General features: G+C 34.5%; 25 protein-coding genes and 7 long non-coding RNA genes across 57 annotated transcripts; 15 read left to right on the top strand and 17 right to left on the bottom strand.

Annotated features, from left to right (window-relative positions):
- Positions 1 to 13,867: 13,867 nt before the first annotated feature.
- LOC123717628 lies at positions 13,868 to 16,079 on the bottom strand. Its single transcript, XM_045673717.1, has 5 exons — positions 15,894 to 16,079; positions 15,693 to 15,818; positions 15,464 to 15,624; positions 15,130 to 15,217; positions 13,868 to 14,942 (listed from the first exon to the last, which is right to left on the bottom strand). Exons 1-5 carry the CDS (start codon positions 15,949 to 15,951, stop codon positions 14,104 to 14,106), a joined length of 1,272 nt encoding a protein of 423 aa, XP_045529673.1. The 5' UTR covers positions 15,952 to 16,079; the 3' UTR covers positions 13,868 to 14,103.
- A 1,802-nt stretch (positions 16,080 to 17,881) lies between these two features.
- On the bottom strand, positions 17,882 to 61,257 carry LOC123717624 (protein ECT2). Of its 6 annotated transcripts, none has more exons than XM_045673708.1 (20): positions 60,998 to 61,257; positions 58,849 to 59,038; positions 44,974 to 45,109; positions 44,224 to 44,436; positions 43,399 to 43,542; positions 41,503 to 42,930; positions 40,411 to 40,542; positions 39,658 to 39,895; positions 38,809 to 38,924; positions 37,534 to 37,661; positions 36,685 to 36,855; positions 32,101 to 32,216; positions 31,367 to 31,527; positions 30,614 to 30,754; positions 28,122 to 28,251; positions 26,607 to 26,761; positions 25,537 to 25,647; positions 23,467 to 23,562; positions 21,979 to 22,128; positions 17,882 to 21,269 (listed from the first exon to the last, which is right to left on the bottom strand). In XM_045673708.1, exons 1-20 carry the CDS (start codon positions 61,071 to 61,073, stop codon positions 21,156 to 21,158), a joined length of 4,146 nt encoding a protein of 1,381 aa, XP_045529664.1. In that variant the 5' UTR covers positions 61,074 to 61,257; the 3' UTR covers positions 17,882 to 21,155. The 6 variants fall into 6 exon arrangements, with proteins under 6 accessions (XP_045529664.1, XP_045529665.1, XP_045529666.1 ...); XM_045673709.1 differs by having other exon boundaries at positions 23,494 to 23,562; XM_045673710.1 differs by lacking the exon at positions 23,467 to 23,562.
- A 976-nt stretch (positions 61,258 to 62,233) lies between these two features.
- On the top strand, positions 62,234 to 64,453 carry LOC123717629 (4'-phosphopantetheine phosphatase). Its single transcript, XM_045673718.1, has 5 exons — positions 62,234 to 62,848; positions 63,058 to 63,263; positions 63,335 to 63,465; positions 63,622 to 63,910; positions 64,061 to 64,453. The coding sequence occupies exons 1-5, from the start codon at positions 62,610 to 62,612 to the stop codon at positions 64,270 to 64,272; spliced, it is 1,077 nt and encodes a 358-aa protein (XP_045529674.1). The 5' UTR covers positions 62,234 to 62,609; the 3' UTR covers positions 64,273 to 64,453.
- Positions 64,454 to 64,581: 128 nt separating this feature from the next.
- LOC123717630 (transport and Golgi organization protein 11) lies at positions 64,582 to 66,605 on the bottom strand. Of its 2 annotated transcripts, none has more exons than XM_045673722.1 (5): positions 66,518 to 66,605; positions 66,199 to 66,340; positions 65,850 to 65,979; positions 65,274 to 65,538; positions 64,582 to 65,089 (listed from the first exon to the last, which is right to left on the bottom strand). In XM_045673722.1, exons 2-5 carry the CDS (start codon positions 66,268 to 66,270, stop codon positions 64,882 to 64,884), a joined length of 675 nt encoding a protein of 224 aa, XP_045529678.1. In that variant the 5' UTR covers positions 66,271 to 66,340; positions 66,518 to 66,605; the 3' UTR covers positions 64,582 to 64,881. The 2 variants fall into 2 exon arrangements, with proteins under 2 accessions (XP_045529678.1, XP_045529675.1); XM_045673719.1 differs by having other exon boundaries at positions 66,415 to 66,564.
- A 14,994-nt stretch (positions 66,606 to 81,599) lies between these two features.
- LOC123717623 (UDP-glucose:glycoprotein glucosyltransferase) lies at positions 81,600 to 108,470 on the top strand. The gene is made up of 28 exons (XM_045673706.1): positions 81,600 to 82,134; positions 82,378 to 82,631; positions 82,999 to 83,178; positions 83,628 to 83,815; positions 84,362 to 84,566; positions 85,175 to 85,388; positions 86,117 to 86,337; positions 87,459 to 87,662; positions 90,122 to 90,301; positions 91,462 to 91,658; positions 92,270 to 92,385; positions 92,699 to 92,847; positions 93,559 to 93,744; positions 93,844 to 94,022; positions 94,441 to 94,526; positions 95,114 to 95,274; positions 96,243 to 96,382; positions 97,074 to 97,283; positions 98,362 to 98,586; positions 99,450 to 99,623; positions 100,111 to 100,288; positions 100,927 to 101,109; positions 102,024 to 102,127; positions 102,822 to 102,988; positions 103,697 to 103,818; positions 104,901 to 105,041; positions 105,130 to 105,178; positions 106,607 to 108,470. Exons 1-28 carry the CDS (start codon positions 81,885 to 81,887, stop codon positions 106,630 to 106,632), a joined length of 4,689 nt encoding a protein of 1,562 aa, XP_045529662.1. The 5' UTR covers positions 81,600 to 81,884; the 3' UTR covers positions 106,633 to 108,470.
- Positions 108,471 to 111,429: 2,959 nt separating this feature from the next.
- Positions 111,430 to 161,483, bottom strand: LOC123717626 (protein Wnt-11-like). The gene is made up of 7 exons (XM_045673716.1): positions 161,344 to 161,483; positions 131,748 to 131,983; positions 116,211 to 116,418; positions 115,764 to 116,021; positions 114,573 to 114,735; positions 112,922 to 113,175; positions 111,430 to 111,894 (listed from the first exon to the last, which is right to left on the bottom strand). Exons 1-7 carry the CDS (start codon positions 161,415 to 161,417, stop codon positions 111,717 to 111,719), a joined length of 1,371 nt encoding a protein of 456 aa, XP_045529672.1. The 5' UTR covers positions 161,418 to 161,483; the 3' UTR covers positions 111,430 to 111,716.
- Positions 161,484 to 164,548: 3,065 nt separating this feature from the next.
- LOC123717625 (transcription initiation factor TFIID subunit 6-like) lies at positions 164,549 to 182,253 on the bottom strand. Of its 2 annotated transcripts, XM_045673714.1 has the most exons (12): positions 181,738 to 182,253; positions 180,968 to 181,256; positions 180,490 to 180,641; positions 179,501 to 179,680; positions 175,688 to 175,857; positions 173,797 to 173,950; positions 172,342 to 172,514; positions 171,105 to 171,283; positions 169,480 to 169,577; positions 168,302 to 168,379; positions 166,601 to 166,696; positions 164,549 to 165,304 (listed from the first exon to the last, which is right to left on the bottom strand). In XM_045673714.1, exons 1-12 carry the CDS (start codon positions 181,972 to 181,974, stop codon positions 165,209 to 165,211), a joined length of 1,902 nt encoding a protein of 633 aa, XP_045529670.1. In that variant the 5' UTR covers positions 181,975 to 182,253; the 3' UTR covers positions 164,549 to 165,208. The 2 variants fall into 2 exon arrangements, with proteins under 2 accessions (XP_045529670.1, XP_045529671.1); XM_045673715.1 differs by lacking the exon at positions 166,601 to 166,696.
- A 687-nt stretch (positions 182,254 to 182,940) lies between these two features.
- LOC123717622 (E3 SUMO-protein ligase RanBP2) lies at positions 182,941 to 205,355 on the top strand. The gene is made up of 12 exons (XM_045673705.1): positions 182,941 to 182,984; positions 183,063 to 183,179; positions 183,254 to 183,479; positions 183,889 to 189,455; positions 190,426 to 190,568; positions 191,651 to 193,326; positions 193,537 to 193,706; positions 194,633 to 194,968; positions 201,881 to 202,129; positions 202,729 to 202,932; positions 203,164 to 203,286; positions 204,512 to 205,355. The coding sequence occupies exons 2-12, from the start codon at positions 183,111 to 183,113 to the stop codon at positions 204,554 to 204,556; spliced, it is 8,808 nt and encodes a 2,935-aa protein (XP_045529661.1). The 5' UTR covers positions 182,941 to 182,984; positions 183,063 to 183,110; the 3' UTR covers positions 204,557 to 205,355.
- A 3,344-nt stretch (positions 205,356 to 208,699) lies between these two features.
- Positions 208,700 to 211,282, bottom strand: LOC123717631. The gene is made up of 2 exons (XM_045673723.1): positions 211,055 to 211,282; positions 208,700 to 209,514 (listed from the first exon to the last, which is right to left on the bottom strand). The coding sequence occupies exons 1-2, from the start codon at positions 211,191 to 211,193 to the stop codon at positions 209,024 to 209,026; spliced, it is 630 nt and encodes a 209-aa protein (XP_045529679.1). The 5' UTR covers positions 211,194 to 211,282; the 3' UTR covers positions 208,700 to 209,023.
- An 18,936-nt stretch (positions 211,283 to 230,218) lies between these two features.
- On the bottom strand, positions 230,219 to 240,606 carry LOC123717634. Of its 4 annotated transcripts, none has more exons than XR_006754853.1 (9): positions 240,523 to 240,606; positions 240,218 to 240,298; positions 239,900 to 240,036; positions 239,708 to 239,779; positions 239,415 to 239,497; positions 236,800 to 236,871; positions 236,444 to 236,556; positions 236,219 to 236,353; positions 230,219 to 230,355 (listed from the first exon to the last, which is right to left on the bottom strand). It is a non-coding gene; the product is annotated as an uncharacterized LOC123717634 (long non-coding RNA). The 4 variants fall into 4 exon arrangements; XR_006754852.1 differs by lacking the exon at positions 230,219 to 230,355 and adding an exon at positions 235,315 to 236,058; XR_006754851.1 differs by lacking the exon at positions 230,219 to 230,355 and having other exon boundaries at positions 235,315 to 236,353.
- Positions 240,607 to 240,824: 218 nt separating this feature from the next.
- On the bottom strand, positions 240,825 to 243,170 carry LOC123717636. 3 transcript variants are annotated; one of them, XR_006754857.1, is made up of 7 exons: positions 243,037 to 243,170; positions 242,143 to 242,348; positions 241,924 to 241,995; positions 241,631 to 241,713; positions 241,326 to 241,406; positions 241,008 to 241,144; positions 240,825 to 240,887 (listed from the first exon to the last, which is right to left on the bottom strand). It is a non-coding gene; the product is annotated as an uncharacterized LOC123717636 (long non-coding RNA). The 3 variants fall into 3 exon arrangements; XR_006754858.1 differs by having other exon boundaries at positions 242,143 to 242,299; XR_006754856.1 differs by lacking the exon at positions 243,037 to 243,170 and having other exon boundaries at positions 242,143 to 242,734.
- Positions 243,171 to 247,702: 4,532 nt separating this feature from the next.
- On the top strand, positions 247,703 to 249,942 carry LOC123717640. The gene is made up of 4 exons (XR_006754861.1): positions 247,703 to 247,790; positions 248,355 to 248,480; positions 249,241 to 249,378; positions 249,911 to 249,942. It is a non-coding gene; the product is annotated as an uncharacterized LOC123717640 (long non-coding RNA).
- A 9,401-nt stretch (positions 249,943 to 259,343) lies between these two features.
- On the top strand, positions 259,344 to 262,101 carry LOC123717632. The gene is made up of 4 exons (XM_045673724.1): positions 259,344 to 259,552; positions 260,844 to 261,003; positions 261,470 to 261,598; positions 261,950 to 262,101. The coding sequence occupies exons 1-4, from the start codon at positions 259,407 to 259,409 to the stop codon at positions 262,076 to 262,078; spliced, it is 564 nt and encodes a 187-aa protein (XP_045529680.1). The 5' UTR covers positions 259,344 to 259,406; the 3' UTR covers positions 262,079 to 262,101.
- A 9,462-nt stretch (positions 262,102 to 271,563) lies between these two features.
- Positions 271,564 to 284,092, top strand: LOC123717646. Its single transcript, XR_006754866.1, has 3 exons — positions 271,564 to 271,638; positions 283,406 to 283,500; positions 284,065 to 284,092. It is a non-coding gene; the product is annotated as an uncharacterized LOC123717646 (long non-coding RNA).
- LOC123717635 lies at positions 272,284 to 276,454 on the bottom strand. The gene is made up of 8 exons (XR_006754855.1): positions 276,371 to 276,454; positions 276,066 to 276,146; positions 275,748 to 275,884; positions 275,556 to 275,627; positions 275,264 to 275,346; positions 272,773 to 272,844; positions 272,417 to 272,529; positions 272,284 to 272,326 (listed from the first exon to the last, which is right to left on the bottom strand). It is a non-coding gene; the product is annotated as an uncharacterized LOC123717635 (long non-coding RNA).
- LOC123717639 lies at positions 276,686 to 279,781 on the bottom strand. The gene is made up of 5 exons (XR_006754860.1): positions 279,678 to 279,781; positions 279,310 to 279,411; positions 278,784 to 278,851; positions 276,856 to 277,012; positions 276,686 to 276,735 (listed from the first exon to the last, which is right to left on the bottom strand). It is a non-coding gene; the product is annotated as an uncharacterized LOC123717639 (long non-coding RNA).
- A 10-nt stretch (positions 284,093 to 284,102) lies between the features above and the next one.
- LOC123717620 lies at positions 284,103 to 293,954 on the top strand. Its single transcript, XM_045673704.1, has 10 exons — positions 284,103 to 284,190; positions 284,950 to 285,087; positions 285,674 to 285,721; positions 286,148 to 286,250; positions 288,281 to 288,545; positions 288,790 to 288,956; positions 289,440 to 289,546; positions 290,530 to 290,699; positions 292,307 to 292,408; positions 293,891 to 293,954. Exons 2-10 carry the CDS (start codon positions 285,082 to 285,084, stop codon positions 293,943 to 293,945), a joined length of 1,023 nt encoding a protein of 340 aa, XP_045529660.1. The 5' UTR covers positions 284,103 to 284,190; positions 284,950 to 285,081; the 3' UTR covers positions 293,946 to 293,954.
- LOC123717621 lies at positions 293,946 to 296,470 on the top strand. The gene is made up of 3 exons (XR_006754850.1): positions 293,946 to 293,995; positions 295,055 to 295,225; positions 296,354 to 296,470. It is a non-coding gene; the product is annotated as an uncharacterized LOC123717621 (long non-coding RNA).
- Positions 296,471 to 300,965: 4,495 nt separating this feature from the next.
- On the bottom strand, positions 300,966 to 314,003 carry LOC123717797. Of its 4 annotated transcripts, none has more exons than XM_045673999.1 (16): positions 313,879 to 314,003; positions 312,930 to 313,107; positions 311,850 to 311,981; positions 310,687 to 310,813; positions 309,526 to 309,589; positions 308,452 to 308,567; positions 307,257 to 307,370; positions 306,427 to 306,556; positions 305,700 to 305,846; positions 305,197 to 305,287; positions 303,828 to 303,983; positions 303,244 to 303,307; positions 302,652 to 302,756; positions 302,195 to 302,267; positions 301,550 to 301,750; positions 300,966 to 301,124 (listed from the first exon to the last, which is right to left on the bottom strand). In XM_045673999.1, the coding sequence occupies exons 1-16, from the start codon at positions 313,936 to 313,938 to the stop codon at positions 300,966 to 300,968; spliced, it is 1,917 nt and encodes a 638-aa protein (XP_045529955.1). In that variant the 5' UTR covers positions 313,939 to 314,003. The 4 variants fall into 4 exon arrangements, with proteins under 4 accessions (XP_045529955.1, XP_045529958.1, XP_045529957.1 ...); XM_045674002.1 differs by lacking the exon at positions 313,879 to 314,003 and adding an exon at positions 313,759 to 313,808; XM_045674000.1 differs by having other exon boundaries at positions 300,976 to 301,124; positions 301,550 to 301,589.
- A 2,132-nt stretch (positions 314,004 to 316,135) lies between these two features.
- LOC123717687 (mediator of RNA polymerase II transcription subunit 14) lies at positions 316,136 to 344,067 on the bottom strand. The gene is made up of 24 exons (XM_045673826.1): positions 343,637 to 344,067; positions 343,299 to 343,526; positions 342,925 to 343,129; positions 342,418 to 342,550; positions 340,119 to 340,353; positions 339,261 to 339,474; positions 338,029 to 338,246; positions 337,472 to 337,631; positions 336,865 to 337,005; positions 334,287 to 334,404; positions 333,372 to 333,514; positions 332,523 to 332,763; positions 332,049 to 332,186; positions 330,425 to 330,629; positions 329,676 to 329,835; positions 327,046 to 327,186; positions 325,135 to 325,228; positions 324,250 to 324,347; positions 322,975 to 323,179; positions 321,580 to 321,794; positions 319,220 to 319,381; positions 318,423 to 318,680; positions 317,591 to 317,724; positions 316,136 to 316,976 (listed from the first exon to the last, which is right to left on the bottom strand). The coding sequence occupies exons 1-24, from the start codon at positions 343,771 to 343,773 to the stop codon at positions 316,856 to 316,858; spliced, it is 4,104 nt and encodes a 1,367-aa protein (XP_045529782.1). The 5' UTR covers positions 343,774 to 344,067; the 3' UTR covers positions 316,136 to 316,855.
- Positions 344,068 to 344,405: 338 nt separating this feature from the next.
- LOC123717637 (glutamate--cysteine ligase catalytic subunit) lies at positions 344,406 to 361,143 on the top strand. Of its 4 annotated transcripts, none has more exons than XR_006754859.1 (12): positions 344,406 to 344,872; positions 344,943 to 345,054; positions 346,080 to 346,263; positions 346,421 to 346,593; positions 347,908 to 348,107; positions 354,251 to 354,447; positions 355,078 to 355,249; positions 356,420 to 356,617; positions 356,987 to 357,121; positions 357,496 to 357,677; positions 357,978 to 360,167; positions 360,626 to 361,143. XR_006754859.1 is itself a non-coding variant. In XM_045673729.1 (12 exons), exons 2-12 carry the CDS (start codon positions 344,723 to 344,725, stop codon positions 358,132 to 358,134), a joined length of 1,860 nt encoding a protein of 619 aa, XP_045529685.1. In that variant the 5' UTR covers positions 344,406 to 344,570; positions 344,693 to 344,722; the 3' UTR covers positions 358,135 to 360,612. The 4 variants fall into 4 exon arrangements, 3 of the variants coding, with proteins under 3 accessions (XP_045529685.1, XP_045529684.1, XP_045529683.1); XM_045673729.1 differs by lacking the exon at positions 360,626 to 361,143 and having other exon boundaries at positions 344,406 to 344,570; positions 344,693 to 344,872; positions 357,978 to 360,612; XM_045673728.1 differs by lacking the exon at positions 360,626 to 361,143 and having other exon boundaries at positions 344,406 to 344,601; positions 344,693 to 344,872; positions 357,978 to 360,612.
- Position 361,144: 1 nt separating this feature from the next.
- Positions 361,145 to 371,625, bottom strand: LOC123717638 (beta-catenin-like protein 1). The gene is made up of 12 exons (XM_045673730.1): positions 371,426 to 371,625; positions 371,164 to 371,361; positions 370,815 to 371,093; positions 370,547 to 370,706; positions 369,712 to 369,803; positions 369,438 to 369,569; positions 367,346 to 367,494; positions 366,913 to 367,088; positions 365,727 to 365,893; positions 365,187 to 365,282; positions 362,873 to 362,969; positions 361,145 to 361,250 (listed from the first exon to the last, which is right to left on the bottom strand). The coding sequence occupies exons 1-12, from the start codon at positions 371,453 to 371,455 to the stop codon at positions 361,162 to 361,164; spliced, it is 1,665 nt and encodes a 554-aa protein (XP_045529686.1). The 5' UTR covers positions 371,456 to 371,625; the 3' UTR covers positions 361,145 to 361,161.
- A 495-nt stretch (positions 371,626 to 372,120) lies between these two features.
- On the top strand, positions 372,121 to 380,160 carry LOC123717859. The gene is made up of 8 exons (XM_045674108.1): positions 372,121 to 372,135; positions 372,280 to 372,402; positions 373,888 to 374,118; positions 374,567 to 374,662; positions 376,253 to 376,371; positions 376,671 to 376,736; positions 379,101 to 379,548; positions 380,074 to 380,160. The coding sequence occupies exons 1-8, from the start codon at positions 372,121 to 372,123 to the stop codon at positions 380,158 to 380,160; spliced, it is 1,185 nt and encodes a 394-aa protein (XP_045530064.1).
- Positions 380,161 to 380,183: 23 nt separating this feature from the next.
- On the bottom strand, positions 380,184 to 389,224 carry LOC123717852 (hydroxyacid oxidase 1). The gene is made up of 9 exons (XM_045674103.1): positions 389,041 to 389,224; positions 388,276 to 388,427; positions 386,627 to 386,747; positions 384,938 to 385,072; positions 384,106 to 384,234; positions 383,642 to 383,774; positions 383,120 to 383,239; positions 380,576 to 380,687; positions 380,184 to 380,266 (listed from the first exon to the last, which is right to left on the bottom strand). The coding sequence occupies exons 1-9, from the start codon at positions 389,172 to 389,174 to the stop codon at positions 380,199 to 380,201; spliced, it is 1,104 nt and encodes a 367-aa protein (XP_045530059.1). The 5' UTR covers positions 389,175 to 389,224; the 3' UTR covers positions 380,184 to 380,198.
- A 12,045-nt stretch (positions 389,225 to 401,269) lies between these two features.
- Positions 401,270 to 456,383, bottom strand: LOC123717696 (probable ubiquitin carboxyl-terminal hydrolase FAF-X). Of its 2 annotated transcripts, XM_045673835.1 has the most exons (51): positions 456,304 to 456,383; positions 456,102 to 456,208; positions 455,520 to 455,590; positions 455,217 to 455,346; positions 454,527 to 454,746; positions 454,019 to 454,171; positions 453,143 to 453,323; positions 452,810 to 452,968; positions 452,319 to 452,472; positions 448,736 to 448,887; positions 447,481 to 447,738; positions 446,383 to 446,481; positions 444,579 to 444,721; positions 442,548 to 442,768; positions 442,203 to 442,333; positions 441,886 to 442,082; positions 440,821 to 440,923; positions 439,508 to 439,673; positions 437,816 to 438,062; positions 437,060 to 437,210; positions 435,896 to 436,015; positions 434,387 to 434,518; positions 432,838 to 432,936; positions 431,894 to 432,042; positions 430,377 to 430,490; positions 429,556 to 429,664; positions 428,696 to 428,849; positions 427,149 to 427,279; positions 425,048 to 425,269; positions 424,050 to 424,211; positions 422,650 to 422,866; positions 421,860 to 422,027; positions 420,778 to 420,848; positions 419,946 to 420,058; positions 419,314 to 419,487; positions 418,293 to 418,434; positions 417,731 to 417,884; positions 416,165 to 416,318; positions 415,388 to 415,505; positions 414,585 to 414,718; positions 413,354 to 413,507; positions 412,260 to 412,369; positions 410,689 to 410,772; positions 409,282 to 409,382; positions 408,682 to 408,875; positions 406,202 to 406,297; positions 405,192 to 405,358; positions 404,432 to 404,663; positions 402,808 to 403,011; positions 402,246 to 402,358; positions 401,270 to 401,629 (listed from the first exon to the last, which is right to left on the bottom strand). In XM_045673835.1, exons 3-51 carry the CDS (start codon positions 455,559 to 455,561, stop codon positions 401,458 to 401,460), a joined length of 7,371 nt encoding a protein of 2,456 aa, XP_045529791.1. In that variant the 5' UTR covers positions 455,562 to 455,590; positions 456,102 to 456,208; positions 456,304 to 456,383; the 3' UTR covers positions 401,270 to 401,457. The 2 variants fall into 2 exon arrangements, with proteins under 2 accessions (XP_045529791.1, XP_045529792.1); XM_045673836.1 differs by lacking the exon at positions 456,304 to 456,383 and having other exon boundaries at positions 456,102 to 456,218.
- Positions 456,384 to 456,429: 46 nt separating this feature from the next.
- LOC123717697 (tRNA-uridine aminocarboxypropyltransferase 1) lies at positions 456,430 to 458,046 on the top strand. The gene is made up of 2 exons (XM_045673837.1): positions 456,430 to 457,212; positions 457,289 to 458,046. The coding sequence occupies exons 1-2, from the start codon at positions 457,018 to 457,020 to the stop codon at positions 458,018 to 458,020; spliced, it is 927 nt and encodes a 308-aa protein (XP_045529793.1). The 5' UTR covers positions 456,430 to 457,017; the 3' UTR covers positions 458,021 to 458,046.
- Positions 458,047 to 459,262: 1,216 nt separating this feature from the next.
- LOC123717698 (F-box-like/WD repeat-containing protein TBL1XR1) lies at positions 459,263 to 461,616 on the bottom strand. Its single transcript, XM_045673839.1, is given in 8 exon segments — positions 459,263 to 459,412; positions 459,415 to 459,448; positions 459,806 to 459,958; positions 460,175 to 460,295; positions 460,718 to 460,917; positions 460,994 to 461,136; positions 461,210 to 461,359; positions 461,440 to 461,616. Coding segments are annotated over 8 exon segments (873 nt in total). The 5' UTR covers positions 461,498 to 461,616; the 3' UTR covers positions 459,263 to 459,398.
- Positions 461,617 to 463,559: 1,943 nt separating this feature from the next.
- LOC123717650 (methionine-R-sulfoxide reductase B1) lies at positions 463,560 to 466,557 on the top strand. Of its 2 annotated transcripts, none has more exons than XM_045673738.1 (4): positions 463,560 to 463,817; positions 463,928 to 464,032; positions 464,098 to 464,259; positions 466,026 to 466,557. In XM_045673738.1, the coding sequence occupies exons 1-4, from the start codon at positions 463,730 to 463,732 to the stop codon at positions 466,205 to 466,207; spliced, it is 537 nt and encodes a 178-aa protein (XP_045529694.1). In that variant the 5' UTR covers positions 463,560 to 463,729; the 3' UTR covers positions 466,208 to 466,557. The 2 variants fall into 2 exon arrangements, with proteins under 2 accessions (XP_045529694.1, XP_045529695.1); XM_045673739.1 differs by having other exon boundaries at positions 463,561 to 463,817; positions 466,062 to 466,557.
- A 2,554-nt stretch (positions 466,558 to 469,111) lies between these two features.
- LOC123717649 (serine/threonine-protein kinase Pak) lies at positions 469,112 to 486,187 on the bottom strand. 3 transcript variants are annotated; one of them, XM_045673735.1, is made up of 14 exons: positions 486,059 to 486,187; positions 485,713 to 485,839; positions 485,378 to 485,538; positions 484,460 to 484,471; positions 483,732 to 483,903; positions 483,142 to 483,257; positions 482,673 to 482,774; positions 481,220 to 481,347; positions 480,556 to 480,684; positions 478,960 to 479,137; positions 478,360 to 478,561; positions 477,705 to 477,820; positions 475,106 to 475,324; positions 469,112 to 472,873 (listed from the first exon to the last, which is right to left on the bottom strand). In XM_045673735.1, exons 2-14 carry the CDS (start codon positions 485,822 to 485,824, stop codon positions 472,790 to 472,792), a joined length of 1,731 nt encoding a protein of 576 aa, XP_045529691.1. In that variant the 5' UTR covers positions 485,825 to 485,839; positions 486,059 to 486,187; the 3' UTR covers positions 469,112 to 472,789. The 3 variants fall into 3 exon arrangements, with proteins under 3 accessions (XP_045529691.1, XP_045529692.1, XP_045529693.1); XM_045673736.1 differs by having other exon boundaries at positions 481,229 to 481,347; XM_045673737.1 differs by lacking the exon at positions 484,460 to 484,471.
- A 1,394-nt stretch (positions 486,188 to 487,581) lies between these two features.
- LOC123717752 (GRIP and coiled-coil domain-containing protein 2) lies at positions 487,582 to 510,397 on the top strand. 2 transcript variants are annotated; one of them, XM_045673900.1, is made up of 15 exons: positions 487,582 to 487,979; positions 488,174 to 488,294; positions 488,696 to 489,139; positions 489,195 to 490,838; positions 491,591 to 491,687; positions 492,895 to 493,106; positions 494,467 to 494,657; positions 495,203 to 495,619; positions 498,615 to 498,742; positions 499,952 to 500,117; positions 501,097 to 501,312; positions 502,880 to 503,073; positions 505,628 to 505,781; positions 508,926 to 509,034; positions 510,228 to 510,397. In XM_045673900.1, exons 1-15 carry the CDS (start codon positions 487,959 to 487,961, stop codon positions 510,287 to 510,289), a joined length of 4,176 nt encoding a protein of 1,391 aa, XP_045529856.1. In that variant the 5' UTR covers positions 487,582 to 487,958; the 3' UTR covers positions 510,290 to 510,397. The 2 variants fall into 2 exon arrangements, with proteins under 2 accessions (XP_045529856.1, XP_045529857.1); XM_045673901.1 differs by having other exon boundaries at positions 487,583 to 487,979; positions 489,210 to 490,838.
- A 1,046-nt stretch (positions 510,398 to 511,443) lies between these two features.
- Positions 511,444 to 530,582, top strand: LOC123717818 (elongation factor 1-alpha 2). 3 transcript variants are annotated; one of them, XM_045674031.1, is made up of 12 exons: positions 511,512 to 511,574; positions 512,167 to 512,324; positions 512,701 to 512,902; positions 513,718 to 513,867; positions 516,623 to 516,842; positions 518,814 to 518,959; positions 519,500 to 519,632; positions 520,150 to 520,265; positions 524,975 to 525,064; positions 526,360 to 526,480; positions 528,983 to 529,149; positions 529,523 to 530,582. In XM_045674031.1, exons 3-12 carry the CDS (start codon positions 512,729 to 512,731, stop codon positions 529,592 to 529,594), a joined length of 1,389 nt encoding a protein of 462 aa, XP_045529987.1. In that variant the 5' UTR covers positions 511,512 to 511,574; positions 512,167 to 512,324; positions 512,701 to 512,728; the 3' UTR covers positions 529,595 to 530,582. The 3 variants fall into 3 exon arrangements, with proteins under 3 accessions (XP_045529988.1, XP_045529987.1, XP_045529989.1); XM_045674032.1 differs by lacking the exons at positions 511,512 to 511,574; positions 512,167 to 512,324 and adding an exon at positions 511,444 to 511,508; XM_045674033.1 differs by lacking the exon at positions 512,167 to 512,324.
- A 1,327-nt stretch (positions 530,583 to 531,909) lies between these two features.
- Positions 531,910 to 534,948, top strand: LOC123717791 (glutamine--fructose-6-phosphate aminotransferase [isomerizing] 1-like). Its single transcript, XM_045673982.1, has one exon. It carries the CDS (start codon positions 532,171 to 532,173, stop codon positions 534,193 to 534,195), a length of 2,025 nt encoding a protein of 674 aa, XP_045529938.1. The 5' UTR covers positions 531,910 to 532,170; the 3' UTR covers positions 534,196 to 534,948.
- The last annotated feature ends 19,535 nt before the right edge of the window (positions 534,949 to 554,483 follow it).

Below are 554,483 nucleotides of genomic sequence, written 5' to 3'. Positions count from 1 at the left end.
CAGTTAATTGCGTTACCGTTAGGACAACTTTTTGCCGCGCCTCGATTTTATTGTCTACGCACCCTTCGCATCTTGGTACCACATGTTACCACTAGTGGCCAGGTAGGATAATTTTTGTATATAAATCTACAGTTTTTAAAAATTAAACACATTCCACATTCCATCTTCACCTCTTCTCAACGAATTATTAGGAAGTTTTATTTTAACCAAATAAGGACCAAACAACCTAAAGTAAAACTACCCCAAATAGGGTTACTAACTCTCAATTTGCCAATCCAGATCCAGAAATATTTATTCGTAACGGTTTTGTTTTATTCAATATCCTAAACTTGAGAAACTAAAGCAAACCAAAGACCCCTTGATACAATTTCTTACAGGCCCAGCGCTGACTTATACCGGCACTGGACACAGACCTTAAAAGGTTGTAGCGTCACTGATTTATTTTTTATTTTATACCACTGATTGTTGCATTTTTCATGTTTATACATAAGTGAAGAATTTAGTAGCCTCATAAATTTTAAATAAGCAATTAATATTTCGTCAAACTCATTGTTACCATAAAGAATATCTTTTTGGTATTTATTTATAGGAGCGCTTGTGGTTTTAATTAATATTTCCATTACAGGCACTTCATGGATGTGTTCTAAATGCGTATCAAACAATAACTATTCGCGTTTTATGTAAGTGTACATCTAAATCTTTTACTCCCTACTTTAAGGATGGGAGTTTTTCGCACTAGGAAAAAGCAGAAGCAGGGCTACAATCAAGAACCAATAAAAACATTGGTTTCTTGCGAAATGTATTTCACAAATGTGTGCTCGTGGTGTTGTGAGACACTGTTTGTTTTCACCAATAGTATCATGAGTCTGGGGTATTCTTGCGGTTATCGCGGAGTTTCCAATTCTAATATATCCCATATATAATCTATTTTCCTTATAATGTTCCGATTTTTTTCTTCGATCTGCGACGCGCGCACCATTGATGCTAAACGGGCAGGCTTGCCATGTAAGGAGTAAACACCGGAGTTCTGTTTAAGAATCGCTTTATTCTCAAATAATATTTACTTTATTCCAATATTATATAGAAAATCTTATATTAAGTAGATCCCCCTCTGGCCATGGCGCACAATGCTTTTAAACCTATGTAAAAATCAGTAATTAAAGTGTGTGTCACACACACACCACACAATTTCACATAGGTATTGTATAACTATTAGGTCCTTACATATGAAATTGGCGTATTTCGTACTGGCCACTTTAACCTCAAATACCTCCTCTTTGGTAAGGAATTCCAAATTCAAATTTGTACAGCTATTTACTCATGTATTTGTGCTTCGATGACCGTCATTCATTTGTTTTTTTTTTTCTGTTTGCGTCACTCATTTTACAAAATGGAAAAGTTGTAGTATCGCATTATTTATGAAATTTACGTAACCACTCGAAGGGTGAATGATGTGTATGGCGATCATGTTGCAAAAGAAAACACGGTTCGTTTTTGGTTCCAACGTTTTCGTTCTGGAAATTTCGACCTGCAGAACAAGCCCCGTGGACGGCCTGAGACCCAAATTGATAATGAAGTATTGAAGGCTATTGTGGAAGCGGATCCATCCCAAACCACGTCTGAGTTAGCTGCAGGCTGCGGTGTTAGTGATAAAACTGTTTTAATTCACTTGAAGCAAATTGGGATGATTAAAAAGCTTGAAAGGTGGGTACCTCACGAATTGACTGAAGCAAACCGGCAAACGCGCGTCGACTGCTGCGTTACATTACTGAACCGGTACAATAATGAAAGTATTTTAAATCATTACCTGTGATAAAAAAGGATTCTTTACCATAATCGGAAGCGCTCAGCGCAATGGTTGGATCCTGGTCAGCCAGCCAAATCCTGCCCCAAGCGAAAATTAACCCCAAAAAAGTTACTTGTAAGCGTTTGGTGGACTAGTGCCGGTATTGTTCATTGCAGTTTTCTCAAATCTGGCCAGACTATTACGGCTGATGTCTATTGTCAGCAATTGCAAACCATGATGGAAAAGCTAGCGGCTAAACAACCTAGGCTGGTCAATCGCTCAACGCCACTGCTACTTCACGACAACGCTAGACCACACACTGCACAACAGACGGCTACCAAATTCGAAGAGCTTCAATTGGAATGTCTAAGACATCCTCCGTACTCCCCGGACCTTGCTCCGACAGATTACCATTTTTTTAGAAATTTGGACAACTTCTTCCAAGGGAAATAATTTAACTCTGATGGGGCAGTCCAAATCGCCTTCACAGATTTTATTCATTCCCGTCCGACTGGTTTTTTTAGTAAAGGGATCAATGAACTACCTATGAGATGGCAAAAGTGCATAGAAAACAATGTTCATACGTTGATTAATTAAATATTCGACTTTTTGTACCTCCCATACAAAACGCCAATTTCATATAATATGACCGTTGCCTACATATCACTTTAAACGGCTCCAAATACATACTTGAATATAAAGTGAAATTGGTGTATGTACTTCTTAAAAGATATATAATAATTAAAAGCCATTAATAACAAAAATATATAATAACTATAACAATGATAGTAATAATTATATTACAATTAATGAAATTCTTTAAATTCTTCTTCTTTCTCTCTTTCTTCTTAATTAATCTTCGTGTAATAAGGTAAAATGAATTAATTGTATTACATATTTGTATTCATGTCTATGATAATAAAAGCCTTTTGTTAAACTTTATCTAATTTAACCATTTTCTGTAAAGCAGATAATTTTACGAAAAATAAGGTCTTAAAAAGTTCCGATACGTGTGTATAATACAATAATGTGACACGTAACCAAAAAGTAAAGAGATTTCACTTTAATAAAATTTGGTTTTAATGATTACTTTAATAATTAATTTGATAAATTTTACAGATTGGCTGAGCAGGTGGTTGTAGCTGCGCTTATTTTGTGTTGTATGAGTCTTAGTTTGTTGTATGCTACCACGGTGAGTCGAGACATACATTTCAAGAGATACATTTGAATTTTAATAAAAATACTATTATGTGAGATTAAAAGTATGGTAAGCCATAAAAGTAGCTCATTCATAATTATGTCTTGTGAAGTACTTACGTCACTTTTCATTCAATATATTGCGTTACTGAGTATTTGTTTTTCAGGTAAAATAAATGAATTGAATTGTAACAAACAAATGAACATTTTAGTTTCAATTCAAAATAATGAAACGCTGACATGAGTGTTATCTGTTATTAAGTTTTTTTTCTAAATTTTTATATGATTCTGATACAAGTTTAAATAGATCTTGTTTCCTAAGAATTAAGGATATTATTCCTTCTTCATTTATTTTTAGATAGTTTTCCATTTAGTTAACAAGACAATGTTTAAGTTATTTTTATGTGAAAAAGGGAATTTTTAGTTATTCTAGTATTATCAAACTTACTGAAGTGCAACTGCGAGTCCGTTTACGACTCGTCGTTGGGCCTTTTTCCTCCATCGTCATCGACGAACTGCTTTCGTCCACTGTTACTGAAGAAAGCCTCTCTGACAAACCCACATCTTCGGTTTCCTGAAACGTAGCTGGCATACCACCATTTTGAATTACAGTTGTTAAGTTCAGGCATCGGATTGATGGGACAGCAATTGTATATATGTCAAAATAAGCCGTTTAGCAGCGAACTGATTTCGACCGTTCTTTTTAGGATTCAATAGGATCCTATAAAATATAATTAAGATATAATAATCACAGTAAGTACTTACGAATCTTTGGTGGAACCTGAATTCCGTTTCCCCGAAGCTTTTGCGGCGAGAATTTCAGCGATGCCCATCTCTCCGTTAAAATAATAAATATGAATTTCTTCTCGAACCAAAATAGTAATTAAAAAAGTAGTGGTATTTAAAATTGAGGATATATAATTTTTCTCTCCGACCTTCCGAAGACTATTTGGTTACAAAATTTTAGAAAAATATACTCGCTCCTAAATGTACATATTCCACTTAATGCACTGATTTAAGTGGTGGTGGCAAGATTTTCATAAACCGACAGTTTTCTCATAGGTAAACTTACCACTCAACGGAGGACAGCTGATCGATCCCTGCAGCGCCAACAGAGCTTGGACGGCGGCGATTTCGAAAGTTTCCAGAGACATTCTACAAATATTAATAAATTTACCACCACTCTTAAGTATTATTACATACATCGTATACTGCAAAGGAAAGTAATTGAATCTTACAAAATGTTACGTATATAAAAAATGTAATCCAGAAAAATCTCGTTACGTCCAGGAACGCAAAGCGAGCACTCCAATAAGCTAAAAGACACTGATCGAATTTTGCAAAAATATCAAAAGCCAAAAGTATGGGGGATGATCATAGTCAAATATAGCCTCATTTGTTTCTCCCCATCTCCTTTACCTGATAGACAAGAGTGAGATGCCTGATAGAAATTACTTAATCCCTATCCCAATAAGCTTAAGTTTCAAAAATATTTTGTTTATTATTACAATTGAAAATACCGTGCAGATAAAAGGTTTTATGACTCCAGATTATATTGATGCTATTTCGGCGAATCAGGATTTATTTAACTTTAGTCGTTGAATATTTTAAATAAACAATTACTTACCGCGTCGAATAGAATTTAAGACGAAAAAGACAAACAAAACATTGGCATCTCATAACAATCAACAAACTTAGTTACTTTCTTAAGGATTACTTATTATACTTACTGTTGATTACAATGGAATGGAATTTCCTTCAATATGTTTCTTCATAATGTCTACTGAATTACAGATTCAGGAGAAAGGGATTTGGAAGGCGAAACACAAATATTAATGTTTTTGAGACAAAATGTCCGACAATAAACATTTTTTCAGTTGGTAAAGTCCGTTACTGTCACGAAATACCTCTTGACCATAGAATGTTAATGGGAACGCTTAATTTGTGAGAATATAAGTATATCATTTGGATAAAACGACATACATTTTATTCAACGATTCCAATACAAAGTACTCGGGGGAATATTCAATGTACCAGACATTCGCAATAACGATGGAGGGCCATCAGAACCTTAATGAAGAGGAGGTTGCCTAGTAAAAAAAGACTGCTGGAGCCCACGAACATAGGCTCCACCATCACGCGAATGTCGAGGCTATTCATCTTCTTCACACTCGGGCCTAGTGCGAAGACTGAAAAGGAGAAGACCATAAAGTAATCTGAACAGTGGCAAGTGACAAAATAGAACACAAAAACAGAGTGTTTTCCGCTTCATAGAGACTGTAAATGTTAATGGACTCTTTGTTATGTTAATATCCCTATTAGTAAATTAGGTTACACTTAAATTACTTATTAGAATTAAGTAAATCTAGATCGTAATGTAGAATAGAAACATGTAATAAAAAAATATTACGACATTTCGTAGTAAAGTGTAACTCGTCTTTATCCAGAACTTAGATGTTGACATATTTAAAATATATCTGCCTGTTTAATTTATATTCACACATATTACATTATACAGTAACTTAGATAAAAAAAATCTCGTAATAAATATGCAATGCAAAAATTAATTCATATATTACGCCATAATCTTTTGTTTAAAACCAGCTGTTTCAAATAAAGCTTCATTGTTTAACTGTACTTAGATAATCAATAGACGCCGCCTTTTTTCTTACTAACATTGATGTCGGTGCGGTACGTAGTTTAACTATATTTTAAAAAATATAGGTTATAATAATAGGTTTCAATGGTGTAATGTGGAAATGCTTTCTTTATTTGTCCTAATGAAGCACTAATTAAAAACATTTATAGTCCCAACTAAAATCTAAACTCTATATAACGCCCCTTAAGGGACTATGCATTTTATGGCGTTATAGAGAGTTGTCGTTCATCTCTCCATGTCTCCTACTTCTTAGTCATAGTCAACAACGTTCTTCACGTGCAAGCAATCCCAATTTATGAACAAAAGAACGATTTTTTATAACGTTTTTATGCAGCACGATGCCGACACTCGAGTTAATTTCGGGCTAGGATAATAAAGCGGAAAACAACGTACAGCTGCGCACATTTTACTAATTTAGCCATTTAAAAAGTACTTTATTACCCAATAATTGTTGTCGTTATTGAAAGTGTGTGGTAATGCTATGTAGAGTTTATGGAAGACAAGCTGAACCAACCAAAGGCTTTTCGACGCTTTAGGTAGTTCGTCGTTATATCGATTTACGCAGTCAGTACTGAAAATGTTTAGAACTGGCCAGTTAGAAACATTGCTAATGAAAACATTTATTCAAAATAACTTTATTCATATAGGTAACCAAGTACTCTAATGAACATCAACAGAAAAGTTGTTAAATTGCTTCTTAATTTACATTTACTACCAGTTCGCAAGTCAAGGGCGTAGAGCGGGCAAGAAGAACTGGCAAAAAACTCTCCGCCACTCTTTTTATACGCCAAGTTTTGAGTCATACAAATTGTGTGTAACGCACAGTAGCCATAAATATTTTAACTGGAGCAAAACAATCCCAATTACTAGTGAGACTGATATTATTTTAAATTAATATTTGTGATTTGGCCTTACAATTGCACTATCAGTCGCAAAGGAAGGCTGTCATTGGAAATGTTAGCAACATCCTTGGTTTTAAAAACATCTTGCGAAAGGAAATTATATTTATAACTGATTCTCGTTCCATTGTCATAAAAACTAACATAAAATCATCATAAAAAAAACTGAATTCTGATTTCCAAGTTTCATGAGATAGCAATGTTTTGTTTGGCTTTTTAAATGCGCGACGACGCGGTAAGTAATTGTTAATTTAAAATATTTCACGGTTAAAGTAAAATCCTAATTCACCGAAATAGCATCAATGTTATCTGGAGTCATAAAACCTTGTATCTGCACGGTATTTTCAATTGTAATAATAAACAAAATGTTTTAGAAAATTAAGCTTATTGGGATAGGGATTAAGTAATTTCAAAGAATTAAAGACAATGGTATCATTATGTCTTGCATCTCGCTCTTGTCTATCAGGTAAAGGAGATCGACAGAAACAAAAGAGGCTATATTTGACTATGATCATCCCCCATACTTTTGGCTTTTGATATTTTGCTAATTCAATCAGTGTCTTTTAGCCTATTGGAGTGAAAAGGTCTCGAAAGTACCTCAGTGTTCTTTTCATTTGTTTTTGTGATTTGACTCGGGTAAAATCTACTTTTTGATGTAAGTACTTGGCATTTTTTCTGTTTTGTGGGACTTTAAATTATTTCATTCTATTAAAATATAATATTAATAAATATACACACTTTTTTGTTTATAAGGTACATATTTAAAAACGTTTGATTGGAATGTTTATTAGTTTATTTAGTATCAGTGAATCATTTTTAAAAGTTATTTAATAAATCATATCAAAATGTTCGGTATTATTTATATGAAATTACGGATCTTATTTATATCTTTAGAAGGAACTTATTTTACAAAAAAGTTATACAAGTATTAATCAGAATAATAATAATTAATTTATAAAAAAAATTACCGACCTCACAAAATGTTAAAGGCGGTCATTTGTAAATATCGGTACTTTTAACAATTAAGTGTTTTCTTAAAGTCGGATATGCATCTTGTAAGGGATTAATTTGATTTGTTAGTTACTATAGACTTATACCATACGATTTCACAAAGTACTCTTCATATTATAAATGTTTTAGTTCACAGATACATACTGTTATAATTTTTAGTACCAACTACTTATTATAAAATTTACAAAACCTTTACTTAAGTTGTAAGCCAACTTTGCTTCGTATGTTATAGTTTCGGTCTCTGTATGTTATAGTTATAGTGTCAGTGCCACTTGGGGAATAGGAAAAGTTTCATCAACACGTGTTTGAAGTCGGTTAAATTTTTCTGTTTTATTTCTAATAAGGAACATAGACTACGTGTAAAGTCTTTCTAAATAATCTTTTCGGTATTAGGCAAGTATTTCAAATTGTACTTGCAGTACAAGCGTTTGATACTGCTGTAAGGTTCAATTACTTTCCTTTAAAGTATACGATGTATATAATAGTACTTAAGAGTGTTCCTAAATTTATTAATATTTGCAGAATGTCTTTCGAAATCGCCGCCGTCCAAGCTCTGTTGGCGCTGCAGGGATCGATCAGCTTCCCTGCGTTGAGTGGTTGCCACCACCACTTAAATCAGTGCATTAAGTGGAATATGTACATTTAGGAGCGAGTATATTTTTCTAAAATTTTGTAACCAAATAGTCTTCGGAAGGTCGGAGATAAAAAGTATCTATTCTCAATTTCAAATACAATTACAATTTGGTTCGAGAAGAAATTCATATTTATTATTTTAACGTAGAGATGGGCATCGCTGAAATAATCGCCGCAGAAGCCTTATTACAACTTCGGGGAAACGGGATTCAGGTTCCACCAAAGACTCGTAAGTACTTACTGTGATTATTATATCTTTAATTATATTTTATATATTCTATAGGATCCTATTGAATTCTAAAAAGAACGGTCGAAATCAGTTCGCTGCTAAACGGCTTAGTTTGGCATATACACAATTGCTGTCCCATCAATCCGATGCCTGAACTTAACAACTGTAATTCAAAATGGTGGTATGCTAGCTACGTTTCAGGAAACGGAAGATCTGGGTTTGTCAGAGAGGCTTTCTTCAGTAACAGTGGATGAAAGCAGTTCGTCGATGACGACGGAGGAAGAAGGCCCAACGACGAGTCGTAAACGGACTCGCAGTTGCACTTCAGTAAGTTTGATAATACTAGAATAACTAAAAATTCCCTTTTTCACATAAAAATAACTTAAACATTGTCTTGTTAACTAAATGGGAAACTATCTAAAATATTATTAAATCTCTTTACAACAGGAGTCATCAGACCAGAGTGTAACTGACGAAAGTGAGTTTGTACATGCGCTGGAGCCACTGGAGAATAATATGGTTAGTATTTTTTAAATTGTTATTAAATATGAGATTTCCATTCTTGCTTTCTTCATTTTTATTATTCCTTAGCAGGTTAAGAAAATTGTTAATACTGTATGTTTGATTGTTACAATGGCAAATGTAATATTGTTAAAAAATATTTTATTTTTGTTAGTAAGAGTAGAGTAAAACGATATGTAAGAGTAGACCTGGTGATAGAATCTCGAATCCAAGAACTAGCATAAATAAAGTATCGAAAATTTTATTTATTTATGCTAGTGTAAGTCGCACTTTGAAATGTATATTTTGAAATAATAATGTTCTAGGTGCCAATTGGCGATGGAAACGCCAAAATCCCAATGGAAATTTACACATCCATTAAGTGGGATTCCTATACTATGGCCACTAGGAATCTACTATCAGCCGTATTTCCTCGCCAGTAAGTACTTATAATCTGTGCATAATAATTAAATAACGCAATGTTTGTTATTAAAAAAGTGATGTGTTTGATGATATGTATTACTTTTTATTGCAGCATTCTCGCAACACATTCGTTAAGCGGAAACCGGTCACCAGCGTTCCCCAACAAACCTGCCAAAGAGAAATTGGACCCCAAACTAGTACACGACATTGTAAAAACTGTCGTGGAGAAGTGTGGTGTACCGGAAAATATTGTGAGGTATTTTTTTTATATTATTCATTCGTTTAATTCCACGTTCAACAGTAAAGTACTCATCCGAAATTTCGATAATGTTATTATTCAAGTAATTTGATAAATAAAATTGATTTGATTTAGCTACATTTAATCAAATTATATGCAGATGGTTTGTTTATTTTATTGTCTCGTAATTATAATAAGTACCGCTACTACAAAATAATATTATCTTTTCAGGAAAGCTATAACAAGCAAATGTGCCGATGAGACTAAAATGTTACGACATCGGCAAAAAATAAAATAGAAGATGATGATGAGGAATAGGTATTCGGTATGACAAGGGCTTCTCGTCGGTCATCTAGGTGTACTAATTGAAAAGCAAAACATCGACTGTAAAATATGTATCTTTGTTTGTTTAACATAACTGTCAATTACGTCAATAGATCTTAATATTGTATTCATATTCCAGATGCATCGATTGAGCTTCGATTGAACTGTTCCAGCGATTGTGGATCTCTCCCGAGAGTACAAGGAGGGCCGTAAACTGCAAATGGAAGAAAAGAAATTAAGAAGGACTTTTGACTAGTTTCAAGAATGAATTTTGTATTAAGAAATTTATTATCACATCTTTGCTTGGGAACTCGCAAACTGCGTCTCATAATAAACCATTTACCAAATTCACTTCCTTTTAATACCTTTTAAAACCTGCTCGGTGTACCTCCAGTTGGTGTATCGTGCTCCGTGTTTTTCGAAAGAAAAACCGCATCTATATAAAAAAAATCAAGTATTCGTATTGTGCAAACAATCTATAGCTTTTCTTCCTGTTCTCTTCCTTTTCTGTCTCCATATAATAAAGGGAAATTAAGGGAAACTTAATTAATCAAACGTTTATATTAAGAAAAAAAAAATTTAATTATAAAATACATATTATAAAACAAACCTAATATCGTAGTGTTACATCGATTATTAAACTGCAAGATTCACCTTGATTTAATTTATACAGGGCGACCCACAGTTATGGGAAGGTACCTTAAATATCGTAGATGTATTTTACTGAAAGAAGAATTTATGTTATTGTTAAAAGTTAGTAATTCTGCATTCAAAGATTTTCTAAAAAAATCTTGCCTGGTCTGGGAATCGAACCGACTTAACTGTAAAAAAAAACACTTACGATGCCAATCGATATAAAACAAATAACTCTTTGTAACTCGCCCAGGCTCTCGTATCGCTTTTTGTGTAGCATCTCTGACGTATCCCCAAAAGAAGAAATCTAATGGCGTAAGGTTCGGAGATCTGGCTGGCCATCTAATCGGTCCATTAGTTTCAATCCAAGTAAGAAAACATTCATTCAGAACATCTGCTGCTCTCCTACTATTATGAGACGGAGCTTCATCACTTATTCCGGGATACGTGAACAGAAATGTACCATATCATATCGAGTAAAATAATAATAATGCCTATTTAATATCCACTAGTGACAAGAAGATACCTCTTAGAGCTATCTTCAGCACCGTCGATCGAAACCCCTTCGCTGGTAAATAATCCTCCTCCAGCTTTTTCCAACTGAGTCTATCCATGGCTTTCTTTCTCCATTCGCTTACTGTTACCGCTTCAATTTCTTCTATCTACCTGTGTTTGGGGCGCCCTCTTCTCTTTCTTCCCGTGGGTTCTTGGGTTTCATACAGTTGTCTTTAAAGTCCACCTTTTCTGTGTATCATCTACCACTTTTGCTTTTTGTCTTATTTTTTCGCTTTTAATTTTATGTAATTTTCTTGTTATGTAAGTCCACGTTTGGCAGCCGTATGTGAGAGTAGGTAAGATACAAGTATCCAAGACAATTTTCTTGAGGTGAGGGGAATTTGCCCTTTTAAGATTACCTTCACGAACCAATTTTTTTCCAGCTTATTTTAATTCGCCGCTCTACCATCATTCATTTTTATATTCGAATGATAGTTGTTAACCCAGGTACTTATATGTAGTTTTTTAGATACTCCAGAGGTTTTCCGTTCAGGTATACAGTAGTGTTTGTAGCAACCGGGCAATTTTTCATTATTTTAGTTTTATTTTCGTTCATTTTAAGGCCTACTTTATCGCTTTCTTCGTTTAAGGAAATTATCATATTTTCTAGTTCCTTACTTGTTCCAGTAAATAAAACAATATCATCCGCGAATCTGAGGTTTGTAAGTCGATCCTGGTTAACGCTTTTCTCACCCGAGGTTTTCGAAAACTTGTTGAAGTATCATTATGAACAGCTTGGGTGAAAGGGGCTCTCCTTGTCTCACACCTCTACCAATCGGTATCTCCGGACCTCGTGTTTGACTTGGCTTACGCTCTTGTAGTACGTAGTTCTTGTTTATGTGACTTTTATTTAGGGCTTCACAAATGGCCTCGTGATAAATTGTGTTCAAACTTTTTGGTATAGTCGATAAAAGCGATGTAAAGTGGGTTATTAAACTTTCTTTATTTATTATTTGTTGCAGTACATATATATGGTCCGTTGTAAAGTATCCGGAGCGAAACCCCACTTGTTCTACTGGCTGGAGGTTATCGATTATCGGACTCAGGCTTTGTACTATTGACATGAAAATTTTATACACACCTGAAAGGAGACTAATCGGGCGGTAGTTGGAGATTTCTTCAGGGTCTCCTTTCTTGTATAGATGTACTATGTCTGATTTTCTCCATTGCGTCGGTACTTGACCTGTGTTTAAAATCTCATTGAACAAGTACGTAAGTGGGCTAGTCAGTAGTATCACCAGCTTTTAAAGAATAAGAATTAGTTTTTCTCCTCTATCATTTCTATTTCCATAGCCAAATTTTCTTAGAACAAAATTATCTCTGTCTTCAGTTTTTACTTTTGCATTAAAGTCGCCGGTTACATACATGATATCTCCTGCTTGGCTTTGAGCTTCCTGTAGAGTTTCGTAGAATACGTCGATCTCTTCATCTTGTAATTGGTTTTTGTATTTTATTTTTAATAGGGCCACTCGTTCTGAGAAAGCTGAAAAACTGACAATATTATGTTTGTGATCTTTTTTTGTTAAGAATCCAACTCCGTATAGGCCGAGTGTTTCTACCTTGTAACGAAATATACAGTCCTCGTGTTCTTCAATTGCGTAGCCCGTTCTTCTTACTTCTGCCAAGCTGAGTAAATAGAATAAATTTTTATGTTTTGTTCGTTCCATTTATCTTTTCGTCGATGCTAATGATCTAGCGTTGAAAGTACCGATCATAAGAGTTAGATGTGCTTCTTTAAATCCTTCAATTGTTTTCCGTTTATCGAGTATTCACCATAAAATGATAAGAAAATCAACAGGCAGCAGACTCATTTAAAGATTGAAGATTTGCTATAAGACAAGAGTCAAATGTGACCCACATTTTGAATTTAAGCAATTCATTAATTTCCAAAAAAATACTTAATTGGCTCCAGGAGTTTTAGTGTTTTTAATTTGATTCGAATGATTAATTTCACGATGTTCCTTTCCTTTAGTATTTTAAAAGAGTAATGTTACTAACTTTTGAAAATAACAAAGCCTTCTTCCACTATCTACGATATTAAAGTACTTTCCATTCATTTCCCATAACTCCCTGTATACCTAATATTATATGCATATACATCTATTTACTTAATATAATTAAAAATCATACCGAAATATAATTTGCTCCTACAAAAACCTACGTTCCATGTGCAAAGAGTAAATCAATAAAAAAATATGATCTAATTCAAGGACATGGATTGTAAGAATTTCTTTCTTCATTCATGAAAACGTAGCAAGATTCATGTTTATTTATGGTGATAACTAATAACATCACATAAACTCAATTATAATATTTACAAACAGACTAATTGATTGTATGTTAATTAGTTTCGTATCACCTGGACGTCCGTCGTTCCACAACTGAGCATAACTTAAGGCGGTTTTTACGCACCACCACTATGTGGAACCAGCTGCCCACTGAAGTATTTTCGAACCAATTCGACATAAGGTCCTTCAAGAAAAGAGCGTGTCGATTCTTAAGGCCGGCCACGGACTCGCGAGCCCTCTGGCATTGAGTATCAATGGGCGTTTACTGCCCGTTATATAGAATTTATAATAAATAAACGAAAAGATTAGTATTATTTAAGGTATTTCATTACCTAGCTATATACAACAAAAATTCGAAAAATAAATAAAAAATATATAAGATTTGAATTTTTTATTGTTAACATTTAATTTCATTTTAATTAATTTTCTTTATAACTGATATAATAATACAGAACTTTTTAAATTAAGCTTATCAAAAAGTTTATCGTGGTAGTACAGAAAATAATTCCATAATTATGTTATATTTTTGTCTAATTGTCTTCAAAATTAACATATTATATCTCATAGGTAAATACATCTTTACACAATTCTAACTGTCAGTTATAATTTTAAACAAATAAAGAGACAATTATATTGATCATATTAATTTTGACTGAAAAAAATTTACTACAATCCATAATTTTCTAAGTAATTTCAGTCTATTAGATGTTTTTGTGTCTGTATAGCATTACGACTCACTGTCATTATACAATCTATTTAGTTGGGATTGCAGCTTCTTCTTCATCCTAACAGGAGTGTCAGTTTCATTATTTCGTGTCTTATCTATCTTTGGTGTGTTTAAAAAATTTAAATTTTTTTTTATACCCATATAAACATTAATAGCATCAACTTTATCTACTTTTGGAGAAATATGGAGTTTTTTTGGGGAATTTTGGAAGACAATTTTTTTTTTAATTTTAAAATTTGGTGATTTCGTCCTGCTGAAATCTTTTGGACTGACACCCACTAATTGTTTTCTATTATTGTAAACTGTGTTTTCTTTTTCAAATTCTTCTATTTCTTGTAAATGTCTCAAAGCAACTGCTATGACACTTATTAACGATCCACGTTCTTGTTTCAAGTCTGTTTTTTGACAGGTATGTAAAATAAGTGCCTTCTTAAATGCATCACATAGAGCCACCACCGAGTTCTCATTTTCACCCACATTACTAAAGTCTAGAATAGTTCTGTCCTTCTGAAGAGAGTTAACATCAGATGTTGGAAAGTACTCTAAACCGTTTGAAGCCTTAAAAGGTGTTGATGATGGTAGTGCAGCATTTGTACTAATGTCATTTTCTATTTCCTTTTCCTGCACCATATCATCAACTTCCTTTTCAATACGAAGAAATGTAGCATCACCATCGCAGGATTTGTGAGATGCAGTTGAGAGAGGTGTATTTGGTATAAGTTTTCTACGAAGAATGCTCTTAGGTGTGTTTATTTGTAACTGTTTTGGTGCTAGTTCTTTTCTCTGAGGTGTGACGGGAATTCTTTTTATTCCACTTAACTTAATTTCACTATTTAAAACTGAAATATGAAACATACATGATATTAGATGAGATTGATGAGATTAGGTTAACTTTATAGTCTTTAATTATTTTATTATATTTAATGTGTCTTTCTATACAACTATATAATAGAATCTATAAAATTCCAAGTTGAAAGCTTCAGTTTTGATCTTAATTTGATATAGCACAAACAATTTGTTATTTACCTGATTGTTCTTTCTTTACTTTTGAAGTTTTAAGTAACTGTAATTCTGGTGTTGCTTTTTCAATAAGAGTTTTCCTTGTATATGTTGCCTAAAAATGTAATATTGTATATGTATACATAAAAAAATCTTAATAAATTACAACTACTTGGTTTGGTATTAACAAGCACTTTAAGCAAGTATAAACAATTGATTAATAATTTTGAAATAAGTATAGTGGGCAACCCAACATAGTCATATTGGCATTTTAAACCATTGTACATATATTATGATTTATGATTTAAATGCTTTATTAAGCCTTAAAACAATATGCTATCCTTAATTTATGAGGACTGACCTTAGCCTTATAATTGAAGTTTAGAGTTTTTCTTATATTGGATTTTATGTCTGTCATTCTTCGTTCTTTATTGACAATTTTAACAGAGGAGTTCCAGTTCTTTTTTTTTATTGAGGTAACTGGTCGTACTGGTGTCTGTCCAATGCCACTAGGTTTTAATGCTATAATAAAGGATTAAATTATATTATAGGATTAAATAATAAAAGTTTGATTCGGAAGTAAATATTACCTTGAAAACTTAAAAGTAATTGAGAAGGAGGAATAGGATTTAATCTGACTTTTGCATTTGATTCAGTGTCCGTCTGCTTAGAGCGCTTATTCTCCGACATTAGTTCGATGTCTTTCGCAAAGAATGCTGTAACACAAATAAATAAATGTAAATATCAATTTTAGAATCAAAATAAGATAAGTATTTTGAATTATTGCTTACCACAATTGTGCGCCCAGTCTGCCAATCTTACTGGCTCCAACTTCGGTTTGTTTTCCATGATATAAATTAAGTATAAGAACTAGTTATAATTTCTTGTTCATAATAAACCTTATATTCTTAAATATTATTTATCTACAGCTTACTTACATTAAAAACGAAAACATAAATATTTGTATGATTTTTATTTTAAAAACTTGCCGTTTGCGTTGACTGTTGTTTTTATTCATACTTCACAGATAAAATCAGGGCACAGGTTACGAAGTCTTGAAAAGGAAAACTATAATTATAGTGCGACCAAATAAAGTTGTCACGCCGGTTTCAACTATTGCCATAATATAAAAAAATAATCATTTATAAAGTTGTCGGTGTCACAAATGTATACAATCGACACATTTATTATTAAATTTCTTTTATGCTAAGACTATATTATGGTATTTTAAATATCCTCATTTTCATTAATGTGTTTACTACAACGAAGAAAACTCAGGCATCTCATTTACCCATAAACATAACAAGTATTTCCGAGAAAAAAGGCGCGGGAAACACGATTGTAGACGTACACGATTTTCGTCATTCTATAAAATTTTATTTTGTTTGTTGGATTTGGAGCAGCAGTTTGTGTATATATATATATATATATATATATGTGTGTGATTTCTTTAGTTTAAATTTTAGTTAGGATTGTAATTAATATAAGATTAATTTTGCTTTGAGCTGCCTGATGACCGTCGGGACGGAGAAGATCCTAGGGTTGGTTATATTGTAACAATTTTGAATGAGGAGTGGGAGAGGAGTGGAGGCATGGAAACGTAGAGTCAAAAATGTTACCCTCATTCTAACAAAATGAGACAAAATCGGAAACTACATGAGGACAAGGAAATAAAACAAAATGAATGTGATTGCATTTCTTTACCAAATAATAATACCAATATCAAATTAATACTGCACCCCTGTTCACTCCAATCAGTATAAAAACCCAGAATCTGTAGCTCGATTAACATATCAGGCAAGTTATGAGCACCATATGAAGTACATATACAAATACTACCAAACTCCTCATGATAATGTTTTTTGGTCGTTTTTAAAACATATTGAACAAAAAATAATAAAAACCATTGATGTATTAAATTTACAAATTAAAACTTATAATTCAGATTTTAAAAATTACGGTAACGATTTAGAAATACGTATTACCCCTACTGTTCGAATGGGTCGCCTTCTGCAAGTCCTGTTGTATACTCAACGAGCTGCAACACATGCAAACCGCAACTGGGCCAGTTCTGCCGACTACCAGAATACACTGGTCCAGTGAGGTCCAGGAGTTGGGGCACCAAGCTTGCACAATCGTAGCCAACTCCGCCTGTTCCTTGTCAAGGCTCCTAAGTTCCTGTTTTGGGTCAAGTTCTGACGAATCCGAGCTAGGATTAACAAACGATCAGAAACTGAGATAACAGTGGTCCAAAAGCGTCTCAACCCCGTCAGGACATCCCAGTTCTCGACACAGCATGAAGGTTGGGGCTTCGTTAACGTGACATCCACAATCGACTCACCATTTTCTCGAATACGCGTACCTTCAGAGCCCCTGTTAGCCACCACATGCAAACCTACCAACATGCTGCCCAATCTACCAACGCTTTTCCCGTTGCCTGGACACCAGTGAACCCAAGCCCACGGACTTCGCGTTCAGATCCATAGCGATGATGGTGATGATTAAATGTCTCTGGGGCTCCATTGCACTAGGCTTACCAGTTCGTTTAGGAAGGCCTCAACTTAAGTCAGGAAGCGATTGGTGGAGTAATGCTCGCGATACATGACCCTTCCCAACTTTGCTGACACATAGCCGTGGCTTTTTCGGACTGGACTTCATGCAAGGCGAGCCGTCTTGTCTAGGTCGCCAAACTAGTTTCTTTTTTTTGGGTATTACACTAAAGCCACCTGGACAACACTACTACTAGAATAGACAGGAAAGTAGAAATTAAAGAATTGTCTTCAAAATAAACCTTTATTCTCAATCATTAATCTTTGTACAATGCCTTCGCATATCAAGTATATTCGAGGGATAAATAAAACATTATATACAATGGCGTTACAGAGGCCTTGATCCTCTACAAAGCGTATAGTTTGCGCTAAGAAGGCATTATAGGAACGCTTAACTAACCTACTGTTTCAAGTTTAAATAATATCACAATATTTACAAATTACAAATCATAATTGCAAAAACTGATTCGACTTAGTTATTCGAGTGATTTGAAGAGATTTTTATTAAGCAGCTTTTTTTTTAATAAAGTATAAAACTACTAGAAGTAGTATTTAGAAACACTTATATATGTATAAGTTTATAAAGTGTCACATATATGATTGTAGTCTGTTGATTACAATCAAATATGTATGTTGTCCTATCACTCGTGTCACTGAAAAGAAATTGTGTTAAAGAATAATTTGAGATGTAACTTCTAGTAGTTACTTGTTTATAATATTACAAGTACCTACTAGAAATAACTATACATCACTTTTTATTATTATAAAATCTAAGTAATGGCATATATTGCTAATATTAAGATGTATTTTATATTGGTTAACAAAACTGTACTTTGTATTAGTGATTGTGAAACCATTTGAGTATATAACATTGTCTTATACAATCTTAAATCCCATACATCTGTGGCTTTATTAATATAATAATAACAGATCGCAATTCAGTTTGATTGGCAATAAGTAAAAAAATACGTAACATTTTTTTTTAATTTCTGCTCAAAACGGCCTCTATCGGCTCGACATAGATTTATGGGATTCTCTGTATACTGACTCACGACCAGAAAGTGCTGCATTGTAAAATACACCTAAATCAGCAATAACAGCTCGATTCAAAAGAAATTGCTTAATAGTTTTAAAATGGCTATAATGAAATCTCTTATTATTTGCACCATTTCATTGATTTAAAATCACTGGACTCAAGTCCTAAATACTTTAGATTCGAGGCATTTGAAGGCACTAGCCGAGATACGGCCTCGCCGTCTACTCTAATATTAACATAATCCCAAATTTCATAATACAGGTAAATTTAACCCTTATAAAACTAAAACAGTCTAAATGTATTTTCTCTCTTCGAGATTTTTATTTATATTTTATATCAACGGCAATTTATAAATGGAAAAATGTTTCCATAATTAAGTTTCTAAAGAGAAACTCCAAGTGACCCCAGTAACAAATTGAAGTTAATCATTTGGATAAAGAATATAAGTCACTTTTAAAAAAATGTTATTTAATTATACATTTTAAATTATATGACAGATGCCAAAGTTTTTAGACTGATTTAGTTTTGACAAAAAGAGGGTACATCTTAAAGATTCAGGAAAGCCGTTTTACAAATAGCTTTGATTTTTTAGTATCAATATTATTTACAAATTACCTTCTACCTTCACTGGTATATGAAGTCTAAAAACTTACAATTCCTTTGAAAATATATACTTCTGGTTAAGACAAAAAAAATAACAGCCCATACATTTGCCCGTTGAGTTTACATAAGATAAAAAAAAACACTGGATGCAATCGCCATACTACATCAGTTACTGTAGACACATGCTTTCCCGTTTTTGGTTTCTTGGATATCGTCCTAAATCCTATCAGCCTTATAAACAAAGTAAAGATAGTCCGTGTTTGTTACTATATTTCCATGTAAAAATGGTAACCATGGTAACAGAAACGGAACTATACAAGTTCTTAAGGCCAAAAGAGTTTAACATAAACAGGGACGTTTCTGACTATGATATTTAAAGAACAATTTCAGCAATTATGAAAATGAACTAAATTTCACAGCTTAAAATCATAAATATAAATGTAAAGCATTCTAAAGTGATTAAATCTCGTTTATGCTCATAAAAGAAGTTTTACTAATATATTTATCAAAGACAATTTTCATTTTATTACAATTGTACAATTCATAAATTCAAAGGTACACACAGTCACACTGTTCTAACTATACCTGCCTCTTTTCATTACATAGTAACACAATTCGATAGAAAGAGACGGCTATGTTTTTGTGAATAAGAGTCTTTACAATATTAAACTAGTACTTCATATAAATATATGTTGAATGTTTTGTCTCGTTTTTGATAAGAAATTGACTCAAGAGTGATAAGGACAAAGCATTCAATGGCTAGATGCAATAAAATACCAAGTAGCTGCTCGTTTATGTGCGAAGTTGTACGTTAAAAATTCTATATATATATATATAAGTTACTTATATACCAGCTGTATTTATTGATGTCAATTTTGCTATTTTTAATTCAAAAACATCTACCTTGCAAATTTGTTTATTTTAAAGCTTGCCTAGCCATTTAAATAAGTAATGTAACTGTCGCAGCCAACTAGCTCAATCAGCCGTTCAATTAACAGCCAAGGCGTTTAACTAAACGACGCCGTTTAACTAGCGGCCTCAAAGATATTCAGCCATTTGATAAAACAGCCAGGCAAATGACTTGGATCGATGACGTTTCTTTACTTGCCTAACCTGTTGACGGTTCATTTCAATTTAGTTCCACTTAAACTCTTCAAACTGTCAATATGGCGTCGGTAAACCACAACTTTGATGGTGTTTTACAAAGTTTCATGAAAAACAAGTACAATTGAAGCGTATAGTGACAATAATAATGTGAATTTGCCTTAAGCAATTTGTCGATTGTGTTTCATCTTTTTTATTTCTGCCAAATAATACTGTATCGTACGAATAGCTAAAGCATGAGTTTATTTAATGTTGTAACAAACGCTACGGCTGAAAATCTTTGAGGCCGTTAGTTACACGGCGCCGTTTAGTTAAAAGGCTAGGCCGTTAATTGAACGGTTAATAAAGCTAGTTGGCTGCGACAAAACCACGACTTTTAAAAAATATTGCCCACTTTTAACAAAGGATTCGCCTGTCTCTTTTCCCAACGCAAGACAGAAAGAGACGAAAGAGTACTTTAGTTAGGGCGATTACCTTATTGGACTATTATACACGTTGATGACATAATCGCATTTGATGGTTTTCACATTGATACTCACTGCCTAATGGCGCGTACAAATAAATAATTTGTGATTATGATATTACATTAAAATCAATTATAAAAATGTATTAAAAATAGCAAAAAGACCTGACCACTCGACGACAATGTGAAATTCCGTATCAAACAATCTGTCGCTGAACCACTAGTCGCAAATCGCGCGACTAGGCACCGATTGCCGTATTGTACCTTAGGTATGTGCGCGTGGGCGCGTACGTGTACGTCAGAAGCGCCGTAGGGCTGCGGCGGCTCCGGCCGTGGCTTTACGGGTAGGTTGAACTGATAATGGTGCTACTAATACATCGCTGGCCTCTCCAGCACCGCTGCTGCCCATTTCCTGAAAATTGAACAAAAAATTTGTTAAGATATTTTAAAAGCTTTCGGCGTGCAGTTGCTAGTCTACGGCAAACAAACAAGTCATATGGCCTATGGAAAAGTGAAATCCTGCTTTAAGGCTGGACCTACTTGGGCCATTTGAATGTATATGCGTAATATTCAGAAACAAGCCTCATCGCGGACTCCCGTATGTTAAAGCTGTTTTCCGTATTCTCTCTCCCTAAAGATGGCGAAGGGGCCATACGTCATACTTGTGAACGGGTGCTACTTGCGGTGAATGGTCGGACTTGAATTCGTGTATGCGGTGATGTTAGTTATTTCGACTATGTGTTTGCGTGTTGTTCCCACGAGAATGTAAGTGCGTGCTCCTATTTCACCATACCTACGGCTGATAAAGGACAAATCTTTGTTTTTTTTTTATTATTATTAGATTAAGATGTCATAGCTTGTTACAAACGTTGTGTAATTAAAAGAGTGGCGGAGAGTTTATTGCCAGCTCTTCTCTTCCGTTCTACGCCCTTGATTTGACAACTGACAGTCAATTTAAAATTAGAAGCGTTTAGCATTCAATATTCATTTCTTTATTGTTTTTCATAATGTACAAATGATTTTTATTTTTGAATTTGGTCTTACGGGAGTAAGTCAAGTGACATTTGTACAAACTGCTCTTTACAAATTAACGCTTATAGTATTTATAGAGACTAACTTACATTGATATTGTTGCAGCTAGCGAGCCTCATCTGAGCTAGCTGCTGCGAGGCAGGCGTCAAACTGGACGTCGAACCAAACGGCGAGATTATTGACGACATCGCTCTCTTTAATTTCGACGGTGTTTTGTTAAACGACAACGCCCTCTCCACCTGAAAACATTCGAGAGGAAGATTATCAGTAACGATCGCAGTTGTTCCCAATACACGCAAAACCACTAGCTGCAATGTGAAGAACTTCTAAGATTTCAGTAATATAAATTTACTAATAGTCTCGATACTTTTCGTAAGTTAACTCCACGTGGGTAATAAATAACTGTTGTTACTTATAAGTACTAGTAAATATAAGATATATCTATTGAATTACAAAAACTTCTTTGATGAACACATAAAAATGTCTAAAAACTAGTGTGTAGTATCAGTATCTTAGCGTTATCTATCTAGATCGATTATCCTGCTGAATGAAACCACAGTTAGCGAACATTTTTACGATTCCGTATGTCGTGTATTGTGTTAGGTTAGTAATTTTTTTTAATGATACATCACGGGTCCATATTACTACGTACGTACAGTAAATAAATCTTAATATATATTTAAAATAATATAATAGGGACCTGAGATACAACCATTAATGTGTTTTTATGGAATTAATATGTTCAGACCAATCTGTCTGACCACATAAACTATTTTTATGCATTATATTAGAACATTCTTGAACCTTTCATGGTTTTTCCTAAATAGTGGGCCGTTGAAGTATTACGTAAGCACTATAGGGGTGAGGGTTCTTTGATTTTCTTATTTCGTGATTACGTCACCAGTTATTATGTACGTTTTAACACAAACGTACGTTTATGTTTGAGAGCTTGGTGTGTGTGTGTGGATAAAATGCAGTAAATCAGCTTACGTAATACTTGAACGGCTCTTGGCTTCAAATGTGAGTTTTGTCATAACGACAATGATAATGTTAACAAATTCAATATGTTAGGCATGAATGACGGCGACACGAGCGCCGTTCGTCGTATGAACCGTTAGTAAATGTCAAAACCTAGTTTACAAAAGGTATAGCACGCTCACAAACTGAATGTCAAGTACAAGATGTAACTATTTGTGTATTTGTCCAATCTAAGTGCAACCGAAAACCAACAGAAGATGTGTTAAACGAAATAGGAAGGACCAGAATTACCCAGAAAAAGATGTTGATTCAGAAAACGACTTCCAACAGTCGGCTCAGACATACCACGACATGCCACTCATCGTTTTACTATAAGCGACGCCTGCGCAAGATACCTCCCTAGCTATTTAACTCTTGACCAACCCATACCCATTACAGAGGTGATCTGCGTACGTCAACCGAAAGCTAGAGATCGTGAGTATGTCTAGAACTGTCTAGTCTAGAGCTTCGAAGAAGAGTGTGATATTTGTGCAACCATGAAACCAATGTGAAAGCGTAGTGAGTAAGCCTGATGCGGTTAGTGTTGTCGCGAGGCAGACCTGCGGGAGTAAGTGAGCGCGCAATACCCAAGTGTCAAGGAGCGCAGCGGAAGGCGCCGCCCGCAGCCACCCGCCCAGACCAGCCAGCGCCTCCAGCTATAAAAGATCTCCTTTTATAATCTATATATATATATATAAAATTCTCGTGTCCCATACTCCTCTGTAACGGCTCGACCAATGCTAATGAATTTGTTTATGCATATTCAGTAAGTCTGAGAATCGGCTACTATCTATATTTCTAACCCCTAAGTGTCAGTAGATAGGTTATTTTTATTTAACTATAAAAATGTTTCCTATATAAATTATATACATGGCAAGGGTCAGCTAGTAGAGCATACAACCCTGTATCTCCTATACGATTAAATACACTCTTGCCTGGTACGAAACTGCGCCGTTACGTTGCAGTTAGTAAGAAATTCCTTTTAGCATTTTATTCCTGTGTTAAAGACAAAAGCGTATTTATATTTTATATAAAACTTTAGAAGCTTTTAAACTATATAATTTTCATATACAAAAACTTCTTTTAAACCAAGCTGTTATATGTAATTTAAAAAAATATTTACGAAGACTTCTGCAAAGAATTATTCGGTATTAAAAAACAAAGTTTGCGTACACCAACTGTCGGAAATTGAACAAAAATTATGTAAATTAATAAAAATTGTTTGCATAAGGCGTGACCCAATGCAAACAATTTTATATGGATATCATAGCCAACTAGCTTTATTAGCCGTTCAATTAACGGCCTAGCCTTTTAAATAAACGGCGCCGTGTAACTAACGGCCTCAAAGATATTCAGCCGTAGCGTTTGTTACAACATTTAATATACTGACTTGCCAATGCTTAGGCCATTAATTTTTTTTATTGAACAGGGGGCAAACGGGCAGGAGGTTCACCTAATGTTAAGTGATACCGCCGCCCAAGGACACTCTCAATGCCAGAGGACTCGCGAATGCGTAGCCGGCCTTTTAAGAATTGGTACGCTCTTTTCATTCGTACAAATGACCACGTAACAGAAATAATAAAGATGAAACGTCTGTCACAAAAAATATTTCTTTAAAAATGAAATTGCTTGAGTCACTTACAGCTGGATTCACATTATTATTGTCACTATTATTCTAACTTTGTAAAACACCATCAAAGTTGTGGTTTACGGACGCCATATTGACAGTTTGAAGAGTTTAAGAGTGGCAGAAAGTGGAGCTAAATTGAAATGAACCGTCAACAGGCTAGGCAAGTAATGAAACGTCATCGATCCAAGTCAAGTTTGATCAACTGGCTGAACATCTTTGAGGCCGCTAGTTAAACGGCTAGGCTATTAATTGTTGTTAATAATCCATTATATCCTCCATACATTTTTCCAATTGTTCTATCAACTCAAACTTAATTTGTTATAGATAGCTCAAATTTATTTCCGTCTCAGAATTTTTTAAATTGTTAATGTACAATAAACTGTATATATATATAAGAAGAACTTAGAGAATCAAAATGACTTTCCGTCTTAAAATTATCACTATACGTAACAACTATAAGAGATATAAATATTTACAAATAAAACAATATTAACACTTTATCATGCTTTAGTTACAGTGCTACAATGACTTATCAATTATCGGTGGTACAAGCTGTTTAGGTCTGGGCCTCAGATTTCTGTATGATTCATGATATTTTGTCAATCTAATAGGCAAGTTAGTGATCAGCCTTCCCGATGTTTTCTTTCACGGTTCGAGCAAAAATTCGCACGGAAAGAAAGCCGGAGATTGAACCTAAGACGCTGCAGCCTCTAGGCCAACACAACTCATGTCCCAACGACTTACAATTGACCACTTTAAGGCTTCTAGGGTAAAACTCAGAAACGAGACTTAATATATTTTTGACACCCGGGTCTGACATTTGAGTCCCGCTCCTTCTGGCAATGTCAGCGCCCATGTGCATCGATTTAAAACACATAATTTTAAAGAAATCACTTGTTTCAATCTGTTACGAAATTGAAAAACGACAATGCTACATGACATTTACTTATCTATAGTCCACGTTTTACAAGCTATAAGTACGGATATAAGTAGGACTTACCTTTATCCTAGTCTTTGCTGCGAACTTAGACACCTTTGAGAGCGTACTCAACGCCAGATCACTTGTATCGATGTCGAGTTGGTGCGACTCGAGGCACGCCAGGAATTTATCCTGAAAATCATTTTGTTCTTATAAATACGAGACCAAATAATTCCCTTCATCGAGAATTTTTGAAGTGAAACTTCTCTCGGAGCATGAGGGTAAAATTTTTACGGAAACTTCACGTAGGTACAGCGTTTTTGTCGCAGAAAAGGAAGAGAGCTATTTACAGCGTTTGAGAGAGAGAGAATAAAATGGAGCGAACGTAGCATGAAGCAAAGAGCCATTGAGTCAGAGTAGGGAGCGAGCAATTGAGAAAGATCGAGAGAGAGAGAGTGAGATAGAGAGAGTGAGATAGAGGCAACGTCGCATCACGCAGTGGCCTAGCTAGAGGTGGAAGAGAGCTACTCCCACTCCCACTGCTGTTGTCAATTGTTACATTTTGTTAGGAACTGTTACCTGTTATAAATGCTCCTACACTAATAGAAAATGTTCACTAATGTTTGCTAACATTTAAATCTGGTATTGGCTCGCAGTTTGATCTCGCTTAAGAATGAGCGCTCTTATCGGTTGCACCAAACGCTAAGAGCTAGAGGGAAATAGTGCCACAGACTATCTCAAGGATTTGGGCATTGATGGTTGCTCAAAAGATTTTATACGAATGAACAGTTCCAATTTGTTTTATTATAACTTATTACTACATACATATACAATTCTACTTTTTAACATTTTTTATTTAATTTGTACTAACATTACTAAACATTTTCTAACGGCAATGTGGGAGCACCATGAAATATAGAACTTTAGATGGCAATTATGTCGCATTACGTCATCATTATCATCAGCACGCAGACCGTGTGTAAACAGTGTGAATACAGATATACAAATACATGGTATACGATCATCTATTGGGGCTTTATACTTTAGTAATAATTAATTTACAAAGAAGTTTCACTTGACATGTGTACTTTGTACGCACTGACTTTCACAAATCAAAATATTAATTCTTCAATTAGTCCAAATATACTTACAGCATCAGCTTTGCAGACAGTGTTCGCCATCTGTCTGCAGAGTTGCCGAAGGAAGTGGCCTTTGTCGACGGCATCATCGGTTATCATGAAGGAGTACAATTTCTCCTTCAGCTCTTGATTACTTCGACACATCAGCGCAAACACGTTGTGGCAATCTGAAATATTTTATTAAAACATTCTATTATCCATGCAATTGACAATTTAGGCCGTGTGTTAATAAGGAAGTTAATTTTATTACTATATTTACTTTGAAACTATGAAAATTGCATCGAAATCGGTTCAGTATTTTTTGAGATTGGTATTTTAAGACACGATTCAGGAAAAGTGCGTACCATACGTTAAAACGAACATAATGATAAATAAATAGCCGACAAACCTCTAGTGAAAAATAATAGGCCGGCAACACATGCCACAATTACTGAACCTACGTGTAATAAATAAATGACTGACAAATGGCCCAGCAACACAGCTTTAATTAAATAAGGCCAGCATGCACGATTATAATGAAACTTCAATTTACAATCATCAACGCATTTGCCACGCATTTTTAGGCAATTAAGAAGCCGGCAACGCAATTTCAACCATAAAATTGTCACGACACTCTTATCTACACCTGTGGAGGATGGTTAAGTTTGTCCACCCTAGTGAGGACTCTCGACCAGTCAAACCAATGACTAGGCCAAGGACCCCAGTGGTGAAAGTCCAGAAGTTGAAGGTATATATACTTAGTTGGAAACGCTTCGTTAACGCGTTTCAGGGCTATGACGTCATCGTGATTTGTAATCGCAGATTAGGGGATGTTCAAGTATTACGTAAACAGATTTTCTGCAATTTATCCCCCCCCCCCCCCTCTTCTCCTGTCAGCGAAAGTAATCAAAAATCTCTCAAAAATAAGGAATAGGAATCCTCGAAAATGCATTTCGCATTGAAGCATAGATAACGTGTGGGTAATATTTGTAACAAAGTACAGTAATTATTTACTTATGACGTAATCTGTAATGAAACAACGTGACTGAGCGAGTACAAGACAAAAGTAAAGAATCTCATAGACAACATTTGATGACACTTTGGTACAAGATGTCGCTAGTAGTGGGTACATCTATATTTTGTTATTTATAATATAATCACCAAATATGAAAATCAAAGACACATGGTATATTAAATAATATATAAAAATAGATGCTATATATTATCATATATTTGTCATAATTGGAAATGCATTAATCCGCAAAAATAGAGGACACCGTGAGTCATTTCTGCAAAAAAACCCTTCATCTTTTAGTCGATATCAACTCCAGGGAAATAAATACAGATAACACAACTTTCTCTACAGCTATGATACATTTGACATTCAACACCGTATTCAGTCACCGTGACCACGCACGTTGCAATGCACGCGAAACGTCGGGAAAATTTAAATTTAAAATTAGTGTTTTCTTTAAATGTGTAAAAGCCATGTTAACAAAAGACAATACTACAGTTAAATATAAAATTCCGCATAAATAAATGCTTTACCTTCCGCCTCCCTGATATCCACGACCCGCTTAACCGTGCTGAGAGGCATCAGCGAAATATGCCTGTATGGCTTGCTGGAACCAATTCGCATTGTACCAGTACCGTTCGTCGGACTCTTACTGTTGAAGGCCTGAAAATCAAATACAAAAATACAGTGTAAACTCTATATAACGACACTGAATATGGGTTTTATGGTGTTATAGAGAGTTGTCGTTAAATGGAGAGAAAAAAAACTTATAGATTATTTATTTATTTATTGTATAAGTGTTCTTAATATAAAGGAAGTTGGTGTGGTGGAAACACAAACTGTACACAGTTTTTCTATCCACCAGGACGTCGAACATATTTAAATCATTAACATATATATACTAAGGCCAGTGACATATAAACTATAACATTATAACAATCAAACCATTAAAATTGCACGTAAAACGTCATAAACCAATTGAAATATTGTGCGCCATAGATAGCCTTAGATGCAGGAAACCTTTTCTTGTCGAGAATTCTCATTCGAATACAAGATGAATTCTTATATTCGAATATGTATTAAATTACGATAGTGTCTGATTAGCATAATTTTTGTTATGCATAATGTATAATTGTTTCATTTATGTAGTATTTTTTTAATTGAAATTTATTATTGTTTCTTGTTATATTAGTAAGAAGTGTAGCTGGTATCGAGTTTATTAAATTTGGAATAATGTAATCTAATGTTTTTTTCCCATTTAAGTTATTGCAGTTGGGTAATAGAAATTAGTTTTTTAATTTTCTACGTGTTGAGTAGTGATAGTGAGTTTTAATTGTTTTGAGATAATCCATGACTCCTACTTATTAGAAAACTATACCCTTGAAATCCCATCTCAGATTCCTTTAAGGTCTGCAATTATGGAATTCACTTCCCGTCCCTATTCTCTTAGCTCCTTCTCTATCTTCCTTTAAATTTCTTCTGTACAAACATTACTTGTCCACATCGTATGCCTAGCTTTCTTACTAACTACTTACTGACGTGAGACTTATGTGTCTTTTTACTTTTTATTTTTAATGTATCATCTTTTTAGTTTAGTTTGTTTTTTTTTATTCCTGTTTAGTTTCGTCTTAATAACTGTGTATAACATGTATTTTTGCACTTCTTGCCTATCTTATGTAATTTAATTTTAATTTTTTTCTTTAGTCACAGTGGTTGCCTGGAAGAAATCGCTCGAAAGCGATAAGCCGGCAGTTGCCCACCTTTTGATTTAATTATGTTCAATTTTTTATTTGTTATTGTAAAATAAAGAAGTGTTAATAAAATAAATAATAATAAATATTGGTCATAGTCAACAACAGTCTACGTGCAAGCAATCCCAATTTGTAAAGAAAATAAGGAATTCCTTAGAAAGTTCGTATGCATGATACCGACAGTCCAGTTTATTGCGGGCTAGGATGATGAAACGACAAAAGAACGTACACAACCGCGCAGTTTTTACTAATTTAACAACTTAAAAAGTACTTTATTGCTCAATTGTTGCGTTATTGAGAGTTAGTGTAATGCTATGTAGGGTGTATCATTGTATGAAAGACACGCTAAACCAACCAAAGCCAATTGGTTTTGACGCTACATGAACATACATACTGTATATATATTTTTGACACAAATGACGATTCGACTATTTCAAATCGGTATGAGCTATTTTACTCAGTAAAAAACCTAAAACTAGAGTTATGTAACCTACCATTAGTTAAGTTACATTTATATATTTAAGTTGCAAAATGTGAATATCGCAAACTTGAAGCCAAAATTTAGTTTTTTCCACACTCATGTAATGTACATGTAATATAACATTCTCGTTTTCGATAATGTCCAATAACATAAGTCACACTTACTTTTACGAACTCTTCAATAAGTCAAGTTAGTTTTTGGTTAATCTAGCGTCACGACCCCATTATAGATACCGGCAAACTTCTTGAGCATTAAACGAGGGAGTGGGGGAAAGTTTGCGCATCGTACACAGAGCGGGATGCAAACGTCAACTGGTTTACCAATCACGCGATCGACACGTCACTCTCAACTGATACCTAAAAATCGCTTCTGCCCAGGCAAGGACATTTGTTCAAGATGTTTGCCGGTACCTAGACCCCTGATGTTATCTCAGTTATAAGCTCACGTTTTAAACAATTAAAGCTAGTTTTCCGGCTTCAAATAATGTATTTGATTTGAATACACCGCTACCTAACTTAATGCTTGTAAATGTTTTATAATACACAAAACATTAACAAAGATAAATTTAAAAAAAAAGATATTGTAGTGTGCAGTGTTTATTTGACTTCACTCAGTACGGCCGCTGTGGACATTGGGGCAAACCTTGTGAACACAACACTGGGCATACAACAGTCTTCGAAATTTTTAAAACTCGACTTTTATAAAATTTCGAAATCCGGAATGTAGTTACATACTATATATACTTATCGATAAGTCGAAAGTAAGCTACAAAGCTAATTGTATTGAGGACTACCTTCGATCTCTTCTTGCAGACTTCCATCGTGTCTGTGAAGAGAAAGAGTACGAGGTGATCTCCTCTCCCGGAGAGCTCTTTGGACAATTCCACCACTTCGCATCGGGACACGAAAGAACGGTGAGACGATACTAAATGCGCCTGAAATCAATATCACAAAACATAGAATCCTAAACTTTTATAACAAGAAAGAATCTAAAATGGCTAATTTCATTTGTACAAGCACAACGCTCTTTATAAAAATTAAATCCGTCTAATTGCAAATGCTTCTAAGTTTACATTTAAGGAGCGTTCAAGTATTACGTAACGAATTTGGGGGGGGGGGGTGGGGGCGGGGATTGAATTAAGCGTTATCGTTATTATTATTTTCCACTTTCCAGTACTTTATACCATATATGGTAACTTTTGTATGTATGGTATGGATGGTAACTTTTATATATATATAACTTTTATATATATATAAAAGTTACCATCTTTTAGGTATAAAGGGCAACTGGGGGTGGTCAAAACAATGCAAGCCAACAATCGAATAATTTCCATTTTTGGCTGCGTTGCCGGCCTATGAGGAAGAAGTACAATCTAACTTTGAATCGTTGACGGTCGTATATCTCAGGGAGGACCCACCGGGAGTCGATTCCGCAGTTCGTTAGTTTGCAAAAAAAAAAGGTGATGTCGAAGAAAATTGCATGGACACGGCTCGTACGGTGTGGAAACGAGGCAGGAGGGGATGATATTAGTGGAGCTAACAATTACCGGACACTGATCAATGTCGTTGTAAATGTCAAACATCTGCAGCTGCCCTTCAGTCTTGCGTTTGTCTTCATTGATGTGAGACATCACCTCTCTCAGGCCGGCCAAGGCCGACACCAAGGCCACTTGATCTGGGTTGCTTTTGTGCGTGTGTTTCAGTATATCTGAAAGCAGTCATCAAATTGGCCTTATTTATTTACACTTCGTTACCATAATACACAAAATTATTCATAAAAAAAAAACAAAAAAAAAAGCATGTCACATAAGTCATTAGGCAACAAGCGATTTCTTCCAGGCAACCCTAATATGGAACAGTAAAGAAAAATAAACACTTTGTTGTGTTTATTTGTGCATAATTAATTAACAAAAAAAAACTCAAAATGAAACATGAAACTAAAATTAAATAAAATCTAAAGAAACAATTAATATATAATCATTGTCGCTATAGCATTTCTTTAATAAATGCAAGTTTAGTTCGTTACAGTACGTATCACAAAGAGCGCGTCCGTATACGTATTCGCTTCTAGCTAATTTGATTAATGCATTTTTTTAAATAAAGGTTTATAACATCTTATAACACTTATTTTTAAATTTGATTCACTTACTAAAGAGAAATATAGTAGTTTTTCTACGTGACATGTCCTCCTACAATCATTTAATAAAATGAAAGAATCGGATAGAAAATGCAATTGAATGATTAGAGATAGTTAGAAACTTCTGATATGAATATAACTCACCATCCAGCAATAAACTAATACTCGGTAACCGCTGCACAGGTCGTATTAAAAGTTCCTGTAAACTTTGTCGACCGCATTCGGGTTTCGTTTGGCAAATTTTGAGGAAGGCGTGAAATCTAGAAAAATATAGATTAATATATCAATCAAGCAATAGAAGGCGCGCAAATTAAAATTTTTACCTATCACTGTTTAACACAAATAAAAAACTAATTTTATTAACAAACTTACAATCATGTTTCTTTAGATAAAATCACTAACAACGATTCGAATTAAGAAAAAGTCCGTGCGTCCAAAGTGCACACGTCAAAGGTGAATCTTCTTTGTAAATTAATTATTACTAAAATTGAGGTAAAAGCCCCGCTAGACGATCATATACCATGTATGTATATGTATATATATACATGGTACATGATCGTATATATATACATACATATATCGTATATCGATCTTTTTTCGCACTCCTCTACTGCTTCATTTAAGAATAGGTTAAAACAACTATTCGAGTAGTAAACCTTGTATCTTTCTTCTTATTTTGGCTACTAGTATGTGTTTTGTTGTCGTTCTACCGATCTATAAACTTTGTATTGTCTACTTAAATATTTTGTTCTCTGTCATGTCACGTTTTGTTTTGCTTTATATCCTTTTTTTAATCAGTGAAACTTTTTGTGGATATATCCAATGCTTTAATTCTTATGTTTATATTTCTTTTCTGACTTCTACTTTTAGAGATGTATCTGTTTGTTTCCCAAATGAATAAATAAATAACTATATTCACACTGTTTGTCTTCGTAAAATTTAGTTAATCGGTTATGGTTTTATCAGCCACCAATGACAAGAAAGGCTCAACAAGGCTAAATAATATAGAAGAGAGTAGAAGAGAATATAGGGAGTATCCTTTGTATCCTCTTATGTACCAGACCCTGCTTGTTCTGAGCGTGGTGGGTACGACTGGCTACGCCTCAGAAGAGAGCTTGCTTTATCAGTGTTCTTACGTGTTGGTTCCATAAGACGGAGGTGAGGTTCACAACCTTTGGACGTATCGCTCACTCACTTTAGGTAGATATTTGTTTGTTCACTGTCTAAGTTCACAACAGCTGCTTATTATATTATTAGTAATAAGATATATAATTTTTTAAATGTATTTTTAATTATAGTCACTTAAGAAACTGTTAAGATATAATAATTATGTAGGAAATAAATAAAAACCATCTCCTCATTATATTAAAATAATATTGTAAAAACATACACCAACGTTCTATAATAAGGTCACATACTATACACAGACTAATGCACTCTCTAATCGTGCCAATGACATAGCACGACTGTATCTTATTTAAATGAATAATATTAACGCTATTTATTTATTTACAGCTTATGTTCGGTCAAATGTGAACCATAAATATTATAAAACTATTAAACAGTTAAGTTATTTTTGTAAGATTTCATATCCATTTATATTTAAGTACATTTTGAAATCATAATCATAGTAAATTAGAGAAAACCATTGCAAGAGTAAGCTGAGAATGGGAGCTTGTTGACGCTGGACAATGCGAGCCGAATACACAGCAAAAACTTTATGTCTCGAACGTACAGTCTCATATTCAGCATGATTAAACTAAATTTGATGAAAGCTGAATCCATACGAAGTTCTAGTGAATCATACCCTAAAACCTCAAAGAAAGACATAGTAGGGTAGAGGTAATCGGGGCAAAGTTGCAACATTCCAATGGATTTAAAAATAATTAATTACATTGTTAGACGGCTTAAGCGGTAATGTAAGACAAAGATCGAGATTTGGAGCGAATAAATGACTGTAAATATACGAATCTACATAAGGCCTTCGAAAATTAACCTACAAAGTCGCTACGGGCTACAACTCCAATTGCTACGAGATTGTAGGATGTAGCAGTAAACGCCCGTAGCCCTAATTTCTGCTACGGTATTACAACCGACAATGATGCTTATGATATTGTTGTACGAAGACGGGTGGACTGCCATGTTTCTAGATTTTTCCACTAGTTAGAGAACTTTTCAGCAGGCTATAATATGATTTCTGACCGTTTCAGGAGAGGGTCAATAACAAATTAGAAAATTGTAATTTCCATAATGTTACCCTAGTTTTCAGGAAGCTGAAACCTTTTTTCAGTCAGTTACAGAACATGTGTAGTCGATTGGTGCAGTTTTCAGGAGACCCGTTTTCAGGCGTTTTCAGGCCTAGGTATACCCCTTTGATGAAGGAATATTCTAGACCGAACTTTCTAGGTGTGAGACAAGGACGAAATGATACGAGAGAGAGAGAGAAGATCAGAACTTTCTCGAAACTAGACTGAGCACCACTCTAGAACGCCGTACGACTAGGACGGAGCAACGTGCGAAAGAGACAAAGAGTGCGGACGTTCTAGAATTGTGCAATCGCTACTCAGTAGCAAGCCCGCCTAGAAAGTTCTCGAATATTGTTTAGAACTATACCCAGGGATATATAAGCGAGCCGAAACGCGACTAGTCGCCTTTAGTTTTGAATGCGATAACAAGAGAGAAACACCGAAGCGATAAAGTGCGAATAAAGTGAATACAAGTGATAAAGTACAGTGTGAAGTGTGCATAAGTGAGGTAATTAGTGACTGTGTTTTTGTGTGTTATTAGTGCATCTCTGCAATTAATTCGTGCCCATAAATTCCTCATTGATTTACCAAGAAATAAACCCTTGAATAAATCTACGGCATTTTCTATCCGATCCCCTAGCTCGTAACAATATATAACTTGCTCATCCTAGATTATACTATTTTAACGCAGAAATTTATGTGACCAAGATATAATTTGAAATTTTGGTCTACGATTTGTTAAAACTGCAATTATAAGGTCAAAAAATATATAGAAGTAATAATGTCTTTGGTATATATAGCAAAGAAATTCGATGTACCTTTGAAAAAAATTCAAACCAGAGTGTTGTAACGTTTAAAGAACTTTATTTCACATTACGAAACACAAGTGGCCATCAGCCGTCCTAATTTAGTAGATTAAATAGGATAGGCTCATTTTGATATGTATTTGAATTGGTTTAACACGCTAATATTACAAATTTTAGACGGTAATTGATGAAATAAATAGACTTCTTCAAGTAATTTGTACGCGGCTTTGGCAAGATAAGCACACTCGCTTGACGAGTATTGCGTGTAGTTATGGAGGCGTAAACGAACACTTGAAGCCAATATAAGCCATTTAGTTTTGACCCCACTCATAAATTGTAATTTAACATTCTCGTGCTAGCCTTTTTGTATGAAACATATTCTAATCTTGCTACAAGTGCGCATGTGCAATAGTTACTCGTTTGACTAGTTCAGTTGTTATCTCGAATTAATAAGGTTTATATCTCAATTTAATAAAGTTTATATCATAATTAAATCAAGTTTATATCTCAATTTAATAAAGTTTATATCTCAATTTAATAAAGTTTATATCTCAATTTAATAAAGTATATATATCTCAATTATATAAAGTTTATATCATAATTAAATAAAGTTTATATCTCAATTTAATAAAGTTTATATCATAATTAAATCAAGTTTATATCTCAATTTAATAAAGTTTATATCTCAATTTAATAAAGTTTATATCTCAATTAAATCAAGTTTATATCTCAATTTAATAAAGTTTATATCTCAATTTAATAAAGTTTATATCTCAATTAAATAAAGTTTATATCATAATTAAATAAAGTTTATATCTCAATTTAATAAAGTTTATATCTCAATTATATAAAGTTTATATCATAATTAAATAAAGTTTATATCTCAATTTAATAAAGTTTATATCTCAATTTAATAAAGTTTATATCTCAATTTAATAAAGTTTATATCTCAATTTAATAAAGTTTATATCTCAATTTAATAAAGTTTATATCTCAATTTAATAAAGTTTATATCATAATTAAATAAAGTTTATATCTCAATTTAATAAAGTTTATATCTCAATTATATAAAGTTTATATCATAATTAAATAAAGTTTATATCTCAATTATATAATGTTTATATCTCAATTTAATAAAGTTTATATCTCAATTTAATAAAGTTTATATCATAATAAATAAAGTTTATATCTCAATTATATAAAGTTTATATCATAATTTAATAAAGTTTATATCTCCATTAAATAAACTTTATATCTCAATTTAATAAAGTTTATATCTCAATTATATAAAGTTTATATCATAATTAAATAAAGTTTATATCTCAATTATATAATGTTTATATCTCAATTTAATAAAGTTTATATCTCAATTTAATAAAGTTTATATCATAATTAAATAAAGTTTATATCTCAATTATATAAAGTTTATATCATAATTTAATAAAGTTTATATCTCCATTAAATAAACTTTATATCTCAATTTAATAAAGTTTATATCTCGATCTCCCTTTCTCACTCTCTCTCAATCGGTCTCAATCGCTCTCTCCCTTTTCTTCGACAAAAACGCTGCCCATCTTCATTAATTAATTACCCTCATGCGCCGCCTAAAGAAGTTTCACTTCAAAATAATTTATTTTTCTATAAAAATAAAACACAGCTCGTCATAGAAAATATACCTGGGATTCTCCCGGTCGCACTGTTGCAGCATCTCCTTGGTGTTTTCGAAAAAGTTGACAAAGGGAGGGTAGGCTTTCACCATATCCGGCGTGTATCGGAGTACGAGACGCCCGATACTGACTTCCTCGCTCCAGTGCGCCTGCGCCCATTTCAGCTCTTCCAACATGCGTCTGAATTTTTTTTAACCCGCTTCAAAATTAACTTCATAACACACATATCTGAGACTTTACATTAATATATCAGAAATTTTTACCTTGTTTAGTTAGATATTTAAAGATTTCATAAAAAATCTATCTATACTCTGATTTTTAATTCCGTAGAATTCAGACAGCTATGACTTTTTGACATGTAAGAGATTACAAATCTTTTTTGCCTGGCACATTTTTCAATTGCAGCACAACATCTGACTCTATACATACATTGAAAATTAATTTGTTGGTAAATGTATTAAAAGAGGCTTTACGGCGAGTGATAGTTACGTCCCTTTTCATCAGAAACAGTAAAAAAAACTCACAAGTAAATATAACATATTATTACTAAACCTGGAATTATTAGTCAGTGATGCCAGTTAAAGAAAAAAAGTAAGTAATTAAAGTTAATTCTATATATTGTTCGTGATATTGATATATTTGTTATTTTTGTATTGGGTCACTTGAGTAAGTAAATATTAAGATTTACCTTTTCGTATGTTAAACATAAAAAATACGTAGTTTATTTTATTCAATTTTTTTAGTACCAACACTTATGAAATGTCAGAATTCTACGGAATGAAATATCAGAGTACAAAATATATTTATGTAACTAATGCCAAGTTACAAAACTGAGATTAAGACATAATTATAACTCACTGATGCAGTTCATATATCGGTGGTAAGTTTCCAAATATAATCTTGAGTTCTGTGTTGTTGAGCAATGCCTGGTTTTTGCCATTATTCGTATCTTCTTCTGCCATCTCTTCCAGCGGTTGCTTGAACATCTGTAATTTTGAATTTTAATAAGAAAAATGAAGAACTTACGAATTAGTGACTTAACTGAACTGGTGACTTGAAAGAAATATTTCTCGTCAACAAAAATAAGGAAAAGATTTCTCGAAATTATATTTCGTTTTCAAGCATAGACAATGTGTGGGTGTATAACGGCCCCTAAGTGTCAATACACGCCAGTTAAGCATATGAGAACAGATTATCTTCCTTGTAGTACTGAGTTTTTTTGATTAATAATTACATATACACATACAACATATTTAATTTTCAATTATATCAACCGTGTTTTTTTTTATTACAGGTAATTGGGGAATTTATATGCTTATCACTTATGCATTGCATATCCTCAACATTTATTTAAAATGTAATCAAAATATGGATCGGTGTAGCAGTGTTATTGGACACTTGCTTGTGTTAAATAAACATTCTTAGTAGCAAAGGACAAACATTAATTACTCATCAGTGTTAAATAAAGTTTATCAATAACTCCATGGAGATTCTAAATCGTATTAATTTCTCGCTTCCTCTCAAAGTGGCGAAGACTGCTTCAAGCCCTTAATTATCGTGGTGAGTCTGCCCGATAGCTTTGAGATAATCCCACCACCTCGAACCTTTGATCCTACCCGTAGGGCTCCGTCTATTACCTTAGGTCTCTTGGTGCAGACATCCTGTACTTATTTATATATTCACTATTTATGTGTTAGGGTACATCTGTAGGGCTTAGGGATCCATAGGGTTGTTAGGTTCTTACATCTCACCCTCTCATATATGTAGTTATCTAATGCAGCTTGCTCATACATACATTACATATACTATACAGATACTCCTGACATACAATACATATAAAGATTAAACACACATTTCAGCTGTACACTGTTCCAATATAATTGGTGTGTATGTGTGTAAAATTTGTTATGTCATATTTTCTTGTATAATTTATGCGAATACATTGTTATAGAATTTACAAATAAATAAAACATTCGACATATCAGCGCCATCTGTTATCTATTATTCTAAAAACCCAAGGGTGATATTGAAGTTACAATAGAGTCAGTACTGGCACAGATCTAGTTTGATATAATTAATAGAAATAATAACAAACACAAAACTGTGTCTGTCACAAATAAAATATAAACTTACTGCGACAATCGTTTGTAGTATTCCAACATAGTTCGACTCGGTCTGCAATAATTCCATAAACACTTGTTGCCTCGGTGACATTAACTTCCGGACAACATTATCTGGGACTTCTGATTCTGAAAAAATAAAGACAGTAAAATAGATTTATAAAAAGGATTTTGTGACTAAATTTTAAAATAACATAACAGATATAACTTGCTCGAATGTGATAACTACATATGTTGGGTACGCTCAATTCTGAGCAAATTCTTAAAAAATCTTTACACTACATCATCTAGACTACATAGAGAGGGCTAGTCACTGATTTTTTTTGTGTCATAATCATGAGCCAAAGATTGTAATCCTAATGTGGATCACATAATATGTGTATATGTTCTTCTATCTTAATGATATAAATGAATTCTTCACTTACAGAAATAATTTATTTCAAATAATTGTAATTACCATCATGGAGCGTTCAAGTATTTGGGGGGGGGGGTCCTCTTGTAATACGTTACGATGCGGGGCGGGGATTGAATTACGCGTTATTGTTAATATTATTTTCGACTTTCGAGTACTTTACACCACATAATGGTAAGTTTTAGGTTTAAAGAGCCACTGGGGTTGGTCACGAAACGTTTTACTATTGGATACAGAAACGTTACGGCGCGTTTCATGGAGGAGGAGGGGAGGTCAAGAATCTTCAATAATTGCGTGACGTTACACTTGAACGCTCCCTAAAATTCTATATAAATAGACAGAATAGATTGTTTTAAGCATAGACAGTAGAAATTGAATAACGACTTTGTGATTTTAAAAAGGCGAAGGACAAAATAACTAAATTAACAAATTTATATTCTAAATGCAAACCTTCAAGCAATTGCTTTCCATCCGGCGAGGGCGTGCAATCCAACAAATTCCCAGATAAACTCAGCAGAACTGCATCGCCAACGGACGACCTCCTTTTATGCAACGCCGCATCGCCGCCACGCAACTTGCGCTTGCGCATACGCAGGTGCGCGGGCGTCCCCGCGACGTTGCGTTCCGTGTTCTCTTCTACTGGAATTGAACTGCCTACAGATGAACGGCGAGATATCTCGTCGAGGTACTGTAAATTTAATTATATTTATATTTCTGTTACATCATTAATATATATATTTGCGAAGGAATACGAAGAAAAATTATAAATATAGTAAACAAACAACACACAAATCTATACTTTCTTGTCCAAATCTGTTGGCAGTTGTAACCGTAAACAGACATGTATTGTAATTATAAAAAATGTGTGCGTACTAGTGTACACACGTAAGAAGTGAAACTTCTTTATGAGCTTATTTTTTGAAAAAATGATCTACTATATGCAATTTTATAGATTGGTTAAATAAAGTTAAATTAGATAAAGTTTAACAAAAGGCTATTATGACACAGGCTTTTATACATGAATACAAATAATACAATTATTTCATTTTACCTTATTACTAAGAAGAAATTTGCAGAATTCCATTAATTGTAATAGATTTATTGTAACCGAAAAAATGTGACGGTAATTTCTTTTCCAACGCCGATAAAGAAGTTTCACTTCAATCACAATAATTGAGAAATACTGATATTTATAAAACTCACATCTTTGAACAAATAATCCCTTTCATCTTGCGCCTCCTCGTTCTGAACAGACGCCCAGAACCACTCGGCCTTCACGATGTGAATGCTTTGCGAACAGTCCGGAACCACCACTGTGTTATGTTCATCCACAACCTAAAACATTTACAAACATCTATAAAATCCTGCCATTATTAATTCAAAAGAAAGCTAAACAACTAAAATCAAAATATCAGTCCGTCTGACATCCTTAGCCCACTATAAGTTATCCACCAATTGCGTACAAAATAAGTCAAACGACATTTATACCGAAGACGAAAAATCATTATACAGGGAAATCTCTATAACTCGAATGTCAAGGGAAATGCAAAAAATCGAGTTAACGAATTTTCGACTTAACAAGAACTTGAAACTTGAACTGGTGAAATTACGACTAACGCGATATCCAAGTGTATTTTTCAATTGTATGAATACATTCATTGCACGTGTACAAGAAAAAAACAATAGGAGCCACGAGCCCAAAAATTCATATTCGATTTTATTGCTGTTATTTCGGGGTTCAAGTAAGACGTCATTATATTTTATTAACTACGACTTACAGTCTGCTTTTTTATGATCAATACTTCGCAATGAAATAAAATGTGTTCGAGTTACAAACTCCTCAAACTCAAATAATTTAAAAACGCGATTTCAGCGGAAGAGAATGTCATTTTTTTTTCGACTTACTGAGGATTTTGACTTAACGAGGTTCGAGTTACCAAGATTACACTGTATTATGTATATATTTAAATAAACATTTGTAGCTCCAAATTATCCCATGGAGCGCTGATATGTTTTACAAACAAATATATGTTTTATTTACGATATTTCTAGTTATAGTCTTACCATTAAAGAATTTTAATACTTGTCAAACATATTCGCACGCGAATTTTTAATTTCGTGTCTATTAAACTATCAAAGGAAAGATCTGTTATGCCTATGTCATAAAATCTAGTACTTCGTATACTAGATAACGCTACCGAAGATTGGTATGATGTGATGACTGGTATTTTGATCGAAAGCTCAATTGCCCTTAGTAAGCTCATTTAGTAGATTGAATTAAATGAAGGTTAGTACCGGCAAGAATCCAAGGCATGATACGCGAGCGTCACGGATGGTTGTCGAAGTTGGCGTCACGTTGCAAGTTACCGCTTCAGAGGACAAGGAAGGGAGACTCTCGTAACACATGTTCCCACTTTTCGCTTTAACATCCCCGCATATCGAGTGACGCTGACTCCTTACAACCCTATGCGGCGTCTTAAATATCGCAGAGTCGTCTAACTCATCCAAAGTCAACACTTTGGGCGTTCTCATATCCGTACTGTCGACTGTATCGACTTGCACTGGTGATATATCCAGATGCATATCATCCAAATCTCTTTTTGGTGTAGACACATTCTTCAAATCAACGAGGTGGGAAGGATCCACTTCCACTGTATTACGTTCAGCGCGTTTCTCGTATTTCTTCTTTCGCTCGCTTCTAAACGATGCCGTGAAAGATTTCACACTTCTCCGTAGTTTGGACTTCACTGTTTTCGAGCTTTTCATGGATGTGAAGGAAGTGTCAAAGATGTTGGACTGTTTGCTGAGATTCATTGAACATATGGATGTGTTGTCATCTTCTCTAATAGGCGACGATGTTGATGCTACAAATTCTCCTGCTGGGTCCGTGGGCTTTACACTATCAGGGCTAACTGGTTCCACAGAAATATCCCCCGCTACTTTTGTCACTGAATCCTTTTTAGTGCGTTTGAAAATCGTCGGTCTATTCTTAAACTTGAAAGAGTCTTTAATTTTCAGTCTTTTGATTGACTTCCAGGTGGAGTCTTCCGTTTTATCCGGTGATAAATTCGCAGCATCTATTGGACTCACTTGTATGTTAGAGTCTGTTGAGTTGCGACTCCTCTTTTTAGCTGATGATATTGTTGTTGTCGAGTTACATTCAGCTGACGATGGTAACAGAAACCCAGTTTCATCTTTGTAATCCAAATCACATAGACTCTTTGTTAGGGATGAGTTCAAAGATCCAGCTTCCGTTAAACAGTCTACAATGTTGAATATATTCATAGATTTATTTTTAAACACTTCCCTTTTGTCTTTGAAGGGTGCTCTGTTTATGTGTGGCACATGCTTATTTTCTTTATCGCTATTTTCGTACTTTCGTGTATCTATACTATCAATTTCATTTTCACTACCTACGTTAGCCTCTACGGGCTCGATATTACTAATACTGGTCACGTCTTTACTTTCGCAACTATTATTCTTTGTTTTTCTAAACCTATCTCTTGCGTTTTGTAAACGCTTTTCTCTTTCATCTTCGATTGTATTGCTTTGTTTATTTGGACTAGAGCGACAACCGGACAAACGTGCTGAGAGTCTCCGATAGAGGGAGGTTTTTGGTGTGGTCTGAGGTCTTGTGGGAGTTGAGCGGATATTTGAGTTAGGGGTATTCGAATGGGGTGATAGGATAAGCGAACGACCGAAAGTCTCCCCATTGGCCATAACCTGAAACATGTGTGAAACACACCAAGCAATGATGTAATGAAGCCATTCCAATCTTCATGCAATATCGTAAGCCACAGAATTTTGGAACTATTGAAGGAACTAAGAGGAAGCAACTACACAATGTGTGAATTACGCTAATATGAAAGTGCTGTAATATGATAAAGCTGAATTTTCTGAAGCAGTGAAACAAAAACTAGACAATGGGTCGACTTTAAGCCGTAGGATAGGGCAACGTCAATGCTTAGGCAAAACCTAATTCTAGAGGAAAGTCGTTTGAGGTTGCAAATATGAGAACTAGATATTTTTTAATGACATGTTTCTAGGAAAGTAATAAATGACAATTCTACTGAGCCATATCGCACTACGTGGCATGTGACTTACACTAACATTTAACCAGATAAATTTTAGAGTCAATTGCGCAAATCTTTGGTAAAAACAACATATTGAGAACATTTATTTCATACTTACGACATGAGTGCAGTCAGGATCATCCAACTGGCATGACGCACCACCATTACTCGCAAGGACCTCCGCCATGTGCTGAGTCTCATCTTCGGGGAATCCCACAAAACAAACCCTTGCACCCGCGAATACTCGCAACTTATGCTCTTTCTAAAAGGCAACATTACATAATCATCAAACAGAAGGAGAGAGTCAACTCAGTGATTAATAGAAAGAAAATCTTTATGTAGCAATAACTGGGGACATATATGAGGGAAGCCGCTAGACATGACGGTCTCTGGCGGTTGCGAATATATGACAGCATAAAGTCATTATTTACAACACAGATAGAAAGAACAATAATTATGTAGCATTAATTTAGTTAAACTGGGACAATTTTTTATTCCCTATTTTATTTTATAAACAATAATTGTTGGTACTGTTTTAAAAACCAACACAGTCGCGGCTTCATAACTCAATCACAATAATAGATAATATGACCTGATTAATTTTGTATTTTTTGTTTCATGGACACACTCACTGCCGAGGACTCACGACTGCGTGGGCATTTTCAGAACTGCTACGCTCTATTCTAGAAGGACCCTAAATTGAATTGGTTCGGAAATACTTGGGCAGCTGGTTCCACATAGTGATGGTGCGTAAAAACCGCCTATGCTCAGTTGTGGAACAACGGACGTCCAGGTGATACGAAACTAATAAACATACAATCAATTAGTCTGTTCGTAAATATTATAATTGAGTTTATTTTCTGTGTAAATGTAATGTAGTTATACCGCCATTAATAAACATGAATCTTGCTGCGTTTTGATGAATAAAGAAAGAAATACTTACAATAATAGCATCATCAGTGGCCAGGCAGGCGGGATCATCCCGTCTTTCCCAGCATGCATCAACCCAGGATCTCGCCAGAACTGGGAGCCCAAAGCCCGAGGCATATCGATACTTATCGCCTGTCGCGGCAGCCGCTATCAAATGGGTAACTTTACTCGACATATCCTTCCGTATTGAGCCTCCCATGTAGTGTATCAGCGTTATAAGGTACGTCTGGTAAATCAAACTTAATAAATTAACAACAAGTAGTTGTCTAACTAGATAACTACGTAATTTATTGTGGTTAATGTTATCAAAGAATTTTATCCTAAGAATTTTGGCCTTTGATCATGGCTACAGTCATTTCTGTGTCTGTTTCGTGACCATTTATTTGTTTCTAATAGGCATAGTGGCGGATTAACAAATTTTCAAGGTTTAGGCATGTCCTAGAAATTATTTTTACAATCCAACAGCTTCGTTGAAATTGCACGTAATATAAAAATTATTCAGCCATCCAGTTCGCAGCCTCCAACCAGTAGTAGGACTGACTGATATAGGGGGGAAGATGGAAATAGATTTTCTGCAATTTCGCTATTTTCACTTATACAATGTGGGAGCTGAGGACGTAGAGTTGGATTACTCATTGGGAGGCGGCGAACTAGCTGTTTAATTCTAGAATATATAGCTATACCAAATGTATGGCTCGCCAGTGCGTCGGCTTTTTAGGAACAAGCATTTTTTTTTTTAAATTGAAAATACGATTAAACTTACAAGTTCATCCTTTTTTCGAAAACCCGAGAAGCATATAACAGCTCCTCGCATGGCCAAAGAGTATAGAGGACGTGCGTTCGCTGGAGGTGGCTCATCGCGCTGCGCCAGTTGGAGCACCGCAGTGGGACCCAGCACCCTGGAACAAAGAATTATAATAATTCCATTAATATAGTGTTAACAGTGGAGGCTATAGTGTGGCGTATCAGGGAATTAAGGACCACAGATACCAGGACGTTCCTTTAAAAACATCGTGAGAAATCTTTTGAAATATATTTTGTTTCTATTAGTTATAGTACAGTTATCACCCCTATAACGAGGTAGCTATGACAGAGCGCGTTGTAAAAAATCACGTTGTATGAGTATTCTCGTTTCTTAACTATTCTTCTAACACGATGTTAATTAAGTTATTTCGTTTAATATTACACAATTGAAACAGGTGCAAAGGTACGCAATTCTAATTATGGACTAAACAAATCATTATAAACTTCACACCACAGAAATATAACTTGAGAAATGTTCGCGTTATAGGAGGTAAATACCGCGTTATATGGGGGACAAAACTCGCGACCTAAAAATAGAGCCATGGCTCGAAATTCATATTGTTAATTTTTTAAATATTATCGATTCCATAATTTATTAACACGGCCCGTCGCCACATTACTTTTCATTTCGCCTTGGTTTTCATATAGACTGTTTCGCTTTTTTTTACTTATTTTCTGGTATTTTATTTTGTATATTTGTACAATCTCGGAACCTTACATTCTTCGGACATGTATCTCGGCGTGGTGTTCAGTCCATAGAACGCCTTGTCGTCCAGGAGTAGGTGGACGGGAGTAGACCGTAAGGTCACCTACGCGTTGGACTGACCAGATTAAGTCTGCCGTAGGAGGTTCACTCAATGAGTGTAGCAGGAAGACCACTAATAGGCAACAATGGCGAAACGTCGTGAAGCGCATCATATCTGCCCCTTCTAACACCACTACTACACAGCCATCACGACCGCTCTGTCAAGAGTGTACCGGATAAGAAGAAGAAGATATGAATTGTTTCTTATTTGTAACAATTTAGATTTATAACATGATATAGTATGCCCATATAATTTGCAGGTGTTTGTACGTATGGACAATATGTAACTTCACTTAAGGCAAAGTATTAATTACAGTATAACCTTATATTTCCTATACTAATTCCTTCTTTCTCCCTACGACTGACAATTGTATTCGTTATTAACCTGGAGTCATGTATATGTCGTGTTATGTGCCTTATATACCTGAGGATACACCGAACCACTCTTTATGGTACATTTAAAAACTCGGCTGGTCCGATCACATAGGCACGACAAGCAGGGATAAACTTGGTAATAGCGCAATGCTGTCTAAACGAATCGATTAAGTAAGTTTTCACAAAGTCCACTTATAACATATACGCGGGTAACACTGAAAATGTTTAGAACTGGCCAGTTAGAAACATTGCTAATGAAAACTTTTTTGAATTTCAATTTTAGAACTCTTTGGTAACCCAATGTATTGCATTCATTAGTCATTTGTTTTTGCGAATTGGCGGCAAATCTAATACTTTTGTTACAAGTAAAAAGGAACTTAACGCGAGAAAATTTTCAGTTATATTTTAAGCGTGGACGTAGCAACGACGTCACAATGATGATCAGCGAGAGGGACGTCCTTTAACAGCGACTACTGAAGATAACATCAGTGCTGTGCGACGCACGATAGAGGAAAATAAGAAAGTGAGTATTTGCTTTTACCAATGTATGAGTCAAGTTCAAAAAATCTTACACGAACATTTAGGCGTCAAGAAGCTTTGTAACAGATGAAATCCCCATACTTTAACCGACGACCAGAAACACCTTCGCATTGACTGGTGAATATTTGGTGTCGAGATAATGAGTAATCCGCCATACAGTCCTGACCTCGCCCTGTGACTTTCATTTATACCCAAGAACTAAAGATACTATTGCAGGTATTCGCTTCACGAGGCCTGAATATGCGGTGAAAGCTTACGAAAAAGCCATAGAAGAGTAAGACTAAGGAAGAATGGGCCCACTGCTTTTCTCAGTGGTTCCATCGAATGCGACGATGCGTAGAGAGGAACGGAGATTACTTCGAAAAACACTTTTATTGACAACTTTTTACATTAAGCCGTTTTTAATTTTCAAACATTTCAGTGTTACCATATGTTGTGTTAATATATCTATATTAATTATTATAATTAATTTCCATGAAATGTGATCAGGGGTATGACATCCCATTCAAAACATTATTACAAAAGACTTTTAACGGCGTTTTAAAATGGTTAATACGGAGAGTATTTTTCACGTCCGTTCTACGCCCTTGGTTTTAGAACTAGCAGTAAATTTAAATTTAGAACCATAAGTTCGTTCGTAATCTTCGTTCGTTCTTGTGAAGATTAAGTTATACATATACATAGATTTTATTTTGTAATAAACCAAGGGCACAATAACTGTCAAGAGTTAATTATTAATATATAAATAGTGTACGTAGCGCCATCTAGTAACAGTGTTTAAAAGTTGAATTTCCTCATTGTCTGTTGCACACAGATTGATAGAAAAATGCTCAAAATAGAGAGTAGAGACCGATGAAGCCAGTTGGACAAGACTTGAAAAAAATATTAGTTTTTTTGTATAAAAATTTAAGTGTATATATAAATACCGGCAAACTTCTTGGACAAATGTCGTTGACTGCTCAGAAGCGATTTGTAGATATCACTTGGAGAGTGACGTTTCGATAGCGTAATTGGTAAATCAGTTGACGTTTGCGTCCCGCGCTGTGTACGATGCGCAAACTTTCCCCCAGTCCCTTGCTTAATGCTCAAGAAGTTTGCCGGTATCTGTATCTTTGGTGAACGTGGATGAATGATTCAAGTAATAAATGAGTTTATAAATAAAATACGAATCTAACAATTTGCCTATGTTCTTTTAAAACCAAGTTTGACTAATCCTGAAGCAACCACTAGATCCGGTCGTCGTGTAAAATAATGACTAATTAACGGTATGATGTCGAATGCGGAAGTCGAAACCCTACAACTGCACTAAGAATCCTATGTTGACGCCTCACTAAACGCCGTAATCCTATTTCGATTAACCTGTTAAACCGCTTGCGTAATACACGAGAAAACTTAGGATTTTTTTTCATATCAAATAAATTCAAAAACTACAGGAAAGGTTTTAGCTACTATTAGAACAGTGGTGACCTACTGGGTTATTTTTTTTGGGCTTTCGTGTTTGTGCTAAAGTAGCATAAGTGACTATGTTAAACGAAAGTATAGACACGAGGAAGTGGCTATTTGATACCTTCTTCGTCTAGTTTCTTCTTTCTTCGTGGGAGTGCACGAATAAAGAAAATCAAAGAATAAAAAAATGAAAAGAGTAATAAAATTTTGGACAAAGCCAGAAAGTTATTTCTAATAATATTTTTTGGATTCGTGTCAATAGTGTTTTTTTTTCCTTTCTTGGCCTGCACGAATAGTGGTTATTAGTAGATAGTAATGGGAAAGGGGAACGCAGCCAGTATCCTGGATGTCTTGGCTTGCCTAAAGGGACTCCGTTTAATAATATATTTTAGTTCTTGAAGTTATACTTCTTTTCGAACGTTAGGGAAAATTATGACATTACAATTTTACGACGCGCGCGCACTCCGTCACAAAAAACCGACACCCAGAAGTTACATATATACAACAATTCAGTTTTTTTGTAGTTAAACAGATTCGCGCGTTAGGGAAAAATTATGAGGGTAAATTGTTACGATGCGCGCGCACACCCTGACAAAAAACCGACACCGTCCCCTGTAGTTAGCTTAATCAACATTTTAAAATAAAAAAGGACATAATTTTTAATTATGTAGAAATATATATTTTTTGTAATAAACTTTATTTAACTAGATAATGCGTTATAATAAAACTTTCAATGTATTCAATATCTTTTTTCTATTGTTAGTGTCGTTTTTTCTACAAACGATTATCATCTTATGAGGCCTAAGAAGTATAACTTCTAACGCGTGTACACATGTTTTTTTTATATAAATTTTTTTAAGGTTCTTAGTTTTTATTGACAGAATTAACCAACTTTAGTATAATCTAGATATTCAAGCACGCTAAACTTCACTCAGATATCTGTATTTTTCTAATAAAGACGTAGTCTTCAGTGCCTGACACACGCCGCAACGATTCGGGTCCAAAGCCGCCTTTCCATTATGCAAGTACTTGCAATGCATGCATGACGTCACACTTGTGTGCATGTGACTTGAATTGGAAACACGATTTTTTTCAACTTGCAGCTTGCATACAAATTAGTTCTCCTAGTACAGCGTTTATAAGTTATGAAATATAAACATCATTGTCTCTGTATCCCACTTAGTACAAATTTATCAAGATAATCCTGCCACCACTGTAACCACACTCTGTAGACGAGCGCACGCGCATGCGATTGCGCTTGCAACTTGCCTTCAAATGAGCTTGACTTGACTTGAGTGTTGTTTAGTTTGAACCTAATTTAATGTAAATTGAAACTTGTTTACAAGTTGTTTTTTCCACTTTGCATAATCGAAACACGGCTTTACGCCTTTACCGTATGAGCCAATGTAAATTGCGCTCATAGATCACAATCCCAGGGAGTCGCACGCGCATGCCTAAACTGCTCATTATTTAAGCCTTGTTAATTGATTGCGAGTTGCGCACGCTACCCGTAACTAGACTTTGTATACACATTTGTCAGAAACAGTGATTAATTGTTATTATATTACGACTTCCGGCTCCCGTCCGAATGTAACGGAAGGATGTAAATATAGACATCCTTTTTAACTTTGAACCAACTCTTTTTTTTTTGTAGAACATTTAAGATGACTAAAGTATTTATAACTTAATAAGTCTGTTTGATATTGATATGGGGAAATTAAAAATTAAAAAAACAACGTAAATTTTTTTGTCGTAAATTGGAACCGTTCCAGTAAAAAATTGTTTTTAGTTTTATTGAGAAGAGTCCTTCAAGTAAATTTTGACTCAAGCCGTTAAACTCTTTTAGGCTTAGAGTGGAACCATTCCACCGTTCCAGGCTTACTCCTTCTTGTCTTTAAGATTCAAATTATGATTCCCTTGTGTCATTTGACATACGCTTAGCGCTTAGTATTGTTACTAAATCTCACTCAATACTATTTGTATTGTTAAAATCAAATCTTATTTAAACCAATCAAAGTGAGGACCGTCACGTTAATACGCCCAGGTTTGTATATAGTTGTTAAGTAGGTACAGCTCGCAAGTGCGTTGCCGACCTTTTAAGAATTGGTACGCTCTTTTCTTAAAGGACCCTAAGTCGAATTGGTTCGGAAATACTTCAATAGACAGCTGGTGCGATGTGAAAAATGTATATAATATTAACAGATACGTAGATGCGATTTAAAGTTCGCGTTAAACCGTGAAAGGTTATGTTTATAGATCATGTATGACGCGGTTTGTGACGTTGAACAATATTTACGTTTTTCGAGAGATTGAAATAGTTCTGACGAATATATTCCGCGGAATGCGAGTTGTCACATGAATAACATGTATCGAGAATTGGGTTAGTGTATTTAATTCATAGTAAAACACGCTTTAAATTGACATTTATACATTTCTCTTTAAATACAAAGCCCTAGCCAAATCGGCAGACTAGAAATATATATTTCTTAATTTAATTTCTCCAGGAGTACAAAAATGAAAAACCTCTTTCCTATTTATTTTTTATTAAAAAAGAAACCACTTCACGAAAATACTGGTTATATAATTTAATTCGTTCGATTTTCAAATCAAAACTGTCTAAAAACGTCTAATCTAAAAAACCAAAACATTGGAGTAAAATCGTTCGATTTTCAAAATATATTTTTCAAAAATAACAACAAAACCTCCTTACACGCGTAAAAAACAAAAGATATTCGAGTTTATTCGTTCGTTTTTCAAATCATAATTTTCATAGCCTATAATAGAAAATAAATAAAATAGCTCACTCCTTAAAAGTTACATTAAAAAAAAAAAATTTACCTGAAACTGGCATAAAGTTAAAACTATTGCCATAATAGAAATAAAGAAAGATATCATCTGTAATCACATGAACGCTCTCTGCAGTAAAAAAAATCCCATGTTATCGATTTGTAAATTAACTATATATAATCACAGCTTATACTACCTATAATCACTATATTTACATTTCACACGGTTCCGGGGTCCTGGCCACGAGGTCACACCTGGTCTCATCCTCTTCAGGTGTCGATGGTAATCTCGTAGGTCCCATAATCAGGCCGAGGCACACATCACCAACACTTCACTTAGACAAATACACTAATATAAACTGATTCACAAACTATTTTAGCCGCGTTATTGTAAATTTAACAAAGACGCTTTCAGTATAGAGACATCCCACAAGGAATGCTCGCCGAAAATAGCGAGCGTCGAGCGTGAACAAGGGCGGGCGCAGTACCGCGCCGCGGCATTCCTCACTACCTTTACAAAGGTTAAAGTCTTTACAACTCCAAACGTCAAATACTTTAACTGTCAGTGTGAAGTTTGTACTGTCAAAATGTTCTCTCAACGTCAAAATGGATGAAAATTCTTAGTAATGCGGCGTTGTAACTTATTTTATATTTTACACAGCGTAATTATAATTGGAACAAGGGTTGACGAAAAGAATATGTCATACTTGTTAAATGTATTTCAAGATTCTTTAACTCCCTGACTCATGGTGTTTACCTTAGTTTGTTAAGAAGTGAAGGACAAGAAAAAATAGAGGACGCCCACCTGGGAAGACTAAAGAAATTAGGAGCCAAGATGTGAGACAAATGGAAGAATTAGAACGAGGTTTTGTACTTTAATTAAATATAATATAACATAAACTTGAATGCAATCTTTAAAGAACTCGAATACATGCTTTTTATATAATCACGACAAATCACTTGACTTATTTTCCTGCACCGACTCCATGTCCTCGTCTTCGTTATATTCTGAGCATTTACTGGTCCTAGAAAACCAACAATTTGGGAGCGCTGCCGAGACACCCCGATTAGCCAGCAGAAAATTTGATGGAGATATAACGACGAAGTTATAGTGGTCACGTCATCATCACATAATATAATCTATGGTTTTATCGCGTGAGTTCTGGCGCTTTATGATTTTTACAATAAAGGTTGAATGTGAATGGTTTTATCGTTGGATATCGTGTATTAACAATATTATTGTCATGGCCACGGTGAGGTGTTAAAACTGGCACTGTGGATTCGTTCCTCATGAAACATTTTGCATTTTGAACACATATTGGTGAAAAAAGTACATGCATAAGTTTTGGAGTTGATCGCAAACAAACGCGGCGAATGACTTTATATAATACTACTAGACGACCAGGTGAACCGTCGTCCCTTGGGTAGAATGCCTGGCGAACCCCGACGGCCCATCTTAAGGGCGTGTGAAGGGCTGAGGTGTTTTTAGTGGGTCGGGTCTCGCTACCCCTCTGAATAGCAGAGGGATTTGAGTGTAGACCCAGCCCCACATTCCCCGCGTCAAGCTCGATATCCTTGGCGCGGGCCTGCGCAACAGCATTTTCACCTCATACAAAAAGAAAAAGGTGAACCGTCGTATCAATCATATCTTCGTCTCAATACGTAATACAAAATTTCTAAAAGAGACTAAAGATTTTCCAACTAGGAAAAGTTGTGGTTTTGAAAAAAATTCTTACCGATATAATTTTTCCCAACATTGAAACCTTACTAGAACTTCCACGAGATACAAATATTTCAAGCCAAATCGCTCCAGCAATCTCTATTTAGTATTTATATTCCATCGAGACAATCGAACATCAATTCAATATAAATAAAATACATATAAACATGATGTTCTATAATCTATAATCTGCAAATATATCGCTAAGTGTGGGAGCATATGAAGAATATTATTCTTAAAGAAGACTACTTATTAGTTAATACAACCATCAATCGGGTAGGTACTGATACAGGGAGTGATTGTACCGGCAGCGCCATCTCGTGGCAAGTCACAAACACATTACAAATTGTGTCGGTATTTTCTTTGTAAGCATCAATCAAGCAATACAAGTTTTTAAAGTGAAACTTCTTTATCGGCGATGGACAAAAAATGTACCGTCACATTTTTCGGTTACGCGTCACATTTTTCCGTCACGCGCCATCTTTTTCTTGTCCCTACCACGGATGATTCGAAGAGATTCGAAGACCTTAATCAGAAAAATATATAAGAAAGATAACAATGATACTAATAATTCTATTATAATTAATAAAATTCTGTATTAATTTTAGTGGGTAATAATACGGTAAAAAGAAATAATTGTATTATTTGTATTCATATCTCTGATAATAAAAGCCTTTTGTCAAACTTTATCTTATTTAACTTTATTAAACCAATTTCTGTGAAGTGGCATATAGTAGATCATCTTTCAAAAAATAAGGTCATAAAGAAGTTTCACTTCTCACGTGTGTACACTAGTACACGCACACATTTTTTCTGCACACAAAATCCATGTATTCACTAGGTACCAATACCAATACATTTTGAACATAAGGTTCTTCAACTAAGCCAGATTTCTGAAGCTTCAATTGCCCACTCAAGCATTTCCGAACCAATTCCTGTTAGGGTCATTCAAGAAAGGAGCGTACCAATTCTTAAAAAGCCTTGAGAGCCTTCTGGCAATGTGAGTTTCCATGTGCGGTATCACTTAACACCAGGTGATCCTTCTGCCCGTTTGCCTCCCGAAAAAAAGCTTATCTGCATCACCTAAACGGCCCATACAAACGTTCAAAATTCGGAATCTTATAAAAAAAAATCATCTAAATAATCATAATATCAATTGAGTACGCCCAGATACATTTCTTAGAAGCATGAATTTAACGAACAATTAATAACTCCAATACGGTTCACTGGCGTATCTTTTGTGCGTTACTTTGAAACGATTTCCTTATAAATTATAATATGATATATCTTCCAAACATATCAATGAATCACCATACCGGAAATTCAGTAGATTTACAGTTAATTTTCACCTTTAAAAGCTCCAAATGCATGACATTAATTATCAACTAAAATATCAAATAGATCCAGAATTGTATGTTAAATAAATGAAAAATCATTAGCGCTACAACCTTTTTACGTCTGGATTTCTGTAACTGACGCACGCCGACGACTTTTTGGGTCTATGGCAAGCCGGTTTCCTTACGATGTTTTCCCTTACTGTTCCAGCGAATGCTAAAAGCGCACATAGAAAGTCCATTGGTGTACAGCCGGTGATCGAACCTAAACCTCAGGGATGAGAGTCGTACACTGAAGCCACTAGGCCAACACAGCTCAGTATTGTATCTATCCTCGCTATGATGTGATATATATAATGTGAGTGTCAATGGGTATCACTTAACAACAGGTGCACTATTTGCACGGTTATATATAAAAAAATATTCACTCAAAGAACCGTTTTTATATTAGTTTCATTGTGAAAAAAAGTAGTGAATCAATCGTTTTAGTGTGTATGCATGCATATTTACTTTTGTCTAGTGTTTCGTTTTAGAAGTAAATTTTTTATTTAGTAATTTATCAAAAAATCGATTAAAAATATAGATTTTTTTACATCAGTCACGTGACACGTATTATTGTAAATAATGCCTACGTCTGTCTAATCGTAATTCATAGAGTTTAATTTTTTCGGAAACTATTTTTAAACGAAATACACATACACTATCCGCAATTGTGATTACACGAAAATACCTTGACGTTTGTTTACGTGTTTACATGCATAGTATAGATACCGGCAAACATCTTGAACAAATGTCCTTGCCTGCGCTGAAGCGATTTTTAGGTATCACTTGGAGAGTGAGGTGTCGATCGCGTGATTGGTAAATCAGTTGACGTTTGTGTCCCGCGCTGTGTACGAAGCGCAAACTTTCCCCCACTCCCTTGTTTAATGCTCAAGAAGTTTGCCGGTATCTACGGTCGTACTGGTGCGCCATCTTCACTAGACACTTTATCGGCTCTTATTATATTAATAATTTAATATTTAACAAAATTTAAACAATTTGTATGTTACATATAGTAGAGCTAGTCACAAAAATGTCATCAAAAATCCTCCTAATCCGACAGACCTTGTATAATTTTCTACTGCATTCCAAATCTACCGCATTATCACATCGGAAGAGTTTGGGCCAAAAACGTGTTAAAAATTAATAAAGCAAGCGGCAATGCGGTTCGGCGACCGTTCAAAACAATAAACAATTCATCTCATCAATTGAAATTAATTCTGTAACATTCACAAACGATCGAGTCTCGAGTTTTAATAGAAATAAATTATTCAACATTTTGCAAATACATTCAAACTCTATTAAAAGGATTCTGTACTCACAGTCGTCTATTAAATAATCACTAATTAGTCTAGGCTTCAGCGAACGACTCGCTGAAGTGTATACTACCTACTTGCCTATTAAATTAAATGATCACGAAACAGATACGTTAATCTGAGACCCATACGTAAAACGTTGAAGCGACACAAGATCTAGCATCTTGCCATGCAGAAGACCTGAATATGGTTGGTTTAATAAAGTTAAATAAGATAAAGTTTGACAAAAGGCTTTTATTATCAGAGAAATGAATACAATTATTGCATTTTACCCTATTACTACTAAAACTTTATTGTTATTATATATTTTTGTTATTAATGGCTTCGAATCTCTACGAATCAACCGTGGTAGGGACAAGAAAAAGATACGTAACGGGAAAATGTGACGCGTAACCAAAAAATGTGACGGTTTTTTTTTCCAACACCGATAAAGAAGTTACACTTTAAAACTTTATTATACACAATATGCAGGATATTTAGGTAAAGTAAAGTGGACTGGCCCCCACACTAGGATTCCCTGTGTTGTGGGCAGCCAGTCTCTACCTTGCAACATATAAACTGTATTTTCCTATATTAATTTTACATAAGACAAACTTATATTTTTGTACAATAAGAATATTTTCTATATTGGCATAGGACAGGTTGACAAGATATTCTTTGAAATTTTTAGTAAGTGAGTTTTGAAATGTTGGTGATAATTTTGTTTTTAAGGAAGTTAAAGATGAAAGGCCCTCGAAAGGAGAGAAAGCGTTGTGTGATACATAGGTTTGCGTTGAAGGACGAAGGCCTATGCTGAGGTCACAACATGGTGCCAAAAGAAATCAGGATGCAGAGGTAGGCTGACATAGCCAAAGACCAAGCTTATTAAATAAGACACAGGAAGACCGAAAGTAATGGCCGTACAATTTTGATGATACACACATCTAATAACGGTTACATGAATTTCGCATTGTCAACCACCCAGCGTTCTAAGTCGGTTTATAGGTAAGAAGTCGACCTTGAGACATAAGAAATCCTGGACTCATATAATGCAAAATGAGTATTTGAGAAAATTATAGCATTCCTACCTTCATTCCAGGTATAGACGTATGGAAACAAATAGTGTATACAGTCCCTGGGAGAGGGAGCCGGGGCTATTTGTCCATCATCACCGAATAATGATGTATCTCTGGTTCCAGATATTGATATATATCAATACGCCAAACTCCAATAAAGCACATTGCTTCTTTCCACTTTTTGTCATCGATTCTTGAAGTAGGGCAAATGGAAAAAATAAATGGTGGAGTCGAGTAGTTTATGTATCGATTTTGAAAGATCGATACACGATTTAAATAACTTCGCTCGATAGAAAAAAAATCCAAACATAGCGTATTTTTGTCACTTTGAATTCATTTTATGACGAAAATGTATATAGTACATGATTTTGAGATTTACACGATATATTTTATCGCAAGCCAAGTAATCCATTTCAGAAAAAAAAAGGATAAAATAGCATTAATTTAATGTTTTACATAACCAATTGTTATTACGGGCCGGCGCGCCTCAGTGCTCCAGCTATCCACTGCGCACCGCAGTCCACCCCGAGACACTGTCACAGCATTTCGTGCTGGGACAGGGCCTTAAAAATTAAATGTAAGTGGGTGGGACACGTGGCTAGGCTCCAAGAGACAAGATGGACAAATCACATCATGGAGACGACCACAAGGCGGTGCAAAGGACGACCAATTATTAAGAGCCTCCTGGGCCTGACACATCGATTTAGGATAACACGCCCGTGTCTTCGCGTCACTTTCACGAAACGAACAAGTCTATCTATCTGGACAGCCAACACTTTCCGCACGTGATTAAATTCTATATAAGTCATACAATATACACTAAAAACGAAATATGGACACATTTCACGTGCTAATTCCCATTATTTTGGTAAATGGCCGGCAATTTGCGTAAGCATTACACAATCACCTTGAAATAAAGCTATGTTAATAGAATTACATAACGTATCAAGTAGACAAACACCACAACGGCCTCTATAACCCTACTTTTTAACGCGGCGACTTTTAAATCGAAAAAAATATTATTACGTGTTGTTTAGAGAATTTTCATTTAAAAAGCCTTCAGCAAAGAAATCATACGATGGCCTTCGTGTTCAGTTCTATGATACGTTCAGGATGTTGATCGGGCTCCCTCGCTATTGCAGTGCGTCCACTGTTTTTACGCCACGATGCGCAAGCGCAGCTCGCTTGGTAAAGCGCGTGTGGAGCCCTAATGGCACGCTGGCGAAATAACGGAAATGCTGGATTATTAATTTTATGATTTAATATTCTCTAAGCTACTTATATAATATTTAGAACAATATTGTCAGTAACACAATATATATGGACTTATCATTGTCTTATTGAATAAATAAATTATTTAAAAAAAATGGTCTGAATTAGTCCGGAAATATTTTATGGAAGATAATTTATGCTATTCGTATGTTAAAAGAAGCTTTTTACTTTTGTAAAGACCTTGTTTCAAAGGGTACGCTCAGGCAAGATTTAGCTATTTGTTTATGGTACATGAGGAAAACGAGCAGGCTCGAGCGTCACCGGCTTTTAGGGTGTGTTACTATCCTCTATGTATGATATGAAAAGATATGTATAAGTGAGATGCCTTCTATTGGAGAGTAAGACTCCAAGAGAAGCCTATTTAGATCGCGATAAGTGTCATCCCGAAATATTATCCTAAATCTTATCTGAAATTAATTAAAGCAACTTTATACTTCGTTAAGTAGTTGGTGTGGATTAGAATGTTTCAGGCCAAATCTCCAGGTTAGATACCGTTATATTTAGTTATACAAAGAATTTGCAATATTTATTCTTTAATTGGAGATAAATATATTACAGTATATTTTAAATATTTCACTTAATGCATAGTGGATTCCTCGGTATATATTAATATTGTACTATTACAAATATTCATAAGCAAAGCAATGTTTAAACGATTGCTTATCTATACACTTAATTGCGGGTAACTTCATACCTTACCTCGGGGATTTACCACAAACGGCGCACGAGCAATTCCTTTGTACAAGTTTGAAACTATACAGTTTACGTAAAATAAGTGAAGCGAATTATAGGAATCAAGTCATCATTGGAGTGTTTAATTTCCTACCCTAAGAACTATATCAACTAGCCCTGACAATATGTTATTTAAACCATACAACAGAATTTATTTCGGAAAACTTAAGCGTTCTGAGAGTGTATGTCTCTAAAGTCTAAACATGCATCGGTCGAATCGAATACGTAATACACATTGTATGGAAAGTCGTTGCTTTCGGGTTGACAATTAATAAAATTAACGTTGACTATCGCAAGAGACCTCAGATCCTTTTTAGGAATTATCTCACAAAACATAACTAAACTATATTATCGTAATAAACACTCCCAAAATAGTAAAAGTAGTCCCCCTTAAATGTAAAAAAAAAAACTCACCTATATTTAGCTTTGTGCGCTGCATCGAATAAGTCACCCTCAAAAGGCGAAGTGATAAAATAGGCCGGCGTCGTTAGCGTAGGGAGTCCTTGTCCAGCGCTTACGGCCACGACTGAACCGAGACGTTCGCACGCAGCACGCACGCGTTCGCACTCCAGACATGGATCGTTGACATACACTGCCATAGAACCTAGAGAAAAAGTTCCTTTAGTCAAACCTGTGCTTGATGTAGTGACATGATTGTCTACAGAATGTGGCTTTCCACTTGAACTGTATTTTTAACAAGTATGCATGTGTATGATGAGCAGAGAGAGCTATCGGATATGGGTTATGGGCATGCTTTGTATTGGTCCCATCCAAAGCGGTATGAGAGTTATGGAAGTCTACATCCTTGTAGACCAGTGTTTTCTAATATGGAGATCCATGGAGATTTGAGACTGAAGCAAACCAAATCGGTACGCAATACAAAAATCTTGGTGCAGCAAGCATTAAGCGCAAGGAATACGAAATTACTTATTAAAATTATTTGGAATTTGAATTCCAGTTTTTAATTATATTTTGAACATTTATTGTTAGTGTTGTTAACAATTTCCTAGTAATTTCTTCCTAAAACATATTATTTAAATTTCTCATTAAATATTTTATTTATTTATTTCATAATAATATTTATATTGTTTTTTTTTAATATATAAATTATGTACGTTACATATGGGGGGCTATATATACTGTCATGTGTGTACATGGCCTAGAGAATAGGTGGAAATATACAGAAATAAGTGCATCATGTGTGAGTGAAGAATCAGTCAGATGTAACCAGTAAATTACTGAACAATTCAAAATCATATTTCATACTTAACAAAATTAACTATTAATGCAACTTTACAGTTTATCAATAAATTAATTCAAGATGAAAAAATTACATATATTCATTATAAATTAAAAAAATACATAAATTATATTTAGTCCCTTAGTAAAAACATATTCAATCCTTTTTTAAAGAGATCCTATTAAGTCTAAATATAATGTTCAACTAAAGCACTATTGCCTTATGACTGTGATAAATAAACAGTAATAACTTAATTGAGAGAAGTATCTAAGTTAAGGGACTCTCATTTAATTCAAACAAAATGTGTGTCTCTTATTGTTTTGTTATAGGATAAGGAACTCATTCTGTTCAAAAAGTTAAATGTGCATACTGACTTGTTTTGCAAACAAAATTCATGTACTTCATAATGTCTAAACTAAAGCTTTAAAGGCATTGGAGACACCTCTAACATTTTATGAATATACAGCGGTCGATCACACCATATTTGATACAATTTTTGAACTTAAAAAATATACAAAAAAATTAAAAACAGAATCGTAAAAGAAATTAACAGATTTTTAAAAGTAAATGTTGTTATAATAGTAATTCAATTTTTTCATCATTTATGTTCAGCTACTATTTCAATAAATATGAATACCCATATATACACATATTTTGTTTCTAATTATGTCATATTCGCCATATGTTTATAGACCTCTATAAGTGAGACAGACCCCATCTGTAAGGTAGAACTCCAAGGTAGAAATTAATATTAGTGAGAATCCTCCATATGAGAAAAAGTGATTTAGGTCCCTTGAGCTCTCCCTTATCCAGGTGTGACTAGTAGTGTAATAATGATACAGTTTTAATAAATAAGGAAGAAATTGTCTAACATAATAATAATACAGTTGTAATATTAAGAATAAGTTGTATTGTGTGTAATAAACATCATTTTACATGACTAAAAGGTCCTATTTCTGATATAAGAATTATAATGTTGTAAATTATACCCCACACAGAAAAAAGGAGGGAAACAGTTCGTTGCTATCTGTTATATATAGTTTAGGATAATAAATCAACTGGTGTCTATCCAGTAATAGGTTAGATGTGATACCACTGATTTGAGATCATTTTATGTTCTTTTACGGTAAACTTCGTCTCAGTTAAGTGAGGCCAAAAGCTCATTTAGGCATGAAATTATTGCTATGCTTAAATCGTTAAAAACAAATATTAAGAGGTGTAAGTATTAACATGACTTTGAAAACAGACAAACAACACAGTCGTTTCGGAAACAAAATTTAGCTGTAAATTAAAAGTATTGAAAGTATATAATTATAACTTCACCATTATTTTCTTGAGTTTTGTCAGTTGCAATAATTGAGCTTCCTGTTTGTGACATTCCCTTACACAATTCGTCCATCTTGCGCACCACTAAATAAATCGTTAATTCAATTCTTCAATGCTTAGTTGCACAGTAGTTTTACACATCATGAAATGTAAGTCACAACACGTTAGAGAAATCCGAATTCTTGTTTTTACTAAACAAAAGTGTTCTTAAAATCGAAAGCATTTTATTAACTTCAAAAATAATATCAAGCTCAATACTCAAATCACAAAAAACTGAAAACTAGCCACAGATGACAGAATCGCGATTTAGGACAGACTCAAGGCAGCTGAACCATAGAATATCTAACGAAGCGACCAAATAATTACCCAACTCAGAAATAGAATATATAAGTATAATTTATAAATATTTTTGTCGTACGAATTACATACAGAATGCATGAAGAAAAGAAATGGTAATTAAAGTATAATTACATTTGTATGTTAAAGTTCTTATATCATGAAACGTAGGTAATACAAAACCAAATAAGATTGTTTATATACAAATTTAATTTGATTTCGATTTTTTTTTATATTCAACTAAAACTAAAGCTATTAAAATTCTGGTATTTGAAAAAAAAAAACAAGGTTTCCACAATAATAAACATTTTTCGGGATATGTGATAATTTTATGTGCTAATTACTTATAACAAGCTTTACTTCTGTGGAGGAAAGAAAGATGGTGTGCTATGTGCACTTCCTCCAGTATAAAAAGAAGAATTCTTGAACCGAAGAGAAAGTTAAGGTCTAAGAAAGAAAGATCGTATCAGTGCGTTCCATAAGTGGATTGGCTATTTTCCTATTTGTCAGCATCGTGATGCTCACGCTCTTCATTTCTTATATTCCATCCTCTTAAATCCTAAAACTCCTTTTTACCTCAAGAACAATTTGAAATTCATGGGACGTCATTTCCTTTTCCTTCCTTTCTTGGCGAGTTTAGGGTCTCTGCGGTGAGACTATGGAATTCACTCCCTGTCTTAACTCCTTCTCTATATTTCTTAAAATTTTAACTGTACAAGGATTACATCGTAACATAATTTTACGTACGTTACGTTGCCCTCGTTATTATTTAATTTTTCTAATTGTACTATTTTTTTGCAACAACGTATTAAATAAATAAACCACAGCACATAATATAATAAAGTGGGTTATTAAGCGTTAGCTACACAGACAGCTACTAGACATTAGTCAATAAAAACAAGTAACAGCAAACAGGCGATTATTAGAATGTTGTCAACAACGTCATTGTTTATATTAACGAAAATAATGTGATTAAAAATTATTTCATATTATTAACTGATTCGTACTGGATATTAATTTAGATAATTTAATGCTAGTTATTTAATAATAAATTAAACTACTTACTAGTAAGTAGTCGTTCATGGACTTTTTATAGTTCTCTATTTTTACAATTTATTATTAACCATATAGAAACCACATTGATAAGATAAAGGCGTTGTTAATATTAGCATTACTGATAAACAATGGGATAACAGAAAAACCAATGAACGCGATGTGTGAACAGTTAACATAATTATTTTCTATTGAACATACTCTTCATAATATTTTAGTAATGGAACATTTTGGTTTGTCGCACATATTATGCGAGCCAGATAAATATAGTCCAGATACTTTGGACTTATTAGTAGATGACGAAGCAAGAGAATATTGGTTAAATACATGTGAAAAACTTGTAGACAAGTATGTAAATTTTGCCTTAACTCGGAAAGATGATCCCACAATTGAAATACGAGCACTCAAGTTTAAAACATGTTATGTGGAGGCATTAAAAGAAATAAGAGTAAATCCACTGTAAGTATTAGTTCCCTTCATCTTTTTGTATATTGTTGCAATGAAGCATGGAATGCCCATACCACATATTGAAACCTACAGCATTGAAAGTTTTTCAGAATTAACCAAAAAAAAAAACAATTGTCACCATATGATCCATATTGATAGTATATCTTTCTGTACTGACTATACTAGATGTACACATCTAATTATATATTGTTTTTTTACAGAGCTCACGGACACTTAACTATACGCTTATTACTGGATATTAATGAAACTTGTCTTCGAGCTCAAGGATTTTTTGATTTGTGGAAACAGCAGAAAAAGTATGAAAATGATACTGCTCTAGCTCAGCTTGCATCAAGACTAGCTGAAATAGATGCCATACTAGATGATAGTCACAAATGGATTGCACTATGTAGTGGAGTACTAGCAGGTAAGTTAAATTTAATTTAAGTCCTTTGAATAAAAGCAAAACATTCTATTGTATACAATTTGTCTTAAAAGGTAATATGTTTGATTGGGGGGCCCAAGCTGTAACATCAATATTAGATAGTGGACTATATGAAGCACTGGAAAAGATACAAAAGCGTCCCTGGCTGTGTGATGGATTTGACCTATGGCTGAATAAATTACAGGTATTCCACTGACCAATCCCTTAATACTAGTTTGTTTTATATTCTACAAACCTCAATATGAAGAATAAATTACAGAATAGATTATAGATAACATCAATAGAATATGTCTGTATTATATTTATGTATACTTTAAAATAATGTGTTTATAATTTCCAGAATACAGTTCATCATTGTGCTGCGGTTTTTGTAGATAACAGTGGTGTTGATGTTGTATTAGGAATTTTACCATTTGTCAGAGGGCTCTTGCTACGAGGAACATCAGTTATGCTATGTGCAAATGAATGGCCTGCTTTAAATGATATTACAAATTCTGAGTTGGAGAGTGTAATTCAGAGTGCATCCCTAATATGTCCGATTATCGCTGCGGCCAGTGCCTCTGGTAATCTAGTTGTAAGATCCAATGGCCAAAGGGGACCATGTCTCGATTTAAGAACAATTACTATAGGTATGTTTGGGATTTATATAAATAGTTATTTAACTTAAACATTCTTAATTATAGATATTAGAAAAGTATATTAAATACTGGTGTACTTAAGGACTAATGTGTGAGGTGCTGGTGTATTGTTTGTTCCTGAAGCTAAATTTTATTTTGCAGATCTTGCCACTGAGATGAAAATGAGAGGAGTAGATTTAATTGTATTAGAAGGAATGGGGAGAGCTCTACATACAAATCTGAATGCTTGTCTAGCAGTAGACTCATTAAAATTAGCGGTCGTAAAAAATGCATGGCTTGCAGAACGGCTTGGTGGACCCCTTTTTTCTGTTATTTTTAAATATGAAGATAAACCTACACATATGATGCCATAAATATTATTAGTTATTTACGACAGTATTTAATGAAAACTAATAATTTACCTACATCTTGTCAACTGAAACAGGAAAATGTAATTGTACATTTAAGAATTATTAATTTTATTTCTTATGTGTTAACATTACTGACATATTTTGAATATATTGAGTGTTACCTTGTAATCAATTTTTTTACACCTACATTATATATGTATTTGGAATCTTAAGTATCTTTACATCTAATATTACTATTTTTATATAAATTTAATGTTTTCTTTGTTATTTGAGGATAATTATATTCATAAATTGAAGTAATAATAAAACAAGTAATTTAGTATGATTTATTAAGAAGTAAAATGACCCGACTGAATTAATAATTAAAGGAAACTTAACAGTTCATTTAAAAATTCATGTGATTAAAATATCAACAATATACCCATTTATTAGACAACCACCTGCAGGAGCTAACAATCACGGATAGCTATTAGCTAAATGAACACTTCATCAAATAGTAATTTTTTTACGGAATACAGTTCTACTATATGACCATGCTACACATCTTACCATCATGAAGTCAACAATACATTCTATACTTCATCTTATTCTTATGTTTCTACTCTTAACTTTTTAGGATCTATTGAGCCAAGCAATCACTTTAAATAACAAATAAGCAATACTTATTGCATAAGCAATTTTTTCCTTTTGTTGTCTTTGAAGTGTTTCAGCTTCAATAGACATAACACGACGATTGAGTTTAGCAATTTGACGGCGAAGATGCACAAGTTCCTCAGCGGCAGACAAACCCTCACCATTACTTATGGGTGGAGTTGGATCTCTTAAAAATAGAAAATATATATTTAAATAGCTTGTCAGTTATTAAGACAGAATTTTTTTTTACAATTTCTATATTATAGTAAAATGAGTTTGTTCTGAGATGTCAACATGCAAAAAAGACATGTTCAAATTAATTAGTTCAACCATAAATATGGTTTCGGGAGAAATATAAAATCTTTTATTACCTCAAAACTAGACGCGATTCCGTCATGGTTGACTCATTAAGAATGTCAGAATGGGGTAGAATTTGACGGGCAACTTCTTGAGAACGAACAGCTCTAGCATTTCTTGGTGGAGAGTTAGCAGAACCAGGAAGAAAATCATCAGCTGATGGGAAGTAGTGCTGGTCCAGTGTAATAACACGTGGTGGGGTGGTCACTCGTATCATTCCAGGGTCAGTTGGTAATACTGCATTGTCCAACTGAATTTCTCTAGGTGGTGCTTTTGTCCCTGAAATAGGTATATTTGGATTGTGATTAATAAGCACAGGACACCCAGTAAGAAATATTTCAAAGATATTTTATTAACATGTATATAATTGTAGTGAGTGTGAATTTTTTGTCACTATGGCAGATATTTTTGAGGTTGTCATAGATATTTATCTATTTTATAAATCAATAGATAAGCCTACTGTGCCTTTTGATCAAAACAATCCTAAGCAGGAATCCAATCCATGTTATGTATCCCAGTGATTTGTACTTGGTTTAAAAAGCAATATAGATAAATAGTAAGCTAGAATATTATGGGTGCTAAAGTCATACCAATATGCTGATCTTGTCCCATGACAAGAATCCTCTCAGGAACCTTCATGTCAAATTTTTCATTAGCATAGTCCCATCCAGAAATAATTCCATTTGGAGTATTCTCCTCATCAACTACATCTCCTGTTGCCTAAAAATACACCTTTATTGTATCTTAACTGCGCCATAAATAATTAACAAGGAACCTACATACTGACATACAAAAGTTTTATAACTAATGTTTAGTTCTAATTTATACATCAACATATACATTACTATTTTGTTGACACTCTTTGACTTTGAATGACTACAATACTTGTGTGTCTTTACGGACATTAGGTGGTAAAAGATATGAGGGTATCTTAATTACCTTTATTCTGTGTGGCACAGTCATATTATGACTTATAAGCCTTGCATAAGCTTCGTCTGATGTGTACTGCATTTTTACAACTTTTCACTTAGGATATCTATGATTGAACACTGTTGTCCCAGTTCCAGATTTATTTAAAACCCTAGAAATAAAATAATCAACGCATTTATGAACAAAAAAAATAGATCTACTTTTAATATGTAAATACTATATTACCTATAATTCGATCTCGAATGATGATTTTAGAGTTCAGAGTTAGTTTCTAAGAATTAAATTAATAAATTCCATATAAGCTGAATTAAAACCAATTGGAACCTACCTTCTTTGTTGGCCAATGGCCACAATTTTGACAGTATATGAAATGATATGAAATTTAGAAAATTCAAAATAGAAATAAATATAGTTTGACAGCTTTAGTAACGTCAAAAATACGTTATATTTCAAATACACTTTCTAGCTGTAAACTGTCGGCGAGATATGACAAGACATAACAAGCGCAAGTAATGTCAACTCCTATAGCTGTTTCCCCTAGGACCAACTTCCAAGAAACCACTACATATCGATGAAACACTAGATGTTCTACAGTGTTTTTTGATCGCTCTGATGTAAACTTCTTGCTTGAAACTATCAGCCATAACTTGATGACATTTTAAATCAGTTTTGTTAGTGTCTGTGTCAATGTATCAAATGTAACCAAAACATATTTTACTGTTAATTTTAGCTTATTAAAACCTTATTTCACGAAAGGTTTTCTCTTATTTCAGTTTAATAAGATAAGAACGCAACATTGATAATATCTTCGCCCTGAAAGGTTTGATATCGACCTGGTACGAGAGCTTGGATACATTGGCGTAAGACTTTCGAAAGATTCATTTCCGTGCAGAAACCGACCGCTCCAGAAACAGATGCACAGTCGGTTCCTCCGCCAGAATGGGACAGCATAAAGTTTCATCTTTTGGTTAATCATATATCACCAAATATCTATACATAAGTAAGCGAGGACATGAACTACGAAGAAGCGATCACAATACTGCAAAAACTGTATGTAAAACAAAAAAATCTAAAACGAAACGGCAGAAATCAACTCTCAAAGCTTCAATACTGTATCTTTAAATGCTGTTGCCCCAAAAGCACTAACATCACAAACTGTGCACAACGAGCCCTGCTCTTCTGTTAATAATCCTCGAAGACAAAAATGTTTCTTTTGTGGGGGACAATACATCGTAAGAACTGTCCTGCATTTGAAAAGACTTTTCAGCTCTGCAACAAGAAGGGGCACTTTGCCACTGTGTGCAGAAGCTCTTCAAAACCTACAAACTCTGTGGTAGGTACTGAAGATCTTTCCGCTTGTATCACAGCAGCGTCACCTTCTTCACTGCGTAAAGCTGTACTGTACCTGCTTATATTCGAGGAATAAGAGCAGAAGCACCTCTCGACACCGGCAGCTCCATCAGTTTTATAAATGACAGCTTTGCAAGACTATGCGGGTTAAAAATGAAAACCTGCAATCATATTTCTATAGCCTCTCTTAATCATACTTTACAAGTTGAAGGTCAAACTTTGCAAACCCTGAAAATCGGAAATCATAAATATGATAATGTGAATCTTCTTAACGTGAAAAATATTTGTGCTGACATTATTATCGGCCATGAAATCCTCGAAGAACATTCATCGCTAGAGTTCTCTTTCGGTGGGCCAAAACATCCACTTCAAGTATATAACGTAACCGAAGCATTGAAGAACACGATCGTAACTTTAAAAGTTTTATGAATGCCGCAAAGAAATACGGTTTAACACTGAGTATACAAAAATGTAAATTTTCTCAAGAGTCAATTAATATACTAGGCTATAATATTCAAAACTTGAGCGACTTAAGCCACTGATTAATTTACTTCCACCAAGCGATGTACCGACCTTAAGAAGGACACTCGGCATGTTCGCACATTATTCTAAGTGGATTTCAAACTTTTATGAACGGATCCACTCACTTGCTAATACAACAAATTTTCCGCTCATAAGCGAATAATTAAATGTTTCGAAGGCTTGAAAATGATATCGCAAAGTCTTCTATGCGTGCAGTTGATGTAAATATACCTTTTACAGTCGAAACTGACGCTTCCGATCATTCTATTGCAGAAATACTTACGCAAAATTCTAGACCAGTGGCGTTTTTCTCAAGAAAATTAAATTCAAGCTAACAAAACCATTCTACCATTGAAAAAGAAACATACGCCATTGTGGAATCATTGAAGAAATGGAGACATTTCCTTATTGTAGATACTTTAAGTTAGTAACTGACCAACGCTCGGTTTCTTTTATGTTTGATATTGTTACGAAGACGGGTCGACTGCATGTTTCTAGATTTTTTCCACTAGTTAGAGAACTTTTCAGCAGGCTGTAATATGATTTCTGACCGTTTCAGGAGAGGGTCAATCACATATTAGAAAATTGTAATTTTCATAATGTTACCCTAGTTTTCAGGAAGCTGAAACATTTTTTCAGTCAGTTTCAGAACATGTGTAGTCGAGTGGTGCAGTTTTCAGGAGACCCGTTTTCAGGCCTAGTTATACCCCTTTGATGAAGGAATATTCTAGACCGAACTTTCTAGGTGTGAGACAAGGACGAAATGATACAAGAGAGAGAGAGAGAGAAGATCAGAACTTTCTCGAAACTAGACGAGCACTCTAGAACGCCGTACGACTAGGACGGAGCAACGTGCGAAAGAGACAAAGAGTGCGGACGTTCTAGAATTGTGCAATCGCTACTCAGTAGCAAGCCCGCCTAGAAAGTTCTCGAATATTGTTTAGAACTATACCCAGGGATATATAAGCGAGCCGAAACGCGACTAGTCGCCTTTAGTTTTGAATGCGATAACAAGAGAGAAACACCGAAGCGATAAAGTGAATACAAGTGATAAAGTACTGTGTGAAGTGTGCATAAGTGAAGTAATTAGTGACTGTGTTTTTGTGTGTTATTAGTGAATCTCTGCAATTAATTTGTGCCCATAAATTCCTCATTGATTTACCAAGAAATAAACCCTTGAATAAATCCACGGCATTTTCTATCCGATCCCCTAGCTCGTAACAATATGAAACATTCAAGTAAAATAAAGAATAAAAAGATTCAAAGATGGTGACTGGAACTTGCTGTTTTCAAATACAATATTATATACAGACCAGGGAAAGAGAACTATGCTGCTCATGCACTATCCCGAGTTTGTGCCACTGTAGAACCACGTACTGCAAAACTTTTCTCGCTGAACGAGGCTCTTTGTCATCCAGGGGTAACGAGAATGTTTTGACTGGGTTCGCTTTAAAAACCTTCCCTATTCCATTGAAGAAGTCAGAACAATGACACAATCTTGTAGAACCTGCTCTGAAGTAAAACCTAGATTCTTCCGAAATACCTTTGGTGACCAGAGGAAACATGTAAAAGCGACGGCTGCTTTTGAACGCCTTAGCATAGATTTTAAACGACCAGTTCCAACAAACAATAATAATAAATTCATACTTACCGTGATTGACGAATTTTCACGTTTCTCATTTGCTTTCCCATGCTCAGACGTAAGCTCGAAAACAGTAATTAAACAGCTTAACAACTTGTTTATGATATTCGGCATGCCTTCTTACGTCCATTCAGATCGCGGAACAGCATTTCTTTCCGTCGGAAGTACAAGAATTTTTACGTTGAATTGATACACAGCAATCCTGACTTTTCATACATTCGGTTCCCAGATGGCCGAGAATTCAAGCATCATTGGGTTCAGAAGGGGTAGATCTGCGAATAGATAATGAACATACTCCTGATTATGATAACGTTGCAGAACCACTCCCAGAAACAGAAGACCAAAACTTGGAGATTCCTTCATCTAATGAAACGGGACTTGTGGTACTTGAAAATAGCAGAGAGCTAGCGACCGAGTTACCATCATCACCACAGCCGGAGCCAACACTTGGTAGATCTGACCGCGTTCGTAAAACACCAGAATTTTTAGTAGTAGGGATTCCCGGCGACTGCCTCACTTCAAAGTTCCCCAAAAACGTAAAAATCATGGTTGGCCAAACCTAAAAAAAAAACACACACACAACACACATGCAACAATTCCTCCTTAAAAATCCTTCTATTGCTTCAATAGGTTTACGTCCAAACGAATCAAAGTATTCCCCAACTCTTTCAACGTTTATATGAATACGCCACCCAATGAGACCCCGGCTGTGAATCCAGGGTCAAGATTGCATATGATAAGTGCTGGCACCTGAGCATACATCGGCAATCGATTTGAAGGATATACGTTGCTCTGGAGGCTGGGATGTATTCTACGAAGACTCATTTGCACTTCTAGCGTGTTCATACTTTAATACGCGTTTACTCCCCTACTCTTTCACTCTTTTACTGACTACATTTATTACTATCAATTAGTATTTAAACACACATAATATGATCTCAACATAAGTAATGAGTCTCTTAGTAAAAAAAAGTAATGAAGGTAAATAAAAACCATGTCATATTCGATTACATTATATTTTATTATTCTTAATATCATAATAATTACATAAGTGATTGCTTAACTACTATAATCCACACATACATTTCTGTTCTTATCTATTTCTATAATATTTGAAAACTCTGCGTAAACTACACAGTTAATTGTTTCAGGCAATGCGCTCTCGAATCTTACTTCCATTCTTACACTACCATGGCGGACAAGATTCCAATGCACATTAGAGTTAGCCGACAAGTCAGGTCAAATCAAAAGCTAGTAAACAGTACCCATTTGAATATTGCTCCCTCGGTATTCCATTACCTTCGTTAAGAAAATGTATACCGGTGCCTGAGTACAGGGTTTGGTATGCGCTAGTAAATACATCGTTTGGAAATGATGGTTGTAACGCTTTTGAAGGTATCTGTTGACCATCTATATATAGGCTAAATGAGCAAATACCAAAATTTTCAAAGTTGAAAGGATTTTTAGCATAACTACCGTTGAATGCTGTATTATTCACAAAACCTATAATACATCGTTTAGGAACCTGTCCTAAAATATACTTCAAAAGTAATGAAGGTTAATAAAAACCTGATAAGGTTATTCGTTTATATTTTCATATTCGTAAATATATTTTATTGTTCTTAATATTATAATAATTATACGTATATGTGGTTGCTAAACTACTAGATACACACTTTTCTGTTCTTATCTATTTCAAAAATATTTTAAAAATGCAATGACTATTAAGATTGCAAAGGGTATTTAGAGTGCCCTTTGTATTTATTATCCACATTTTACTGATAGGTATGGATACTTATTCAAACATGCAGTCGAGTTGAATATCGTAACTAGATAATGATATCCATTACCAGTCTATATAACCCGATACTTGTAGAAAGATTTAGTATTGTGCTCTAAGTTCGACAAAAGTGAAGTGGTTGAAAGTTTGAAATAATAAACAACAATGGAGGTAAGTTATTTATATTTTTTAAATTTGGTTTCAGTAAATTCTTTAATAATTCCTATTTATTTTTTGAAACGCATTTTGATTTGTTTATGTTATATTTCAGTCTTCATACAACCTGAAAGATGTGGAAAAAATGTTTTAGACCATATAATTATTATAATTTATCTGATGATGAAGAAGAGGTTTTAAACATAACAGAAAATAAAAATAAGAAGACCAATCGTTTAGATGACTTTTTTCTTCAAGAACCTGACCGGAAGAAGAAAAAAACTTAACTTTCTTCAAGTGTTGGCCGTGCAGGGTAGGAGGTAAAGGTAAGCATATCATATATATCGACTGATAAAGATGATGGAATGGACGCTGACAAACTTGTGAAAATAGAATTATATAGTTTAAAAAAGTTGAAAGAAATCCCAGTGGCACAACATTGGAAAAATGCAGATATTCGCGTTAAATATTACATGAAAAACGATTCCAACATTGATGTTCAGATAAAGGATATTGTATACAACATAACAAAGGGGATATCCGAGGAAGATAGTGTAAAACGTTACAGTTTTAAAAATTAGTTTTATTTAGTTTCTTCATGCTTCAGATTTTAATACCATATGTTTATATAATTAAATAATGTTTCAGTTTTCCACTAGTATAAATACTATGTTACATTGTACAAAGTCAATCATTGTGCTTTTTGTTGAAGACCTTTGCGCATTAAGGTTAAAAGTGTGAGACAAAAAACAGTTGTGAAACGAATACATATATACAATGTCTCAAGAATGTGTTAGTGTTTTTTTTGATGAAATGGATCATGAATTTGAAAGCTTTTCCATTGATACAATTGAACTTTTCAATGTTTGTGATGAAATAGAAAGAAATGATTTAAATCACCCATTTTATGATCAACGAATGATGGTGCTATGTGATGAATTCGATGGGAAACTGAGTATATTTAATAATCATATATATATATATATATATATATATTTTGATTTCTCTATTCGCATTTCTAACAGTTAAATATAATAAAATTTGTATTCGATAGGGTTGATCAAATGGGTCGTGGAACCAAAAGCAGCTGTTGATATTAACTCTGCTGACATCAAAAGAATAAAATCTGGATCGAACATGCATCTTTCACAGTCTTCACAAGAGCAATCAACATTGAATGAAGGTAATAATTTTAACATGAAATTTTGCTGTATTTGTAATAGAAATGTTTCCAAAAAATATTTCGCTAATCATCTAAGGAGCAATGCACATAAAAATAATGTAAATAAAATACTCAATAAAACCCAATGTTAAGATAATTGAGACTGCGTTCGGTAATAGAATAATAACCTATAGAGTAACTTCAGAAAATCAAAATGATTTACAGTTTGAGACACCAGAGTTATTTCTTGCATCAGTCAAAGATACAATATTTACAATAATAAATAAATCTATAGAAGATCATACAATTTTAAAAATAAATTTCATTTTATATGGTGACTTTGTTCAGGAGACAAAAAACATTAACAACACTTTTGATTTCCAATCAATGAATTTTATTGTTTGTATTGGTGATGATTTAAATATATTTTATACAACTCTCACGAAATCTCTAATAAACTATATAAATTCATTCGAGAGAAAGGATAGTGGGTGGAGTCTGAAAAAAATTTTACATTTGGATATGAACTTAAATCAATTTGACCCTTTAAGAGGAAAATCCTTTATGGAGTTACCACATGATATAAAAATAAAAAAAGCTGTGATCAATGTTAAAAACACTGATGACGCATGTTTTAAGTGGGCACTGTTATCTGCTTTATTTCCAATTCATAAGAATTCGGATAGAGTATCATCATACACCAAATTCAGTCATAAATTAAAGTTCGGTAATATTAAATTTCCAGTTAAATTAAACGATATACACAAAATTGAAAGTCTTAATAATATAAGCATTAATGTTTTTGGGTTAGAATATAATGAACAAAGAAAAAAACATTGTATTGTTGGGCCATTGTATTTTACAAAGAATAAAATGCAGACTCATATAAATTTACTATATTTGACACAGGGTAAAATCGGTCATTATTGTTATATAAAAAATATGTCACGATTAAAAGTAGTCAAGTTTCGAAATCCAAGGAAGCTATATATCTATGTGACTTTTGTTTACAATATTTTTCAACATCTGAACGTTTAAATAACCATCAAATAAAATATTGCAGGCATATTTGTACACAAATACCAAGCTTAGATAAAAATAAAAGAAATTGGTGGGGTGATATTGTTTCTGAATGTAAATTAAGTTTTGATAAATTTCAACGTAAATTGATGTTACCTTTTGTTATATATGCGGATTTGGAGGCTTTTTTAAGTCCCTTAGCATCATGTTCAAACGATCCTTCAAAATCACATACAATAAATGTACAAAAACATAATGTGTATAGTTTTGGATACTACATTAAATGCTCATACGATGATAAATTGTCTAAATATGTAACATATACTGGTGAAAACTGTGCTTTAAAATTTATGAAAACACTGAAAGATAATTTGACAACAATTGTTAAAAAAAACGGTTTCCAAAAAGTTGCTAATAAAATATTACCAATACAGCAAGATATACTTAGCAAATCTAATCATTGTTATATTTGTGATAAAATTTTGTGTGGGAATTCAATGATTTACTAAGATTGGTTTACTGGGGAATTTGTTGGGGTCATACATAAAGTTTGTTCAGAAAAATTTAGAGTACCTTACACTATACCAGTCTTCTTGCACAATTTAAGTCATTATGATGCACATTTTATAGTACATGCCTTAAACTTTGATGAAGGTCAGGTAGAAGTTCTCCCACAAAATAAAGAAAAATACATATCATTTTCAAAGGTTCTTAAAATCAATAACAGTAATGTAACTTTACGTTTTGTGGATTCCCTAAAATTTTTACCCAGCAGCTTAGATACTTTAGCAAAAAATTTAACAAAGACTAATTTTAATGAATTATCAAAATGCTTTCCCAATTCAGAAGACTTTAAACGGCTGACTAAAAAAGGTGTATTTCCATATGAATTCATTAAAGATTTTGATACTTTAAACTACAATCAACTTCCAGATCTTCCACACTTTTACAGTACTCTTATAGATTCCATTATTTCTAATGAAGATTACAACCATGCCAAAGATGTTTGGAATCATTTCAATTGTAAAAATATGTTGGATTATTCAAATCTTTATTTAAAAACTAATGTTTTATTGTTAGCAGATATTTTTGAAAATTTTAGGTGTGTTTGCATTAAAACGTACGATTTAGACCCGGCTCATTACTATACAGCACCTGGATTAAGTTGGGATGCTATGTTAAAACATACTAAAAACAGAAATTGAATTCCTTTCTGATATAGATATGATTGCTTTTATTAACTCAGGAATTCGTGGTGGTGTTTCGCAATGTAGCACTCGCTATGCAAAAGCAAATAATGTTTACATGTCTGACTATAATGCGAAAGATAAAGAGTCATTCTTAATGTATTTCGATGCCAATAATCTATATGGTTGGTTGTCACAATATCTACCTACAGGTGGTTTTGAGTGGGTTAGTGTTGATACAGATTTTAATGTTAGTTGTTCATCGGATATAGGTTTTATCTTAGAAGTAGATCTGGAGTATCTGGTGGATTTACATGATAAACATTCAGATTTACCTCTTTGTCCAGAAAATATACCAGTTGGGGACGCTAAGGAAATTAGATTGATTCCAAACTTTAAAACTAAATCCAAATATATTATTCACTATCGAAATTTAATTCAATGTTTGAAAATAGGTTTAAAATTATTAAAAGTTTATAGAATATTAAAATTTAAGCAGAGTCCATGGTTAAAGAAATATATAGGCCTTAATACACAATTAAGAACTCGAGCTAATTCCGATTTTGAGAAAGATTTCTATAAATTCATGAACAACGCTGTTTTTGGTAAGATTATGGAAAATATTGAGAAACGAGTTAACGTTAAACTGTTAACCCACTGGGAAAATAGGGGCAGAGTATTGGGAGCTGGGGATCTAATTGCTAAACCACATTTTCAGAGTGTTTCAATATTTTCTGAAAGTCTTGTTGCAATTCAATTAAACAAAAATGAAATTAATTTTTAATAAACCTATTTATCTCGGATTTTGTATATTAGATATATCTAAAACGCTGATGTATGATTTCCACTATAATTACATGAAAGAGAAATTTACTTCAAATCTGAAACTACTGTATACAGATACTGACAGTCTCATTTATCAAATATTTACTAGTAACTTTTATAATGATATAAAGCCAGACATTTGTACACATTTCGATACATCAGATTATGATCCAAACAATGTTTTTAATTTTCCTCAAGTAAATAAGAAAAAAATAGGTTATTTTAAAGATGAAAATTGTGGTAAAATCTTTACAGAATTTGTGGGTTTGCGATCAAAAATGTATGCATTACAGGTAGATGATAATATTATTACTAAGGCGAAGGGTGTTAACAAATGTGTCACTAAAAAAATAACGTTGGATAATTATAAGTCGTGTTTGTTTAATAAAAACGTACAGCATTGTAAAATGTATCGGTTTAGATCATTAAAACATACAATTTTTACACAGGAAATAAATAAGGTGTGTTTATCTTTTAATGACACTAAGCGGTACATTTTACGAAACAAAATCGATACGTTACCTATAGGTCATTATCAAATCAATAGTATGTAATTAAGTTAATCATTATTGTAAATATAACAAATTGTAAATTTTTATGTAAAATAAATTTGTTTTGTACATGTATAATGTATAAACGTGTACATTAATATTGTGATATAACACTTACATTTTTTGTATATTTCATATAAATAAATTGTTTTTAAAATATCAACTTAGTTTTATTCCTTTCCCTGAAGAAGACAGAAGTCAAAAAATAATGATTCATTTTATTCATCCCTTTGCTGCCATCGTAGCAGGACCTAGTGGGTGTGGAAAATCTAACTTTGTTGTAAATTTCATTGAGCATAAAAGTAGTATATGTAATGAGTTTTTTTTAGAAATAACATGGTGTTATGATGAAATGCAGCCGCTATATAATATACCCGGAGTAAATTACCACCAAGGACTACCGGAATTGCATATGTTTGATGGTAAAAATCCACATTTGATTATAATAGATGACTTAATGAGGGAATCTGATGATCGAGTTGTTGATATATTTACAAAAGGTAGTCACCATAGAAATTTGAGTGTTTTTTACATAGCACAAAACTTATTTCATCAAGGAAGAGGACAGCGCGACATTTCACTTAATTCAAGTTATATTATTTATTTTAAAAATCCCCGTGACAAAACACAAATACGATTTCTAGCTAGACAAGTTTCCCCGGAAGATACCAAGTTTATTGAAGATTCATATACCGATGCTACTAAAGAAGCTCATGGTTATTTAATGATTGATTTGAAACAAAACACTGATGATGCTCGCCGCATAAAATCTAAAATATTTGATTCTAGTAATTTTTGTACAATATATGTTCCTATGAAAAGGTATAAGTATCTTTGTAAACAGCCACTCTAAGTCAGTAATGAGTCATGTATCAACGAATAACAACGCATAAGGAATTGTTATCAGCTTTACATAAATTAAAACCCAAACATCGTAGGATATTATTGAAGTCTTGTAATAATCAAGAAATTAACTGTCTATGTGAAAGTATTCACAATGTTTTACAAGGAAAAGTACCTTTAAAAGAGAATACAAAAACAAAATTAAAAAAAGTTAAAAATCTCTTACGTAATCTGATCAGTAAAGGAAAAAGTTTTGGATACAGGAAAAATATATTAATACAAAAAGGAGGGTCCTTTCTTCCAATAATTTTGGGTACAATTCTAAGCACCCTTGTAAGTTGTTTTAATAAATCACAATGAACACAAAAAAATGCTTCTTGTTGAGCAAGACTTTATTGATAAACTGAAACATCAGAATGAAAATAAAGCAACACCGCAAAGTAGATTGGATTTAGAAATGGAAAAAATTATATCAAGTAAATTGGATGATCGCGAAAAATGGGCGCTTTATCTACAAATTTTACAAAGATACTTACATTACTCCATGGAAGAACGTCAACCTCAAGAAATAACAATAACTGAAAAGGTAATAAATGATAATACTAACGAAAACCGTAACATCAATAATATAACTACTAGTGAAAATGAAAAAATGCAAAATGTTAAACAACCCCCAACGGGTGAAGACATCGCATATGGGTTACAACCAAAAGAAATATTAAAATTAATTCCTAAAACTTATATGAGGAGGGGTGAATTATTGATGGATACAATAGTAAATAAAACAGATCAATTGCAATGGAATAAAATTGGAACAGTTTTCATTAGTGGACAAGAGATACCAGGGAGTAATATTATAGATTTAGTGAATGACATCTTACGACCCTCGAAGAGATCCGATCCAATCGGTTGGGAAATATTCGCCAAGTTTTTAAATGATATAAATACACCGCTAACATACATTGGTAATCTGAAAAGAATCAAATATATATCTGACCTTAATAGTAAAGATAAAACATTGATTCAAGAATCACCAACTGAGGTTTCTTCAACTCCAACACAATCTAAACACATCAACAAATTGAGAAACAAAGTGATTGGGAGAAATGGACCCCGTATTAGAGTTACATCGCATCTATTATGATATATCACATCCAGCCGGTTACAGCAGTGTCAATAAGTTAACAAAGGCAATGAATGGAAAAATCTCAAAAAGTTTCGAAATGGTTGCAGTCTCAAGAAACATATACATTACATAAACCGGTTATAAAAAAATTCCCGCGTAATAAATATATTTTATCAAATATTAATGAATTGTGGCAAGCTGATTTAAGAACTTACATACAATATAATGATGGATATAAATATATTTTGTGTGTTATTGACGCCTTTAGTAAGTATGCTTATGTTAGAGCCATGAAAAAGAAGGATTCATGCCCAATAAAAACGTGTTTTACTAGCATCATTGATGAAGCTAAAACTGTTCCTAGACATATTCAATCAGATAAGGGTACGGAGTTTGTATCTAAGGATGTCCAAACTTATTTAAAACGTAAAAATATAAATTATTACACTACAAATAATCCAGATATAAAGGCAAGTATAGTATAACGATTTCAGAGAACATTGAAAATGAAAATGTGGCGTTATTTTACACATAAGAATACTTATCGCTATACAGATATTTTACAAGATTTGGTTAGTTCTTATAATCACAGTGTGCAATCTAGTATCAAGATGAGACCATGTGATGTTAAAATGGAAAACATTATGGAAGTTTGGCGGAATTTATATTATAATGAAAATACTTATATTTCAAGTTTAAACAAAGTACCTAAGTTTAACATTGGTGACTATGTAAGAATTACAAAATACAAACATGTATTTCAAAAAGGTTATGAAAGTAATTGGAGTAATGAAATTTTTATCATTACTTCCATCATAGATCATTCCCCTTGGGTTGTATACACTTTAAACGATTTAGAAAATGAATCAATAACAGGAACTTTTTATGAGAAAGAACTACAAAAAAATAACTTTTTCCCCCACTTCCGAATATAAAATTGATAAAATCATCAGATCACGTAAAAGCGGTATTAGAAAGGAAGTATTAGTTAAATGGAAAGGATATCCTAACAAATTTAATTCTTGGGTCTTACTGTCGAATATTAAAAATCTACAATGAAGGAAAGTTTCTATTTAACTTTACTCAGCAATAGTTCCACACAATATTTCCCGGGAAATATGACATCAAATTTTTCTACAAAACTACCTAAAGCCATTACATTAAAAGGAGAATGGATGGTAGGTATAGTTGAGTTTCAATATCCCTCTACTATGTTCTCCGTGCAAGATCATGAAAATATCATATACATAAGTAAAAAAACTACCATCAATAACGAAGAGACCACACTAATGTATAAGACCCATATACCAGCCACCAACTATGATAATATACAAAATATTCTTATTGCTTTAAATTCGAAAGAGAAAGTTAGTTTTCGCCAGGACACCGTGTCAAAGTTTGTCTCTGTTGCAGAAAAGAATCCATCAATAATTTCACTATCTCTATCACCTAATTTGAGCTTTCAACTTGGATTTGAGCCAGATACCAATTTAGTAAATCATAATATCGGTAAACGCCCTGCTAATCTACATTTGTGGTTACCATCACAATTATTTGTGTATTGCGATATTATAGAACCACAAATTGTTGGTGATGTCATGACACCCCTATTGAGAATTATACCCTTAGATCCTGCTAAATACATATATGGTTCAAATAAAATGCATATATTTTCACCACCACATTATTTACCGGTAATGAGAAGAGAATTTGATGTTATTGAGATAGATATAAGAACATCCACGGGAAATGCGGTACCATTTCAATACGGTACCGCATCGTGTGTGAAACTTCATTTAAAAAAAATATAATCTACATTTCCTTTTTAAAATGTATACACCTCAAGAAACTTTTATATGTCCTTATGAACATTAATATTCGCAACAAGCTGGGTCTGGTATAAATGTAATCTACAAAGGAGCCTTACATCAACGTGGTCATGGTATCGGAAGTTTTCTTGGGGGGTTATTTCGAAGTGTGCTACCTTTACTCACTAGTGGTGCTAAGGTGATTGGAAAAGAAGCACTTAACAGCGGTATTGGGCTTTTGTCAGATGTAGCTAGTCGTCCTATTAAAGAATCCATTAAAAATCGATTGAAAGAGGCTAGTTCTAACCTTAAACGCAAAGTTGATACCAAAATTGATAAACTTATGACTGGATCGGGTGTTAATAAAAGACGAAAATATTGTAATGAGCTCATTCGAGTTTCACCCCTCAAAGTGAAAGGCGCTTAAAAAGAAAACAAGGAACAAAAATATTAATATTTCCAAGGATATATTTTCAAACTAATAATAATGTCATTTATTCATAATCATTCATGTGAGTGCGTTAAATCTGAATTGGATCTGTTTGCTCTTCCTTCCACACAAACAAGTATCGAATATGGACACTGGATACATTACAAACCAATTTCTTCATTAAGTGATAATGGACCCATCGAATTCCAAGTACCTGGTACAGGAGATGATTACATAGACCTTTCGCATACACTACTCCATCTCAAGGCTCAAATTAAAAATCAAGACGGTTCTGCAGTTAATGCAGCTAATGTAGTGGCACCAGTCAATAATTGGTTACATTCTTTATTTAACTAATTGGATGTTTACCTAAACCAAAAACTTGTGTCACCCCCAAATAATACTTATGCATATCGTGCTTTCATAGAAACTCTATTAAATTATTCATCATCCGCCAAACAATCACATTTGACATGTGGTTTGTGGTACGAGGATACAGCTGGTAAAATGAATGAAACTAATGAGGCAAACAAGGGCTTTTACAAAAGACAAAAAATTTCAAAGGATGGTAAGGATGTTGAAATGATTGGGCATTTACATGGGGATATATTCAATCAAGATAAATTCCTCATTAACGGGGTCGAATTATCTATAAAATTAGTTAGATCGAGAGAAACATTTAACCTCATGTCACAGAATGCAGATAATAAGTACAAAGTCTGATAAATAATTCAGTGAATAAAATAAAATATTATTAGTTTAATCGTAAAAGCGTAGACAAAGGATAATATTAGTCAGGAAGAAAACTACTGCCAGAACTAGTATTGCGTTATATAAAAAAGGATATTATTTTACATCAGTATTATTTGCTATTTAAGCGAGGTTTCTATGTAATTTCTTATTCCCAGTCAAAAATTATGCTAAGTTGGTAACATTATATCTCACGTCAAAAATCGTGGAAATCTCCTATTGGTAGACAAGACAAGACACTAGACATTTTCGTACTACCGCATACATTTCAAGCCATGTTTCAATAGGCTTCAACAAAATTATTGTGCTATATAACCGAATTCGTATTTTAATCTCATAAGATAAAGATAGTCATAATATCTTTAAAATATGGCACGTTGATTTGTCCTATATTGTTTTATGAAAGACATTCTGTATTTAGATACTTTAATAAAAAACAATGTATTTTTCACCAGTTTAGGAACATAATAGTTTTTTGGCTGCAAGAGTCTTCAGTTGTTGTTCATATAATTACAAATAATTAGTTTTTGTACGTTGCAAGCAATGAAGGCTGTGGGGTTTAGCGCGTTACTGTTTTTAATTTTAACACATGCTTTTGACTCAATTGCATCCAGCTCCGACACTAAGAGAGAAGAAAAGAAATCAAAAGGAGTGACAACATTCGTCAGTGCAAAATGGGAAGCAACTCCAATAGTTTTGGAATTAGCAGAGTATTTATCTGGAGAGAGTGGCGATATATTCTGGTCATTCGTGGATGGCATAAATTCATTGAAATCTAGTCTGTCTAGTCTTAGTAAGTCATAACATTATTGGCATGGGCTAAATATTCACAAAGTACATTTTATGTTTATTGTTTGTTAGGCTATATAATATACAAGAAAATGCATCTAGGTATAGCTTCAGATCTAAGATAACCTAATGACTTTAGTTAAATGACTTATATTTATTATCCATCTTTGATTCTTTGCCCAAAACTTCCCTAATAAACGTAAATTATGATTTCAAACTTCAATTTATGCTTAACCTTCTATTACAGATACAGACAAAGAAGTATATGATACATGCATTGGTATAGCAAGTTCATTATTAGCTCCAGCCCAGTTACGTATGGCTAAACTTGCACTTTCTATGCACTTAAATTCACCCACTGTACGGATGTTTGATGAAATTGCTACTCAAAATGGAGCTAAACAAGTAAAGTGTGATGTATTTGTTTCAATTGCATCAAAAAATATTTGTGATAATGATATTTTGAGGGACGTCCTTAAATCAACAAGCCAGTATGATGCAGTAAGTATTTAAATAAATGTATGCTTAAATGGGCTCTCTGTAAAATATAAATGATTGGGTTGAACCACTAATGGTTAGTGAAATAATAATTGTTTAAGTTGTAACAATGGAAAGTCGATAACATTATTCAGATCTTGGTATAACTAAACCTTAAAAATTACAATTACTCTTGCACCTTTAAATTTTATATAAAACATATACCACTTTTATACTAAGCCTGAGCTTTTTAATCGGTGTGTTCAGAGAGTGTTCAATTACTTGGAAAATTAATCAATAAGTCAATATTTTAGTAAAGACGGATAACAGCTTTCAGATGTCTTAGTTTTTGACAGTTTTTTTATTTATTACTTATCTGGCGGTATTTCAGGATGAACACAGGCTTGAAACATATCTGTTAGACCATACTTATCCAAGTAGCGACAACAAATCCCTTACTGCTATTTTGTATGGAGAGCTGGGCATGCCAGAATTTACAGTAAAGCATAAGATATTGACAACATATGCTGACAAAGGGTTAATCAACTATGTTGTCAGGTGGAATGTTAAGGTGAGAAATTTCTTACTAACTTTTGATTAATTCAATGATGCATCCTTAGTCCTTTTTTATAGGGGTGTTTCCCAACCTTTTTTCTAATGTCCCTTAAACTTAGCCTTTCTAAAATTTATTCCCCCCATATGTCTTATATATGTATAACATACTTCGTTTTTAATATAAAATTGAAATTTTCAAATAGCTCAGTAAGACGCATACCTGACATATGGCCTTTTTTTATTTTAAGCAAAGTTCTCAACATACTAGTGTTACTTGTGCACTTTTAAATATTGAATATTTTAGATATTAGTGACTTCAACGTTTAAGCTCAGTGTTGACAGTTGATATGCTTCTCTTTATCTACAAATTAAATGCTATTTAATCAAATCTTATTGTACATTGCATTGTGATAGAAATGAATTTTAATATATAATAATATTATAAATTACTTAAATTTATTACAGCCAAGAGGTAACCCTAAGCTACGTCTATCGGGATATGGAGTTGAGTTACAGTTAAAAAGCACGGAATATAAAAGCCAAGATGATGCGACTCCAAAAGAGTCTGACACTGATACTCCGGTGCCATCTGAGGAAGAAGATGAAAATGATCCCCAAAATCAAATAGACGGTTTCAACTTTGGTCGATTAAAGTAAGTTATATTTATTTGTTTAGTTAATAAGTAATCTAAGGCATTTATAAAACACAAATTGTATATAGTATTGTCTTTTGTTGACATAGCTGTTACACATTAAGAAAAAAAACGTAAATTTTTAAATTATATAAATAATTATAAGTTTTTAATAATAATACATAGCTTCAATCCATGCAAAAAGTGTTTTTCTTAATAAATTGTGTTTGTTTTACAGATAGGTGTCTAATTTTTGGGGTTTATTGTAGAACATTGTATTGTGTTGTGTGTGAATGTTGTGTTGTATTTTAGCTAACGAGCTAATTTATCTTTTTTGCCATTTAAAAACAACACCTAACAAAATAATATTTATTTAATTACAATAACTGCTAAACAAATTATTTTATATGAATTTTTAATATAACTGGGTGCTCCCTGATGTTAAGTGAAACCGCCACTAATGCACACTTTGCCAGTACACTTGCTTATTAATTTTTAACCATAAAACACATTTTATAATATGTTGAGATATGTAATATAGTCCTATAATTTTATAAACTTTTACAGAAATCTATTCCCCGCTCTTAGAACTCCATTGGAAAGGTTTAGGAGACATTTATCAGAAATGAGTGAAGAGCTGGAACCACTGAAGGTATGGCAGATGCAAGGTCTCAGTATGCAAGCGGCTGCTGCTGTCATCGATGCCCACGATGCTGGAGGCGATGAGGCTTTGAGAGTTCTTACCTCCATCGCTCAGAATTTTCCAATGCAGGTAATATGCCAGAAACTAGGTGCGTGAATCTTCAGGTGTTTCGTAAGTTCAAAACATCGAAGGCACTCCTCATATTTGGCCGTAAAAGCCGATGACGTTGTTAAGTACCTAATACATAGAATTCATCCGGGACCTTTGATTTTGGTCAATATAACCGGTTTGTTGTTCTAAACGGTGTGGTCGTAAATCGTTTTGACTGTACTTTAAATGACGCGGCATTTCGAGAACAAATTTATTTAGTGTTTTGAGTTTTAAAAAATGTTTTTATGATCTAAACGCGTTTTAATTACATTATTTACAAAACTAGATGTTTTGAAGGCTTTTCATCGTTATGTTGCTGATCGTGATTGCTGAAAACCACGCAAATGTCGAGTAATTTAAGGAATGTAATCTCTATTACAACGGAGTTATTCTAAGGCTTATGTAAAATTTTCAGTATTGTCTAATATATGTTAATATATATATATGTTATATATATATATTAACATATATTAGACAATATATATATGTTATGTTATGTATATATATATGTTAATGTTTCATAGCGAACTGATTTGTCATCTTCAATATTGGCAGCTGACATTGACACTTGACACCTTTCTTTGTAGACAAAGTCTTTAATACACGTGAATGTACCCCGGTCCCTTCGAGATGAGGTTCTATATAACCAGGATATATGGGCATCTTCACTCGGTCTCCGAGCTGCCGAGCCCTTGCTATTGGTCTCTGGAGCCCAATACGATGCTGAAGAGGTTGACATCATGGCTCTGTTGAACTCGCTGAAAGAAGATATTGGACCTATGAACACTTTACATGCAATTGGTATGTATAAATTGCGGTAAAACGCCAATCCGCCATCTGAACATTTTTCAAACTTGGATTTTTTGGGTCTCTTAAGATTTTCATCTTTTTTGTCTTAGCAGTTTGACTTTGAATAAATAGAAATATTTTTTTTATTAGCATTATGCCTTACTCTGTAATGAAATCTCTTTGGTGACGGTGCGGAATGTGTGGTGTATCTTCTATTTGTATCGTCACGTCATTTTATACACAAACATACTTTTTTTCATACTATCCCAATAGTTACTATCGAACTACAATGACGTAACAAAATTTTCAACATAAAGGTATTTTAGCAATGCAACAACCTCAAATCCAAATTGACCTGTATCGAACAATATTGTTTCCGTTGTAATGATATAATATTTTTTTCTAATATCGATTATTATAGAATCGTTCTAATGGTTATAAGAAAAATATTTGTAATATACTGATGTTAAAACGCTAATAATTTACTATTTTATGTAACTTTTTATGGTCTACCCACATTATATATATATATATATATTTTATGTATATTTTTTAATTTAAATATTTCAATTGTGGTTGTTTGATTGACTTTGTTGAATGTTTGTGCGATTTTCTATTCAAGTGAATAAAAAAAGCTCGTTTAATATAGTTTTTTGAAGTAGTTCATTACTTCAAAAGGGTAGCCTTTTAACTTTTCATAATCTACTACTTTAACTAATTCAATGTTTTTAACATTCCAGGTCTATCAAAAAAACTTATCAACAAGCTCATGTCGTTGGAGCTTGGTGAATCATTTACATGGGAGGAATATGGGTTGGACATCAGAGATACAGCAATCACGTGGTTGAATGATCTAGAAACTGATGAGAGATACAGAAGATGGCCGGCTTCTTTCATGGAGCTATTGAGACCAACTTACCCTGGTATGCTGAGAAATTTAAGAAGGAATATATATAATTATGTAAGTACTGCATGGATTATTATTATTAATAGACCATTCCAAAAAAAAAAAATTCTATTCGGAAAGTATCAGAGCTTCAAAGTCACTTCAGATGGTAATATTATTATAGATTGGTTTAAGTCAAAGAGTTTTATATAGAAAGTATTTACTACGATGAATGTTCATTGGCTCCCTGTTCTATAAAAAAAGGATGAAAAATTACCTCATTCTAGTCCAGACAATAATTCTGCCCACACTTTATAGATTATTGTTCAATTGGTTTGGAAATGACCGCTATTTTTCTTTTACATTGCCCCAAGTAATTCGCCATGTCAGCAACTGATAAATTCTCCAGTATTAAAATTAAAATTCACAGACTACATAGAATGAGTATTTAGTTTTAGACAAACCTTTTTTGAAACTGATAAATTCTGCAGTATTAAAACTAAAATTCACAGACTACATAGAATGAGTGAATGAGTTTTATACAATCCTTCTTTGAATCTAAATACACATTTTTTTTAAAATTAACAAGCGTTCTTCGCTTTTGATTTGAGAACAGTACTTTGAGGCAATAATAAAAAAAAATCTGTTCTGTTAGCTGCATGTATAAATGACATCTTTGGAGCCGTTCAAGTATTACGTAAGCAAGTTTACTGCAATTTATCTCCCCTTCCGCTTGTCAGCAAAAGTTAGCGAAGCTCTCAAAATATTAGTACACAAAACGTATTCATTTTTTGTAGGCATTTTTAAAAATTCATTTCGTTTTCAAGCATAGACAATGTGTTGGTAATATTTGTAAAAAGTAAATAATTACTGATGACTTAATCACCAAATAAGAAAATCAAAGCCGGAGGGGGGGGGGTCTTCCCCTCTATAGTGCTTACGGAATTCTAGAACGGCCCCTTTATTATAAAATAAAATTATCTATTTGTAGTTGTTTCCATTAGGGATTCATTACCCGATAATTACTAACAATTCTACTCATATTATATAGGAACGTTTTTATCTGTAACTAAAATGGAAAACCATAGACCAAATGCAATTTTTTTTACCATTATGTTGAGTGAAATAACTTCTTTTAAATAAACAAAAACTTCCTGCCCTACGAAGCCGTGGTTTGATTTTTTTTATTCTTTCAGGTGATAATAATAGATCCAACGTCACCATCTTCATTACCCCCACTTAAACTGGGTGAGACGTTGCTCAAGCATTCGACACCGGTTCGTGTGGGCGTGGTACTGGCCCCAAATAACACCCCATTGGGAATTGCTATACGCAGCGCTTTCAATTATGTAGCACAAGACAGGAATTCCAACAAGGAAGCATTCTTTTTCTTGACTCAGGTATGTATATAACTTTTATTTCGTAATTTACAAGGTTGTAACTATCGTCCATATTCTTTCTCACCACATGTCCACGTTCTCTCTAAATGCCATTGCTTGTGGAGGCGTCCATGCGTTGAGTTTTCTCTCTCCCTAAAGATGGTGAGGGGGCCATACGTCATACTTGTGAACGGGTGCTACTTGCGGTGAATGGTCGAACTTGAATTCGTGTATGCGGTGATGTTAGTTATTTCGACTATGTATTTGCGTGTTGTTCCATCGAGAATGTAAGAGCGGGCTCCAATTTCACCATGCCGCCTGCTGATAGAGAATAAAACTTTGTTTTTAATTTATTTTGTTATTATTAATTACTTAAGAAGTCATGGGGAACATGGTGTAGTGGTTGCAGCTCCTTACAGATGTGTAAAACAAAAACTTAGCGATTAAAAAGAGTGGCGGAGAGTTTATTGCCAGTTCCCCTTCGGCCTTGATTTGAGAACTGGCAGTAAATGTAAAATTAGAAGCATTTAATGTATTTTTTTTTCGTTCATAAGTGTACATTGTGTTACCTATATGAATAAATGATTTTTGACGTTGACTTTGGTGCGCACAACCAGCGCAGGCGCCAATTACTGACCGAACTATTGACAGATTAACTATGACAATTTATAATGTCTATGATATTCCGTGGTGTTACCGCGCTGTGTGATGACATCATGTTTTCCTTTTACATAATCTACATTTATTATATATTTCAATTCTTAAAAGGCCCGCAACGCATTTGCGATCCTTCGTACAATGTGATTATTAACATCAGATGAGCCTTCTGCCCGTTAGCCCCCTGTTAGTCATAATATTCCGAATTTATTTTTAGATTTTTCTTTCTGTACACTTACGAAAGTGAAATCAGTATATATGTCAAAAAGATTGAAAGAAAACAATTTTTAACCGGATTAAAGCTATTTGTATTATTATAAATTTGTAATTATTTACATATACACATGTCACGGTGACCACGCACGCTGTAAAGCACGCGAAAAAATTAAATTTTAAAGCTTTAATCCGGTTAAAAAAGTGTTTTCTATCAATGTTAACAAAAGACTACTATATACTAATACTATGTCAAAAAGATGTTGAATCTTGACATTTGAGTCTTTGTACAGTCAAGTCTCGACTCTGAATCGTAGGATGAAGCCCAGATGATGTACACATCACATATAGTACTAAATCTACGGCATATTTTACAAAATCTTTCATCTAAAATGTATGAAAATTGAAGTAAACGTAAGTGTTTCAAAAAATACAATTAAAACATATAAAAAAAACCATCAGCAAAACAGCAAATTAGGTTCGAGATAGGCACCTAACAATGCTTACTCTAAAACCGATCACTACCGAATATATCCAGCTCCGGATAAGCACTATTAAGTCCGTTAAAATTGCGAAGGATTTGAAGGAGAGCTGCTTGGACTCCTGGGTTGGTTTTTGTAGGAGGAGTTTGCAAGATATTTCTGATTTTAGACATAGGGAATGAGTAAGAGACGTCAATTGTAATATCATGTAAGATTTAAGTATATGATTATTTAGCAGTGTATATAAGAAGATAAAATCGGCTAAAGTTCTCCGACCATACAATGGTATCATATTACATTTTTTTAGTCGCTGATACTACGGGTGTCTATATGAAAATCGTCTGCTTATAAAAACTAGTTGTCGCGTATAAGATCTTTAAATGCTTTCACTTATTGATCACCTTTACCTCTAAAAGGTTACCAATGAACCGTGTCGTCTAAAGCCAAGTCTCACAGTCAAAACTTACATGTACGCAATTTGACATACAGTATTTTAAATCTTGACCCAAAAGTGTCAGGCGTAGAAGGCAAATTTATTTTCTACATAGAACGACTCAATAATACCTACACTGATAATTCTCTTAAATATAACAAATAGGAGGCTCGCAAGTGCGTTGCCGACCTTTTAAGAAAATACCTGATACCTGCCTGCAGCTGAGTTTAATTATCGGACGTCAAGGCAATATACAAAACACCATCCGTATCACCTCGACGTCCGTCGTTCCACAACTGAGCGTTTTCTAAGGCAGTTTTTGCCGCTCATACATAGTGGTGACAATGTGGAACCAGCTGCCCACTGAAGTAGCAAGGAAAGAGCGCACCAATTCTTGATAGGCCGGCAACGCACTTGCCAGTCTTTTGGCAATGTGAGTGTCTATGGGCGGCGGTATCATTTAACATCAGATGAGCCTCCTGCCCGTTTGCCTCCTATTACATTTAAAAAAATATATATGTCTAGATCTTATAGCTAATAATATAATAAACAGCTCTTGTGAACTCAGCCAGAAAAGTTAAGTACATACTTAACTTTTCTGGCCTAATTTCTTTAAGTACATACTTAAGTCTGAATACATATTCAGACTTGTAAAGGTGATGCAACGACCGTATCATTATTTAACTATGTTTTAGCTTTTAAGCTCATCGGAAGAGGAGGAGCTTAACTTCGATCTTCTTAAACGTCTTCTGAAGAAGTTTACAAATTCTGGTGCAAATGTGGATGAGATCATTTCTGAAGATTCCGAATATAATTTTGGACATCAACTGGCTGAGGAGTTCGTTGGGAAACTTGGTGCTGATAAATATCCCCAGGTAAGATAATATACCACCAGTGGCAATGCCAGTGGTGTATGTATGGACCCTTTTGGGTAAAGGCCTTCTGAACTTTCCATTTGGATCGTTCGACATTGTGTTACCTATGTTAAATAAACGACATTTTCATTTAACATTAGATGAGAACTGGGGATGTTCAAACATCCCCAGTTCAAGTATTAAGTAAGCAGACTTATGCAATTTATCCCCCATCGTCTTGTCAGCAAAAGTAAGCAAAGCTGTCAAAAATAATAGTACATACAACGTATTAATAATTTTGTAGGAATCCTCGAAAATGCATTTCGTTTTCAAGCATAGACAATGTGTGGGTAATATTTGTAAACCCTCCCCATATTGCTTAGAGAGCGTTCAAGTAGTTCGTAACGAATTTTGGGAGGGGGGGGGGGGGTGCGTTCCTCTTGTAATACGTTACGATGCGGGGCGGGGATTGAATTACGCGTTATTGTTATAATTATTTTCCACTTTCCAGTACTTTACACCACATAATTTTTGTTTGTAAGTTGTAAGTTTTTGGTATAAAGAGTCACTGGGATTGGTCACGAAACGTTTTACTATTGGATACAGAAACGATACGGCGCGTTCATGGGGGGGGGGGGGGCAAAAATATCGTGACGTAAAAAAAAATTGCGTGACGTAATACTTGAACGCTCCCTTACGTCATACTTGAACCCCTGGGCAGCAGGGGAGTGTCATCTCTCCTTACCTAAAAAGGGTCTTTATTAACTTATATGGTGTTTTTTTAATGTAATAGTAGGCAAACGGGCAAGAGGCTCACCTGATGTTAAGCGATACCGCCGCCCATGGACACTCACATTGCCAGAAGGCTCGCAAGTGCGTTGCCGGTCTTTCAAGAATTGGTACGCTCTTTTCTTGAACAACTTAAAAAAACTTAGTAAGTTTAAAAAAAATTACAACGGAGTTTTTTAACTAGCAATAATAAATTGTTCATTTGCAACGAAATTGGTACATTCAGATTGATTAGTATAGTCACACAATCGGGCATAAAAAATAAACTTGCAAATGTTATATTATGAGTATGTCATAATAATAAGAGCAGCAAAACTATAATGAATAATGTCGTCAAAACTCCCACGTACAAGGGCACATTGCAAAAAGTTTTTTTTTTAATTTGATTTTAGGTCTTAGTAAACGGTGTACCGTTATGGGATGAAGGTCCGGTATCATTGACGGCGTCAGTCGATAGTTTGGAAGAGGCGCTAGTGACGTCCCTGTCGCGGCATACGGGACGATTGCAAAGGGCGGTATTTCGAGGTGATCTGTCAGATTCGGATGACGCCACAGACTATATTATGAAGCAACCGCATATTATGCCCAGGTAAATACGTTGTGCCACAAAGTACGGTTTTTTAACAATAAATAGGTTAGGTCTTTCCCTCTCTTTGACATCTTGTTGACATACACTTAACAAAAAAGATACATAAAATGCTGTCCGGGAGAAAGCCACCTCTAAATTTTTCCACCCTAATTAATTTATGATTGCTGAATATTTACAATAATTGGCAGAGAAAGAAAGAAAGGAATCGGCAAAGTACCTCCAGCCACCTCCAGGTCACCACGAGAGCAAGCCCTCGTGGCTTGTGAAATTGCCCTCCTTTTATTCAATTATGTTCACTTTTTGTATTGTAATGCAACGAAGTAATAATAAATACATTATTTTAAGTCATCAAAAAAGCAAAAAATTACTTCCTTCTGCCATTTCCTTCCGCAGAACCGTCCTATGTTCTAATGCTGCTAATCGTAGCGTGTGACTAGCCAATACATTTTCTTATCCCTTACTAGCAGATTTGCACTGCACTGGTGCGGTTCAAAATTTTGCAATAATTATATCTCTAGATACATATTTATAGTTTGTAAGAATACACTTAGTTATGATGAGTTTGCCCGTTGAAGTCTAGGATCAGATTTTAAAACAAAAATATTTTCTAGACTGAACCGTCGAATTTTGGCCACGGATCCATCGCAATATTTAGACTTGTCTGGAGTACCATCATCGCCCGAATTGTTTACTGAGGACAAAATACACAAGTTGATGCATTTGACAGGTACGTCTTGATTGCTCCGTATATGATCATTGTTCCGATTACTATTTGTCCCTGTCAAAGTGTGTTCCACATTCTTTCGGTCATCATTCATTACTTTATCATTAATTCGTTCCTCGTTCATTCGTTCACCCTGTTATACGTTAATTTATTTATTTGCTCTAGTGTAATCTGAGAGCATTTTTTTATAATCATAAATGTAAAACTAACATGAATGTATGGTAGTTTGATTGCCTTGATTTGATTTGATTATTAGTTAAAACTGAGTTAAGAAGACTTCCGGTTCATAGATAATGGTTAAGACGTAAAATTATAGGCAGAGACGCACTAGCTACCGCCCTACCACTACTCAAGTATTTCGTCAAGTCGGCAAAGGTGGAAAAAATAACTCAAACCATATGGGTCATTGGTGATTTGAATGATAAAAGGACGCGGGACTTTTTGAAGAATGCATTGAACTTTATGGTAAGGATAAATGTATATATAGTCCAGGATATATTACTGTCGTGTCGTGTGTATTGTGCGTGTAGTCAACTACCACGCCTTTATTATATATGAAGAATTTAAGTTTTATCATTTACATTTTGGATTGATCTTCCAAAATAGGATGTGATAAAAAAAAACGTTTATTTGCAAAGAAAGCAGTAAATTTTAAGAAAACACATTTTAAACGGATCGAACCTATGTATTATTATTATAAACTTATAATTATTTAAATAATTTTTAATTTAATTTTGTCCGACGTTTCGCGTGCTTTACAGCGTGCGTGGTCACGGTGACTGGTTCTTAATGTGTAAAAGCTATGTTAACAAAAGACAAAGCAGTACATTGTCAAAAATAAGCATGCAAATGTCAATATTTATTTATTACTGTCAACGCCACGCTGTTAAAGCACCTTGCCTTTAACAATTTTATCACCATGAAAGCATTACACGGCAGTGATCTGTGAAGCTGATTAAATAGTTTGTTAGTCATGGCGTAACAATTTTTTTTGATACATCGTAGTGCAAGATGCAGGCTCCACGTATTAATCAATAACGTATGATATTAATCTATAAAAACATCAGTAACATCCCACGTAATGCTGTTTTTACGAGCGGGTGTTATGCGCACATGGGCAGTCTGGTGCACGTTCACTGAAGCCAGTAGATCATAAACTAAGGTATTATATTTTAGAGAGAATCTGGTGGAGTCCGAGTTGCCTTCATACCTAATGTTGATGGAGAATCCAAAGTTGATCAATCGTTGAATAAAGTTGTCATAGCGGCGTTAACAACACTCGAGCCGGCGAAAGCAACAAAATATGTTGCCCAATTGCTTGATGATGAAGGATGCCATGAGAGACAGGATTGCGATATACTGGTGAGTCTTGTGTCTATAAAATACGAATTGTAATTGCAACGAGTCGTCAATTGCTTTTTTTGCAGCATTTACAATATAATTCTAAATATGTATGTTTAGCCCGAGCTAGTGAGCGCGTTAAACAAGCACGCGTGGGTGCTGAAAGCTGCACGTATACTTTGCGTACGCGGTATGAAGCTACGAGCGAGTGAACGTGCACTGGTGTACAATGCGAGGTATATTGGACCGTTGGCTGACAATGAAACCTTTTCTTCGGACGATTTTGTGCTACTGGAGAGGTATGTTCTATTTTTTGCTTCTACCCGCATTTCTTTAAAATTAATTGATATTTACTCACAATCGATTAGAAAGAGAGGTGGAGAGTTTCTTGCCATGCCAGCGTAAATGTCCATAACATTCTCCTTTTGTTTTCTTTTCCCTTAAAAACTTTGTTTTTTTTAAATATTGACGTTATTAAGTATGCGTTCACAATGTACCATTATGAATAAATGAATTTGGATTTGATCTGACATTTTGTAAGAAATACCCTAAAATAACATGGTTATTATAACTCTTATTTCGTTTTGGACCCAACTGGATGCTCCCAAACCCAATAAACCCATGCCTATATTAAGGATTATTTTTTATTATTATATAAAAATAAGTTATTAAATTTGAGTTATTGAGTTTACTAATGTAGTTTATGTATTTCCATAGATACAGCAATCAAGTGTACGGCGAGAAGTTAGCTGAAGTTTTCAAAAAGAAGAGAACGTTAACAAATATCGAAGATGATGATGATGGTAAATGACTCTCTCTACTTTCTCTTGTGTTTCTAGTCGTTTAGGCGATTGTTTTTTTTTAATTTACACTAATTTTAGTAGCTATATGTGGGGTGTATGCTACCCCGTAGAAACAGTTCGCTTTTCTGGAATAAAAACATTAAAAAAAAAAAAAAAACTTCCAATTTTTCTTTGTTGACAAAAACATTCCACAGAGTACAAGGAATTATTAAAAATTGGTCATGCAGTCCTCGAGTTTTGAGCCAATATATTTTACGATTCATTTTTATTAATATAAATAGATTATACATGACGCGACATACACATTTTTAATATGGTTAATTTGTTTAGATTTTATTTGTTGCGTTATTAAGATACTTGTTGTTGAGTAATTGTTATATCAAAAGTTATATATAGAGACCCATAACATATTGTAATAATTCGTTACTTTTAGACAAGGGTATGATAATAATATTGTTTGAACTAAGTAAGAACTTCAACCTAAACGAGAAATTCGACTTTCAATTCGAGCAAAATTTTTGTTACTTATTGACATAACTTACGTGTATATATGTAGTATTTTTTTTTAAATTGTCGTTATTTTTTAGATGATTCAATATCCGATATAGACACGGAAAAATATTTCAAAGTTATATCGATATTGGCGTCGCGTAGTCCACGAACAAGGACACCTTTGCCTACCGGTCTGAAGACTGAACATTCCCTGGTTGAACTGCCGCCTTTATACTCTGATGAGGCAGCTATAGAGGTAAAATAATGATACAATTTAGGGTCACAGCACACTCATCAACTCGAGCCGTTCAGTATTGTTTGTATGAAACTCCCTATTGCAATGCACACTAATCGAAATCTTTAACGTAATTGACTCGCCTCGAAACAGGAACCGCGATGCGGTGAGTGGTCAACTTGAAGTTCCTGCGCTTACGTCTCGTCAACTCCTGCCCCCTGTCGTCTTCCTCTTCATCAAGTTCTATGGCTATGATAGCCATCTCAAGTATTGTAAACCGGGACGTAACCGTGCGCTACATTTAACGTTCGTATTCAGACTGATCTGGTGCCAACCAGGTCAGCCAGCGGTCGGCGAGCCGCAAGCGTGGTGTTGACGTACGGGAGCTCCTGTTACGCTTTGGCTACGTGCATACTTTAGGTTGACGGCGAGACGATAGGTGATACGGTGATAATCCCTTTCCGAGTACAGACTAATATTATTAAGAGGAATTAGATGTAATAGAAACAGCGATGCCAACTTTTACAAAACGTTCCCCCTAGGATCACCTTCGAATACCCCCAAATATAGATTTAAGCCCCCTAAAGTTTTTGTTGTTTGGTAAAAATATATACAAGTAGTATAAAATATCTGTTATTTCTATCTTGGAGTAGTACCTTTTTAATATTTCACGGCCACACTTGGAGTTTATATTTGGTTTGGTTCGAGACTTTAATTGTGTAGAATCATGAGAAAAAAATCTTCTGAAAAGTAGCCCCTAAAAATCCCCATGGACACCTTTATTCTCCCTAAATTTGGAGTAATCCCAATGTTGGCATCACTGAGTGGAAACTATTGGAAAATATAGAAACTATGTTCGTTCACTAACTTAAAAAAATATATATAAGACACAGAAGATGTAGGAATTCTTCTAAATAATTTAAAGATAAAGCATAGAGTCGATAAAAATTAATAAAAAACAAATTAAATTTGAAATATTTTTGTTATAGATCGTGGCTGTGGTCGATCCAGCCTCGACCGCAGCTCAAAGATTGGCCCCATTGCTCCTGGTCTTACGACGTGTTATTAACTGTCGTATAAAGTTGTTCCTTAATCCTCAAGATAAGAACTCGGATATGCCATTAAAAAGGTAATAATTGAAGACATTACCGTGAGAAATAAATATAAAGTATTTTCACTAATTGTACTATTTGTAAAACTTTTTATAATACAATTATTGTTTGGTCCTTCGAGCCGGATTTTGATATTTATCTCAGAAATAACAATGCAAATCTATAAATAACAAACAGAGCGATAGTTTTAAATAAAACCGGAACGATATTTTAATTTAAATTCCAATTTGTATGGAAAAATAGAATGTATCTAACTAATATGAAAACTTTTTGCTTGAATTAGATAATAAAATCCAGTGGCGCTATAAATAAATGTAAGCCACAGATGTCATCTGTACTTTTAATAAATTCACAAGAGTCCTGTCGCAGGTGGTCAGTCTTCTGTGTCTGACACGTGTCATAATTTTACAACATACGTTTAAACAATTTATACACAATCCCATACAGCAAAAGTCCATTTATGCTGGACTGATGCAGCTGTGATTCGAAGTTTTAGATCTATAGGCCTCTCAGATTTTCCATCTGATTCGTGATATTCGTGATCATTTGCTTTTTTTGATAGGCAAATAGGTGATCAGCCTTTACCTGACACACGCCGTTGACTTGTTTGAGCCAAACGCTGGTTTCCTAACTTTATCATACGAGATTGCTGGATACATTACCATTTATTGCTGGGTGTTAAAATTGAACATTTTTTTGAATGAACAGTTTCTACCGATACGTTTTGGAAGCGGAACTACAATTCACACCTTCGGGATCCCTCACCGGTGGGGCGATAGCCCGTTTCAACCGCTTGCCCCATGCACCATTATTGTCTATGGAGATGCGGACGCCGCCCAATTGGCTTGTCGAATGTGTCAAGTCTGTGTACGATCTTGACAATATACGTCTAGCGGATGTCGAATCTCTGGTTCACAGGTAAATTAAAATATCATAAATTGTAAAATATAAAAGACAGTTTGATCCTTTTTCATGTTTGTAGGTATTTAAGGAAATTTATACATAATAATTATATATATATATACTGTATCAATTTAGTGATTGACCGCAATTGCAATAAAGCACTCGCAAGTTAATCAAAAATAAATCAATAGCGTTAAAACCTTTTTAGGTCTGGGCCTCAGATTTCTGTGCCTGTTTCATAATCATTGGTTAATCAAATAGGCAAGTAGGTGATCAGCCTTCTGTGCTTGACACATGCCTTGACTTTTTGGGTCTAAGGCAAGCCGGTCCTCACGATGTTTTCCTTCACTGTTCGAGCTAAAGTTACATACGCACATAGAAAGAAAATCTATTGGTGCACAGCCGGGTCTCGAACCTACGACCTTAGGGAAGTTATTAATGAATTCTTGTTTATCTCGGATAGTTGCGATAAGGCTGTCAGTCGCACCAGGATATTTAAGTTAATTGTGTACAAACAATGTGAATAATTTATATTAAGTTTTACGTACGTACATACGTACGTTAAGTGCTCGTAAACATTAACAATATTAACAAGAACAAACGGTATTTTTATTTTACTTTGACTTAAGTTTGGTGGCGCTTGTTGTAGGATGAAGCCAGTTGACATGTGTGTTAAACGTCTTTAAAACATGAACATATAACTAACACAAACTAAAGGGGGGGGGGGGGGCTTAAGTAGAGGGGTTTGGACGCTAACAAATTATTACTATTACTAAGTATTGAAGGCTTTTTAATCTAAGAGACATTTCAATATACGTCTTATCGACCTATTGGACACGAGAATGTTGTATTACAATTTATGAGTGTGGGAAAAACTAAATTTTGGCTTCAGTGTGCGATGCTACCATTTGGTTTGCGCTTCTAATTATTAACTAAAATATTAATTTATATCTATATAATTTAAGTAATGTTAATATAACACACGTAAGATTTTTTTTTAAATTAGGTATCATATGTAAATCAATATGACATAGGGTAGATTCAATAAGACTTCTGTGTAAAGAATAACCCTGATTTCGGTATTTTGTTTCAGCGAATTCGAACTGGAATACCTTCTACTAGAAGGCCATGCATGGGACACGGCCCTGGGTACGCCACCCAGAGGCCTCCAACTTATCCTCGGATCCAGAGACAATCCAGAAATCATGGATACTATCGTGATGGCAAACCTTGGGTACTTCCAACTAAAGGCGAACCCTGGGGCATGGATCCTTCGACTTAGACCTGGCCGCTCTGAAGAAATTTACGAAATTGTTGGGTATGTATATTATTTTATAAATGTGTTATGAACGTTGATTAGTTAAAAAAATATATGTGATAATAAACATTACTAAAATTTCCAAAATGCTTTATAGTCCCGCACTAGGAAGGTTCATAAACTTAGCCTGTAGTATAACTTTGTAATGTCAAAACTGGTATATCTGGTATGTATGATATTGACATGCAGGAATTTAGGATGCCACGACTCTGTGGTCCACAGTCTAATTTGTATCTCAAGTCACTGTTGAGCGCTGTCAAATATGTCAAACTTCATACCGAAAAATTGACAGCTCCTGTAACCAGTTTTTGTTTTGATTGTATATGGGTTCGTTCAAAATACGGGTCTTAAACTTTAGACCTTTAAAAGTATAGTTTTATGAATAATAAATGAAAAAAACATGAAGGATAGCTTTTAAATGTCAAACGCATTTTTTAATTTTCTTCCAGCATTTTTTGTTTTTGCCCGTATCACCTATTTATATCATTAAATAATATTTATAATTTGTTACCAACTATACAAGGTAACAATTATAAATAAAAAAATTAAAGAAGTCATAAAAAAACAGTGGCGCTACATTCTTTTAGACTTTAGATTTCTTTTCTACTTCATGATCATTTATCTCAATAGGTAAGTTGACATAGACCTAACATTTATTGCTAACGCAACAGACACACACACAGAAACACGAAATATAATAATCAAAAAAGTAAAATTTCAAAAAGTTATGGAAAGAAGAAAATGATACATTATATGTGTGTAATGTGTGTGCGCTGTGGTTATAACTGACCCTGGAACACGATATGGAAATATCTGAATCTATTCTAAATATCTGAAAATATTTATTTTGTATTATTTCACAGACACGAAAACACGGACACGCCCTTGGGCAGCCCCGATATACAGGTGTTGATGAGTTCGTTGCGCAGTCACGTGATCAAGCTGCGCGTGAGCAAGAAGCCAGAGAAGCAGCATCTCGATCTTCTAGCTGAGAATGATGAAAAAAATACAGGCGGAATATGGAATTCTATCGCGAGGTAATAATATTGACAATCGCTTACTTGTGACTAAATACTTTTTATTTAGGAATCTATTTTGTATCTTCAATGCCTTATAAATTTATTAATAGCGATAATATTTTGGTCTTTAATGCTGGCAGTATTTCCTAGGTGGAAATCAACAGCTCTGGGGTCAAGCTACCAGGCGTCAACCTAAATCTTTGATTACGGCCCAAGAGAACTGTTATATTAATTTCTGTGAAAAAAAAACTTAGGTGATGCTTTGTCTGACATGTGTCAAATTTTGTGCCAAAACCAAGCGGCTAGGAGTTTTCCTTAACCATAAAATTAATGCATATTTGAGATTTAAACACAAAAACGAGTTTATTTTAATAGTGGATTTAGATATTCGAGCGACCGTCATCCGTTCTAACAGCAGAAGCAACACGAGATTTTTTTTTGTATTAATTAATACGTTCAGAAAGTAAATTCAGACCACAATGAATATTACTACATATATTTTCAGCTCATTCGTGGGTGGCGAGGAGCAGGAAGGCCAAGATGAAACAATCAATGTGTTTTCGGTAGCGTCGGGGCATTTATATGAACGCTTCTTGAGGATTATGATGCTGTCCGTACTTAAGAATACGAAGTCGCCAGTTAAATTTTGGTTTTTAAAGAACTACCTCAGTCCGTCACTCAAGGTATGACATTTTTGTCAAACTGCTTATAAGACGGTTTAAAGTCATAAAAGTCATTAGTTAGGGAACAAAATCTAAAAAGAGTATTAGAAATGATTTGATACAAAGATTATAGAAATAAGGCTATGTAGAATATAATAAAAATTAAAAAAAAATCTATATATCTACATAAAATTTAAAAAAAAAATGGTTTTGGTCCTTCGCTATCTGTTTCGTGATCATTTTCAAATAGGATCAGCCAGATCTTTACATAGACTTACCTTAATGTGGTTTAAGTTTTCATTTTATTTGTTTATTACCATTATTGTTCTATCTTTTAGTTAGTTATTATTAATATTTAATGTTTAGTTATTATTATTATAATTTTTTGTTTTGTTTTATTTTTATTTTCTTGTGGTTGTTTGTTTAGTTTTCTCCATTGATATATTGCTAATGTTCTAATTTAATTGATGAATGTATAAATAAAGAGTTTGTTTTTTTTATATATTCAAACTCAACTCAACTCAACGCAAACTCTTTATTTATATTACAGGCAAAAACTACTGGACTTCTACAAAAATTTCACCATTACAAATTTTGAAAGATGAACTTTTAGCCGGCGGAATATGGAATCAAATATACTAGGATTTATAACATTTCAGGACATTTTACCTTATATGGCAGAAGAGTACGGTTTCTCGTACGAATTGGTTCAGTATGTTTGGCCTCGATGGCTGCAAAGGCAAAGAGACAGGCAAAGGACGATATGGGGATACAAAATACTCTTTTTAGATGTCCTCTTCCCTCTGCACGTTAAGAAGATCATTTTTGTTGATGCTGACCAGGTAAGTTATATGTAACACAATACGAAGGTACTATATGAAGATGGGTAGGATTTGGGACCGAGGATCTTTATCATGTCCTTAGGACTTGTACTTGTCCAGGGTCAAATTCAATAATATAATTTTCCTTGAGACCTCCGGACTTATCACTTCTTTCACTCTCTTTCTACCATGATATCTACATACGACATAATTGGGACTGTCTATTTCACGTATTATCTTCTTTATATCAAAAACTATGTGGAACCAGCTGCTTCCTTCTACTGTCTTCAAGCGTACCAATTCTCAAAAGACTTGCAACGCATTAAATTATTGTATTTTAATCAATTGTTTTCCTGGAGTAGAATAAAGCAAACGGTTCCTTTATAAATTGATTATAACTTGTTTATTGGATGTTTTATAGGCTTTGCTAATTATTTATCAGATATATACAGTTAAAATTGCTTGAGTAGTGAAGTTCTTTATTACGAATAGCTTTCTTTGGGTGTAGACAGCAGTTACGCGTATCATTTAATTACATTTTGTCATTAAACAAGTGTAAACTGTCACATATGCCAACTGTCACCTATGTCGACTGTCACCAATGTCAACGGTCACATTTGACAACTGTCAAATTTGTCAAATGTCACATTTAGTATTGTCTTTTGTTAAAATAGCTTTTACACATTAAGAAAGTTATAAGTTTTAATAATAATACATAGCTTTAATCCGTTCAAAAAGTGTTTTCCTTAAATGTCACCTTTGTCAATTTTCATCTATGCCAACTGACACTAATGTAAATTGTCATCTAAGTCAGCGATCACCTATGTCAACTGTTACCTGTGTCAACTGTCACCTGTGCCATGCCAACAGGATGGTTAAAAACCCTTGTTATTAATATGTTTGATGATAGTTCAAAAATATGTACTGACTTTTAGATTGTACGTGCTGATCTCAAAGAGCTAGTCGATTTAGACTTAGGCGGTGCTCCTTACGGGTACACACCATTCTGTGACAGTAGGCGGGAAATGGAAGGATTCAGGTACGATGAACACAAATAAAGAAATGTACTTTATAATAAAGAAAATAACTAAAAATAAAAAAAAAATCATTAAATTCAGACCATTATAAGTCCATATATTGTTAGTAGAGTAATACTTATAGCTATGTTAGCAAAATTATTAAAACATTTAATTCATAAATCTCCGTTGATTCGAGGCACCAGGTACATGTATATGAGCCCAGTGTCTCAAAACAGCATATTCGGGTTTATTAGCTATAACCATCAAGATATTGTTAGTTAAACTATAAACTACTGATAAACTTACTTTAATTATTTATTGATTATAAACGAGAATCCTATAATCATATCGTACTAAGCACTTGGTCTCGACTCTGGTTTAACCAAATGTCAGACTTAGAAAACTGACCACTTCGTTTTAAAAAAAATTAAGTGGCGCTACAACCATTTAAGCCTGGGCCTCAGATTTCTGAATGTGTTTCTAAGTTTCTTTGAGTCTAAGACTAGCCGGTTTCCTCACGATGTTTTCCTTCACCTTTCGAGCGAATTTTAAATGCTTACATAGAAAGTCCATTGGTGCAGCCAGGGATTGAACCTACCACCTCAGGAAAGAGAGTCCCACGCTGAACCCCAACACGGCTCCATTTAAATCAGTTATAAAAGACAACTTAACAGATGGTTTTGCTTATAAAGAAATAACGCTGCCTGATTACAGGTTCTGGAAACAGGGCTACTGGCGCAACCATCTTCAAGGTAGAAGTTACCACATCAGTGCCTTATACGTGGTGGATCTGAAACGATTCAGACGTATTGCGGCTGGTGACAGACTACGTGGTCAGTACCAGGCTCTGAGCCAGGATCCTAACAGTCTCTCCAATTTGGGTATGTTTTTATGGCTGGTAGCCCATCTTACAGTTGCTTTAAGATTTTTTATTAGTCTGTTATGTTTTAAAGTAATGGCAGTTGTGATGGAGGAGCATAATTTTTGTGAATACATGTACAGGGTTATGGGTGACGTTATGAGGTGATAGGAATTTAAACCCTAGTCATCCATTATTGGAGAACTAAGGAAACGTAATATTGTATATTTTTTTTCGTTTTTAGGGCATTTGTGTACGAAAATATTGAAATAATTCGTCTCGTTTCGCATTTTTAAATTTGGTTAAATAATGTAATATTGTTAAGGGGCCGTTTAGGTATTACGTAAGCACTAGGGGGGGGGGGGGGTATTTGCTGCTCTGACACCTATTACCTACACATTGTTTATGCTTGGAAACGAAAGAAATACGTTTATGTACTCTTGATTTTGAGAGAGGGGGGGGGGGGGTTCAGTAAATCTGCTTACGTATCCTAAGTAACCAACCAATAAGTTCAATCGTTTTTATAATTCAGAAAAACATGATTAAAATTGATTCTTTTTGATGATGCAATTTTTATTTAGTTAAAAAAAAATTCATAATTAACAATTGTAATCTCAAATTTCGTATTAATAAAACTTTTTTAAAGAATGTTGTTACTGTGAAGTACACGATGGCCTAAACAATTTAAATGTGTTACCATATAGTATATGTTTTAGTTTCCATTTCACAGATCAAGATTTGCCGAACAACATGATACACCAGGTAGCGATAAAGTCTTTGCCCCAGGAGTGGCTCTGGTGTGAAACCTGGTGTGACAACAAATCTAAAACATATGCGAAAACTATTGATCTTGTAAGTACTATATATATAGTAACGTTAAAACCTTTTTTGAGTAGCTTTAAATAATTTTAGGAAGCTCAGAAAAATATATGAATTTTTGAAACCTCGCTGGCAGGAAATGTTAAAAAAACACAAAAAATCTCGGAACATGGAGATTTTTCGTACATACACAGGTGTGAGGATTCTAAAAAAAAATATTTACGTCACCCTGTATAGTTGATATTTTATTGAATAAGTTTAATAATTAATTATTACACTACAGTACAATAATAAAATTACATAATATTAATATAATGTTAATAACATACTACATATTATAATATATAGTTATTTTTGATGTGCCTGGTTAGCGGATATTGCATATATCCAGTATGATTGCAAAGACCAGTTTCAAATAATTGTTTAGTATGTAAAATTAATTTAGAAAAACAATTAAAGGTATTAATGGACTTTTGAACAAGATTTTTTTATTAATTTAATTTTTATTTAAGTTACTTTTAATAAAGTAATAGAAGTTTGTGCGTGTACTAGTGTACACACGTAAGAAGTGACAATTTCTTTATGACCTTATTTTTCGAAATATGATCTACTGCAGCTTTACAGAAATTGGTTAAATAAGATAAAGTTTAACAAAAGGCTTTTATTATCATAGACATGAATGCAAATAATACAATTATTTCATTTTACCTTTTTACTACTACGATTATTAGATTAATTGAATTAGAATTATTACTATAATTGTTATCGCTATTATATATTTTTGTTATTAATGGCTTCGAATCTCTTCGAATCAACCATGATAAAAATGGCGCGTAACGGAAAAATGTGACGCGTAACCGAAAAATGTGACGGTATTTTTTTCCAACTCCGATAAAGAAGTTTCACTTCAAGAAAACTGGACATCAAAGTACCAATTCAACTTTCGATTCAAGACAGAGTAATTATATTTAAAGTGAGCTTCACTATGGCAGTGTCCAACATCACGTGGACACGATTTATTGATTTATTTGAGTTATCAAGGCTCGAATCCTGGGAAAAGTTTTACTCATAATTTCTAAATTTCAAGTCTACAATATCCAAGTGTTTTTTTATAGTGCAACAACCCAATGACTAAGGAGGCTAAACTATCGGCTGCGATGCGTATAGTACCCGAATGGAAGGAATACGATGCTGAAGTTAAAGGCCTGCAGGCGCGGGTACGTCGCGGCCTTTATCAGAGGAATGACTCTGATCAGGTTAGTTAATATTAAAATCGAAATGTATAACGTATAATAATTTTTGGATTTTTTTTCTATTATTTTAAAATTAATATATTTTTTTCAGGAAATCGAACACAGCGTAGAAGATACACCCATTACGGAAAAGAATTCTGGTAAGCAATTTTAAAAAATTACATTTTTCAGTCAGTTTAGATCACTACTATGGAGTTTGTAACACCAAAAAGTTTAAATTTCCTCTATTATATGAATGTGCCGTAGAGTATAGATAAAAAAGTCTTGCGCGGTTAGTTTAACTATAACATTGAGACAAACTTCCTGCAATTTAACTTTATTTATTTGACATATGTCTAAACTACATACACAAAAGCCAAAACGGAATACACTAACATAAACCACTTTTAATTATTACCTACATTTAATTTTTTTTATGATGCATTGATAATTGAAATAATGTAATATAAAAGTAGAAAAACGAATTTAAGAATCTAATAAATGATACCATGTTTTTATAATATTTTTAAACATTTTTTAGTTTATATATAACAGTGTTAGGTCTATATAACGACACTGAAAGGACTGTATTTGATGGCGTTATGGAGAGTTGTTAATGGACAGAAGAAAAACGTATAGATAATCTATGACTCCTACTTATTAGTCTACTTATTCTTCACGTGCAAGCAATCCCAATTTGTAAACAAAATAAGGAATTCCTTACAAAGTTCGTATGCATGATGCCGACAGTCGAGTTTATTGCGGGGTTGGATAATAAAGCAACAATAGAACGTACAAAACTGCGCAGTTTTTACTAATTTTAGCAACTTAAAATGTACTTTATTACTCAATTGCTATCGTTATTGAGAGTGGGTGTAATGCTATGTAGAATGTATCATTATATGGAAGACAAGCTTAACAAACCAAAGCCAATTGATTTCGACGATTTTTTAAATATATTTTGTCTACAACGTAAACTGACTATACTATCTGAACGATGTTCTGGGTTCATAACGATCTCGGAGAGAGCAATCCACTGGATTAACAATTCACCTTATAAACCAATACGATAATGTAAAAACCAATGGCGCTACAACCTTTTTAGGTCTGGGCCTCAGATTTCTGTATCTGTTTCATGATCATTTATTAATCTAATAGGCAAGTAGGTTGTCAGCCTTCTGTGCCTGACGCAAGTCGACTTTTTGGCTCTAAGGCAAGCCAAGCTTCCTCAGTATGTTTTCCTTCAACGTTCGAGCGAATGTTAAATGCGCATCCAAAAAAAGTCCATTGGTGCCGGGGCTCGAACCTAGGACCTCAGGGAGGCGAGACGCATGCTGAAGCCACTGCTCAATACGATAATGTCGAAAAAATATTAAATACATAATATACACAATATCTCTACTGTGAACTCTCTATCCGAACATATAAAGATGTTGATAGCGCCGGAGACAGCCTCCAGTAAGCTCAGCATCTTTGATAACGGTGATCTGTTATAACTGTTTCTGGCCCTTGGTTATGAAAAACATAGTTATTAATTAATACCTCAATTTGTAAGGGAATCCCTGAAAAAATATATTTTTTTGTTTCAGGTGAACACGAACACACAGAATTATGATGACTCACTGGTATATTTGTTATTTTTTTGTTAGGTGACAAAGGACAGTTTAAGTCAATTTTGTAGATTACGCCATAGAGAATGATTGATCACCATAGAGAATAAAGATGTCAAGAGTTTTGTTACATTTTGTCGCGACGAAAATAATTTGGAAATATATTTTGCGATCTCTTCAGCAATCGTATATTTTAATTAATTTATAAAAAACTATAGTATGTAAACCTTTTTTTTATTTATCGCGTTCATACACTCGACCCATGGCTATAATTAAAAGTCAGAATTTTTTCTTGTTTTAATTATATCTGATTTTATTTTTTATCGAGGTCAAACTCGTGACGCAATCCCAAAAAATTATAACAGTTAGAAGGAATTTTCAAATTTATCAGCGTATATGGTCCATTAATCTGTGATCAGATTACCAAGTTTTGACTATTTGTATAAAAATCATATACTTGTTTTGAAATAAATTGAAAAAAATACGACAAGTTTAATCAATTATCAAACAAACGATTTGAATACTAAAACTAATTATGTTTTATTAATAAGGTATTTTTTCTTACATCGCTTTCTTCTCTTTCCGTCAAATTGTGTGTCACGCTGTGATGAAAAAATACACACATAACACATAACATGATTAGATTTATTTATTGAGTAATATCGTGATTGAGTCATAACATAAATTACTACATACTTTTCTTGGCCGGTAACAGCGTTGCTGCCATAGATATTAGTATTGCCAGTAAATAATAATTAACCATTATAAGGGGAATCCCTTGAAGTCATGCAGATGCAGACAGGCAACTTGATAATTTCTCAATAAAACACTGTATACTAGTATCTATAACATACAATTCTAGGTTTTAATATCTGTGACACAAACGTAGGAACAACTGATATGATAGGTTTTGTTACCTGTACTATTAATATAATATCTTTGTGAGATACCTAGCATTCAGAACCGTTCGATAATTAATTAATAATGTAATAAAAGTAAATACATTTTAGTTTGTTTTTTTTATTCGATGTTTAACACCAAGAAATTACAGAAGATAAACAAAAACATTACAATGTCAGTATGACATTTCAAAATGGCGACGGTAGTACCAATTTCAGCCGCTAAGAAAAGTATGTGGTACTGTAGTAATTTCAGAGCTCAAGTTGTCAAAACAGTGATATTGTACATTACAAGTATGGTTGCCGCTGTATTTACCGTCGGTGACTGTCATAAATCTCTTTATTACGTGCCATTATTATCGGTACCGAGTCGTTCATTATCACTTAAAGATCGAAATGAGTTGATATCCGATCGGAAGTATTCCGTTATAGATTAAATTCGTTTATATAGTTGTATTAAATGTCTATGACTAGACTTGATCAAGGTGATTTAAATTTTGTTTATGATCAGGCATTACGTTACGTTATAGTGGAGATAATTAGTTCTATAGAAAATAGGGTCTGTTTTCGTACAGTAAACGAATATGGATGCGTCGAATATTTGACGATTTTGTTCCTTAAAACAGTTAATTAATGGTGTTTCTATTCTTGATTGTTCCTTAAGTAACAGTTTTAAAAAAAGTACTTTTTTATATTAACAGAATTCGATTTAAATATGTTTGAAGTATCATTCATTGTAATCGATCTTTTTAGCGGCTCAATTGAAGCTGAAACTGACAGGTGTCAATTGTCATCTATCAAATTGGCGCTACTTTGTGACAGAAAAATTGTAACCAATCTGTTCCACCGTCAAATAAGATTCTTGTTTTATTTCTTAAATTTCTTAAAAATGTGTTTGGCAAGTTTCCGTGAATATTTTTTTGGCAATTTTTTTAAACAGCTTTCGAGGGTAGCTGCGTACCTGCTGTACCAGCGAAGATCACCTTGAAATCTCTTTGCTGAAGATTCTCGAACAATTCAAATCTCTATGGTTAAAAAAAATTTTTGCTTACCTTGTATAAGGATCTACTACTTATTCTTAACTAACTAAAAAAACTATTCCATGTTTAATAATTTTGTACGTGTTTAAGGAAAATGTGATTGCGTAGATATAAGATTATTTGTAAAAATGTTATTTTGCAAGATTTCCACTTTTATTCCCAGTCACGAACACCACAGATTGCAATAAAGTTTTTGATAATATTTTGTTTTTATTTAACCAGAGAGTCTAAATATATTTAATCATTTAGGAAATGCCGGCCATGGAATGTCAAAAATTACCATAGTCAAATTTACTGCCAGTTCTAAATGAAGGCCGAAATTGCCACTTTTTCAACTTCAATTGTCGTCTGCTTTTTATATTACAAGGGGCTGTAATCATTACAAATTGCTCCACATGATTTGAAATGAACCATAACAATAAAGCCGATATAAATAATTTTCTATCGTGACGTCAGACATCGAACATATAGCTTGATTTAGCTAAGAAAAATAAGTGACGAACCTGAAACAATGATTGTTTCACCGGAATTTAAACTCAGGACTTAACCAATCGCCATAGCTGCTTGTGAATTAGTAAATAACCACTGTCTCTGAAGGAATATCAACGTTTAAGTACGTCTAGTTTTCATAAAAATAAATAATTTTACATATGCTTGTGAGGCCTAAAATCTCACTGTATCACACTCACTCATTCACTCGTGGCGTGTTGAAATCAATTGAAAATGAAGTTGAAAAATAATTACATAAAGATGCAATTATATTATATATTTTTATAGAATTTATTAAGTTTTTGAAGGAAGGGCTGGGATCCCTGACACAGATACTTACATTATAATGAATTGTCAAATTAATAAACAGATGTTTATTATTATATAGAAACCGGGAGGTACAAGGTACAAAATAGATGGGTTTTAAATGAATACAATCTTTGCGCTAAGTACGAGTTTATTTACAGTCTATATAGATACGAAATAAGTGTTTATATAAATTACTATCACCTACATTTAAAAATAATATCTTAATTTGTCAAAATAATATACATCAATAGCCTTCAAACGGAAGTTTATTCGTTTGGTGAAGTTTGTATTAAAAAAAACACGCCGGCAACCTACCGTTAACGGCGAACAAAGAACTATCATTTGAATAATTCTTATCGCAAGGGGTAAATAAATTAAAAAAATCCTTTAATTCTTATCGCAGTGTTTGGCTTGTAACTTGGGCGTGCTTCTCATCACTGTTGTAACGAACCCTGGCTATTCATCAATAGACGTTTCTGTTTGCACTCGTGAAGGAAAACATCGTAAGGAAACTTGCCTAGACTTGACTAGACCCAAAATGTCATTTGTTAGGCATAGACTGCTGATCACGTACTTGTTTACTTGTAAACAAATTCTCACGTAATAGACGGATCTAAGGCCAAGGGTTGCAGCGACATATATTGGGCGGCGGAAGCAGTAAACGAAAGGTATTTTGAAATTTTGGTACTTAAGACAGACTTTAGTCGTGTTCTCGTCTTAAACATTCAAATATATTGTAATTAAAATACATATGGACTAAAATATATTATATAAAATATAATAACTAGTATAGATTCAGTTCTGAAATTCATGACCAATGAAAAAAATATGTACGGGAAATGTTTCGTACTTGGTCTAATCATACACACTCCATACCTACGCCTGTCGTAACGTATTGTTTGCTATGAAAGTGGAAACGCTTGCGTGGCTGACATTCCCATACATTTGATAATTACAATTGTATTCAAAGTCAGAAAAAATACATTTTGATGACCATTGACAACTATTTTTAAACATTACATACATTTTAAAATACGATTACACAACTATGTACACCATTCTAAGACTTTGTGCATGATAAATTCTACTGCACCTACAACTAGTCACATTTATTGTCATTAATTCTATTCTAAATAAATAATTTAATTCTAAGTACGTTAATATTACATTTCTACAAGCCTATCAGCCACACTGAGTCTTTCGTTATGAGATAATGGTTAGTAAAAAATGGTTTTTTATCCTTATATCACTTAACAAAAAAATAATAACGAGCATTAAATATCATAGCGGGATTGCAAAGTTCTAATGTAATCATTGATCTACCGATTAGACTTAATAAATGTCTCTGAGTACGATATATTTTTTAACACTTGAAGGATAATATAATGTTTCAGCGATACTCTGTTTATCATCGTCCAAATTTACTCAAGTATTTAGTTTTAAGAGTTAAAATTGGCGATAAAAGACATTGTTTCAATTTGCATAAACAAAATTTCAATTTATATGTAAGGGGGGTACATATACATATATGACTAGTACTGAACGGGAAAATTCTTTGGTTACATAACAATTTAAAACATGATCAAGTAATTATTTTAATCAAATAAAGATAATCAGCTTTTTAAAAAGTCATTGTTAATAATACAGCGAGGATTTTAATAATTTCTCGATAGTTTTAAGTGTACATCAAAAAGTTAATTTAAATTTTTGATCCATACAAATTGTATAGCTTTCCTAAGAACGTTACGAATATTCAATTCCAAAGATGTCCATGGAGCACAAGTCTTCCATTCAAATATCATTATTATCCAAATATGTATTATATAGTTTATTAAAACACTACAACAGCTTTAGCATCAGAGTTAACTGCTCGAAACATTACGTTATCGTAAATTACGGTTACTATACACGTGCTGTTTTGAAATTTTCCGTACAAAAAAGTTAGTATTCGATTGTACGCCATGTCATTCGTATAGGATTATAATTTTATTATTAGTTATTAATTATACAGAGAGTATTTACGACAATTATTAATAACTAAACCGTGAAAATTATGACAGCGTGATAATTAATATGACACCTGCATGCCTATTTTTTAGAATTAAGGAATCTAAAAGTACCACTTTCTTTGCAAATAAATATTTATTATTATTAAGAGTACCACTATTTATGAGTATTGACAGATTTCAAAATAAGGAAGCTAAAATGCCTGTTTGTGTAAAATAACGCATTTAGCGGAGACGTTTTTAAAATAGTTACTGTTGACTGAATTTCAAATCGGTTTCATTTTTCATATCGCCTTTAAATAAAAAATCGATTCGTATATCCCCGCTGTATTTTGATTGGAATGTCTTAGTTACAATAATGTTCTTCGCTGGTAACTCGACATAGTTGACAGTCAACTCGACAGCACCAATGGTATCGGCAATGACAGCGTTCAAGTCGACTGTGACGTAGCGCCTTTCTTCCACGGCCACAACACAACCTTCCACAGCCACCAGGCCCGTTGCCGAGGCTGACATTGCATTGCCTGTAAATTGTATTGTAAATTATTCACCGAAATGCTTAGAAATATCTGTGAGACTGTGTTTTGCTGAACTCCTTGAAAATTTGTATTTACGTAAAAAAGGTTTTCTAAGGAAAACTTACATCTATTATGATATGATAATAACATTAAATACTAATTGTAGAACAACAGGCCACATCATGTTTTATACTTTACAAACTAACATAATATTTACAAACTATAAATATGGGATCTTAAAAGCGAGAGATAATGATAAGCATAATTTTGGAAATATACCTCTGCATAACTGTAAGAGAGTTATCCTAAAAAGCAAGGCATACATATAACAAAAAAGTCGTGTTGGCCAAGTGGCTACAGCTAGCTACTCTCATCCCTGAGGTCGTAGGTTCGATGCCCAGCTGTGCACCAATGGACTTTCTTTCTATGTGTGCATTTAACGTTCGCTCGAACGGTGAAGGAAAACATCGTGAGGAAATAGGCTTAGTCCCAAAAAGTCGGGCACAGAAGGCTTGACCACAAACTTGCCCATTATATTAACAAATGATCGCGAGACAGATACAGAAATCTGAGGCCCAGACCTAAAAAGGTTGTAGCGCCATTGATTGATTTTTGAATGAAATGAAATGAATAAGAAAAAAGACGGCGTCTATTAATTATCTAAATACAGTTACAAAATGAAGCTTTATTTGAAACAGCTGGTTTTAAACTATTATTAACAAAATATTATGGCCATCGACGCCACACATCAGTATCAATGTTACAACTAATTTCTTTCTTCTCTTCTGTGTGACGTGTTGGCCTGACTATTAATAAATAGTTATTAGAAGTACGAGCACTTTTGCTCGAAAAGACTAAAACAGAGGTCACGTGTCATGGGTTGGTTTACTTACTTATCGATTTCTGTCATTCATAGAACACTAGGTGGTCATGCCATATAGTATGGGAGTAGTACATGTACTTAATCATACTTGTAAGAATCACTAAATACGGTCGTTATCTGAATAGGCCAAAGTAGGCTGGTGTATCTTACCTGCCATGGGTTCCCAATGATCCAGCAGCGGTATCCGGTTCGCAGTAGTCCGGACTTGGTGTGACATATCGCAGCCGGGGCTTCGCCCTAGCAGCGCGTCTTGTGGCCCTTAGAGGCCCAGCCCGTGCTGCCTCCCTCGCCAATTCGGAGGTCGTTCTTTGTAATGGTGCCAAGGATCGCCAACATGTTCGTACAGAACACGATCCCGACACGCCATGGCATGTGCATTTTGTGCGCATACTACTTGATACTGTCTGGATAAATCATTTAATCAATCACTATACATTTATTAATTATTCAGAGGCAAAATAACAGGAAATGTCATGATTTGTCTTCAAAAAGTAGTTACAGGCAGTAGAAGAAGGTTGCTGCTCTTGCTTCAACCTAAAGAATCCTCGAGCAGCCTAACCACTAACTGCCTTAAGTCTGAAGGCCCCAATGGCTAAAGTCGAAAAGTTATATATCTATACAGTCAAACCCGTTTACGACGACATCGTTTAGAATAACACACGGGCTATATTGACCAGAATCAAAGGTCCCCGAATTATATGTATATACTTAATAACAACGTCATCGGCTGTTACGACTATCGGTTTTTACGACCAAATATATAGTCCCTTCGATGTCGTTATAAAAGATTTTGGCTGTATATGTATTCCTAATTCTTAACACGTTTCAGGATATTCAGGGAGTTTAGTTGTCGCTACAAGATTAATATGAAACGCCTCCCAAAAACGTGGGGATATCTAACACTTCTGGAGCAAGGAAGATGTACTGTTCCTCCAACCTACAGGAAGGATCATCGACCAGTCTAACCACTGCATGTCCCCAATGGCTAAAGTTGAGAAGTTGTATATATATGTCAAGGAATGCTCCGACTACAGATACCGGCAAACATCTTAAAGAAATGTCCTTGCCTGCGAGGAAGCGATTTTTAAGTATCACTGCGGTGCTCATGGTATCACGGCAGCGGGAGAGTGATTCAAAATTTAATTTGATCGATGTGTTTTGTTATCATTTAATTGTTTTACAATTTAGAATCATTTCTTAACGAATAAAAGTACGAATATTGTTACGACCACTCCGCCTACGCCGAGCAAAATGCCTCGAATGAGGAGGCACCATTTCAACTTTGGACAGTGCGTTCAGTGTATGAAGTTCTGATTGAGTATTCAGTGGAACATTATGGTGATGAGACGTTGCATCCAGTTGGGTCTATGTGATTTATGGTTGAGTAGATTGTGGTTTAAAGCGAGATCGCTTGCATCCGCTACTCGTTATAATTTAAGCCAAAAATGATTTTTGTAATGTTAAAAGGAATCAATCTTATTCGTGTCTTTTGTGCTTGGACCTTACCCACATGATGTTGTCCATATAGATAGAGTGACGATATATGTCGGAGACATAATGTAATATTTGGTAAGCACGATTCAGGGTACGACATATAATTAATTGTTGACGCTGAATGTAGATCATACCGTACATGGTACACGCGTGTTTATAAATACCGCGAATGTCCTAGAATCAAAAACCACTTCACAAATAAAACAGACAGTCATATGACTGGACTTAAACCAATATATAATAAACCATTTCCTATATTAAATGACCACGCAATTTCTAGTGTAAATAACGTTCATGAAGTACGTACTTTCCTGCCAAAGCGTACGTTCATCAAATTTGCAGAAGCTATAAGCGGTCGTAAACGTTCGAGCCGAGTTTGCAAATCCACTTGAGGGTCGAAGCGGGGGTCGTCTGCCGCCATACGATATTCTATATTGCGATGTCTGAAGCCTCTATCATCATATTCATATCTGAAAATGTATCATAATGTTATCTATAATATTAAATATCCCAGACTTTTCAGTCATGCGCCTAAGCTGTACTCTGATAGAGTCTAGTTAACTGACGATAAATACACTTATCGATACCACCCAAACTCACAACTAACAATAAACAATAACTGATAAAATTACGATATAGCCAATAAATATCATTTTGTCCACCACCGGAATATTCATAAACACGAATCAATCAAATTGATAGACCTACCGAAATCCATTTATCCTTAAAAAATCATATAACAAGAATAACCCGTAAAATCTACCCATAAAGAATACTGTTCACTAGCTTAGACTCGTGTGTGGTACTAGGATTATGAATCGATCCTGGTCTAAAGTAAATAAGCTTTATTTTGTTCAATAAATAATCAAACAGAGACAATAAGTAATAAATTTAAAAGTTATATTTATATGTAAAAAACGGATAAAAGGTCGGCGGTGGATGGCCAAGGCATTCGTTTTCATGTTATCTATACTAATATTAGCAGGAAAAGTGCTGTTTGTTTGAATAAATTAAATAACTAACTTGGAGCTACCAAAAAATATAACTACAACGAATTCCAGAGCAGATAAAATAGTACGAAAAGTATTTAGACGGTAAATTTAATACAAAAAAATACTAAATATTAGCAAGGAAGAGATATTATATTAAAATTCTTTATTAAAAATACTCCCTAAAGTAAAAATTCTTTTCCTTTTTTACAGTTTCATTATTTTATAAATTTAATCTATAATACATTTTTTTATAGCTACGTTGTCAGTTTTTAGGAAGTACCCTCTTTTCTTGAAGCAACCTAAGTCGAATTGGTTCGGTAATACTTCGATGGGTTCTACAAAGTGTTGCGCAAAAAGTCTCTAAATCTGTTGCAGTTTACCGTACGAGCGAGTCTTAAATGCGCTTGTGGTAAAGTTTAACGGTACTCAGCCAGGGATGGGATGATGTGGATGAGAATCGAACGATGAAGGCCTGGGCCAACATGTGCTACAAAAATCATATTTACCGTTCTCTGAATCGTTTCCGCGTAGGCCTGCCTCTGCGGGGTGACCTAGGGAGACGTTTTCGTCCCCGCCGACCTTTCCTTTTTGGGGTCATAGTTGTGAAATTTGGCGGTGCTGGTTGATCATCAACCAATATGACAACTGGTGGGGCTGTTGTGGATTCCAGCGTTGTTAATTCGGTCGTGGTGGGTTCTTCATATTCCTCATAGTTTCCATCACGTATATCTATTTCGTGTGCATCTAAGAACTGCCTGGCGAATCTACGGAAATTGAGATAAATTGTGCTTGAATTGTATTTTTTTATATTCAAATAAAACTTAGGTAAGAGTTATAAACACGAATTTATTATTATTCACATAGGCGACGTTTTTAATGATTTTCAGCAATCATGCAGAGTGAAAGGTTTCTCCACATTTGTATTACTCGCGTAAAGAATCAAATTTGGGTACCTTTCTGCCCAATGAAAGTTATCCCCACAACCACCCCACTTAAATCTCGCATGGGGTTCTGAGGTTGCCTGACGTGGTGGCCGCGGTGGAGCACGTGGAGGGGCAGCGCAGGAGCAAGCAGCGAGCGAGCCCGATGCGCAAGCTCGCGCCACGCTCCACGACAATGCGGCCGCCGACATTGCGTATACGTACGCTTGTTCTCTTGTACCTTTAAAAATAAATGTTCGTTACTTAATAGTCACTATAATGTGATGAATTATTTCCTTTAACTTTGATTTGGGCTAAAGTGCGCCTACGCTAATTAAAGATTTAAGAGTCTAGTAGATAGCACTGGTAACCTAGAGGTGGTGCTGCCCTCGCTTAACGAATAGGTCTCGAAATAAATGCTGAGAGCATGATTGTATGCTTCATAGCAACGTGAATAATAACAATATAAATACAATATCGAAATTAAAACAAAACATTACGTAGCTTATATTAAGACCGGCAACGCACGCGGTAACACTTAACATCAGGTAGAGCCTCCTGCCCATTTGCCTTCCATTACATAAAAAGAAAACTCAAAGTAAACATTCAAAGGTAAATTCCACGAAGTTTACTGAGTTTCCATCATTATTTATTGCCGTATACAATATTCTTCCCGCGTTTGTTTTATTTTAGAAATCTTTATTAATTACTTGACTGCAAATTAAACATACGAGGGAATTTATTTAAATTTCCCTTCATTCGGTATACTTTTAAAAACCTTATCGATATTGATAACCCTATAAAAAATAACATACATAACCTGTTCCATAAAAGCGCTGAAGACCCTTGTATCTTTGCAGTATATTACATATATTATTTCTTTATTTATGTAAAAAACGTTGCTAATAAAAGATAACCGGCAAACTCAAGCATGCTTTATACTTAATAACTAAGATAAATTAATACATGTGATCTAAAAATCTAGAGATATAAATGATAAGTTATTGTAAATTTAGGATAATATTTGAGAAATTGTAAGAGAGGTGGAATGGAACATTTTCAGGAGAAAACTAAGCTAACTTACACAACCTAGAAATAATTTGTTTATTACATGTTCCTCACATCAACATCAACTATGCCAAAAACTCAGTTTTGTATCGCGCACTCGGACATACAACGACCAATATTTAAGGCAGGCCTTGCTTAAGCTATCACGGCATCTGGTTAAAAGGATTACTAAGAATATTAATAGCGTAAAATCACCTGCATCAGGAGCATACGCCATGTACACACCTTGATACGTACCCTTACTTTTAGACCATCACACAGAACAGGCAAATTAGGTACCACTTTTTATTGGTTTTTCCCTTTTGTAAATGTTTCAACCTTTTCGTAAATATTATGTATACCACATTCTCTATATTTTTAGTGTTTTTGATTATTTTTATAAGGATTTTTTGGTAACGTTACTAAATAAATAGCAAAGTGAGAACCTAGAACGGTTCTGTTAAAGGGAACGGCAAAAGGTAAACGAGGAGGAAATCGACGAATCAATGTTGATAATTTTATAAAACACATGTCCGCTTAATCCAACCTCTCGTCTATGGACAAACTTTTTAGTTTCGGTTCTTTTTTGATAAGCACCGTTGCAGGAGAAACCCACAACATTCCGTTGCGTTACCATACTAAACAAATCTTTTTCGGATCCAGTCTTACCAGTCCAATTACAGATATGACTCCGGATCAAAGTATTATACAGCGCTAATTTGTTATAATTATTAAAGTGTTGTTTCGTACAATTAATTCCAACGTTATTTTTTCGTTCTTTATGCAGCAGGCTCAGGCTCACCTGATCTTAAGTGACACTGCCGCCCATGTACACGCTTAAAGCTTTCGAGTGCGTTGCCAGTAGGGAATGCAATCCAGATCTCGCGGGATCTCGACTTCGCGAGATGCCGTGTAATTTTTCGGGATCAATCCAGAAGCATAATATGACGAGATCCCGTTCGAGATTGACGGGATTGGGCGATTCTTCACTCTCGCTTCACGCGACATTGCACATTACATAGAGTAGGTACATTGCAATGGACATTAGATGCCAGTTAGCAGATAGGACTCTTGATACACTTTAGAAGTTACTTTCAAAATCACCAATTTTAATCTACTTGAGCTATACCTACTTTTGTTTTGATTATTTCATGTAATTAAGATTTTTAGTTGTTTAGTTAGTAGTAGTAGTAGTTTAGTAATATTAAAGGATAAAGGCTATTGTTTATTTCAAATAATATTTTATTTTAATTAACCTCACTATCACAAACATGCAGTTTTCATCGTATTCAGTCATGTGAATTATTTTTTTAAAACTATACGAGATTCCGAAAATTTCGGGATCCCGCCGGATTGATATTTCTAATCCCGCGGGATCTCGAATTCACGATCTCGAGTCGAGATTGCATTCCCTAGTTGCCAGCCTAGTATTAGTGGTGGTGCGCGGCAGAAACGCTCAGTTTTGGAACGGCGGATCTCAGGGTAATGCGGATGCATTGCTGCTGCTGCTGCTGCCTCGACTTTCATCGAAAGGGAATACGAAAATAGCTGAGAGGCTGTTTTAAGCACGTTGCTTTATTAGATCATTTTTTTTCAATATGTCGGTTGAAAAGCGTGCCGGATTTTCTTACCAGGTCTCGCCAGTACCTGGTAGTAAACGTAGGTTTAGCCCTAGTTACCGTTAATGAATAAATAAATTAATTTGTTCTGATATTTTAGTTTGTTGATATTTTTAAGAACAGATTTGTTACTTAGCATAGAATTAGAATGAATAACCATTGAACATTACGATCTAGCCTAACTTAAGACTAATAGGCAATTTAAAACTGACCTTATTTATTAAAAAAGGATATCTAACATAATAAAGTGTCCAATACTGCTTACAGTCTCTATTAAGGGAAAGTCGCTCTGTTCCTGTTCACCAATTTCTCCACTTAATACTGTTTAGCACTGAGTGCACTCACACTAATTCACTAATACATTTCTAACTAAGCTAACTTGTCAAGAAGTTGAAAAGCATCAACATTCGCGTGTTGGTGGTGCCTTTGTACGTGGGACTTACGTAGGATGTAGGACAGCAACTTTTGATTATTGTGTTGACGTTCTGTACATTAAGATCCCAATGGAGGTCATTGTGAATTGTGGTTGTTCTAATTGTTGAAGTCAAGTCGATTTATACAAGTTTTGAGTTTAAAGTTTTTACAGTTATTTTATATTGCTCTTCGTCACTTGTGTTTGCAATGCAGGTTCAAGTTAATTTTAGAGTAAATTATTTGTGAAAAATACTTCACGTAAGAAAAAACCAACATACACAAATACGATTAAACATGATACGATCAGCACGTTAGTTAGACAATAGGTATCAGGCTATCGCTTGACGGAACATAACTAAGTCCCTACGTTGACTGACTCCCTGATTCATGCGTGGAATTGAGTCTTTTGTCCAAAACTCATCCGGGATGATCGATCCAATTTAAGATAACGTTAAGATCGAAATGTCAGTGGAGATTTGCGACATGATTTATTCGGGGTCAACGTAGTAAGAACGATGTTTTTTTAAGCCAGCCCGCGGTTTACTACTGAAATTCTTGGAATTAATCAAACATTGCTGGCCTTTGAAGGCTCCAATCGTTTTGAAAATATCATAGGCCTTTCAGAATACAATAAATGAAATGCCCGAAGCTAGAAGATTTCCAACCAATTTTAGATTTTTTTAATTAAAATTGTAACTGATTTGATTTTGTTATGTGCAACTTGCGAAGAGAGAACTTGAGACTCATGTTTTTAAAAACGTAGCGAACTCGTCATGTTCGATAAATATCGAATTAGCCTTACCATTTCTTAATTTATATTTACGCGAAAAACGTTATAATAGATTTATAAAATAATAGAACAGCGATTCACTTTTTAATTGCCTAATATAACCAAAACATAACAATAAAAAATCAATATCATATCACAAATATCAGTGTGCAAATTATATTTTAAGTTTACTTGAAATCGATAAAATTGTGTCGGATTTACAAAAAAGATTATACGTAGTTGGCATTATTTAATTTTGGTTGGTTATTATAACTTTATTTTACTTTACTATTACTTTATTATATAACTAAAGTTACTTACACTTTAAGATACAACTTTCCAAACACTTTAACTAACAGAAGATACTTGAAATTGTACTACTAGGATAGGCAACCTATCAAGGAATTACGTACAGATACAATCTTCATAGCAGACATAAAAAATTAATGTAAAGTCGGAAAATAAATGAATCTTTCGGTCGTGCTCACCCTAATACATTTTAATTAAAACTTTCAGGGTTTCTGCGATGGCTGGTCGCAGTGAACTTTATTTACACTAATTAGGTGCTTTTGTAAGCTGGATTTAACAGGGACGTTATACTTTTTAAATTACATTAAGTTTAGAATGTCATAAATGTGAGATTCGTTGCTTCAACGTGTCATGTGCATGGTCTGATGGTTGCAGTTCCAAAGAAAAAGGCGTTCTACGGCCTTAATTTGAGATCTGCACATAATAGATTTGTGTGTCATTTGTTCAATTTTCATCAAACACATTTTCTTAATCTACAAAGTAATAATAAAATTTATTTAAAAGAAAATCAAAATAAATTTAAAAAGATTGATCCCTGTGGCAGTGTACCTTTAACGCCGGTAGTGTTTTCTCGTTGTATGTCGATACTCATTCGTTGAGCGAGGAATGCACAAGCTCTGTGTCACCAGTACTATCTACCAGGCGCCAACTTAAATCTTTAATTAGTGGCTGTGGACTTGAACCCAACGGCCCAAGAGTCTTCAAATTGTCTTTAGTCCAGAAGGAACAAAATCGAAGTTGGTGAAAAACTCTTATTTGAGCCGTGTATTATTTAGTAATTTGGTTAATTACTTATATTTATTATTCATTGATGATTCATTAATGAAATTCTGTAGTAATCTTAGTAGTAATAAAGTAAAGGAAATAATTATCTAATTTAACTTTATTTAACCAATTTCTGTAAAGTTACATCCAGTAGATAATTTTCGAGAAATAAGCTCATAAAGAAGTTTCACTGCTTACGTGTGTACACTAGTACACGCACACATTTTTTTGTATTCTTTAATGTGGTTTTTGTTGTATAATGAATAACAACAAATTAATATTTCTGTGTAAAAGTTTTTAAAGTTACAAAAATAAAGATTCATTTATTGATCTTCACTGTTCATTTGCTACCGACAAATTATATTTAAATTTGATTCATGCTCTGCCTGTTTACACACGTGTAGATTGACAGATTTTTACAAACAATTATACATAGAATAAAATAATAATGACAAATTAATCCGACATCAACTAGCTGTCAACTTTACCAACGTACCAATATTATACATGTTCTCCAGAGATATATCTAAGAAACTAAATTAAAGGATTGGGAGAAATCTGAAAACACTAGAAGTCTTCCTCTTATTAGAGATTGTGAGTAGTGTTATTGGACACTTTTTATGTTAAATATCCTTTAGTAAATTACCTTAAACGTAAACTTATAAGTCTTAAGTTAGGCTAGATCGTAATATTTCAAGATGTCTTAACATGAGTCTTCATGTTTTTAAAAAAATATTTGTATTTTGCTGACCATACTTGTTATGTATTTTATAAAATATAGCCGGTAACATATACTGTAGATATAAGATGTGGTGATTGCTTTTACACATGAAAACACTTCTTAAACGGATTGAAGCTATGTATTAGGTCCTTACATATGAAATTGGCGTATTTCGTACTGGCCAATTTAATCACGATGTTCTCCTCTTTGGTAAGGAATTCCAAATTCAAATTTGGACAGCTATTTACTCATGTATTTGTGCTTGGATGACCGTCATTAATTTGTTTTTTCTTCTGTTTTTTTTCTGTTTGCGTCACTCATTTTACAATATGGAAAACTTAAAGTATCGCATTATTTACGAGTACGAGTTCCGCCGTGGCACTAGTACTGCGGAAACGACTCGAAGGGTGAATGATGTGTATGGCGGTCATGTTGCAAAAGAAAACACAGTTCGTTTTTGGTTCCAACGTTTTCGTTCTGGAAATTTCGACCTGCAGAACAAGCCCCGTGGACGGCCTGAGACCCAAGTTGATAATGAAGTATTGAAGGCTATTGTGGAAGCGGATCCATCACAAACCACGTCCGAGTCAGCTACAGGCTGCGGTGTTAGTGATAAAACTGTTTTAATTCAATTGAAGCAAATTGGGAAGATTAAAAAGCTTGAAAGGTGGGTACCTCACGAATTGACTGAAGCAAACCGGCAAACGCGCGTCGACTGCTGCGTTACATTACTGAACCGGCACAATAATGGAGGTATTTTAAACCGAATCATTACCTGTGATGAAAAATGGATTCTTTACGATAATCGAAAGCGCTCAGCGCAATGGTTGGATCCTGGCCAGCCAGCCAAATCCCGCCCCAAGCGAAAATTAATCCCAAAAAGTTACTTATAAGCGTTTGGTGGACTAGTGCCGGTATTGTTCATTGCAGTTTTCTCAAATCTGGCCAGAAAATTACGGCTGATGTCTATTGTCAGCAATTGCAAACCATGATGGAAAAGCTCCACGCCACTGCTACTTCACGACAACGCTAGACCACACACTACACAACAGACGGCTGCCAAATTAGAAGAGCTTCAATTGAAATGTCTAAGACATCCTCCGTACTCCCAGGACCTGGCTCCAATAGATTACCATTTGTTTTCGAAATTTGGACCACTTCTTGCAAGGGAAAAAATTTAACTCTGATGGGGCAGGCCAAATCGCCTTCACAGATTTAATTGATTCCCGTCCGACTGGTTTTTTTAGTAAAGGGATCAATGAACTACCTATGGGATGGCAAAAGTGCATAGAAAACAATGGTTCATACTTTGATTAATTAAATATATTATATTTAAAAATATTCGACTTTTTGTTCCTCCCATACAAAACGCCAATTTCATATGTAAGGACCTAATATTATATCATCGTTACCACGTACGCTTTAAAGCACGCGAAACGTCGGAAAAATTTAAATTTAAAATTATGTAAATAATTATAAGTTTATAATAATAATACATAGCTTCAATCCGTTTAAGAAGTGTTTTCTTAATAAATAAATTGTCAAATAAATCCCTAAAAATATTTAGTATAATAGGTTTTAAACGACTTAAGGTATACGTATATTATAGTAAGTCTTCTAAAACTTTTATTTTAAGAGAACACTGGTATTGTAATCTTTAGAAAAGGTATCGCGAAGCAAATGTCTGAGAAAAACAAGAAAACATTTTCTTTCTTGTTTTTAGCGTATTGTATCGTTGGCAACGTACATGCGCCGGAAGTAGAGCGAACTGATAATCTGCCCTCGTACTATGTAACTTCCATTAGCGATTGCGACGTCATCGTATGCAATTTAAATAATAATATACTTGAATAATGGCAACAAGGCAGAAGATATTATACCTAAAATAATAAAACAATCCCGATTGGTGGACTAAAGATTTAGATATGTTGAGAGAAGCGGCAAATACAAAGAAGAGAACGAATGCACATCAACGAGAAGATGAAGAAGTTTGTAGAAATAGACGGTTCCTTTGATAGCGTCTGGGGGCCAGCCATCTATATACGACTGGCCTATGTATCTCCGAAAGGTCTTGACTACGACATCGCATAGTTAAATTGCGTTATGCCGGAGAAGACGTAGTAAGATAAAATTAAAGGATGTGTGCAAGGATGCATAGCAGGTCCAACTCTATGGCATCTACAGCTCGACACGCTTTTCCAGTGGCTAAAGTTCGAAAGCATCTAATCCCAATCTTTTGTCAATTTTGTAATCATGGTGAAAGTGTGGTAGCGATGTTACGACAAGTCAATATTGATTCTTAATAGGATCCCGGATAAATCTCTAAAACGATACAATGCTACACTATTTCTATTGGTAGTTATAGAGTGACAGAGTAAAAAAGACGAATGAAAAACTTTATTTTATTAATTCAAAGTTTTTCTGGAACTGTCGAAGTTTTTTTGTGCTTTAAATGTGTGTATGTGGTCAAGGGCTGTCTGCCAGTTTTCTTAATAATTTTGAATATTTTGTTCTAAACTAATTTTGAGGGTTTTTTATTAAATTTCACTCCGTTATATTTTACAAGTATTTTTTTATGTACTAAAAATACAGAAATAAAGGCTTTTATAATAATTATTATTATATTTTAGAAGCTATATTTTCTAAAATCATGACAATTATGGTTAACATAAATGTTACAATATTTAAAAAGTTTTAACAAACATTTCCAATTTTATACTTTACTAGTAATTTCTTTGCTCAGATAGGCACTTAACATTGGTTTTTATAATTTAAATTGATAAGTCCCACGAATAAATCAAGCTCTGAATAAGTGTTTATTTAGACAATATGCCTTAATGTACCTATATAGAAAGTCGGAAACTAAATTTGTATGAAACTTTGTCGACACGAACTGTCATCTTGTCATTGTATGAAACAAATGAAGTTTTCGACTTTTATATTCCCCGTGTCACATTCGCGAAGAATTCGAATGAGAGGCGCCTGAACTCCTAGGTTGGTTTTTTTGTTTATACAAGTTGTTTCATTATCGGACGTCAAGGCAAAATACATAATACCATCCGTATCACCTTGACGTTCGTCGTTCCACAACTGAGCGGTTTCTAAGGCAGTTTTTGCCGCGCACCACCACTATGTGGAACCAGATGCCCACTGAAGTATTTCCGAACCAATACGACTTAGGGTCCTTCAAGAAAAGAGCGTACCAATTCTGGAAAGGCCGGCAACGCACTTGCGAGCCTTCTGGCAATGTGAGTGTCCATGGGCGGCGGTATCTTAACATCAGGTAAGCCTCCTATACATTAAAAAAAACAAAAGTCAAAGGTTAGATTAAATAATACTTGGCTTGGACTAGCATAAGGTAGAGGAGAACAGAGACAACGCATATAAATAGAGACAGATATACCTGAAGTATTATTTAAATAAATAATTACAACAAAATAGTATTAACAAACTAGAACAATTGTTCCGGTAGGGAACTTAACAATCGAATAAAGGGAGAAAATGTGCTGCGAGCTTTAGAGATTCACGCTACGGGAAAAAACATTTTTAAATTTGTTCTACTTTGACTTTCTGAAGTTTTTTGCTTGAATTGCGCGCGCGCACCGTCACCAAATACCGACACCTGTAGCATAGTCAACATTTTAAAATAAAAAATGTCAATTTCTTTAATTATGTAGAAATATCTTTTGTGATATTTAAATAAACTTTATTTAACTAAATAACTTTCAATGTGTCAAACACCGTTTTTTCTATTGTTAGTCGTATTTCCTACAAACGTAGAATAAAAAGAAATATCTTGTTACGCCAAAGAACGCGTGTACATAAGTACACATACATTTTATTATTATTATTAGCTTAAGAGTATTGTAAATGCTGTATATGTGTTGGAATTAATAAATTAATTGTAATAAATTACTACTTATTTGTAATGAGATTGTGTGTAAAATATGTGTATTTCCTTATATTTTTATGCCTATGTCAGGGAAAGCTCCGATTATCAGGAAATGTTCAATTGACAATTGAGTTGATTTCTATTGTTGCTTTGGTAAAAAATTTAGATTCCTTCTATTTTTAAGATTCAAAAGTTAATTTGATTTGATTTATTTTGTTATTATTTAATTGTTTCATAATTTAGAATAATTACTTAACGAATAAAAGTACGAATATTGTTACGACCAATCAGAGCCGAGAAAATGCCTCGAGGCGCCATCTTGACTTTGGCCGCGTTCAGGGAACGCATTGTACTTCTGATCAGTGCTTCCAGATGCAATGTAATTACAGTAGATTTACAGTATTTTAGACTATTTTACTGTATACAACCCTGTATAGTACCCTTTATCTATAGACAATGTAGGGAGAGCACGATTGTTACATACATATAATTGACGTGAAGGGAATTCCCCGATGAATCAGAACTAACGCTAAGCAAAAACTAACCGTCTCTGTCTGAGAAAGCAACGTTTTATTTTTCATCTCATTCATTACGTTTTTATTGGTATGGTTTTATAGGTGCTAAAAGACACTGTGAAGGTGCTAAACATAATTGTCGTTTTTCTGGCTATCCGTATGTATGCATTGATAATATTTTTAAGAGTCAGCAACGTGTAAGTGGTGATATGCGACGAAAAATCGCAGAAATTAAATTATATATAACATAAAATATCGCACATTGTAATAGATCATATTGTAAAACCTGGAAAAAATTGTAAGTAACATTAATTTTAAGCATACTTAATTACAAGCACTATTACGTCATCGGAGCTTCTGGAAGTTTAGTAGCACATTTGAAACGCGAAAAGTTTTCTATACGCAAACGCAAGTTCAGTGTAATTAATAATATAAAAACCAAGCAGAGGAACCATCTGATCACAAATACTATTAAAGGAAATATGTTAGCTCAGCAAGCCATTCGTCGAAATTCTGAAAACTGCGTAAAATTTAATTCCAATGAAATGATTTGAAAATGACAACAAAAACTTATCGGAATCATGAGTAAATAATTTCAGATGCCCTTACAATAATATTTATTTACAAATAAATTAATACAGCAGCTTATTTTTCTTTTAAAATTTGAACAATTTTTTACTGTAATTCTACTATAATCGATTTTAAAATCTGCTGTATTGTTTAATGAAACTACTATATTTTTTAGCACACAACACTGTAATTTTACCTTTGAAATCTGGAAGCACTGCATCTAATTGTGTATTCAGTGGAACATTGTGGTGATGAGACGTTTGACCGAGTTGGATCTATAAGATTTGTGGTAAAAAGTGAGATCGCTTGCACCCGCAGCTCGTTATAATTTAAACTAGAAGTGTTATATGTAATGTTAAAAGGAATCAATCTAAATTTAATACTGTACGATAATTGTTCGTGTCTTTTGTTCCCACACATGACCCCACTAAGCCGGCTTTTGACGATGTCCATATTAATGGAGTCATATATTTTTCCGACACATAAAAAAATTGTATTAACGATAACGACGCAAAATATTATTTTACCTTTAAACTTTTCCGTTTCACGCAAACAAATTGTTAAAAGATCAATAAATCGCAAATAGCGCAATTATCCAATAATGATAAGCAATATTCGCTTTTATTTCCTCAGCAAAAAGGCTTTTTACCGTCAACTGTATAGGGGATGTCACGTTATACTCGACAAACAAACAGGGATTTCGAGAAGGAATTGGCCCAGAACACGCAATAGCAGGCCATGTTTTGCATGGGCCGTTGAAACCTGTCGCTCGAATTCTTCAGCTAAACCGAAAAATCTTCAACTAAAATCAAATTTTCGTCGCAGTTATAAAAAAACATCTTACTCAACAAAAATCTCAAGTAATATAGTTTTTAATCCGCCCAAAATATAATAACAATTATTCTTATTTTTAATTTTTATTTTATTAACATTTTTTTACACGGCTACACGGCGGTGACCTTTTAGGTCTGGACCATAGACTTTATCTGTTTAGTGTTTATGTATATTGAGCAAGTATCTCCTGAGAAAAAATAGTGATATTTTTACTAGAATATAACATACGCATAATGTTAATACTAGGAACAAAAGCAGGCTGCAATTACCCCGTAATAAACTATCTAGAGTTAGTAATTCTTTTTTGGGAAAAGGGAAACATTTGTTTTATAAAATCCCAGAGGCATTTTTTATTCTGCCTTTTAATAAATTTAAGAAATATATTAAAGAAAAGCTGTGTAAAAACGCTTACTACAAAGTTAACGATTATCTAGTCGATAAAAGGGCCTGGGACTAGCGCTGGACAGGCTACTTCTAATTAATTTGTAATATTTGTTTTAAAATAAGTCTTGTTTGATGATTTGCTATTTTAAAAAGTCCGAAGAGTTTTATCGCCGGCATTTTCTCTCGGCCTTCTTTGCGGATGAATAAGGATGACTGCTGTACAAATTTAATGACGCGGTAAATGTGATACCTATATCTTACATTCCATAATAAACATATTTTATTTTATTTATTTGTAATTTCACTCAAATGATCCTCACGATGTTTTCCGTCATACCGAGTCATACGCTTAGAAAGTCATACGGTTTATTGGTGGTCAGATATCGGCGCGATTGATAAACAATTATTTATTTATTAACACTTTGTTGCGTTACTCCTAGTACAAATAAACTTGCTAAACTTATTCGACGGCATCGTTAATAAGGAAAAAATAAATGCCGAAATGCAAAAGTGTAACTTACTTATTTATAAATATTTATTGTTCGATAACTGAGCTTACTTCTGAAGCAACTTTACTGAAATAGGTTAAATAAAGTTAAATTAGATAAAGTTTAACAAAAGGCTTTTATTATCATAGACATGAATGCAAATAATACAATTATTTCATTTTACCTCATTACCACAAGATTATTACAGAATTTCATTAATTGTAATAGAATTATTACTATCATTGGTAAACGACATGTTATCTCTAAAAATTAAGTTTATCGTAAATATATGATATTTTTAAAAAAATTGGTATTAGCTACGGGATTCCGAAATATGTTCCTTATCGCTAAGTCTGGATTCTGAACAGCAAAAATTAAGTTCCAGTTATCATAAACATCATGAAATTCCTATATTCTTCACGCTTGCGAACATCACATGTCAATTTAACTTTGAAAGTTATACCTCTTTGGTTTTACTAAGTGATTTTATTTGTATCACGCACTTCCCGCACATCCCGAAGTAGGCAGAGACCCTGAATCTCCACTCGATACGGTCCCTGACTCTTTTCATCTACTTTCATGACAATTATTGTCCGAGCCAGTATTATTGTGCTCTAAAAGCCTTACCGGATATGTCTTTAACAACAATTTATTGCATCCTTTGCAATAATTTAACATTTAAAAGTTAATTACCCGAAAAGCGATAAAGGTAGAATGCGGAACGAAGCGTTTTCGTCCGTCCGCACAACGTTAGAACACAACATGCGTTATTATCAAAATTAAGGATTATTACGAACAAATACAGCTATCGAACAGTTTCAATGCGTTCGGGACCACGTGTGTTATGTACTTTTTACAATAAATGTGTAAAATGGAAAAATAGCGGCATTAATAACAGTGAATATCTTATATCCTCTGATATTATAGTTTTTGTGATACCCAGTTGGAACTGACCTCTTCATTGTCTGTCGAAATGGGGCTATCGTTTGACGATGTGGTGAATATTATATTTTAAGTATTCAGGCATTTCAGGCGCGTATAATCTAAAAAACCAGGCTCGAGAACATAAATGTGAATGTGAACTTATGTGGAAATTGTATACGTTTTTTCAACAAACTCCTTCAGAATTATCACTGAATACAAAACTCTTGTTAAATGTAAATTAACCAAAAAACCTTTTTATAAATTTGACAAAATGATCCTATTCCTTGGGATTGATTTTCTCCAGTTCAAACAATTTGAATGACTCAAAACTTGGCGATTAAAAAGAGATTCTTGCCAGTTCTTCTCGCCTGCTCTACGACCTTGACTTGCGAACTGGTAGTAAATATAAATTTAGAATCAATTTAACATCTTTTCTGTTGACGTTCATAAGTGTACTTGGTTATCTATTATTATATGAATAAAGTTTTTTTGAGTTAAGTTGAATCCTTGAGATAGCGATGAACTATCGCCGTATAAATATTACGTTGTAATAAAACCTGTGTTCATTTAGCTTCGGCGCGTGTGTAACAGTGTAACAGGATTGAATTAATGTATATATGTACAGTCAAAACCGTTTACGACAACATCGTTTAGAACAACATACCAGTTATATTGACCAAAATCAGAGGTCCCGGCTGAATTCTATGTATTAGGTACTTAACAACGTCATCGGCTTTTACGACCAAATATGAGTAGTACCTTTGATGTCGTTCGTTACATTTTAATGTTCCAATATAATTGATGTGTATTTCTAAAATTTGTGATGTCATATTTTTATGAATAATTTAAGCGAACGTATGTTGTTTTAGGGCGTATATATAAATAAATATCGTCACTACCTACAGTACCATTGATCGGAAACTCTCTAAAAAGCTCTCTCTTCCTCCAGCTTTCCGTGTCTTTCTTTCTCTATTTATGCTATCTATATCTTCTCCTTGTCGTCCTTTCAATCCCTAAATTTAGCCTTTTATCTGTGCATCTTGCTATATGCCCGGCCATTGCTACTTCTGTTTTACAAATGAGGCATAATGTAAGAAATCTATAACTTTTACGTCTTATTCATTCGTTTTTGCTTCACTTTCGCCGTATACCAAATAATTCCATCGGTACAAAGCCGCTCGGGAACGCTCAAGAACTAGGCCACTGCCGTACATTATATTATTTATTCATCCAACAATAAAAAAAGTTACAATTCTATTTTTACTATAACAGCAAACGGGCAAAGATTACTTGATGTTAAGTGATACCGCCGCCCATGGACACTAAATGCCAAATGGCTGGTAAGTGCGTTGCGGGCTTTGGTACGTATTGGTACGATATTCAAAGGACCCTAAGTGGAATCGGTCCAGATATACTTCAGTGTGCAGCTGCTTCCAATAACGCTTAGTTTAGGTTAACGTGATAAGGGAGGAATTTCGCATTCTGCCTTGACTTCCGATGATGAATCTCAGCTGCAGATATTAGTCCGAAGAACTGATCTGAACACACTTAGAGTTGTCTTCTTGGGGTTTAATTGGACTAGATTAAGTATGTTCTATTGCGTGTCAACTGAAATCCCGTTCAGTGCTTGTAAAGATACTGAAAAGAGTGAATGAATGAAGATAGTTAGCAACTTTCTTAATTCTATTCAATTTACATGCGAGACCCTTTCTGAAGAATGAAACATTGTTTTTATCCTTTTTCAGAACTTTGTTCGACAAAGCTGCTAAGTCTAGCCACTTCATTAAAACTTTCTGATTTCATATGTTTTATTTAAGATTTATAACACGACTTGGATATGTCTCCCTTAAAAATAAATGTTTGACATAGGGTGACCCACTTAGCCAAGTCTCGACTCTAAAACCTACCATACCATATGTGTGACGCAGAGACGGCTGATGAACGCCTTCACTACAACATCACAGAACTATTTTCGAGTATATACACCTATTTACTATACTACCCCACCGGCTAATGTTCAAAAAGAATAGAAAACGTCTTTTTTTCATAGAATTTGATTTTATTATTCAAAATGCCTTCGAGAGGGATACACGATAATAACAGCAATTTCATACAATTTTCCGGTACTATTTTTTCTTCTGCATATCATATATATATATTAGAGATAGCATTTTTCTAAGGTCTGAGAACTGTCTGTTAGTTTGTTCGCCTCTTAAGAATTTTTATCGGATAATGTGTGACAGTGGAACTCAGAATTGGGTCACAAATTGTGGTTTTTATTAATATTGGTACGTAATGTATTGACTATCGTTAAAATACCTGTGAGCAAATCTGGCGTATACTTCGGTGCTAGTTCAATGGATGAGCAGTTCCAACGGTCGCCCGCGTGGGCTGAAAGGCAGGCTGAACGGACCAGTCGTGCTGCGGCCGCTACGTGAGGCATGGCTGTTGGCTGCCGCCTACAGACTCGGGCCTGTTCACCCCAAAGGCTACCATTTTGTTTCGCCTCCCAGCAATCGCTTTCTGTCCAGTTCCCTACGCTCTCGTGCAGGGCTCTGTAAATACATGTTCCCAAGGTTAAATACAATTTCATAATTAGTATTTTTTAAGATACGCCAGCGAGCTGTATTTCTTTTAAGGCGCATGCAGGAGAGTCCCCTCAGCAGGCTGGCGCCAATAGCGGGAAAGCAATGGGCCCTTTTTAATTTTATGATTTAATATACTTTAATGCTACTTATAATATTTACGACAATATTGAAGTAACACAATAATAACCATTGACTTATGATGTTGAATAAATAAATTATTATTATTAGTCTTTGTTAAATAATTACAATATGCCATTACGTTTTTAAAGTTTTCTAAAGTTGCTCATCATTGGCGCATCCAGGGGGTGAGACCTACGCTCTCTTGGCCCTTGTTTGGCAAATTTTTAATTAACGGTTAATATATATTTACAGATTCTTTAATCCAAATTTTATTAACTACTAAGACTATGTAATGTATGTATCTATCATCGCAAATTAAAAATTATCGGTTTCAGAAAATCGAATTCGTTAATTCTTATAAGGTGAAATTGTGTATTTGTGTAGACGATAAACAAGCAGGAAGCTCGTCAGATTCAATGTGTCCATGGACACTCACACTGCCAGAGGCCTCGCAAGCTTCCATTTAATGAATTAGTAACGAATTGGTTCAGAAATACCTCAACGGACAGCTCCACATAGTGGTTGCAAAAAATGCCTTTAAAACGCTCTGTTGTGGACTGATGTAACGTGAAAATTTGATACCACATATAAGTTTTTTATAAAAAAACAGGGAGTGAAAGAGCTGGACTCACCTGATGACATTATAACGGATGGTTAGAAATACATGTAATATTGTTTCTTAAGTTCAACGATAAGGAAGAAAATTAAATGCAATAATTTCAAAGAACTGGGTTTTAATATCGTACTTACGAATAGTAAAAACTATTTCAATTATTTAGCCCGCCTGTGTATTTGGCGTTAACTCAATATTTATATTTCGTCTGGTAGATAATAAAGGTGACACCAGAGCTGGTGGTAACCTCGTTCAACGAATAAGCATAGCAACACAGTGAGGAAATGCTGCCAGCGTAAAAGGTATACTGCTACAGGGACCATACTTTTTAAATTTGTTTTTATTTTCTTTACATTAATTTTTGATTATTACTTATTACTATGTCGGTTGAGAAAATTGTAATAATTCTATATTTCAGTTTTCGAAATAAATAAATATTTCATCTTTTCTAAGAACAAAACGCCGCAAGGCTCGCAAGTACGTTGCCGGACTTTGGAAGAATTGGTACGTATCTTAAACGAGTCTTGTCTCTAACACAAAATGGCAAATCGCAAACGAAATTATCGCTGTTATTATATATTTTTTATAAACTTAAAGTTTCGTTAGTATGAATAAAAATAAATAGTAAATGTCAAATATTAACGCTTTGATGATTCAAAGCATACCTAACTTGACCCTTATTTGTGGTTAAATGTAGGTTAAATACCAAAATATGAGACTCAAACGGTCTTTTCAATCCGTTTCAATAGACTTATGAAAAGCAATATTTATAATCAAAAAACAACAAATAAGCTTTTCTATCAATTTACCAAAAATATAGGCTTAATACCGAAACAGGCCAGGGCCTTTTTGAAGTACTTACACTGATTAAACAAAGTTATTCAATAATATTTGTATAAATGGTTGGTACAAGTATCTAGGTATAAGTCGGTAAAAGTAGAAGACTAGTGTTTAAATTTTCTTGATTTCAAATTAAACTGTTGCGTCTTTGATAGATATTTTCTGAAACGAATGACTTAAGGTGATTCAGAAACGAGACAGCACTAAGTCTATCTTCCATACGTCAAAAATATATTTGGTATTACTTAAGAAAATCGTAGTTCCCGCAGTTGATCGTAGTTCCCGTGATTGGCAAGGAAATTTCGTTCGTAATGAAAATGAAAAAAACAATTATAGATTAAATATGTTATTAATTCGAATGCTTTTAAGTATTTACAATTTTATTAACCTACATAGTAATAATCTATAATATAAAAATGAATCGCAAAATGTGTTGGTAAGCGCATACCTCTACAACGCCTGGACCAATTGTACCAATTCTTTTTTAAATGTTCGTTGAAGTCGGTTTTTACGGTGAGAAAAAAAGTCACCGTGACCGCGCACGCTGAAAAGCATGCGAAACGTCGGAAAAAAAAAATAAAAAATTTTGAATTATGTAAATCATTTTAAGTTTTAATAATAATACATAGCTTTAATCCTTTAAAAAAGTGTTTTTCTTAATGTGTAAAAGCTATTTTAACAAAAGACAATACTATTATAAAAAAACAGTTGTTTATTGTTATTTAAAAATTACATTAATTATTTAGTTCGTTGTGCATCCTGGGATATGTCATTGCGTCTAGCAGATTCCGGACGTATACCTCGTTGAAACGCCTCGCACATTTCATACAAATAATTAGGAAGGAAATCATTCCCCTCTCCTTCCCTTCGACGGAGTAGACCATACGCTTCGCGAAGACTTGGCTTTGGAGTCAAACGCAATTCCAACTCCACGGCAGAAGGGAAGTGAGCTGCGAGAGAGTAGACAATCTCCAAATCAGACGCTGGCGGATTTAAATGCTTGTAATTCGATACTTTACATAAAAAATATTCGGACATACTCCGCGTATCAGTTTCGTCATATTTCCCCAGTTTCATATCATACAGAACTGCCTTTTGTCTATTTGGTCCCCAGAACTCCTCTTCGAAGGCGGAGTAGAAGTTCTCAACTGTTTTGAACTCGCTTTTAAAACAACGCAGCCACATGAGTGGTAACCCACCGAGACAAGATATAATGAATGGGAACTGTTTCTCCTCCGGTATGTTTAGTTCGGAAATATAATACTTGACGTTCTCCAGGAAGTCCATGGGATGGGTATCAGCACTGTCGTCGAAGTACGGTCGCTTGTTCAGCGAGGCAACAATCAAGCCGTTTAATTTGTCAGTTGAGGCTTCGTTATCAATTTCCACTATTTTGGGGTTTTTAAAACGAGATTTCTCCGGCTCGCATTTACCCAGATTCGGTAGTGACATGTGGCTTCGCAGTCTGGACGGCATGCTGTCAATGTCTTCTTGGCTTTGGGAGAAACGTACACCAAGCCCCAAGGGTCTGTATGTAAACGCAGAATCTATGCTTTGTTTTCGGGTGTTCGTTTTGGATATATTGTCAACCATTTCTGAAAGATTGGCTACAGATGTTTTTATCTGACGTAAATCAACGAATAGGCTCATTTCAGTATGCCATACTTAACTTCTGCACTGTAAAATACAATAAACGTTAAAATACTATGCATATGTTTGAAAAAAATCTTTCAAAACAACATGTATATTAAAAGCTATAATTATTATTATGACCATAATATTGGTATAACCTATACAGTCAGTTAAATACGTCAAAATAAGGATATTATATATAATTATGTATGAAATTAAATAATTTAGAACAATTACATCTTCGTTAACGTAACACATAACGGTCCTATGTTCGATTCCCGGCGAAATTCAATTGACATCGCCACTTTAAAAAAAAACAGTAACTATCGTAAAACAAGCAGTGTAAATGTGGAATGTCATTGCTGATGTAAACTCAACGGAAATAAAAAGTATTATAAGGTGCGTGCGTACAAAGTTTATAGTGAGCTTACGTGCGGCTAGGGCGGGCGGGCAAGTGGTACTGCCTTCACGGTCCCTTCAACGTAGCTTATTTTTTATACAGATAACTAGGTTATAGGCGGAATATTAAATTTCATCGACGTGCACGCTAACCAATGAGTTATCCGTTCTGTGAATTTTCAGTATTAATCAAGCGTTCGGAGAACGGAACATACTGGTTAGTGGAATTTAAAGACAATGTTTCGCTATGGAGAGTCTAGACTTTACACATACTTATCATTTAACACTATAATTTAACAATTATTAATATTAAGAAATAAAATCTTGTGCCTCTTGTAAAGGATGTAATCTTATATGTTTCTTGTAGTTATCAAAAGAGATAAGTAATTTAGTTATCTCTTTAATAAATATATTTTTTTTTAAATAATATACAATTTAACTTGTGATATTGACGCGTTCGCCTCAAGTGTGGTATCGGCAAGGAGAGCTCTGACATTTGAGTTCCTCAGTGGAATATAAAGTGTATCATAAGTTTTTATAAGTGTAAGTTATATCTATCTATCGACATAGATAGTTGGAATAAAGTGATTTTATTGTTACCAATCCCTTTAATTATTAAGATTCGTTTAATGGCGTAAAAATAACTTTATATTGATTAAGAAGGTTACTTATAAGCTGTAAGTCTTTCTCAATAAATATAAAAAATTGCAAATATACCCTTTGCAGCAAGGTATTTGTAGTGGGCCTTGCTAGAATTTAACTTGTGAATTACAAACCACAGCGGTTTTCTAATGTAACATTTTCTGATTATATTATATTATTTTGTAAAATAAATAAAAAAGCGGACCATCCGAGGTAGATGTGATGGATCACCCAGTATATGGATAGCAGGGATTCTGGTGGATTCCCACATACAACTTTTAGGAGCATTCGCAAAAGCATTCGGATATAAAAAAGGTATTTGTAGCGTCACCTACAATTCATCTACACTTGGTACGACGACCTATTCAAATTCCCATCGCTACGTTATACACAACATCATGACCTATGCCTAGATCTTTGAGCCAGCCATTCAGTAGTTCTGTGGCGAACAATTCAGCTACTCCTCTTTTCCACCGCCTCGGTGATTTTACCGCTACACGGGCGCGGAGGGTGGCCTGCAGCCACATGGAACGCGAGCAGCGGATATTGCAAAATTATCAACCAAACGCTGAAGCGTGCGCAGGATTACGATTTGTTAATTTCCATATAAGTGTGAAAAAATATATGGTGAAGTTGAGTAGTTTATGTATCCATTTTGAAAGATCGATATACGATTTAAATAACTTCGCTCGATAGAAAAAAAACCGAAACATAGCCTATTTTGTCACTTTGAATTCGATTTGAATGATTTTGAGATTTACACGATATATTTTACCGCAAGCCAAGTAATTCGTTTCAGAAAAAAAAGTGTTAAAATAACATTAATTTAATGTATACATAACCAATTGTTATTACGGGCCGGCGCGCCTCAGTGCTCCAGCTCTCCATTGCGTACCGCAGTCCCCCCGAGACACTGACACAGCAAATTGTGCTGGGATAGGGCCTTAAGGCTTTCTTTTAAGTTGGAGGACACACCAATCCAACCAACCATTCCATTCAAACATTACGTTAAAACAATATGATCATTAACTAGTCATTTATGTATATGTAGGGGAACTGGTGTGTCTTATCGAAGATATTATTAATCTTTATTTTTGTCTATGCAAAAACACTTGCTCGTAAATACGGGGCAAGGAAACAAAAGGACGATACAAGCATATCTTGTAGTTAGTAAATAATATATATATATATATATATATAACTTAAACAAGGTACATGGTTTATATGAATGTGTTTTATAACAACGAAAAAAATATCAAAATGCTAACATGGGACTAGCCATTTATACTTTATTACTCACATTTTTGATGTTTTATAAAACATCAAAATAGTATAACAGGTTGGTAAACACAAATTTTCTCGAATAATTGAATATTTTATTGGTTTCGTCATGGTTTTATTTCTTTCCTGTTTCATTTGAATCTTTAAAATATTTTTTGTTTATGACTGTTTAAATTTATTTATGAGACAATAGATGGTATTGTACATAACGACATAATAGGACGACGTCATATAAATATATAGTGTATTTTTGATAATAATTTTGAACACGACAAAAAAGGCTCGTAGGAGGCCCAAACTCGTCTTAACGGATCCGGATGATCCAATCACCGTAGCCAATGTTAGATTAAAAGCCGCCCGCGCGGCAAAGCAGTCAAAAGTCGAAACCAGACTAGGGTAACAAACCGCCTTCACCGGGGAAGGTAGACCTTTATTAGCACTTAATTCACTCCAGTTAGCTTCGGTCCTGCCATTCAGGCGATTGCGGATTGACAACCCCGCGGCGGGTCAAGCCGAGAGCCTGTTCTGGAAGAACTTAGGAGACGCCCTTGCGCTAGTCGTGAGTCTATTGCGCTAGTAATTCCTTTGTTTTCATATAATGTCTTCTCTCATTATTAAAAGAATTTCTCATTTATTCGTTAAAATTATATTAACGTTACGTTAACGTTAATAAATAATTTATATAATCATAATTGTTTCATAATTTTCTCAAAAATTTATCGTAAGGAACATCGTTGTCGTTAATTAAACCCGACTTAGAATTATCAGTAACCCTAAATCAATTCAATTCAATCAGGCGCAAACTTAAATTGCATTTAATAAAGACTTTGACATAATCAGCTTCAATTTTCTTTGGAAATATTAAATAACAAAATTTCTTATGTAGAAGATGTCGTGCTGTTAATATTTCCTCTCGTCCAACTTAAGGAACAGTCTAACAACTGACTTGGACCGAAAGCCCCAGTGACTATTTTGCTTAAAAAGAAGTCGTTGCTTGACAGCACGTAAATTGGCGGGCGTAACTATGTCGGAAATGGCCCAATAGATAGTTTTTTTTCTGTTGGAATCTCGTTGGCGGGAAGGGCCTTGCCCTTCACAGCTCAGCTCAGATGGTTTTGGCTTTTCCGCGACGAGCGCAAGGGTGGCTGCAGCGGAACTCGGTCCTCGGTTTGAGTTAGCTAGAAACGAGAAGCTGTATACATAAATCCTTAGCGGGAAATACCTCGTTAACGCGTATCAGGCAACGTCATAGCAGTAATTTCTCGCCGTAGAATGTAGGTGTTGCGACCTTGTAAAATTATATAAAATATTCTAATTAATAGCTATTATAGTTACGGAATAAGCCTGCTGAATTGTCAGGCTTTTACAGCCTTCGTAAGCAGTATTATGTAATGTAACGTGATTGTGAAAAGGGCGCACGCGACGTCGCCAGTGACGTGTAACACGTAGCTGTTACTTGCGTTCTATCTATAGCTTTGTGGTTTGGCTACGATTTAAAAACTTAAATCCGTCGAGGGTTTTATTAAAATGTTCACAACGGATGGAAAATCTTAATATTTATCATCTTAACGCTTATAGTAATAATATTATTATGTATCTAGATTTACAGGGAGGTAATTTATTATCTTAAATATCACTGTACTATTTTGTCCTATGCATATATAGACTATATAAAACAATATAAACATCAAACAAATTACAATGAGCAAAATTGTAGACAAGTTAATCTGTGACAAGTCATGATTCTGTCAAATTGTTCGCAATGACGAAAAGACATATCATTATGGAAATTCTCAATTACGAGTAATTGTCCGCCAATCGTTCTTCGATAAATAAGTGTTTTAATGCAATTTTAGCCACGTATAACCACTTTGTGAAGCTAGCCACTGAAGTATTTCCGAACTACTTCGACTTAGTTCTTTAAGAAAAGTGTGTACCATTACTTAAAAATCCCTCTGGCATCGAGAGTGTCCATGGGTATTCTGGCTAAGTAACTAACCTACTTAACATAACATTCCCGTTTGCGCCGTTAAAAAGCAATTAAAATTAAAAATGAAATTGTGATTTAATAACTCATTATGTTTTTAATAATCCTAAGTACAATGTTAAAAACTATGAAACTGTCCCAAAACGTCTTTGTGTTCGTTAATCTCCGACAACGCTCTTCGTGGCGCATGGTCCCGAGTCAAACATGAGATTATTAGTTACTAGGACTATCACTGTCTTGAAGGCTGGTACTGATTTCCAGTGGCTGTGGATGTGACCCTTATCCCAACATCGTCAGTCACTGAAGGCTGATCATCTACTTGTCTATAAAATAAAAAAAGATCCAAAAAAAGGGATGCAATCTGAAGCTAAAATCAATTTAACCTAAATGGGTTGTTTTTGCTTACATTTGTATATATTTATTTCTTGGACAGGTGTTCCAATAGGCCACAGCGCACTTAACAGGTGCAGTCTGTGCAGTTCTGTATTTTAATAAAAAGATTGCTTTACTTATAAGGGGAACTTTAAGTAGGGGAAAATGTAAGAAGATACTGTTTGCTAATCACATTAGTCAAGAAGGTGAGATTGTGAAACTTAGCACACACGATGTAGCCCGTACGTCTCCAATGCATTTTTGACGTATTGAATTCAGACTAATTCTCGACTGTGAATCTTTCCGTATACACCTACGTTCACTAGAAATATATATTTAAACCTACGAATAATAAAGTTGTAGGAGTCCGAAGTATGAAGCTGTTGTATGAAGTAACAATTGTTTGTTAAACAAATTATAAATGTTTCTATTACAGTAACAGAAGTAAAAAAAAACCCGGTAACCTGTGTAATGTTATTCATATCTTTCGTGAACTGAGTTAAATTAATGTCACCACAATGCTTTATATAATTTATAACAATAATAAATCTTGTATTGTAACAATTTAAAATTAAGAACTTTTATATATGTAGGTAATATTATTATTAAACATTAGACATAACATTTATTACTTACGAAACATACACACAGAAACATACAATAATAATAACAAAAAAACATGGTAAGAAGTAAGTGTGTAATGTGTGTGTTTTAATTGTAACTGCCTCTGGTTCAGCAGTCTGGCTCGCTTGTCATTCTGCGAGAGACCACATCAGTTTGTTTGCGCCTGAGACGCAAATAAAGAATGTACTAATAGTTATATGTAGTACTAAAAAAAAATATTGAAAATTAATAGTGTAAGTAATAAAGTCTTAGAAGATTTGTGTGTAAAAGTATATAAAAAAGAAATTGTGCGTGTTCTAGTGTACACACGTAAAAAGTGAAAAAATATCTAGTATATTCAAATTTACAGAAATTGTTTAAATAAAGTTAAATTCGGTAAAGTTTAACAAAAGGCTTTAATTATCATAGACATGAATACAAATAATACAATTATTTCATTTTACCTTATTACTACTAAGATTATTACATAATTTCATTAATTATAATAGAATTGTTAACGTTATTATATATTTTTGTTATTAATGGCTTCGAATCTCTTCGAATCAACCGTGGTAGGGTCAAGAAAAAGATGGCCTGTAATGGAAAAATGTGACGGCATTTTTTTTTCCAAGGTCGATAAAGAAATTTCACTTTAAAAATAGGTGATAATTCTCCACCTGACAACCTATTGGTACACATATTACAACGCTTATACTCTAGGCCTTCACAAGCCCTGGCGTACCAAATACGCTTGTATAGTATACCCATTTATTATATAAATTTACAAAAAGCCGTTTCGCAAAATGTTCCTTTATTTACGACCAGTTATGATAAATTCGTCCCCTTTAGCCCTTTGTCTCCTAGATCAGATAGACGTTAAATTTGATACGGGAATTATATTATTTTATTGTAAACGCACGTGCGGTGCGTGACGAATAAGATAATGTTATACACAGTCGAACAATTACATCGCTTCGCTAAACTATAAAGGGTTATAGAGAATAGAACATTGCTGTTCGCACCAAAGAGTTTTATGTAATAAGTTTTTGCTATATGTATTCAATGCAACATTTTAGTGCGGTGTCTATGATAGGGAATGCAATCCCGACTCGAGATCGTGAATTCGAGATCCCGCGGGATTAGAAATATCAATCCAGCGGGATCCCGTATAGTTTAAAAAAAAATTCACGTGACTGAATACGATGAAAACTGCATGTTTGCGATAGTGAGGTTAATTAAAATAAAATATTATTTGAAAGAAAACAAAAGCCTTTATCCTTTAATATTACGAACTAGACAACTAACAATTTTAATTACATGAACATAATCAAAACAAAAGTAGGTATAGCTCAAGGGGATTAAAATTGGTGATTTTGAAAGTAACTTCCAAAAAAAGAGTATCTTCTAAAGTGTCTCAAGAGTGCTATCTGCTAACCGGCATCTAATGTCCATTGCAATGTACCCTATGTAATGTGCAATGTCGCGTGAAGCGTCCCGAGCGGATGTGTGTAGAATCGTTGACCATTGCAGCCCAATCCCGTCAATCTCGAACGGGATCTCGTCATATTATGCTTCGGGATTGATCCCGAAAAATTACACGTGATCTCGCGAGATCGGCATTGTATTCCCTAGTCTATGAATGGCATCCAGTAGGTTAAAATGTTTAATGCATAAATAATTTCTCTTTCCTGTTTAAGATTTAAGCTTAATGAAACCAGTGGCCCTGCCTCTTCAAATTCTTGTATGTCGACTTTTTGGATGTAATGCCGTTTTCACACATATACAGAAAGTCCATCGGTGCACAGCCGGGAATCGAACCTATGTACTCCGGGATGAGAGTCGCAAGCTAAACGTCACTAGACTAACTCTGCATTAAGCTAGATAAAATAAACCATTAAGTACTTTGTATATATATTGTATATATATTTTCCTCTAATTAACAATAAGTTAATTATGTAACTGTTTATAAACAATATTTACAATTTAATTTAAATTTTAACAAAACCGATTGTACCATACATACGAAGATTTAGGTTAAATTTGCCTGTTGGAGTGTGTGTGCAATGTGTAAATGTGTGCGTATGTGATACAAATTGATTCGTTTCCATTATATCAGTCGCGTACTCCTATACAGTTATATTTGCTTGTTAAAAATACAACAAGGCTTAGAACAACTGTTACCAAGTTAAGATTTAAATTGATTATTAAAAGAAGTTTTTATGTCAGTGTTTTTCGTTGCACAGACTATAATATGAATTTAATAACGACATCCAATGCTAGAGCGAAACTCACCGAACAAAAACAATTTACAAACCATAGCAGCTGACGCACCACAGATTCGGCTTTAATGATGATTAAACGCTCTATGATTGTTGCTTCGCGCTTTACCAAAAACAATTTTAAATATCTGTGTTGCCGTATGTCACAACTCAAAAGTATATTATAAGCCAAGATTTTAAAGTCAGATTCAGATTATTTTTAGAGACTATTAATATTGGTTTTAAAATTCTAAAAGCTAAAGCTAAAAAAAATCTCTAGGCAAGATGGCGACGCAACGGTAACGCCATAAACAAACGTAAAGTTTTTTACGCGTTAATTGTCATGCCTAATTTAGACAGATTCATATATATATATTTCGGTCTCTGGATGAAATTAAACTCCAAGGGTAAGGATTAGACAGGCGAAGACATATTATTTATAAGCTACGACTGTTTTACTACTAATCTTTGACCGTTGTGTCACGTGACTGACGTATAAAAGTAAATATTTTTAATTATCGAGTTTTTGATCCATTAGTGATTACTACACAACTTTTTAATACTACGTTTTATACAGACTCAACAATACTTTTTGATACTATTAAAAAATAGCCGTATGATGTATGATACAGATAATAATGAAAAGATAAACTATCGAATGAAATCTAATCGAACATAGGTTCTTTATTACTAAAGATTACTTTTGTCCTACACTTGTCTTCTATTAATAATTATAATACAGAATTTCGTCTTTGTTTAAGCTAAGAGAGTCTCAGTATTACAGTAACGTTAGGAAATCTCAATTTGGCAAATCTCCCCTATTGTGTCACAGAGAGACTTCGAGCTTCATTGAACACGTACAATGACATTGTAATTACATACCATTCGACACAGTCACTTACAATGCTTCACTAATGATTGCTATTAATCAGAATTAATGGTTAATTATGGGGGTTAAAGCTGAACGAGCAGTGGCGAGACTTGGTTAACTCGGAGGTCGGGATGTTTTCAATGATAAGAAAAACTTCAAACCCTTGGCGTAACTCAGGCAGAGAACGAAAAAAAAACTATGTCATTTTTATTGGTTCAAATAATTTGTTTAGTAATTAGTGTGGCATTATATTTATTTACTGTTTTCTGGAATAAGCTGGCGTCATAGCGTAAATCAAATTATTTTATTAACTAAATAACAAAGATCGAATTTGTAGTAGTAGTTTCGTACATTTAACAACATTAATGTAAAAATATATACATGTAGATGATGCTTATTCTCTAAGGTACACAGTACTTTAAAGTAAGTCAGTGCGGCATAAATAAAGTTACAAACCTTTTATAAAGTGTGATATTTAATAAGAAAAACAATTGTCCACAACGTAGACAAATTGCGCTTGTATTGAACAATTTGTCGAGTAATCCATGCATTTGTTTCAATTATTTTGACTTCCTACAACCCACATTCCGGAAATGGGATTACAAATGCGTGCTCCGCATAAACAATGATAATTATAATTTCATGACGCCAAAATCCCGTGTTTGTTAGGGTTGTGTTTAACATATTATAACGATGTTTACAAATTAAGATCCCAAATATGATTTCGGCAACAAAATTAATGTACACAAGATCAATAAATAAGGTAAACGACGCAAAGGACTCCAAACGGGATGTGAGAACCTTCCAGCACTGCTGGTCGATACTGGCTCCATGTGGCTTGTGTAATAAACAATAGCATTCCTTGGACGTATAAGTTATTTTGTATAACATGCAAACGGGCAGGAGCCTTGCCCGATGTTAAGTGATACTCCTAAATGTCTGAGATCTCGCGAGTGCGTTGCCGGCTCTTAGGAATTGGTATCTTTAAGCAGAATTAAGGTAAAAAGTATTCATTAGAATATTATTATACAATTATTACTATGTAGAGCAGTAGAGCAGTGTTGGTCTAGTGGCTTCAACGTGCGACTTTCATCCCTGAGTTACTTACGACAAGTTCAATCCCCGGCTGTGCACCAATGGATTTTCTTTTTATGTGCTCATTTAAAACTCGCTCGAACGGTGAAGAAAAACATCGTAAGGAAACCGGCTTACCGTAGACCCAAAAAGATTAGATTAACAAATGATCATGAAACAGATACAGAGATCTGAGGCCCAGACCTAAAAAGGTTGTAGCGCCATTGATTTTTTTTTATTTTTACTATGTAGGTTAAGAATATTGTAAATACTGTATATTTGTGTGTTGGAAATAAATTTTATTAGTTTTTGTAGTTGTTGTGTTGTAACGCACTAATCTAATAGTGATTTATTTATTGAAAAACACGGATGAACCTACCATTCACATGCGGCTTTAAGGCCGCTAACTCACTGGTATACCATGGCAATGTCGCTGGCTACGTATTACAATTGCTATTATAATGTATGCATATGTAAGTTAACTCTTAGTAACTTGGCGGTTTGGCAACGTCGCCAATTCGAAAGCACAGCCAGGATCCAAAGCCTCAAAAACCTTACAAACTCAATATAAATTATTTAATTTATTCATATAGTTAAACAGGTACACTTATGAACGTCAACAGAAAAGATGTTAAATTGATTCTAAATTTACATTTACTACCAGTTCGCAAGTTCTTCACGGACTGGCAAGAAACTTTCCGCCACTCTTATTAATCGCCAAGTTTTGAGTCATGCAAATTGTTTGAACTGAAGAAAATCAATCCGAAGGAATTAGATCATTTAGTCTAAAATCAAATTTAAAAAGGTTTATTTGATCAATTTACGTTTAACAAGAGTTTTGTTTTCCGTGATAATTCTCTTATTCCGCTTGGGAGTTTGTTGTAAAAAGGAATACAGTTTCCATATAAGGAGTGGTTTATCTTCTGGAGCCTGGTTGGTCGTACACTCAAATTAGTTCTGTTTCGGTGGTGAAAGTCAGCATTTGTTTTAAAATCGTTTCTATTTTTTGTACATACAACAAGGCTTCAAGAATATATTGGCCAGATAGTGTCATATTTTTTATTTTCACCTTTTATTTTTATTTTCACCTTCACCAAGTGTTCATACATTTCAATACAAACAGTTTGGTTACATAGCCAGCGATCGCCACGGCACTCCAGTGAGTTATCAGCCTAAAGCCGTTGACATTCTCGAGCACGACGAGCACTTGGAACCTAAAATCCATTCTAGTGATTTGAACGTACGATATAATAGTCGCACGCTTACTTGAGCCTTATTAAATTGACACTAATTTATATATTTATACTAGCATGTTATATTATCTCATCAAAACCTGGAGGCTATGAATTTCGTTTGTTTCCAAGTGTTTATGAACGTTCTGGCTTGATTAAAAGGGGCTTTAAAAGCTTGTGGAGAAGCGATGTGGGAATTGCCTGAATATGTAATGTAGGTTGAATACATAGCCGTGGTTGGAAAGGGTCGTTATTAATCTTTACAGTTTCTAAATGATCCGACATCCCTGTCTTTGGAGATCACGAGATGCCTATTGCCGTCCCTTGTTGTTCAACTCAACTGTCTGTCTCTCTGTACACCACATAGAGCAGGAAAAGGAGTTCCACTCCTTCCCTATTTTCATTCCCGATTAAAATCGTGCTTGCATTTGGGGTCGGCAAGAATGAAAAGGTGCGGCGTGCTTCTAGACGAAACGTGAAATACGATACAAAAAACGAGTATGCTGGAGACTAGGGCGGCAGGTTTTAGAGGCGGCAAATCTACGAAGCGAATGTTTTCGCTACCTCCTAGATATATAAAAGATTTTTGTATTACGTTTTTTCTGATGTTTTACAGTATACAGTTACAGAAGTCTGCAAAAAACTTTGCCGATATTTTTCAGGAGACTATGAACTGTAATAGTTTGTGTTCTCTTTGGTTTTCTTACCTCAACAAATAAATATCGTAATACAGCGAGCATTAAAGGTACCAAACTTTTAAAACTTTTCTTTATTTTCTATTTATTTATTATATTCAATTTTTAAAGTGAAACTTTATTGGCGTTGGGAAAGAAATTACCGTCACATTTTTCAGTTACGCGTCATCTTTTTCTTGTCCCTACCACGGTTGATTCGAAGAGATTCGAAGCCATGAATAACAAAAATATAAAATAACGATAGCAATGATACTAATAATTCTATTAGAATTAATAAAATTATGTAATAATCTTAGTAGTAATAAGGTAAAATAAAATAATTGTATTTTTGTATTCATGTGTATGATAATAAAAGCCTTTTGTAAAACTTTATCTAATTTAACTTTATTGCAGTTGCATATAGTAGACCATTTTTCGAAAAATAATGTCATAAAGAAGTTTCACTTCTTAACGTGTGTTCACTAGTACACGCACACATTTTTATAATTACTATGTAGGTTAAGAATATTGTAAATACTGTATATGTTATATTATGTTATGAAATATGTCTGACATTATAAGTTTTGTAATTAATGACATTTTAATAGTTAAAGAATCTATATATTGTAGAAATTATTGTTGGTTTTAAAATTTATAATATTATTGTGTAAATAAATAAATTTCCCAAACGTCTACTTAATAAATTACATGTGGATAAAGTCGTATCAGCACTAAACGAGTGTCTTTTTGTACGCGATTCAAAACGTCAAGTCCAGACAGCGTGACGTCGTCACCAATGGGCCGACATACCGACATTGTTTTGTGCGTGCTATACTGAAAACCCAGAGAAGAACAACGTCAGGCATTTAGGGGAGGGATTTTTCATTCAATACTTATGATGTTAAGTGATACCAGGAACAGGTGATCACGCTCAGGCTTATAAGAATTGGTACGCTCTTTGAGGGTCCCTAAGTCGAATTGATTCTGTAGGCAGCTGGTTGCACAGTGGTTCGCGACAAAAAATCCCTGTGGAACGACGGACGTGGTGATACGAAAATATATAAAACCCTGTGTCAGGGTTCCTAGCTCTTCCATAAAAAACTTAATAGTTTTTTTTAATAAACACTTAATACTTTGATTTCCTAGATATGCATCACCTCATCATACTCTCTCCGTAGTCGGGTAGTTATTGATTTCACAAATCACGCATTATGCAATTTAAATAATAAGTGACAGCGTCTTCCAATCTTTAACGATTATATTGGCAAGTGACTAAAACATTGAATTTTATCCCTTTGGATTCTTTTGGCCAAGCAATGGCGGTAATTAAAGATTTAAGTTTGCGCCTGGAAGATAGTACCGGTGACACAGAGCTGGTGCTTTCCTCGCTCAACGAATAAGCATCGCAATACAGCGAATACACTAAAGGTCAGTGGCGTAACAATAGAGTGGCAGGGCCGGCAAAATGCCACGGGCCCAAGAGGGCCCCCGATACAAGAGGGTCCCTGACCAAAAGGCCGCGAGCTCAATGTTTTTTTTATTTCCTTATCATTGTAAGTGTATGCAGGTTTCCTCACGTTTTATTTAATTAATCTACACCGGAAACTAGTAAAGTTTTTCGGTCAAGAATAATACATGAATACATTGAGATATTATTTTCTATAGATGAATGCAATACACATTGGCCTAGCTTGGGGACTCAAACCATTCCCTTTCGCCTAAGAGAGGAGTTATTATTGTGGTATTAGTGGGACATATACAACGTGTAATTGAGTACGCTGAAATTTTTGAAGTTTATTAAAATTAAACTGAGTACAACGTGACGATTTTTATTGATAGGGCCCCACGAAAAGAAATTGCCAAGGGCCCCAGATGGTATACTTACGCCACTGCTACAGGGACCAAACTTTTTAAATTCATTTTCATTTTCTAAATATTTTTTTTTAGTAATTATTAGTGTTTACATTAGCTCAGGTTTTCAGGAATCAATTCTGGTACACTGTTGCATATGGGCGTAAGCCAAGTGACCACAGTTTTTTCTCTTGACGTATTTAATATAATTGTTTTATATTACTATGTAGATTAAGAATATTTGTAAATACTGTATATTTATTGGAAATATGTGACTAAAATAATTTTATTACAATGCAACTTTCTAATGCTAAAAAACTATTGTAACCGGAACTTATTAGGTGTGCTGATAAGTTCGTATGTCAGATAGATGGCGCTACATGTTATATGATATTTAGTTAGCCCTAACAATCAAAAGACACGTGTATAAATTTGACAAAGTCAAAGTCAAGAATCATTGATATAGGTAACACAAAGTACACTTATGAACGTCAAAAAGAAATGTATAAAAAAGGATCTTTAAAGATTACAGTAGCCCAAATCGAGTTGGACCAGGCCAACAGCATTTGTACGTTGCATACTGAAGCGTTGAATCATTATCATAATTAGTTCGTAACTAAAACCACGGCTCATTGATAAATGCGTCACACTTCAAAGGGTTTGTCGATGCGGCTAAACAAGAAATCGGTTAATAAATAAGGCGAACAAACTGCAAGGATGTCGGTAATTTATGAATTTGTCAGGGCAAAGCGTCGGCGTAAATAAAGAGCAGAGCGGCGCTGATAAATTCGTGTCAGACCAAATGACTCGTGAGTGGCGATTTGTTGCGCTTTTTTTGAGAATGCGTTTTGACTTTCCTTACTGTTATTTTTGAGACAATGTGTATAAAGCGATCTTATTATACATTAACGTATGAAATAATTTCTTGAGTCCAATGAAAATTTTATTCTCGAGTATATAAAAATGTTATATTTATAGAACACATGTCAAACGGATCACGGCTCACCTGATCTAAAGTGATACCGCCGCTCATGGACCACAATCAACGCCGGAGGGCTCGCGAGTCTTTTCTTGAAGGAACCTACGTCGAATTTTAAACACGCACATAAAGAGTCCATTGGTGCACAGCCGGGGATCGACCTACGACCTCAGGAATGAGTCGCATGTTGAAACCACTAATCCAACACTGCTAGATCTACAGATATACAGTTTCATACAGAGTCAAAACTGGTGTTCTATCAGTGAAAACATAAAATTTTCGGTCTAAATCGAATCTAGAATATTCCATCTAAGTAAAGTAGGAAGTGTTATTAAACTTATTTTTAAATAAAACCTGGTTACGAAGTGAATCATTCATTGTACGTGAACAATGAAACCTTTTTGTTAGAATCGATATACCCTACACAACTATAGAGTTAGCTAAAAATAGGGTACCTTATACATATAAGCACTCAGCAAAATTAGCACGTGAAGCCCTATAGTAAGGTGAAATAAGCTTTGTTTTAAATAAGCAAGGATTTTTAATTGTGTGTAATAAGACTATATTTTAAATAGAAATAAATTTGTCTTTTACCTTTCGTTGTCTTGAAATAAATAATTCGTAATTTAAAACACTGTCAAATTTGTTTCATAAAATGAAATATCTATGGATTAAACAAAGAGGATTCCATTTTTGAATTTTCATATGACAATAATTATCAATCATCAAGATCGTTTTACAAACCAAAAATAAGGGTAAAATATAGATTGTAAATCCCAAAATAAAATTACAGGCTACATTCTTAGTTTGAATTTGAAATGTACAAAATTTATATCTAATACGCTGGAAAACTTATAATAATTGGTTGTCAAAAGTAAAGTTGGTGCTAAAGCTGACGCATCCACAGATTAGCCAAATTGGCGCGCTTTTTATGCTCTAAAACTAAACTTGGTGACGCAAATTTCTTTAATCGCATTCGTCGATTTTATATGAAGTTTCTTATTGTGATATATTTGAAATACGTTATTATAGAATCGCTATAACAAATAAAAATATAATTACACTGAAACCAACATAGAAATGTCTCAATGGATTTATGAACACTTAAACCGAGAAAGTAAGCGTAACAAAAATCCGGAAACGGGAAAAAATTTCAGTAATAAAATAAATCTTAAGACCGTACTTTACCTTCACCCACAGATGTGCTTCGTTCATACGTTCATAATATAAAGGTAAGTTTATTTATACGTAATACACTTTTATAATAATAATTATAATTAAACAACACACGTGTCCACAGAATCCTGTTATCAACAACTGTCTTTTTAGGAGTTTGTCTTCCCAGTTATATACTGAGTAGCAAAATAAAGTATAAATTATAATTTAAATATAAAAAGTGTAAGTAAAACTTCTTTGTAAAATAGTAATTATAATAATAATCAATGGCTCTACAACCTTTTTAGGTCTGGGCCTCAGATTCTGTATCTGTTTCATGATCATTTGTTAATCGAATATGCAAGTAGGTGCACGCCGTCGACTTTTTGGCTCTAAGACAATCCGGTTTCCTCACGATGTTTTCCTTCACCGTTCGAGCTAATGTTGAATGCGCACATAGAAAGAAAATCCAATGGTGCACAGCCGGGGATCGAACCTACGACCTTAGGGATGAGCGTCGCATGCTTAAGCCACTAGGCCAACACTGCTCTCATTGTTACTAACGTAAAAGCTCTAATCATCATACATAGAGTGATCATGTACCAGTATATGATCACTCCATGTATTTGTATATCTATATTCACACTGTTTACACACTGTATGCGTGGTGATGGTAATGATAACGTTATGTGACAGAATTGCCAACTAAAGTTCTAATATTTAACTACTAAACGAATACACCAACCAATAGCGTGTATGTTTTCTCGATTTCCCTTACTCTCGATCCTTCTCACTCTCTGTCAATCAGTCGCAATCGCTCTCTCTCTTTTCTTCGACTCAAACACGGAACATCTTTGTGACGCTAATATTATTATTATTGCGTTTCATCCGTAAAAAAAATACCCTTTTGCGCCGAAAGAACTTCAAAATGACACAGAATTTTACAGGGTTAAAATTAAAGAAGCTTGAAGAGGAAAAACTAAACTGTTGACTATAGCTAACTTCAGGGTGTCGGTTATTGGTGACGGTGTGCGCGCATCGTAAAAATTTACTCTCATCATTTTTCCATAACTGATGTAGCACCGCTATTCACAGACACCCCCCTAAAAGCCTCAGCTTGTATCGGAATACTCGCTGTCGACATATCGAGCGACGTACAGTTCCGCAGTCATTTAGCAAGGAATGCTAAAGCATCTGAGAAGCAGCTGGTCGCTTAAAAAGTTATTTTTTTAATGATTCGGGCTAGGTAGGACCCGTCCTCAGCTGTGCACCAATGGACTTTCTATGTGTATTAAACATTCGCTCGAACGGTGCAGTAAAACATCGCGAGGAGAACTTAGACCCAAAAACGGCGTGTGTCAGGCACATGAGGTTGCTTATTAGATTGACAAATGATCATGGAACAGATACAGAAATCAAACAGACCGAAAAAACCATTTCTTTCTATTTATATCCTTTTGTCGAAGCGTCTACGCATGTAAAGAACCGAGTGATAATGGACGTATAAATTGTATGTGTAACTAAATCTATTTTAATATTAAAATAGGTCAACTCCACCTAGAAACAAAAACTTATTCAATACGAAAACTCTTAGCGATCTGTTTAATATGTCACAAACTAACGGACTAACAAATCCGGACAGATCTAAGAACAGACGATTTGTATTCCCGACGCTAAAATAAAGGACTGTTTCGCCAACGCTTCTTTCCATCTCCCCTACTTTATAATAAAACTTCATCCAGATAAACATTAATCACATAAAAATTGCGCTAGCTGAATTGTTATACTGAATTGCTACGGAGGTTTTACTATCTATCTTGGCATGACTCTGAGATGCCAAAAACTAACACAGACACAGCACACGCTTATAACAACTATTACGCTGGCCATAGACGTACCACATGTTGCAGTCGAGACCGACTGCTGTAGAGCGGTCGCGTTGAAGTCGTACACGTCTGCAACACGACCGCAAAATGATGCGAGTTCATTTACAAGATGGATCTCGATGAACACACTGCTTCTTGTACTACTATTACGCCAGCGTAGGCGCAGAAGACACCGTAGTGCGTGGGTACTACGGGCGAATATTTCATACTTTGTATCCCCAGCTGAGAGAAGACACTAAAACTTTTTCAACTACCTTAGAATGTCCGTGGTTTCTTAATAAATTTGTTAGTATTTTAGGCCGATAGGAACGGACTGCTCAGGAACTGCTCGAGCGGTCCGTGTATTGCGGATATTAATGTAGTATGGAAACTTCAGATCGCTGTGCGGAGACCGCTCTAAAGCAGTTGGTCTCGCCTGCATGCGGTCAGTCTATGGCCAGCGTTACTCTTAAATTCATGCGCACACACACCCTTTCACACATACTTAATGGTCTTATAAGACTTGTGCTTGAATAGTTGTAACTATTAAAAGAATACAATTTTTTAACCGGATTAAAGCTATATATAGCTATATATATATATATATACAAATAGCTTTAATCCGGTTATAAAATTGTTTCCTTTCAACGTGTAAAAGCTATGTTAAGCAAAGACAATACTAGTTGTAACTAAACCTTCTTTGAGTTACCCACATCACAGGGACTAGCGATATATGAATTTTGTCACAACCTATTCGTCACGAATAAAGTTTTTATTATTATTTTTACAAACGTAAGGTGAAACTCTAGGGCTGTACAACGTAAATATAGTACATACTAAAGTTGCGGGAACAAAAATCATAAAACTAAATGGTCATATAAAAATATCGGAGAGGGCATTAAGAAGCCTTTGTGACGCCAGATGCACGGAACAAGTTGAATCGGAGAATTTATTTTTTTCGGTCTACCTGACATCTAACTAAGCGAAATTTCTCCAGAATTATTGTTACGTAAGGGTCGCCATTTTGCTCCTTTCAGTGAATGTTTAGTAAAATACTGATTCATAGATTTCTGGCGAGATTTAAGTAATGAAAATTTTACGAAATAAGTTATCAATGACTGTACTAAAAGCAGTGTTGGTCTAGTTTATTTAATTATTTATTCACAGTTTCTTACTTTTTACAAAAATACATATAAAAAGAGGTTACATAAGTAATAAGGCAACGGGCGGCCTTATCGCAAACAAGCGATTTCTTCCAGGCAACCCTTAATGAAATAGTGCAGAAGTGTATAACTATAACAAAGAAGAACACAAAATAAAGTAAAATCACAAGAAAAACAAAAAAATATATGTAAAAATAAAATAATATATAAACAAAAATGAACAAGCTAGTCCAAGTGTTAACAGAGTTACAATTAATAGATATATAAGTAGCTAATTACGAGGCAGAAGAAAAGTGATCAAAAAGAAGATTTTTAGATAAATTTAAAGACCTAAGGAATTCCATAGCAGGATGCTTTGCACTTCTTATGACTGTAAAAAAGCATCCAAAACTGTTTAGAACTTTGAAAGGAACTTGCCTATACCAAGGGAAATGCCTGCATGGTGCACCATGATATGTTCAAACGATATGTTACGCCATGGGTATCGAACTATTTAATCACCTTCCTAGAAGCTATAGATAACTGCTTCAAGGGTTTTTTTTAAAGGCAAGGTGCGTTTATAGGCAGTAATTAGACCATAAGTATTGACAGCAATTATAAATTAAAGGAAAATTAATATGACATTTCCATGCGTATTTTATATGGTTTGCTGGTTTTTGTAATCTTAATATATATAAATCTCCTGTCACGATGTTTGTCCGCGATGGACTCCTAACTACTTAACCGATTTTAAATTAAATTGGCACACCGTGAGCAGTCTGGTCCAACTTAAGAGATAGGATAGCTTAGATATTTAATTATAGTCGCAATTGTATTTTAATGCAAATTATTTGTATATAATTAATTGACAGTCACAATTATCTGTTAACTCCAAAAGATTCTAACAGATGTCGATACTCTTCGACTGGATTGAGTAAGTAATCAATAGATGGCACTGCTATGGTAAACCGACAAACGTGTCCTATAAGCTACAATTCAATATCATGATTACCACGTGTTATTGAGGCTAAAGTATACATTTATTATGTAGTAAACGAAATACCGTGAAATTGAATTATTTATACTTTTTAATGTTTGGTGTTAGCATAGCCAACCACGTGTTACTTAGACCGAAGTGTAAATCAAATTCAAATTATAGTGACGATAATACAGTGAAATTATTCTTTCGTGTCACGGTATTAAGGCTAACTAAAACCACATTAAGGAGAAACGAAGTTCACGGGGGCAGCTAGTAAATCTATATAAATGTACAACTTTCTTTGCAAATAAACTATATATTTATTAAGTGCTCAACTTTGTGCTTGTGCGTTCGAATCACGTCTAGGCAATAACAGATTTCTCAGTGTCAACAAATAATTCCTCATAAAAACAAAATCACGAAACAGAAATCTTTTTTTTTACTTTTACTTCATTATGGAAAATTACGCTCTAGCCTAACTTAATATACTAAAATTGATATTTGATATGAGAATGTGTCAGTATCAGTCAGTGCTATTTTTTTCAATCTAATAAGCAAGAAGATGATCAGCCTTCTGTGCCTGACGCAGTCGACATTCTAAGACATCCGGTTTCTTTACGATGTTTTCGTTCACAGTTGAAGCGAATGTTTAATATCAGTCCATGGCAGTGTCTATGGGTGGTATCACTTAACATCAGTTTAGCCTCCTGCCAGTCTGCCTTCTAAAAAAATCATAGGACAAGATCTTAATTCCGTTAGATGTGAACTTATTTAAATTCAGACTGAATACTTGAAAAATCCCACAACACTGTTTTCGCGTATAAAAAATATTTGAAGAAGTTTACCAAAATATTTATTTAAAAATGTCCGACCATCAAAACTTGTTAAAAAACAGAAAAGAAACAAATAATAAAATTGAATCGGTAAAATATGCATCGCTTAAGTATCTAAGGGAGTTGATAACTTATGGTTATTAAAATTAATAGTCTGTGCGAAAAAGTGAGTTTGCTTGCTGTTTTAACTAAGAAGCGGCTTCATCGATATTCAGTAATTTGATACAGCTAGGCAAATATGAAAGAACTTGGATCGGTGACGCTTCATTACTTTTTTTTCCCTTTCTTGGCGGTTTGTGCGTCACCCATGTAAAAAAGTTAGGAAGTGTGAAATTAGGTATATAATAAGTACATAAATGATTATAATTTTATATTGTTATGAAAAATGAAACTGGCTAAAATTCTATATACATCAATATTTATATTAGATAGAAGGATAGACATTGAAGTAGGAAAAGGAATTTTAATGGACAAAAGCGAGGAAATAGAAGCGGAACGGTCATGTTGAGGACAGGCAAAGAATATATGCCACATTGACAAATATCGTTAGGTAAAAGGTTAAGCCTTGCTAAATGCAAGGGAATGCATGCATGGCCCAGCCTCATACCAATAAGGGTCGAAGTACCTCTACCAAGCGTCAGAGTTGAAAACCACGGTTTAACTTCATTACTTGCCTAGCCATTTCAATTTAGTTCCACTTTCTGCCACCTGACAAAAGTGTCGCTCTTAATTTCCTTATAGCATTTTTTTATGTCAAATGTTTCATCTTCTGTCATTCACCCGAATGACCTGAACATAAGCTAGCCCGTTTATTAACAGCTGATAATCATTGAGGTTGCTTGTTAAACGTCGCTGATTAGTATAGAGGCTAGGTTGTTGATCGGCTCATGACATTGACAGTACTTTAAATTAAAAAGAATAAGAAATATAATTCGTTCGAGGTATTAATTATTATCCTTGGTAACCAAATATGGCGATTAAAAAGAGTTGTTAGTTGTGAGATCTACTTGCTCTACGAGATTAACTTGGTAATTGGTAGTAAAATTTAATAAAATAGTTTTTTTTTATATTGACGTTCATGTACTATGAATAAATATTGATTTAGATGAACGTATTATATATATATGATGATTAAAACTCAAATCTGTTGCAAAAATATGTATTTAGAGTTTGTAATTTTATTTCATAACAATCAATTTTATCTTATTTCTTCTATAACCAATCCAAAATGTTCTAACAAAAAAATCTTCGTATACAAATTTAAATGACAGGCCAAAACTAGCCTCTTGTCCACAGACTAACAAACAAGTTAAACATCAGTTAACACAGTATATATAATTAATCTACGAAATATAATTATGTCTATAAGTATATAATAATACGTGTTTTTAAGCATTTGTATTTCCGTTTACAATAAAGTTATTAATAAATAAATTACTAATTTATTTCTCAAATGATTTAGATTAAATCACGTTGAGACTTACTATTGTTTATATATTTAAACGGCTTCTTTGGATTTGCTTTAAGTAATTATTATTTCGGCTGACAGCGTCCGTGAAGGAATGCAGTTCGTTCCAATTTACGTAAATATACTTTCATGCTATATATATTTTATCTATTGTCTGTTATTTGTAGAAATAAAATAAATCTGTGGCGCTACAACTTTTATAGGTCTGGGCCTCAGATTTATTAATCTAAACGGCAAGTAAGTGAGCTTGCTGTGCCTGACACTCGCCGTCGACTTTTTAGGTCTAGGGCTCTAGGGATCAAACTCAAAAAAGCTATAATTATGTTGATAAACTAGTACACTTATGAACGTCAACAGAAAAGATGTTGAATTGATTCTAAATTTAAATTTACTACTGATTCGCAATTCGTGGGCGTAGAGCGGGCAAGAGGAACTGGCAAGAAACTCTCATCCACTCTTTTTTATCGCCACGTTTTGAGTCGTACAAACTGTTTGAATTGGAGCAAATCAATTGCAAGTATTACGATCATTTAAATAATTGTCAAATTTATAAAAAGCTTCATTCCTTAATCTACGTTTAACGAGAGCTTTTATTCAGTGATAGTTCTCAAATTTTGGATGGTAAATTTGTGGTTGTAAAAACGAATACAATTTCCATATATGGTCGTACGCTTATATTAGTTTTAGACGTACGTTTTCTCTTTTGAGTTACAACACGATGGAATTATTCACTATGTTATTTGTAAAAATATATTCTGTAGTTGTTACCTTGAGTTAATCCAATCATTAGGATGTTTGTGCAAAATAATTGGAATCGATAGTCCAATTGGATTGACGTCAAAGCTTGGATTTCCAGAGATATTTCCGGGTTTAATCTCGGGGGCGAATAATTGTGGGCTGCAGCGGAACAACGCTGCTCATTAGCGCAGTGTTCAATTAGGGTGGATTGGAGTCGAGTTACCAAGCTCGCCTATACAACTAGCGATTGAGATCTCCGTATTGAACAATAAAATAGTCGTTTCATATTATATCTATATATAAAATGGTGAGTTTCTTAGTGCCTAATTTATGTATACATATTTTATTAATGTCTAAACTTATATTGTATTAGTATTGTCTTTGGTTAACATAGCTTTTACAAAATGAAAGAAAACAATTTTTTGACCGGATTAAAGCTATTTGTATTATTATAAACTTATAATTATTTACATAATTTTTAATTTAATTTTTTTCCGATTTTAATTATAACTTTATAATAATACAAATAGCTTTAATCCGGTTAAAACATTGTTTTCTTATATTATATTAATTAATATAAGTTTAGACATTCACTTTAAAACGTTTTTACTCTCCTCTGTGGCTCTGCACAGCATGAATACTTACAGAAATTATTTAATTATAATGATAAGTTTATTTGCAAAGAAAGTGGTTGACTAAGATGGATTAATTATAAAGAATCACACATAAATCAGCCATAAAAATAGGTATACAATTCTTATATTAATTATCATAAATCTTTTTTATTTATTAGTAATCTTAATAACACATATCCAATATAAAATAAAACACGTAGACACAAATCCAAAACAGATTACATTGAAAAACAAAATATATGAACATAAATACAAAAGACTGATATTAAACCTTTAACCAATTATTCTTTGTATTCTTTTTTGTGTTGTGTGTTGGGTGCAAAGAAAATACTAAGAAGAGAATAATAAGAAAAGAATCTTTCATCCAAATTTGATTTTGTTACCTTTGGAGTCGAGCAGTGTTTCCCAACGTCAGACCCATGCCCCACAGGCATATCTATTGTTAAGGGACGCTATTCAAAAATTTCTAAATATTAACTTAATGTTTTTCGTTAATAATTTCCTAATAAACTCTTTAAAATTATGTGTATTGAAAACGTATAAAATGATAAGGTGCATGGCACAAAAAGGTTGGTAATCACTGGTGTAAAGACTGGGTTCAACTGCACCAGGTTTAACTGAAGATTTAAGTTCAGTCCATCTTCAAGCCACTGGCTCGCTGTATTGCGATACGTATTCGTCGACCGAGGAAAGCACCAACTCTGTGGTCACCAGTATTATCTACCAGGGGCCAACTTAAATATTTAATTAGCACCTGTGCACTTGAACCCCATGGCCCCAGAGTCTACTCCAAAGGGATCAAAGTCTTCATATGTTATTTTGTAATTCTTACTTTTTAAATACAACCTAAACTTTTTTTTGAGGTGTTTCATTGTTAGAATATTTATTGATGACTTTCACCAGTATAATAGGTGCTCGAAACATAACTAATTTGAGTGTATGCACAACCAGGCTCCAGAAGATAAACCACTCGTTATATGGAAATTGTTTTTTTTAATGTAATAGCAGGCAAACGGGCAAGAGGCTCACCTGATGTGAAGCGATACCGCCGCCCATGGACACTCACATTGCCAGAAGGCTCGCAAGTGCGTTGCCGGCCTTTCCAGAATTGGTACGCTCTTTTCTTGAAGGACCCTAAGTCGAATTGGTTCGGAAATACTTCAGTGGGCATCTGGTTCCACATAGTGGTGGTGCGCGGCAAAAACTGCCTTAGAAACCGCTCATTTGTGGAACGACAGACGTCAAGGTGATACGGATGGTATTATGTATTTTGCCTTCACGTCCGATAATGAAACTCAGCTGCGGGTATTAGACCGAACAACTCTTCTGAGCACTCCCCATGGTAAATGCAGTAGAAGATGCAGAGAGACCTAACATCTCTACGCAACGCCAAGGGATCAAGCCTCACGGAAAGTGATTGGTCGTCGACGATTCGCATCGCTCTTCTTTGAATACGGTCAAGTGGAACAGTATTCCATGTGGGGCCATCATTTTCATAACAAAGTCCCAAGAGGAATTAGAGAATGATCACTAAACAAATTCAAAGCCCTCGTTAACCGTTAAATTTGAAGAATATTTAAAGGATCCTAATCCTTGGGATTGATTTGCTTCAGTTCAAACAATTTGTATGACTCAAAACTTGGCGATTAAAAAGAGCGGTGGAGAATTTCTTGCCAGTTCTTCTCGCCTGTTCTACGGCCTTGACTTGCGAACTGGTATTAAATGTAAATTTATAATTAATTTAACTTCTATTCTGACGTTCATAAGTGTAATGGTTTACTTATATGAATAAATTTTGTCTTTGACTTCATATGATGTACAGATAAAGAAGTTATTAGCAATGTTAAAATTGTACTATTGCTTAATTAATAATCTCCTATTGTTGCGTTATTTTACAGTCAGTAGTCCCTACACTAGAACATTCCTGTGTTGTGGGTGACTCTTCCGAGGTACAATAAAATAACAAAAATTTGAAACTTTTTTATGACCTTATTTTTCGAATAATGAGGCAACTTTACAGAAATTGGTTAAATAAAATAAAATTAGATAAAGTTTAACAAAAGGCTTATGAGGGTTTTATTATCACCTCTTTACTACTAACATTATTACAGAATTTAATTAATTGTAATAGAATTATTACTATCATTGTTATGGTTATTATATATTTTTGTTATTAATAGCTTCAAATCTCATCGAATCAAGCGTGGTAGGGCCAAGAAAAATGTGACGGAAATTTTTTATCCAACTTGTACTTAAAAATATGCTCAACAGCTAGTCTTTTTTCAGTTTGTATCTCAATAATTAAATATATACACAAAACCAATTGAATTATAAGCTTAACAGTGAAATACATAATCGAACTTAAGAGATTCTTAAATTAGAAAATACAAGCAAAAAGAACCCATTGTAAAAATATTCCTTTGTATATGACGAAACAAAATGGATTTCTTCTCTGTTATACCGATTTCCCTGTTTGAGAATGCCTCTACAAGACAGCCTGGGGCTTAGACAAGATGCCTTGACAGTCTGTAGAAAGTCGAAAAATAATTTCGTATGAAAATTTGACACACGAACTGTCATTTTCATACAAATTCAGTTAAACCTGGTGCAGTTGAACCCAGTCTTTACACCACCAACCTTTTTGTGCCATGCACCTTATCCTTTTATACCTTTTCAATACACATAATTTTAAAGAGTTTATTAGGAAATTATTAACGAAAAACATTAAGTTAATATTTATAAAATTGAACTGTTAAGGCATCCTGACTATGCCTATTACTATAATTGCTACGTCTAACAAAATCCTCTCAATATTCGTAAAGCGGTTTCGCAGTCGGAATTATGTTGATATTAAAACGGGAATAATCGCATCTTGCATGGGCTATTGCACTGATGAATGCATAATAAACAACATTTAGAGCTTTTGTCCGACATGAAAAAAATTAGAACTATTTATTGATCCAATTAATCAGAAGTTATTTTATAAGATATGTTAAGCACGGTTAATGTTCTAATCATTTGAAAATATTTTTAAACAAAAACAGATATTTTCTTAAATTAAATAAATAGTATATAAATACTTACAGCCATCGAATCGCCTCCGCCGGCTTCGGTAGGAAAACAAAAAATAAAACGAACAACACAACAAAACAGCGCATCACTAAATCAAAAAATGTCAACGAATGTTCCGAAAAGTTAGCGAAATTCGGGCGCGAAATGCACGGGTCCCGTTATTCCCGGAACGTGCGTGGGTCACGGGAGTCGCTTGTCGCCTGCGGGACTCGCGTGTCCAGTGGTCAGCCGGCGCCGCCCGCCGCGCCGAATGACTGTCCAAAGAGTATCTTGTTTCCAGATACTCCATAATATTCTGTTCGCTATTGAGGCTGACGATTTATGACAGATGCAGTAACTTGCACGCCAAATATACAAATTTTAGAAACAGTTTATTCTTTTATCAGTGGATAGACTGGCGGAGGATCCTCCCTACCTCCATAGCTGTGTAACTCTATCCGCTTTGACTCTGAACTTCATCTTCTTTAGCTTCTGCATGTTTTCATCTCAGTGAACGAGCATAGTTACTAAGCTTACATAATGAGGACGTACGTTCAAATTGTTATGTGTTTTATATAAGTAATAAGTCGAATAGGTGACAATGATGATTTACTCTTAGACTTAAAATATGACTAAAGTATTACTGAATTCGCCAAAATCCTTTACAATTGTTTAAATTTAAAATAATAAAAGTATTCTGATATTTTTCATGCTTCACATCACTTCTTGGATGACGGGAAAACTAATGTTAATACAAAATAAGACAACAATATTTTGTGTTGTATACAGAAGACACGAAATATACGTTTAGATTTCTTAAACGAATTTGATACATTATTATTATATTTTTATACTATTTCACTGCCTTAACGGTAGTGTATGTAGAAAGTCGAAATGTGAATTTGTATGAAAATGACAGTTCGTGTCGACAAATTCGTGCACTCGTAAAAAGCCTCCTGTGATAATAGTTAACACGTTCATATCTAACAGTTAAGTTTTATGTTTATACTGGATTACATTTAGATCTAACCCCAATATTCAAACGATAACGAATAAATAGCATATAAAACATAAAGTACGTTCATACATAAGACCCCATTCTCTACACGAACAAGTTTCCTCACAGAGAACGCATAGAAATCAAAATGACACATCTGCGCACTCTACGGGCGGGCGGGCGTCTCCCCACGGTACAACCCACTTATCAATTCAGTCGAGTGGGCATTCGTTCATTGTGAAGGATTGTGTCTATTATGCGCGGATTCGGTGCTTATTTACCCGTTCGCTACTAAGCAGAAATAAGTCAAATAAGTTGGCTTTTGACGAAACACTCATAACTGAAAAACACATTTATTTTTAAATATACGACCTCTTTGTTGTATTAATAAGAGACATTCCAGATTCCAGAGACAACAGTTCATAGTTTTAAAAGTTAGATTGATCTAAGATTCAGAATTCGAATGGATACGGGAGTCATGCGTAGCGCGTATGTCAGAAACTTTTTGACATTTGTTAGTCATAGGTAATATAGACTTCAGAGTCCTTCAAATACAACACGTTTTCGACATATGAAGGAGCTATTTAACCCTAACTTCTATCTGTAGCGACACCTACATTATACGGCAACAATAGCTGCGATAATGTCATTATTTCGGGACCTTAGCCAGTGAAGCCTTCGGTCCCTGGTTAGACTGGAGTCCAAATGGAACAAAATCAAAGTCGAACGAAATACTCTTAAAAACATTAAAAACACATACAAAGCAGAGATAATGTTCGACCAGTTCAGAAATACCATAAAGAATTATAACATAAGTCGAGAAGAAAAGATTTTTCAATGCAGTGGAGAAAGGAAGGGATGCAGATGGGATCCCTTTTGGGAGGATTCCCTTCCACATCTCGATTCTGAGCTTTATCCTTAAATTATTTAAGAGGAATTTCTGAACTGGTAATACATTGTCTCGTCTTTCGTTCGACTTAGATTTTGTTCCATTTGGAGTATTGGGTTCAAATAAAGGCGTTAATTAAATAATTGCTTATAACTAAATTTTATTTAATTTGGCGCCTGGTAGATAAAACAGTTTAAGAAAAATAACTAATATATTTACATTTATGTTACCTTGTGCTTTTCACGCTCATCGAGTAAGTATCGCATTACAGCAAGGAATTTTCAGTATTATAGATAACACAGAGTTTGCAAACTTTTTAAAATTACTTTATTGTCTATTAATCATTTTTTATTTATTATTTATTAACACTTCGTTACAATACAATAAAAAAATTGAACATAATTAAATGAAAATGAGGGCAACTGGCGGCCTTATCGCTTTCGAGGGATCTCTTCCAGGCAACCACTGTGAGTAAAGAAAAAATAAATAAAAATGTATTAAATTACATAATATAGGCAAGTAGACAAAACTAAACAGGAACAAAAAAAAACTAAACTAAAAAGATGATACATTAAAAATAAAAAAGTAAAAAGACACATAAATCACGATAATTAAAGATAAGTCTCACTATTATTGTTAGTATGTAGGTTGAGAATATTGTAAATACTATATATTTGTGACATGCGTAAATATTTTCTTAATAATTTATGCACTATAAGCACAATTGACATTGATTGAGACGGATCCGACATGTCAAAGTGCTAAATCTTACCTTACAAATAAGGGTGACAATACTTATATGTCAAAAAGCGAAGTTAAACGGTAAATCATAATAAATAAAGTGATAAAATTCATTAAATATAATTAATAATTTGACGAAAACATTATATAAAGAAGGAAATTAATAAAAAACAGATCAATTATGATACATTTATTTTAACTATAAAGTGCATTAATATAATATAAATGTTAAGAAATGGTGATTTTTACAAATTTTATTTAAATGCTGTCTTATGTAAATTATCAAAACTAGGCATTCAAAACGTGAAATCAACGAAATACTCAAAATAGTTTGCGCCAAAATAAACCGTCAAAGTAAAAGATAGTTTATTCGTACTGAATAACACTCCTACCTATAAAGCTAATTCAGCGTTCAGAAGGCTTCAAATTAATCTCACAATTTAAGCAACCTATTGCTAGTCAAGATGGCGGATTGTTAGTAAAATGGGACTACATTTATTTTTTAATTTAAATAAGCTGTCCCGAAGTGTGTGCAGAGATCACGGACCCCCCTTGCGTTGGCCTGTCATACCTCTCTCTCTTCCTCCACTTGCATTTGAAAGGTATTCCAAAAGGCGTTGACATTTCAGATACAAGTTTGACAAGTTGACATGTTAATCAAATTATAACAATTAAACTTGACAATTGACACATGATGAGTTAATATGCGTCAAAATAGACAATAATATTATAGTATGGTCAACTTAAAGGGGTTTAAATCACTCAACTCAGTTTAGTTATAAATTTATATTTGACAGTTTTGGAAAAGTTAAACAAATCGCAATGACTATATTACAATTAAATCCTTATGCCTAACCTTCACATTTTTTTATTATTTAAAAACACTTAAAATTATATTTTCTAATGGTAGTCCAGATTGTCACTCCAAATATACTCTAAAAAGCTTTTAGACTTAAGATTTAGTCCAACAACCGTCCATATCGAATACGTTTTTGACAGTCATACGCAGTTAGTAGAAACCTCGTCTTATAGTCAACAAATTCCATCATTTCTCAAGGATAAGTGGGGCCCTAGAAATAAAACTCAATCTCTCTTCGTTTATTATCTATGCCATACCAGTTTCATTTTGAACCTTTACAAAACTGTGTGCATTGCGATGACATTTGAAATACGACCTTAAGCCAACAGCACTAGGTTGAATTTTCTTACTAAATGTAAATATATTAGTTATTTTTCTTAAACTGTTTGATGATCGTGACGACTCGCGGCTGTCAAGCGAGATGTGACAGGTCATCTAACTCCGGTGGCGGCTGCGGGGCCCCTGGGGCCCTGGCGAACACCGGCTTGGCTACCACTGACACTGGCGCCTGCAAATAGGAGCTTAAAAATGAGTTGCTGAATCGTTTGTAAACTTAATGGAAAACCTAAGAGTGACAGAGTTTACAGCTAGTTGTACGACCTTAATTAGAGAATTAGCAGAAAATGTAAACTTAGGAGCATTTATAAAAAAATCTAAAATATTGTTTAATTTACACATAGAAGTCTATTGGTGCACAGCCGGGGATCGAACCTACGACCTCAGGGATGAGAATTGCATGCTGAAGCCAAAAGTTGATTATTGTTGAAAGAAAACACTTTTTTAACCGGATTAAAGCTATTTGTATTATTATAAACTTATAATTATTTAAATTTAAAATTATGTAAATAATTATAAGTGTATATTAATACAAATAGCTTTAATCCGGTTAAAAAAGTGTTTTCTTTCAAATTGATTAATGTTGTTTGAATTTTGTTACACATAATTTATATTTTGATTACGATTTGAATCAGAATGCAACAGCAGCGTCCAAAACGCGTTGCCGCGTGACATAGCACTTCATATTACCGTTTTACCAACGCAATGAAGAGCCTAGTCGTCCTTTGTTTTAGGTATTATATTCTCACTCACCCTGGATAATCATAACTTGTTATGAAAGGGGTTTTTGTTCTGATCAGTTTTTGAACATTTCATACATATTTTTGTATGAAAATTCATTAACTTTGACTCACTGTAGTCCAACATGGAAGAAACACAGTTGTGTAGTATTGCTTTACAGTCAAAACAGTTTACGACATCGCTTAGAACAATTGACCAAAATCAAAGGTCCCGGCTGAATTCTATGTATTAGGTACTTAACAACGTCATCGGCTTTTACGACCAAATATTAGTAGTACCTTTGATGTCGTTACTTTTGACTGTATTATTGTATTTAATGTTTAGGCCAAGGCCAATAATCTGGAGCATCTCAAATAATCGTCTTGAACACTGTCCCTGCATGTGTACCAAAATATAATCTACATAAAAGTGACACGTAAACTGTGTTGCTAATGTCAAAACGATGACGGCTGGACCAATTCGAGATTATTCTTGAACTCTGAGGAAGGTTTTTACGGAGAGAAAATGTTTAACTGCACAAACACAAAGTTCGCGGGAACAACTCATAAACGATAATTCCATAATTGGTTACATATTACAACATATACTTTTATTAGCCGTATGTTGGGCTCGCAATAAAATATAACCCAAAACATACGATAAAAATTCAAACTACCCACATCCAACTTATTGACAACTAGCAAGTAAAAATTGTAATCTACCCGCAGACAACAAAATTTTTGTATACCTGGCTGACTCCCCCCTGGGTTTGTTGTGGCTGCATCCCCACGACTACCACTTTTTGGGGCTGCTGGCTGGCTGGACCACTTGTCACCACCATCGACTGAACAATACATGCACCATTACCATTCACGCCATTTTATTCAAGCATCAACAAATATAGGCCGCGGAATATAGATAGACTTCGAATACACGTTGGTCTGCTCGGAACTTGGCAGTTTTATTGTTCATAGTAGGCCCCCAGTTACGCTCTGGGTTGGAAGGCACAAACTCAGGGTCTTAAGAAAAACCATCACGCGTACACCGGGAATCCGGTACATCATGGTCTCATATCATCCTATCAATATGTTTATAGGAACTAAGGGTTTAAAATTTTGCAAACACATTTTTTCTTAACGCGTAAAGAATTACGCAACACAGACGCTTTTAAATTAGCACGTATAAGCATTCAATTGTTTAATTATAGAATGAAAATTATATGTTTTATTATTAAAGGCATCAGTCCCAGGGATCATAGAATTTGATCCTTCGAGCCGGATATGAATCCTATTGTGTTTGTAATTCATGATTCCCTGAGAATAGGTTTTTGGTTTTTATTTTATTAAAAAATATATATTATTTTAGGTTGAGGTTGGTGGTTAGATATTATTTATATAAGATTTGGTTATGCACTTTTTGCCTTTATCCATCATTATTTTTTTTCCTTACTAGGATTTCCTGTTAGCGATAAGGCACCCCTTATAATTTTTATTTTCTTCTTGAAATGTAAGAAATTGTAAATAAATTATATTCTATTGGTAGTAGTCAATTTCATGAAAAGAGTGACGGAGTTTTATTATAGTTCTTCTCGTCCGTTCTACCGCCTTGATTTGAGAACAGGCAGTAAATGTTAAAACGTTATTTAGAAGAATTTTAATTACGTTAACGATTTTGGTTTTTTTAAAGCAAATTTCAAATTAAAAAAATGCAAGTTCCGAGCATACAATTTCAGACATTCATTAAACTACAAAATGCCTGATACAACCAGCACCCCTTCAAAAGTGGGAATTTCCCATTTAGTGGGGACAATCCGGTATGTTTCAGCAAAAACAACTCTAAACTAAACAAAAATAAATCAAATTGGACCATTGTTACTATACTACTCGTCACTTCATTACAGTGTACAGACAATTGGACGGAAAGAGAATTATTTTACCAATAAGAGGGTAGTCTTAAAAAAAATTAGCCAAATGTGGGTAGAATAAATTTTAATTTACGCAACTTATAAAGCTGATCTATGGACACATTTCGCCACCTCAAAACAAGACATCTTATCATTATAAAAACTTAAACTAAGCGATAGAGACACAAGAATTTACACTAATCTTAGTAGTAGTAGTAAGGTTGTCTACTCAGGTTTTCTAGGTACTTATGCAATAAAAAAGCTCCTAATTGGCCAATCTCAATAGACTACCATCTATAACACTTGAACATGGGAATATAAGTTTATTGCAACGTTTAGGACGGAGTTGAAGGAGTATGCAATATTTTTTCCAGTATTCCAATTTATTTACTTTTTTTGCCTTCCAACCTAAAGCTGTGATCTGGGAATTCAATAGCGGTCCCATGTATTTTTTCAAAATTTATTTAAATATTCGGTATTATAATTGAATTCGGTGATATACCGAAAAAATCGATACCGATATATCTAGATAAAACAAAAAAATACCTGAACATTTTGGCTTCGAACTATAGTTGGTTGAGAGCTGTGGACTACAATGTGAGAGGCACCGCTCGCTTGCTGCGTCTGTACGAAAGGAATACACTCATAATGTAAAAGAGTTCAGCTTTGTTGTCTTTGATTACGCGAGTACTATACATATAAATGAAACCTTTTTAGTGGATAACCGAAAAACATGCACGTTTAAATATGGAACACTCGTAAAATATAGGAAATGGTCTTTGGTTAACGCGAGTAGTCCACATTGAAGTGAAACCTTTTTTATCCTAAAACGTGACTATTTAAATATGGAACACTCGTAAAATATAAGAAATTGTCTTTGGTTAACGCGAGTAGTCCACATTGAAGTGAAACCTTTTTTATCTTAAAACGTGACTATTTAAATATGGAACACTCGTAAAATATAAGAAATTGTCTTTGGTTAACGCGAGTAGTCCACATTGAAGTGAAACCTTTTTTATCCTAAAACGTGACTATTTAAATATGGAACACTCGTAAAATATAAGAAATTGTCTTTGGTTAACGCGAGTAGTCCTCATTGAAGTGAAACCTTTTTTATCCTAAAACGTGACTTTTTTAAATATGGAACACTCGTAATGTAGAAGAAATTGCCTTTGGTTTACGTACACACATTGTGTAAGATGAATTTCATAGATATTTCGATAGTTATTCCTGACTCTGTGTACCTAACTCTCACAGGGGCCGTTCAAGTAATACGTAAGTACTGTAGCGGGGAGGGGGGGGGGTCTTTGATTTTATTATTTGGTGATTACATTATCAGTAATTATTTACTTTTTTACAAATATTACCCACACATTGTCTATACCTTGAAAACGAAATGCATTTTCGAGGATTCTTCCAAAAAAATTATATGTTTATGTACTATTATTTTAGAGAGCTTTGCTTACTTTTGCTGACAAGAGGTATATAAACCTGCTTCCGTAATACTTGAACGGCCCCTGAGAATCGGGTCTATGCCAAGTACTACCACGATTTCTATAAAGTTCTAGAAATTTCTAGTTATATAAAAGATATATTCGCGATTCTCCATATTTCTATTTTGTCCAAATTATCACGAAAGAAATTCCTCATTAACTTTAGTATTTAGTTTTTCTGTCTTTTCAACGCATAAACAATTCTACAAATTTATATACAAAAGATAATACCTGAGGTTTCTGCTGGGAGACGATGACAAACTTCTGGGGCGGTGGTGTGGACGGAGCCGGCGATTGTGGTGCATTAATTATACTTCGAGTTCCCGAATCTTTAAAATAACAGTTTAGTATAATTATTTCAATATAATTTTTATTAGTATTATTTTCTTATGTAGCTAAGTTCACATTTCATTGCCACTCTCGCTTAAATTTCATATCTTGTGGAGGCGTCCATGCGTTGAGTTTTCTCTCTCCCTAAAGATGGTGAGGGGGCCATACGTCATACTTGTGAACGGGTGCTACTTGCGGTGAATGGTCGGACTTGAATTCGTGTATGCGGTGATGTTAGTTATTTCGATTATGTATTTGCGTGTTGTTCCCACGAGAATGTAAGTGCGTGCTGCTATTTCACCATGCCTACGGCTGATAGAAGACAAATCTTTGTTTTTAATTTATTTTATTATTAATTACTTAAGATGTCATGTGGAACATGGTGTAATAGTTGCAGCTCCTTACAAACGTTGTGAAAACAAAAACTTGGCGATTAAAAAGAGTGGCGGAGAGTTTATTGCGAGTTCTTCTCTTCCGTTCTACGGACTTGATTTGAAAAGTGGCAGTAAATGACGTTCATAAGTGTACATTGCGTTGCCTATATGAATAAATGATTTGTAACTTTGATATGTAATGTAACAATAGCTGTTTGTATAGCCTTGGCTCGTACAAAGTCCGAAGTACAGTTACACTGCCTGTTTCTTTAATTTATAGTAATAATACGTTTAATTAAGCACAGTACATGTGAAAATCAATATGTACGGTCCCTGGGTCATAACGGTGTTAAATAATAGAGGATTTTTTTCGACTCTATATTAACGGACAACAATAGAATATAAGCAAAATAATTAAATATATGTAACGAATGTATGTCTGTCTATACTCTCGGGCCTTAACTCCAACGATTTAGGAAACCGTCACGCTTATAAAACTAAGAAATCCTGAGTGAGCAAAATGTACAGTATTGGCTACATTTTGTTTGATTGACTTTCTAAAAGGGCCTAAGTTCATAATATTTTTTGAAGTTATATCATTGCTTTTGGTGCGTTAGGGAAAATTGATGAAAGTAAATTGTTACAATGCGCGCGCACACCGTCACAAAAAACCGACACCATTAAGTTACATATAGTCAACATTGTAGTTTTTTTATAGTTATACAGTTTCGCGCGTTAGGGAAAATTGATGAAAGTAAATTGTTACGACGCGCGCGCACACCGTCACAAAAAAAACCGACACCCTGAAGTTACCTATAGTCAACATTGTAGTTTTTTGTAGTTATACAGTTTCGCGTGTTAGGAAAAAAATGATAAAGTAAATTATTACGACGCGCGCGCGCACACCGTCACAAAAAACCGACACCCTAAACCTATAGTTAACATTTTAGTTTTTTCTACAAACGTAGAATAAATTTTGTGAAAAGATCTTTATCCTCTTACGCCAAAAAATATATTATAAGTTCAGACACGTATACGTAAATACATACACGTATTTTTTTTCAAAATAACGTACTTTTTTCTCGCTATTTGGGTCGAAACAAACACCAGATGTATAGAGACAAAGAAGAATAAAAGATTTACACATCTTACCAACAGATTTGGTGAGCATCTGATGTTGAGGTGATGGCGACGGCAACGATGTCGAAGGCACCAACGGCGGCGTACAAGTGACCACTGCCACGGCGCCGCCGCCGCCGGTCGTAGATGGCGACAAACGCAGCTTACTAACCATTTGCTGGAGACTGGGCCCTAGGTAGCCATATTCGCGTCTGAAATTTGTATTTAAAGACTCATTAAAAAAAAAACCTTCAGACTTGGCCAGTTACATGTCCGCAATCGACTCTCGATAGTTTAAAACTCAACACCAGGACCAGACATAAATTTCAAATTACCCAACGTTAAGAAAAACACTTTTTGAACGGATTGAAGCTGTGTACTATTATTAAAAACTTACAATTATTTACATAATTTTAAATTTTTTCCGACGTTCAGCGTGCGTGGTTACGGTGACTGACCCAAAGTTAAAAAAAACAACAACCGTTTAAAGAATGACACCCCCCCCCCCCCCCAAAGCTTGTTACTCAAGTTAATAAGAATTTGAGAAATAAGTCGCCCAAGTTGAGGTTAGCCACTTTCCAAGTGTCGGTAATAGTTATTTAAAAAAAAAACCTAATCTAACCTAACCGAACAATAGAAAATAATAGGTTTTTTGGACAGATCCGGCGCTAGGGAGCGTTCCAGTATTACGTAACGCATTTGGGGGGGGGGGGGGGGGCGTCCGTTTGTAAAACGTTACGATGCGGGGCGGGGATTGAATTACGCATTATTGTTAATTTTATTTTCGACTTTCCAGTACTCTACACCACATAATGGTAAGTTTTAGGTTTAAAGAGTCACTGGAGTTGGTCACGAAACGTTTTACTATTTGAAACAGAAACGTTACGGCGCGTTTCATTGGGAGGGGGGGGGGGGTCAAGAATCTCCAAAAATTGCGTACCATAGCACAGACATTATATTCAAGCCTCCACAGTTCCAGTTCTATATTACAATAACCCTCTATAGGTACAACAGACTAGTAACACACATAAGCTTAACTGAATCGTTGTAATTAGTTTAGAAATTCGTTTACAAATTGGGATTGCTTGCACGTGAAGACTGTTGTTGACCATGACTAATAAGTAGGAGTTTTTCTTCTCTCGATTTAACGTCAACTCTATAACGCCATCAAATACAAAGTACCTTCAGTGTCGTTATACAGATTTAACTATAGATATAAAATGTGACTTTTAATTTAAGAGTTTTCGTGTATATCATATAATAAACATACTTGTAATCGTCGGGCAGGTCTGGTGGCTGGCGTAGCTGCCTTACAACTGGTGCCAGGACTTTGAGCAGTTGATGTTTAAGATTGCCCGCAGCGAGGCGGTCAGCGCCGCCTATACCACTCAAAGCTCCTTCCACACGCTCGCCCAACCAACGAACTCGGGGTAATATGAAAACCTGTAAAAATTTAATAAAAATAATGCTTCAATAAGCATCCTGTCGCTTAGAACTTTTCTATATAAGACTTAGTTCACTGAATGCAAGTGGCGTTACGGCGGATGTCGATGGCGTCAATGCGATTATAATAATAATAATAATTTATTGCAAGAATATGGTACAAAAAGTAAGTTCGCATATTCAGACACACACAATGGCGCGCAAATTTGTCTTTAAATGAGTTTTACATTATTATTCATATGAATTGGTCAATTCTCATATTATTTGTATCGTACATATCATATCAAATGTTATTAAATTTATATATTTACTACAGTGTCTCACGCATATAATCATTTATTGAGTAATACATTTTTTTCATATGTAATACACCAAGTCGATTTTTAAAGACTCGGATCTTTTAATTCTTTTGGTAAATTATTGTAAACCTTAATTGCCATACAAAAGTTCCTAAAACAGTTCTAGATTGATTTTTGGCACAGCCAATTTCTCCCCATATCTACTTCTTACTTCGACTTTTACATTGGACTTAAAAATATGTATGTTTCTGTGCACGAATTGCGCATTTCTAAAATATAAATACCGGAAACAGATATAGTTTTGAGCTTCTTAAATAAAGGTACGCAACAACCAAGACAGTTTGCTCCACAAATTGCTCTAATACAATTCTTTTGAGCCTTAACTACCATAGGGTATTGGTATACTTCGACTGAATCTCTCCAAACTATAATTCCATATCTAATAATAGATAAAAATATGCATGATCAGCAGCCAATACCGTAAATTCTCTTAGTAGTTTTAACACAAAAACGAAACTGTATATTTTGTTCTGTAACTTTTCAATGTGTGCTTTCCAACTACAAAATTTATCTAGCGTAAGTTTTGCTTAAGTTAACGAAAACTCATTGCAAAAGTACGACTCTAATGCGTACGCGCGTGCGTCCGAGCGAGCGCACTCGTCACCTACCGAACGCGACCGCTCCCCTCCCGCTTACCGCGGGTGACCGAGAAATTTGTGTTTAAAGTTTAAAATCGGCGCTGAGACACCCTTTATAATCTTTGACACTGTATAATGCTTTTCATCTCATTGTCACCCACATGCAAATCTTATAAATTTATTTTGTCCCTTTTTACTGTCGCTTATCAGAGACTTTCAAATCACAACGATAATAAAGAAGTTATCCCTACAAAAGTATATAGTATATGACGTAAGATTTAGAAGCGAGAACTTCCTTCCATATGTCCCTATATTTTTGCAAGTCAGGTCTCGACTGTTAGGTACCTTTACAACTTCCGGGCCCAGTTCAGCCAGCCCCTGAACGGCGCCGTAGAGTGAAGCAAGCGGCGTTTTCTCCGACTCCTTCATAGTCGTCACCATAGATGGCCCAGACTCGCTGTTCGTTTGTGACGGGCACTGTAATGCCCTTGAGAATAATCTGTAAAATTAACCAAATGTCAAAATCTAGAAATTCCGATATAAAACTCGTTACAGGTTTGGGCAGAATGTAAGAGTCTAGAGGAGGTTTTTGGGACCGGAAAACTAATCGTTTGTTATTAATTGTAAGAAACATACTTGTCCGAAATAAAGCTATTTTTATTTTTTTATAAATATACATTTTCTTCCCTTTTATGCAATACAAGGCAAACGGGCAGGAAACTCACCTGATGTTAAGTGATACCGCCGCCCATAAACACATTGCCAGAAGGCTCGTAAGTGCCTTTTAAGTATTGGTACAATCTTTTCTTGAAGTAAAATACACATATGAACTCCGGCAATCAGCTATCAAAATCATGACTTGCAAGAGAACCAAGTCTCGCAACGAAGTTTCACCGTAAAACGTTGTGAGATCTAATACCAATCTCAAACTCAAAATAACTTTATTCATACAGATAAGTTACACTTATGAACGTCAACAGAACAGATGTTAAGCTGATTCTAAATGTACATTTACTACCAGCTCGCAAGTCAAGGCCGTAGATCGGGCAAGAAGAACTGGCAAGAAACTCATACAAATTGTTTGAACTGGACCAAATCAATCCCATATTAAGGATTAGGAGCACTTAAATCTTCGTCAAATTTATAAAAAGCTTTATTAATTTACGTTTAACGAGGGCTACCAAGTTTTTAGGTTTTATTATTTAGGTATTACGTAATTAGTTAATTTAACAACATCATATACACTAAACACTAATTGTATCCGAAGTTAAAAATTTCTAGCTCTGCTAGAAGTGAAGATTGATGAACGGTCAGTCAGTGAGTGGCAAAATTAAGAAATTACACGCGTTATAATTATTAAACTTGAATAAAATTTATAATATAACATCGAAGTTATAGGGGGTCGAAAATGGCATGAACTGCGTCGAGAAATCACTCAATCACTAATTACAATTGGTTATAAATCATCATTATAAATCAATTCACCTGCCTTATCTTACAGGATTCATCAATTAAATATATTATTGTAGCCACAGTTAAGACAAATATATGGAGATTAGAAAATTCAAATGCTACTAATAATATTACTAATTGTTCAGTGACTAAGTCACACTGTGTCAGATAAAGCTATATTGACTTTTACTACACTGGGGAATTCTAGAAGAATTTTAATAAAATAAATTAAGATGTTATTTCTGATTCATAACAAATATAGATACTGGGAAACATCTAGAAAAATGTTCTTGCATTTTGCGCAGAAGCGATTTTTTAGGTATTACTGGGAGGGGGGGGGGGACGTGTCGATCGCGTGATTGGTAAATCGGTTGACGTTTGCGTCCCGCGCTGTGTACAATGCGCAAACTTTCCCCCACTCCCTTGTTTAATGCTCAAGAAGTTTGCCGGTATCTGTACCTATATGAAATAGCAAAAAAAACTTTTTTATGCAAAATGTACCCGCCTTATTGTTACATATTTTTTAATCATATATATATTATGATCTCTCTAAACTCAAACATCGCGTACGCCTGTACCGCCAGACTTGACGGGCGCACTTTCGTACCCCACAGAAATAACGTACACGCAACCAATGACAATGTAAACGAGATATTTTTCCCTCTTCCAAATCTCACAAGAGTTTAACAGAACACTGAGATGAGAGAATTTCATCCAATACGCCAACCGTAACCTTAGCCAAGAAACTGGACGCTAAAACAAATTACACAATTTTATAACATACCTTGTAACCCTTGTTTGTAAGTTATTCGTCGAAGTGTTGAATGTTTTGCAAATTTGTGCCATGAGGCGCGCGGCGAAATCCCTGAGAGCCCAGTGGTTATCCACCTCAGGTCTCAAACATAACTGTCTGGATACTATACACGTCGACACTGACGGTATAAGCTCATGAAGCTGTAATATTTAAAATTCATTAAAGCCTTAAGAAAACACTTTTTAAACGGATTGAAGCTATGTATTCTTATCTTAATGTATATAATCTCCTGTCACGTTTGTCTTGTTTGTCTGCGATGGACTCCTAACTGCTTAACCGATTTTAAATTAAATTGGCACACCGTGAGCAGTCTGGTCCAACTTAAGAGATAGGATAGCTTAGATATTTAATTATAGTCGCAATTGCATTTTATTGCAAATTATTTGTCTATAATTAATTGACAGTCATAATTATCTGTTAACTCCAAAAGATTCTAACAGATGTCGATACTTTTCGACTGGACTGAGTAAGTAATCAATAGATGGCACTGCTATGGTAAACCGACAAACGTGTCATATAAGCTACAATTCAATATCATGATTACCACGCCTTATTGAGGCTAAAGTAGAAATTTATTTTGTAGTAAACGAAATACCGTGAAATTCATTTATTTATACTTTTTAATGTTTGGTGTTAGCATAGCCAACCACGTGTTACTTAGACCGAAGTGTAAATCAAATTCAAATTATAGTGACGATAATACAGTGAAATTACTCTTTCTTGTCACGGTATTAAGGCTAACAAAAACCACATTAAGGAGAAACGAAGTTCGCGGGGGCAGCTAGTAAACTTACGTATTTACATAATTTTAAATTTTCCGACGTTTCGCGTGATTACAGTGTGCGTGGTCATTAAAGCTTTATTATTTTCCTTATATCGCTTCTTTTCTCTGAAGATCCGAACACCGGCATTGACCGACAGAAATCTAAGGCTAACCTTAAAGGTTGTAACAAAAATAAATCAATGGCGCTACAACCTTCTTAGGTCTGGGCTTCAGATCCTGTATCTGTTTCGTGATCATTTGTCAATCGAATAGGCAAGTAGGTGATCAGCCTTCTGTGCCTGACTCACGCCTTCGACTTTTACGGACTAAGACAAGCCGGTTTCCTCACGATGTTTTCCTTCACCGTTCGAGCTAATGGTAAATACGCACATAAAAAAAATTGGGGATTGAACCTCAGGGATGAGAGTCGCATGCTGAAGCCACAATAAATAAAAAATATTGATCTCAAATATCGTGTTAGCTTCTAATATTAATTTAATTAAATTCTAAACATTTTTATGAAACATATTCTTAAGAATCTTGCTACAAGTGCGCATGTGCAATAGTTGTTCATTTGACTCGTTCGGTTGTTTACGAATTGACTGGACCATCTTCCCGAAGTGAGATGGTCGAGTCGAAGGAGGGAGTTGTGATTATAAAAGAGGTTGTGACACATGCGCACGGGCTTTTCCTTTGTACAAGTTTGAAGTTATACAGTTCACGTAAAATCAGTGAATATAATTTACTATAGTGAATTAAGTCATCATTGAAGTGTTTAATTTCCTACCCTAAGAACTAAATCAACTACCGCTAACAATCGTTACGAATACAATATGAAAATTGTTATAGGAAGGATATACATGTGTGAGAATGACATGTGAGTGAGTGAACGCAAGAAGGCCAGACCAGATCCTTGCAACTTCCTAGCAGTAGCACGCGATATTGCAGCACATGACTCACTTGTGGACTCTTTGTATTAAAGTCACATGGGCGTGCCAATAGGTAGGAATAAAATAATAATAATATCAAAAATACAGCTTGCACAAATAGTGGTCATTTTGAACAAGTTTAATTTTTTTAACTTACTATTTGAGGAATAATTTGTCGAATCACGAGTTATTTAACCCAAATTTAGTACATATATATTTTAGTTGATGATTAGAAGCGCAAACCAAATGTTAAGCATCGTCGCATACATGGCATCAAAAAACACATAATGATAGTAAATTATTGCAAGAATATGGTACAAAAAGGTGGTACAATAGTACGTTCGCATATTCTGCCACACACAATGGCGCACAAATTTGTCTTTAAAGGAGGTTTTACGTTTTACATTATTATTCATATGAATTTGTCAACTCCTATATTATTTGTATCGTACATATGTACATATGCAGTGTTTTCACGGAAATAATCATTTATTGAGTAATATATTTCTTCCATAAGTGATACACCAAGTCGATTTTTAAAGACTCGGATCTTTTAATTCTTTTGGTAAATTATTGTAAACCTTAATTGCCATACAAAAGTGCCTAAAACAGTTCTACATTGATTTTTGGCACAGCCAATTTCTCCCCATATCTACTTCTTACTTCGACTTCTACATTGGACTTAAAAATATGTATGTTTCTGTGCACGAATTGCGCATTTCTAAAATATAAATACCGGAAAGAGATAAAGTTTTGAGCTTCTTAAATAAAGGTACGCAACTATCAAGACAGTTTGCTCCACAAATTGCTCTAATACAATTGTTTTGAGACTTGAATATCCTATTTACTTCGACTGAATTACATGCGTATGGAGCCTCATACATTGTAATACAATATTCTTGTCTACGAAGTCTAAAAATATCGACTTTACTTGTATTATAGTCCCTTAGATAAGCCAAATTAGTTTTTGTAAGCGTCACAACACCACAACTCATAATTTTAGATAATTGAAGATCATGTTTTAAACCATTAATGCCAGTTATTTGCAAACAAAGAGTTTTATTCAAACATATTTTTGGGGGTCCACCTTGAAAGCTCTAGCTTCAATATTTTATAGTTCATTACGACTTCTATGCAGTACCCCCAATTAAGGGAAATGCATGATGTAAATTATGTTCCCAGTGACAATGTAGGTTAAGGCCAAAAAATGGGAATGAGAGAAGGTTCACAACCAGCATGCGCCACCACAATACTGCATGGTACACCATTGGCGAGTGATGAAAATATGTTGAAAATAATTAATTTCTCAGTACAAAAAATGTATTTCATTTACATGAGAAACTTAATATATACGAGTTCTACTGGGTTCACTCTGACATGTATCTTTAATGGCCTTTTGAATTATTTAAACAAGCTAATATTACGAATTTTAGACGATAATTGGTTAAATAGTTAATAGTTGTTAATAGAAGAGTTATTTAATATTTAATTTTAAATTAGAATTGAAGTGAAACTGCTTTATTGGCGTTGGAAAAAAGTTTACCGTCACATTTTTCGGTTACGCCATTTTTTTCTTGTCCCTACAAAAATATATAATAACGATAACAATGAGAGTAATAATTTAATTCACATAACGTAGGTAAATGAAACCGACACTGTTCTGCCCGTGTGACGTAACATAGCCTTTGGGTTTCAGTCATATTTTGTCCTATTTACATGTTAACATCAGTTTTTCGTTCAGGCGTTGGAAAAAGAATTACCGTCACAGTTTTAGGTTACGCGTCACATTATTCTGTTACGTGCCATCTTTGGGCACCACGGTTTATTCGAAGAGATTTGAGGCCGATAACAATGATAGTAATAATTCTATAACAATTAATGAAATTCTGTAATAATCTTAGTAGTAATACGGTAAACTGAATTTAGGCTTTTGTTAAACTTTATTTAACCAATTTCTGTATAGTTAAATATAGTAGATAATTTTTCGAAAAATATGGTAATAAAGAAGTTTCACTTCTTACGTGTGTACACTAGTGCACGCACACATTTTGTTTTTTAACGGAATCAGAAAAGTTAGTTAAAGACACTTACATATTTCTCCAGATACAAAGACTGATTGTCGAGCAACGCCTTTACCATTCTCATCAAATAAATGAGCAACGCGAGATTATTTTGAACAACATTAACTTTCACACCCTCAGATATAAATGTACACATCCGTGGTAGCATTTCGTGAAGGCCTGGGTCACACGCTAATGATTGAAGGGCTTCCTGAAAATATCGTTTAGAATTAGCGCGAACGTGTCTGTCAAAATCAAAACATTTTTGACATAGGCGATCTTAAGTGACGTTTCTGATCACCCTTGTCTGTGCGGAAGGATAGTCATTCGAGGTCTCTGCAATACTTGAATCGAATGCTCACATATTTAATTACGTTTTTATTGGAACAGAACACTAGCTGTTTAGTGCAGCATAGAACCCCAAATTAGAGCTTAGGGGAAATAAAAAATGTATCCACCTTTTACAAGGTCTCAAACCACTAAATTATAAAATATATTTTTATGATTTAAATAAAGCATAGCAAAAATGTAGTACACATATTGCAACAGCGGTACTCTCCACATCTTATCCGTAGAATAAGCCGAGCACTAAGTAATGTATAAACAATCCAATTTGTCACCTTACTAAGGTGCATTAAACAGCGAGTCTTCTGGCATGTGAATGTCCATAGGCAGTTGTATCACTAATTATCTATAAACTAAATGCTTAAAAAAAGACAAATGGTCCAACTCTTGCTTTATTTTCCTGAAAATAATGAGCTTCACACAGTAATGGCTGTGGAAATGCACAAAATTCTTCTAATCGTCCATATCATCAACTCTTCCTAAGCATGTGATACTATTCTTTGACCATTCATATAGTTATGACAGTTACTTAGAACTCAAAACAATTTTTCATACACTATACATTATTATGAGGTAATCTATTCCAATGATATGTGTTCCTACACATAGTGACAAATATACTCAGGGAAATGCAAATTATTTCATACAAATTGTTAAGTTAAATATTGAACTTACTGCTCTCCGTCCTTCATCACTACCAACACAAGCCTCCGTTATCTCCTTATAATACAATTGTTGTTCAACACTCAACTCATGTGTTGCTAGCTGCTTTACATGGACAGACTCTGATGCCTTCAACCTTGCTGCTTTACCACAAGCTGGTTTTCCTAAAACACATTGGCATAATTGCGGAATTTGTATATTGTAGTACTGGTAAATTTAAAATCAATGCTGTAAATCTTGACAGTAAAACCTGACTTACGGCTTTAAAAAAATCAATAAAATATACTGCCTTAATATTCTTACCACTTTACTCAACATACTGCAAGTGTTTTTATTAAATAATTAAATAGTTTCAATCAGGTAATAGATTTGCATTATCCATAGAGGTTTCATTTAAATGTTTAGTACTTGCAGAAACCATAGACGATATTACAGTATCTATACACTTTTAAATTATCATTTAATTTATTTATTGTTTGTTGGACAGTACCTGCAGAATCTTTGTTAGCAGGTTTGCTTAATTTTGTAATAGGATCAACAGACTCCAACTTTTGAGCCTCTTTTGACAATGGTGGTGGATTTTCTGGAACTGTTGGTTGAACACCATCAACACTTAGCCAATGAGCTCTAAGGGATACATCTAGAGGAATTTTTGGAGGTGGTGCTGACAGGATTTCTGATAGATCAATTTCTTTTTCTTCAATGAAGTGAAGTTCTCTCCCACCTCCTGAGGCATATCGAAATGGTAGAAAATCGGGTTGAATAAAGCCATACTGGGGCTGAAAAATAAAACATAATCCAACTTTAATATTGTTTAGCAGAAACCATTTACTTTCTAATATGTAACAAAGTATATATTGTCTATATGATTATTATATATATATTATATTGTCACATGATTAACTATACTATTTGTGACTAAAATATAGTCTATCAAGTATTTTAAATGGTGTAATATTTTGTTACTTTAGATATGGAATATTTAATGTTAAACATCTTAACTTTTAGTCTCAAATATCTAGTATAATATACTAAATATGGACAGAATATGTATAGGGATTTATAAATATGACAGAGCAGAAGATAGGCAGATTTTATAAATGTTTTAATGATATAAGGAAGTTTTAAGTATATGAGCTTTATTATTCATGATGATTGGGTTTAAATACCTGACACTACCTTTAGAAATTTAATAAATTATATCAGCCAACTTTGTTATATTTGTAAATCAGTATTAAATAAATTAATAAGTATTATTACCTCAACATTTTTAATTTTTAGGCTATGGTCAATATCGGTTATGGAAAGTTTTTGTCGTTTAGAATGGTTCATGAACTTCATAGCGTCTTGAACAATCACTTTTAATCTAAATGTAACATCGTCAGCTAACTCTTTTGCGGCATCTTCACCAAGATTTGCAACACCAATACTTTCGGCGATAACTTTCATAGAATCTAGCGTAAGAGCTGATCCATATCCCGTCTCTGGTTCACCCATTATTCAAATAGGAATAAAGACTGTAAACTGAGACAAGAAATTGAAGGCGATCTATCTAAACTAGATTTTGTTTACGAAGCAGGCAATAAACATATTCCTAATTCACTACATAAATGCTAATTTATATGACATACACATCACACGCTATGGTTATAATATTGATGAAATATTAAAAGCAGTATTATAAGTTGATTTTTGTATAGATTATTAGTTAGTATTTATTTTACAAAACTTATTTATTTAATTGGTTCTTGAGTTTCGACTTTCGCCTACATTTATACAAATTACAATTTACAGATAACAGAATACAGATACATACTAAAACTGTTAGTAATGCACAGGCTAGACAGATACCAAGCACAGTTTTGTAGATAAAAATTATAATTATACAATATATATATATATATATATGCATATGGCACTAGTTTTAACTTTATACCGTTTAATGCTCGGTTCACATTATTTCAGTAGCATTCCATCGCTTGACTGGAATGCTGGACTTAAGCACAATTTTATGCTTGGTCTCTTCGGTGAGTCAATTGTGTAGAAATTCCTTTAAACTACATTATCATTTTTCTAAAGCAGAATAATGGTGAAACAAGGACGGAGATTTGTAATAATTGTACTAAACTATTGAAATTATATAATATGGAAATGTAATTATCTTATTCAAAAATAATAATTAAAAAAATAACGTAATTAATCGGTCAATCTACAGGTTTTTTTTTTTAAATTTTTGGTTTTCCCTTTATGGTTCTTATTATATATACTCTTATAAAAGAAGACTTGCTTAAAGGTCTCGTTAACAGGCCATAAAATTAATATAAAAAATCTACTCTTATCCTTTATCCCTTCTTATTCGCAGCTTAAATGACGCTGACGCTAACGTAGAGAAAATTATGAATCTGTGGAATGAATGCGTAAATAATCGTGGCAGAAAATTTTTATTCGTTCTAGTTTTTTTATGTTGGTACAAAGCAACAAATCGCGGTCTCCCGTACGTCAAAAATGTACTAGAAAATGCGCTTGAGGGTTTTGCAAAATTTTAATTTTGCTTTTTATAATTCATATTTCCTTAATGTTTTTAGAGTGGTGCCTTTAAATATCGTTTGTCAGAACATTAATTAATCAGAACAATGTATAAGAATAAAAAAGACGTTGACAAACACGTGGAAAAGCTGCTGTCGAAATTATCACCCAAAGACGTGAGTTGTAAATCCGTTACCATTTTCTTCAGCCAGCTTTTAAAGAAAAGTATATAATTTAAGTTGAATTTCAGTTTAACGCTCGAGCCTACACGGTTGCCCGATTATATTTTGAAGTAGGAGACTATGGAAGCTGCCAAAAATACTTGGAACAATATCTTACCTATAAAGCTAACAATGCAGCCGCGCATAAGCTTCTCGGACTGACCTTTAGAAAACTCGGACTGAAAGATAAAGCTCTGGAAGAGCTTAAAATATCTCTCGACCTAGACCCTGGCCAAACAAATATCATCTTGGACAGTAAGTTTGAACTTCATTACAAATGCAAAGGATAAGTCTTGCTCTTTCCAACACATTATGCATTATCACATTTTATCCTTTGTAATCTTGTAGCAGCTATTACTAAAATAATAATGTTAAATATCTTGAATCTGATTAAATTGCATTATATTGAAACTCTTGGTCTTTATACTACTATTACTTAATTTGTAATGAATAATGTTTCAACTAGAATATGATGTTTATGATGCTGTAAATTAAAAAAAAACTTATATTATATATATAATAACAAAACAATATATATATATATTGTTTTGTTGCTATTTTTAATATTCTGATCCCATAATAAGAATCAAATTTTTGATATAAATTAGGCACCCATGATGTCGCTTACTATGTTATTTAACTTAGAATCTTATATATTTTACAGTTTGTGAGTTGCTTGCTGATGATGATGTTACTATTGATGCTGGACGAGCCAGGTATTGGTGTGAAAAAGCAGAATTGGCTTTTCCTAAACATCCTATTACCTTCAAACTTAGAGAGAGACTTTTAGCTGTAGCCAACCCTAACCCTGAAGCGATAGTAAACCTTCTTACATCTGAACTAGCTGCCCGACCAAAAGATGCTGTCCTTCATGTGCGCTTGTTGAAGCACTATTTATCAACCAATAAAATGAAAGAAGCATTTGATCACAGTTGCAATGTAGAGTTTGAGAATGCTCAGTTTCTAAACAACATAATCTGGTATGAAACATTATCGGAAGTTCTGAAATACAATGCAGATAAAATCTTAGATTGGCTATACCAATTGCTATTACTGACTGTCAAGGAAAGACTTTGTACTCTTAGTGAAACTGAAGTACCCCAAGGATCATCAATGAGCTTATTGGAATCTAAAGAACTCCTTCAGGAATATGATCAAGCCCTAGTGTCAGTTGCTAAAGCTGGGCCTATGTCTGGTTATGCAGAATTTCATTCTCATCTTTTGAGACACCATCGTGGACAGTTTGCATTCCTTGCTGCAACATTACTACTTAAGAGAGCTAAAAAAGAGAAACTTAATTGGTATGACGCTACAAAGTTGTCTTCATTGTTACTGCTAACTGCATGGCAAACATCACCAATAGAACCTCATCCTACTTGGTTAACTGGTTCACCAGAGAAACAAAAGACAGCTGTTTTTCGGTGGTATAGAGAAGCCTCATATAGATGCTCCCAATCCGGACATATGATTCTTGCAAACAACCAAGAAAAAGGTCATCTATTCCTAGATCAAATATCACAATTTTGTAGCAGCAACAACTGGAAAGATAAACTATTTGAGAATATTTATGTGACCAAAGACGAGAGAGCTAAAGCCGAATCGTATGTCACATCCAATTCATTTCAAGCACCATCATCTAAACTTCCCCAAAAACTAGAAGTGCAAGCCTTTGATGATGAAGCACAGAAACTTTATCCAAATTCACTTCATCATTTTGTTTGGATTCTGTCAAACTACACAAAATTTTCTGACTTCAAATGTACCATATTTGACATGCTTTCACCATCCATTACTTCTTGTGGGCCAGAGTCATTGAGTAAATTAGATATATTAGCATTCCTCTACTCTGCCACATTGTCAGCTAAGAAACAGAAAGAAAAACGTAGCTATATTGCAGCAGATGTACCAACCCTTATCCCTGCCGATATTTCTGACTTATTATGTTCCTTGCCTCAAATTAAATGGTGGGACTGTGCATATAAATTTACACAGAATGAGTTAGGAAGTGAATACACAGATATCCGCTCAACATTAAGTAGAGGCATAGAAGTGGTGCGCTGTGTAGACAACCATGGCTTGGATCCTGAACTACTTTGTATTCTTGGCCGTGTATTTAGTACTTTATCTAAACAAAGTACAATAGACGATAAAAGTATTCTTGAGTCTAGAGCATACCTATACTATGCTTCAGCTGTTCCTCTTCTAGAAAAATTAAAATCTAAATCAATGGTTAAACTGCCTAGCAAAAGGCTTTTTGCTTATACACACAATGAATTAGATAATAAACAATTAAACACACTATTACATGAAAGTAAATTGTATATTGCTCTGAAAAATTACAATGATGATGAATATGTTAAAGCAATTGAATATTTAAGCGATTTAAAATCACCTGAAAGTTATTTCTACCTTGGTGCATCATACCACAAGATTGCAAATGAAGAAAAATTAATCAAGAATAATGATAGAAACTCAAAGTTTATAACATTATTGGGAAAATCTAAGTATTATGCTTATAAAGCACTTGAAGGTATAAAAAAATTGGATTCATACAAATTTTTGCCGCTCTATTCCAATATTCAAGATCTCATAGAGGATGTTGAGTCTTCTCTTGGTATTGTGGATTCAAACATTTCATTTTCAGTTTTAAATGATGGTGATACTAAGTTTTCATCAGATGAAAATGTTTCTGAAATTGATAGTGCTCCTTTAAGAAGTTCACTTCCATATAGTCACCACAATCTAAGCTCCACACCTAAAGTATCAAAGAACCAGGTAAATATGAATTCAACCAATTACAGAACGGCTTTGGACTCACAAGTCTTCAATAACAGTAATGTTGATCAGCAGAATCTAAAAGTCATTGAAGAGCAGATAAAGAGTCTTCAAAAGAGAGATGCTACAATAGAAGACTTTAAAGAACAGACAAGAAATTGGTTTGATGAAAATAGGAGGTTAGGAAATCAAATTATCAACACAATTCATTCCAATATTGAACAAACAACAGAACAGTTTAAGCTTTTAAAGTTGTCAGTGGAAGAAGTGAAAGATCAAGTTTCTGAATGTCGAAAAGAATGTAAAGATGTTGCAGACCTAAAGAAACAAATTGCCGAACTAAAAAGAGAAGTTAATAAATTAAAGAAATCTGAGCAGACAATAGATGAAAGTGATCTGTATAATTTAAATGATGACTATCGCGCCAGTGAAAATGCTACATTTGCCACACAGATACCTTTTGCCCCACCACAAGTTCTTCCTCCATTTGCACAAAGATTGGTACCACCGTTTCCAGTACCACCAAATCCTTATCAGTTATATGGACAAAACTTTTGCAATCTCTACAACCAATTTTCCCAACTCACACAAAACACAGCAGTTCCGGTTTCATCTGCAATGTTTAATCCAAACCAAGCCCAACCAACTTACCCAGGTATTTATCCTTCATCTGACCAAATGTACCTGGATATGGCAAATCTAGTTCAGCCAGGAATCCCGCAAGCACCTGTAGTGGTTCCAAGCCTTTCTAATATCCCTGTGGTCTCTATTGGACCCACTACTTTAGTCACTTCTACATCATCAGCTGTTGCGAGTAAAATTATAACACCAACGTCAAATGCTAAACCAGTAGCGCGATCATTGCCTGTCAATGTCGTTATAACATCATCGGATCCTTTACCTTCCTGTACTACGACACCTGCTCCAATTCTAAGCGTCACTATTCCTCAGAAACATATAAAAGGCAGTCCACATAATTATCAAATACAAATGCCTTCTAGCACAGAGGCTAAATCAGGTGTTCCACCCATTTTTAATCTATCGGCAACAAAAGATGCAACACCGAATTCTACTCTGGCGGATAACCTATCTCCCTGGAATAAACCTGCTTTGAGTGAGAATTTTTTCACTTCCGAAGTCTCTAAATCAGTTATAGATGGACCTTACAAATCCTCATCACCAAACACAAGTTTAAATAAATCAAGGACTCTATCTGAAAAAAGTAACACCTCTGTTGAAAATTACGATCCCTGTCCTGATTTTAAGCCCATAATTCCGTTGCCAGCAGAAGTGAAAGTAACTACAGGAGAAGAGAATGAAACTTCGATATTTAGCGCTCGGGCTAAATTATTCCGTTTCGTAGATAAACAATGGAAAGAGAGAGGCATCGGTGAAATGAAGCTTTTAAAACATAATGTTACTGGAAAAGTCAGAGTCCTGATGCGTAGAGAACAAGTGCATAAAATATGTGCCAATCACATAATTGTTCCAGAAATGGAAATTAAACCTATGAAGAACGAAGCAAAAGCCTACTTTTGGGTGGCTAATGATTTTGCTGAAGAATCCCTGATATTAGAGAAGTTCTGCATAAGATTTAAGACCGCAGACACTGCCAAAGAATTTTTCGATTGCTTTGAAAAGGCCAGAAGTGAAAGTTCATCAACTGATGTGAAAACGTCGAATGAAAATATTAAAGAAAAAACTGAAATCCCGATTACTATAACTGAAGACAAAAGTGATCCCCCAATCAGCAAACCTACTATTGGTGGTTTCACTTTCAGTAGTACTCCTACATTTAAAACTGTAACAGAAACACCTAAAAAAGAGGCTGTTAAGGATGAAACACCGACATCTAAAGTTAACGTCTTCAGTGGTTTAACTTTTAAGAATGCAACTAGTTCTCCGTTTGGCAACGTTTTTGGTTCTACATCCAGTTCAGCGGTGGACAGTAAAGAGACTAAATCATCCGGCAACGCAAACACGTCTGATCTTGTTGAGGAGTTTGAACCAACGGCTGAGTTTAAACCAGTAGTTCCGTTGCCAGCTTTAGTTGATCAAAAGACTGGCGAAGAAGACGAAATTGTATTATTTGAACATCGAGCTAAGTTATTGAGATTTGATGGACAAGCTAAAGAATGGAAAGAAAGGGGTCTCGGTAATATTAAATTATTAAAAAATAAAGAAAATAATCAGAAAGTACGTCTACTTATGCGAAGAGAGCAAATAATGAAGGTTTGCTGTAATCACGCTATTACTAAGGACATTACATTTGTGAAAATGCCAAACATGGACAAGGCTGTGACATGGTGCGCTAAAGATTTTTCTGAGGGTGAACTGATGTCTGAAACCTTTTGCCTCCGTTTTAAAACAGTGCAGGCTTGTAATGATTTCATTGAAGCAGTTAAGAAAGCTCAAGAAAATATAGGAGACGACGTAAAAGCCGCCGAAAAAGAAGAAGATGTCGCTAAATCCACTTCGAGTGGCTTTGGTAATCAGTTTAAGCCTAAGCCAGGATCATGGTACTGCAAAGCATGTTATACAAACAACCTAGAAGGTTTTACTAAATGTGCTTGCTGTGAGCAGCCGAAACCACAGAGTACTTCTTCCAGCCAGCCCAGTGCTGTAGTTCAAACTAAAACTCAAAATTCTTGGGGTGATCAGTTCAAACCTAAACCAGGCACATGGGAATGCAAGCAGTGTCTCATCCGAAATCAGGCCGAAAGCGTTAATTGTAGCGCGTGCAATAGCCCAGGAGAACAAAACACCAATATAAAGTCTGAAGATGCGCCGAAAGACAGCGCTCCCAAGTTCAACTTTGGCATCACACAACCAGCGAAACCAAGTGAACCCGTCAAAACACCAGCCGTTTCCGGTTGGGGTGATAAATTCAAACCCAGGGAGGGTTCGTGGGAGTGCCAGCAATGCTTCGTACGAAATGAGAAAGATAAAGAAGTGTGTCCAGCATGCAATAGTCCGAGAAATCCCGGTGCAACAACAACAACAACAACAGCAACATCAGCGGCGACAACCCCCAAGTTTTCGTTTGGTATCCCACAAAAGGCAGTGGAACAACCTGCTCCCGTGTCACTTTTTAATACCAATGCTTCACAAACATTTAAATTCGGCATCGCTAAAGAATCCACTTCCAAACCATTTGGCGGTGTCGTAGATGCGAATGGCAGTGAAACCCCGATAAATTTCAGTACTAAAAAATCTGAGACGGATACCACAGTCCAAAAACCCGCTTTATTACCTACACCTACATCGAACCTTACCTTCGGGTCGAAAGAAGGCGGGAAATTTAATTTCGCTTTGAAACCAAAATCACCAACAAAGGGAAAGAGTCCAGTGAAATCTCCAAAAAGTAAGGGTGACGAAAGTGGTGATGAAGAATATGTTTCTGATGATGAGGGAGCAAGTATACACTTCAGCCCAGTGATTCCAATGCCGGACAAGGTAAGTCAATCGAAATATGCTAAGTCACGCTTAAATTAGGCTGCATGTATATATTATTTGACTAGAAACCAGGTGAAGTTAAACGTGAATCATTTGTACATAATGCGATATATATATATATATATATATAAAAGCGCGTTTGTGTGAATACTCCAACAACGCGGAATCTAGTGTGTTATAGGAGGGTTAACTGTATTATATAATTACTGACTGAGACAATCTTGGGGCTTACAGTCTACCCTACTTTTAACAGATATAAAGCTAATTTTATATTTAACTCAACACTGTGAGTTAAAACACCAACTATAGAGTTGTCGGAGTTATCAAAAACACATCATTATGGTGTTAAGTAAATACCTAATAAATTCGTTTAAAATACCCCTTAGAACATCAAATTGAGATACGTAGAAATTTTATACAAATAACGACACGCAAATCATACATTTTATACATTTACGGTATACGTTACAACATAAATATAGTACAATGTGGTAAACTTTATTAAATAAATAAATACTGATTTGCGTGTCCTTATTTGAAAAAGATATATTTTCCAAAATATATGACAACTTCGGTAAACGTGTCATGTTACAAAAAATATGAAGAAAAAAAATGTATAATAAAAACAGGTATATTTATCGAGTCACAGCTTCACCTTAAATCAGCTCCAGATTTTTTTCTATCATTTACGTACGTAGTACCCCAAGTAATATTATGTAGGCGCATGACTTTGGACGTCTTAAAAAAATTTAAAAACTGATAATATTACATGATGTAAATGATATTGTCTCAGTTCCCAGTGGGTCCCATTTACATTAAGTTAGGTGAAAGTAAAAAAAAAGTCAAAACTTGGTTACCTTTCATTAATTTCACAAATCATGACGTTTAAATTAATTTCGTAAGTAATAAAATAATAATAATAGCAAAGCAAGCAAAATTTTTTGTAAGTAAAATTATATAATTTTTTTAGATTGATGTCGTAACTGGTGAAGAAAATGAAGACGAACTTTATGGACACAGGGCAAAATTATTTATTTTCACGAACACTGAGTGGAAAGAAAGAGGTCTTGGAATAATTAAAATATTAAAAAACAAACAGTCAGGAAATCTCAGGTAAATTTAGATTATATTGAATTTACAAAATAATGATTGTTGCAGAGTCTCTGAACTCAAATGGTGGATAGACACATTACTATTTATTTTATATTTTTAAAGGGAACAGTTATTTAACTATATTTTTAGTTATATGGTGCATATTGTATATGTATCGTCATATCGTCGTATAAGCGTCGTGGTCAGCATGGAAACATCTGGAGCAGACAATCTGTTTCCACTGATTTCTGTTCAGAGTCTCTCTTATTACAGTTTTGAGGACGATTAGTCTTTCACTTGATCGCTCCATCTGGTTGGTGAACGGCGACACGATCTTTTGCCTTCTGTGTCAAACCACGAACAGTTTCTCCAAGTTCTCATCGCTTCTTTATATGGCCTTATCTTAATATATATAAATCCCCTGTCACTGTTTGTCCGCGATGGACTCCTAAACTACATAACCGATTTTAAATTAAATTGGCACACCGTGAGCAGTCTGGTCCAACTTAAGAGATATGATGGCTTAGATATTTAATTATAGTCGCAATTGCATTTTATTGCAAATGATTTGTCTATAATTAATGGACAGTCACAATTATCTGTTAACTCCAAAAGATTCTAACAGATGTCGATACTTTTCGACTGGATTGAGTAAGTAATCAATAGATGGCACTGCTATGGTAAACCGACAAACGTGTCATATAAGCTACAATTCAATATCATAATTATTACCACGTGTTATTGAGGCTAAAGTTGACGTTATACCCCTAACGCTGGAACGCGCCGTTAGTTCCAGCCATCAGTCCTTAGACAGGAGGAGATTGGAAGCAGTGTATGACATTCGCCTCAAGATGATGATGAGCTTCTTCTCTTAACTAACTTAATCTGTCTAATTGAAATCTTTAGACTTAAGTACTCCTTCGTCTCTTACTATTAAACCGTGTTTGACCTGTGATACAGGTAATTCTTCTGTTCATAGCTAAACGATGTCTATCTTCTTTGTAAATAGCCAGTATCAATACAGTTCAACGTGGCCATAATAGTCTAAAGTTTATTAACTACTTTAACAGCTTCAGTGTCATAAAACCTTTCTTATTTTTCAGAGTTTTAATGCGCCGTGAACAAGTTCATAAAATATGCTTGAACCACAACCTTTCACCAGATGTCATTTATAAACCCAAAGATGAAAAAACATGGTTCTTTGCTGCCAATGATTTCAGCGAAGGAGAATTGCAGTTACAACAATTCTGTATTCGATTCCAAAACAAAACTATTGCACTGGAGTTCAAAAACGAAATTGATAAAGCAATTGCAAGCAAATTTGGTGCACAAAAGGAAAAGGATGATGACGTCATCTTTGTTTCTGAAACTGAGGCGTCTGATGAAGACAAGCAAAGAGCTAAAGAGTTGATGTTACCTGATAATTTCTTTACGTACTCGGAAAAAGAACCGTGTAAAGGCTGCCGCGGCTGTGAAGAAGATATAATGGAAACGCCCAGAAAGCCATCAAAAACAGACGCATTTTCATCTTTCGCGCAAAGCACTACAAATTCTGTGTACGGAACCCCATTAGACAGAACTATTGATACAACAACTTTTGGCACGCCCTTAACCAGTATTCTTAAGGAGTCCGACAAATCAGAAAAAGATAGCTTTGCTAATCGACTTCAGGCTTCAAGTAAAAGTTCTATTCTCGCGCCGCCCAAGCTAAATACCAGTTCAACCGATGAAACATCTTCACCGAAATCAATTTTTAACTCAACAGAGCAGAGTAAATCAGTATTTGGATCAACAGAGCCAAGAAGATCAATATTTGGGTCAACCGAGCAAAATAAAAGTGTGTTTGGATCAACATATCAAAGTAAACCTACATTTGGATCGACAGAGCAAAATAAATCTGTGTTTGGATCCACAGATCAAAGTAAACCTGTATTTGGATCGATAGGGCAGAGTAAATCTGTCTTCGGACCCACAGATCAAAGTAAACCTACATTTGGATCGACAGAGCAAAATAAATCTGTGTTCAGATCCACAGATCAAAGTAAACCTACATTTGGATCAACAGAGCAGAATAAATCTGTGTTCGGACCCACAGACCAAAGTAAACCTCTATTTGGATCGACAGAGCAAAATAAATCTGTGTTTGGACCCACAGACCAAAGTAAACCTACATTTGGATCGACAGAGCAGAATAAATCTGTGTTCAGATCGACAGATCAAAGTAAACCTCTATTTGGATCGACAGAGCAGAATAAATCTGTGTTCAGATCGACAGATCAAAGTAAACCTCTATTTGGAACGACAGAGCCAAATAAATCGGTGTTTGGATCCACAATGCAAAATAAATCGATATTTGCATCAACTAACCAAAATAATTCCCTATTTGGATCAACAGACCAGAACAAATCCATGTTCGGTACAGCAGATCAAAATAAACCAATATTCGGGTCCATGGTACAAAGTAAACCAATCTTTGGATCAACTGAGCCAAATAAATCGTTTGGCTCAGTATTTGGCAATAATGAGCCAGAAGTGAAATCAATTTTCTCAACGGACAACCAAAAACCAGTGAATTACTTTAGCAATCCAACTCAAGGAAGTTTGTTTGGGCCAACGGTTCAGGTAGAAAGCAAGCCAAGTGAGGTCCTTGGGCAAGCAAATACACAAGACACAAAAGCTCCAAACGTTGAAAGTGAAATCTCTGTTGTGAACAAACTGTTGGTCGCAGAAAGCTTGTCATTTGCTGACTTATCGAAGACGACAGAACTTGGCATTCAAAGTTAGTATTTTTTCTGATAGGTTTATTGCTATTTTAGGACTGATTTTACTAATAGGATATTTCCTATATGAAATTCTTATTCTATTTCCTCTCCGGAAATTCCATATCTCAAAAACCACTGAACAGATTTTTATGAAATTTTGACTATAGTTGTTAGAATATACTTGATAGCACACATGCATATAGTGCAAACTATTTTTTTTATTACAGACAAACCGAACGATTTCAAATGGGAAGGCGCTGGTCTACAACTTTTCTCATCAGCGCGTGATCAAAGCACTGACAATGATAAGACTGGTGATGAAGAATATGATCCTCATTATGAGCCTATTGTACCATTGCCTGATAAAATCACTGTTACGACGGGCGAAGAAGACGAGGTAAAAAAATTATTTTCTTTTTTAGACTGGAGGTTCAGGATACTGACAGTGATAGTGATACTGCCGCTGATATTCAATGCCAGAGGGCTCGCGAGAGCGTTGCCAGACTTTTATAATATATATAGCACAAATAAACCATTCACTATATGTTTTATATGTCCATTCCATTGTTTAAGATATTGTATATGTTATGTTTTGCAATTCTTGCGCTTACCTTATATAATTTCACAATGGTTGCCTGGAAGAGATCGTTCGAAAGATATATATATATATCGAAAGAAATATTTTTAAAAAGGTAAAGCAAAAAACTAGGCTACATATAGTTTTTTTAATAATATTAAAATTGTAGTATTTCTTAGCACTCATAGTTCGTGCTAAGTCCCGTTTCTGAATCACGCTTGTGAGAATTGGTCTATATATAATTATAATAATACTAAGCCTTTATTCACCCACACCTTATGGACATACAAAAATACATATAAATAAAATTTTACTGCACTAAGAAGACCCTTTCTGGTAGAAGAGGCCTTCATCATCGGACGTCGAGGCAGAATACAAAATTCCACCCTTATCACCTCGACGTCCGCCGTTCCACGTCTGAGCGTTTTTCAAGGCAATTTTTTGCACCACCGCTATGTGGAACCAGCTGCCCACTGAAGAATTTCCGAACCAATTCAACTTAGGGTCCTTCAAGAGCGTACCAATTCTTAAAACGCCGGCAACGCAGTCGCGAGCCCTCTGGCATTGAGAGTGTCCATTGTATCACTTAACATTGGATACGCCTCCTGCTCGTTTGCCCCCTTTTTAATGAAAAAAAAAATTGTCTATCCCAATTTAGAGGTTACGATCAAAGTCTTATGCTAGACATTTTTTATATTTAGTTATGTAATATAAATACTTAATTTTGATTTTGTTTCAATGTTTAGGAAAAAGTTTTCGGGGAACGCTGCAAATTATATAGATTTGACGAGAAATCTCGCGAATGGAAGGAGCGTGGTGTTGGTGAAATGAAGATATTATATCATCCAAGTAGACAAACATACCGCTTGCTCCTCCGGCGCGAACAAGTACACAAGGCCGTGTTGAATATGTTGATTTTTATGGATCTGGAATTATTGCCAATGAAGAACTCTACTAGCGCGTGGACCTGGGCCGGAAATAATTACGTGGACGGGAATGGGACACAGGAAACACTTGCTGTTCGATTCAAATCTGTCGAACTGGCTAATAGCTTCCGGGATAAAGTCCTCCAATGTGTTAGGGTAAGAATTTTATTTTAATTTTGATCTACCCTCTTTTTTAAACTTTATCGTTATGTAAGTACATATGCAATGCGTTATATGTGGGAACCCTTTTAAGTAAAACATACCTCCCAGCTTAATTATAAATTTCTTAATATATATAAATAGTATATAGTTTAATTACATCGATAATTTTTTTTTACTGTTTTCAACACGCGTCAGCGAAGGATTAAGTGTATGGGTGCATGTGAGTGGTGAATGAATGAAACGTATTAGGTCTCAGAAGCATCTCCAACACTGTGTAGTGAGGGGTGTTCATAAGCCAGTCCTTTACTCGTATTTTTAGTTTGTATATGATGAGCAGAGATGAGATATTAGTCAGCCTATTTAATCTATTATAGATATAGTCTCCATATTGTCTGGCGAAGTCAGCCCTTACGGTCTGATAGACGGCAACATCTCTATTTATTTTTAAAAACAGCCTACTATCATAGGGGACCGCTCTGTGTGCTTTTAAAATTACACTTAGGACATACAGCTTCCATTCCAGCATACATTTGATGATACGTGTCGAAAATTATTAAAAATTTATGTCAATTTTCTTCAATCTATTTTGGGATACTATGGGATATACGCTCGTCTATTTGAATGCCTAAATATAACATATAGCTAACTTTTGTGATTGAAGGACACGAACAGTTACTGTATCTTTGCATACCGCAGTTATGTGTTTTATTTTTATTTTTTTTTACAAATGTTTGAGTACGATTAGAGATTCTGAAACATATATAGTTGGATTAATTTTTATTAAGAGAGAAAAGGTTACAATCGAGCCATTTAGCAATAGTTGTCAGTCCAACTTCCGTTGATTTGTTTTACTTTAGTTAAATCCTGTGAAAAGTACAACTGTATCATCCGCATAGGATAATATTTGCCTGTGTTCATGGTTTAGATTGATTTATGCATTAAAAATGAAGTTGGACCTAATAGAGAAACCGTTCCGTCCTCGTAGAGCGAAAACTAATTAAGTAAAAAAATTGCCAAAACGAGTTATTTATGCTAATAAAATATTTTTTTCTTCTTTATTTTACTGTCTAAAAACCGTAAAACCGTAGAATGTATTCTTAGGTCCTATTAGAAAATAAGAGAAATAAGTAAATCATGTTAACCTTTTTTATTATATAGCTTGAAAATATAGAGATTTAATTACTTTTATAATAACATTTTTAATCCATAGTTAGGCATTTAGATAAACAAAAATAACTAAAGCGTTTCTAATCAAGTGGGGTCACTCTGCATCTTCTACCGTATTTACCATGAAGAGTGTTCAGAGGAGTTGTTCGGATTAATACCTGCAGCTGAGTTTCATCATCGGACGTCGAGGCAGAATACAAAATTCCACCCGTATCACCTCGACGTCCGTCGTTCTACAACTGAGCGTTTTTGAAGACAGTTTTTATGTGGAACCAGCTGCCCACTGAAGTATTTCCGAACCAATTCGACTTAGGGTCCTTCAAGAAAAGGGCGTACATATTCTTAAAAGGCCGGCAACGCACTCGCGAGCCCTCTGGCATTGAGAGTGTCCATGGGCGGCGGTATCACTCAACATCAGGTGAGCCTCCTGCCCGTTTGCCCCCTATTTAAAAATAAACACCAAAAGGCAAAAATTCATAAAATCCAAATATCACAAACAAATGTTTTTGAATTTGAAAATGATTTCCAAAGTGATAAACAAAGATATCCCTACTTTTTTATACTACAAATGAATTGAACTACCACCACCCATAATTCACATTTATGGGTGATATAACTAAAATCTCGTTATGATAGTTCTGGACATCCAGAACGTTTAAAGGAAGATTATAAATAACATATTTTTTTAGAAAGAATGAAGCACAACACGCTAAAGAATTGGACGAAGAGTCTATTATTGATGATACATAGTTATTTACTTTTAACCTCTGACTTGCAATCTATATACCAATATGGCGTCGATATCATACGTATACATTATACTAGAAAGTTACACGTTTAATATTATACGATTTACACTGCTTTATGAGATTGATGGTAAATGATATATATAGGATAGTATTGAGATTGCCAGTGCTTATACACTGGTGGATTACCAAAATACCAAACCATGTGAAAGAAATAACCCCGTATAGAGATACATGCGCAGAGAAAAATAGAAACAGATTTATCACGGCACATTTTGTACATTTAATACTAGCGGATGTCTCCTGAAGTGATTTATACCAATAACCAAAATATTTAGGGAGTAGTCATACACATATGAAAGTGGATTCCATGTATAGTGCAATAGAGAGAGCACGCGCTCGCTCTAAAAGAAACAGGGATTCAGCACCACCTTATGTTGCCAAAGACTCGATTATTATATTACTCGGGAAATATAGATGTGACAAAGTTGAAAATGAAAAAGGCTAAAGATTAAATGTTCGTCCGATTTGAGAGTCAATGTCCAGGTCTCGTTAAGTTTTGGTATGATTATAATGGTCATTACCTTGAATTTACTATATTAGAAGTTCAGACCAACACCACACTTCATAAAAAGAAGGAAAAGAAGGCCTACCTACTACAGAAGAACTATTAGAAGGGTTAAAAACAATACGATACCTTAAGCAAACCGCGCACCTGCCTATTTCAGATGCAAAAAATAAAGATCTTATCAATTAGTGTGCCAAAGTGATAATTTCACGAAAACTCCCCTTGTGGTATCAGTCTCGCCGACTAGTAAAGACGTAATTCACCTACTTAACTTTTGGAGCCAGTCGATGACAGAGGAAGAGACAATTTGAGAGTTATAATATTAAAATTTTACTTGTGGTTTTGCAAAACGTTTTGTTTCCTTTTTTTTAAATAAAAGTAGTTTCATTTCATACTATTATAAAACAAAACGCCTTTTAACTCTCTTTATATCAACCAGTTAGTCCCATATTACCCAACTCGAGTTATTTATCATACAAATAAGTTCGATCTAAGTGAAGAATCACTAACTAGGGGCGAATATTAATTAATTCATAATTACGTCGGATATCCTTCGAAGAAATTAGATTAGTTATTAATTAGAATTTATATATTTCTTTAACCCTGAATATCTCGAAACAGGTTTTTTTGACTTAATGAATTTTCGCAGTACGGGGACGACATATGCTTCTTATATTTTGGGTTATAGTGGTTGAATAACTTTTTTTAGGGTTTATAAATTGCTTTTGAATTTTTACTTCACACGAAATGGCCATTTCAGTTTTGTCTCTTTCATGAATTCTTGTGAGTGTTGTATCTATGTCGCAGTAAACTAGACAGTTAATTAAATATCTATATTCAATCAAGTACCTAAACTTCCGTCAGACAAGTGACAGAACGAAACGTTTAACGAGTTTCCTATACAACAAGGCGCATTTCACCTTTGCTAGGGTGACCAAGATATTTTATTGGATAGTAAAAAGACATTGCTTGTCTTATATTTATTCATAAGGCGTAATGCCCTCTTAGGTGCTGTGGATGTTTGTCGATCTGACAAAGGCCACCTTTGCAAGGTCTGTTCTACCCAACCGAAGTTGAAGAACATACCTTGCTAAATCAGGCCTTTATCAGATCGATGTAACGTCACGTCCATCTTAGGCGATGCCCACTTAATTGGTAAGAATTTAGCTTTTGAAGGCGAAGGAGATATTTCTATTTATAAATGAATAGCAAATAAAAATATATCTCTTTGTTTTATGATTCTTGAATTAGAAAAAATTAAACCTGCTCTGCTGCTGCTATAAAATATTTTCAACAACAAAATTAAAATTATTCCTGTGGGATGCATTTTTTGCCACATGATGAATAACAAATTATTACACATTAATCCTTTTAACACATAAGATGACTTTAATGAGATCACACGCAATATGTTAAATACTATAACGTTATATAACTTTAAATAACTGATATAACACGTTAAATAACTTTAATAATACAAAAAATATTTAAACTATAAAATATAGTGAAACTTTAGGTAACTTGAATGAGATCTTAAGTTATATGTTTCACACTATATTAACCTAATTATTTTACAAAAATATATAATAGAGAAGAGTAATAAAAAGGAATAATATTTTATTTATTTATCACGAGAAAATTGTGCAAAAATCATTACATAAATAAAAATTCTCTGCATAAACTTATTTATTGATGCATGATAAGCTGGAGTGGCACTTACGAGCCGCAAAGAACTTAATTTTTATAACATGTACATCTCTTTGTAAAGCATTGCTTCTGTGCAGGCTTGCAGATGCACTTTTGGAAGCCCTGTCCTCCAAACATGGGACTCATTCCTAACAGCTTATCTTAATGAATTTGGGACACCCAATACATCATTATGGTAATCATCCACAGGCTCTTGCAATTCATGACTCAGAAACCAGTTTTTTGTAGTTCCAGTTTTCGTCCCTACTCTATAAACACCATTGCGGAAATCTAGAACCCTTCCTCTTATATTTTTGGTGTCCAGGGGGCCTCGATCCACTTTAGGCACGTTGATAAGAACGCTACTACTAACATTCACTGGTTTAATTTTTTTGGCAGTATTGTCTATCATTATTTCTGCCGCACGTTTTATGCCAATATGCGCTTGGTTCCTTTGAAATAATATTTCTTTTTCGGCTTGTACGTCCATAAGGTGGGTTTCTTCTGGTTCCTTTATTAAGACTGGTACGTCCACAAGCTGGGCTTCTTCTGATTTATGCTTTGGAATTTGTACGTTCATGATCTTGTCACTTTGAATTGTAAGGGTTGTAGCCGCGTAGTCATTAGAATCACTAACTTGGTGTGAAAGAATTTTCAACTGCTGTTCAAATTCAAAGGTTTCAAGTAAAGCAGATGGGATGTTCGAATCCCTTAAACCAGCTTTCGGATCATTACCAAATAAGACTTTATATGGTGAGCGGCCAATTATCCGATCGAATGATGAATTGTTTTGGTATTGAACATAATAGCACCCGACTGACCCGTTAGTTGATTTATTATCTTTCATCCACATTCGCAGCATGTTTTCCACATCCTGGTAATATCTCTCTACACTCCCTTGCGTTTGAGGTCTTGGGCTAGCGTGTATAATTTTGAGTTCAGGCAACATTTCAGTCAGTTCTTCTATGATGTTTGCTGCAAACTCATGTCCATTGTCTAATTGTAAGATGTGTAGGGCGCCCCAAATGTCATAAATATTTTCATGAGCTCCATGGCAATTTCTGATGCTCGTTTAGATTTCAGGGGGCGAAGACTTACAAATTTGGTGGCGTTATCCTGATAATTTAATAACCACTTGAATTCACCATCAGAGCAGGATTGAAAGTCAATCAAATCGACTTGTCCTGTTATATTGAAGTCTTGTGAAACGATTGTTCGCGTAACTATACTTTTTCTGTAGGCGTGTCTTTTTGCGTCACACGTAGGGCACAGAGCTACGAACAATTGAATTGCTCTTATGGGTATATACAATTTTGATTTCAGGGAGTATACTATTTTATCTCGTGTATATATTGTATTATATTGTAGTGTAACGAAGTGTAAATAAATAAATAATAAAACCTGAAGTAGTAGCAATATTGCATTTTTTGTTGTATTTTAGCGTCAGTTTTGAATAGAAGTTTACTTAGATATACTTAACCATACGATGTCCAGTCATATTTATATGTCTTTGTTATCTCACCAACTCCTTTTGATTAAGAAGTTTAGCTGTTTTGGCGTTAAATTATCAGATGTGTAAATGGGAGTATCTTCATTGGTTTGGAATACATTGGTTTAGAGTGTTTTATATAGAAAACTGTACTCATTTTTATGATGTCTGTGTGTTATGTGTGATGTTTTTTAAACAAATTTAGGCGAGTTTTTGATACCTTCCTTCTTAGCTCGTTGCCTGTAAATGTATCTAATCACGGTTTTGAGAATAGAGCAATGTTTGAAGATAAACGCTTAACCATAGGTCTTCCTTTGTTTCGTTCATCTGTTTTGGGACATTTTTAATTTCAAAATTAGCTTTTCTCATACCCTTCTGCATTTCATCTATTTTTTCCTCTATTGCTGCTATATTTAACAGATCTAGTTGCTACTTCTGTTCCAATGTTTCAATCAATTTTTTATACTCATCATTTTGTGAGATCAGAAATGCAATTGAGTTTTCGATGTTAGGTTTTAGGTCTGCTAAAGTAGAACTGATTGTTATATGTTCAGGGTTATGCTCGTTTATCATGGTGCTCTTGATATTTTTTATTTCCTCTTTGAAATAAGAGAGTTCGATTGATAAATCAATATCCTCTATTCCTTTTTAAGCGAGTAGAGACAAACATGTGTCTCGTTGATGTTGGCGTTGTGTATTCGGTGCCACTGATAGTACTCGTGTCTGATTCCGAAAAAGAGATATTTATTTCAGAGACAGGTTTATTGTTCTTTGTACATACACTCTTATCTAACATATTAACAAAGGAACTCGGCCAATGAACCCATGCTACGTATGTCTTCTACTATTTGTCGCAATTTAAAAAGGGCGGAGTCTTGAGAATAGATACTGGTCTTAATGGGTGGGTGTTGCCACTGACTGCGTGCGCGCAAGGTGAGACAGGGATATCCTGTTTTTTCTCACATGTACCAGGGCAACAGGGGATTCGCTCTGTTTGCAAGCCACACTGCCTGCACTCTATGCGTCACTAATCACTTATAAGTTCACAAATAAATAATCTAAAATATTTTCGAGCGTACACGTCCACACCATTCGGTTATCCAAGTGGAAGAGATCTATTAATCTATTTTGAATTATTATTATTATTATTAGTATGTAGGTTAAGAATATTGTAAATACTGTATATTTATGTGTTGAAATTAAATATAACTATATACATAATTCATATATTTGTATAATTATGTTTAAAGAAACTGCAAGTAGCAGCCGCTGACGCGATCCGAAAAGAGAAAGAGGAGAAAGAGAATCCCTTCGAAAGTTTAGCTCCTCTCCGACTCCCGAAAGGAATGGCGGAGAGTTCGCGGGCGGATGCCTCTCAACCGGAGACATCTCAAAGAGAAAATGGTGATCAGACTGATGGCGTTAAGCAGGTCCATTTTGAGAATGAAGAAGAGTATGAACATGATTATGACGAAGATTATGATGGTTATTATAATGAGGTAAGTCTTAACTATTTGTGTTAGATTCCAAAATTTTGCTATAAAAAATACGTGTAAAATGCACTGATAAGTATGGGATTAATTAAAAAATATAATAGATTTAAAGGCCGGCAACACACTTGCGAACCTTCTGGTATTGTTAGTATCCACGGGCGGTCGTATTAATTAACGTCACGTGAGCCTCCTGCCCTTTTGCTTCATGATACATAAAAATAAAAGTAATAAAGGAATAATTTCATACAGAAAAAAAATCTTTTAAAAGTTAGCTGACGTTTGCCCGTGCACAACTAGTTGCAAATTCTCAATCCTAAGACCCCCGGCAAATGTTGGCCGTAAGCAGAATGAGCCAAATTATGTTTAGATTATTAGGAAAATAAATATCTATCTTCTTGTTCAGTGTTCAAAGGCGAGCTAAATAAAAGTAACTGGTCTACTGAAGAGAACAAATATTCCTCTCCAGAAAGGCCACATCTCAAAACTGGGCCGATTTTGATCGACAACTGTGTCACATAAACACCTTGGACAAACATACATCTGTTTACGAAAACCACACTACAGCCCAAACTAAAAAATTACCCATATTTTTTTTTCTCTTCTAGGAGGAAGAAGAAGAATCGGCAATGTATTATGCATGTGATGGAGAAGTCATATTAGAACAAGAAGAGATCAGAAATACAGTAGAAGAGGCTCACATACAAGTGCTGTTTGATCAAGATGTCTGTTCCCCGAAGATTCTCATCACTGATAACAATACTGGGGAAATACTTGCCGATATGCTGATACACACGGATACAGTGTTTCAAGTAAGTTAAATAAGTTCGCATTCAGTACAATTTTGAGGTCCAAAAATTACGGCGCGTTTCATGGTGGCGGGGTCAAAATTAATAATTCATATTAAACTTAAAAATTACATGTCCCATTATCTTTTAACTAAAGAACTAAAGGTTTCAGTTGAAGTACGTGTACAATAGCACTAATGATTTTTTTAAATCTTATTTAAGGTTATTATTTAATTAATTTATTAATTTTCATAGATATCTGGTGACTCGTGTAGTTGGTCGGGATTCGACTATACCAGTAATATTCCAGCAAACAAGACGGTTACAGTTAACTTCCCGGACAGTGAAACGACTATGGACTTTTATGACAGCTGCGAGGTGAGTCAATTGTCAAAAATGAAACGTGAATACAGGAATTATAATCTATATCTATAAATTACAGTATAAACTCTATGTAACTTCCTTCGATTTAACGACGAACTCACTGAAGCGTCGAAATCAATTGGCTTTGGTTGGTTTAGCGTGTCTTCCATACAAAGATACAATCTACATAGCATTACACCCACTCTCAATAACGACAACAATTGAGTAATAAAGTACTTTTTAAGTTGCTGAAATTAGTAAAAACTGCGCAAATGTGTACGTTCTTTTGTCGCGTTATTATCCTAGCCAGCAATAAACGTATGAACTTTCTAAGAAATTCGTTATTTTGTTTACAAATTGGGATTGCTTGCACGTGTACAACAACAACAGTCGTTGACCATGACTAAGAAGTAGGAGTTTTTATTCTCTCCATTTAGCGACAACTCTCTATAACGCCATCAAATACATAGTACCTTCAGTGTCAAAATAATATTTATTAAATTATTCTGATTAAACTATTTGACAAAAGTAGTCCTTCAAATTTTTAACTATAGGTAAGAGTTTTTTATTGTCAATAAAGTAATTTTTACTTTACAATACCCGAGAATAAAAGTTATATGTTTTGCCATCATATAGCATACAAATTCTGCATACTATGTGCAAGCGAGACAAACAGATAAATCATATTTATCGGCTCGCACGTACAGGTCTTACGGAAAGGTAGTCTTGCGCGTAAGAATTGTATCAATAACGGGATAGGTACGATATATATGCAAATATGTTATTAATAGGATTTTTTTTCAATTTCTTTATAACCATGGTAGAAAATAAATTCTCCATGCGTATTACGTAACAAAATGTAAGTAATGTAATCAATGTCATAACAAAAATCTTATATTTCTGGAAAAACAATAACTCGTAAAGTCCAATTAGGAGTCAGAGCGCGTGCGCAGGTAGCTAAGTATCGATAAAGGGTTGCATTGCGTGTACATTCCTACCGTCAACCGGCTCCCAAAGGAGTCTGGGAGATACCCCAATAGTTAAAAAAAATACAATATTCCTCCCTCAAAGACCGGCAACACACCCTCTAAAATCTGTCCTCGTGGGCTGCAAAGGCTTTTTTGCTATTAAAAAATAGTTATTTAAATAGATCCTTGTCCGTCATAATTTTTGACGTTCCTTACTTTAAACATTCCACAATTTAAAAAAAAAATACATTATATATTTATATTTTTTACAGACAAGCAAAGCGTCGACGTACGAATCCCACGATCCTGAGTCTTAGAGGGCGTTAGTGTTTAAGTAATTTGATATAAGGCGTCTGACAGTCTGACGCGCTGTCAAAAGAGTTGTCAATAACTCTAATGACATTAAATTTCCACTGAATATTCTGTGTCTTCTATTGTCTAAACGAATACTTTAATTAAATAAATATATTTTTCAATTTATTTACAAATACTAACTGTTTGACAACTGCTGTCAGATGCCTAATCCTTTAGTAACAGCTACGACGCTGTCTACATTTTGACAGGTTGGAAAACGCCTAGTAAGGGAGCGTTCAAGTATTACGTCACGTAATTTTGACCGATGGGGAGGGGGGGCATGAAACAAGCCGTAACGTTTCTGTATCCAATAGTAAAACGTTTCGTGACCACCCCCAGTGACTCTTTATACCTAAAACTTACCATTATGTGGTGTAAAGTACTGGAAAGTGGGAAAATAGTTAAATGGCGGGGTACCTTCCCCCCTCCCCCCAAGTTCGTTACGTAAAACTTGAACGCTCCCTAAGAGTACGTGATTAATTATTTAGGCACTTAAACAATCTTTTAGATTTAGTAATTATGTAAAGAAATCTAATAATATCGATAAAAATTTCCCATTTTGTAATTTATGTGCAAAGAGATCTGATCAATTTTCATTATTTTCCTTTAAAAGGAAACTGTAATTTATGTAAATTTTTCTATTTTCTATTGATCAGGTCTTCTTACGTTAGGTTTTAAGACGAATAATGTTTAATTGCTTGAACTTGTGAATTCGGTATTAAGTGGTAGTAATGTGTAAATGAATAAAAATTATAATTAATATTGTTTTATTGCTCAATTTGAAAGACCCTCAATGTGACATGAACCAAATCGTGGGCAGATCCACAAGCACAAAACATAAGCTACAGCTGAAATATCAGCGATCAGCAAGACTGTCCAGACACTGGGTCGTTAGTCTCGACGAAGTTAAAAAACAGTATATAAATATAATCTTAAAACCTACTATTTTTGCGTTAAAATCGGCTTTCTAAAAATGCGTTACACTGTATAACTATTGCTACAAATTTTTGATAGAAATTAATTTTAAAAGATTGAAGTAATTTAAAATAGACAGGGAATTTGAGGAATTAAAAAAAAGCGTACTAAGTACACATGTCAAGTGAAACTTATTTGTTATTACTAAGGTAAAAGCCCCAATAGACGATCATTTACCAGTATATGATCACTCCATGTATTTGTATATCTATATTCACACTGTATACGTGCTAATGATAATATAAATAAATAAAAAATCTACGTTTACTGCGCAAGACGTTGTGCGACAGAATTGCCATCTGAAGTTCTAATATTTAACTACTAAACGAATACATCAACTAATAGCGTGTATTTTTTTTTTCAATCTCCCTTTCTCACTCTCTCTCAATCGCTCTCTTCCTTTTCTTCGACAAAAACGCTGCACACCAGACATCTCCGTGACGCTATTATATTATTATTGCGTTTCATCGTTAAAAATATTAACCTCGTGCGTATAAAGCTTCACTTCAAAAAAACATATTCCAAATGAAAATGCAAAATTACTACATTATAATAACGTTCGACTCTGATATAAATCAATAAACATTTATAAGTGCGTCTATGACAACATTAGTAAAAACCATTTCCCATAGTGGGTTTGTTGAATGTGTAAAATGTATATGTATGTACAAGGCCTCTGTAGTTCCGACAATAGCGTTACCGATCTGGGGGTTTTGCCAAGATGCCTTAACAGTAGTGTATGTAGATAGTTAAAAACTTAATTTGTATGACAATGATAGTTCGTGTCGACAAATTTAGTTGTGAACGTTTTTGTGCGCAAGTTCGACGTTCTCAATATTCGTAGCGCTGATGTTGCAAGATGTATGGATGAGAATCGCTGTAGTTAACTGAGCAAGGAATTAGTTACCTCCAGTTAGCGGTAGGTAATACATCCATATGTCAAATTCCGTTTCGTGTTCTTTGCATGAACAAAAGAAAAAAGTTATTTATCATGTGGAAAAAGGAAATTCATTTTCAGGTAATTCTACAAATAGTAAAAGTTTTAGTTACAGAATGGATCAGTACTGCCTCCCGTAAATATAAGATTTTGTGTGTGTTTTAAATAATAAAAAATTTAAACTTAGGCTGTATTAACCACTCCTAATAGATTATAATCGAAATAATTACGTATAAATAAATGATTAAAGAAGATTGATAAGTTTACATAATTCCTTAATTAAAACTTGATAAAAATAGTATCATTTCTATTTATTTATCAAAGTTTACCTAATCATACATAGTACTAAATCTACGGCATATTTTACAAAACCTTCCATCTAAAATGTAGATGTAGAGATTGAAGTAAATATAAAAAAATATCGTCAGCAAAACAGCGAAATAGGTTCGAGATAGGCACCTAACAATGCTTTCTCTAAAACGGATAAGTCTGAATATATCCAGCTCCGGATAAGCCTGTTCAATCCGTTAAAATCAATTTCCTATTATTATAACACAAATTATACCAAACCAGCCTTTTAAATCGTAAGATAACTATTATTTATATCGTAATCCTACAGCTAACAAAAAAAATATATATAGTAACAAAAAATTACACTGTATATATAGCCAGGGATGGAATACATAATAGATTTAATTATAAAAATGTACAAAAGGAAACAGACAAATACAATTCAATACATTTAACTAAGTAGTACCTAATTTGGGTGTGTTGTGTGATGGCGTAAAAGTGAGGGTACGTATGTAAACGTGTGTATGTGGGGTATGCTGATGATGCAGGTGATTTTATGCCACGAATATTCTTAATAATCCTTTTAACCATATTCCGTGATAGCTTAAACAAGTTAAGGCTTGAATATTGGTCGTTGTACGTCCGGGCTGGATACAAAACTGTTTCTTGCATAATTAGTGTCGATATGAGGAAAATGAAACAAAGCTCGATTACGAGTCTAGTAGGCAGGAATAAGAAAGGGCAATTTTCTAGAAGGGAGCTGCCGCAGCTGCTACTATACGTATTTTGTATATCTATCTATAGGTACCGGCAAACTAATGTCCTTGCCTGCGCAGAATCGATTTTTAGCTATCACTGGGAGGGGGGCGGCGGCGGGAGAGTGACGTGTCGATCTCGTGATTGACGTTTGTGTCCCGCGCTGTGTACGATGCGCAAGAAGTTTGCCGGTATCTGTACCTATCCGGTTAGAGTAAATTACCGAAATCAATGTACGATAATAATAAATTCGATATGCGTGAAAAATCGCTAATCCTTAACTATCTAAGATATTTTATAGAGAATAAATTATTACTTGTTTCATTTTAAGTTTTCTCGATTACCACAGTGGGAAGTTAGCAGAGCACAAAAATAGAGTTCTCGTAGCACACACAATAGTTCTATGGTTCGTGATAATTTTTAGAAAGAGTTCTGGAGATTAAGTCCACAAAATGTGTTTTTTTAAAGCTTAAAATGCTCTCCCAGCTTCCTGATCACAGCAGAGCATTTCTTCTGGATTTAGAAAAATAGGTCTTATTAAAACAACAAATACGAGTCAATAACTTTCTTTTAAAATAAAATTTGTTTAAGGAATTATATATCATGACACTATCTGGTCAATATATTCTTGAAGCCAAGCTGTACAAAAAATATGTGAAAGATTTTAAAAGAAATTGTGACTTTCACCAGTATTATACTCGAAACAGAACTCCACAAGATAAACCACTCCTTATATCGAAATTATTCGTTTTTACAACATAACTAATTATCACTGAATAAATTCAAAAATCTCGTTAAACGTAAATTAATCAATAAAGCTTTTTATAAATTTGACGAATATTTAAATGATCCTAATCCTTGGAATTGATTTGCTCCAGTTCAAACATTTTGTATGACTCAAAACTTGGCGAATAAATGAGTGCCGGAGAGTTTCTTGCCCTTGACTTGCGAACTGGTAGTAAATGTAAATTTTGAAGCAACTTAAAATCTTTTCTCTTGACATTTATAAGTGTAATTGGTTACCTATATGAATAAAGTTAGTTTTAATTTTAGTAAAAAACACAAAGATGTGTTGTGCATTGTCTAAAAATGGAGAAATTTATTAATTATATATAACAAGACCTCCGTCGCGTGTATCTATAAAATTTCTATCAAGATAAACTCAAAAACTGCACGGAGTTTATTGCAGTTTTCACCAATATCTAGATTCGTTAAGATTTATACATACGTAAATAAAACAAAAAGAAATACTTATACAAATATTTTAAAATTAACATCGTTATAACCTAATCTGGCATGGCATGACTCCTTAGTTCTTTGGTAATTTTTCTTTATAACCGTGATCAGCCATATCAAACTTATTCTTATGTCTCATGCTGTTATGTCTGCACTGCCTCATCGTACAATATTTATTTCTAATATCGTCACTGTTGACCACTGTGAAGGCTGTTATAACAATGCCATCTGAATTTTAAGTACAATCGTCACTATCTGTATGAATTTCAGCCTTGACAATGCCTAAAGGAATAGTTTGTTCTGCTTCATATTCACTCGCAACTTCACTTTGACCTTGAGACGAAAGCTGTTCTTCAGCCTCAATGATAACGCTAAATATCTTCTTTTTAACCTGTGTCTGCATCCAGTTTGGCATGGTTTTAGTGCTCTGTAACATGCATTTGAAGAATGACTCTAGAGCGCCATCTTCCAAACTTCTCTTTTCTATACAACGTCGTTTCGCTGAATAATCTACTGTAGTTGAAACGTCGTCGTGTTTCGACGGTTCTATTTCTATGTTTTCTGTTATTCTATATTTCATGTGCGGTTCTAGAAATTGCATTGCTTTTGCGTACTTCCAAGTTGTGATCTGCGCGGGTAATAACTTGTTCTTGCCTAATTTCGCACGTTTGAGCGCGTCGCGGTGATTGTCGCGTAGTTTTTTCCATTCCATTTTTGCTACTTGAACTGTAATAAATTAATTCTGCAATTATTACATGTTATTAACTAATATTAAACAGTATTATAGATTATTGTGTCAAAAATAAATGTTTCTATAGTATAATGATTTGTTTTTTCGTACCAAATAAAAAAATCTGAAAAAAAAGAAAAAAGCCAGGTTAGGCGGCTGGTTTTTGACGTGACAACGTCTTATAATTCGATGGAGCCGGCTGCACGCACGAATAAACATGACGCATGCGGCGTTACGTCGCTCTGAGGCGTTCCATTTAAGGCTTGAAGTGCAAGCGAGAGCGCCGAAAGAGCGACAAAGAGGCACAATCTGCCTCCGCGTTTGGTAGCGTTTGACATCTGTCTCTCTCCTATTTGAGTGAGCGATGAAAAAAAATTGACATAATTCATGCGTAAATGTAACTTGATTAATTCAATTGTGATTGCTATTTACCTACTTCTCTATATCCATACAAAATATCTATCAAACAAATAAAATTAAAATTTTCTTTTGAAAAAGCAACCATTCCACCAGTATTTTCTTATGACGTTGTCACGTTTAACTATCGCCAGTAAACCGACTTTACAGACAACCGATTTTATAATAATGATTTTAAAACATCGATGTGATTGATTGTTCATGGGCGACGGTATCACTTAACATCAGGTAAACCTCCTGCGCGTTTGCCCTATAAAAAAATTTTTTTTTGCACAGCCGGGGTTAGACCGCACAACACGCTTGAGGGTCGCACGCGTAACCACTGCTCGTTAACAACAATGATACTCTCCACAGATTCAATTTAATATAACATACGCTGTCAATAGACTCGATTGAATTAAATACGTAAAACGAATTTATCCTGTATATAAAAATGTATCACTATTTCGTTTAGGTTACAATGAAATCTACCGTCAATCTAGTGTGATAGTCTAGTCTAGAAACCTTCCTTAATTCCTTTTACAATTCTTAACAGTTGTAAATTGAAGCATTTGGGAACGCCTTAGACATTGAGGCAGTGTTGGCAACTCTTTATAGGTAGTGCGATAAAAGTTCCAACAGCAATATATTGTTAAATGAAACACTTTGAATCTGAGTAACAACTGGCTTTAATTGTTTAAAACATGAGCTTATAACTAAGATAAAATTCGGGATAGTGGGGTTGCGAGGCTTGAAGTTCGTAAATATAAGTGACACTTTGATATTAGACATTATCGGAAACAAAAATGTTACATTACAATTTATGAGTGTGTTAAAAACTAAAGGGCCATTGGCTTCAAGTGTGCGATTATTTTTAACATTTTGTAAACCCTTTTAAATATAAACTATGTTATGTATGACTAACTATGTATGTTATATTACATAAACAGCGTTTTGATATTTTATTGATTGGACAGCGCTGGTCCTCTTTTAAGACGCAACCTAAAACCCAGTTGAAATAGCGCTTTAAAAGTGCTTACTAACATTGTTAAGCGCTGAGAAATGCAAAATTTCATTTGGATCTGGCGGCGAGAGCGCATTACATTAAATAAAAGTACGTGACGTCAACATGCTACTTACTATTTGCTATAGAACGGTTATTGTAGATCTCCACAACGGTGGTCCAAGCTTCGTCCTTCACGTGCATCTCTCTGTAATCTGGGTCCAAAGGATTCCACAGACAGGGCTGCATGCGCACAGCTTCGATAAACTTTTCCATGACCGTGTATAACCAGTATTTATTTGTTACTAAAGGTGTCTCAGAGCGAGGGGTATACGGCCTCGCAGCGCCTCGCTGAGGCTCGCGCGTGGTCGGCCCCCTCCCCGCACCTCTCGCAAAACTCGTTTCACTGGCTGGATTACGGCTAGGGTTGCCAAGTTCAAGCCACGCGTGTTCTATACTAAATGTATCAAGCTAAAGTTTGGTGACACGTACTAATTTCTGGAAGTACAGAAATATATATATATATAAAAAGTACATATGTCAGAAGTGAAACTTCTTTGGTTTCTTCTTCCTTTCCTTTCTTCTTTCTTCTTACTAATTTTTAAGTCTTGTTCATATTTAAAAAATCTAAAACTATAAATTTTCGAGACTTTTTAGGAATTTAATTGTGATTAAAATTTAAAATATTAAAGTGTCGAAAATTAATACAAATTATAAGTTAAACTTTTAAATTTATATCTTCGATATTTATAATATTCGACGCGATTGGTATTGTTTAACTAAAGCATAATGATAAGTAAAATATGCAATATAAGTTCGTGCTATCAACATTATCTAAATATCTCGTAAAAATAGCTTATATTGTCGTTCTACTCTCGCTCCATGGCTAATTGCTTCATGCTACGTTCGCCCTTTCTCACTTTCTCCCAATTGCTCACTCTCTTTTCTTCGGCAATAATGCTGCACATCTTCGTAACGCTAATATTATTATTATTGCGTTTTATCCGTAAAAATTTTACCCTCATGCGCCTAAAGAAGTTTCACATCAAAAATATTGTTAATTCTATAAATATGTATAGAAGAAAGAGAAGGCCATGTACAGAGTCTTTCTCCATGTCCATGCCTTTACCTATGAAGGGGTTCAGTACGACGGTACTGAAGGAAGTTAGGATATAGAATATCAAGAAATATATGTACACATTGCTAAAAATATATTTAAAAAATAATAATATATTATTTGTAATGGTTGGAAATTAAACGGAATTTTATTTTTATTATAGGCATTACTATCGAATTATCGATTGACTGACGTCATTTTGGATATAAAATACTTTTACTAACTATAATTTTTGTAATGTTATGTATAATGCAATGCTGGTTTGTCTGCTTATTCATATAAATATCAAAAACATACTTTACAATCATTATTAATTTTATTCTCTCATGTTGAGAGTTGAGAGACAACCCTATAGCTTGTATGATTCTCGTAATTTAACAGCGATAGGACTTTTTAAAGATTGTAATTTGACCTTCATTCAATCAGCTTAAAATTTGGTTAAATATTTTGATTCGACCCGTTGCAATTCTGAAAAATTAATAGAATTGGCAGTAGGCGAAATTAGTATAAAAACTCAAAATAAATCGGTGGCCTTCAACGTTTTTAAGTCTGGGCCTCAGATTTCTGTATGTTTCATGATCATTGGTCAATCTAATAGGCTCGCTTAGCGAGTAAGTATCGTAATTCAGGAATCGAAATGCTGTCAGCGTTATAAGTACACAGGGACCAAACTTTTGAAATTTTATCCCCATTTTGATCGCCATGAAGCCCCACCTATTTTTACGAATCTTGAAGTTTCTATGTACCTATTTGTTATTAGTAATTTTGATCGATAGACAAATGTTTTTCACTTTAATATATTTACTTAAATAATTATTTCTAAAATTGGTAACGTCCGCTTGCCAATTGCTGCGAAAAATAAATCGCGAACTAAATTATTAGTTTACTTACTTTGTTAATTATGTCTGTATATCTGTTTTTAAGATCAGATTTCTGACAATTTTAATAAATAAAAATATTTATATAATTCTTGCACTAGTATTGTCTTTGGTTAACATAGCTTTTACACATTGAAAGAAAACAATTGAAATAAACAACAAACAACGTGCATGGTGGCGGAGACGGTAAAAAAAGTTATATTATTGAAAGAAAACACCTTTTTTTACCGGATTGACATTCGACATCTTTTGTCTTCAGTTGTAAACGCTATAAAGCACGCGAAACGTCTTAAATTTAAAATTATATAAAATAATTATAAGCTTATAATAATACAAATAGCTTTAATCCGGTAAAACAATTCTTGAACTATATTAAAACCCCAGAAAACCTCAGTAAAATTTAAACTATGACTTGCGCACGGTATATAAAAGGCCCGTATACTTACCACGCATATTTGATCCCTTATCAAGTTGTTTATGTCCAAATTAATTTCGTTTAGTTTTTCTATTATAAATAATGTTAATCTAACAGCAGTTGTATTTAGGTATAATTGGACAAAAAGCTAAGAAATACTGTCTTATTTCCAATTTTCCAGTTTCCACGTAAAAATTGACAAATCTTATAATCATACTAATTAGCTCTACGTGTGAAACGCCAGGAGTACAATCCAGTATTATTGAGCTTATTAATTCGACATAATTTAAAAATTATATGTTGAATTTGGTTACCGATAATGAACTTCAAATATGTTTTGATTTTAATAAGTCTTATTATTGCTTTAAGGCTTATTATTGAAATCAAAAGTCATAAAGTATACTCAAAAACCTCATGGTGCAGCGTGGCGGCCTTTCTTCTGATTGGCTACATTCAGTAATTAATGTGTAGGTGATTAGTACGTGTCGTCATGAAACAGTTATGTGTCCTGACAAGGACAGTTGTAAACGTTATCGTCATGAAACAATAATTTGTTCTGAAAAGAACAGTTAATTGCGTTACCGTTAGAACAACTTTTTGCCGCGCCTCGATTTTATTGTCTACGCACCCTTCGCATCTTGGTACCACATGTTACCACTAGTGGCCAGGTAGGATAATTTTTGTATATAAATCTACAGTTTTTAAAAATTAAACACATTCCACATTCCATCTTCACCTCTTCTCAACGAATTATTAGGAAGTTTTATTTTAACCAAATAAGGACCAATCAACCTAAACCAAAACTACCCTAAAGTGGTGACCCCGAGAAGAACACCAAGAAAATTGAAGATGACGAACACAGAAAATTCCGGTGCAGAGCGTCAAGTTTCATCACACCCGTCGAGCCAAGAAGTCTCCGGTATCTCACTGTCACTCCGTGTGCCACCTCCAGAACAACAACCAACCATCGACACCCTCATCGGTGAAATAAGAAGGTTGTCTTTGGAAGTTGCCGAGCTACGAGTACAACCGCGCGACAACTACCGCAACAGTCGTTCTCGCCACCATTCACATTCACAATCACGCTCGCGGAACGCATCAACAAAGCGCAACGAAAACCGACGAGAGTCGCAGATGGAAGATTGAAGCCGGAAAAAATCTCCAATGCCGTACTGCTATTACCATCATCGCTATGGTATGGACGCGAAGAAATGCGCACCACCATGCCCATGTTTCAAGCCCATAAACCAGTCGGAAAACTAAAAGCAACGCTGGCCGCGGCGGGAACCGGCGTTACCGAATCATCACACCGCCTTTTCGTTACCGACAGGGTAACGAAACTTACCTTTTTGGTCGACACAGGAGCCAATATCTCCGTGCTACCAAAGACAAAAGGCTCACGTGAAAAACCACTGCCATTTCAACTCTACGCCGCCAACAACACGGTCATTCCAACATACGGAGAGAAGTCACTCCAACTCGATCTTAACCTCCGAAGACCATACACATGGAAATTCGTCGTAGCAGATGTGTCTAAGGCAATCCTGGGAGCAGATTTCTTGCAGCACCACCACCTCATTGTCGATGTAAAAAACCGAAGATTGATCGACGGGAAAACAAAGCTGGTAACAAACGCTCAACTCAGTACTGCAGACATACCTACAGTTCGTAGTATTGACATAGAGCAAAATTACCACAGCATACTAGCAGATTTCCCAGGCACAACCAGACTCACTTCAATGAAGCTTAGTCCCAAACATTCCGTTGAACACTTCATTGAAACAAATGGACCGCCCCTTCACTGCAAGCCACGCCCCATTGCACCGCATCGTTACGAAATCGTCAGGAAGGAATTCCAAAACATGATCGATCAAGGGTTATGCAGACCAAGCAAAAGCCCTTGGGCATCACCTCTTCACGTCGTGCCAAAGAAGAATGGAGACCTACGCGTGTGTGGCGATTACCGAAGGCTCAACGCCATAACCAAGCCCGATCGGTATCCCATACCACGCATACGTGATTTCACATACCAACTCGCAGGGAAGAAAATTTTCTCCACACTCGACCTCAATCGCGCGTACCAACAACTGTCAGTCAGCGAGCAAGATGTGGAGAAAACCGCTATCATCACACCTTTTGGTCTTTTCGAGTTTCCGCGCATGTGTCCTGGTCTAAAGAACGCCGGACAGACTTTCCAACGCTTTATTCATGAAGTACTGCGCGAACTCGACTTCGTATTTCCTTTCGTTGATGATCTACTCATAGCATCAATCGACGAGGAAGAGCACCGAAAACATCTACGCATCGTATTACAGCGACTAGAAGAATACGGCATCACCATCAACCTATCAAAATGTGTTTTCGGCCAGCCAACTGTGAAATTCCTCGGTCACCAAGTCACAGCGTAAGGAATACAGCCACCCCAAGAGAAGGTACAAGCTATTACAGACTTTCCAAAACCACAAACCGTAGAAGAACTACGACGTTTTCTCGGTATGATAAACTTTTACCGTGAAAATATCAAAGATGCCGCCACCATACAATCGCCGTTAAATACCTACCTGCACAACGTCAAGAAGCGTGACAAAACTAAGATCGACTGGACCACTGAATCAACGCAAGCTTATGAAGCGTGTAAAGAGAGCATAAAAAACGCCGCTTTACTTGCTCATCCGTCTCACCAGGCGACACTTGCTATATTCAGCGACGCTAGCGACAAAACAGCTGGTGCCGCACTCAATCAATTTATCAACAACTCATGGCAACCACTCGGCTATTTCTCGAAGAAATTCACCGACGCACAGACTCGCTACAGTACTTACGATCGAGAGCTACTCGCCATCTACATGGCTGTCAAACATTTCCGCAAAATGTTCGAGGGACGAGAAATAATAATATTCACCGACCACAAGCCGCTAACTTTCGCTTACACAAAAACAAATACAAACAGCGAATCACCGAGACGCACCCGACAGCTACTTTATATCAGCGAATTTACCACTGATATACGACACGTCAGTAGATCTCAAAATGCAGCCGCAGATGCATTATCACGTGTCGAAGCAATCACCTGTCCATCGCCGATTGACTACAATCTACTTGCAGAAGCTCAAGAACGCGATAGCGATACCATTAAAGCACTCAGTCTACAGAGCAACTTATGTTTCAAGAAAGTCAACCTGCCCGTCTCAAATATCAAATTACACTGCGAAACTTCAACCTCACAGTTACGTCCGTACCTACCAGAAGAATACCGACGTACCGCATTCAACGCAGTACATAACGTTAGCCACCCTGGAATCAAGACTACGAGAAAATTAATTACGCAACGTTACTTTTGGCCCTCAATGAACGCAGACGTCGGCAAGTGGGCAAAAGTATGCCTACAGTGTCAGCGCGCCAAAATACAACGCCACACATCAAGTCAATTATCAATTTTTTCACCAACCGAACGATTCGAACACGTTCACATCGATATCGTTGGTCCGCTACCTACCGCGGCCAGCGGTCATCGATACCTCGTGACAATGATCGACAGAGCAACAAGATGGCCCGAAGCATACCCATTATGCGAAATATCAGCTGAAGACGTCGCCAAAGCGGTATACGAAGGTTGGATTTCCCGTTTCGGTTGTCCTGTAACAATAACAACGGACCAAGGACGCCAATTTGAAAGCAGAGTATTTGCATCTCTTTCTCGCTTACTAGGAATCGAAAAAACGCGTACAACTTCATACCACGCACAGTGTAACGGTATCATCGAACGATGGCACCGTGTCCTTAAAGCCGCATTAAAAGCAAGACTACAGACCGCAAGAAGCTGGATCAACGAGCTCCCAACCGTCCTACTCGGATTACGCGCCGCTATGCGAAGTGACACCGGCGTAAGCGCCGCTCAGCTTACCTACGGTTGCAACATACGCTTACCCGGTGATTTCTTATCAACGACCCGCAATGACGTCATCATGGACTCTGGCTACATCGATCAGCTGCGCGACGCAATACGTAACTTGCAACCAATGCCGAGTCAACCACACAGCAACACAAAACCCATATTTGTACACCGCGACCTGCAAACATGTGAATACGTATCCGTACGCGTAGACGCCGTAAAGAAGCCATTACAAGCACCTTACGACGGACCCTATCGCGTGCTGAAACGAGACAGCAAGATATTCACGCTGCAGTTACCTAACCGTGAAATGAATATCTCTATCGACAGACTCAAACCTGCCTACACTATCGCCGAGCAAGATGTGCCTACTGATACAACAACGAGTACCTGCAACAAGCAAAACACATCAAGTGCGAGCGAACTACATGAACCATCAAATAGCCTGAAACATCAAAATGACAACAACCTGAAACAACAAGACACTGGGAACACCTCAATACCTACAAGAACAACTCGCCGAGGCCGCGTTATACGCCTACCGGTACGCTTCGCTAGAGGGGGAATCCTGTAGGTGATTAGTACGTGTCGTCATGAAACAATAATTTGTTCTGAAAAGAACAGTTAATTGCGTTACCGTTAGGACAACTTTTTGCCGCGCCTCGATTTTATTGTCTACGCACCCTTCGCATCTTGGTACCACATGTTACCACTAGTGGCCAGGTAGGATAATTTTTGTATATAAATCTACAGTTTTTAAAAATTAAACACATTCCACATTCCATCTTCACCTCTTCTCAACGAATTATTAGGAAGTTTTATTTTAACCAAATAAGGACCAATCAACCTAAAGTAAAACTACCCTAAAAATGTAAACTGAAACCCAAAGCGTAAAATGAAATTTCAAACGTAAATTCGTTGTTGGTCCCAAAGTTCTGTAACTGTCACATATTTTTAAATTTCAAACATTATTTTATAACAAAATTATTGCATTTTATTTTTGAATGTTTGACTATTGTTTTTATCCTCTTTACGGACGAAAAATCTTTCAATATTGAAGCAGTAGCAGACGAAGTACAATAAACAGAATGATACAGTGTACGCTAGGAGTTCTGAAGAAGCTGAAAATAATGTTCCAAGGGTGTTGTAACATGGACATCATCCATCGTCAGTAATGGTCTGGTTGGGAGAGTCCTATTACGGGCTAACTGAGGTTCATTTTTGCGAAAAGGGGTCTAAATCAGTGCAAAAGTGTACCAAGAGGCGGTAGATCGGCTAGTCAAAGACCTGCCCAGCACGCTATTTGCGGGACATTACTTCGTGTTCCAGCAGGACTGTGCGTGCACACAAAGCCAAGACCTCACTCAAGCCTGGTTTGAGCATCAAAACATCAACTTAATTAGACACGAGGATTGGCCTTCCTCCAGTCCGGACCATAATCTTTGGACAATAAAATTTGTCATAGAGAGAAAGGTCTGTGATAAACCTTATAAAATTTGGAGTCTGAAGTCATCTTTAAAAAAGACAGTCACTGAAATCGACATGAATATGGTGCGTAATGCAATACACGCCTGGTCGCGGCGATTTAGGGCCTGCATTAAAAATAAGGGTGTTCATTTCGAATGATTTTATCTTATTTCTATTCCTTAATTAATGTACTATAAATAGATATATTACTCATTAATAACTGATCAGTACTTTTGTTTTTATCACTTATTCCATTTCTGACAGAATTGTGGGACGAATATTGCATTATATATTTTGTTATTACTTACTTATCCATACTCCACAACAAAGAATATGTTGTTGTGTAAGTGTAACATACAAATTTTATGTTCCTCTCTGGCGGTAATTTGCGTTCCTTACCAATTTATATCAGAAGAGCTCAGTCTCTAAATTTATTTAAAAATCTTCTTTTTGATCATTTTTCTTGTGCCTCGTTATTAGCCACTACTTATATATATATTAATTGTGAGTCAATTAACCTTTGGCAGATCTTTTGCATGTATGTTTATACACACTATATTTATTATTTATATTTTTTCTTTGGATTTTATTTTATTTAGTTTTAGCTATAATTGCATGTTATTTTGAGTTTTTTTTTGTTACTTAATTATGCACTTATACTTTACCCTCTGTAGGTGCTTCTTTTTTTTAGTCTCCCATATTAGGGTTGCCTGGAAGAAATCGCTTGTTAGCGATAAGGCCGCCTGTTGCCTAATAACTTATGTAACCTACTTAATTTTTGTTTGTATAATTATGTATATTATGGTAACAAAGTATAAATAAATATTTTCGGTGGCGGCACCCTCATTGTCTTAGCATCTGTGTCCACCGCACACTTCGCACACATGGGCAACGCAGCCCTGAGTAGGTGTTCAGACTCCTGACACACACCGTTGATTTCTTGGGAAGGCACACCGGTTTCCCAACGATGTTTTTCTTCACCGTTGAGAAAGAAAGTCTATTGGTGCACCGTGCACGGAGAACGAACCCACTAGGACAGGGATGAGTCACTCGATGAAGCCACGAGGCCAATACTGCTCTTCCATTAAGTATATAATTCCCCAGCATCTGACGGCATCATTTCGAGGGAGTTTTAAATATAGCGCGATGAAATGTTGGAATAATAATTGTTGGATAAATAATAATTTATTTATTTATTTATTAAGGAACACCAACAGATTACATGTATACATTTTCTAATTAACAATATTGGGTTTTATTCTAGCATGCAATCTAATAATAGGTGTACACAACATTGACTCTAATAAATGATAGATTATAGATAGATTATGACTGAATTTTTTTCTTAAAAGTGGGAAGTGAGTCATAATACACGTCAAGACCATATCTACAATTATTATTTTAACCAATGTAGGTTAAAATAATAACCCCTTCCCGACAAAAAGGCTCGTAGGAGGCCTCGACATACACTAACGGATCAGGACGATCCAATTACCGTAGCTCACAATAAATTAAAAGCCGCGGCCAATAATAATAAAAATAGCCAAACACACATTAGGGTACTAAACCGCCTTCACTACGTAGTACGTACTTCGCTCACTCCAGTGAGCTTCCGTCCTGCCCTTCAGGCGATTGACCACCCCGCGACGGCCCAAGCCGAAGTTCGAGTCTCACAGGAGACACCCTTGCGCTAGCCGCGGGATAAAACGCCATTCGGGCCGAGCTACGCTGGCCAAAACAGCCCGAGCCCGAGCTGTAAAGGCCCTTAAGGCCAACAGCGAGATTCCACTCAAAAAAAAAGCTGGAATAATATCCCTTCTCCGCTGACATTTACTGTACATATAACTTAACAAAGATCCCATGAAATCTAGTTTTTAAATCTAGTCACATTTATGTTTTATTATTATAATCTATACCTACATATTTATTAATCTGTGCAAAAATGAAAAAACAAAATCTATTCGAAATCCTTACTCCTTACTCTGTTTGGCCACTTAGCTATGGATTTACGCGTTTCCAAAGATTTTTTAAGAGACTCAAAGTCATGCCAGCGTTTAGAGAAGGCCATGTACTCTAAAACTGACCATAATTTGAAGCCTGGGCAAGTTCCGGTGTCAAGCCAGGCTTGGATAGTTCGTGCTTTGTGACTTAAGTGCAGAATCTGAAATTTATGAAAATGTATTGCTGAGACGTTCTACAACATGATCCGTGACTGTATCTTGATACACTTAAGCTGAATTTTTCATTCCCTTTTCACAAAAATGTAGTGGGGCATGTCTCATGTCCATCCCCCAAACCATCACTGACGTAGGATGATGACCACGTTGTTCCTTTCCGACCACTTGAGCAGCTTCTTTAGAACTGTGAGCATACTTTATCATTCTGATTATTGTAGTATGGTTAAAAAAAATCATCGGTTAAAAGGAAATTTCTGTACTTTTCACCTGCGTATCGCGACATCTTCGGTTTTGATCGATCTACTATGACCTCCTATAAGCTGAACCATATTTCCATCGCAAGGCCGAATGAAAGAACGATGATTTTGTTTTCAGTTTCTATGTAACTTTTGAAATTTAACTGTCAAACTTGCTTCGACAGATGTTTCTATAAAAATAAATATAAAATGATTTTAAATAATTCATTCATTCATTGGTGTTTACAAAATGTTTTATAAATATAGTTTAACTTATAAATATGATGGTGGTAAGTATTGTTTAAATTTGGTTTCCAAAAATAAATACCTGATATCCCTATCCTTTGCAAATGATATTACAAGTCATCTTATAACTGGAAAATCATAAGTACTATAATAAACTATAATAAATTGAATTCCTTCAAACTGTAGAAATTTAGTTTATACGTTAACTAATTTATATAATATAAATAATTATATTTTCTTTATAGTGTAGGTGATTAGTACGTGTCGTCATGAAACAATAATTTGTTCTGAAAAGAACAGTTAATTGCGTTACCGTTAGTACAACTTTTTGCCGCGCCTCAATTTTATTGTCTACGCACCCTTCGCATCTTGGTACCACATGTTTACCACTAGTGGCCAGGTAGGATAATTTTTGTATATAAAGCTACAGTTTTTAAAAATTAAACACATTCCACATTCCATCTTCACCTCTTCTCAACGAATTATTAGGAAGTTTTATTTTAACCAAATAAGGACCAATCAACATAAACCAAAACTACCCTAAAGTGGTGACCCCGAGAAGAACACCAAGAAAATTGAAGATGACGAACACAGAAAATTCCGGTGCAGAGCGTCAAGTTTCATCACAAGCGTCGAGCCAAGAAGTCTCCGGTATCTCACTGTCACTCCGTGTGCCACCTCCAGAACAACAACCAACCATCGACACCCTCATCGGTGAAATAAGAAGGTTGTCTTTGGAAGTTGCCGAGCTACGAGTACAACCGCGCGACAACTACCGCAACAGTCGTTCTCGCTATCATTTACAATCACGCTCGCGGAACGCATCAACAAAGCGCAACGAAAACCGACGAGAGTCACAGATGGAAGATCGAAGCCGGAAAAAATCTCCAATGCCGTACTGCTATTACCATCATCGCTACGGTATGGACGCGAAGAAATGCACACCACCATGCCCATGTTTCAAGCCCATAAACCAGTCGGAAAACTAAAAGTAACGCTGGCCGCGGCGGGAACCGGCGTTACCGAATCATCACACCGCCTTTTCGTTACCGACAGGGTAACGAAACTTACCTTTTTGGTCGACACAGGAGCCAATATCTCCGTGCTACCAAAGGCAAAAGGCTCACGCGAAAAACCACTGCCGTTTCAACTCTACGCCGCCAACAACACGGTCATTCCAACATACGGAGAGAAGTCACTCCAACTTGATCTTAACCTCCGAAGACCATACACATGGAAATTCGTCGTAGCAGATGTGTCTAAGGCAATCCTGGGAGCAGATTTCTTGCAGTACCACCACCTCATTGTCGACGTAAAAAACAGAAGACTGATCGACGGGAAAACAAAACTGGTAACAAACGCTCAACTCAGTACTGCAGACATACCTACAGTTCGTAGTATTGACATTGAGCAAAATTACCACAGCATACTAGAAGATTTCCCAGGCACAACCAGAATCACTTCAATGAAGCTTAGTCCCAAACATTCCGTTGAACACTTCATTGAAACAAATGGACCGCCCCTTCACTGCAAGCCACGCCCCATTGCACCGCATCGTTATGAAATGGTCAGGAAAGAATTCCAAAACATGATCGATCAAGGGTTATGCAGACCAAGCAAAAGCCCTTGGGCATCACCTCTTCACGTCGTGCCAAAGAAGAATGGAGACCTACGCGTGTGTGGCGATTACCGAAGACTCAACGCCATAACCAAGCCCGATCGGTATCCCATACCACGCATACGTGATTTCACATACCAACTCGCAGGGAAGAAAATTTTCTCCACACTCGACCTCAATCGCGCGTACCAACAACTGCCAGTCAGCGAGCAAGATGTGGAGAAAACCGCCATCATCACACCTTTTGGTCTTTTCGAGTTTCCGCGCATGTGTCCTGGTCTAAAGAACGCCGGACAGACTTTCCAACGCTTTATTCACGAAGTACTGCGCGAACTCGACTTCGTATTTCCTTTCGTTGATGATCTACTCATAGCATCAATCGACGAGGAAGAGCACCGAAAACATCTACGCATCGTATTACAGCGACTAGAAGAATACGGCATCACCATCAACCCATCAAAATGTGTTTTCGGCCAGCCAACTGTGAAATTCCTCGGTCACCAAGTCACAGCGGAAGGAATACAGCCACCCCAAGAGAAGGTACAAGCTATTACAGACTTTCCAAAACCACAAACCGTAGAAGAACTACGACGTTTTCTCGGTATGATAAACTTTTACCGTGAAAATATCAAAGATGCCGCCACCATACAAGCGCCTTTAAATGCCTACCTGCACAACGTCAAGAAGCGTGACAAAACTAAGATCGATTGGACCACTGAATCAACGCAAGCTTATGAAGCATGTAAAGAGAGCATAAAAAACGCCGCTTTACTTGCTCATCCGTCTCACCAGGCGACACTTGCTATATTCAGCGACGCTAGCGACAAAACAGCTGGTGCCGCACTCAATCAATTTATCAACAACTCATGGCAACCACTCGGCTATTTCTCGAAGAAATTCACCGACGCACAGACTCGCTACAGTACCTACGATCGAGAGCTACTCGCCATCTACATGGCTGTCAAACATTTCCGCAAAATGTTCGAGGGACGAGAAATAATTATATTTACCGACCACAAGCCGCTAACTTTCGCTTACACAAAAACAAATACAAACAGCGAATCACCGAGACGCACCCGACAGCTACTTTATATCAGCGAATTTACCACTGATATACGACACGTCAGTGGATCTCAAAATGCAGCCGCAGATGCATTATCACGTGTCGAAGCAATCACCTGTCCGTCGCCGATCGACTACAATCTACTTGCAGAAGCTCAAGAACGCGATAGCGATACCATTAAAGCACTCAGTCTACAGAGCAACTTATGTTTCAAGAAAGTCAACCTGCCCGTCTCAAACATCAAATTACACTGCGAAACTTCAACCTCACAGTTACGTCCGTACCTACCAGAAGAATACCGACGTACCGCATTCAACGCAGTACATAACGTTAGCCACCCTGGAATCAAGACTACGAGAAAATTAATTACGCAACGTTACTTCTGGCCCTCAATGAACGCAGACGTCGGCAAGTGGGCAAAAGTATGCCTACAGTGTCAGCGCGCTAAAATACAACGCCACACATCAAGTCGATTATCAATTTTTTCACCAACCGAACGATTCGAACACGTTCACATCGATATCGTTGGTCCGCTACCTACCGCGGCCAGCGGTCATCGATACCTCGTGACAATGATCGACAGAGCAACAAGATGGTCCGAAGCATACCCATTATGCGAAATATCAGCTGAAGACGTCGCCAAAGCGGTATACGAAGGTTGGATTTCCCGTTTCGGTTGTCCTGTAACAATAACAACGGACCAAGGACGCCAATTTGAAAGCAGAGTATTTGCATCTCTTTCTCGCTTACTAGGAATCGAAAAAACGCGTACAACTTCATACCACGCACAGTGTAACGGTATCATCGAACGATGGCACCGTGTCCTTAAAGCCGCATTAAAGGCAAGACTACAGACCGCAAGAAGCTGGATCAACGAGCTACCAACCGTCCTACTCGGATTACGCGCCGCTATGCGAAGTGACACCGGCGTAAGCGCCGCCCAACTTACCTACGGATGCAACATACGCTTACCCGGTGATTTCTTATCAACGACCCGCAATGATGTCATCATGGACTCTGGCTACATCGATCAGCTGCGCGACGCAATACGTAACTTGCAACCAATGCCGAGTCAACCACACAGCAACACAAAACCCATATTCGTTCACCGCGACCTGCAATCATGTGAATACGTATTTGTACGCATAGACGCCGTAAAGAAGCCATTACAAGCACCTTACGACGGACCCTATCGCGTGCTGAAACGAGACAGCAAGATATTCACGCTGCAGTTACCTAACCGTGAAATGAATATCTCTATCGATAGACTCAAACCTGCCTACACTATCGCCGAGCAAGATGTGCCTACTGATACAACAACGAGTACCTGCAACAAGCAAAACACATCAAGTGCGAGCGAACTACATGAACCATCAAATAGCCTGAAACATCAAAATGACAACACCCTGAAACATCAAGATGACAACAACCTGAAACAACAAGACACTGGGAACACCTCAATACCTACAAGAACAACTCGCCGAGGCCGCGTTATACGCCTGCCGGTACGCTTCGCTAGAGGGGGAATCCTGTAGGTGATTAGTACGTGTCGTCATGAAACAATAATTTGTTCTGAAAAGAACAGTTAATTGCGTTACCGTTAGTACAACTTTTTGCCGCGCCTCAATTTTATTGTCTACGCACCCTTCGCATCTTGGTACCACATGTTTACCACTAGTGGCCAGGTAGGATAATTTTTGTATATAAAGCTACAGTTTTTAAAAATTAAACACATTCCACATTCCATCTTCACCTCTTCTCAACGAATTATTAGGAAGTTTTATTTTAACCAAATAAGGACCAATCAACATAAACCAAAACTACCCTAAAATAGCTTAACCTGACAAACTCGCTGAATTGAGAGACAATAAGAATATATGTTTATATTCAATTGAACATTGCTTGAAGACGTCTTTATGGCGTCATCCTAGCTAAATAAATGCTGATATTGTAATTTTTCAAATGGCTTATTATTTAAAACCTATTATAAATTTGAAAAATACCTATGTTTATTTAAACAACAAAAAGCAGAGTATAATAATACACTTCATGAACTTAATGAGGAAAAGTTTAATTATAATATATACTCGTGATAGCATTCTTATTTATTGGATAATGAAGAACCAGGCGGTGGCTATTGCAGTATTTATCTATAACACAGAATCCTTTTGAAGGTTTAGATGTGTCAATAATTATGCTATATTATAATACACGGAGTAACCGTTGAAGAAGTTGCAAGAGATTTTGATAAAATACACGAAACGCCACGCGGGCGAAGCTGGTTTAAAATAAAATATATTGGGGAATAATGATTTTGTAAAACCTGCCTAATTAATTAGATATTGTTGAACATAGTTTGTGCATTTATTTGTAGTTATACTAATCTTAACTAAGTTATAATAATTTTCAAATTGGTCTTGTTCCTCATCTCCGTCGATATTTTAATAATTTATTTATAATTACACTTCCTAAATTCAAAAATATCCGAAATATACAAATTATTATTTTTTTGCCTAAATAATGTGCAATTGTGTGTAAGTGTCGCAGTAAAGTAGCTAATTCAGAGAGTCAATTGAATCTCTAGACAGTAATTAAAGATCGATAAAGTCGCTAAAGTTCCGTCAGATAAATAAGTGAACGAAACGTTTAAAAGTTTCCTAAACGTTCCTAGTTGTGTGGTGGCAAACATGTTAATGAAATTAGCAATCTTTTTACTTCTATTTAGTTGTTTACAATCTGTCAATAGGAAATGTCAACAATACCCATTAGAATAATCTAACATAATAATATTATAACAAGTTTAAGTTTTAATTTTGATTGTTATGAGGATTTTAATAATTTATCGTAAGTATTTCCTTAAAATCATTCAGCAAAGTGAAGTTCTCTAAATAGTGCCTAGATCCCGTGCGGCGACAAATCTTTCTTCTGCCTGTGCGAGGTAAAACAATCTAAGTACAAAATATCAGCACATTTTGATTTAGTTTATAAAATCTGTGTAAATGCGGATTTATGACTAAATGTGGTTTTACCTCTTCCACATATAAATGAATAAGATGTTCACTATCTAAATTAATTATAAATGAAACTAATTCAAAGCCTCGCAGTGAGCGTAATAGGCAAGTTTCACCATAAATTATAAGAACAAGTCGAATTGTATTAAGATTGTTTTTCGTTTGCCTATGATATAAACTTTAATAAAATCGTAATTAAATATTATAATTTTTAGCCCAATTCTTGATGCTACATTTTCATATGAGTGACTGCCAACAGCAAAATTCAGAGCTCGAAGTCCGCTCTGTGTTTCTTAATTGTGACCTTGAGATGAGTGTTTAATTTACAACGCGAAATATTAGTTTAACTGGCATTTACATATAATTACTTAAACCTTGGGCAAAGGTGGTATATATATGTAGTAGGACAGTATATATAGTTATGGTATATATAGTTTCAATATTATAAATTGAAACTAAAATGTTAATTTGTTTGTTACAATTCAATTCATAAATTATTTTCCCTGAAAAACAAATCCACAGGAACGTAATATATTCAATAAAAGTGACGTAAGTACTTCACAAGACAGAATTATGAATTAACGATGGCTTACGATACTTCTAATCTCATGGAATAGTATTTTTATTAAAATTCAAATCTATCTCTTGAAACGTGTCTCTCAACTCACCGTGGTAGCATACAACAAGCTAAGACTCATACAACACAAAATAAGCGCAGCTTTAACCACTTGCTCAGCAAATCTGTAAATAATATTATATTAAATTAAAGTTATCATTAAAATCAAATTTTATTGAAGTGAAACTTCTTATAACAAGCAGTACATATCTTGCATAATCTTATGATTGATATATGAAGATGTAAAATCTTGCAAATTAATGATGGCCACAGAAAGTAATGAAATTTTTAGTTGTAATTTTATTAACGATTTTTTAACATCACTGCCATATCATCCTACCAAATGTCATGTAAACATTTCATATATCATATTAGATCTATCTTAAAAAACTTCCCTAAATCTCTCGCTCCAAATGATCAATAACATTTATCTACCTATAGATATTATTGTATTAACTGAAGTAGGTATAAAAAGTGAAATTTCTCATTTATTTAATATTCCTACATATAATATGCACACTCATAATGTATTGTGTGTAAAAAATCATTTAAAATTTACTTTTTAATGCTTGTATGGAAAACTTTTATGTGAAATATCTAACTTTACTAGAATAGAAACAAAAAGTAATTCAATTACTCAATCTTGCATTGACCATCTTCTACCGCGTTCTCTCATTAGATCCGTACTCGGAACGACTACAATCCGCCTTTAACAACATTCTAAAGTGATGCCACGACGCTAAACTAGTACTCAAAATTGAAAAGACAAAACTGCTTACTATACAATCCAATTCCATCAAGGAAGTAACTCGTATAGCATTGGTGGCTCACAAACACGCATATCTCCACAAACCAACCGTGTGCAAGTGCCCTTCTATAGAAATAGTTGATAAACCAAAATATCTGGGATTAATTATAGACAAAAACATGCATTGGAATCAACGCATAGAATGCGTTTGTGGTAAGCTACGACAGTTTTTGGCACAAATAACAATTCTCAAAACGCGTATCCCATACACTTTACAACGCGCTTTGCGAGTCAGTCATCAATTACGGTCTAAGTAGCTACGGTAGGACTTATCCAACGTATCTCAACCGTATATATAACCTCCAAACGCGAATCCTCAAATATATTGTCTCGAGAAATGTGCCCGATTCATATAAAAAAAGGAAGAAAGAGGAATTTTTAAACACAAAATATTGCCCATAACAGAAAAAGTAAATAAATGTCTTCTATTCGAGCACTTTTTCCGAGATGACATAAAAAACGAGTGGAGCATGATGTAAAGACTCCAGCCGTAACGCAAATTCGGCTCTGTACATCGAGAGCAAGCAACGTATATGGCGAAAGTACATTGAGGTATTTTCTACCGCAGCTAATAAATGGTCTACCCAATCAGATATTAGATAGCCTAACGCTAACCAATACAAACAGTAAATTAAAAAAACTACTTTTATATGCTCCTATCAAGACTGCTATGGTTACATTAATACAAACCACAGCGGTTATCTAATGTAACATGTTATGATTATATTATATTATTTTGTACAACAAAGAGAAAAAAAAAGAAAAGTGAAACTTTTTTATGACCTTATTTTCCGAAAAATGTTCTACTATATGCAACTTTACAGAAATTGGTTAAATAAAGTTAAATTAGATAAAGTTTAACAAAAGGCTTTTATTATCATCGTATATAGACATGAACACAAATAATACAATTCTTTCATTTTACCTTATTACTACTAAGATTAGAATTATTACAATTACAATCATAATAACGATAACAACATGTTATCGTTATTATATATTTTTGTTATTAATGGCTTGGAATTATTATGTACCTAATCTTTTAAGAAAGATTGTGTGTGCCTGTGGGCATGTGATGCACTACGATGCATTTAAAAGAACTTTGCTCCATGGCCAGGGGGGGATCTACTTTATATTAAGTTATATTAATTTTAAAAATCTTTGTTTTTTTATCGAAACTAATAGACGGCAGTAGATTTTAATATTGTGTTCGTTTTTCAGAGGCATTTATTAAGCTTCGATAGGGTACAGCTTGCTAGATATCGGACTGAGAAATGTGTGTTTAATCTTTATATGCCTTGAATGTCGGAGTATCTGTATAGTATATGTAATGTATGTATGAGCAAGCTGCATTAGATAACTACATATATGAGAGGGTGAGATGCACGAACCTAAGAACCCTACAGATCCCTAAGCCCTACAGATTTACCCAAACACATAAATAGTGAATATATAAATAAGTACGGGATGTCTGCACCAAGAGACCTAAGGTAACAGACGGGTAGGATCAAAGGTTCGAGGTGGTGGGATTATCTCAAAGCTATCGGGCAGGCTCACCACTATAATTAAGGGCTTGAAGTAGTCTTTGCCACTTTGAGAGGAAGCGAGAAATTAATACGACAGAGCAATATTCAAATCTGATTTATTGTTCAAAGAGAATATCTGAAATACTACTTACACGTATTCACACATACATAATATATATGTGAGCTGTTGGTGTATTGCGCACCTTCAGCTATTAACACAAAGTCTGCAAAGGCCGGTACAGCTGCAGCGTCTCGTAGACGTGCGTTGCGGTGCGTTTTGGAAGCAGGTTGTGGCCTTTGTTGAAATCTTCACTCGTGTTCGATGACCGTAGACCCGTCTATTGTGTTGGTGCCGCGTATTCAACCATCTTCATGTGTTATCCGTTATTATGAAAATAATTAATTTTACTAACGTTCATTAATGTTGAAAGCATCTTAAAAATAGTAACATTCAAATAAAAACCAAAATGAAGACATTTTAAAATAGTTCGTGTGTTTTAGAATGTGCTGAACAATGCAGTTGTTTATTAACTTTTTTTTATACGTTAACACTTTACCCCCCGCGACATAAAACATTTTTTTTAGTTTACTTAATCGTTTAATGTTAATCGTTAAATTATTTTGTTATGGTACGAAGAAGGCGTTTGGTGGTAAAATTAAATGTCTGTAAACAATCAATAGTGAATTTATGAGTCTAAATATGTTGCGTAAACATGATTTTACTTTCTGCATACGCTTATTATAAAGTGTGAATAGGTGACATTAAATACCTACTAATATTAGGTCCTTATATATGAAATTGGCGTTAAGTCGTACTGGCCACTTTGACCTCAAATACCTCCTCTTTGGTTAGGAATTTCAAATTCAAATTTGTACAGCTATTTACTCATGTATTTGTGCTTCGATGACCGTCATTCATTTGTTTTCTTCTGTTTGCGTCAAAATTAACCCCAATAAGTTACTTGTAAGCGTTTGATGGACTAGTGCCGGTATTGTTCATTGCAGTTTTCTCAAACCTGGCCAGACTATTACGGCTGATGTCTATTGTCAGCAATTGCAAACCATGATGGAAAAGCTAGCGGCTAAACAACCTAGGCTGGTCAATCGCTCCACGCCACTGCTACTTCACGACAACGCTAGACCACACACTGCACAACAGACGGCTACCAAATTAGAAGAGCTTCAATTGGAATATCACATAAGACATCCTCCGTACTCCCCGGACCTTGCTCCAACAGATTACCATTTTTTTTTCGAAATTTGGACAACTTATTGCAAGGGAAAAATTTAACTCTGATGGGGCAGTCCAAATCGCCTTCTCAGATTTTATTGATTCCCGTCCGACTGGTTTTTTTAGTAAAGGGATCAATGAACTACCTATGAGATGCAAATGTTTCCATTGTTTTCTATGCAAAAGTGCATAGAAAACAATGGTTCATACTTTGATTAATTAAATATATTATATTAAAAATTATTCGACTTTTTGTTCCTCCCATACAAAACGCCAATTTCATATGTAAGGACCTAATATATGTTTGTAGAAGTCTTTATTATATTATAAAGACTATATATATATATATATTTCTTGCAATGGCTTCGAATTATTATATACCTAATCTTTTAAGAAAGAGTGCTTACACCAATTTCACTTTATATTCAACGATTGTATGCAGAGCCGTTTAAAGTGATATGTAGGCAACGGTCATATTATATGAAATTGCAAGACTACTAAATACCACCGTTGACATAAAAAAACCAGTTTATAAGCTTCAAATAGTTATACAATACCTATGTGAAAGTGTGTGGTGTGTCTGTGTGCATTTTAAAGAATTGTGCGCCATCTACTTAATATAATATTTTCAACATATAATAATAAATCATTTATTTGCAGAGGATGTGCTGTGCTACATTCAGTTTATTAATTTAAAAAAAACCGCATAATCAGCCACATTTATCTAAAACAAGCGACGGATGATTCCCCGCTCTGATCGATAGACGCGCATCGCACATGAGTTGATAGTTCTCAGGGATTCCAACGTTATGATTTGATTTTTTAGAATTCTAGATATTTGGTTTAATTAAAAAATTCAAAGTATCTCCTATTGTTTTCAGTGAGGAATGAGGGCCCTTTGTATCCACGGGGCCCTCGGCTGCAGCTCAAAAAACCCTTAAGTAAATCCGCCTCTGACGAATTACATTTTCGTATTTTGTGGTACAAGTACATAATATTGTAATTGTATTGCTATTAGAATTAAATGGCAATTAAGTATATAATTAAGACCTATATTTGTCACGTCATATTATTCGAAAATAAAGCGATTCTTAACCAGAACTCCGGTGTTTACAATCGTCTCAAACTCCGATCCTTACATGGCAAGCCTGCCAGTTTTGGATCAATGGTGCGCGCGTCGCAGATCGAAGAAAAATATCGAAAATGAAACAAACAATTGAATGAGAACCTTCACGTCAACCATCAGATCAGCCAGAACACCCCAAAATCATCACGCATGCGAGCCTTCTGGCAATGTAAGTGTCCATGGGCGCCGGTATCAGGTGAGCCGTCTGCCCATTTGCCTTCTATTACATAAATAAAGATGAAAACGTTAATTATAAAGTTAAGTCTAAGATTATTTCACAGAGACAACCACTCCTCAACGACATCACCAGGAACGAGTTGAAACAGCAAATACTCCACGATTCCGAACGAGACGACACTGCTTATGTCTTAACACAAATACAGAAGAGCAAAGAATCCTTAAAAAATTAGCTTTATTCTTTCAAATAAATGTCCTACAAACATTTTGAAGGAAAAAAATTCCATCGGTAAGACGACGGACGTATTTATTAGTTAGAACGTTGTTATTTAGGAAAATAAATAATTTTTATCACTTACGTTTTGACGATTGAAGTGGTTGCTCAAAATTTAGACAGCTGGAATTATGGACTATAGATAGCGTTGAACTTGAAGCATTCGCTAAATAGCTATTTTTATGTTTTCTAGAGAATGAAATCTAGAGAAGTGTGTAGGCAGTCTATAATATAAACTTGCAACAATCTAGAACCGTTGTAATGATAAGTAAAAATAATAATAATTTATTTGCAAGAATACGGTACAAAAATGTTATGATTATCTAAAGTTCGCATCTTCTGCCACACATATTTTCCTTAAAAGGTAAACTAGAAGTTACAATTACATTGTGAGTCATATCGAGTAAATTCTTATATTATTTATTTACACGTTCTAAAACAATGTGCAATGTGCATGTCTTAAAAAATTCAATAAAATATGACATCACATAAAAAAAACACATCAATTAATTAGCGGACCCGACAGACGTCAACAAGATTTGAAATGTGGCGGTGTTTTGTCCCTACCAATTTTATAGTCGGCGCAAAAAATTCTCATGGGGGTGATAGTTCTGCCATCATCGTGATGATAGGCCGATGTGTATTTTTCAGCTCGGGTGACCAAAGTATCTTCGCTCGAACTTTGGCCACACTTCTGTGACCCACAAAAAACCCCGACTGGGATATTTGCTAGAGGACTTCAAACTAAGAGGCGAACCTAGGCTTCAAACGTGATTGGAAAATAATCTAAAAGGATAGTGGGAACCTAAAAGTGAGAAATATTTAAAAATTGTATTCCCCATTGATATATTTTCCTATTATTATGTATTCAAATAATTTTGCACTGATAGTGATGATAAATTAATAATTCAAAAATGAAATCCTTTTTTTTAACGCGATTTATTTGATGACGTGAAAATATATGCAATTCATGTCATAACTAAAATAAAAATATAATAATATCGCGAAGCCAATCAAATTAAAAAGCAGTACTAATGATCTATTGCTCTTAAGTTTTTTGATTATTCAATTTGGTCGATCCTGCTACAACTGCTGCTGAACACGCACACTGTTTTGATAGATATGATTGAATTTGAACTTTGTGCAGCAATAATAACGTACTCTTTGACGTTAGGAACAAACCTACATTGCTTAGACAACAGTGAGTGCTTGACTTCAAATTGACTTTACATTTTAGTTAGAAAACGTTTGTATGGGAAAAATAAAAGAGCCGTAAAAACCATCCTTGGACTTTAACGAACATTTAAAAAAAAGAAATTGTTTAAATTGGTCCAAGCGTTGTTGAGTTTTGCGGCGACCAACACATGTTGCGATTCATTTTTATATTATAGATAAGTAATGGAGAAAATTAAAAAAAAACAACCACAATAAAGAAAAATAATAATAATTAATAAAACTAAAAAGATAAAACAACAAAATAACAATAATAACCTAAACTAAATAACGAATAAGGACATTCCTAAAATATATATATATATATAGAGGTTATAGATAGTTAGATCTTCTTAAACAAAGGTAAGCAACTATCTAGATAGTTTGTTTCACAAAGTTACAAGTATACCATACTGCGTCTATTTATTGTTAAACTTTTAATTCCATCTCGAACGAGTTTCAAAAATATTATTGATGTTTATATTTAGTTTGCTAATTATATTTTCGTATATTTATTTTAATAAGTTCAATATTGAGATCCCTATTGGAAGCTTTATAGTAAGCGCCAATGTCTTGTTACTCCCAATAGCATCAGTGACTTCAGGTTTTGTAGCCATCACAAGGTTCCTACTTCAGTGCTAGGGATATTGAGGCTGTGGAGGAATGAAGGGCATGATGAGTCAAACCGCTGACTAGCTTCAGTTGGCCTTGTGGCTTCAGCGTGCGACGCTCTAAATCTAAGTATGTAGTACGTGTAAACCTTAGGCAAAGGTGATACAGGTGATACATATAGCAGGACAGCTACCACAAGGGAAAAACTATGAGAAGAGATACAAAGTGACGTCAAGTATCACAAGTGAGCATTTTCATACGATGGAGTTTATCCGGTCACGCGTTATCGCGTATCGCGTTTAAATATTTATAGTATCGCGTTAAGTGTAGTACCTTTAACTGGGGCTGCAGTATCCCAAAATCTATAATGCTTAAAATTTATGAAAAATAGTCTTAATAATTTTATGATAATTATGATTCTCCATCTACACGGTGTCTAATCTTCATTTAGACTGTGATGATAATGGAACATGAAGGTTAGGACACTGGTTTGAGTCAATATAACGTATCTTGTTAATTACTGGTGATTCCTGGGCCCGTATCCAACACAACACGACAAATAAAAATATTTTGCTCTAATATAGAAACCTCAACAAAGCCACCGACTTCTACCCGCGGTGTAAATTTGTAAATTTTATAGAATAATTATTATACTCGATCTTTGTCCTCAAGATTAACATAGATTACATGTAGTGGCACTGTTCCTGTTCTTTGCCTAACGACGATCGTCGTTCACATTTTAGTGCTCCGCCACTTGGCACATTTATTTCGTTGAGCAGCACAGCGCATTTTTTTCTTAAAATAACTAAAGATTAGTAAGCGTAAACTCGAGTTTAACAATTTCAAGTATTTATGGAAAAAAGTCAAGAGTTTAAAAATTAAATTGCGTATGCACAACCACAACGTCCTCGACATCGACAACATCGAGGTGATTCAATATTGGATAACCCGCCAATGATGCCATCACGAAGCAGATCGCCGTCACGTCCCGCTCCAGCTGCTTCGCGTTGTCCTCGGCATCGTGCTTCCGCTCGAGCCGCTCGCAGCTTGGTCGCTGCCCCATACACCGTCGCAGGAGCCGTCAAGATACGAAGGTTGGTTTAGTTCTGCATCGACGTTTCTACGTGTTCTTTATAAATCAACTTTGCGGTTAATCTCTGAGGTTGTCACTTAATTGAAGAACATGTTATTTACCTACATATGTGGATACTTTCAACGTTAATATTTAGTGCTGCGGGTCGTCGTCCAATACCAAGACTCAGTCTCGATAAAAAAACAAAGATACTTATTTTTTCTTTCGGTCGAGTTTTTGCTTTTCAAGAAGACTGTTGACGAGCCCTTGTCCCAAATACCTATTCTTCATCATGATCTTCTATTTTATGCTTTTCCGCTGACGCAACATTTTACTCTCATCGGCGCATTTGTTTGTGATAGCCGTTCTGGCAACGTAATACATATGTTATATTTTATTGTTCTTCTAATTTAATATACAATAAGATAAACAGAAATGTTCGCATATTGATTAAGCACAAATATCGGGAGCGGACTTAACAGTTAAACATGGGATTGATCGAGTAATGAATGAAACACAAAATTTACCTCACAATATTTTCGGCTACACCACACTTGTCCACGACAGTTTTTATAATGTCATTGACAAGTTTGGAGTCTAGTTTCTCTTTCTGTTGGGGGACGCTGGTGACCGTTTCCCAGTAAAAATGTGTTGCGAGAATGCTGCAATACAAAGTAATACACACTCAAACATATCACTTTGAAAATATAATTGCGTTAAAAAACTTTAATGAATTGATAATAGGTACTTACTGTCGAGGAAATACGGCTGTCGATAGTTTCCTGGTAGCCATCGTATACGAATTCCACTTAATGGAAGTGTAAATTTTCACTGGGATTTTTGCGTTTCCATCGCCGATTGTATTCTATAACATTATTATTTCAAAATATTTATTTCAAAGTGCATACTTACACTAGCATAAATCAAGAATCGAAAAGATTATTGATTTACTAAGCAAAATAAAAATATTTTTTAACAATATTACATTTGCCATTGTAACAATCAAACATACAGTATTAACAATTTTCTTAACCTACATAGTAATAAAAATGAAGAAAGCAAGAATGGAAATCTCAAAATATTTAATAACAATTAAAAAAATACTTACCATATTCTCCTCCAGTAGCTCCGGCGCATATAAAAACTCACTTTCGTCACTTACGCTCTGGCCTGATGACTCCTGTTGTAAAGAGATTTAATAATATTTTAGATAGTTTCCCATTTAGTTAACAAGACAATGTTTAAGTTCCCACCCGAATCTCTAGTAAACTATTCAGCAAACATACCGCCTATAACAACATCGGATACAGCGACATATCGCTTACAACGACGAAACTTTATCGATATTCATCGACTATAACGACCAACCGCTTCTTGTCCCAGCAAAACAAAACAATACGGACGATTTTAAATCTTATTGACAAGCATTGAAGGAATATTTAGGCGTATTATTACCTACGCACTTTCTCCCACCTCATCCGAACCTCTTCCCGGCCATTTGACCTTGCATATCTTACACCAATTGTTTAGTGCGCTAAATGACTGCGTGAGTAACAGCTTGATTTATAAGTGTTGGTTTTGATTAGACCGTGAATTTATGCGTTATCATGTCGCAAAAAAAGAGGAAAGTGTTTTCTATTGAAGAAAAATCTCATGTAATATGGAGATTAGAAAATGGCGACTCAAATAGTGAAATTGCAACGGAATGTGGAATTTCGCACTCTACGATATCAACGATTTGGAAAAATAGAGATAAAATAAAAGTTATTTTCGAAAACAACTCTTTAAAACTTAAAGGACAAGTAAACATAAAGTTATAGAAGATGCTTTATTAACATGGTTTAAACATCAGAGGGCAAACAACGTCACAATAAGTGGTCTGATTCTGCAACAAAAAGCCAATGACTTTGCTCGTCTTATGGCTAAGGAAAATTTTAAGTGTTCGTCGTCTTGGGTACAACGTTTTCGTGCTCGACATAATATTGTGGCAGGAAAGTTTGCGGTGAAGCGGCTGGCGTTCCTAAAGGAGTGTCTGAAGGCTCTCTCATAAGTGGCCTGTACTATGCGAAAGATACACACCAGAGGAAATCTTTAATGCTGATGAAACAGGATTGTTTTACAATTTAACCCCTGACAAAACACTTAAATTCAAAGGCGAGGAATGCAAGGGCGGAAAGTTGTCCAAAACAAGAATTACAGTATTGGTTGCGGCAAACATGACTGGTTCATGTAAAAGAAAACTTTTGGTGATAGGAAAAGCTAAAAAACCGCGTTGCTTTAAGAACATTCTTCAATCTTTGCCTGTAACTTATGAAAACAACACTAGGTCCTGGATGACATCGCAAATTTTTGAAAAATGGCTGCGTATCTGGGATGCAGAATTGAAGTCTGGAGGAAACAAAATACTTCTCCTAGTAGACAACTGTCCCGCTCATTCTGTAGTCTCCAATCTGAAATGCATAAGGCTTGTGTTTTTACCGCCCAATGTCACCTCTGTTTTACAGCCCATGGACCAAGGAGTGATAAAAGCTTTAAAAACACAATACAGAAAACTTCAAGTGCTACAAATGATACAGAATATTGAAAACAGCAAAGATACTAAAAGTCTTAGTGTTCTGGATGCAATTCTAATGATATCGGAAGCTTGGGAAAAGGTCACACAGACACTATAGCCAACTGCTTTCGCCATGCAGGTTTCAAAGATCTCTCTCCATCACAAGCGGAGAACGACGATGATATTCCGCTAGCAAGAATGATACAATCTACAGATGAAGATGACAACGTAACACTTGCTGAATTGGTTGCTCAGTTGCAAAGATCTACTGCTACAGAACAAAGAATTGAGATAGAGGAATTTATTGGAATAGATGACAGTGTCGCCGTGTGCGCCTTAGCTACTGAGGAAGAGATTCTTGCAGAAGCTGAAAGTAACAATCATAACACTGACGACGAAAACGAAGACCAGCAAGACCCAGAAGAACAGTTTCAGCCGTCAACAATTTTCGAGGCTCTTTTTTTTTTTTTTTTTTTTTATAAAATAGGGGGCAAACGGGCAGGAGGCTCACCTGATGTTAAGTGATACCGCCGCCCATGGACACTCTCAATGCCAGAGGGCTCGCGAGTGCGTTGCCGGCCTTAACGCTATAACAGTTTTGCAAAAATTTGTTGCCTTTAACGACCAGTTTAATACTGATGATACTCATACCTTGAGGAGTATGAAACGTAAAATGCAAAAAATATTTGAGACTAGGCTAAAAAAAAAACAGACTAAAATTACTGATTACTTTAAAAACTAGTGTAGTCTTATAACCTGTACTGTAAGTAGCTAAGTACATTTTGTATTCTAATTATTTCTTATTAAATATTTCCATTTCTTTTCTGACATTTGATTTGACAACAAGTTCACATACATAACCTATTCTAGATAGATACCTATGATAATATAACTACACAACTAATATAACTACTGTACTTGTATATACTTATGTATTGCTTATAACAACTATCGGATATAACGTCGGCAAGTATACGGTCCCTTCAATGTCGCTATATCAGGTTTTGACTGTAGATACTTTTTATCTCCGACCTTCCGAAGACTATTTGGTTACAAAATTTTAGAAAAATATACTCGCTCCTAAATGTACATATTCCACTTAATGCACTGATTTAAGTGGTGGTAGCAAAATTTTCATAAACCGACAGTTTTCTCATAGGTACACTTACCACTCAACGGAGGGAAGCTGATCGATCCCTGCAGCGCCAACAGAGCTTGGACGGCGAAAGTTTCGAAAGATTCCAGAGACATTCTACAAATATTAATAAATTTAGGATCACTCTTAAGTATTATTATATACATCGTATACTTTAAAGGAAAGCAATTGAATCTTACAGCAGTATCAAACTCTTGTACTGCAAGAACAATTTGAAATACTTGCCTAATACCGAAAAGAATGGAAAGGAATGGAAGCAAGAATGGAAATCTCAAAATATTTAATAACAATTAATAAAATACTTACCATATTCTTCTCCAATGGCTCCGGCGCATGTAAAAACTCAGTTTCGTCACTTAAAATCTGGTCTGATGACTCCTGTTGTAAAGAGATTTAATAATATTTTAGATAGTTTCCCATTTAGTTAACAAGACAATGTTTAAGTTATTTTTATGTGAAAAAGGGAATTTTTAGTTATTCTAGTATTATCAAACTTACTGAAGTGCAACTGCGAGTCCGTTTACGACTCGTCGTTGGGCCTTCTTCCTCCGTCGTCTTCGACGAACTGCTTTCGTCCACTGTTACTGAAGAAGGCCTCTCTGACATACCCAGATCTTCTGTTTCCTGAAACGTAGCTGGCATACCACCATTTTGAATTACAGTTGTTAAGTTCAGGCATCGGATTAATGGGACAGCAATTGTATATATGCCAAACTAAGCCGTTTAACAGCGAATTGATTTCGACCATTCTTTTTAGAATTCAATAGGGTCCTATAAAATATAATTAAAGATATAATAATCACAGTAAGTACTTACGAGTCTTTGGAGGACACTGAATTCCGTTTCCCCGAAGCTGTAATAAGGCTTCTGCGGCGATTATTTCAGCGATGCCCATCTCTACGTTAAAATAATAAATATGAATTTCTTCTCGAACCAAATTGTAATTGTATTTAAAATTGAGAATAGATACTTTTTATCTCCGACCTTCCGAAGACTATTTGGTTACAAAATTTTAGAAAAATATACTCGCTCCTAAATGTACATATTCCACTTAATGCACTGATTTAAGTGGTGGTGGCAAGATTTTCACAAACCGACAGTTTTCTCATAGGTACACTTACCACTCAACGGAGGGAAGCTGATCGATCCCTGCAGCGCCAACAGAGCTTGGACGGCGGCGATTTCGAAAGTTTCCAGAGACATTCTACAAATATTAATAAATTTAGGATCACTCTTAAGTATTATTATATACATCGTATACTTTAAAGGAAAGCAATTGAATCTTACAGCAGTATCAAACTCTTGTACTGCAAGAACAATTTGAAATACTTGCCTAATACCGAAAAGAATGGAAAGGAATGGAAGCAAGAATGGAAATCTCAAAATATTTAATAACAATTAATAAAATACTTACCATATTTTTCTCCAATGGCTCCGGCGCATGTAAAAACTCAGTTTCGTCACTTAAAATCTGGTCTGATGACTCCTGTTGTAAAGAGATTTAATAATATTTTAGATAGTTTCCCATTTAGTTAACAAGACAATGTTTAAGTTATTTTTATGTGAAAAAGGGAATTTTTAGTTATTCTAGTATTATCAAACTTACTGAAGTGCAACTGCGAGTCCGTTTACGACTCGTCGTTGGGCCTTCTTCCTCCGTCGTCTTCGACGAACTGCTTTCGTCCACTGTTACTGAAGAAGGCCTCTCTGACATACCCAGATCTTCTGTTTCCTGAAACGTAGCTGGCATACCACCATTTTGAATTACAGTTGTTAAGTTCAGGCATCGGATTAATGGGACAGCAATTGTATATATGCCAAACTAAGCCGTTTAACAGCGAATTGATTTCGACCATTCTTTTTAGAATTCAATAGGGTCCTATAAAATATAATTAAAGATATAATAATCACAGTAAGTACTTACGAGTCTTTGGAGGACACTGAATTCCGTTTCCCCGAAGCTGTAATAAGGCTTCTGCGGCGATTATTTCAGCGATGCCCATCTCTACGTTAAAATAATAAATATGAATTTCTTCTCGAACCAAATTGTAATTGTATTTAAAATTGAGAATAGATACTTTTTATCTCCGACCTTCCGAAGACTATTTGGTTACAAAATTTTAGAAAAATATACTCGCTCCTAAATGTACATATTCCACTTAATGCACTGATTTAAGTGGTGGTGGCAAGATTTTCACAAACCGACAGTTTTCTCATAGGTACACTTACCACTCAACGGAGGGAAGCTGATCGATCCCTGCAGCGCCAACAGAGCTTGGACGGCGGCGATTTCGAAAGTTTCCAGAGACATTCTACAAATATTAATAAATTTAGGATCACTCTTAAGTATTATTATATACATCGTATACTTTAAAGGAAAGCAATTGAATCTTACAGCAGTATCAAACTGTTTTACTGCAAGAACAATTTGAAATACTTGCCTAATACCGAAAAGAATGGAAAGGAATGGAAGCAAGAATGGAAATCTCAAAATATTTATTAACAATTAAAAAATTACTTACCATATTCTCCTCCAGTGGCTCCGGCGCATGTAAAAACTCACTTTCGTCACTTACACTCTGGCCTGATGACTCCTGTTGTAAAGAGATTTAATAATATTTTAGATAGTTTCCCATTTAGTTAACAAGATAATGTTTAAGTTAATTTTATGTGAGAAAGGGAATTTTTAGTTATTCTAGTATTAACTTAGTAGTAGTACTAAATTAGTAGTAGTAACTTACTGAAGTGCAACTGCGAGTCCGTTTACGACTCGTCGTTGGGCCTTCTTCCTCCATCGTCATCGACGAACTGCTCCCGTCCACTGTCACTGTACAAGGCCCCGCTGACATTCCCAGATCTTCCCAGATTTCTTGGAGTAACCGGCGTAGACTTACGAGACTGTGGAGTACATTGAATTCTTGTTCCCCAAAGTTGGCTTCTGCTGCAACTATTTCAGCGATGCCGATTTAAGAAGTTATTGTGTTTAAAATTTAGATTAGTTCCGAAGACTGATTTGTTTCAAAATTAAAAAAATATCCATGTAATACTTCTGAATGTTTTGAATTGTTCTACACGTTCCTTATTATTATTTTTGTAGCTTTGGGTCGAGTTTTTTTTCTTCCCCTATTAGTAAAGCAATTTTGATGAGGTTTGTTATAAGATATTCTATCACATATAACTAACTTAATACACTTATTGAAGTACTTGGGTGGTGTTATTAATTGTCACAACGTAAGACTTCTCTTCTACACTAAGTAGTCAACGGAGAAAAGGTGCTCGACCTCAAGAGACACCGAAAGCTCCAACAACAGGGAGTGAAAGGCGGTGGCACCAGAAAATTCTACAAATTTTAATCAATAGGTACACTCTAAAGTATATATAAAATATAAAAAAGGCAAACTAAGTAAGGGGATTTATCTTAGTCAAATAGGGTCTCCATAGTTTCTCCTGATTTTGTTTTTACCTGATAGACTAGAACAAGATGCTAGACATAATGAAGCCCTTATTTTAAATACTTTGAAAATACTTAATCCCCTGTCTCAATAAGCTTATTTTTAATTAGGTTTTGTTCATTATTCAATAACATGCGGAAGCTGTAGAATACCATTAAACGAGGATCAATAAAATATATTTACTTTATTATCAGTTGTGCCTATTGTGTTGTTGGGTTTTAGTTAGTGCATGCCCATGTTTTGCAAATACTCTGCAATAAAAAGAAATACAAATCATCAGTATTATAGGAAAGTGTTTTGAAAATTATGACCTAGAAAGCTTGATATTAAACATTAATCAATATGTTGTTAGTCCAGTCCAGTTCTATTTCTATTCTAATAACTTTGACTTCAGTTTTTGAATTAATAACTAACAATTTTTATTAGACATATAATACAAATCAATATATACAATGACCTTAACCTACAAAGTAATAATTAAAAATAAAATCAATACAAATTTAAAAAGTTTGGTCCCGATGACAGTTTACCTTTAACTTAAAAACTGAAATCTTTAATAAGTGACTGTGCACTTGAATCCCACGGCCCAAGAGTCTCTACTCCATAGGGAACAGGATCAAAGGTGAAGAAAAAAGTCTTGTTTGTGGCGTTGATTATTTTTGAATTACAATGTAAAAATGTGCAAATCGCTATGCATATAAGTACTTACTAGCGAGTATATATGGCAGTTTTCTTGTTGCCATAGTATACGAATCCCACTTTATGCCAAGATTTCCTTTGGGACAAGTACATTTCCATCGCCTATTTGTATCTATAACATTATTTTTAAATATTATATAATTATAAGTGAAATCCATTCAACATCGATTCTTAAATTTAACACAAAAATATAGAAATAAATGCATATTTCAGAAATAGAAATCGAAAATCATTTCAAATCATATCATATGTTGGTAAATTTATTCGTCGTATCTCGTCACTAGCCCGAATTATTATAATTCGAAAAGATTAGGTAACTTACGAACAATAATTGTGATACCACTTGCAAACTTACAATATGTGTTTTGTGTGTGTTATTGCAATACTTAATAAACTCGCTAAACTTACGTGGAGTATCGTCCATTTTTGAATGTATCGATAAATGTCGTGTTGGTGCAGTTGTCGTAATTGCCCTAAGAAAATCTTTAAAACTACCCTCAGTGTTCATTTAATTAAAATTGTAACAATGCCAATGACAACAATTTGATAAAGATACTTAACACTTGAGCGGATACAAAGCTTTTCGACAAACCAGTAGTAGTAGATACTATACTCTCTATTCGTGAAGCATTTAGTAACTCTAAAAAAAGCATGGGAAGATAATATTTAATATCGTAACGTGTAGTTAGCTTTTTAATATAAATACTGATAAACAAAATTTGTTTTTTTAGTATGGTGCACGTAGCGCTATCTAGCGTCGACAGAAAATGCAATATTGAAATACATTTAAAAAAAGCAATTGCGGTGAAATAAAACTATTCTTATAAATTTCGTTAAATTATAGGTTTTATTTTAAAAAAATATTATTTATTAATAACAGTAAAATAATATTATTGTATTTTAGTATATATTATTTACGATTTCATGTTTATAAGGTTTTTACAAAGTTGAAGCTAAAACAAATATTAAGAAGATCAAGAAAAAGTTAATTAATTTTATTATATATTTTGATTACCTATTTATATTTATCTCTTAATATAATTATTTGATGATATGGTTCTAGTAAACTTGTATAGAAATATAATGGACATTTAAATAACAAAACTAATAACTGGAATAAGCATAGTATTATTTATGGTCTTTTGTTAAAAAACATATGTTATTGAACTATGTAGCCCTTTTTAATTCAAATTAATATTTTACTATACCGGTTACAATGGTGTTTGGCTCAAAAGACTAACTTATAATCTATTATTTGCGACTGGGAGCTAGACAGTCCGTGAGCAGTATTTTTGAGGTTACGCGTGGTTGTTTCTCATTAAAGATTAGAAAATATGTCTTGGGACTGTGTAACTGAGTATAGTTTTTATTATTCATTTAGATCCATAGGTTATGTAATATTAGTGAATGTAGGAAAGTTGATAACTATAATGATGCATTCGTACTGAGTCACACAGAGCGGGAAACTTCCCGGTGCAGATAATAGTAGCTGATAAGGTGGTCATAAGTAATTAGCTAGGGTTTTGGGAAAGCTATATCAGGAACGGTTACAAATATCGCTGCTGGAGTGAGTGATGTCGACTCAGCTCAGCCAAACTTTCAACCAAACTTTCTGTCCAAACTTTTTTTAGGTTTGATCAGCCAGGGTCAATGCACTATGGAAATAATTCCAAATACAAATCCAACCAACAAAGTACTTTTTAAAATAATTCTAAATTCGAAAAATACAGCAAAGCACTAACGAACATTATTCGAAATTCAAACCGCTAATCCAAATCACTACTCAACATGATTCGACAAAAAGGAAAATGCCTCCGGTTTCTGCAATTTGTGGCAAATTAAACAAATCCAAATATATTTCGTTCAAAAACAGCCTCCGACGGAATTAATCTCCAAGACAGTATTGGGATTAGACAGGCGAAGAAATTTACAAGAATTTAGTGGTGTGACGTGGCAGACGTTTAGAATTGATATTTGTAAAAAAAAAATTATAAGTAATTTTCCTCCATAAAGCTTTTAAAAGAAATGTTTTCTACAGATTAGTATCTTATGAAATAACCTATTTATATCGAAACGCTTTTGGTGTGACAGCATCACGCAGACTGAACCACCTACAAAAAGGAATTATTATTGAAACAGGTGCACTTCTTTTTATATGTAGTAAATGTCAGGAGTATCTGTATAGTGTATGTATATGTATTACCAAGCTGCACTACATAACTAAATATATGAGAAAGGAAGAACAAATGAACTATCAACACTACGGATACGTAGTAGCAGACATCCCGTACTTTATATATGTACGTTATGTCTGCACCATGAGACGAGAAGAGGTTAGAAGTTATTTAATATTACACACATATATACATTTAATATGGACACTCCACCCTCGGACATGCACCAGAGTAGATAAAAATATAAATATATCTTTCCTCCAAATTTGATTTTGTTCCCTTTGGAGTAGGGCTTGATTCAAATGCTATCCTCGCGTAATGATATTGCAAGAGAAATGCCAGCATTCAAACTCTAGCACAAGGCGTTATCAAAAGCCATTATCCACTCACCTTGGGTTACACACCTAGTAATAATTAACCTTGGTGGGTGGTGGTGAGTTTTCAAGTATGCTAAAATTCCAAAATAATTGAGTTATTTTTGTATATAAAACACATTAAGTTTCGTTTAAATCGAATATGAAAACTGCGTCAGCGAAGAAAACTTTGACAAAATAGTGTGGGGTTCTAAATAATAATACAAGTACTGAAATAAATGTTAGGCTCAAGCAGGCAGAATACAACATACCATCCGTATCACCTTGACGTCCGTCGTTCCACAACCTTTGCAGAGCTATATAATGAAGTAGAGGTATAAATAAGTGATAACAATCAGAAAATAATATAGTATATTTTAAGGAATAATGTCTGATTGATTTTTTTTTATATATGCTCTTCATACCTAACTAAGTAATTGAATATTATTAAACATAGTTGGTGCAATGGGTATGTGTCCCAGTAAAGTAGTTAAATCCGAGAGTCAATTGAACATCTAGACAGTTAATTAAAGATCTTAACAAATTATAAACTCGATATCTTTGAAGTCTTGTTGGATTGTGGTTTTGTTTATTTTCTCCGTCGGTTTCTATTATATATTCGACACAGTATATCTTCTTAATCATACTTTATGAACATGTTATAAATAAAATGTAGAATTATATATATTTTAAACTATTATTTGGAGATAACGATACAAAACAGTTTAACAAAAAGTAACTTTTTAGTATTATATTATATTTAGAATATTCTTAGTTTAGCTGTGGCAGTGAAGATACGATTTAGACCCTAAGTCTGTATTATCCGAAATCTTTCATTACAAAGTGGTAAGCCTGACTATTGTAATGAGTATATTGCTGGGTATGCAGAACTAAATTTGTCATTACATTTCTATGTTACACATTTTCTGTAGTCTAATGCGAATTTCGTGTACCTAGTTCGCGAATCTCACTGTAAATATAACAGTAGAATCTCGCTTAAAACCACTAGAAGTGTACAGTCACCATTTTATATTTTATCAGGGACTGAAATATATAGTTTATTTGACATCATTGTGTGGGGGCATACATATTTATGAAATTAGCAATATTTTTCTTCTATTTAGTTGTTTACAGTCTGTCAATAGGTAATGTCAACAATACCCATTAGAATAATCTAACATAATAATATTATAACAAGTTTAAGTTTTAATTTTGATTGTTATGAGGATTTTAATAATTTATCGTAAGTATTTCCTTAAAATCATTCAGCAAAGTGAAGTTCTCTAAATAGTGCCTAGATCCCGTGCGACGACAAATCTTTCTTCTGCCTGTGCGAGGTAAAACAATCTAAGTACAAAATATCAGCACATTTTGATTTAGTTTATAAAATCTGTGTAAATGCGGATTTATGATGAAATGTGGTTTTACCTCTTCCACATATAAATGAATAAGATGTTCACTATCTAAATTAATTATAAATGAAACTAATTCAAAGCCTCGCAGTGAGCGTAATAGGCAAGTTTCACCATGAATTATAAGAACAAGTCGAATTGTATTAAGATTTCGTTTGACTATGATATAAAAACTAATCGTAATTACATATTAAAATTTTTTAGTCCAATTCTTGATGCTACATTTTTATGTGAGTAACGGCCAACAGCAAAATTCAGAGCTCGAAGTCCGCTCTGTGTTTCTTAATTGTGACCTTGAGGTGAGTGTTTAATTTACAACGCGAAAACATTAGTTTAACTGGCATTTACATATAATTACGTAAACCTTGGGCAAAGGTGGTATATATATGTACCAGGACAGCTATCACAAAGAAAAAACTGGAATGCGTGAGCATTTTCATACGATGGAGTTTCGCGTTTCTTCGCGAGTTTCTTCGCGTTTATATATTTATAGTATCGCGTTTAGGATACCGTTAACTGGGGCTGCAGTATCCCTAAATCTATAAAGCTTAAAAATTATGAAAAATAGTTTAAATTATATAAAACTACACGGTTTCTAATCTTCATTTAGACTGTTATGATAATTGAACACAAAGGTTAGGAAACTTCTAGGTTAGAGTCAATATAACGTATCTTGTTAATTACCTATAGACAATGTTTTGTACCAAACCCATTGTTTTGACTAGTGATTCCTGGGCCCGTATCCAACACAACAAAACAAATAAAAATCTTCTACTCTAATATAAAACCCACACCAAAGCCACCAACCACTACCCACAGTGTAAATTTTATAGAATAATTATTATTGCAATCACTCTTTTAAGGACGTCATCTCCTTTCCCGATAATGAAGTTATAAGATTTCAACGTGAAGAAATTTTGAAGCACAATACACTTCGTAATTGTAAAAAGAAACTCGCAGTGACAGTGAAACTGTGTGATATTCCATCAGTAAGTATTTAGTTTTATTACCTGGTGACCAGCCACTGCCACGAGTGTAACACGAACCTAATAACCAAAAGCTACCCTTTAGTGGGCTATTTCGTAATGCAATTCACTTCCAATTGGCAAGTTGGTGATCAGTCTACTGAGAAACGTCTGGGACTTTTGGGTCTAAGGTATGCCGTTTTCCCGCAATGTTCTTCCTCACCGTTCCAGATGTGCTCATAGAATGTTTATTGGTGCACGGATCGGCCGGATTATGTTTTACGGATACTTAAAACTACGTGCGTAAAACTCGCGCGGCGCTTTAGAATTTTTTATTTTATGTTTATCTGATAAACAAGCTTAGCGAATAGCCATAAATGGCAGGAAGTCTATCGACATGATTATGTAATTTGACGAGTCGTTCTCGGAGAAACTTTAACCATTTGAAACTTTTTCCACCGGTGTCACTTCGACGTGCGTCGTTCCACAACTGAACAATCTTTAAGGCAGTTTTTGCCGCGCACCACTGGTATGTGGAACCAGCTGCCCACCGAAGTATTTCCGAATCAATTCGATTTAGTGTCTTTCCGTTCCATTCCGATAATAGCGTTCCAATTCTTAAAAACCGACAACGCACTCGCGCACTCTGACATTGAGAGAATCCATGGGTCACGATATCACTTAACCTCAGGTGAGCCTTCTACCCGTCTGGTTCTATAACAAAAAAAATATTGGATGTAAAGGCGAAACTAAAAGCTTTGCTTGATGGGATTATTCATTTCAGAAAACCACGGGTGATGAATTCATACCAATTGAACACGTTTTAGACGCTCACAATAAACGCATAAGGCTCTTAAACCCGTACATATTACGTCTACGGAGGGAAAATCCTTCTCAATTGTATAAAATTCGGAAAATGGAAGTAGGTACAATATTATCTACCCTTTCTTAGCATTCTGTTGATTAAAAGAAAACTCCTGTATATACGCATATGGTTGGTTGATCACCTGCCGAGATCGAAAGTTGTGAACGTTTACCCCAAAGATTACCTAAGCACCCTTATATTGCTACAACCTTATAAATAAAATAAATCAATGGCGCTACAACCTTTTTAGTTCTGGGCCTCACATTTCTGTATTTGTTTCATGTTCATTTGTTAATCATTGAATAGGCAAGTAGGTCATCAGCCTCTAAGACAAACCGTTTCTTACGAAGTTTTCCTTCACCGTTTGAGCTTATGTTAAATGCGCACATAGAAAGAAAATTCATTGTTGCACAGCCGGGGATCGAAGCTACGACCTGAGAGATGAGAGTACGCTGTAGCCACTAAGCCAACACTGCTCCACAACCTCATACATAAAGAGGATCTCTTGATTTACTGAAGTTAGTTGTGGCTACGTTGTTTGGACATTTCACAGGCCCGGAAAATTAATCGATTTTTCCTATGGTTACAGATCGTAACGGGAGTATTCGGTGCCAATATTCAAAGAGGTAGTCGAAGTGTAAGTCTTATCTTTCGAAAATTTATTTTGTCTTTGTCGGCGAGAGAGAGAGAGAGATCCCGTTTGTATTCGCGCTCTCTTTTAATTTAGTATGGATTACGCAAAAAATGTTTACCATGTATACGCTATGTTTGATGTTTTCAATATGATTTTGAAAAAAAAAACCTCATTCTTGGGATCGGGATCGTTAGAATGAAGACTCAGTTCGCGAAAATTGACATCCGTATGTCAAATGAATGTTATAATTACACTCATTTAGTTAAGGTCTATCAAATTGCTCGAGTACGCTGTGATTAAATGATTATGTCGTTTGAATGTGATGTGTTGATGTCTCATCTCTAGTCCAAACATAGACACTGGATCCGTCTTTCCGCCATCTTGTCGCCTTTGCATGAACTAAAGAAAATAATGAGTTTTGATTTACAGCATTTACTCCATAAGCAATATTCCGAGGATACAACGTCTACAAAGTATGACACTCTAGATAATAGTGATGTATATCATGTGGATACAAGCAATGCTTTCTCAGGTAATTTTACAAGCTATTTCAATCTCACCTTTAGTAATGCTATCTCTACCGGGTTAAAAGGAGTAACTGCGAGTGACGGGCCTTCATAAACTTATTTATGTGTTGATAATTTACAATCATACAGAAAATTGTTTTGACTCTAATTTGAGTTACTTCTTCAAGAATAGCGCTAGCCGCGGGTGTTGCAGGTGTCCATGGGCCATCTATTTATCGCTGTATTCAAAGTGACCCTAAAGTTAATAAAACAATTGGTCGAACGAACGTAGCGTTAAAGACGAGAGATTGTTATATTGAGTTCCAGTGAAAGTCTAAAACAGCTGCATACTTGTAGACTTTATTGCGATATTTAGAATTATTCATAAGAAAGGTTTTTGTTAAAAGATTTAAGCGTCACTAGTTACCATAATAGCACAAAAGGGAATGATTAATTTTTAGATTTGCATCGTTTTAAGCTATGGCTTAACAGTGATCAGCCATATCAAACAGATTTTTCTGACTCGTTATGTCAACATTTACCTAATCGTGGGATAAAGTATATATTTCTAATATAGTCCTGTGGAACACTGTGTAGGCTGTAATACCAATGCCATTTGAATTTTAAGTACAATCGTCATTTTCTAGCCAATGACAACGCTAAATATCTTTTTTATAATTTGTAGTCTGCATCCAGTATGGCATCGTTTTAGTGCTCTGTAACATTTGAAAAAAGAATTCAGAGCGCCGATTGGACTTTTGGCGGGAACTCCAAACGTGGCGGTCGATTTAATTATTGTTTCGTTAAAATATTACCAAAACTTATTTTAGTCAAGTGTAAATAATTGTATATTTTGTTAATTTTAAAAATGAATGAACCGGAGGACCTCGAATCGTTCCAAAATTGTTCGTAAAAGAGGTGCGAAGGAATGGACTGGATCAGGATCTGGTAGGCGGCGGCGAGGTTGACTTTATTCCGTTTTTTAAGCCAGATTATCTAAGACTATCCGGAGCATTGTACAAATACGGACTTCAAAGTTTTTGTTGAAAGTCAGGATCAACAGGTTTAACTTGGACAGGTTTAAATAAAATTGCGATTGTTTTAAAACAATACAACACTGCAAATAATTTCATCACAAATTCAGACTTTTTGACAAAGCACAACTTGAAGGCGCATATTCCTGCAGCGCTGATAGAAACTGGAATCTTCCGATATGTGCCTACCAACATTTCGAACAAGGATTTATATACAAAGCTGTCTTCGATATATGAAATTATTCCGTTGGTGACATCGAACAATTCATATTTAAATGTGAGTGCTTTTCGTTTGACAGATTGATTCTTGTCAGTGACATTAGTGAGATAGTGCAAAATCAAATGATAGTGCAAGATCCCTCCCGCCGCCTGCGTGATGTGTTAAAAGGTAGATCCTATTACGTGGCTCTACATAAATTCATCAAAAATAGAGTTGGGAAATTATAATAAGCCGAATTAAAATACTGAAGACTTGGTTAAACTCCAAAAAAAAAGTATTCAGAGCGCCGACTTCTAATTTTAATAATAAACAATGCCGTTTCGCTTAAGCCGTCGTTGACACGTCATATTTTTAAATTATTATTGATTTTCTTTTTTAGTTAAGTTTAGGGTCAGCCATGATACCCGAAGCACTGTTGCTCATCGGCCTATGCCAATTGAGCACGGGGATTCCTTAGTCATTTTTATAAATAGTGTATCTATACTGAAATAACATCCCATATCTTAATAGTTCTTATTAAATATTTATATTAGAATTTTTGCGTGAAACGTTAATATTAGTTTGATAACGTAATAATGTAATATAATAATATGATATCTTATCGCTAGAAATAAAATAAGAATTAACTAATTGAAATGACTCATAATGTAAAAATTTCTTTATAGTCAAGTTTGACTTTGTGTCACAGAATATGCGAAATTACGATTGTATCACATCAATTAATTGAACCATATTCTTGAAAATAAATTATTATTCTTATTATTATTAAAATGAAATCTGAATTGTTTCAGATGACAGTGCTCAAATGGCATATTTTGAAAATACCGAACACCATTTTGTCATACCTGACAAAGGCAAAATATTGTTTCAAGACGCCACAGAATCGAATCATAATGGGAAAAACAAATTAAATAACTTAACCAACGACAATCAATATGTTTTATATGAAATTGGAAATGCCGAACTTTGGTACAAATCTCAAATAGAAGTCTTCGAGAAGATGACACTGGAAAGCAAAATAATGTGGAATGATTTGACTAAACGCGAAATCGCAAGGTAATTGTAATTGATGACTTTCATCACACTTGCAGCACAGTATCTGGCGAGCGACTAACCGTGGACACCGCTGTTTAACAATTGGTCTTTATTTCTATGTATTATCCTTCGTTACTTTTTGGAAGTAAATTAAGGAATCTAGTACACATCCTTATTTGATCCCATAAAATATCTCACGAGAATCTAAAATTCCGAGGACAAATGAGAGTCGTTCATGTCAAATAAAACATTTGTTTCAGTGTGAGTAGTTTAGATCCTTTATGGAAAAACCAAGATATGAGTGTAAGTTACCTTACCAATGATGTCGTGAAGAGAGAAGATTTCGACTTGCCCTCAGGTGGCTTGTGTTTAGTCCTACCATTAAACTATGCGCGGGAAAATTTACTTCCAAAAGATATAAATATTAGTAAGTCCAAATATTATAAATCTATTTACATTATATTACCGTGTCGAGAGCACGTAAGACAGGCCGTCATGTATAATGAAAAATATAAAGAGTGTTGTTAAGGCTTTAACTAATAATCCTTTAAAGCGTTGACCATTTTTGAGTTGTAATGTATTGTAATTTTTCAAATTTAGTCAAAAAGGCAAAAAAATTATAATTTACAACTATGTTTTTCTTGTTTTATCGCTGCGTATTTATCAATTTAAGACAATAATTATTGATACAAATTTAAAAGTGCGAGACGAAGAACAATATTTTTTTCGGGAACAACGAAAAACGGGGATACTATCTCAAATCTCAAAAAACCCCCATCAGCCCCTGATGGGCATACGTCGAATTGCCAATAACCCTGTATCATATATTTGCACCTCGAAGGCGTCTGGTCAATTACTCCAGTGTGTCCTTAGACACAGCGTCTGTATTTGTCTTGTGTTGCCATTACAGATAATAATGGTGAATTCATAATAGTGCCAATCAGTGATGTTATTGTTGTCAAATCAAAACAAGAAGGTTTGAAAGACTTAAATCTCACAGATTTTTAAAGAAAACAGGTAACACATGAGCCTATCGTAATCCTTTCCTGCTCAAGCGTGACTTTTGTATTTATTGTATTTCTTATTATTTTGTATTGCATCGCAATTTATGAATCCGTGAGATTAGCTTTTTAGATTTTAGTTTATTTTACAAAAATTTTTTGAAGTGAAATTTCTTTATCGGCGTTGGAAAATAATTTACCAAAAACATTGAGAAATCTTCCTTCTAGAGTTTTTAAAAGTCGACTTAACACTTACTTTTGGAATATTTATTATTCTATTTATATGTCACCATAAAATTGTAAATACCTAGTTGTATTATAATGGTTGTAATCTATCTCGCGAGATTATGAACTGTCGAAACATTGTGAACCTCAACGTACTGCTTACAATTTAACGTATTATTATTCCGGATTATATTTATATTCCGGTGACAAATATACAAAAACGTTGAATATTTTCGAAAGGAAAAAATTTATAAAAATGTTAAATACATTTAAATTAGTAGTATCTGATTTGGGCCGTGTAGTGTGATGGTGGGAAGATGTGCTCCTGATGAGATTTACTTATAAATTTAATGAATATAAAATATCATGTTTCATCATTAGTTTCATGAAAATATTTTTAGCGTCCCGTGGTTATAGAAACCGCTAGAACGTTGATGATTGGCAATATGGCGGATCTTAACATAATGCAGCATGGAGATGAAGGATTTTTGAAATTACCACTAAAAACCGGTCATTGCACGCAAATGGATTTGGAAGTCAAGGCCGATGAGAACAAACTCATAATTCCAGGGTTTGTGTTGTGTTAAATTTGTAGTCTATTGTCCAATTCTCAACATATGCTTTGTTTCTGGATCTGAATTGGCAAATTGAGAGTTAGTAACACTATATAGACTATATATTATTTAAACAAATCAAGCTCTATATTCAACAAAGTGAGATGATAAAGACGTTCTTATAAAAAATCTTGCCTCTTGAAAGGTAGATGTGGTATAGATATTAGTCTAAAGATATCGATTATAATTAAACAATTGAACATTAAGGTAAAAAGTTTGTGAAATACCTACTTATTTTTATGATTTGACGTGACGAAATCGAGTTTTAGATTTTTAAATGGAAGTGAAGCAAGATATGTTACGCTCCTATGTAATATTTTATTATTACGGTTAAGGGTACGCCCGTAGCTATTGCTTCTCTTGCTATATGGCTAATCCGGCACTGTGCGTAGTTACCTATATTTACATTATATTAACAAATTTTTGTCATAAAATATAAACAGTCACAAGCTTTGAATAAGATTAAAGGTTTAAGAATGAAGTGTAATAATTAAATTTAAATAAAATAACTGTTAATAATTAAAATTAACATTGATAAGATTTTTGTAATTCTGTATATTTACATAATTCTTTTTAACAAAAAATTCACTACGCGTGATAACAGTTAAAAGCCAACTACACTGTCTAGCGAAATGTAATAATATGTACACATTATTCATAATAATAATCTTTATTTATTTTTATCACAAAAACTTTGTACATTAACAAGTTACAGCTATTGATTATAATAAATAAATAATTATCTTTCTTCTATTGAAGGAAATGCTTGTTTGTGTGAGACTGATGCCTGTTGAAGGTGTTACAGGTCATCAGGCCTCACTTCACTTCGATCGACAGGTCTTAAAAAGTAGAAAGAATTTAGAGAGTTTAAACAATTATTAATTCAATAGGTTGCAACGTTAACAAAACAATTGTATATAAGGAAACCACATGTGTATGTGTGTGAGTACGTGTGCACTATAAATTATTATCTAACATTTGACATACAATTTAGTGTCAACTTTATACTCACATCATATGACTATATAATATACATATGTGTGTTCAAACAATCAAATTGAAGATAATTTTTTTAAGCGTCACGTTAAACAAATGGAAATGTTTTCTTTCATTTATAACTTGGTGAAATGTTAATAGACAAGATTGTTCCTCCAGGTACATCGAGGACTTATTTGTTTAAGTTGTACTTTTTTTTCAAATGATCTTACGAATTTATCTATAGTATTATAAATAAATAAATATAAATTCCAATGGTAACAAAATTATAGGTCTTCCGCAAGATTGACATCTGTTGTGTCTGACACCCGTGATGCGCGATCTTTAATCAACCTGCAAGTGACAAATACAGGACTAGCTCCAGCATTTTTCAGGTGATTTATCTGGTTATTTTTTACTGGTATCCCTCATTGTATTAAGTAAATGAAGACATATTACAAAAATTACAAATAAAATTGAAATCTCCTTGTGTTATACTCAAGTTAATGGGGCTTAGTCAAAATGGCTTAACAGTAGTGAATACGTAAATATTTTTCTTTAATTATATTTTTGAAGTGAAACTTCTTTATCGGCATTGTAAAAAAACATTAGCGTCACATTATTCCGTTACGCGTCACATTTTTCCTTTACGCACCAGTTTTTTCTTGTCCCTACCATGGATGATTCGAAGAGATTCCAAGCCATTAATAAAAACAAAAATATATAATTACGATAAAAATTATACTAATAATTCTATTACAATTAATAAAATTCTGTATTAAACTTAGTAAAATTAAGGTAAAATTAAATAATTGTATTATTTGCATTCATGTCTATGATAATAAAAGCCTTTTGTTAAACTTTATCTTATTTAACCAATTTCTGTAAAGCTGCATATAGTAGACATTTTCCGAAAAATAAGGTCATAAAGAAATTGTCACTTCTTACGTGTGTACACTAGTACACGCACACATTTTGTATTATTTTAAGTGTCGTACCCCGTGAATGCACGCCGCGCATTGAAGACTCATCGAATACCCAGAAATCTTTAATTCCACCAATGCATACAAATATCTTTACCATGGAACTACCCTTAGGGATATCGCACGATGACTATCGATGTTCAAGTAAGAAATTAATGTGTTTCTGTAACAAAACCTGTAACCTCGTTACTTCATTAACAAATCTGATTTCAATATTATTGTTAGATCTTATTAGAAATGGCGTTTTATTAGAAATAGACGATTCCTGCCATAAGAAGTCGGAATACAACTTAATTATGTAATTTATTATTTGGTTGCGGGGAGCGTCAAATATAACTTTTCGTGAGTTCGTGTATTTTGTTTGTATATTAACCCACGCATATCACTCTTAGTACTGGTTGGTGGCTGACAACTGCGTGGTTTGCGTATAATTTTGTGCTCAAAAATCAGATCCAATAATTTTTCGTGCAATTTTAATAAAATTGTTGGATTGTAAACATCTAGGACACGACAATTGTTATAATAGAGGCAAAGACGGCTGAAATGTCACCGGTGTATATAATATACTTGTATGTACTTGCATATAATATACTTATAATAATACGTGTTAATAAATTTTAGTTGCATTGATCAATGGAGACGGAGTAGCGGTCGCAACAAGAGATGTGGCTATCAAGAAGAATGATCGCTGTTTTTGTGTTTGGCATTGCGATTGCGTTTGTTTAGGTAAATATAGTTTTAGGCGATCCTTGCGAGTAGTCAAGAAAGTAAATATACATTAATTGCGGCGGGCGGTGGTGCGCGACGGCGCGAGGGCGACGTGTCGATCGCGTGATTGGTAAATCAGTTGACGTTTGTTCCCCGCGCTGTGTACGATGCGCAAACTTTCCCCCAGTCCCTTGTTTAATGCTCAATGCTTAGTTTGTTTTTCTTTATATTACAAAATAATATAATAACATCATTACCATAGGCGTCTTGTTTAGGAGACAAATACATATAAAAGTAGTATCTCAATTTCCTTAATTGTCTGTAAACGTTAGGCTATCTACGTATAATATCTGACTGGGTTGTCAATTTCTTAGCCGCGGTAGCAAACACCTCAACATTCTGTGTCCATATACGTTGTTTGCTCTCGATTTACAGCGTCGAATCTGCGTTACCGCTCGAGTCTGTACGTCATGCAGCATGCTTCACTCGTTTTTATGTCATCTCGAAAAAAGTGCTCGACTAGAAGGCATTTACTTACTTTTTCTGTTATGGCTAGTATTTTGTAGTGTTTAAAGATTCCTCTTCGTTTTTAATGAATCGAGCACATTTCTCAAGACAAATTGTTTGACGATTCGCATTTGTAGGTAATATATTAATTGTTATTGTGACGATAAAAAAGTTTGTCGAGTGGGAAATGAATTTAAACCTAAATCCAAAATTGACATGAAAACTAAAATGATAAATGAACTTTATTTGAAACATCTATTGACTGATTTTTATGAATTATTCATATATTTATTTATTTATATTTTTGGCATATATTCTCTCAGGTGACGATCCGAAATTAATATGCCGAGATATGTCTGAAATGGATGTTCTAGCAGCTGGTTTTTCTCCTCATGAAGGAAGAAGACGCGTGCGGTCGGCATGCTATCCCGATGATGTGATAATTAACATGTCTATTATTTTTGTAGGCGTTTTATTTTTATTACTTCTGTTTGGTGAGTTTCTTATAATAGATTTAATTTTTTGTTAACATGGTAACGATGTTATGTCAAATATATGGTAACCATGGTAACATATACTATAAAGCCTTTTATATTTTATTTATTAATTAGGAAGTACTTCAGGAAAGAGATTAGGAATTTATTTTTTTGTATTAACTGAACGATTTGTTTTGGGAATAGTAAATGGCAAACACATATAGTATATATATTTAGTTGATTAATGATTGTTTGTAAGCAAGATATATTGTTTGCTTATATTTTTATAAGCGGTGTTGGCCTAGTGGCTTCAGCGTGCGACTCTCATTCCTGAGGTCATAGCTTCGTTCCCATGCTGTGTACCAATGGATACTCTATGTGCGCATTTAACATTCGCTAAAACGGTGAAGGAAAACATAGTGAGAAAACCGGCTTGCTTTAGACCCAAAAAGTCGACGACGTGAGTCAAGCGCAGAAGGCTGAAATTTTGTTTTTGTGATATTTATCTGATAGTGTCGGTATTTTCTAGAAACGTAGAATAAGGCGAAAGATAAAAGTTTTAAAAAGATTATTATTGTTATTCCAAAGAAACTTCTAACGCATGTCCATGAGTTTTTTTATCTACATTTTTGTATTGAAGTGCCTCCAGTTCATTAATATACTAAACGGTTAAATACTATCAAAAACATTACTTGTGAAGACCTAGTCTCTCTACTCATTTCTACCGTAAACAGTTGTTACCAGTAAACCAAGTGGTAGTGGTGGGTAAGTGTATCAGTCCCAACATAAGTGGTCTAGTGACCATATCATTATTAAAAGTCTTTAATGTTGTAAATAACAATCTAATTTACTGCAATGCCAATATCAATGACAACTAATTAATAAACTGTTGTGGTTTCTGGCAGAATGACCAGCGCTATGGAACAGTTTGCTCCTCAGCAAAATACCGAGCCAATTACCACCTCAACACACAAGCATTACACACTTAAAACGTAACGTGTTCGATAAAAGAAAAAAATGTGATAACAATTTTGAAAAAAAAAATTATTTTGTGTGTTTTGTTAGTGATAAATGTTATAGCTTTGTCTTATGTATACAATAGACAAAAGCTTCTTTTCAGGGTTATTAAAAGCCTGTGTTGGTATAATTCTGCCATGTGTTGGCTTAATGGGAATGGAATATATACTAAAGATACCACGAAAGCTGGACCAGTACTATGAAGGTTCTTTGAGAGGTCGACCTGTGGTTTATGATAAGGAGGGGTGGCCTGTTCATCCAGACACCAAAAAGAGAACTGTACGTCTTGTGAGCAAGTATGTTTATTTAAACAGAGTTGTAACACTTATTTTTGGCCTTATGTCTTTTATTTACGTTTATCGTTTATCGTCCTTGATATTTATTCTCTTTGGCTACGTTTTAATAAAACCTAATATATTGGTAATACTGGTTATAGAAGTGAAACTTATCGGCGTTGGAAAAATATTTACCGTCACATTTTTCGGTTACGCGTCACATTCTTCGGTTTCGCGCCATCTTTCTCTTGTCCCTACCACGGTTGATTCGAAGAGATTCGAAGCCATTAATAACAAAAATATATAATAACGTATAACAATGATAGTAATACATTTATTATAATTAATGAAATTCTGTAGTAATCTTAGTAATAAGGTAAAATGAAATAATTGTATTATTTGTATTCATGTCTATGATAATAAAAACCTTTTGTTAAATTTTATCTAATTTAACTTTATTTATCCAATTACTGTAAAGTTGCATATAGTAAATCATTTTTCGAAAAATAAGGTCATAAATTATTTCCTTTAAGATTATTAGATACACACTTACACTTATGATCAAATCAATATACAGATTTTAGTTTCCGACGATATATATCTAATACATTTTGGAATTCCTAACACCTTTTACGTAAAATTTCCAACATTAAAACATTATTTTTGTAAATATTGATACGTTCTATAACACTGTACGTATTTTTATTTGTTCTATCAACAATTTCTACAGCGCACGCGAAGGCTGATTTTTTCACACCTATATTAGTGTATTTTTACTAGAGAACCCTTTTTATTAAAAAAAATTAGATGGTGTTGCGAAAGACTACTTCCGTGTAGATCCTAATACCAGTCACTTAAGAATTGATAATCACAAATCATATAATAATTAATATTTTTTCATTAATACATTTCCACGTACAATTCACTTATTCTAACAAAATCACATTAATTGATATTAATATCTTCAGCTAGGTAAACTTACAATGTATGTAAACCGTGTCGCTAGACTTATTAGTCTATATAGTCATCATGAGACTAAGGGACTCCCAAAAAAGGTAGTCATCGCAGCCCATGGACACCCATTTTAGTGGATGCGTTACCCTTTTGACGTACGGGACAGAGTTTAGTTTGTTTTTTTTTATAGAAAAGGATGCAAACTGGCAGGAGGCTCATCTGATGTTTGATGATACCGCCGCCCATGGACACTCTCAATTCCAGAAGTCAAGTCTCGTGAGTCCGTTGCCGGCCTTTTAATCCGCAAGTTACGTTGTAATCCCGCTGAGACGGATATTTTAAATTGACTCTATTCCAGGCCAATGGAGTTGATATTAAACTTGATAATGTTTATAATCTTACCGTGTATACTGTTATGGGAAGCAGTAATGCAAATGATAAATAAATGTAAAACAGAAGAAAAATTTCGAGGAAAGTACCAAAACACGAAGAAATGTTTCAGCAGTAAAGATATGCAGGTGGGCTTATCGCATAATGGATAAATCAATAGATTTGTTGACCAAGGGAGAAACAATTAGCTTGTGTTAAATTATACAAATCTGTCGTATACGTACACGAAACTGATGATGATTTTCATTTGCTTTTTACTATTCTTATCCACTGTACCTACTTTAATAACGTCCTCATCAAATAAACAAAATAAAAATAGCCTTATTCGACTACACTATAATTACACTAAATCCATGTCTTTTATGTTTTCACTAGTACTCGAACTCCGACGGAGTGAAGGCCTCCTTCAGCTTCTTCCATTTATGCCTATTCCTTGCGACAATTTTCCATTTATTTCATCTTCCAAGTTTTTGGTGGGCATCCTCTCTTTTTTCTTCCCTCTGGGCTATTCCAATTAAAGGTATTTTTGATCCAGCTGCCATCACAAATGCCTCATTAATATTTATTAGAAAAGAAAGAGTCCAAATGTTCTAGAACGTGGAGCCAAGATGGCGGAGGCGTAAGGGTGACATGAGGAAATGGATGACACCTCAGGCCGAAGCTCTCAGTGCAGACATTTGGGACTACGGTCTATCTCCAACAGGCGAGAAAAAATGCGATTGTGTAAGATTTTTTTATACTAATTCGTGTAGCTTAGGTGTTTATTATATACACTAGTTGTTACCCAACATTTCTTTGAGAGAAATGTTTCGTAGACTTCGCGATAACCAAAACAATATTTGTTTAATGTTATTCAACATTTACAAAACAAAAAATTAAATTCATTCGACTTAGGGTCCTACAAGGAAAGTTCTTGAAAGGCCGGCAACACACTTGCGAGTCTTCTGGCAAGGTGAGTGTCCATGGGCGGTGGTACCACTTAACATCAGGTGAGCCTCCTGCCAATTTGCCTTCTATTACATAAATAAAGATGAAAACGTTAATTATAAAGTTAAGTCTAAGATTATTTCACAGAGACAAGCACTCCTCAACGACATCACCAGGAACGAGCTGAAACAGCAAATACTCCACGATTCCGAACAAGACGACACTGCTTATGTCTTAACACAAATACAGAAGAGCAAAGAGTCCTTAAAACATTAGCTTTGTTCTTTCAAATAAATATCCTACAAACGTAGTACGTATTTATTAGTTACAACGTTGTTACTCGAAAAAATTTTTTATTTATCAGTTACATTTTGACTCTTTAAGTCTTTGGCTCAAAATTTAGACAGGTATTTTTATGTTGTCTAGAGAATAAAATATCTAGAGAAGTGTGTAGGCAGTCCATAATATATACCATTCTGCGTATATTTATTATTAAATTTTTAAGTCCATCTCGAACAAGTTTCAAAAATATTATAGATGTCTATATCCAGTTTGCTAATTGTATATACTTTTGATATCGAAATTTTGATCAAAGAAAGTGGGAGTTGCGCACCAAGAACACCAGAGCGAGCTCCATGCAAAAAGCATTATTATAAGATTCCTCCTTACGGCGTTTAACCCAATTTTCATATATTTATTTTAATAAGTTTAATATTCACATCCCTATTGGAAGCTTTATAGTAAGCGCCAATGTCTTGTTACTCCCAATAGCATCAGTGACTTCAGGTTTTATAGTCAGCCCGAGGTTCCTATATATTAAGGTTGTGGAGGAAGGAAGGTCATGACGAGTCAAACCGCTGACTGGCTTCAAAGCCTGAGCCTGGCTGAGATTAAGGAGTTGTTTATAACCATAGAAGTGTTGGCCTAGTGCGACGCTCACCTCTGAGGTCATAGGTTCGATCCCGGCTGGGGCCGATCTACGCTTTCCAGCAGCGCTATTCCACCATTAGGCATTAGTAGTAATATAATTAGTCCAGATAGACTTCGATATGATATGAGATAAGAACTTGTGAGTTTGTGAGATACTCAACTAATCATTAATAAACAAGATCTATTTAAACTTGTATCAGAATAATAGAAAAATGTAAAAAAAAACTTAATAACAGAGCACACACATTTCAATATTGAATTGAATTGTAACAAACAAATGAACATTTTAGTTTCAATTCATAATTATTTTCCCTGAAAAACAAATCCTCAGGAACGTAATATATTGAATAAAAGTGACGTAAGTACTTCACAAGACATAATTATGAATGAACGACTTTTATGATTTACCATACTTCTAATCTCACAGAATAGTATTTTTATTAAAATTCAAATCTATCTCTTGAAACGTGTGTGTCTCTCAACTCACCGTGGTAGCATACAAGCTAAGACTCATAGAACACAAAATAGGCGCAGCTATAAACACTTGCTCAGCAAATCTGTAAAAGATATTAAATTAAATTTATCATTAAAATCAAATTTTATTGAAGTGAAACTTCTTATAACAATCAGTACATATCTTGCATAAACATAATAAGATGTAAAATCTAGCAAATTAAAGATGGCCACAGAAAGTAATGAAATTTTTAATTGTAATTTTATTAACGATTTTTTAACATCACTGCCATATCATCCTACCAAATGTCATGTAAACATTTCATATATCAATATTAGATCTATCTTAAAAAACTTCCCTAAATTGCTCCAAATGATCAATAACATTTATCTACCTATAGATATTATTGTATTAACTGAAGTAGGTATAAAAAGTAAAATTTCTCATTTATTTAATATTCCTACTATAATGTGCATATTATCATAATGTATTGTGTGTAAAAAAATGATTTAAAATTTACTTTTTAATGCTTGCACTGAGAGACGCTCAGCGAGCATGGACTTTTATGTGGAATATCTAACTTTACTAGAATAGAAACAAAAAGTAATTCACTTACTCAATCTTGCATTGACCATCTTCTACCGCGTTCTCTCATTAGGTCCGTACTCGGAACGACTACAATCCGCCTTTAACAACATTCTAAAGTGATGCCACGACGCTAAACTAGTACTCAATATTGAAAAGACAAAACTGCTTACTATACAATCCAATTCCATCAAGGAAGTAACTCGTATAGCATTGGTGGCTCACAAACACGCATATCTCCACAAACCTCCATCTATAGAAATAGTTGATAAACCAAAATATCTGGGATTAATTATAGACAAAAACATGCATTGGAATCAACGCATAGAATGCGTTTGTGGTAAGCTACGACAGTTTTTGGCACAAATAACAATTCTCAAAACGCGTATCCCATACACTTTACAACGCGCTTTGCGAGTCAGTCATCAATTACGGTCTAAGTAGCTACGGTAGGACTTATCCAACGTATCTCAACCGTATATATAACCTCCAAACGCGAATCCTCAAATATATTGTCTCGAGAAATGTGCTCGATTCATAAAAAAATGAAGAAAGAGGAATTTTTAAACACAAAATATTGCCCATAACAGAAAAAGTTAATAAATGTCTTCTATTCGAGCACTTTTTCCGACATGACACAAAAAACGAGTGGAGCATGATGGAAAGACTCGAGCCGTAACGCAAATTCGGCTCTGTACATCGAGAGCAAACAACGTATATGGCGAAAGTACATTGAGGTATTTTCTACCGCAGCTAATAAATGGTCTACCCAATCAGATATTAGATAGCCTAACGCTAACCAACACAAACAGTAAATTAAAAAACTACTTTTATATGCTCCTATCAAGACTGCTATGGTTACATTAATACAAACCACAGCGGTTATCTAATGTAACATGTTATGATTATATTATATTATTTTGTACAACAAAGAGAAAAAAAAGAAAAGTGAAACTTTTTTATGACCTTATTTTCCGAAAAATGTTCTACTATATGCAACTTTACAGAAATTGGTTAAATAAAGTTAAATTAGATAAAGTTTAACAAAAGGCTTTTATTATCATCGTATATAGACATGAACACAAATAATACAATTATTTCATTTTACCTTATTACTACTAAGATTAGAATTATTACAATTACAATTATAATAACGATAACAACATGTTATCGTTATTATATATTTTTGTTATTAATGGCTTGGAATTATTATATACCTAATCTTTTAAGAAAGATTGTGTGTGCCTGTGGGCACGTGATGCACTACGATGCATTTAAAAGAACTTTGCTCCATGGCCAGGGGGGGATCTACTTTATATTAAGTTATATTAATTTTAAAAATCTTTGTTTTTTTTTTATCGAAACTAACAGACGGCAGTAGATTTTAATATTATGTTCGTTTTTCAGATGCATTTATTAAGCTTCGATAGGGTACAGCTTGCTAGCTATCGGACTGAGAAATGTGTGTTTAATCTTTATATGCCTTGAATGTCGGAGTATCTGTATAGTATATGTAATGTATGTATGAGCAAGCTGCATTAGATAACTACATATATGAGAGGGTGAGATGCACGAACCTAAGAACCCTACGGATCCCTGAATCCTACAGACGTACCCTAACACATAAATAGTGAATATTTAAATAAGTATGTCTGCACCAAGACGGAGCCCTACGGGTAGGATCAAAGGTTCGAGGTGGTGGGATTATCTCAAAGCTATCAGGCAGGCTCACCACTATAATTAAGGGCTTGAAGTAGTCTTTGCCACTTTGAGAGGAAGCGAGAAATGAATACGACAGAGCAATATTGAAATCTGATTTATTGTTCAAAGAGAATATCTGAAATATTGCTTACACGTATTCACACATACATAATAATATATATGTGAGCTGTTGGTGTATTGCGCACCTTCAGCTATTAACACAAAGTCTGCAAAGGCCGGTACAGCTGCAGCGTCTCGTAGACGTGCGTTGCGGTGCGTTGTGGAAGCAGGTTGTGGCCTTTGTTGAAATCTTCACTCGTGTTCGATGACCGTAGACCCGTCTATTGTGTTGGTGCCGCGTATTCAACCGTCTTCATGTCGCTGTCTGTTATCCGTTATTATGAAAATAATTAATTTTACTAACGTTCATTAATGTTGAAAGCATCTTAAAAATAGTAACATTCAAATAAAAACCAAAATGAAGACATTTTAAAATAGTTCGTGTGATTTAGAATGTGCTGAACAATGCAGTTGTTTATTAATTTTTTTTATACGTTAACACTTTACCCCCCGCGACATAAAATATTTTTTTTAGTTTACTTAATCGTTTGATGTTAATCGTTAAATTATTTTGTTATGGTACGAAGAAGGCGTTTGGTGGTAAAATTAAATGTCTGTAAACAATCAATAGTGAATTTATGAGTCTAAATATGTTGCGTAAACATGATTTTACTTTCTGCATACGCTTATTATAAAGTGTGAATAGGTGACATTAAATACCTACTAATATTAGGTCCTTACATATGAAATTGGCGTTTAGTCGTACTGGCCACTTTGACCTCAAATACCTCCTCTTTGGTTAGGAATTTCAAATTCAAATTTGTACAGCTATTTACTCATGTATTTGTGCTTGGATGACCGTCATTCATTTGTTTTTTTCTGTTTGCGTCACTCATTTTACAAAATCGAAAAGTATCGCATTATTTACGAGTACGAGTACGTATTCCGCCGTGGCACTAGTGCTGCGGAAACGACTCGAAGGGTGAATGATGTGTATGGCGGTCATGTTGCAAAAGAAAACAAGCCCCGTGGACGGCCTGAGACCCAAGTTGATAATGAAGTATTGAAGGTTATTGTGGAAGCGGATCCATCCCAAACCACGTCCGAGTTAGCTGCAGGCTGCGGTGTTAGTGATAAAACTGTTTTAATTCACTTGAAGCAAATTGGGACGATTAAAAAGCTTGAAAGGTGGGTACCTCACGAATTGACTGAAGCAAACCGGCAAACGCGCGTCGACTGCTGCGTTACAATACTGAACCGCAACAATAATGAAGGTATTTTAAACCGAATCATTACCTGTGATGAAAAATGGATTCTTTATGATAATCGGAAGCGCTCAGCGCAATGGTTGGATCCTGGCCAGCCAGCCAAATCCTGCCCCAAGCGAAAATTAACCCCTAAAAGTTACTTGTAAGCGTTTGATGGACTAGTGCCGGTATTGTTCATTGCAGTTTTCTCAATTCTGGCCTGACAATAGACATCTCTGTGATGTCTATTGTCAGCAATTGCAAACCATGATGGAAAAGCTAGCGCCTAAACAACCTAGGCTGGTCAATCGCTCCACGCCACCGCTACTTCACGACAACGCTAGACCACACACTGCACAACAGACGGCTACCAAATTAGAAGAGCTTCAATTGGAATGTCTAAGACATCCTCCGTACTCCCTGGACCTTGCTCCAAGAGATTACCATTTTTTTCGAAATTTGGACAACTTCTTGCAAGGGAAATAATTTAACTCTGATGGGGCAGTCCAAATCGCCTTTACAGATTTTATTGATTCCCGTCCGACTGTTTTTTTTAGTAAAGGGATCAATGAACTACCTATGAGATGGCAAAAGTGCATAGAAAACAATGGTTCATACATCATTAATTAAATATATTATATTAAAAATTATTCGACTTTTTGTTCCTCCCATACAAAACGCCAATTTCATATGACCTAATATATGTTTGTATAAATTGCTTGCAATGGCTTCGAATTATTATATACCTAATCTTTTAAGAAAGAGTACTTACACCAATTTCACTTTATATTCAACGATTGTATGCAGAGCCGTTTAAAGTGATAAGTAGGCAACGGTCATATTATATGAAATTGCAAGACTACTAAATACCACCGTTGACATAAAAAAACCAGTTTATAAGCTTCAAATAGTTATACAATACCTATGTGAAAGTGTGTGGTGTGTCTGTGTGCATTTTAAAGAATTGTGCGCTTAATATAATATTTTCAACATAATAATAATAAATCATTTATTTGCAGAGGATGTGCTGTGCTACATTCAGTTTATTAATTTAAAAAAAACCGCATAATCAGCCATATTTATCTAAAACAAGCGACGGATGATTCCCCGCTCTGATCGATAGACGCGCATCGCACATGAGTTGATAGTTCTCAGGGATTCCAACGTTATGATTTGATTTTTTAGAATTCTAGATATTTGGTTTAATTAAAAAATTCAAAGTATCTCCTATTGTTTTCAGTGAGGAATGAGGGCCCTTTGTATCCACGGGGCCCTCGGCTGCAGCTCAAAAAACCCTTAAGTAAATCCGCCTCTGACGAATTACATTTTCGTATTTTGTGGTACAAGTACATAATATTGTAATTGTATTGCTATTAGAATTAAATGGCAATTAAGTATATAATTAAGACCTATATTTGTCACGTCATATTATTCGAAAATAAAGCGATTCTTAACCAGAACTCCGGTGTTTACAATCGTCTCAAACTCCGATCCTTACATGGCAAGCCTGCCAGTTTTGGATCAATGGTGCGCGCGTCGCAGATCGAAGAAAAATATCGAAAATGAAACAAACAATTGAATGAGAACCTTCACGTCAACCATCAGATCAGCCAGAACACCCCAAAATCATCACGCATGCGAGCCTTCTGGCAATGTAAGTGTCCATGGGCGCCGGTATCAGGTGAGCCGTCTGCCCATTTGCCTTCTATTACATAAATAAAGATGAAAACGTTAATTATAAAGTTAAGTCTAAGATTATTTCACAGAGACAACCACTCCTCAACGACATCACCAGGAACGAGTTGAAACAGCAAATACTCCACGATTCCGAACGAGACGACACTGCTTATGTCTTAACACAAATACAGAAGAGCAAAGAATCCTTAAAAAATTAGCTTTATTCTTTCAAATAAATGTCCTACAAACATTTTGAAGGAAAAAAATTCCATCGGTAAGACGACGGACGTATTTATTAGTTAGAACGTTGTTATTTAGGAAAATAAATAATTTTTATCACTTACGTTTTGACGATTGAAGTGGTTGCTCAAAATTTAGACAGCTGGAATTATGGACTATAGATAGCGTTGAACTTGAAGCATTCGCTAAATAGCTATTTTTATGTTTTCTAGAGAATGAAATCTAGAGAAGTGTGTAGGCAGTCTATAATATAAACTTGCAACAATCTAGAACCGTTGTAATGATATGTATGTCGCATATTCGGCCACACATATTTTCCTTAAAAGGCAGACGAGAAGTTACAATTACATTGTGAGTATATAGTACATATCAAGTAAATTCTTATATCACTTTATTTATTTATTTACACGTTCTAAAACAATGTGCAATGTGCATGTCTTAAAAAATTCAATAAAATATGACATCACATAAAAAAAACACATCAATTAATTAGCGGACCCGACAGACGTCAACAAGATTTGAAATGTGGCGGTGTTTTGTCCCTACCAATTTTATAGTCGGCGCAAAAAATTCTCATGGGGGTGATAGTTCTGCCATCATCGTGATGATAGGCCGATGTGTATTTTTCAGCTCGGGTGACCAAAGTATCTTCGCTCGAACTTTGGCCACACTTCTGTGACCCACAAAAAACCCCGACTGGGATATTTGCTAGAGGACTTCAAACTAAGAGGCGAACCTAGGCTTCAAACGTGATTGGAAAATAATCTAAAAGGATAGTGGGAACCTAAAAGTGAGAAATATTTAAAAATTGTATTCCCCATTGATATATTTTCCTATTATTATGTATTCAAATAATTTTGCACTGATAGTGATGATAAATTAATAATTCAAAAATGAAATCCTTTTTTTTAACGCGATTTATTTGATGACGTGAAAATATATGCAATTCATGTCATAACTAAAATAAAAATATAATAATATCGCGAAGCCAATCAAATTAAAAAGCAGTACTAATGATCTATTGCTCTTAAGTTTTTTGATTATTCAATTTGGTCGATCCTGCTACAACTGCTGCTGAACACGCACACTGTTTTGATAGATATGATTGAATTTGAACTTTGTGCAGCAATAATAACGTACTCTTTGACGTTAGGAACAAACCTACATTGCTTAGACAACAGTGAGTGCTTGACTTCAAATTGACTTTACATTTTAGTTAGAAAACGTTTGTACGGGAAAAATAAAAGAGCCGTAAAAACCATCCTTGCACTTTAACGAACATTTAAAAAAAGAAATTGTTTAAATTGTTCCAGGCATTGTTGAGTTTTGCGGCGACCAACACATGTTGCGATTCATTTTTATATTATAGATAAGTAATCTATCAATGGAGAAAATTAAATCAAACAAAAACAATAAAGAAAAATAATAATAATTAATAAAACTAAAAAGATAAAACAACAAAATAACAATAATAACCTAAACTAAATAACGAATAAAGACATTTCTAAAATATATATATAAAGGATATAGATAGTTAGATCTTCTTAAACAAAGGTAAGCAAGTATCTAGATAGTTTGTTTCACAAAGTTACAAGTATACCATACTGCGTCTATTTATTGTTAAACTTTTAATTCCATCTCGAACGAGTTTCAAAAATATTATTGATGTTTATATTTAGTTTGCTAATTATATACACTTTTGATATCGTAATTTTAATCGAAGAAAGTGGGAGTTGCGCACCAAGAACACCAGAATGAAGGTCCGCGCAAAAAGCATCATTATAAGATGCCGCCTTACGGCATTTAACCCAATTTCCGTATATTTATTTTAATAAGTTCAATATTGAGATCCCTATTGGAAGCTTTATAGTAAGCGCCAATGTCTTGTTACTCCCAATAGCATCAGTGACTTCAGGTTTTGTAGCCATCACAAGGTTCCTACTTCAGTGCTAGGGATATTGAGGCTGTGGAGGAATGAAGGGCATGACGAGTCAAACCGCTGACTAGCTTCAGTTGGCCTTGTGGCTTCAGCGTGCGACGCTCTAAATCTAAGTATGTAGTACGTGTAAACCTTAGGCAAAGGTGATACATATATGTAGCAGGACAGCTACCACAAAGGAAAATCTATGAGAAGAGATACAAAGTGACGTCAAGTATCACAAGTGAGCATTTTCATACGATTGAGTTTATCCGGTCACGCGTTATCGCGTATCGCGTTTAATATAAATAATTATAGAATCGCGTTAAGTGTAGTACCTTTAAATGGGACTGCAGTATCCCTAAATCTATACAGCTTAAAATTTATGAAAAATAGTCATACGGTGTCTAATCTACATTTAGACTGTGATGATAATGGAACATGAAGGTTAGGACACTGGTTTGAGTCAATATAACGTATCTTGTTAATTACTGGTGATTCCTGGGCCCGTATCCAACACAACACGACAAATAAAAATCTTTTGCTCTTATATAGAAACCTCAACAAAGCCACCGACTTCTACCCACGGTGAAAATTTTATATAATATAATATAATAATTATTATACTCGATCTTTGTCCTCAAGATTAGCATAGATTACAAGTAGTGGCACTGTTCCTGTTCTTTGCCTAACGACGATCGTCATTCACATTTTAGTGCTCCGCCACTTGGCACATTTATTTCGTTGAGCAGTACAGTGAATTTTTTTCTTAAAATATTTAAAGATTAGTAACGATTTCGAGTATTTATGGAAAAAACACAAGAGTTTAAAGTTAAATTGCGTATGCACAAGCACAACGTCCTCGACATGGACAACATCGAGGTGATTCAAGATTGGATGTCCCGCCACAGATGCCATCACGAAGCAGATCGCCGTCACGTCCCGCGCATCGTGCTTCCGCTCGAGCCGCTCGCAGCTTGGTCGCTGCCCCATACACCGTCGCAGGAGCCGTCAAGATACGAAGGTTGGTTTAGTTCTGCATCGCCGTTCTACGTGTTCTTTATAAATCAATTTTGCGGTTAATCTCTGAGGACAACCTCACTTAATTGAAGAACACGTTATTTACCTACATATGTGGGTTAATATTTAGTGCTGCGGGTCGTCGTCCAATACCAAGACTCAGTCTCGATAAAAAAACAAAGATACTTATTTTTTTTTTCGGTCGAGTTTTTGCTTTTCAAGAAGACTGTTGACGAGCCCTTGTCCCAAATACCTATTCTTCATCATGATCTTCTATTTTATGCTTTTCCGCTGACGCAACATTTTACTCTCATCGGCGCATTTGTTTGTGATAGCCGTTCTGTAAACGTAATACATATGTAATATTTTATGGTTCTTCTAGTTATAAATATTCAATAAGATAAACGGAATTTTTTGCATATTGATCTAGCTAAGTATCTCTTTTTATTCATCAAATAACTTCAAAAATAATGCTACACATATATCGGGAGCGGACTTAACAGTTAAACATGGGATTGATCGAGTAATGAATGAAACACAAAATTTACCTCACAATATTTTCGGCTACACCACACTTGTCCACGACAGTTTTTATAATGTCATTGACAATCTTGGAGTCTAGTTTCTCTTTGGCCGGTCTGTTGGGGAACGCTGGTGACCATTTCCCAGTAAGAGAATGTGTTGCGAGAATGCTGCAATACAAAGTAATAGACACTCAAACATATCACTTTGAAAATATAATTGCGTTATAAAACTTTAATGAATTGATAATAAGTACTTACTGTCGAGGAAATACGGCTGTCGATAGTTTCCTGGTAGCCATCGTATACGAATTCCACTTAATGGAAGTGTAAATTTTCACTGGGATTTTTGCGTTTCCATCGCCGATTGTATTCTATAACATTATTATTTCAAAATATTTATTTCAAAGTGCATACTTACACTAGCATAAATCAAGAATCGAAAAGATTATTGATTTACTAAGCAAAATAAAAATATTTTTTAACAATATTACATTTGCCATTGTAACAATCAAACATACAGTATTAACAATTTTCTTAACCTACATAGTAATAAAAATGAAGAAAGCAAGAATGGAAATCTCAAAATATTTAATAACAATTAAAAAAATACTTACCATATTCTCCTCCAGTAGCTCCGGCGCATATAAAAACTCACTTTCGTCACTTACGCTCTGGCCTGATGACTCCTGTTGTAAAGAGATTTAATAATATTTTAGATAGTTTCCCATTTAGTTAACAAGACAATGTTTAAGTTCCCACCCGAATCTCTAGTAAACTATTCAGCAAACATACCGCCTATAACAACATCGGATACAGCGACATATCGCTTACAACGACGAAACTTTATCGATATTCATCGACTATAACGACCAACCGCTTCTTGTCCCAGCAAAACAAAACAATACGGACGATTTTAAATCTTATTGACAAGCATTGAAGGAATATTTAGGCGTATTATTACCTACGCACTTTCTCCCACCTCATCCGAACCTCTTTCCGGCCACTTGACCTTGCATATCTTACACCAATTGTTTAGTGCGCTAAATGACTGCGTGAGTAACAGCTTGATTTATAAGTGTTGGTTTTGATTAGACCGTGCATTTATGCGTTATCATGTCGCAAAAAAAGAGGAAAGTGTTTTCTATTGAAGAAAAATCTCATGTAATATGGAGATTAGAAAATGGCGACTCAAATAGTGAAATTGCAACGGAATGTGGAGTTTCGCACTCCACGATATCAACGATTTGGAAGAATAGAGATAAAATAAAAGTTATTTTCGAAAACAACTCTTTAAAACTTAAAGGACAAGTAAACATAAAGTTATAGAAGATGCTTTATTAACATGGTTTAAACATCAGAGGGCAAACAACGTCACAATAAGTGGTCTGATTCTGCAACAAAAAGCCAATGACTTTGCTCGTCTTATGGCTAAGGAAAATTTTAAGTGTTCGTCGTCTTGGGTACAACGTTTTCGTGCTCGACATAATATTGTGGCAGGAAAGTTTGCGGTGAAGCGGCTTGTGTTCCTAAAAGAGTGTCTGAAGGCTCTCTCATAAGTGGCCTGTACTATGCGAAAGATACACACCAGAGGAAATCTTTAATGCTGATGAAACAGGATTGTTTTACAATTTAACCCCTGACAAAACACTTAAATTCAAAGGCGAGGAATGCAAGGGCGGAAAGTTGTCCAAAACAAGAATTACAGTATTGGTTGCGGCAAACATGACTGGTTCATGTAAAAGAAAACTTTTGGTGATAGGAAAAGCTAAAAAACCGCGTTGCTTTAAGAACATTCTTCAATCTTTGCCTGTAACTTATGAAAACAACACTAGGTCCTGGATGACATCGCAAATTTTTGAAAAATGGCTGCGTATCTGGGATGCAGAATTGAAGTCTGGAGGAAACAAAATACTTCTCCTAGTAGACAACTGTCCCGCTCATTCTGTAGTTTCCAATCTGAAATGCATAAGGCTTGTGTTTTTACCGCCCAATGTCACCTCTGTTTTACAGCCCATGGACCAAGGAGTGATAAAAGCTTTAAAAACACAATACAGAAAACTTCAAGTGCTACAAATGATACAGAATATTGAAAACAGCAAAGATACTAAAAGTCTTAGTGTTCTGGATGCAATTCTAATGATATCGGAAGCTTGGGAAAAGGTCACACAGACACTATAGCCAACTGCTTTCGCCATGCAGGTTTCAAAGATCTCTCTCCATCACAAGCGGAGAACGACGATGATATTCCGCTAGCAAGAATGATACAATCTACAGATGAAGATGACAACGTAACACTTGCTGAATTGGTTGCTCAGTTGCAAAGATCTACTGCTACAGAACAAAGAATTGAGATAGAGGAATTTATTGGAATAGATGACAGTGTCGCCGTGTGCGCCTTAGCTACTGAGGAAAAGATTCTTGCAGAAGCTGAAAGTAACAATCATAACACTGACGACGAAAACGAAGACCAGCAAGACCCAGAAGAACAGTTTCAGCCGTCAACAATTTTCGAGGCTCTTAACGCTATAACAGTTTTGCAAAAATTTGTTGCCTTTAACGACCAGTTTAATACTGATGATACTCATACCTTGAGGAGTATGAAACGTAAAATGCAAAAAATATTTGAGACTAGGCTAAAAAAAAAACAGACTAAAATTACTGATTACTTTAAAAACTAGTGTAGTCTTATAACCTGAACTGTAAGTAGCTAAGTACATTTTGTATTCTAATTATTTCTTATTAAATATTTCCATTTCTTTTCTGACATTTGATTTGACAACAAGTTCACATACATAACCTATTCTAGATAGATACCTATGATAATATAACTACACAACTAATATAACTACTGTACTTGTATATACTTATGTATTGCTTATAACAACTATCGGATATAACGTCGGCAAGTATACGGTCCCTTCAATGTCGCTATATCAGGTTTTGACTGTAGATACTTTTTATCTCCGACCTTCCGAAGACTATTTGGTTACAAAATTTTAGAAAAATATACTCGCTCCTAAATGTACATATTCCATTTAATGCACTGATTTAAGTGGTGGTAGCAAAATTTTCATAAACCGACAGTTTTCTCATAGGTACACTTACCACTCAACGGAGGGAAGCTGATCGATCCCTGCAGCGCCAACAGAGCTTGGACGGCGAAAGTTTCGAAAGATTCCAGAGACATTCTACAAATATTAATAAATTTAGGATCACTCTTAAGTATTATTATATACATCGTTACTTTAAAGGAAAGCAATTGAATCTTACAGCAGTATCAAACTCTTGTACTGCAAGAACAATTTGAAATACTTGCCTAATACCGAAAAGAATGGAAAGGAATGGAAGCAAGAATGGAAATCTCAAAATATTGAATAACAATTAATAAAATACTTACCATATTCTTCTCCAGTGGCTCCGGCGCATGTAAAAACTCAGTTTCGTCACTTAAAATCTGGTCTGATGACTCCTGTTGTAAAGAGATTTAATAATATTTTAGATAGTTTCCCATTTAGTTAACAAGACAATGTTTAAGTTATTTTTATGTGAAAAAGGGAATTTTTAGTTATTCTAGTATTATCAAACTTACTGAAGTGCAACTGCGAGTCCGTTTACGACTCGTCGTTGGGCCTTCTTCCTCCGTCGTCTTCGACGAACTGCTTTCGTCCACTGTTACTGAAGAAGGCCTCTCTGACATACCCAGATCTTCTGTTTCCTGAAACGTAGCTGGCATACCACCATTTTGAATTACAGTTGTTAAGTTCAGGCATCGGATTAATGGGACAGCAATTGTATATATGCCAAACTAAGCCGTTTAACAGCGAATTGATTTCGACCATTCTTTTTAGAATTCAATAGGGTCCTATAAAATATAATTAAAGATATAATAATCACAGTAAGTACTTACGAGTCTTTGGAGGACACTGAATTCCGTTTCCCCGAAGCTGTAATAAGGCTTCTGCGGCGATTATTTCAGCGATGCCCATCTCTACGTTAAAATAATAAATATGAATTTCTTCTCGAACCAAATTGTAATTGTATTTAAAATTGAGAATAGATACTTTTTATCTCCGACCTTCCGAAGACTATTTGGTTACAAAATTTTAGAAAAATATACTCGCTCCTAAATGTACATATTCTACTTAATGCACTGATTTAAGTGGTGGTGGCAAGATTTTCACAAACCGACAGTTTTCTCATAGGTACACTTACCACTCAACGGAGGGAAGCTGATCGATCCCTGCAGCGCCAACAGAGCTTGGACGGCGGCGATTTCGAAAGTTTCCAGAGACATTCTACAAATATTAATAAATTTAGGATCACTCTTAAGTATTATTATATACATCGTATACTTTAAAGGAAAGCAATTGAATCTTACAGCAGTATCAAACTGTTGTACTGCAAGAACAATTTGAAATACTTGCCTAATACCGAAAAGAATGGAAAGGAATGGAAGCAAGAATGGAAATCTCAAAATATTTATTAACAATTAAAAAATTACTTACCATATTCTCCTCCAGTGGTTCCGGCGCATGTAAAAACTCACTTTCGTCACTTACACTCTGGCCTGATGACTCCTGTTGTAAAGAGATTTAATAATATTTTAGATAGTTTCCCATTTAGTTAACAAGACAATGTTTAAGTTATTTTTATGTGAAAAAGGGAATTTTTAGTTATTCTAGTATTATCAAACTTACTGAAGTGCAACTGCGAGTCCGTTTACGACTCGTCGTTGGGCCTTCTTCCTCCATCGTCATCGACGAACTGCTCCCGTCCACTGTCACTGTACAAGGCCCCGCTGACATTCCCAGATCTTCCCAGATTTCTTGGAGTAACCGGCGTAGACTTACGAGACTGTGAACTACATTGAATTCTTGTTCCCCAAAGTTGGCTTCTGCTGCAACTATTTCAGCGATGCCGATTTAAGAAGTTATTGTGTTTAAAATTTAGATTAGTTCCGAAGACTGATTTGTTTCAAAATTAAAAAAATATCCATGTAATACTTCTGAATGAACCTCTTATAGCTGCGCCATGTGACAGAATCACTAATCAATTAATATTCAACAAGAAATATCTTATACAACTGAGAGAAGAGGAGCAAGATCAGTCGCCCCTGAATGAGCTACGTATATACACTGATGGCTCAAAAACAGGGTGTGGCTCAGGCGCTGGTATTTTCTCCTTTGATCTCAACATCAACATACACCTACCTCTGGGCACACAAAGCACAATCTTCCAATGTGAATGTGTCGCTCTAACCGAAGCAGCCAGAGCCGTACAGCGGATGGGAGTCAACGACTTTCACATTAAGCTCATATCGGACAGTGCATCCGTGCTGATGGCGCTCGGTAACGAAAACACAAACAGCAAACTAATACTGGAGTGTCACGAAGCACTGGAGGCAATAGCTCTAACAAATAGAGTTACCTTACAGTGGATTAAGGGACACAGTGGCTCTCTCGGCAACGACGCAGCCGACGAGCTTGCGAGAAGAGGCTCTGGTATGATACCTGCTGGCCCGCATCCGCTTCTCCCCTTGCCCTTCTCGCTAGTTCGAACCTGGATTCGCCAGAGATCCACTGTACTCCAGAATCAACGATGGTCGCGAAGTGTAGATTGCAAACAGTCCAAAATAGCTCTGCCGGCTGTGAACCCGCAACTTACTAAGCGACTTCTAAACCTGAACAGAACCAATCTCAAAACAATCATAGGGACAATCACGGGCCATTGTCTCCTTAACAAACATCTTTTCGTCCTAGGCGCAACAGACAGCCCCTTGTGCAGAGGCTGTTTCAGCGCAGAAGAATCAGTCACCCACGTAGTCCTGGAATGCGAGGCTGTGGCTAATCAACGTACAAAAATCCTCGGAACAGTGAGGTCGCTCCGCGAAGCCTGTGAAGTGCCCGGGAGACTTCTGTGCTTCTGGAAGGAGTTGGGCTGGCTAAATTAGCCAGGGCTTCTACGCACAACGGACCGACTACGTGTCTAAGTGCGGAAACTGAGTCCACCTACCTAAACCTAAACCTAAACCTAATACTTCTGAATGTTTCGAATTGTTCTACACGTTCCTGATTATTATTTTTGTAGCTTTGGGTCGAGTTTTTTTTCTTCCCCTATTAGTAAAGCAATTTTGATGAGGTTTGTTATAAGATATTCTATCACATATAACTAACTTAATACACTTATTGAAGTACTTGGGTGTTGTTATTAATTGTCACAATGTAAGACTTCTCTTCTACACTAAGTAGTCAACGGAGAAAAGGTGCTCGACCTCAAGAGACACCGAAAGCTCCAACAGCAGGGAGTGAAAGGTGGTGGCACCAGAAAATTCTACAAATTTTAATAAATAGGTACACTCTAAAGTATATATAAAATATAAAAAAGGCAAACTAAGTAAGGGGATTTATCTTAGTCAAATAGGGTCTCCATAGTTTCTCCCGATTTTGTTTTTACCTGATAGACTAGAACAAGATGCAAGACATAATGAAGCCCTTATTTTAAATACTTTGAAAATACTTAATCCCCTGTCTCAATAAGCTTATTTTTAATTAGGTTTTGTTCATTATTCAATAACATGCGGAAGCTGTAGAATACAATTAAACGAGGATCAATAAAATATATTTACTTTATTATCAGTTGTGCCTATTGTGTTGTTGGGTTTTAGTTAGTGCATGCCCATGTTTTGCAAATACTCTGCAATAAAAAGAAATACAAATCATCAGTATTATAGGAAAGTGTTTTGAAAATTATGACCTAGAAAGCTTGATATTAAACATTAATCAATATGTTGTTAGTCCAGTCCAGTTCTATTTCTATTCTAATAACTTTGACTTCAGTTTTTGAATTAATAACTAACAATTTTTATTAGACATATAATACAAATCAATATATACAATGTCCTTAACCTACAAAGTAATAATTAAAAATAAAATCAATACAAATTTAAAAAGTTTGGTCCCGATGACAGTTTACCTTTAACTTAAAAACTGAAATCTTTAATAAGTGACTGTGCACTTGAATCCCACGGCCCAAGAGTCTCTACTCCAAAGGAAACAGGATCAAAGGTGAAGAAAAAAGTCTTGTTTGTGGCGTTGATTATTTTTGAATTACAATGTAAAAATGTGCAAATCACAATGCATATAAGTACTTACTAGCGAGGATATATGGCAGTTTTCTTGTTGCCATTGTATATGAATCCCACTTTATGCCAAGATTTCCTTTGGGACAATTACATTTCCATCTCCTATTTGTATCTATAACATTATTTTTAAATATTATATAATTATAAGTGAAATCCATTCAACATCGATTCTTAAATTTAACACTAAAATATAGAAATAAATGCATATCTCATATAATTTGTTGGTAAATTTATTCGTGGTATCTCGTCACCAGCCTGAATTATTATAATTCGAAAAGATTAGGTAACTTACGAACAATAATTGTGATACCACTTGCAAACTTACAATATGTGTTTTGTGTGTGTTATTGCAATACTTAATAAACTCGCTAAACTTACGTGGAGTATCGTCCATTTTTGAATGTATCGATAAATGTCGTGTTGGTGCAGTTGTCGTAATTGCCCTAAGAAAATCTTTAAAACTACCCTCAGTGTTCATTTAATTAAAATTGTAACAATGCCAATGACAACAATTTGATAAAGATACTTAACACTTGAGCGGATACAAAGCTTTTCGACAAACCAGTAGTAGTAGATACTATACTCTCTATTCGTGAAGCATTTAGTAACTCTAAAAAAAGCATGGGAAGATAATATTTAATATCGTAACGTGTAGTTAGCTTTTTAATATAAATACTGATAAACAGAATTTGTTTTTTTAGTATGGTGCACGTAGCGCTATCTAGCGTCGACAGAAAATGCAATATTGAAATACATTTAAAAAAAGCAATTGCGGTGAAATAAAACTATTCTTATAAATTTCGTTAAATTATAGGTTTTATTTAAAAAAAATATTATTTATTAATAACAGTAAAATAATATTATTGTATTTTAGTATATATTATTTACGATTTCATGTTTATAAGGTTTTGACAAAGTTGAAGCTAAAACAAATATTAAGAAGATCAAGAAAAAGTTAATTAATTTTATTATATATTTTGATTACCTATTTATATTTATCTCTTAATATAATTATTTGATGATATGGTGCTAGTAAACTTGTATAGAAATATAATGGACATATAAATAAAAAACTAATAACTGGAATAAGCATAGTATTATTTATTGTCTTTTGTTAAAAAACATATGTTATTGAACTATGTAGCCCTTTTTATTTCAAATTAATATTTTACTATACCGGTTACAATGGTGTTTGGCTCAAAAGACTAACTTATAATCTATTATTTGCGACTGGGAGCTAGACAGTCCGTGAGCAGTATTTTTGAGGTTACGCGTGGGTGTTTCTCATTAAAGATTAGAAAATATGTCTTGGGACTGTGTAACTGAGTATAGTTTTTATTATTCATTTAGATCCATAGGTTATGTAAGATTAGTGAATGTAGGAAAGTTGATAACTATAATGATGCATTCGTACTGAGTCACACAGAGCGGGAAACTTCTCGGTGCAGATAATAGTAGCTGATAAGGTGGTCATAAGTAATTAGCTAGGGTTTTGGGAAAGCTATATCAGGAACGGTTACAAATATCGCTGCTGGAGTGAGTGCTGTCGACTCAGCTCAGCCAAACTTTCAACCAAACTTTCTGTCCAAACTTTTTTTAGGTTTGATCAGCCAGGGTCAATGCACTATGGAAATAATTCCAAATACAAATCCAACCAACAAAGTACTTTTTAAAATAATTCTAAATTCGAAAAATACAGCAAAGCACTAATGAACATTATTCGAAATTCAAACCGCTAATCCAAATCACTACTCAACATGATTCGACAAAAAGGAAAATGCCTCCGGTTTCTGCAATTTGTGGCAAATTAAACAAATCCAAATATATTTCGTTCAAAAACAGCCTCCGACGGAATTAATCTCCAAGACAGTATTGGGATTAGACAGGCGAAGAAATTTACAAGAATTTAGTGGTGTGACGTGGCAGACGTTTAGAATTGATATTTGTAAAAAAAAAATTATAAGTAATTTTCCTCCATAAAGCTTTTAAAAGAAATGTTTTCTACAGATTAGTATCTTATGAAATAACCTATTTATATCGAAACGCTTTTGGTGTGACAGCATCACGCAGACTGAACCACCTACAAAAAGGAATTATTATTGAAACAGGTGCACTTCTTTTTATATGTAGTAAATGTCAGGAGTATCTGTATAATGTATGTATATGTATTACCAAGCTGCACTACATAACTAAATATATGAGAAAGGAAGAACAAATGAACTATCAACACTACGGATACGTAGTAGCAGACATCCCGTACTTTATATATGTACGTTATGTCTGCACCATGAGACGAGAAGAGGTTAGAAGTTATTTAATATTAAAATATAGGATGGACACTCCACCCTCGGACATGCACCAGAGTAGATAAAAATATAAATATATCTTTCCTCCAAATTTGATTTTGTTCCCTTTGGAGTAGGGCTTGATTCAAATGCTATCCTCGCGTAATGATATTGCAAGAGAAATGCCAGCATTCAAACTCTAGCACAAGGCGTTATCAAAAGCCATTATCCACTCACCTTGGGTTACACACCTAGTAATAATTAACCTTGGTGGGTGGTGGTGAGTTTTCAAGTATGCTAAAATTCCAAAATAATTGAGTTATTTTTGTATATAAAACACATTAAGTTTCGTTTAAATCGAATATGAAAACTGCGTCAGCGAAGAAAACTTTGACAAAATAGTGTGGGGTTCTAAATAATAATACAAGTACTGAAATAAATGTTAGGCTCAAGCAGGCAGAATACAACATACCATCCGTATCACCTTGACGTCCGTCGTTCCACAACCTTTGCAGAGCTATATAATGAAGTAGAGGTATAAATAAGTGATAACAATCAGAAAATAATATAGTATATTTTAAGGAATAATGTCTGATTGATTTTTTTTTATATATGCTCTTCATACCTAACTAAGTAATTGAATATTATTAAACATAGTTGGTGCAATGGGTATGTGTCCCAGTAAAGTAGTTAAATCCGAGAGTCAATTGAACATCTAGACAGTTAATTAAAGATCTTAACAAATTATAAACTCGATATCTTTGAAGTCTTGTTGGATTGTGGTTTTGTTTATTTTCTCCGTCGGTTTCTATTATATATTCGACACAGTATATCTTCTTAAACATACTTTATGAACATGTTATAAATAAAATGTAGAATTATATATATTTTAAACTATTATTTGGAGATAACGATACAAAACAGTTTAACAAAAAGTAACTTTTTAGTATTATATTATATTTAGAATATTCTTAGTTTAGCTGTGGCAGTGAAGATACGATTTAGACCCTAAGTCTGTATTATCCGAAATCTTTCATTACAAAGTGGTAAGCCTGACTATTGTAATGAGTATATTGCTGGGTATGCAGAACTAAATTTGTCATTACATTTCTATGTTACACATTTTCTGTAGTCTAATGCGAATTTCGTGTACCTAGTTCGCGAATCTCACTGTAAATATAACAGTAGACTCTCGCTTAAAACCACTAGAAGTGTACAGTCACCATTTTATATTTTATCAGGGACTGAAATATATAGTTTATTTGACATCATTGTGTGGGGGCATATTTATGAAATAAGCAATATTTTTCTTCTATTTAGTTGTTTACAGTCTGTCAATAGGTAATGTCAACAATACCCATTAGAATAATCTAACATAATAATATTATAACAAGTTTAAGTTTTAATTTTGATTGTTATGAGGATTTTAATAATTTATCGTAAGTATTTCCTTAAAATCATTCAGCAAAGTGAAGTTCTCTAAATAGTGCCTAGATCCCGTGCGACGACAAATCTTTCTTCTGCCTGTGCGAGGTAACACACACTAAGATCAAAATATCAGCACATTTTGATTTAGTTTATAAAATCTGTGTAAATGCGAATTTTTGACTAAATGTGGTTTTACCTCTTCCACATATAAATGAATAAGATGTTCACTATCTAAATTAATTATAAATGAAACTAATTCAAAGCCTCGCAGTGAGCGTAATAGGCTAGTTTCACCATAAATTATGAGAACAAGTCGAATTGTATTAAGATTGTTTTTCGTTTGCCTATGATATAAACTTTAATAAAATCGTAATTAAATATTATACTTTTTAGCCCAATTCTTGATGCTACATTTTTATGGGAGTTACGGCCAACAGCAAAATTCAGAGCTCGAAGTCCGCTCTGTGTTTCTTAATTGTGACCTTGAGGTGAGTGTTTAATTTACAACGCGAAAACATTAGTTTAACTGGCATTTACATATAATTACGTAAACCTTGGGCAAAGGTGGTATATATATGTACCAGGACAGCTATCACAAAGAAAAAACTGGAATGCGTGAGCATTTTCATACGATGGAGTTTCGCGTTTCTTCGCGAGTTTCTTCGCGTTTATATATTTATAGTATCGCGTTTAGGATACCGTTAACTGGGGCTGCAGTATCCCTAAATCTATAAAGCTTAAAAATTATGAAAAATAGTTTAAATTATATAAATCTACACGGTTTCTAATCTTCATTTAGACTGTTATGATAATTGAACACAAAGGTTGGGAAACTTCTAGGTTAGAGTCAATATAACGTATCTTGTTAATTACCTATAGACAATGTTTTGTACCAAACCCATTGTTTTGACTAGTGATTCCTGGGCCCGTATCCAACACAACAAAACAAATAAAAATCTTCTACTCTAATATAAAACCCAGACCAAAGCCACCAACCACTACCCACGGTGTAAATTTTATAGAATAATTATTATTGCAATCGCTCTTTTAAGGACGTCATCTCCTTTCCCGATAATGAAGTGATAAGATTTCAACGTGAAGAAATTTTGAAGCACAATACACTTCGTAATTGTAAAAAGAAACTCGCAGTGACAGTGAAACTGTGTGATATTCCATCAGTAAGTTTTAGTTTTATTACCTGGTGACCAGCCACTGCCACGAAAGTAACACGAACCTAATAACCAAAAGCTACCCTTTAGTGGGCGATTTCGTAATGCAATTCACTTCCAATTGGCAAGTTGGTGATCAGTCTACTGAGAAACGTCTGGGACTTTTGGGTCTAAGGTATGCCGTTTTCCCGCAATGTTCTTCCTCACCGTTCCAGATGTGCTCATAGAATGTTCATTGGTGCACGGATCGGCCGGATTATGTTTTACGGATACTTAAAACTACGTGCAATCCTCTCGCGCGGCGCTTTAGAATTTTTTATTTCATGTTTATCTGATAAACAAGCTTAGCGAATAGCCATAAATGGCAGGAAGTCTATCGACATGATTATGTATATTGACGAGTCGTTCTCGGAGAAACTTTAACCACTTGAAACTTTTTCCACCGGTGTCACTTCGACGTGCGTCGTTCCACAACTGAACGTTCTTTGAGGCAGTTTTTGCCGCGCACCACTGGTATGTGGAACCAGCTGCCCACCGAAGTATTTCCGAATCAATTCGATTTAGTGTCTTTCCGTTCCGTTCCGATAAGAGCGTTCCAATTCTTAAAAAACCGGCAACCCACTCGCGCACTCTGACATTAAGAGAATCCATGGGTCACGATATCACTTAACATCAGGTGAGCCTTCTACCCGTCTGGTTCTATAACAAAAAAATATTGGATGTAAAGGCGAAAATAAAAGCTTTGTTTGATGGGATTATTCATTTCAGAAAACCACGGGTGATGAATTCATACCAATTGAACACGTTTTAGACGCTCACAATAAACGCATAAGGCTCTTAAACCCGTACATATTACGTCTACGGAGGGAAAATCCTTCTCAATTGTATAAAATTCGGAAAATGGAAGTAGGTACAATATTATCTACCCTTTCTTAGCATTCTGTTGATTAAAAGAAAACTCCTGTATATACGCATATGGTTGGTTGATCACCTGCCGAGATCGAAAGTTGTGAACGTTTACCCCAAAGATTACCTAAGCACCCTGCTACAACCTTATAAATAAAATAAATCAATGGCGCTACAACCTTTTTAGTTCTGGGCCTCAGATTTCTGTATCTGTTTCATGTTCATTTGTTATTCATTGAATAGGCAAGTAGGTCATCAGCCTTTTTTGCCTGACGCACGCCGTAGACTTTTTGGGTCTAAGACAAACCGTTCCTCACGATGTTTTCCTTCACCGTTTGAGCTTATGTTAAATGCGCATATAGAAAGAAAATTCATTGTTGCACAGCCGGGGATCGAACCTACGACCTGAGAGATGAGAGTACGCTGTAGCCACTAAGCCAACACTGCTCCACAACCTCATACATAAAGAGGAAAATTTTGTGAAATGGTAGGAGGTAATCTCTTGATTTACTGAAGTTAGTTGTGGCTACGTTGTTAGGACATTTCACAGGCCCGGAAAATTAATCGATTTTTCCTATGGTTACAGATCGTAACGGGAGTATTCGGTGCCAATATTCAAAAGGGTAGTCGAAGTGTAAGTCTTATCTTTCGAAAATTTATTTTGTCTTTGTCGGCGAGAGAGAGAGAGAGATTCCGTTTGTATTCGCGCTCTCTTTTAATTTAGTATGGATTACGCAAAAAATGTTTACCATGTATATGCTATGTTTGATGTTTTCAATATGATTTTGAAAAAAAAAACCTCATTCTTGGGATCGGGATCGTTAGAATGAAGACTCAGTTCGCGAAAATTGACATCCGTATGTCAAATGAATGTTATAATTACACTCAATTAGTTAAGGTCTATCAAATTGCTCGAGTACGCTGTGATTAAATGATTATGTCGTTTGAATGTGATGTGTTGATGTCTCATCTCTAGTCCAAACATAGACACTGGATCCGTCTTTCCGCCATCTTGTCGCCTTTGCATGAATTAAAGAAAATAATGAGTTTTGATTTACAGCATTTACTCCATAAGCAATATTCCGAGGATACAACGTCTACAAAGTATGACACTCTAGATAATAGTGATGTATATCATATGGATACAAGCAATGCTTTCTCAGGTAATTTTACAAGCTGTTTCAATCTCACGTTTAGTAATGCTATCTCTACCGGGTTAAAAGGAGTAACTGCGAGTGACGGGCCTTCATAAACTTATTTATGTGTTGATAATTTACAATCATACAGAAAATTGTTTTGACTCTAATTTGAGTTACTTCTTCAAGAATAGCGCTAGCCGCGGGTGTTGCAGGTGTCCATGGGCCATCTATTTATCGCTGTATTCAAAGTGACCCTAAAGTTAATAAAACAATTGGTCGAACGAACGTAGCGTTAAAGACGAGAGATTGTTATATTGAGTTCCAGTGAAAGTCTAAAACAGCTGCATACTTGTAGACTTTATTGCGATATTTAGAATTATTCATAAGAAAGGTTTTTGTTAAAAGATTTAAGCGTCACTAGTTACCATAATAGCACAAAAGGGTATTATTAATTTTTAGATTTGCATCGTTTTAAGCTATGGCTTAACAGTGATCAGCCATATCAAACAGATTTTTCTGTCTCGTTATGTCAACATTTACCTAATCGTGGGATAAAGTATCTATTTCTAACATAGTCATGTGGAACACTGTAATACCAATGCCATTTGAATTTTAAGTACAATCGTCATTTTCTAGCCAATGACAACGCTAAATATCTTTTTTATAATCTGTAGTCTGCATCCAGTATGGCATCGTTTTAGTGCTCTGTAACATTTGAAAAAAGAATTCAGAGCGGACTTTTGGCGGGAACTCCAAACGTTGCGGTCGATTTAATTATTGTTTCGTTAAAATATTACCAAAACTTATTTTAGTCAAGTGTAAATAATTGTATATTTTGTTAATTTTAAAAATGAATGAACCGGAGGACCTCGAATCGTTCCAAAATTGTTCGTAAAAGAGGTGCGAAGGAATGGACTGGATCTGAAGTAGGCGGTGGCGAGATTGACTTTATTCCGTTTTTTAAGCCAGATTATCTAAGACTATCCGGAGCATTGTACAAATACGGACTTCAAAGTTTTTGTTGAAAGTCAGGATCAACAGGTTTAACTTGGAAATAAATAAAATTGCGGTTGTTTTAAAACTATTGTTTGTGTTGTTGTGTGTTGTATTCAACACTGCAAATAATTTCATCACAAATTCAGACTTTTTGACAAAGCACAACTTATTCGCGCAAGCGCGCATAAGCGCATATTCCTGCAGCGCTGATAGAAACTGGAATCTTCCGATATGTGCCTACCAACATTTCGAACAAGGATTTATATACAAAGCTGTCTTCGATATATGAAATTATTCCGTTGGTGACATCGAACATTTCATATTTAAATGTGAGTGCTTTTCGTTTGACAGACTGATTCTTGTCAGTGAAATTAGTGAGATAGTGCAAAATCAAATGATAGTGCAAGATCCCTCCCGCCGCCTGAGTGATATGTAAAAAGGTAGATCCTATTACGTGGCTCTACATAAATTCATCAAAAATAGAGTTGGGAAATTATAATAAGCCGAATTAAAATACTGAAGACTTGGTTAAACTCCAAAAAAAAACAATTCTGAGCGCCGACTTCTAATTTTAATAATAAACAATGCCGTTTCGCTTAATCCGTCGTTGACACGTCGTATTTTTAAATTATTATTGATTTTTTAGTTAAGTTTAGGGTCAGCCATGATACCCGAAGCACTGTTGCTCATCGGCCTATGCCAATTGAGCACGGGGATTCCTTAGTCATTTTTATAAATACTGTATCTATACTGAAATAACATCCCATATCTTAATAGTTCTTATTAAATATTTATATTAGAAATTTTGCGTGAAACGTTAATATTAGTTTGATAACGTAATAATGTAATATAATAATATGATATCTTATCGCTAGAAATAAAATAAGAATTAACTAATTGAAATGACTCATAATGTAAAAATTTCTTTATAGTCAAGTTTGACTTTGTGTCACAGAATATGCGAAATTACGATTGTATCACATCAATTAATTGAACCATATTCTTGAAAATAAATTATTATTCTTATTATTATTAAAATGAAATCTGAATTGTTTCAGATGACAGTGCTCAGATGGCATATTTTGAAAATACCGAACACCATTTTGTCATACCTGACAAAGGCAAAATATTGTTTCAAGACGCCACAGAATCGAATCATAATGGGAAAAACAAATTAAATAACTTAACCAACGACAATCAATATGTTTTATATGAAATTGGAAATGCCGAACTTTGGTACAAATCTCAAATAGAAGTCTTCGAGAAGATGACACTGGAAAGCAAAATAATGTGGAATGATTTGACTAAACGCGAAATCGCAAGGTAATTGTAATTGATGGAAATACTTTCATCACACTTGCAGTACAGTATCTGGTGAGCGACTAACCGTGGACACCGCTGTTTAACAATTGGTCTTTATTTCTATGTATTATCCTTCGTTACTTTTTGGAAGTAGATTAAGGAATCTAGTACACATCCTTATTTGATCCCATAAAATATCTCACGAGAATCTAAAATTCCGAGGACAAATGAGAGTCGTTCATGTCAAATAAAACATTTGTTTCAGTGTGAGTAGTTTAGATCCTTTATGGAAAAACCAAGATATGAGTGTAAGTTACCTTACCAATGATGTCGTGAAGAGAGAAGATTTCGACTTGCCCTCAGGTGGCTTGTGTTTAGTCCTACCATTAAACTATGCGCGGGAAAATTTACTTCCAAAAGATATAAATATTAGTAAGTCCAAATATTATAAATCTATTTACATTATATTACCGTGTCGAGAGCACGTAAGACAGGCCGTCATGTATAATGAAAAATATAAAGAGTGTTGTTAAGGCTTTAACTAATAATCCTTTAAAGCGTTGACCATTTTTGAGTTGTAATGTATTGTAATTTTTCAAATTTAGTCAAAAAGGCAAAAAAAATATAATTTACAACTATGTTTTTCTTGTTTTATCGCTGCGTATTTATCAATTTAAGACAATAATTATTGATACAAATTTAAAAGTGCGAGATGAAGAACAATATTTTTTTCGGGAACAACGAAAAACGGGGATACTATCTCAAATCTCAAAAAACCCCCATCAGCCCCTGATGGGCATACGTCGAATTGCCAATAACCCTGTATCATATATTTGCACCTCGAAGGCGTCTGGTCAATTACTCCAGTGTGTCCTTAGACACAGCGTCTGTAATTGTCTTGTGTTGCCATTACAGATAATAATGGTGAATTCATAATAGTGCCAATCAGTGATGTTATTGTTGTCAAATCAAAACAAGAAGGTTTGAAAGACTTAAATCTCACAGAAATTAAAAGAAAACAGGTAACACACCATCCAATGAGCCTATCGTAATTCTTTCCTGCTCAATAGTGACTTTTGTATTTCTTATTCTTTTGTATTGCATCGCAATTCATGAATCCGTGACATTAGCTTTTTAGATTTTAGTTTATTTTACAAAAAAATTTTGAAGTGAAATTTCTTTATCGGCGTTGGAAAATAATTTACCAAAAACATTGAGAAATCTTCCTTCTAGAGTTTTTAAATGTCGACTTAACACTTACTTTTGGAATATTTATTATTCTATTTATATGTCACCATAAAATTGTAAATACCCAGTTGTATTATAATGGCTGTAATCTATCTCGCGAGATTATGAACTGTCGAAACATTGTGAACCTCAACGTACTGCTTATAATTTAACGTATTATTATTCGGTAGATTATAATATATGGAAGGGAAACCGTCAACTTATATTCCTAGTTTTCGATGCCAATGTACTACCTAATTATATTTGACAAAAAGTAATTATACTAAAGATATAGCCAAGATATGTTTATGTTACTGGAAAATAACAAATCCGTAAGTTTATTCGTAAGATTCTAAACCAGAGATAAATTATATTATTTTACGCCAACATTTTCGCCAATTTATCAATTTGCGACGTCTCGTGGTAAATTTATAAACTAACGGATATTCGTAAGATTCAACGGTTAGGTTACTTACTTATTCAACCAATCAGAGAGTATCGTACATGCCGTTTGGTGGTCGCTTAATTATTATTTTATTTCCTAGGAAATTTTTACACTTGCGGATATTGTTATATTCCGGTGACAAATATACAAAAAGGTTGAACATTTACGAAAGGAAAAAATCTATAAAAATGTTAAATACATTTAACTAAGCAATATCTAATTTGGGCTGTGTAGTGTGATGGTGTGAAGATGTGCTCCTGATGAGATTTACTTATAAATTTAATAAATATAAAATATCATGTTTCATCATTAGTTTCATGAAAATATTTTTAGCGTGACGTGGTTATAGAAACCGCTAGAACGTTGATGATTGGCAATATGGCGGATCTTAACATAATGCAGCATGGAGATGAAGGATTTTTGAAATTACCACTAAAAACCGGTCATTGCACGCAAATGGATTTGGAAGTCAAGGCCGATGAGAACAAACTCATAATTCCAGGGTTTGTGTTGTGTTAAATTGGTAGTCTATTGTCCAATTCTCAACATATGCTTTGGTATGTTTGTAGTCAGTGCCGGATTAAGCCAGGGCGGGGTCTGTAGCAAATTCTATCAAGGGCCCCTTGGTTTGCTTCAGGTTCTCATGTTTAGGATATTGAATAAAACAAAACCGTTACGAATAAATATTTCTGGATCTGAATTGGCAAATTGAGAGTTAGTAACCCTATATAGACTATATATTATTTAAACAAATCAAGCTCTATATTCAACAAAGTGAGATGATGAAGATGTTCGTATAAAAAATCTTGCCTCCTGAAAGGTAGATGTGGTATAGATGTTAGTCTAAAGATATCGATTATAATTAAACATTAGAACATTAAGGTAAAAAGTTAGTGAAATACCTACTTATTTTTATGATTTGACGTGACGAAATCGAGTTTTAGATTTTTAAATGGAAGTGAAGCAAGATATATTATGCTCCTATGTAATATTTTATTATTACGGTTAAGGGTACGTTGGAGGGCGGGGCTCCTAAATTCGCGGGGCCCGTAGCTATTCTACTCTTGCTATATGGCTAATCCGGCACTGTGCGTAGTTACGGTAACGAATCTTCGTGATGAATCCAGCATCTCACAATCTATGACGTATGTTAGGTAGCTACTTGGGATGATTCGATATGCCTTTTTGACGATACGATACCGACACCAACGGTTGTATTAAAATTAAATTAAGGTAAAATACCTATATCAAGTTTGGTTAAAGTTTTTCAAATTTTTTTATAAAATATAAACAGTCACAATCTTTGAATAAGATTAAAGGTTTAAGAATGAAGTGTAATAATTAAATAAAAATAAAATTAATAAATGTTAATAATTGAAATTAACATTGATAAGATTTTGTAATTCTGTATTTTAATATAATTTTGGTATCAAAAAAACAGTACGCGTGATATCAGTTAAAAGCCGACTACACTGTCTAGCGAAATGTACACATTATTCATAATAATAATCTTTATTTATTTTTATCACAAAAACTTTGTACATAAACAAGTTACATCTATTGATTATTATAAATAAATAATTATCTTTCTTCTATTGAAGGAAATGCTTGTTTGTGTGAGACTGATGCCTGTTGATGGTGTTACAGGTCATCAGGTCTCACTTCACTTCGATCGACAGGTCTTAAAAAGTAGAAAGAATTTAGAGAGTTTAAACAATTATTAATTCAATAGGTTGCAACGTTAACAAAACAATTGTATATAAGGAAACCACATGTGTATGTGTGTGAGTACGTGTGCACTATAAATTAGTATCTAACATTTGACAGACAATTTAGTGTCAACTTTATACTCACATCATATGACTATATAATATACATATGTGTGTTCAAACAATCAAATTGAAGATAAATTTTTTAAGCGTCACGTTAAACAAATGGAAATCTTTTCTTTCATTTATAACTTGGTGAAACGTTAATAGACAAGATTGTTCCTCCAGGTACATCGAGGACTTATTTGTTTAAGTTGTACTTTTTTTTCAAATGATCTTACGAATTTATCTATAGTATTATAAATAAAGAAAGATAAATTCCAATGGTAACAAAATTATAGGTCTTCCGCAAGATTGACATCTGTTGTGTCTGACACCCGTGATGCGCGATCTTTAATCAACCTGCAAGTGACAAATACAGGATTAGCTCCAGCATTTTTCAGGTGATTTATCTGGTTATTTTTTACTGGTATCCCTCATTGTATTAAGTAAATGAAGACATATTACAAAAATTACAAATGAAATTGAAATCTCCTTGTGTTATGCACAAGTTAATGGGGCTTAGTCAAAATGGCTTAACAGTAGTGAATACGTAAATATTTTTCTTTAATTATATTTTTGAAGTGAAACTTCTTTATCTGCATTGTAAAAAAACATTAGCGTCACATTATTCTGTTACGCGTCACATTTTTCCTTTACGCGCCATCTTTCCTTGTCCCTACCATGGATGATTCGAAGAGATTCCAAGCCATTAATAAAAACAAAAATATATAATTACGATAAAAATTATACTAATAATTCTATTACAATTAATAAAATTCTGTATTAAACTTAGTAAAATTAAGGTAAAATGAAATAATTGTATTATTTGCATTCATGTCTATGATAATAAAAGCCTTTTGTTAAACTTTATCTTATTTAACCAATTTCTGTAAAGCTGCATATAGTAGACATTTTTCGAAAAATAAGGTCATAAAGAAATTGTCACTTCTTACGTGTGTACACTAGTACACGCACACATTTTGTATTATTTTAAGTGTCGTACCCCGTGAATGCACGCCGCGCATTGAAGACTCATCGAATACCCAGAAATCTTTAATTCCACCAATGCATACAAATATCTTTACCATGGAACTACCCTTAGGGATATCGCACGATGACTATCGATGTTCAAGTAAGAAATTAATGTGTTTCTGTAACAAAACCTGTAACCTCGTTACTTCATTAACAAATCTGATTTCAATATTAATGTTAGATCTTATTAGAAATGGCTTTTTATTAGAAATAGACGATTCCAGCCATAAGAAGTCGGAATACAACTTAATTATGTAATTTATTATTTGGTTGCGGGGAGCGTCAAATATAACTTTTTGTGATTTCGTGTATTTTGACAAGATTTTTTGACTTCCTCCGCAATAGACACCATATTTCAGTCAATTAACTAGTGGGGTAGGGTGGCAGATTCTGGGGAGGCAAATTTGGGAACTGGAGTTGTACATTCGGTGTAGCAAACTTCAATACTCTAGAGTAAACGCTGACTCCCGAAGAAGGTTTTTAGATAGATTCAGTTGCAGATTTACATATTTTTAATTTAACCTGCAATTAACTTCTGCGCCTTCAGCTTACACTTTGTACGAGTGAAAAGAAAAAGCAGAAACTGAGAATCCCCCCCATTAACCCACGCAAATCACTCTTGGTACTGGTTGGTGGCTGCAAACTGCGTGGTTTGTGTATAATTTTGTGCTCAAACATCAGATCCAACAATTTTTCGTGCAATTTCAATAAAATTGTTGGATTGTAAACATCTAGGACACGACAATTGTTATATAGAGGCAAAGACGGCTGAAATGTCACCGGTGTATACAATATACTTGTATGTACTTGCATATAATATACTTATAATAATACGTGTTAATAAATTTTAGTTGCATTGATCAATGGAGACGGAGTAGCGGTCGCAACAAGAGATGTGGCTATTAAGAAGAATGATCGCTGTTTTTGTGTTTGGCATTGCGATTGCGTTTGTTTAGGTAAATATAGTCTTAGGCGATCCTTGCGAGTAGTCAAGAAAGTAAATATACATTAATTACGGCGGGCGGTGGTGCGCGACGGCGCGAGAGTGACGTGTCGATCGCGTGATTGGTAAATCAGTTGACGTTTGTGTCCCGCGCTGTATACGATGCGCAAATGTTCCCCCACTCCTATTAATGATCAAGATGTTTGCCGGTATCTATACTACAGCGGTTCAAGAACTCACTGTTATAACGAGCAAAGCGCTCTAATTTTATTACGTCCTGACAAGTCCCGTGTTTGTACATACTTCATTCAATTTTAATTTCTATGCAGATCTTGGATGAAGCTAAATTTTACAACTGTTGTATTAAACCGATGAATTTATTTGGTTAATTAACTTAATTTACTAGCATTTAATTTATAGGTTTCATTGATAGCTTAATAAAAAAATAATTTTAGTTTGTTTTTCTTTATATTACAATATAATATAATAAAATCATAATATGTTACATTAGAAAACCGCTGTGATTTGTATAAATGTAACCATAGCAGTCTTGTTTAGGTGACAAATGCATATAAAAATAGTTTCTCGTATAATATCTGACTGGGTTGTCAATTTCTTAGCCGCGGTAGCAAACACCTCAACATTCTGTGTCCTTATACGTTGTTTACTCTCGATTTACAGCGTCGAATCTGCGTTACCGCTCGAGTCTGTACGTCATGCAGCATGCTTCACTCGTTTTTATGTCATCTCGAAAAAAGTGCTCGACTAGAAGGCATTTACTTACTTTTTCTGTTATGGCTAGTATTTTGCAGTGTTTAAAGATTCCTCTTCGTTTTTAATGAATCGAGCACATTTCTCGAGACAAATTGTTTGACGATTTTTCAACAAATTGTTTCACATTTGTAAGTTATATATTAATTGTTATTGTGACGATAAAAAAGTTTGTCGAGTGGGAAATGAATTTAAAACTAAATCCAAAATTGACATGAAAACTAAAATGATAAATGAACTTTATTTGAAACATCTACTGACTGATTTTTATGAATTAGATTTTTGGCATATATGCTCTCAGGTGACGATCCGAAATTAATATGCCGAGATATGTCTGAAATGGATGTTCTAGCAGCTGGTTTTTCTCCTCATGAAGGAAGAAGACGCGTGCGGTCGGCATGCTATCCCGATGATGTGATAATTAACATGTCTATTATTTTTGTAGGCATTTTATTTTTATTACTTCTGTTTGGTGAGTTTCTTATAATAGATTTAATTTTTTGTTAACATGGTAACGATGTTATGTCAAATATATGGTAACCATGGTAACATAAAGCCTTTTATATTTTATTTATTAATTAGGCTCTCCGAGAAGTACTTCAGGAGAGAGATTAGGAATTTAATTTTTTGTATTAACTGAACGATTTGTTTTGGGAATAGTAAATGGCAAACACATATAATTTTAGTTGATTAATGATTGTTTGTAAGCAAGATATATTGTTTGCTTATATTTTTATAAGCGGTGTTGGCCTAGTGGCTTCAGCGTGCGACTCTCATCCCTGAGGTCATAGCTTCGTTCCCATGCTGTGTCCCAATGGATACTCTATGTGCGCATTTAACATTCGCTAAAACGGTGAAGGAAAACATAGTGAGAAAACCGGCTTGCTTTAGACCCAAAAAGTCGACGACGTGAGTCAAGCGCAGAAGGCTGAAATTTTGTTTTTGTGATATTTATCTGATAGTGTCGGTATTTTCTAGAAACGTAGAATAAGGCGAAAGATAAAAGTTTTAAAAAGACTTTTATCTTGTTATTCCAAAATATAACTTCTAACGCATGTCCATAAATACTCACATGTTTTTTTTTTCTACATTTTTGTATTGAAGTGCCTCCAGTTCATTAATATACTAAACGTTTAAATACTATCAAAAACATTACTTGTAAAAAAGACCCAGTCTTTCAACTCATTTCTACCGTAAACAATTGTTACCAATAAACCACGCCGTGTAATTTAATCAATACCAACATAAGTGGTCTAGTGACCATATCATTATTAAAAGTCTTTAATGTTGTAAATAACAACCAAACAACTTAATTTACTGCAATGCCAATATCAATGACAATAAATTAGCTGCTGTGGCCTCTGGCAGATGACCAGCGCTGTGGAACAGTCTGCTCTTCAGCAAAATGCCGAGCCAATTACCACCTCAACACACAAGCATTACACACTTAAAACGTAACGTGTTCGATAAAAGAAAAAAATGTGATAACAATTTTGAAAAAAAAATAATAAGATTTTTTTATTTTTATTTTATGTGTTTTGTTAGTGATAAATGTTATAGCTTTGTCTTATGTATACAATAGACAAAAGCTTCTTTTCAGGGTTATTAAAGGCCTGTCTTGGTATAATTCTGCCATGTGTTGGCTTAATGGGAATGGAATATATACTAAAGATCCCACGAAAGCTGGACCAGTACTATGAAGGTTCTTTGAGAGGTCGACCTGTGGTTTATGATAAGGAGGGGTGGCCTGTTCATCCAGACACCAAAAAGAGAACTGTACGTCTTGTGAGCAAGTATGTTTATTTAAACAGAGTTGTAACACTTATTTTTGGCCTGATGTCTTCTATTTACGTTTATCGTTTATCGTCTTTGATATTTATTCTCTTTGGCTACATTTTAATAAAACCTAATATATTGGTAATACTGGTTATTGAAGTGAAACTTATCGGCGTTGGAAAAATATTTACCGTCACATTTTTCGGTTACGCGTCACATTCTTCGGTTTCGCGCCATCTTTTTCTTGTCCCTACCACGGTTGATTCGAAGAGATTCGAAGCCATTAATAACAAAAATATATAATAACGTATAACAATGATATTAATACATCTATTATAATTAATGAAATTCTGTAGTAATCTTAGTAATAAGGTAAAATGAAATAATTGTATTCATGTCTATGATAATAAAAGCCTTTTGTTAAATTTTATCTAATTTAACTTTATTTATCCAATTTCTGTAAAGTTGCATATAGTAAATCATTTTTCGAAAAATAAGGTCATAAAGAGGTTTCACTACAGGTACTAGTACCATAATTTAATTTATTTACTTACAATGCCGAGCAGTTTCACTCGCGTAGATAACGACCTTGTGGTAGTAGAAAGTCTACTGAGTCGGACTGTAGATATATTTTTGATATATTTTTTTTATTTTATTTAGTTTTTAATTTTTTTTTTTAAGATTATTAGATACACACTTACACTTATGATCAAATCAATATACAGATTTTAGTTTCCAACAATTATATATCTAATACACTTTGGAATTCCTAACATCTGTTACATAAAATTTTCAACATTAAAACATTATTCTTGTAGATAATGATACGTTCTATAACACTGTACGTTTTTTTTATTTGTTCTATCAACAATTTCTACAGCGCACGCGAAGGCTGATTTTTTCACACCTATATTAGTGCATTTTTACTAGAGAACCCTTTTTATTAAAAAAAATTAGATGGTGTTGCGAAAGACTACTTCCGTGTAGATCCTAATACCAGTCACTTGACGATTGATAATCACAAATCATATAATAATTAATATTTTTTCATTAATACATTTCCACGTACACTTCACTTATTCTAACAAAATCACATTAATTGATATTAATATCTTCAGCTAGGTAAACTTACAATGTATGTAAACCGTGTCGCTAGACTTATTAGTCTATATAGTCCTCATGAGACTAAGGGACTCCCAAAAAAGGTAGTCATCGCAGCCCCTGGACACCCATTTTAGTGGATGCGTTACCCTTTTGACGTACGGGACAGAGTTTAGTTTGTTTTTTTTTATAGAAAATGATGCAAACTGGCAGGAGGCTCATCTGATGTTTGATGATACCGCCGCCCATGGACACTCTCAATTCCAGAAGTCAAGTCTCGTGAGTCCGTTGCCGGCCTTTTAATCCGCAAGTTACGTTGTAATCCCGCTGAGACGGATATTTTAAATTGACTCTATTCCAGGCCAATGGAGTTGATATTAAACTTGATAATGTTTATAATCTTACCGTGTATACTGTTATGGGAAGCAGTAATGCAAATGATAAATAAATGTAAAACAGAAGAAAAATTTCGAGGAAAGTACCAAAACACGAAGAAATGTTTCAGCAGTAAAGATATGCAGGTGGGCTTATCGCATAATGGATAAATCAATAGATTTGTTGACCAAGGGAGAAAATATTAGCTTGTGTTAAATTATACAAATCTGTCGTATACGTACACGAAACTGATGATGATGATTCGTGATATCGCGAGATCTGGGCGTGTCACAGGGGAGGGCCATTTGGGCCCTATAGTTTCGTAAAGATTATTATTTTTGATTCACTCGACAAAATTTATTTTTATTTATTGTATAATCATGATAATGTTGATCTTTTCATTTGCTTTTTACTATTCCTATCCACTGTACCTACTTTTGATAACGTCCTCAACAAATAAACAAAATAAAAATAGCCTTATTCGACTACACTATAATTACACTAAATCCATGTCTTTTATGTTTTCACTAGTACTCGACCTCCGACGGAGTGAAGGCCTCCTTCAGCTTCTTCCATTTATGCTTATTCCTTGCGACAATTTTCCATTTATTTCATCTTATAAGTTTTTGGTGGGCATCCTCTCTTTTTTCTTCCCACTGGGCTATTCCAATTAAGGGTATTTTTGATCCAGCTGCCATGACAAATGCCTCATTAATATTTATTAGAAAAGAAAGAGTCCAAATGTTCTAGAACGTGGAGCCAAGATGGCGGAGGCGTAAGGGTGACATGAGGAAATGGATGACACCTCAGGCCGAAGCTCTCAGTGCAGACATTTGGGACTACGGTCTATCTCCAACAGGCGAGAAGAAATGCGATTGCGTAAGATTTTCATATGCTAATTCGTGTATTTTAAGTGTTTATTATTTACACTAGTTGTTACCCAACATTTCTTTCAGAGAAATGTTTCGTAGACTTCGCGATAACCAAAACAATATCGGTGGTACCACTTAACATCAGCTGAGCCTCCTGCCAATTTGCCTTCTATTACATAAATAAAAATGAAAATGTTAATTATTAAGTTAAGTCTAAGATTATTTCACAGAGACAACCACTCCTCAACGACATCACCAGGAACGAGTTGAAACAGCAAATACTCCACGATTCCGAACAAGACGACACTGCTTATGTCTTAACACAAATACAGAATAGCAAAGAATCCTTAAAAAATTCGCTTAATTCTTTCAAATAAATGTTCTACAAACATTTTGTTTTATTACAATAATTTTGAAGGGAAATGTTGCCATCGGTAAGACGACGGACGGTGTTATTTAGGAAAAAATATTTTTTATCAGTTACGTTTTGACTATTTACGTCTTTGCTCAAAATTTAGCCAGCTATTTTTATATTGTCTAGAGAATAAAATATCTAGAGAAGTGTACAGGCAGTCTATAATATATACTTGCAACAATCTAGAACCATTGTGATAATATGTAATAATAATTTATTTGCAAGAATACGGTACAAAAATGTTATGATTATATAAAGTTCGCTTATTCTGCCTCACATATTTTCCTTAAAAGGTAGACTAGAAGTTACCATAACATTGTGAGTCATATCGAGTAAATTCTTATATTATTTATTTACACGTTCTAAAACAATGTGCATGCCTTAAAAATACAAGAAGATATGACATCACAAATTTAACACACATAAAAAACACATCAATTATATTAGAATATAATTAGTAATCTATCCATGGAGAAAATTAAAACAAACAAACACGATACAAAAATTTATAGAACTAAAAAGATAAAATACCAATAATAATCTAGACGAAATGAAAACTTAAACCTCATTAAGAGCATGATAAACAAGGTTCCGGTAACTTGGCAGACTGTTGTAAAAGCCATCAATCATCGATGTTAGTAATCAAGTTGTAAGAGCGAGATAGCCTATTCACTGGACCATTCAAATAATTTCATAGAAGATATTATTATAACTACATCATCATTATTAAATTCATATTAATTATATTTTTTCTCGCAAATGACGAATAATAGAATAGAATTTTTTTTCAAAGTTTTACAACACAATTACGAAGATCTTTGAATGTCTCCATGTCTACTCGACAATGGACTTAAAAATATTTATGTTTTTGTGAACGAATAAGGACATTCCTAAAATATATATACAGCGAATACTTTGAGCTTCTTAAGCAAAGTTACGTAACTAGATAGTTTATTTCAGAAAGTTACAATTATACCATTCTGAGTCTATTTATTGTTAAACTTTTAAGTCCATTTCGAGTTTCAAAAATACAATAGATGTTTATATCCAGTTTAATAATTGTATATACTTTTGATATCGTAATTTTGAACGAAGTAAGTGGTAGTTGCGCACCAAGAATACCAGAGCGAAGGTCTACGCAAAACGAATCATTATATTATAAGATGCCTTCTTACGGCGTTTAAGGAAGGCCATGACGTGTCAAACCGCTGACTGGCTTCAAGGTCTGAATGGCTGTGATTAAGTAGTTGTTTATAACCATAGCATTGTTGGCCTTATGGCTTCAGCGTGCGACGCTCATGTCTGAGGTCGTAGGCTCGATCCCCGGCTGTGCACCAATGGATTTTGTTTTTACGTGCGCATTTAGCATTAGCTCGAACGGTGAAGAAAAACATCGTGAGGAAACCGGCTTGCCTTAGACCCAAAAAGTCAAAGGCGTGCGTCAGGCACAGAAGGTTGATCACCTACTTGCATATTCAATTTACAAATATCGTGAAACATACAGAAATCTGAGGCCCAGACCTAAAAAGGTTGTAGCGCCATTGATTTTTTTTATTTATAAGCCTTGGATTATAAGTATCGCTATAGGCTGTTTGAAGTACTACCTGTGGTATAATAAAATACGGTCACGTGTTTTCATATATTTTATTTGGTTTAAAAAACTAATAAGTCATCTATCGAACATTTTGTGATTTATAAAATTTGTACGCGTTTACGCAGGCTCTGATTGGCACACACAGAACGACACCAATAAGTGGCGTCAGAGCAAGATACATGAAGATCTGTGGCATCTCTGCTGAAGTTAATGCCGCGACTTTCATCACCAACACCATCTGGAGATATATTATTATGTAAATATCAAAATCTGAGAAGAAGAAATGGCTGCAGCATTTTACGCCTAAAGATATGGGGACTGTCATGTTTACTGCAGATCGAGACCTGTTTAGAGGAGCATTACAATTCTTGGTCCTCACCACCCGAAAGTAAAAAATGTCTGAGTTTCTTTTAGGTGAAAAGCACGGAAATATGAAGAATACAACAATAAGCAAAATGATAAAGTGTATGTCACAGTTCTAAAGAAGTGGTCGGAAAGGTACAATTACAACTAGGTTACAAATATAATGATAATGACTATTGACAAAGATAATGTCAATAAAAACTTGGATCTCCTAGCATTGGAAACTCTTCGATACAGCAATTCAAAAGTGACATCGTAATGATAGCCGTACATTGTGGATACTACACTAAAGATACTTACAAACGTAATTAATGGTATAATCTGCCATTGGGCATCGATTCTGTTGGAACACACATTCTCTTCAGTTGCAATATTCACATCCGAAATAAAATCATGGCTTCGATACACATAAAGCATTGCAACTAACTCGAATAAACAAATCAGTGGCATTGTTAATCCAGTCATAATCGAATCTACGCTTTCCAGCAGCGCTATTCCACCCTAGATTTAATGAATAGCCAAAAAATATAATGAGTCCAGATAGACTTCGTAATATGAGTCAAGAAGTTGTGAGCTTGTGAGATACTCAAATAGAAACTAATCAAGAAGGAATAACATCCTTAATGCTTAGTAAACAAGATCTATTTAAACTTGTATCAGAATAAGAGAAAAATAAAAAAAACTTAATAACAGAGCACACACATTTCAGCGTTTCAATATTATGAATTGAAACTAAAATGTTCATTTGTTTGTTACAATTCAATTCATAAATTATTTTCCCTGAAAAACAAATCCTCAGGAACTTAATATATTGAATAAAAGTGACGTAAGTACTTCACAAGGCAGAATTATGAATTAACGATGGCTTACGATACTTCTAATCTCTTAGATTAGTATTTTTATTAAAATTCAAATCTGTTGAAACGTGTGTGTCTCTCAACTCACCGTGGTAGCATACAACAAACTAAGACTCATACAACACAAAATAAGCGCAGCTACAACCACTTGCTCAGCAAATCTGTAAAATTTATTAAAGTTAGTTAAAGTTATCATGTAAACGTTTGTTTCGTTCGTTTACGCTTCACATTATTCCGTTACGTGTACACACGTAAGTGAAACCTCTTTATGACCTTATTTTTTGAAAAATGATCTACTATATGCAACTTTACAGAAATTGGTTAAATCATGTTAATTAGATAAAGTTTAATAAAAGGCTTTTTTTATCATAAACATGAATACAAATAATACCATTATTTCATTTTACCTTATTACTATTAAGATTATTACAGAATTTCATTAATTGTAATATAATTATTACTATCATTGTTATCGTTATTATATATTTTTGTTATTAATGGCTTCGAATTATTATATACCTAATCTTTTAGGAGATAGTACTTACACCAATTTCACTTTATATTCAAAAATTGTATGCAGAGCCGTTTTAAGTGATAAGTAGGCAACGGTCATATATGAAATTGCAAGACCACTAAATACCACCGTTGACCTAAAACGAATTCAATTATATAAGCTTCAAATTGTTATACAATACCTATGTGAAGTTGTGTGGTGTGTGTCTGGGCACGTGTTGCATTACGATGCATTTAAAAGAATTGTGCGCCATGGCCAGGGGGGTATCTACTTAATATAATATTTTCTACATAATAATAATAGATCATTTATTTGCAAAGAAATTGGTACATTCAGATTTATTAATTTAAAAAGTCGCAGCTGGAAGAAAAAAATCGTAAATGAAATAAACAATTTAAGGAAAATAAAATAGAACGGGTAACTCCGCGACAACAGCCAGAACATCCCAGACTCATCACGCAATTGTTGAAGACAAACAGTTTCTCACAACACCAAGAGCACACTTTTCTGAACAACATTTCGCAACAAACCAATGTTTTTATTGGTCCTTGATTGTAGCCCTGCTTGCTATATTTTTCCTTACAGCAGTACGCTAAGTAAAAGATTTAGAGGTGTACACTTACATAAAATGCGAATAGTTATTGATTGATACGCATTTAGAATACATTGGGATTATCCATAAAGTGCCTGTAATGGAAATACTAATTAAAACCACAAGCGCTCCTATAAATAAATACCAAAAAGCTACACTATATGGTAGTTTAACGAAATATTAATCGCTTATATAAAAATTTTGGCTCTAAATACTTCACACATATAAACATGAAAAATGCAACAATCAGGTCTGGGTCTCACATTTCTATACAGAATAGGCAAGTGGTTCGTCGACTTCTTGGGTTTAAGGCAAGCCGGTTTCCCCAAGATGTTTTCCTTCACCGTTTAAGCGAATGCGCACATAGAAATCAAATCCGTTGGTGCACAGCCGGGGATCGAGCCGACCTCAGGCATGATAAGTCCAACACAGTGGTATACTTTTATATTTCATAAGTAACTAAAAAGCGCTATTCACTGCTAATATAAGGCTTTATGAGTCCACATAAATTCGCTGCAATTATTGCGTCTAACGAATGTATTTAGAAATTACAACAATACCGAGCGTGACGTATACGCAGATACGTTAGACCTTAAGTGAGAATATGTTTCTTACTCTCGTACATATTGTAGACAGCTTTGGTATTAGGCTGTATGTAGTCCACGAGTGCACATAGGGCGGCTCCACCCGTATTTAATCCTGTTAGCAGGAGTAAAAGTCCGCTATGCCACACATTCTCACCGTTTAAATGTGGATCAATATGGCCGTTTGCTGAAAATAAATTTGCTATGTTTTACTTATTTACATTATTTTAGACCAGAGAATTGAATAGTATAATTTTAGGCTTTACATTTTTAAAACACTTAGTCGACCGCTTTATGAAACCTAGCATTCAAGAAGCTTTATTGGCTATTGCATTATAATGAGATATTAACGATAAATTACTATCTATATCTACTATATATACCACTACTATCTTATATCTCCTAAATCCCTAATCTCATGGACCTGGAGTGTTACTCTGTTCATAGTATATTTAGACTGGTAGTTTTCTTTATAGGAAAGGTAATTTGCGAACATTTTTAGCATTTAGAACCATTTTGTTATGATCACTCTCTGTATACCCACGACGTCACATTGCATAAAAAGTTCATATCATCCGCATGCAATGAAAAAATACTATATTTGATAAACGAACCTATATTATTTACAAAAAGAGTAATAAGAATAGGACCAAGATGAGATCCATGTGGGACACCTGAGGTGGAAGTGTTTATATCTGCCACAAACTGAGTTATATCTGTCAATTTGCGTCATGCAAACCATTTACAAGTAATCTATCTTTTTCAATAAGACATTATGACTAACTTTGTCGAAGGCTCTAGAAAAAAAACTGTGTAAATATAGGCAATTTGCTTTCTCGTTGTATTTGCCTAAAAATTTACAAACTCAAAGAGATTAGTATCATTACATGTTTTGGCACGGAAAACATGCTGAGCAGTATCTGCAAAAACTTTACAGTGTGATTTGAGAAGCGATTTTAAAATCTTAGAAGATGTATTTAAAATAGAAATTGGTGTGTATGTGTGTTAAATTTGTAATGTCAGATTTTCTTGTATTTTTTAGGCATACCTACACCTATATATATATATATAAATAAATAGACGCACACGCAACAAAATATACCGACCGAAATACATAGAATGGTTAGATTTTTTAATATTTTAAATATGGGGACTGGGAAAAACTGACTCTTTGTTTCTACGAGGCCCAGGACTGCAGCCCAAAAAGCCCTTAAGTAGATCCGCCCATGTCATAGTTCATGCTAAGTATAGACGTCCGTATCTCTATCACTCAAAATATCGAAATCGAAACCAGCTCGAAACGTATATTGGTGTATTATGGCCTCGAATTTACTTTGATCTTTGCAATTCTTGTTTATTTTATGAAACAAGTATATAAATAATTTACGCAAAAGATTAACCGTAATGATTCAGTCCTTTTCCGTGAATCAATTCTGTTCCAGTACTTGCAGAGTGAATGTAAAGTGCAATTTCCAGTGCATCTGCAATACCCTGTGAACATTTAATTACAGTTGCAGATCAATTAAATGATTCTGAGTAATTCCGAGTCGAGAATGAGCGTCTTAGACTAACGCCTACGTATCTAGTGCCTGCTCGTTAGCAGTTGCACGGGACGACCCGTTGCCTTTTCTGTCAGAAACCTCTAGACATTTTAGGCAATAACGCTTATTGAATTCAATAATTCAAACTTCTGTCTTTCTCTATATCTCACCAACGCTTCAAATTGAGACTCCTGAACGTCAATCTAATACGAATTGGAGATACAAGAGCCTTGTGATACTAAACGTTCATCGAGCCAAAAAGCTGTAAGTCCTTGTGTATTAGAATCATGTGGATTAGATTTAGAAACAGTGGTGGTCACACAGTCAAGTTTAAAATGTAAATTAAAATAATTAATACTAACAGACATTATTTCTTTCACGCCAATCCTGTAAACTTTGCGCAATGATTTCGGCATTGAAGCCAAATGAATGAAAGCGGTGATGACCAACAAAATACTCCATATCCAAGGAATAGCTAGGAGCCATGTGTACACGTTGTTCCAGATTAACTGAAAGATCCGACAAAGCCTTATTAAGTATTGAAGCATAATATAACGCTTGACTGTTGAGATTTAACAGTAAATATTGCTTGTACAAAAATGATTATGTCTGTTTCTCCAGGAGATAATTTAAAGGCTTCGAACAGCCTTTGATACTGTCTGTGCCTTGGCAATACCGGTTTCGGTTTCTATATAAGTTTTTTTATCTAGAACTAATACTTCTATCATAATATGTATAGAAGCACGCTGGAATTTTATCCCTTCGAGGTGCCCACGATTTGATAGAGTGAAACTCTATAATATAGGTTCATTTAATAGGCGGCTATGCAAGCATCTCCTGGACAGGTGTATAGGTGTATAATAGGCCACATCTGGGACTGTGACCAAACATCTGTCAAGATCTGTACAAAAAAATGCAAAAACATGGTCTGTGCAAAGAGAACCGTCATCATCTTATATTGCAACAATCTCATCTTTCTAATCATCTTCATACTTAATTTGAATACATAAAATTACAAATAGGAATTATTTTTCGCTTGATTCGATTCTCTTGCAGCAGAACTAAGCATCAAGATGTTACAATACTAACTCGTCCATGAGTAACACGTTCCGCAATCAACAACGCCCACATTATTGTCCAGATCAGTATTAAACTTAAGACTAAAGGCATATTGAACTGTCCAAAATTATAATCTGTTCGGTAAGACACGACTTCCACACTAAAAATGTTACAATTGTATTACAAAAAGTCATTAAATGAGCGGCGGTTCTAAATTACTAGACTAACTCAAACTCAAAATAACTTTATTCATATAGGTTACCAAGTACACTTATGAACGTCAACAGAAAAGATGTTTAATCGATTCTAAAATTACATTTACTACCAGTTCGCAAGTCAAGGGCGTAGAGCGGACAAGAAGAACTGGCAAGAAACTCTCCGCCACTCTTTTTAATTGCCCAGTTATTTATTTATGTTTTATGGTAACTTTATAATTATTTTATCAATACATAACAATATTAGCATCACTCTAGACATTCTTGAGCCACACGACCACGGCCACACGACCGACCATGGATTTGCTACGGATTAATCCTCAGAAAAGAAGTTGGCCAACAACTATATCAAGCAAAATTCGGCAAAGTTTCTGATACACAACATTGCTGTATGAACATCATTCCCAATTACAATTGGCGCTTCGACGACAACATAATATATTAATTTTTGAGGTTTAAATTAAATTAAATTTAAAAATAAATCATCATGCAGAATTGTTTCCTTTGCATATATTAAAAGCAATGGCGAAACGTTTGACAAATAAAAATATAGTGGTTCTATTTTATAGTTAATTTAGAGAGAAATGAAAAATGAAATAAAACTACAAAATCACGGTGAATTATTTTCCAAAACCTCAAACTTACTAGAAAAAGTTATAAGCCGGACTACTGTATAACGTTGGATATCCAGAACCATATTTCTCATAACACATTTCTATTTTATACGTGTCTTTTCTGTAGTTCTTCGGATATCCGAATCTGAAATCAAAATTTTTGATAGTTAGGTTGGGTTACGTATTAAAAAAAACCAATCGCGCTACAACCTTTTTAGGTCTGGACCTCCGATTTCTGTATCTGTTTCATGATCATTTGTCAATCGAATAGGCAAGTAGGTGATCAGCCTTCTGTGCCTGACACACGCCTTGTTGGGTCTAAGGCAAGCCGGTTTCCTCTCGATGTTTTCCTTCACCGTTCGAGCTAATATTGAATGCGCACATAGAAAGAAAATCCATTGGTACACAGCCGGGGATCGAACCTACAACCACAGACATGAGAGTCGCACGCTGAAGCCACTAGGCCAACCACATCAATATCAATGAAGCTACAACCGTTTTAGGTCTTTGCCTCAGATTACTGTATCTGTTTCATGATCATTTGTTAAACTAATGGGCAAGTAGATGTTCAGCCTTCTGTGCCTGACGCACGCCGTCGACTTTTTGGGTCTAAGACAAGCCGGTTTCCTCACGATGTTTTCCTTCACCGTTCGAGCTAATGGTAAATGCGCACATAGAAAGAAAATCCATTCGTGCACAGCCGGGGATCTAACCTACGACCTCAGAGATGAGAGTCGCACGCTGAAGCCACTAGGCCAACACTGCTCCATTATTACGATTGCTCTGACTATAATGTATGTTCCCCTATTTCACCATGCCCACTGCCGATGAAGGATAAATCACATATATTTGATATGGAGCGAGATGTTAGGGTCCTTACAAGCACCTTGTAGCATAAACTTGGTATTAAGTTAACTAGGCCGTTAGTTAAACGGCGGCGTTTAGTTAAAAGGCTAGGCTCTTAATTGAACGGCTAATAAAGGTAGTTGGTTGCGACATATCTATAAAATTAAATCGACCCAATCTCTAGCTGCCCAAGATGACCAATCGAAAAGTTTTGTTAATTATCTTAATAAATCGCAGACCAAATTTTAAATCCATATTACGCCCGGAATCGAACCTCTGTATGCTATTTTCGTTTTCCATAAGGGCACAGCTGTGGATTTTTTAGCAAGACCAGATTAATCGTAAACCATGTTAACACAATTTTGTAATGTAAAATGTACCTTAAAACTGAAAAATTTCTCCACCCAAACTCACTTGTGTGTGACTTGTGCATGTCTTCAATATATTTTTCATTATAATCCTCGTCAAATTCGCCAATAGAAAGGGAGAATCTGGACTGAAAAATTAAAATTTCACATTTGGTTTCATCAACGAATTTCTAAATTAAAATAATAACGAAAATATAAAAGTTCGCTTTATTTTTCATAGTATAGTAACAGTTGTGAATCTATTTTTTTTTACTTTATTACGTTCAATATCATCATCATCATCGGATATTTTTAAACCGATGTAAGTTCCGTAATTTCTTCATTGCATATCCGAGTTTATTATCTTTGTTAATTTTTCAAACTATTAATTAACTAACAATAACTTTCTATTTGTTTTCTAATATATATTTCATAAAAAAACTTTTACGTTGCTGTAATGTTAAAAAATAAATTAAATAAAGTCGACTCTTTAAGTCAAATTGTAATAATGTGATCCAAGACAAGGGGGGATTCAGAGAGATGCAAAATCCCCTGCATGAAGAGCACACCCCACATTCACACCTTCATATACCCTGACTTTTACACCATCACACAACACAGGCAAATTAGGAATTACTTACTTATTTAATGTATTGAATTTTATTTCCCTTTAGTAAGTGTTCGAACCTTTTTGTTGGTAAATATTAAGTATTCCATCTTTGGCTATATTTTTTAGTGTTATTGTTTGTATAAATACAATTTTTGTTAGCTGCAGGATTCCGAAATAAATAAATAATTTTCATACGTAACTTTGTGTATCACGCTCTTAGTAATCTTTAAGTTTCTATTTAGTTAAATATTATTTGTAATATAATTGATGTGTATGTGTGTAAATTTTGTGATGTCATATTTTCGTGTATATTTTAAGCAAACATGTTATTTTAGGGCTTATATATAAACAAATAGAATGAAGTTAGCTACGTAAATATTGTGGCAATCCATCCTCTACAATACATTTAATATTTGTTAATGAGAAGAGAACTAGACTGTGATTAAGAAAAAGTGTCCACAATCTTTGATTTCATAAAAACAGTTTTTCATACAAACCTCTTTTGAACTCACGCTTGAGACGTCTTTAAGAATAGGATCGTACACCTTCAAATCAAAGTCCCTGAAATAAAATAGTATTAATAATTCAATGGGCTGTTATTTTCTGGACGTAAGCTAAGTTTGATTATACTTTTGGATCTTTACAGCATTGTAAAGCCATGCCTACAGGAGATTAACAATAACGACTGACAAAGCGTTCTACCTACGTTTTAGGTTTTAGATTTCTGTAAGACATGACGATTTTTTACGATCTTTCTTTCAGCGAGTATTAAAAGCGCACAGAAAATGTTCATTAGTAATGCAGGATGATTAGGCCCACTAGGCCAACACTGCTATGTTATGGAAAAATGTATAATTTTCATTGATTTACTTACAGTTGAACACATATTGTACGCGTATGACAGACAGTGCTCAATAGTTTGATGTTGGTTTAATTAGAGTCAGCTTTTCTTTGTTTATATTTCCTTACTTTTACATTATTTGTAAATAAACACAAAAGGTACACAACTTAGAAGGTGATTATACTAAATTATAAATTATAGATTAAGGATATAGCAGATGGTACAAGGCACAGTGCAAACAGAAATAGCGGGATTTGGTGCCGCCGAAAAGAGCACAAGATATACAAAAATTAATGAGATTATATAAATATATTTAAATGTATAGTATCTGAAATTAACGGCTTTTATAAGAATAAGAAAATCAATATAAACAAATATAATAAAAGAAAAATTATCTACTATATGCAACTTTACAGAAATTGGTTAAATACAGTTAAATTATATAAAGTTTAACAAAAGGCTTTTATTAGTATAGACATGAATACAAATAATAAAAAAAATCATTTTACCTTATTACTACTAAGATTATTACAGAATTACATTAATTATAATAGAATTATCACTATCATTGTTATCGTTATTTTATATTTTTGTTATTAATGGCTTCGAATCAACCGTGGTAGGGACAAGAAAAAAATGGGGCGTAACCATATAATGTGACGCGTAACCGTAAAGTGTGACGGTATTTTTTTTCCAACTTTCTATTATTATTTTCTTATATTTTCATACATACTTTTTTGTTATCACTTTTAGTTGATTCCAAACTCTGAACTAGACTGCGTTACTAAGCATACTGTATATACATTATTAAACAAACCTGCAATGTGTAAACGGTAACTTGGAATCGGAAATCGAATACACGACATATATAGTTGATATCGCAGCAATTGTACAACAATTTATTGCACGTACTAAGGTATTTAGACAAATCGCTAATCCGAGTCCTGGAAATTATTTAAATTAAACAAACAAATATACAGTATTTACAATCTCCTTAACCTACATAGTAATAATAAAAAAAAAACGAATTTTAATAATTTGGTCTTTATGTATAGATACATAGAATAGATAGATAGAAATTCAGTAATTTGGAACAATCTCTGCCCAAAATAATATACTTTCACGTGTTGTAAATTTCCGTTATAGTCTGCCAGCTTTGACTTATTCCAAATGCGTCTTTTCGGAGAAGATAAGGTAATCGAACGGTTCTTTAATATCACAAAAAAACGCACACACACAACACTTCACACGACAACACATTACACATTCCCACACAAACATCTACAAAAAATATAGAGTATTGCATATTTACTGTAGGTATGTAGTTTTATATAAAAAATGTATAATATACAAATGAATCGCTGAATGTGTTGGTAAGCGCATAACTCTACAACGCCTGGAACAATTGTACCAATTCTTTTTTTTAAATGTTCGTTGAAGTCTAAGGTTGGTTTTTACCTTGGTTGGTTTTGTAAATAAAATGTAGAGTCAATTTGAACGTTATTGCCATTCAATATTCAATTACAAGCACTTACTCAAACACATCGCGTTAAAAAAAGGATTTAATTTTTAATTTTGGATTTAAGATTTAATCTGAGCAAAATTATTTGAATACATACTAATAGGAAAATATATCAATGAGGCACACAATATTTAAATATTTGTCACTTTTAGGTTCCCACTATCCTTTTAGATTATTTTCCAATCAGGTTTAGTTAAAGCCCTCTAGCAGACATCCCAGTCGGGGTTTTTTAGTTGGTCACAGAAGAGTGGCCAAAGTTTGTGGAAGCGAAGATAACTGAACCTCACACATCGGCCTATAATCAGGGTGATGGCAGAACCATCAGCCTCATGACATTTTTTTGCGCCGACTATAAAATTGATAGGAACAAAAAACTGCCACATTTCAATGGCAATCTTTTTGACAGAACGAAGTCTGTGGGGTCCGCTAGTATAAAATAAAAATGATCTCCTAATTACCATCAAGTATTGGCAATATTCGGAACGCGCGTCCAGGACCGCTGATGCTCCACTGTCCGAGATACACTTCAAAATGTCGCAATGGATTCGCCAAGCCCGCAGTGGCAGCCACGAGGAACATTATGAACAGAACTGTGTTTATTAAAAATTGATATGAAAATCCGAATTGTATAAAATAAACTGTTCAATAAAGCGGGAGTAATCGCATAACATCATATAAAATTATAAAAATAGATGTTTTACATAATGTAATATTATTATATTGTAATATTTTTAACCTATCTTATAATAATAATTAGAAATAAAAACAAATTTAAAAAGTTTGGTCCCTGTGGCAGTGTACCTGTAAAGCTGGCAGCATTTGCTAACTGTATTGCGATACTTATTCCATGAGCGAGGCCACCAGCCAGTAGGCCCAAGGGTCTACTCCAAAAGGAACACAATAAAAGTTGGGACGTAAGACTCTAATTATTAAAGATTTAACTTACGAATGAAAAAAGCTTAGTATGTAGTAAAATATGTAGGCGACTGACGGGTTGTAACACCTATGTTTATAGATACCTGCGAGAAATTATCTTCGCACCTTCATTATATACAACTATAAAAATTATATTATTTATTTTATTATTTAATTACACATTTTTAGAAAAACAAATAAGAAAATGTATAAAAAATTTAAGTGATGCTACAGGCCGCCTTATCGCTAACAAGCGATCTCTTCCAGGCAACACCAGTAAGGGAAAGAACTAAAAAAAGAAATGTGATGGTAAAATCTCCAAATATAACAATTTTTTTCTAAAATAAAACAAAAAAAAATAAACGAAAAATTAAAATGCTAATCTAACGGTTTTATGAATTGCGATGCAATAAAATATCCAAGAATTACAAAAGTCACCATCAAGATAGGATATGGTTTATGCAGAAGAGTTTTAAAATATAGGGAGTTAACCGTATGGAGTCGGGCAGCCTTTAAGTTGTGTGATAGGCTGTATTACACAACTTAAAGGCGGAGATCCTAAACGAATTGCCTAAGAAGGATGAGCTGTGAATTAAATTTGAATTATTATATAAATGACATACAAAACCCTCCAGTGAGTGCTGATGCAGCAACCCTACAATGCATAGTGAGGAAGGCTCCTAACACTAGCGACCCATATCGCAACCGATGTCTTCCAGCTGTTCCGTGAGAGCCCGTTCCCGCTGCGTTGTCCATACCCGGAATATGGCTGGTTGATACCACCACAGACCACTGACTTTGCTAAAATAAATCATCAGCATTACGGACAGTCCTATCGGTTATCAGAGCAATTTCAGACTTTTGGTCTGTGGTTATTATTGTTTTTCTTTCTTTTCTTTAACTAAGGATAATGTTCCTGTTAGACCTGTTGCTTACATAAGCCTCCTAAGATATAGAACTTTGTCACCCGTATACATACATTTTTCAAGTACGGGAAGAAGACAGTTCTTTTTTATGAATACAGTTTTCATACACAATATCTACGTATGCATTGATAGGTTTCATAGACTCGAGAGAGATGAGAGGTTTTGGATTTGAGAATTGGCGGTTGAATACCTTAACTTATTATTGGATCTGTGTGGGGCCATTCATGTATTACGTAAGCAGATTTACAGTAATTTATCCCCTCTTGTCAGTAAAAGTAAGCAAAGCTGTCAAAAATAACAGTAAATAAAGCTATTTATTTGTTGGAATCCTCGAAAATGCATTTCGTTTGCAAGCATACACAATGTGTGGGTAATATGTATAAAAAAGTAAATAATTACTGATAAACCACCAAATACGAAAATCAAAGATCTATCCCATTCCCACTATAGTGCTTCCGTAGTACTTGAACGGCCCCTATTATCTAATTGGTATAAATGATTATGATTATGTTTGGTAACTGTTTACTTTATAGCTCAGGATCAATTCATGTTCTTGGTAGACTGTATCACACTGGGTCTAAGCGAAGAGAACAGGTTTTATATGTGATTATTGTTATTAACATTTAAAAATTAGATAAATAAATACCGTGTCTCTATTATCATACATAAGTATGGTATCGCGTGAATTTGCGTTTCTGCTTGCCATGATTTGTACTTTATAAATTTAGATAATTTTGGTATGAAAATATTGTGATCGAAATCAGAACTGTCACAAGCTTGTCAACTAGATTGTAGAATCGACAATTAACTGAGTGTTATGTATTCCTCTGTAGTTTAATAGAAGACTCGATTCATATCACCTGTATGTATTTGTGTCAAAACTGAATGGTTTTTTTTTAAATAAAGCAAACTAACCCGATGTCATACCACAGCTATGACACAAACACGTCTGAAGGCATCTATATATACGACAACCAAGTGACTATTCCTATTTATGTATATTAAGAAGCGTCACCGTTGTAAAGCTTACCTGTTTTCCGCTAATATTTCAAGATCAAAATTAGCCAAATCGGTCCAGCCATTCTCGAGTTCTAGCGACATACGAACAGCAATTCACTGTTATGTGGTATTATTACAATATAGGTAGAAAGACAAAAAAAGTGCGTGCGTACAATGTACATATGTCACATGTGAAACTTCTTTGTAAATTAATTATTAATATGATAAAAGCCCCAATAGATGATCGTGTAGTATATGATCAATCCATGAATACGTGTTTATGATAATATATGTAAATAAAAAATCTTCGTGGTACAGAATTGCCATCTAAAGTTTTAATGTGTAACTACTAAACGAATACATCAACCAATATCGTGTATTTTGCTATATTCACTTTCTCTTTCTTTGCACTTTCTCACCCTCTCAAACGGTCTCAATCGCTCTCTCCCAGTTCTTCGAAAAAACGCTGCACATCTTCGTGATGTTTCCGTAAAAAATTTACCCTCTTGCGCCTACAGAAGATTCACATTAAAATCTCAAATATAAACTTAAAACGTAAGTCATATAACAAACTATACCTTAAAGTACACTTCCTTATCAGCGTTGTAAAAAAATTACAGTCACATTTTTCAGTTACGCGTCACATTTTCCGTTACGCGCTATCTTTTTCTTGTCCGCACCACGCTTGATTCGAAGCCATTAATAGCAAAAATATATATAAACGATAACAATGATAGTAGTAATTCTATTACAATTAATGAAATTCTGTAATAATCTTAGTAGTAATAAGGTAAAATGAAATAATTGTATTATTTGTGTTCATGTCTATGATAATAAAAGCCTTTTGTTAAACTTTATCTAATTTAACTTTATTTAACCAATTTCTGTAAAGATGCATATAGTACATCATTAAAGAAGTTTCACTTCTTACGTGTCTACACTAGTACACGCACATATTTTTTTTAAAGAGTCCAGACTCCTGAACCTTAACTGGATTTCGTGTGATAAACGTTTTATAACGCAAATCAAGCTTTTTCTATTTTTTTAAAGCAAACAGATGCGACTATGTGCAAATGTTTTCGTAGTGATCTTCAGAATCGAACCTTAAGGGTGTAACGAGCCCCCCCCATTTTTTTTTTAACTGACCACCATAACTTCTTGTAACTCAATAGGTTCAAACATGGGTCCTAGGTTGTTTCAATGTCTCTCTGAATCTGGTTTATCATTAAAAATATTTACCTTCTAATAGAAGTTTTTCGTACATATTCTATCCCCAAGCAGGAGCTTGATTGGGAAATGAATGCAAAAATAACAAATCTTACTGACTCTGACGTCACTTAATTGAATGTTAAAACACCATCTTAGTCATTTCGACTATGTATTTGCGTGTTATTCCGACGAGAATGTAAGTGCGTGCTTCACCCTGCCTCCTGCTGATACAGGATCTTTGACAATCTGAGACAAATCTTTGTTTTTAATTTATTTTATTACTATAAATTAAGAAGTCAAAACAAAATCTTGGCGATTAACTGGCGGAAAGTTTATTGCCAGTTCTTCTGTTCCGTTCTACGCCCTTGTTTTAAGAACAGTAAATGTAAAATTAGAAGCATTTAATGCGTATTTCTTTATTGACGTTCATAAGTGTACATTGTGTTAACTAAACGAATAAATAATTTTCAATCTGCATAACATTTGGTACTGTTTAAAAGAAATCGTATATTTTCTATATTATGGAGACCAGATAAACCTTGCCGATTACTGACACAGGTAAAGATTTTTTTTTTTTAATTTTTAAAGAAAAACATTTATATTATTTTTAAATGACTTGTCCTCTTGGAAAATCCTATTTGTTTATATTACTTGCTAAATAAAACACATTATTTATAAAAAAAATCAACTTTATTTAATCACTTACAATAACTGTACATGGATTTTTTATTCTAAAAATATTGAACGAACATTTCTCTATTTATTGGGATGAACTATACATAGTCCGTCGAATTAAAAACAAAATTCAATATTATAATTATTTCGTACCATGTAATTAAATAAATAGATTACGTCCTTGGATGAAGTCATTAAAGTTCCTTGTCTACATTATTCTCTGGTAAGCCTGCTACAATCGACAGACTATACAAATACTAAAAGGCCACTGAAATGTTTAGACTTAAATTCCCACAGCACTGGTACTCTGCATGCTTAACGCCAAGTCTTTTGATATTTTTATATAGTGGATACAGAATACCAGTCCTGCTAAGAGGCATTAAGTAGGTACTAAATGTATTTTAATTCTCATACAAAAATCTTATAAGACACGCACGTTGGTGTACGTAAATACGTACACCAACGTACACCAACGTATACGTGGTGTTTGTATAATGCTTTCAGTGCGATTCTTATAATTTAATCTAATAGGATTAGGTACTTAGCACGAATACGTAAAATCAAATATAAAAACAGATCAAATTTCATCAAAATTGGTTCAGTAAATTCGAGATATGTGTATCCAATTTGAAGTTTTCTAATTTATCAAAATTATTTTTCAACAAACATTCAGCTCATGGTCACAAATGGCTACGTGCGCACTATCATGAGAGCGCGTGCGCATGCCAAGAGGCCAGGGGCTAGGAGGGCGGAGGGGCAGAGGGAGGAGGAGCATCTTGCGGAAGGCTGAAGTTGATGAGCAGGTCACGCACCACGGGCCATAGGATGCACTCGCCGTGTGGCTGATGGAACTCTGCAAATCTAAAAAAAACATTTTTTTAGATTATGGATTGCAATATGGGCTACAAGTTTATTTGGACCTTTACTGACAGTGTCAATCATTTGCAGTAATATTACTCTTTGGAGTACCAGTTTGGGAATTGCTTTTTTTAAATATTTTATAATAGGTTGAGGGTGGAGAATAAAATATTGGTACGGACTTTCTTGATTATAAATTTGTTTTTTTTTGTAAAATATAATAAATTTTAGAGTTTTATGTAACCCTGGGCTTTAGGAAACGCCATCAAATATGGTGTAATATATAGTAAAACTATATATTTATGTGTTTATATTTTTTTCTTGTCTCTACCACGGTTGATTCATTAATAACAAATGTATAATAACGATAACAATGATAGTAATAATTATATTACAATTAATGTAATCCTGTAATAATCTTAGTAGTGATAAGCTAAAATGAAATAATTGTATTATATGTTTTCGTGTCTATGGTAATAAAATCCTTTTATTAATCTTTATCTAATTTAACTTTATTTAACCAATTTCTGTAAAGTAGATCATTATTCGAAAAATAAGCTCATTAAGAAGTTTCACTTCTTACGTGTACTAGTACAAGCAAACAGTTTTCTATTTACCTTTTAATATGCATATTAACAGCGCTATGGTGCGGCTGCTGTGTGTCCCGTCTGTCTGCTATTTGCATTGCATTCGATTGCACATCGTATACTAGTGGAAGTACCAACTGAGTCTCGCCACGCGTTAGACATATCTAAAACAAAACATTTTTTATCTGTGATTTGAATATTTCTTTTTAATCACCAAAGAGATCACGTTAATATTAGATACTGGCTGTCAAAAATCGACGAATGAAAAAAAAAAGTAAAAACGCACGAAACACTGCTCAAATGATTCAAGTTTTTATCTAAATAATGTTGTCACATCATTATGGCCTGACAACATTCTCCAGATAGGTACATTTTAAAATACCGACAAAGAATGAATACTTTAAATCAACCTAATACATTGTAATTGCGTATTAACGAACGTAAGTCTTCTACAATATAATGTTTAAAGAACTTTACTTCTCATTACAATTTTTTTTACATGAGAAACTTAATATATACGAGCAAGACACTCGTCCCAATTTTTGTCTACTAGATTCACTTTGACATGTATCTTTAAGTCCTCTTGAATTGGTTAAACGCGCTAATATTAGTATTTAGACGGTAATTGGTTAAATAGTTGACCTCATACTTCATAGACTTCAAACAATTTATACGCTTCGGCTTCGGCAAGATAAACAAACGCGCTTGAGCAGTGATGTAATTGAAAAACTCAAATGTATTATAATTAATTCAAAAAGTCCCTATGCATAAATAAAAAACATCGCAAATGGACATCAATTAGCCATTTATCTTAGGCCTATCATAACTATGCAGACAATATTTATTAAAAAAATATACATACGAAGAACAAAATCTTGTGCTTAGCCAGCAACACCGCAGGTTGACCCGTGGGTACAATCTGTGGGCCATGGGGCGGAATGCGTAACGCCCACTGCAACTGCCACAATGCCGGCGCAATGGGGGCCATATCTGCCCGCATCAGGGCAACCAGGGATGGCAACGCGGCTGCTGGGGCGCCCCAAACACGACACCAGCCCTGAAGAGACGAAGCCCGATACGGAGCAATCGCTACGCGTTGTTCGAAGAATTTCTCCATTATCTACAATAAGGGAAGATAATGACGTTAAAAGAAAAGAAAAGAAGAGAAAGAGTCTGTGCGTTAAGAGAACCGTGGTGGTATATATATAATAATGTTTATTACGCTTTAAACAAGGTCCGACCAAAAAATATTAATTTTACAATTACACGTTATAATGCTAGAATATTTATTATGATACTATAAGATTAATAAAAATAAAAATTATCTATTCGCCGTACATGTCTGAGTAATAAATATTTAGAGACTATATTCATTTCCTGCAGCAGTGTTAACCTAGTGGTTTTGGCGTGCGACTCTCATCTCTGAGGTCGTAGGTTCGGTCCCCAATGGACTTTCTTTCGACTTTCTACGTGCGCATTTAACATTACCTATCTACTTTATCTGCTACCTACTTTTTTACAGCTTTAGATTGACAATCTAAGATTGATCATGATACAGAAATCTGAGACCCAGACCTAAAAAAGGTGGTAACGCCTCGGATTTATTATCTAATATTTAAGAAAAATATCCTAACCTGCGACGCAAATTATGAAATGTACCTGTAAATCTTCAGCTGTCCAATTATCCTTATGATCCGGCTGCGGTGTGAGCTGAAGATGCAACGACTGCAAGTGCTGGGGGTGCAAGGCGACCCTCGCAACCATACCAGCTGCCTCACAGCAGAATGTCACGCTCGTGGCTTCCACGGAGACCAGGGACAGCTGAATCGGAATAACATGTTACGGTAGGCATAGACAACTCCACAGACTAATTTGACCAAGGAGACCAAACTCTTTGGTAATGTAGTAGTGTGCATGTGTGTTTTATGTGTAGACAAATGTAGCCTCCATAACTCTTCTACATCAAGAAATCAGGCGTAAAAATTGTATACACAAGTATTTGAACTCGAACTAATTTTCTCTTCTGGAAATATTTCTTTGATAATTCAAATGCCACAAATTTTATATTCCAGCCGAGAATTGAACCGAATTCTAACAGCTGCTAACGCTAAGGACTAAACTCTCATTTCAGAGAATTCTTACATACTAAGGTACTTCTAAATATTTATCGCAAGAGACCTAAAACAAAAATAACAAATATTTCAATATCACGAACAATATATCGAATCAACTTTAATTACTTTTTATTTATTTTATTACTTTTGCTGGCACCACTGCCTACTAATTCCAGGTTTAGTAATACTAAGTTATCTTTACTTGTGCGTTTTTTACTGTTCGTGATAAAAAGGGACGTAATTATCACTCGCCGTAAAACCACTTTTAACGTGGATACCCGCACTTAATAAAATTGATACATTCACTAACAAATTAATTTTCAAGGTATGTATAGACTCAGATGTTGAGACTCGTATTATAGATAGTTAACTGTCAGAATTCTACGGAATAAAAAATCAGAGTCCAGCCGATTGGAGTTTAATTAAGAAGATATATATAATAAAGATAAAATTATTTTATAATATGTGAATGTGTTCATTATCCAAATATATATATATATATATATATTCTCTATATATATAATTGAATCCCTATTTCCCTTGGTCACCGCATCACGCATGCACGGCTGGACCAATTTCGCAAATTTTGTTGTGTTTGTTATTGGCAGGAGATGGAGAAATTCTTACAAAAAATTAAGAAAATGGCGCGGAAAATTAGAATATTTAAGAATACTTTTGTTATGATAACAAATTTTCTTTTCAATGCATAACGCTTTTACTATTCAAACTTTGTTGATGTAACCTTATGGCGTATGACATAACATTGACATAATGCGTGCTTAAAATATCGTCAAAGAGGATGTAAGAAAAAAGTCGTTTAAAATAAATGCTTCGACCAGAGTTATTATATTGATAATCAATATTCATAGTTAAGACAGGACAACGTCTAGTGTCTAGTACAATACATAATTGGGGCGGCAACGAGCCTCAACGCCCAAGTGTACGTAGTGGGTGCGTAGACGGCTTATTTCTGTTACGAACTGATCTATTGCTTACAACCACAAATAGTTGGCAGTGTCTTCCATACACTTATTGAATTGCACTCTGGTAAATTTTATACTAGCTGTTATATTACGATGTGTTTAGTGCAAACAGTAGTACGGGAGCGTTCAAGTATTACGTCACGCAATTTTTGAAGATTCTCCCCCAACCCCCCAAGAAACTAGCCGTAACGTCTCTGTATCCAATAGTAAAACGTGTGACCACCCCCAGTGACTCTTTATACCTAAAACTTACCATTATGTGGTGTAAAGTACTGGAAAGTGGAAAACAATAGTACACAAGAACAGAATGCATTCCCCTTAATAGATATTGTAGTGTTATTTATACTTATATATACACGTTCACATACACACTCCGTTAAAAAGGTTAGTTTTAAATTAGCTAAACGTAATGTTAAATGATGTCATATGATGAAAATTACGTGACATAAGTCATTTATAAAAGTTATGAGCATTCATTTTATACGTTTTCTCTAAATGTTCTAAAAGAACTCCGAACGCATAGATCTCTACTTAAAGGTGACTCGAGAGTAATTTAAGTGACTATATATATATAAATATAGGTAGAGCAGTGTTGGCCTAGTGGCTACAGCGTGCGACGCTCACGACCCTGAGGTCGTAGTTTTGATCCCAGGCTGTGCACCAATGTACTTTCTTTCTATGCGCATTTAACATTAGCTCGAACGGTGAAGGACAAACGTGAGGAAACCGGCTTGCCTTAGACCAAACAGGCACAGAAGGCTGATCACCTACTTGCCTATTAGATGATCAAATGATCATGAAACAGATACAGAATCTGAGGCCCAGACCTAAAAAGGTACAACCTTTGATTATTATTATATATTTATATTAGACCGAAATTAGACTTTTATCACCAGCTAGTGAATATAACTACTATACTCACATATTCCTCTTGCTGAACTACCCTTTGTAGAGCTCTTTTCAAATAAACACAGGCCAGGAATCGTTGCAATGGCGCCAAAGCTGGCCCTGGCGGAGCTCCAGCAGGTGGTTCGCTTGGTGTGCAAAGTGCTTCCAGTTTGCTACCTGCCATGGGCGTGGCTGTCGATCCCGCCCATTGGCGGCTGCGACTTGCCGTATTCGAAGTGGGTTGGAGCCCTATATTCACAATTATAAGAATTAATATAATTAAAATTTACTTTCCTTACTTAAAACGATAAATTTGTTTACCTACTCATATGTATGTACTGACTTTGCTGTGAATGGAAACCTGGTTATCCATATCACAGGTCCTTATCTAGTTTCGAAACCAGTCTCCCAATACCTTCTCAACTGTATTCTTATTTCTTGTTGTAAATGTTATATGGGAGAAAATAAATCAATAAAATAAAAATTATAGTAATAATAATAAAAGCCCTTTATAACTTACATGCTATTCTTATAAAATTATGAGTATTCTTAAATCTAATTCACGTAGCAAAATAATAAAAAAAAAATATTAGCAACCACTTTGGTCAGCATGTCTGTCGACATAGGCCTCCCCCAATTGTTTCCACGTATAGAGATACGACCTTGGCATACCGTCTCCATCTTCTAATTTGACCACCTCGTTTTCTTTTCCTGTTCCCCGGGTACCACTCTATTACATACTTAGTCCATTTTTCTTTGTTAGTCCTCGTTATATGTCGAGTCCAGTTACATTTAAGGTTTTTTCGTTTTTTTAAAACGTTACTGACTTTGTTTTTGAAGTGAAACTTCTTTAACGGCGTTGGATAGAAAATTACCGTAACATTTTTCGGTTACGCGTCACAGTTTTCCGTTACGTGCCATCTTTTTCTTGTCCCTACCACGGTTGATTCGAAGATAGTCTATTAAATTATCATAATTATATAATTTGTAGTCATGTCTATGATAATAAAAGCCTTTTGTGAAACTTTATCTAAAATAATTTTATTTAACCAATTTCTTTTAAGTTGCATATAGTAGATCATTTTTTGAAAAATAAGTATAACGTAACCTTATGTTTAAATCAAGATACAATTTTCTAGATCGCTTTTAGACTTGAGACTTGACTTAGAAAGTTCCTAAGTAATTCGTTGTTTCATTTACAAATTGGGATTGCTTGCACGTGTAGACTGTTGTTGACCATGACTAATAAGTAGGAGTCACGGATTATCTATACGTTTTTCGTCACTCCATTTAACGACAACCCTCTATAACGCCATAAAATTCACAGTACAGTTTCGTTATATAGAGTTTATACTGTATTTAATATTTATTGTATATTATGTCTCGTAATAAAACACCCAACAGTTTATTAAAAAAAATCACTTGATACCTTTATGTTCCATGTGTCTCGGCGATGGATGATGTCCAGGCGAGGGTCGTGGCAATGAGGGTGAGGCTGGCCACGCCGTGAAGGGAGAAGTCGGTTGGTGGGGAGACGCCGCAGGGGCGAGGGGGGAAGGCGCCAAGGGGGATGCAGGGGATGCTACCACTGCTCCCCCTGGAGGTGAAGTGAGGTTGAACGACGAGCCCCCCATCTAATAGACGATAATTTTAAACAAGTTTATATGTGTTATTATGTTTTTACATAATTTAATAGCTACAACGATTATACCGATAGGGAATACTAAGGACCACGTTCGCAGTTCATGGGAATAAAAATAAAAAACAGGTCTGCCTTTAAGGCCTTGTTTAGAAACCTTGTCAAAATGAAAAAAAAATCAAACGGACTCTCGAGGGATCAGCGCTCGACAAAACAAGTGAACTATATCTTGCTCGTGTCTGCCTCTTTGACCCAGATCGCTCATATTCCAAAAGCAATTGAATTTTTCTATAGCTTGAACCAGGAACCTTAATTCATTAGGAAAATTTTGTTGTGTTGATCCGAACTTTAATTCTTATAAATACGAAATACGGGAAAATCATATACTTCTACGCTCGCCAGCTCCCTAGCTAAAATATATTGGTGTGGAGAGCTGTAGTTCGTGTGTTTGTTTTTCAACCGAGGAGAAAAGATATCACCTTCGAGGGACAATCATTAAAATGTATTGTATTGTAAATATATTCCAAAAATCTTGAAAAGTCAAGTCAAAAATCATTTATTATAGGTAACACAATGTACACTTATGAATGTAAAAAAATACACATCAAATGCTTCTAATTTTACATTTACTGCCAGTTCTCAAATCAAGGGCGTAGAACGGAAGAGAAGAACTGGCAATAAACTCTCCGCCAGTTAATCGCCAAGTTTTTTATTTTACACAACGTTTGTAAGGAGCTACAACCATTACACCATGTTCCACATGACTTCTTAAGTAATTAATAATAATAAAATAAATTAAAAACAAAGATTTGTCCTATAGCAGCTGGAGGCATGGTGAAATAGGAGCACGCACGTACATTCTCGTTGGAACAACACGCAATATATGTCTTTTCAAAAGAGAATTTGCACTATTTTTGTTATTCTATTATTGTGTACACATTGAATGTACTTAAAAGAAAAAAACATACATAAAACTGTTAAGACTTTTATGATTCTTATCAAAGAATTTTCTCACAATTGTATTTATCTTAAAGTAACCAGGAAAGGTTAAAGGAAATATTATACCTGATGCTGTGCAGGCGACGCGGGGTGAGGCGTGACAGGCGCCGAATGAGGTGTATGAGGCTGCGGTGGCGTTAATGGCGCTTGGAAACGTAAGCCACCTAGGAATGTTAATAATAATAATTAAAGGTTTCCAATAAGTTCCATGGTCATCCAATGAGATGTGGGCAAGCGCACTTCTGTATCCGTTTTTCTTTAGATAAGGAGATGTTTAGGTATACGTTGTCAGCTACGACGTGCACGGTTCTGTACGATATTTTTATCATACAACGTAATTTGTGATAAATTAATTGTATATGCCGGGTTCGAACCGACGACCTCTGTTGAGTAATACATGCATAATAGAGTTGACAAACGTCGACAAAAACTTTAAACTCTAAAACTCTTTAAAATAATTTCATTCCGGTTCGAAGGACCATTAAACAATATTCCCTAGAATAGTTTTTTTGTAATAAAACTAATGTTATTACGTTAAGATTTGCAGTCGGAAACTAAACTGCGACAAGCTGCTGCACACAAGTGATTGTTTTCGATAGATTTATTATAAAAAAAATATATTTTCGATTATGAAATTTATTAATTAGACACCGTCTAAAATTCATCATCATTAAATATACATATCAGAATAAGCCTAGTAGACTAAACTTAGGACGGCTGATCGCAACGTGTGTCCCGTTCGTATATATTAAGTTTCTTGTATAAAAAAATATTTTTATAGTGAGAAATGAAGTTTTTTAAACATTAAAGCTTTTATTACATTTATTTACAACAAGACATTTAGCAACTATTTGAGGAGATATTTAAATTAATTTGAGGTCGAAAATAATCTTATGAGATTAAAACAAAATTTGGTCGGACATAAATAAACAAATTTTCCAAAATTATTACCTGGCGGCATCGGTGACATAGGTGATAGAGGATTATCCTCTTCCGCAAGCAATCTCGCGCTGATGTTATCTTCAACGTATCGCGATAAGAAGGCCTACAATCAAAATTGTGATTGAATATTTATTTAGGAAACAAGAAATTAATAAAAAAGATGAAAGAAATGTTTAGTGACTTTTAAAATGAAACGCTAACAAGGCGTATTGCACCTGCGTAGGCCAGAAAAATACGCTTGTGTGTGTTGTGGTTGTTACTGGCCCTTACTCAGCATTATGCTGTAGAGCAGACGTCTTTCACAGCACTGGTCTTTGTACAAGAGACCACAACAGTTAGTTTGCGTCTCAGACGCAAACAAAAGGAAAAATGGTCTTGTTACTAAAACTACTTATAATCGCATTAACTAGATTACACAAGCAGGATTTTGCCCAAAGAAGAGAAGTAGCATATACGGCAGCCCCGTCTGATTAAATCGGGTTGGGTAGGCCTTAAGAAAACACTTTTTGAACGGATTGAAGCTATGTATTATTGTAACTTATAATAATTCCATAATTTTAAATTTAACTTTTTTCCCGACGTTTCGCGTGTTTTGCAACGTGCGTGGTCACGGTGACTGAAGACGAAAGGTGTTGAATGTCAAATGTATCACAGCTGTAGATAAAGTTGTATTTATTTCTCCGGAGTTGGTATCGACTAAAAGATGACGGGTTTTTGCAGAAATGACTCACGGTGTCCTCTATTTTCGCGGATTGTTTGTTTTGGGGTTTTAGTTTGGATATTATTGGATCCCAGGTGTTTGATAATTTTAGGCCGTTTACTGAAATCCGGGTGTTTTTTTTTATTTCAATGGTTTCGCGTACCAATCTTGAGAAGAATCTTTTTCTTTCGCAAGTACTTTCGGCTGGCCAAAGCGTATGTAGTCATTAGGTCTATCGAGTGTGTGTTCAGACTGCTGATATATAAGTTTATAATACTAATACATGGCTTCAATCCGTTTAAAAAGTGTTTTCTTAATGTATGAGAGCTATGTTAACAAAAGACAATACTATGGGTAGGCTTTGTCATATAGACCAAATCCAGGGCATAATATAGAAGGGACAAGTTAAAACTACCCATAACCGATGAGCTGAACTACAAAATTGGATGAAGCGAGTGAGATGGACCGTAGCAACTGGACATCCGTGGTCACTGCGTACTTCGGAAGACAGACGTGATAATATAAATGAATAAAATTATCAATTGAAGTTTTCATCTTAGGTACCACTTGCGAGGTCCCCCTCCGGGTTCACGGGAGGCTTTTATCAATTACGTAAAATAAATGTAATAATGGTTCAGGACCGAACGCGATGGAGAGTCACTGTGGACGCCCTTTGCCCCATCTAGGGCTTATTGGACATTAAGTCAAGTAAGTTTTTAAATGACATGCTGAAATATGTCTGGCTACGGCGTGACTCCGACCATTTAGGTAATCGTTACGCTTATACTTCTTTTGGCGCGTTAGGGAAAAATGAGAGGAAATTGTTACGATGCGCGTGCGCACCGTCACAAAAAACTAAAGTTAGCTATTGTCACCATTTTATTTTGTGATATTGAAAACAACTTTTAAACTAGATAATGCGTTATAATAAACTTTGAATGTATTAAATATCTTTTGTCTATTGTTAGTGTCGTTTTTTCTACAAACGTAGAATAAAATTTTATCTTGTTACGCCTAAGAATTATAACTTCGAACACGTGCACATAAGTACACACACTTATATTAATTTATTTATCAAATCGAAGACTCAGAGGCATCAGAACGAATCCAACCGTCTCGTCTCGTTTTCCTATTGTGTGATCGGTATGTTCTAGCTTTCAAAAAATATCCAATTAGTCCAAGCATCTTCGTATAAATAGACAACATAAAATGATTAGTACCTTAAGACCTTGTGCAGGGGCAAACTCTTCCACAGCGGGACTGCGATCGAATTTTGAGTAAGCGCCATCTCTTATCGTAACCATGTTACCGCCACGTATACCAATCTCCAACGAATACGCTCCAGCGTATATTACACGAATCTGAAATATATATTACATTAGCGGACCCAACCTGGCCTGGATAATATTGGCATTAGAGGAGTCTTTCTCAACCTCTTGACCAGCTATCTGACAGATAGGACTCAAAGAGTTAAGCTAGGTAACTTAATTAGTAACGTAAATGAAAACCCGATTTCTTTCGGCGTCCCTCAGGGTTCGGTTTTAGGGCCAACGCTGTTCTTGATATATGTCAATAAAATGTGCAATACCAAAATCAATAAAGGTATCATCACTTGTTATGCTGATGGCACTAACTTTTTATGGGGATACATGGGAGGAAACTTATAAAAACGCTGAAGCGGACCTTCACAAACTTAACGCGTACTTAACCAGCAGTCAGCTAACTATTAATCCATCTAAAACTAACTTCATAACTTTTGCTATACGTGATAAGAGCCAACCCCCCTCCAATCTTAACATAAAATTACACAAACTAAATTGCAATTGTAGTGAAGACTGCGGCTGTGACACGCTGCTTAGGGTGAAACAGATTAAATACTTAGGTGTGATTATTGACCAAAATCTAAACTGGCACGCCCATGTTGATGCAGTAATAAAAAGGATACGTAGGTTAAGCTGGATTTTTTGCAATCTACGTCATGTAGCGGAACCAAACATCATATATACCGTGTATAAAGCATTAGTTCAATCTGTTATCACCTACTGTATCACAGTGTGGGGTGGTTGTGCGAAAACCAAAGTTCTAGCACTTGAAAGAGCTCAGAGAGCAATTATAAAAATAATGTTACTAAAAAATAAAAGTTTTCCAACTGAAGAGTTGTACAAGTCTTGCAAACTACTGACCATACGCCAGCTCTATATTCTGCGTTGTGTCCTTAGGAGACACGCAACCTCTCCACATAAAACAGACACACCTCAAAAAAGGACCCAACATAATATAATAAGCTACACAATTTGCAAGACTACCTTTGCACGTAATCAATACAACAATCGCTCAGCTTATCTCTATAATAGTTTAAATAAAACCCTTAGCTTTCATAATCTTACATACAAAAAATGTAAAACAACTTTAAACCATTGGCTCGGTACACTCAACTACAACAAAACAGAAGCATTGTTCAATCATCTAATATAATTTTTCCTTAATCCATCTTTTCATGCAACACGCGCAACACATTTGTTTCGTCTTTCACAAACACATTACATAGTCATCATAATATATTCATATATTTGTTTATTTTTATTTATTTATTTTTCTTTTTTTTTTAAACCAATTGTGTTGGTTGATTTAAAGAAGAGCGAAGCTTCCCTGTCACAGGTCTCTGACTTACTAGGGAGGCCTCTATCTGAATTGTATTGTACATATATCTGAACAAATAAAGAATTTTGAATTTTGAATTTTTTGAACACGTTGCCTTGCATAATACAAGCGATTAGGATATTAAAGTATGTGGCATCTGCTTTTCTCCTTTCTCGAAAAAAATGTTGCCAACATACGAAACCAGGCTAGCGCACTTTAATATTTTGTCATTGGAGAACCGCAGAAAATTTATTGATATTTCGTTTGCATTCTGATTGCCCGAACCTTCTATATTAATAAATAAATAATATTAATTTCGTGTATTAATCCGTTTCGAACGCTTTTTGGTGAAAGCTCAGATTCCAGATTAAGCATTCTTATAAACGAGCTAAGTATATCCAAAGTTACTAACCTGACACTTTAAAATCGATTATTGTTTAGTTTTTTTTTGTTTTTATTAGTAATTCTTTTGTTTAATGTCTGTTGTTATTATTTGTATGATCTCAACGTGTATAGTGCTTAGAATATTAAAATTTTTATTTTTTTGTTATAGTATACTGCTTTTGGCGCGTTAGGGAAAAATTATGAGAGTAAATTTTTGCGATGCGCGTGCGCACTGTCACCAAAAACTAAAGTTAGCTATAGTAACCATTTTATTTTTTGATATCTTTTAAACTAGATAATGCGTTAAAATAAAACTTTCAATGTATGAAATACCTTTTTTCTATAATATCGTACATACAAACGTAAAATTACATTTTTGAAAAGAAGTATAACTTCTTACCAGTGTGCCGAGCGTTGGCAGGCTTTTATCAATAAAAAAAATAAGTACTGACTGCAGCGCCATCTATGAATATAACATGAATATACATGTTCCAAGGCTCCAATGGTAATAGGACAGTATTTATTTGATTCTTTAACACATTAAAATCTACTTAAAAACTAAGGGTATTTCAAGAAAATAATGTACCGCTTATTAATAGGCAGGCAACGCACTTGCGAGCATTCTGGTAGTATAAGAAAATTTCATAGATTTGTAGTTCAGATTCAGTCGCGACGCTATGAAGTATGATTCTGTGTGTCAAAAACAAACATCATTTGACATACCCAAGTCATACTCAGCCCTGCCACTGAATCCCTTTAACATGCCAGTTTCCTCACGGTTGTTAAAAAAAAACAAATTTAGACCAAAACCAAGGGTCGCTCATACCTTTCTCCAAGAATGTGCAATCAACGTAAACGTCGGTGTAGGCATGAGCGTCCGCACGTGATGCAGTCCCACTTGAGGCAACGTCGGGAGACGGCTGAGCGAGAGCAGAGGGGCGTATGTCTCACGTAGGACCACGCCCAATGAGAGAAGATCTTTGCTCCTGGAGATATATAAAATTTTCTTACTAGCTACGCCCCGTAGTTTCCCTTGTTAATACAGTCGTAGCTTTCTTTAATAAATTTACAATTTCGACAGCTGTTAGCGGATTTGTCCTGTTGTGTTAAATGATATAACATATTCATATATATACAGAATATTTTTCTCTAAATTTTTGCGAATCAATAAATTAATTATTTCAAGCACTGTTCACTTAGTGGCTTCAGACTCGATCCCCGGCTGTGAATCAATGGACAATTCTTTTCGAACGGTGAAGGAAAACAACCGTATATAAGTAAAAGGCGTGCGTCAGGCACAGAAGGCTGATCACGTGCTTGCCTATTAAATTAACAAATGACCATGAGACAGATACAGAAATCTGAGGCCCATACCTAAATAGATTGTAGTTCCATTGATTTTTTTATTATTTTTATTTAATAATTTCAAAACCGGTTTGTAAAATAAACTATCATGTTCAAGAAGAGAAGCTCAAATAAAATTATAATCTCTGTGGCAATCAAACATAGAACGCTAATAAATGAGCGTATATATACGCGTATATATACGCTATTACGTATCACGTTCGTACATACCAGTTAACATAATGTTCCAAATGATGATGTAAAAGATGATGGGCGTTTGCTGCGGGTTGATGAGCTGGTGTTGCCACAGTATATCTCTGAGTTGGCGCGTTCCACTGTAAAACTGCTGTCGCACGTTGGCCGGGGCCAAAGCCGAGTACGAGCGAACGGTACGTATATGAACGTATACATATACCATGCCATAGAGATTCGCGTTCTGCAATATAAGTTGACTTTAATAGACTTCCCATTTTATAGACTTAGACACCCATCGAACAAAAATGTCGATTTTGCTTCGAATACCAGTACAGTATTAGTAACCAATTTTGGTATCTGCGCGAATAATTACTTTTTATATATTTTACAATATCATTAAAGTGATTAGTAAAATATGTTATGTAACCAATTAAGGTTATGTTTCAAAAACACAACTGAATTGTATCAGTAAAGAAGAGTACAAGAAGTTTTCTTTTAGATAGTAAGTACTTGTCAAAATCACACACATATACATACTCCTACACACTAGGATATCACTGACAACAGACGTCCTGAACACTCGTCTTTGAATTTTAAAAAGTGATGAAAGTGCATATTTAAATCATTTTTGAATTTTAAAAAAATAGTCCAGCTGTTTAGGAGGAGTTTAATTACAAACGCAAACACACACATAGAAGATTTATACAGAGGTTACAATACGAAAAAACAATAGGTGACTTTGAGCCGTAAAAAAAATTAAAATCAAAGTTAAGGACTTATCCGGTCGCCAAACTCCAAAAAAGTACTTTGTTTCTTTCCATTCTTTGTCATCGTTTCTTGAAGTAGGGCGAATGGAATAAATATATGTTGAAGTTGAGTAGTTTATGTATCCATTTTGAAAGATCGATACACGATTTAAATAACTTTGCTCGATAGAAAAAAATCCAAACCTAGCTAATTTTTGACACTTTGAATTCGTTTTATGACGAAAATGTATATAGAATATGATTTTGAAATTTACAAGATATATTTTATCGCAAGCCATTAATCCATTACAGAAAAAAAATTGATAAAATTAAATTAATTGAACGTTTTACATAAGTAATTGTTATTACGGGCCGGCGCGCCTCATGGCTCCAGCTCTTCATTGCGTACCGCAGCCCACCCCGAGAAACTGACACAGCAATTCGTGCTGAGACAGGGCCTTAATAGCAGATCCTTGACAATTGTGAAAAGTACATCGTTTGTCAATTTAAATTGTCTACTGTTTGTTTAGGAGTATTCTCGGAATTAAATTACGCGACAAACATAAACGCGAATACATCCGCAGAAAAACCTATATTATTGATGCGGAGCAATATGGCCTTAAACTTAAATGGAGATGGGCAGGCCACGTAGCCCGTTGTACAGATGACAGATGGTCTAGAGCAGTAACCGAATGGATGGGTCCGAAAGGAAGACCAATAGAGCGATGGGCCGACGGGATCGATAGGGTAGCTGGCAGAGATTGGATGACGATGGCACAAAATAAATTAGAGTGGAAAAAGTTGGAGGAGGGCTTCTCCAGGACAGGGGCCACATCATAGCTAAAACTATAAATTTATATTTTTTATCAAATTTATGTCAAAGATAGGCTTATTATTGTTTCTTTAATAATTACCTTGTACAGGCCTAAGCATATAGTCGTGTAGTAGTGTATGTAGATGAACAATGGCCGCCCAATCAGCTAGAAATGCCTCCGCAGTTCGACCAGCATTAGTCCCAAGCTCGTACTGAAGATATACGCAACGACGTTCACCTACAAAATGTATATATGTAATTAAAATCTTAGTTTTTATTAGTTTTGTTAATATCCAGCATAGGCGAAAAATACAATTTAAAAGATTTTATATGGAAAGCGTTCCGTCCACTAATTGAAGCACCAACGTACAGTACGTAGTAAACGTAGTTTGCACGCATTATCTATATTTATACACAATATAAAAACAATTCCTTAACTTTTCTGAACGTTGTTGGGGCCTGCATTTTTGTAATCTAGAAAAGGCTTTTTTTAAGTTCGGAATTTTAAATTACACAAGGTTCTGAATTTTTTCATCTTTTTATACGCAAGCAACGAGCACGCCCCAACACTCACCTTGTTCCTTAGCACTCGGCGTACGCACGGGCGATCCATGGAACACGATTTCCGCCGTCCAAACTCTAGCTTGGTTCTTCGTCGTCAGTCGTATTGTGGCCGCGAGCAGACGTGCACGTAACGCAGCGACCGCGTGCACGGGCGCGCTATCCGGTTTAGGTAGATCAACTATACGCATCGCGAGGGCGGAACCACTCCATTCCGGTTGTACCCCACCGTGGGTTACGCCGCGATTTGCCAGCTAAAGGATTTTTCAAAAAATGTACACAAATACTCAGAACAACTTGAGAGACAATTTAGCCTTTAAAAACTGAATTAATAGGGAAAATAAAGCAATTCATATTTAACTTCGATTCAAGATCTGGTATTGTTTAATCTCGTGTTCTTAAATAAACATGAGATATTTTGATTATATCAGGCAAAAATCCTATGGAATTCGTCATCATGGTGATTGTGAAAATTAAAGACAAAAAATGAATGACAGTTTACAAAATTTGATTTCGGATTTTTTTTATACAACAAACAGGAGGATCATCTGACGTTAAATAATACCGCCCATGGACCCGCTCATCGCAAGCAAGCTCGCGAGTGTGTTGCAGGCTTTTTTAGAAATCGCCCTTTTCTTGAAGGAACCAATTGTTTAATGGTACACGAACGAGCGTGGTGAATTATGTGAAGTATTAGGTACCGAATCCGGCGTGTCATTTTAGACAAACCCAGAAAACTGGACACACAATATTTTAAATAATTACGTCATTTGATCTAAATAACTCAATATTACAATTAAATATGAATATTACAGTTTTGAAAAGCATTCAGTAATTTACTGCTAAGTCAAGGAGCGTTTACCTCTCTAGCGAGATTGACGAACGGCACGCGTTCGTCAGCCGCTGCAACAACGTGCGCGAGTTCGGGAAGGAAGTACGCCGGTTGACGTGCACGCACTGATCGCGTTGCTGTAATGGCTAATTTTCGCTTGCCTGTCTGCATACCTATATTTTATATATTATATTAGACAATATTAAATTTAACTGGTGAAAAAGCAAATTACTCACTCACTGATAAAAATATATGTACTCGCTTAAGCCAAATACAAATACAGGACTATACATTTTTTTGTATATTTCTACATTAGTATTAGGCCTTAAATAATCCAAGTTCGCAATGAATATTTATTTATTTCTTTTTCGATAACAAATTAAAACAAAAAAAACAATTATACGAAACATACAGCCAGATTGAATACATATGTATACAAAAAGACTCAAACATTTACAAAAGAAAAATATCAATAACAATTATTGAATACATTTAACAAGGTAATACTTCCACTTAACGGGCTTTAACTTACGTAACAATATATAACCTCCAAATGCGAATCCTCAAACACATTGTCTCGAAAAATGTGCTCGACTCATATAAAAATGAAGAAAGAGGAATTTTTAAACACTGCAAAATATTGCCCAGAGTTAATAAATGCCTTCTAGTCGAGCACTTTTTTCGAGATGACATAAAGAAACGAGTGGAGCATGCTGCATGACTAAGAGACTCGGCTCTGTACATCGAGAGCAAACAACGTATACGGTGAGAGAACGCTGAGGTGTTTGCTGCCGCAGCTGATAAATGGACTAGCCAATCAGATATTAGCGTTATGGATATTCTTAAAACTCCTCTTTAGCATATTCCGTGAAATAATTCAGAAGAAAGTAAAAAAACGGACGAAAAATAAGTATAAAGCCTTTATAAACATAAATATTTTTTTACCTGGCGTATCGAGCGGTGTGAATGGGCCGTGTGTTAGCGTAAACGTATCAAGTTCAACCAGGGCTTGTATCTTCAAATAGGACCTTGCCACTGTTGGCGATGCACTACTGACACCAGACTGGAATAATTGGAAATATATATTATTTTTAATTTATAATTTTGTCCTATCCTCCATCTAGGATAGCAATTTTTTGAAGAGGCAGAAGAAAGAGGTCGAAGAAGGGCAGTAATCGCAGCCCATGGCCACCCATTTGGGTGGGTGCGTATCCGGCCTTTGCGGGAGGAGTATGCTATCTTTTTAAACAATTGGAGGTACCTAGGTAACACTGAAAATGTTTAGTAAATGAAAAACGGCTTAATGTAGAAAGTTGCCACTACTTTTATTGTTTTTCGGAGTAATCTCCGTTCCTCTCTACGCATCGTCGCATTCGATGGAACCACTGAGAAAAGCAGTGGGCCCATTCTTCCTTAGGGGTCTCTTATATGGCATTTTCGTACGCTTTCACCGCATCTTCAGCGCTCGTAAAGCGAATACCTCGAATTTAATCTTTAGTTCTTGGGTATACATGAAAGTCACAGGGTGCCAGGTCAGGACTGTATGGCGGAAGACTGATTTTCTCGACACCTGCCATAGTCAAATATTAAAAAGTCCGTTTTTCGAAGTGCGCTGAAGCATTGTCGTGGTGAAGGAGGATCCTGCTTCGTGGGCGCTGCTGTCGAACTTTTTCCACGACAACAGGCAAACAGCGATTGACATACCAGTCTGCAGTAACTGTCCTTCCAACTTGTAGTATAACTGTCGTGAAATGACCTTTCCGATGGCTTGCCCGTATCTGCTGATAGGGCACTCTCTGATCTTCCTTTATCATGCGTCGCACACCACTGATGTTATTCAGTAGCCGCTGTTAAAGGACGTCCCTCACGCGGATCATCATTGAGTTTACTGAGTCCACTCTTAAACTCGTTAAACCAATTGCAAATAGTGGCACGAGATGAGGCTTCATTAAGACATGCTAATCGCAGCCTATCATAGCTTTGTTGTTGAGTAAGCCCACAACGAAAGTTTTTCGCGTTAGGTTCATTTTCACGTGTAACAGAGTTTTAGATTTGCCGCCAATTCGCAAAAACAAATGACAAATGAATGCAATACATTAGGTTACCAAAGAGTTCTAAAATTGAAATTCAAAAAAGTTTTCATTAGCAATGTTTCTAACTGGTCAGTTCTAAATACTTTCAGTGTTACCCACGTATCTTCCAAGGAAGAACTAAACAATAAATCGATTCAACAGTACGATAGTTGGAATAAAGTGACTAACATAGCAGACTGAAAGACTTCCAGCCAGGGTGATGCGGCTAAAATCTGTAGTTATTACGCCCGTACGCGGATAAAACGATGCAAGAGGAATCCATATCTCAAAAACTAAATTTTTATGAAACTTGGACAATTCCCTAAGTAGTATATTTGATGAAAATCAAGGATCCTCTTGATTTGGACTTGTTTTCAACAAATTTATAAAACATTAACGAAATTTAGGACATGATTGAAACAAATTATTATCCATGTCTATTATAACATACAAGTATTTTTGTAATATATAAAACAAATTATACTCTGATTTTAATCCTTAAAATTCTGACAGCATAAATTTTTTGACATGTCAGAGATTACAAATCTTTTTCGCCTGGCATATTTTTCAATTTCAATACGAGTTTTAACATATGACTCTATACACATATTTAAAATTATTTTGTTAGTGGATGTATCCATTTTATTAAGTGCGGTCCTCCACGTTAATAGAGGTTCTACCGCAAGTGACATCACATGATCACAAACAGTAAAAAACGCACAATTAAAGATAACATATTATATCTAAACCTGGAATTAGCAGGAAATGATGCCAGCTAAAGAATAAAATAAAGTAATTAAAGTAAATTCGATACATTGTTCGTGATATTGAAATATTTGTTACTTTTGTATTAGGTCACTTGACTATAAATATTTCGATTTACCTTTTCGTAAAACATACAAAATATGTAACATTCTCATTTATTGCCCTAAATTTGTCCCTTTTTCGTTGGAGAACTTTTTTAGTAGCAACACTTATGAAATGTCAGAATTCTACGGAATGAAAATTACAGTGTAGTGTTCTTAAATATGTAATTATTTTTAATAAATAATTATTAAGAAATCTGCTTGCAATTAGATTTTTTGCGTATAAATGTAAAGATAGCTTGGAAGTAATACTGTAAATATATCTTTATATATATGATTTAGAGAATTAACAAATAAATATTGAGAAAAAGACTTTTTGAATTTTTTTTCCGACGTTTCGCGTGCTTTTCAGCGTGCGTGGTCACGCCGTCTAAAATTTAGAATTATGTAAATAATTATAAGTTTTTAATAATAATACATAGCTTTAATCCGTTCAAAAAGTGTTTTTCTTAATGTGTAAAAGCTATTAACAAATGACAATACTAAATAAATATTGTTTTGTTCACCATAATTGTCATATATTAGAACAATAGATTGGTGTGGTGTATTTTAAGAAATAATAGATATTCGTCAAAATTATATTACCTCGTCCTCGCACTCCTCGGGCGTGCATCGCCTCGCTCCCGCAAGATGAAACGATAACGATACGCTACAAGCGCTTCCACTATTAGTACTAGAGCTGGTAGTCGCTGTACTGCCAGCTGCCACTTCCTTCATTTCCACAACCTTCAAATATAATAAGAGTTTAATTATAACAATCTAAGACACCTAACTCTAAAAACTCAGAGCAAGCTAATAATTTTATATTCACATTAGTGTGTACGAGTCAAGGCAGCATTTTGCTCTTTTAGATTTTCTTTTTATAAGCCTCGCGAATACCTAAATCGACTTACGCGAGAGTAAAGCCAGGCACTCACTTCAGCATTCATTTAACATTAAAACCTTTGTCATACTTATATCATTTTTAAGCAACCCCTGAACCGTTCATATTGGTCCTTCGAGCCGGAATTTCAAAGAATTTTCTTTTAACGTCATGTCTGGTGTTAGAGACAGTCAGTTATATTATAAGTTAACGTTATTAATAGTACTGCTTGTTGCCACAGTTAGAATGTTTAATAGGTTCAGGAAAATGTAGTCACAGTACTTATATATAAAGACCAAATTAATGTCACTTTTATATTATTTTCCTTACCAATATATGGTCTGTATGCCGATGCAATATTACATAAAGACGATCAGATGACAGCTTGTTCAACGGATGCTCGGGGCCATGCATTAACGGCAAGTGTTCGCAAACACTTGCCGGTAAATGTTGGAGAGTTTTCTCACAACGTCGTGCCACCAACCAAAACCTGTGATAAAAGATTGATAAAAGATGGAAGATTACTTTAGTTAAAAGTATAGATACTGATTAACAATAAATTGTTGCGAATTTGTTTCACAACAAATTTTAAACATCAATTTGATTTATTAGTGTAATTTTACATAATTAGTTACATTCTTAGTACAAACTGAATCAGTTTCAGTTAATACTATTCATTTCACTGTTGTATGACTGATAAATCCAATAAATAACACTTGATTGAACATTTCGTTAACTTGGGCACGTCACCGAGAACTTGTTACTCGCGTTGATCGTCAAAGCTACTCGTTTTCGTTTATAAAAAAAAACAACAAAAAAAAATATATATATATAATCTCGTATCTACATAACGTACGTACATTTGTACTAATAATAAAAATCGTTACCTCAGCTGTGTAAGCAACGGCCGCAAAGCTTTCAGATCAGCTGCACCCAAAGCATTAGCCAATTCATTCATCTTGGGAGTGGCTGGATAAGCCGGAACCCGTGCTCGTAGTTTACCACCATGAGCCCCGACTGATACCAGTAATTGCTCAGCACGAAGACACGGCGACACCACTGAACACGCTAACACACATGGCCAGCCTCCTACTGTACACTCCACCTATGTATTTTATACTTTTAACTCTTGGACGGATAATAAATAATAATAATATAAAGTTAACATTAACTATGATAACAGCAAAACAAAGCATGAACCATGCAAATTAGCACAACATTTGACAAACAAACCAGTAGCCCTATTTATTTTAGTACTGGCTGAGTTCACAAGAGTTGCTTGTTATATTGTGCGTCATAAGATCTATGTATATACAGTGTAAACTCTTTATAACGAATTTCAAGAGATGGACCATTTTTTCTTTAAAGAGAGTTTTCGTTATACGGAGCGAACAGAAAAAAAAAATACCAATTACAATAAATAATTAAACAAACAACCTATAACAAGGTATTTATTTTTTCCTTTGATATATTGCTTATGGTCTAATGTAATAGAAGTATATGTGTGTTAAATTGGAAAGTCATATTTATGTATATTTTAGGCATAGGTACACATTGTTTTAGAATGTATATATAAATAAATAAGTAAATTATTGTAAACACATATACTCTGTTATATGTATATGTCTGTTGGGTTGTTTTGGAATTATCTTCATGGCAAAATAATATATTTTTTTACCACGTGTTAATGCAAATAACAAAGGCAAGATGGCTGTTTATGATCTCAGGTGTCTTCTTAGAAATTAACGGCACCTCAAACCGTTAGTTTTGCAGAATCATCGTTGTAAATATTATTGTGTAGATGTTAAGATATAATATTTATGTGGAAATATAAACGAAGTTTTGTTCAAACTTAGCAATATTACCGAAAATATTTTGCTCTTGACTGGCTTGATTGGTTTTTATTAGTGTCCGGCATTCTAACGCACTAACACGCACACAATAACAATGAAGTTCTCGCACAATCCAATACTACGCTTTACAACAATGACAACAATGATTGTTGCCAATTGAAGAAATTACGTTTATTATATGAAACGAAAAATTTAACAATCTCTATAAATATATATATATTTAATTCAGGGCACAACTCAGTCCTGGGCAGCAAAAAAAAACTTACCCCCAAATCATTCAATAGTACTTTTAAGTCGTTTAGGCGTTGTCGTGAACGAACATGCACCGTGTGCGCCAACAGTCGTTCCATTGACGGGGCATGGGGTGTCAACGCAGTCGCGACCCTGTCACCACCGGCCAACGCCGGGACGTGGCATACGCATAGATTCTCTCCTTCAGCCCCAATTATTAAACGATACCCCAACTCACAACCCAGTTCCCTGTAACGAATATTTTTTATTAAACCGAATTTAACAAAGATGGCCTTTAGGTAAGATTCAGTGTTAACCGCTAAGTCTTCTTTTCATCACAAATTTATTGGATTTTAACGAGTCATACTTCAGACTAAGTATCATTTCTAAATCCCATCCTTAGGGCTAAGTACGACTCCTATACATCATTTTCGATTGAATCATATGAGTTTTTTTTATAGAACAAAGGCCAAAGGGGCATCTGATAATTAGTGATATCGCCGCCCATGGACACAGAGGGCTCACGAGTGCGTCGCCGGCCGTTTAAGAATTGATACGCTCATTTCTGGAAGGACCCTAGTCGAATTGGATCGGAAATACTTCAGTAGATAAGCTGGATTCACAGTGGTGGTGCGTGGCAAAAACTGTCTTAAGAAAGTTATCGAACGACGGACGTTGAGGGATTTCGTATTCTGCCTCGACGTCCGATGATGTAACTTGAATTAATTATTGTCATTATTGTACCTATTAAGAAAGAGTACATTGTGTACTTTGCTAACATGACATAAGGTTTGTTTGAGGCTTATAGGCTACTAGCTGCCCCCGTGACAGGAGATTTATATATATTAAGACTTTTAAGGCAAATAAAAATGATTTAAAGAAAAATTCCATACCGCCAATAGGAAACCTGCAACCTCTGTCCTGGTATATATTTATCCACTTGGAGGTGCTTCGCTAGCCGGTCTCTACACAACCTCAATGTCTGAGTATACAGCAATTCCAGAGATAGTGATCGGCAAAAGAACCTCAAAGCTGTAAGGGCACCATTAAGACCAGCTGCAGCCAATCTAGCTTGAGCAACACCACGAAGCCATGTAAGTTGAGATGTGTGTACCAATGGTTTGCCTTCTGGAAATTTAAATAGTATAAATAATATTCACTTTGATAATTATTTAAGTAAATAATTAAATATACTCTTGACACACATATGTTTGCCTCAACCATAGTAAATACATACTGTGAAAGAATAATTCCTTACTTAACTCGAATGCAAGTGAGAGCCCGTAACTGAAGCTCAACTCAAGACTCAGTGTTAAATCCAATAATACGATATTTACTATAAATATCAGCTTTTTAGATACAATACACTCCATGTAACGACAAACTCTTTAAAGCATCGAAATCAATTGGCTTTGGTTGGTGTAGCCTGTCTACAATGATAAACTAGCATTGCAACCTCTCTCAATCACAACAAGAAATGAGTAATGAAGTACTTTTTAGTTGTTAAATTAGTAAAAACTGCACGGTTGTGTACTGTCTTTTGTCGTTTCATCATCCTAGCCCGCAATAAACTGGACTGTCGGTATCATGCATACGAACTTTCTAAGGAATTCCTTATTTTCTTTACAAATTGGGATTGCTTGCACGTAGACTGTTGTTGACTATGACCAATGAGTGGGAGTGATAATCCACGATAAACTATACGTTTTTCTTTTCTCCATTTAAAAACAACTCTCTATAACGCCATAAAAGGCAAGCCCTTCAGTGTCGTTATATAGTTTACCCCAGGTACATAAGGGCATTCAAATAAATACTTGAGATGGCTTGACATAATATGACAGTTCTTTAGAGATATGACTTATATGTATAGTACTTGAAACATTAAGTAATATAGTGTTTCATTAAAAAAAACATTAAAATTCTTTTTAGTTCTGGGCCTCAGATATATTTATCTGTTTCATGATCATTTGTAAATCAAATAGGCAAGTACGTGATCAGCCTTCTGTGCCTGACGCACGCCCTCGACTTTTTGGGTCTAAGGCAAGCCGATTTCCTCACGATGTTTTCCTTCACCGTTCGAACGAATACTAAATGCGCACATAGAAAGAAAGTCCATTGGTGCACAGCCGGGGATCGAACCTACGATCTCAGGGATGAGAGTCGCACACTGAAGCGACTAGGCCAACACTGCTCCATAAAGTTTTTTTTTAATTCTTGGTACTTTTGTGATCTTCATTTTTGTAAAAAACTGTTTAGATTGATTTACTTGTAAAATTTATATTTGAACTAGCGGATCCGATGGATCCGATGGAGATGTTGTCCAGTACACACTTGTTACATAGAAAAAAAAATATCTAATGTAAATCATTTTTGATTCCACTTAAACACACAAAAAATTTCATCAAAAACTTTCCGGAAGATTTATATATATATATATATCAGCTGTTTATTTGCTGTATAGATAAATAACCAAGGCATCTGCCGAGCTGATTTGTGAATCTAAACCAATAAGGGCGCTACCCAAATGCATACAAAAAACAATTAAACAAATCGGTCCAGCCATTTAAGATGAGTTTGGTGATACAAGTACAGTAGAATTATACATAACTATAAATATTTTGGGACATCTTTAAAATATATTTATAATTAAATTAAATAAATTTGTAAACAAGGAGAATAAATAAATTTATTATATGGAATATGCTTTGGGGCTGTCCATAAATCTCGTGATGTTTTTAAAAGATTTTTTAACCCTTCCCTCCCCAGGGTGATATGTGGTGAGGTTTAAGACTACCTCCCCCACCCCCCAAGTATAATCTAATCCTATTCTAGAAAATTAAGGACCACGATAAAAATGTCTAAACTGTAAGGTTGCAGGTTGTTTTTGACTGGCATGAAATAAAATTAAAGGATTGAAGGAAGAAATCATGCGAAAAACAAATATTGTATTGCATTGTATTGTGTAATTAACAGTATCTATGTATGTATGTTAGCGTGGACTCAGTTTCCGCACTTAGACTCTCAGTAGGTCCATTGTGCGTAAAATGAACAGTATAATAGTTATAAATTATAAATGAAACACACATGTACACACCGCCTATGTATATAAACATGCAACAATAAGCAAGACATTCTACTGGCACAATAATAAAATTACATTGCACAACTCATTGTACAATTTTGAATACTTACCACTAGTTTCATTGTCTTGAATAAGAATAGCAATATCCAATAATCTCCAAGGTACATTAGGCCCATCACCCATCACTGTGAGGGATACACTAAACTCCTGACCTACTGAAAATGTTGCTCTGCCATTTTCAACCTAGAAGTCAATAAAATTATTAGTTTTGGAAGCCTCCAAAACTAATGTATGAAAAATAGCAAAAACTAACTCAAGTTAGTCACATTACTGAAATAATTTAAAATGCTTATTGTCAACTTGATGTGGCAGCATGACTGCTTAAAGCACTTAAATCATTAACTTCTAAAAATTATGTTACATATTTCTGTTAAAAGCTTTATTTAAATGTATAGTACTAAAGTAAAGAAACAGTATAAATATTGTTTATTATTTCTGGAAATAAAACCCCTTTGGAATTGCATCTACTTTATATGTGTATATCATATAATATGTAAACAGTAGAAGAACTAGTCATTAATATATGCCAATAACTTTTAAGAATATATAAACAGTACCTTTAAATTTCTGACATCATTAGGTAAAGAAGCTGTGGTAAGCCTCTGTCTAACAATGTGTGCTAGTGATCTCAATGTTGATCTTTTTTCTCCAGCTGTTAGACAAGGTGGCGGTACCAGCCGCTCACGAATTACAGCTGGTAAACGACTGTAGGTTCCTAATGTTAGGACTTCTACTGCTGCTGCCATGTGGAATGTTGGCAACCTAATTATAAAATAATCAATATGACATACAAAATTAAATCATATATATGTAATTATTATAATTTTTAATTTGTTAATTTGTAAAATACAATGATATTTTGCTAAAATATTTTAGGTAATACAGGTAAAGCTTATAATTTGAAGTCCTATTAATAAATTAACACACAAACCTTGCATGTACTAAAGTTTCCCTAGCCACACGGGCCAATACATCAGCTGTTTCAACAAAGAGTAAGGCTTGCTTGTCCAAGAATGCCATGATATGTGCAGACCGATCTACTTTAGTAGCACTACTGGCCCATTTTACAAGGGCCAGTAATCGAACAAAAAGTTGGCGCGTGCGAGCACTGAATTTGTATATTGCTATCTTTCTCTCCATATCCGTTTTTCGTGGCAATCTAAAGACATTAAAATCATAAGAATGGTATGGAAGTAGATTAAAACTGAACCATCATTTATAAATCAAAATAGTATTATGCACTGTACTACGAAATATAAAATTACTTACAACTCTGCTAGCACTGACAACTCATCGTATGTCCTTTGAACTATAAAATCTATAAGCAAACCAAGTGAAATAGAGCCGCCTCGGGGCCCTCCACCCTCTGTTCCTTGAGTGCATCCTTCTATTGATACAGGCACCATGATTGCTGAGTAGTCCACGGATTTATGAACCAGATATCAAAATTTAACGCTTATTTGTAGTTTTCTCAAAAGATATTCATTTTCGAGCTGCACACTAAGCTGAGAATGAAACTAACTACTTTTTGTTACTTGGTGTCCATCATATAAATTCAGTTTTATAAATGTATTAGCAACAACAGCCTCTTTTAGTTTTTTAATGTTTAGATCAAAATTTAAAACTAATTTACAAAATATCATTTAAATATTAAGATAACACAATTCTAGTCTCAACAATTGAGATGTGAGAACTCAGAAGTCAGACATGAGAAATGTCAAACGACTCAAGTTATGACAGTTGACGGGATTGCCGGCAGTCGCACTAAAATATATATATATATATATATATAACCACTTGCGTAGAACCACGATTATAACTTACGAGTCACCTAATTATATAAAAATTATTAATCTTGTAAAACAAATTGAATTTAATAGCACTACTAAAAAAATTAGAAACTACTTGTATCTTATTTTTTTGTTAAAAAAAATAAATTAAAATTAAAAGCTGTAAAAGATCTGTCAGTAGTCAGAAGACAGAAACTAAAAATAAACTATGACAAGTTTGAAGTTTCCCGATGTAATCAGTTTTCAAGTTGTACGACTTAATGAATGGCCTTGTAATTTAAAAAAATACTTAGATACTTGCGCTTACTTATTTTTTGTTGTACCAAGTAGTACGTAATATTTTTCCGAGTCACAACAAATCAGCATAAATTTGTCGTTGTCATGAAGTTTGCATTTGTTTGAATCATATAAAGGTGTTCGTCGAAAAGTTTCTTTAACATTCAAGTGCGGCCTTTCAATACTGTGAATGAATATTTGTTTAATTTTGAACAGTTTTTGTTTTAATAGTAAAGTAAAAAATCTATGTGTTTCGCAGCTTTACATTTATAAAATCTTTTTCGCGAGAATGGGTTTACTTACCGAGGGAAGTCCATTGACTTGGGAAGAAACCAAAGCTCTAGCAGAACATGTCCGGCAACACGGCGTAGAACAATTTATAAATTTGTATAAAAAACTAAGGGACCGAACCGGTGATGTGCTTAAATGGGGTGATGAAGTAAGTGAACGATAATGTAATTATTTTTATTTTGTATTAGCTTGTAACTTAACATAAAATTTAATTGTAGGTTGAATACATTGTAGTGAAATTTGATGATGAAAATAAAAGAGCTACAGTCAGCCTAAGAGCTGCTGAGTTACTTCCTGAACTACAAAAGAAAGAACTTGAAGATCCTGAAAGTAATTATTTATTTATTATATACTTAATTTTAAATTAATCTATCTATCACCTAAAGTAATAATATTATAAGGTTTTTTTTTTTAAATTTGAGGCAATTACAATTTATATTTTGACCTATGCTTATATTTACTTAAGTTATGCAATGCTCTTCATACTTCATTGGATATATCCACAACTAACATTTATAACTATAAGAAATTATTACATAATGCACACACATTCATTTTATGGTGTTTTAAACTTCAAACACATAACAGTTAATGTAAAATGCATATAATATATAATACTTTACCTTAATGTTTAAAACTACTTCAGAACAGTTGAAGCAACTTTATTCTGCAAAACAAATAAGAATCTGTATGTAATAATTGGTTAAATTTATAATAAATGAACATGTTTATGTACTTTTAACCATTTTGATATTTCTGTAATATTCTTTTTAATAGACACCATTAATTATTACTTTTAGCAAAAAGTGCAAGTCATTTTTAGTATCTACAAGGTCATCAAAGTGTTGGCAATATTAATACATTTAATGGTTAACCACAATGTACAATTTTAAAGATATTATTTTGTATTATGAAACATTATGTTTTCTGTATACAGACAATCTCTGTCCAATGTTTAGTTTAAAGATTACAATTTTTTTTTCTGAACTGTCTTCTACTGCTAGAAATCTTACCTGTCTATTTTGGGAATAACAAGTAGCTATATAAATTAATATCTTTGCTATTCCATTTCCAAATATACAAAAAAAGCAGATTTATGTCTACTCATAGTTAGTTGTTATTATGTTGATTAAAGTTAGAACTATGTTTGTTACCATAATTACTTATCTCGTATAACCCTCAAATTCAATACATTTTCAACATACCATAAGTAAAAAACTATGATTAGGTCTAACTATCAACCCTATTTTACCCTAACTATATGCCTATATGCATTGCATTAGTGAGACAAACTTTAAGTTAACCATTTTTCATATTGTTTATAAACATAATAAAATCCTTTTTATTTTATGCAGATGCCAAGTCTCTTTGGCGTCCAGAATATGGAGCATATATGATAGAAGGAACTCCAGGGAAACCATATGGAGGACTTCTAGCTCATTTCAATATAGTTGAAGCGAATATGAAGTTTCGCAGAGCTGAAGCAAGTACTTTATTGAAAGACGGAGAAGTTATTATGAGTATTACAAACTTTCCAAGGTAATGATTATTGATGACAATAAACAAAGATAAGAATCATTGAGATTGTTGAATACAAAAAATAGAGACAAATGAGATCTCTATCATTGAAATCATATTTCTCCTCCGGCCATGACTGGCTTGTTTTAGTCACAGTGCAAGTTTAAATCATTTGTAGGTTAGGCTGTCCGGGGTTCACAAGTCCACCATACACACCGACACCAAACAGTGGAGTATCTTTGTCTCGGTTCTTCCCCGATGAAGCAATATTTCCTGGGCATCCTCGTTTTAAGACATTGACATCAAACATAAGGGAGAGACGAGGCGAAAAGATGGAAATTAATTTACCCAGTAAGTACATTGTTTTTGTTTTGATGAAATAACACTCTCCACCAAGTCGTTAAATAGCTAGATTAATCAATCTAATCGTATTATTTTTTAATTAATTTTGTTGGAACATTAAAATACAAGTAATATTGCACTTTTTTACATAAGTTTTACACATCTATTTTCTTTATATAATTCATAATTGTACGGAGTTATGTAATCTAACGTTAGTTAAGTTAGAGTTGATAATTAGAAGCGCTCGAAGCTTAAACACAATTTGATATAAATAATAGAGTACTATAGCTAATAATAAACAATTAAACTGATTAAGTGTTTATGGGTTTCAATTCGTTACTCACAAAAAATGCATGATGTTTTTAGAAATTATAAAAAATAAATAATATAAACGCGAATTTATATTAAAAAACTTAACTTTTCGAGAGCTTTAGAAGGAAAAGAAATTCTGTATCGTACACATTGTCAAAAGAGTTATCTCGCGAAATCATTCGCGATAGAATTGTTATATTAATATATTTAATAAATACAAAGTTAATTGACCCAAAGTTCTAGTTACTACTAGTCTATTTAGCTAACAAATTCAAGAAAGACAGAAAAATATAAAAATTCAAACATTAATAGTGTACACAATCTACGCTTCCTATTACTATGAAAATTACCATGTACCTGCTACTTGTAATGGTAGTTAAGTCATTCAGTGGAATCTCTATAACTCGAATGTCAAGGGAAATGTAAAAAATCGAGTTACGAGTTTTCGACTTACATATAATTTAACTGCTGAACTTACAGAGTCGATTTCTAAGTGTATTTTTTTATTTGTAGAGTCGAATTTGAATAACAATTCAACTCTAGATTAAATTTGTAAAAGTTATGTTAATAAAAGACAATACTAAGTTCTATGAATATTCATTTGTAATTCATTTATTGCACGTGTACAAGACAAAGACAATAGATTAGGAGCCCCGAACACGAGCATGCATTTTGGATTTTATTGCTATTATTTCGGGAAATTGGAATTCCAAGTAACACGTTAGTATATTTTACTCGTACTAAGTCCCTTTTGAAATTCGAGTTATCGAGTATAAATATGTATTAACATTTTGTTCGAGTTACAAGGTATAAATAATTTAAGATGAAGGGGTTCGAGTTATAGAGATGCCACTGTATAATGGTTAAACGTTAAGACCCTTTATGTAAAATTAAATGAGTTAGAAGTATATTTTTATGCGATTGAGTTTTCAGCGCGTTAGATATTATAAGTGATCTACATTGAGTCATGTTTTCATGGAATGTGTGTAAAAAGATGTTTTTTTCTTTTAGTATACCGCGATGTAAATACCAAGATACCTGTAGATAATTACCACGAGCTTGATAAGGGATTTGCGAAGCCTGATTGCGTCTACATGGACGCGATGGGTATGGGTATGGGATGCTGTTGCCTTCAGTTGACGTTTCAGGCGTGTTGTATTACTGAAGCGAGGACGTTATATGATCAGCTGGCACCACTGTGTCCTATAATGGTATGTCAATTATACTAGAATTTTTTTTATAAAAACGGACAGGAATATATACATGATGTAAAATGACACCCATAGACACACATTTCTATAAGCCAAATGCGTTGCCGGACTAAAAAGGATTTATCATTAATAAAAAGTTTAGCTGGTTATTTTAACAGCTCTCACTGAATTATCTTCTAACTGACACATATTTTCTTACCGCAACATATTGTCAAGTTCAATTTAGTTCAGACATCCATTACGTAGTCGGTCTTGGTTCATCTCTGAAGCTTGTGCCCGTGTCGCCGCAGAATTCCCTCCCCCCTGTTTGCGTTCCGCAGCGCCTAGGTTAACTTAATCGGTCCAGCAAGTAGGGGATGGAGTTCCAAGTCGGCCTTTAATTCCAGTCACAATAAGTTTTCCGGATTTCCAATAATATCTTGCGCGGTAGTTAAGTGTCAAAAGACGACTTTGTTTTGCATCGTTAAATTATTTTAAAAGAACACACTACTTACAAAAAACAATATATCAATGATAAGTGTGAACAACATTGTAAACATTACAATGATAAAAGAGAGTTAATAAATTTTACAATTAACTAGATTTAGTAAAACAAATAAACAATGTAACGATTTGGTACATTTCTACATTGCAATTGTTATTATTGGTGACAGACGTGGAGACAATTAACGTTTAAAAATAAGCAAAGTAATCTTAATTTAATAATATTATCAAAATTAAAGCCTCAGCTAACATCGGAATATTGGGCGTTGACATATCGAATAACGTCCAGTTTCGCGGTCATTTGGAAGGGAAGGCTAAATTAGCCTCCAAAAAGCTTGATGTGCTCAGCAAGGCGAGACGGTACTTCACTCCGGGCCACCGCTTGCAACTCTATAAAGCGCAAACTCGGCCCCACATGGAATACTGTTCTCACCTCTGGGCGGGAGCTCCCCAGTACCAGCTCCTTCCACTAGACCGTATTCAACGAAGAGCGGTTCGAATCGTCGACGACCAATCACTTTCCGTGCGGCTTGATCCCTTGGCGTTGCGTAGAGATGTTGGGTCCCTCTGCATCTTCTACCGCATTTACCATGGGGAGTGTTCAGAAGAGTTGTTCGGTCTAATACCCGCAGCTGAGTTTCATTATCGGACGTCAAGCCAAAATACAAAATACCATCCGTATCACCTCGACGTCCGTCGTTCCACAACTGAGCGTTTTCTAAGGCAGTTTTTGCCGCGCACCACCACTATGTGGAACCAGCTGCCCACTGAAGTATTTCCGAACCAATTCGACTTAGGGTCCTTCAAGAAAAGAGCGTACCAATTCTTGAAAGGCCGGCAACGCACTTGCGAGCCTTCTGGCAGTGTGAGTGTCCATGGGCGGCGGTATCGCTTCACATCAGGTGAGCCACTTGCCCGTTTGCTTGCTATTACATAAAAAAAAAAATAATAATAACTGTTCATATAGGTTAACAAGTACACTTATGAACATCAGAAAAGAAGTTCTAAGAAAAGAATTCTAAATTTACATTTACTAAGTTCGCAAGTCAGGGGCGTAGAGCGGGCAAGAAACTCTCCGCCACTCTTTAATCGCTAAGTCGCTAAACCGCCATCTTGTCTGTCAAATTCCGACTTAAATTTTAGGTTACAAACCCCGCTAGATTATTCAAATAAAACTTTAACAGTTAGCAATTGATTATCGCTTAAATATTGTCATATTGTAAAATTGTTAAGTTAAAAGTTTTGAAATACCAAATATTGACTATTAATTCTAATATGACCCAATGTTTTAATAACAGTGAAACTAACTCGAGGTTTAACTAAATATTATGACTTTCATTTGAAACGGTACAGATGTTACGCTAACTAAGTTGGGAGATTAATAATATTATTATGAAATCACTGACATTGTCATTGGTTATCCTTAGACGTAACTAAACTTCCAGCATCTTTTAATAGAAAAGAGATTAAAATGAGTGGCGGTTTCAAGCACACAAGGTTGAACTTTGTCTATTCAAGGAACGAATCAGATATCTGAGGCCCAGATCTAAAAGTTTGTAGCGGTGCTGGTTTATTTTTATTTATTCCGAAAGTTGTCTATGGAAAGGGTCTCAGTGCTGTGTAAAAGATAACACGAGGAAATCCTTAAAATGAGAATTTAAGCGTTGATAAAAAAAATAACAATTAATTCAATTCCTTTATCTCACCCAAATTTTACATATTTCTAGTTAAAATGTTGACGTACCTTGTCAAGTATTTAATTAACGGTCAAAGATAAACTCCGATTCATTCAAATCCTTGTACTTTAGATAAAACATTATCAAACGTTATCAATATATATTATTTTTGATTTATGGATTCTAGTGAATATTGAAATCAAGAATAGATAACTACACGGAAGGATAGTGTGACCGCAAGTGTGCATAACACCTGACAATCATAGTACGTAAGGCTGTACGAGTGCCAAATTTATATTAAAGAGTTAACTTACAAAAACCGAACGAAAAAATATTCGAGTAGTTATTCATACAAAATTCTATAAATGGCTTTACTTGTTGTGCGACGAGTTGCGTTGCATGCAATGTTTCTTTTAGTCATGAAGGCGAAAATTAAGTCTCTTAGTATTTAATATAATACTATAGTAATTAGCAAAGTGCATGCGTACAAAGTACACATGTCAGTAATGAAACTTTGTAAATTAATTATTACTAAGGTAAAATCCCCAATAGATGGTCATGTACCACGTGCTAATCATAATATAAATAAATAAAACTGCGTTTACTGCTCAAGACGTTATGCGGCAGACGTCGTTTGTCAAGGCAATTTTTGCGCACCACCTTTACGTGGAACCAGCTGCCCACTGAAGTATTTCCGAACCAATTCGACCTAGGGTCCTTCAAGAGCGTACCAATTCTTGAAAGGCCAACGCACTCGCGAGCCCGAGGCATTGAGAGTGTCCATGGCGGCGGTATCACTTAACATCAGGTGAGCCTCCTGCCCGTTTGCCCTCTGTTCTGTATAAGCAAAGTATTCTTAATGTGCAACCATAGTTGAATTATAAAATTGTAAGTAGAGTAGAATCACGTCAAGTACTGTTAATATGTCCCAGGAGACGGAATCCTAGTATGGAGGCTGAGACACTTTGTCTTTTAATAATCCACCTTTTCTGTTATTTGTAGTAAATTTTTCTTTTATGAGTTGGTATACTCTTTCCTTGATTAACGGGTTTAAATCTATAAATAAAAATGAATCCCTATTTGCTTTGGTCACGGCTGGACCGATTTCGCGAATTCTTTTTCTTATAAAAATTAAGAAAATGACGCGGAAAATTAGAAAATTTAAGATTACTTTTGTTACGATGGCAAATTTTTCTTTTTTATTTCGTTCAAACTCTTTTGATGTAACCTAATGGCGTTTGACAGAATGAGTGCTGCAAATATCGTCAAAGAGGATGGAAGAAAAATGAATATCGTTTAAAACAAATGCTTCGATCGGAGTTATTATATTGATAAAATAATTACAGTCGCTAATTTTGGCATTAATCTCTATGTAATGTTTTTCACATGACCAGTTATATGTCGCCTGTTCCCATGTCGGAATACCAACAATACTATTTATATACGCGCCAGAAAAACAACCAAAGAATATGGTATATCATAAAGCATTACTATGATAAACACTTTGTTCCTGAAATATTTTTACCAATACCAGTTCAAAATCAATATTCATAGTTTAGTTACGACGTCTTTTGGGTCCGATTTTCAATATATTAGGATCGGTTTGTGCTTGGGTTTAAGCCCTAGGTTCAAGAGATGCCCTACGATGTTTCTCATCAATAAAATCCAAGAAAAACTCAATTTTAGCACTTCATGATTAAGACACAAGGTCAGTCGAGACAGATATTATATAAAATCGTATATATAATATATAATTGCGTTATCAATATGCTCTGTAATAGGTGACGTAATCTATGAGGCTATTTAACGATGATTTTATATAATATTATCTATTAAATAATTTTTGTTCCGGCGATTTTAAAGATTGCCAACGTGACAGGACTCTTTTTAATTTATTGAACAAATCATATAATCATATCACATTATATCATATGGAATGTTATCGGCATGATTTTATTTTTAGATATGACAAAGAAATTACTGTGCAGATTTTTCGCCTACTATCATCGTACTTATATGTTTCGCCGCTAAAATATACATATATATACTTTATCTTTGTAATTTCACACGAAAAGTACTGGATCGATTTCAAAAAAAATTCACCATTAGCAAGCTGCATTATCATTGACTGACAAATGATGATAGAACAACAAATCTTACTGTATGTACTTATAGAACGTATCAATATCTACAAAAAGAATGTTTTAATGTCGGAAATTCTGCGTAAAAGATGTTATGAATTTGATAATGTATTAGATATATATTCGTTGAAAAGTTAAATCTGTTAAATTAGATTATGAGTGTGTGTGTCTAATAATCTTAAAAGAAATAGTAAAAACTAAGAAAACATTACCTGCCCACATCGTATCCCTAGCTTTCTTACTAACTACTTACTGACGTGCGACTTATCTTAAATTATCGTGATTTGTCTTTTTACTTTGTATTTTTAATGTATCATCTTTTTAGTTTAGTTTTTTTTTGTTTTCTGTTTAGTTTCGTCTTAATAACTGTGTATAACATGTATTTTTGCACTTATTGCCTATCTTATGTAATTTAATTTTCTTTTTCTTTACTCACAGTGGTTGCTCGTAAGCGATAAGGCCGCCAGTTGCCCTCCTTTTGGTTTAATTATGTTCAATTTTTTTTAAATATTGTAATGTAACGAAGTGTCAAATAAAACTAATTTATGATAACAAAAATATATCTACAGTCCGAGTTAGTACTTTCCACTACCACGAGATCGTTATCTACGCCAGTTAAACTGTGGCTAGTACATAATATACTTACATCATATTTTAGTTTAAGTTTCGTATAACGACCTCCGAAGGCGTGAAGAATTTATTTATTTTAACGTCACCGTATTAAGGCCATCCGTGTCTATTATAGCCAATATATAACCAAAAAATATTACCAATGTAATGCCAATGCGCATCTCATAGAGATCGCGAGACGCATAACACACCATTCGTGAATTACTTTATTATATGTTTTAGTAGAAATTTAGTAGAGTAATGGGAAAAGTTCCAGGACACAGTGGCAGGGGGGTATCATTAAATAATACAATAAAATCCTGTGCACCAATGGACCTTCAAAAACATAAGCATAAAAAACAATGAGGAATGTCTTAGAAAGATGGCTGATCACAATGTATGTTAGTAAATACAAATCGCGAAACAGTTACAGAAATCTGAAGACCGAATCATAAGTTGTGGCGTTCCTTTTTTTCTCACTAATATACTAATTTTATTTATTGCTTAATAGTTTATATAGCGCTAGTTAGCAAACAAACAAAAAATGTATGCCTCAGGGACAGTGAACATAAATAAAAGTATATATATCGCAGTAAAGTAGTTAAATCAGAGAGTTAATTGAATCTCTAGACAGTTAATTAAAAATCGATGTTCAATCAAGTCGCTAAAGTTCCGTCAGACAAGTGAGTGAACGAAACGTTTAACGAGTTTCCTAAACGTTCTTACGCAACAAGACTAACCTAACCTAACCTAACCATTTACAATAAATCAAAACACGGAATTACCAAGCTCAGTTCTTCACCATCACACCGAAATAACAATAAAAAATGAAATAATCATGGCGGAGTCTTGTTTTACATTGTTAATCAACACGCTGGCTTTCGGTCAGAGAGATAGTTAAACGTTTTCGACGTTGCTTTATTTAAATCAAAATTCTAGCGACTTGATTGAATATCGACATTAAATTAACTGTCTAGAGATTCAATTAACTCTGATTTAACTACTTTACTGCGACATATATTTCTAATAAAGTTTTTTATTTATTTTAAACTAATGTATGGTATCCATAATTTTTTTCTAAGCACATTTTTACATCACAGTATATACGCTTGACAGATGTTGCTTGGAGAGATCAGCTATTGCTCCATCATCGAATCAATGCTGCCAATGATTATGACACCCGAATACTCTTACCTTGTCCCAGTTTAGACATTAATGTAGATTTTCTTTCTAGTTGGCCTTATCAGCGGCCTCGCCAGTCTACCGCGGATTCCTGACAGATGTCGATTGTCGTTGGAACGTGATTTCTGGTTCAGTAGACTGTCGCACGCGTGAAGAGCGTGGCCTCGAACCGTTGAAGAATAACCAATTTCGCATTCAGAAGTCAAGATATGATTCCATTGACTCATATCTATCGGCCGAACATGAAAAGTGAGTTAAAACTTATCAAATTAAATATATTTTTCATCGGATTTATAAAACACTTATTTATCAATATTTACAACAACTATCCAAATTTTGTAAATGCGCGACGAAAAACGGTCTTTTCTTTTGTAAAATGCATTAAAAACAAAAGTGTAATGCAACTTGTATTGCAGATTTCGTATTTTATATCAAAGTATATCGCATCATATATAATGCATCTTCTATGGCATCGTTTCTTGCGGGAGTAGCGACTTTTGGGGGGGTCGAGTTTTAAAAGTGTCACAGGCTATTGAAAAATAATATATACAAACCACATATATGTACAAAAGATTCCTTAAACATAGCGCTCTATGTACAAATTATAAGACCGATCGCAAGTCTGTTTTCGTGGGTCGCGACATAAAAATGGTTGAGAAAGAATGTTCTAAAGTATAAGATAGTGATTTTATATAGATAGATAGACTACACGACGGAGAACAATTTCACAGAAAAAAAAAACAGTAAAAACACAAGATTTTAATAGTAATTTCCTATTAAATTTCGGAATCATAAATATGATTATTCATAGTGGAAAAGTTGATAATAAATTCGTTTAAAAAAGTTTTATTGAGGAATTAAATATATTTTTAATTACAGATACAATGATATACAAATAGTTCACGACCCGAAGATTTACCGTCGTCTCCGTGAGGGTGGAATTGATCATCCGCTAGCATTGCACGTGGCGCATCTCTTCATACGAGATTCAGTTTCATTATTCAGCGAAAAGGTTCACCAGGATGATGAGAATGACACAGATCACTTTGAGGTTAGTATTTATGTTTTTCCTTCACTTAACGTTCCAGATGACACCACCATCCCATAAAATGAAACAGGCGCAAGTGGCTGGGACATTGCATCGCATGGCCAACGACAGAACCCCAAGGTCCTTACTGAACTCACAACCTGGTGGTAAGAGAAAACCCTATAGATCGAGGCTGAGTTGGTGGGATGGAGTTGCCAACCTTGAAACAATGGGAGGTCGAAGTTGGACGCAAGAAGTTAATAGAATGACGTAATATACTGGAGAGGTCCACAATGTATAGCATTGATGATGATGATTAAGGATTTCACTGCCTAGTCATGAGGAGTAAAGGACATTATAACGTTTTCTTCGAATGAGTATTGCAAAAAATGCCTGATGTTATAAGAGTACCTGGGCCACGTGTTGCGCCATGACATATCCACTTCTTCAATTAATTATAATGGGTACAATCCATGGAACACGGTAGGTTGGTAGAAGAGACGAAACTTGGATTCGTTAAGTGACTGCGGAAGTGTTGCTGCATCTGCCACAGGACAAGACACGCTTCACAAGACTGATCTCTGACTGGACTGGCTAAACTCCAGTAATGAAGAGTAACTAAAAGATGTAGAATTGCAAAAAATACAAATAACTAAAGGCTGGATTGGATCTCTTCTTTCTGATACGCCGACTTTCTGCCTCACAATTGTCGAGACCCACAACTGTCTTTATTTGGTCCGACAAACGGGTAGGCGATCCCCAACTTCTACTTACGAGTCTTTATAAATACATTTATGTACTAAGGGCGTTCAAACATCCAACCTTTCCTTTTTTCTTGAAAATATTTGTGTTTGGATTTAAATATTTCAAACATACACTGCCAAGGCTTGCAAATGCCGGCCCTTTTAAAAGTGGTAAGCTCTTAAAGGACCCTAAGTGGAACATCAAGCTCTATAAAAGGAATAATTTTTCACCTATTGCAATATTTTTTATTGATCGAAGCTTAGTGTTTATGTAACTTTATATTATTACAATCAAAAAAGCAAATCTTTCTGTTTATGTGCGTGACTCAATTCTCTTGAAACTCTTTTTTAAACACGTGCGTATGTACGTTCTTTTACGAGCTAACCTTGTGACTTAGCACGTAATGAATTCTTTCTATTTCCTTATTTAAAAGAGTAAATCATATTACAGAACATCCAATCAACCAATTGGCAGACCATGCGCTTTAAGCCACCCCCACCGAACTCCCGTATCGGATGGAGAGTGGAGTTCCGTCCATGCGAAGCTCAGCTGACAGATTTTGAAAATGCTGCTTATGTCTGTTTTGTTGTACTGTTGACCAGGGTCATACTGTCGTATAGACTTAACTTCGTGATGCCTATAAGTAAGGTATGTATTCAAAAGTTTATTATCAAATCTATTAAAGTGTACGGCAGATGTTGTACTCAGAAAGCCGATCTTCTATTTGCCTTTTTGAATAAATGATCACGCACAGATGCCCTAATCTGAGGCAAAGACTTGTACATGCTTGTGGTACCATGTTTTAAATATATGCATTTATAAATAGAAACAAAACACACAATTGTTTAATAAATATAGAAACATAGATATATGTACCCCAGACGAAGACTTTACAACACAGGACCAGTATCTGTACGACAAAATGTATTGTTGCGATTTAGCAGGGTTTGTGTTTAGTATTATCATTGAGTGAATTGATGTACATTATGTTATTTGTATTAAGTATAATATTCATAGGTGGATGAGAACATGCAACGCGCGCAAAGACGTGGTGCGTGTACGCAACAGAAGTTTTGGTTCCGTCGGGACGTACGCTCGCCCGACGTGGACGCGTACGCTGAGATGACAATCGATGAGATTGTTAATGGAAAGGTAAATTTATATTTATATACGACTATTTATTTTCTTTTAATACATTCTTACCTAAAAAAAATAGATTAATGGAAGCCTAGCTCGCCTCCGTGCTATGTGAAAAAAATGATTTCCAAATATTTCGTGTAAATATCTAAATAAATAAATAGTTATAATTTTAGTCGAATAGATAATCCCAAATTTAAGCATGATACAATACTCCCAATCGTCTAACGATATGTGCTGACAATTATATATCTACTAGCATCTACATTCTACACACTCCGTCATCGCACTAGTAGTGGATCTTATGATAATACAGCAAAGGACTGTTTATTATGTGTGGTCTAATCAGCAAGACTCGCTTACTCCACTTATAACTTAATTATCTATAGGATGGCGTATTCCCTGGTCTGATTCCGTTAATCGAATCGTACCTCTCTGGTATGGATGTGGACGCGGATACACATTGTTCAGTACAGCAATACCTGAAGCTCATACAACGGAGGGCGTCTGGTGAAATTTCAACTATGGCCACCTGGATCAGACAGTTTGTCACTTCACACCCGGAATACAAGTAAGTTCTAAGAAATCCTTACAGGATTCACCTGTTATGTGACGAAAAGAACGTGGAGCTCGAAAGCCTGCGATCATTTGGTTAAGGATTTTGTGGAGGAAGATGATGAAGATGACATTTTCCACTTCTCTCAGGCATTTTCTCATTGTAGACTAACCATTAATGTCTGTGTCATCGTGATATAGTGATGCGTTTTATGAGAAGGTTGATCAATCTTGCATTGCAACGATTCCTATTCGATATACGATATACTTAACAATATTATCAGGCCAGGAGTAAGTCAAATACTTTCTTTTTTAGAAAAGACTCGGTGGTGACGGAGAGAATAAATTATGACCTTTTGAAAACTGCGCACGGAATTCAAACTGGAGCAATTCCGGCGCCAACATTACTTGGAGGGAGCAATGTTTCCAAAACCAATGACGACATTCCTACAGCATTCAAAGAATGTCCTTAGATACTCAGATTTAGGAGCTGCCTTAGAGCGCTCATAAAGTAATTGTGTGGATGTTCTCACGCGCAGTGTTTTCAGATTAGACAAAAATTTTAGTAAAATAATATATTTTTTAATAACTAGGAATATTTTATTTTTATCAATTCTGAGGGTAGAAAGAAGTACCCTCTCATTTTATACAAAAAGTTTGAAGTTTATTTTTAATACTTATTTATTTTCTATTATAACTACGTATTTATTTATTATTTAATTAAAATTAAAAGAGAATTTGATATTTATTGATTACTGTATTTTTAGTATAAAAACACTAATTTTGCTGGTATTATTATCCGATCTGGAAGCACTGTTACCAGTGCCTTCTCTTGAATTTATTTTTGTTTCAAAAACCTTTGTCTATACTTTTTATACCCTTGTCAATTGTCCATGTCATATTGAATTATGTTTAAATGTTTGTCTATTTCAATTAAATTGTTCTATTTGTTTTTTTTTATTAATAAAATTTTGTGTCTTTAAATTTATAAAGTAAGCTTTAGTTGCAACGCCTATTACAGTTTTACTTCCAGTTTTTGTTTCATAACTTTGCTATAGGCAGTACTTATTTTGATTAACACTTAATTCATCTAATTCAGTCGTCTTCGGGGAGGTTTTTGTTAATCTTTGAAGCAAAACACGATTACATAAGCTACAGTGAGTTTGACAAATTAAACGTGATAGTCTGTGCAAAAACAGAAAAAAAACGTAATATCTAAAATGTAGAAAGAAAAATACGCTTGTATAAAAAATAGGCGTTATGTGGGCGTTTTTGGTACTACCAGAAGTCGGCATTGTACGAAACTAATACGTAGTAGAAATTATCGTAAAGCAAAACTTAGTTTTTATACAAATATTTGACGTAACACTTTGTCAAACTCATTACAGACAGAGTATAAATAGTAGTTAGTTAATATAATTTGTAATGAATTTAAATAATACATTTTTATTTAATGCATTTTTTTATTAATTCTTGAGAAATATTTATAAATTGGTTGCGCGGTTGTAAGCAATTAAATGAATTTTATGATGGACGTAATATTATTTTTATGAGTTTAATCTTAAATTAGTTGTTGCCATAGTTAAAATTTATTTAAATGATTGGATATGATACATTCGTTTCATACCATCAACATAATAATGTTTTCCAGCGTGGATTTCATGGAGAAATTATTTTTTGTATTTTAATTTAATGTATACAAGATTTCTGCCTACGCCGGTATTGAAGAATATTTTATCGCTAGCCCGTAATGGTATGAGACGGCATGATGAAGACTCCTATAATCGTAAAGCTATATTTAGGTTCTGAGAAATTTATTTACTTAACAGCGATCATCAGAGTCGCGCATTAATTATTTAAAGTGGAATTATTTACTTTGAATATGATTTAAAAGAAGTTATGCAAAAAAAATTGGTTCTATTTTATTGTTTAATATTTAAGTTCGTTATACTTAATGGACGACTCTGAGTACGTGTAAGACTGTGATAAATGTTATCTTTATGTCAACTGTTTGTCACATACTGATGTAATTCTTACGAAAAACCTTAACGCAACATCTAATCTAAACTTATGTATTTTTTTTTAAATTCAATTATTTTTGAAAGCGTTCCAATTAATCATATACTACAGAATATCGCAATAACTTTGATCAAAGTGAAGATGTTATAATATTCATTAGAAGATGGATCTTTTCTATGAAGTTTGTCAGCAAAGAGTTTCCATTATTATTTATTACTATAGATAAATAGTGGCAGTGCTACCATTAGAAATAAATTCAAGGCTGGAACTTGCTAATAAGAAGCACATAATCTATAGTACACACGTTACATCGACCTCAATTCAACATTTTGAGATTAGATAAACACATGACTGGATTTGAACAACTTTTATTGTTATTAACATTTTTCCTTAATATTAAATAATACACAGGTGTTCCTAAGAGTCGCTTCATATGCCTTGTAAAAAATTGTTTGAATTTGTTAATATTCTGTGATGCTAACAAGGTGTTTTCCCTCCATATTTAGGGGTTTTTAATTAAGTTTAGCACGATGCTATACCATTTATAAACCTAACCCAACCAAATATAAACTCCAAACGTCTATAACTGAAATATCAAAATGCGTATATTACTTCTAGAACGAAATAACAGCTATTTTAAATGCATATTAGAAAATGGTCCTAATGGGAACATTCGGTAGTTGGCATCAATAACATTTTGTGGGATTATCGTATCTCAGCCATATGCGTTGGAACGCTTTAGGGAGCGTTCAAGTGTTGCGTAATGAATTTTGGGGGGGGGGGGGTCCTCTTGTAAAACGTTACGATTCGGGGCGGGGATTGAATTACGCGTTATAGTCCACTTTCCACCACATAATGGTCAGTTTTAGGTACTGGGGGTGGTCACGAAACGTTTCACTATTGGATACAAAAACGTTACGGTGGCATTTCATGGGGGGGGGGAAGGTCAAGAATCTCCAAAATTGCGTGACGTAATACTTGAACAGTCCCTTAGCTCTTACTATTTTCAATTGGCCATAGTACCGTCAGGCGATTTTATTAATTAATTATAATTTAATTTTTATACGTTTATTTTTCAATTTATATAGATTTTACTAAATTTGAAATTTTGTTTTGTATTTTACTAGGATTCATATTTGTAAAGGTTGCGTTAAGGCTTCGTTAACGAGCTTCTTGTACACATGCAGCATTTAGATCCATTCACGATTCACACTACTGGATATATACTCATCATTATACCAGCCGAAATGTTGTTTGGTGTCACTTAAAACATTATATACTTTTATATAGATCTAATTGCATCGTGTAAAGTAGTTTCTCTTAATCACACTATGTGAGAAAGAGACGGAAGAGTGCTTTGGTTGGACTGCAATTAGACGAATTTATAATGGTTTTACTACAAAATATTGTTAATGCTGTTACCATTTAACGATGTAAACGTTTATTAGAAATAAAACTATATTATTAAGAAAATCTTTTATTTAAAACTTATCAACTAATTGTAATATGTGCTGTTGTTCTTGTTGTCTCCATTCTTCGCTGCCGGCGTCGCCGAGGTTGCCGGCATATTCTTAAAAAAATAATTATTTGTTAATGTCTATGTCGCAGTATCGAATAAATCGTTTCTTGGGAATTGTGTCAGATTCTACAACAGGCTACCGAAGTGTGTAACTGATCTTACGACTAAAAAGTTCAAAAACGTCATCAAAGGAATCCTAATTAAAAAAGCGTATTATAAAATCCAAGACTATGTTGACGATAAAGATGTATGGCGCTAATTCCTCTCCGCATGTGCGGCTTCCCTGGCAACTTGCGCTGTGCAAGTGTGTGTATCTCATTTTACACTAATAGTAAAAACTCAATTTTCTTTTGCATTGTATAGAATCTCTGTATACCTTGCATTATATAAACTTCTCAACCGATTATTACTATTGTAACCGAGTCTTTGTAAGCTAAACCATTCCTGAAAAGAGTGTCCATGGAGTTTCTTGCCGGTTCTTCTCCATGAGACCCACTTTTTGGAACCGTGCAACTAGACGTTTCATAAGAGCCTGCAAAGGCCTATTTGAAATAAAACCTTTTGATTTTGCAGTAAAGCAGTTAAATCAGAGAGTTAATGGAATCTCTAGACAGTCAATTAAAGATCGATATTCAATAAGTCGCTAGCGTTTTGATTTAAATAAAGCAGCGTCGAAAACGTTTAACTATCTGTCTGACCGAAAGCCAGCGTGTTGATTAACAATGTAAAACAAGACTCCGCCATGATTATTTCATTTTTTATTGTTATTTCGGTGTGATGGTGAAGAACTGAGAGCTTGGAAATTTCGTGTTTTGCTTTATTCTAAATGGTTAGGTTAGGTTACTCTTGTTGCCTGGGAACGTTTAGGAAACTCGTTAAACGTTTCGTTCACTCACTTGTCTGACGGAACTTTAGCGACTTGATTGAATAACGATCTTTAATTAACTGTCTAGAGATTCAATTAACTCTCTGATTTAACTAATTTAATGCGACATATATATGACACTGTCACTGTAGTCATCTTTATATCTCAAATAGAGACAAAAGAGTTCTATAGTTCAGTAAGGAGTTACTCATTAATTTTTATGAAAGCGGTCATTGCAATGGCCTGAATATATATACCGCCCTACACGGCAAAGAAACATATAAACATATATATATATATGGTTCTGCAGTAATTTTTGCGAAGGTAATTATACAATTATTTTTTTTTTTTGAATATACCTTAATCTTAATATACTAATTATTTATGATAATTTAACTAACACAATAACAACTTTGTCTTAAATTATTATATTCTAATAGCAATGCCCCACGGTTTCACTCGCGTAAATACCGATCACGAGGAATGTCTACTAAGTAGGATGGAGTATTGATACGTTTTATAATAGAGTACAATTATTTTTTTTGTTCTATCACCAACAGTTTCCACGGCGCACGCGCTGACATATTGTTTATAGATAATTTTTGAAAATGTATACATTTGTCAGTGATGATGAAAAAATCGCTCCAGTAGTTGTTGTGAAACATTACAAACAAAGACACAACTGTTTCCTCCTAGTATAGATTCGGCGTAAAAATTAGCAGAATTCCTTTGGATTTTAAAATAAATATATAAGCTGAGTCAACCTAGTGATAAGCATATACAAGCTTGGTCATCATTGTTATCTTACCCCTCATCACATGTCTTATTATCTTCAAAGAGCCACCGCGTAGTGATAATACTCGCTGTACACGTTGTTTTATTGACGCCGGACCAGCTGTACACACCTGCAACGAGGAAATAATTGTTTTTTTTATCAGCATCAGCACATATAACATTCGCACAAACGGTGAAGGAAAACATCGTGAGCAAACTTGCCTTAAACCCAAAAAGTCGACGGCGTGCGTCAGGCACAGATGGCCGATCACCTACTTGCCAATTAGATCAACAAATGATCATGAAACACACAGAAATCTGAGGCCCACACCTAAAAGGTTATAGCGCTATTGATTTTTTTTATTCAAACCTCATACAAATAGAATTTAATAGTAATTAAACACAATTAATTTCGATCTTTGTCGTGGCCCCCAGATGTCTTTTCGTGATGTCTTAATAGACAAGTACATGGGACGAAGTGACAAAAGTCGACTTTTTTTTATGTAAGGCATGTCGTTTCCTACATTTCCTAATGTTTTATTCACCGTACAAGGCTTTAGATCATAGAAAGTCTGTTGGTGTACAGTTTGAAGCTACGACCTCAGAGATGAGTGTCGCACGCTGAAACCACTATACCAACAACTTAGGCTAGTCTAAGATTAAAATTAACTATATTTCTTTGTACATTCTTTAGACTAAAGTATATAAGAGTAAGAAAAACACTTTTTGAACGGATTGAAGCTATGTAATCCGATCAAAAAGTGTTTTTCTTAATGTGTAACAGCTATGTTAACAAAAGACAATACTATACTTTGATATGAGTACTTTTTATAATATAGTATTTCGTATTTTAAATATATACAACTAGCGGACACTATAGACGCTGTCCTGTCTTAATTATGAATATTGATTTAATTAAAACTGCTTTATGTTAAACAAAATTCTTTGTTTGTTTTTCTTGCGCGTATATAAAATAGTATTGTTGGTATTCCAACATGTAACTGGTCATATGAAAAACATAGATTTTCAAGATTAATGCCACATACAATTAGCGACTGTAATTATTTTATATGTATTTTATCAATATAATAACTCCGATCGAAGCATTTGTTTTAAACGATATTCATTTACATCCTCTTTGACGATATTTGCAGCGCGCATTGTCAATGTTATGTCAAACTCTATAAGGTTACATCAAAACAGTTTGAATTGTAATAAATTTTCTATTGTAACAAAAGTATTCTTAAATTTTATAATTTTCCGCGCAATTTTCTTATTTTTTCATTTTTAGAACCTACTCCTGACAATAACAAACAAAAAATAAAGAATTATCGAAGTCGGTCCAGCCGTTCACGCGTGATGCCGTGACCAAGGGAAATAGGGATTCATTTATATATATAAATGAATCGTGAATAATAATAATGTATGAAAATCTAAAGTAGGTGCTTAATCACACTCAGACAAGACTATATTGTTTATGGCAGCTATCACCTGCTAACATGAAGTAATCTTTACTTTAAGTTATATAAATAATATTATATATTTTTTAATAAATTAAAAATAGTAATAATATTCTAAGATTATTAATCCATATTCAGCTACATGTATTAATTTGGCAGGACCAAGACATGAAAGACCATGCATTTTTACTGATGAATAATTAAAAATTCATTATAAAAGCACATTGAGGAACTACTTAAAACCAGAGGGGGCAGGGACACTCAATGCTCAGAGAGCTCACGAGTGCGTTGCCGGCTCGCCGGAGAATTAGTACGCTCATGAAGGACCCCAAGTCGAATTGGTTCGAAAATACTTCAATGGACAGCTGGTTCCACATAGCGGTGATGCTCGGTAAAAATTGCCTTAAAAACGCTCAGCTGTGGAACAACGGACACGAACAACTCCTCTAAACCCTCCATGGTAAATGCGGTAGAAGATGCATAGTGACCCCACAATTCTACGTAACGCCAAGAGATCAAGCCGCGGTCGTCGACAATTCGGTTGAGTTGGTCCGAATTACCAAGTATGGGAGCGTTCAAGTTTAGAGCGTTTTGGAGATTCTTGATCCCCCCCCCCCCTCAATGAAACGCGCCGTAACGTTTCTGTATACAATAGTAAAACGTATCGTTAACACCCCCATTGACTATTACCTAAAACTTACAATTATGTGATGTAAAGTACTGAAAAGTCGAAAATAATATTGTCAATAACGCGTAATTCAATCCCCGCCCCGCATGTAACGTTTTACAATAGGATCCCCCCCCCACTAATTCGTTACGTAATACTTTAATCTCGTCTTGGCACTCCAATCTTGCTTAAATTATTTTGGGCATACATTTCAAACTTACCTCCAATATTATCCTATCAATAAGCTGCAATGTGAACAATCCACCAGACAATCTTTTCAAATACTGTGTATCGTCATCGAGTTCTTCTGCTTCTTGCTAGAACCAAAACTGAGGCTATAGAATTGCATGGCTATTCCACTGGCGGCCTCATCACACAGAGCCATAAGCATTTTATCATTTCCATATAGAGGTAGATGAAAGAATTATGTTATGCCTAGTTCAAAAACTATTTTAAAATACCAGTGACGCTACAACCTTTTAGGTCTTGGCCTCAGATCTCTGTATCCGTTTCGTAATCATAATTTTTTTTAATAGGCAACTATAACACTACTTCTAATGAATATGCAATATTTTAATATCATTTTAAAGTGTCAAATTTTTTACGCGGCCTTTTTCTCTCGGCCTACACCCTCTGTCTTCTTCTACAGACTCAAATTTAATGACGTCAAATAAGTGATACCTGTATCTTATGTTCCATAATAAACATATTTTATTTTAACGAGTATTTTAACTCCACAGATCTTTTCAATATATCCTCACCTCAATGTCCTTTTCAACCCGATCAACTTTGTCCATATATTTGAAGTGTAACTCCAAAAGTCTATCAACTTTCTCCAAATCGTTTTCAGTGAACTTCGCTAGCAATCTTTGTCGCTGACTACCTTGGCAATTTTGTAACATTGACGATATTATTGATACAACGTGTTCTGTAAATTAATAATTGTATAGTCTTCATAAAAAAAACAGTCAATGCCTTTGACAAAGTTAGCCATAATATATTGTGAAAAAAGATAAATGGCTGATATGATATTGGTGAGAAAATAGTTGTTTTATCGTTGGCGCCATATCTTAGTTGCAGCTAGTGGTACTGAACCATAATTATACACTTCTAACCCAAGTATTCCACAAGGTACTCACCTTGGTCATGTTTTATATGTATATATGTTTTTATTATTTATACACGTATGAACACTTATGAACGTCATTTTTTTAAAATTATTTATACTTTACATTGCGAGGCTATTAAGAGAAAATAAATGGCTTCGTAGTACCTACCACTAAATTTGCAACTACTGAACACAATACATTATAGTTACGTATCGGCATCAAAATGTATATTTATAATAGAAAATCGATAACTTTTGATCGATTCAAATTATATATAGGTATATATTTAATCTTGACAGTTTGATTCCAAAACAATAAATTTTTTTGTTATTATATTTGATATAATCATGAAACAAACAACCATATTCAAAGAGAAGTACTGGCAATAAACTCTCCGCCACTTGTTTCAATCACCAAGTATTTTATTTTACAAGATACATGGAGCCGAAACATACACTTTGTCGATAAAGGCTGTAGACTTAAGAAATTAATCATAATAATAAATTACAATACGTTTAAAAAACGGTGTTCTATTTTTAAATGACAGCACTGTGTTCATTTTACGCCAAGCTAAAACCTTACATGTTTTGTTTTTTAAGTTAAAATTCAATTCTAAATTTAAAATTTTACCATTTTCAAAGTTGAAAGTGTAGGCTGAAGAAATGAATCATAATAATAAAATAAACAATTCCTTAAAAAAGGTATTCTATTTTTAAATGTCAGCACTGTTTATTTTTTTTATTAAATTCTAAATTCAAACTTCCCAATTTTCACGACAATTTTCAATGTTGGTTCTCACTATACATTAACCATATTCGATATTTAAAATTTAATTTACCTTCATGTTGGTCAACTGTTAGAAGTCTCTTTCTCTTTGGAGTTTTCATGAATAATGGAAATACTGTGCGTAAACCCAAAATGTCAACAAATTTATTACAGTTGTCCTTCCCATCTGGACCAGCTAAAGCATGATCTAAGACTTTTAATGATCCATTCCTAGACATTTTCTTTTCTCTAGAAAAAAAATACATAATTAAAAAAAATTACAAACGATGTTACTAAGAATTACACATTCCCGTATAGTACTTAAACTTCGGAGCTATTATTTGTATTTGTATCTGTAACCAGGAATCGTTCATATATACTAAGCTAGAATTTTGTTTGTTACACTACGTCTCAGAAATTATTATATAAACTAACAAACATGTCTAAAATCAAAGCCCAACAAAAAGTAGCAATTGGATCTTCAATAAAAAATATCAAAATGTTACCGTAGCATCAAGTTCATAAGCTGGAGTCCCTCGCCTCGTAGGAAACGATCCCTATTGGCTGGCTCCATGAGCGCACAGCACAAGGAGTCAAACATATTCTCCATGGCCTCCTGTTCCTCTGGACCGCTTGGGTCATGTCTTTTGTAAAACTGCAAGTTTTAGAGATAGGAATTAAAAAATACCTATATATCCTACAAGCAGCATTGTTGGCATAGTGGCTTCAGAGTGAGACTCTCATCCCTGAGGTCGTAGGATCGATCCCCGGCTGTGAACCAATGGATTTTCTTTCTATGTGCGTATAACATTAGATCGAACGGCGAAGGAAAACATCGTGAGGAAACCGGCTTGACTTAGACTTATGACTTTGATTCTCATGAAACAGAAATCTGAGGCCCTGACCTAAAAACGTTGAAGCGCCATTGATTTTTATTTATATATCCTACAAAACGGTTGTGTATTAAACCGGTCAAAACATATACATATTAAATGGAACAAGCAAACTAAACTTCATGGATTTATAAAACAAATGAAGCTTACTTATATACTTTCATAGTAAGATAAATAATAATAATAATATTAGTGTCATGAAGAAGTGCAGCGTGTACAAAGTACAGAAGTGAAACTTTTTTTAAAATAAATTATTACTAAGGTAAAAGCCCCAATAGATGATCATGTACCAGTATATGATCACTCCATGTATTTGTATATCTATGTTCATACTGTTTACACACTGTATACGTGCTAATGATAATATAAATAAATAAAAAGTCTGCGTTTAATAGTTTTAAAGTTCTATCTCACTATAGTTCTCTTCTATAGCCACTGGGTTATGCGACGTTCGCTCAATTTCACTCTCTCTCTCGATCTTTTTCACTTGCTTGCTCCCTACTCTCACTCCATAGCTATTTGCTTTATGCTACGTTCGCCCTTTCTCACTCTCTCTCTCAATCAGTTTCAATCGCTCTCTTCCTTTTCATCGACAAAAACGCTGCACATCTTCGTGTCGCTAACAATATTATTATTGCATTTCATCCGTAAAAATTTACCCTCATGCGCCTAAAGAAGTTTCACTTAAAAAAATGTCTAGTTGCCCGTTCCAAAAGGTAGTTTTATAAGGAAAAGAATGGGTATGGAGTTCATAGTTACTAATATTTATTATTATACGTGGGTAACACTGACAATGTAAAACTGGCCAGTTAGAAACATTGTTAATAAAATCTTTTTTTGAATTTCAGTTTTAGAACTCTTTGGTAACCGAAAGTATTAAATTGCATTCATTTGTCATTTGTTTTTATGAATTGGCGGCAAATCGAAAACTCTTGTTACGCGTGAAAATGAGAGAAAAAACAACAAACAGCTCAGTGGGTGTTTCCTTTAGAGGATACGCCAACTAAGGTAAAGAAAGGAGGAAGTCAAGGAAAAATTATGATTGCCTCATTCTTTGGTTGGAAAGGTCATTTTGCGACAGTTGTGCTAGAAGATGGAAGGACAGTTACTGCAGACTGGTATGTCAATCGCTGTTTGCCTGTTGTCGTGGAAAAAGTTCGACAGCAGCGCCCACGAAGCAGGATCCTCCTTCACCACGACAATGTCCACACGACAAAAGTCCGTTTTTCGAAGTGCGCTGAAGCACTTCGAAAAACGGACTTTTGAATATTTGACTATGGCAGGTGTCGAGATAATCAGTCTTCCGCCATACAGTCCTGACCTGGCACCCTGTGACTTTCATGTATACCCAAGAACTAAAGATTAAATTGGATGTATTCGCTTTACGAGCGCTGAAGATGCGGTGAAAGCGTACGAAAATGCCATATAAGAGACGCCTAAGGAAGAATGGGCCCACTGCTTTTCTCAGTGGTTCCATCGAATGCGGCGATGCGTAGAGAGGAACGGAGATTACTCCGAAAAACAATAAAAGTAGTGGCAACTTTCTACATTAAGCCGTTTTTCATTTTCTAAACATTTTCAGTGTTACCTAGGTACCTAATCTACATCACTTATTTTTCTTTCTTTGTGTGCTACAGTATGAACCTCTTTGGTAAAGGCCTCATAGTAAGATAAACTTAACAATCTTAAGACAAAAAATACTCACAGCTAACTGTTGTAATAGTACATCAATGCCATCAAGTTCTCCTAACAATTTTCTATTCTCGGGTGTATTTTGCAGAAGTATTGACAATATCTCTGTCGCATACAATTTATTGGCATCAAACGGTATTTTCATCTGAGAATAATATTTTCTACAATATACATGTATCACAAACATTTTAAAGAAAGTTAAATATTTTTGTTGACACAATTATTTTTATATAATCAGTTTATTGCCAAACGCACAACCTCATATATGAAATTTAAAAATTTTATACCTTCAATCTCTTAAGAATCCACTGAATGAAGCCTTGTTTTGCAACTTCAACACATAATTCAGGACGAAACTCAGTTATATTTTCAACGATTCCTGCAATTAACACAATGTATTAACGGGCTCTATTTTTTAAACCATTGCATAGAAATAATTACAAATTTACTTATTAATCTATGCCAAAGTTTGAATTAGAAACACTACACACATGATTAATAATCACGAGCTGTATCTGCATAATAATATAATAAATAAGTATAGTGTAAACTCCATGTTCTCCACGTCCCACAATTTAACAACAAACCCCCTAAAGCAATGAAATCACTTGGCTTTAGTTGGTTTAGCTTGTCCTTCATAACAACAATAATTTAGTAAAGTACTTTTTAAGTTGCTAGAATTAGTAAAAACTGTGTACATTCCTCTTTCGCTTTATTATCCTAGCCCATTATGAACTCGACTGTCGACGTCATGCATACAAACTTTGTAATCAAAAAAATTCATTCTTTTGTTTACAAATTGGGATTCCTTGCACATGCTTAATCAGGAAAGTGCTTCAATATTGCAAGATATGAATAAAATAAGTCAAAAAATACAACTTAATTAATGATGAAGTAAAAGACGTCTGGCTAAAATAACAGACTATACGCAATAGCATTCAAATAAGAATTATTTTTTATGTTTTTACCAACACTAGTCTGAAATAAATGTTTTCTTTTTCTAATACAGATTACTTCTTTCCATTTCACCACAACTCTTTGTAATGTCAAAATAAGCACAGTCCCTTAAGTATTGCTATATAGAGTTTATGCTGTATGTACATTTAATGATTTTATACACACCCAAAGTATTATGTACAGCATCTCTCTCATCTGGCACTTGTTCATCAAGACGAGCCAAATTATGTAAGAGTAGAGATGGACACTCTGCATCAGCTAAAGCATTGATTAACTCCTCCGCACCTTCCTCACTCTCATGCAATATATCAACATCTGTTAATTCCTGGAATTATCAATTTACCTAATATTATAAAAAAACAATAGCTTTTGAAAACAAGTAAGTAGTGTTAAACATTAAATTCTAAATAAATGCACAAAATTATAGATATACCTGTAACAAATTCACAACTTTTGTTGAAACATCTGTATTATCATGGGATAGAAGTTCTAAAAGTGAATTTATGCATTTCAAGTCTACGAGTAGTGGATACTGGTCAGGTACTGTTGCAACTGCACTTAATTCTTGCAATGCATCATATAAATCCAATTCACTGTCCATAAACTTCTCAGGCTGATCAGGAAATTTAATTCTCATTTCTCTGTTCCTTAAGGCTTTCTTTTCGAAATTTAGAACAAGTTTTTTAACTGCTGTTTCATCCAAAACTTCTCCCTGGAAAACAAAATAATTATTGGAAAAAAAACATTGATTTCTTATGTGTGTGGGCTATAGGGTAGCTTACCTCTGTAACAACATTTTCTACAAATTTTAGAATATCTTCGCGTTCTTTGTCGGTTATAGTAGGTTCTTTGGGCAGAGACTTTGCAGATCTTTCGAATTCTGCACCAACTGCTCGTCGACGTACTTTTTTCGAACGAACACTTTCTTCATCTGAATCTTCGAGTTCATCTTCATTAGGACGCTTAGGTGTTGGGGTAGGCTAAGGGATAAATTAATGTAGTAACGAATAGATAAGACATCAATACACAAATAAATAAACTAACCTTAAAAGACAATAGTTCGCCGACATCCATTTTAATAGTTGTTTATATTAAGTTGTACAAAAATTATAATTCCCAATGTAATACATGAATTATCAAAAATATTTTACAATATATTCCAATTACCTAGTTAGGCAAAGGGTTGTGTTTTCAGGTTGACCGACAATACATACTAGGAAAACTTTTGAATGATCACGGCAATTGTTTGGTATGGAACTATGGAATGGCGTGACAAATGTCAATATGTCACAACAGCAGTCTGCACAGATAATTAATAGGGAAATTTATTACTTGTACCTATTAATTATTATACTATAAATAGATGTTGGTAGATAATAACTGCTGGCACAATGTTTTCCTTCTAGCTACAATTTTATATTGTTTTTGTATAAACAGCAACATAGTTACACCTTCTTGATATTGTCACATTCGGAATAAAAATATTAAGTTATTCGAGTCAATTAATGTTTACCTAATGATGTTATAAATAAATGCTAGCGATATATATAATCTACGTGTAAAAGACTTAGCAATTAATAAAGCATGCATGTAGGAATAAACTATCCATATGCAATGTATTTTGGAAGGACTATTGACATACATTGACAGACTACATTAAATTTGATGAGTTTTATTTATTTTATTCTGTGAGCAAATATTTCTAATATTTCCCGCGGAAAAAAATATAGCTTAAAGCAATGAAGTACATAAGAGTAAACGTGTGAATATTTGTATAATGGAACGATCACTTATTAAAATTTTGACTTATAACAGTAAAACTAAAAAGGTTATTTTTATTTAAGTGCTTTTAATTCTTACAGTGACACAAATAATTACTAACTAAAACTTTGTTGTAGAAAACACAAAATCAAGATATTACTGAAAAAGAAATATATAAACTTTTGATTTTATTAAGAGACTGCGATACAAATTTGCAAACACAAATTATCTTGGCGTTGGGATCTGTTTTATTCAGGAATGTAAGTGTTTTTTGTACTGTTTAAGTAGCCAGAATATAAAAAAACAAAACCAAATGTAGTCAACAAAGTATTATCAGTAAATATTACTACTACTTTGAATTAATCACATTTCAAGCATCATGTTTCTGGTCTTAGTTAACTTAAGACTATATACTGAGAAGTCGTATTGCTAGCCGCGACTCTCAACCCTAAGCACGAGTTTGAGGTGTGTCTATGCACCGTTAGACTTTGCTTTCCCTGTGCGCAATTGGTGGATAGAAAATCATGAAAATACGACGTGCCTAAGACAGGTCTCAGACACAAGGCATTCATTAGTAAAAAATCAAGGAATATTTACAGAGATGTGTCTTAAAATTTTAGGTTTAGGTTATGATTTAGATAACTCCAAACCGTAATCTAAAATATTTTTATTTACGGTAGTACGGTAGTCGTACATAGTTCGAGTTCTGAATCTCAATATTAGTATTTTTTCTTTATTTTAAATTTTAGTAGAACGGCAAACGGGCAGGAAGCTCATCTGGTCTTAAGTACCCATGGACACTCTCAATGTCAGAGGGATCGCAACTGCATTCTTGAAGGACCTTGAGTCGAATAAAAAAATAAATCAATGCTACAACCGTTTTAGGTTTGGACCTCAGATTTCTGTATCTGGTTCCTGACTAAATAATCTAATAGGCAAGTAGGTGATCAGCCTTCTGTGCCTGACACACGCTGTCGACTTTTTTTTTGGGTCTAAGGCAAGCCGATTTCCTCACGATGTTTTCCTTCACCGAGCTAATATTAAATGCGCACATAGAAAGAAAATCCATTGGTGCACAGCCGGGGATCGAACCTACGACCTCAGGGATGAGAGTCGCACGCTGAAGCCACTAGGCCAATACTGCTCATTGTGTCGAATAGGTTCGGAAATACTTCAGTGGGTAGCTGGTTCCATATAGTTCCATTATTACCGCTATTTTAGTTATAAATAAAATAAATAACAATCAACACTATCTTTTAAGGTCTGTGCCACACATTTTTGTATGACTCGTGATCATTTTTTTTTTATTAGAGGCGTATATGGCCTTCTGTGGCTGACACACGCTATCGACCTATTGGGTCTAAGGCATGTCGATTTCCTGACGATAGTTTCCTTCATCGTACGAGCGAATGTTAAACGAGTACATAGAAGATCGCTGCACGGAATTCGAACCTTTGACCTAAGATGAAGACGGACGGAAGCCACTTTTTTGTATGAGGTGAAAATGCGCTTGCGCAGGCCACCACCAAGGATGTCGAGCTTGACGCGAGGACTGTGGGGCTGGGCTTGCACTCAAATCCCTCTGCTATTCAGAAGGGGTAGCGAGACCCCACCCACTAAAAACACCTCAGCCCTTCACGCGCTCTTAAGATGGGCTCTCGGGGTTCGCCAGGCATTCTACCCAAGGACGCTGAAGCCACTAGGCCAACACTCTTTGGTTATAGTTTGTTTGTTTTTTTTTTCAGAATAAACAACGCGAAATAATTATAAAACATGATCCATTATATGAAACATTATCAAAATATTTAAACAAAGGCCAACAAATCGGACTGACGCTTAAGTTTATATCAGCATTGCTATACATAGATATGAAGGAAGGACCGACGAGACGGAAATCTTTATATATATATGGCCAGAATATGATAAGGATTAGTGGTTGTCTTTCTGCTCTGCGCATTCTCTTTGTGTCTATGATGGTACTATCATTTAATTATTAAATATAGTTAACCCCTATTTTTATTACAGTAGATAGGTTATTTTTATTGAATTAAAAAAAAATCTTGGAACAAACATCGCAAAACGATGTATGCCGGGTCAGCTAGTAATCTTCTATAATATAAAACGAATCGCAAAATGTGTTGGTAAGCGCATTTTACGGCGAGAAAAATTTGAATAATTTCCGGGAAAACCCTAAAACAGCCCTTTTCTATTTCCCATACAAACGTTAAGTAAATATATAATATAAAAATATACTAATACATAAATTACACTTATTAATAAATTGTAAAAAGTGCAACATCAGGGATGAAAAAGAAGACTTGATAGATAAAGAGGCAATTACATTTATGTAGTTAGAGAAACAATCACTCCTATATCTTGATATGGATAAAAAAAATTATTTAGTATATAAAACGTTATCTTTAGCAACGAGAGCTGTGGATTGCATTGTGCCGTTGTCTCGCTGATGTCTGTCGTGGTTGTGTCCTGAACCAGACCTTTTGTTCGGATCTTATCCCTATGGTATGACTTGTCTATATAAATAAGTATAATAATAAAAAATACTCATACAAATACAAATAATATCGACAGTTTAGTGACAAATTTCCCATTATACTTTAAATGTCTTTCACTAACGAATCACGTTCCATGAAAAATTAACGAAATTTTTTAAAGAAAATCTAATACAAAATGTACTAGAGTTTCCTAACTGTCATCTTAGACAGCACTAAGATCGCTGTCCGCTAATAAATTTAAAAGTGAGTTGACATAGTCATCTAGAAATAGCATTTCATGAGAAACATAAAACATTCCTGCTATGCCTGTTCCTCAACAGAGGATGTTTTTACTTCATTCTTCTTTGTCTTCGAGCGAATAACTATATCGCTAAATGTTGTTGATGATTAAACTGTATCGTAAAACCAGAAATCTTAATAAAGCACTGCGTCACGTCCAGGGCCGTCTTGAACTAGGCTGGGGCCCTTGAGCACGCAAGAATTTGGGGCCTTTTTGGAAAGTAAAAAAGCGAAAGATAATATTTTTTTTACTAAGTACATATAGCCATTTATTACAGGTAATCAAGTATAATAAAATGAAGTATGATTAAAACTATAATTCATAATATTAGAATGCTGCTGTTTTTTTGGTTACGATTACGATAATTGTTTCTTTTGAGCAAAAGCTTCTGTGTTATATCCTTAAGTAAACTTTTAATGCACTTAATTGACAAATTACTCAGTCATTCTTGTTTGCAATTTATCTTTTATTATCTTAAGTTGTGACAATGACCGCTCTCCACTACAATTGGTATTGGTGATGTTAGTTATTTCGACTACGTATTTGCGTGTTGTTCCCACGAGAATGTAAGTGCGTGCTCCTATTTCACCACGCCTCCTGCTGATGTCATGTGGAACATGGTGTGATCGTTGCAGCTCCTTACAAACGTTGTCTAAAACAAAAAAGCTTGGCGATTAAAAAGAGTGGCGGAGAGTTTATTGCCAGTTTTTCTCTTCCGTTCTACGCCCTTGATTTGAGAACTGGCAGTAAATGTAAAATTAGAAGCATTTAATGTATATTTATTTTTTATTGACGTTCATAAGTGCACACTGTTACCTATATGAATAAATGATTTTTGACTTTGACTTTGAACCATTAGGCAAAGGAATATTCTTGTAGCAATTTCTACGTTCGGAAATATTATTAATTAGTACAGTAAGAATAGTTGTAGCCGTCGATATAATGGCGTAGTATATACTTTGTTATTTACAAAGTTACCTTCTGAAAGATGACTGATTTGTGAAAAAAGTGTAATGTGCCCGACAAAAATGTTTTGAGAATAAATCTGTGATAGAATTGTCGGTCCTTCGGGGCCCCCTAAGAATGGGGGCCCTGTGCACGGCCCCGTGTGCCCTTATGGGCCACAATCCGGCGTTCCGATATTTTTCTCATGACTAATTCCGCTTTTCAACGCCGGACTGTAACGCACATAGATCTTACGAGGTTTCTTATACAGTAGACGTATACTGATACGCCAGTTTCTAAAACAAATTCACTTGCTTAGGTCACAAGGTCATGAGTGGCTGAGACCTGGTCTTAGCGCATTATTTTTTTTAGTGCATCACGTTTTGTCGTCGTGATACATTCGTAATAGTCTTCTTACAAAGCTTGCTAGAGGGACATGAAAAAAACAATCGCTTGTTTCACCTAAACAATGGAATGTCGATATTTACAAGGTACAATTAAGAAATATTTCTATATACGTTTTTCTAGAAATCGAATCTAACTTCTTTAGGTTAAACGTCTCATTTGTCTAATCCCAGTCTAGTGTAACATTAGTTAACTAAAGAGTGATGAAAGTACATTAGTTAAGAGTTTAGTATGAGGATTAGCAACTATAATTGTAGCATGTTTAAAAATATTATTTAAATTAGGTATTTACAAACACACACACATAAGATATATGTAGATATGTGTGTGATTCTGTGTTTAGTTGAAAACAATCTTCCACTCAACTTATGTTTTAAAATTTTAGGGAATCGATGTATAACACGCAATATTTACAATTATTGAACACAGTTATAGAAAACGTAACGGAAGAGTTTGTTATGATATTAAAAAATCATTTGTTCTCGGAATTGTACCAGCTACGTATGAAAACACACTCCGAGGTATGTTTATAACATGAGGTAATATAATATTGAATATTTCACATTAAACATTTCTATTTCAAATTAGACATATATTTAGTTAACATAAAGTATTCCTACAACTTTATAAATACATAATTTAATGTAACAAAAAACAATAACTAACTAATGCGGTCTCCTGTGATCGACTAACCTTTTTGCTATTTTCTTAAAAAAGCCTTATAGAGCCACACGGACCAAGGGTCTCGACACCGAATGGGACAAAATCATATTAAGAGCCTAGACTAATATCCCTATAAATAAATTTATATTGGACAATATAAAAAGCGTTATTGTGTCACACAAAACGGTCACTTAGAAATAAATGTCTACGTCTGTCAATATTAATGTAGCATTAAAGTAGTTAAATCAGAGAGTTAATTGAATCTCTAGACAGTTAATTAAAGATCGATGTTCAATCAAGTTCCGTCAGACAAGTGAGTGAACGAAACGTTTAACGAGTTTCCTAAACGTTTCCCAGGCAACAAGACTAACCTAATCTAACCTAACCGTTTACAATAAAGCAAAACACGGAATATCCAAGCTCTCAGTTCTTCATGATCACACCGAAATAACAATAAAAAATTAAATAATCATGGCGGAGTCTTGTTTTACATTGTTAATCAACACGCTGGCTTTCGGTCAGAGAGATAGTTAAACGTTTTCGACGTTGCTTTATTTAAATCAAAACGCTAGCGACTTGATTGAATTGAATATTTAATTAACTGTCTAGAGATTCAATTAACTCTCTGATTTAACTACTTTACTGCGACATTAATACTATCCTATAGTTTTACTAGAGAAAAATAATATGTACTTTCCAACATATGGAACAGTCTAAGATACATTAGAATCGCCTTTGTATTTTTCATATCCACGCATTTCTGCATACAGGTACATATAAAGTGATTATATAGTCTATTTTTTAAATTGTTTTTTTCCTGTCTATGAAAGAGGTTGCTTTATACCCCACTGTATACAGGAAGTAATAACTTCTGGCTACTCAGAGAAAATTAAGTTTGTCATTAAAAGTTAACGAAAGTTATATGTGTATTTAAAGGAAAACCTAACAATTATATGTATTGCGGAGGATTTAGAGATAGATTGCTTTGTTAGCTAAAACATTTTTTTATGTGTTAGATTTTTACATCACTAAATCTTTTTATTTATAAGTAGATCGTAATTCTTCTGTGTCATACTTGCTAAACAGTTAGGTCTGGATATCCAAGTTCCCTTACGTTTTTAAATCAATTTTCCTTTAGTGCTTATATGATTTATGAAAATGTTTGTTATGTTTACCTATAAGTGCTTGTTATATTCAATCTTATTTATTTATTTATTTTACTAATGTATCCGTATGCCGAGCATTGCCAAGCTTTTGTACATAAGTAAATCAATACGTATATTTTTCTACTTGTTTTTAAATTTTACAGATATCACAATGGGCGTCCATAATATTATATTCATACGAAAAAGGTATTTATAATAATTTAATATATATATATTTTTTATTTTTATTTTACAGTACACTTTAGATGATAAGAATTCTAAAAGTTTCCAACAAAATAGACTAGCTTTTTATCAGACATAATTATTTTGTTTAACTATTATTAATGTCATTCAAGGAAAAGAGCGAACCAATTCTTAAAAGGCCGTCAACGCACTCGCAAGCCCTCTAGCATCCATGACCGCCGGTATCACGTAACATCAGGTGCTCCGTTTGTCCCCAATTATATTAATGTCGTAGAAAATAAAAATGGAAGTGGCCTGACAATCCCTATCATATACCAATTATGCATCATTATTTTTTAAATTTTAGATAAATTTTCTTCAAAATTATTAACAAAAGATTTAGCTTTAGGTAAATACAGGGATAAACTTAAATGGGACAATGAATCAACACGGAATGAAGCAAAGAATAACTGTACAGTTATTCATCCTTCAAGGGATGGACAAGAAAGCGATAACACAGACGAACTTTTAAAAAATGTGTTCAGAGAAGTTGCAAATTATAATTACTATGAAAGGCGTAATAAAAATATACGAAATACCAATGATATAAAAGGCCCACGAGCATTTTTCTCAAACGAAGATAAAATAATGAATCCAAGAAGCAGAAAACATATAGATCTTTCTTTTTCTTCTCTTGTAAAATCACATGTACGCGAAAATTCATTTTTTCCTTATAAAAATAACCACGATAGTCTAATAAATAAATCTTCGTGTATGATAACCGACAATACATATGAACACACTGAACCAAGATTTAATAACAGTGGTAATAATTTTTATCCCATATCCACGTCCACGCCCAAAAGAGATCGAACACTATCAACAATAACAAAAATCTACGAAAACAGAAAGATTACTAAGCGTCCTAAAAAATACAAAGTACCAAATAAAGTCAATCGTTCGCTTAGCATAAAATTTCTCGACGTTGTTAATAGTTCCTGTACTACAATTATTAAAAGCATAAAAAGTGTGTTCACACGAAACACCTCAGTGAAACAAACCGTAAATGAAAAATGCGGGAGTTTCACGGAATATATGAGAATTAGGGACCAATATTTGAGTGATATAAGTAAAAGTTCGCCAGATGTAAAATCTTGTATGACCTGCAATGATACACTCCTACTCAAAGAAAAATTGGTATCTGACGATTGCTTGAAAGTAACCGTAAAGAAGCTGAAACATGGCATTAACATGTTCGGCTGCGATTTTAAGGTATATTATAAATTGGCAACTAATATATTTGTATAATTATTTTGTTGATATTTAAAAAATGAATGACCAGACTTTGGTATCCATTGGTGGTGTTTGAACGACTACCTCAGGGTTGAATTTCAAAATTATTTATTCATATAGGTAACACAATGTAAATAAACCTCTCACTGGCAGTTCTCAATTCAAGGGCGTAGAACGGATGAGAAGAACTGGAAATATACTCTCCGCCACTCTTTAATCGCCAAGGTTTTGTCTTACAAAATGTTTGGAGCTGCAACCATTACACCATGTTCCACATGCCAACTTTAAGTAATTAATAGTTAATAATTACAGAAAAAAACAATGATTTGTCCTCTATCAGCAGTAGGCATGGTGAAATAGGAGCACGCTCTTGCATTATCGCAATAACACGCTAATAACAAGTGTGTAAGTGCGCTATAGGATATATTTAATAATCCATGTTAGTTTAAAAAAAACAATTTTAATAAAAAAACATTTTATTTACAACTACCCTCTCATTTACAGAAAATATCCAAAACATTTTGGCCACACAAACAATGCATGACACCGGCTGTACTTTATAATTTATACCGGAAGCTATTAATTAAATAAATAATTAAAGAATCCGTGTTTTGTCTTCTACCCTCATATCAGAGCCTGCTATAAGCAGATTCATGTCGAACCATATCTCGAGTTATATCATCTACGGTGGGTGTCCCTGAAAAAATGCAAGATTCATTAATATATTCAAAAACATACGCAGTGGTCATCCTTGAGATCATGTCAATATTTATTGATATGTGAACGCGGCAAAAATAAATATTTAGCATATTGACATTAAACCTAGATTTTTGTGATCCATCTATAGAATCAATAACGAAACAATATTATGTGATCCCATAACTTTTATGTCCAAATGTTGTTTTTGTTAATAAATTATTTGTTAGCAATTATTTATACCTTGCTAATTTGGATGTTAAACAATACTGTATAAGAAAAACGTTAGCTAATTGCAAATTATTATTACCCGCTATTTGTAATGTATATTCCAACTCTTTCCTTAAAATACCGAGCATTTTTCTAACACCCGCCTCGCCTCCTACTGTTAGACCCCACAGTGCCGGCCGTCCTACGAACACCTACAAAGAAAAATAAGTATTATTTATTTATTTTATTTTTTAACACTTCGTTACATTACAAAATAAAATACATAATTAAATCGAAAGGAGGGCAACTGGCAGCCTTATCGCTTTCGAGCGATCTCTTCCAGGCAACCACTGTGAGTAAAGAAAAAAATAAAATTGTATTAAATTACATAAGATAGGCAAGAAGTGCAAAAATACATGTTATACACAGTTATTAAGACACAACATAACAGGAACAATAAAAAAAATGTGTGTGTGTCAGCTACGACGCACGATTGGAGTTTACTCCTTACGAACGATAATTATGATATGTATCGAATAGAAAAAAAGGGTAAATGAACGCATCTGCTAAAATGATAAGAGAAACAAACATATATCTGTAATTATTCGGATTATTTATATTACTTCAATAAAGCGTATTACATAAAGTATGTTACAAAACAATATAAATAATAATAACAATAATAATTGTGTTCAATTTATACCAATCCAATTTTAGAGAGAGAATGAGATGGAATCATTCTTTTACACGTTCAATCCTACAGATATATATGTTTGTCTCTTTCTACGTAACGCCTCAACTTTTCGTGTTACCCTTGATTTTACTCATCATAAAATTTCCGTACCGGACCTTATAACTCGAATCGTTTCTTAAGGAGTAAACTCCAAAAAAACTAAATTGATGATACATAAATCACGATAGCTTAAGATCAGTCTCACGTCAGTAAGTAGTTAGTAAGAAAGTTAGGGATACGATGTGAACAGGTAATGTTTGTACAGAAGAAATTTAAAGGAAGATAGAGAAGGAGCTAAGTGAATAGGGACGGGAAGTGAATTCCATAACGGCAGAGACCTTAAAGGAATCTGAGATGGGATTTCAAGGGTATAGTTTTCGGAAGAGCGTAAGCTATAGTTATGGGCTCCCAAAAACTTGAAATCATTTTTGAGATAGAAAAGAGTTTTAGGGTTGAACAGGATGACATATAGTATATTATTATTATATTAGTCTTTATATTCTGAAACTCTGCGATCTATGATCTTCAATATATTTTTTTTACTACAGTATATCTTGGAGCTCGGTGTGCCTGTGGCAAAGGCCTCCTCTAACCCTTTCCACTGTTCTCTATCCTATGCGACCCTTCTCCAGTAGTAGCCTGCTGATAGTTTGAGTTCGCCTTCCCATCTTTTGCTTTGTCACGCCTCTCCTACGTTTTCCGTCTCTAGGCTACATTTTTCATGGGAACTCCCTAGCATATGACCTGTCCATCTCCATTTCAATTGGTATATCTTAGTGAGAATGACTGTCACCTGGTCTAGCTCTGAGTTTCTTTATCTGTCTAATTTCCTTATTCTCAGCATGCTTGTTTCCATGGCACTAGTGTGCTAGTACTGTGCTGCTTAGAGAGTGTCCAAGATTCGCAGCCATAGGTAAGGCAAGGTAGAACATGTATTATAGAATTTGCTTTTTATTTAACCCTCCCTCAGTGACCAATATCTATTATTAGTGAAAACCCATTTATTATACCATAAATTTGACGCACATAAAGGTAAAAAATCTCTAGTAGTGGCGAATTTTCTTTGCTACCTCTAGAAATCTAACAGATTTTGACATTTTCTAATGACTTCTATATTTTAAAGTAAAACAGATAGTTCGCCGCCTCCCAACCACAGAAATTGCAGAAAATCTATTTCCCTCTTTTCTCATCCCCCTATATCAGACAGTCCTGTACTAGTTGGAGGCTGCAAACTGGATGTTGGATTGTAAAAATAATCAAGGTCATGACAATTGTAGAGGCGAAGGCGGAACAAACTTCACAGCCTCTAGACCTAGATCTCTAGACTTCTGCGCCATCATGCTACCATGTTTATTCAAAACTACGACATTGTAAAAAAACCTATTAAGTAAAAAAGATATTGCAGTACTGGCTTAGCAGGAGCCAGCTGTTTAAACTACAAGAAAGCGCTCGCATACTACGTAGTGTCGTCAAAAATGTAAGTAAACTATTTATTTTTTTATAATTTTAACCATCTTCAATCGGCCTCTTGGCTTTTATCAGATTTTGAGGCAATTAGGGACTCAAAATCAATAATTTGTTTTCCTCCTGTAACTCGCAAACTATCATACAGCGGCAAATCGCCTTTCTCAGCTGAAATACGCCATTTGCTAGAGACCCGAAGGGGGTTGACGTGTGCTGAAATCTCCCTTTGTATTGTTCGGTTGATATTTTGATTTAATAAATTACATGTCATCAACTAAACTTTCTAACTCGTAAATATGATAAATATACCTCATGTAAAGTAAATCTTCAGGCTAAAGAACTCAGTTCGACAATTATTAGTAAGCATTTTGATTTAATGTTAAAAAGCTAATGCTGCGCATTTAACTAGCCAATATTGATATAGGAAAAACATTCAGAATTTATTACCATTTTAGCACCGAGGGCCAGAGCTTTATATATATCTGTGCCACTCGATACACCTCCGTCAAGGTATACTTCGACGTTATAATTCTTCACTGCTTCTATCACTTCAGGAAGCGCCTCAATCTAAAAACATAAGGTACAGTTAAGGACTTTAATTTTTAAATAATTGTCGTTTTATCTAATAGAAATCGTTATTCCTTTTTTATTTAATTTGTCAATAAATTAAAATAACCTAGAGAATATTTACAATTAAACAGTTAAATAAATAAACTGCATGTTTATTGGACAGAATAGCGAAACTTAGTTAATATGATAATACTACGTTATTTATATTAAAATACAGAAGAAACATATTGTAAAAAATGACAAAACATAAATGGACCACCGCTAAAAGCAGATTCACTCAGACTTCGCAGTATTTTTCGTAAATCGATTTAGGGTTTGATAATAGAAGTCTCATAACATAATTTGTGTCTATTCCATGCCCCTTGGTACAAGATTTCAGACACCATCAGAATACCATACCGTGGCTGGGACTCCATCGAGCTGCCTGGCGCCATGATTAGAGACCAGAATTCCAGAGCAACCAGCCTCAACCGCTTTAATGGCGTCATCACCACGTAATATTCCTTTAGCAACGATCGGCAATTTTGTAATGCTGCAGCAATAGTATGAAAGTTATTTAAGACAATATTATTATTATTAAGAAAATAAGTCTCAAACAAACGAAGGGAAGGAAAAGAATTGTGCTGTTTACAGTTTTTTGCTCCAAACAAGATAAAGTTCTTTAGAAAGAACTTTTTTTTCTTCAGCTCAGACTGCTTACCGCAAACTTGTCGGAGTTCTTGATCTGTGTCAGGCTTCTAATAAAAAGAGCTTCTGGGCTTAGAACCATAGATTATAAAGAGATTCATGAGTTTTCAAACATAGAAAAACAAATTAACGCAAGAACATTAGCTTAGTGGCCAATCTGTAAAATGTACATTTACCTTTTCAGCCACTTAACATCGTCCCAAGTTAATGTTTTGTCAAATAAGTTGTTAACGTAATGGCTTAGGCCGCTCCCTTCGCCTGTGCTGTGAATCTTCGTCGATAAATGTCCTTCAAAATTGGCTAATCTGAAAAGATTTTATGAAAGTCTGGTCTACATTAGGCAAATATAAAACTAAAATCATTTTCTATAGTCATATATTTCTATGGTGGATCAGCTTCCTACTAGATTTGATGGAAACAATCTATATTGTTCTTCTATATACATAGTTCCGTCCACAATACGAATCCATTTTTTTCTAAATGCAGAAGAAAATATTTATTTATTTCCTATTTTTACAGTAACATAATACTGATACAATATAAAACTGAACTAAAAACATAGTATAAACATAACAAGTAAAACTTAAAATCTAAACCATTTTTTTTCTTATTTATGCCAACTGGGCACAAGGTATTTCGCCAGTGTCATGTAGATGGAGAAGACACGAAGGAGATTGATCGATAAAAATAATAATTAAGTTAATTTTGAATATACACATAAAAAAAATAGTTGAAATTCGATTCCTAAACCATTTTATACCTAAATAAATAATGCAATTCTTGACATATGACAAAGACATTGCCAAGTTCAATGGTAATAAGATTCAAGACTTAGCGTTATGACAGCCTTATGTAAAAGTTTTAATATTCTGACTCTTAAGTTCTATTATACTCAAAAATAGACGACAATAAATAAAAAATATTATTGGAGAGGACGCGGTAGTGCTCCAGGCGCTAGTAACAGTAAATAACCAAGCATTAACAAGCAAAATGTTAAATTATACTTACTTTAAGTGACGAGGTAATGTGAACTTATTTCTAACATCAGCCCTTCTTAAACCGAATATCGGAGTATCAACAGTTAGAGCAATTGCTTTAAATCCAGCTTGTTCAGCTCTCATCACAAGTCTCTTAGTGACTTCCCTGAAAAGTAAATTATTTAACAGACTTGTAAATTACTCACCATTAATTAATGTACTTCGATGAGTAATAATCCGTAACAGTCATGATAATTAGAATGAAAGTCTTATTATTGTTAATTAACTGTATGAACCACCACTGAGAGGCATCCTTATATTAAAGAACAACTTAAAACCAAAGTGTGTCTTGTGTGTAAGTTTATCAATTTGCGAAAATGTTATCGTAAAATAATAAAATTTATCTCTGGTTAAGAATCCTACGAAGGTTTATAATTTTCCAAGGAAATTTATAAACTTGCTGATTTTGTTATGTGTTCCGATGACAAACAAGGTATTGTGATTTTATGAACGTTTGTTCTTTAATATAAGGATGCCACTCAGTGGTGGTTTATATAGTTAATTAATAATAATAAGACCCCTTACTGTAATTATCATGACTGCTACGTATTACTCAACTAAATACATAAATGGTTACTAATTTTTGATATCAACTTTAAATATTATAATGAATATAAATTATTTTCTAAAGACGCTCTCGCCAATATAATCTAAAATACATGTATCAGAATACATGAATGCTACTAAATAGATGAATGATGTTTTAAGGAAAATCAAGTTATTAATAGATACAGTAAACGATTGTGCAAACCTACTTAAATTACAATTGTAATGTGTAAATTACAATATATATGGTTGCTTTATTAATAGCAACGTACATTTTACCCATACATATATATCCTAGATCCATTTAGGAATAAACTTTCCTTTGGATTGACTCCAGAAAATAAAAAAATACAGTTGTTACTTTTCCAAAGCTTCAAATCTGTCTTCTAATCTTCATCTTACGCCGCACTAGGCTACGCGCAATTATGAGAATTTTCGTAATAATATTTAACGTAGACCTTTTATACAAACAAAAACTTCGTCAAACTAATGTAAGACCCACAAAATACTTAAGAAGATTATTGTTACTCAGTCCACATCCCAGTCACACCCTACTAAACGTGAGTTATACCTGTACTCTGTAATTTCCAATACACGTTGTCGTTGACACCTTGACGTTTTTGTATGTATTTCAATATGTATATATACATATTAAAATTATATAGAAGTATATAATATATAGTAAATATAAGAATAACCAATCGCGCTACCACCTAGAAATTATAGATCACTGCCATTTGTTTTTTCAAGGGGAAGGTGATCAAATTTTTAAAGGCAAGGTGCCTTAACATCGTAGGCGAGTATTTGGACCATAGATTTGACACCGATTGTAAATAATTTAACTTTAACAGTATTATATGTTCTTAATAAGACATTGTAAAAATTGATATGACATTTGTATGCCTATTTATATATGGCTGATTGTACGGATATTTGTAGTTGACCTTTTTAGGATACAGGCCGACGACTTTTTGCTTGGCTTCATTCGAACCAGAGAACAGAAACTCAAAATGGACGTAAGCGCTTACAATGTTACTCGAGGCGTTAGGTTACAAAATCCTAACGCCTTTTAAAAAATGTAACAGTAAAAATTGTTATTAGTGATAATGTTTACCTGTCGTTATAAATATACAGCTGAAACCACTTAACGGCATTAGGACCAGCCTTGGCCACTTCTTCAATGGAACTGGTTGATATTGTACTTAATGTGTAAATTACACCTTCAGCTTGTGCAGCTAAAATCAAAATATGGTTATAATTAAGCATACTCTGGGATTACGATAGTCTAACATCCGCATTCAATTTTAAAATTCAAAATCATTTATTCATATAGGTAACACAATGTACTCTTATGAACGTCAAAAGCTAATTTTACATTTACTCAAATCAAGGACGTAGAACGGAAGAGAAGAACTGACAATAAACTCTCCGCCACTCTTTTTAAACGCTAAGTTTTTGTTTTACACATCTGTAAGGAGCTGCAACCGTTACGCCATGTTCCACGTGACATCTTAACTAATTAATAATAATAAAAGAAAAGAAAAGATTTGTCCTCTATCAGCAGGAGACATGGTGATTTCACACACTTTTATTCTCGTGGGAACAACACGCAAATACACAGTCGAAATAACTAATATCACCGCATAAACGAATTCAGTACGACCAGTTACCACAAGTAGCACCCCTTCACGAGTATGACGCATGGCCAGCCTTCGGCCCCATCGCCATATTTTAGGCAGACAGACAACTCGACGCATGGACGCCGGCCGGACTACTCAATTTCAATAATATTTTATTGAAATTGAGTGATTTAACAAGACTATGACAAATTGCAAACTATCTATCTAAATCTAAATTAAATTAAACCCCAAAATATGTTGTTGAAACCAAAACTGGAATACGGTTAGACCAATTCAAGTATTTTTTTTTATTCCGTAAACTTTGTTCATAATAAATGAGGTTTCATAAAAATATCATATGTGTATTACATGTATTTTGCACTACTTGCCTATCTTATTTAATACATTTCTTTTTTTTCTTTACTCACAGTGGTTGCCTGGAAGAGATCGCTCGTAAGCGATAAGGCCGCCAGTTGCCCTCCTTTTGATTTAATTATGTTAATTTTTATTTTTATTTTATAGTGTAACGAAGTGTAAATAAATCATATTAAGGCGAAATGAAATTATATTTATAAATAGAAAAGCTTTAAGCTGTTACTATTATATAATTATGAAGTTCTGATAGATATATTTTCTCTGTTTTTAAAATGTATACAACTTTATTACTAAATTTACATTTGTATATTAAATACATATATATTTCTTTATATTTACGCACTAATATTGATCAGATGTTACTTGTGTGGACACGTTGGCCCCCAGTCACCTCCCTTGGAAAAAAACACAAAAGCGGGCGCCCGTTGCGAAGGCGTAACATTATAGCATAGAGAAGAAAATTTTAGGGCGTGAAGTCAAGTCAGCAGGCGTTAATTAAGATTTATATTGGCGCCTAGTAGATAAGTGACCACAGAGCTGGTTCTTTCGGGAGCTTGGAGAAAATACTGACCAAGCTTTTTAAAATAAATTTACTAATCATCCATTTTAGATTATTATTTTTACTGTTTACATAGGTTATATATAATTTAAGCTAGCCTTAGAAATACGAAAGTATCAAATAAAGATGTTTGCCTATTTTTTTATTCTAACTATACTTACCGTAAACATCAAAACTAAAAAATATTGAACGAATGAATTTATCTATAACCTTTAACATTAGCTGTCTCCCCATCAGGATGAGCCATCCGTTGCATTGCGGTTGGTGATATTCCAACTGGCATTGTGACTCTCTCTCCTAAAATAGTTGTATGCAGATCGAAGTGCGTAATACCGACGAGAGATTTTGGCCTTATACGGAGCCTAAAAATTATAATTATTATTTATGTATCGTGTGTTTTCTGCAATAAATGTGTCTATTACAAGCCTTGATTTTTAGTTCGTCTCCTCAAGTAATCGTTTTGGTACAGCGCTGAACTTACTTCCCTTAATTAATTCTATTCGCGAGGTCAAATATTATTCTTAAGTTTATAAATTGTCTGAGAGAATCTTTGTAGCAAAATCTAACAAATTTGAACAATGTCTATGGCTTATCTATTACAAGATAACTGGCTGATGCTACTTAATACTAGCTTTGCATTTGACATAAAGAATTATGCTTTATTAATTGTTAAATAAATCTAACGTGCTTTCGTAGTTTCAGTCTCTTGCTTAACAGCGTTTAGCAAAAGAGCAAAGCTTCCTGTGTAGTTTTTGCATTAGAAACCGCAGACAATATAAATTTATATGAACTATGTAATATATTAATTTGATATATATATCAAATAAAAATTCGCGCTATATCCACTTATACGACTATCAAAAGGAAAAATATCGTTTTGGGATGCAAAAATTTTACTTTTAGATAAAGGAAATGGGAAAATATGAGACAGTCTTTATTCAGATTTCAGATCGGAATGGTTTATTGCATAATTACCTTTTAAAGGCGTTTTTGTTTTCTCCTAACGTAAATTCATCTGTCGCACCACTTTTATAATAATCCTTGGCAGCCTTCGGGAGTAACGCAGTGGCTGCATCTTCCAAATCTTTAATACTAATATATTTTTCCATTTCAGAAATGGACTATTTACTTTAAGATGTTTAACTTTAGTGACACATTTATAGCGATAAGACCGTTAATTACTTATCAAACAAATAGGTCAGAAGTTATTATTTCGATAGGAAAAATAGCAAACTAAAATCGTAACAGTTACATAACACTCGGATAGCAATAATAATATTAATTCATTATTGGGAATGAAAGATTTTGTAAATCTTGATTCCATGTATTATGTTCTGATTACGAATCAAATTAAATTGCTTAGCTAATAGCGACAAACAAAATTTAGTTTTGAATTTAGACAATTACAAACGCGCATCTTTATACTACGTAACCAATAAACTTTTATACTTTTATAAAGTCATACGTTACGGAAAACGATATTTTTTTTAAAATAACCGGGTATGCGCGAGTACCTCATATTGAAATAAAACGTATACGTATACGCTCACTGACCATGATCACTGCAAAGCATTCGAAACGCCTCGAACTCGAGTTATTGAAGTTGTGAAATAAAGCAAAGTCAAAATCATTTACTCATTTAGGCACACAATGTGCACTTATGAACGTCAATAAAGAAATACCTATTAAATGCTTTAGATTAGTGCTAGTTCTCAAATCAAGGGCGTAGAACGGAAGAGAAGAACTGGCAATAAACCCTCCGCCACTCTTTTTAATTGTCAAGTTTTTTGTTTTACACAATGTTTGAAAGGAGCTGCACCTATTACAGAATGTTCCACATGACATCTTAAGTAATTAATAATAATTTAATAAATTAAAAATAATGATTTGTCCTCTATCAGCATGGTGAAATAGGAACACACAGTTACATTCACGTGGGAACAACACGCAAATACATAGTCGAAATAACTTACATCACCGCATACGCGAATTCAAATTCGACCAGTCACCACAAGTAGCTCCCGTTTACGAGTATGACGCATGGCCAACCATCGGCCTCCTCGCCATATTTAAGGGAGAATGACATTTAAGCGAGCATGACGATCCTAGAAATGTGAACCTGGCTACAGAGGAAAATAATAATAATACTAATTAATAATTTGCATTCACTTTATCGTGGATATTGACATAGCCCCAGAGACTGGAGATGCAGCCGAGAAATTCAGTCGCGTCACCTCTTGATACTGGAGTAATTCATATCCAAGCACTAGGATCGTTTAAATATTCATTTATATTATAATAGAAGGTCTATTAACAAGCAGTTAAGCTTATTAGAAGCAAGCAGTTTTACTTTAATGTACGATTTAAATTTATTTATTGACAACACTTGTCATTATATGACAACATATCTCACTAGGGATTTGATTGAAAAAACGTATACCTTAACTTGGAAATAATTACTCATTTTGTGCAGACTTGTGGTTGGTGCGCTAGTTTTGTCTTTATTACGATTACTATAAACTATGGAAACAATTATTCTTTTGAAAGATATATATTTTTCCGCACATACAAAATATTCTCATAAATATATTAACTAGTCAAAGTATAAAATATGTAACTCCTTAAACTTCCTTTGGACTGAATCCCGAGGGGACAACCCACAGATCGCTCTTATAGCCCACTTTTGCGCTACAAATATCGATGTCAGCTGTATTACCCCACAAAATAACACCATATGACATGAAAATTGCTGAAATAAATGAGCTTTGCTGTATCGTCGTCCGTGAGATCGCAAATTTTTTTCACTGCGAACGCTGTCAACTTAGCCTATTCGAACGACCTTGTGTGTGGCCTACACTGGAGTTTACTATCTAAAGTAATTTCCAAAAAACAAGGCATTATCGACAAAGTTTACTTCCTCATCTTTAATTATTATTTGAGGATTACTACTTCTTACATTTGTAGTTACTAATTAATTACACTTTCTTTTCGTTAAGATTATTTGTATTAAACCAGTGAAATTGCAGATGACACTGTTTTCATTCTCAAGTGATGGATTTCGTCTTTTCGGTTTTTTGTTATAGAGCATGGGGCAAACTGGCAGGAGGCTCACCTGATGTTAAGTGATACAACCGTCCAAGGACACTCTCAATGCCTGCGAGCTCCCGAGTGCGTTGCCGGCCTTTTAAGAATTGGTACGCTCTTGAAGGACCCTAAGCCGAATTGATTGGTTCCTTTTGACGTCAATGAAGTTGTTGTGTTTATGCAGGAGAAAATGAACAAAAAACTTACAAGAAATGTATCGATTGCATGCAGAAACTTTGTGGTTTGGTTGCAAGCAATTGAAACAGAGGTTATTCTTTAACCCAAAATTATGTCTATCTTCCACATTTTGCTTAATATAATCTTTTCAATTATGAATATAATTGTCTTTATTACACTTGTGATAATGACGATCTTTGAAATATGAACTTGGCTACATAAGAAAATAATAATACTGTTACGAGCTAGGGGATCGGATAGAAAATGCCGTGGATTTATTCAAGGGTTTATTTCTTGATAAATCAATGAGGAATTTATGGGCACAAAATTAATTGCAGAGATTCACTAATAACACACAAAAACACAGTCACTAATTACTTCACTTATGCACACTTCACACAGTACTTTATCACTTATATTCACTTTATTCGCACTTTATCGCTTCGGTGTTTCGCTCTTGTTATCGCATTCAAAACTAAGTGACTAGTCGCGTTTCGGCTCGCTTATATATCCCTGGGAATAATTCTAAACAATATTCGAGAACTTTCTAGGCGGGCTTGCTACTGAGTAGCGATTGCACAATTCTAGAACGTTCGCACTCTTTGTCTCTTTCGCACGTTGCTCCGTCCTTGTCGTACGGCGTTCTAGAGTGCTCGTCTAGTTTCGAGAAAGTTCTGATCTTCTCTCTCTCTCTCTCGTATCATTTCGTCCTTGTCTCACACCTAGAAAGTTCGGTCTAGAATATTCCTTCACCAAAGGGGTATAACTAGGCCTGAAAACGCCTGAAAACGGGTCTCCTGAAAACTGCACTACTCGACTACACATGTTCTGAAACCGACTGAAAAAAGGTTTCAGCTTCCTGAAAACTAGGGTAACATTATGAAAATTACAATTTTCTAATATGTGATTGACCCTCTCCTGAAACGGTCAGAAATCATATTACAGCTTGCTGAAAAGTTCTCTAACTAGTGGAAAAATCTAGAAACATTGCAGTCGACCCGTCTTCGTAACAATACTATTTATACTGAAAATTTGATACCACATGGATCACAGTTTGTTCCCACTTTACATTAAAACAGTTGTGGATATTGACAATCGCCCCAGAGTTTGGAAATGCAGTCGAGAGATTCAGTCGCGTTACCTATTTATACTGGAGCAATTCATATCCAAACACTAGGATCGTGTAAATATTAATTTATATTATAATAGACCTTAGCAAGCAGTATAACTTTAATGTACGATTTAAATTTATTTATTGACAACTTCACCTTATATTCAGTATCCTTTCTGGAGATTCTTTCAGTCTTCTCGTTTATAATTTTCCAAACAACCTTTATCTTATTAGAGCTGTTGTTTATTTTAAGACTTAATTGTTTTGCCTCAGCGATTCTACACTCTTGCCTAAAACTTTTTGAGAATATCGTAACATGAGTTTTAAATTCACTGTCATTATACTGTTTTTCATCATACAATTTCAACCTTTTCTTGTGTAGCTCCGGAGTTGCCCAGTCACAAAAGGTAGGTTTCTCAGAGACCAAAAAAGTCTTTGCAGTAAACACATTTTTGAAATCATCAATAAATGAATAAAACAATGTGTTACATAAATTATTAGGGCATTGGTTACTACGCAAAAATGCCGTTTTAAATATCATTTTTTTCCTAAATCTGTCTAACCGATCATGTGTTATAGGAATTGCGCATATTTTCTTTTTTGGATCCTTACATTCAACGATCATCTGATCGCGTTCGGACGAACTATATTACCTACTATAGATATTGTCAATACATGTTGCCGTAGTGGTTGTTACCCTTGTAGGTACAATAAAATTGTAAATTAAACTATATGATTAATAGCATACGTTTACTTGAACTACAGTTGTCAAGCAAATTTACAGTAAAGTCTCCAATAACGATCTATTTTTTCTTTAATTGAATTATAAATTGCTCCAGTTTATTTTTTTACCAAGCAATATTAATGCATTTACTCTGCAGAACGAACTACCAATCCGATGATTACAATTTTTTTACATAAGTTCACTTTTCTTTAACCAGTGTTCTGTAATAAACAATATGTCAACACGAAAAGTTTAAACGTTAACGAACGAAAGTTAAACGAAGAATATTATAAATACAAAGAGATGTATTTGTCTTTTGAAGCCGATATATTGGACTTATTAAGTAAGAATGTAATTTGTAGCTAAGGAAGTGGCAGTAATCACCAGGGGTTAAGTACCGAAATAAATTCCGCGTGTGTAAAACTGCGTCAAATCAAATTACCCGTATTTTCCGGCTATTATGAAAATTTCTTAACTTTTCAAGATTTATTTTTAATCATCACACATCATCATCACTCATCCACAATAATCTTTCCCTTGCCAACGTATAAAAGTTGCACTACCTAAAGTGAAGTAACGCAACTTCCTTGTTAAAACATATTAGTGTAACAAAGACAATTCTTTTCAATTTATGAATATAATTGTCTTTGTTACACAAGGAGCATGAGAGCATAGCACACATAGTGTGGGCTTCTTTAGCCATGTAAAAACTCTTTTGTACTATAGGTCTTAGATCTTTTGAATAACTTGTTTTAGTTGTGTTTACCAGCTCCAAAGTGCGATGCTATATGTATAATATTTTTTTAAATTGTTTAAACAGTATCATGTTGTATCTGAAATTACTTTAATTTTATTTGATGTTTGCGTGTTGACTTTCCGTCTTTTCAATATATAATTTATAATAATTATCTTATTTCCGTAACGCTTCTTTAAAATATTCCACGCCTGGTCATAATTATATTCTGTTACACTAATATGTTTTAACAAGGAAGTTGCGTTACTTCACTTTAGGTAGTGCAACTTTTATACGTTGGCAAGGGAAAGATTATTGTGGATGAGTGATGATGATGTGTGATGATTAAAAATAAATCTTGAAAAGTTAAGAAATTTTCATAATAGCCGGAAAATACGGGTAATTTGATTTGACGCAGTTTTACACACGCGGAATTTATTTCGGTACTTAACCCCTGGTGATTACTGCCACTTCCTTAGCTACAAATTACATTCTTACTTAATAAGTCCAATATATCGGCTTCAAAAGACAAATACATCTCTTTGTATTTATAATATTCTTCGTTTAACTTTCGTTCGTTAACGTTTAAACTTTTCGTGTTGACATATTGTTTATTACAGAACACTGGTTAAAGAAAAGTGAACTTATGTAAAAAAATTGTAATCATCGGATTGGTAGTTCGTTCTGCAGAGTAAATGCATTAATATTGCTTGGTAAAAAAATAAACTGGAGCAATTTATAATTCAATTAAAGAAAAAATAGATCGTTATTGGAGACTTTACTGTAAATTTGCTTGACAACTGTAGTTCAAGTAAACGTATGCTATTAATCATATAGTTTAATTTACAATTTTATTGTACCTACAAGGGTAACAACCACTACGGCAACATGTATTGACAATATCTATAGTAGGTAATATAGTTCGTCCGAACGCGATCAGATGATCGTTGAATGTAAGGATCCAAAAAAGAAAATATGCGCAATTCCTATAACACATGATCGGTTAGACAGATTTAGGAAAAAAATGATATTTAAAACGGCATTTTTGCGTAGTAACCAATGCCCTAATAATTTATGTAACACATTGTTTTATTCATTTATTGATGATTTCAAAAATGTGTTTACTGCAAAGACTTTTTTGGTCTCTGAGAAACCTACCTTTTGTGACTGGGCAACTCCGGAGCTACACAAGAAAAGGTTGAAATTGTATGATGAAAAACAGTATAATGACAGTGAATTTAAAACTCATGTTACGATATTCTCAAAAAGTTTTAGGCAAGAGTGTAGAATCGCTGAGGCAAAACAATTAAGTCTTAAAATAAACAACAGCTCTAATAAGATAAAGGTTGTTTGGAAAATTATAAACGAGAAGACTGAAAGAATCTCCAGAAAGGATACTGAATATAAGGTGAAGTTGTCAATAAATAAATTTAAATCGTACATTAAAGTTATACTGCTTGCTAAGGTCTATTATAATATAAATTAATATTTACACGATCCTAGTGTTTGGATATGAATTGCTCCAGTATAAATAGGTAACGCGACTGAATCTCTCGACTGCATTTCCAAACTCTGGGGCGATTGTCAATATCCACAACTGTTTTAATGTAAAGTGGGAACAAACTGTGATCCATGTGGTATCAAATTTTTCAGTATAAATAGTATTATTATTTTCTTATGTAGCCAAGTTCATATTTCAAAGATCGTCATTATCGCATGAATGTCATTGCTTGTGGCGGCGTCCATGCGTCGGGTTGTCACTCTCCCTAAAATACGGCGAGGGGGCCATAGCTGGCCATGCGTCATACTCGTGAACGGGTGCTACTTGTGGTGACTAGTCGGACATGAATTCGTGTATGCGGTGATGTTAGTTATTTTTGACTATGTATTTGCGTGTTGTTCCCACGAGAATGTAAGTGCGTGCTCCTATTTCACCATGTCTCCTGCTAATATAGGTTCTTTGACAATCTGAGACAAATCTTTGTTTTTAATTGATTACTTAAGATGTAATGTGGAACATGGTGTAATGGTTGCAGGTCCTTATAAACGTTGTGTAATACAAAAAAAACTTAGCGATTAAAAAGAGTGGCGGAGAGTTTATTGCCAGTTCTTCTTTTCCGTTCTACGATCTTGATTTGAGAGCTGGCAGTAAATGTAAAATTAGAAGCATTTAATGTATATTTCTTTTTTATTGACGTTCATAAGTGTACATTGTGTTACCTATACGAATAAATGATTGTTGACTTTGACTTTTAAAAGTAGGGTAATACTCGCCTTTGTTCCCTTGGGGTGCATGACCACAAATGTTCATGTGCTACATTAAATAGTCTCCAATAATCTTCAATACATTCAAGCCGCGCGCGAATATATCCTATAGTTAATTTAGACTTTTCTTAAAATTTATTTCGGTTTTTTTAATTTGTGAGGCCAAAGTTCAAGTTTATTTAAATACATCTGCTGTTCTGCACTAACTGTTGACGTCATTTTCGTATATATGTATATATTTTTTTTAAACTTTTAAACGTCTTACTACTGCAAGTATTAACAATTTTCTTTTTATGCGAAAACGACAAATCAATACATCAAAAACTTGTTCCTTATCTAAAGAATGCAGGCGAGCTCACTATTGTTTAAGGTTTACTTTATACGGCTCGAAGGACCAAATGTTTGATCACTTATGGGTCAATTATCAATAACTACCACAATAATATTAAATAAAAATAAACATGTACTCTCTCTTCATTTCATTTATTGCAACTCAATGACTAAAAATACAACACTTGCATCTCACTAGGGATTTTATTGAAAAACGTATACATTTGTCTTGGAAATAATTACTCGTTTTATGCAGACTTGTGGTTGGTGCGCTAATTTTGTCTTTATTACGAGTACTATAATTATGGAAGCTACATTTTAAATAAATCTATATTTTTCCGCACATACTAAATATTCTAATAAATTTTCTGCGGTCGACTTTTTCGTTTCAGTAAACATGACACATGGCACAGCGGCGGTGGCTGATAACAAATGTATACCTTTTAATAATCTCAATTTAATTTATCTCCAATATTATCTATGGGGATGTCAAAATTCAATACATTTGATGTACGAGAGTCCGACTTAGCGCCACCTAGAGGTTAGTCTCGACTCTTAATAAATAGGATGGAATATGTATCTAACTAACTTATGACTTTATTTATTTTCCTCCCTAGATGGGCGTCCACAGTGAGTCTCCATCGCGTTCGGTCTTGAGCCTCGTATTTCACCTCGATCCAAGTCTTTCCAGCTCGCTTCGCCTCATCTGCAAGTGTACGCATTTGCTTCGGACAGCCACGCTTCCGCTTGCGGGTTCCAATCAAGCGCCTGCTTGAGGATATGATTGAAATCTCTTCGAATTGTACGGCGAAGACAGCGGCTGACGAAGACTTGGAAGTAGATGCGAGATGTCTGTAGTGACATAGAGCAGCACAGATTTAACGTTAGATCCAAATATTTTAAGCTAGATTGTCAAAATCCGTGACTGCCAATTGTTATGTTGTCTTGTGTGAAATAATATTACAAAACGGGGTCAAATAAAAAACACGCAATAAATTTCAAAATTTATTTTTCGATTTTAATAATATTTGTATCAATGCCAACGCATCCTTGATGTCACATGCCTTTCCTTATATATTTGCCATACAAACGTTACTATATAAAACTCAACCGATCTTATAACAAATCTATTAAATACAATATTACATAAGCACACCATGCTTATTTAAGTCCATTTTAGGAATACTTAAGTTTAAAATAATCATGATGGCTGTTTTACAGTTTAAGTGAAATCGATGTGAAATAAAATGAATATGGACGCGCCCTACCGAGTATCAGGATGCCCGGTTATCCGAGTTGCCCAGTTTTACAGCCACTGAAGCGAGTGGTTCAATTCAATGTATTATATGCACGATACGATTCTAATCGACTCATGTATTATGATATTTACATTATTACCGGACTAATCTAAAAATGGTTATGTTTTTACGAAAGATTAGCCGAGTTATGAGACAAAGCGACGGCTGACGCGTCCCAATATGGTACCGTATTTACATTGGCAGTATAAATCGTATGCACTTTTCATCACCTATCTAACCCTAATCGATCACATTTTAAATTTTGTTAAAATAACGCGAATATAAAAGATACAAAACATTACTGTCACTAAGCTATGAGAACGAGGGCCGCTATAACCCATAAACCCATCTTTGGTAATCAATCCATGCGCACCATTCAGGTTCCTTCACAAAATAAGCGAATAATTTTCAAAATCCTTAATCTAGCGAAGCGAAAACAAACGTCCTACAAAGTGTTCACGATGAGCAAAAGTAATTCAGACTTCGTACACTGAAAAAAGTAACTCAAAATGCGTATCCGTGTACTATTTAGTGCTCGATTTCCCGGACCGCGAGTGAGTCCGAAAAACTTTCCTATATAGAAAAAAATATACAATCTTCACGAAATATAAAAATAAATAACATATATTACAAGCAGAACAGTGGCAACATTTGTTAGACTAGTGATTTAAATACTATATCTACATTTACTAAACACATGTTAATAAGTTAGCGATACATTCACAAATACCGCAATGTAGAGTTCGTCTTAGGCCACTGTAACATCGCGATTCTTTCTGTTCCAGCGGTAACTCAACATTATGTATAGCTTTTGTTAATCGGTTACAGAACTGGCGCTGTTATTGGAGCTTTAAGCTAACTTAGTTATTTAAAGTACTTCAGCGTCCGATAGACTTACCGCCTACCTGAGTATGATGGAAACTTCAAATTGACTAAACAAGAAAGACTGGATTTGCGTACTCGTACGTTGCGTACGTATTCCAGCGTACGTTTAAATACTATCCGTACAAATAGTTTAGTTATGCTTCTTCAGAACTACCACCAATTATTTTACAATTAAAAATGCTTCGGTTATAAATAATAACTTAGCAATGAGCGCTGAGCGCTCGAAGGCTTGCTGTATTTTCAATTTATCGAATAAAAAACTATTAAAAATTGTCGACATTGCCCTAATGTACGTAACAAAAAACTAACTGTAGAATAATTATTGTAATTGATAATACTTTATATCGCGTATATGCGATGAATAAATAAAATAAACGATTCGATTATATTAATTTTTCTTTACCCATGCTTTGTTGACTTGTCTCAGCGACTCATGATAAAAATTACGACCTAAACCGATAACACTAATCTTAAAAGAAAATATTTTAATACAATTACGTTTAATATATTGAAAATAATGCCCGACTGGAGTTTAGCCCAGAAATCATATTCAGCGATTATTATAAATGATATGACAACAAAGCCACTTGAACAACGAACGTAATCATAATTTGAATAACGACCCGTTGTAAGCTTAAAGGAAATGGGTCTACGCAGTACTTTTAATAGACATGAATCCAATTTTGGGAAACGTCAAACAAAACTAAGAAATTAGGGAGATCAAAAACAATTATACGAATAATATTAACAAGATTTTTCTACGAATAACATTACGATAGCGAAGTGTTTGTTTTAATAGAATATGGGACAAATAGACATTAGGCTCAACTGTCAAGTGACACCGCCGCCTATGAAGACTCGTAAGTGTCGCGCATCCAGTTAGTTCGGAAATACTTGTGGGCAGTTGTTCCAACGTGTCCTCAAATGAGGTTAATTTTTTTCATTATTATAAGCAGTTAGTTTTCTATTAGAGAGCGTTCAAGTATTACGTAACGAATTTAGGGGGTGTTGAGTTATGCGTTATTGTTAATATTATTTTCTACTTTCCATTACTTTGCACCACATGATGGTAAGTTTTAGGTTTAAAGAGTCACTGGGGTTGGTCCCGAAACGTTTTACTATTGGATACAGAAACGTTACGGCGCGTTTCATGGGGGGGGGGGGGGGGGATGTCAAGAATCTCCAAAAAATTGCGTGACGTAATACTTGAACGCTCCCTTACGAGAGCTTTTGCTTCTTCCGTATTCTTCGTGCTGAGGGTTGACAACAATTAGCTTCAAACAACAAAACCGTCTTCTAAATCGTCAAAACAATCAAATTCAACAAGTCAAACTGTTTGACAAACTTTAGTTACAGAGAGTCAACCCACTCATTCTAACTTTGACATATTCGACAACGCTCAAGCCATACGAATTGAATACGGACCATAGACTACAACTCCCGTGTGTTAAAATAGTGACATGACATCATTAAATGCATTAAATTTTGTTTAGCAATCACAAGTTTATTGTTGAATCTCCTAAAAACTATTAGAATTTTTGATCGCGGCGTACAAGACCAAACATTGCTATACAACGACTCTTGCGCATTTCTCGTACGTCCCTAATACGTTTCCATCACCGTTATTCGTAGAAACATTTACTTAACGAATATCCGTATCAATACAAATCTTATCATCAGGTGTTTCTTCCTCAATAGCTTCATAATTCGGGATATTTTATGGCTGATCATCTACTTGTCCCAAGTTGGGACATGGTAATTGACAAAACAAATAGTAGCGCTAAACTTTTAGGTCTGGGCCTCAGATTTCGGCATGTTTCCTGATCATTTGTTTTTGTAATATTCAAGTATCAGCCTTCGGTGTCCGACTTTTGGGATCCCCTTCCTTCCATTCCTGGGGTTCTTTTGAAGCACAGTTGGAAGCTACATCAGGAATGAGTCTCACGCTAGACCAACATTAATATTGATACGGAATTTAATAAAAAAAAACTTAAAATTAAGCGATTTTTAAGTGTCGAGTATTAAGTTATTCTTAACGAATGCCCTACAAGACGAACTTTACACGTTCATTACATCACAGAACAAATATAGCGATGCGCGTGCTTACCATTTTTAGTCTATGATTCAGAGACAAGACAGGTACGAACAAAGACAAAGTCAAATGACAACTGTCATTTTTGACAGATCCGACAGTTGGAACTTCCATTTCTGAATTTTTTAAGCTCATCCGGTACCATTTTCTGTATGGCAGTTCTCAAGACTAGATTGTCTCACCCGTCATCAGTTTTATAAGGCCGGCAACGCACCCGCGTTACTAATATACCATTTGCGTTTATCACCTTATAATAAAACGTATTATATTTCATAATTGATTCTCTATAAATTTTGCATGCATACTTTAGTCTAATATTATATAAAATTAAAAAAAAACTACTTTTTGTAATATAAAGACATTTCACATCACAAGAGCTATCACAAAATGAATAAAATGCCGCCAATGTTCTGTCCCTTTCATCATCACGAGTGATCAGAACATCCGTCTCACAAAATTCAAACGCAACGGTACCAAGCGACGCGCATCGCAAACAATCAAAATGGGGATTCCACGAGCGTCTGTCAACAACAAACGCACCTTAACACGAAGCAACAAAGACGCCAGAAACAATATTAAATCAAATTCTCCTAATTTAACCTCGATAAGCCTCAACTGGATCGAAATAACAAAGGCAAAGTCCTATCGCTGCTAAAGTACGAGACGTCCGCTCATGGTGTACGCGGGACTACTTCAATGGGGGGGCAGGGGGTCGGGGGGCGCGAGGACCAGGGGAGGCCGTCGGTCTTCGGGCTCCTCTTCCCCGCTTTCGCCACCTTCCGCTGAGCCCCCAGAGTTGACGGAGCCGGAGCCGTCTCGGTTTTCTTCTTCTTCGTCTTCCTCTTCCGGACACAGTTGGTAGGCTCTGAAAGATTGTTATTTTTTATATAGTAACCGATGTCTTCTCGACATTATTACGAAATACAGAAATATACTTTGTTTCTAGCATTTTATTTTTATTTTCAAGTGCTAGTTTAACGCACTATTCTGACGTGCAATCAGTCATCTTCTGCATATTATATCAGTAAATACTATATTTATAGGTTAAAATAATAATATAACAACTACACGCAATACTCGTCGAGCGAGTTTGCTTATCTTGACGAAGCCGCGTACAAATTGTTTGAACAAGTCTATTAAGTATGAGGTCAACTATTTAACCAATTCAAAAGGACGTTAAAGAAACATGTCAGAGTGAATCTAGTAGACAAAAAGTGGGACGTGTATCCCGCTCGCTATATCGTATATATTAAGTTTCTCATGTAAATAAATAATATTTTTAAAGAGATTTTAGATGCCATGTTCATAGGAGTCAACTGCGGCGGTACACCAATGAACTTTCCTGTCTATGTGTGCAAATCCCGCTCGTCCAACGAAAACTTAGACCAGAAAGTCGACATTGCCTCAGGCACAGAAGGCTGATCACCGATTTGCCTATTAAGAAGATATGTTAAAGAAATTCACGCCACAAAAATACTCACTTTTCTAACGTCTTCCTCGCGGAGTTGCTGCGTTCGAGGAAGTATCCACTAGAGGTCTCATTAGAGGTTCCGGGTGGTGACCATGTGCCATACGAGCCATATCCAGACCCATACTGCAAAGAGATGGTCATTATATTAATTATTTAATAGGCAATATTATTTAATAATTTTTGACTAAATCTTTTATTAATTGCCATTATAAAATTGTGATAATCATATTAGATTTTGATCAAAAATATATTGGAATAATTGCAGTCAATTTGCTTAGGTAATACTTGAACGACCCATAAGTCAAACATAAACCCTAATAACACTTTTAGATCAACAAAACAGTCAAGTTACTATTCAAAGAAGCTGCGATAAGCATTCTTCTTAACACGACTTCAAAATAAAAATATAAAATGTGATATTATATAAATTGAATAATATTTTAGTATAATGATCTATTTAGGTTTGCAAGCACGTATATTATGATTAATAAATACTATTTGCTAACTTAAATATAAATTGTATCGTTTACAGTTGCGAGGTCTTTGAAATCAGCCGTATATTTAAAACGTACCCGATCCAGTTCATCCTGAAGCCAGGCGAGCAACTGCCTCCATCTGCGTCTCGGCTCCGACTGCGAATGTACGGCGCGTATCGCGAGCGGCGTACGACACATCACCCCAACGAGCAATTTCACGCACGCGTACGTGCGCTTCTGGTAATGGCCGCGTGCACGTAGGCCTGTCTCAAGGAGACCTTGACGCTCTTCAGACACGCCCTGAAATGTTTTATTGGGTTTTTTAACGTTTAATTTATTATAGGATTTAGATATAAAACATTCAAATTAATATATATATATATATATATATATATATATATTTCACATTGAGAGCTTTGACCAGGACTGTGTGTGTGTAAACATGGAAATAACGTAATAATGGTATATAATAATGGAAAAGGGGGCCGATGGCCGGCCATGCGTGATACTCGTGAACGGGTCCTACTTGTGGTGACTGGTAGTATTTGAATTCGTGTATGCGGTGGTGTTAGTTATTTCGACTATGTGTTTGCGTGTTGTTTCCACGAGAATGTATGTGCGTGCTCCTATTTCACCGTGCCTCCTGCTGATGTCATGTGGAACATGGTGTGATGGTTGCAGCTCCTTATAAACGTTGTGTAATACAAGAAAAAAACTTGGCGATTAAAAAGAGTGGCGGAGAGTTTATTGCCAGTTCTTCTCTTCCTGTCTACACGCTTAATTAGAGAACTGGCAGTAACTGTAAAATTATAAGCATTTAATGTATATTGTTTTGCTTTTTACGTTCATAAATAAGTGTACATTGTTTTACCTATATAAATAAATGATTTTTGACTTTGAATAAAGATATATAGTGCTCTTTACATTATGTATTAGTTAAATCACTGTTTATATAAAATATCTTTGTATTTTAGTTAAAAAAGATCTTAAATAACATATTAAGGAAACAAATCAAGCACAACACGTCGAGCGAGTTTGCTTACTTTGCTTTATAGTTTATACATTAAATGGTCGGAAATTCGTAACGTTACTGTATTTAATAAACTTATAAGGGTTTTTAAAATACGGATTCCATCCCCGTAAGACTAATATAACAAAATTAAAACTGCTGTCCGGATGTTGACGTAATAATTCGGATCTCATCAAGTAAAAAGCCATGTTGCAGATGATATGTAGCACCATGTAACATAATTTATATAATTTAAGTATTTAAAACTTGTTTTATTAAAATAAATAATTATACAATAAATCTGGGAAACGTGTCGAGAAAGAATTGTCTTTATTTTATCTTGTTAAATATCTGTCATGTGTCAAAACTGGCGTTTTATTTAATTGTAAGGTTAAGAGTTTGTTAGTCTGTGGAATTCTTTTGTTAGAATATTTCAGATTTAAATCGGCAATTTAATTTTTTTCAACTTTTATATAATTTTGATTCTTTCTATAAATATTTCGCACACCACACTTTCACGAGCATACCCTCACAAAAGCTATCTGAAATAGGTATAATGTATTTATATGTAGATTCAATGTATTCACGTTTCTTGATGTTTTTCTTATGTAAATGTTATAACCTTTTTGTAAATATGATGTAACCATCTTTGGCTATTTGTTTAGTATAAATATTTTTTTGTTATATATCATTTATATATATTTAAATTACCTTGATAGCATTGTGGATGCGATGTTGCTGCCAGCTGTCTTCCATCAGCAATAAGGCGGTCAATGCATCGCAGTGCCTCCTCAGTTCGTGGCAGTAGGCACAGGCCATCTGCCAAAGCAGCTCTGCGAGAGCAGCCCGAGACCAGCCCGCGTGTTCCCAGCTCAGGAACTGAATCAATCTGATGCCTTCTTCGCAGCCACAGCACTCCTCGCTGAGTTTCTTCATGTATGTACTGGGAATTATAAAGAATGAATTATTTACTTTGAGGGTAGGACTGAAAACAGACTTATAAAAAGATATATACATATATGCGACAAAAATATAACCATTGTTCAAAATATTTTTTTTTTTAATAAAAATTATTAAAAAATAATTTCAAACATACGAACAACTCAAATTTTAAAAAAAAATTGCATTTTAAATGTGTATTTAAAATGCATATGCAATGTGTATTTATAATGTTGGAACGTTTACATCGATTTCTCAAAAACTAGTTGATTTATTTAAAAAAATTACACAGTTAGATAGAAAATTGAACGGCGAATCTAAAACTATATCAATATTGAAGATTGGTTAACATTTGACTGACGTGTGTACGTATGACAAAGTTATCTTTTATATTATCTTTCGTCTTCATCAAAAGCATACTAACCCAAAATAAAAATTTGGTCCAAATTATTTTTGCAAACTATTAAAAACCAAACCAATTAAAGAAAAATATAATAACCCGTAAAATTTAGGCTTTTTAAGTCTCACTTACGCAGTCTTATTATAAAGTACATCTGCCGCGGCAGGTGAGAGCGCAGGGCGGGGTCCCGCGGGAGGAGGTTCCGCGTATGGGTTCGCCAAGGGCAACGCCCCCTCGGCCGCAGTTGCCGATTGGCAACGACTGCTTACGTCACAGCAGCGCACTAATGCACAGACCACCTGGAACGTTTCATATGAAAATGTTGATTATTAAAATAAATATTTTTGCAACACATTTGGGTTAAACTCCCCTATATATGTCGCAGTAAAGTAGTTAAAGCAGAGAGTCAATTGAATCTCTAGACATTTAATTAAAAATCGATCAATCGATTCAATCAAGTCGCTAAAGTTCCGTCAGACAAGTGAGTGAACGAAACGTTTAACGAGTTTCCTAAACGTTCCCAGGCAACAAGAGTAACCTAACCTAACCTAACCATTTACAATAAAGCAAAACACGGAATTTCCAAGCTCTCAGTTCTTCACCATCACACCGAAATAACAATAAAAAATGAAATAATCATGGCGGAGTCTTGTTTTAAATTGTTAATCAACACGCTGGCTTTCGGTCAGACAGATAGTTGAACGTTTTCGACGCTGCTTTATTTAAATCAAAATTCTAGCGACTTGATTGAATTGAACATTTAATTAACTGTCTAGAGATTCAATTAACTCTCTGATTTAACTACTTTACTGCGACATATACATAACAACAGTGTTTTAATCGTCAAATATTTCCTATCCTTCACTTAATAAATATATATATATATATATATATATATATTTTTCCTGAAAAAAATACATCTTGCTTTTACGACTTTGTTCCCCGGGGCAAACGATACATTCGGACCCATTTAATATTGGTTAACTTGCATTTTGGAAATTATAATATTTAGCATCATACATACAAGACTCAAAAATCGACACATGTCGCGTACACGAACGCTGATCACCTACTTGTCTATCAGACCTAGAAGGTTGCACAACTGGTTATTGACATTAATATAAATAAAGAAAAGAACTTACCTGATGCACTTTAGCCGACTCGGGATACTGATATTTACCAAGTGACGAATACGTGTCGTCGATGCATACAGACAAGACAATATCCAACATTTTCAGCTGAAACAATACAAATACATTATAGGAATCGAAACCACTTCGTGGCTATTATCGACCAAGGCTAGTTTAATAACGCTACAACTGAAATCACCGCAATAAAATATTTATAAGTAATCTTATAGATACCGGCAAACTTCTTGAGCAATACATACAATACAGATACTCCTGGCAGTCTACTAGCTGGCAAACTGTTCATAAGGTTAACGGACCTTTCTCATTGTATATTGTGGGAATTATCAAAAGTTCTACTATTTGTATAGATACCGGCAAACTTCTTGAGCAATACATACAATACAGATACTCCTGGCAGTCTACTAGCTGGCAAACTGTTCATAAGGTTAACGGACCTTTCTCATTGTATATTGTGGGAATTATCAAAAGTGCTACTATTTGTATAGATACCGGCAAACTTCTTGAGCAATACATACAATATATACAATACAGATACTCCTGGCAGTCTACTAGCTGGCAAACTGTTCATAAGGTTAACGGACCTTTCTCATTGTATATTGTGGGAATTATCAAAAGTGCTACTATTTGTATAGATACCGGCAAACTTCTTGAGCAATACATCCAATATATACAATACAGATACTCTTGGCAGTCTACTAGCTGGCAAACTGTTCATAAGGTTAATGGACCTTTCTCATTGTATATTGTGGGAATTATCAAAAGTTCTACTATTTGTATAGATACCGGCAAACTTCTTGAGCAATACATCCAATATATACAATACAGATACTCTTGGCAGTCTACTAGCTGGCAAACTGTTCATAAGGTTAATGGACCTTTCTCATTGTATATTGTGGGAATTATCAAAAGTGCTACTATTTGTATAGATACCGGCAAACTTCTTGAGCAATACATCCAATATATACAATACAGATACTCTTGGCAGTCTACTAGCTGGCAAACTGTTCATAAGGTTAATGGACCTTTCTCATTGTATATTGTGGGAATTATCAAAAGTGCTACTATTTGTATAGATACCGGCAAACTTCTTGAGCAATACATCCAATATATACAATACAGATACTCTTGGCAGTCTACTAGCTGGCAAACTGTTCATAAGGTTAATGGACCTTTCTCATTGTATATTGTGGGAATTATCAAAAGTGCTACTATTTGTATAGATACCGGCAAACTTCTTGAGCAATACATCCAATATATACAATACAGATACTCTTGGCAGTCTACTAGCTGGCAAACTGTTCATAAGGTTAATGGACCTTTCTCATTGTATATTGTGGGAATTATCAAAAGTTCTACTATTTGTATAGATACCGGCAAACTTCTTGAGCAATACATACAATACAGATACTCCTGGCAGTCTACTAGCTGGCAAACTGTTCATAAGGTTAACGGACCTTTCTCATTGTATATTGTGGGAATTATCAAAAGTGCTACTATTTGTATAGATACCGGCAAACTTCTTGAGCAATACATCCAATATATACAATACAGATACTCTTGGCAGTCTACTAGCTGGCAAACTGTTCATAAGGTTAATGGACCTTTCTCATTGTATATTGTGGGAATTATCAAAAGTTCTACTATTTGTATAGATACCGGCAAACTTCTTGAGCAATACATACAATGTATACAATACAGATACTCCTGGCAGTCTACTAGCTGGCAAACTGTTCATAAGGTTAACGGACCTTTCTCATTGTATATTGTGGGAATTATCAAAAGTTCTACTATTTGTATAGATACCGGCAAACTTCTTGAGCATTAAACGAGGGTGTGGGGGAAAGTTTGCGCATCGTACACAGCGCGGGACACAAACGTCAACTGATTTGACAATCACGCGTCACTCTCAAGTGATACCTAAAAATCGCTTCTGCGCAGGCAAGGACATTTGTTCAAGAAGTTTGCCGGTATTTACACACAAGCGTATATTATAAAGCCAAAACGGATAACATTGATATACGAATCAACTATATAAGTCAATTAAGTATATTAATAGATATAAAAAAAAAGAAAAATAAAGGCAAACATATATTTTTGCTTTTATTGGACTGGCGTGCAAACGCACTGCCAGGATGACCAAATTAATAAAATAACTAAAAGCTATCACAATGCTATGTTCTAAAATACATACAAATATTATATTTATAAAACATTAGAATTCAAACTCATAATAACTCTATTCATATAGGTAACCAAGTACACTTATGAACGTCAACAGAAAAGATGTTTAATCGATTCTAAAATTACATTTACTACCAGTTCGCAAGTCAAGGGCGTAGAGCGGGTTTAAAGAACTGGCAAGAAAATCTACGTCACTCTTTTTAATCGCCACGTATTGAGTCACACAAATTTTTTGAACTGGAGCAAATCAATCGTCAATAAATATTCGTCGTACGTAAACGTATACATACCCGTAACAGCTGATATTTCTCATGCAAGCCCAGCATAGCATACGCGTGGAATAGGTTAAATAACAAAGGCAGATGCGGCGGCAGTCGGTGCGTATGCGCATCTGGCGCTGCCAGCGCACGCGCGCAACATAATACTTGATCGGAAAGACTTGTCACTTCTTCGCGGCTACACCACGAGCTGTAGCCATTGTTCACTGGAAGAAATATATTTTTATATTATAACTCAAAAGCTATGTTGGACCTCGTGACCCTCTTAACATTGGGGTCGTTCGAATTACGGCATTGCACCAATGCAGAAAGATGCAACGACATGTGGCATACACGACTGTTCATATATAAAATGAAAGTTATCAATGAGACACGGGTGCAATCTAAGGACTTTATAGGGTTGCATCGCCTCTGTATAATAATAAAAACATTATATATAAAGCTGAAAATGTTTGGATCTCCCGAACTACTGATGCCTTCAAGAAAAGAACGTACCAATTCTTAAAAGGCCGGCAACGCACTCGCGAGCTCTCTGGCATTATCTCTTAACACCAGGTGAGCCTCCTGCCCCCTTTGCGCCCCGTTCTATAAAATAATGAGAAAGAAAAATACCTGGCGGATCCTGTGTGGAGAAGTGGGCCAGGAATACGATAATCTTCATGAATACTATTCGGACATCGCTTGTAGGACATGAGAGGAGATAGTCGCCTAACCTGAAATTATATTACAGAAGCTAAATTTAAAAAAAAATACGCGATATTTTTCATAACTATAAATAAATTTTCTTTTGTGTTTAATACTGACTACGCAAAAATCTCGGTGTGGTGTTTGACATTTTAACGTATCCGTGGCATCGTAACTCCCAAACGAATAGACAAATTAAGATGCAGTTTTATTTCGTTGGCAAGTAGACGTAATTGTAACCATTTATGAAAATATGTTCAGAGGTTTTAGTCTATACTAAATAATATATAACGATAGGGTTAGATGGGGCTGTAATCCCTTATATTTGTTTATTTATATTCTGTAAGTAAGCAAAAGATACTAATATAATAAGTATCTTAAATGACTGAATGAATGAGCAGTGTTGGCCTAGTGGCTTTAACGTGCGACTTTCATCCCTGAGGTCGTAAGTTCGATCCCCGGCTGTGCACCAATGGATTTTCTTTCTATGTGCGCATTTAACACTCGCTCGAACGGTGAAGGAAAACATCGTGAGGAACCTTGCCTTAGACAACAAGGCGTGCGTCAGGCACAGAAGGCTGATCACCTACTTGCCTATTAGATTGACAAATTATCATGAAACAGATACAATAATCTGAGGTCCAGACCTAAAAAGGTCGTAGCGCCATTGATTTATTTATTTTTTATCTGACTATATAGGCTTGAGTGCTGACAAATATGTCATATATAGAAAAAATTGTTTGACAGCTCATGAAACTAGATTCAAGTTTGATTGACGTTAAAGAACGGGCCTTATGTAAGTCACTAATCTAACCATGTGTTGTGATATACAGTTGTCTAGTTAAGTATGTTTAATGGGGTCACTGTTCACAGACCATATAAGGTCTGCAGATGGAAAGCTCTATACGTCCACGTGTGGTCTCCAATATTTTTGAAGTTGTGGACCGTACGGAGGTAGTTGCGTATATGGCGTACAAACATACAAACCACCACCACATATGGCGAAACATTTATTTTTTAGTAAGGTGAGATGAAACATTGCGAGAGCGTTTTTATCTATAACCTTAAATGATAATAAAATATAACTAGAAATATATATTTTTTTTATATACATGTGTCTTTAGTACGACATCATGGAACATTACGATCTAGCCTAACTTAAGACTAATAAGTAATTTAAGTCTAACCTAATTTACTAAAAAGGATTGTCATCATAAGTAAGTGTCCAATAACGCTACTCATAGCCTCTATTATAGGGAAATATATATAAATACATATGTATAGGCATTTTAATTAATAAAGTCTATAAATAAATAAAGCTTTCTGCTCCCGCACCTGTGTGTATGTTTGAAGAGGTCTGTTGCAAACCAAGCCCGGACTGTCTGTGAGCACCTTAGATGCTGACAAATTATATCGTGCCTGTAAAGATACACAGTGAAAATTATTTTTTACAACTTCTCATAGATAACAATAAATTAATGTTATAATACTAATATCAAGACACAATAAAATAATGAATCTGAACTACATAGATTATTACCTATTAGAGGCAAAATAAAACCGTACGACAAATGACTTCAACAACTAACTTTATCGTTCAGTTTTGCGGTGTGGCTCAAAAGTTTACGCTAAATGGTGCATTGTTTTTTTGTTGTTGGAAATATGTTTTATTATTCCGTTCATTAATGACAATCTCCATTATTTCGCCACTACAGCTAGAAGGTAGAATCTGCTTTCAGCAGACAACTGCTTGTTTTTTGTTCCTCTTGTTTTGTTATATATGTCGCAACCAACTAGCTTAATTAGCCGTTCAATTGACAGCCTAGCCGTTTAACTAGCGGCCTGAAAGATGTTCAGCCATTTGATTAAACTTGACTTGGATCGATGACGTTTCATTACTTGCCGAGACTGTTGACGGTTCATTTAAATTTGATTCCGCTTTGTGCCACTTTCAAACTCGAAACAAAACTCAAACTGTCAATATGGCGTCGGCAAACCACTAACTTGATGGTGTTGTCCAAAGTTTCATGAAAAATAACTGGTACCACGGAAGAGTGACAATAATAATGTGAATTTGACTTAAGCAAATTTAATTTAAAAAAGAAAATTATTATATGTCATATGTTTCATCTTTTTTACTTCTGCTAAATAATGAATATCGTACGAATGGCCTAAGCATTAGCCAGCCAATTGATTAAATGTTGTAACAAACGCTACGTCTAAATATCTTTGAGGCCGTTAATTAAACGGTCCCGTTTAGTTAAAAGGCTAGGCTGTTAATTGAACGGCTAATTAAGCTGGCCGAATCTGGCTGAAATATTTTTATGTCAAATGTTTAATCGTTTTTTTACTTCTGCCACATGATCACTCTATCGTACCAATCGCCTAAGCATTAGCCAGTTTATTAAATAACAAAACGCTACGGCTGAATATCTTTGAGGCCGTTAGTTACACGGGGCCGTTAAGATGAAAGACTAGGCTGTTAATCGAACGGCTTATACTGGAGGAATTCAAAATTTTATATTGTAATGTCATTAGTTATCTAGAGCAGTGTTGGCTTCAGCGTGCGACTCTCATCCCTGCGATCGTAGGTTCGATCCCCGGCTATGCACCAATGGATTTTCTTTCTATGCGTGCATTTAGCATTAGATCGAACGGTGAAGGAAAACATCGTGAGGAAACCGATTTGCATTAGACCCAAAAAGACGGCGTGAGTCAGGCACAAGAGGCTGGTCACCTACTTGCCTGAACAGATACAGAAATACCATTTTACCACCAATTTCTATCTACTGCCCTACTTGCTAATGTACATTTGCAGGACATTCATACCCATAATGACATCTGATTCATACTTTTGATATATTTCCATATTTGACTAACGTGTTCAAGTTTTTGATTTTACTCACCAATCCGTCGCTGGACCCCGTAGAGTTTTCTTCGTGTGAAAGCCAATTTGAAAGAGGAACTTGGTGGCCAACTGCACCGCTAGCATTGACATCTCTTCGTGTTCTGGACCCTGGAAAAGTCAAACCTTCGTTACAGATCTACTGTACGTTGTTTTATAAAAAAAACACTGTTTTTGTACGTTCAATACTAGCGCGGCTAATAAATAATCCAGTCAATTATTAAATAGACCAATTCTTGAAAGGCCGGCAACGCACTTGCGAGCCTCCTGGCAATGTGAGTGTCCATGGGCGGCGGTATCACTTAACATCAGATTCAAATATAATTTATGTTTTTATATTCAGTTTTTTTTAAACTGTTATATTTTTTATAGATAACCATTTATGCAAGGGAGTGTAAGACAAAGACGCAACGCTAAAGAGTTTCAACATGCGTTGACCACGTATAGTTAACTGTTTTGACCAGAAGAGAGAGAACGAAACGACAACGCGCCCCGTTTAACTGTGATTGGTTGACAGCATCTAACACGTGATATGACACGTATTACGTACGTTTGTCCTTTCCGAAACAAACGCAATACATAATTTAAAAAAAACATAATTTCACATTAATGTGGCTTCACATACACAAGGCACTAAAACTTCATTAAATGAAGTTGCCAGTTGCCCTCCTTTTGATTTAATTATGTTAATTTTTATTTTTATTTTGTAGTGTAACGAAGTGTAAATAAATAAATAAATAAATAAATGAGTTAATATAGCCAACAGACCAAGTGTAAAGTGGGTTCAAAACTAACGTCAATTAAGTCTAACGCAATAGCTAATAACGGCGTTAATTTGACACAGTTTAATTAGATTCTAGTCAGTATATTAATATTGACCATGTTCGCTGACCACGACTAATGAAAAGCTTACCAGCAATTAAAAGGTTTGCTTTCTTTGGACATCATATATTCAACGTTCAAATTGATTAAGTTCCTAACCAAATCGATACCTAGAAAAGGCACATAAATTTTTAAAATCCGGCAACACACTCGCGAACCTGACAATATAACCAGCAGCGGTATAACTCAAGATCATAATATGAAAATAATCACCCAAACTGCGCTCTGCGATCCGGGATGCAGCCGCATACAACACAACTTCTTCATAAAGTTGAAGTGCTCCAAGCTGAATTGGTCCTGGTTGTGACAAAACGCAATATTGCTGCGACGTACCGAGTTCCATATTGGTTTCGGTATTGTACTCTCTCTGTAACAAAAGTTGATTACAAAATGACATTTTTTAAATCTATTTGTGTACTATCGGATATTGAGTAACCAGCGCTGTGAAAGACGTCTGCTCCACAGAATAATGGCGCATTTAACATTAACTCGAACGGTGATGGAAAACATCGTGAGGAAACTTGCCTTACACCCAAAAAGTCGACGACGTGCGTCAGACACAGAAGGCTGATCACCTACTTGCCTTATTTGATTGACAAATGATCATGAAACAGATACAGAAATCTGAGGCCCAGACCTAAAAAGGTTGTAGAGCCATTGATTTTTTATTTAGACAATTATTTAACAGACTAATAAAATCCGCCAAGAAACCAAAATTATGACGATTAAATAACTAAATGTTAATGGCACCTGTATCTTATTTAAAAATGTCATTATCAATAAAAAAAATCAAACACACAACTACACGCAATACTCGTCGAGCGAGTTTGTTTGAAGTCTATTAAGTATGAAGTCAACTATTTAACCAATTACCGTCTAAATTCGTTATATTAGCGCGTTTAAGCAATTCAAAAGGACGTTAAAGATACATGTCAAAACGAACCTAGGAAACTAAATTAAGACGGCTAAAGGCGACGTGTATCTAGTTCGTATATATTAATCTTATAATATATATAAATCTCCTGTCACGATGTCTGTCCGCGATGGACTCCTAAACTACTTAACCGATTTTAAATTAAATTGGCACACCGTGAGCAGTCTGGTCCAACCTAAGAGATATGATAGTTTAGATCTTTAATTATAGTCGCAATTGTATTTTATTGCAAATTATTTGTCTATAATTAATTGACAGTCACAATTATCTGTTAACTTCGAAAGATTCTAACAGATGTCGATACTTTTCGACTAGATTGAGTAAGTAATCAATAGATGGCACTGCTATGGTAAACCGACAAACGTGTCATATAAGCTACAATTCAATATCATGATTACCACGTGTTATTGAGGCTAAAGTATAAATTAAATTTATTCTAGTACATAAAATTAAGTTTCTCATGTAAATAAAATACAATTTTGTAATGAGAGAATAAAGTTCTATACTTACTTCAGAGTCATACTCTTCATAGTTTGTTCCAGTGAGGTGCTGATCGTGTCCTTCCGTGTGTAAAACAACATGTAGGCGTTCCACCACCTCTTTTGGCGTTTGTATGATATCCTTTTGATAGTTGAATCAAATACCTATAAGCAAAAAAAATATTACTTTATCGTCTTAGCGAATACTTGAAATACTCGAAGAGCTGTCCAGAAGATCAGCCAGCAACCGTCTACACGCAAAGGAATGGATCGATGATCAGACTCGAGCGTACGACACGTCAAAGACGTACGTTGGTAATCTTACTCTAAAGGCTGTGTGTGTGTGCCTGCGTTCAATGCAGACAGATTTTATGACAAATAGCATTTGCTATCTGAAGGTTTATAGCGTAGATAAAGAGACTTTAAGCCAAGACGTTCTGGTTCATACCACGGCTAAAGGCCGATCAAAAGTGACATTGCTTACTACTGAAGCCTCTGTTTAAAATACAGAACAGTTTTATAAAATTTGGACCTGGGAATTTATAGGAAACTAAAATTATATGTGGTACAAATTTCATTTGTCTTAGAAATATAAAAGAATTAGGCACCTATTAACAAAGTTCAAGGCTATGTGAGCAGAAACATACTATGTGGAACTACACCAGCTGAAGTACTTCCAAATCCATTCGGGGTCCTTCAAGAAAAGAGCGTACCACCTCCTAAAAGACTGGTAATTTATGAGCCTCCTTGCAGTGTGAGTATCCTTGGGCGGTGGTATCGCTAGCCTAAAGCCAGTTTTCCCCGTCCCATTTCAAATAAAATAGCCATTTTTACCTCGCCCATGTATTCTCCTCCAAAACACTGCGCCTTCATCTCGTCATCATCGTGCATGGCACACTCCGATACCTCCCCATCGTCCAACTTTACCCACCGACCAGCCGAACCCGTGTCCCTGCAATAAGATCCATTAAATATATAAACCGTATTCATCGAACAAAGATTCACAAAATATAGTGACCACATCAGGGCGAAAACTAAGCTCACGCATGCCTTGCAGCTGAAATGAAAATGGGTAAGTCATATTGCAAGTTGTACAGTGCCCCTCCAGTCAGAAGAAATGTGGAAAGACCACAAAAATGATGGGCTGACGAAATCGTAAAGGTTTCTGGGATGATGGAGGAAGCAAAGAACAGATCCATATAATCCAGGAGGCTTTTACCCAAAAGGGGTCCAGAACAACAGTAACTTAACACAAACTTTGCTTTGTGTACACTAAGCCTAAACTTTGATTTAGTATTTATAGAATTCAAATCCTATTTTTCTCAAAGTCTATGCAACTCCAGTGTAAGATGGCATCACCGTTAATATTACGATAAGAATAAAAATTCAAGTTAAATATAGGATGGTAAAGTAAAGTAAATCAAAGTTTACAAAAACCCAAATTCGTTACGTAATAGTTGAACGCTCCCTTCCTCTGTAAGGCATCGTAACGATTTACTAACCCCTCCCCCCCCGAATTCGTTACGCAAGAAATTATCGTACTCAAAAATTATCCAATTGCAAAAATGTCACATACAATTAAAAACCTCATTTTACGAAAACAGGACATACCTCAATAACACATATGAGAAGTAATGGCCACCAGAGGCCTGACCGGAATGGACCACAATGCCACTGAGTTCGTACTGCGTGCACCGTGGGTCCTGTTCAGCATCCTCACTTCCCTCCCATATGGTCTCCCCCTCCGCCTTTGCCAGACCCCAGGCTGCATTGAGAAATTTTCAATAACTTAAATCCGTTTTGAAAAATTACATTATTAAGAAAACAATTTTTTAATTGGATTAAAGCTATTTGTATTATTATAGACTTAATTTTATTTTATTTTTTCCGGCGTTTCGCGTGCTTTACAGCGTGCGTGGTCACGGTGACTGAAAACAAAAGATGTTGAATGTCAAAAGTATCACATCTGTAGAGAAAGTTGTGTTTTCTGTATTTATTTCTCCGGAGTTGGTATCGACTAAAAGATGACGATCAATAAAGCACGCAAAACTATATATATATAAAAATAATTATAAGTTTTTAATAATAATACATAGCTTCAATCCGTTTAAAAGGTGTTTTCTTAATGTGTAAAAGCTATGTTAACAAAAGACAATACTAAATTACATTATGTCAGAACTGTTTTGACTAGATCTTTCTAATCGCAGCGAAAATAAAGTTTTTTTTAAACTCCGTTAAGAAGGTTTGAAACGAATGTAATCAATAACCAATGGAACGATTCCAAAAAGATAGAATGTGAAGTCGGCCAAGGTTTTCCATGTTGTCTTTGTCTATTGATTAGGCAACAGTTAAAGAATTTTTTCAACACTTCAATTCATTAATTTTACTGATTTTAATGATCTGTGGTAAATGAGAAAATACTGAAAAAAACAGAGCAATCCCTTTATAAAAATGAGGGTAGAATTTTAATTCTGTCGCCAGGTTAACTATTTGACAGTATGAAAAAAAGTGTAAACATATTTAAAAAGCGTTTTGATATAAATAATTAAAGTCCATTATTAAAAATATAGTTTTTTATTAGTCACGTGACACGGTCACAGATTACTCGAATCGACAATGACTTGACATTAATTTACGTGTACGTGTCTGTAATTAATGGTACGTACGTTGCGACGCCATCTTAGGCACCATAGAGAATAGTTTTGGCTGTTTATTAACATTATTATGAACAATTAGTAATGTATATTCACTTAAGTCGACGCATACACTGAGTCGTCTGCTAATAAATGTTACTGACAGTAGAAATGTGTACGCAATGCAACCCTTTATCTATACTTAGCACCTGCGCACGCACTCGTGACTCCTGATTAGTCGTTACGAGTGAGATTGTTTTTCTACAAACACACGATTTGTTGTTATTACTTACATTACTTACGTACGTAATACGCGCAATGGAGAATTTATTTTCTAACGTGTTTTTGAAGAAATTAAAAAAAATCCTATTAATTTCACATAACTTAGAATATCGATCGTACAAATCCCATCTATACATATAACCCTGTAAGTGCGAGCGAGACGGACAGATAAATATGATTTGTCCGGAAACCTCAGTTCGAATGGATTTCTCGTAATGGATAAACTCGTGTCAAATGTATAGGAGAATTAAACATAGCTTACCTGTATAGGGTTCGACATCTAGATCCCGCGGGAACTCGAAATAATCATTAAACTTAATTGCACACACTCTTTCAAAGTCGTATTCGAAACGTTTAAGCTGGATGACTAGGACTGGGGGAAGTTTATTTAAACATAACCGTTTGACTGTCACCACCTGAAATACAAAATTACCATTATGATAACAGCACAATTTTAACACAACTTTTAACTCAAGTTTTTTTGTTTTGACTGTCTCTTTCTATCGAATTGTGTTTATACTGTGATGAAACGAGACAGACGGTGTAATTAGAAACTTCTGACAGCATCCTTTCTCAAGCGGAGGATCGAGTTTGTTTTAAAAGTGGATCGGAGTCTGTTGATCAAGATAAATTAAAGCAGTTTTTTCCGAGCACCACCACTGTGTGTCACCAGACGTAGGCTCTTTCAAGAAACGAGCGTATCCAGTTTTAAAAGGCCGGCAACGCACTTGCGAGCCTTTTAACGTGCGTGTCCATGGGTGGCGGTATCACTAAACATCAGTTGAGCCTCCTGCCCGTTTGGCTCCTCTGACCTCATAACATACCTTCTTGCTACATTTATCACAATGATATGCGTCGGCACCCTCCAGCAATTCGCCTCGTACGTACGCCTCCAACGATTCTTGAAGCCGAGACATATTCCGTATATCCAACGACACTACACTAAACGGCTCCTCCTTGCAATATCTACAAAATGTCAAAAAATAAAACTTTCTGTGGCCACTATTAACTGGAATAATTGCAAACCCAGAACGTATACCAAAAATACACGCCCTATTACTGACGTGTACATATACATCTTAGAATTTTTATGTTTCACATGAAAGTTACACCTTTAAGTGTCTATCTAACAAGAGACAAGCAAAGCTAATAAATATGATTTAATTTATGACCGTATTTATATTCGCAGTAAAATTTGTAACTTATTCTTTCATTTTAATTTAATTTTGCTCTCAAACATCACTACACAAGGACGACAACTGAAAGAACTTAAGAAGGCAGAGCGCTAAACAGTTTCAACTTATTCAAAATCGAGTAATTCTCATAAAAATAATAGATCTATTGAAAGAAAACATTTTTTAACCGGATTAAAGCTATTTTGTATTATTATAGACTTCACCACGTCACCAGTCACCACGCACGGTGTAAAGCACGCGAAACGTCGGAAAAAATTAAATTTAAAATTATGTAAATAATTATAAGTTTATAATAATACAAATAGCTTTAATCCGGTTAAAAAGTGTTTTCTTTCAATGTGTAAAAGCCATGTTAACAAAAGACAATAGTATAATAGATCTATTTACATAATGTGGCATTCTCATGATGAAAAGCAATTAAGTTTGTAAATAATATGACTGTTCAATTCTTTTTATTAATAAAGTATTTGTTTAATTGTTATATGACTCTCGTCCCTGATGTCGAGGTTTCGAAACTCGCCTGAGCCATATAGACTTATTAACAAGTAATAATATAAGGTGAAGGACGAAAGGAATTGGGAGACACAGAAGAATGATCACGAAACAGCTGGTTGGAAACCAAGGGTTGTAACGTCATTGATTTGTATACCTGTGCGGGCAACCTTTGCAAATCTTCTGGTCTGAGAATGTGCCTCCCATTGTCTTAGCCATCAATTGCTCTTGTCCCAACGATTTAAGAGCTTCATCCAAAGACTCGACGAGCGACATGAAGAATTCCACCGCATCTTGTTGCTCGCGTAGATTCACTGGTTCGCCTTGTAATCTGAAGATATATATATTAAGATCTGATTTCGTGATACTGTCAAACGAGATTTGTCTCATCGAAAACACTGAACAATTAAAACACTAGTACAATTCACGTCTGCAAAAACATCTTAAAATGCTGATAACGCACTCGCGAGCTCTCTCGCATTGTGTCCAGATGAGCCTGCTGTCCGTTATAAAAGAAAACAATTTTTTTTAAACGATTCTTCATGTTCGCTCTCAGCGCCTTGACAGTTCGCGTTTTCCCTCCTGCCTCCTCCTCCTCCTCCTTCTTCTATAGCCTCCTGCGAGACCTCGGCTTGGGCCATCGCGGGTTGTCTTATATTATATTGTTATACGCGAGTATATATATTATAGAGTAAAGAAAAAATGCTCTATTATTTAAAGTTCTTCGAATCAAATCTGTACAGAGCTAAATTAAACAAAACAATGCGAACAAAAATAATTGACATATACCTGAAGTGAGCCCAAAGTCCTCTCGGCACGTAATACTGAAGCTTGCTGTAGTGCAAATGTGCAAATATCGCCTGAACCTGCTTCAGTATGGTGATGTTGTACTCGGCGCTATTCTGGTGAAAATGTTAATTTTAAATATATACTACTCTCACCAGTTCTTCACAGAATGAAAGATCTTTGTAAATTAATTACTAAAGTATAAAGCCCCAATAGAAGATCGTGTACCATGTATTTGTATATCTATATTAACACTGTTTACACACAAATTACATACGGTAGCCTAAAGAAGATCGCTGACGTCGAGGCACGTGTATGATCAATGTGCCGGCTTCGAGGAATCATTCTGCCGCTTCAACATTTACCGCATTTTATAAATTATAATTCAATAAAATATGTTAGCATTATATTCGTATCTAGGATCGATAACGGATGTTTTTGTAACCTTATTATAAGTTAATTAATAAAGTAGTTATATAATTATTGTTTTTTTTTTTTTTGGGAGTCCGGGCTATCGAATTCGTAATTCACGGTCTGCGTGCTGATGATAATGATGACGTTATGCGACAGAATTGCCATCTAAAGTTCTAATACGTAACTACTAAACGAATACATCAACCAATAGCGTGTATTTTTTCTCGATCTCTCTTTCTCACTCTCTCTCAATCGCTCTCTCATTTTTCGACAAAAACGCTGCACATCTTCGTGACGCTTATATTATTATTATATAATGTATTTAACAAATTTAAGATGTAGATTTGTACAGATTATATATAACCGGGCTTTATTATTTCTAATAAATCAAGGACTCAATTAAAAATAATATTTTCCTTACCTCAATATTATTTTCCATCATATTATGATGCATCTCACCGGAGAAATCTTCGTTAGGATCCGTCGCCGCTCCTGAAATGAATCGTAAATGATAAAAAAAACTTTAAAAATACATTTTACATATTATTAGATTAAGATTATTTTGAAGGAAAGAAAATATCTAAAATTTACTATTAATAGATGACGTATTATGGTTAGGTTTTCAACTCAACTTAAAAAATAAGTATTAAGTTGTTTATAAAGTTAACACGAACGTCAGAAAAGAAGTTAAATTAATTGTAAATTTACATTTATTTTATTTATTTATTAACACTTCGTTACACTACAGAAAATAAAAAAATGAACATAATTAAATCAAAAGGAGGGCAACTGGCGGCCTTATCGCTTTCGAGCGATTTCTTCCAGGCAACCACTGTGAGTAAAGAAAAAAATAAAATTGTATTAAATTACATAACATAGGCAAGAAGTGCAAAAATACATGTTATACACAGTTATTAAGACAAAAACTACACAGGAACAACACAAAAAAACTAAACTAAAAAGATGATACATTAACAATAGAAAGTTAAAAGGAAAAATTATTTACTTCTCTTGTGAACTGATACATTTACTATCAGTTCACAAGTGAAGGCCGTAGTGCGGGCAAGAAACTGGCAAAATACTTTCCGCCACTCTTTTTAATTGCTAAATTTTGAGTCCCTAAACTCAAATCAGACAAAGGCTCAAAGCCAGAACCGACTTTAGGCAATATTGGATCTCCTTGGCGTTGTGAAGAGATGTGGAGTAGCATCTACCGAAGTACCGTGGAGAGTGTTCAGAGGAGTTGTTCGGATTAATACCTGCAGCTGGACGGACGCCGAGGCAAAATACGAGATTCCACCTGTAACACCTCGACGTCTGTCGTTCCACAACTAAGAGTTTTTAAAGGTAGTTTTCGGCAGGCCCACTGAAGTATTTCCGAACCAATTCGACTTCCCTCAAAAAAAATCTTAAAGCCTCTCTGGAATTGGGAGTGTCGATAGGCAGCGGTATCCCTTAACATCAGATGAGATTTCGTTTGCCTATGGTCTATAGAAAACTTACCTTGTACAGTGAGTAGGGAATCCCGAACAGCGCGTACGCAGTACAATTGTTGCAATACAGAGTTCATGTAGCAAGTGGCGCCAGCATTTTTCAAACCCACTAAACCAGCACAAGGGCGTGGTCCAACACACGGCATATACTCCCATTCCGCGAGCGGCATGTTCCTGTCTGTACAGTTTTTTTATTAAAACAAAATATCCAAAGAAATTCGGCAGTTAAGTTTCGAAAAAAAACATTTTCATCTTTTTTGTTAATTAAAATTAATTATTGAACTTAACAACAAGTAACTGAGTGCAAATAACAGCCTTATCGATACTAAGCGACTTATTCCAGGGATTAAATGTAACAATTTATATGGAAATGAAAATAATAGAGATAAAAACAATTGCGGAGCTTTACATTAATTTCCGAATATATATTTTTATTGTAATTAATTTCTATTAAAAGTGTGAGACTTCCGGATTATTTAGTAGACTTAATCTAGATTAAGATTCCATATGTTTATTATAAATTAAATTTGATTCATTCATAAATACAACCTTTTTAGGTCTGGGCCTCAGATTTTATATCTGTTTCATGATCATTTGTAAATCAAATAGGCTTCTGTGCCTGACTTTTTGTTTCTAAGGCAAGCCGGTTTCCTCACGATGTTTTCCTTCACCGTTCGAGCGAATACTAAATGCGCACATAGAAAGTCCATTGGTGCACAGCCGGGGCTCGAACCTGCAGAAGCCACTAGACCAACACTGCTCAAATTTTGGCATATTACAGAATTAAAAAAAAAACATACCGCTATAGAACATTAAATGCAATAGATTGGCCAAGGCCGCCATATTGGGAAGGCATCCGTGCACGAGGGATAACAGCAAATCCGTGGCTGCAGCCACTGAGCCGGCGGTACGACAGAGCGGTGTTGGAATGTCTTCGCCGCTACCCTCTCCTCTGTCGTATTCTGACATTCGACACCACGCCCACGAGTACGGCCACAGAAATTCCGTTACCACTTCCTGCAAATTGCCTCTACTTATATACGAGTTATCTTGTATAAGGTCTACTTAAACGAAAAAAAAAACATAATAAAATAAAAGTAACAAATAAATAGGTCAAATTATTCTTACAAAAAACGTGTCCCGAAAAAAATATGAGACCGAAAAGGCCTGGATACAAGTATAGGCTTAATTAAATATATATTATATAGTTTTGGTAATGTAACACCGTGGCCACACATTCGCATGAACAATGGCCAATGGACATATAGGGTAACCAGGCAGCATGGCCCATCAGGGAAAAGAAAGAAAGGTTGGTGCGGAAGATGATCAAGATAGAGAGAGATGATAAAAGATACTCTATAAGAGAGGTCCTAAAGGGCCTTAGGGAGCGTTCAAGTATTACGTAATGGATTTTGGGGGGGGGGGGTCCTCTAATAAAACGTTACGATGCGGGGCGGGGATTGAATTAAGCGTTATTGTTAATATTATTTTCGACTTTCCAGTACTTTACACCACATAATGGTAAGTTTTAGGTATAAAGAGTCAATTGGGGTTACTATTGGATACAGAAACGTTACGGCGCGTTTCATAGGGGGGGGAGAATCAAGAATCTCCAAAAATTGCGTGACGTAATGTGAACGCTCCCTTATAGCCTAGCGGTCTTTGTATGTGGCTGCTATGGTGAGGGGTACTGGGTTCGATTCCCGGTTCGAGTGCAAGTTTTAATTTACTTTAAATTTATTCTCGGTCTTAGAATCGAACTATAGAAAGGAGATTATAAGTTTAGAATGTAGCAATACGTTCTAGGCCGAGGATGGAAATTACAAGTTGTCAGTAATTCAACATTCCTTTTTCCCTTGGGTAGAACGCCTGGCGAACCCCGAGGGCCCATCTTAAGGGCGCGTGAAGGGCTGAGGTGTTTTTAGTGGGTCGGGTCTCGCTACCCCTCTGAATAACAGAGGGATTTGAGTGTAGACCCAGCCCCACAGGCCCCGCGCCAATGGTAGCTTGACGCGGGGTCTGCGTAAGCGCATATTCACCTCATTTAAAAAAAAATAAGAATCGTCCAGGAAAAAATATTATAATTTCTTTATACGATTTTAAGTGTGTTGTTTATTCATTATTATAATTAATAATTATAGGCTAACATTGAAATTTAACTTTTTTTTTAGACTTTTTAAAATGTTAAAGTAGAAATTACCTTTAACAAGCCCGAATCCTTGTGGTCCGGATGAGCGCCATATTGAAACTTAACCTGCGCAGGAACATGTGTGAAGAGCTCCTTCGTCAAATTCAAGTGGCCTTCGAGCAATGTGTCGTCTAACGTTTCGGGATTATCTCGTAATGCCCGCAGCCAGGCCACCTGAGGAAAAATTTATTTTATATTTACAAAAATACAGTAATACATACACAATATATACAATACAGATACTCATGGCAGTCTACTAGCTTGCAAACTGTTCATAAGGTTAACGGACCTTTCTCATTGTATATTGTGGGAATTATTAAAAGTTCTACTATTTGTATAGATACCGGCAAACTTCTTGAGCAATACATACAATATATACAATACAGATACTCCTGGCAGTCTACTAGCTGGCAAACTGTTCATAAGGTTAACGGATCTTTCTCATTGTATATTGTGGGAATTATCAAAAGTTCTACTATTTGTATAGATACCGGCAAACTTCTTGAGCAATACATACAATATATACAATACAGATACTCCTGGCAGTCTACTAGCTGGCAAACTGTTCATAAGGTTAACGGATCTTTCTCATTGTATATTGTGGGAATTATCAAAAGTTCTACTATTTGTATAGATACCGGCAAACTTCTTGAGCATTAAACAGGGGACAGTTTGCACTTCTGACACAGCGCGGGACACAAACGTCAACTGATTTACCAATCACGCGATCAGGCAAGGACATTTGTTCAAAATGTTTGCCGGTATCTATAGTAGTTAGTTATTTTTTAATGCAATTCTTTATCACATTCCACGCAGGTGCCAAGTTGATTTCTGCGTGTAGTACTCCTTGTGTAGTCCGGATCCAATTTCTTTTCATACAATCGAATTTGACATTTCTATGTTTAATAACTCGAATTTCCCTTTCATTCCCGTACAATAAAGGTAGAACATTCCCCTTAACGAACTTCTCGTTATATAATAATTAGTTTTTCTAATAAAAAACTACTCACTTCAGTAGAAAGATCCTCCAAAGTTTTAGCGGTGGGTCCGGCTAAGGCCACCAGCCGGCACAAGAGCTGCAGAAACTGATGGGCGTTCCTCGAATGCTGAGTGAGGCGGGGCAAAGTGGCCGCTCCACCCGCCCCTCCCAGGGCCAACAGCGCTCCCCTCGCCCCCCCGCCGCCGCCCCATCCGCACATAGACAGCAACTGCTCAGCGCACGATACTCGCACCTAGCAAAATATACCATTTTGTTCAGTTAAGAGTTAAGTACCATGAACTGGATTTGAGAAATGTAAGGAATAATGAAAAAGAATTTCGATGGTTGTCTGCCGACCATCAGTAGTTGAAGATACACCGCAAGAGAGTATAACTTTAGAATTTACCTATAAGGATATATTGGCGTGTAATAATTCAATTGATATTTCATTGTTTTAGCCGGTATTGGAGCCCCTGAACTAAGTCTAGGGAGACCTGTACCTCAGGGTACATCGCTCTTCCAATAGTTTAATGAAATAGTAACTCAATAATTGACACCAAATTATATTATAAGGAAAAATTAAAACTTAACTAAACGAAACTAAAGGTTTACATGGACGAGACAATTGTACACACCAGAATAATATAATCTTACGGAAGTTATAGATGAGAGGTGGAGGGTAAGTGTAAATTAGTGTAAACGCATTGTAAAAACTAAGAATAGTTAAATTATACTTGAACTAGAAATTCAGTTTCTTCGTAGGTTAGTGAACAAAGCCACTTGGTAATTAATTATTTAAATTCGAATAGCTTAGGATATATATTAGCAATCCTATTAAGGCCCTATCTCAGCACAAATTGCTGTGTCAGTGTCTCAGGGTGGACTGCGGTACGCAATGGAGAGGCGGTAATAACAAATAATTATGTAAAACGTTAAATTAATGTAATTTTATCACCAAAAACTTCTGGAATGGATTACTTGGCTTGCGATAGAATATTTCATGTAAATTTCTAAATCAAGTTCTATATACATTTTCGTAATAAAATGAATTCAAAGTGTCAAAAATGGGCTATGTTTGGATTTTTTCGTAAGTTATTTAAATCGTGTCGTCGTCAAAATGGATACATAAACTACTCAACTCCACCATATATTTTTCCATTCGCCCTACTTCAAGAAACGATGACAAGAACAAAAAAACAATGTACTGTTTGGGAGTTGTGCGACCGTATACGCCCTTAAGTGTGTTGTAAAGGTGACTTGATAGATGAGAAAATTGGCGATGTGAGAATTTGCTACTTGCTACGCCATTCCAGAAGTGATTTATTAATGTGCATAAGAGTATGTTTTCTAACGATAAATAATGATAAATCGTTTATTGGCCAAGATGGCGGTACAATTAGATCGATCAACTACAAATATCCGCACAATCAGCCATATATAATAGGCATGCAAATGTCATATCAATTTATACAATAATAACATTAACATAATGTCAAAGTAAAGTTTGGTTAAAAAGGGAACTAGTTATTCAGACTAAATCTGCTCCAACGACTTTGAGCGTCATCATAGGAACAACAGGCTCCTACTGTCGAACTTTGAACTTTACTTTGTAAACCAATTATTATAATATTGTAATGTATGTTGACGCTTCGGTGGACGGACAAAAGTGACCAATTAGTGTTCCACCGTCCCAACAATTTTTGATCTAATTTTTTTTAAACAAAAAATGTGTGCGTGCACTAGTGTACACACACACGTAAGAAGTGAAACTTCTATATGACCTTATATGCAACTTTATAGAAATTGGTTAAAGTTTAACAAAAGGCTTTTATTATCATAAACATGAACACAAATAATACAATTATTTCATTTTACCTTATTACTACTAAAATGATTACAGAATAATTATTACTATCATTGTTATCGTTATTATATATTTTTGTTATTAATGGCTTCGAATCTCTTCGAATCAACCGTGGTAGGACGAGAAAAAGATGGCGCGTAACCGAAAAATGTGACACGTATTTTTTTTTTCAACGCCGATAAAGAAATTTCACTTCAAAAACGTTAATGTACAATTAATAGAAAAAATACTTTAGTACGTAATTGTATTTAATATTATCTAAACATACCTGAGCACTCGGGCAATCAATCATCAGGTACAAAGCCGTGTCCTGCCACCACGACTCATGCAGCAGATCCTCCAGATGTCCACCTCCAAACGCCATACAAATCGTCACAACTTCCATACATTCCCGGACCACTAGAAAATAAATAAAAAAAATTAAAAATTGCAAACCACCACTAAGGGACCGTTCATGTAATACGTAAGCACTATGGGGGGGTTTTTGTCTTTGATTTTCTTATTTGGTGATTACGTCATCAGTAATTATTTACAATTTTACAAATATTACCCACACATTGTCTATGCTTAAAAACGAAGTATATTTTCGAGGAAACCTACAAAATACGTGTGTATACTATTATGTTTAACACGCTCAACAATATTTTAGTTCCAAAGATAAAATTTAAAGAAATAAGTTTATTACGGTACATAAGATACATGTATCGCTTATTCCACGTCATTAAATTTGCATAGGTAGGTATCCCTACTCATCGACAAAGAAGAGGGTGGAGGCCGAGAGAAAAAGCCAGCGTAAAAAACTCTCGGTACTCTTTTAAAATATCAAACAACAACAAATATCGCCAATTAATTGGAAGTAGCCTGTCCAGCACTAATCTCTCACACTCACACTGCAGATAGAAATGACGTAATTTGGAGGAGGCCTTTGTCTAAAAAAGGCACTCCTATACAACACACCTCGAAATTAATGATATGATTGAAATACACTATAGTTTTCAATAAAAAATATTGTAATCCGTTATAACTATAAATATATCTATTTTGTATACGTATATATACGTATACGTTATAACGATAAATATCCGATTGTAATGACGATACATATTTACGGACGCACAGACGGCCAAATTCAAATAGCTGCACACGATAATCATTATATATTGGTATTAGCATCAATGCGAAAAAGTCAAAATATATGACCTCAACAATCACACCTTGGAACGTGTCTCGAAAATACAATATCTAGACACAGTGATTGATGAAAAGGGTGATCAGCATCGAAATCTGCTGCAGAATTGAACAAGCGCGCAACGCCTTTTCAAAACTTAAAAAAAGTACTTCGTGACAAACGCCTAAATTTACAGCTTAGAACTCGCATTGCGCGTTGTTACGTCTACGTGCTGCTCTATGGAGTAGAATCTTGAACGCTGACAGAGACTATGTCCAAAAAACTGGAAGCGTTCTAGATCGGGGCTTATCGACCAATGCTGGACAGAATGCAGAATAACAACGAAGTACTTATGACGGTTAAGAAAAGGTCACACCAAATAATACGAGCTCCTTCATCTAATCATACAAAGCAAAGTGGTAGGTAGAAGACCTGGCCGCAGACGCACATCCTGGTTGAAAAGCTTTAGACAATGGTTGGGTCAAAGCACCAAGATACTGTTTAGAAGCACGCCACACAAAATTAAACTAGCCATGATGATCGCCAACCTTCGCTAGGAGACGGCACTATAAGAAGAATACTTATCTCAGAATTCTTAATTACATAAACAATCAGAGCACAAATCAAAAAAACAATTGAACACGTACGTGTGACGTCATCCGAGTGCACCAATCCGGTGACTTCCAGGGGTTGGGCCACAGAGTAAGTGAGTGCGTACAAAGCCCGTACCGTTGCTGCTGTCGGCACTCGCCACCACACAAGTGACGATACAGAATCGCTGTCTTCACCACTTGTTACCACCTGTATTCACACTTTAGTTAGTAAAGTTAATCATTATTTACAGAAATACAGTCAAAATCTATTATAACGATGTCGAACGGACTACTCATATTTGGTCGTAAAAGCCGATGACGTTGTTAAGTACCTAATACATAGAATTCAGCCGGGACCTTTGATTTTGGTCAATATAACCGGTATGTTGTTAAACCATGTCGTTATAAACGGTTTTGACTGTATTTCTAAAAATCTGGTTAATTGCGGCGTATTTTAAATTAAGTTTTGAAAGCAACTCTTTATTAAATTAATCTCAGTCACTTTTGGTATCATTTTTGTATGTTTGATTTCGCTGTTTTTTTACATATTATGTCCCTAATCACACTTCACTAATTTTATCATTTATAAAAGCTTATTTGGTAAAAAAAACTGTCACACACACAAATTGACGAAAAAAATTTCGTCACCTTGATTTCAGAGTGAAACAATAGAAAATATTAAAAACGTAAATTTTTACTCTACATATCAGATAAAGCTTGTTTATTACAAAAATAAAAGCTGAGAGCTTTCTGCTCGCTACGTTCAAATTGACATCAACTTTCAAGAGCTTTTTATGTGAACTTTAATACAATTTAAAATAACAGTATAAAGACAAAAATCTGATATTCGTATAAAATATTTTTTTAATTAAACAATTTTTGAATATATTTAATTTAGTACTTAAGAACTTTACCTGTTCAGCAAGTGTAGTGGCGAGTTTCTCAGCAATCGCTTTAACAATAATCTCGCAATTATGATTCGGGACTGACTGCAATGCCTCGCGTAGTATTGTGACATCCATTCTGAAAAATATTGGTAATCCTACAGGAACTCATCGTATTTGACTCCTCAAAGACTACGGCCTTAAATTTCTTACGATCTTAAATTTCCATGAAAATGACAGTTCGTGTCGGCAAATTTTCATACAAATATAGTTTTTTCTACATACACTACTGCTGTGGCATCTGTATATAAAAAATAGTAATTTATTCAGGCATACGGGAGTCATAATCAAAGTCCCAGCTCTGAATTTTTGCTAGACATTTCATTAAATAACGAACAAGCTTAAAGCTTAGTTCTCATCTTCAGCATTTAAATTGGATTCACGCGTTGACTTAGCCACGTAAGAAAAAATATTTTACGCAATACGACTAATCCAATACCAAGACCGCCGTTAGCTATACATTTGCGTTCTTATATCTTTGTATTACGGTCTACTTTACAATGCACTGTATTTTTGACCTTAAGGAACCTAAGGACCTAAAGGAGGGATAGGTATTTCGTCAGGAGCGAGACTCGGACCTCAGTCTGTACTGTCATAGGAATAATTGTCTGAAAGTCAACCTGGGTGAAGAATATTTTTTTATCTATGGACAAACGATCAGTCACACATAAAGTTGTCTGCGTCACATTACCATCAAGTTTGTAAGTGCGCCGTTGGCTTTTATGGTAAAAATCTGTATAGACAGCCGTGACCTGACGACACACAAGCTAGTCGTACGTGTCAACACTTACCTAAAATCCTTATCAAGCGCAGCATCAGTTCCATCTGGTGCCAGAATTTCGAAGAGGTGTCCCAAAGTGTACAGAGCCAACTTCGCAAGTCTTACCAGAGCTAGATAGCCCACTCTGTAAAAACATATATAAAATATATAACAAAAAACCATATATTTGTTGATCCGCGATAGTTTGATCGTAATTATGTTATATTAAAAAATATCAATTGCCGTATTATCGAACGATTAAGATAGTGTAAATAATAATTAACTAAACGAAAAATTAAACAATATAATTATTAAATAAAAATATGACAAGTAACTCCATTATTATAAAATACTAACGGACCCAACAGACGCTGTCCTGTCTTAACTATGAATATTGATTTAACTAAAACTGCTTTATGTTAAACAAAATTCTTTGTTTGTTTTTCTTGCGCGTATATAAAATAGTTTTGTTGGTATTCCGACATGTAACTGGTCATATGAAAAACATGGATTTTCAAGATTAATACCACAAACAATTAGCGACTGTAATTATTTTATATGAATTTTATCAATATAATAACTTCGATCGAAGCATTTCTTTTAAACGATATTCATTTTTCTTCCATCCTCTTTGACGATATTTGCAGCACTCATTCTGTCAAACGCCATAAGGTTACATCAAAAGAGTTTGAACGAAATAAAAAAGAAAAATTTGCCATCGTAATAAAAGTATTCTTAAATTTTCTAGTTTTCCGCGTCATTTTCTTAATTTTTATAAGAAAAAGAATTCGCGAAATCGGTCCAGCCGGTTCACGCGTGATGCTGAAGCCAAGGGAAATAGGGATCCATAATTTTTTTTATGAATAGATATTTAAATAATTCGCTTACAAGCTGACACATTAATGATTAAACTAACTATTAGCATTCTTAACGTCCCTTCCAAATTACTACATGTACGTAAGTAATACATAACGTATGCACACGTAAGAACGTACACGTACATATGCAGAATCTTTCGTTTTAGTTTAGATTTTGCAAAAAACTAATTAACTGAAAAGAAAAACTAAGTCTTTCGATAAAAATAGAAATATACTGTCATAGAATATAAAAATTTCGTCTTCAGTGGAAAATAATTGTATGAAGTTTTTCTCGTTTCGAAATTGTTCCGGGAAATTGTAGAACAGAACTCCTTTGCAATTCAAAGGCGTAAAGGAAGCTTTCCAATTGAAAAACTAATAAACGTTTAAATCATAGTTACCCTACTGCTTTGTCTCTATCTCTCACTTTGTATATAAACGAGACAAAACACTCACAAACAACGACAAGATTCTTACTGTATTGTCTTTTGTTAACATAGCTTTTACACATTAAGAAAACACTTTTTAAACTGATTGAAGCTATGTATTATTATTAAAAACTGCACTGTTTCACCGTGAACACGCACGCAACAAAATTATGCAAATAATTATAAGTTTTTAATAATAATACATAGCTTCAATCCGTTTAAAAAGTGTTTTCTTAAGATTCTCATTTGCACGGCAAACCTACCTTCTAGTATGCGGTGCGGCACCCTTCAGAAATTCCCCGTTCGACAGACATTGTACTAACAGTGGGGCCTTCTTAACACAAGCCAACTGAAAACTTCTGTTTCGCTCGAGTCTCGTATCCGATGACGGCATAACCATACTGTATAAGACCTGCAAGAATAATTACATACTAAAGTTCCAAGTCAAGGGCACATGTAAAGCTTACGGGTGCGTTGCCGGGTTTTAAGGATATCGTAAGCTAGACGTCCTTAAATGCGTCCATGCGCCGTTGACTCTTCCTAGAATATGGCAAGGGGGCCGATGGCTGGCCATGCGTTAAACTCGTGAACTGGTGCTACTTGTGGTGACTGGTCGGACATGTGATGTTAGTTATTTTGACTAAGGTCCTCCTCTTTTACCATGCCTACTACTGATAGAGGACAATTTTTTTTATTTATTATTATAGTTAATTACTTAAAGATGTCATGTGGAACACGGTGTAAAGGTGTTTATGTGTCTTTTTACTTTCTATTTTTAATGTATCATCTTTTTAGTTTAGTTTTTTTTTTTTTTGTTTTAAAGAAAAAAATTAATTAATTATTATTATTATTATGTTCTCCTTTTGATTTAATTATGTTAATTTTGATTTTTTTATATTATAGTGTAACGAAGTGTAAATAAATATTTTTTTTTTGAACAAAAAAGCTTGGCGCTTAAAGAGAGTGACGGAGAGTTTATTGCCAGTTCTTCTGTTCCGTTCTACGCCCTTGTTTTAAGAACAGTAAATGTAAAATTAGAAGCATTTAATGCGTATTTCTTTATTAACGTTCATAAGTGTACATTGTGTTACCTATATGAATAAATGAATTTGATTTTTGAAAAATTCTTGTTTAGTGAAGACAAAACGCTATTTTTTAAAATAGCTATCTAGAGTACTATACAACCTTTTTTTGTTATTAAACTTACCTCTATATTATAAGCAACGGTGGGTGGTGATGGGCCATACAGTATATCTTTCAGTTTCGAGTCATCCCGAGACAAGAGTGCCTCCGTTAGTTTCTCTACCTATAAACAATTTCAAAATAAATTAAAGACATCACTAAATCTTAATCATTTTTATTATCATTCAATTCCTCGCATTAAAACAAACTTCATCGCTGGAGCCCACGTGCCAAGGCACCACCGACACGTGTATGTCGAGACTGTTCATCTTGCGAGAAGATTGAAAAGGACAATACCGTTTGAAGCAGTGCATTAGTGTCAGTAAACGTTAGTGCTAAACAGTTGTAAGTGAAACAATCGAACAGAACAACCGAGTGTCTTCTCCTTAAGTAAGACTGTAAGTAGTGTGATTAGGGAATGCAATCCCGAAGGAGATCCCGTGTAATTTTTCGGGATCAATCCCGAAGCATAATATGACGAGATTCGAGATTGACGGGATTGGATTGCAATGGTCAGTGATTCTACACACATCCGCTCGGGACGCTTCACACGACATTGCACATTACATAGGGTACATTACAATGGACATTAGATGCCGGTTAGCAGATAGCACTCTTGAGACACTTTAGAATATACTCTTTTTTTAGAAGTTACTTTCAAAATCACCAATTTTAATCTCCTTGAGCTATACCTACTTTTGTTTTGATTATGTTCATGTAATTAAAATTGTTAGTTGTTTGGTTCGTAATATTAAAGGATAAAGGCTTTTGTTTTCTTTCAAATAATATTTTATTTTAATTAACCTCACTATCACAAACATGCAGTTTTCATCGCATTCAGTCACGTGAATTATTTTTTTAAACTATACGAGATCCCGAAAATTTCGGGATCCGCCGGATTGATATTTCTAATCCCGCGGGATCTCGAATTCACGATGTCGAGTCGGGATTGCATTCCCTAAGTGTGATACACTTTCCTATGTTAAGTCCTTTTTAGTAAATTGTGTGAGTTTTTTTATCGTTTATGAGTATTACGTTAGACTATATCGTAATGTTTAATTGTCCTTGTGCAGAAGCAATTTATATAAATACAACAATTGAGGCTTTCATTTTTATAGAACCGGGGGCAAACGGGCTGGTGGCACACCTGATAAGTGATACCGCCGCCCATGGACACTCTCAATGCCAGAGGGCTCGCGAGTGCGTTGCCAGCATTTCAAGAATTGGTACGCTCCTTTCTTGAAAGACCCTAAGTCGAATTGGTTCGGAAATACTTCAGTGGGCAGCTGGTTCCACATAGTGGTGGTGCGTGCCAAAAACTGCCTTAAAAACCTCTTAGTTGTGGAAGGACGGACGTCGAGGTGATAAGTGTAGAATTTTTGACGTCCGATGATGAAAGTCAGCTGCAGGTATTAATCCGAACAACTCCTATGAACACTCTCCGTGGCAAGCCGTAGCCATTACCACAATATAAAACGTTCAGCTTAGACCTACTGTCAACGAAATAAATAAACAAGGACTGAGCTTATTTCTACAAAAAACCATTTGAGCTTCATAATAATTGATGTACTTACAGTTAGCTTATGAGGTGGGCATATTTGTGACAGCAAATGGGCTGCCTCAGTCAACGGAGCGTGCCCCTTTGTGATGCCGATGTGTTCCAACTCCAAAATGAATGGGAGGTACCAGGTTCCTTGTGCGAATAACTGGAATTAAAAAAAAAATATTAATTAATCTAAACATTTATAGGTGTGATAAGTCTTGAGGCGACAACAAACAACAAACTGATACTAACTGAAGTGTCTCAATGGAAGAAATAACCAGTTGATGAAGGGACACAGTGCATCTCTCGGCAATGATGCTGCCGATGAGCTTGCGACGAGAGGGTCTGATGTGCAAACCTAGATTCGGCAAAGATCCACAGAACTCCTAGAAACGCGAACAGTTCAGAACAAAATGGCACTGCCAGCTGTTCAACCAGAGCGACTTTACACACAACTAATCTCAAATCAATGATAGGTACAATTACGAGCCACTGTTTCCTTAACAAACATATTTTTTCCTGATAGACAGTCCCATGTGTAGATGCAGTTTCAGCGCAGAGGAACCAGCCACCCAAGGAGTCCTAGAGTGCGTTGCTGTGGATTTCCAATGTACAGAAGTTCTCGGAGCAGTGAAGTCTACTGGAGCGAGACTGGCTCAGTTAGCCATGACTTCACCTAATGACCTAATAAACGTCTAAGTGTGAACAGTGTGTCCAACCGTAAGCCTTGAGAGCTTTCGAAACTAAACTACGTTTGCCAAATTAAAATGTCTATGTATATCTCTGGAGACGCCTGTACCTATGAAGGGTTATCAATGCTACTGAAGGAAGGATAACAAGCAACAAAGAAAAAAATGTGTGCGTACTAGTGTACACACGTAAGAAGTGAAACTTCTTTATGACCTTATTTTTTGAAAAATGTCTACTGTATGCAACGTTACAGAAATTGGTTAAATAAAGTTAAATTAGATAAAGTTTAACAAAAGGCTTTTATTATCATAGACATGAATACAAATAATACAATTATTTCATTTTACCTTATTACTACTAAGATTATTACAGAATTTCATTAATTGTAATATAATTGTTACTATCATTGTTATCGTTATTATATATTGTTGTTATCGAATCGAATTAACCGTGGTAGGGACAAGAAAAAGATGGCGCGTAACGGAAAAATGTGACGCCTAACCAAAAAATGTGATGCGTAATTTTTTTCCAAAGCCAATAAGGAAGTTTCACTTCAAAAATGTATTTAACAAATCTAATTTGTATATTGTACAGATTGGAAATATTAATATTTATTATTATATATGTAAAAATGTTGCTTGTATATATATATATATATATATATTGATAAAAAACACTGTAGCGCTATAACCCTTAGATTCCTGTATGTATTGATGTTTTTTTCTAGATGGTCAGCCATATGTGCCTGTCACAGTAATCGATTTTTCGATTTTAACACATGTTCTTTCATCGTAAGAGCAAAATTTCGTTAATTAATTCCAACATTCAGCTAAAAATAAGGCATACTCACAACTCCCGGGAGTGCGTGCTCCGCAGTGGGTGGCAGGGGTGGCGATGTTGCGCTACTATCGCTACTGGATTCATTTGACGAACCGCATCCACCACTACCACATACCTGTCCGTCGTAAACCTACACAAAAATATTTTTTTAAAATTCAGTGTTATCGGGAGTAATCTGTATAAAACATTACAATGCGGTGTGGAGTAAAATAACTTGCAAATAATCACTATCAAAAATATATATTTACACGTCAGTCACCTATCAAATAATTTAAAAAAAATGTTTCGCTTGCCTTAACAATAACTAACAAAAGTATAAGCACCGCTAGATTCTATAGTCACTAACGAGTATTGTGATGTTTTTAATATATTCTCAAATAGCCCATTTAATTTTTTTACTAAGAAATATAAAAAAAAAACACATAACCTAAACCATGACTAGGTATAAAAGTGATAACTTCTTAGCCAACGTCAAAAACGATTTTATTGTATCTCAACGTTTCGTTGCCTATTGTATGTTTACAATCTTTAGAATGTTAGTACAAAATCTAATGTTTTTGAGTCTAATAAAGTATTTTATTCTTTTTATCTCGTAAGGGTTAACCGCTTCGTTACGTAACGCGTTACGGCGCCAGTCGGTCTAGCGTTCTTTTTCCCTCATGCTTTACGGCAGAAGTTGCCAGGCTCCTCCTATCTCCCTCTAACCCGCGCTAACCGTATTTCGGCTTTCCTTCACTCTACTCGTTTAGTGTGCGTTACAGATTTACGTACAATCAGCAATATAACTAACACCGTTATTGAAAGCGATTATAAAAAATATATTCTAATTGTTTTTATTACTTAAATATAATTTAAGTTTTTTTTAATATTAGTGTTATTTATACTTTATACTGCAATAACATTTGGAGTGATTGAAATTTATTGGTTAAAACATTTTGTAAATATAGCAAGTTACGATGGGAAGCATTTTAATTAAACTATACAATGTATCGAAAAACTTAGTCTATCATGATGATATTAAATAATCCCTAATAAGGCGAAAGGCGAAATTAGTTAGTCGATCAATAGAAAAATGCAACCCGGCTGAGTCTTTTGGCCACTACATTTTTGACATTTTGGACAATCACAAACAAAGCACTGCAATCATTTTCATTAATAAAGAAAAATAACAGACCTTAGCAACCAATATGGTTTTGTCCCTTAAATGTATTTGTGAGAGAATCTTCCGGTCATGACTCGAGTCCAAAAGTTCTCCATTTACATATAATTCTAACTTATTTATATACATTTCTAGTTTAATACTGCTCTCGGACGAGCACTTTAACCTGAAAAAATAAGTGTTTAGTTCCTTTACTATATATAATAAAAATAAATCAGTGGAGCTACAAGCTTTTTAGATCTGGACCTCAGATAATATCTTATAGATTTTGTAATAAGAAACTTTTTGAACATGAAATAAATGTGTAAATTAAATCTTGCTTACTCATAAAGCATGATTAATATAAAAAATTGTGGGGACTTTAATGTGAACGTAACAAATGTTTTTAATTCATTCTAAATCATTAAAAATAATATTCATGCATAGACAATATATAGGCAGGATTCACCTGATGTTAAGTGATTCCGTCATTGACACTTTGAATGCCGGAAAGCTCGCTAGCGCGTTGCCGGCGCTTTAAGAATAGCAACGCTCTTTTCTCGAAGAACCCTAAGTTGAATTCGTTCGGAAATACTTCAATGGACAGTTACCACATAGTGCGCAGAGAAACTTGCCTTAAAACACAGTTGTTGAACGACGAATCTCGAGGTGGAATTTTAGACAAATACTTGAACTCTTGTCAATAGATTTGTCTGTGACCACAGCTCTTTTTGCAATAAAACAATTCTAGTACTCCAGCCACCACCTACATACAAGCATTAATAAACTTACCGCCTTTGCACAGCCACACGCAACGAATGAAGTGTCTCGTTCGAGTGTGAAAACAGTTCGATATCATCAATCTGTCTTTGGCCTGTTTGAAAATTGAATCTCACTATAATTGTACACTGGCGCCCTCTGCCCGATCTGTAGATCGGCAATATTTGACGATCCGCCGAAAATTTTCTATCACATTCGTTTATATATTCTTGTATGGCACGAATCACTCTACACATTTTTGTACAACACTGCGATGCGTCTGAAAAATATAATATTAAATCAAATATCTGTCGCAGTAAAGCAGTTAAATCAGAGAGTTAATTGAATCTCTAGACAGTTAATTAAATATCGATGTTCAATCAAGTCGCTAAAGTTCCGTCAGACAAGTGAGTGAACGAAACGTTTAACGAGTTTCCTAAACGTTCTTACGCAACAAGACTAACCTAACCTAACCGTTTACAATAAAGCAAAACACGGAATTTCCAAGCTCTCGGTTCTTCAGGATCACACCGAAATAACAATAACAAATGATATATTTAATCAACACGCTGGCTTTCGGTCAGAGAGATAGTTAAACGTTTTCGTCGCTGCTTTATTTAAATCAAAACTCTAGCGACTTGATTGAATATCGACATTAAATTAACTGTCTAGAGATTCAATTAACTCTCTGATTTAACTACTTTACTACGACATATCTACTGTCCAATTAGGCGACTAACATATAGCTATAAGTAAGTAATAACATTATACAGATGACAAATAGTCTGAATTACAGAATGGACTGACCGAAAGGGTAGCTGGAAGAAATTAGATGACAATGGCACAGAATATAATTTATTTTGTGGTGGTTTCCAAAAAGTTCGAAAGATTTGGTTGGTCTGTAGGCCGGCATCTCCCGGACAGGGGCCGAATTTTATTTATATCTTTTTTTGTTAAATGTTTGTCAATAAGATGTGGATGAATAAAGGTGTATTATGTTAGCTTCTAATATTAATTTAATTAAATTCTAAACATTTTTATGAAACATATTCTTAAGAATCTTGCTACAAGTGCGCATGTGCAATAGTTATTCATTTGACTCGTTCGGTTGTTTACGAGTTGTTACGAATTGACTCGACCATCTTCCCGAAGTGGGATGGTCGAGTCGGAGGAGGGAGTTGTGATTATAAAAGAGGTTGTGACACATGCGCACGGGCTTTTTCTTGGTACAAGTTTGAGGTTATACAGTTCACGTAAAATCAGTGAAGTAAATTATAGTGAATTAAGTCATCATTGAAGTGTTTAATTTCCTACCCTAAGAACTAAATCAACTACCGCTAACAATTATTATTATATAAATTTATGAAATGTAACTGAAAGACTTTATTATTATTATTCTTATTGTACCAAGTAAACATATAAAAAAGGTCGTTTGCCTTCGGAGCCTTTGGAATCTCAACTCGTTATAGATATGATATATCGATAGGCTTCATTTTTCTATACAAAATTAATCAAATAATAAGTTTTAGGAAGTTTCAATAGTAGTGATAACATTCTAGTACTATTTTAGTTAAAACGACAACAGACTTTGTAAATTTTTGATTGTACAAAAAATTATTTTTTACCCAATAGATTTTCGGCAACACTAACATTGACGAGAAAAAGTCCATTTTTGAATCTCATTTTGAAGCTAAGGTGGAAATCACGCCTAAAAAAAATCAGTACCATCATCAACCATTTCGCTATGCAGCCTCTGCGTACGCGCACAGCACTGAGTGAGAAACGCCTCGTGCTGTTGTGCGGGCGATAGAGACGGGCCCGTACAGGTGCACGTCTCGCGGAGCAACTCTATACCACGGCTTGATATCTCATCATCACACTCCGTTATCACCTGGGGATAAACATTTTTATTGTATGAAGGTTGCTTCTCCATTGATGACAGGGAATCACATAAAATGATCAATAACCGACTGTAACTGTTGATTTTACTGGGTAAATACCTAAGTTACATGGACACTGAACATTAAAGTAATCTAAGAAAGGCCGGCAACGCACTTGCGAGCCATCTGGCACTGTGTGTCTATGGCGGTATCGCTTAACAGCAGGTGCGTATGCCTCCTCTTACATAACTAAAGTCAAATAACATTGACGGTTTTTGATGAATACACATAATATGTATGTCCACGTAATTGAAGAATGATAATTAACAACGTATCTTTAAAAAAAAACGTGTTTAAACGCTTGGTATTTGAACTGGTACCACGCCATCGTGACTTGATGGGACTTTTTAAAATCTTGTCAAATAGCCCATTGTCTGTTTATGGTCAATTGTCTTGCATCTATATAGTCTGGCCATGAATACTGCTATACGAAAATTCTTTTTTTCAACAATTTTCCAGCAGGATACTGCACCTGGTCACAAGGCAACTACCCATTCCTGGCTCTCTGGAATACTGTCCCTCATCTAGCCCAGACCTCAAATTATGGTCAGTTTTAAAGAACATAGCCTGCTCTAAACACGGGACATTTAATCTCTTAAAAAATCTTTGGAAGAAACAAATCCATAGATTCCTGACCAAACTGATTAAAGACCTCTATAACAGCCTATGGTAGCCATTATAAAAAAAATATTATTTTTTATGAGACTTTAATAAAAAAAATATTTTTATAAAATAAAGAAAATAAATCAATGGCGCTACAACCTTTTTAGGTCTGGGCCTCAGATTTCTGTATCTGTTTCATGATCATTTGTCACTCGAATAAAGCAAGTAGGTGATCAGCCTCCTGTGTCTGACACACACCATCGACTGTTTGGGTCTAAGGCAAGCCGGTTTCCTCACGATGTTTTCCTTCACCGTTCGAGCGAATACTAAATGCGCACATAGAAAGTCCATTGGGGCACAGCCGGGGCTCGAACTTGCAGAAGCCACTTGGCCAACACTGCTCATACATTTTTATAATATTACATAACCTGTGATAATTATGAGGAACTAGACATGAAAAAATATGTATTATCTTCCGTATTGTATGAAACTGACCCTCCATAGATAATCCAATCCTATGAGATCTGGATCGTTAAGAAGGAATCCACGCCGTCTCGCCTTCAATTTCCCCTCCTTCGAATTGACGGCTTTGAAAAACCTGCAATAACACATACGGAATTAATAACTAACGATTGACAAATTTTCCAAACCTTATTCAAAAAAATCAAAATTCTTTATTTGTTCAGATATATGTACAATACAATTCAGATTTAGGCCTCCCTAAGTCAGAAACCTGTGACAGGGAAGCTTCGCTCTTCTTTAAATTTACAAAGTTTCATCAACCAACACAATTGGTTTAAAAAAAAAATATATATATATATGAATATATTATGATGACTATGTAATGTGTTTATGAAAGACGAAACAAATGTGTGCGCGTGTTGCATGAAAAGATGGATTAAGGAAAAAATTATATTAGATGATTTAACAATGCTTCTGTTTTGTTGTAGTTGAGTGTACCGAGCCAATGGTTTAAAGTTGTTTTACATTTATGGTATGTAAGATTATGAAAGCTAAGGGTTTTATTTAAATTATTATAGAGATAAGCTGAGCGATTGTTGTATTGATTACGTGCAAAGGTAGTCTTGCAAATTGTGTAGCTTATTATATTATGTTGGGTCCTTTTTTGAGGTGTGTCTGTTCTATGTGGAGAGGTTGCGTGTCTCCTAAGGACACAACGGAGAATATAGAGCTTATGAAGTTTTGTTAGTGACAAGATAGATAAATAGTCGTAGTTATTATAGTATTATAGATAGTTTGACAGAGATGTAGCTGTAAGAAGACACAAATATATGTTACGAAGTTAGCTAGGTCATCTTTTTTAATCAATAAATATTGATTATTTGAATAAATCATTAAAATTCAACTGTGTTGGCCTAGTAAGGCCCGCGATCTCAACTGCGTACGTTAAACGCGTACGTTGAATAAAAAAACATCGTAAAGAAATCAGCCAAAATTCGCCGGACACAGAAAGCTGATCACCAACTGTCTATCAAGAAAGACATTCTGTTTGATTCACTTACCGAAAACATTTCAGGGAGGGTAGAAACAAAAACCTACCTCTCGAAGCACTTTATCCCCGAGTGTGTCAAAAGATTTGGTAGCAACGTCATTATGTTTTGCCGAAAAAAATGTAAATTTATATTTGGATCCAAATCTGGTTCCTCGCCCATTAATTTACTGAACCAACGGAAACACGCCTCACGGTCGCCGATGTGTGCGGGCTTTTCGGCTAGACACACCCAAATCTGTTTAGCCTAAAAATAACATAAACGCTTTATTAATATAATAATTCTTGGCTTGGAAAATGTTCTATTTACTTTATCTATGGACATTGACAAATGACAGATGACGTAAAATAAGCTAAGTTATATTACCTGTTCAGCACATAGCCAAAGTTGTCCATCCTTCAAGAGAAACCGTAGGAAACTGAGCCGTTCATGTACCTGCGCGGCGTGTGGATATCTTCCATCTGGCAACCAACTGTCCCAATCTAGTTCACTTTCCGCTAAAAATCATACAAAATCATTCTTAAATAAATATTAAAGAAAGATTTTGTGAGAGAAGAGAGATCCTGGAAGAGATCGCTCGAAAGCGATAAGGCCGCAAGTTGCCCTCCTTTTGATTTAATTATATAATAAATAAATTCCTATAAATGTATAAATTCTGTAAAACAGTAATTGCCGTCTACGAACACTTGACAATCGTTCAAAAACTCTTACCTGTCATCTTCTCTCGTACCATATCCATATAATGTGTGAGCGAATCTGTGACCAGAATAACAAGGGAATGTTGCGTCTGTAGTCGATCTATTAACTCCTGCCGCGTCACATGAGGCCTCACGCCCGCATTCCCACCGGATTCGTACAGACAACATATATCACGCATCATTTTTAATGCTGGCAACACCCACTTCTCATTGCTCTTTAGTTCCTCCACGCATCTAGAAATGTCTAACTTTATAGATCATGGTCATTTTGTTTATGTCATAGATTTTAATAAAACTATAGTTGAAATATATACAGTGGTGGTCGTATAATTAGAAACATTCTTGACATTATGAAAGACACTTCACCGCAATTTTAAATGAAACAATAAATAGGTCAGTAATATATTCAAAGATTTATCATTTATTAGAAATCCCATTATTTAAGTGCAGTTTCAATATTACATTACGGACAAACATTTCAATCAGTTTTAAGGTACTTCAGCATGGCATCGATTGAATTCCATGCTTCAACACGTTTTATATAATTCGTTTTGACAGCTGTTACGTTTGTTTGGATCCTTTAAAATGTTTCTAAGGCGTTCAAGTATTACGTAACGAATTTTGGGAGGAGGGTGTACACTTGTAAAACGTTACGATGCTGGGCGGGAATTAAATTACGCGTTACTGTTAATATTATTTTCCACTTTCCAGTACTTTACACCACATAATGGTAAGTTTTAGATATAAAGAGTCACTGGGGGGTTTTACTATTGGATACAAAAACGTTACAGCGCGTTTCATGGGGGGGGGGGTCCATCTCCAAAAATGCGTAACGTAATACTTGAACACTCCCTTAGGCATCCAAGCGGCCATTTACAGAAAATAAATATATTTTAGTGATTACATTATTGCAAGATCTTTAATTATTATACGAACATTTGTAAGTTGAAGTTATACTTCCTTTATTCATAAGTGTTTCTAATTATATGCCCACCACTGTATTCTATGAATTCTTTTACTTTCGTCCAACGAAGTATAACAAAGACGGATCCCCTGAATAACTTAATACACATGGTTATATAAACTAATCATGCGGATCTTTCTGACCAATTGCGTTTACACTGTGTTAAAAAGGGGTCAGATATGATAGTGGTCGCTTGGTTATTGTACGCAATAAAAAATGCGCTGATGTTGCCATCTTGGGATGGCAGGGCACAAAAAAAGAATTCCAGAATACCGGAACTGATCAATTTTATCAACACTTTGTCTTAAACATTGGATTTAGAACAGCAAATGACGGATTTCTTTATAGCAGACAAAACCAATACTCTCAAAATACATAACGCGTGTGTTATTGAATAACAAATATCGAGAGAAAAATAAAAACAGTAACATTTAAAAAGCTTAACCTTTAGTGTAATAATTTTGAATTAAAAAAAATTTCTTACATTAGTCCGTTACGTTATTTGATACGTTACGTTATTTGATAAAAATGCTGGCGGTAATAGCGATACGGCTGGGTTGCCCTAACATGTGTTATTTCAATGGATTAAACTTGCCTACACGGTAAAATAAAACTGTGCGGTTTTGTTGCGGTGCGTGATTTTATAATTGCTTAATTTTTTGAATGAATATACTTATAATATAACTGTACGAGCCAATACTGTACATTTTTTCACTCAGGATTTGTTAGTTTTATAAGCGTGACGGTTTTCTAAATCGTCGTAATTACTCCCCGAGAGTATAGATAGACGTACATACGTTACATATTAATTTACTTATTTCGCTTATATTATATTGTTGTCCAAGTGGTTAATATAAAGTAAAACAAAAATCCTTTATTATTTAAAGCACCCCGGTGACCTAGGAACCTTTTTACAATTTGGTCGTTCGAGCCGGATATGAACCAGCATGCATGTACAGCCTTGACTCGTACATTAACCTACTGATATAATATTTAGGATAATATAGTAACTAACACAATAATATACATGGTCTTGAATAAATAAATGACAGGCATGGGCACATCTTTTAATATACTTACTTGTCTAACCAATGTGTTTTCTGCGCATCGCGATCTTGACTACAACTATAGTCGAGTATTTTTATGAAATTTGCCAAAGTCGAATCGAGAATTTCTGTGCAGACATCATCGGAGTGTGCCAAATTCCAAAACAGTACTAACACCTATAAAAAGATAAATATTTCTTGAATGATAGATGAAATTATAAAAATATTTATTATTTGACTCTCTTCAGTCTACTGTGCCTGACTCACGCCGCAAACTATTTCAGTCTACAACATCAGTTTCTTCACGATATTTTCCTTTACGTTAATCGTTAAACGCACATAAACACAGAAAGTCCATTGGTGCCGGGGCTCGAACCTAATACCTCAGGTATGAGAATGGCACGGTTAAGCCAACACTGCTCTGTCTTGCAGAGACCAATTGCTGAATTTGCTTAAGCATTGTTCAAGTGAGAGTGCAGGAATGTATAACAAAACACGACACGGGTGTATGCCTCGTTTGATTATCATTGGTCAAATCTTAATACGCATTTATACGCGACAATTATGAATGCAACAAGTTACAATCTAAAGGCTACCACTGACGATAATCCGAATGGAGTAGTCGTCGTCCAAAATCGTCCCATGAATGGTAAAAAAATATTCCATTTGGATGGACGTCAGGCAGCTCTGGAATTCCAAACGGATTGAAATCCATGCGTCCAGGCCAATGGCGGCCGTCGGTCAATGTCAGAAACGTGCACCACGCCATATGGAAGCAGTCCGAATTGTCCGTGAATGGGCGAAACGGCGTCCATTTTTTTGAGGTTATTGTTTCAGTTTATGTTTTGATGTCGATGGTGGTGCATGTGCTGTGTATTTGTCAAGCGTTATAAATTTTTTTTATTATGTCTTTGTCCGCGCGTGACTTTGTGTTGGAAGTAATAGAAAAATATAAATCATATCCATGTTTATGGCAAGTAAAACATCCTGATTATCACAACAGAGAAAAGAGAAATGCAGCGATGAATGCTTTGTTGGAATTGTTTAAAACAAAGGATCCAGAAGCCAACCTAGATACGGTTAAAAAAAAGATTACCACTTTAAGAAATTGTTTAAATAGGTTTTTTGTCTTTTTAATAAAATACACACAACTGCTGCCACCAGTAAAGTATTGTTATCCATAGTATTATTTATTTCCGTTCCGTACGATTGCAAACTTCGAGGTGACGCTATGCATCCAAATGGAAGTATTGTGAATGTACGTATCGTCAATGGTAGCCTTAACGCAACTCTTTTTAGTCACTTGTTTATACCTCTTTTTCAACAGATTGGAAAAACACGTATACGTTCTAAATATACACTATATTACGGCCGTTTAACAAATCAGAATCGAACACGATGTTGCATTGTTTTCATTTTACATGAGAATGTAAATTGTCACCAAAATGATGAATGTTCATCAAGAAATTAAATATTTCTGGTTTAAAGGCTCTGAGATAATAACGGGTGAATATAACCGCTTAGTAATATCTTAATATCCCAACGTAAGGCCTACGCGCCACAGGGGCTCCTTTAAACCTATCATTTAATAACAAGAGAGCTTCTTAAGAGAACAATGTATATACAGTTTACTTTAGGCCTTTTAAGAATTTCCCATCTGTAGCTAAAATATGTACTTTTAATAAAAGACAACGATCGGCATTCAGTAGGTCATAAAACTCATAATTTGTTTTTGGTTTTGTATTTTATCACTTATATATTTAAATAAATTATTTTAACTAAGACAAATATATATAGCGTTAAAATAATGTTTATATATATATTAATTATTTACATACTTTATTCGCCATAACACCGTCCTTATCGTCCTCAGCCAGCCTCCTTATCACTTCTAATAATTTATCACTTTGTTTCTTACTTGATGAAGACCAACTAGCCTGAAATATAACAAGAATCATTCAAGTGCTAATACAGTGAAACCTGGTTAAGTGGTAAACCTCTTTGAGGTCCCGGATCTTTTCCATCAATATCCTTCTCGAACCTGGTTATTTTTTTTTAATTTTACCTATATAATTGGATATATCTAGAGCTCAATTCCTTCTATAAGTGAGACATATTGGGACAGGTTTGTTAACAAAGGTTTGAATGTCTTTTGCATATGATTTGTTTGTCTAGTCAGGTTTTGCCCAAGGAAAAACAAAACATTACTTTTATTTTATTTTCAATAACGATACATTTCGACCTATACTCTGTAAATGCGACAACTCTAATGTTAAACCTGCTTAATTGGAAAATTTTATTAATGGAAACACTCAATAATTGATACATAATTCTTGCTCCCTTAAGATCCCAATTAACCAGATTTATATTAATAGACAGTTACTTATTAGATTGTTGCATTTTTAAATTTACTCTAACACCGGACACTACATGATATAGTTAAGTGACAGAAATAACTAATAACATGACACATAAATATGACAGTTGTAGTAATCATGAACGTCAAACTTAAATATAGTTTGATTATTCATAATTAGTAAACAGTATTTAATAATGCTTTTACTCATATTTGTGTTGTCTGTGATGTCTCAAAACTAACAATCGAATTTCAACCATTCATTTTGTGCATATTCAAAATTAACTTAATTATTATTTTTACCGATCAATCCCCTTGTGTCTTCTCCATCTACACGACACTGGCGAAGTACCTTGTGCCCAGTTGGCGTAAATAAAAGCCATAAACAAGAAGAAAAAAAATATAGTTTGAAGAGCTGTTATACCATTTTTTCACTGTAAATTTTGACATATTTGACAACGCCCAAGACGACTATGTCTCGAGATAAGAATTTCAACGTAGACCAAATGTAACCACATAAATATAGCTCAAGAGGTCTAATTAGTTCAATATCATATATAATTGAATACAGCAGACATACCTTAAAACAATCAAAAAGATGATCCAACTGGTCAGGCGTGAAGTCCCAAGCCAGCTTAGCCAACAAATCGTGTAGATTTTTAACAATCGCCTCGTGTTTCCCGTGCTGGGCCTTCCATATTGCGTCCAAGTCCTCTCTCGTGAGGGAATTCTCTTTTATCATAAATCTAAGCATTTTCTCCAACCGTTCAACATATTGGGGCTGGTGTAAGGAATCACGTAATACTATATCAACTACTCCATTTTCTCTTATCCATGTCTAGAAAGAATTATAAAATATACATTATTAGGCAGTGTTGGAGATGAGTTGAGACCTAATATGTAGTTACACACTTCAATCATTCACTCACTCACTCGTGCACAGACGTGTTGAAATATCAAAAACAAAAATAAATAAAATACAACATGTAACTAAATTATATATTAAGGAATTTATAGTTAAGTTTGTTACGCTGCTGGGAAAACTTACATATATTTTTGTTACCAAATCTTACATATTTTTATTTTCTTTATTTTATTTTATACAATGAATTGTTGGGTCCAGGGGAGTGTCATAACTACTAGGTTTAATTTAGGTCAACTAGCACAGTACTTGTATATACGTTGTTCATAAAAGTTAAGAATATGTGACCCCTGAACGCTATTTAAATTCCGTCTCTGCAATGGGCCATGAAAGAATAATATAATCCTGTGATACGGTCACATGATCTATCAATAATAAAACCACAAAAGTCTTCGAATCGTCGAGAAGAAAGTCTTTTGTCAAATAATGCATGGCCCAATTTGCTTAACAAATTAATTATTAAGTAAAAATGGGATAATAGGGAAGAAAAGAATAGACAAAGTAATGAAAACATAATCAAGAAGAATAACTAAGGAAATGGGCGGGGCACGTGGCACGTGTAACAGAAAAGTGGAGCAAAGAGGAAGACAATTTAGAAAGTGGATAGAACTGATTCAGTAAACAACAGGTGGTACATGGCAGAGAGTTGCACTGTGAAAACAGAAATGGCGGGATTTGGAGGAGGCCTTCGTCAAAAAAGGCCACCTAGAAAAGAGATGATAGAAATATATGTATTTAAATGTAATCTTTGAGATTACTATAATATATAAATAATAATATAAAACAATAAAAATTTCGGTAATCAGAACTATTGAATCATGTGTCCACACTGGACAGAAGAGTTGCTGCACTGTCAAGACACGCTTCACGAAACAACCAACACTCCATTAATGACCTCTCCAAAGACACTTACCGTTATCACGGCCGGCGTCAACCACTCCGGCTTCGGCTGTTGGCAAATCGTACTTATGAGTTGGTTTATTTCATTCAACGCCGACATTTTCCCGTTAAACGACGACATTTGTAATAGTCGCAGTATCATCTTCAGCCGAAACATTTCCAAAGCTAAAAACAAATGTTATTATTAGTATTTCCAACTGATATCGCCTTTCCGACTAGTCGGAAACCAGTCGACCTAGGTACCGCTAGGACGTCAGTGTGAGGGTGAACTGCTGCAAGCTTGATTAGCAAGTGACGGGAAGAGGAGCGCTGGAAGTTACTCGTATTGGAGAGCAAGAGACATTTAGGGTTGCAGGAGGAAGGTCTTCTAATAATAGATATACAAACGGATATACATATTATAACAAAATGAAACACTCTTATCAGTTATTTAGAATATAGACATATGTTTACGAGAACATTATACAAAATTTTGAGTGTAAGCTACTTTTTAATTGTATACAGATTACATAACTTTGAGTGTAAGCTACTTTTTAATTGTATACAGATTACATAACTTTGAGTGTAAGCTACTTTTTAATTGTATACGGATGATAAAACTTTGAGTGTAAGCTACTTTTTAATTGTATACAGATTACATAACTTTGAGTGTAAGCTATTTTTTAATTGTATACAGATTACATAACTTTGAGTGTAAGCTACTTTTTCATTGTATACAGATTACATAACTTTGAGTGTAAGCTACTTTTTAATTGTATACAGATTACATAACTTTGAGTGTAAGCTACTTTTTAATTGTATACAAATTACAAAACTTCTATAATTTGTTCTTGTGTGAACAAATAAGCTTAGTTTAACAACGTACAGATGGCAGATGGTACATTGTTTGTTGTACATATAAAAAGTATAACAAATACAGTTAAATGTTAAACATAAAAGAATAAAAATGAAAAATCTTACAGCGCGTGTTGCTTGTGCAAAACTAAGATTTTTCATCCACGCGGTTACCCTACCCGTTAGCCAATATTATGGCTCTAACAAACAACAAAGTCTCGTAGTACACTTTATTTTGTTCCACCTTTGACACCACTACAGTGCCACATTCTTGGGCGGTGACTGAAATTGCGGTGCGTACTAAATAATTTTAACATCTACCAACATCTAATAAACATCCAACTAACATTATCGAACGGTTCTGATTGCTGGATATCTTAAAAGACATTATATCAATAGAACAGGTAACAAAAGCTATCATATTTTTCCTAAGTTTGTGTCACATTTACTTAAGCCTAGAACTGTATTTTCTAGAAACTTCAATTAATTATGAAGTTAGCCAGTTAGTTTAGTTAAGCATGGCTTCAAATTATTTTCCTAACGGTTAATTTTTATTTAATGGTAATACTAATATCCATGACAGAGACGCTCTTACCAGCTTCCAAGTATTCTCTAGGGGGGGTGAAGATCAATGCTAAAAAACCTAGTTTCATAGATCAGTGTCATCAGGGACAAAAATAGACATATAATATCATCACCAATACAGAATACACATTATATACAATTCAAATCGTATCTCAATTGACAATCTCGTCTTATGCACAGTCATAAATACCATAGACAAAAATGACAGCCCTTGGAATTATTTATTGATTCTAGAATAATGGCCTATGATTTTAGATTTACATATGTATCATAAACATTTTAAAGCTAATTTTACGAGTATACACCAATATATAACAGAAATGGAATGACAGTCTGAAGGTACTTTTCTTTTGTTACGTAAATTCATCAAGAATTCAGCATAATGCAAGTTCTAAGAATTGTTTACTTTATTTATATAATGGGTCAGTAACATCGAAGTGATTCTAGTGGACGTATTTTGAACTGAGTCAGGCAATAACTGTCACTGAGGGTGGGAATATGCACTCAATGCAACCCATTATTGATACTTAGATTATTTTATATGTAATAGGAGGCAAACAGGCAGGAGGCACAGCTGATGTTAAGTGATACCGCCGCCCATGGACACTCACATTGCCAAAAGGCTCGCGAGTGTAGCCGGCCTTTCAAGAATTACGGTACGCTCATTTCTTGAACGACCCTAAGTCGAATTGGTTCGTATCTGCGCACGCACTCTCTCGTGATTGGTCGTTACGAGTGTTGTTATTTAGCCATACAGTTTCTCTATAGCAAAACAAACATTTAATCTTACAAATTAAAAACTTTTATATTCAGATAGCGAAGAAATATTCCTAACAATACTTAACATAATTTAATATTATCGTTATCGATATGCACCTCTACAATTCTCACGCGCATCACTACATCACTCCATAAGACATGTAAGTGCGAGCGAGACAGACGGATACATTTGATTTATGACCCGAAGCCTCAGTTTCATAATGCATCGACTATAGCACTACAATTCTCTTGGCGCTTAAAAATAATTTCCGTCGTGTTGGCTTATTCGGTACGATGGCCCACATTGTAGTAGCATAGGAGCGGAATATTACTACGCCCCTATGCAACTACAGGGTAGGCTTACGACCTTAAATCTTGCATTTTCTTGCTTCGACGTATGTACCTAAAAGCTCTTAATTAGGCAATACATAACTACATTATAAAATGTTTATCCTCTTATTTATCAGTGTTTTTGCCATGTAATTGGTAAAGTGTTTTAGCATGTAATTGGTGAAGTGTTTCAGACATTTAATTAGTGAAGTGGTTTGGCAGGTAATTGGTAGTGTTTTAGCATGTAATTGGTGAACTGTTTTTAGCATGTAATTGGTAAAGTGTTTTTATTATGTAATTGGTAAAGTGTTTTAGCATGTAATTGGTGAAGGGTTTTTGGCATGTAATTGGTGAAGTATTTTTAGCATGTAATTGGTAAAGTGTTTTTATTATGTAATTGGTAAAGTGTTTTAGCATGTAATTGGTGAAGGGTTTTTGGCATGTAATTGGTAAAGTGTTTTAGCATGTAATTGGTGAAGTGTTTTTGGCATGTAATTGGTGAAGTGTTTTTGGCATGTAATTGGTGAAGTGTTTTTAGCATGTAATTGGTAAAGTGTTTCAGACATTTAATTAGTGAAAGGGTTTGGCAGGTAATTGGTAAAGTGTTTCAGACATTTAATTAGTGAAGGGGTTTGGCAGGTAATTGGTAGTGTTTTAGCATGTAATTGGTGAACTGTTTTTAGCATGTAATTGGTAAAGTGTTTTTATCATGTAATTGGTGAAGTGTTTTTGGCATGTAATTGGTGAAGTGTTTTTATCATGTAATTGGTAAAGTGTTTTAGCATGTAATTGGTGAAGTGTTTTTGGCATGTAATTGGTGAAGTGTTTTTGGCATGTAATTGGTGAAGTGTTTTTAGCATGTAATTGGTAAAGTGTTTTTATCATGTAATTGGTAAAGTGTTTTAACATGTAATTGGTAAAGTATTTTTATCATGTAATTGGTAAAGTGTTTTTATCATGTAATTGGTAAAGTGTTTTTATCATGTAATTGGTAAAGTGTTTTAGCATATAATTGGTCAAGTGTCTTTAGCTTGTTTGTATTTGGTGTTTGTATTTGTTGTGTTTGTTGTTGATTTATATGTACTTACATTTAAGTAGGCTGTGATAGTTCGGTGTCCTTACAGAAACATATTTGCATGCCTTTATCAAACACGATACTGTATCAGTCTTGTTCTCGCTCCCTCGCGCTTCGCGTTTCAACTCGTCATCAGTCAGACTTTCTAGAAGGGTCGGGATACATTCCTGAAAAAAAATGAAAAGAAATGCGTCAATAATCCTGCAAGTTATTAACTCTTTAATTCTTATGTTCACTTTTATATTATTTGCAACGAAATGTTAATAAATAAATAAATATAATAGTTGTCAAGTCAACCAAAATTCTATGTCTTTTTGACCTCTTTTTGTATATCTTTGTTTTGTTTTATCTAACAGGCAAGTAGGTTGGAGTACAACCTGGGTTCGATTTGAATTAAAACTGGCAGGAAACCAATAGGCCAACACTGCTCTACCACTTGCAGGATTCAAATTTAAAGATTTTACGATTCATGCCTTAAAACCAACTAAAACCTTTGGTACTCACCAGAACCGGCAAAAGATAAACGGTGACCGTGTGAGGCGTCAGTAGGTCGTGGCAAAGTCCAAGCGGCTTCAATAATTGCCATACAGCCGCAACTCTGCTCTCACCCGATGTAGACATCTCTAGAGAAGACGGCTGTTCAGAACGAGACGATATTGAACCCTGAAACAAATGTTTGTTAAAAAATTAAAAAAACATCCATACCAACCATATAAACATCTGCACTATGGAATATACTGGTTTTTACTTTAAAATACTATTTTTTTTTAATAACAAAACAAAAAGGCCGGCAGGGGTCATATATAGGGGGTATAATTAGTTACAAAGAAGATATACCTCCATATTGTCAGTAGTGCTGATTATGCTATCAGTGACATCCACTTTCTGATCCTCACTCTCAGTGATCTCATTGATAACTTTCTCTTCGTTCACAGATGTTGTCAATTCTGTCTTTTTGAAACCCATTATGATTTCAAATCGTTCCCTTATTTTAGAAAACCCACCAGTCTGACCAAATCTATAACAATTATGTTAAACTTATCATTATATTTATTTTAAAATCAAATTTCCTTTTAAAAGCATACATGATTGTTAGCGTTAAGCCTAACTACTGTGTGTATTAACATCAAGTAGTATACAGGTATCTGTTAAGTTATATAAGTTGTTCTATTAATTTAATATATATAGTAAAAATTTATTATAACATTACAATAAAGGTAAAGCTTTAGATTTTTGTTTCCTCAAATTATTTAAGTATGTAATTTCTGCGACCTGATATCACAACTGTTTCTAAATAATTATAAACTTCATATTTTTAGTAAGACCGCAGCTAACATATAAAAAACCGTCTCGATCATGTCTTATTTCTGATAAAAATATCATAATTGATCCATTGGCACAGACAAATACACATACACCTCAAACTTACAAAATTTCTTTTATTGAGTAGGGGATTTAAAACAAATATGCATTGGTATAGTCGCAGATTGAACGCATGATCTCAAAATTGAATGTAGCGCATAGCCACTTAAAACTAATATAAATAGTTAATATATCAATATACCCTGCACATCTACTGGAAACTTAAAAGAGTTTATATGATTAAAATATTTAATACCATGTTTCCTTGAGTAAGGCAAACATCCCAAAGAAATCAAAATATCTACGAATCATTAAGGCAATGTTTGAGTAATAACAGAAAAAAATACATACACATTAATAAGATGAACTAGCCATCCTCTGGGTGTCCTGTGATCTTGTGACTTGGCATAAACCTCTGGCTCTTGAGTAGACCCTTGACCGTTAGCCGGTGAAGTAGATGTAGTTAGGCCTTCACATGTTCTTGACGCATTAAATGTGTGAAACCTACAAAAACAATTTAACATAAAGCTTTGCTGAAACAAATAATATAATTTTGTTTTGATTTGAAATGAAATATGAAACCATATTTGATTCATAGACCATTATTTGTTTGCCTGTGCCTTACAACTTAATAAACTATGCAAGGCCCTAGGAATGAAACACTAAACCTTCAGGTTTCATAATGTAAACAGACAAAGTATGTGAGTCATATATTATGTATGTTTTATTTATGATGTTTTTATCTGCCCTTGACTTTGCAGAACAATTTAAGATATGATTAAGAAAATATAATAAATGTGATGCAATATGCAATGACCTAATGACTAATAACATGCATTTATCCCCTATAATCACTTACTTATTGTTAGGATTTAATGCCATAGAAAGAAGATTCAAGAATCTGGGATCATCAAGTTTCATGGCACATAATTTAACAAGTTTCTCGCAGTTTGAACGAACACACTGTTGTATATTAATCTTCCATGATGATACTGCATCATCAGTAAGAATCTTTGTAAATGATAATGTGAGTGCATCATTGTAGAAACGCTGACAGCCTGGGTTATTGACATCTTCACCTAAAATGTATGAATATTATTTAAATTCTATGTAAATAATTATTTTTATTATCTTATAAGGATATGTGTAAAGAAAGAAAAAGAAATCTTGTTGCTATTATTTTAAGGGACTATTAAAATTCTTTAATTGGTTTCAATAATCAATTGTTTGTTCTCAAAGAATCTAACAAAAGAAATACAATACAGTATTAAGCTGGGACATAGAACAGTCATATTTCTGGTCATCAAGTCATATCCGCAGATCCTGCGGATTCATCACCAGCAACAGCTTCCACATGTTTCTGTATGTGTTTCCTGATATTATTCTTTTGTAATATAGTCAAGAGTTAAGAGAACACACACTTGATCATGACTTCTATGCCCGATAAACCTCTAGTTTCACTTTCTAGCTTAGAGTTAAACAATGTCCTAAAATTACATTGGTAATTAAATTTATAAGTGCTTCTCAACTAACAGTCTTGGATACAAACCTTTGGCTGCAAGCTCTGTGGCAGCAATAAGTAAACTCTCTAACTCCTGTTCAGGCAGCACAGGCACAACCCAACGAGGGCTTGAAATTTTTTCTTCTAAGATTCTCAATTTTCCCAGAGGAAATGAGATCTACGAGAAATAATATTATAATTTACTAATTTTGAAAATTATTGAACACAAAACTTGAATTTGTAATGTATTAAGTAATACAAATTAAATAATTTAAGTTTAAAGATGACTTAAGATTTAAATTACTTATTATTATTATTATTTTAAACTAGAAGTAATATTAAGATAGTTACCTCCCCAGGCACAGGCTCTTGTTCCTTCATTGATATTGTCATTATTACAACATTACATTAATCATTTCTCTCTGCAAATATATTTATAAAATAATAAGGCGTAAGACAATAAAAATACGTTTCTTGCTACGAAAAACTTCAATTAATTTCAAATTAAAAACTAATTTTATAGACAAATTTGAAATTAAAGAAAATATTTGCTATTATAACAATATGTAACGAATTTACATTATAATAGCTGTTAAAATTTATAAAATTAAGTATTCATTGGTGTGTCTAACATGCATTTGCGACAGGAAAAATATATAATCGATACTGCCACACCGATAGAGATTTTTTTATTCTATTACGGTCTAGTTACTATCAATAACTTCTAAACATATGGACCCATATAACTACAAAATATTAGGCGAAATTATCGCTTTTTTCTACTGAAAATTAATATTATCCGATCAGCCGGCGCGACAAAATGGCGTCATCGACTAATTTATTTACATTTTATAACGATTTTAAAATGAATTTATTGAAATACTCGGATAGAAATGAAATAACATACAATATAAAAGAATAATATTAATTTACCTTCACTTTATATTTTTATCACCGCACTGAAATCAAAAAACCACAAATTCATTCACTACCTACACTATTTGACGTAATAACGAAAATAGATAAAACCCACAGGAACCCTAGAACAAGAAGCAAATTTCTTTGAAACATACAGATAATATACAAAATATTTTCCTTATCTTGACATCCATGAAAACATTAATAAAAAACTGACATTATTAATAACTACCGACGACTTTCACGGTCAAGTGTGTATTGTAGATGTAGGCTTAATAATGACTTAATCCAAACTATACTCGTACAATGGTCAGTAGTCGATATTTTTTCAATTTTTATTTTAAATAATAATGAGTCCGAAAACGCAACATAAATATCATTAAAATCAGAATGCTTTTTTTGAATTGACAAATATACAACTATGAACCACAACGCTTGGTTCTTGACTGGATAACATTTTGAAGAGTGGAATCGCTATCATCGAATTTTTAAAAAATTCAATTTTCAAGGGAAATTTCAAAAACACGCCAATTTTTACAGTTTTTTTAGTATTGTATATCACATTCCTGATTTTGAAATTAAAGTAGAGTACGAGCAGATCGTAAAAATAGGATCCGTGTGGTTAACCTCACTAATTGTATATTCGTTTAATATGACCGTCGCCCATGTCACCGCATGATCCGCTTGGTGAGGGCATCCTAGAGGATTTCTGGGGGGAAATCAGATTAGCCTAAGGGTACGTCCCCGAGACTATCTGGCAACACTGATTCGTGCATCATTACGTACTGTGAACTCATTCACAGAAATATGGAAACAATAAACAATATTTATTAATTATTCAAAGAATATATCATCTACTTTTATTTACTATTTTATTAATAAATTTTAAAATTAGTGTACGATTTACCTACCAAGCCAATTTTGTGACAAAATGAATCCAAAAAGTCCTGAAGCAAGGAAGCAGGAAGAAAATCCATTCGGTGGATTGAAAATAAGTGACTCCGATGTTTTGCTTAGTTTAAAAAGTCGGAATCCATGTCCACGTTGTTATAAATCCCGGATGTATTTTTGTTACACTTGTTACGTGCCGGTTTCCACTCTAGAGGGTAGAATTCCATTTTGTAATGTAAGATATGTATTACTCATTTTAGTCATGTGGCATTGTGCTCTTACAAACATTTTATTTTTAAAATATGTTTTAGCTACCTATCAAAGTTGATATAATAAAACACAAGCGTGAAATTGATGGAAAGAGCACATCTGCACATGCAGCAGTTTTAGCCCCTAAACATGTAAACATTTTTACATACCCCAATATACCACAATATGATGAAGATGAAAGAGTGGTTCTCCTTTATCCTGGGACTGATGCTTGCACAGTACCTGAGTTGTTTACTGGTAAACATGAAAAGCAGTCATATTCAGACCACCTGTTAGCAGAGTTGCCCCATGGCTATAATGTTGGTACATTAATGAAGAAAATATTTAATAACAATCAGGTACATAGAATTTGCCACAGTGAGAATTTACCTATTGATAGACTTGTGTTGATTGACAGTACTTGGAATCAAAGCAAAGGAATATTTGCTGATAGCAGACTACAATGCATACCAAAAGTTGTTTTACAGAATAGAGTTTCACACTTTTGGCGCCATCAAAAAGGTAGTCCACGTTGGTATCTGTCAACAATTGAAGCTTTGCATCAATTTTTGTTAGAACTACACATTTGTGCATGGGGTTGTGATAAGAACTATGTATCTGAACTAACACAGGAGTATTCAGTTCATAAAGACGAAAACCACTCGCAGTGTAAGCCATACAATGGTCAATATGATGAGTTATTATACTTTTTTAAATTCATGTATGAAAAACTACATAGACTTTATGACCATGAAAATTTACTGGCTTACAAAAGACCAATGGAAGTAAAATGATTAAATAAATAATAAATTTAAATGTGTGTGATTCCTTTTTTACGCTAAGGGTTCTAGAAGTTGCATTAACAAAAAATAGGCCTTTTATCAAAAACTTATATATTAATTTCATGTCATTTTCTATTGCCAATTACAAAGGCTGATTTATATTTCAAAGTATAGGAAACATATTAAAATTTGATATTGCTCAGACAAAAGTTCAATATTTTATTTTAATACATTCTTGTAAGACAATAACAAATTCAAGTTAATAAAATAACCAGTTTAAGAATTTCTTTGATTGGCACCTTGTCTATATTACCCAATGGCTAAATAAGTATTTTGATTAGCCAAACTTTTTATCAATGCTACACTATGTAATCTATGCATTTTCTAAGTTGTTTATTGGTTAGCTACATATTTATACAAGTTGCCAAGCTCAAAGAAGCTGTATAATACACATATTGTATTTTTCTCAATGTCTCTTTCAGATATAAATTTCACAAATATAATTCCTTTAACAAAAGTAGATCTATAGTGTATCATTCATTTAATAACTACTTAATTATTTTTAATTATTGTGTTATCTCCAATAATGTGAAAACCAGAAGCTATGGTAGTATAAAATCCTTAACCAATAACCTCATACTATAGCTTGCGTAAATCTAAAACAAATACACTTCCATCACTAGCACTTGCACCAACCTTAGTGCCTCTTGAATTCCAACAAACCTCAAAAATACCCCCAGTTCCCTTGTATGAGTGAACTAGAGATCCTGTTTGTGTGGACCAAATATGGACACATTTATCAAATGATCCACTTGCCAAGAACTTTCCATCTGGAGAAAAGGCAACACTGTATACAGGTTCTGTATGCTTAGTGAGTGTGTGCACACATGCACCTTTCTCCACATCCCAAAGACGCACAGTGGAATCGAAAGAGGCACTTGCTAATATTAAGTTCATGTTGGGGTTCTGAGTCCCTGGTCCAGTAGGTGACCACTTTATAGTGTATATTTCCTTAGAATGAGCTTGCAAGTCATGAACACAGGTATCTTGCTTCATAGACCAAATCTTTAATGTCATATCATCAGAACAAGATGCTAGAAGTTGTCCTTGGGGATCCCATTTGATAGCGTTAACTTCATTCTGTAAAATATGCCAGATAAGGTTATATCAGCAAATATTATTTCTTATGTTGAAGAACATATTAACAACCGATTATTTAAAATATTAATATTGAAAAATAATACTTACTGTGTGACCTAAGAAACTCTTTATTGGCTTATCAACATTCAGTTTACACACTTGGATGCTCTGATCCGTTGAACAGGATGCAAATGAGGTATTAGTTTGCCAATCTACATCTAGCGCTGGTGCTTTATGGAAGCAGAACTGTTCAGTGCATTGGCCAGAGGCTGCATCCCAAATAATAGTTGTTTTGTCAACCTGAAATTTAAAAAGTTGTAATTATCTGATGATGATAATGCAATAGCTATTAGAGACGATAGATACAATTTAATACCTTTAATATGAAATTTAACATATGATTTATAAAAATTAAAAATAATTATTGATAAAAAAATCATGTTAAGCTAAAAAAACAAAAATTCTTCTGTTATTGTTTCTAGCTAAAATAACAAAAAGAAATTCATTGAAATAAGTATTATAATTCTTGTGACAATTTCTAACATACATGAAGCAGTTAGATTTATCAAAACAAACCAGTAAAAGATACAATATTTGTCTTTAAAATATTATTTACGCATAAAATATTTAATCATATTTATTATAACAAAAGCTTACCCCTGCACTCAATATATAATTGCCTCTTTTATTCCATTTTAAAGCAAATATTGGTCCTTTATGTTGACCTAATGTTGAGGCAAGTTTCCCATCGGTTGTCCAGATACGGGCATAGCCATCATAAGAACCAGTGGCTAATAGATTACCATCACACTAAAAGAAAAATATAAAATTAAGACCTGAATATTTGGATACTATTGATATAATTCGGTATCATCATTCTTTATATAAAGATTTAACATTTAATTATGTACATTGAAATTGAAGTTGCTGGAATCATTTAAGATTTAAATATTTTTTTTATCTTATATCATAATAATTAATTATTTTATATATCAAAATGGAAACAGTATAGTAAATTATACAAACATTCCAATCAAGTGATGTGACATCCTTATTACTTGGTACTTCTGCTCCACCTCTTTGAATACAGTGCCTTAATATTAGTTGATTTGGAATACTTGTTGGATTATCAGACATATCCCAAATTCTGAAAATATGTAACAATTTAGTCTATATTTCCTGGGATAAAAGAAATTCTTACATTAATCTCATAATATATCTTAACCATGATATAGTCAGGGATGATAAATATTTATTATAGTACAGTAGAATACACAGGCTTGTGGGTCAAGCAGTAAGACACAAGCTTACGAACACCAATAGTATATTTGTGAAACAGTCATTTCATTTGATTGTTCAGTTTTGACCACAACTACAAACAAAGAAAATCAATGACAAATTCTATATCTTATAATTTTTTGTACCATCTAACTTCATAAATATATGTTTTTAATATATATGACACTAGTGTTAATCAACTACCACATTTAAATGTAATAAATAATAATTTGGTTGTAATCCTTTTTTTATGTTCAACTTAAATTACAACAAGAAATTTATATAAGTAACCTGGCTGTGCTGTCTCCAGAACCACTTGCTAATAAATCTGTGCTAGGATTCCAAGCACAAATAAACACCTCAGACTCATGACCTCTTAGTACTGTGGCTTTACTAGGTGGTATTTCAATGGATTGATCAGTCTCCATGCTTTCAGGGGCACTAGGGGTTTCAGCACCACCCGTTGTAGTTGGAGCTGTGCAGGTAGGAACCTAGAAGTATCAATTTAATAATGAATGGATATATTAACAATTGGAAGCTATTAACACAAAATTCTGTAATGCAAACCTCAACACCATTCTGTTCACTGCCAGAACCTGTTTCTTTATTAGCTTGTTTCAGAGCATTGTGTGCGTTTTGACGTGCGGCCACAATATCTGGTGTGACAGCATCTATTAAACTGAGACTTTCAGTTAGTCTGGTTTCAGAACCTAAAAATTATTACAGTTACTATAAATTGTATTACTTAATCATATGAACAGTAAGTTATATGTAGTAAGGTACCGTCTTCGCCCAATGTTATCTCCGCTTCGGTATACTGTAAGCCTTTTTGAAGAATATTGAGAAGAGCTGCTGGAGGTACAAGGGCTCCATTTATATTGCTTTGTGAAATGTGCGATTCAATCCCAAAAGTATATGCTGAATGGTGAAAACCTAAACAAATAGATTTATTTAACTATATATTCAAACTTCTGTTGAAGAAATATCAACAACTAACAAGTCTATCATATTACCGGACTCTTGTAAGTATCGGTATACGAGGAAATTCACTTCGTCAATAGAAAAACTCATCTTAGTACATGAGATTTAATCGCTCTGTCCATTAATTTATCTAAATTAAATGTTTAAAACAAATTTAATTTTACAAATAAAAATGCACAGCCACACCAACAACTATCGAGTATCGCTAGCGCTAGCGAACACAGAACACATTTATTTTACTATCAAGTGAGACACTGTGGTGATAGCGCCTCACCTCACCTATAATATTATCTACATCTAATAAACTCTTTTTGGGGAGGAGGTGGGCCTCAGCTGCTACGGTTCCCAGTACGACATGATGTATCGCATGGTAGCATAGGCTCAGGCCTACCCTATCTTTTCTTTTTGGGTAGGGGGTATGAGTAGGTGATGTATTTGATATTTATTTGGATCACAGGAAGATCCGTTTTGCAATCAAAGGGGAGCTTGTGTTGTTGTGAACTATTTCCTAAAGCTTTTATCGTCTTTTTTACCGTTTTCATAACGTTCTGGAATGGTACCCAGATCATGGTAACCTGCTAACATGAAGCCAGTGTGCCGAAATAGAGCCGTGTCGACCTAAATTTCAGATTGTGGCGATGCAATTTAAAAGAAATAAAATCCAGGCCTGTAATGAGTTGGCAAAAGGAGTAATTTTGTTCGGGGGTGTTGACCGTCTCGAGTTGCATGGCATTTCCCTGTCGGCCAATCTTTTTTTTTTAAATGTAATAGCAGGCAAACGGGCAAGAGGCTCACCTGATGTGAAGCGATACCGCCGCCCATGGACACTCACATTGCCAGAAGGCTCGCAAGTGCGTTGCCGGCCTTTCAAGAATTGGTACGCTCTTTTCTTGGAGGACCCTAAGTAGAATTCGTTCGGAAATACTTCACTGGGCAGCTGGTTCCACATAGTGGTGGTGCGCGGCAAAAACTGCCTTAGAAAACGCTCAGTTGTGGAACGACGGACGTCGAGGTGATACGGATGGTATTTTGTATTTTGCCTTGACGTCCGAAAATGAAACTCAGCTGCGGGTATTAGACCGAACAACTCTTCTGAACACTCCCTATGGTAAATGCGGTAGAAGATGCAGAGGGACCCAACATCTCTACGCAACGCCAAAGGATCAAGCCGCACGGAAAGTGATTGGTCGTCGACGATTCGAACCGCTCTTCGTTGAATACGGTCTAGTGGAAGGAGCTGGTACTGGGGAGCTCCCGCCCAGAGGTGAGAACAGTATTTCATGTGGGGACGAATTTGCGCTTTATAGAGTTGCAAGCGGTGGCCCGGAGTGAAGTACCGTCTCGCCTCGCTGAGCACACCAAGCTTTTTGGAGGCTAATTTAGCCTTCCCTTCCAAATGACCGCGAAACTGGACGTTATTCGATATCTCAGCTTTGGGCCTTTTAGTCACTCTTAGACCCAGAGCCGCTCTGCACGATTTGTATGAAAAAAAAAACAAAAGCAGCGGTTTAAAATCTTTTTGTATTAGGAGGCAAGAATACACTACTGACCACCTATAATCATATACATTCGAAAAACATGTAGAGGGGACTATACCTAAGCAAAATCCTTTAGACCCAATCAGCAACGTAAAAAAAAATTATATTCAGGTATTTCTTCGGTAGCTGTATGAGTATAGGAACAAACTTGTGTCTGACAACTAAATCTGGTCCAATTAAACCCCAAAAAATATAAAAGTTTGATTTCCGCTAAAAATGCACCCTTTATCGCTACTCCTCCCTTGGAAGACTCCTTAGGTTTAAGCTTTAACTGTGGTTAAACTGTGTTGTGGCAGAAGCCTACGTTCACACAGTTCAAAGACATCGTTACAGTAGGAACTAGATTGCAAATGTCAAGCAACTGTTACCTCTGAGTTCTGAATAAATTAACAATTAACATTTGATAAAGGAGGGCCTTAGACTAGCGTACACCAAAAAGCTAAACTAAATTGTATGGGAATGACATTATCTCACGCTTGGTCATGACCATTTTCATCAGGCGCCATCGTGACGCATGTCGAAAAACGAAGAATATTTAGAAGCATATTATAACGTAAAATTGACATTGGCACATTGCTATCAGTTGTCACATTCGTCATTATTGGAAATTATGTTTTTTCGATTTGTTAAAAAAAAATAACATTCATCTATAATATTCTATGCATTATTATCCAAACTAAATTATAGTCAAAACTTTAAATTCATATCAGTATTTTACTATCTTGGTTATTACGTAACGTTATGCTAAGATTTTTTGATAGTACTGGAATTTTGTGATGTAGTTATGCGTGTATTACGGCCACTAATGACTATATTTAGAAAAACTGTTCTGTCGAATAAAAGCTATCAGTTGCGACATCCTTTTACCACTGGTATTTACCGTGTTTTTTAACTAGTAACTGTAAATTACATTTAATGTAATATTTTGCCTATGATTAAACGCACCTTCGTCGTCATACTACATTTATAATACGGCTTACAGCGCTTGTTTGGAGAGCCATGGAAGACAAGGAGTCGATAAAAAAAAGATTAACGCCACTCCAATATCATGTCACGCAGGAAGCAGGAACCGAGAGACCTTATACCGGTATTAAATATTTAATAAAAATATAATATTCATAAGCATTTTTCTTTATTTTGATGTTCTTTCAGGTCGTTACAATAAATTTTATGAGGAAGGCCTATATGTGTGTATAGTTTGTAGACAGGAATTATTTACATCAAAATCAAAATATGATTCTGGATGTGGTTGGCCAGCATTCAATGATGTTCTAGCTAAGGAAAAAGTAACATTACGCCAGGATACCAGTGCTGGTATGTTTTGTTTAATCTTATTTACACTAACAAATATTTTTAGAAAGTAGAACAAGCATTATATCATAGTTTTATAGCCAAGATGTATTTAAATTTTTTATTAAATACTTGTGAAACTTTCCTTAATTCACTGCTTTATTCATTTGTGGCTACTACTACATGGCTCATCAATGTGAACATAATTTATTAAATTCCAAGATTCCACCATTTCTTTCATAAGAAAACAAAAATCATTATTAGAAATATGTTATTTTAAATTTGTTGAGTTGTTTCATTGCTTTAGATATGTTGTTTTGTTATGAATGTTACTTAATAGACAATATAATGCAATGTAAGCTTGACTGTTAAGGGGTATCAAATTATAATTATTATACATCAAAGAGTAAACAGTTATATTTAAAGGTTTACTATATTTATAAAACCAGTTTGCATTGTATTTTATCCTTCATGATAGTTGTGACTATTACTTGATAAAAAATTGATTCAATCTCATTATTATGCAACATTCAATCAAGTAGAACAAATATCAATGTCAATTGCTATTTATTGTACCATAAAACTAACAAGGTCTTTTAGCTAGCCAATGCCATTTAAATATAATAATACTCACTCAGTTTGAATTAGATATACATACATTCTCACTGGTTCAATAGATGTTCTCAACTTAAAATTGGAAAAATTTAAAGTTTAATATTCAAATGATTTCCTGTGTTAAATAGTCAAACAGCCTTTAGCAACATTTATTATTTTAATTAGGTGTGACTCAAATTTAGATATTTCAGGTTGTGTAATGCAGCCATAAAAGTGCTCTTACAAGCATTTTTATATAATACTTTTCCATCTCAAAATCAATTTTAGATGTCAGTACATGATTTCACCTTAAGTATTTGACTAGCCTTATTTTAAATACTTTATTACGTATAACTGTAATGTAAATGCATTATGGTAAATACATTAACACATTTAGACAGATATTCTAGATAACATGATGCTTAATGTGAAAAGATTGTTGTTATCATGGATTTATCATTTATTATGACAATTCATTGCCAAGTGTTTTTGTTTTACTAATAATAGGATAACTTAACAACAATATTGGACCGTACTTATTATGAATTTATATATATATAAAGTATTTTTAAGTCTGCAAAGTCTATCAAGTTTCAAAAACAATAAACATTTATATACCCAATCTATTGTATATTATATTTATTAAAATCAGTCAAATTATTATCAATATGGTGTTGGGAAAATGGTGCTAATATGTTTTTATTATTTTTTTCTCTTCCCTATTCCATTTTCCATCTTGATTTATTCCTGTCCTTCACAAAAATGTATGTTTATTATTGTATATTAATATTGCTGTTTATATTTGGCTACATAATTTTGGTGTAAATCTAAACCTTTACTTGACAAATTGGGTTCTTCTATTACTGATATTTAAAATATATTTTGTTTATTAATTGTAACTCAATGACAAGCACAATTTTATTTATTATATTATTGTTCTGTTCCATTGCTTATCACATCTTTTCAATTACATTACCACTAACATGGCATCATATTTGCATCTAACATGGAATGTGCATGACATAATTGCATTGCCAACACTCCTTGATCCACCTTGTCCTGTCCTGCCTTCTCCGGATGGCTGCACCTGGACGTCGACTGCTGCTGCTGCGTCGCCAACCACCACACGAAACGAAAACCATTGGAATCATGGAATCATTATATGTGATATTTTGTGCTTTGGTGAATGAACATAGTTGGGGCGAATATATTACTGGTTTTAACACGACCAGGTATGGTGCGAACTGAGGTGCGATGCTCCAAGTGCTCAGCTCACCTTGGACACGTGTTCAATGACGGGCCGGCACCCACCAAGAAACGTTTTTGTATTAATTCGGCATCTATTGACTTCATACCGGCGGAGGAGAGAAATGATTAGAAATTTCTTGTAGAGAATTGTCTACTCAATGTCATCAAATTGTACTTAACTGTATGTTCACAATACCTATTTACAAATTATTTCTAATATTTATTTATGTAATAAATAAGAGCGGTTACTTATAAGAGCCTTTTGTTCCAATAATAATTGTATAAATGTAATGAGGTTATTTTTAATTATATAATTATATTTAGGCTACAATTTGTTATTTTGCATAATGTAACATTGGTTACCACATTGAAGTCATGATAAATATAATTCTATTATCAAATATTGTTTAGTATCCTTGTAAGATGTGTAATATCTACTGATTATGGCTTGTGACTAACAATAAATATTTTTGTAAATAATTTGCTTTTTACTATATGAATTTTGTTATATGTATTTATAATTTAACTATTTATTGCTATAATTAACGACGAAGTAAGAAGACCGATAACTGTCGGGTTATCGATTTTATCGATCTTGACTTAAGAATTTTGACAATTTAATTAGAAAGGGAGATTTTAATACAAAATGGCGTGTTTCCTTTGGATTGTGATTGGTCAACAATCTATATATACATTGACACGCCAGTAATTTTAAATATTAATTAAAAATACATTCCAATTGTATAAACTAGTGGCTAGCTTGGAGTATTATAGTTTTTTGATCTTAGTTTAGTTGGTTGGGTTGGGTTCGACGCTTAATATAAATTGTAAAACATTCAGCGAAAGAGAAAGAAAAAGAAAAGGTAGTAACGTAGACATTGTTTACCCCTAAATCACAATCACTGTGACACAAAACATGATACGTCCATGATTTTGCGTACGTTCTAACGTCTTTCAACTGTCGTTGGCGTAGTCTCCCCTGGATCCTCTGTAGTTTCCTGATGGCCAATAACTTTTTCAGTTATGCTTTATTTCTAAAGGTTGGCTGTTAATATCTTGAATTGCCGGGTATGTTGTGCTAGCCTTAACAGTTCCTCGGATGATGTGTGTTCCACGTCGGTCCAATCCCGTACGTTCCGCAACCACGACTTTTTCAACCAGCCCGTCCCCCGTCTTTTGTCCATCTTTTTTTTAAAATTAATAACACTACCTGCCATAGTGTCCAGGCACTTTTTTCCAAAATAAAAACAAGATACATTTACGAGCTACGCGTCGCGAAATACGCCCCGGCTGCATCGGTAATATTTTTATTTACAATATTCATGGGCGAGCCGGGGCGCAATTCCTCGCGAGACCCGCTCTTTCGGTTTTGTTTGCCTCCTTAAAATATTTAATAATTATTTCGCAGAACCGTTCCAGGCACGATCTGTGCTTTATTAACATGTCCTGTAGGCCGTCACGGTCTACAGTCATCTGCATTTGTTGCTCCAGGTCGTGCCTGGACGATGCGAATATAGGGCAGTGTAGAAGCACATGTTCCACGGCTTGTTCTTCATTACTGCAGGCACATGTTGGGCTTGTCCTAATGTTAAACCTATGCAGGTAATGTGCAAAGGCTCCGTGCCCTGTAAGAATTTGCGCCATCTGGGGTGTGATACGCTTCTCTTTTATTAACTTATACGCAGTTCTAACATTGCCGATAGCTGTAACAGGTCGTATTCATGATGACATGTCCGAGATATGCATGTATGTATTTTAACATTCTGGATATACTTTCGTGTCGTCCCGATTCGTTGAAGGACATTTTCATCTCTATTTGGATCCAGCTGATGCGAAGCAGGCGGCTTTGATAGTCCGTGCCTCACAGCCGCAAAGTCCTTCTAGCCAGATATAACAGAGCAAGTTGCACCCTCAACTATGTGGCAACATAGTACTTGTTCCGTTTTACTTCAGTTTATGAAAAGAAGATCGGGATTCGAGATTATGATAATTTCTTGGGCGGAATCCCATGTTTCAGTTACCCATGCCCCTGTCACCGAAGTGTGTAAGTAAGTGTAACACAGGCGCCGCAACTGAAATAATTTTTGTTACACTTACACAACGTAATCTTTGTAATGGAGTATCGATTTGTTCGTAGTTGACATTAGGCGCAGAATAACAAAACATATATTTCGCTTTCTGTCTTTAATTTAAGATGATACCGCTGAAGCTACAAAAGTGAACTGGGTTTACCTAGTCCTTTATTAACTCAGGTTTTACACATTTAAAGAAAACACTTTTTACCGGATTTCTCCCGACGTTTCGCGTGCTTTACAGCGTGCGGTGACCACTGTAATGGAATCATTTAAAATTATTTAAAATAATTATAAGTTTATACATAGCTTCAACCTGGTTTTACCTAATAAGGAAAATATATATTCGATCAAAATGACCAAATAATTAAAAAAATACGTTGGAAATATTGAGGTTCGTAAAGAGGCGCTTCGTAGGCACACAGGCTCTGCCGAGGGTCGTCGCGGCCTTGCCCATGCCGTAAGTAGTTTTATTGCCGCACGCAATTAAGTGTTCTACCTGCTAGGCGCATAACAAGTTCAATAGTATTACGGGGTCAAACTGCCAATTACGCTCACATGGAGCACTCTGTTATAAGTGCACTCTAGCAGATGAAGAGCAATCAAAAAGATAGTATTGTCTTTTGTTAAAATACCTTTTACACATTAAGAAAAACACTTTTTGAACGGATTAAAGCTATGTATTATTATTGACATAATTCTAAATTTCTCCCGACGTTTCGCGTGCTTTGAAGTCGAAAGGTGTTGAATGTCAAATGTATCACAGCTGTAGAGAAAGTTGTATTTATTTCTCCGGAGTTGGTATCGACTAAAAGATGACGGGTTTTTGCAGAAATGACTCACGGTGTCCTCTATTTTCGTCTTCAATAGAGAAGTGTTCAAAAAGTGTTTTTCCTAATCGAAAAGATTTGTTAAAGAAAGAAATTTTACTATTATCAATATAAAAATCAAAACACACTACATTAGGGTGAATCTGGTATTTATTATAGGTTCATAATTTATCCACAAGATGCTCATACATGGCACTAGTGTTTAATAAATAAAAAACTGCATGTTTCATACATAATATTACATTATACATTTTTTGAATTAGTTTACATATAATTACAGTTAATTCTTATCTTAAATTCATCTTCAAGATCACAATTACACTCGTAAAAGACTAATTTATAAAATTAATGGAGTACTTTCTTCAAGCTCTCATAGGTTGGCTCATCTGTACAATAATAGGCCAACTGCCTCAGCGATTCCGAGGGTGACACTTGGAACGCAAGCTGTTACAGATGAAAAATAAAGTCTAGGCCGTGGTGCAAAGAGCGAATAGGCAACGAAAATTCTAAATTTCTTTGGAAATATTCATAAAACATGGAAAACATGGCCGAAGGTCGCGTAGTCCGAGCTATTGCACAGATAAGAAGGCATTATTAGGCGTATTAATACGTGTACTGTGTAAACTGGCCAGAATTATGAATGCTTTATTTTTAATTGAAGACGCTAAAAATGTAACACAGTTATTATAACGTACCTGAATATAACAACTTTTTCGATTTATCAAATTCTTCGTTTATAGTTTATACCCTTGAATTATCCATAGAGTTGATATAAAATATCCCATTACATTACGAACATTGTGAACAACCTCTTTACAAAGAATTTTCAATTATTAAAACAAGTAAAAAATACCTCTAATTGAACAATTTTGTCACAGTATATATCTTAATATAGTATGTGTCATGTATAGGGCTGTATCAGGGTTACCCAACGTGAGCCTACGCCACAGGGGGGAAAACTGTTAAGTAAATTATAAAATTATTTGAAATTTTCAATCAGTTTTCATTCTTTTGAAAATTGACTAATCGTGTTACGTTATAAGTTATAGTGTCATAAAATCCTTTTAAGTTTCTTACAATAAAATTAATTAAAAATTATATACATAGCAAGAATTTTAAACAGGTTAAAAGTGGGGCATGACTGAAAAAAGAATGGAAAATTTATTGTGATGGCATTGTCATAGTATATCATAGACGGACTACGCGGCCTCGTGAATTAAATTTTAAAATTGCATGAACAGTCTTCAGTTTATCTACGTTTATACTAATCTCACCCTTATTTATAAGCGAAAAAAGCTTCTTTCGGCACAACCTAAATAAAAGCAGAGAGACAAATCTTAAGAAAAAAATACGCAATTCGATTATTACCTACTATTGTCGTAACGGATGATTTAATCTCAAATAGTTTCAAATATTACCAAAAAGACAGAGCTAGCTTTATAAGGACTCGTAATACGTGTAAAAATATTTTAGTTTTATTCGTAAGGAACAAAGAAAAGAAAAGAATCTCTAGGTATCGTATCGATTCTATGGTATCGTACTGAATGTAAAACTCGAAAATTTCTGTACACACTATGTTATTTAAAAAATATATAATAATACATAAGTGACTGCCCCCCCCCCATTTTTTGGGTTCAGAACATCAAACACTAACAGTAGTACTCGGAGTCGTTGATTAGTTAATTGTTATTTTAGTTCTCCTCACTATATTAATCAAGAGTAAACTTTTTAGACAGGTCGCTGATTAGGTAAATTAACAGCACATGATGTAATTAATTCAAAAAGAAGAGAAAAACCAAACGAAAATAGCACAACACTATAATCTTAATTTGCTAACAAAAAATCTAGCTCTCCTATCGGATTTATTATCATTCACTTATCATTAACTTTTTGTGCCACAAAAATTAACCAAATGATCCTTAATTTTGTTTATTTTATAATAGACTATATAAACTTAATACTATGTAAATGCTTTTATTCATGACTAACAATAATTAATGACAAAATCAATTTTATAAGCTTACACGAAAATATACTGATAGGAATTCAATAAATGTAAAAAATATCTACGAATAACAATACTGCGTAACAAAATTCAATCATCATAAACAAAAAGTCGGTTCACTTTTAATGGCGGCTTCTGTGTAAATCACAATTCCGCCAATGACTCGTTCTAAATAAACAAAAAGTCAAACAGATTAAAAATCTACCACTTAGTCTGTCAACTGTACGTCAAAAATTGGATTTTGACATATGATAGGTATGATTCTGCCTTAGTGTTACATCTGTCACCGCGAGTTCGCGCCATTCTTTGACAGATAGCTGGTGTAAAGTGACAGCTCCCGACAACAAAGGCTTAATCATAATCGAATTAAAAATTACAAAAACTGTATCACTCATTAATAAAACGGAATGTTAATAAATACTATCAAACGATAGACTATGCCTTTGTACCGCAATTAATACAAGGACACAGTGAACAAAACATAAGTTCGGAGAGTGTTTATTTTCATTTGATTTGCCGAAAAGGATCTCATACAAAATAACCCAAATTCAAACCAATATATCACATATTCTACTACGGGGTTCATCCTTGGCTGGCTCAGCAGCATAAAGGCATTAAAATATTTTTCATTAATGTGTAAAACTATTGTTCATACATGTTGCATCTGTTGTCATATTGTGACAACATATATAGGGTAATTAGGACGTTCTGTTAATAACTGAATTCACTGATTTTCGTTTGATTGTATTGTTATTCGTAAATCATATATAAATCTGAAATACATTCGCGTTAATAAAACCACGCGAAAAACCAGTATAAAAAAATGCATAAATAATATTATTTGAGGCTGCCTAACAATGTGTCAAAATATAACAAATATAAGACATTCAAAATCGAACAAAAATTAGCGAATATATAAATAGCAAAGCCAACAAAAGCATAATACTTTTTATATTAATAAAAATATTTGACAGTTCTATAGTTCGAGAACCTTAAACATAGCAAATTATAACTTAAGAAATATTGCGTACACGTGGCTGAAAGATTGTCTGTTACACATAAGCGCAATTATGTACTTTAGCGCTATAGATATAGGGTCGATTTAGCTTCCTCTATAACTCTAGCTCGCTGACGTGTTTCCTACCCTCCCCTATAATCACAGTGGAACAAACCGTATTTCGAAATTCTATTCTAATATTTATAAATCTAATATATAAAGTGACAGTCTTCGTTTGTAGATGAACCGTAACAATTCGAATCAGCTAACACTACACTATTCGAAAAACACGCCAGCAAGAGTCACGTCACTAATAAATAACGTCTACGTCTACTGTAGTACTCGGCGATGTTGGAAAGAAAGAGATAGATTCGTATAGCGTTTTCTCTTTCGCACGGCGGCTCGAATCCTTACGTGGATTATTGCCGGGTTAGTTTTAGTAACGAAGCTCGGTTCCCATATCGAATACCAATGGTAATTTCTACTAGATAATACTTATATCAATAACGATAGCTGTCAAAAAAAAAGAGTAACAAGGTTTTATATTATCTTAGAGGCATAGTTATAATTGCCAATATTTGCGATATAATATTTTTATATTACGGTTCATTTAACAAAGAAGACAAAACTTGGCCGTAAGGGTGTAAAAGAGACAACGTTAGCCAAACCTATCCCTCTCTGTCACATCGCCGAACACTCGTTACTACTGGACTGCATCGTTTGTAAAAATATAATTTGTATGACACGCAGCCAAAGTCCTAAGCTATTAAGGGATGCACCTGTTGGGGCATGGGGCCCCCGGCCGTCGCTAATGCCCCTTGGCCGCTTCCTTTGCCGCCATTATTAACGGCGTGAGTGAAGCCAGCGGTCGAGCCATTTTTAGGAACGGGTGCTGTGGAAAAAGTGTAATAGTTGCAGTTCCTTACAATTACTTTGTAAACCAAAAAGTTGCCGATTAAAGGAGAGTTACAGAAATTTGTTGGTTCTCCTATTTACGCACTTGATTTGGTAAAATTTCTTTAAGTTATTTGTACAATTTTCTTCTTACTAGGCCGGAAAGCACACTGAAGTATTTCCGAACCAATTCGACTTAGGGTCCTTCAAGAAAAGAGCGTACAAATTATTAAAAGGCCGGCAACGCACTTAAGAGTGTCCATGGGCGGCGGTATCACTTAACATCAGATGAGCCTCCTGCCTGTTTGCCCTCTATTTTATAATATAATATAAATATAAAAGCGTATTTAAGTATGTGGAAGATGGTGGACAGTTCTTCAGACCCAAAGGAAGGATCCACGACCAGTCTAACCACTCAAAGGCCCAACGACCCCAGTGGCTAACATCGAATAGTTGTATATATCCTAAGCCGGAAATACTTCGATAGCGCGTTTCAAAACGTCATAGCAGTTGCAGCCGTAAAGTTATTTTTTGAAATGAGGACAAACAGCTAACCAGAGGGAAATGACACGAGAACTTAAGATGGCCTCAATCACAATTGAGTAGCACACAGCTCACGAGGGGACGCTTTGTATTGAAGAAGTCGCAGTGGTCCCCGCGAAGTAATTCAATGTAAATACAATTATGAAGTATAATTATTCCACTGAATGCAATGAACAAACAGCTTTTAGTTAATTTTTTATTAAGTTTGGTAATTGTACCACCAGTGGCGTAAGCAGGGCTGGCAAAATGCAAGCTCAAAAAGATGTTATTTTATTGTATTCTAGCTGCCCCCGCGAACTTCGTTTCTCCTGAATGTGGTTTTAGTTAGCCTTAATACCGCGACACGAAAGAATAATTTCACTGTATTATCGTCACAATAATTTGAATTTGATTTACACTTCATTTTGTTTACTACAAAATAAATTTAATTTATACTTTAGAAGTGCCATCTATTGATTACTTACTCAATCCAGTCGAAAAGTATCGACATCTGTTAGAATCTTTTGGAGTTAACAGATAATTGTGACTGTCAATTAATTATAGACAAATAATTTGCAATAAAATAAAATTGTGACTATAATTAAAGATCTAAGCTATCCTATCTCTTAAGTTGGACCAGACTGCTCACGGTGTGCCAATTGAATTTAAAATCGATTAAGTAGTTTAGGACTCCATCGCGGACAAACATCGTGACAGGAGATTTATATATATTAAGATGCAGTTTTGCTCACGTTTGCTTCACCGAAAAGCTAGCGAATAGATGATGAATTCATTATGTTCTATGATATCTATGGATGAATGCAATACGCTAGACTAGTGTGGATGCTACAGACCATTTCCTCTTGTTTAAGAGAGGAGTTATTATTGTGGTATTAGTGGGACATATACAACGTGTAATTGAGTATGCTGAAAACCTCGAAGTTCATTAAAATTAAACTGAGTACAACCTGACGATTTAAACTAATAGGGCCCCATCAAAAGACATTGCCACGGGCCCCAGATGGTATAGTTGCACCACTGTGTATAACTCTTTAGTGTTACTTATAATTTTATTTTTACTAATTTAGTTATAGACTTCTTTCTACCCTAAGTATTGTTTTCGTTATTAGGGAGGCTGAAAGAGATTGGTTTTCAGCGAACAGACCGACCGTTGCATATATAATTTGTATGAAATAATTTTAAAAAACTAGGTAGGTTTTTTAAATCAGCCATTTTTCTGTCAACTCCTTTTTTTGCTTAACAAACAATTACTAATATTTTGTTGTAACTTTTATGTTTAATATCGTCGTATATTTTAGAAAAGACATCTTGTATATATATATCTTATTAAGCATTATTTATGATGTGGTAATGTCAATGTAAGAGCGTAAGAATCTAAGAGCAGTGTTGGCCTAGTGGCTTCAGCGTGCGACTCTCATCCCAGAGGTCGTAGGTTCGATCACCGCTGTGCACCAATGGACTGTCTTTCTATGTGCGCATTTAACATTCGCTCGAACGGTGAAGGAAAACATCCTGAGGAAACCGGCTTGCCTTAGACCAGACACAGAAGGCTGATCACCTACTTGCCTATTAGATTGACAAATGATCATAAAATAGATACATAAATCTGAGGCCCAGACCTAAAAAGGTTGTAGCGCTATTTATTTATTTATTTTTGATTACGCAACGAATTGTATAATAGAAATACCTTAAGTAAATCGAGAGCCGTTGCGCGTCTCTCTACGTCAACTTCTAGGCACTGGTCGAGGAAGTCTTGAAAGACCGCACTCAGTTTGTCTTTGTCTTTGATATCCGGTTTCCCATTCGTGGCTATCAGATACAGCGCACGTAAGGGGTTCTCGTTGAGGTATGGGGGCTCGCCTTCGATCATTTCAATCGCCATTATACCTAGTGACCACACGTCCACCTGGAAATTTAAAAATATATAAATTCGTGCAGATATTTTATAAAATTAACACCATACCTACCCAACCATTTTTAGGAGAAATTCTTAAATTAAAATTCTAAGAGGAATTTTTAAACACAGCAAAATATTGCCCATAACAGAATAAGTAAGTAAATGCCTTCTAGTCGAGCACTTTTTTCGAGATGACATAAAAACGAGTGAAGCATGCTGCATGACGTACAGACTCGAGCGGTAACGCAGATTCGACGCTGTAAATCGAGAGCAAACAACGTATATGGACAAAGAACGTTGAGGCGGCTAAGAAATTGACAACCCAGTCAGATATTATACGTAGATAGCCTAACGTTTACAAACAATTAAGGAAATTGAGAAACTATTTTTATATGCATTTGTCTCCTAAACAAGACTGCTATGGTTACATTTATACAAATCACAGCGGTTTTCTAATGTAACATATTATGATTATATTATTTTGTATAATAAAGAGATTTTTTTTTAAAAAACTAGCAAATAAAACCGAGAACCTTAATTTGGCTTAATTATTTAGAATATATCTATCATACACGAACCTATTGTGTACATCTAAAGTCAACACCAATTACAGAAGGAACAGCTTTTTCAGCAGCAGCTGATGAGCAAATGATGAGTGTATACGTATGGCTTTCTACTTTCTACCTTTACCATAAAGCGGTAAAAAATCTTATATAATGTATTATTTATATTTTGGCGTAAAATGATTATCGTTCTTTATGTTTTTAATACGTGAAAATTTGTCCAAGCTTTGTTTTAGATTAGGATTAAGCAAGAGAAAGAATTTGAAAGTTGTCATAGTGAACAGTGTGACATACTCCTAAAGTATATATAGTATCGGCTAATATTGTTGCCTCAATGCTTCAGTATTTACTATACTCGCTACTGGATGGTATATCTAGAGGATTTATACATTATTTTGTTTACATAGATAACATTTCTTAACAAACAGAATTCCCCACTTTGTTTATGTAAATTTTTTATTACTTTATGTTTCAATATCTTACTTCTACGAGTGAAATATCGTGAAATAAATATTCTATAATTTAATTATTTTCTTCTACAAGTTAGCCTGGATTAAAATTTTATTTGTATCTAATTATAAAGTACTCTTAAAATGTTGTATGCGTACAAACATGTTTATACATAGTAGATAAATGAGTGATGTAAATCATGTTTATCAATAGAATAAAAACCACCAATAAGAATTACAAAAACTAAATGTATATATTAACAATATATTGTCGAACCTAGTATAATATAATACATATAGTGTGTATATGAAATAGGTATGTATTACGTGCGTGTTGCGTGTTTGTTTGATTTTATTTATTTAAAAAATTATTTTGTATATAATTTTTATAGGAATATCAATTTGACATTTTTAATAAATGTTTAACATAAAAGAGAAAATAAAACATTATATTAGAAACAAATCAGGTTTAGATTGTTTTAATATATAAGGTCTCTACCCATTACACCGTATTATACCATGACCGTGCTATGAACGTGTCAGGCAAAAAAATATTCTTTGTATGAAAAGTATGCTCACTAGACCGCTCCGTCACCAACCAACACCGTCGCGTGTCATGCTCGGAGCGGCAACTATTCTCAATGAGAATATTTTGCCGCTCCTGGTACGCTCCATGCATGACACGCGACGTTGCCAAACCACTGTGCGCAGGCGGCACTGTGCCTAAATAATGTCCAATATTCCCCTTTGGTTTTTCGTTCTTTTATGGAATCGTGAATCCAGTAGTTCTTCTTCTTCATCATCCAATATTATGGCAAACATTGCCAATTGTCTAGCGGTTCTTCTAATAGCCATAGTGACATGACAGCACACGTCCGCTAGTCTGATATGCACATGAGAATGACGGATCCGTCATTCGGTACGCGTACGATATACGTAGTTACGTATGGACATCGTACGCGTTACATACGCGTACAAAACGCCGTCGCTCCGTTTAGTGGGCAAGGTAGACCGTGTCGTATTATTTTCCGTGCCTCACACGTTCATAGGACGGTCATGGTATAATACGGTGTAATGGGTAGAGACCTATATACAGAATGAATTATGTTCCAGACTCAAAACCGATTATCAAATTTGGCATATTGGCAAGAGTCAAAAACTAGATATATTTTTATTTTGTATTATATAAACTTTAAATCAGATTTTCTTCGCAATTAATTACTTTTGAATTACCGCAAGCGAACACATAACACCCCGAAAATGAAAGATATGAATTCATTTAGTTAATTGTGCATAATAAAAATTTGGAATTGACTACAAAATAATTCTTATATTCAAGAGAATTACTTAAAATTTATTCTAGAGATTTGTATGTACCTTTGGACCATACTGTTTTCTCGTGACGACTTCGGGAGCCATCCAATACGGCGTTCCAACCATAGTTGTCCTTTTGTTTTGTTCCGGAGATATTTGCGCGCAGAAACCAAAGTCCGCTAAAAAACGTAATTTTTGTTAAAAAATTCCCTTTTTTTTCAGAATACTTTCAATTTTCAGATTTTAATGCTTTGAAAAAAAAATTAAACAAAGCTCTATTTCTATCAATATGAGAGTTCAAGCGTTCAATTTATACAAATGTCTATAAATAAATAAATTATAAAATAAATATATTAGAATCAGAGAGAAAAAACCTATAAATTAATTTATATACAAATATACTTTTACTAATCTACTGTTTTTGGTTAATTGTAAATATAAATTTAGTTTTTTTTTACCTTGAATAAATATTTATTTTATCAGATAGAAGCATATAAATAATAAAGTAGTTAAATCAGATAGTTAATTGAATCTCTATTTTAAAAATCAATCACATATAATTGAATCGATTTATTTAAATCAAAACGACTTGACTGAATATCGATTTTTAATTAACTGTCTAGAGATTCAATTAACTCTCTGATTTAACTACTTTACTGCGACATATATATATCTAATAATCTATAAAAAACATGTATGAAAAAGAAACTATACATACTGAGTTTAACTTGTCCATCCAGTCCCAAGAGTATATTATCAGACTTGATATCCCGATGGATAACATGGTTTGTATGCAAAAAGTGCAATGCCTGAAGTACCTCGCGACACACCGCCGCTATTTGCCCCTCGTCCATACACGTTTCAGTTACTACGTCGGTTAAAGAACCACCAGCTAGATACTCCATAACCACCCATAGTTCCTATTTAATAAAAAAAAAGACTAACTACCCGCACAAAATAAAATTGTAGGTGGGTAGTTTCAAAAGACTACATAAATATTATAGAAATTACGTGTTTATAACAATATTTTAACCATCATATAGTTCCTTTAAAAAATAAACTCATGCTTCGGTCACAAAACGTTAAAATTGTTTAATCATTTGTAATATATAACAGGAGGGTATGTCGAAAAAATCCAAGTAACTAAGAAAGAGTTGGAGATAAAAAAAAATCTCGACCTGAGGCTGATCACCTACATCGTTCTCATGTCATCACAGGTGTATACACTTTCATAAGTATTTGTTCATCCTTTTTACATGTGTGATGTTTGAGAGCATTAATAAATAGTGATCAATAGTTTGTTGTGTACATAACGAACCTCATTCACAAGATAACTGTCCAGATAGTTGACGACATTGTTATGCTTGTTCTCTCGCATGACAAGAATTTCGTTGATAATCAATTCCTTTTTGGGTTGCTGGCTGAGGTTCATCTGTTTAATGGCCACCTCCATGCCCGTGGACGTCTCGATCGCCGTGTAGACTGTCCCAGAAGCACTGTAATATAAAAGTTAATGCAACTCTTTGCGATTTTAACGGATTGAACAGTGTTTATCCGCTGATCGGTTTTAGAGAAATCATCTCGAAACTAATTCGCTGTTTTTCTCATGATTTTTTTCTGCTTTATTGTATATGGAACACAATATATATATATATATATATATATATAACTTATTAAATACATTTAACTAAGTAATACCTAATTTAGATGTGTTGTGTGATGGTGTGAAAGTGGGTGTGTATATGGTATGTGCTCATGATGCAATTTACCACTATGGCTATTATTAATAATCCTTTTATATTGTACGATATCTTAAATACCGTGTAACTAATCTGTTACGGCTTTACACATTGTTTATATTTTGGATATAATTATGTCAATTAGGAATACAATATCATTCTAAATAAATAAACCAAAGGTGATTAATTTCCATGTGTTAGGCAAATGTAGGCTAATCAATAATATCGATGTCGCAGCTTAATTATACGTTCAATTAACAGCCTAGCCGTTTAACTAGCGGCCTGAAAGATGTTGAGCCAGTTGATCAAACTTGACTTGCAAAGATGACTTGGATCGATGACGTTTCATTACTTGCCTGTTCATTTAAATAGAGTACCACTTTTCTGCCACTCTTAAACTCTTCAAACTGTCAATATGGCGTCGGTAAACCACAACTTTGATGGTATTTTCTAAATTTTAATGAAAAACAACAAGAACAATGGAAGTGTAGTGACAATAATAATGTGAATTTAGCTTTGACTGACTCAAGCAATTTAATTATTTTAAATCATTTATTCATATAGGTAACACAATGTACACTTATCAAAAAATAAATATACATTAAAAGCATCTAACTTTACATTTACTGCCAGTTCTCAAATCAAGGGCGTAGAACGGAAGAGAAGAACTGGTAATAAACTCTTAAAGAAATATTTTTTAAGTCAGATGTTTTCTTTTCTGCCACATGATCACTGTATCGTACGATTGGCCTTATCATACAAACGTTAAAAGGCTAGGCTGTTAATCGAACGGCTCATTAAGTAAGTAGTGGACTGCAACACATGTATGTGCATATGCAAATATATGTCAGAGAATGAATATTTTAAAATTCCCGCCACTCTGAAGTTAGTCGTAGAATGTGGTGTGGTATGTAAAGAAAGACTGTCAACGTTGACAATTGACAATGCCTAGTCTGTGTGATTTACCAAATGTCAGTGGCGCGACTGTTTCGTGGCAGTAAGTGAATTCTTTAGTCACTTGAGTTTCGAACGTCGCCTGCGCCGGACGTGCGCACTGACTGTGTTATAATGTCGGACGACGGTAGTAACACCAATTTTGCAATTATTAATCGCGTTGAATCTGCGACATATATATAATAAATAAGTCATATATAATATATATTTCGTGCACTCACCCCTGCCCAATCTTCTCCATTTTGGTATATTTTCTATTAGGATCTCCAACACTAACAATTGTTCTTAATTTCTCTAATATCTCTTCATCCGTCATCTTCTTTTTCCTTTGCTGTTGGCCTGTTGATCTCCTGAAATAAATTCAATAACTATTATATTTTTCGTCTAATCTGTGGGGCTGTTCATGTATTACGTTTGCTGCAGTTTATCCCCCCCCCCCCTAATCAGCAAAAGTAAGAAGAGTCCTCAAAAAAAAGTAAAAAAAACGTATTGTTATACGTTATCAAGTATAGGCAATGTGTTGGTAATATGTGTAAAAAAGTAAACTTACAGATGACGTAATCACCAAATAAGATAATAAAAAAAGTCAAAACAAAAAGCGAATAAAATGTGGTTTCGATTTTATTTCAATAGGCGTGATACATTACATATTTTAAGTCTGAAAAAAAAGATGACGTGAAAAAAGGACGCATTTATGCCGTAAAGCGAGATAGCAATAAGGCTGAGAAATAAAGCTATTTGTATTATTATAAACTTATACTTATTCACATAATTTTAAGTCTAAGAAAAAATTAAGTGAATATTTGTTTGAAATTGCTTTTAAAATAACTCGACAACAAAATAGAGATAGTTATTGCTTGTGATATAATTAACAGCATATTGTACCTGACATACCCTGTGTCAGTGGCTGGGGCACCATTGGGCGGGGCAGGTGGCGCATGGGCGGGCGGCGTGTGCGCCGGATTCTTATTACGATCCAGACTCGGGGCGGGGACCACCTCTGCTCTCGGTATCTGGTGATTTATATTAATTAATTACAATCTAAATAGTAGTATTGTCTTTTGTTAACATAGCTTTTACACATTAAGAAAACACGTTTTAAACGGATTGAAGCTATGTATTATTATTAAAAACTTATAATTATTTGCATAAATTTAAATTTAATTTTTTACGACGTATTGCGTGCTTTATTGATCGTCATCCTTTAGTCGATACCAACTTCGGAGAAATAAATACAGAAAACACAACTTTCTCTACAGATGTGATACTTTTGACATTCAACACATTTTGTCTTCAGTCACCGTGACCACGCACGCTGTAAAGCACGCGAAATGTCGGAAAAAAATTGAAATTATGTAAAATAAATACATTATAAGTTTATAATAATACATAGCTTCGATCCGTTTAAAAAGTGTTTTCTTAATCTAAATAGTGTTAAGGATTTGGCGAATCTTAGTTATGGACTATGTTGCATAGTTAGAATCGAGAAGAATTGTATGCTAGAATAGAGTATATTATATTTTAAAAGGTACATAATACCAAGGTGTTATAAATAAAACAGCTGCTATAGTCAACGCATTATAAATTGAGGCTTCGGGTCATAAATCATATTTATCTGTCTGTCTCGCTCGCACTTGCAGGTGTGGAGAGGTGTGTGCGTAAGAATTGTACTTATACGGGATACGTACGATCGATATGCATAATTATGTTAAGTATTAATAGGAATTATAATGTCTTCAAAACCACGTTAGAAAATAAATTCTCCATTGCGCGTATTACGTACGTAAGTAATGTAAGTAATAACAACAAATCGTGTGTTTGTAGAAAAGCAATCTCACTCGTAACGACCAATCAGGAGTCACGAGTGCGTGCGCAGGTGCTAAGTATAGATAAAGGCTTGCATTGCGTACACATTTCTACTGTCAGTAACATTTATTAGCCGACGACTCAGTGTATGCGTCGACTTTACACATGCAGGATTGAAAAACTTCTCAGTATTGTGTCTATTAGATTTGTTTGACGTGTGATTGTACTAGAAAATAGGATGTAGTCGGGAAATTTAATACTAATAAAAAACTGTACCATCTTTTCATACAAAAAACATGTTCCACGTTTTATTATACAATTCAATATATTGGCAAATTCCTGTCAATTGCACAAATTAGTAAGCAATTACTACTATACGTCAAACAAGTTCTGATTGACACACGAGTTATACTGGTCTCGACTCAGAACCATAGACTTCGGATTTCTATATATTTTTTTTATATTTATACTGCGCCTGACACAACTTTACACGGCTATTATAAAAATCCAGACGTAAAACATGAATACTCACAGAATGCGTAGTTAGTGCCGGATGAGGAACGTGTGGGGGCGTCGTAGGCGCAGGCGTTGGCCGAGGGGGAGGAGCCTCTTCTTCTTCTATGGGCTTCGTGTACTATAAAATAGAATATACACAACGGTCAACCTATATACAACCTTATAGTTCTGTATCTGTTTCATCATCATTTATTAATCATAATAAAGAAGTAGGTAATCAACCTGCTACTTATCTACACCGGTCTGATGTTTCTATGTGCGCATACGCACACAGATCACCTGCCTTTAAAACAAAAAAAGGATTACAAATCAGACACCAATGCCAAGGGTGGTGTGGCGCCAAAAAAAATTCCAGCCTGATAATAAAATAATTTAAACTGGGTACTAAATTTCTTCAATTTGAATCATCACTGAAAAATTACATATTAAATTCCTAATCTAATTATATATAAACACAACTAAATAATAAGAAAATAACTGCTTACAATACTCTTAGTACGATCAGGCCTTGAAGGTGGCGGCGGCGGTGGCTCCGGATGTTCAGTATCTGTTGGTGTCGATGATGAGGGACTGCTTGATGAGACGCGGGACACAGATGACCCTGGAACATTAAACTTGTCAGTTAGAAAAGGCATCAGACACTTAGTTGGAAGTTTAAGGCCTTAGATTTGAGCACATTCATTGTTTTAGTGATGTTCATAAGTCCCTTCTATATTTAAGAAGACAAGTTATTTCAGGCTTTCTCAAGTCAAATACACACACTTTTTAAAGACACCTGCAATAAGTGTTACACTAAATTGAAAGTTAATCACAATAATGAACCTTTTTTGTTTTTTCCGAGACAAATCCTCAGAATCTTACCTCAGTTCTCCAGGTTGTCTAAAGATTATTTCAAGCAACTGGCGTCATGCCCCATAAACTCAAATTTATATGATATTAACTAAGCAAAAAACAAAAGAATGCAAGTTGTATGCTTGACAAAAATAACAAATGATTTCACGGAACTGACAAATTCTAGGAATGTTGAATATACAAATCCAATAATTATTTGTATAAAATGTATTATTAAAAATACCTGAATGTGTTGTGTGCATCTGTGCCGATGTCATGTATTTGGACACCGGTGGTTGGGTGGCCGACGCATCATACCACTTCAGAACATCAAGTACTGCTTGAGGGTTACTCTTTTGTTCTTGTTTGCTGATATTTGATGCCATTAACAACCTCGCCCACGCTTCTGGCATGCCCTAAAATTTTTCCACCTTAGGTATATCTTAAACAATTACATGATAATAATCAAAGTCTACAATAATCATGCTCAATTCATGACCAAGAGAGACATCAAAGTGATATTACATAAAAAATATAACACAATGACAATGCTAGCATGCATTTTTTATCTATATAGTTGCAACTTTTTAACATTTTAACTATCTGTCATTCTCAGAGTCGTCCATTAAATAACTTCTATTGGTACATTAATGGACTACAGTTGTGCAACATCTTTAGTTTCCAATTGGATAGACAATGAGCTACTGAAATGGTAACTTAATCATGTACATATATACATATTCTTCTCCTGCACTGTTTTAATAAATTGTCTCTTTATAACAATCTAAACCAAATTTTAGTACTTTAGTTTAAAGAGTTAGACCAAAATTTATGAATGGGGGATTAATGAGCAACTCTGTGATGCATGTACACACAGTAAAGAGAAAGTGCTGCAGCATAGTAAAAGAAACTAGAGAACAGCAAATAAGTTTTATTAAATTGTATAAAATGGTATATGCTACAATTACTTACTGTCATAGGCAGCTTGAAACAAAGGCGGCAATACAAGGAACTCAATTACATGTTTATATTATTCAATGTCTCATTCAATGAACTCTATAAAAGTCTTTGGGTATGGCTACTATTGAATATTAAATCATTGTATCTATTTAAATTATGTTCACATTTAATTTACTTTTAATTTTGGGTGCTTGCTATTTGCTAAACATGCATTAATTTAATGCATTGTAAATAAAATACTATAGATGCAATTTGGTAATTTTGTTTATATATACTTCATAAGTAACTAAAGGCATTCATTCATTGATCTGATTTAAAATCCAAAATACTGTTTATAGCAGCTATAAGTTGTAAATATATGTATAGAAAAAAACAGTTGTTGAATGAATATTCAGTAGAAAAATCTACTAATTAAAGCATTTATTATTGGTATTAGGATATAAACCAGTAGGTTAGTGGTTGTATGTGTTACAAAACTAAGATTATAGGGAAATTAGGAGCCTAGTCATCAATTGCCACAAATATAAAATAATCCAAAGCTAGAACGCAATTGAAGCTTAAAAGCCCATGGGTACATTTTTAAATAAAAGCCTTAATATAAGTGATAATTTCAAGCAGTAAATCCGTTTCGCAGTGCTTAACAGTGCAAATTACAGGATAAATCTTGATGTTAAGCTTAATATTATTGTTATGCAAAGTGCAACCTAACAAACTTTTGTAAATAAATATTTCTATTATTATTTTACTATATTTATTGTAAAACATGTTAGTAAATCAATTAATTTAATAAGACCTAGATAACATAGACTATATTTTATCCTGTGCATAAGCATTGGCTACCTAGTAGACAATAGTGATGAGACTTTTAAGGACTATAATAATATATATATATATAGTGCAGTACTAAACATATTAAAGGTGAAAACTTACAGTGAATTCTCCTGTAACTGCATCAAAACCAACATGAACTGTATGTTCAAAATTTGTTGGATAACTAATATTTGGCTTATTATCATTGTGGGCAGTACTTTTTGATCCTTTTATTTTAGCTTTGAGTGTTTTCTTCTTTCTATCACTACCATCATCTGGTTCTGAAAAACATTTAGGAATTAATTTGATTGACTAGAGGTCACATGTTAGCACTAAAATTGTATCAATACCAAATGACAGTACAGTGAATGCCCTGAATTCTATAAATGTATTAGTGTGTCACATAACTATTCATATTTTATTATAAATTACATTGTTAAAGACATATACTGTACCTTTCGGCAGTGGTCTCATATCAACCGAAGATACAGAATCCACTCGGTCAGTTGCTCGATTGCTGGTAAGGCGCACTGGAGGCGCAGGTGGTTTATCCTCGTCACTCGACATTATGAAATACTATCCCTGAATAACAATCAATTTGTCACCAAAGTGTTGTTCAGTTCGATAAAACTAAGTTGATGATGATTGTGTTGAAAGTAACACATTCTTCACTTAAATTTAATGTGAGCTTGTAATGACACAATTGTATATAACAATATTATTACTCATGGACGCGCCCCGAGCATTGCAACCATGGTTCTTGGTATAATTCTGGTTTAAAAATGGCCTAGATGTACGTACCTGATAGCGAAATAATATGAAGTGATAAGGCGATAGTAAATATTCACATTTCAATATATAACTATTTGGAAATAAACGTGTACAAGTTAATAAATATAAATAATTATTTTAATGATCAGTGGTCAGAAAAAAAACTAAAAAGACATTTGCATGATGCATCGAGCAGGTGACTATTGACTATTTTTTACTACAGATTGTAATTTCTTCGTTTACGACCACAGGTAGCTTTGAAAGTATTCGCGTCAATTGTGTTTTTTTTTTAAATTAATCAAGAGACTAAAGACATATTATTTTAAAAATATGATAAAGTGTATAACTTAGAATTGAATAAAACATTTTAGAAATGTACTTTATAGGAAATGCTATATTCTTTACCTGTCTATAAAAATATGTATAAGAGCATTTTAATATTTCGACAAGGCTGAACACCATTCCAACTCGTTCAGGGGATTAACCACCCCGGGATGGTCCAAGCCTAGGTCCGCGTCGCGCAGGAGACGCCCTTGCGCTAGTCACGGATAATACACATTCCGGGTGAGCTACGCTCGCCAATATAGCAGCGAGTTGAGCTGTTTAGGCTAACAGCGAGATTCTATTCCAAAATGCATCTAAATAATAACATTAATAAGAGTGAAGAATGTCTGAAGTACGTCTCGCCAAGTTAAAACCATTTTTTAGGTACTCAAAAATGGTTTAAACTTGGCGAGACGGGACTATTAATAATAAGGCGAGGCGAGACTATTAATAATAATCATATGAAGCAAGAATATGTAAATATAAAAAAAGCTATTTTGTGGACCTCATGAAATCAATCCGATTTCCAAATAAGAGTATTATAAACATTTTAAGGTAGCTAACACATAATTTTACTAAACTTTTTAGTTAGTTTGCTCAAATCAAAATATTAAAGCTACGGTAAAATCGTAAACTTTTAACGTCTTATATAATTGATTAAACCTTCACGAGTGTGGGACATTGGGAAATAGAGATACCGAAATTCAGTGGCGCTAGAACCCTTTATTGGTTTTTGCCTTCTCCTTCGGCGGTCTGGATCCTTGTCAGGTCTATTCCAGCTCGTTAACTATCTTATCATTCTTAAATGTCTCATCTTTCTTTGATGCAATTTCTGCATTTCTTCTTGGGTATACTTCTTGTTCGTTTCTGGTTTATGGTGCACCGATCCCCGCAATCCAGTTTAAGCTTTAGTCTAGTATCTATATTTCCCATCCTTGTCTTATATAATTAATAATAGCAATTCCGTGGTGTTTTAAATATGAAATTCCATATTTTTTATATTGTATATTGCTTATAATAAGCAATAATAAAACAGAATTTTTATTAGTGATTATAATATACCATTACACTGTGTCTAATCTTCTCGCAATGTGTTCTTGCGATCTGATTGGTATTCGGTAAGACTGTAAAACAAAAACGTTTCGTATGATTGCGATTCGTTATAATTACATACTACATAATAATATAACACCAAGTCGCGTGTCTATACGTATCGCATGTGATATGCTGTTGACTAATCCGAATTGTACTATGTGCTCAATACTGACTTGTGTTTCTTTTTAAATTCTCAACTGATTTTTGAAGTATTAAAATCGATTAACTTTTCGCATCGCATGCTAAATCTAAAAAAAACACATAGAATCACTAATCTGTGCAGCAGATCGTTCGCCCAACACTATTTTAACTTTCAACACAGTCACAGCAAGTTTTTTTTTTAATAGTGGTTTCAGATTTGCGATTGCATTTACAAAATAAGATTTTTGCGCGTATGCATTTAGCTATATCAATATTACTATATTGTCATGAATTTGGATTTTCATTTTTGCATTAAGAAATCTTCATAGACGGTTCATATTATGGTCAAACTCTAAAACATAGTTACAAAATGGATAATAAAGAAAACAAGGTAATTATAATACTTTGCTATCAAAAGTCAATAAATTACTGTTATTTTTAAGGACAGAAATGATCACTTGTTATCGTTGTTAACGTATTTAATTTAAGTTTCCTTTTTAGTAGATATTTGAAATTTATCAGGAATTTCCTGTTATACCACATTCTACATCATATCACTTCTTCTATATGTGTGTCTGATTTCAGGGTCTTGATGAAGAGAAATCCAATAAGCGAAGTCCTTTTGATGATTTATCTAGGGATGAATTGATTGCAAAGTGTAAGGGGCTTTTAGTTTTAGCCCAAAGAGCAAAGCAAGCAAAATCAGGTAACTTACCTTAACTCGATGGATAGAAGTCTTCACTAGACATCTGCTATTCTGAACTAGTGAACTGTGGAATCCACTCCCGGTGATAGGACCTCCAGAGTTTAGAAAAAGAGCATACTCCTTGCTCATAAGCCGCAACGCACCTGAAATGGGGGTTCATGACCTGCAATTGACAGAAAAGGTTCCCAGATATGAAATCTGCAAACATTGTTGTAATGTTTTTTATTGGAGTGTAGTAAATCTGTCTTGTGCACCTGTGAATGAAAATATTTTTTATTTGTCTGAAAATTTAATTTTGAAAACTGTCAATAAATTCATTACTTGAATCACTCATTATTTATTGAAAATATTAATATATGTTAATCTCATATGTAATTTACATTTATTTTATTGTATTACAGATTATCAATTGGAGGTAGATAAATATAAAAATCAAACAGCAGAATGGGATAATGAGAAAAAAGGTTTGTTAACATCTATAAAGACTCTGCAGGAACTGGTGGATTCACTTACTGAGCAAAAGTTAAATTACATAACAGAAATAGACAAAGAGCAAAATAAATTAAAAAGCATTGAAGATAAATGCTGCAATTACGAAGAAGCAGTAAAAAAATATAAAGATGTTATATTAGAAAGGGATCACCAACTTGCCACATCTTTACAAAAAATATCAGACCTAGACAGTGAAATAATATCTATTAGAAGACAAAATAATAGACTTATGGAAGAGAATGAACAGCTTATAAATCAGATGACTGAGTTAGAAGCGAGTACTTCAGAATTTAACAAAATAGGTCTGCAACAAAGAGAACAGTTACAAATGCTAGAACAACGAATATGCGAGGGTAAGTTGCAAAATTGCACGGATTATAATGTGTTTGCATAATATTTTATATAAAGAATTTACACTTTCAGATAGTACTTACAGTAATAAAATTGATGAATTAAGCAATACAATAAAAGAATTGGAAAGTGACTTAGAGAAGACTAAAAAAGAATTACTTGATAAAGATGCTGAGACAAAAATAAAATTAGATGAAATAAATATGTTATATGAAACAGAAAAATCTAAAAAAGATAAAGCAAATATAAAACTTAAAAGTTATAAAGACAAAATATTAAGATGTGCATCATGTATTAATCAACTTAAAAATGCTAGATACATTCTAACAAAAACTATAAAGGAATATTCAGAAAATATACCCAAGTGGCAAGATGAAATTAGAAAAGCATCACTCCTACTTGATGCACAGATGAATGACTTGAATAAGGAGAATTTATCATTAAAGACTAGAATAGAAAAATTGGAAGAACAACTTCATGAAATTAATACATCCCAAAATAATGTCAAATCACAGAGTTCTGAAGAACTGATATTAGCAAGAAAACAGATCAATGATTTGGAAGCTGACAACATGAAGCTGAAAAAAGATCTAGACCACCTGACATCTACATATGAAGATGTACAAAATATAACTGAAAATGAGAATAAGGTTCTCAAGGATAATTTAAATGCAAAAATAGCAGAACTAGATAATGTAACAAAGGAATTACAAAACCTACACATATATGCAGAGAGACTTGAAGATGAAAATGAAAAAAACACATCAAATGAAGATAAAAATGCAAATGAAACTCTTATTTTACAAATAAAGGCATTGGAAAGTGAAAAGTCCATTTTGGTCAAAGAAAAATTATCTGCAAAAGAGAATGTAATTGAATTAGATAATATGAACAAATCATTAAATAATGATAAAGCTAAGTTGAAAAAAGAATTAGATGGAGTTAAGATAGAATTGGAAAGACTTTCTAAAGAAAATATTAAGTTCAAAGAAGTTTTTTCAAGGGAAAAGGATCAAGAGGTTAAACAACTTGAAATGAAATTTAACAATGCACAGTCTCAATATGAGAACTTAAAAAAAGAATTTGAAAACTTACAAGATATGAATGGCTTACTGAGAGAGGAAATAGAGACTCTTAAATTTTCTTTAGAGCAGCCAAATGATGAAACCGAGAATTTATCAGATGTTAATGCATCGCTTCAAGCGGACCTTGTCAAAATAGAAACTAAATTGTCAGCTTATAAACAAGAAAACGCAACACTTTTAGCAGAACTAAAAGACTGCAGAAGCGAAATGAAAGCGTATGATGAAATAGTTGTCGAATATGAGGATTCAAAATCAAAGCTGCTCAGTTATAAAACAGAAAATAATGAGTTACTAAATGAAATGAAAGAAATCAATCATGTGTTAAAAGAAAGAGGAGAGACAATATCAAAATTGCAAAAGGCTGTTTCCGAAATGGAAACCCTAATTGAAACTCTTGAAAAAGAGAAAGATGAAAAGCAAAATGATTTAATGATAAAAATTAATGCATTGGAAAACAATTTAAAAAGTGCCGAATTCAATACAAATAAAAGATGTGAAGATAATGAGAAACTTGTAATGGAAAGAGATAATGCTGTCGAAGCTTTGCAAGAGAAAGACGGCTATATAGCAAGTTTGGAAAAAGAATTGGAAAGGCTTAAAGCTGCTTCGTGTAATGGTAAATATTTAATATTATTTTAGTTTTATTAGTCCTAATTTAAAGTAATAAATCTTTTGATAAGTAATATTAGCCTTGTCGACTTGAATTTTATGGCTTTTTGATGGTGAAAACGAAGGTTATTTGGAATCCCTAAGAGCAGAATGAATTCCAATCGATCGCAAAAACGCTTTGGCTATTAGCTGTTAGGGTAGTTGTATAATTAAATAATATTTATAATAAAGTTTTATTAAAAAAAATAACTGGCGCTACAAACTTTTTAGGTCTGGCCACAGATTTCTGTGTTTGTTTCATAATTTGTCAATCTAGTAGGCAAGTAGGTGATTCTGTGCCTGACACACGCCGGCGAGTTTTTTAAGACCAGGGCAAGCCGGTTTCCTCAACGTTTTCCTTCATCATTGCGAATGTTTAATGCGCACACAGAGAGAAACTCCATTGATGCACAGCCGGTGATCGAACCTACATCAGGCATGACACCAGCACTACTTTTAAATCTCTATGTGTAATCAAAGTGTTATCTTCAATGATTATTAACATACAATCTTATCTCGTATCGTAAAATTGAAACATTGAAACGATTCTGTAATGACGTTCTTTAAAACCCTTTATAAATTAAATATAGTAATTGCCTTTTTTAACTTGAATACTCTTTCATCTCTTTTCTGTGATGAAATGAGACAGAGGAGTACTTTAGTTCAGTAATGGAGAAATTATTTGATTTCCCTCTAGTAGTGTAATAATTTTATTTACAGCAATGGAGTTACCGAATGAAGACATGTCAACATCAACGATTTCAAAAGCCGAAGAGCATTCACGAATGAAAGATCTTGATGAATCATTTGAAGACAAGTATATATTTTAATTTTAACATAATTATAAATTTTATAATTACATAAATAGGAATTTAGTAAAAAAACGTCTTAATTGCTATATTTCGTTATTACAGACTAGGCTAGACGTAAGTACGTTGAGAGTGTGAAAAATAAAGCGGTATTAGTAGTCTGTGTAAAACATGGCTTTATAAAGTATTTGGATTTAATAACTTGCATAAAACAAAATCAAACCCATGGAGTTTAACTTTGTCGGAGACTGTTTTTAATGGAAAAATGATATATGTAGTGTGTGTCATTAAATAATTTTGACGTTTTTTCATGTTTTTACTGAAATGATACGTCATCTGTCATACGGCGCCATCTTGCCTACATTTTGGCGGGCTCTTTAAGTAATAAAAACTTTATTAATGACAAATAGGTTGTGATCTATCGCTAGTCCGCACACTAGAGAGTTCCTGTGTTGTGGGTAGCTAGATTACAATTACTCCGTGATACATGGTACATGTTTAAAACATTTTTTTGAGAAAAACTAGTTTTAGTGTTATAACTAATCAATCAAGTCTTTTAATACATTTAGTATGCGTGAATGTGTGTGTTCGCATGTATTTGAGAGTGAAAGTTTTTATAAGCGTGCGCTGTGTCTGTAGTTTTTGGAACCTCAGTCATGCCAAGATACATATTAAGCAAATCAATATTTGATCATCAACAAAACTCAAATGTTGTTTAAAATCTTGTCAAATAGGCCATTGTAGCGTAGGGCAAATTATTCTTTGGTAAATCTTTAGTGTCGTTTATAATAATACTAATAATAAAAATAAAAGCTCATTTTATTTCCAATAATTACTAAATATTTATATTTATATATAAAGTTTAAATGTTTAATGAATTTGATTTTTTATTTTTATTTATTCTTGTAATCCTTCAGTACCGTCAATCGGAACCTCTTCACGGGTAAAAACCTCCTCCAAGTTTTTCCAACTAACTCTGTATATGGGTTTCTTTCTCCATTATTGCTACCACTTCTATTACTTCTATCTTTTTTTCTGAGGCACTCTTTTCTCCTTTCCCTTGGAAGGACCATAATCCATATAGTTGTCTTTAAAGTACATTTAGTGCCGTTTAAGAGCCTAATTTCCCTAAAGTGCCAAAAATTGTGCTTCTTTGTTCTTGTCGATTTATGGTTTAACGAACTTTAATATTAGTAAAGATCTTTCTTTTGACAGATATACAAAATTACGTATATTTGCGGTTAAACTGAAGAAAAAACTAAACGAGACGATTTTACAACTCCAAACATCTGATCAAGAGAATGTTAAATTGAAGAAACTTCTAGATCAAGCCAACAAGAGTGTGGACGAAGTGGACTCTAAAGAAACAGGTTTAGAATTGGAATCACAAATAAAATCTTTGACATCTGATGTGGAACGTCTAGAAGGTGTGTAAAACATGATATTAGTACTAAATTATGACTATGACTAATCTGGAAAGATAAGAAAGAAATACGGAGAGTAAAGTAAAAGCAAAAATAATTAACAAGGAAACGAAATTACGTGTAACATTAAAACTAAACTAATGTAAAAAAAGCTAACCTTAGTATTTATAAATCCGAATTATAGTGTTAGCGGTAGTTGATTTAGTTCTTAGGGTAGGAAATTAAACACTTCAATGATGACTTAATTCACTATAATTTACTTCACTGATTTTACGTGAACTGTATAACTTCAAACTTGTGCAAAGAAAAGGCTCGTGCGCATGTGTCACAACCTCTTTTAATATCACAACTCCCTCCTCCGACTCGACCATCCCACTTCGGGAAGATGGTCGAGTCAATTCGTAAACAACCGAACGAGTCAAATTAATAACTATTGCACATGCGCACTTGTAGCAAGATTCTTAAGAATATGTTTCATAAAAATGTTTAGAATTTAATTAAATAAATATTAGAAGCTAACAATAGATACCGGCAAACTTCTTGAACAAATGTCCTTGCCTGCGCAGAAGCGATTTTTAGGTATCACTTCGGCGGGCGGTAGTGCGCGACGGCGCGAGGGTGACGTGTCGATCGCGTGATTGGTAAATAAGTTGATGTTTGTGTCCCGCGCTGTTTACGATGCGCAAACTTTCCCCCACTACCTTGTTTAATGCTCAAGAAGTTTGCCGGTAACTGTAATATATATTTGAAGTTAATTACGAGGCAGAAGAGAAATTTTAATATAATACGATCGGACACGATAGACGTTGTCGTGCATGATATTTCATGAGATTATATATTAAACAACATATTATTATCATTTATTATTAAAGTACCGACTGCAGGGCCATCTGCCGGTCTGATTTGTGAAATTAAACCATCCAGGGTGCCACCTAAACGTATACAAAATTCATTAAAATCGGTACGTTTAAGAGTTCAGTGACACAGAATTATATATATTAAGATGCGTTTTGCTTTACATATATAAATATATATGTCCGATCTAGGTCATGACTTGAGTATTGGCCTCGCAAAACTCGTGTCACTAAAAATAAATAAATTTGAGTCAATATTATTTGAAGCTTGATTTTTGAAATATTTTATAGTACAGGGCAGGGCAGGCGGCTCGCCTGATGCTACGTGATACCGCCGCCCATCGGCACTCCCAATGCCAGAAGGCTCGGGAGGGCGTTGCCAACCATTTGAGAATTGGTACGCTATCTTAAGGACCCTGGGCATTTGGTGCACATTGTGCACGGCAAAAACTGCCATAAAAAATCCTTAGTTGTGGAAATAATATATAGTATATTATCATAACTTTTAGCGGATCTGACTCAAAAAACGGACCAATTAAAGGCTGAAGTGAATGCGCACGCGTCGACGAGACAGCAATTAGAAAAGGCATTACGCGATGTGAAGAAAAAAAATGTGCTTAGCCTAGAAATGGAGGATTACGAAAAGTCCATGAAGGATTTAACAAATAAGATGGAGGAAAACAAAAAGAAAATTATACAGGTGAGGTGAAAACGTTCTTAATATATATATATATATTAAGAAAACACTTTTTAAACGGATTGAAGCTATGTATTATTATTATAAATATTTATTTATAATTATTTATTTTACGTAATTTTAAAATTTTGCGACGTTTCGCGTGCTTTACAGCGTGCGTGGTCACGTTGACTGAAGACAAAAGGTGTTGAATGTCAAAAGTATCACAGCTGTGTAGAGAGAGTTGTGTTATCTGTATTTATTTCTCCGGAGTTGGTATCGACTAAAAGTGATATCGTGTAAAAAGTGTTTTCTTAATGTGTAAAAGCTATGTTAACAAAAGACAATACAATTGAATACAATTAACTTATAATTGTTAATTTTGGCCAAGAAAAGTATGTCCCCCAGACCTCACAGTTCATCTATGGATCTTTCTCTCAAAGTATGAATATTGCCTCGCTATAATTGTCCACGTTGACCAACATTATAAATAATTTAAGGAAATGCTTGATGTGTTCATTATGTCGGAAGGTATAGAGCATATTTATTATATTTCCTTACTTATACAGATGGAGTCTACAATCGACACCCAAGAAGGTACAATCACAGCAATGAAAACACAAATAAAACTACTTGAAGAACAAATAAAATCCGAAGAAACTGAAAATCGACATCTCAGAGAAGAACTACAACAAACAATACAAGACAGCAAAGAGAAGGATAACGTTATTAATGCAAAAAGAGAGATCATAGAAAAACTAGTTCAAGATTCAGAAGATGAGAAACGGAGAAATGAAGATGTTGTTCTAGAAATAACCACTCTGCTGAGTGAAAAGGAGAAAGTTATTATGAACTTGGGAGAAGAAAGAGTCGAGTTGAATAATAAAATGAAGAAGATAGAGTTCAAGTGTGGAGAATTGGATGAGAAATTGAGGATAACGAATATCGAATTGGCTGATTTAAAAACTGAATATACAAGTTACAAGGTAATTATAATGGTAGCATTAATAATAATAATTTATTGCAAGAATATGGTACAAAAATGTGCATATGGTCATATGGTACAAGAATATGGTACACACATTTGTCAAGCGCGCAAATTTGTCTTTAAAAGAATTTTACATTTTACATTATTAGTCAAATGAATTGTCCAATTCTTATATTATTTGCATCGTACAAATCATATCATACGTTATTAAATTTATATCAACTACAGTGTCTAACGCAAATAATCATTAGAATAACTCTAGATATACAGTAAGCAGCTCTACTTAAGGGCTTTTTCTGCTGCTGTGGATACAAAGGTTGCCCACTGAAAACAATAGGCGTTATTTTGACATCTGAAATTTTTAAAATTCCAATCATTAGGTTGGTATCCCTGAGATTAATATATCGATATGTGCGATGCGTCTATCGAACGAAACGGGGAATTCCCCGTTTTCTGTCGGTGTTTTTTTGGCGTGTCTACACAAATTCCCAATCCGCCCATGACAGTAAATCGACGGGAATGGCCAACTGCCGAAGTGGATATAGGGAGAAATTGGTTATGCAAAAATTAATTCTGGAATTATATAGGAAACACACCTTTTGTATGGTTAAGGTTTATAATAATTTACCAAAAGAATTAAAAGATCTCCCAAATGCAGTCTTTAAAAATTGTATTAATATACTTATTTAAAAAAAAATATTTATGATTTTTTGAGTGAAACTTTATAATTTTAAAATTTAATAATATGTTTATTATTTGTTCACCAGTATTCCTACATCTATTTCTTATACAATATCTAACAATTACATTATAAACATAACCAAAAATACACATTCTAATATAAACATGAGACATAGTTAACAATTATACAAAAAAATGTATTTACATATATATATGAATTGTAAGATGCATTGATCATTATAATATATCTATGTTAATATTAGGTCCTTACATATGAAATTGGTGTTTTGTATGGGAGGAACAAAAAGCCGAATATTTTTAAATGTAATATATTTAATTAATCAACGTATCAACCATTATTTTCTATGCACTTTTGCCATCTCATAGGTAGTTCATTGATCCCTTTACTAAAAAAAACAGTCGGACGGGAATCAATAAAATCTGTGAAGGCGATTTGGACTGCCCTATCAGAGTTAAATTTATTCCCTTGCAAGAAGTTGTCCAAATTTCAAAAAGTGGTAATCTGTTGGAGCAAGTTCCGGGGAGTACGGAGGATGTCTTAGACATTCCAATTGAAGCTCTTCTAATTTGGTAGCCGTCTGTTGTGGTCTAGCGTTGTCGTGAAGTAGCGGTGGCGCGGAGCGATTGACCAGCCTAGGTTGTTTAGGCGCTAGCTTTTCCATCATGGTTTGCAATTGCTGACAATAGACATCACAGAGATGTCTATTGTCAGGCCAGAATTGAGAAAACTGCAATGAACAATACCGGCACTAGTCCATCAAACGCTTACAAGTAACTTTTATCGTAAAGAATCCATTTTTCATCACAGGTTGGTGATTCGGTTTAAAATACCTCCATTATTGTGCCGGTTCAGTAATGTAACGCAGCAGTCGACGCGCGTTTGCCGGTTTGCTTCAGTCAATTCGTGAGATACCCACCTTTCAAGCTTTTTAATTTTCCCAATTTGCTTCGAGTGAATTAAAACAGTTTTATCACTAACACCGCAGCCTGCAGCTAACTCGGACGTGGTTTGCGATGGATCCGCATCCACAATAGCCTTCAATACTTCATTATCAACTTGGGTCTCAGGCCGTCCACGGGGCTTGTTCTGCAGGTCACGAGCTGTGTTTTCTTTTGCAACATGACCGCCATACACATCATTCACCCTTCGAGTCGTTTCCGCAGCAGTAGTGCCATGGCGGAACTCGTACTCGTAAATAATGCGATACTTTAAGTTTTCCATTTTGTAAAATGAGTGACGCAAACGAAAAAAAACAGAAGAACACAAACACAACAAATGAATGACGGTCATCGAAGCACAAATACATGAGTATTTGTGCAAAATTAAAGCTGTACAAATTTGAATTTGAAATTCCTAACCAAAGAGGAGGCATTTAAGGTCAAAGTGCCCAGTACCACAAAACGCCAATTTCATATGTAAGGACCTAATATTATAAAGAGAAAACATTTGTGTTTTTCTATTGTATGTTTGTAATGTTATCACAAAAACAACTGGACCGATTTCAAAATTGCTTTCACTATTAAAAATCTGCATATCCACTGACTATATATATATATATAGTCAGTGGATATGCAGATTTTTATTCATATATATATATATAGTCTAGATATATAGATATATAGATATAAAGTAAAATATGTATATTGATTAGATTATGAATGTAAGTAAGTGAGTATCTACTAATCTGAAAGGAAGTAATTAAAAACTAGTAAAAGTAAAATAAAACTGATATGTTAACCGACTTAGTAGACTTTCTTCTACCACGAGATTGTATCTACGGAGCACTGCTCGTTTAATATAAAGGAGGAATAAGAAAGTCATTATTTCTAATAAAGTATACCAGACTTTTATATATTATATTTTAAACATTTTTATTTATTCATACTTTGTTACCATAATATATATAATTATACAAAACAAAAACAACAAAAGAAATAAGTAGGTTACATAAATTATTAGGCAAAAGGCGGCCTTAGCGCTAACAAGCGATTTCTTCCAGGCAACCCTAATATGGGAAAATATAATTTTAGTTATATTCAATATATCTATTTACTGACAATTCTATATCTGAAGAACTGAGTTACCTAAGCAGGTCTAAACCGAGGAACGTGAGTTAGGTTTGCTTATATTGTACTTCCCTTCCCATTAGGGAATAGCGTGAAAAAATTGTTGACTATGTCATAATTCATAATGTAATGTACCTAATATGTGTAATACTAACTTTTAAAACAAATTTGCACTGCAATTTGTCTCCAAAATTACGTGAAATTCTTTATATTTTTATTAACAGGTGAGAGCACAAGCAGTGTTGAGACAGAATCAAACAATTGACCACAGCCAAGAAGAACAACTGAAGGAGGAGACGGCTGCTTTAAAAGCTCAGAATGAAAGCTTGAACACAAAATTGAATACCTTACAGTGAGTGACTTTTATGTATAGCTTATTTCTGGGTATCAATATCAAGGTGTGGCAACCTTGCTTGTAGGCTCGAAAGTGCATTGACCTATTAGAAATTACGCCCTTTAACATCTGGGGACGCTAGATTAACTATGATTATAATTAACACATTATTATGGAATCCTTTAGACTTTCCGACTTTGGCATATTGTAACTTTTCTTAACCGGCTCATAATTTTAACGCGCTTATAACTCGTAATATCAAAGAATTATATACCAAACCACACTTTGACAGATGACGATAATGACAATAACTAATGACATAAAATTTGTTGCCATTTAAAGAAATTAGTTCTAATAGTTTTCTGCGATAGTGAGGATTTTTAAATTATTGGTTTTACAACAAGCAATACTTGTTTCAAAAGTATCAGACATATTAAAATTTTTAATAAGATTTTGATGGTATTATAAAGCACTAAAAAAATCAGTTTGTAGCGATCGTATAGATCAAAAAAAATATCAGACATTTCCAGTATAAAGCTTATACGTAGTATAGTGGCGGAAAGTTTCTTGCCAGTTCTTCTTGCCCGCTCTACGCCCTTGACTTGCGAACTGTTAGTAAATGTAAATTTGCAATTAATTTAACTTCTTTTCTGACGTTTTTAAGTGTACTTGTTTACCTATAAAGTTATTTTGACTTTGACTTTACCTTCTTAACTGCTTAACACAATGCAAGCATTTCCACGTTCTTTCACTCTCTGTCAGACAAGAGATATCTGATGTTACATACAGGTAAAGTAGACTGTCTTATGATGAAGTATGGTCTTTTTTTGTGTATACACACGGTAAAAAATGCAGATATTTTATACAACTAAAGCCGCTCTCTCATCGGGAGCATTCGCGTGTAATGTAACGTTACAGATTCGAACATTACATCAGTCAGGGAGAAAACCCAAAGAAAGTCAAGCTATTATTCTAATATAATGCTCAAAGTGGACTCTATACTGTTACATTATACGTGAATGCTCTCGGCAGGAGGGCGCCTTAAAGTCAACCGTCAAAACAACAGTCAACAATATAACAGAAAGAACAGCTTCACAGCTTAGAGCAACAATTTGACTGTTGACAATGACCTGAATTCTTTAGTGAAATAAATTTTTTATCATAAACTTCACTGTCCTAAGTGTTCCCAATTATTTTATTGAGTTCTGTAATAAAAACAAATTACAGCGATCAGTATACAGAACAGAGTGCAGAATTGGAAGCAACAAGGAAGCGTGCAGTCGAAGCGGGCGCCGAAGCGTCGCGTGCGCAACAAAGAACTGCGCGCTTACAAAGCGATCTCACCCGTCTCTCACAGCAACTAGAGTCAGAGAGGAGTCAACACAAATTACAAGTATATAATAGTGATAAATATTAATCATATTTTAAGTAAAAATCTTGACTTGTGCGCTGTCGCATAATGCATATGCATATTACATTTGTAGAAATTGGTTTGACAGCCCCTGGAGTGGTTTCCTTAACTTTTGTCAATGTTTGAAATTTGACAGCACGAAGTTTATGATTCATTTTATTTCATTACAATATACAAATTAAACATTTATTTAAATTTTATCTAAATAATTGCACATCTTCATATAATTTGTACGCGGCTTGGGCAAGAGAACAAACTCGCTCGACGAGTATTGCATTGTTTTAATATTTTAAATTGATGTTTAACCAAATTTAACTTAATTTTCTTTTAATACTGTGCTCCAGTTGTAGTCTGTATTTTAATGAAAACATTTCCTATTAAAAGCATACAAGGTTATTTATAAAACGCAATATAAAACAAAAATTTGGGCTATTATAAATAATAGTGAAGCGTTTGCTCTCGTCCGTTTTTCGTTCTTGAATTTAGAATAATATGATTTTCAGGTGTGTGCATGTTTCATGTGCAGACTTTTAACTTTTACCACCGTTGTAGCCTGAATTGCAATAAATCTCATACTTAGGCATTGAAGTTTATTAACAGAACCTAACAAAGATTATTAAAGCAAAATAAATATTTCGCTTTTCCTTATTTTTCAGTTTTACAGTAACTTAATACAATAGAAAACTAAAAACAAAGAAGAGAGCATAGAACCTAAACCCTTTTATAACTAATTATAAATAATGCGATTCTTGTGAATTCAGCCAGTGTGCAACTCATTGCAATAATATGGCGCACATGACACGCGTAACGTACGCGCTCGTACGCGCTCGTATACGCTCGTACGCGCTCGAGCAAGGAATTGCGGCCAATTGCAGCCCTATCGTGGAGTCTCCTCTCGTCTGTTCTTTGTCATTGATTTGAAAACTGGCAGTTTATATATAGAGTTAAAAACTTTTTTCAGATTTCAACATTAACACAATGTTACAAGTCACAAATAACGGATTTGGAGGCGAAACTTCAGAAGGAAAGTGAGAATTTGCGGAAACAGATCGCAATAGTTCAAGAGAGCGCCAAATATGAAGAGGACTTGAGGGATAAATTTGTACCAATCAAAGACGACTCCAGTGATGTGGAATTGGATATAAATGTGTCAATGATACCCAGGGAGGAGGGAGAGGTGAGTGAACTTGCTCTTGGCTTCAAGGTTTTGATACACGTTCAGGTAAAGAATATAAATAAAGTGGCGTTACAAAATTTTAGTCTTGACTTGTGTCTGTTTCGAGATTATTTATTATTCTTAATAGATAAGTTTATAGATAAGGTTGTCAGCCGTCAATGTCTGGCGCAAGTTTTTGGGTCTAAGGCATGTCTTCTCTCGCTGTTTAAAACAAATTACACAGCGTACAATTAAAAAAAAGTGCAGCACGCTTAGAACAACACTTATCGTCAAGAGGATAACGATGTTAACTTAAACATAAAACATCGCAAATACTTCAAGACACAGATAGAAATACAGTTTAAACTCCAACGTCCTTAGATTTACGACGGACTCCCTAAAGTGTAGTAATCCATTGGTTGGTTTAGCTTGTCTTCTATACAATGATACATTCTACATAGCATTACACCCACTCTCAATAACGATAGCAATTGAGTAATAAAGTATATTTTAAGTTGCTAAAATTAGTAAAAACTGCGCAGTTTTGTACGTTCTATTGTTGCTTTATTATCCAATCCCGCAATAAACTCGACTGTCGGCATCATGCATACGAACTTTGTAAGGAATTCCTTATTTTGTTTACAAATTGGGATTGCTTGCACGTGAAGAATAAGTAGACTAATAAGTAGGAGTCATAGATTATCCATACGTTTTTCTTCCCTCCATTTAACTATAACTCTTTATAACGCCATGAAATGCACAGTTACTTCAGTGTCGTTATATACAGATTACACTGTATTTTTAAAAATTCTACCTAATGTTACTGAAATAGACAATTACAAGTATTAAATATAAAGTATTATTGAGAGTAATCTATATAATACATCAAAGTAATCATTAATTTATAAAAATATTGCTGTTAATACGTCACGTATACGTGACACAAAATGGTCCCAGATTAGTCGAATTGACGATGACAATGAGCCTGAGGAATCCTAATACTATCTTGAAATTTAATTTCTTCGAAGACGGTCTTCGATAGATATATAATATATGAGTAATTTAAGAGTGATCATTAACACGGAATAATCATGCCTAGCGAAGCATTTTGTAGGGTTCTTGAAATTAAGATTTTTGATCATTTTACATTACTAGAATATAATAATAAAATAAAAATAAATAAATCAATGACGCTACAACATTTTTTAGGTCTTGGCCTCAGATTTCTGTATCTGTTTCATGATCATTTGTTAATCGAATAGGCAAGTAGGTGATCAGCCTTCTGTGCCTGACGCACGCCTTGTTGGGTCTAAGGCAAGCCGGTTTCCTCACGATGTTTTCCGTCACCGTTCGAGCTAATGTTAAATGCGCACATAGAAAGAAAATCCATTGGTGCACAGCCGGGGATCGAACCTACGACCTCAGGAATGAGAGTGGCACGATGAAGCCACTAGGCCAACACTGCTCTACAGAATATAAACATTTGTCAAATAGGCCCCCTATTTGACAAATGTTTCCCGTCACTCCATAAAGAACTTCTTAAGAATATCTTTAAGTGGTTTTCAGCTTATCAATTGAATTATTCTAGGGATCAGAGTCGGCTCCGTCTCCACCGCTGTCGAAATCTTTCTTAACAGCTGGAAGACGATCCCCCGTACCACTAGACAGGTTGTTGGAAGATGGCGTGGCTGAAGACGACACACTTGATACATCATCATTGTCTCTCACGCCGGAACAAGAAATTCTCGATCTTAAGCGGAAAGTGTTGACGTTGCAGCAGAGGTATTGTGTTTTGTATTTGATAGTGTTAAGGTTGTTAATATATTTTAAAGGCCGGCAACGTACTCTGGGGCTCGCTTTTCAAATTTCTTTCTTTATCCAGTATTTCACCATTAAAACCTTATGTTATGAAAATGGCGTGAAAAAGATCAATGAAGATTCCTAAATGGCGTTCGCGGAAACTATTGACAATAAAGCAATGTGATGTACTACAGTTTTATAGAAGACATATACATATAAGTATGTCATATGTCTAACAAAAAATATTATTTTTGCATTTAAAAGTCTATTTACGGTAAAAACCTTTAGGCTATACAACATCGTGATATTAATGCGGGAAGAATCTTGCGGCTTGTGGTAGTAATTTTACGGATTTACTTACCGTAACAAAACTTTTGTGTAACAGTTTTACAATGAAACTTTTTCTTCTTAAACACCATATATGTTAAACTAAAACTAAGGGAATATTACACCATACCAATCACACTGTTTATTTTTTAAAATAATTATGTAAATATAGATAATAGTGTTACGAGATAGGGGATCGGATAGAAAATGCCGTAGATTTATTCAAGGGTTTATTTCTTGAAAAATCAATGAGGAATTTATGAGCACAAATTACTTGCAGAAATGCACTTGTAGCACACAAAAACAATCACTTATTACTCCACTTATGCACACTTCACACAGTACTTTATCACTTGTATTCACTTTATTCGCACTTTATCGCTTCGGTATTTCTCTCTTGTTATCGCATTCAAAACTAAAGGCGACTAGTCGCGTTTCGGCTCGCTTATATATCCCTGGGAATAATTCTAAACAATATTCGAGAACTTTCTAGGCGGGCTTGCTACTGAGTAGCGATTGCACAATTCTAGAACGTCCGCACTCTTTGTCTCTTTCGCACGTTGCTCCGTCCTTGTCGTACGGCGTTCTAGAGTGTTCAGTCTAGTTTCGAGAAAGTTCTGATCTTCTCTCTCTCTCTCTCTCTCGTATCATTTCGTCCTTGTCTCACACCTAGAAAGTTTGGTCTAGAATATTCCTTCATCAAAGGGGTATACCTAGGCCTAAAAACGCCTGAAAACGGGTCTCCTGAAAACTGCACCACTCTACTACACATGTTCTGAAACCGACTGAAAAAAGGTTTCAGCTTCCTGAAAACTAGGGTAACATTATGGAAATTACCATTTTCTAATATGTGATTAACCATCTCCTGAAACGGTCAGAAATCATATTACAGCCTGCTGGAAAGTTATCTAAGTAGTGGAAAAATCTAGAAACATTGCAGTCGACCCGTCTTCGTAACAATAGTAACAACTTAAAATTCCCTAGTTTTACTAACTGAATACGACTTACATCTTCGGATGCTTTAAGCGGGTCACGTATGAATCTAAATCATAAATGTAATCTATTAAATTGCCCCTTTAGGAAGCCCTTGTTAAACCTGTACATTTCGAATCCAATATCTTCGGTTAAGGACTTTTCTTGTTATTATATTTAATATAAAATATTATTATATTTTTAAGTTGATAATACTTATCCCTTATAAGTGATATGTTAGGAATAGTTGTTGCTTCAGCTACTGATACATCCAACCCCTGAGTTCGAAGATTTGTAGTATATATTCTATATCTAAGAGCGGCGTATGTAAAATAAATAATAAAGCCCTAGGTAGGTAGGTAGGTAGATATGGTGGACTCAATTTCCGCACTTAGACGCGTAGTTGGTCCGTTGTCCGTAAAAGCCCTGGCTTATTTAGCCAGCCTAACTCCTTACAGAAGCACAGAAGTCTCCCGCACTTCACAGGCTTCGCGGAGCGACCTCACTGTTCCGAGGATTTTAGTGCGTTGATTAGCTACAGCCTCGCATTCCAGGACTACGTGGGTGACTGATTCCTCTGCGCTGAAACAGCCTCAGCACAAGAGGCTGTCTGTCGCGCCTAGGACATAAAGATGTTTATTAAGATGACAATGGCCCGTAATTGTCCCTATCATTGTTTTCAGATTTATTCTATTCAAGTTTAGAAGTTGTTTGGTAAGCTGTCGGTTGACTGCTGGCAGAGCCATTTTGGACTGTCTGCAAAATGGTTCTGCCGTATATAAATATAATAAAGCCCTATTCGCATAATAGATTATTGATATTGTATATAGAAATAATGGATTAATAATTATGAAATGCAGTGAGGTCGCTCCGTGAAGCCTGTGAAGTGCTGAGGAGACTTCTTTGCTTCTGGAAGGATTAGGCTGGCTAAATTAGCCAGGACTCTCCGCACAACGGACCAATTATGAGTCTAAATGCGGAAAATGTGTCAACCAATCTATAATCTATATGAGTATGAAATGGTAACACAACGCAATCACGTCTATTGTGTAACTTTCAATAGATTTTATTTATTTATTTATTTACACTTCGTTACACTACAAAATAAAAATAAAAATTAACATAATTAAATCAAAAGGAGGGCAACTGGCGGCCTTATCGCTTTCGAGCGATCTCTTCCAGGCAACCACTGTCAGTAAGGAAAAAATAAATAAAAATGTATTTTTTTTAATTCCAGGGTAAAACACGTGACAGTGTTGCTCTCTGAATCTGAACGGGAGGGTGCTCGTATGGTTCAGCTCAGTGAACTTTTGAAGGCGGAGCTTCGACGCGTACGCGGCGCAACGCAACACGCCCACAACACCGAATATATGAAGAATGTGACGCTTAAAGTAAGATTCTTTTAAATTTTTTATCAGTATCCCTTTATTTTTATTATGTCCTAAATTCGATGAAAGTTGATAACTGTTTCAGAGAAATAAAATTCATTTCAGAAATTTCAATTTTATATAACGAATTAATTAATTCTATCAAAAGAGCAGTGTAGGCCTAGTGGTTTCAGCGCGCGACTCTCATTCCTGAGGTCGTAGGTTCGATCCCCGGCTGTGCACCAATGGACTGTCTTTCTATGTGCGCATTTAACATTAGCTCGAACGGTGATGGAAAACATCGTGAGGAAACCGGCTTGCCTTAGACCCAAAAAGTCGACGGCGTGCGTCAGGCACAGAAGGTTGATCACCTATTAGTTTAACAAATGATCGTAAAACAGATACAGAAATTTGAGGCCAAGACCTAAAAAGGTTGTAGCGCCATTGATTTATTTTATTTAATTCTATCAAACATTGAATATTAGATTCTTATTTGTTTTTTTTCGACTGAGGCGCAAACTAACTGCTGTGGTCTCTGGCAGAATGACCAGCGCTGTGGAGCAACTCTGCTCCTCAGCATAATGCTGAGCCAGGGCCAATTACAACCACAGCACAAACACATATTACTCATTTAAACCTTTTTCTTAAAAAAAAAATGTTCTCTCTCTTTATTATTATTCTTTTTTATTTATTTTTTGATTATTGTTATTTTATGTGTTTCTGTGTGTGTGTTTTGTTAGTAATAAATGTTATGTCTATGTCTAAAAACTCGCGGATATAAGAAACAAAACAAGCCAATGTTAATATACAGTGTAAATTATATAACGACACGAAAGAGACTGCATTTTATGGTGTTATAGAGTCAAAACCATTTACGTCGACATTGTTTAGAACAACATACCAGTTATATTGACCAAAATCAAATGTCCCAGCTGAATTCTATGCATTACGATTAACATCTGTTATGTCTATAGGTTTTTACGACCAAGTGTATGTAGTCCCTTTGGCGTCGTTATAATAGATTTTGACTGTATACACATAAAATAAGGTCCTACAACACAAGAGTCAGAGATATTAAGAAAAAAAAAGAAAAAAAAAACCATAATAAGACTATTTCACATTACTCAAGTCATTGTAAGTGCTAAGTGAATGTTACCTTATCATTTTCTCCTTTTCCTGGCTAAGAGATTTTGTTGATTTAACCGCAAACTCATGCAAATCCTTTTTCCTTTCTATTCACGTCTAAGTTTGTTATATTAATTTTCCCTAAGGTATAGCAAGTTCAATATAAAAGTTCCTACTGAACTTGTAAGCTCTTGGCAACATTCCAAATACTTAGACAACTTTCAACTGCATAACATTTGCATAATACTTGGATCTAGAAATATTAGGCGATGTTTTATGTATTAAAAGACATCTAGACAAGAATTTTATTAGGTATTAGGAAGAAATTAATTGTTTAAAATGAGGGTTAGACTAAAATTATTAACACACAAGAGGCATATATTAATCTCCTGTCACGATGTTTGTCCGCGATGGGCTCCTAAACTACTTTAAATTAAATTGGCACACCGTGAGCAGTCTGGTCCAACTTAAGAGATAGGATAGCTTAGATCTTTAATTATAGCCGTAATTTTATTTTATTGCAAATTATTTGTCTATAATTAATTGACAGTCACAATTATCTGTTAACTCCAAAAGATTCTAACAGATGTCGATACTCTTCGACTGGATTGAGTAAGTAATCTATAGATGGCACTGCTATGGTAAAACGACAAACGTGTCACATGAGCTACAATTCAATATCATGATTACCACGTGTTATTGAGGCTAAAGTATAATTCAATTATTTCTACTTTTTTAATTTTTGGTGTTAGCTTAGCCAACCACGTGTCACTTAGATCGAAGTGTAAATCAAATTCAAACTATAGTGACGATAATAGAGTGAAATTATTCTTTCGTATCACGGTATTAAGGCTAACTAAAACCACATTCAGGAGAACGAAGTACGCGGGGGCAGCTAGTATATTATAAAATGCCAGGAAATAAGCCTAACAGCATACCAGACAGTATGTACAATGATATGTTATTTACAGTAACACTTGTAACAAATGACTTGCGTTAGGGGTATATAATCAATAATTCCATAATTTAAAATATTGGTTTTCATACGTCAATTAATTCTAAAGTGCCAACGCACTCGCTAGCCTTCTGGCATTGATACTATCACATAACGTCAGTTGAGCCTCCGGCCATTTGCTCCCTGTTCTATAATAAAAACGTTCATAGGACAAGAAAACACTTTCTAAACGGATTGAAGCTATGTATTATTATTATAAACTTTTATACATAATTAAAAAAAAAAAAACGACGTTTCGCGTGCTTTACCGCGTGCGTGGTCACGGTGATTGAAGACAAAAGGTGTTGAATGTCAAAAGTATCTCTAATAGAGGACACCGTGAGTCATTTTTGCAAAAACCCGTCATCTTTTAGTCGATATCAACTTCGGGGTAATAAATACAGATAACACAACTTTCTCTGCAGCTGTTTAAAATTAAGTAATTATAAGTTTATAATAATAATACATAGCTTCAATCCGTTTAAAAAGTGTTTTTTTATGTGTAAAAGCAAAAGACAATACTACATTCACAGAATAGTCGAATCGACGATGATTCGATCGATCGAATCGATTTTTGATTTTAAATTAGGTTAATTCTGTTGTAATTATTTGTAAAAATTATAACAAAACATTCATAATTTCAATTACCCGCCAAAACGCTTCTTTACGCAAGATGGCGTCGCCCAAGCCCCTATCATGTACCTCGGCTAGAAACGTCAAGTTTTTACGAGTTAAATGTCACTTTTAATTTTGACGTTTTTCTATTTTTGTTATACTAATTATCCGAATTGAAATGTTTCGGATCTTATGATATTACTGTAGTTTATTTATCTAATAATAATAATAATTTAGCCTTATTAAATATTATATATTATTTAATATATCTACCTAGTATATAAGTTTACGATTATCATGGCTACTTGATTTTTGATGCCGTTGTTGGCAATGTTGCTTAGACATAATCATAATATAATCTTACAATTTAAAATAACAAAATACATGGTACTGAACTTTTTTAAATTAAAATATGCATTTTTATCGGATTCCAGTTCCTAACACTGCCCCCTGGCGATGAAAGGAGTCGCCTCGTTCCAGTCTTACAGAAAATCTTGACACTTTCATCAGAGGAATCACAGAAAATACAAGCTCTAGCTAAAGGTATGGTGTCTCTGAAAAATTCTTCGTTTGTCTTTGGTTTTGTTACAATGTCAAAAAAAATATACCAATGATTTGGTCTGTTGATCTGGACTGATGGACATAGTGAAAATATATATAAAAAAAAACAATGGCGCTACAACTTTTTTAGGTCTGGGCCTCAGATTTCTGTATCTGTTTCATGATCATTTGTCAATCGAATATGCAAGTAGGTGATCAGCCTTCTGTGCCTGACGCACGCCTTGTTGGGTCTAAGGCAAGCCGGTTTCCTCACGATGTTTTCCATCACCGTTCAAGCCAATGTTAAATGCGCACATACAAAGATAGTCCATTCACTAACATACGTAACTGACTATTTAATAAATTGAAAGATTTAATATTTAATATAGTTTAAAATATATAAAGAAATGTACTTAAAAAGCCGCTTCCCACGTTTTGTATCTCGGAAATTTTATTCAAGCAAGTTCACTCAAGGCCGGATCTTAGTCTAAAATCACATGACTTGAATTATTTATTTAAAAATATAAACCTGGTCAGCAAAACAGTTAAAAACATGAATATATGTTTTTCTCTTTTACCCATTCAATGGAAGTCAAAAGTATTTGACCTTTATAGAAGATCCTAAATCAATATTAATTTAAATATGTAGAAAACACGAAATAAACATTATGTTATAGGACTCTTATTCATATAGCTTAATAAATAATAATAAAGAGAGAATTAATCAAAAATATAGCATAAACTTAAATTAACAAATAAATAATAGATGTTTTGTTCATAGTATTGTCTTTTGTTAACATGGCTTTTACACAATTAAAGAAAACACTTTTTTACCGGATTGAAGCTATGTTTTAATATAAACTTATAATTATTGTATTTCTCTACAGCTCTGATACTTTTTGACATTCAACACGTTTTGTCTTCAGTCACCTTGACCTCACACGCTGTAAAGCAAATTAAATTATGTAAAATAATTATAAGTTTATAAAAATAAAGGTTCGCAAGTTTAGTCCGGCCTATTAGTCAGTTCACTAAACAAATGACAAACATTAAATGTCAAAATTTATAGTTCTCGCTGAACTGGTGAAATAGTCGAAAATATGTCCTTACGAAAAAAGTTTTGTGTTACGTATGTCAAACACATAGAAGTGTGTTAGTCAGTCGTGGGTTTTTCACGTGAATATTTCTTTTTACAGGATTGGACCCGAATCCAAGTAAAGGCTGGGGCAGTTACCTACCTTGGCCCGGTGGTAAATAAGCGGAAACATTCCAGAAGCTAACATTATCTGTGATGATGATAATTTGACAATTGACATATTAATATGTGAAATTATTGCTTTGAATAAAAGGATTTATTTTTGTATTATTTAATGTGTTCATTGATATCAAATTGTATTTATTAATTATCTTAATGTAATAATTGCCTTGTTTCAATGTTATTTCTTAGAATTATTCCCAGTGGCTTAAACTTAGCTTGATTTAACAATTACTAGTTGAGAAGTTTAGAAAACTATTAATAAGTATACAATTGTAATTTGTAATGTTTTTAAATAAAATGGATGAGGTAGTTTTATTAAATATTTAACATCTTTATTTTTATTCCCTTGTTTTGATATCCTGTAAATTATTTTTATTAGTAAAAATCCCTCATGAAACCCCCAACAAATCATACTTTTAAATGAGTACAGATCTACTTAACCAAGAGAAAAGAAAGATCATAACAGTGATCGTATATTACAAATAAAACTCATAGAAAATATTATTTACAGTTTCGATCACCACACACATTTGTGTAGCGTAAATATTGATATTCGTATATTATTTTAGGTTACGGAAACGATAAAGCGGCCAAAGTACAAATGATTGTTACGTATATAAACGTTACAAATAATATTGCATAGGATACTAAAAGATTCGACCAAAGGCGGTATGGCAACATAGGCGCCGTAAGACAAACTTCACATCTTTCTCTACAAATAAATTCGAACCAGGATAATCTTCGGCATGAAATTATAGCAGGAAGAAAATTTATGCTAATGGTTTTCTTATAGGAACCTCTTAACTAACCAATTTAAATATATGTAACAAATTAGAAGAATTTCCCTTTTATTATTCTCATTTATAATATTGTTATAGAATGGTTAGCTTTTTATACAACCTCTTTTGTAATTTTTTAGCTACATACTCTTTGGTTGCAATATGGATAGATAAAAAATAAAACTGACATATCCGTAAATTTGGCGCTTTTCTTACAACTATTTCTTTAAATAAAGTAATTTATACTACCATATTATAATAAAAACGAACTTTCTAAATTTTAAATTAAATTATAAAAACAATTCCCGTTAAATAGGGTGTAGAACTAACAATTTCGTAATTAAGGATATCGCTTGATATTATTGATTGCATTTCCCGGGAGACGAGCATAGCGCATGCTTGAAAAACTGGCTGAAAATTCGCGACTGCGGAACTGAAAGGTGAGCTTTTTCTGTTTTCATTATATTGCGTATCGGGTTGTGGAAGTACACAGATTTTTCTCTCTGGTGAGTTCTATCATGATAATTAATAAAATTAAAGTATCACATTTTAATTCGATAAACTGTTGTACTTTATTCTGTTGGAATGTAGAAAGATGCGCATGTTTCAATTACGCAATTTTTGTTTTGTTTTCTTCTGATTTATTTTTTATTAATTTTAGAATTTAGATCAAGACACAGATCCTATTACGTTGTAGTAAATTTTGAGTATTAGTTTTACTATCCCGACATTTATATGGTCACTTTGAACATCTTAAATTTGGTTTTGTTATTATTATCTATCGTAATTTTAGTGTATAAAAGGTTAGATGCGTTCATCAAAAGAGCTACACACTAGTGCACAAAATGGAAGCACTAAGCCGGCTAAACATGTGCCGTGCCGGTGGACACATGCCACGTCTTCGCGACAGTTTCTATATAAAAAGAGAACTGTCTAATAGCAAATATATCTTTAGATGAGCTATTATTATCTCACAATGCATTTGCATCTTATATGTAACAGAAAATGTACGTGTTTTAAAGTATTTACGTCATAACTTCATATTACCTAAGTATATGATGTAACAGATCCTATGTGTTCTATATTTGGACTTAATAGTGGCTGTATCGACGTCCCGGACGTCCTGCGCACACTCCGTGGAGCTCTCCCGGAGATTTGCTCGGGTCAATCGAAGCCTCCATTCTCGAGTGCATTCCCGAATAGTGCATCTAACAAAACAGATTGCAATTTGTGATTTTAAGTGTTTAATAGCGGCGGTAGGTTTTATCGATTTAACTATCCACTAATATCAAATAATTATTGGCTTTATATTATAAATTTGTTCAAATTAAAAATATATAATGGGCGGTGTCTTTTTCGAAAGCTGCGTATTTCCTTGTTTTTATAAAAGGGTTTTAAGAGAACGTAAGGTTATCCATTTCAATTTTATCAAGGCGCTTCCTTAATAGAATCAGGAATTGCAGAACGTCGTAATATTTTTATTTCCTAGTTTTACACATAATTATATATATCTATATATAAAAGACATTGATTTTCTTAAAGATTACATTTTCTAAGGCTTTTGTGCTTATCCCCGCAAGTTAATAATGCTTATCCAAGTCTTAATCAATTTAAAAATCATGCTTTCTTCAGTCAGGTAAATCGTTGATAATTCGAGAAAATGGGCAAGGAGAAGACTCACATCAACATCGTCGTGATCGGCCACGTGGACTCCGGCAAGTCTACCACCACGGGCCACTTAATCTACAAATGCGGTGGCATCGATAAGCGGACCATCGAGAAGTTTGAGAAGGAAGCGCAGGAGATGGGAAAGGGATCCTTCAAGTATGCCTGGGTATGTAATTCTTGTCTTGTTTCTGATGTTATTTATTCCATTTAGAAATTACACTGGACATTTGGCTGAACTGGCAATATTGAGTTTATTCAATAAAATACGTTTTATAAATATTTAATGCAATATAAGTCACCAGAAAAATCTGCGTTATTAAAAATTTATTTTGCTTAATATTTACAAATTACATTAGGGAATTAAAGAACTAGCAGGGTTTATTTAATAATTTAACAATCTAGTATAATTGCTATAAATCAAAATCTATTAAACGAATAGTTATTGTATGAATACGAGCCATGGCTGTATCATTTTGCAGTTTTATAATCGTGGCGATTTACTAAAGCCTCGGAGTTACTCCGTGAGAGTATAGCCAGACGTAGGCAGTCTCAACAGTTACATTGCAAATAACATTTTGTTTTTCGTTTATTGTTGTACGACAGTGTTTAATATTGAGTAAAACTAAAATCCTCTATTATTTAAAGCACCCCAATGTCCCAGGAACCGTCCAGGATATGTCAATAAAAAAGTCCAATAGCGTAAGCTGTTCACTTGTAAGATAAAAATATTACCCCAAAATTTACACCGATTCGGTACATGTATGAGAGTAAATTGCTAAAGAGTTTAGAGCGTTCAGAAATGTCTATGAGGTACGTTTGGGCGACAAGGACGTAGAGAGTTTTGTGACCTGCAGGCCTTGTCAGAATTCCGGGACGCGGTCTGTAGTATCTTCTGCAGCAGAATCCTAACACCAGCTGTGCCTTATAGCAATTATCAAGTGGGAGTTATATTTTTTAAATATTTATTTGGTACATCTAAAGGTACTCGACAAGCTCAAGGCGGAGCGTGAGCGTGGTATCACCATTGACATTGCCCTGTGGAAGTTTGAGACTGCCAAGTACTACGTCACCATCATTGACGCTCCTGGCCACAGGGACTTCATTAAGAACATGATTACTGGAACCTCGCAGGTATAATTTAAACTAGCTGCGATTTTGTATTTAATGATTTTCTTATCGATAACTAACAAGCAATATAATAGTTTATTTTTCTGTTCCAATGGCTTTTTTGTACTAATTTTAGAAATTGGTGAAGTATGTGCTTTTTGAAGGTAGTCTCTGAAGATACTGGAAAGGTCTGGCTTGGCAGATTTCTATACCTACGTTATGAACATTTCTTATTCTAATAGGCGATTAGCCTTCTGTGCCTGATACATGCTGTGGACTTTTTGGGTCTAAGGCAAGCCAGTTTTCTCACGATGTTTTCTCCTTCACCGTTCGAGCGAATTTTAACTGAAAATATATATATATATGTAAACAAATCAGTACGATGTAGCCTTTTCGCACGCTCAAGCCACTAGGCCAATATTGCATTATATATATATATATATATATATATATATACTAGCGGATCTAACGGTCGTTGTCCTGTATCGTCTTACATACAAAAAAATAATGTAAATTGTTCTCGACTCCACTTGAACACGCCAAACATTTCATCAAAATCTGTCCAGCCGTTTTCGAGTTTAATTACAAACACATGCACCAAAGATTTATATATATTCCAGCTGTTTATTTGCTGTATAGATAAATAACCTAGAACCTAGCAGCGCCATCTGCTGGGTTGATTGGTGAATTTAAACTATCCAGGGCATCACCCGAACGCATACAAAAAAATCATTCAAAGCGGTACGATTAAGAGAGAGTTATATTTTTTATCCATTATATAGGAGTGTAACAAAAAACAAATAACTTATTACATAAAAAATATAAGGGATACATCAGGTCTTATCTCTAACATCGATCTCTTCCAGAGAACCCTAGTAAGGAAAAAACAGAAAAACAAATATGATGGGTAAATTACAAGAAGTGCATAATCAAATCTTTTAAATTTATTTATTTATTTATTTATTAAGGAACACCAACAGATTACATGTATACATTTTCTAATTAACAATATTGGGTTTTATTCTAACATGCAATCTAATAATAGGTGTACACAACATTGACTCTAATAAATGATAGCGGACAGAGTTACTTAAGTATTTGTATCTTTAAACATAAATAAATTGAAACGTGGAAAATATTACATGACTTTAAATTATATAAAATAATACAAAAAAAGCTAATATGACGGATTCTTGATGCGATAAGAAATAAAAGAATTACAAAAGTCACGATTCATCACGACCAGGATATGGTAAAGAAATGTTTATGCTGAAGAGTTTTAAAACATGTTAGGTTTAGGCTTTTATTTAAAGTCTTTTTTAGTAGATGTCTGTAATTAATCTCTATTAATTATAATTATGAAACTATATAATTTGTATTAAGAAAATTCTTTTAAACGGATTAACAAAAGACAATATATAATTTGTATTTGTAAAAAAAAGTGTATATTGGCGTGTAGTGTATATTGTGCAATGGCGCTGGTATCAACGTTGACATTATTATTTAATAACATCTAAGTCAAATTAATTCAAAACCGTTTGATTTTTTTATTTATTTATGTGTATGCAGTTTTTATATATCTCATATCACAACACTATATTTAATGTTATATCTATGTCGCAGCCAACTAGCTTAAAAAGCCGTTCAATGAACTGACGCCTTTAACTAGACAGCGCTGATTAACTAGCGACTTTAAAAATATTCAGCTGTAGCATTTGTAACAACATTTAATAATGCTTAGACCATTCGTACCATAGAGTGATCACGTGACAGAAATATTAAAGAGGAAACATCTGACATAAAAAAAATATTTCTGCTGAATAGCTGAATTCACATTATTATTGTCACTACACTTCAATTGTTCTTGTTGTTATTTATTAAAATTTAGAAAATACCACTAAAGTTGTGGTTTACCGACGCTATATTGATAGTTTTAAGAGTTTCGTTTCGAATTTGAGAGTGGCAGAAAAGTGGAACTCTATTTAAATGAACAGTCAACATGAAGGCTAGGCAAGTAATGAAACGTCATCGATCCAAGTCAAGTTTGATCATCTGGCTGAACATCTTGCGGGCCGCTAGTTAAATGGCTAGGCTGTTAATTGAACGGCTAATTAATTTACATCTACAGTATATGTTACAAGCTATCTTTTCTAAAATACACGACAATTTAATAAAGATAAATAAACAATAATTGTTACAACACATTAAAATATAAAACACAATGAAAGTATACACTTCCAATTTTCGATTTTACTATGCAATTATTATTATAAGCTTCAAGAGTACATTCTTCTTTTGTTTTTTTTTAATGGAATCTCGCTGTTGGCCCTTAAGCCTTTACAGCTCAGCTCGGGCTGTGTTGGCGAGCGTAGCTCGGCCAGAATGGCGTTTTATCCCGCGGCTAGCGCAAGGGCGTCTCCTGTGAGACTCGAACCTCGGCCCGAACCGTCGCGGGGTGGTCAATCGCCTGAAGGGCAGGACGGAAGCTCACTGTAGTGAGCGAAGTGCGAAGTAAAGGTCCTCGCCTTCCCCGGTGAAGGCGGGTTTTCACCCTAATCTGTGTGGGGCTATTTTTATTACGATAGGCCGCGCGGGCGACTTTTAATTTGTTGTTAGCTACGGTAATTGGATTATCCCGATCTGTTAGTATGTGTCAGGGCTCCCTACGAGCCTTTTTTGTCGGGTAGGGCATTATATACATTCTGGGGCATTGTTCTATTTTAATAGTTGCCGCTTCAATTAGTTGACAAAAATTTGATGTTACCTATTGTTTGTGTAGGCGGATTGCGCTGTCTTGATAGTTGCCGCGGGTACCGGAGAGTTCGAAGCCGGTATAAGCAAAAATGGGCAGACCCGTGAGCATGCGCTGCTCGCTTTCACATTGGGGGTGAAGCAATTGATCGTTGGCGTCAACAAGATGGACTCCACTGAACCACCCTATCATGAGGCGAGATACGAGGAAATTAAGAAGGAAGTCTCTTCATACATCAAGAAGATTGGTAAGTTGTTTGGAATTTGTTTAATATGGTATGATTTATGAATTCAGATATATTTTTTTTCAAAAGCTTGCCAACGGCAAACTGGTACTGGTACATAAAGAAAATACAATATTTAGTGTAGCACTTACAACATACAAAAAGATAAAAAATACTAGTACAGTGTACACATGTAAGAAGTGAAACTTCTTTATGACTTTGTTTTTCGAAAAATGATCTACTATATGCAACTTTACAGAAATTGGTTAAATTAGAAAAAGTTTTTTTATTATTAACATAGACATAAATATAAATAATACAATTATTTCATTTTACCTTATTTACTACTAAGATTATTACAGAATTTCATTAATTGTAATAGATTTATTACTATCATTAGTATCATTATTATATATTGTGTTATTAATGGCTTCGAATCAACCATGGTAGAGACAAGAAAAAGATGGCACGTAACCCAAAAATGTGACGGTTTTTTTCCACCGCCGATAAACAAGTTTCACTTCAAAAATATATTAATAAATTATAGAACGTCTAATAAATAATAAACTAAAGAAAAATTGATTTCAAAGTGTAGTAACTATGGATATCCAGACTTAGCTTGTTTATCATAATGCTCAACCTGGATATGCTTGGGTTTTGGTCAAAACGCGAAGTTGGTCTTCTGAAAGATGGGACAAATGGCATGATGGATTGTATGAGATAACCACTACGCTTTGTAACAATAACAGTCTTGTTAAGAGCTTGTTTTCCCCCTATTTTATGTTGTTAATGTTATTTTAAAGGTTGGGACAAACAACCTGATTGATAAATATCTTTTAGTTTATAGATAGTTTTTCTAATATTCTCCAGATTAATTGATGATTACAATGTTGGCTTGAAGATGTCGTGAATTCCAATCATGACTGCACCAATTTTTAATAACGCTTTACGCTGCTCGTACGGACAATTGTAGGTTTCCTCAATTGTCCTTTACACAAAAATTGTGTTGACGTCCACGCTGGAAGTGACATATGGTGTCTGTTTGTATCACTGTTTTTCTTAGGTATATACTATATTTACCAACCAGAGCGGTTATTGTATAAGTACTCGTGTTCAATAAAAGTATTTCTATTAATATTCTTGGCTCTGCAAACTTGGTCTAACGCACTCATATACCAGAGATCGTGAAAATGAAAAAGATTCAGAAAAATCCCAATTAGGGTTGTAGCGCCACTGATTTTTTTATTAAAAAATAATATTTATTTTATATAGTTTTTGTTTATTTCCACTGTTTTTTTATAAAGGTATAGTATTCGCATTCTTAATTAAAAAAGTATTTCATGCGAAAAAAAAAATCTACCTATCACCAAAAATTAATATTAAGTTAAATGATACCTATATGTAGTGTTTGAAAAAAGATTCCTTTTTAAGAATGTTTAAAGATACTCGCGACTGTATGTGTATCGTTTAGGTTACTACAGCTTTGATCGAGTAGTTCTAATGCGGTATATAAGCGGTTTAGATTGTCTATTAGTTAAATTAAGATTATTATATATTGTTGCTTTAATTTAAAGTTCTTTGCCGATATCCCGGTGTCCAACCTGCAAGTGTCATTTGCAAAATCGTATACAAAAACCAATTAGGCGGTTGGGAACCACTAGGATAAATGTAATATATATATTTATTTATTTATTAAGGAAACAAACAGATACGCTATTTATATATAAAAATATAAAGTATTAGATGTATCCTAAAACAGTTTTACATACAAAATATATACAAACTGTTCTACTCAAACAATTCGACTTTAACGACGTACCAATTATAAAAAACCGACAACGCGCACACGAGCCCACTAGTATTGAGTGTCCATGCGCCTAACTCTTAATATCTGGTCGGATATAAAAAATTCTGACAGTACGGTAAGACAATACAACATTTAGGAGAAAGTATTGCGCTAAATCAGTATGTATGGTGACGTAACATTTGTATCAGGGTACAATCCAGCGACGGTGGCCTTCGTGCCGATCTCGGGCTGGCACGGTGATAACATGCTGGAGCCTTCTGACAAGATGCCCTGGTTCAAGGGGTGGACCATCGACCGTAAGGACGGCAAGGTCGAGGGGAAGACTCTGATTGAGGTGCGTTATAATATTTATACGTCACGCGACATGAAACAGAGTTCACCGAGTTTGCTGTTTTCACAAAACTCGAACACATTTGTTTTTATAAAGATAAAGACTTTGATATATCTTTTATTGTGATCATAAAATAATATAAGTATTGACTAGGATGATATAGTTTACACTTTTTAATTATGTCTTTACACGCCATTGTGTGTGGCAGAATTTTGTACGATGTTCTTGCGAATGAATACATCATTATTATTAATGACATCGTAAATGCAAATTAAAGGAAACGTAATTTAATATTGTATGTCTTGGTATTCGGAAAATGTGCCTTTCTGTGTAGCAGAGACCGCAGTTTATTAATTTTGCGGTAAGAATTACATCTTTGCTTTTAGTATTCAGTATGGTGACCAGTATTTCTGTAAAAATATTGTTAATTTCAAAATGGAAATCAACCAGACGTCCATGTTAGGTTATATAAACGTTTCTCTGTAATTTGTTTCCGAATTTTGTAGAATTTGTACTATTGAAAAACAATAAAATTTGTGATAGGCGTTGGACGCGATTCAACCACCATCCCGTCCCACGGAGAAGCCGCTCCGCCTTCCTCTTCAGGACGTGTACAAGATTGGTGGTATCGGAACAGTTCCTGTGGGCCGTGTTGAGACTGGCATTTTGAAACCAGGTTAGTTCATAGTTAATGAGTCATTTTGTTTGTTTCTTGATGGCCATTTATGTTTAAATTCGATACGATTATTTATGATGCCGGCTTGCGACAAGCGTGCTTTTAGCCTTGTTTATGTTTAAGTTAAATAATATATACGTAATACTTTTAACTCCAGAATGACGTCCCGGCTTCAATTCTTTAGTGCGTCCATAGATGACACTGAGCCGCGCTATTACGCCAACTCAGTGTTAGGTCACGTGAGGCATGTGTCAAAAAAATTCTCATTAAATCTTAATGTCGTTAAAAACATAACTTTTAAAGAAACTACGCTTGCAACTTAGTTCATCTACTATAAAAAGTTGTGAGGTTCATGAAATACCAAGTGGGTTAATTCAGTCCCTACTTAAAGTAATCATAACTTAGTGGCCATATGTTTTGATTTACAAGTATTACGTCATTTTATAAAAACAAATAAAATTGTTTGTCGTATAAAGACATTACCAGTCGTACACACTTAATAAATTCTGGTGATAAGGTATGGTCGTGGTGTTCGCGCCTGCCGCCATCACCACTGAAGTAAAGTCTGTGGAGATGCATCATGAGGCGCTTCAGGAAGCTATGCCTGGTGACAACGTTGGGTTCAACGTCAAGGTATGGAAGATATAAAAATTCAAAGCCTTTATCTTTTTTGGTTAATTGATAAGATTTTGACCTAATTCTGCCATAGCCATGCCATAGTCTTTGGTTAATTGAGAGCGAGTACAACAAAGTTTAACTTACCTAGTTAAATTTAACAAAATATTTTGACAAATTATTTTTTTATAACATACACTTCATAAAAATTCAAAGATCGTCTACCCACAAATGGTACAAACTACAAATAGCATTTGCAATCATTTAGAAACATGACGGGACTTAGAGTGGCCTACTATCTACTTGCGGGTGTGTGGGGGGGGGGTTTTAAATTCCAAATAGTATACAAAGTCAACGTCAACAACTTTTCTTGTGATATATTTTTATGTTTGTTAAATACTTGGTCTCACAATAAATTATTGGTTGAAAAACTCGACTCATAAAATTGTTCATTTTATTTAATAAAGACGTCGCGCTTACTGGATGCTGTATTCGATGCTATCGACATCTTTATATTGTTACGAGCTAGGGGATCGGATAGAAAATGCCGTGAATTTATTCAAGGGTTTATTTCTTGAAAAATCAATGAGGAATTTATGGGCACAAAATATACGCAAAAAGGCACTTATAACACACACAAAAACACAGTCACTTATTACTTCACACAGTACTTTATCACTTATATTCACTTTATTCGCACTTTATCGCTTCGGTGTTTCGCTCTTGTTATCGCATTCAAAACTAAAGGTGACTAGTTGCGTTTCGGCTCGCTTATATATCCCTGGGAATAATTCTAAACAATATTCGAGAACTTTCTAGGCGGGCTTGCTACTGAGTAGCGATGGCACAATTCTAGAACGTCCGCGCTCTTTGTCTCTTTCGCACGTTGCTCCGTCCTTGTCGTACGGCGTTCTAGAGTGCTCGTCTAGTTTCGAGAAAGTTCTGATCTTCTCTCTCTCTCGTATCATTTCGTCCTTGTCTCACACCTAGAAAGTTCGGTCTAGAATATTCCTTCATCAAAGGGGTATAACTAGGCCTGAAAACGCCTGAAAACTGCACCACTCGACTACACATGTTCTAAAACCGACTGAAAAAAAAGTTTCAGCTTCCTGAAAACTAGGGTAACATTATGGAAATTACAATTTTCTCATATGTGATTGACCCTCTCCTGAAACGGTCAGAAATCATATTACAGCCTGCTGAAAAGTTTTCTAACTAGTGGAAAAATCTAGAAACATTGCAGTCGACACATCTTCGTAACAATATATTTGCAGAGTTCACAGTTTGCAGTATCTTAAATATTTTGTTTTTTTTAATTCGTCATTGTGGTATTGGCTAGTGTGTTTAGTGAATAAAGAAAATGGATTCGCTTCTAGTTCAAGAATATTAAAACAATTCATTAATTAAGTCGAGAGTGACTGATATTGTGATATGAGCCTTTCTCTTACGTACAATCACCGCGAACAATGCACAGCCTTGGTATATTAACTAACTAAACACAATAGATGCAACCTGGGCGATAAATAGGTCATAACAGTTATGAAATTAAATTGATATTTTGAACAGCCTTGTAGCCTTTTCAATTTTGCAGTTCGGAAAGACGTTTGCAATTAGAGCATTTTGTATGCCTGAAAAGTATAGCGCCCGCTATATCATGGCGGAATTCAGCAAAATTGTATTGTTACATTGAATTCTCATTTTTATAAGCATCTTATTTATTGTTTGTTTTACAACATACAATAAATAGGTACAAATGAAATAATGTACCAGAAACATAATACCCTGTAAGACTTTGGTCTTTTGATAAGATTCAAATATTGCAAAAATGTATAGGCCTTATATTTATGGAGACGCCTTCAACTGAAATACAAATGAGCAGGTTATATTGAAAAGTATACATACCGAAGACGGACCAACGAAGTTGGGAGTGGCCACCATGGATAGGAGATGTGGGTAGACCACAAAAGCGACGACTGACGACATTATAAAAATATCTGGATCGAAGAAGCAAAAAACAGAAAGTTCACCACAAAACTAACACCCTTTTGAAGTGTACATTATATTGTAAATTGTATGGAATTAAAGCGGCTTTATTTATAATTTATTTTATTATATTTATGTATATAATGTTGATAAATAATAAATTTTTTGGTATGGTGCACCTGGATTGTCAAAATCTATACCATGTGAAGCCATTTAAATGTCTTAGAGCGAGTAGGCATTAGGCACACATTAGGCATTTTGAAGCGTGCACTTTGGTAAGGCACGGTACTACTAGGTATGGTTGAACTGTACACTGTAAACGTGCGCTTCAAGCCAAGGGCTTATTATTCGCGCGTAACACAGATTTTGCTTAGAAGGCGCGTTGCGAAGGCGTTAGCCGCTTCAAGATTCATGATCAGCCATTTTGCTGAATATACGCAAGCGCCCTTTCGTAAAGAGTGGATGCACACCGACGAATATGGAGAACGATCATTTCGATACGGATTTCTTTATTAATGAAATCCAAACCGACCGTTATAAACATGACAGTGCCGTGAAACTCGACCTGGGCCCTTACTCTGTATCGACAATGAAACCAATAATGAAATTAATGATTGGTAATACCTAGGTATCACTGAAAATGTTTAGAAAATGAAAAACGGCTTAATGTCTTGCCACAATACTTTTATTGTTTTTAGAAGTAATCTCCGTTTCTCTCTACACATTTCGTCGCATTCGATGGAACCACTGAGAAAAACAGTAGGCCTATTCTTCTCTTCTATGGAATTTTCGTACGCTTTCAGTAGTGGATTTTCAGGGCTCGTAAAGCGAATACCTCGAAGTATATCTTTAAGAACTTAAGGGTATAAATGTAAGTCACAAGGCGCCAAGTCCATACAGTCCATATGGCGGAGGTGTCATTATCTCAACACCTGCCATAGTCAAATATTCACCAGTCCATGTGAAGGTGTTTCTGGTCGTCGGTTAAAGTATTGGGGATCCATCTGGTGCAAAGCTTTCTGACGCCTAACTGTTCGTGTAATATTTTTTGAACTTGACTCATACCAATGCCTAGGCTTGCCCGTATCTGCTGATAGGTCACTGTCTCATCTTCCTCTATAATGCGTCGCACAACAATGATGTTATCTTCAGTAGTCATTGTTAAAGGACACACACGCGGATCATCATTAAAATTTCTACGTCCACGCTTATCCTCGTTAAAACAATACTGGCACGAGGTGGGGCTTCATTAAGAAATGCTAATCGCAGCCTATCATAGCTTTGTTGTTGAGTGAGCACACAACGAAAGTCACAATAAATCATTGACCAAGTGACAAATGAATGCGATGTAGTATACATTAGGTTACCGAAGAGTTCTGAAATTTAAATTCAAAAAAAGTTTTTGTAAGCAATGTTTCTGAACTGGCCCGTTCTAAACATTTTCAGTGTTACCCACGTATTCCTTAATATGTATTTATAATTAAAATTGCTCGATCTATGTTTAGAATAAGATAACTTGATACGTTAACACGTACGTCACAATTTTAATTGCTTTTTGTAAGACCCCAAAAGCTATATTGAATTATGTCAGTTAACTTCGTTATTGGTCCCATCATTGGTTTCTATTTTTAATGAATATGTTCATATTAATTCTATTTTATTTGAATGGCTGGCGGAAAGGAAACAGTTCAGCGCGGGCTTTTCCCGCAACTAGCGCCAGAATGTCTCCTGCGAGAATCGGACCTCGGCGCAGTTCGCCGCGGGCTGTAGCCCTACCTGATTGACAGTTTTAAAGGCGAAAAACTCAATTGAATAGTACTGCGCGTTACCATAAGTCAATCTGTAATATTTTTCTTTCAAATGTTTGACAGCGACAAATTATAATTTAGCGTTTAATACTTTGCCAAACATAGTCTGTAGTCAAATTATTTACTGGTTCTTTGAATAGAGAAGGATTGTAATGTAACCTGTCAATAATCGTGGATAAAGGAAATAAAAATGGCCGATAGTTTGATCTAATGAATCGTGAAGAATCAATGAATTAATCCACTTGTCGGTTGTTATGAGATAATTAAAAATAATCTAGGCCTACATAAAAGCCACTTTTATCCAAGGGCCATTCTCTAAGTGTGTTTCGAACCATTCTTGCGAAATATGAGGACGACTATGCAAAACTGTAATAAAACTACACCGTTAAAATATTATTAATACACTTGTAAGGTACCGTTCCTCTAACCTAAAAGGAGTATCAACAATCCCAAGACGGAGTGCAATAACAGCCGGGCCTTTTCCGCTTTCCGACACATGATATGACGGATGCGTCCACATCTCCACGCCCATTGTTAGTCTGTGATGAATGATGATACTTGACACAGCAAATATCCAGAACGGGTCTTTCAAAGATCGGGAAGTTTATATGTGCTTAGTAGGAATAACTTCGATAGTTTCAGGGTATGACGTCATCGCAGTTAGTTATAGGCGCAGATTGTAGATGTCGCTTCACACTTTCCTTAACATTGTCTTTGTTAAACCATTCAAATATTAATTGTATTACAGTTATTTTATTATAGTTTTTAATTAAAAAAATTCAAATGCGTTTGTAAGAGTGTCTCTCGCTGATTACGACAATTATTAAGTATTCGAAATACCGATTTATTTAGATTTATTATGTATATTGTTTAATTCGTATTAAAATTAGTATTGAGAGTCGATAAACTTGGCATTGACTTCTGTGTTATGTTCAGAACGTGTCGGTGAAGGAGTTGCGTCGTGGATATGTGGCTGGTGATTCCAAGAACAATCCCCCCAAGGGAGCTGCTGACTTTACTGCTCAGGTAAGCTTGTTATAATTGACAACTTCACTAGGGTCTAATTGACTCTCAATGCGCAGGAGTCGGTTTTCATGGTCCGTTAACGGTTACTTGAGCGAAATTTCACATTGCAATTTACAGTAAATTGTATAAAATGGTTAGAATTAACCTGGAAGTTTATAAAATTTATCAAACAAATTGTCGTATTTTCATAATCATAATGTCGTAATGATTTTGTTAATCTACATTTTTTACTAAATTTACTACGAGTAGCATACCTACTAAGGAATTAGAAACTCTTCATAATTAACTATTATATCTGCTTAGAATCTAATATACTTTTCAGTCTATGGAAAACAATTAGATAACCATAGGTAATGCCAAATAAAAAAACTTCGGCGAAAAAAACGTTATTGAAGTTGGTTACTACACAGCAGAAGATAGTTTTTGCTACCAATTTTTACATGGAATATAAATGTTTAGTCCGCGCTTGATAATAAGGGTGATTGTGTAACAAGTAGGTAGGTTAAGTACCAAGCTAATATCGCATTCTAATATTTTAATTTTGAAATCTTATAAAATATAACTGGTTTATTATTTAGAACAGTGGTCAAATTGTGCAACAACTACATTTTATTTTTGAGACCAATGCCGATTTGTTGGGTAACCATGCGTTAATGTTGCAATTAGAAAAAAATAATTAGTAAGTTTTAGAAATTAGCTATTATAACAAATAGTCATAATTACAAAAATATAGTAATTACCAAAGAATTGCTTAATTTGCATTAACTTCATTGTGGTAAATTGTTTTTGATAGTTGTATCTGATAGATGCATATACATACGTAATTTTTTATATAAAAAAAATGTAATTGTTCACTCAAGAAACTGTTACATACTCTCTCGTTAAATGATGGGATATAGGCCGTAAGTAATTTTTTAAAATAATGAAAAACTCACGTCGGGACAGACATCCAACGAAGTCACGGAAATCTCCTCCATATCCATCTGTACAAAGAGCCATTAATCTGTCACCCGAACGAACTTGCTCGCCAACTCACCATAGAAAAGTATGTGAGACGACTAAAACGTCACCATATTTTAGAGCTAGAAGACCGGCAGTTACTAGGCAGCAGATGAGTAATTGCTTCCAATGGAAAGCCACTCCACATGACAGCAACACAGAACAAATTCGCTTCGGTGTTTGCAGCCCAGAAGAAAGTTTTTTTTGCATTAATTTAATATATATAAATATAAACGCCGTAGTAGATTTAGGATAATCTGTTAGAGATCTATGCTTCATAATAATTGTTTGTCCAGGTGATCGTTTTGAACCATCCCGGGCAGATCAGCAACGGATACACCCCGGTTCTTGACTGTCACACTGCCCACATTGCTTGCAAATTTGCTGAGATCAAGGAGAAATGTGACCGTCGTACTGGTAAGTATATATGTTGTGATCCTCCAATATAAGAGATCCATGCGAACCAACATACCAGGCCAAACAGTCGATTACGCTGTGGTACCGCGATTTAGGACATGAAGATATAATAATTGTAGCCGCAGATTGTAGGTAGTGAACATATCGTAAATCAAAACGGGCAGATGTCCCTGGACAAGTGCCGTTTTAGTATTTAGTTAAAATAGACAAGTCGTTTACTGTTCGTGTAAAGGGCGGACAAGTGCTGTTTCGACAGAAAACGGTGTATATATGTGTTGACTAGTGATTAAAGCATTAAAAAAAATTTGGTTAAAATGTGACATGTGCCCTTTTAGTATTTAGACATTCATTTTAAGAAACAACCTTAATTCTTTGAATATTTGGTAAATTTGTCGAATCACGAATTAAGTTTGGTGGTTTTTGTATGGAGATGTTCAAATAAGACGCTTTGTTTGAAACTGGGTAACAACTCAATTTAATGGTTTAAAATTGGAGCCTATAACTAACATAGAATTACTACGGGTAGTGGCCTATCTAAACAAGAATGTTAAAATACGAGGGTGGTAAAAACTTAAGGGCGCCATATTGTCTTCAAGTGTGCGTTGTTTGTTTACATTTTGTTAACGCTTCAATTCATTATCTAAAATATTTGCATGTAACTTAACTAAAGTTAGGTTACATAACTCACGGCTCCACCATGAAACAAATACATTTTTTTGACGTTGACTTGTATGTAGTACCCCAAGTAATATTAAGAAGGTTTCTTTGACTTGGACTTGGACTTTGGGCCCCTTAAAAAAAACTAACAATATTTCGGGTTTGGTTTTAGGTTAAAGCCAAAAATTGTGTACCGTCTTTCTTAATTTTTACGGGGTTAAAGAGCATACGCCACCACATTATAATATTAAGGACAATAATGTAAGTAACACAGTGATGACTACATAAATTATTATTATCTTTGAGTTTGATACATTGCTATATAGCCTTCTGTGTCCAATCCAAAATATCAACTATTTCGCCTGTATTCAATGCTAGGTCCACCTTCGGGCCAGTATTTGATACAATTTATATTTATGATCCTTGTTTTATTTCGTTTAGCTTAAACGTGCCAATATCGTATAAAACAATGTTGTTTTTGCGAAACCAGTTTAAAAATCGAGTTTTATATGATGCTGTTTTAGAAGGTGAAGGTCTTTTAAAATTGCTATATACAGGGGTGTTAGATAATAATAAAAAAACAGTAAACAAACTTTTGCTACTGACGAATTTTCAACTAAGACTAGGTGTATATACCGGCAAACATCTTGAACAAATCTTGCCTGCGCAGAAGCGATATTTAGGTATCAATGGGAGGTCGGTCGGTAGAGTGACGTGTCGATCGCGTGATTGGTAAATCAGTTGACGTTTGTGTACCGCGCTGTGTACGATGCGCAAACTTTCCCCCACTCCCTTGTTCAATGCTTAAAAAGTTTGCCGGTATTTTCACTTAAAAGTAGAAGCAAAGCAATGAGATTTGGATATCTAGATATTAGGTCAAATTTACTGGTGGTAAATGTAAATTTAGAAGCATTTTAACATCTTTTCTGTTGACGTTCATAACTTTAATTGGTTTCTTATATGAATAAGTTACAAAGAATCTATACCATAAATATATGTATTAGTTATTGGAGTTCATGCCCTTCGACCAGTAACTCAATGACCTTTAGGAGGAATCTTAACCCTTAACTATTTAAAAGTAAAATTAAATAATAAACGAATAAATATAAAAATCTTCTTTCAAGTCTTCATTTAATATTTTACATGAAGGTTATAAATGGTTTTTTACAGTAGTCATGAAATGTTTTATATTCTTACGCGTATATATGTACCATGGTATAGTATCTGGTCAACCGCAAAACAGGGATCTCCCTAGTCTGTGTAGCTACCATATAGTTGTGTAATTTTTCAAATAAATAGCTTTTAGGCCGAAATGGACATTCTCAGAACATCGTACTAAAGCTAAAAGCTTAGCAAAAACTTATAAGACAGTTATGTATATCAATATAGTTAAAAATACACATGAATTTATTTATCAATCCTTGAGAGTGAATCTATGGCAGACCAACAGAGACAACATTAAACATAGATTATAAATAAGATTTGTATACCTTCAATATTCAAGAATTAAACATGCTGTATGTTATGAATAATAATATGTCAACTACAACAGGATGTTGCAGCGATTATGATATTTTTAAACTATGGAAAACTATTAAATTTATTTAAATTCAGAAAGGGAAAAAACCCAAAATAAATAAATTATTTTTGTATTCAAATCGAAAAGTAAGTATTCTAACATTGCTTAATACAAAGATATTGCAAGGTTCAATTCACGGCGAAACAGTAATGGCCTCGGATTAGTATAATAATACCAAAGAAATAGAAGCATGAATCTCACACACACGTTGTTTGAAAGTACTGAATTCCTGTCAGAATTAAGTCAAACTTTTGTGTATCAATCAGGTAAAACCACTGAAGTGGAGCCGAAGTCCATCAAGTCCGGTGACGCGGCCATCGTCACCCTGATGCCGACAAAACCCCTCTGCGTTGAGTCTTTCCAGGAGTTCCCGCCGCTGGGACGCTTCGCTGTGCGTGATATGCGTCAGACCGTCGCTGTAGGAGTCATCAAGGTAATACATTGCATTTTCTTAGTATAAAAAGATTGAGAACTAGAACAACGTTGATAACCCTAGTAATAATTCGACTAAAACATGATTTCTCTGTTAAATAAGAAATAAGTTTATGTTAAAATATTAATAATGTTGGAAAAGATTTTGTTGTTAAAATTGTGGGGGAGGGCGTCTCAACTTTCTAATGGGATAACTTTTGGGTTCCTTTATATTCGTTACTCAACTTGTAGACGCTAAGCTCGACTCCCATACGTCAAGAATGTATTCAATTTTATATACAGGAATCATCGGACGGACTTCGACATCGGTTGTAATATTGTGAATTCACATTTTATGCGTCATACATTATAACAATATCCCTTTTTGTTTCCAGAGCGTGACCTTTAAGGAGGTGACCACTGGTAAAGTCACCAAAGCCGCCGAGAAGGCCCAGAAGAAAAAATAACTATTGGGCTGCTTAAAACACGTAGAGCAGCCGGTGTGTGTCATCTGCAACGCTGCCCCATTTAACCTCATACCCCCATATTTATCCCACAATTGGATGTTGCGCCCCGAGCAGTCGGCAGATGATGAATCGGTTGCCCCCAAAATCCCAATATCGATGTTGTCTCGTAGTCGTGAGTCCCACTCACACCATAGGAGCTTCTTAACTGGTGACATCACTCACGTTCCCAACTCTTGCATTTATCATAAGATACTCGTTCGTTTTAGTTACACAAACGTGCTAAGTTTATGTCTTTTTAATTTTAGTCGTAAGTTATTTTCTATGTTTGAATTTCCGTACTTGAAGGCTCGTTATATCTTAATAATTTCCCATCGGAAAGAGTTCAGGAGGAAAGATGTTGGTATAATTGAATTTTTAAACCGTTTCACCTCACTCACCACTCTGACATAAACGTATTTTGTTCGTTCGCTGAGAGTGATTTTATTTTGATAAAGGTACGACGCAATCACGCTGTAATGTGGTGCTTGATTCGTTCACTCGTTCTTATTGACATTTCATTGACAAATTTTGGAAAAGTACATTTAAGATTAGATGTTATTTTCATAGATGGTGTTGAATGTTGTATTGTAGGGTTTTTAACATCAGAGAGTAGAAAATGAAGGCAATGGTTTAACCAAAGCCATATAGTTGGATTAAGGGTATATTAATTAAGCGTTTAAAACGTTTTGATAGATGTCTGAAACTTTGTAAGTGATTTTTGTTCCTAGGTTGACCTTGTCTAAAACCATATTGTATATTCAGTTACATATTTTAGATAGAAAGTGTAAAGGTTTAAACGTTCAATTTGACGATTGTAAAAAATTCGTGGAATAGATATGTAGGTATGGATACAACTGGAAACTCTTTTTAAGCTAAATGTATCTTAATATTTTCAATAATTTTTGTAAAGACCTTGATCCTGATAAAACCAATAAAGAAGCGACTGGTATGTTGTGTTTTAATTAGCTTTATTTAGGTAATACGCTACGCTACGGAATTAATTCAATTAGTTAATTTAAACTACATATTTAGACAGGTAGTTAATTATAAACTTCATTACACATTACAACAAATAAATTCCCTCTAAACAAATATAACAATAAGGCCTCTATACTCACTCTGTAGTAGTGATACGGTAGAGGTAGGCACATACAACAATTCTGCCTTAAAAACATATAGGTAATTGAAATCTAAAAAACGCAATTCACCATTAATAGGAAGAGATTTCTTACAGCGTGGCAGATTAATATAACCGGTTAAGTACGTCTACCAAATATATGGCCGCCCGTTAAGGATAAAGCATCAGATTAGTAATAAATCTTAATCATCAGAAATTCTCGAGCGCATCCGGTGAGTTAAATAAGCTAAAAGTATAATTCACAATAATCGGACAACTTTCAAGTTACGTAAAGAACGGGGTGGGCTGTAAAGTTGTATAAAATAACGTCATTTTCAAATAATTCTAGAATGACGAATAATATATAATATGACGATTTCGACAAGCCGAAGTAGCAAAAATTCGTCGAAAAAGTTTAATACGTGCAGCTGCATGATGCCTATTCAACCCAACTTTAGCGTTTGTATTCCACTTTTTCTCTAGCTGTTATTCACTAACTCAGCCCGCACTCTGGTTTCTCTTGCCAACATCAGAGCTGATCGTTTGTGGCATGATATTATTTCTAATGTTTGTCCAACGTTTTGGCTTATTTTGTTATTTAAATATAACTTATTGTAAAGTTTAAATCATTAACTATGTCATACGTGGGTAACGCTGAAAATGTTTAGAAGTGCTGGCCAGTTAGAAACAATCAGATTAACGTACGTACATTATAAAAATACGTAGGACATGGATCCTATCAATATCTGTAGTGCTTGAGTATGGCCAGGGCACCGTTTTTTTACATTTTTGAAAATCTATAGCCGCTCCCCTGCTTTTTTCTTATTATTATCTAAGCATCGCAACCCAATAGGTTTCAATGGACTAACGCTCGAGTAAATTCTCGTTTAGCATCGTGGCCGTCCTATATCAGAAAATAATGTTCAAACGGTTAAAAAATAGGCTACATTACAAGAGATTTTTCAAAGAATATAATTTAATACATGTTCCGCAACTAATAATATAAATATATGTGACACGACCTTAAATTTGACACATACAGAATATAATAATACTAAACCTTCCTACACCAGGTGTCAAAGAAGATTGAAACTTTTAAAAATGTTTCATGTTTGACACTTGTGCAAGGGCTGACATTGACATTTGGCATACGTGTTCACTGTTCGGTGTTTTGTAAATTGGATAATATTTGATCCGAAGAAAACTTGTTTCGCCGGTGTTTACTGATATTTATTTTACCAATGAAAAGCAACGATAACGAAACATGATGACGTGTGCTTTGCCGTAAGTGAAAGTAACATATTAGTGGTAGGAGTCATTTGCAAAGGCCTTCAATAACAGTCGTGTTGCGGATCGCTCGCAGTCTTTCGTCGGTCGTGGTTTAGTGCACTCGAGTCGTCGTAAACATTATATCGTAACTATGTGTGGAATTTTCGCATATATTAATCACTTGACACCTAAGAGTCGGCGTGAAATTTTGGAATTACTTGTCAATGGATTAAAACGTTTGGAATACCGTGGATATGACTCTGCTGGTGTCGCCATTGATGCCCCTGACCAGAAAGATATTGCTGTTTTAAAAAAAAAGGGCAAAGTAGCAGCTCTTGAAGAGTTACTTCAACAACAAAGTTTGGACTTAGCAGTTGAAGATTGTGTAGATTCCCACTGTGGTATTGCTCATACCCGTTGGGCTACTCATGGTGAACCAAGTGCTGTTAACTCTCATCCTCAGCGTTCAGGAGAAGACAATGCGTTTGTTGTCATTCACAATGGTATTATTACCAACTACAAAGAAGTAAAAACCTTTCTAGAAAATAAGGGATATTGTTTTGAATCCCAAACTGACACCGAAGCTATTGCTAAGCTGGTTCATCACATTTATAATCAACACAAGGATTACAGTTTCCAAGAGCTGGTAGAGCAGGTAATTCAGCAGCTAGAAGGTGCCTTTGCATTATGCTTTAAATCCCGCTACTTTCCAAATGAATGCGTTGCAACACGAAGAGGAAGTCCTTTACTTGTTGGTATCAAAACAAGACGCCGTCTATCAAGTGATCATGTTCCTATTATGTACAATAACAACAAGGCTACTCGTGGTGTAGTACCATCTATACCTCGAGTTAACAGCCATGCTCATTTTGAACCAGAAGAAGAGAGGGATGTTGAATACTTTTTTGCCTCTGATGCTTCTGCTGTTATTGAACATACCAACAGGGTTCTGTACTTTGAAGATGATGATGTAGCTCATGTAAAGGGCGGTGTTCTGAGTATCCACCGTATGTCTGGAAGCAGCACTGACCCTCATCAACGAGAGATTTTCACACTTAAGTTGGAATTGCAACAAATTATGAAAGGAAATTATGAGTACTTCATGCAAAAAGAAATTTTTGAGCAATCTGAGTCTATTGTAAATACCATGAGAGGTCGTCTTAACTTTGCTGATGGAACTGTTACACTTGGTGGAATCACAGACTATATTCCAGAAATAAAGCGATGCCGTAGGCTAATGCTTATTGGGTGTGGAACAAGTTACCACAGTGCTGTGGCAACTCGTCAATTACTTGAAGAGTTGACGGAACTGCCTGTCATGGTTGAATTGGCTTCAGATTTCTTGGACAGAAATACACCAGTATTCCGTGATGATGTATGCTTCTTTATTTCACAGTCTGGAGAAACTGCAGATACTTTAATGGCATTAAGATATTGCAAACGTCATGGAGCTCTGATTGTTGGAATAACAAATACAGTTGGAAGTTCAATCTGTCGTGAGTCCCACTGTGGTGTACATATTAATGCTGGTCCAGAAATTGGTGTGGCCTCAACAAAGGCTTATACCTCACAATTTGTATCCCTTGTTATGTTTGCGTTGGTCATAAGTGAAGACAGAATTTCTCTCCAGAAGAGACGGGCTGACATAATAGCAGGCTTGCATGAATTGGACAAAAAGATTCAACAGGTCTTAGCGCTAGATGATAAAGTGAAGGCCTTGGCCGAAGATCTCTACCGCCAGCGGTCTCTATTGATTATGGGCCGAGGATATAACTTTGCCACTTGTTTAGAAGGAGCCTTAAAAGTTAAAGAGTTGACATACATGCACAGTGAAGGTATTATGGCTGGAGAATTGAAACATGGACCATTGGCGCTGATCGATGATTCTATGCCTGTTATGATGATTGTTATGCGTGACCCGGTTTATACAAAATGCATGAATGCCTTGCAACAAGTGACTGCCCGCCAAGGACGTCCAATCGTCGTGTGTGAAGAAGGTGATACCGAAACAAAAAGCTTAGCATCCCGAGTCTTAGAAGTTCCAAAGACAGTAGACTGTCTTCAAGGAGTCCTTACTGTCATCCCCATGCAATTATTGGCATACCATATAGCCGTGTTGAGAGAATGTAATGTTGACTGTCCGAGAAATCTTGCTAAATCTGTAACTGTGGAATGATCAGTTATTTCTCACTTAACATTAAAAGTAAGATCTCTAAATGCACAAGTTACTGTATATTTTTAGAGTTGATTAGCTTATTTCCTTGTATATAATATTAATTACGATAGATAGTGTGCACGACATAATCGTAATCAAAAATCAGTGCAGATACAATTATGAATTATTTTAAAGATTGCATAAAAGAGCTTAAACAATCATTCCATTGAATTAAATTTTAACTTTATTGATGTTGCGTCACATTCCCGTCGCAATTACTCAATATATAGCCGGTTGAAATTATTACGATAGATCTTGTTCAAGGTTGCCCTGACAATTCCTATTCCATAGGCTATATTTGAAAATGTTTGTGATATTTTTTTATGTTCTAATCATATAACATTAGATTTATATTTATCCCATTTCCAGAAATTTTGTAATACTCCTATATCATGTCTACGATTGTAATTTGCTAGATATTAGAGATTATACATTATTCCTAGTATAATTCGTAGGTACTGTATATAATTTTCGTATTAATAAATAATTTAGAATGTTGATGTTTATATATTTTTATATAACTTTTATACATTTACAATAAGTGAGAGTGATCTTTTATGTACTTGAGGAAACGTTCAGCGGCAATGTGTTAATGACTTGCCTAGGAATTACTTTATCTCTGCCTTTATCGGCGGAAATATTTGTTTCGACGATCGTGTTTTTTTTATTTAAAACTACTGATTCTGACGCTTTTATAATATAAAAGATTATTTTTGTATCGATTGTCGTCAATAAGATTTAGAAAAAAACTTCGAACATACTTTTATTAAAAATTAAATCAAATGTTGCTAACATTTGATTTAATTTTACTAGTCAAAATTTTGTTATTCCATTTGCAAAAGATCTTTTACTATTAAAAATGTTAATTGTTTATAAGTTTATTTTTAAATATAATAAAGTTGCTTTTACATTTATTTTACTTTGTTTTCATTTTTTTTAAGACTCGGACGTTCGTGGGCAAATTCGTCTTATTAATGTACCATAAACACAAAAATATTTTATTAAGTTTATTTAGGGGTTTATTAAAGCTTATAACTATAATAAACTTATTTAATTATGTACTAGAAAGTATGGTTATGTACGGTAAACTCTTAACAAACGACTGAATACAGCAGTTATATAATTTTCTTGAATTAGAAGTCAAGACAGATCTCATTTTTTTTCAAATTAAAGAAATAAATCATTCTTTGGAGTGGCGGATTTACCAGCACCCTGAATTTGGAGAGCGAATTCTTTTTCCCTCTTCTTCCCTCTTACAAATCTAACAGCTTTTGAGATTTTCTAATGTTTTACAGATTTTGCCGATGACTTTGCCCTCTCACTTGTCAGTGTACATTTGGTATAGCAAACTTCAATATTCTAAAGTAAAACAGCTAGTTCGTCGCCTCCCAGTTCGCACCCTCAGTTCACACTTGGTATAAGGGAAAAGAGCTAAATTGTAGGAAATGTCTCTTTGTCCCTCTTCTGTCCTACGCCTATATCAGTCTGTCCTACTACTGGTTGGAGGCTGCGAACTGGATGGTTTGTGTATAATTTTAAGCTCATTTTTTTTACATGCAATTTCGAAATTGTTGTCTTGTCTAAATAATCTAGGATATTTGTTTTAATTTTATGTATTAAAGCTTACCACATCATACATTGTACTTAATCTACTGCATATTTTATAAAATCTTTCATCTAAAATGTATGACAATTGAAGTAAAAGCTTTTCAAAAAATATATAAAAAATACAATTAAAACATATAGTAAAAAAATCAACAGCAAAACAGCGAATTAGGTTCGAGATAGTCACCTAACAATGCTTACTCTAAAACCGATCACTACCGAATATATCCAGCTCGATATAGCCGAATATAGCAGCCTTTAACGGATTCAATAGTGCTTATCCGCTATTGAATCCGTTAAAATCGCAAAGTATTCGAAAGAGAGGTGCTTGGACTCCTAGGTTGGTTTTTGTAGGAGGAATCTGAAAGATATTTCTGATTGTACACCTAGGGATATGACGATGATATAGTATATGACAATTGACGAGGCGAGGGCGACACAAACTTTACTTTGATAATGTATAAATGTGCCACTGGGCATAAAACCGTGTACGATTGTACTGTACAAGGGATTTTTTAATGTATATATTGATTAAAAATATTGAAAACAATAATTTTAACTAGTAAAGCGTAGCAGAACGCATGTTTAAATTTATTATACGAATTTCTTGAGTCAGTCAGCTTTCCTAAAAATTATTAAAAACACCTAGTAATGTTTCTGGCGTAAAAAATAACTAATAACTCCCATGAGTTGTATAGTATAGTATTGAGTATGTTATATATTATGTCACATTTAAATAATGGTATACCATTTTAACGAGGAACGCGATGAGTGCGTTGTGTTTTTTTAAACTTTTACCAACAAATAAACCCGAAGAGCGTAGCAGATTTTATACAGTCAAATTATTTTCACTGATTGTTCAATTTATTACAAAGAATGGAATTATTTTTTATTATTATTTTAGTTTGTAAATATGTAATCATCCCACTGACATTTTAGTGGATCGTGAATATTGTTAAAAAGTATTCTATTTTTATTGATCTCTTTTTATTTATTGTCAATAGTTAACAGCCATTTTATTTAATTATTGTAAAGTTTTACGAAAAAATCTTTATCCCTTACACAATACAAATAAAATCCTATATTGGCAACATTTTCTGAGTCCTCGTCTTCTTCAAACAATAACATTAACATTGTTAAAGCGTACAAGAAGGCACTTTAAAGTATAATACGAATTGCTTGTTGCCAAAAATACCTAGAAATGTTTCCTAGAAATAACTTACTAATAAGGTCTAATACCTTTATATCCGAACAAATTACAATTGCCTAGTTATTGATTCAATATAAATTGTAATTGAAAATTTGTGTGTTTACTAGTGTACACACGTAGGAAGTGAAACTTCTTTATGACCTTATTTTTCGATAAATGGTTTTATTAGGTATATGCAACTTTACAGAAATTGGTTAAATAAAGTTAAATTAGATAAAGCTTTACAAAGGCTTTTATTATCATAGACATGAATACAAATAATACAATTATTTCATTTTACCTTATTACTACTAAGATTATTACACAATTTCATTAATTGTAATAGAATTATTACTATCATCGTTATTATATATTTTTGTTATTAATGGCTTCGAATCAACCGTGGTAGGGACAAGAAAAAGATGGCGCGTAACGGAATAATGTGACGGTATTTTTTTTTACAACGCCGATAAAATAGTTTCACTTCAAAAACTAGACACAAAAACACAAATTAACAGTAACGTCCTTTTTTATAATCGTGCTATTGTTCCCGACCGAGTGTATATGAAACATCTCGACATCAGCGACTGGGATTTTTGAGCATGTCAGCAAGTGGTTCGACTGGTTAGCGATCCGTTTATTGCAGGAACAGTTCAGTACACCTTGCCATCTTCCACACTACCTTAGGGCTTTGAGTGCCTCATATTGCTTCTGCTTTTAACAATTATTCTTAATAGTCAATTTTACGCATTAGGACGAAGAGGCACGATATACAACTGGTGCATTGTCTATCGGTATAGATATATCTAGACAATTCTTATATATATTATCTAGATAAATAAGTTACAGGGATAAAACGAAATATACTGCCTTTTAGTTTAGGAATACTATTGAAGTAATCTGTATTCGGCGAATAAACAACAAGCTTTATTTGAATATAAAATATTGACTTAATAAACTCGCCATACTGAGATGTTTCAGTCCCCTATTTTGGTATAAACTCTGCTCAAAATAATATAGTTACACGTATTGCAAATATATTTAATAAGGAGTACGCGAGTCCTGACTTATTCTATATTATATCTCCTCACACACAAATTTCGAACTCATAAAACAATTACTTAATCTTTGTCGTTTCGATGTAATTTATTTTTGAATATATTTTTAATTTACCAATCAATAATATCTATTTTTACTGCTGTAGATTGTGAATTAGGTAACTATATACATATGTTTTAGGTATTTTCTGTCAAAAATCTAAATTATTACTAGGAGAAAATTATTTGGAACTAATCTAGGAATCCATTTGAAACATCTACTAGATAGTAAACATTTGTTATAACTGTATTGTAATTGGTGCTTGTGTTTAGTATTGATTATTATGGTTCATAGTTTAGTATATTTTATTAAATTGATAAACCAAATAACAAAACCTAATAAAATAACCAAATAAAAAAATAATAAACCAAAAAGTTCGCGCTGAGTTTTGGTCCGTTTTGCGTAAACTCCTGAAGATGTCTGGGCCCTTCGCTACACGGTGCTCTGTGGACTTCTGATCGTTGGGAAGCCACATCCACTCATTCCAGGACTACGAGGATGACTGATTCCTCTGCGCTGAAACAGCCTCAGTACAATGTATGCCCGTGCGAATCCGATGTGAATCGCTAGTTATACAAATTTATGCGTAGTGGAAAAAGATAATCGACATTGACTGATATGGTTTTATAAGGCACTTATCAAGGAATCATCATTCTCGGTACACATATACACTTACCTAGTAACATTCTTTGTTCTTTCTGCCACAATATAGTACATACACCTTTATGACTAGACTTTTGTAAGGACTATGAGGATAATACTATCAAGCAGTTCAAACATATATTTTAATATATAGTGTAGGTGTTTTCCGTATCGCTAGAAAACGTTTAAATATTTAGAAGAGGCTTTTGTCGAAGTACACTGTTCGACGGCAACTATTAATCGGTATTTATTCATTTATTTAAAAAAATTGCCCAACGGTCGGGACACATACATTACGACGAGACTATAACTTTTCCATCTTAATGATTTGTCTTTTTAATTAAATTTGATTGCTTTACTACAGGACCGAAAACATGCGTTCTTCTAGGCGACATCCAAAATTTATTCTAATGGGATCTTCATCCCCATTGCGTACAAATTAACTAATAAACACTTAACTATTATATTCACACTTAACATTATTAGCAATAAACCAATCAAAACACTTATTCGTTATTATAACAATAAAAAAGATATTAACACTTTTTAGTACAGTAGTTTTTTTTAAGGAATTTATAAGGCTTCATTTTAAAAGTGTCGTCTTTTTTATATAATCTAGAGTCGATAAGTCTATATCTTTGCGAAGTTGTAGGGGGTGGGAGTCTGTTCGCCCACGCTTATTAAGAAAAAACCTAAATATACAGCACATATGCTGCAAGTTATACCAAGTCTACTTCTATTATACCTCTAGATACCCCGGGAATCCTATCATCCCATTTGTCAAAGCTCAACGATATCAAGATTGATTATTCTGATATACGAGCTAGGTCTGGATATCCATAGTTGCTCCACTTTGAAATAAAATTCTTTATTTTTTCTCTTCGTGTTTGTTATGTTTGCCTATAAGTCACATTAAATGTTTATTTTTATTTTACTTATGTATAAGTGTGCCGAGCGTTGGCAAGCTTTTGTAAATAAATAAAAGTCGCTCACAGAGTAGTAAATGCTCATAAAATAAGAAAACGTGCATAGTAGTTAAAAGAAAGCCTTTCAATACTTGTATACAATCCGCACTAACAATCTCAACTTGGGCGCCCTCTAAAGCGCAGCATACAAAGCTACAGATGTCTCACAAATCGATGGAACGATATGATACGGAAGAAAATAAAGAATACATCATTATGTGGCAATGAACGGGACAAGAGGAATAATAAAGAAAGAAAGTGGAGAGAGAAAGTATTAAACTGGCCTAAGTTACAATAAACGCAAAAGAGGAGGACAATTTGGAAGGTGGATAGAGCAGATTAAGGAAACAGCAGCTAGTAAATGGCAGAGAAGGAATACCAGGAATGGCGGGATTTGACGGGAGGAGTCTTTTGCGACAGCACACAGATACCTAAAAAGAATGAGGTAGATATAAAAGTGTTGAAGCGTAAAAGTAACTGAAATAAAGGGATCTATTATTATTATGCTCATAAAATAATTTTAATCGTCTTCCATTTTTCTTATCATTGTTTGTCGTGATCAAAGCAAATTATGCTTATAAGCGCCGATCAAATGATTGAAAGATTATGAGTAAAGTGGTTGATAAGATACAAATTGATTTAGGTGATTTCCTGAAAATTACCTAGAATAAATAAGTAGATAAATTATTTATTGATATTGTGTTGATTTATGCGGCTATACAACAATGTATACAACGGCCGAAGAATTATTCATTTAGATAGAGGTTAGTATTGGTTAGATTAGGTTCTGTCGTAATAATTAAAGAGAACGGGTTTGAGAGTGTAACCCAGACACAAAAAAGGCTTGGGTGACGACGACGAAATTACGAATCACTGTGAATCGCAGTACCGCAGCAGACGCTCGTGAAGGGGATGGAATAAGGGAAACTGTTACCGTGCCTCCCATCCATAGCGAGCAGATGGGGTTGTTGGATTTTGGTGGTCCACTATTTCCAACCAACATTTGTAAGGTCGCTCCGTGAAGCCTGCGAAGTACCCAGGAGGCTTCTGTGCTTTTGAAAGGAGTTAGGCTAGCTTAGTTAGCCAGGACTTTACGCAAAATGGACCTATTGAGAGTTTAAGTGCGAAAACTGAGTCCACATACATACATACCCAACCAACAATAAAAAAAGGGTTATATAGGTTACAATATATTTCTAATTATTTATTATAATTATTGTGTCTTAGTTTTAATACAAATTAAGGTTATTATTTAAAAAAACGTTATTTATTAATCCATACAACAATTGTTTAGTTTACATTTCTATTAGCTGTGTTAGTCATCATCAATAGTTATACAGCCCCTTGTGGGCCTTAGCCTCCTCAAGTACACTTCGAGCTTCCCGGTTCCAATTGCGATCCCCTAATGTTTCGAGGTACTTCACAACTCCATCCCACCAAAGCAGCCTCGGTCTACCGGGTTTTCTCTTGCCACCGGGTTATGAGTTCAGGAACGACCTTAGGGTTCTGTCGTTCGTCAGTCGGTGCACATGTCCGAATGCGAAAGCGAATACGCCAAACACCGTCATCGCAAACAGGACAGGTTCGGTCTCGGGCAGGTTTTAGTACCATAAGTGAGCACCGATCGCGTTGGTACAGAACAAGCTTGGTATTCTTCCTTAGAAGTCGTGATCGGAAAAATCTACGAAGGCCAAAGTAGCAGCGATTTGCCATTTGCGCCTACTGATGTCTCGGCTGGGATTATTATTCTAGTCACCATTGAGAACAAGTAAACAAACTCCTCACATTGTTCAAAGCTTACGTCTTCCACGATAAAGGGATTTCTTTCCTAATGGTTTTGTCGTCATATACTTTGTTTTATCTACATTTACCGACAGGTCCATAGAACTGGCTGCTTTTCGGAGGCTTTAAAACCATTCCGCTAATTGGTTTTGGTGTGACGTGACTAGATCCAGGTCGTCTGGGTACCCCAGTAATTGGATGGACTTATAAAATATAATACCTCTAATATGCTAAGTGGAATAGTAGGCATGCAAGCGCGTCACACTGTATCAGGCCATTATATGCGGTAAATGCGGAGATGTCACTTTGTATCTTTACATAATTAGTGGTATTAGCCATCGACATTTTAGTCAGCCGTATAAGTTTTAAGGGAATATTGAATTCAGTCATTGCCTCGTTAAGTTTAGGACGTAGATCGCAATCGTAAGGTAATTTAAATTCTATAAACAGATGGTTAGTGGGTATTCCGAATTCCGTCATCTTTTCTAACACCGTCATGAGTGTGAAAACTTGGTCCATAGTAGAACTGTTGGGACGAAAACCACATTGATACTGACCAATTGTAGTCTCGGCATATGGCTGAAGTTTACAATAGACGGTAGTAGGCATATAAAGTTTTCTCAAACCTAGTTGTGTAAGTATAAGTTCTAAAAATTAAGGTTAGTTTTGTTAGTATACTAGAACATTATCTGTTCGCCCTTTTTATGGTAAATGCCTCCTCCATACTTTTTCTATTTATCTTTGTCTTTAGCATCCAATTTTTTCACCGCAAAATCTATTTCGTCATCCGACCATCTTTTCTTTCGTACATCTCTACACAACATCTCAACATACATCTCTTGCCAGTAGGTCCGGTCCATTTTGTTCTTTTAAGTCCACCTTTTATCTCGCGCTTTAGATATATGACCTGCCCATTCTCATTTAGCCTTAGAGCGTGTACAAGTGCATCTGTGTTATTGTTACTAAATCTCTTGTTTTGTTTATTCTTCTTAACTTTAAATGCTTCTTTCCAATGCATGCTAGCAAGACGGGATTCTTGTTGTTATATGTTATATAATTGATTTATTTAGTTCTTATTAAAATCCAAAGTTTAAAGTTCAAAATAACTTCATAGGAGTTTAAAATATTGAAAGAGATTCAATCGCTCTTATAAAGCCAATATAAAATATATAGTCTTAATAAAAATACAAGTTACATCTTCTTAACCTTACGATTAAGGGTGTTACTTAGAAACCGGATCCAAGTTAAGATACAGAAACAAAGAGTAAATTTTGACACATTAAGATGTCATAATTCGCGCCATTTCTCCTTATATAACGCTTAGAGCTAAAATGTCTTCCGTATGTCAGCTTGCTTCACGTTGTTTACTTAATTAGAAGCGAATTTAATATGCGCACATAAAAAGTAGAATAAGTAATAAGAAAAGTTCATTGGTGCACAGCCGTAATTCTAACGCATGACCTCAGAATTGTGTAGCGCGTCCAAGCCGCTTGGCCAATAGTGCTCGTGTACTACTCTAAAGCAGTAATATAAACAAAGAGATTGTTTACTCGCTCTCTAACCAAATATAAATGTCAAATGTATCAAAAATCCAGAATTCTTCGCCAATACCTTTGCGGGAGACAACTAATACTTGCTAGAAGTAGAAGTAACGTTCCTTTAAAACATGGCAATAGTCAGTAATTATAATAATGTCAGTAATCCTAGTCCTGGTCCATGGGAAAATCAAACCAGACAAACCACTGGTTGCTAATCTAGATAGATTTGCTTTTATTTATTATTTATTTAATTATTATCACTTCCTGAATTAAAAAAAAACACTGCAACTGCGACTTTATCGCTATACGATCTCTTCAGGCAACCCTAGTAAAATAAAAAGAAATATGATGTGTAAAAGTGCATAAACAAATCGTACAAACATAAAAACATATAGAATCACCACCCTTAATCTAAAATAAAATAAAAATGTGATAAAATAAACAAAAAGCTAATCTCACGGAATCATGAATTGCGATGCAATAGAAATGAATAAGAAATAAAATAATTACAAAAGTAACGATTGAGCAGGATAGGATATGGTATGAGCTGTTGGATGGAATTTCCAATAATGAATTCATTTTTAAGATAAGAGGGAGTTTTGGGATGGAAAATAATTGAGTATAGAAGTTGAAGAAGATGAGCGTCACGTCTGTGTTGAATAGGTAGCTTTTACGTTCCTTATAACTCACGCACTATTTACTGTGTGTTTTTTTTTAAAGAAATCTATACTTGCAATATTTGTAAATGTGAGCACCATGTATCTATTTTAGCAGTGTTGGCCTAGTGGCTTCAGCCTGCGTCTCTCATCCCTGAGGTCGTAGGTTCGATCGCAGGCTGTGCACCAATGGATTTTCTTTCTATGTGCGCATAACATTGACTCGAACTGTGAAGGAAAACATCGTGAGGAAACCGGCTTGCCTTAGATCAAAAAAAAAGTCGACGGCGTGTGTCACTCACAGAACTCTGATCACCTACTTGCCTATTAGATTAACTAATGATCATGAAACAGATACAGAAATCTAAGGCCCAGACCTAAAAAAGATTGTAGCGCTATTGACATATGTATCTACATAATTATTTAAACTCAAACTCTAAATAAGAGTTACTCAAAAAAAGAAGTTAAATTAATTGTAAATTTACATTTACGACCAGTTCGCAAGTCAAGGGAGTAGATCGGGCAACAAGAACTGCCAAGATACTCATACAAATTGTTTGAACTGGAGCAAATCAATCCCAAAGATTAGGATCATTTAAATATTCGTCAAATTTATAAAAAGCTTTATTGATTAATTTACGTTTAACGAAGGCTTTGAATTCATTTAGTGATAATTCTCTTATTTCGCTTGGGAGTTTGTTGTAATAGCGAATACAATTTCCATATAAGGAGTGGTTTATCTTCTGGAGCATGCTTGGTCGTACACTCAAATTAGTTCTATTTCGCGTATTATACTAGTGAAATTCACCATTTGTTTTAAAATCGTTTGTATTTTTTTGTACATACAACAAGGCTTATTGACCAGACAGTGTCATAATATTTAATTCCTTAACCTTATTTCGTACCAACTCCCTCGGAGAAACGCAACAAATTCCCCTAACAGCCCGCTTCTGCAGCACAAATATGGATTCAACCTCTGCAGCAGCACCCCACGGTAGAATACCGTACGACATAATGCTGTGAAAGTAGCTTAGTTATTTGCTGCATTGTTTTCATAACATGCGCCTATTTTATTTTAATATTTTTTTTTATTCTAGGTACATGGACTTCACATATAATTCAGTGAATGTGAACAAAATATTGTGCCTTTTTTAAATGAGTAAATATGGAGTTTCTAACTAATTCTTCTCCATATGTATACCTTTTGGAAGGGGCAAATAGAGTTTTTTTTTAATATCTTTAACTCGTAATTTTGACTTTCAAAAGTGTCCTTTTTTAGAGGCCTATAAATGATTTGATGATTTGACTTTGAATTCTGGGTAGTATAAAGAGCTTAGCATCGACTCTGACCTATCGCTTGTTGTGGGCCGTTGGCCGTGTTACGATGCAAGTAGGTCGTATGATGAAACAGAGAGAGGCATGTATTATACGCAAGCGAAATATTGCGCGATGATGTCTCTCCCGAATCGTGTGTATTTAGACACAAATTTATTATCTTTGACACAGGTAATGAATAAAAATGTGTGCGTGTACACACGTAAGAAGTGAAACTTCTATATGACTTTATTTTTCGAAAAATGATCTACTATATGCAACTTTACAGTATTTTATTAAATAAAGTTTAACAAAAGGCTTTTATTATCATAGACATGAATACAAATCATACAATTATTTCATTTTGCCTTATTACTACTAAGATTATTACAGAATTTCATTAATTGTAATAGAATTATTACTATCATTGTTATCGTTTTAATATATTTTTGTTATTAATGGCTTCGAATCTCTTCGAATCAACCGTGGTAGGGACAAGAAAAAGATGGCGCGAAACCGAAGAATGTGACGCGTAACCGAAAAATGTGACGGTAAATATTTTTCCAACGCCGATAAGTTTCACTTCAATAATCAAGTGGCGCTAAAACCCTAAATAGGTCTTGATTGCATCAGTTTTTCGATAATTTTTATCAAATGGAGAAGTAAGTTGATCAGCCTCGTATCGTTTTTTATAGAACTGGGCAAACGGGCAGCTGGCTCATCTGATGTAAGTGATACCGTCATGGAAACCCAATGCCAGAGGGCTCAGGAGTGCATGTTAGCCTTCAAACGGGTCTGACACGTCACGGGATTGGTAAATTGGTTCCTCGTAGTGCTAACTGCTAAGTGCTGACTGCGGATAAAGATATTTTCCGTTGGTTAATTCTAGAGGAGCCATGATTTAAACGCACGATGAGGGTTGAGGGTCACACTTAAGTCGCTGGGCCATCGTTTCTCAAGCGGGGGATCGAGTTTGTTTTAAAAGGGCATTGCAGTCTGTTGAAAAATAATGAATACAAGCTACATTTAGGTACATATTTTACATAACGTTTTGGCTTATTTGTGGGTCGCGACATTGGATTGAGATTGAATATTAATTTTGGTCGATAGCGATGCACTAGGTCAGATAGTGGTCGGATAGAGACCATACCAGGAACTTACCAATATAAGATTCTAGACGGGCCTAATTAAACACTTTCCGATCCCAGAAGTTGAGGAATTCATTGAATTGATTTATGAGGTTTTAATTGTAATAAACGTAGCTAGAACAAATTATTACAATTGTCAATATGTTCCATAGATGTTTGTGTACTGTATTTACAATTTTCTTAACCTACGTAATAACAAAATTAATTAAAAATGAAAAAAAAAAGAAAATTTAAACAAATCTTAATGGTTTGGTCTGTTTTGTAGTGTACCTTTATCGCTGGCAACATTTCCTGGATACTTATTCGTTGGAGGAAAGACTCTTAAATTTGAGACGTTTGTGTACTTAACTTTATTATTATTCTTTACTTTTATTTAATTTTAGGTCGCGGCTTATAAACCGAATGATTTTTTTAAGAGGGGGCAACGGCAAGATCTCACTCATTCGATGTTAAGAAATACCGTCCCTGGACGCTCGAATTAATTCGGTGGGTAGCTGGTTCCTAATAGTGGTAGTGCACTCGTGAAGCTTATACTCCACCCTCCCTCGCGAGGGGCTGTTTATTCCCGTTCGGGGCACGTACCCCTTCGGGTGGTGTTTATGATCGCGCCCTGCTGATACAGTGCGGTCTGATAGCCCTTGGTGGAGGCTGCATCCGCGGGCGCTACTCGCTGCACGCAGCCGAAGTCGGGGTATCAATCTGGTCGTGATGGGTCATGGAGTAATCTCTACTACTACTACTCTACTACCTGGTGTCGTAGTCCGGGTGGTGGTACGCAGCAAAAAATGCCTTCAAAACGCTCTGTGGTAGAACGACGGACGTCGAGGTGAAACTGTTGGAATTTCCTATTGTGCCTCGATGTCCGATGAAAAAGCTCAGCGGCAGCTATTAATCTAAACAACTCGGAATACCTAAGTAATCTAGCAAATATGAAGGTTTATCAAATTATAAGTTTATCTTTCGCGTGGCGTTTAAACGTGACGAACCGTGATGTATAATCACAACAATAGATATTTCTATATGCGCAACTAATAAAATATAAAAAAATCAATGGCGCTACGACCTTTTTTAAGTCTGGGCCTCAGATTTCTGTATCCGTTTCATGATCGAATGTATATCGAATAGGCAATTAGGTGATCAGCCTTCTGTGCCTGACACACGCAGTCGACTTTTTTGGGTCTAAGGCAAGCCGGTTTTCTCACGATGTATTTCTTCAACGTTTGAGCTAATCTTAAATGCGCACATAGAAAGAATATCCATTGGTGCACACTCGGGGATCGAACCTACGATCTCGGGGATGACAATCGCACGCTGACTAGGCTAACACTGCTCATGTGCAAATATTAGTTGTCTACGGTAAAGGAATTGGCGAATAATTCTGGCTTTTTGGCACATTTTTTTGATACATTAAAAGAGCGTACCTTTTTCTCTCTTCTTAAGGATCCTACATTATTATTATCACCCTGCTCTGTAATTGCACAAAAACAGACAAAACTGACATGTCGTACATCAAAAAATCAACTAAAATCTAATAGGAAGCTGAACGCCTACTTTGTACATGTATGGTTGTAGTGGCTTTGTATTATTATCTAAATAACGTTTTAATTTTTCACTAAAATATCTTCTTATCCGGTACATCTTGACAGAGCGGACGTGTACCTGTATCTTAATCATAAAAATAAAAATGTACCTTAATCCTTTTTTTTGTATAATTAAGGTGTTGTTTTTTTTATTATTATGTGTGTTTCGTTAGTAATAAATATTATGAAAAGTGTTATTTGGTAATATGCATATAACACGAGTTAAAATAGCGGTTATTATAAAATATTAACTATGTAGTTCAAGAAAAATGTAAATACTGTATATTTCATTTTTTTGATTACGAATAAAAATATTATATGAGTTAAATATTGATTTTTATCAATCGTGCTTGTAAAAATATGCATTTACTTAACTTATCCTAAATTCCGGAATTTTGATCGGAATATATGTTGAAGTTTACGTTTGTGTACGTGTCTACAGCCATCTAAAGAGTTCATCAGTTTTCGTGGGTTCTTAAAATTATAAATATGTTCTATATCTTGTAAGCTATAGAGGCGGGACTTATCCTTAAGTCAATCCCGTCAAAAAAAGTGCTCGCTTAGTGTTAAGTATAAATTCTAAATTGTGCTATGAGGCGGTCACAGCAGGTCACTAGCCACTGGCCGGTCCCTACACCTGAGTCGAAGATTGCATACAAAACCGGATTTTAAACCGAATTACACAGTTTTCCTGTTAAGGTATATAAATATTTTCGCTTTATATGAACTTATGTATGTATGTAGTAATTGATTCGCCTGTCTTAATTAAAAAATTAATACCAGAAAAGAGTAATCAGAGAACACAAAAAAGCAAAGAATTCCAGTAAATACACGCTATTCTCCGGAACGACTCAATCGATTCCCATAGATTACACTTATAAAACAAAATAGATAGAAACAAATAATATAATAAAGCTTTAAACTAAAACAAAAAATCTTTACGTAAGTTTCTTTCAGTTTTGCGGTGATATTACGAAATTAAACATTATAATTCTCGCGCTAACAGCGCGTGTTGCAAAACATAATAAAATAATGATAGATTACGAAAAAGTTGATTGCGACCATGTCTATTAATTAACCGAAGTTGCATTAACGTTTTTTTTATATTTTAACTTTCCTCTGTGCAAAATAGTTTCGCATTTTATTATAAACATTATTTACATTTTAATGATAAGTGATAAATAGCGGGATCTCGGACACATGAACTTAGTCTCAAAATATTATAGAACACTAAGACCGTTAATGAATATTACCTTAGTTTAAGCTATTGTATTGTAGTAACATAATATTATTCATAAGCCATAATTATTGTATAGGCATGTAAATTCACACTCTCTTTTGTGAACTTAATTTAAAAAATAAAATAAAACATTCTAATGGCATCAGATCTTAAATATATATTGAATATCTTTTCCTTGTCACTCACGTGTCACTTGGCTAATAAATTAGGCAAAACATTTCGATTGTTATAACGTATCATGCGTGTATAGTCTGTGTGATTTTTAAAAAAACAACTAAAGCATGGAAGTTAAAAAGTACATAGTTTCTTTTATATGTACGTCGTATGTTTTAATACTTAGGACAGACTTCTCATTCACTGGTTTCACATTTAATTTAAGTCATACTTTTAAATAATGTCTTAGAGCCCTTGTCTATAGGCGAATTCTTAAAAGTATTAATGTATGAACCTATTTCTTTCTAAAAAGATGCTTGTATAAGAAGATATTACATGTCTGAAATGACATAACTTATTTTACTCATTTAGATTTATTTTCGAAGATAAAATAATCTTTGTAAGCACATTTCCTTTATAAATAATAACAGCAATAAATATAATATGTCATTTCAAATCCGCTAGCACGCGAATAACCGTTGTTTTCGTGAATGTAATTATTATTGACTCATGTTATTACAATTATTTGTCCCGCGGCCAGGCTGCGGTATTTCGACCTCACGGCCTTGTCTTATTCTTTTTTCGATATGACGAAAATTGTGCAATATGGCGGGACATAAATTCGCTAATATAATTTTTAGGCGACATAATCCGTAATTTGTTAACACTTGATCCTTATAATTTATTGCTATAAAGATGAGTCTTATTAAATTGAATTACAATGGATGGGCCTCCTCTTGACTTAACTTGAGTCATACGTTACTAACTATTACCCACGCAAATAACTGGAACAAAACCAGCTGCCTACTAAAGTATTTCCGAACCAATTAAACTTAGGGTTCTTCAAGAAAAGTTCGTACCAATAAAAGACCGGCAAGACACTTGCCTTCTGGCAATGTAAGTGTCCATGAGCGGCGGGATCACTTAACATTAGGTAAGCTTCCAGCAGGTTTTCTTTCTATTACATAAAAAAAATATACCTACAAATAGGAAAACTATGATTAAAATGATGGAATCATTGGTTTTTGATATAGGTACGGGACAAAGCTAAAAGCGTGTAGGCAGGAAGTGACTTTGTTTTATACTATAGAGGTGAATAAACATATAAAACTTCCTATTAAACCGCTGTCTATTAATGTAGTAAAATCCGTAGTTTAAAGATCTAAGCTTAGATACGGGAAGCGACGTTATTTTACATTATATACAATGTTTTTCGCTTAATAGACATTTAGGGAACGATTCTACCCAACACATTTACAGAAGTTACAGCTGGCTCTGAATCTTATCCATAAAACTTTCATCGAAAAATCTAATATGTTTATAAAAATGTATACGTACGAGGCGTCATACCAGGTATGAGATGGCTACGTACAATCAACAATGTGCAGTAAAACAAAAAAGTCATTTGGTCAGATGTCAGTGGCCTCTTGAGGGACGGCGGCGAAATTCCATCGTTCTCTTGACGCACGCCGTCAGAATAATAAACATGAGAACAACTACTTCCAAGCGGTGAAACTTTGTTAGATAATTGGATCACAAATGCTTAGCGACTTAGCTGTAGATTGTAATATTTTGAACGGTAAATTGAAGAACAATATGAAATTAGCACTGTGGTTTATGTATATTTTTTGTTAATAAATATATATAAAATATATACACTACAAGTGTTATTAATACGAAACGTAACACTAGATAGTAATGTAAAGTAAAGTTTAGTTAAAAAGTCATTTTTAACCAACGGTCTGTACTAGCTTAGATATTTTTTTAATGTTTAGTCACCCGTTACGTGAAATGAAACGACAGTTTTATAATTTATAAATTATTCGGAATGTTATCTATGGTAATCTTAAAACTGAATCAGTCACCTGCACAATCTCTTACCAGTTTCAATTTTCTTATCAATCACTAATAAAATTCAATAATCGCAAATTTATAATTTTAATCACATCGTTTTTTTTACTACCAACATACAAATATACAGTATTTGTAATATTCTTAACCTACATAACAATAATAGTAATAATTAATAAATAGAGAATTGAAACAATTTTGAAAATGACGGTCCTGACGCGCCTTTTCCGGTACCTGTACTCGCTCGGCACTGTCCCGAAGTGCTGAAAGACCGCTTCGATACATCCGATCCCTAAAAAAGGCGATCGCTCTGATCCATCCAACTATCGCCCAATCGCAATAACCTCCTTGTTCTCCAAAATAATGGAATCCATTATTAATGGCCAGCTCTTGAGTTATCTAGAGGGCCACCAGCTGATTAGCGATTATCAGTACGGCTTTCGTCGTGGTCGTTCGTCTGGTGACCTTCTAGTATACCTTACTCATAGATGGGCAGAGGCAATTGAGTCCAAGGGGGAGGCACTAGCGGTTAGTTTGGACATAGCGAAAGCCTTCGATCGGGTGTGGCACAAAGCACTGCTCTCGAAGCTTCCAGCCTACGGGCTTCCTGAGAAATTATGCGACTGGATCTCCAGCTTTCTAGCCGATCGGAGCATCAAGGTCGTCGTCGACGGAGCATGTTCCGACCTTAAACCCGTGAATGCTGGGGTCCCACTAGGCTGTGTTCTATCCCCGACCCTGTTTCTTCTGCATATCAATGACATGTTGCAACTTAGCAACATTCATTGCTATGCGGACGACAGCACTGGGGATACTCTTTACACTGGCCGGGCAGGTATTTCTGGGGCAGTTGTCGATGAGTACCGGAACAAACTTGTGTCTGAAGTCGAAACTCTTTTACGTGGAGTCTCAGACTGGGGTAGACTAAACCTAGTCCAATTTAACCCCAAGAAGACACAAGTCTGCGCGTTTTCCGCGAAAAAAATACCCTTTGTCGCTACTCCTCTTTTCGAAAACACTCTTCTTGAAGCCACAGCCAGCATCAGAATACTTGGCGTTGACATATCGAACGACGTTCAGTTTCGCGGTCATTTGGAGGGAAAGGCTAAATTAGCCTCCAAAAAGCTTGGTGTGCTCAGCAAGGCGAGACGGTACTTCACTCCGGGCCACCGCTTGCAACTCTATAAAGCGCAAATACGGCCCCACATGGAATACTGTTCTCACCTCTGGGCGGGGGCTCCCCAGTACCAGCTCCTTCCACTTGACCGTATCCAACGAAGAGCGGTTCGAATCGTCGATGACCAATCCCTCTCCGAGCGGCTCGATCCTTTGGCGTTGCGTAGAGATGTGGGGTCACTCTGCATCTTCTACCGCATTTACCATGGAGAGTGTTCAGAGGAGTTGTTCGGATTAATACCTGCAGCTGAGTTTCAGCATCGGACGTCGAGGCAAAATACAAAATTCCACCCGTATCACCTCGACGTCCGCCGTTCCACGACTGAGCGTTTTTCAAGGCAATTTTTGCCGCGCACCACCGCTATGTGGAACCAGCTGCCCACTGAAGTATTTCCGAACCAATTCGAGCAAAAAATTCAAGAAAAGAGCGTACAAATTCTTAAAAGGCCGGCAACGCACTCGCGAGCCCTCTGGCATTGAGAGTGTCCATGAGCGGCGGTATCACTTAACATCAGGTGAGCCTCCTGCCCGTTTGCCTCCTATTTTATAAAAAAAAAAAATTATGGTCATTGCGGCAGTGTACCTTTAACGCTGGCAGCATTTCCTCGCTGTATTGCGACACTTATTGAGCGAGGGTCTGCTCTGGGGTCGCTGGTAATAAGTACCAGGTGCCAACAAAATATCTAATTAGGGCCTGTGCATTAGAACCCCACGGTCCAAACGGAACAAAATCAAAGTTGAAGGAATTACTCTTATATTTGAGCTGTTTATTATTTTCCGCTCGCTCCGAGGCCGCGCCATCTTTTGTGCTTATCTGAGGGAGGTGAGACGGGGCTAACGTGTCCATACAAGTAGCATCCCATTCCAAAGCACGTCCCATCGTCCAAGGGATCAATGACCATTCGGCCGCTTGCAATCATCTCTGGCGATGCCTGTTGGCGCCAAAATGGCTTGAACATTGACAAAGACAAGAGAGTGACGTTTGATGTCCTTAAGCATGGCATGGCGAAAGATGCACTCTTTTGGCAAAGGAGGCTATTGTGTCGTAGGCTACTTTCTTCAAAGCCAGAGGAAAACCTATAGGGAGTAGATATGGGCAATTGTTAGAGACGGCTAATAATTTAGGGCTCAAAAGTGTTGCGCGAAGGCATTAAGTCAATTACCGACTTCCCTAGACCACCTTGCGCGGTGTGTAATTGAAGTTTGAATATTTATAATCAATTATTAGTTAATTAAAATACATAATTGTCTTTAAATATTTTATCAAGATCTTTCGTACGTTGCCGTAACTGAAATTGTAATTGAAATATATAGAAATATGGTCATAAATGATTAAATATTACGTTCGCAGCGCAAACAAAATTAAACAGAAAGATTATTTGAGTTAAAAGAGTAAAATTAGAGTGTCGTTTATTCTGAATTAGAACAAAACTTGGATAAAACACTGGCATTTTGATAGAAACTATATCTTGAAGGTCGGATACCAGTTTTGCAACATTTCACTTTAATGTCTTGAACAAAGGATCAATGCAAAAGCCCCTTCACTTGTTATATGTTTTGAACAGGAAACGAGTCCAAGGCAACGGAATATTAAAAAAGCTACCGGTATTTATGAGTTGACAAACTAACAAATATACATAAACATAAATTCGGTTCACTGTTTACTTCGTTAAACAGTAACACTAAGATGTTATTTACCCATAGTATATATAGTTTAATATAACAAGAGCCTCTCACTGTCCACTATATTGCTTTAGCCCGTTCGGGGACACTTTTATTTATCCTATAAATAACTCGCATTTTAGGTAAAAACTTATTATTTTTTTGAAGAAATGTTGTTGTAAATGCTATCATTTACAACAAAAAATTAAAACTGGTTCTATAATCAGTATAAAAATTTGTCAATAACTAGAGTTATGTAACCCAATATTAAGTTAGAAATAAATATTTTAGCTACTAATTGGAATCATACTTGAAGCCAATATGAGTATTTAGTTTTTATCACACTCATAAACTGTAGTTTAGCATTCTCGTTTCCGTTAATGTCCATAACATAAGTGTAATTTAGATTTATGAACCCTTACAAAAGCCCCTAATGTTGTGTTAGTTATAAGCTTATATTTTAAACCATTAAAGTCAGTTCTTACCTAGCTTATTACTTATACATCTCCGTACAACAACCGCTCCCGAACTTTATTCATGTAAGTATTAAAAATATTAGAAATCAAATATGCAGTATTTACATTTTTTTAACCCACATAATAATAAAAATCATAAAAAGAAACAAATGTATAGTTTGGTCCCTGTGGTAG

Source organism: Pieris brassicae, chromosome 13 (assembly GCF_905147105.1).
Source record: "Pieris brassicae chromosome 13, ilPieBrab1.1, whole genome shotgun sequence".
In the NCBI taxonomy this organism is placed as follows: Eukaryota; Metazoa; Arthropoda; class Insecta; order Lepidoptera; family Pieridae; genus Pieris; species Pieris brassicae.
The sequence above is the reverse complement of the archived record's forward strand: the minus strand, read 5'-3'. Positions and strand labels throughout refer to the sequence as shown.

What these genes read in the sequence shown, in the direction of transcription:
- LOC123717628 (XM_045673717.1), bottom strand. Translation starts at nt 15,951, where the DNA reads ATGGAAAACAAACCGAAGTTGGAGCCAGTAAGATTGGCAGACTGGGCG. An exon ending in AGACTGGGCGCACAATTGTG is followed by an intron (nt 15,819 to 15,893) that starts GTAAGCAATAAT and finishes TTTGTGTTACAG; the next exon opens with CATTCTTTGCGAAAGACATC. An exon ending in AGTAAAGAAAGAACAATCAG is followed by an intron (nt 14,943 to 15,129) that starts GTAAATAACAAA and finishes TTCATATTTCAG; the next exon opens with TTTTAAATAGTGAAATTAAG.
- LOC123717624 (XM_045673708.1), bottom strand. Translation starts at nt 61,073, where the DNA reads ATGGACGAATTGTGTAAGGGAATGTCACAAACAGGAAGCTCAATTATT. An exon ending in TGCGACCGGGAGAATCCCAG is followed by an intron (nt 32,217 to 36,684) that starts GTATATTTTCTA and finishes ATATTTTTCTAG; the next exon opens with ATTTCACGCCTTCCTCAAAA. An exon ending in CTAGCTGCAACAATATCAAT is followed by an intron (nt 21,270 to 21,978) that starts GTAAGTTAGTCT and finishes TTCAATTTTCAG; the next exon opens with GAAATGGGCAGCAGCGGTGC.
- LOC123717629 (XM_045673718.1), top strand. Translation starts at nt 62,610, where the DNA reads ATGGAACATTTTGGTTTGTCGCACATATTATGCGAGCCAGATAAATAT. An exon ending in ATGTAGTGGAGTACTAGCAG is followed by an intron (nt 63,264 to 63,334) that starts GTAAGTTAAATT and finishes TTGTCTTAAAAG; the next exon opens with GTAATATGTTTGATTGGGGG. An exon ending in TTTAAGAACAATTACTATAG is followed by an intron (nt 63,911 to 64,060) that starts GTATGTTTGGGA and finishes TTTATTTTGCAG; the next exon opens with ATCTTGCCACTGAGATGAAA.
- LOC123717630 (XM_045673722.1), bottom strand. Translation starts at nt 66,270, where the DNA reads ATGCAGTACACATCAGACGAAGCTTATGCAAGGCTTATAAGTCATAAT. An exon ending in GGGACAAGATCAGCATATTG is followed by an intron (nt 65,539 to 65,849) that starts GTATGACTTTAG and finishes TACCTATTTCAG; the next exon opens with GGACAAAAGCACCACCTAGA. An exon ending in GAATCGCGTCTAGTTTTGAG is followed by an intron (nt 65,090 to 65,273) that starts GTAATAAAAGAT and finishes TCTATTTTTAAG; the next exon opens with AGATCCAACTCCACCCATAA.
- LOC123717623 (XM_045673706.1), top strand. Translation starts at nt 81,885, where the DNA reads ATGAAGGCTGTGGGGTTTAGCGCGTTACTGTTTTTAATTTTAACACAT. An exon ending in GTGCTGATAAATATCCCCAG is followed by an intron (nt 90,302 to 91,461) that starts GTAAGATAATAT and finishes ATTTGATTTTAG; the next exon opens with GTCTTAGTAAACGGTGTACC. An exon ending in ACCTCAGTCCGTCACTCAAG is followed by an intron (nt 100,289 to 100,926) that starts GTATGACATTTT and finishes ATAACATTTCAG; the next exon opens with GACATTTTACCTTATATGGC.
- LOC123717626 (XM_045673716.1), bottom strand. Translation starts at nt 161,417, where the DNA reads ATGCGCTGTTTTGTTGTGTTGTTCGTTTTATTTTTTGTTTTCCTACCG. An exon ending in TACGCCAGATTTGCTCACAG is followed by an intron (nt 116,419 to 131,747) that starts GTATTTTAACGA and finishes TTATTTTTAAAG; the next exon opens with GTACAAGAGAACAAGCGTAC. An exon ending in ACGTACGCTTTGGCAGGAAA is followed by an intron (nt 113,176 to 114,572) that starts GTACGTACTTCA and finishes TGATTTATCCAG; the next exon opens with ACAGTATCAAGTAGTATGCG.
- LOC123717625 (XM_045673714.1), bottom strand. Translation starts at nt 181,974, where the DNA reads ATGGGTGAACCAGAGACGGGATATGGATCAGCTCTTACGCTAGATTCT. An exon ending in CTTTGTATCTGGAGAAATAT is followed by an intron (nt 175,858 to 179,500) that starts GTAAGTGTCTTT and finishes TAAATATTACAG; the next exon opens with CTTCATGAGCTTATACCGTC. An exon ending in GATGCTCACCAAATCTGTTG is followed by an intron (nt 169,578 to 171,104) that starts GTAAGATGTGTA and finishes GTTATTTTAAAG; the next exon opens with ATTCGGGAACTCGAAGTATA.
- LOC123717622 (XM_045673705.1), top strand. Translation starts at nt 183,111, where the DNA reads ATGTATAAGAATAAAAAAGACGTTGACAAACACGTGGAAAAGCTGCTG. An exon ending in GACAGAACTTGGCATTCAAA is followed by an intron (nt 193,327 to 193,536) that starts GTTAGTATTTTT and finishes TTTTTATTACAG; the next exon opens with ACAAACCGAACGATTTCAAA. An exon ending in CGACGGGCGAAGAAGACGAG is followed by an intron (nt 193,707 to 194,632) that starts GTAAAAAAATTA and finishes TTCAATGTTTAG; the next exon opens with GAAAAAGTTTTCGGGGAACG.
- LOC123717631 (XM_045673723.1), bottom strand. Translation starts at nt 211,193, where the DNA reads ATGGAAAAGTTTATCGAAGCTGTGCGCATGCAGCCCTGTCTGTGGAAT. An exon ending in TAACCGTTCTATAGCAAATA is followed by an intron (nt 209,515 to 211,054) that starts GTAAGTAGCATG and finishes AATTTATTACAG; the next exon opens with TTCAAGTAGCAAAAATGGAA.
- LOC123717632 (XM_045673724.1), top strand. Translation starts at nt 259,407, where the DNA reads ATGGGAATGGAATATATACTAAAGATACCACGAAAGCTGGACCAGTAC. An exon ending in ACTGTACGTCTTGTGAGCAA is followed by an intron (nt 259,553 to 260,843) that starts GTATGTTTATTT and finishes ACTCTATTCCAG; the next exon opens with GCCAATGGAGTTGATATTAA. An exon ending in TCAGCAGTAAAGATATGCAG is followed by an intron (nt 261,004 to 261,469) that starts GTGGGCTTATCG and finishes CAAATGTTCTAG; the next exon opens with AACGTGGAGCCAAGATGGCG.
- LOC123717620 (XM_045673704.1), top strand. An exon ending in TACAAGCAATGCTTTCTCAG is followed by an intron (nt 286,251 to 288,280) that starts GTAATTTTACAA and finishes GAATTGTTTCAG; the next exon opens with ATGACAGTGCTCAGATGGCA. An exon ending in TTAGCTCCAGCATTTTTCAG is followed by an intron (nt 292,409 to 293,890) that starts GTGATTTATCTG and finishes AATAAATTTTAG; the next exon opens with TTGCATTGATCAATGGAGAC.
- LOC123717797 (XM_045673999.1), bottom strand. Translation starts at nt 313,938, where the DNA reads ATGGCAAGCAGAAACGCAAATTCACGCGATACCATACTTATGTATGAT. An exon ending in AATATTGCCAATACTTGATG is followed by an intron (nt 310,814 to 311,849) that starts GTAATTAGGAGA and finishes AATAATTTCCAG; the next exon opens with GACTCGGATTAGCGATTTGT. An exon ending in TTATACCATTAATTACGTTT is followed by an intron (nt 301,125 to 301,549) that starts GTAAGTATCTTT and finishes ATATATCTCCAG; the next exon opens with ATGGTGTTGGTGATGAAAGT.
- LOC123717687 (XM_045673826.1), bottom strand. Translation starts at nt 343,773, where the DNA reads ATGGTGCCTGTATCAATAGAAGGATGCACTCAAGGAACAGAGGGTGGA. An exon ending in TTGCAGGTTTCCTATTGGCG is followed by an intron (nt 339,475 to 340,118) that starts GTATGGAATTTT and finishes TATTCGTTACAG; the next exon opens with GGAACTGGGTTGTGAGTTGG. An exon ending in TAGTTCAGCAAGAGGAATAT is followed by an intron (nt 319,382 to 321,579) that starts GTGAGTATAGTA and finishes ATTCCGATTCAG; the next exon opens with CTGTCCCTGGTCTCCGTGGA.
- LOC123717637 (XM_045673727.1), top strand. Translation starts at nt 344,624, where the DNA reads ATGAATATTTGTTTAATTTTGAACAGTTTTTGTTTTAATAGTAAAGTA. An exon ending in AGTATTACAAACTTTCCAAG is followed by an intron (nt 346,264 to 346,420) that starts GTAATGATTATT and finishes AATCATTTGTAG; the next exon opens with GTTAGGCTGTCCGGGGTTCA. An exon ending in GATGGAAATTAATTTACCCA is followed by an intron (nt 346,594 to 347,907) that starts GTAAGTACATTG and finishes TTTTTCTTTTAG; the next exon opens with TATACCGCGATGTAAATACC.
- LOC123717638 (XM_045673730.1), bottom strand. Translation starts at nt 371,455, where the DNA reads ATGGATGTCGGCGAACTATTGTCTTTTAAG. An exon ending in AACAGTTGACCAACATGAAG is followed by an intron (nt 365,894 to 366,912) that starts GTAAATTAAATT and finishes ATTAATTTACAG; the next exon opens with AACACGTTGTATCAATAATA. An exon ending in TTGATAGGATAATATTGGAG is followed by an intron (nt 362,970 to 365,186) that starts GTAAGTTTGAAA and finishes TCCTCGTTGCAG; the next exon opens with GTGTGTACAGCTGGTCCGGC.
- LOC123717859 (XM_045674108.1), top strand. An exon ending in ATAGAAAACGTAACGGAAGA is followed by an intron (nt 376,737 to 379,100) that starts GTTTGTTATGAT and finishes ATTTAATAACAG; the next exon opens with TGGTAATAATTTTTATCCCA. An exon ending in TGTTCGGCTGCGATTTTAAG is followed by an intron (nt 379,549 to 380,073) that starts GTATATTATAAA and finishes TCTCATTTACAG; the next exon opens with AAAATATCCAAAACATTTTG.
- LOC123717852 (XM_045674103.1), bottom strand. Translation starts at nt 389,174, where the DNA reads ATGGAAAAATATATTAGTATTAAAGATTTGGAAGATGCAGCCACTGCG. An exon ending in TCGATGGAGTCCCAGCCACG is followed by an intron (nt 383,240 to 383,641) that starts GTATGGTATTCT and finishes TTATGTTTTTAG; the next exon opens with ATTGAGGCGCTTCCTGAAGT. An exon ending in TGGCCCTCGGTGCTAAAATG is followed by an intron (nt 380,688 to 383,119) that starts GTAATAAATTCT and finishes TTTTCTTTGTAG; the next exon opens with GTGTTCGTAGGACGGCCGGC.
- LOC123717696 (XM_045673835.1), bottom strand. Translation starts at nt 455,561, where the DNA reads ATGACAATATCAATGAAGGAACAAGAGCCTGTGCCTGGGGAG. An exon ending in CTATCACAGCCTACTTAAAT is followed by an intron (nt 448,888 to 452,318) that starts GTAAGTACATAT and finishes ATTTGTTTTTAG; the next exon opens with CTTTGGAAATGTTTCGGCTG. An exon ending in TAGCGAAATGGTTGATGATG is followed by an intron (nt 438,063 to 439,507) that starts GTACTGATTTTT and finishes TATATTTTTCAG; the next exon opens with ACGCATCGCAGTGTTGTACA.
- LOC123717697 (XM_045673837.1), top strand. Translation starts at nt 457,018, where the DNA reads ATGAATCCAAAAAGTCCTGAAGCAAGGAAGCAGGAAGAAAATCCATTC. An exon ending in GTAGAATTCCATTTTGTAAT is followed by an intron (nt 457,213 to 457,288) that starts GTAAGATATGTA and finishes AATATGTTTTAG; the next exon opens with CTACCTATCAAAGTTGATAT.
- LOC123717650 (XM_045673738.1), top strand. Translation starts at nt 463,730, where the DNA reads ATGCGTGTATTACGGCCACTAATGACTATATTTAGAAAAACTGTTCTG. An exon ending in AACCGAGAGACCTTATACCG is followed by an intron (nt 464,033 to 464,097) that starts GTATTAAATATT and finishes ATGTTCTTTCAG; the next exon opens with GTCGTTACAATAAATTTTAT. An exon ending in ACGCCAGGATACCAGTGCTG is followed by an intron (nt 464,260 to 466,025) that starts GTATGTTTTGTT and finishes GAATGAACATAG; the next exon opens with TTGGGGCGAATATATTACTG.
- LOC123717649 (XM_045673735.1), bottom strand. Translation starts at nt 485,824, where the DNA reads ATGTCGAGTGACGAGGATAAACCACCTGCGCCTCCAGTGCGCCTTACC. An exon ending in GAAAACAGTATGGTCCAAAG is followed by an intron (nt 475,325 to 477,704) that starts GTACATACAAAT and finishes TTAAATTTCCAG; the next exon opens with GTGGACGTGTGGTCACTAGG. An exon ending in CGGCTCTCGATTTACTTAAG is followed by an intron (nt 472,874 to 475,105) that starts GTATTTCTATTA and finishes CTTTTTCCACAG; the next exon opens with CACCCGTTCCTAAAAATGGC.
- LOC123717752 (XM_045673900.1), top strand. Translation starts at nt 487,959, where the DNA reads ATGGATAATAAAGAAAACAAG. An exon ending in TGGATAATAAAGAAAACAAG is followed by an intron (nt 487,980 to 488,173) that starts GTAATTATAATA and finishes GTCTGATTTCAG; the next exon opens with GGTCTTGATGAAGAGAAATC. An exon ending in TGATGTGGAACGTCTAGAAG is followed by an intron (nt 493,107 to 494,466) that starts GTGTGTAAAACA and finishes CATAACTTTTAG; the next exon opens with CGGATCTGACTCAAAAAACG.
- LOC123717818 (XM_045674032.1), top strand. Translation starts at nt 512,729, where the DNA reads ATGGGCAAGGAGAAGACTCACATCAACATCGTCGTGATCGGCCACGTG. An exon ending in GACTGGCATTTTGAAACCAG is followed by an intron (nt 519,633 to 520,149) that starts GTTAGTTCATAG and finishes TCTGGTGATAAG; the next exon opens with GTATGGTCGTGGTGTTCGCG. An exon ending in CTGCTGACTTTACTGCTCAG is followed by an intron (nt 525,065 to 526,359) that starts GTAAGCTTGTTA and finishes TTGTTTGTCCAG; the next exon opens with GTGATCGTTTTGAACCATCC.
- LOC123717791 (XM_045673982.1), top strand. Translation starts at nt 532,171, where the DNA reads ATGTGTGGAATTTTCGCATATATTAATCACTTGACACCTAAGAGTCGG.